This window comes from Cnephaeus nilssonii (genome assembly GCF_951640355.1).
Source record: "Cnephaeus nilssonii genome assembly, chromosome: 23".
Classification (NCBI taxonomy): Eukaryota; Metazoa; Chordata; class Mammalia; order Chiroptera; family Vespertilionidae; genus Cnephaeus; species Cnephaeus nilssonii.
In genome coordinates this window covers 13184467-13756365 of record NC_137094.1, presented here as the reverse complement: position 1 = coordinate 13756365, position 571899 = coordinate 13184467, and the positions used below count along the sequence as shown (strand labels likewise).

The following is a 571899-nucleotide window of genomic DNA, read 5'->3' as shown; positions in this document are numbered from 1 at the left end:
GATGATTCAATTGATTATCTAAAAAATTAGAACCTACCACTCCATTTAAAAAGGTGAGTAAACATACAATAAACACACAAGTTGATCGTTGTATTTTACACTAGCAATGACCAGTTTGAGATTCAAATGAAAAACAATCCCATTCACTACAAATGATTCCAAAATACAAAATTCCTATCAATAAGTTTAACAAGTACAGAACAACTTACGTACAGAGAACATGATGCTCTAACTGAAGCATGAAACACCATCTTAACCAACAGAGAAACATTTCATTTTGTAGAACGTTTACCTGTGAAATAGAGTTCCTAGGTTCAGTTGATAATAACTCTTCGATTGGTAAAAGCATTAATGCTCTTTCTAAAATTCTTCTTACAGTTGTCTTTCCTCCACCTGTTGGGCCCACTAACATCACACCAACACAAGCCTAGAACAAAATTGCAGATTTATGGCTTAAGTTTGGTTTACTAATGGTTCAACTGAGTTGAAGGTTCTTATTTATAAACACATCTCTAACTGTATCCACAAACCCTTCAAATTATTGTTCTATCTATTGTAATCTGGGTTGTTTTTATTGACTAGGCTAATGTTAAAATCACCAGAAATCTAATTTTATTTATATATTTTAAATATATTTTTATTGATTTCAGAGAGGAAGGGAGACTCCCAGGTACATGTAAAAATTCCATAAATTTGTATGCTTTTCTCTCGTCTTTGTCAGTTTAATCTTCAGACCCAGCCTGGGGCCCTAAGAGGGTAAGGGATAACGTACTCCTCCATTGTAATTGGTACCAGTAGATATATAATTGGTACCAGTAGATATATAATTGGTACCAGTAGATATAAAAACCAAAGGTAATTAAGGCTGTGCTGTAACAAAGAAGGATCTCTTACCCTCTGAGACAGCATGGAGGGACCTGGAGAGTATTATGCTAAGTGAAATAAGTCAGTCGGAGAAAGACAAGTATCACATGATCTCACTCATATGTGGAATAAACTGATGAACAAAGTAGATGCAGAGACATAGAAGCACAGACTGCAGAATCTCAGAGGGAAGGTGGGGGAGTGGGAAGAGATCAACCAAAGAACTTGTATGCATACATGCGTAACCCATGGACACAGACAATAGGGTGGTGAAGGCCTGGGGAGGGACAGGGAGGGGGGAGGAAGGGGACTAATGCGGCGGGGGGAGAAGGGACAACTGTCATACTTTCAACAATAAAGATAAAGGAAAAGGAAAAACAGGTATTTTGGGACGTGAAAAAAGTCTAAATAATGAGGTTTTATTTGTCTAGATCTGATCAGAGAAATTAGTAAATATGGACAAGTTATTTATATATAACTTAAATCCAAACAAGGGAAATTTATATAAAATTCTTCAAAATCAAGATGAAAAACATTCTAATTTATAAGAAAAAAAAACCTGTGAAATGTTGCCATAAAGACAGAGATAGAGACCAGAAGAATGAAATACAGAAGAAATCAATAAAGAAACCCACCCCATTAGATCTGAACACTTGGTACAGGACAGAGAGAGCCAATCAGTGAGGGAAAGTCTCGCGAAAATGGGTTCCCATCTGGCAAAAATAGATCCCTATGGGACGCCTTAAAGAAAAATAAATTCCAGACGACAAATATGGGACATACAGATACTCAAGACTTTTAGGAAAAAAGTATGTCTTTATGAGGCAAGAAAACGTTTCTACAAATAGGACACAAGAACACAAACCATCTATATATATAAAAGGCTAAGTGACCGACCATACGTCCATCTAACCAATCGACCGGCCAGTACATATGACACGCACTGACAATTTAAAAATAAACGTTGACTCACGCATGCATGATACATATAAAGCTCTCGCTGGCGCCAATTGCATGCGTGTGTTTCGATCTGTCATTGTTGATCATGAATTTGGTTGACACTTCTATTATAGAGAAAGAGCGAATAGTGATATTAAAATATTTCTTCTAATTAATTTCCTTTCAATGTGCACAAATCTGTGCACCAGGCCACTAGTTATTACAAAAGGATCCATAAATTTTACTGCGTTAATGTCTCTTGCAAACCTGAACACCATGAATGTTCCTCAAATGCCAAGACTTAGAGAATGTATTGGCTACGCATGTAAGCAATACAGAATTATGACATATGTCATGAAAAATTTACTTTTACTAAGAAAAAGACCAATAGCCCATTGAAAAGTGAGTACGTTACATAATCTGGCAAGTCACAGAAAATCCAAAAGGCTAATCTATCTATAATAATCTATAATAATAAAAGCGTAATATGCAAATCGACCAAACGGCCGAACAGCGGAACGACCGTCCAGAAGCCGGGGCTGCGAGGGCCTACCCTTGCACGAATTTTGTGCATCGGGCCTCTAGTAAACCTATAAAAGGAAGTACAATTGTACTAGTACTCAGGGAAATGCACAGTCTGACATTTTTCCAAATGGTTCATTCATAGAGAATAGGCAATTCAGAGAAGGAAGAATAACGGAATGCAGAACACTTCACACCACCTTTGCAGAATTTTTTTTTTTTTTTTTACAATTAAGGGGATGCAGGTGGAAAAGATTAATTTGTTGAGAGCTACAGTGAAGGATCAAACAAAGTCTAGGTAAAGAGTTAATCAATAAACCACTTTACTTTGAAGAGCGTGGCAATCGCTCTCTCGTTAGCTCATCTTGTGTTCTCCTGGATCAGACATTTTAAAATCCAGGGCAAAGAATTGCTACCATGCCATTCTACACTCACCTGAAGTTGATTATGGAACTGGATGATTTTCTCTTTCTGAGCTGGCCATTGCTGTAAGCCCAACATCTGTGTTGCAAGAGCTATTACTTTCTAAAAGAAAATAAATACATTAATTTACAATGCACTGCAAATCAAACTCTTGGCATGTAATCCTAAAAAAATCTCTCTTAACTAGGTACCAAATACTGACCTATAATAGTTCTTAAATTTTTAGTTCACCAACCTGAGAATAATGAGAACCTACTTTCCACCCAAAACACAATATATCCAAATTTTTTAAAAAATACACTTTTATTGATTTCAGAGAGGAAGGGAGAGGGAGAAATAGAAACATCAATGATGAGAGAGAATCACTGATCAGCTGCCTGTTACATATCCCACACTGGGGATCGAGCCTGCAACCCGGGCATGTGTCCTGACCAGGAATCGAACTGTGACTTTCTGGTTCATAGCTCTACGCTCAACCACTGAGCCACACAGGCTGGGCAATACATCCAAATTTTATATTCAGAGACTCCAGTAGCAAATCCACAGATCCTCCCTATATTTAGAACTCATGCTTTAAAATATGCTTAAGAACTAGCTGTAACCACCGCACAAGTGTTTACCCTACAGTAAAAAAGCCAATGTAAATGATCCTACATCTTAGTGTAATTCTAACTACCATTAAGGTAGGTTTTAAATTTTCTAATGATTATTTTAATGTTTTAATGTTCAAAATATTCAAAGAGAACAAGGAAAATTTTTACAATTGCACACTTGGTGTGGTTATACATTGAAACATGCATGCGGCCCGCTGGCCGCGAGTTTGACATGCTTGCATTAAAACATCCCAGAAAAAGTGGCTGTAGCTTAGAAAGTTCCTTAATATTTCAACAGAGAAACTGTAAGGGCAGCTATGTTTCCTTCTCAAGTGGTTCTTCCACTGTGGATGTGATTGGTAACTAAGAGAAAAAGACAATTCTGTCTGTCTTTCTCGTCAACCTTGCCTCCTTTATTTCTGGTTCCTCACACTCCTGCAGGGGGCAGGCAAAACAGCTGAAGGAGCACAGAGCGCTCAGCAGGGCTGTAGGAGGGAGACAAGTAGTCCCTGCCCTGGCGGGGCTGGGGGAGGGGATGGGGAGGAGAGGGAGGACTCCCTTGGGGCAAACAAAACGCATAGGAGCCTTCCTCCCATCCCCTCCTTCTTCCCCGGCCACAGTGCAGGGAGAGCTCTTGCCCCGCCAGGGGAGACTCAGATCTCCAAGTATTTCTGCCCCCGACGTGATAGCACGAATAGAGCGATTCAGGAAGAACTGTAACCGTTTTCATTGTCACCTCGTTCCTTCTCTGGATCCTCCACCTCCAAGTCATGTGTGAGAGTTCCCCAAAGGCGGTCTTACCTCCAGGGCCGCCTGGCTGACCTTGGAAACGGTGGCTTCGGGAAAAGTGTCGCGTATGATGTTCTCAAAAGGGAGGACGTCGCTGGCGGTGCACTTGGGCAAACTAGCTTCCCTCACGGCTTCGATGATGATCAGCGTCTCCTCTGCTTCAGAGAGGCTGTCGCTGGTGTTGCTTGAAGGACAGAAGACAAACGGAAAGAACGAGTGCGAGAGTGAGCGTGTGCTGCTGGCATGAAAGACCACTCGTGTTCCTGTTGAGAGGTGGCCGGCCATCCCACCTCCTCCCCCGTCCCTCGCGGCGGACCAGCTCTGAGGTCTGGATGAGGTCTATCTGGTCCCAGCTCCAGGGATGGGCTCTGACTTCTCTGCAAAGTCAAGGTCATGCCATTCCCAGTCACTGATTCAGGGATGGGTGTTGCATCAGTAGAGGGTTGTTGTTTTTATTTGTGTGTGTGTGTTTTAAAAAATATATTTTATTGATTTTTTTTTACAGAGAGGAAGGGAGAGGGATAGAGAGTTAGAAACATCGATGAGAGAGAAACATCGATCAGCTGCCTCCTGCACACCCCCTACTGGGGATGTGCCCGCAACCAATGTACATGCCCTTGACAGGAATCGAACCTGGGACCCTTGAGTCCGCAGGCCGATGCTCTTATCCACTGAGCCAAACCGGTTAGGGCATGTGTGTGTGGTGTGTGTTTTTTTTGTGGCTGCAAATAACAGAAATGAATTCAGGCTAATTAATAGCCGATGGAAAAAACATAATGATTTATTAAACGTCTCGAGGAGAGGGAGAGCGTGCCAGGCTTCACGGCTGGGGACCTCGGGAATAACCTGACCCTTTTCACATCTTCTCCCGGAAGAGATCTCGCTGTGCAGTAGAGACGACTTCACCCCGGTTATTCGCCCGGTGTTGTATAATTCCCTTGGACCCAACAATTCAAAATTCAACTGACCTTTTAAACTTCCGCTTCTTCTTTCCCGCCATTATTATAATTGTCTTCAGAGACCTCAGGCCAAAATTATAATGATCCTACCAAACATGAAAATATTTGAAGGATTAAAGTTTTGGAAGGAAAATGAAATATTGGGTAATAAGTGCAAAGAGCACACAGTTAAGCCACTGATCACCGTTGCTATGAAGAGAAACAGTCATATGACTCCATTTTGCCTCAAAGGCTCTCACTCCTCTCCCAAACTGGTGCTCCTAACAGTCTCCTTAAAGAACAGTTAACAAGTATGCAGGGTATTACACATGGCATTAAGCCCTGGCCAGTTTGGCTCAGTGGATAGAGCGTTAGCCCTCGGACTGACGGGTCAAGGGCAGGTGCCTTGGTTGCAGGCTCGATTCCCCAGCCCTGGTCGGGGCGTGTGCAGGAGGCAACCAATCAATGTGTTTTCTCACATCGATATTTCTCTCTGTCTTTCCCTCTCTTCCACTCTCTAAAAATCAATGGAAAAATAGCCTTGGATGAGGATTTAACAAACAAATAAATACAATACAATACAATAACAAAATAAAATTAAAGAATAATAAATAAATGAAATGAAGTGAAATAGCAGACACGCAGTCATTCTCCCCAGATCTCGGGGGGGTGGGGGTGGGGGGAGGTTCGGAGCCGTGGCCGACCTGGCACATCGCTTTCCACCCATGCTGGGGCGATGGGAACTCCAGCGCCTCTCCTCCCCCAGGTCCCTCCCGGACCGCCGCCAGACCAGCTCGGCCTCATCCCCTGCACCCGAGGGAGCCTTACCTGCTGGGAGAGCTGCTTGCTGGCCAGCCCGTACAGGTTCACCAGCTTCCTGGAGAGCGATTTTGCCGACTGGAAACCAACCGCAAACAGACTGATCTCGGCGATCATGTGGTAATGGGGCACCACCATGGCCACCGGGCGGAAGAGAGACTTCAAAGTATTGGGGAGGTCTACGTGACCCTTGCTCCTAAAGAGGGAAAGAAAACAAGGACAGGAAACACCCCTTTCAGCTTTCCACACGCGGCGCCACATAATGTAACTCTCCCCCCAAATCCCACTGGCCTCTATGTGATCTGTGTCTGAAAACAGGTTTAGGAGGTAGTTTCTATCCTACTTTTCACCTCACAAAGCTTCCTCCTTTATGATCGTGTCTTCCTGTGCCTCCTCCCAGTTCACCTGCACCATCATCACCACCCGCTAGCAGATACTGGCCGACCCTGCCAGCCTCCACCCTGGTGAGCACCCCCTTCTCATTCCTCTGCTCCTCTCACCAGCTCTGCAACACACCGCCCTTCCCTCCCCTCCCCTCCCCTCCCCTCCCCTCCCCTTCCCTTCCCTCTCCGCCTGGCTGCCCGTGAAGGGAAATGCCATTGCTCGGAAGCACACCGGGCGGCCCTGCCTGCGGACAGGGGACAGGTGCGGAGCTGCAGCTGCCGGTGACGGCTCGGACAGCAGTGGCGGGCGAATGGCAGCTACAGGCTCAGGCCTACGGAAGTGGGCCCACTCCTGCTGCAGATGAACTGAGGCTTACCCGTAATTCATGGTGATGAATACTGCACAAGACAGGTTGATGCGAATTTTTTTTCCTTCCAGTACAAACCTACAAGACATGAGAGTAGGCATCACCAAGAGAACTCTAGGCCAAAGCATGTTAAGACTACAACTGTGCCCGGCCGGCGTGGCTCGGGGGTTGATCATGGATCAATGAACCAGGAGGTCACAGTTCGATTCCCGGTCAGGGCACATGACCGGGCTGCGGGCTCAATCTCTAGTGTGGGGCATGCAGGAGGCAGCTGATCAATGATTCCCTTTCATCATTGATGTTTCTATCTCTCCCTCTCCCTTCCTCTCTGAAATCAATACAAATATATTAAAAAACAAACAAATAGCCCTAGCCGGTTTGGCTCAGTGGATAGAGTGTCGGCCTGCGGACTGCAGGGTCCTGGGTTCGATTCCTGTCAAGGACACGTACCTTGGTTGCAGGCTCCATCCCCAGTGGGGGCGTGCAGGAGGCAGCCGATCGATGATTCGAAGATTCTCTCTCGTCATGATGTTTCTATCTCTCTCTCCCTCTCCCTTCCTCTCTGAAGTCAATAAAAAACCAAAGCAACAACAAACAAACAAAACAAAAACCAATAAAACCCTAAAACCTGAGTTTGGAACTTTCCTCAGGCTGTGTTCCAATAAAACCCGAACAGAGCCTCCTGGGAAGAAACAATGGTAAGAGGGGAAATGAGAGGCTCATCTGAAGCCCAAACTGTGAGCCCTGCTGGGACCCTGACTTCGTTGCTCCCGTCTGAAGCTGTCTGAGGAGTTTCGTGGGGCCTGCGGCTGGGAGGTACCCCATGACTGACCTGAGTGACCAGGGAAAAGAACCCGGGGAGACCTTGGGGCCCAAAGCTCCGCCCAGAGGGCGCCGCGGACCCCAGAGTGGCCATGCTTTAGTGGGGAGCACAGCCCGCCCCCTGCTGCCCATTGAGTAACTCTGGGGTCACTGAGGCGGAACCTTGGCCTGGACATGAGCGTCCTGTCGCGGGAACCAGCGGCGGAGACGGTGGGGAGAATCACCTGGTGAATTCTTGAACAGCCGATACCCACGGGGGTGGTCACAACAGGGAAGGGGACCCCAGGGGCACAATCTGAGGGCTCCCTGGACACAGCTGAGGAAAACCGGGCGAGGCGGGGCTGTGGCGAGGAAGGGGTGAAACGTGGGTCACTGTGACCCCCACTCTCTCCACAGACGCGTGAGGCCACGGGACAGCGGCTCCAGCAGTTTGAATGAGCCCTGGGAAGTGAAGTTAGAAGTGGGTGCCCACTAGCTCGCGTTAGAAATGTTCGATTGTCGCCCTGGCCTGTTTGGCTCAGTGGATAGAGCATCGGCCTGGGGACTGAAGGGTCCCAGGTTCGATTCCCATCAAGGGCACATGCCTGGGTTGCAGGCTTGATCCCCAGTGTGGGGCGTGCGGGAGGCAGCCGGTCCATGATTCTCTCTCATCATGGATGTTTCTATCTCTCTCTCTCTCCCCCTTCCTCTCTGGAATCAATAAAAAAATTAAAAAAAAGAAATGTTAGGTTGTCACATGAGTGTTAAACCCACACGCCCAGCTGTGCCCACAAAGGGAATCATGCAAGTTCCTGACTGGCCTGAAGGGAAAACCATTTTCGCTTGGATTAGTAAACATCAGCAATCTCACATACAGAGGTCCTTGTTACAAGATTTTCCCACTAAAGTCTATTAACCCAGAGTCACGGAGTAAGAGGGGGCTCGGGTGTGTGGCCAGCATAATTTGCTTTGTAAAAAGATGTAGAATTACAGGGGAAAAAAACACCTGGGTTTCTTCAAATGAAACATGATAGATGAAAAGGCACTGAGAACATTTCAACTCAAATACTGTGTCACACTAGCTGCCAAGCGAAAGAAACATGACCGGTAAGCGGCCCGGCCCTCCCAGCACTTCCTGTGGAAGAAAACACTTCGTGACCGTGAGCGTGGACCGTGAGCGTGGACCGTGCTCGCAGTCCCCAGGGCCGGTACCTGACGGAGTAGCTGTCTTTAGCCGCCTTAATTGTTTGGATCAGGGAGGCAATCACCGAGTGGACTTCCACATCGATCTGATTGAATTCATCGAAACAAAACCACGCTCCTGACTGGACTAGTCCGAAGAAGAATTTTCCCATTATCTTAAAAAAAAAAAAAAAAAAAAGATTACTGGAAGTTACTAGGCAGGGGAACATTTTGACTAGGACATTAATTTTTGCCTCTTCTTCCCGTCCACCCAAACCAAGCAAACGCCATGTGCCGGTCCTCCCCGGTTCAGGCTTTTGGTGTCAAGTCTAGTCTGCCAACTGCTGGGCAAGGCAACTGCCCGTCTCTGCAGCCTAAACACCAGTCGCCAACTCGGATGCTCACTGCGCAGCTCGGGCTCCCAGGGCCTCGTGCCTGACAGAGCCCTGCGCCCCGGGAAGGTCTTTAGGACAATTGTCCTGCAGACGGTGGCCAAGTGCCTGGAGGAAGGCGCTCCGTGTCCTCGGTTAGGACAAGACTCAGGGATCAGGGCCGGGCTTGGGCTGCTGCCGGGGAGGAGGGTCAGTGACCAGGCCAGAGGGGAGGGCCCAGCCCAAGCACCCGCTGCTCCTCAGCTTGTGCCACCTGGGATGGTGCCAGCCCAGGGCGGCCAGGTGGCCAGTGCTCTGGGATCGGCATCTATTGATCTGTAAGTGTTGGCAGCTAAACAAGACAACAAGACAAAACCACGGTCGGACCAAACAGCATCTGGGGACCTTGGGGAGCTCTGCCAGGTACTACAGAGAGGGAGGATGAGGGAGGGAGAGGGGATGAGGGAGGGAAAGGGGATGAGGGAGGGAGAGGGGATAATATTTTTACCCGAGTATATAAGCTTTACCTTATAATCCAGATCCTCAAAGCAGTTGAAGACTACACAGTGTTTACCTAAGGACTGGGAAACAAAAATATCATTTTAATGTAGTTCTTAAATGATGACACAAAATAACTAAGGTTAAAACTTCCCGAGTAATGAGTGTCTTCATTCTTTTGAGAAAACTTTTGCAATTAGAGATGAATCACACCAAATTTAAAAACTCACAAAACGGAATTGAGTGGAAAGCACTATGCCATTACAGTTCGATTAGTACTTGGAGCATTAAGGTCATTTTTTAAACACACCAACGAATAAAAACTTTAAAAAAAAGCATTCCAGTGACGTCACGGGCTTTATCCTTTCATCAGGTACTTCTGTCTCTTGTGCCTTTCTCTCTTTCTCTCTCTCTCTCTCTCTCTCTCTCTCTCTCTCTCTCTCTCTCACACACACACACACACACACACACACACACACACACACACAGCCATTAATCACCAAGACAAGGCAAAAATCTGTGTATGGGGCTCAAAATAAATGGATCGCCCCTGCAGGAAGGGGGAGGGAAATAAAACTACCATTCGCAGGCCAGCTGGTTAGTACAATGGCTTTCCAAGCAAATAAACGCAAAGCACACGTGGACTTAGTGAGATCCCAGCTCCCAGCACCGAACAGCCATCGGAAATGAGCTGGTGCGTGGTCTGAGTGACGGAATGGGCTCGTTAAATGTTAAGAACACCTTCACAGAAACGGTGTCCATTTCAGGTGCTGTTCAAGTTTATGACTAAGAGGAAGTTGCTATTCTGGATCTAAAACCACTTACCCTGGCCAGATCTTTGACACTCTCGGTTTTTCCCGTGCCAGCTGGGCCCGAGGGGCAGCCGCCCAGGTTCAGGTGCAGCGCCCCGGTGAGAGCGAGCCAGCATCTGTTGGTGAGCGGCGTGATGACCAGCCTTGGGGTGCAGCCCAAGTACTCGTAGCCGTAGGTAAACCTGGCATCTCCTTGGGAGACGTAGCACAGCATTTGCTTTTCGTTCCATTTATACTGCAAATGTCTGAAAACAAGATTTTCAAAGCTCATGTGATCGGGGCAAAATTATTTTTAGGTGTTTTTTTTTTCAAATCCGGAAACATAATCAAGATTAAAAATAAAATATTGGTTGAAAACAGAAATCAAAACATTAAAATAAATGAGAAGTGATGGGAAATTCATAATGACCGTGCCGGCCAGTGAAATGAGAATTCAGAAGACGACACACACGAGTGCTCGTCCCGCGGACAAAAAGGCCTTGCTGCATCATCTGCCTGGTGTGGTGTCACATCCATGGAGGATTTATGAACGCATCGTCCCTATGGTTTCAAATAAGAATGTGGTTTAAGCCCTGGCTGGTTTGGCTCAATGGATAGAGCGTCTGCCTATAGACTGAAAGGTCCCAGGTTCGATTCCTGTCAAGGGCATATGCCTGGGTTGCAGGTTCAAGCCTCAGTGTAGGCATGCAGGAGGCAGCCGATCAGTGATGCTCTCTCATTATGGATGTGTCTATCTCCCTCTCCTTCCTCTCTGAAATCAATAAAAATATATTTGCCTTTGCTTTTGGGTCAGATCGCCAAGACAGATGTCAAGAAGCTTACCACCCATGTTTTCTTCTAGGGGTTTAATGGTTTCAAGTCTTACATTCAAGTCTTTCATTCGTTTTGCATTTATTCTTGTTTATGGTGTAAGACAGTGGTCCATTTCATTCTTTGCATGTGGCCTTTTAGTTTTCCCAACACCATTTATTGAAGAGACTATCTTTTTTTCAATGATATATTACTGGCTCTTTTGTTGTAGATTGTCCATATGTGTAGGTTTATTTCTGGACTCTTTATTCTGTTCCATTGATCTATGTGTCTGTTCTTATGCCAAGAGCATACTGTTCTGATTACTATAGCTTTGTAACGTAGTTTGAGATCAGGAACTGTGATGCCTCCAACTTTGTGTTTTCTTAAAACTGTTTTGGCGATTGGTGGTCTTTTGTGGTTCCATACAAATTTCAGGATCCCCCCGCCTCCCCATTTCTGTGAAAAATACCATTAGAATTTCAATAGAGATGGAACTGAATTTATAGATTGCTGTGGGCAGTATGGACATTTTAGCAATATTGATTCTTCTAGAAAATTAAAATTCAGGTTTGACAAAGTTTGGGGTACAGAATTAATTTATCCAGCGGTGTGTAGGTAAAAAATGGTTTTATGTAGAGTTACAGTTTAGATCTACCTACCTTGTCCACTCAAAATCCTCTGCACTGAAGATCTTTTTAAGTAGTAAATCTCTCACTATATCTTTGCAGTGAACATAGAGGGTGATCAATGCCCCCAGGACAGCTTTCGTCCGAGCGTTGCTCGTGTCCAGCACCACCAGCTCTGAAATCTGCTCTAAGTGCCGTATCAGACCAGCGTGGGCTTTTTCCAACTCTTCTCTCGGCTGAGAACTCGCGAAACTTTTGGTGCAATCGTTATAAAATATGATCTGGCTCTGGAAAAGTAAAATGTCAACAAGGTAACGGAAGCATAAATTCTATAAATTAAATGTGTTCATGACGTCTATGTGTGGTGTGTGTATATGAGTGCATTTGCAGGTGTGTAAAAGAGAGAGCTTACTCCTTTGTATGTATTTGAGAGTTAGAGATTGAATTTTGATTAACGCTTGTATGTGTGTGTGTGTGTGGGGGGGGGCCTTAGTCATTAATAAGTGGAAGTTTCTTATCATCAATACTTATACTTTCTAAATGTATCCTTAATCATGAGGTTAAGCAATAACGATAGGAACCTCCAAGATGAAACTAGTAGTGTTTCCTCAGTTGAACTCAGAAGTACTATTTCCATCGTGTGTTGTCTGTAATCACTGACTCTTCCCATACACACCAGAGCTATTTTAAGGCGGCTACTAGGTTCATGTCAGGTTGACCCGGAAGTTAATGGCGGGGGATATGTCAAGAGGCTAAGTTATTCGAGTGGATCCAATGCAATCCATGGATCCTTAAAATTGGAGACCTTTATCTGCCCGTTGGCGGAGGGAGATCTGAAGAATGGTCAGAGATGCAGCATTGCCAGCCCTGAAAATGAAGGCCGGGGCCCAGGCAGGAAGGCAGGCGGCCCCCAAAGCTGGAAAAGACAAGAAATGGGGCTCCCCTGGGCCTCCAGAGAGGACCGCAGCCCTGCTGACACCCCGATCGGAGCCCAGGGAGACCCGTGTGGTCCTCCTAACCTATAAACTGTAAGATAATGAAGGGCGTTGTTCTACGCAACTAGGTTTGCAGTGACTTTCAATGACAGCAGTAAACTGAGGCAGCACGGGAGAGCGGTCTCCCTCGGAAAACAATGTACGGCCTATTTTCATTCAAGATTTTACTCTGAAAAGTTTGAACTGGAAAAGTTAAAGGGATTATAAGAGAAATTCCAAAACGCCTACCAGCTTCATTCTACAGTTAACCTTTTGCTGTACGGGTGTTTGCTTTATCACATATCTGTCCGTCTGTCCACCCATCCGTATATCTTATTTCCAGATGCATTTCAAAGTCAGTTGTGTACACGAGTGCCCTTCCTGATGGCTCAGCTCCGCGTCGGTGCTTCCCTGGCAGCGTGGCCACCATGCAACCCTCGAGGATCGACGCAGCCCTGACTTACCACGGTGAGCACCACCTGTCCTGGGTGGGACACCACCCACATGGAGAAGTGCTGGTGGCTCCAGTCTTCAATCCCTTCCTTCACAAATCTGCAAACAAACAAACAAACGTATTTCTATTACTTACACCTGGTCATTGATCGGGGCCAGTGAATGATTAAATAGGACAAGATCACAGGGGAACTTTCCTCCAGGAATTGATTTTTTTAGTTCCAATTTTAGGTCTATGTATGGGTCCAAATAGCATCAATAGAGCCTTGATGCATGCCTATTTTATATCCCTTAAATTCCTCGTTAGCATCACCTGCACATTTCCAATGGAGCCGAACCCAAAGCCGTTGTTAGAAATCATGCAGTACGATGGCAGACATGAGTGCCAGTGTGCGGGTGATGAAAATAAATCTAAAAAAATGGCAGGACACAGCACATTCAAAGGGTCTCCGGAAGAGAGTTTAAAGGGACTCCTGGGGATGAGGGCAGGGTTAGGGGGACCCGCAGGGATGGTGGACACCGGGGTCTGGCAGCAGGGGGCAGTGTTACCACCCTCAGGCCCAAAGGGGCGAGGGCTGGAGACACGAGAGAGAGGCCCCTGTCCAAAGCTGTGGCTTTCGGTAAAGGAACACAGATTTTACCCACAGAGGGAGCCTCACGTTTGCCCCACGCACGTGGAAGCAAGAGGAGAGGAATCCAGGCCGTACCACCCATGGGCACGGGCGGCCCAAGTACACACAAGACCGAACAGGGCGGAGGGTGACCTTCGGGGCGTACCGACCAACCAGAACTGGCAGCACACACTTTGATATTAATAAAAGTAAAACAAAGCGAAAGCAAAAATCAAAATCCATTTTTATACTTGACTCAAGGAACAACAACATGACACAGAAATGTTAAAAATCACATCGTGATCCAAATGTTTTCTGATCATGGAAACAGCTATGACAAGCTATTAAACAAACAGCGTTTAATAAAAAATAATAACCGGTACAAATACCGATGTGTTGACTAAAAGTATACTCTACTAAGAAGGTTTACAGGCAACAACATAGCAGCAAAATATGTAATAGGTGCTAGAAAGAAAAAGAAATTGACAAATGCACGGAAAAAGTAGGAAATGATTCCATAGTTGCCTAAGAAAGTAAGTAGACCAAAAAGTGACCAAGAATATCAAGAAAAGTTCACCATAAGGAAATGTATTCATGTAATTCATGATATCCACAAATTAAAGATGGAACTGCATTTGAGTTTCTCAATAGACTCACAGAAGTCATTTGATGTAGCTGAATATCTTTAACTATTTTATTATTATTTTATATGTTTTATTGATTTCAGAGAGGAAGGGAGAATGAGAGGGAGATAGAAACATCAATGATGAGAGAGAACAATGGATCGGCTGCCTCCTGCACGCCCCCTACTGGGGATTAAGCCCACAACCTGGGCATGTGCCCTGACCGGGAATCGAACCCTGACCTCCTGCTTAAAGACGTTGATAAGGTGCGATTTCCAGAAACCTAAGCATCATAACTGAAGGCGAATCGTGAGAAGCTTTCCCAATAAAACTAGAAGCACCAGGAGGATGTTCCCCGGCACCTGTACTTTCCAACACTGTACAAAATTTGTCACCCTAAACAACTTCAAAAGGAGGTGACATTTTAAAAGATTTGTAAAGAGAGAGGACTATCATCATTAGCAAATGATAAGATTGTCTAACCAGAAAAGTTCCAGAGCAGCCACTGAAAATCTGCATGTCTCTCAAGTGCTCAGATGCATTTTCGGGGTTCCGTGCCTACAGAAAGAAGCACCCGCCCCCTCACGTGGAATGAGACCTGGTCCTCTCACATCACCAGGGCTCAGAAGTGGAGCCAAGGAAAGCCCAATGGTTATTTCTGCAGGTAAATGGTAACCTGCTCTGCTCCAGAAAGCCTGTGGTGGTGGTACAAATATCGATATTAACACATTGTGGATGGATCACGAGAATTCTCGCTTCATATCACACAGTGTTTTACAAAGTATCATACTTTAAAAAGATATAATCTTATAAGAACACGTAACACATAACTTCAAAATGCAATGGGTATTTAACTGTAAACCGTGCCTTTAACATTTATGTAAAACGTTTTTTGTACTCGTTCAGTAGAGACTCATCTGACCACTGGATAAAGCTGGCAATAAAACTTCTGGTCCGCAATGTGTTAAAACTTCAGAACCAGTGGCTTTCCCATAACCAACAGTGAAGGGCTAGGAATGTAGAAAGACTGTTCTAGTCTAATTTAGATGCGCATACTCTGAGGCTCTGCCTTTATTCTACACAGATTGCAATGACAGATTAAAATATAGGAAGGAGAACATTGGAAAGACTAAATCAAGTAGCCCAGCCAGTGGGGCTCAGTGGTTCAGTGTCGACCCGTGAACCAGGAGGTCACGGTTCGGTTCCCGGTCAGGACACATGCCCGGGTTACAGGCTAGATCCCCAGTAGGGGGCGTGCAGGAGGCAGCTGGTCAATGATTCTCTCTCATCATTGATGCTTCTATCTCTCTCTCCCTCTCCCTTCCTCTCCCTGAAATCAGTAATAAAAACATTTAAAGAAGACTGAACCAAGTAAACGATGCCAGGGAGCAGAAATGAGGCAGAGACGCACAGAAGTGAAGGGGCCGTTCCCAGAGGCTTCTGGGTACCAGGTCTCAGGGAAGCACTGATCCGGCCAGTTTTCAGACCCTTAAGAATCTCAAAGTACACAAACACCGAATGCTGTCCATGGTCACACCTTCAAGCTGACATTTACACTGTGGAAATGATTATTTTCATGTTTATCAACATGACATAATAGGATTTCACTTCATACCTTTCTCTGTCTAGTTCCCACTTAGATTAGTAGATAATTAACCAAGTCTATATAGTATATACACTAGAGGCCCAGTGCACGAATTCGTGCACTGGTGGACTCCAGCTGGCCACCCTGATGGGGGCCATTGGGGGTGGGCTGGCTGGGGTGGGGCCAGCTGGAATGAGGGGTTGCAGGAGGTTTGCTGGCCAGCCCCGCCCCCAATCGGGGTGGGGGTGCCCACTGGGGGGCGGGTCAGCTGGGGCGAGGGGCCGCAGGCTTTCCGGTCATTCCGCCCTTCGGTCAATTTGCATATTACCCTTTTATTATATAGGATATTTTATATATATATATATATATATATTTTTAGGATCTGACCATTGTACTTACTTTTTTAGCACATCAAACATGCTCTTCTCTACATTTTCCAGCCACTGTTCTACAGCATTTCTCACACGAATTTTCCTGTAATTTAAGAAATAACCATGTGGAGGATTATCTTTACTCCTGTTTCATTCCTGTGATAAGCTTGTAGACTAAGTCTCCTCTTCTTATACCACTCACAGGCCAAAGGACTCTAATTCTGTAACAGCTTTTATTTTTCTAGATCTTAATTTGGAAAACTATGCAAAAAACAAAACAAAACAAAACCTATCACTTTGCTTTAGGAAATTCTGACATCAACACCATCAAGCTACAAAATGAACAGTTCCGTTAAATACGAATTTACAAATAGGTAGGTTATATTACAACGCATTTTTGGATTCCTCGCTGGATCTTTGAAATATGAAGCCTAGATCAGGGGCCAGTGAGGGGTTTTGGTGGACGGCAAGACTTGGGCACAGCATTTTTTCAAACAACGCACATCAGGAGCCCCAGGCCACGGCTGGCAGATTGGACCAGTGTTAATGGAAGGACCTAGCCCAGTGGTCAGCAAACTCATTAGTCAACAGAGCGGCAAATCGCGGCTCGCGAGCCACATGTGGTTCGAGAGCCGCGGTTTGCCGACCACTGACCTAGCCTATTAGAACTGCCAGGGAGCCACGACCAAGCCAGAGGTCATAGAAGAATCAGAAGGAGCAGCACCAACAACCACAAGCAAGTTTCCTTCCTGCCTAAATTCAACCAACAAAATCTCGTGTTGGCTTTCAGGATCATGCTACTCGATATAGATGTGGAAAGGTAAAATTCCAGACAAGCATGTTATCTTTGAACAAACAGTTTGCTGCCTGGCCGGCGTGGCTCCGTGGTTGAGCCCCGACCTAGGAACCAGGAGGTCACGGTTCGGTTCCCGGTCAGGGCACAGGCCCGGTCGTGGGCTCGATCCCCAGTGGGGGGCGTGCAGGAGGCAGCCCATCAATGATTTTTCTCATCATTGACGTTTCTATCTCTCTCTCCCTCTCCCTTCCTCTCTCTGTAATCAATAAAAAGTCTGTATTTTTTTAAAAAGAAATAGTTGGCTTAGGAAACTTCTACGATCTGCCAGAAGTGGCCAAACAGAGGTCTGTAACGTAAAGGTCCTACTTGGGCAGCACCAGCGCTTCTCCCTCCTCGGATATGAGCATTATCACGGTGGGAGGGCCGATCTCCTGCTTCCAGATCAGCAAGTGCTTGATGTTTTCAAAACATTTCACGAGGTGAGGCTGTGGACCAGAAAGGAGTGTCAGCGACAGAAGGCCCCGACGCGGCTTTTGGGGATCAGGCTGCTGAGCAGAGGCCGGTGGTCTCACCTGGACAGACTCGGGGTTGCTGCTCCCAGCCAGGATCGCGAGAAGTTCCTCGTTGCTCAGAAAGTAAAATCTTGGGAAAATCATCCTTTTAATTTCAAGGTAGTCCTGTCCAGAACCAAAAGAAGAGCCATTCAGAACATGTGTGATCAGGACATGAATCTCATTGGGTCTACATGGACACACAAAAGCCACAATGTTAAAACTGCAGCAGCCCTGGCCGGTATGGCTCAGTGGATAGAGCGCCGGCCTGTGGACTGAAGGGTCTGGGTTCGATTCCGGTCAAGGGCATGTACCTCGGTTACAGGCTCCTCCCCGGCCAGGGCCCTGATTGGGGCGTGTGCAGGAGGCAACCAATCGACATATTTCTCTCACATCGATATTTCTCTCGGTCTTTCCCTCTCTCTTCCACTCTTTCTAAAAATCAATGGAAAAATATCCTCGGTGAGGATTAAAAAAACCCAAAAAACCTGCAGTATCCATGGTAGCATCAGTCAAGGTAACATCCCATGCTCAATGAAAGCCATGCTTGAACTGCTAAAAAAAAAATGTTAATAAAACAAAACTAAAACAAATGAACACAAACCCCCCCAAATCCCACCCTTACACACACATGTGTGTGCACACGCCCACCCCTGTACTGCTGATCATTAAGAAACGCTGTGTTTTGGTCCTGTCAGCATTGCTCCTCCTGCCCCCATCCCTGCCTAGGTCCCTATCCTCTCGGAGGACACGCTGTCACCCCAGCAGATCACCTCACCTCTGTGCAGAGAACTCCTCCACCTCCACCCCTCCCCACAGCTTAGCTGCGTTCACACCAGCTCTAACTCCTGTCCTCCTTTTCAGAGGAAGAAACGCCCATTCATGCACGGCAGGCTAAGCTCTTCTTGTTCTGTTTCTTACTTCATCTTAAATCTCTCCTTTGCAGCAGGCTCCCCTCTTAAAGTTCACTCATTAAAAATACAAGAAACTCTCTCGACTCTCCACCAAGTTCTTGAGAAGAGTCTGTAAACTCACAATCTTTACTGACTCATCTCGGCCAGCCTCACGCTCTGCCCTCCGACCCCCAGTGTTCCCAGTCTCCTGGGACTCTTCCGGTCTTCCTGTTCCACGTATTCCCCTAGCATGGGGCTCCGTCCTTCATTCCGGCATTCATTCACTCTGGTTTCCTTCACCCCTCGGCACGGCTTGTCATTGGCCTTCCAGATCCTTCCGTCCCCTACATTTCCTGCTCACATCGCCGTTCCTTTCTCATCCTTCCTCCCATCATGCTTTTCTTGAGCTACTTTGACACACACCCACCTCTCCTTGGCTCGGATCCCTTGCCTCTGCCCCAGATCTATACACCCGATTGCGGATTGACTATGTTCATGTGATTGTCCCATAATACTTTATTTTCAATATGCACAAACCTACTTCTTCCCACACAAACCTGCTCCCTCCACGGGTGCTCTCTTCCACTTTGTTGGCCACGCCGGAAGTCCAGGCACAGCCCTGGACGCCTCCTACTGACCTATGGGGAGCTCCTGGCGCCCCCTTTTTTCTTTAGCGCCCCGATATGTCTGGTCTTTTAACTGGTTTCCTTGTGTGCATTCTCCCTGCCGCCAATCTCTATAGACTCTCGGCTTCCTTACTGGGGGGCAGCGTTAAATGAAATCCTTTCTCTCTCCTGCTCAACATCCTTCAGTGGCTACGCCATCCATCAAACTCACTGTGATACACAAAGCCCTTCGCCACGTGTCCCTGCCTCCCTGCAGAGCCCATCTCTCAGCGCTTTCCGATCTGCAGCCCATGTGCCATCGGCACCCTCTGGTTCCGACTCCAGGACGTGCCACACTCGCCGACAGCTCCCCGCGGTCCTCTTCCCCTCGCCTAGGGTGCTCTCCCCACCCGCCCACCTACACCCACATACTTCTCTCAAGTCCCAGCCCAGCGATCAGGTCTCCCAGGCGGGCTCAAGTTCTATTTAACATGGTCCTACTATCCAACCTACCCTGGATCCCACAGTAGCCTCTCTTTCCCCTCTCTGTGGCCTGTGATAGATCTGGAGGGCTGTAACGCTGAGGAATATGTCTTTTATGTCGGAAGGCCCGACACTTAGCAACAGTGTCTAAAGTAGGTGCTCAGTGCAAGGACGAAGGGAAAATTACAAACACGTGCTAGAAGTAACTGGAAAGTTTAGCTCAGTGACCAGCCAGCCACGTGGTCACCGTTAACCAGATCGCTCTGCCGCGGGCTTTGCCACTACAGGGCAGAGGGCGTCCTGCAGGAGCCGCCACCACCAGCCGAGACTTGTATTCCGCAAGGGAAATGGGCGAACGTTCGGGAAATAGCTCGGTTCCTAAAGTGAAGGGACCACGCCTACCACACGTCTGAACTGTGAAAACCCAGCTTTTCAAGATCTGTATGTCTAGCTGACACTGTAATGTTCTGGCAGCGTGGAAAGGTATGGAATCAATGATTTAATGGATAAAATGGTCAAAGGATTCCAATTTCAACTTTTGCTGATTTAATAACTTCATAACAGCAGTGCTGATCTAAACAACCTTCATTGAGGATGTTCCGGGTGCCGGCGACTAAGCTCTAAATACATGATCTCACTTAGCACAACGCCCCTCCCAGTGGGCAGGGCCATTAAGCCCCAGGTACAGACGAGGGACGCTGGGCAGGCACTTAAATGTGAGGCTTTGCTGAAGGCCATTTAGATTGGTCCATGCACTCCTCTTCCCTGTCTCTATAGTATTTTCATGAACGCTAATTCATGGGAAGCTAGAGCAACAAAGAAAGCCTGCCCTGGGGTTGGACTCTGATGTGTCACGTGGCCTGGCGTGAACGGAACGGTTCTCCACGCCAGGACCTCGATGGCGTTACCTCGAGACTTTTCTTGATGTATTCGAGAGAGACGTTACAGCTCTTCAGAGTCTCGAGGACGCCTGTGGAGGTGGCTATTCCCAACGCATCCAGCTTGTTCTGGATTTTTAACATTATCTCCTTCCACATGGCAATCACTTGAGAGAAGAGTTCCGATTCTGATGGGAGCTGCCTTGAAAAAAAAAATTGGGGATTTTACTTTTTAAGGAAATGATCATTGACATCTGCCAGCTGTATGCATTTGCCACCAAATATTGTTCAAGGTACAAAATGTTTGATCCGTTACATTTTTGCTGATTGAGCATTAACCCTTTGCACTCGCTTGCTTTTTTCTAGATTCCTTTATTCTACTCGCAATTTAATTTTTTAAATACCCCAGATTTTACAAAGCGCGGCAGTGGAATAAAAAAACTGGAGTTTCTTTTCATACAAACTTATTTATTTGGATTTTTTTATATTTCAAATTATTGATACATTCAAAGAGTAATTTTAATCTCGACATCCGAGTGCAAAAGGTTAATTAAAGATTTTTTTTTGAGTGTCTGTTGTGTACAAGTGATGTACATGGTAGGAAATACTACCGTACGTTGGATATCCAGCCACCATTTAACAAGATTACGCTTAACGAGGGGCACAAGACTGAGATACAAAAGTTCTCCATAGAGTATGTGGAAGTGATTTTTGTCCGAGGACTCGGAATAAAACCAGGGGCTACTAAAATCCTGCCCTCGCCGGTGTGGCTCCGTGGATAGCGCGTCGGCCCATCATCTTTCTCCGTGAGTCGAAGACAGGTCTATTCCAGACCCACTTTTCCTGTTCTTTACAGCCATTGGAAAGAAGCCTTTCATTAGAAGCCCCGTTTTCAACCTGCTAGCCAATCCTGTAAGAGAACCACTTGGTGATATTCTCAAATCCCTTACCTAGGAGTCTTCTCTCTCATTAAGAAATGTTTCGTAAAAAGCAGCAGTGAGGGTTGCATTTAAGGCACTAAGTTGTTGTGAGCATAAAGGACATACCCTTACTTATGTGGTTTCTCCTCAGAGAACTTTGAGAATAAGTGTAGATTAATAGTCTAAAGCATTCATATGATAAGAACTACATGCAAACCACAAAAAGGGATAGTTTCCTGAGAAGTAATACGTCTAAACATTTCTCTTTTGTAAACCCTTAGTAGCTCCCCTATGCCTCTAAAATAAAGCTCAAAATACTTAACCTTATATTCAAAGTTTTCTATGATCTGCTCTAATATGCCTTATAAACATACCCCCATCACTTCCTACTTTATTTCAGAATGGCTCCTAGACTAGCTTGTGTAATGTCCACAGTTTAAATTCTGCCTAGATAATACGTATGTCTCAACTTAAGCACTCTTAAGACCAATCACTTACAAAGAGACCAATGAATTCCAATGCTAGGAATAAAAAGAGATGGTAAAATTTTCAACATTGTCTAGGTCCTTTATTCCTTCACGTGGTCCAGAGTAAGAAGTTATCATTTATGTATGAATGCTATTGAAAACACACTTACTGTTTACTTCAAAACCACACTAATAAAAAAAAACAAAAAACAACACCACACTAATAGCCCGGCTGGTGTGGCTCAGTGGTTGAGTGTCAACGTATGAACCAGGAGGTCACGGTTCGATTCCCAGTCAGGGCACGTGCCCAGGTTGCAGGCTCGATCCCCAGTGTGGGGTGTGCAGGAGGCAACCGATCAATGATTCCCTCTCATCATTGATGTTTCTCTCTCTCCCTTCCTCTCTGAAATCAATAAAAATATATTTTTTAAAAACCACACTAATAAATGGACACATATTATAGCTTGGAGATTATAAAGATGTATCTGACATTTATTCCCCATCATTAATAGCTCCCTATCAATAACTGAGAAATAAGGCTTTAAAAAATGATACTTGCAATCTTTTATGAAGGAAAAAATATAATAATGATTCAGCAGCTAGAGTGTTCATTGAAGAAATGATTTCTCAAGAATCACAGAATAAATTATCCACCATGCTTTTTTGTACCTGTTATGTGGCATATTTCAAGTTTTTACCTTTTTACCTCCAAAGAATTGAAGACTGGTTCAAGGTAAAGCCAAGATCTTTGACAGTTCACCCACTCCTCCAGGGTGTATGAGAAGAGAGTCAAGTTTTGATCCCATTTATCCACAAGACCCTACAATGATAGAAACCAAAATATAAATGGGAAGTTACTTGTAAGAATCATAAAATAGAAACTGAGCACAAATCTGATTACTAGTCACTGACACACAGGAAGTAATTAATGGAGGGTCTGTAAATGAACATAAATCTCATTATATTTAGTATTGGGGGAGGTTTGAGATGTCCTACTCATTCAATTTTCTGTCTTATTCACTATGCAATATACAAATACTTTTTGGTACATATATTCTTTCATTCCTTTCTTTAAACATTTTTGCACATATGTACATATGCATATGTCTTTAATAATTTACATAAATGCAATCATATTATATACATTGTTCTGTAGCTTGCTTTTTTTAACCTGTGTTTTAGCGAAGTTTTATACTAGTGCTTATAAGTTTCTTCATTCTTTTAATATCAGAAAATTTCCATTAGTAATAAAGGTTTTCAGTGCTCTAAATATTTCTTTTTTAGGGCTCTAGCCAATTGTCAAAGGTTTGATTTATAATTCTCTCCTTTTTGCTTATTTTCAATTAAAAATTTGACTATATTTCCTATATATTCTTCTAGTTGCTTTTAAATTTCCTTTTTTTTGTGAGTGATTTGGTTGTTGTCTATTTTTTGCAACTTTTCTGTTCATTTTTTTACTGCATATGGTTAGAGAACAGTCTATGTGAATTAATTTTTTGGGGGTAATTTAGTTAGTGTTTTTCTCTGAGGTCCAATTAATTGACATTTTCCCTAAAAGTTTGTATGTTTGCAAATACTACGAATTTCATCTGTTGAGTAGATATTTCTCTCACACTATAATCAACTTTGTTAATTTTACTAGTAAATATTTCTATGTTGTTACACATCTTGTAGAGTTTCCTGAAGTTTAAATGATTCTCATCTATGTTGTTGGATGGAGGCTGCCAAGAAGGACTATCAGAAAACACCAAATACAAGCTCTGTGGTTTCATTTCAAATTACACTAGAATGGATGTGGAGGCTGCTGTTTGGTGGATAAATAATTGCAGGAACACACGAGTATAAAGCCAGGACTGCCCTGTATAAGAGCAATAGCAGTCCCAGCCGGTTTGGCTCAGTGGATAGAGCATCGGCCTGTGGACTGAAGGGACCCAGGTTTGATTCCAGTCAAGAGCACATGCTGGGTTGCAGGCTCCATCCCCACTAGGGGGCGTGCAGGAGGCAGCCGATCAATGATTCTCTCTCATTATTGATGTTTCTCTCTCTCTCTCTCTCCCTTCCTCTCTGAAATCAATAAAAATATTTTTTTAAAAAAAAGAGCAATAACACAGGAAATTAAAATGAGGCATTCCTCTCCAGCACACAGACCACAGGGCAATGGTCCGGGCATGGGCCCTGCGGGGCTGTGGGCAGTTGCAGCAGCAGTAGCACTACTGGCAAAGTCCTGGCTTGTGGGCTCCTGTTTTCATATTTAAGTTCATCTTCTCTGCCCAAATGAGACTTTCTGACATTTCCTCATGAACAGTTAATGTTTCCATTATCTACTATTCTATCTACTATTCAATCCATTTTGATATCTATATATATAAAAGCCTAAGCAACCGTTCGACCATCCGACAGGTAGCTATGATGTGCAATGACCACCAGGGGGCAGACACTCAATGCAGGAGCTGCCAAGCTGTGGTGACTTGGCAGCTTCGGTTTTCGGGTGATGCACCCGGAACCAGAGAGGAGGGAGCCTGATTCCGGGATGCATCACCTGAGAACCGCCCTCTCGCAATCCAGGACCCCTAGGGGGATGTTGGAGAGCTGGTTTCGGCCTGATCCCCACAGGCCAGGCCAAGGGACCTCACTAGTGCACGAATGTGTGCACTGGGCCTCTAGTTAAGTATATAAATGCTTTATTCAAATCCAAAGCTCACAGATTGCAACAATGTAAAGTGATAAACAAAACGGCAGACAATGACCGCATTTCCCCTTTGCCGCACCATTTACCTTGATGGGCTCACTGTACGAGGATCCTTTCACGGTGGCAAGCATGATCTGCGATTCCTCCAACTGGGCCAGCAGGTCATCCAGAGAGGAAATGATGAGGATCGCGTCGGTCTCTGTGTGGTGAAGGACTAAGTGCAAAGGAGTCGTCTTCCAGAGGTCGATGATCTTAAACAGCATCTTTTCCAGAGCAGCTTCGTGCGTCGCTGAGGTTGAGATGTCATTGATCTCATTTTCATACTGAAACATCTGGAATGAAAACTCACTGTTTTAATGTCAGCGCAGCAAATAATTCCCGACACATTGAAAACGGGAGCCTTCCATGAACACGTGGCAGGGACAGCGGCAATAGTGAAGGTCCGATTCGTTCGGTTTCCATCCCTACCACAGGCTGCGTGTCGGAATCTTGGTGACGCAGCCCTTTGGAGTTTATCAGCACCCTATGCGCATGCACCACGCTCAGCCAACATTTCTGCCCACAAGCGTGGGGCCTCGGAGTCCAGTCAGTGCAAAGAATAGTTAACAGCACCTTCGTACCATTTCCTTCCACCTCCTTTTCTCCGTATCAATGTCAGCTGTTTAACTGCCCTGTGACATGCTTCTGCTTTCTATAGCAATTCTTGGGGTATAATCACCTGAGAGTGTAACGCTCATGGACCCGACCTCCCATGGCCTCCCTTTCTTTGCCACATCTCTCCACAGGGTAAGTGTTGCTCAAAAGACATGAGTGATGTGTATTTGGGCTTCTTCCCAATACGGCCAATTAAACGGGATTGCCTATCATGTATCATCGACGAACCTACTCCCACCTCCCCAGACATTCCGTGAATCCCTCCCTTTTCTAATTCCTAATCCCTGTAGACATACTTGCTCACTTAAAATTAGCCTCAGTGCTATTTCAACCATTTTTTCTCTCTCTCGAACTCCTTTTGCTTACCTTGAGCGCGACAAGATTCTCTATGGTACAGTTTTTATCAAGAATAATGGACTTTCCAATGATCTCCTGGAAAGCCTCCCAGTGCCGTGGCTTGAGACAGGGGTTCCCCAGGGCGATGATGATGGGCAGTTCCTGTTTAAAGCCGGTCACCGACTGCTTAAGGTACGTCACCATGTTGTTCTGGGGCAAGCCTGTAAAAAGCAGCGGGTCAGTAGGCTGATGACATGCTCACTGTATGTTTTAAACTAGACTGAGCTGATCAGTTATTCGTCTGCACGAAAATAGTGAGATTTATTACTATCACCTTCCCGTAAGACTGAACTATGGGTTAAAGAGAAATGGCACTGCAGATCAGAACCAAGTCACCTTATAGCATCTGATGCCAGGGAAGCTGCTACAGGGTTCCGACTGTCACGGACAAGACAGACATACAGGCGGACAGGTACACACTGCCATTCAAAAGCTATAATAGGGCCCGGCCAGCATGGCTCGGGGGTTGAGCATCGACCTATGAACCAAGAAGCCACGGTTCGCTTCCCGGTGAGGGCACATCATGGATGTTTCCATCTCTCTCCCTCTCCCTTCCTCTCCGAAATCAATAAATATATATTTTAAAAAAGAGACCGTAAAGGTTTGGGGCTTTTAAATTCTGCTCAGTAAGGAACATCATGGGGAAAAATAGAGTCACTATTTTTCCATAAGGAAGATACTTTAACACTGAAATGTAGGTGAAAACTTTGCCATGGCACTGACACAAGACACAAGACTCAAACCTGTGCAGGTGAAGGTTCAATCCTTAGAACTTTGTTTACTGCCCCTTAAACAGAACAGGGAAGGGCCCTGGCCGGTGTTGCTCAGTGGCTAGAGCGGTGGACTGTGGACTGAAGGGTCCCAGGTTTGACTCCAGTCAAGGGCACATGCCCAGGTTGCGGGCTCGATCCCCGTAGGGGGCGTGCAGGAGGCAGCCAATCAATGATTCTCTCTCATCATGGATGTTTCTCTCTCACTCTCCCTTCCTCTCTGAAATTAATTTAAATATATATATATTTCTCCGAGGCCCCACGCTTGTGGGCAGAAATGTTGGCTGAGCGTGGTGCATGGGCATAGGGTGCTGATAAACTCCAAAGGGCGGCGTCACAAAGGTTCCGCCACGCAGCCTGTGGTTGGGATGGAAACCGAACGAATCAGACCTGATATATATATATATATATAGGAGGGGGCAGAGAAACAGCTGAAGCTGGGGACCCATATTCTTTTTTTAAATATATATATTTCTTTATTGATTTCAGAGAGGAAGGGAGAGGGAGAGAGAGATAGAAACATCAATGATGAGAGAGAATCATTGATCGGCTGCCTCCCGCACGCCCCCTGATGGGGATTGAGCCCGCAACCTGGGCATGTGCCCTTGACTGGAATCAAACCTGGGACCCTTCAGTCCGCAGGCCAACACTCTAGCCACTGAGCCAAACCGGCTAGGGCTGGGGACGCATATTCTTAAATCTCCAATTTGTACAGCTGGGGCTTCTTTGATAAAGCCATGCTGAATAATCGCAATGTTGTCCAAGACCTGGTTAAATAAAAGGACAAGGGAATAACTCTGGATTGTGCGATTCTAGACGCTGGCAAACCAACAGATTTCACCTGGGAAACCACGGGTAGAAGGTGTGGTCCACTTGTTAACAGCTTTGTGTCTTGTTCTCTGAACACACACGATAATATATGGAGTGAGAATGCCCGGAATGGTGCTCTGTGAACGCAGTGAGACGCAGGCGATTTGTTCCCAGCTCTCCTCTTGACTAAACTTTTGTGATATGGCTGCCTTTTTTGGGGAATTTAAAAACAAGCAATCTGAAGTGTCTTTCTGGAGGACAGCTGAGAGGTGAGGGAGGAGTTTAAAATTCTGCCCTGATTTCCCCTTCCCACGCAAAAGGCTTCCTTTTGGAGAGGGAGGATATCGCACCCCTGCTCACACGGCATCGCACCTCTGCACTGGCCCATTCCCTGGGGTGCTGAGCAGAAGGGGACCCTCAAAGGCCCTTTCCGCTGCGTCCCCACTGCCCAGAGGGTCCGGGATGTGGGTGCAGACTCCGCGGGTGGGCCCTCAGCATCCACCCAGCTCTGGCCCTAGGAAGAGTCGGAGTCGAGGGGGAAGTGTCTGGGGTCCTACCTGGTTTAAAGGAGACGCAAGCCATTATTAATTGCGTTAAGCAAATTTGGAGGCAAAGTTTCCATCTCGCTTTTGCTTCAGGAAATAATCCTACCCGTGCCCTGGGCTGTCTCTCCAGCCATGAAGGGTCAGCTCGTGGGGACTGGGAGAGAGAGGGTGATCTTGCGGACCCAGAGGGCATGTTGTATGTAACTCTAGGTGGGCAAACACGGGGAGGACGCGCTTACCTTTTTCTAGGACTAAGATGAGGCTCATCCACTTGGACACGTTCCTCTGCACCGACTCGATGTCAATGTCGCGAAGGGTGCTGGCCCTCCACTCCTGAAAGAGCGCTCTCCATTCGTCTTGCGCCTCCCACAGGATCTTCCTCAAGGTCAGCTCGTAGTCGATGTCGGAGATCTCGGCAGCCACCATCTGGGTGATCTCCTCCACGTTCAGAGGGTGCATGTGAGACTGGGTGTCGCTGAACGACTCCTGGTAGTTGGCGCATATCCTGACCTTGTTGGCGAGGCTCGCGGCTTCCTGGGAGAAGGCCTGGATCATCTCCATCGCCGTGGACGCCGCCGTCCCCATGTGTAACAGGACAGGCGTCCTGATCTGAAAAGGAGCAGGAGCACACGCTAAGAGGTCACAACGTAGCCAAGTTCACGGACAGCATTTCGGCGCGCAGCCCAAGCTTTCCCAACGTCACCTGCAACCACCATCTGGAAAGATGACCTTCAGCTTATAATTCCTGTGTTTGTTACGATTCGTTGTAATTATTATTATTACCATCAGACCTATAATTTCCCGTGTATCTTCTCTATTTCAGACGCTGTGGCAACACGTTACCTTACTTACTAAATCCATTCAACCATCTTCAAAGATAGTTACTAGTTTGTATAATTTTTCGAAGGACTTCTGAGGTTGTAAATAATTTTCCCATCGTCAGATGGTAAGCGGAGGTTCCGGGTGTGGCCCGCATTCCCGCTTCCTGATCCTGGTAAAGGGGCATTCCTTTTACAATGCTTGTCATGTGTTGCCTTATATGAGAGTTTTATTCTTGCACAGGACATTATGGGCATTTGCAACCATGACATCCAAAGAGAGAGATGTGAGTAAAAGTTTGCTCTGATTTTCCTTACTAAATGAACAACTTCTTAAGATTAAGGATAGTTTCATTGGTTTACTAGAGGCCCGATGCACGAAATTCGTGCAAGGGGCTCAGCCCTCGCAGCCCCGGCTGCCTTGTGGTCTGCGGGCCCAACCCACTGGTTATTCTGCCATTCGGTCTAATTAGCATATTAGCTCTTTATTATATGGGATTCTTTGTATACCTCAGAGAACCCCATACCATCAAATACAGGTGGGACTTGTTTATTAAAACGTTCCGGAAAGAATAAATTAATTTGGATCTTATCACCTTATTCTTTTAAAAAATCCAACCCATGGGACTGCATATAACACTGTGTTACAGGGAGTGTGGTCATCAAATCAACACTGGAAACACTATAAAGGTAAGTTGTATAAAACTGATAAACCATATATCTGTGATAATGGATGAGGCTTAATATATAGTAATCTGTAACAGCGATGCCTATATAAAATGGGTTGTAAGAAAAGTTTTCCTTAGCAAGCTTCTCCCATAATTTCCCACTCACTGATACTTATTCATAAATGAGTTATCCTGAGAGAGGGGTAAATACTTGGAGAACTAATCTTACTAGTCTACACGGAGTCAAGGCAAAGCTTTGCCACCCCCACCTGCCGTCTTCACATAGAGATCTTCCAAGAATGATCGCAGTCAACAGCATGTCCATAACATAGTCGGAAAGGTTCTACAATATCTTAACATCAACATGCCCCACCCTGTGTCTCCCAATAAAACAGCCATAAACCCTGGACAGAACCCAAGAGCAGCTACTGAGGAATCTGAGAGGAGACAGTGACGGCAGACTGAGGGAGAAGATGTCATTTGAAGTGCCACCGAATCAGCGGTGAGTCTACTCTTCTTCCTTCCAGTATCCCCTAGCACAGTGGTCGGCAAACCGCGGCTCGCGAGCCACATGCAGCTCTTTGGCCCCTTGAGTGTGGCTCTTCCACAAAATACCACGTGCGGGCGCGCACGTACAGTGCAATTGAAGGAGTACTCTAATTAAGTTAATAACAATGTACCTACCTATATAGTTTAAGTTTAAAAAATTTGGCTCTCAAAAGAAATTTCAATCGTTGTACTGTTGATATTTGGCTCTGTTGACTAGTGAGTTTGCCAACCACTGCCCTAGCACAGTTACTGCTTAGTGGATGTTCGGTGTTTGACAGTTTGCTTCTCGTGATAAGTGAAGCCGAAACTACCATTCCCATCTGGCCTAGACCAGGGGTGGGGAACCTTTCTTCTGCCAAGGGCCATCTGGATATTCATAACATCATTCGTGGGCCGTACAAAATTCGCTGCCGGTGGGAATGCAGCCTGGTGCAGCCATTATGGAAAACAGTATGGAGTTTCCTCAAAAAATTAAACATGGAACTCCCATTGGATCCAGCGACCCCACTTCTGGGACTATATCCTAAAAACCCTGAAACACACCAATCAGAAAGAATATATGCATGCCTACGTTCATAGCAGCATTACTTACAATAGCTAAGATCTGGAAACAACACAAGTGCACATCAGTAGATGAGTGGATAAAAAAGCTGTGGCACATTTACACCATGGAATAATATGCAGCAGTTAAAAAGAGGGATCTCTTACCCCTTGAGACAGCATGGAGGGAACTGGAGACTATTATGCTAAGTGACATAAGCCAGTCGGACAAAGACAAATATCACATGATCTCACTTATTTGTGGAATCTAGTGAACAAAACTAATTGACCCACAAAATAAGACCCCAAGCAGGGAGGCCTGGAACAGGCTGCCTTACCTCGATGTGGGGGTGGGGGGATGAGGAGAGATAAACCAAAGAACTTATCTGCTTATATGCACAGCAATAAGGTGACGAAGATCTGGGAGGAGGAAGGAGGAGGAGCCGGGCAGAGGGAGGTAAAGGGGAGGGGGAATGGGAGACATCCGTAATATTGTCAACAATAAAATAAAAAATAGTAATAATTTTAAGAAAGTAAAAAAAAACACCTGCTATATTTGGTCAAACATTTAACTAACTCACCCCTAATGCCTCGGCAGGGCCAGACCAAATGATTTCACGGCCCCATACGGCCCACGGGCCGGATGTGCCTCACCCCTGGCCTAGGCTAAGGCCCAGGAAGACCTCAGGGTCTCTTTGCCCTTTTCATGCCATGCCTCCCCCCGTCCTAGCCCCTCGGGCAGTCTGTTGAAGCCCGTGGGGAACCAGCTTTGCTGTTGTTTGCCGTCTACGTTCACGCATAATGGACACAGATGCAAAATTTCAGTTGGAGGTTCGTGAGAATAGACATGTCCTTTCACTTCCCATTCCCATTCACACATCATCAAAATTCTGTCTGTGGGTTCCCAGTTAAGAATCCATCCATTCAATCATTTACCTAAGAGTCCGCAGAAGGAAAACACCCGCCTGCTCAGGCCCGCATGAGACCAAGACCTCGTTGACTTTTCATGAAAAACAAACACTTACCTTGGCCTTTAAATGACTGGCATCAACCCGCAGACCCGTGACGTAGGATTCCAGATTGTCTCTGAACTTGGCGACAGCAGCATCCTTGTTCGCTTTACTTAGCTTCACAGCGCTCTTTAGTTGCGCAAACTTGATTAGAAGGATTTTATGGATGGCAATTTGCTCTTCTGAAATATAGACCTGGTAGTAACTTAAAACAGAATGTAGCTGAGCAACCGCTGAGTACTCTTTCTCCAGTTTAGATATTTTGGAGGAAATCGCATCCAGAAAAGTAAAATGTTCCACAAATTCTTCTATTTCAATGGGATTACATTCCAGTTTTTTCAACGATGTTTCTACAACCTGCAATTATAATTATATAGTGATTTTTCACTACTTTAGAAGAGTAATTAGTCGTTTTTAATATATCACACTAACTTACATAACTATAATGCTAGAAAAAAAATGAAGACATCATCTAGTTACACTGATACCAAAACCAGAAAAAGATGGTTAAGGGAAAGAAAATCACAAAGCAATTTCGCTTACAAGCATAAATGCAAAAATCTTAGAAACAATGTGCATGCAGCCCAGCTGGTGTGGCTCGGTGGTTGAGCTTCAACCTATGAACCAGGAGGTCACGGTTCAATTCCTAGTCGGGTCACATGCCCAGGTTGCAGGCTTGATCCCCAGTGGAGGGCGTGCAGGAGGCAGCCGATTGATGATTCTCTCTCATCATTGATGTTTCTCTCTCTTCTTCCCCCTTCCTCTCTGAAATCAATAAAAACATATTTTAAAAAGTAATAATGTACATGTATGTGCCTGTGCATGCTGGCAATCTAAATCTATCCATTTGGATGCGAGATTAACCTTAGAAAGTCAATTAATGTAATTACCCACGTTAAAAGATGCAAGAAAAACTGTATGATCATCACAGTAGCTGCAGAATAAGCATATGATAAAATTCACTTATGATATAAAAAATTCTACTATATTAGGAATTCCTTTCAAAATAAGGGAATGTCCTTAATTATGTAAAGGAAAACTACCAAAGCCTCCGGAAACAAAAATACCTTTGGGGTATGCAGCAGCCAGAAGAGAACGAACCAACGGAACTCTCAGGACAGGTGCCCCGTCCCGTGTTTAGTCATTTCTGGTTAAAAGCCAGGCATTGCTGGTGCTGCATGTCACAGAGGTCTGATTTTTGCTGCAGTTCTTTAAAGGGTGCTGTCCTTCCTTTGGTGAAGGGGGTTGTTTGCACATCTTTTGCAGTTTGATCCCTTGGAGGCCTAGTTCTCATCTCTGGATTTAGAATGCCGACCCCTTTAGTGACCAGCTCCATTGCCAAGGCGAAACCCTCTAGGGTCTCCACTGAATACCCGGTATACCCACTGCGACCCTCCACTCTGACTGGCTGGGACTGGGCTCGTAGGAGCCCTGGCAATGGTTCTGCTTCCAGCTCTGGGGGTTGTAGCCCATCTCTGTGGATTTGGCTCCAGGCCCCTGCACAGACGTGCTTGGTAACTGCAGCTGGGAAACGGTCCTGGGACCTGGGACCCTCTATGCACTTTTCTGCTGGTTTTTATTTTTGTTATTTTTGGGTTTTTTTTTTTTTTGTTATTTTGGTGGTGGTGGTGGTTTTTATTGTTTTGTTTTGCTTTTCCTAGCTCCCTTCTTTGACTCTAAAAGTGAAAATGTTAGCCATCTCAGCTCAGGGAGGCCACTGGGCTCTCTCCCGGGTCCTCCTCCCTGCACTTGGAGTCCCAAACTTCCCTCCAGGTAGAAATCTATGTGTCATTTGCCTTCCTGGTCTCTAGGACCACAATCCTACACTGCAGGTTATGCAGTATCTAAAAGTATTTCTTTCCTTTGTTTGCTTCAGTCTTCTATTCTCTTTACAGCGGGAAGTTAAATCGGGTCTAGTCCTGTTTCTCCATCTGGCTATAGCAGAGGTTTTGAATTACAGCAGGCTCACCTCATCATCAGAGTTTGTAAACATTATACTGATACATTTCTGCGTAATTCAATCTTTAAAAACTCAATGAAGATGACCTTAAGTGTCACATAAAAATGTTTCTAATAGAAGAGACATATTGGTATTTTAGTAATGATCTAGAACTAAAAGTACTAAGTCATCTCCGTGAGGACTAACCGTTGGTGGAGGGTAGGAGTGGGGAGTCCAATTCTCCCAACATCTCATTTTTGGAGGCGGGGAGAATGAGTGAGTGACACCATCCTAAATATCTCATCTCCTGGGGGCAGTCCATGCACAGATCGGGAGGCTGGACAAGTAGACGTGTTTGTGCCACAATGGGACCTGGGACTCAGATAATGTGCTAACCAACGCTGTCGCATTAGGGTAAATAATAGGACAAATTTTGCATCGTATTCTGGTTCCTCTTTGTCCTCTGAGCGAAATCCTGTGAGAGATGAACTCAGGCTGGGCACAGACTGAGGGGAATGAAGCTGGATGAGAAAATTCTTCTCTGCCTTTGGCGGGGAGCTGACTGCAAAGGCCGGTGCGGGGGAGACAGCAACCGTTTCTGTGCTCAAAAGCGGTGGCTTCAAAGAGAGAGCCCTCGCCTTTAACAAAGAACTCTCCCTGGAGGGTTTTCTGCGGGAGGACAGGATTCTTAGACAGCTCACTGGCAAAGTCGATTAAGGAAGTCACCTTCCCTCCCAAGTCGGAGCCTCAAATAAGTGATCATACTTTTAAGGTTGGCAGGCAGGTATAGAGCGCAGAGCCAGCCGCTAAATGTCAAGACGCTCAGGCTTAAAAATCGTGTCCAGACTTAAGCATGGATGAAACCAGAAGCAAATCAAACGTATATTTTTAAGAAGCCGCCTAAGCCTCACCGCCAAGGCCATTTCCTAAGGCACCCCCAGCCCTCCGAGCTCGTCCTACAGATAATGCGCTGCTACACCTGCTCAGGGTCCAACAAGCACCACCCCTCCGATGCCGGCCTGGCTGAGGTCCAGAAGGGTAACCCAGGGGATCATCATACAGGGCATAACCAGGGGCCACAGGGGGCAGAGGGCAAGGGACACTGCCCCAGAGGCCCGAGCCGGAGGCTGCCGAGACGGACCGATCAAACAACTTACTCGACAACCAAGGGCGATTCTCGTTTTTCTGCCCAGCGAACGTTGGCTCTTGCTCTAGAACACTCTAAATGTTTGCTCCCCGTTTTCTCACTGCACCTGCCCTGTTCCTTCTCCACCTGTTACGATGGGAGGACGGGGCTGAGAGCTCTTCTCTTACGGACAGGTCACGCTAAGTGCCACTCGCGCACTTGACAGAGAACCGCACGTGATGGAAACGCACCGCGCTGCTCCGCCGGCCTCCCCTGCCCTGGCTGTGCCGAGTGAGAGCCAAGGGCCTCGGGGGCAGCGTCCCTACCAAGGGGCACAGAGCAGAGAGGAGGAGGAGCCTGGCTCCCTGCCTGCCCCAGCCCCGGCCGACCAGCGTTAATGCTTCTACCCGAGACAAATAAGCCCCTTGTTTCATAAGCAGTGTTTTGGGGTGTCCTAATACTTGTTGGGAAATGTAACCTAAATTAAACAGTGTCATTTTTTATGTTACAGGACTACTGTGGATCTAAAGAAAATGTGCATTTCATTAAATACAGTATATAGTACTGTTCATCGAATAGTCCCTTTGCAATCTTCTCTTCAACTCTCTGTTGTAGCGTTAACAATTCTTAAATGTTCCTCCTTCTCAAAACACTCCCTGGCGTTCTTTGATCTCTTTGGTAACCCCCTTGTTATAAGTGTGGACTCCTCTTCCTCTAGCAATCTCCCCAATGTTGATATTCATCAGGCTTCTGTTGTTCTTTTCTATTTTTTTTTTTAGGAAAATCTACTTTTATTGATTTCAGAGAAGAAGGGAAAGGGAGAGGGAGAGAGAGACATCAATGACGAGAGAGAGCCATTAGCTGGCTGCTTCTTGCACACAACCTGGGCATGTGCCCTGGCCGGGAATTGAACCGTGACCTCCTGGTTCATAGGTCCATGATCAACCACTGAGCCACACTGGCCGGGGCTGCTCTTTCCTGTTGTCACCATACACATAGACAAGGGCATTCTCATTCACTTGGAGGATTTCCATGACAATATGCATGCTGCTCATTTAGATATATATTTCCCGTCTAGACTCTGTCCTGAGACCCAGACAGGTGTATCTGAGTCTCTCTACTAGAGTGTCACCCAATCGGACAAGCTCTGTGCTCCCTGGCCCAGTGAATAAGGTCACTGCCCACGCTGCTGCCTCACCAAAACCCCAGAGCATCAGTCCCTGCTCTTTCATTCCTTCCACGGTGTCCATCCCTCAAGCCTGCTGACTCCATCTCTTAAATAAATCTCACATCCATCCACTTCTCAGCCCGCACCTGCGACTTGCCTGGCTCCAGGCATCATCACATGTCCCCTAGATGACAGAGACGGCTTCCCCGACTGTCGCCCTGTCATCCAGTCTCCACCCTGCAGTCAGAGTGGTCCTCACCCAAATTCCAACGGCGCCTTCCCCGCCCCGCGTCACGCCGTGCCGGACTCCCGACAGGGAAACGAGGCAGGACGCGATGCGGGCTGCCATTCCAGAGAGGGTTTCTCCGAGGACCTGACACCTGCTCCAAGACCTGAACAAATAAATGCGTGCTGGCCTTTTCCGAGGATAACAGTCATCGTGTGTGCTTCCCAAGTACCTATTTTGAAATTATAATGGACTAATCTGAAAGAGTCTCAAGCAAGAGGCGTTTTCAGAACACTTACTTCCAGGAGATGCGTGTTCTTCTTTTCAATGACGGCGCGCAGGAGGTCCTGGCTGGTCTGCAGGATGCCCTCCATGTGCGGTAAGCACTCCGCCTGGTAGTCCGCACTCACCACGGCGAAGATGCCGATGCGCTTCTCGATGACCATGCTGACCACATCGCGCAGGTAACTGAGGAACTTGGCGAGGATGGTGCGAAACTGCGACGAAGTCAGCTCCTCCATCGATGCTATTTTCATGCCCGTGACCTTGGCCCTCTCCACCATCGTGCAGTATTTTACGAACCTGCGGCTATACCCGTTCACGAGGTTCATTGAACTGCCAAGAATGGCCAGGAGACACACAATCTGTAAAGAAAAACACGACAGAAATTCATTCTGAGAGTGAAGAGATCATGGCCCAATATACTCGTAATTCCGTTAAAAATATGTAAAACAGCAGTTATATGTCCCGTTCATTTCTTTTTTTATTTCAAAATAAAGTTTATTTTTTCAAAGAAAGAAAAATAAACCAAAGACAAGCTAATGGCCACCCAAGGCTGAGCGGCAGTTTATAATTCTGTTGAAGACAATCTGGTGAGCTCCTTTCATTCAAAACCTCTACTAAATAAATATGTTGGAAATAGAAGACTAAGACATTCACATCACTTGTTTCTACCTGGCGGGTATGTAAAGGTGTACAAGGCTATTTAACTAGACAGTTGGCATGTTCTAGAGACACCAGCCGGTTACTCCTCTGCTGGTCACCGGGGTTTAGTGTATGTGCTCTGTGCCCTAGAAAAGGCCAGTCCTAGCCCTGGCCGGGTTGCTCAGTGGTCAGAGCGTCAGCCCACGGACTAAAAGGTTGCAGGTTCGATTCCCGGTCAAGGGCATGTGCTGTGGTTGCAGGTTTGATTCCCTGGCCCCTCATATCTAAATGAGCAGCATGCACATTGTCCTGGAAATCCTCAAAGTGAATGAGAATGCCCTTGTCTATGTGGATGGTGTATATGAGGAAGGCAACCAATCGATGTCTCTCACATCGATGTTTCTCTCTCTCTCTCTCCCTTGCCCTCCCTCCATTTTATTCTAAAAATTAATGGGGGTGGGGAGAAATATCTCTGGGTGAGAATTAAAAAAAAAGAAAATGCCAGTTCTATATACTATGCGATATTCCCCAATTCCCAAAACACAACTACTCTGGATAGGGTGGAATCCTGATCCAGGCTAAAACCATTACATTCTCTCGTGAATTTGAACAAAAAATACCCAGTTGGATGGTAGTGGGAAAAGCCAGAGTCATGGCAAGTCAACAAAACAGGAAGGCAATACTCAGAGGGAACCAGGAAAGAGAAAGCTCATTCTCAGAGCGATGTTGGGGAATAAAAAGTGAACAGAAGTGAAATACCACGAGGAAGAAAAAATGGGAAGGCTTTTCCAATCGCTATAAATTACACGGTATTTTGTCATCTAAGAACGTCAGTGGGTTTCCGGTCTTTAAACCAAATATTCCCTAAGACACACAGTTTCTAAACGTACCTTGTTTTGGTAGGTAGGATCCATTTCAAAAAGGGTCTGACAATCTGGCCATCTGGCTTGCTTCTTAGAGTCTATTCCGCTTTCTGCTGCATTCGATAAATCCGAATCAGTAAAGTCAGACAGGCGGGGATCTTGGTCAAGAGGAATAATTTGGGCTAAAATATATGAGTAAAAAAGTTAATATTTTCTGAAGTCCTGACACTGTATAATTATCCATGACATCTAGAACTACTGATAACTGAAAATGGTTTATCATGGGAACTAGACAGTATAAATGGGACTTAAAGGCAGGCGTAAAAGTTTGGATTTAATATTATGGAAACAAAAGAATCACTCATAGGTAACTGGTGGTAGCGTGATGAAGCATGATTAAAACAGAAACTGAGAATAAGTCATTAAGCTAACAAGGATTTGACGTGTATATGCTATTCGAAGACCATTATACCAACGTGCGGATACAAAGATTAGAAGACACAGCCTCTGCTATCAATGCGTTCATAATCTAGCTGCACGCCTGGATGTCCACAGGCAAAAAAAATAACTTGCACCTCCACTTTAGACATTATAAAGTATCAATTCAAGATGCACCATCTCCCTAAAAATAAAACACACATCTAGAAATCTTCTAGGAGGAAATATAGGAAAGGTCTGTGTGACCTGGAGTTAGACTAAGAGTCTTTAGACATGAAATCAAAAGTATCATCTATGAAGACAAAAAATTGATAAGCTGTTTTTGATTAAAATTAAGAAGTTTAACTCTGAGAAAGAAATGAAAAGGTAAGGCACATTTTGCAAATCTTATAACTAATAAAGAACTTGTATCGAGAGTACATATAAAGACCTCTCACAACTCAACATTAAGGACAACGAGACAGACTGGATTCCTGAGCTTACAAAAAGAAATCAAGCAATGCACTGGAGCCCGGCCGGTGTGGCTCGGTGGTTGAGCGTTAACCTATGAACCAGGAGGTCACAGTTAAATTCCCAGTCAGGGCACATGCCAGAGTTGCACCCTCGACCCCCAGTAGGGGGCATGCAGGAGGCAGCCGATCAATGATTCTCTCTTACCATTGATGTTTCTCTCCCTTCTTCTCTGAAATAAATAAAAATATATTTTAAAAAACAAACATTGAATTGGATACTGGTTTAGGCTGGAAAGAGGGGCCTCTGAACTCGGCCAAGTATGGTGATGTGATTGGAGAATGCTGCTGCATTCAAGGAGCCGCAGCGGGTCCTGGTGTTTCAGGGTCTCTGTGAGACTGAGACCGTGGAGAAGGGATCAGTTCGTTGGCCAGGCTGGTGACTGCCATGTGATTTCAGAATGCATACACCCAGCTAGAAAAGCATTAATAAAAATCTATTTAAGCCCTGGCCAGTGTGGTTCAGTGGATAGAGCGTTGGCCCGCACACTGAAGGGTCTCAGTGCAGGTACCTGGGTTGCAGGTTTGATCCCAGGCCCTGGTCGCGGCGCGTGCAAAAGGCATCCAATCAATGTGTCTCTTTCACATCGATGTTCCTCTCTCACTCCTTTCTCTCCCCCACTCTTTCCACTCTCTCTGAAAGCAATGGAAAATATCCTCAGGTGAGGATTAACAACAACAACAAAACTATGTAAGGAGGAAACAATACCTTGGTTTCGCTATGATATAGAAGGTATTACTTATTTAAGTCTCATAAAATTCTGTAGTACATTACTGAAAAAAATCCAAGCCTCCACTATTTTCCTAATTCTATGGTTGTGGGTATAATTCCCACATATGCTCAAATAATTTCAAATTCACATGGACTGATCCCAAAGAGTGTGAATTTATGATCTCTCACATTCCGTAATGTCTGCCACATACTTGGCTAAAAGCTTCCAATGCCTAAATTTAAGAAAATATTGATGAAGAAGACAATGTATCTAATTAAACTTTTAAAATACTTACTTATGCATTTTTCAATATCAGCCAGCATATTTTGAATTTTTATTGAAAAGTCCAGTCTGTTGGGAGCAATTAAGAGATTTGTAGGAAATTCTAAAAATCTACAAGAGAAAATAATGAAAGCAAATTCAAAAGGATGCAGGAACTAGCATCAAGTCCAATTACTTGTAATTTCAGAAATGTGTGCTACTTACTCATCATCCTCGGTTTTACTATCAAAATCAGTCATGGCTTCTATATCTATTAGAATCCATTGAAAGAAAGAGAATAAAAAATTGATTGATATTTATATCGGCTAAATGACAAGCTGATATATATCAGTGCTTCCCAAACACCCTAAGAATCAATTGGAAAGGTAATGCCAGCCAGCACCCCCCACCCCCAATTCTGATTAAGGAGGTCTCAGATGGAGCCCAAGAGTGTGCATGTCAACTAGCATCCCAGGTGCTGTCCGTCCTCATGAAGGGGGTTCCTCAGGTCCCCCTCAGTGACCAGTGGTATTAAGATTAAAAAATGGGCCCTAACTGGTTTGGCTCAGTGGATAGAGCATTGGTCTGTGGACTCAAGGGTCCCAGGTTCGATTCCGGTCGAGGGCATGTACCTTGGTTGTGGGCACATCCCCAGTAGGGGGTGTGCAGGAGGCAGCTGGTCGATGTTTCTCTCGCATCGATGTTTCTAACTCTCTATCCCTCTCCCTTCCTCTCTGTAAAAAAATCAATAAAAAATACATTAAAAAATAAAAATAAAAGGTTATGTGTTAAAAAAAAATGGGTAATGGTGTTACTGCTCGTATCCACTACAAATGGCCCATTGAGTTTATACCTCCTCGGAGCATCCTTCCTTTAACATTGCTGAAAATCACAACCTACTGAGCGATCATCCATAAACGACTGCATTCTTCTCTCACTTGCGATTTGCCAGCTGTCAGGCTATTTCCTTCCCTTCATGCTTAACGGTCTCATTCATTCATCTCACCTGACAGAATTTCTTCAAGGTTAAAAGTAGTGGCTTTCGGCTGCATTATTAGGAGTTCGTCACTTGAGGGTTTGATGACGCTGCCGACTTCGTTTTCTGACTCCTCCTCGTACAGCACAGATTTCTCAGAGCACCGGTCAGATTCCTGGAAGCTCTCTCTCGAGTTTCTGGAAGAATCGCTCTCAGAAGGAATTCTCAAGTGCAGATTTACTTCAAATACTGGTGCATATTTTGTCAAGTCCTTATCCAACTTAATGGAATTCAAAATCTAATGTAACAGATAGGTTACAGTTCTGGTGATAATATAGAACTAAAAGAACATTTAGATAATACAGTCCTAAATTTTACATGATCAATAATAACTTCAGTTTAACTGAGTACCATTGCATTGCCAGATAACTGCTATTTGCATGTTTAAAAAAGTAAGTTGTCCTAACTGGTTTGGCTCAGTGGAAAGAGCGCTGGCCTGCGGACTGAAGGGTCCCAGGTTCGATTCCGGTCAAGGGCATGTACCTTGGTTGCGGGCACATCCCCAGTGGGGGGTGTGCAGGAGGCAGCTGATCCATGTTTCTCATCAATGTTTCTAACTCTCTATCCCTCTCCCTTCCTCTCTGTAAAAATCAATAAAATATATATTTTTTAAAAGTAAGTTAATGGAAAAACAAATGAAATACTGCAGTACTTTCCCCAAAACTGTATAAATGAATGCCAGAGGGGCCAAATATTAATCATTTTAGAGCTTAATAAATACAAATTCTTAGGCCCTATCCCAAGAGATTTTGAGTTAAAGAGTCAGAGTCAAGGCCAGGAATCTGAATCACTTAAAAGCTGACCAGGTGATGCTCCTGTGCACTCAGGCTCAGGACTTACACATCAGGAATATATTTCACACTCATTACCCCAGGTCATGGCTCCTCCCTTTCACAGGCACATGTGAGTATAGGCATCCCTACTGAGAACCAGGAGGATCTGAGGTATCGATATGGTCTTCACACAATGTAACTGCTCTTAGGCTCTGTCTAGGCCTGAGTTCTCAATGTATTGATCCCTCATGTCCATGAAGTGATCGGCTGTGCTGGAGGCGTCTAGTGTGTCTCGATGGAGTCACCTGCTAGAACCCCAACCTTCAGCTCCGGTTATGAACAAACAGAGGCAGTTCACGTGTACAGAAACGCCACCGGCACCCGGTTAGGCTCCTGGGGAAAGAGCTTAGGTAGATGCTGACGGCGATTTGCCAGCCTTAAAAGTCCTACACACACGGGGACAGTGTGTCTGTGGGAGGATGAACCGGTTCTGGAAGTGGGATGTGATGGTCGCACCACACTGGGAATGCACCAATGCCACTGAATTGTCCACTGAAAAGTGGTTCAAGTGGCCCATTTTCTGTTGTTTTACCACAATAAGAAAGTCCCTACAGGCAATTCCAAACAAATATATAAAGTGTTGCATAGCTTACTCTGGAAAATAATCTCTGGCTGGTATTTCCATTAGCACTGCCCACTATTTCAGTGCCTAATTCGGTGCCTGGTACATAGTAAGAACACAATGATGCATGAAGGTAAGTGTAAATATAGCTTTCTATAGAGGAAGTAGAGGTGCATGTGTGTGTGCGCGTTTGTGTGTGTGTTTTGGGTAAGAAATTGAGCATCCATAAATCACATTTTAATTTCCAAACTTATTCATTTCACTTACTTTTCATTTATTCCTTCATTAAAAATCTATGTTTACATTTTTCAAAGACCATTTACCTCATTAATATCAGCTTCTGCTTTTAAGTTCGACTTTGGAACAGAAGTAGCATATAAGTTTGAATTAGTAACAAGTTCTTCATAATCACTGGTCATCTTTCCAGTAAGAGCAAAGGCATCCTTGTATGTTCTAGATTAAGAAATGGAAAGAAAAAGCATAGTCTTTTAAATTCTTATATCTTGTTAATATCCACAATACATAAATAACTAGACATCCCTCCAAAGAAATATGGCCAATCAGTCTGCAAAAGTATGCATAGCATCACTCATCATTAGGGAAATACAAATCGAAACCATAACAAGATATCGCTTCCTACCAATTAGGCTGGGTATTTAAAAAGGAAAAGAGCAGTGTTGGTGAGGTAGAAAGCTGGTGCTTTGCTGGTGGAAATTAAAATGTTGTAGCTTCGCCCAGCTGGCGTGGCTCAATAGCCAAAAGGTTAACTCAACTACCATCAACAGATGAACAAACCAAACGTAGTATATCTATACACTGGAATATTACACAGCCTTAAAAAGGAAATTCTGTTACATGCTCCATCATGGGTGAGCCTTAAAAACATGGTGCTAAGTGAAAACGAAAGACAAATATTGTATGATTCCACTTATCTGAGGTACTCAGAATAGGTAAGTTCCTAGACACAGAATGCATAACAGAGGTTACAAGGGCTTGGTGGGGGGCGTACACATAGAACAAGGAGTGATTGTTTAATGGGTGCAGAGTTTCATAAAATGTAAGAATGGGACAATGAAAAAGTTCTGGAGATGGTTACACAATACTGAATGTACTCAATGCCACTGAATTACATATTTAAACATGGTAAATTTTGTTATTTATATTTTACTACCACGAAAAATTCTTATGTCTCATTTAAGCAGAATTGACTCAAATTCCAATAGAAGCTTATGGCTCCTTCTCGAATCACCCTGGTATCTTTAAGAACTAGCCCTGAACTTTGAACTAGCCCTATACACAGAATTTCCAGATTTAGCAAATAAAAGTACAAAACACCCAGTAAACTGGAATTTCAAACAATAATTTTTAGTAGAGTAATATTTGAGACATACTAAAAAATTATTATGTATCTGAACTTCAAATGGTACTGGACAGCCCATATTTTATATGGCAATAAGACATATGCAGAATTTTGAAGAAATATTGGAAACTTTTAAGTTTTATGGACAGTATTAAGTAAAGTATTGCCAGATCATTGTAAAAATTGAGTACATACAATTTGCTATAAGAAGCATTTTCAAATTCTCACATCAACTATTGGCTATTTCCTCTATAATGGACAATCAATGTTTGCAACACTATGATTACAAATTCCTTTTATCAGTAAAAAAAATGATTTACTTGATTAGATTTTCATTCTTTTTTTCCACTGAAAATGGCATTCTAGCAGAACTAATAAATAATTCCAAAAGTAACGTGACCGCAGTGTTCATCAGCTGGCGGATGAGTTCCTGAAATATGTAGTCAACCAGCGTGAGAAACCTCAAAATTTTTTTTAATAAACGTCGATATACAGGCAGCTTGAAATGTGATCTGGCATCTTTAGAGAAGCTTGACTCAAAATATTCTCTAATTTCTTCCTTTTCTGCCACCTACAATGCAATAAACACACACATACACTTAGACGCACATATATTTGCACTCTATACAACGCCTGGAAAATTTCCTGTACGTGCAGCTAGTGAGTGCACAGTACTAGTTAGCTGACTAATTAACTACCTTGGTCCCTCTATCGGCCCATTCCCAACACTTTCTCCAGGGATGCAATTTGAAGCAATTGCTTTCGTCAGTAACATACAAACTGATCAACTGAGAGGATGTAATGAAAGAGTTACCTTTAAAAGTGTAATTTTCATTTCTGCAATGGCTTTATCCCTGATATCCTCAAGTTGTTTGAATGTGCGGGAAGCTTGCTGTAACTGCTCCTCACAAAATTCATCCAGAGAGTATGTCCGAAACCTATCCAGCTAAAGGATAATAAATGTTGAGTGGTGCAAAGTCAAAATTCATTTCAGAGAGAGAGAGAGAGAGAAAGAGAGAGAGAGAGAGAGAGAGAACATTTTGGCCATCTTCTCACATCATAACAAGCATATTTTATATTTTCATTTGTAGGTTATGCTTTATACACTATATGCCTTATATGTTTTTCCTATTCGAACACCCATAGTTAAATATAAGTAAATCTTAATTTAAAAAACAAACAAACAAACAGAAAAATACATTATTTTAATTGTAACTAAAGTAAGCCAAAGCCAAACAATTCAAGAACTGATGTGTTTTTGAAATATCCATGAACCCCGGGGAACCACCAATCTCAGGAATTGCTTTACCTTGAAGTCCCAATTGTTTGTAAAACTTAAAAACATACACACTAAATGTAGGATAAAGAGATTAAAATTAACTCTACAAGTAAGGTAAGTATTCTCCTGAATTTACTCGGAATCCGGCACGGAGAAATGTCCATCAACTATGCTACTGAACTCCTCCCTGACGTTTCAACCATTCACATATATCCCATCCTCCTTCCTCCTCTCGATTTTTGTTTGTTTTTCCCGTATCACGTTAAGGCTCTTGCCAAAATACATTTCCATCAATAAACGTGGACATCTTTATCCCTAGTATATGGCGATACTACTTTATAAAAAATGCTCTTCCAAAGGTAAAATAAGATTGAAAAGTACTGCTCCGGCCTTAAATTGTGGGTTAACTCTGTGTTCTCTCTCTCCTGGCCCCATAACCTGATTTTTCCGGTTAAATATCTCCAATCTCCCTTCCATTCTGATCTCACTGCCGAGACCCTAATTCAAGTTCTTGCTGCTTACGCCTACATGACTACAGTCCACACTAACCGATCTCTAACTCTGCATCTCCTCACCTACAACTTTCCCCACAAACAAACCAGCATCACACGAATTTTCTTAAACAACACGTTCAGACACTTGCAATGGTTGCTCTTTAAGAATAGTTCTCAGAGTTGACTCTGCACAAAACCAACCGAGCGACTTGTACACTCCCACACACTGCACCCTCGTCCCAAAGGGGTGGGAAGCAAAAACTTAGGTTTTATTAAGCACTCAAAGCACCGTCCCCCCAAAAGTACAATCACCCGTGAATGGGAAACCAAGTCCCAACTCCAGCTGGCTGTGTGGCCTTGGCTCAGTCACTCTCTCTCCAGGACTCCACCTGCCCTTTGAAAGTGAAGGGCTGGGTGAAATGATCCACATGCATGCTTTCCTTTCTAGTTCCAGCCACGCCAGGCCCCGTTAAAGGTGTGCTTGCGACCCGGGGAGTAGACTGGCAACCTCAACCCCCTTCATGGTCCTCACCGCTGAACAATCCCAGCGTATGCATCCGTACCTTGCTTCTCTCTCGCTTCCTCACTGTCAACCCTCTTTTGTGTCTGCACCCCCAGCTACGCCCGCATAGCCCCCCAGTCCTAACGCACCACTGGCCAGCTTCCGATTCCCGACCCCAGGTTTGGCTCTCCCTCCCTTTGACCCTGGTTTCTCCAGCCTCAGGAACCCCTTCCTGTTCTTGCCAACTGTCCTCACAGCCTCGCCAGGGCCGCCCCTGTCTAAGGGGAGGTTCTGCTCCTACTGTTCCCTGCGTCTGTTCGTGGCCCCACGTTCAAGACCCAACTAACTTCCAAATCAAACGCATTCTGAGTGCTTTCCTCACATTCCTGTTCCTCACTCAGCTGCTCCTCCTGGCTACTCAACCCCGCAAGGCCTAGCTCACGAAGCCTTCCTTCGTGAATCCCGCCCTAGCCAATGCCAAAGGCCTCCTCGCAGTGTCTGCGGCACGGCTGCTTTACCAGCATTACCTGCCAGTTAGCACGATTGCCTCACTTCCTCCTAACTGGCTGGTGGGCTGGAATGCTTAGGAAAACTGAAGGAATACCCTCAGGACCAGTTGCCATTTTTACCTGCAAAGAACAGTCTTTCCCCATAAACTGTAAGCGGGGCTTCCTTTTTCATTTCATTGCATCTCCTTTGCACAGCACTTTGCATATAAAGTATAACGAACAAATATGTGTCTGATTGCCTGGGAAGGTCTGTTCCCTTCCCCTGATGTCTGGCGGAAGCTGACATGGCTAAGGTCCCCAGGAAAGAGTCCTAACCTCCCTTTTCTGTTAGGACTGTCATCCACTAACATGTCAAGCACAGTCTGCAGAGATATCCTCAAGTCTCCTTTGCTTTAACGCATCATGAAGTGAAGTGAAAATCCTGTCACTCAGCCATTCATCAAACAATCGAATACCACGGCTGACCGATCAATTTCCTTCTACATTAAACCGTATCAAGAAACACTCCCCTGGGAAATGTCTCCTTCTTAGCTGTAATTTAATCCTTTGGAAACATTAATATTCTCAATAGAACTATACAAAATATCCTTTACATGTAGTGATTAAGCCATCTTTCCTCATTAATTCTTTTATTTACTCATTCATTCAAAGACTAGAGCACCTACTATGTCAGTGGTCGGCAAACTCATTAGTCCACAGAGCCAAATATCAACAGTACAACGATTGAAATTTCTTTGGAGAGCCACATTTTTTAAACTTAAACTTCTTCTAACGCCACTTCTTCAACATAGACTCGCCCAGGCTGTGGTATTTTGTGGAAGAGCCACACTCAAGGGGCCAAAGAGCTGCATGTGGCTCGCGAGCCACAGTTTGCCGACCATGGTACTATGTGATAGTCAATACACATGACCAATTCTAAAAATAAGCTACTTACGTACAAGTATTCATCTTATTACATGTGTACAGTCAACACAATTGATTTGAGCTGCTTGTCAAATGTATAACTTATCCAAGCCCTCTTACTATTTCTCTTTCTAAGTCTAGATGTTTATCAGTTTTACTTTTCAGTTATCTCCCTTCCACAGTGGGTAAGGGAAGTAAAAGTCGCTGGAATCCTGTTCAAGTGTATATTAAACACTTAAAATTTATAGTTTATATACTTAACCTTTTTGAAGGAACTATTCCAGATAAATTAAATTAAATCATTCATTAAGAAGTTCACCCTTTCTTAGAACTGTGGAACAGGAGAATTCATAAATTTAACCTAAACCTTTGAGTTGCAACTTATTACAATTTTTGACATGCTATACTGAGGGAAGATTAGCTAGTAACTATCAGTTATGTAGATTATTTATAAATAATATCGCACATTTGGAGTTTTTCAAATAAAGGAAGGGCTGCATAACAGACTTAGGTTAAGTGCGAGGAAGAAATTTATAAGAAATGTTAACTATTAAAATTGACTACCCAAGGGAATAAAGATCCTTACGGTATTTTAGAACATTAGTCATCCTTAGTGATGGTTTCCTTATGGACCTAGATATCTATATTCCTTTTATTCAAAACCCCATTTGTTCTTCCTTGTTTCTATACACCAATAATTAGCTTATAGTAGTATATTTTTTCTTTTTTTTAATATACTTCTTTTAACTGATTTCAGAAAGGAAGGGAGATGGATAGAGAGATAGAAACATCAATGATGAGAGAGAATCATTGATCAGCTGCCTCCTGCACACCCCACACTGGGGATGGAGCCCGCAACCCAGGCATCTAACCTCAGCTGGAATGGAACCTGGGACCCTTCAGTCCGCAGGCCGCTGCTCTATCCATTGAACTAAACCAACTAGGGCTACTTTTTCCCACCTTTACAAGGCACATGGCAGATGGATTATCTTCACATTCATCATTTCTGCGATTAAAAGCATCTTCACAAAGTCCCTTTACGTAAAGCAAATAGCTTTGAAATAACTCATCAGCCCAAAAAAGATGGCAGTACAAACTCGACCTGCAAGTGAAAAACATTCCCACAGACTTGGTTACCGCTCCTGCAGAGTGAATGGAGCTAATTCAGAGATAACTAGTATGATCTGTTTCATATGCCTTTCGTTAACACGTGTCACATCTATCACACTGTCCTGGTTGGCGTATTTTCCCACAGATCTGCAAGATGTTACCAGTGGGGGAAACTGGGCAAAGGGTGCCCGGGGTCCCTCTTCATCATTTCTTGCAACTGCATTTCAATCCCAACCATCTCCAAGTAAAAAGTTTAACAACAACAGCAGCAACAAAACTTGGCTGCCGGATAGCCTACAAAATAGAATTCACTGTCATCTACCTTGGATTACTTAATCACTCCTCTTTTTGAAAGCAAAATGTTAGATCACATGACCAAGGGAATCTCATCCTAGGCTCTTCGTAGCACTCCGATTCCCTTACAGCACAGAATGGTGAACATGTGTATACACACACACACACACACACACACACACACACACATACTCACACACACTTACACACATACACAAATACACACCTACACATTTATATACGCACACACATAACATTATGTTTAACATATAAAAATATTAAAATGTAGATGGATTAAACTTAATCATACATGTTATGGAATGTGACTCTCTAATCACCGAGTGAATATGCATTTATATCTGCTTCCATACTACATATTTAAAATAATGCTTCCTCTTGAGATTTCTATCCAGACTTACCTGCTTCTGTCTGTCTTAATTCTTTTAACAGTCAATTTCCAAGTAACAAATGCCTTATTCAATCTGAAAAGAAAAAGACTTCTTACAGTCTATATTCATAAATCACAATTACATAAATTTAGTCAAGGCTTAGTGAAACTAGAAAATTCTCTAGGGCACCTCATCCATCCTGAGTCACCTAAAGCAAATATTAAACCATGTCACTTTCTCTCGAACAATCAACCGCATACAGAACAAAGTGTAAATGTAAATAAAAGTCATTATAATCCTCATAGATGCATGATCGATTTAGTTGCAACATTCCAAAAACATAAAAACGATAAAAATATATTCTTTTCCCTTAAACATTTACTGGCTCGCTATTTTTAAAAGAAATTCATATTCCAAGAAGAGTGAAGGTTCTATTTTCAAGTGATAATGAAAAGGTACATTGATAAGAAAAATCACTGTACGGTGGTAAGTAAAAATGGAAGATAATGTATGTCATTTTGATAATATTTAATACTTACGCTTTCTTTAAAAGATGCATTTGTAATATTAAAAACTCAAAGAGAAGGAGCTAAGAGGTTTCTCTGGTGATCATTCCTCACCCTTAGCTTCCAACATATGAAACAGACATGTCAACTATTTCTGCAAATCTCCATCAACTTCCCTAAGTGCATTTTGCCACTGATTTTCTGCCCTTGCGGACTAGTGCCACATCACAGTCTCTCTCAGGACACTTCCGCCTTGAGGACACACCGTTAAATAAACACGGAGATGAGTTCGGCTCCTTATTTGCCAAAGTGAAGTCCCTTACGCAGCCGGTAAGAGCTGGTGCGGAAGGGGAAGTGGTGGGAAGAGGAGAGCCCAAGAGGCCAGCCGGCCAGCCGAACGTAGTGATGACATTGGCCGATTTTTGAATCAAAGACCGAGCCATCCAAGCCGTTCAATAAGAATCCCAGGATGTCACTTACATGGGCACAGCTGAAGCCTCAGAAATCAGAAAATGCCTCAGATACATGTAGTAACTTGACCTTGAATCGGGCTCGGAAGAGGCATCCTCCATCAGGTCCCCTCTCACTTGAACTCAGACCCAGAGGGTCCTAGCGCTCAGGACTCTGGAAGAGCCTGGAAACCAGCTGGCATCCAGGGGCGCCCAGTGATGTGGTCTGGGGGTCTGCTCCAGGCCACAGAACTCACCTCCAACCAGTCTCAGGAGGTCAGGAGCTAATGATGCTGCTCAAGTCATCCCCGCAGTGTACACACAGCGTCGCCAGCTTGAGTCGTTAACTCCATATTTATCTTATTTTTGTCTTGGAAATGTTACTTGTTACAATATCAATGATAAAAAAAAATCTTTACAAGATGCATTAAAAATCAAATTTAAAAATTAAATAAAACTACAAGTCTTAACCTGACTAAAACTACATTTTTCTTAACATGAATAAAGAAAATGAATGATTTTCACTGAAGCCAGATGTCACATAAAAAGATGATTCTTGCCCAGCCGGTGTGGCTCAGTGGTTAAGCGTTGACCTATGAACCAGGAGGTCACGGTTCAATTCCTGGTCAGGGCACATGCCCGGGTTGCAGGCTTGATCCCCAGTAGGGGGCATGCAGGAGTCAACTGATCCATGATTCTCTCTCATCACTGATGTTTCTATCTCTCCCTCTCCCTTCCTCTCTGAAATCAGAATTTTTTTTTTTAAAGATGATTCTTGTTCCCATTCCAATTCAGTTTCAGAAGTTTATTTAATAAAAATGATTTAGAGCAGAATGGACCCTGAGATTTATTACAAGGCCAGGATAACAGTGGGAAGTCCAACAATGTCAGAGTTCAAATAAATACAGAAAATAGTACTTTGCGTTAATATAAGCTGATAGTCCAGAATCAAAAACATCTAGATTTACGACCAGTGTCTACAGGGATGCAGTGATCACGCATATTCTGCGAAAGAAACCTCTCAGGACTGTTACTCGGTCGACCAGCACCAGCTACCAGCTTCTTCAGCGCTTCAGTCACACCACGTCTACCTTTGAAGATACACTAAACTCGCTTGCTATATTCTGTCTGGAACTTTTCTCTTTCAAGACCTCACATGAATGGGTCCCTTTTCACCAGCCATCCTGTTTAAAACACACACACACACACACACACACACACACACACACACACACACACACCTGTCTTATCACTACCTGAAATCAGCTCATTGCTTTACTTGTTATCTATCTCCCTCCAGAGACTAGAACTTCTCTAGGGACAGAGTCCTCCTATATTTTTCACATGGTGGCACCTCCAGGGCTCGTAACAGTGGAACAGAACAGGCACAAGAAGTTATTTATTCAGTAAGTGAATGCGTTCTTTACCACAAAACCTATTCATTATCTTACAGAAAGTTCTTCAGCCTCTTAGTTATTCCAACTGTTTTTACAATATTAAATGTCATCATTTAAGATGTTATTTCTCAACAGTTGCTCATCCTCCTTTGACCTCTACCACCTCCTCCAGGTCCTCACTCTCACCCTTGAACCCACAAAAAAAAAAGAAAGAAAAAAGAAATAAAATGTTATTTCTCTCTTTTTGTAGTCCCCAGTAGATAGCAGCAGACCACAAGAAAAGACACACATTAGAGAGGAAATTTTAAAAATACAAAACAAGAAACAAATCCTGGAAGAACAACAGCCTAGGACTACGTTGTGAAGGATCACAGAGTCTCAGGAATCCTGATGTGGTAGAAACTTCAAACTAGACAAATTTTTAAATGATGGCCTCAATCAATAAGCTGCTTTGGGTGGTGGGCACACGGTGCAACATATAGATCTTGTAACATAGAAGCACATACCTGATACCTATGTGATATCAACCAATGTCACCCCAATTTAATAAAAAAATCAAGCTGCCAAGCTCCTGAATTGTTTTATTTTCCTTTACTAGAGGCCCAGTGCACCGATTTGTGCACCGGTGGGGTCCTTGGCCTGGCTTGCAGGGATCGGGCCAAAACTGGCAGTCTGACATTCCCCAAGGGGTCCCAGATTGCAAGAGGCCCGGTGCATGAATCCATGCACTGGGCCTCTAGTATGCATATAAGAGCTTTGGTTAATCTCTTCCCACCTTCTTCCCTCCCCCCTTCCCTCTAGAATTCATCAGTCTGTTCCATGTTTCCATGCCTGTGCATTGAGTGTCTGCCCCCTGGTGATTAGTGCGCGTTATAACTACCGGTTGAACAGTCACTTAGGCTTTTATATATATAGACTAGAGGCCCAGTGCATGAAAATTCATGCACTCAGGGTGCGGGGGTGGGGGGGGTTCCTCAGCCTAGCCTGCGCCTCTCAGTCCGGGACCCCTCAGGAAATGTCCACCTGAGGAGCGGGCTTAAGCCGCAGTCGGACATCCTGAGCGCTGCCGAGGAGGCGGGAGAGGCTCCCACCACCACCGCTGCCGCGCTCACAGCCATCAGCCCAACTTGTGGCTGAGCGGAGCGCCCCCTGTGGAAGCACACTGACCACCAGGGGGCAGCTCCTGTGGAGCGTCTGCCTCCAGGTGGTCAGTGCGCGTCATAGCAACCAATCGTTCCCAGTGGTCCCATCATTAGGGCCAATTTGCATATTACCCTTTTATTGTATAGGAAGATAGTATTTCATCTCCATCTGACATTCTGCATATATGTGTGTTTTTATTATCTCTCACCCATTATAATCTAAGTCCTTTGAGAGCTGGACAATTGTTTGGTTTGTTCAACAGCATCTAGAATAATGCCTGGTTTGTAGCAGACTCAATTAATATTCATTGAATAAATAAATACATCAAAAAGTAAATTAAGTTCATTATAGTCCATTGAAGTTTGCTTGACTTTAAAATACCTTTTTCTTACAAGAGTCATCCAAAAAGATAAAATTAAGAGTTGTAATACTTAAGTGGGTAAGCTTCCTTTATCTAATATATATATATATATATATATATATATATATATATATATATATATATATATTTCCCCATTTCCTCTATAATTTCCCATAAATATGGCTTTATTATAGCAAAACCCAGATGTCATCCAGCGAATTACTATTTCAAAAGGATCATATTACAAATCATTGGTTTCAGTTTCATTCATCTCACCGAAAACTGGAAACGATCTTGAATTTTTGTAATAAATAGAAACATCTCCTCTCTAATAGCCATTCCAAAGTAGGTAAGAGTTCTATATCTTCTACGGCACCTATTTTGGTAATCTGCAAATAGAAAGCATGAAATGACTTTATTTCTTTAAAACATATGAACTATCTTCAAGAAATTATGCAAGCCTGTATTTGGCTTAGAATTACTTGTCTTTATAATTAAGCTTTTTCTTTCTCTGACCCCCACACCACCTCACCTACATCCAAACTTGATTTTCTTTCGTTATATATTACCTTTGAAACAAATGACGCAGTAACAGTCCAAAACTCTTTGCAATGCCTTGCTCTGTGGGCAGAGACTACCTGAAGATCGTATGGATTACAGAAGACATTAGGGTCTTTCCGAGTGAGGCAATATACAAATTCGCCATCATCTTTTAAAGGTTGCTGAGGTTAAAAAAAAGCTTTTTTAATTAACTTGACCAGATTAAGTAGTAAAATGCCTGGCAAATTACTCAGTAAATTGAAATGTCAATACAGATTAAAAATAACATTGAGAGAAAAGCTCCCATCAAATTGTGTCTAATCAGAGTTCAACAAGATCAATCTTGATTTAATGCATTTAATTTTCATTCTTATACCAAATGTGGTGATAAAACATTCATGAAAATTGATCTGTATGCTTACTCATGCATGCTTATTTTTTAAAAAAAATATATTTTTATTGATTTACGAGAGGAAAGGAGTGCGAGAGAGAGATAGAAACATCAGAACAGATAGAAACAGCCACAGGGTTTTTAAGGTCTTAACTTTAGTCTCTTAAATTGATCTTCTGAATCTCATTAAACAGATGCATAAATTAATATGTTGGGAAGTTTGGTGATTGGAGAAAAGTCACCATCAGAGAGTGGCAAAGGAGGCATGGGACTACAATGCTGACCCCGAGCCCACGTTCTGAGCTACTGCAACGTACACCCATGTCTCTCCCTCGCTCACTTGAGGGCCTGAGAAATCACACGTTCCCCGCTAAGAAAATTTTTAAGTCAAATTTATTTACTTTAGCTTTGAAACTTCTAACTTTTATTGATAAAAATCTATAAGAAAGTTTCATTTATGGGGGGTGGGAAGGGCCAGGAAGAGGTCAATGGGGGGAAAAGAAGACATATGTAATACTTTAAACCAGTGGTCGGCAAACCGCGGCTCGCGAGCCACATGCGGCTCTTTGGCCCCTTGAGTGTGGCTCTTCCACAAAAAACCACGGCCTGGGCGAGTCTATTTTGAAGAAGTGACGTTAGAAGAAGTTTAAAAAATGTGGCTCTCAAAAGAAATTTCAATCGTTGTACTGTTGATATTTGGCTCTGTTGACTAATGACTTTGCCAACCACTGCTTTAAACAATAAAGAATTTAAATTTTAAAAAAAAGAAAAGAAAGTATCATTTAGCCTTTTCTGGATAATTAAATTTTATTATAAAAGAGCACTTAGTATTCTTCATTATAATTCAGTGAATGATGACTTCAGAGGCTGTTGAACTGATTAAACAGCTTCCAATCACTGTAATTTTGAATTTTGCATCCAGTTTTACACTAGGATTTCTTTTTAAATCACAAAAAGTTGATAAACATGAATGTAAGAGTACATTCCAATTTCAGGCAGATGTCTTATCTGTTCTCCATTCTTTAAATAAGCAAAATGAAGTGATGTCAAACACTTTTCATAAGCATTCACCATGAAATGAGATTATAACTTGATATTAATATAATAATGATTCTAATCCTATATAATAAAAGCATAGTATGCAAATTGTCCCCTCCACCGGGAGTTGTCCGGGAGTTTGACCAGGGGGCAGGGCCGGCGGGGGGAAGGGTGGGAGGCCCCAGCTGGCAGCCGGCGCCAGCAGCCGCTAGGGACCCTACCAATGCACGGATTTCGTGCACTGGGCCTCTAGTGTAGTATAATGAATGATATAAAGATTGAGATACAGTTTCCAACATTAACCTTTATAGTACAAAGCTGAATAAAATAAGATAATACCTTTAGACTAATCATCTTCTGAACTGCAGTTTTGGGATCCCCGTAATCCAACTTATAGTGCGGTAATTTTGTCTGCCAACCAAGCTTTCTTCTGAGCCTGATGATATGTCTAATCACATCATCATCCTCTGGTTCTGGTTCAGAATATTAAAACAAGATCCAATGTAAGTGTAAGTATGGGCATCATTTAAGGGTATGTATACTATTCCAAATTTTTCTATAGAGAAAAAATTTAATTGGCAACTTATACTGAAAGTATACACAGACTACATAATTGGAGGAGAAAATGTAGCTTAAAATTCAATTTTAACTGAAGCTGGAAAGAAGAAGTAATACTTTTCCATTTGAGAAAGAGATCACCAAAGACCTAAATACACAGGTGAGTAGCAAAAAGAGACACTAGCACAGACACACAGTCTGAAGGATCTTCTTAATAGAGGCCTAAGCAGGGTGAGGGCAATGGCGTCAGAAAAGAAGGGATGGCTATGTCAGATGCAACTCATCTTCCTGAGAATACTCATCCCACTGACACCTTTCAGACCAAATCTTTCTTGATTTCCTAGCAGCGGACGATGCTCTTCTTGGCTTTTGTTCGCCAAGCCCTACAGGTTGCCCTCTTAGCCCTTAAACATCTTTTCTCAGGAAAACAAATCATGGGAGGAGCGTGCCAGACGCCATGCTGGCAAAATGGACAACGCTTATGAAGACGTTCAAGATTTCTGTTCCTCCAGAAATCACAAACGCTGGCTGATGAAAACAACTTCCTTGCTAAGGACTCAATGCGATTTGAGCTATCGTATGAAAGGGTGTCAGGAATTTGGAAAGGCATTGGATGGAAGAGTAAGCTCCCTTGTCAATTTTGTGCTCTAGGCACTTCCGTGTCTCACCCTAGCCTATGTCTTGTCAGTTGCTTAAACATGGAAATACATTTAAAAGAGTTAATTGAAAAGAAAGCTAGTTAACATTAGGTATAAGAGAGAGAACTAGTATAAGGAAATGGTACAAACTATGTATGCACGGGTAATATCACAGACTCGGATATAAAAACAGAAATCAAAGCAGTGTGGTATTGGCATAGGAAAAGAAAAACACTGAAGTATGACAGTTTATAAAATACAATCCAATAAGTGAAAAAGAAGTGGTATTTCAAATCAAAAGAGAAACTGGGCAAGTGGCTAGCCATTTTAGAAAAACATGCAATTATCTATGCAAGCATATATAATTATTATAAGGTGGTTAATAATTATATGTGGATTAGAAATCCATATATAGATAGGTTAGAGAAGTAAATGTAGAAAATAGAAATATTAGAAGAAAATAGGGGGACCATGTGTGTAAACCTGGAATAGCAAAGGCTTCCTGAAAAAGAATCAAAATATGTTAAATTAAAAATGGGAAAATATCAACTGCTGGCAGGGGTATTCCTCTTATGCAGTATTGTAAAGTATAAATTAAATACTTTCAATCTGGATGGTAATTTGGCAGACTTAATAGAGTTGATAAAGACCTCTGGGAAATGGAGTCATCGAGAATGTAATGTAATCACAGGGGTGACACCCAGCATCACCTTCGCTTTATTCTACTGGTTAGAACCAGTCACAGGTCCTGCCCACCTTCAGGGGAGGGGATTAGACAAGGGCGTGGACGCCACCACATCCATGCAGGTTTTGTGCTGCTTGAGGCTTTTATAATTATGAAGACCTTCTCCTAAAAACACATGAAGCCTGGGTAACAAGGGGCCCCAAAGTTTAAGAATCAATAACTTTATGATAAACCTGCCCTGGACCACGGCACTTCAAGTAAAAAAGTAGAAAAGCTTTTTTTCCTATGAAACTTAAAATATTGATACAAATAAGAATTTCCGGTATAGAGTGTATAAACTGGAAAATGCTAGTGGAGAAAATCTATTTAAATGATTTATTTGGGGATTTAAACTTTTTGTTAAACAAAGACATAAACCTATTAAATGTAGTAATTCCAGAAAGCGCTACTGAAAGTATAAAACAAAATGATCCAAGTTTATCTTATTTCTAGTTCTATGATCATAACCTTCAGAGATTTGTCTTAAATAAAAACAGTGATTGAACATTATGTCAATTGTTTAATCTCTTGATATTTTAGTGCCGGAAGCCAATTCCAGCATGTCAGCAGGGCTGAACCATCTGGAAATGGCTGAGGGCCTTTCCTCAAACCTGAAAAGGATGCATAAAATGATTGCTTGCTGCCAGACAGCTGAGGGCACCTTAATCTACATGTTATTGCTTCCTGCTGGCCAAACACCTGAACAGCATAGGCAATTCTTCCAATCTGACAATGGATTCTATATACTAAACCTTGGCCTTTGATGTATATCTACCTTGCCTTAGGACAGTGGGGGGCAAACTGCAGCTCATGAGCGGCATGCTGCTTGCAAGCCTCCGTTTGCCGCTCTGTTGACTAACGAGTTTGCCGACCACTGCCTTAGGACAATTTGTGTTAACAAAAAGCAAGGGGTCCTGAGACAAAAGAGAACTTAGTTCCTTTAGCTAAGTCTTCTCTGGCTCCCCATATTGCCTTCCAAAATTATGTTTTGTCTCTGGACTCTTTAATCATGTACACACATCACCTTCTCCAGATTCCTGAATCCTTCTAGATGCTGGATTAAGACCACCGGCATTTTAGGTTTTCAAAAAGACTGTAAGCCCTAACCAGTTTGGCTCAGTGGATAGAGCGTCGGCCTGCGGACTGAAGGGTCCCGGGTTCGACTCCGGTCAAGGGCATGGACCTTTGTTGCAGGCACATCCCAGTAGGAGGTGTGTAGGAGGCAGCTGATTGATGTTTCTCTCTCATCGATGTTCCTAACTCTCTATCCTTCTCCCTTCCTCTCTGTAAAAAATCAATAAAATATATTTTTAAATAAAATAAAAAAAGATTGTAAATAATTGTTTAAGCAACCCAAGTCACAATGCAATAAGACTGTTTCTTCTAAAATCATTGTGCAACATAAGCACACAAAACCACAACGTAATTTGAAAAAGTATCGAGTCTCCTAAGCAAGCTGGGACAGTAATACCACGCACCTGTCCTATCATAGGATGCAAGCCTTTTTTCCCTGGCTTTCAGGTAAGGACAAGTTGGATCCTTTTTTCCCGTTGATTTCTCTTTCTTATTCTGGGGAGCTGGTTTTGGAGCAACAACTTGTTGAGTTCTACTTTCTGGAAGGTAATCTGAGAATAAAACCATTATTAACTGAATAACCACACAGTAATTCCACATGCCAAGCAATCCGGTTGATCATTATATCATCATCGGATTTACACAAGCTCTAAGTCAAAACATCTTGGTTCCAAGCTCAATTGTGAGCTTTGCCTCTGTTCTGTGATTTACTTTGTAAGTTACCCGTCGGTTTTACTATACTCACCTTTGAAATAAGGATTGTTACAGTAAAAGCCTCATAGGGTGATGTAAAGATTAAATTGGTAAATATATGTAAAGCACACGGTAAGTGCTTTCTAAGGTTTAAATGTTAGTATTTGATTTGATTATTACAAAAATGTGAATCCTCATTACAGAATACATACCAAAACGCTTTTATTAACTGTAATTTGGTAACTGAGCCCAGAAAAATGTTTAGATACAAGTTCAGAAAAGTTACAGAGGGCCTGTTTCTCGTTCCCCCTATGACTTACCTGATTGGAGGATTTTTAACATGAAAAAGAATGGGGGAGTTATTGACAATAGGGTTTCTAAAAAGCAAATACATTTTTCTCCCCAATGAATTAACAAATGTTTATGTAGTGCAAGGCACCAAGCTACAATCAAGTAGGTGATAAGACACACAAATTATAAGCAAAACAAAATGAGTACAAAGGAAACAGTAAGTTCTATTTCAGCCAATATTCCCAATTTTGGGGGGAGGGGCCGGTGGGGAGTGGGAGGCAGAAAGGTGGCAACAGCCAGAAGGCACTGGGACTTAGAATGTTGGCCTCAGGGGAAAATTATGATATTCGTGAAAGAGTGATGTGAACTGTAAATGGCTATAGGAATGTCACATGTTCTTGGTGGTGGCAGTGGTACTATTATTTTTAATATTATGATCAGTATTTAGATTATGTTCCCTTTATTTTTTTAAAAGAAATGTGTTTTTATTGATTTTTTTTTTTTTTAGAGATAGAGGAAGGGAGAGGGATAGAGAGAGAAATATCAATGAGAATCATTGATCTGCTGCCTCTTGCACGCCCCCTACTGGGAATCGAGTCTGCAACCCAGGCATGTGCCCTGACCAGGAATCAAACCGTGACCTCTTGATTCTTGGGGCAACACAACCAGCTGGGTGATTATGTCCCCGTTAATAGGCAAGGTTTATATTTAAAGATATTGCCCTAACCGTTTGGCTCAGTGGACAGAGCGTCGGCCTTGGGACTGAAGGGTCCCAGGTTCGATTCCGGTCAAGGGCACGTACCTTGGTTGCGGGCACATCCCCAGTGGGGAGTGTGCAGGAGGCAGCTGATGGATGTTTCTCTCTCATTGATGTTTCTAACTCTCTATCCCTCTCCCTTCCTCTCTGTAAAAAATCAATAAAATATATATTTAAAGGTATTGCGATGACTAAAGAAAGAGTATTTCAATGTATTTCCCTTGTTATCTTGACTCAATGCTATAAAACTCCTTTTCATTCCCATTAAAGAAAAGTTAAATCAACATGCCTGGATAGTAATCATCTGGATAAACTTCTGTTTTTTCTGACTTCACGGTTGCAGTACATGGTCTGTATTTCAATGTTTCGTTTTCTGTCGTTTGAGCTGGTTGATTCTGCAATGGTGTGACACTTTCATAATTTTGCTCTTCATAGTTAACATGTCTACTATGACAAAGAAAATGCTATGTTTAACATCCTCTATAACTTAAAAGCGTTAAGTCTTTATTCTGTACTTTACAACACAATATCTATCATTTCCAGAGATTTTTGATAGGTGCTTTGATAAGCAGATCTGAAACCTGGTGAGTCTATTCAAATGCTAAACAGGTCTAAGTGATGTTATCATCAAATTTTAAAAGCTGGAAGGGACTTAAGAATCCTCATTCTTTGCCTATATGGTGTGTGTTGTTTAGGAAATATCTCCTTATTCCAAGGTAATTGCAAAATTCTCTTGTGTTTTTCCTAACAGTTTTTTCACAGGTCTTATAACTCATAAGTTCTTAAGTCTGTGATTTTTATTATGGGGACAGTCGGATAATCTTCATCTCCTTCCTTCAACTTTCTTTGAGTGCTTTTTTGCCCTCCCTCTGCATAAAGAATTAGTTGTATACCACTTGAAATGACAAACTGTAAACCAAACAGTGCACCCTGGTAAGAATTCCATGCACTGCCAGTCAGATAACAAACTGCTCAAGCTTTATTTTGAAATTTATAGTTTAAAAAAATTATTGAATTCTTATATGATACAACTATTTAAAAATTTCAAAAGAGATTCACCTAACCTTAAATAATCATATATGAACTGACTTTTATTTTTTTTATTTTTTTATTTAAAAAAAAACATTTTTATTGATTTCAGAGAGGAAGGGAGGGAGGGAGAGAGGGAGAGGGAGAGGGAGGGGGAGGAGGAGGGAGAGAGAGAGAGAAGGGAGGGAGGGAGGGAGGGAGGGAGGGAGAGAGAGAGAGAGAGAGAGAGAGAGAGAGAGAGAGAGAGAGAAACACAATGATGAAAGAGAATCATTGATTGGCTACCTCCTCCATGCCCCACACTGGGGATCGAGCTCGCAACTCGGGCATGTGCCCTGACTGGGGAATTGAATTGTGACCTTCTGGTTCATAGGTTGACGCTCACCATTGAGCCACGATGGCTGGGCCGAACTGACTTTTAGGAAATAATCATATTACATGTGAGTTTTAGAAGGTTACCAGATGTGGAAGTCACAAATACATACAATTATGTAATAAGTTCATATACTTCACATGAATGGGAATGTCTTGTAAACAGTTGAACGTACCTAAGCTTTTTGCAAGTGAAAATGTGGTTAATGTGCTCAGAGCTGGAGTAAGGAAACTACTATTGTTTTTTAAGTGGAACTGAATTATTTCCAGAAAAAGAAAGTTTTATTCGGTTCAGTTTGCTCCCTCTAATTTCTTTTTTTAAATTATATTTTATTAATTTTTTACAGAGAGGAAAGAAGAGGGATAGAGAGTTAGAAACAAAGTTGTTTTTTAAAAAAATATATTTTATTGATTTTTTTACAGAGAGGAAGGGAGAGAGAGAGAAACATCGATCAGCCGCCTCCTGCACACCCCCTACTGGGGATGTGCCCGCAACCAAGGTACATGCCCTTGACGGGAATCGAACCTGGGACCCTTCAGTCCGCAGGCCGACGCTCCATCCACTGAGCCAAACTGGTCAGGGCTCCCTCTAATTTCTTAAAGCTGACTGTTAGCTCATTAACTTTTCAGCCTTTCTTATTTTATAATATACGTTTTTGTGGCTATACATTTCTCTCTAAACACTAAAATGGCTATTTCACGCAGTTTTTTCATGTGTCACATAGTTAATGAGGTAAGTAAAGTCCCCCCTTTTTTCTTCCTTTTATATATTCAGTTCTAAGTTTTTCTAATTTTCTTTCTTTTATATATTCAGTTCGAAGTTTTTCTAATTTCCCTTAGGGGTAACTCCTTTCATCCATGAGTTATTCATAAAAATATTTGTTCTTTTTTCAGATAGGATGTCTCATCCCCAAAGCTATGGGAGTTTTCTACGTGCCCTCTTTATAACGGATTTCTGATTTCTCCATCTGCTCTGAACTGCCATTTTCTACCCATATCCGTACCCAGAACCAACAGCCTTTGGCCGCCCTGCGATTTCTCAAATGTTGGTTAGTTCCTCCCACCCATCATCCTCTTCCTCTCTTTCTTGGCATGTCAGGGGGAGGGTCTGGGGGAAGAAGCCAGCAGCCAGTGTTCATCTGCCTGTCTCCTTAGGTCCCACCCTCCAGGAAAGGAAGGTTTTCTAAACTCGAATCCTTACCAACCCTCATATGACCTTTACACATGACCTTCACATTTTTTTTCCATCGGCAGACTGACTTACTGCTAGATATATATTGTTAACATTTTAACGGAGTTATATCTTATTTTACCTTGACTTTGTGTTGCTTTGCTCCTCATTCACGTGTTGACGTAGTGTTGTCAAATCAATGGGTATATATGATGCCATGTTTTGTTTTGTTTTTCCGAATAAGACTATGAAGTAGTAGGCTGTAAAAAAAAAATACTTTTTAATGTAAAAGATGATTTCACAGCTACGACTACAGGAATTCAAAACTGCACATGCAACCCTAGCAGGTGTTTGCCAGTGGTTAGAGCATCAGCCTGCACAATGAAGGGTCATGGGTTCGATTTCTGGTCAAGGGCATGTACCTGGGTTGCAGGTTTGATCTCTGGCCCCATTCAGGGCATGTGTGGGAAGCAACCAATTGATGTGTCTTTCTCACATCAATGTCTCAATGTCCCTCTCCCTCCCTCCCTCCGTCTCTCTCTCTCTTTCCTTTATGAGGTCTCCACTTTCTGTCCTTGGTTTTCAGGGTTCTCTCCAGCTAGTCTCCAGTTGATTATTCAGGGTGGTTTTTCTGTATTTTAGTTGTCATTCCAGTTTGGTCCTGGGAGCGTGTCAGGGTAGCATCCATTTACTCCGCCACCATTTTTAATCTTTCCACTTCTGGGAATTTATCGGAAGAAACCCAAAACACTAATTTGCACCCCTGTGTTTATGGCAGCGTTATTTACAATAGCCAAGATTTGGAAGCAGCCCAAGTGCCCATCAGTGGGCGAGTGGATCAAAAAGCTGTGGTACATTTACACAATGGAATACTATTCAGCCACAAAGGGGAAAATCTTACCTTTTGCAACAGCATGGAGGGACCTGGAGTGTATTATGCTAAGTGAAACAAGCCAGTCAGAGAAAGACAAACACCGTGATTTCACTTATGTATGGAATAATGAACAAAATAAACGAACGAACAAAAAGAAAAATACGCCAATAAAGAAAATAATAATAAGTGCATTAAACTTATTTAAATATACAATTAATTCAAAACAACTGTGGATTAAAAAGAAAATAAGAGTAGACATTACTCATTAGTTAGAACCATCCAACAATGAAACCACTAAACCATTCTCTTATTCAAACTTGGATGCAGCTGCAGCAGTTTTTAGAACTTAGAAGAGCATTAAATGCATCTAGTCCTTTAAAGACTGAAAAAAAAAAGAGTGTTCAATAAAGAAGCTAGAAACTGCACAAGCTCAAAAGAGGAGAAATGACTCTAACAGAAAACAAACAATAATAAAAATCCATCAAACTAAGAGCTGATGAAGGAAAAAGAGAAACGGTACTCAAAAGGCTCTCCCTTAGCCCAATTAAGGGAAAGACACGGGCCCACAGACCTTCACAGGTGGGCGTCATCCAAGACGCCACGGACAGAAAACCCTTCCACAGACGGTCCGAAATAAAGAGGAAAAGCTCCTGAACTCATTTATTGAAACTAACGTAGCAGTGCTTCCCAAACCAGACAGGGACAGGGACACGCACCAAAACAATTCACAGACAAAAACGCTCCTGAACGTAAGTGCAAATATCCTGAATAAAATATTAGTAAGTCAAACCCAACAATGCGTGTTGATGTGTGTGTGTGTGTGTGTGTGTGTGTGTGTGTGTGTGTGAAATATCTATTGATCCATCTATCGGTCGATTGATAGAGTTTACCCCGTGAATGCTGGTACAATATCTATGAATGTTATTAATGTAATTCTCTGTATTAACTTACAGGTTACGTCTGTCCACACTAAATCACATATACTCATCTATATACTCATCTGTATGTGTGTTGTGTGCATATATTACACAGTAAACGGTGGCAAAGTTTCTCTCAGAGTCCATTACTCACTTCTGACCGGGGAGACACCCCTCCCGCCCCCCCAAACTCCCATGAATCTAGAAGACAGCTCCCTTACCTGAGAAAGAGGAGACTTGACTTGGGGGGTGACGGGGTATTCTAGAATTGTACACCTGAAAGCTATATACTTTTATTAACCTGGGTCACCCCAATAAATTCAATAAAAAGGTAAAAAATAGGGGGGGGGGGGCTACCCCTGCACTAGGAAGGGAAGCCCCTTTGGGGAGGGGCTTTGTCGGAGGCCTGCCTGGCGCACAGAGGGTGCCCCAGGGAGGGTGCCCCACGGAGGGTGCCCCAGGGAGGGTGCCCCACGAATGCCCGCGGCCCAGGGACTGAAGGTGGGGGTGAGAGGCGCGCCCCCCTGTCCCTCCCGGGGGGCCCTCGCTGCCCAGGCCCGGGCACACGGACACCAAGGGCGGGTGTCCAAGAGGGTCCCCCCGCGGCCCTTACCTGCTCCGGCCCTTCCTGGGGCCCAGCGGCCAAGGTCGGGCCTGCACGGGCTGGGGGGCTCCCGGCGAAGACGACCCCGAGGGACAGCGGAGGGTCAACCCCTTCGGGCCGCAGCGGCCACCGAGCCGGGGCGCCCTGCACAGGCCAGCAACGCCCACCGGGGTCCGTGCGCCGCCCGCGGGGGCGCCTGGGAGCGGGCTGGGGCGGCCCCTGAAAAGGATGCTGGGAGGCGTGGGCGGGGCGGGGCCCAGGTGACCTTGACCCCGGGCGCAGCTGGCGCTCCTTGCAGCTTCCCACGCGGCAGCCCGCAGCCCCGCAGGGCGCCGTGCCGGGGGCGCGGGGGCACGGAGGGTGCCCACGGGGGGCCGGTCAGACACCTGCACGAGCTGCCAGGCTCACGGCCGCCTGCGTGCCCACCTCCGCGTGGCCTGAAGGCGGAGAAGGCGAGGCCACGGACAGGTGAACCCTGGAAAAGGATTGTCTTTCTTTTTCTTTTTCTTTTTCTTTTTCTTTTTCTTTTTCTTTTTCTTTTTCTTTTTCTTTCTTTCTCCCTTGATTGGCCTGTTTTTCTCCCTTGGGCCGGTTAGCTTTATTTTTTATTTATTTATTTAATGTAATAAATCTTTATTGTTCAGATTATTACAATTGTTCCTCTTTTTTCCCCCATAGCTCCCCTCCACCCGGTTCCCACCCCAACCTCTGCCCTTACCCCCCGGCCCCCCCACTGTCCTCATCCATAGGTGTATGATTTTTGTCCAGTCTCTTCATGCCCCCCCCCCCCCATAACCCTTTCCCCCCCGAGAATGGTCAGTCCACTCCCTTTCTGTGCCCCTGATCCTATTATATTCACCAGTTTCCGGTTAGCTTGAAACCCAGGAAAATCTCGAACCTTATTCGCAGTGGAGATTGAGCAGTAGTGGTAGCTACTGTGTACAGGCGAGGCCGTGGGCTTTGCTATTTCTGTCTGTCGTCTCCTACAATCCCGTGGTGGGTGTTATTGGCCCCCAATTTTATGGATTAGTACCCGTGGTCGGCAAACTGCGGCTCGCGAGCCACATGCGGCTCTTTTGGCCGCTTGAGTGTGGCTCTTCCACAAAATACCACGGCCTGGGCGAGTCTATGTTGAAGAAGTGGCGTTAGAAGAAGTTTAAGTTTAAAAATGTGGCTCTCAGAAGAAATGTCAATCGTTGTGCTGTTGATGTTTGGCTCTGCTGACTAATGAGTTTGCCGACCACTGGATTAGACCAAGACTTTACATAACGGACTCTAAATCTTGCCCTGACAACAGGAGACCATCTGAGAGGCGAGTAGCACTTGAAGGTTAAGCAAGAGGCCATGGTGGTATCAGCAGTAATCAATTAAATAAAAACAAAAACTCAGACCCAGAAACGACTGACGCACAGTCTCTAAGGATATTTATTGGTAAAAGATAGGTGCTCGAAGATGACCCAACTTCTATTATTGCCTTCACAAAGGAAGTGCTGGCTAGCTATACATTCACGGAGACATTTATTCTATGCAGATATAGGTAGACGTGTTATCCAAATGCAAATCTAACTTGGTTTTGAAATCCCAAAAGTAGAACCTTGAGCTAAATAACTTCCCCCACGTGTTTCTTTTTTTCTTTTTTTTTTTTTTTTTTTTAGAAAGCTCGTGGCTTTTTTAAAAAATATATATGTATTTTTATTGATTTCAGAGAGGAAGGGAGAGAGCTAGAGAGATAGAAACATCCATGATGAGACAGAATCATTGATTGGCTGCCTCCTGCACGTCCCCCACTGGGGGGAATCAAGCCTACAACCCAGGTATGTGCCCTTGGCCAGAATCGAACCTGGGACCCTTTAGTCCGAAGGCCGACGCTCTATCCACTGAGCCAAACCAGCTAGCCCCCCCACCACGTGTTTTCAATGTTACAAACTTAGATGATACATGGACTCAAGTCTGTGTGGGGAATAAGGCCAAGTTAGAAAGTGGACATGTGCGCACCTCACTACCCGGGACCCTTCAGTCCGCAAGCCGACGCTCTATTCACTGAGCCACACTGGCTAAGGCCAGCAAGGGGGATTTTAATTTCAGGCTTTTCCCTTCATAAGCAGCCTCACTGCAGAGCACCTGTCAGCCACAGATCAAGACAATAATGACAATAATGAGGGCCGAGGGCTGACAACGCACCTGCTAACCTCAGCAGCTGGCCAGCCACTAGCCGGGGGGTCTAGCGAGAATCACACGGCCTTGGGGCAAGAGTGCCCGGGGTCTGATTTCCGGTGTTCTGTCCCTGAACAAGCGACCTCGCTTTGCTGCGCCTGCTTTCCTCGTCTGTAAAACGAAATGACAAGAGCTTTGCAGAGTTGGTGGCAGATTCGATAAAACAATGAATGGGAAGCCCTTAGCACCCAGCCTGGTTTCAACAGCTGAGAGGCATTGTGTGTGTTTTTGGTTTTTGTTTGTTTGTTTGTTTGTTTGTTTTTCACGTAAAGAGTTTGAAGCCTCTTAGTGTGATGAGTTACGACTGGTCTCCTCCAGCCGGTTCATTTCCCTCCCTCTGGCCACTTCTAAGGAGGGAGACTACTTACACTTGGGCGGAACAAGACAGATTTGGGGGACAGCTCTGTAGGGCAGGGAGCCATCTCATGAGCAAGGCTTATTTTTACCCACCTTTTCTGCATGTTAGGCACCTTAGCTTGGGTACAGCAGCCCTCCCGGTAAAGTAATGCTGCTGCTCACCTCACAGGACGAGTCGTATAACGCCTCCTGCCACCAGCATGGTCGAGTTCTGTCTTGTTTGATTTCTTGATTGTTTCATGCCAATTTTAATTTCTTTTTTAAAAATACCTTTTTTATTGATTTCAGAGAGGAAGGGAGAAGGAGAGAGAGATAGACACATCAGTGATGAGGGAGAATCATGGATCGGCTGCCTCCTGCACGCCCCCTACTGGGGATTGAGCCTGCAGCCCAGGCATGTGCCCTTGACCGGGAATCAAACCGTGACCTCCTGGTTCATAGGTCGATGCTCAAACACTGAGCCACACTGGCCGGGCACTAGTCTTATTTTCTAATGATACTTCAAGACCGTTTAGGAACAAGAAGCTTATCTCACATATCTTATTCCCTTTTCTCTTTAAAGCTTCACAGCATCTGCCAGGATGTCAGGGAGCTAAAAATCCACTCAATAATACCTCACATGCCAAAGCTCAACAGGTGTTTGTTGAATGAATGAATGAATGAATGAGCACTCCCTGGCTCAGAAATGGATCTTATTGATCTCCAGTCCTCCATTCAACAGCTTGGTGAGTGAGAATACACCAGAAACAGGATAAAAATATAAACAATGAAATGAGACATAAACACAGTAGAGTGGGATGAAGTGCTTGGTATGTAAGTGATTTCTCTACTTTTCATGGGGAAATCTGACTCCTTGTCCTCCCATTCAATTAGCAGAGGTGGGGTGGATATATGTTTGAAATGCACATTTCCCACCGGCCTTCCCTCTAGGATTTTTACTTTTGTCACCTTTCAAAAGCTCCCTGCTTCTTCGGTAGCTGTAAGGCAAGCTACAAGATGGCAAAATTTAATATTTAAAAAACAAAACAAAACCGTAGCATCCACTTAAACTGATGAGAGAAAATCATTCTGAGAGAAAACCTCTTATAGCGCGTTCAATACTGTTAGCTGCTGTCGGCACACTGCAAACGTCGATTTCTGCTAACTAATGGTGGCAATTAAGGCCAAGTCGTAGGCTTAACAAAGTGGTTGCTTACTCTGGCATGTATGCTAATTAATTTTCCTGCCATGCTTAATTTCCCTTCCAGTTCAGTAGGATGTTCCCACAGCCTGAGATGGAGCAGCCCCTGGGCTATGAAATCCATCTTCCTGGCCACAGAGGAAAACCTGGCTGGCAGTGACCAGTGAGATTGTGCTGAAACAAACACGAAATGAACAAACAAATTGCCCAAAAACTCCAGCCCGGTAACCTTCAGCATCACTAGTCTCAGGATCATCATTTGTAAAGTGGGCATGTGGTTTGGAATGGAAGGTAATTGCTTATGCGGTGCACTTACCATAGTGCATGGAATATAACGATAATCACTTATGCAGTACACTACCATAGTGCATGGAATATAATGGTAATCACTAATGCAGTGCACTTACCATAATATAATGGTAATCATTTATGCAGTGTGCTTACCATAATATAACGGTAATCACTTATGCAGTGCACTTACCATAGTGCATAGAATATAATGGTAATCGCTTATGCAGTGCACTTACCATAATGGTAATCACTTATACAATGCACTCACCATAATATAATGGTAATCATTTATGCAGTGTACTTACCATAATATAACGGTAATCACTTATGCAGTGCACTTACCATAGTGCATAGAATATAATGGTAATCGCTTATGCAGTGCACTTACCATAGTGCATAGAATATAATGGTAATCGCTTATGCAGTGCACTTACCATAATGGTAATCATTTGTGCAGCGCAAGTGCTACAGTGCATGGAATATAACGGTAATCACTTAGGCAGTGCACGTAGCAGAGTGTATGGAATATAACTGCTCAAGAAATGTCGGCCATTGCAATCATAACTGTAAAATACACTGTTGGGGTGAGGAGGGTGGAAGTCTCATTTATTCATGTATCTTTAGCAGAAACACATGAAGAGAGAGAGAAAGGGAGAGGAAAAGGGTGAAGGTCACAGGCTCCATGATATGACTCTTCCCTTTGCTCCTCCTCCATCTTATGTCCAATTACTAAACTCACCAAGTAATTGAGGCATGTGAACTGGAGAGAGAAAGGCAGTGACAGGGCGAGACTATGTGCATACTGATGTATTGTCAAAATAAGAGCTGTCCAGGCCGCCCAAAAGCACAAAGGCAGAGAGGAGGGGGAGTACATAGAGGCCTTTCAGCGTTTCACAGAGTTATAATATTGGGGGGGGGGGGTGAGGCTCAGTTGCATCTCTGAGGGCCACTGAGGACCCAATGGGCATCATGGATAGTAGGATAGTTGGATGCATGGGTGGATGGATACATGGATGGATGAATGCATGGATGAATGGGTGGGTGGATGAATGCATGGATGGATGGGTGGGTGGATGAATGCATGGATGGATGGATGAATGCATGGATGCATGGATGAATGGGTGGGTGGATGAATGCATGGGTGGATGGATACATGGATGGATGGATACATGGATGGATGAATGCATGGATGCTTGGATGAATGGGTGGGTGGATGAATGCAGGGGTGGATGGATGCAAGGGTGGGTGGATGCATGGATGATAGATGCATGCATGCATGCATGCATGGATGGATGCAAGGGTGGATGAATACATGGATGGATGGATGCATGGATGATAGATGGATGTGTGCATGCATGGATGGTTGGATGCAAGGGTGGATGAACACATGGGTGGAAACAGAGGTAGAGAAATAGACAGGTGTGTGCTCCTTGAGGGCTGAGAGCAACAGCTTCATTCTATTACACTTTATACACTCAGTGTGGTGCCTGGCAGAGATTTTAGAAACTTTAATGATATAAATGAATGAAGGAGTAAATTATATACAAATGAAGAAACAGTTGGATTAACAAGCAATTTAATCAGCTAATAGATGCACTCTGTCCACCCATTCACTGTTAGAGGGAATTTATGAGGGTATGTCATAGGCTTATACACATTTCAGGGTTGTAGAAGGTCATCCATCAGCTCAAGTAAACTTACCATAAAGCAATGCTTTCCTGCCTGAAGGGCAATCCTCCAAGATAAACATCAAACACTGCCTAGAAGATGACGTATAAATGTATAGCTCTAGCCCAGAACTTTCTCCTCAGACCCTTCTATCTTGCTACCTTTGAAAGATTTCACCTCAATTGACCAACTGATATTCAAAGTCAATGTATCTGTGGTGGGGACCGACTCCCATTCACCAAAACCCCCCTAGACTACATCCCCCAGCCTTCCCTGGGGCTGGGGGTGGCTGGACTGATGAGTCCTAAGCAAAGTGAGAAGTGATGCGTGTTGGTTCCAACCCTGACCCCTTCAAAGGCTTGTCCTGGGATCCTCCTGCTCTCTTCCCATCTGTTGACTGGATGGCGCGAGTCCTAAAGACCTTGAATAGGAAGAGCTACAAGATGGGAAGGGCCTGGGTCTCCCAAGTCCAAGAGTGGCTTGAGAGAGCGAGAGCAAAGAGGGGATAGGGCTAGGGAGGGCAAGAGGTCCCACGCAGAGGCCAGGTTTTATGTGGTTGAAACGGGTGTCAAGGGAGGGAGCGTGCAGACTTTCTCATCTGCTGAACCGGATGTGCAGACGAAGGGGATGAGGGAGTGATGAGGCTTAAAAGCTGTCAGCAAGCCCGGCCCGTGTGGCCATGCTGTGTGCCAGAGCCGGGAACTGTGAACAGCGAGTACTAGTATAAATGGCTAACAACTAGCCCTGGAGAAGGAAGAGGGGGGGGGCAGTGAGGGAGCAGGAGGGAACGAACCTGTAGTATTTGCCAATTTCTGTGGTGTAAATACTCCCACCGTAGCCACATTCAAGCTACCACCGAGACATCGCTGAACACAAAGACGCACAGGAGCGTGCTGTTATATAGTATTTCTGCCATGGACACAATAGACATAACCTTGAGGACAAAGAAGATGGTAAAATAATTAGGAGGTGATGGATTTTGAATATATATTACCTTTGTTTTCAACATAATTTATTGAACTGTATAAGCTTACATAACCAGCTTGAAGGATAGCTGTGTTGAACAACTGCTTAGCAAAATCCTTTAGAAATGGAACAATTGCCACTCACAAGCCTGTAGACCACTGGCCAGGAAGGGAGAACATGTGGGCAGCACATGGTGTCCTGGGGGTCAAGTTCATGGAACAGGAAGGTACTCTCGGGGCATCTAGAGCTATCTGGGCAGAATTGAACAGGAGCAGAAATGATCACACAGAGGGTGGGGCAGAGCCTAGAAGATGCTGTTTTGTGGCTGTGTCCATCCTGTTTCTATCCCTGATCGCCCAGAGCAACTGAATGCCAATCCAAGGTGTTAGTATCCGATCCTTTCCCTCTACAGACGCCGCCGTGCAAAATACACTGAGTGGCCAGATTATTATGATCTCTGAACACATAATAATCTGGCCACTCTGTGTGTGTGTGTGTGTGTGTGTGTGTGTGTGTGTGTGTGTGTGTTAGAGGCCCGGTGCATGAATTCGTGCATGGGTGGGGTCCGGCCAGCCTGGCCAGGGGGAGGGGACATGGGCGGTTGGCCGGCCTGCCTGCTGGTCGAACTCCTGGTTGAGGGGACAGTTTGCATATTAGCCTTTTATTCTATAGGATAGACACTGAGTGGCCAGGTTATTATGTGTTCAGAGATCATCACAATCTGGCCACTCAGTGTATGTCCATCACGTGCAGAGCCCCTGGCGACAAGGACACGGCTCCCTGCTCCCAGTCAGCGCAGAGCTAAGGCCTGCCCCCCCCTCTCCCCCTAAGAATGCCGGGTCCTGAAGAACCGCCGCTCTGCTCAGCTCACCGTCCCCTCTGCCTGGGATGAGACAAGGCTCAGGGCACATGCCAGGCCTCCCCACCGTGAGGGCGGCTTTCTGCCTGAGCCTTGGGAGCAGAGGCAACCCGAGACGGCCGGCTTGGAGAGGCAGCCCCGGATCGAGGTCCGGATTTCCTCTGCCTGAGCCCGTCTTGCAGGGGAGCAGCCCAAGTGCAAGCACGGAGAGGGTGACGGGATGGGTCTGTGCAGCGACGCCGTGTGAGCGCCATCAGTTGTCACAGCACTTCGCCGGCGCCATTCATCTCCCCTAGAGGAACAGAGCTGTCGTCACGGCGACAACTTCATTCCACACGGGTGCCGTTACCAGGCCTAAGAATAGGAAGGAGAGGGGAGATTTTCTCAGAGGGCTGAGCCCCGTTCCCCCACGTCTCACGTCTGAGACTGCCTGCTCCCGGGATCGAGGGCGGAGAGGAAGGAAGCTAAGATGCACTGGACGCTGCCATGTGTGACTGTGAGCAGCTTCTGCCCTTTTAGCCTGTGTCATCCGCCCTTTAGCTCGGTGTACGGAGGGGAGGTTTGCTGAGCGGCCATGAGGAGTGACTTTGTCACAGCCACACGCAAAGGGGAGACAGCATCACCCCCACTTCAGAGCTGGGAAAGCTGAGTCTCAGGGAGGTGGCCCAAGACCCCGCAGCCCAAAGCCTTCTGCTCACAGACGCGGGCGGAGCTGCTTGCGGGGAAACATGACAGGTGAGCTGAGCTTCTGAGCCCGCCCCACGCCTGCTGCCTTTTCTCCCCTTTTCTCTTCCTTCTCGCATCCCTGGGTCCCCCCCGTCCCGCCTCACCCTTTCAGGAATACAAAAGTGGTCCAGGCCTGGGGTCAAAGAAAAGACCCTTGTTGGAGCCGAGGCCCCAGGACTTACTAATACCTGTGACCTTGGCGCCTCTGTGTAGCCTCTATAAGCTTCAGGGTTTCGGCGATCAGTTGGGGACGGGCGTAGTTCCTACGTCAACACGCTGTGGGGATTCGATGAGAACATGCGTGTCCTGTGCTGCGCACACGGCCTGACACGGGGCAGATGCTCACATTGGCTGGAGAACATGGCATTGAGAGAGGTCTCGGGTCCCAGCCTGCCCTGCACTCAGGACACGACAGCCGGGAGGGCAGCGGGGTGCAGGGGTATTCCCTCCTCCCCACGCGGCCCGGCGAGTCCCTCTCTCCCAGGCCCTGACCCTGGATTGGCACAGGGAGGGTGGCGAGGAAGCTCACCTCTACAGAGCTGGTAGGCTAACCTCTGCGAAGTTCTTTGCAAACACAAACTCATCTCGTCTGTGTAACAAGTCCGTGCAGGGGGGCCACTGTTCCTGCCACTCGGCCAAGTGGGAAGTAGGCCTCGGTGCCATCCCAGGGCCTGCGCTGACTCTGTGGGCACAGCAGGCCAGGCCCACAGCTCGGCCTCCCCGGGAGAAGGGACCAGGTCACCCACACCGCCCTCCCGCGCGGCCTGTGCCCCGAGAACCTCTGTCCTGGGGCCCAGACTCAGGCTCAGCAGGGACAGCGCCCCGTCACCTGGGGTACCGCTCCCTGCGAGACCCCCCCGCGGCCACGCCTCCGCCTCCCTCTCCCCCTCCCTCTGGCCATTTCGGTGCGAGAAGCGGTGAGGAGGGACAAAGCTGGCCAAGCCGATGGAGCCACGTGAGCAGGAGCAGACCAGGGTTCGAGTCCGCCCTGACCAGCAGCGGGGCGCTGCTCAGCCAGCAAGGAGACAGGGCGGCCGCCTGGGGCTGTGAGGACGGGACAGAAGCACAGGACGGACAGAGGACAACGCTCGACACCTCGGGGAGTGGCTACGGTGACTACTGGCCACGACCCCGGGGCACGGGGCTGGGGTCTGGCAGGCCCCCCAGGGAAGACACACCTGCCCGGAGCCTCCCCGGTCCCTCATCGGTACAGTGGGGGTACGAACAGCCTGCTCCCCAAGATCCTGGTGCCAGCGGGTGAGATCCTGGCAAACGCCACGCAGCTCGGCGCCCGCACGCCGCAGGGGCTCTGCCCGCACTCCGATCCTCATGGCCAGCTTCCCCGGGGATTGAAAAGCGGCTCAAACTCCCAACCAGCTCCTGGGGGTTTTGTGTTGTGCCCCCAGCGCAGCTTGTGGGAGGGGAGCGGTGGATGTTTCTCTTTCAGAGACACAAGCACGGCCTCGGAGGGGGGGAGGGGGCGCTGGCAGGTCACAGCTGTCAAAGGGCTGCCTGGGAAAGGCCCCCCACAGTGAGGCTGGCGACCAGGGGTGCCTCTATTTTAAACCGCTCTTCTCCAAAAGTCGATGTTACCAACCAAGCTTCGACCGGACCCTCAGCTATTTTGCCGGCCCTCAGACGGGATGCAACGGACCCGGGTTTGAATGTTTTTTATTTTTTTGTCAATCCTCACCCGAGGACATTTTTCCCATTGATTTTGAGAGAGAATGGAAGGGAGGAGGAGGAGAGAGAGAGAAACATCAATGTGAGAGAGACACATTGATTGGCTGCCCCGCACACACCCCCTGATCGGGGCCGGGGACTGAGCCTGCAACCTAGGTATGTGCCCTTGACTGGAATTGAACCCAGGACCCTTCAGTCCGCAGGTCAACGCTCTAACCATGGAGCCAAACCCACTAGGGTGGACATGGGGTTTTTAAAGTCAGACAATGTAGCTTCAAAGGCAGGTTTGTGACTGCTGTGTGACTAAAGGTAGGTCACTAGCCCTCTCTGGGCTTCAGCTGCCTTCCTTAGAGAAAAAGAACAGTATCAACTTCTTGGGCTCGAGAGGAGGGTCAGAGGAGGAGGAGTGAGAGCAGAGTGTAAAATGGTAAGCGCTGTGTGACTGGGAATTGCTGTAATTTGCTGCTAAGAGAAATCACGAATTTAATGCTCCATCACAGTAAATAGACTCTCTCAGGAAGTGGGTATCTGTGTTCATCTTCTTTATAAATTTGAATTTCCATTAGAGCAGTCCTGGTGTCCACTATTATTTTTTTTCTAAATATATTTTATTGATTTTTTTACAGAGAGGAAGGGAGAGGGATAGAGAGTTAGAAACATCGATGAAAGAGAAACATCGATCAGCTGCCTCCTGTACACTCCCCACTGGGTGTGTGCCCGCAACCAAGGTACATGCCCTTGACCGGAATCGAACCTGGGACCCTTGAGTCTGCAGGCCAACACTCTATCCACCGAGCCAAACCGGTTAGGGCCTGGTGTCCACTATTATAAGCTCTTTCAAATCTTCCTAGAAGGAGGCAGGTACGCAACTAAACCCAATGGCTCCCCAGGGAGAATGAGCGGGACCCCGCACACCCTCCACCCACCATATTTGTGAGGCGGCTGTGGAGCCATGTCTGGACACAAGGCTTATTTCTCTGGACGAAGGTCCACTCGGGAATGACGTCAAAGACCAGGCCAGCCAGCCCTACAGGCAACTCTGTCCCAACCACACTTACCCAGCCGCACCCACGGGGCCGGCCGAGTGGAAGCCTGCACCCCAAAATACCACCGCCAAGTCCCCGGTTTCGTAGCTTCAAGCCTGAAGGCAAAAGTCTGCACTTCGTTTCCTGTAGAATTTTTTGAAGCAAAATGCCTTTTTGAAACCCTGCCCTTCTCTGCCTACCAGTTCACCAACCCTCTGGAGACGCATCCAGCCAGGGATGAGGCTTACACGAGACAGCCAGGTGGGCCAGATACTCAAGTTGTCCCTGCGCTTTAACACAGCACACGCGTGTCCCACAAACACCGTTCCTGAGCCTGAGTCACAGGGCGCAGGCGGGAGCTGGGTGCATGCACAATAGCCCGTGTCTCAAACAGGAGGAAAGAGGGGAAGTGGGAAGAATAAGATAAAAAAATCACTGCACCCAATCTGAGCATCCTACGCATCTCAGCCTTTACGTCACTGACAACCTCCTGCCACAACTCCTCCTCAAATCGGAGAGCGTGTCACGGGGAAAACCCTGGGGTTAAGCAGGATGAACAACGCGGCATCGTAACAGGAAGCTGTTATTATGTCGTCTCCTTTCTGAGCTGCCGAATGCCCACCGTTCAGAGCGGCCTTGGAACAGTTGGGGGTTCCTTGCAAGACGCGGCTTTGACGAGGGCCGGCCAGTGGGTTTGCACTCGGGGGCTGTGATGGCTTTGGCTGGTAACACCTTGAACGTGGAGTCCATGTTTCTCAAAGTCATTTTTTCCTGGTTCCCCCTTCCCAGCCCACCCCACCCCATGTCCATGACATTGGGCAACTTTATTAGCAACGCATTGCCCCAAACCCAGCGCAGGGTGTCACTAAGCAGGCCACAGCAAAGGCCCTGGCACACCTTCCGGACCCTCCGCGGAGGTGAAGGGCGTGGCCGGCCCTGGCGGGGAGGAAACCTTAGAGCCCTGGGCAGCCCAGGCCCTCTGAGGCCCTCAGTGGGTCCCACAGACTCAGCCTGACTCTGGGCCGTTCCGTTCTGTAGCAGGCACCTTTGGGCCTCCCAGCCCCCACTCCCACGGTCCAGGAAACCAGAGCGGACCAGCTGGGAGTTGTGAGATGAAGCAGACTTGGGAAACAGTGATGTTTGCGCAGGGTCAGTCTGTGTTTGCTCGCCCATTCCCCGGGGCCCCGCTGCTCAGAGGGATCTACATCCTGGGTGCGGGTGTGAACGCAGAGCGCAGTCTGTGGTTCACGGGTGACAACGCTCGGTGGTTAACTCAGCTCCCGCTGCCGCCGCTCCGTTCCTCCCGAGGCAGTCAGTGTCGGCCAGGTCTCCTCCTCACATCCCCACCCCGTCCCTTCTCCCGGCGCCCGCAGAAGCGACTGCTCAGCTTCGGCGCGCTCCCGTCCAGTCTCTGACGGACGTGCGTGGTCTCTGAGTTAAGAGCTCACTAAGGTGTAGATCATGCTGAAGGCAAAGAGAAGGGGGAGAGGAGGCGTTAGTGGGAGCCCGCAGGGGCCTGGGACTGGCCCTCCAAAGAGGGACCCGCCAAAGCCGGAGCCCGGGTCACTCCTGCCACTTTCTCATCCCGGTCGCATTTGTTAGGAGAGCATAGTGTGTCTCAGGTACAAGGTGTGAGTGGGCAGCCCCAGGCTCGCCTTGAGCCTGTACCATTAGCAAGGGTTTAGTGAGCACCTACTATGTGCCAGGCACTGCAGACACAGAGGTGAATGCAACAGACACGGTCTCTACCATCAAGTAAACCATATACCTGGGCAGGAGGGTGGTGCTATTTGGGTAGATCATGTCAGCCTGCTCTATACTTTAAAAAAAAAATTTTATTGAGCACTTAGATGTGCCAAAGATTGCTATAGACGTTGGGACCGCTGCCCCTCGCTTCATACACAACAGGAGCCCCTGCTCCCGATCCGAGTCAGACGGTGGCATCAAATCCCACAGGCTCAGGGGCCACCTCCCAAGCCCAGGAGGCCGGCCTGAAACCACCCCCGACCCCCTGCCACGTTCTGCGGGAGTCAGACCCTCCGGGAGGGGCGCGCGCTCACCAGTACAGGTAGTAGAAGAAGGAGAGGAGGTAGAAGGCCAGCTTACACCAGGCCTCCTTCTGACAGTAGCTCAAGGTGTCTGCGTTCATGACCACCGGCGGGTCGTAGGCCAGCTCGGAGCTGTCCGCTGGGCAGTGGAAGTACCTGCGGGGGAAGGGGACACGGCGCTGCTGGCTCTGAGGCTGAGAGGGGACATCGGAAGTCACCGGGGCCCAGCCCCCCCGCCACCCCCCGAGGCTGGCTGCCCCCAGGGAGCTCTGCTACGCAGTTAGCTGCCTCCGGCTCGGATCCCGGCCTGACACTAACAACGGCTCAGGTGCTTTCTCAACATTCAGATGTGCAGGTGCCATGGTGACCTCACCCACACGCACAGAAGGAAGGCCGCGTCACCTGTGGGACCAGGGAGGCAGCTGGCAGGGCCTCCTTCTCCAGGGCTGGGCGAGGGGCCTGCGGTGCGTAGCCACAGGTACAGGAACAGGTGCAGGTGTGGACAGACACAGAGCCGTGCTCACTGATCGAAGCCACCGGACCACAGTCCTACCTCCGTCAGCCATCACTCAGCTGACCCCTACCCAGACCCTCTTTTTTGTTTGTTTGTTTCAGAGAGGAAGGGAAAGGGAGAGAGAGAGAAACATCAATGATGAGGGAGAATCATCGATCGGCTGCCCCCTACTGGGGATCGAGCCTACAACCAGGGTATGCGCCCTTGACCGGAATTGAACCGTCATTTCCTGGTTCATAGGACGACGCTCAACCCCTGAGCCACGCTGGCCGCCGGGCGGGCGGGCCTCTCATTTTTAAAGAACCCCTTCCTCCTCGTTCCTTTTTCTTTCGTTTTCTGAGCGCTTACGAGTTGCCAGGCCAGGCCAGACCCTGTCAGGGATTCAAGGAAAAGTAAGACAAGTCCCTCCTACTCTTCCTTATGCCAAAGGCACGTTCCAGGCTCCCCTCCTCCAGCTCCTGTTCTGAATGGCGCTGCCGCTGCCGCTGCCCTCACTGACCTCGGGGAGAGGCCGAGGGCGGTGGGACCTGCACTGAGCCGTCCTCACGGGACCTGCTGCGTAAGAGGCCGGGGAAGCAGGTGCCGAGAGAGTTCTCCCGGGGGAGGCGGCGGGAGAAGGCCTCTCGCTGGCCGGCCATCGGGGGACGTCGTCTCCGGGGCGGCCCCCCGCACAGACAGAGACGGGAAAGGGCAGGCCAGGCCCAGCAGCCTTACCTCCAGACGTGATAGAACAGCAGCGGGACATTCAGGCCCAGGGTGAGCCACTCCTGCGCGCACAGGAACATGATGCAGAAGAGGCTGTGGATGGAGTACTCGGGCAGCACCAGCTGAAGGGGGAGCAGGGGCACAGGCCGAGTTAGAGGAGGGACAGGCACCCCCAGAACCAAACCTGCCTAATTCTCCACCCAGTCCCCCTCCGACCTCCGCCCGCCCCCCCTTCCGCCCCCCCCCCCCGCCCCCGCACTCCCGGTGAAACCAAGCTCCCAGTTTCCCCAGGAGGAAGGAAAACCGAGGCTGCTTCTCCAACCACAGAGGCCCGTCTGTGCCCGTCTGGAACACCCCTGATCCAGTCCCAGGGCCCGCCCTGAGGCGTACCTGCCCGGTGCCCAGGCGTGGGAAGAAGAAAAGGGTAACAGCTCTCTCATTGGAATCCCCAACCTACGCTCACGGACCCTCAGACAGAGGAGCCGCCTGGGCGAGCAGGGACTTGCTCATAAATGCGGGGCCTGGAGGTCGGTTCCCGCTTTGTCCCCAAATGAATCATGGGGCGCACGATTCACGAGGGGGCGGGGGGGTGGGTGGGAGAGGGAGGATGGCGCACTTGGGAAGCTGGGATTTCGCTAAACTGGACACAGCGTCCCAAGCGCTGTCAGGAGCCCTGACTCTGAGCCCCTTTGCTGGAAGGAGGCCACTTCCTCTTTAATTGCTCTGAGCACAGCCCCCCCCACCCCCACCCCAGCAGTCAGACCGGGGTGGGGAGGGCGGCCCAGCCTCTCAGGCTTCCCTGAAGGCCTTGGACCCCTTCGTGCTGGGCACCCCAACAGCCAGGACTGGGGGGTGGGCTCCCCTGAGCATTGCCTGCTGGACGGTGCTGCTACATTAACATGTGCGACCTCCTGGATTTCACACCGGTGCTTAGCAAACACTTTTAAGGGCTGAGCAGATGACTCTACATCTAAGCAACTGAACACAAAGTCACCGAGTCCAGAGTGTAATTTAAAAAGTCACCGTGACATTCATCCATCGCGAGCCGGTTGTTTGTGCACCGGGAACGGAGGCGGTGGCTCTCAGCTCTGCCCTGCCTGCCGCTCCCCTAAATGCCACCGCCAAGGATCGTCCTGACCTTGTCACGGTCAAGCTCAGCCCCTCGTGGCTGATCCCTGGGGACTGGGCTGGACCTGGAGGAACCCGTCACAGATCCTTTTCCCCAGGGCTCGCTCCTGCGCCCCAGGAGGAAAGAGAAGGCAGGCCTGCCTGGGGACCGCGGCCTGAAGTCAGAGGGGTTCCCCTGGCCTGGGAAGGCCGTGGTCACTGAGGACAAGCCCGTGTCTTTAAGCTTCTCCGTGGCTCAGCAGTGGCTCTCAGACTTCCGAATCGCGGCGGTCTGGCTAAAACAGAGGCCGGGGCCCAGCCCCCGAGCTTCCGGTTCAGTGGGTCTGAGTTCGGAGCCTGGGATCGGTGAGCCACGGAGAACCTGACTCCTGACGCGCCGTCCCAGGGCCAGCTCACCTGGGTGACCTGGAGCTTGGCAGACGGGTGGCACCTGGGCTCCCACCCCCAGACTGGCCGAACCAGAACCTGCATTTTCACAAGACCCCCGGGGGGGGGGGGGGTGCAGACGCACATTCAAGTTTAAGAAGCGGTTCCCAAAGTAGGGTTCACGGGCCACCTGCATCAGAACCGCCCGGGGCCTTGGTTTAACATGCAGATTTCCGGGTTGCACCCCAGTCCACTGAGCTAGCCTCTCTGGACCGGCAATCTGCATTTTTTGACACGCATCCCAGGTGGTTTTGTTCAACAGTGGAGCTGAGAGTCACAGAACAAAGCAGATCCAGAGACAGAGAAACATCAATCAGAACGTCGAACCTCAGGGAAGGTAGGGGACGGTGGGGGTAAGGGGGAGAGATCAACCAAAGGACTTATATGCATGCATATGAGCCTAATCAATGGACACAGACAACAGGGGGTGGGGGCATGAATGGGAGGTGGGGGGTAATGGGGGAATAAGGACACATTATGTAATACCTTAATCAATAAAGAAATTAAAAAAAAGAACAGAGGTTTGAACAGAGGCAGAGCCTTTCCTTTGGAAGACGCCGGTCCCAGCCCTCACCGCGCCCCCTGCAGGTCGGGAGTGGTCCTGCGTGCACAGTGCATTATCGCTAAGGGCAGCATTTGCAGGTCAGAGCCCCCCAGCCATGACCACGTGGAAGATCTCCCACAATTCTCCCCGAGCCCCTGGGGCCCGCGGTCTCTATTCCTGGCCTTGGCATCTTCCTGGATGGAGGTCAGCTCCTCTGTCTCGGGAACCCACAGCCTCCAGGTCCCGCCACCTTCCGCCTGGCCCCGGCAGGCCGCCTCTGCGCCTCGCGCTCACCAGCTCCTCCCACCTGTCCCTGGCCTTCCTGGGGTCTGGATGGACTCTCCTGGGAAGTGACTGGTTCCTTTGAGGACCAGACCTGGGGTTCTAGCCCTGCCCGGGCCACACCTCCCGGCCTGTCTTTGATCATCGTTTTCATGCAACTTCAGACACGCTTGGATTTCAAACGCCTCTCTGCCCGTTTCCTCACTGCCTGGTTAAATGGCTGAGCCACCTGCCAGCCCACTCAGGGAGGGGGTGAGAATAAAAGCACTCTCTCAAATCGTGCCCTATTTTGAAAGGGACACAATTCTCCCACAACTGGCTGGCAATTCCGAGGCATCTTAAGTTAACACGAAGAGCTACCCACTCCTTTCCTTTCCTTTAAGCCAGGGATATGGGGGTAGGAATCGTGTCTGGAGTACAGGGAGCGATTAGGCAGAGATGATTATTTGAGAGGAGAGACACATTAGCAGGAGGGAATGTTCTAGAATGAGAAGGGCAAGGGTTTAGCAAGCCTTCCGGGGCTGAAGAGCCCCGCCTAGGCCCTCACTCAGCAGGTATTGATCATCAGCAATTACCAGGTGGCGGGGGCAGAGCGGTCTGGCCCGGGGAGACCGCCATGCAAACGAGCATGTGCATCACGGATTCCACACGGAAACACATGGGAAGCGAAGCACTGATGGAGACAGCCCGCGAGCAGCGCGATGCGGGCAGAAAGGAGAGAGAAGCCATTCATTCTGAGGGAGGAGAAGGGCCCCTGAGTGGAGAGGCCGAGAAAGAGCTGTCTGGGGGGAGGGGAGGCAGGATGTCGGGGTGCGGGGCACCCCCGGGGCGCTCAGCATCACCCTTCACTGAGGTGGTGGAGAGCGTCATTTTTTTTTACGTCCTAGACCAGTGGTCGGCAAACTCATTAGTCAACAGAGCCAAATATCAACAGCACAACGATTGACATTTTTTTTGAGAGCCACATTTTTTAAACATAAACTTCTTCTAACGCCACTTCTTCAAAATAGACTCGCCCAGGCCGTGGTATTTTGTGGAAGAGCCACACTCAAGGGGCCAAAGAGCCGCATGTGGCTCGCGAGCCGCAGTTTGCCGACCACTGGTCTAAGCCACCAGGCTGGAGCTTAGTTACGGTGGCCCCAGAGGACTGACACAGACCCGGGCGGGCCAGCATGAGGGTGCAGGGTCTGCACCCAGTTCCAGCAGGCCCTGAGAACTGAGAGGATGCCTTTGACCCAAACCCCTCAGCCTAATGATGACTTGGAGGAGGAGAATCAGCAGAGAGGGGAGGGGTGAGACCAGGGGCGAGCCTGGCGCCCACGTGGGTCACGGGAATGGGACAACGCTAGGATGTCCGGGGGCGGTGTCCAAGTTGCTCTGAAAAACCCAAAGTCGCGGGTCTGTGCTGGGAACGCAGGGAAGCGTGTTTTAATCCCTAGCGCCCGGAAACGGGGCGACTCAGAAAGGACAGGGTTGGGGAAACAGTGGATTTGAATCCAGACCTGGCACGTATCGCCTGAGTGACCTGGGCAGGTGACGCAACCCCTGAGTCTCAGCTCCCACCCCCACTGCCCAGGGCTGTTGTCCGCGTTGGTGAAATTCTGCCCTTTTCCGGTGAGGGGCTGCGCTGTGAACAGCTTACACAGACCCGGTCCCCACCACCTTTAGAGGCTACGGAGGAAAACAAGCACGTTCCAGATGACCATACCTCTGACAGTCCCTCCCACTCCGCCTTTCTCTTAAAGTCCATGACAGGCCCGGCCGGTGTGGCTCAGTGGTTGAACGCCACTTATGAACCAGGAGGTCAGGGTTCGATCCCCGTCAGGGCACATGCCCGGGTGGCGGGCTCGATCCCCAGTGTGGGGCGTGCAGGAGGCAGCCGATCGATGTCTCTCTCTCATCAGTATTTCTATCTCTCTATCCCTCTCCCTCTAAAAATCAATTTAAAAAAATAACTATTTTAAAGTCCATAGCAGTTGTGCTTGAAATGCTTTGTGGATAACTTGAAGCAGCGCCATGTCCACCGCTCTTGGTTCCGATTGGCACCTCGTATCGCCACGACCAAAAGCAGCTGAAGCACCCCACGGGCGGGTATGGACGCCTCCCTGGCACAGACAGGGCTCCCCAGCCTCGCCGAAGACGCCCCGCTTGTCATCTCATCCGCGCAGCCCGCTGGTGCACCCGAACAGCACGCATGCTCCCCGAGGAGCGGCACCTCGCGCCAGGGGCTGCTCTGTTTGGTTCCCACCAGGACCCCGGCGGCACTGGCGGCATTTCCCGCGGGTGCGGTGAGTGGTAACAGCAGCGACGGCACCGCGGAGGGGCCACGAGGGCGAGCGGCTGTGGCCGCGTGCTCGCCGCCCACCTCCCTGAGCTGTCACCGGTGATCACTGTCCTCCTGGATTTCATCACGGCCTGGACCGCTCGGCAGGTTCAGAAAGGGAAGGGGATGCTTTTGCTGTCCCTTTATAATCACGGCACTTGGCACTCGTCTGGCAAACTTAACGGATGCGGTGCATTTTTTTTTTTTCTGGTCTACTGCCTGGTGTGACCCCAATGAAACAAAACTCCTTGTGTTTAGTCAGTGTCTGTGCCATCGAGACAGCATGGGAGTCAGAGCCAGTGACACGCAGCTGGGGGAGGACCAGGGCCCCAAACTGCTTCCAGAATAACACACCCCGTGCAGGTTGCAAACAGAGCCAGCAGGAGGACGCAGCTGTTCCCTGGCGAGAAGCTACATCTGGAGCCTGGGAATCGATCGGCACGGGTGGGGAGTCGGGAGGAAGGCTCATCGGCGCTGTGGGCCCGCCGAGGCACAGGCCGGTGCCCGGTGACAACTTTAGGGAGAGGCAGGGACTGGGTCACACTGCAGGGAATCAGAGGCTCTTAGGGTTTGGTAAGATTGGCACATTCCGTGACCTAGAAACTTAACCCAGAAAGGGTTCTTGCTTCGTCAGCGATCGGGAAAAGGCAAAAATGGTGAGGACTCAGAGGCTGAAACACAGATTTATTTTTTCCATCCCATTCTGGAAAAGGGAGCCTCTGGAGCAAATCTCCCATCAAGAAAAACAAGTTGTCCGCGGATTCCCTGCAATGAGCCACCCACTGGGCTGGCCGCCTCGGAGGAGGTAGGAAGTTAGGGCCTCGCTCCGTCCATCAGTCCACTTAGGCGCCCATTAGCCAATGACTGCTTTTCCTCTGGTGTCCTTTAGAGAATGACGACGCTCTAAAGCAGACCCCGGAGGACTGAGACAGGGAAAGGGCCTCCCACCTGCTTTGCTGGAGCCTGGCTTACCCTCTGACGCAGGGATTCGCAGCCTCGCTGCTCATTCCAATCGCCAGGGGCGTGCTTTGCAAACCCCAATGCCCAGGCTGCAAAGCAGACCAGTGAAATAGACCCAGAACAGTATTTTTTCAGCTCCCTCCACCCCCCCGCCCCCGCCCCCAGTGATTCCAATTTGCAGCCAAGGTCACGAACCAGGGCTCCTTCTACACCCACGACCATGCTCGCCCACGACCACGCACGGCCGGGCTGATAAAACAAGGCAGGGCGCACCTGCCACGGCCTTTCTTTGCTGCTCTGCTTGCCTCAGTCCCGGGCTCGGCAGTGAGAATTCTGCCTCACGCGTTGTGAAAACGATCGTCCACGCCATGGTGGCTGGGCTCGTGTTCACTAATCCATTTTGCTAATTAACATGAATCAGACACCACGCTAGGCAAGGCGACAGATATAGACATTAGGCGGATAGGACCCCTGCCTCGGGGAATGCGAATGCTTGTGAGGCACGTGTACAAGCAACTGTAACACCGGGGACTGTGTGGTTAGGGCTTAGAGAGCCTCTCGAGCAGGAATTCAGAGAAAAAAACAAGATCGCTTTTAGCTGGACTGAGCGTGTCTTCACAGCTCACACACACACACACACACACACACACACACACACACACACACCTCCTCAGCACACCATGCAGGGCTAAGCGCATAGCAGGTGCTAAATGAATAAATTCCAGCAGAATCAATGAATACATTCAGACTGGCATGCACTGGCACCCACCAAGGCCAACACTGAGGACTCCTCAGCGCCCTTCTCCAACCCCCGTTTGGCACCGCCTCCTCCAAGTACCATCACACATCACCTCGACCTCCCGCTGCCCTGGAACCGCTGGGGTGCGCGCCCTGCACTGGCTGCCTCCCCGAGACCGAGCCCTGCCCTGTCCTCCTGTGTCCACTCTCCTGCGCTCTGAAATGAAATCCCTGATTTGGGGCTGAGCATACGGGCCCCCCAAATAAGACCAGGGGAGGCCATTCGCCTGAGGCCTGGTCCATGAGTTAGTGGCAGGGGTGTGTGCAAATGCTGGGTCCTGCCCTTCATGGAAACGGCCGTCTCCTCTTCCCGCCTCCATCTCGCTGCTTAAAAGGATGCCCTCCTAACCATGTGGACAAGGAGATGCCCTAATGAGGGCAGCGCTCCGAAGGAGCCTGGGTCCCCAGATGACCCTGTGCGGCAGCCCCCCGACCCCCGGCCTGGACAGGCGCCCCCATCTGTGCGAGCTTCCTCGTGCCTTTTACGCACAGTAGAACCCCATATCCAATACGCCTTCCCGCCGCCCACACACCCCATCATACCCGCAGTGCCTTTTCATACTAATGGGAAGAGAACGTTATTATGGAAAACCCAATTACTTCTGTCGGAACGGCCCATGGCTTGGTGACCTCTCACAGCAGACCTGCCGCGAGCCCATCCATCTTCGTGCTCCGGAGGTCAGCCTGGGACTGCGCTCCGCCGATTAACGTGGGAGCTGACTGCCTCTTTTTCCCAGGCCGCGGTCTGTGGAGACTGCAGGGAGATGGAGTGATCGGCAGTCTCGGCTCGTGACCTGCAGGGCCCGGCCCCTCCTGTAGGGGCAAGAAGCTCTAGAAGGTGCGGGAAGTCACCGGCTCCAGTGCATATAGGCGAAAGGAAGCAGCAAGCGACAGAGAGAGACAGCGTGGGCTCTGGGACCAGACCCATGAGCTGGGTGACCTTGAGCAAGGTGAAGGCGGGTCATTTCATCCAACTCACAGGGCTGCTGTGAAGATTTAGTGACACAGCCATTCCAGGGCCCCCCCAAAACCAGGGCCCCCCCCCAAAAAAAAACCCTACTAAATCTGAACTACCCAGGATTTGGGGAGGGGGAGTATTAGTTAGGGTTCTCCAGAGAAACAGAACCAACAGGATGTATGTGTGTATATAGGTATACCTATATCTCTATATCTATATCTATAGCTCTGTCTATAACAACATCTACATCTACATGGAGAGAAAGAGAGATTTATGTTGAGAAATCGGCTCTTGCAATTTCAGTGGTTTGCTAAGTCCAATTCTGCAGGGTGGGCCAACAGTTGAAGTCCAAGCTTGTCTGCTGCAGAATTCCTTCTTGCCTGGAGGGTGGGGGTGGGGAGTCAGTCTTTGTTCTACAGAGGCCTTCGACTGATTAGGTGAGGCCCACCCACGCAGAGAGGGCAAAGTGCTTTATTCGAAGTCCACCAACAACACCCGCACAGCAGCACCTAGAATCATGTCTGACCGCACATCTGAGCACCGTCGCCCAACCAAGTCGACGCGGAACATTAACCGTGACAGAGGACGGGCATTCAGGAATCTGGATTTTGAATGACCTCTCCAGACACGGGTGCGAGGCACAGCCAAGTGTGGGGCCCACTCTCAGTGAGGCACCCGAGGGTCACTGACAGGTTCGGGGTTCCTGCCCCCACTGCCATGAGGACCACTGGACTTCTTCCGGTACCGGACCCACATTGAACTCACGGCCAATTTTCCATCCTGTCGTGGGTCAATGAGACGCTCCTTCCGCACATGGCCAGGCCACAGCAGGCCGGGCGGCTCCTCAAGCCCACCTCCCCCTGGCGGCCGCCATGCGCCATGGCATCGGCAGCTGCCTGACCCGGTGACTGCCAACCTCTATGGTTTGAAGCCCCTCTCCCTTTCCTCTTTTTTTTTTTTAATAATATATTTTTATTCTTGTTTCCTTTTTTTTTTTTTTTAATCCTCACCCAAGAATATTTTTCCATTGATTTTTAGGGAGCGTGGGAGAGAGAGAGAAAGACAGAGAGAAACATCGACGTGAGAGAAACACATCGATTGGTTGCCTCCTGCACGAGCCCCGATCAGCGCCTGGGCCAGGGAGGAGCCTGCAACCAAGGTACGTGCCCTTGACCGGAATCGAACCCGGGACCCTTTGGTCCGCAGGGCAACGTTCTATCCACTGAGCCAAGCTGACTAGGCCTCCCTTTCCTCTTAAGAATCCCCAGCACATCCACCAACCAGAGAAGTCACCTCACTTCCCTGCGTGTCTCCTCCCGCTTGGCCACCTATGAGAAGCACACAGGCAGCGTTTTCAGAATGCAGACAACGGGACCCGCCCTGTACCCACGCTCTTTGCCCTGTAATTCTGTAGTGCTTCCCACCGGGACCCTGGGCAAATCGGTCACTGGTATGTTTGATGGAAACGAGAGCTTGAAAAAGTGCTTGTGGCCCGGCCGGCATGGCTCAGTGGCTGAGCATCGACCTATGAACCAGGAGGTCACAGTTTGAGTCCGGTCAGGGCACGTGCCCAGGTTGGGGGCTCGATCCCCAGTGTGGGGCGTGCAGGAAGCAGCCGATCAATGATTCTCTCTCATCATTGATGTTTCTATCTCTCTCTCTCCCTCTCCCTTCCTCTCTGAAACCAATAAAAAAATATATATCTTTTTTAAATGTACTCTCCTTTCTACTGACTAACATGAAGTTTGCTACAGAAAGTGTCTGGAAATAAATTATACATGAGACATGGATTCTGAACTAGTTGCAGGTTTTATTCCAGGATATTTTTACTTTTCTCTAAGCATTGCCTCCAGGGGTGAGCCAGCCCACCGAGAAGTTCAATGGAAGTGAAAAGGACCGTAAAGGAACCCACGTGGCCCCATCACGGTGAGCCAGGCCCGTTACAGGGTCCCCGAGGGCCTACTGGGTCTGGGTACTTGTATCTTCCCTTTAAAAGAGCTGAGCAGTATTACCGTAGGGATGGTCCTCACGGAGCTTCTTTCAAAGAGATCCCACGATTTCCCCTGTAATGGGGCTGGCTGAACACGTGGGCTCTGGTCAGACAGACTTGCCTTCGGATCCCAGCTCTAGTAACTTACGAGGTAGCAGGCCCAGGGATATGCGCTTAACCTCCCTCGGCCTTGATTTCCTCATCGGTTCAGTGGGGCTACTTCACAGGGTTGTGAGGATTAACAGAGTTAATACTTTTGCCCTAACTGGTTAGGCTCAGTGGATAGAGCATCAGCCTTCGGACTGAAGGGTCCCTGGGTTCGATTCCAGTCAAGGGCATGTACCTTGGTTACAGGCACATCCCCAGTGGGGGGTGTACAGGAGGCAGCTGACCAATGTTTCTAGCTCTCTATCCCTCTCACTTCCTCCCTGTGAAAAATCAATAAAATATATATTTTTTTAAAAAAGAGTTAATACTTTTAAAGGCATGTAGTCGTCACTCAAGAAATGCAGGTGGCTACAACCATTGTCACGCTTTCGAAATCCGCCAAGAAACAGAGAATTCCCATCTGGAAAACTCCTGAGTCACGGCTGCCTCCCTAAGGTGTTCCCACCAGCCGCCTCTGAGTCGATGCATCTCTTTTCACTGCACTTTATCTCTCCATTAAAGTACACCGTCCCCGCCCGGGCCGGGCAAGAAGAATTGCATTGGCAGATAAAAGCGCTGGGAATCAAGGTGATCCCTGTGGCAGGGGGTTCCAGGGACCCACTTCTCCAAGCATCTGAATGTTTGCCGGACAAATGCTGAGCTCCAAAGCGACATGGCTGTCCCCCTGGGTTCCGGCAGAGGAACGAGGAGGCATTTACCAGCCTCCTCTTCGGTCAAGGAAATTGGGACAGGGTTTGAAACTCTCCTTGTACATTTGTAAAGTCAGCAAATGGCTAGCCTCTGGCACAGAATTGTCACGCCGGGAAGGACATCCCAAACCATGCAACTAGGTACCCCCCTCAGGCAGGCCCAGTCAACCTCCACATCATCTCGGACCTGAGGTTCTCGCTGAGTCTGAGGGAGGTGACCGCTCCGGAGCCCCCGAAACACCCGGCCCAAAGGTTTGATGACTGCCGCTTGGAAAGAAGTTTTCTCTTTATTCTCGCTCCAGTCTCCGGCTGTCACTTACGTTCATTTCCTCTAACCATTCCCTGAGCTCGGTGATGCCACAGGACGCCCCTCGTCAGTCTCCTCCCCTCGAGGACCCTGATTAGGCCCGTAAGCCGCGTCAAACACCCTCTGCTTTCCGCGTGCTTCCTGCCCTCCAGCCTGCACCTGACAGCGACCGCAGAGCCGGCGACAAGCTCGCGGGAAGAGCAGCGCAAGAAGCGAGGGGCTTGGCTCTCGCCGTGAAAACATGAATCAGCAGCAGTCGACACAAGGAACCTGCAGTTCAGACGATTACCCGAAGAACGCGTTTTCTGATACCGATAGAGCTAAAAATGGATCCACTATGCAAATCCCTTCCTTTCTCAGGAGAAAGCTGAGGAGGTGGTTTAGCAACAGTCAACTGCTGAGATGCCTCACATTCTGGGGAGTTTTGGAGATGAGTTCTGATAAATTTCTCGGAAGATACGCCTCCCAGAAGGTGATGAGGCTAACGAGGCCCGTTAACCCTTCCCAGCATCCCCCACAGGCGCTCACCGCTGGGAATCTGAGCCAGAAGCTCACTGAGGATGAAAGAGCCGGGACGGGGGAATGCCACAGGCTACAGCATGTGTGACGGGGCACAGCTAAAAGACCTATAAGACCTAAAGTCTTACCCGGCGGGTGTGGCTTTGTGGTTGAGCGTTGACCTATGAACCAGGAGGTCACAGATCAATTCCCCAGTTGGGGCACATGCCCAGGTTGCAGGCTCGATCCCCAGTAGGGGGCGTGCAGAAGGCGGCCGATCAATGATTCTCTCTCATCATTGATGTTTCTCTCTCTCCCCCTCTCCTTTCCTCTCTCTGAAATCAATTTAAAAGAAAAATTTTTTTTAAAGACCTAAAGTCTTGACATTAGGGCCTTCTCGACCTTGAACTTTCCTCCCTGGCATTTCCCACTACAACGAACAGCAGTTGCGTTTGCCGGCACAGAAGCAGCAGGGGCAGCGGCCTGGGAAGAAGGAGCCCGGGGAAAGGAAAAGGGCGAAAAGGCAGAAAAGGGTGCTTGCCGCACTGTTTCCTGCAGTCAAATGCCTCCGGCTAGTGTTTATAAAAACGTATGCAAACTATATGCAAATTTGCAGATGATAATGCTAATTCCCCCTTAGCCTGCCTACTTGGATCTCCTCGGCTTTGACTTTGGAAGGTCCAAGGCCATGGACAGCAGGACCTTGGCAAAGGCAGCCACAGGCCATGGCCGACTGTCTGGCCGGTGTCAATGGTCAAGCCATGCAGAAGGACGAGCAAGGCTGAAAGGCGATGGGCTCGCACTCTGCCGAGAATCCTGGCGGGTCCTCTCCGCTTGGGGGGTGGTGGGCGGGGAGAGCACCTGGAGTGTGAAAGGCACTTAGAATCCAAGAACCAGGGACCACGGAGGCGACAGCTGGAGTGGGTGACCAGTGCCCAAGACGCCATCTGAGAACATCATTTACAGATCCGGGCATTACCCTGAATGCCAAGTGTAGAAAGCGTATTAACTTCTGGATTGAGTCCCCTCTCCCAATAAAAGACATCAGTAGTGAAACACAGAAAAGGCTTCGAGAGCCTGCAAAACTCTCCCCTTCCACGGTGTTGGCCTGGCCCCTGCGGTCCCGCCTACTCACATGAACCTCAAAAACCTCTTTTGCGTTGACAGGCAGCTTTCCTAGGGCCTGTAGCCCATCTGCTCTGGACCGAGGTCAGGGGTGTCCTTTGGCTCAAGGCCAGAGACTCTGCTTATTTTACCTGCAAGTACCTGTTCTCTATACTTTGCTGCAAAAAACCGCACACACTTTCCTGCCTTGAGAGTGGCAGGCTGGTCGCTCTGGCCCCCAGCTATGCCACAGAGTGGTGCTCAATGCCAGGCTTTGAGCTGCGCACGCACACACACGTGAATGTGCGTGCACACATGTGCTTGCTGAATGTGTTTAGGGCAGCTGTGACCCTCAGCCCCTCCATGCAGGGCAGCTCTCTGAATGCCTGGTTCCCCCTTTAATAACACCTCCCCTCCCATTCCTCCGACACTCCCAATGAGGCTGCCAATCGAACGGCAACGCTGAGTGGCAGGCTGAAACCTCGGAGCAAGCCCATCATCTGGTTACAAAGGTCCCTGAGCCCAGCGCCAGACAGGAACAAAGGCTGTGCGCCTGCTGTTATGGTGAAAAGATAAAGCAGCTCTGAGTCCAGCCACAGGCACTCCAATTATCCAGCGCTATCCTGCCACTTGGGTTGATGGCCACCCCTTTTAATCAGCTCCTCGTCTCTGGGGGCGTCCAAAGAACCCATCGCTGGCTCCCCGCCCCCCCCCCCGCTGGGAGACAGGACCGGAGCAGGCACCAGCCCCTCCACGGTGACCACACCTGACCGTGGCTCTGGCACTGACCTTGCGCAGAAGGAAGCAGATGCGCTCGATGTTCCTCAGCCGTTCCCTCTAGCAGGACGCACAGGAGAGAGAGGAGAGGCGGGTTAGAGCGAGGGAAGCCCCCACAGTCGACCTCAGGAGAGGAGGCAGCGCCCGCCCGAGGCCCCGCCCGGCCAGACGGCGGGCAGCCCCCACCGGTGGCTTTTCCTAACGCGTGTTCCCATCCACCTGGTCATCTGCTCTTAGAAGAACTCTACCAGCAACCAGCGTGGACTCGGCCTCCAGCAGAGCCGTCTGTACTTTTTCTACACAAAGTCTCGCTCCGCCTGCAGGCACCTGTGATGGTCAGACTGCTGCCCAGCACCACGTGCTCACTGACTGTCCCAAAGCCTGCAGCCGGCCCCCGGGAGGACTCCCCACGAGGGTGTCAGAGAGCACACGTGCCCTGATCAGTGTGAGGAAGGGACGTTCTCTGCCCATTGGCTTTGTCTGTCTAGACCAGTGGTTCTCAACCTTCCTAATGCCGCGACCCTTTAATACGGTTCCTCATGTTGTGGTGACCCACAGGTTGAGAACCGCTGCTGTAGAGCCTAAGACCATTGGAAAACACAGATATTTACATTACGATTCATTAACAGTAGCAAAATTACAGTTATGAAGTAGCAACGAAAATAATGTTATGGTTGGGGGTCACCACAGCATGAGGAACTGTATTAAAGGGTCGCGGCATTAGAAAGGTTGAGAACCACTGGTCTAGAGTGAGTGTACTTAAAGGAAGTAATCTCCCCCCTAAATGAGACACCAGCAGCGCGGCTTGCCTAAGACTTGCGCCTGGCATCCCACCCCTTCTGAGAGAAACGCGTCACCCCACTCAGCTATCACCTGTAACCCAGGCCCTTCCATGCTGTTGTCACCGACCAGGGAGGTAGCTTTGTCAGGCCACCTGGTCCTGAAATGCCACTGAAGAGGCCCACAGGCCTGAAGATGAGTTAACGAGGCAGCAGAGCGTTCAACAGGACTGCTGCCGAGGAGTAACATCATTGGAACTGGGAAAACGTGGGCTTTTGTGGTTTTAAAAGCTCAGACAAGCCCGGCGTGGCTCAGTGGTTGAGCGTTGACCTATGAACCAGGAGGTCATGGTTCAATTCCTAGTCAGGGCACATGCCCAGGCTGTGGGCTCAATCCCCAGTGTGGGGCATGCAGGAGGCAGCCGATCCATGATTCTATCTCATCATTGATGTTTTTCTCTCTCTCCCTCTCCCTTCCTCGCTGAAATCAATTTTAAAAAAGTATTTTTAAAAAGAGGATGCTGCCATAAGCCTTCCAGGTTTAGATGGCATCACATTAGCAAATCCTGATGTTCCTGCCGACTGAAAAGATCAACAGAGCTATTCAACCAAAACGTGCCTTAGCGCTGGGAACCAGGGCCTGGAGGAGCTTCCACTAACACAGGCCCAGCGAGCTTAGATGGAGCCACACACTTGAATGAGCTGAGCTGTGTGTGTGTGTGTGTGTGTGTGTGTGTGTGTGTGTGTGTGAGAGAGAGAGAGAGAGAGAGAGAGAGAGAGAGAACACGCTCCATCTCTTGTGTGTGTGTGTGTGAGAGAGAGAGAGAGAGAGAGAGAGAGAGAGAGAGAGAGAGAACACGCTCCATCTCTTGAGTCCAACAGGGCTGGTCTGGAATGAGTTTGGAAAAGGCTCTGTCCACACACATGGTTGGGCCCTGGCTCCAGGACATGGGCTGGCATGACCAGAGAAGCAGGCAGCCAACACCCACCACTCAACACCAGTGCTGTCCTTCTCCTGGCCCTGCTTTCATGCCTCTCCCTGCACCCACTCCGGGGCAGGGCAGCATGCACAGCCCATGAGCAAGACGGGCGGTAAGACTCTGGGAACAGCACGTGCCGCACCCGGACCAGGCAACCAGACGTCAGGAGGGTCCCCAGTGGCAGGCAGCCTCGAGCCCACAGAGCTTGTCCAGGTGAAAGCTTCCTGGTGACGGCTATGGGGCTAGGAGCTTGGACATCAACCTACCCTATCAGAGTGGGGCGACCACTAACGATGCTCCTATACCTGCCCAACACGGGGATTCCATGGAGCTCCCCCTTCCCTCCCGCCCCCACCTCCCTCGTTCAACCAGGCCTTGAGGACTTAACAGCCACAGCACCGCAGGCATTTCCCACCTGGGCCACCGGGGCTGCCATACTTGACTTGCAAGAGAAATCAAGACCTCAGCAGGCCTGGAGAACAAGAAGTCCCTTCAGCAGCCTGGAGCCAGGCGTGGAGGTCACAGTCAGAGCCGGGAGTGTTCTCGACTCATCCTACGCATCGGAACCTCGCCCTCCTTCCCAGGCCCTGGGTGGCCGTGGTGACACCGTGCCCCGCCACCAGCACCCTCTACTTACCGCATGCACGGGGTTGCACTGGTCTATGGGGCTCTTAAAATCCGTTCTCAACTCATCGAAGGCAATGATCTGAAACGAAACACACAGAATCCAGACGTTAGTGCAAAGACGGGTTATTACGACGTGTCAAAAGCTTCCTGGGGATTTGCTTCAGGTAATAGAGGAGGCAGGAAGTGGCTGTCAATGACACGAGACCTGGTAGAAGTCAGTCGCCGTGGAAGCTGCGACCCCAAAACAGGAAATGGCAGGGACCTTGTTTAAGGGCTCACCGTGGCAATGAGTAAATAAACAAGCCCTGGACATCTCATCCCCAGTACAGTGGTTCTAGACAACGAAGCTATTACAATCACCATGAAGAGAGTAGATCTTAATGGTTCCCAGTGCCAGAAGGAAGGATAATGATAGGATGGCACAGACAGTGGCAACCACATTGCAATAAAAACGTGTCACCTTAAACTTACAGTATGCGGTATGTCAGGTATATCTCCATTTTTTAAATCCCCAAAATAAAGGTGTTTTTTTTAAAGCTTTCTGTATTTTACAAAAGTGATGGTGAGAGCGGGCTGGGGATTGGATACAGGCACACAAGGAATGCACGCTCAGCCTCTCTCGTTATCCGAAGAAGCTGTCGATTTCTTATTTTTGCTTATTCTGGCACAGAAGCTACCTGGGAGTAAAATGGACAGAAGCCGGGCAAAGGGGAAGGAAGAGGCAAGAAAGCAGAGGTGACGGTAAGAGAAACAGCCCCATCTCCGGCTGTCCATAGGCTGGGTCCCCAACTCTGGACAGTCAAGGCTTCACAGCGTGGCCCGTTGGGTCAAGTTCATTCTGGGCTGAGACCTGAGCGCCCCAGGGAGCAATGGTCTCCCCACTTGTCTGGAGCGGGGGGGAATGCTGGAGGGGACCTTCTCCAGCTACAGGACGAGGCACATCCACAGAAAGAACTAACTAGAGGTGAACTCCCCAGCCCGAGCCACCTCGGTCCTGGAAGGGTGACTCAGTGACAGAACAAGGTGGCATTTGGCCAGTGGGCTGCGCATAAATGGACATAAGAGCCCCCCCCCCCTCGTGACTGGGCCCCCCAGGGGGGCCAAAGCAATGAAGCCAGCACACCACCCACGTGTCCTTGCTCCAGCAACAAGGGGCTGAGCTTAAATCCCACGTGAGTGAGAGCAACGTACTTCCCTCTATGAAGCAGGTATAATTTTATTTTTAAAATATATTTATTGATTTCAGGGAGGAAGGGAGAGAGATAGAAACATCAATGATGAGAATCCTGGATCAGCTGCCTCCTGCACGCCCCCAACTGGGGATCGAGCCCGCAACCGGGGCATGTGCCCTGACCAGGAATCGAACCGTGACCTCCTGGTTCATAGGTCGATGCTCAACCACTGAGTGACGCTGGCTGGGAAAAGCAGGTATCATTTTAAAGCAGCCACGTGTCATCCTGATCTCAGTACTCCTGCAGAATTAGGAGAAAATTCTAGAATCACTTGTATTCGATAGACACATTTCCCTATCACCCCTTGCTAGGTAGTTAATTATCCAGCCTGAACTCGAGGCCTTTAGTAACAAGAAACTTGTCACTCACTGGCGATGCTCGCTCCATTCCCGGCTACCTCTAATTAATCACTGTCTTCCTGTATTGAATTTACATATGACTCCCGGGGGCTTCCCCCAACGGTCTACACCAGGGTCAGCAAACTACAGCCCGCAGGCCAGATCCAGCCTGCCACCCATTTTTGTACAAGCTGTGAGCTAAGAATAGTTTTCATACACTTTTTAAATAGCTGGAAAAAATCAAAAGAAGAAGAGCATTTTGTGACATGTAAAGATTATATTCAAATTCCAGCTTCCATAAAGTTTTATTGGCACACGGACACATTCGTTCTTTTATATACTGTTCCTGTATACGTTCGCACTACAAGGGCAGAGTTGAGTCGTTGCTACAGACACGACACCGTATGACCCGCAAAGCCCAAAATAGTTACTATCTTGCCTTTTACAGAAAAAAAAAAATTGCCAATCCCGGTCTATTCTTTTATTTGCCCTCTAGAGCTGCACTGGTCACATTTGGCTATGCAAATTTTAATTTTAATTGGTTAAAGTTCAATTTAAAAGTTGGTTCCCACATTTTAATTGCTCAAACACCACATCTGTCTAGCAGCTATTAAACAGCACAGGCATAAAACATGCCATCGTCACAGAATGCTCTAGTGCACAGCACTGAGGCCCATAGGATAGGTCAGACCACTCTCCCAGAAGGAACTCCGCTAAAGATTGTCAGCTATCATGAACCCAGCAAATCTTTCTCTTTCTTTCTTTCTTTCTTTCTTTCTTTCTTTCTTTCTTTCTTTCTTTCTTTCTTTCTTTCTTTCTTTCTTTCTTTCTGTTTTGTTAATCCTCACCCAAGGATATTTTTCCATAGATTTTTAGAGAGAGTGGAAGGGAGGGGGAGAGACAGAGAGAGAGAGAAACATCGATGTGAGAGAGACAAATCAATTGGTTGCCTCCTGCATGCCCTGACCAGGGCCGGGGATCCAGCCTGAGACCAAGGTACCTGCCCTTGACCGGAATTGGACCCACGACCCTTCAGTCCTCGGCTGACACTCTATCCACTGAGCCAAACTGGCTAGGGCCCAGCAAATCTTTCTTCTTCAAGCTAAATCTCTCCAACTTTTATTTATATAAACCGGCACTGAGTTGCCTCGTCATGCTAAATGCCCTCCACTGACATTAGAGGAAAATTTCTGAATTAAAATGTGCCTGTCAGAACTACACACCATATTCAAGGTGAGATCAGCTGGCACAGAAAGTAAAAGCACCAGTCACCTCCTCTGTTCTGTAACCTATGCCTCTGTTAATGTAACCTGATAGCAGTAGCTTTGCTTTTTGGGTACCACATCATATCCCTGGCTTCATACTGGCCTTGCATTGCCTAAAGACCCACGTCTTTTTTCATGTGCTTGAGTTAAACTCAGTCCAACTCATCCTGCATGCACATTGTTAGATTTGGGGGGCTTAAGAGCAAAAACCAACCTTTTTCCCTTTAATTCCTCCCTATTCAGCTTGGCCCATTGGTCCAATCTGTTGACATATGATCTTTCTCCCACTGCAAATCCTAGTGAGCATAATGGCTTACTACCCACATCCACATTCTCCCTGATGTAAATGCAAAGTGAGCATTTATATCAGGACCGAGGGCAGAGCCCGGAGCTCGCCATTCCCAGCTCCCAGGAGCCTGGCGTCAGCAATTCTCCAGCCTGTTATTTATCCAGCCACAAAGACAATTCACCGCCGTGTGGCCCAGTCAGCTGGCAGTCAGTCTCTGGGTGGCTTTAGAACCCCTACTGTTGGTGCACCTCCTAGAAGCTCCCCAAAGAGGCTGGGAGCCCAGGGAGGAAAGTCAGCCCCCCACGTCGTGGCCGTGACTGGAGACATGCCTGTGCAGGCCCCATGCCCAGTCCTGACCTGTGCGTGTCCCCGTGTAAGTGCTGGGAGGCGGGTCTGGGCTGAAGGGGGGAGAGGAGCCCCTGGGGGGTTCCGAGCTGTCCGGCCAATAGGAGAGCAGGCGTCCCTGCCCCCGCTCAGCTCCTGACCTGGAGGAAGGGGTGAAGGAGGGCCCACAAGTGTAGCTCAAGCCTTTGAGTTCCCTGAGAAAACAGGTCCTTCCCGGTGCTTCCTGATGATGGAGACGGGAAGGTACACAGTGAGGATCAAGGCTTTCAGCATCCCCACCCCCGCCTGGTAACCACTCACTACCTGTCAATCATTCAGTGAGCATCCTTTACACACAGGCGCTGGGCTAGGCCCTGCAGGGACCCAAATCAACAATACAGCCCCCAGCCTCCTCAGCTTCCTGGTCCAGGGGGCAGACAGGCATGGAAACCGCTCATTATATTACACTGTGACGCCTGCTATACTCAAGGCAGTGACAGCAGCAGCCACCCCTTACCACAGGCTCACCATGTGGGGCACTGGGCTTCACGCTGTACAAGCTTTGTACTGTTGAATCCTTCGGCCACCCCGTGAGGCAGGTACTGCTGCTGCCCCCATTTTAGAGATGAAGAAACTGAGGCCAAGTGTGCTTACATTACTTGCCCAAGATCACTACTCTGGTGTCAGGAATCACACCAAGGCCTCTCATATCGTTGCAATGAGGATTAAACGACATAATGTTCATAAAGCACTAGAATGTGATGTTAATAACATGGTGTTGATATTAGTCGCAGTAAGTATTATTACCTTTAGTGCCGTAGTCCTTTGCACCATGCAGGTGTTTGGGCCTCACCTGCCTGGCCTCGTGACTCCTCCCTCCCCGGCCTTCAGCACAGTCATTAGCCTCACACAATCCAGGAGAATCCAGGTACTTTCGGGGGAAGTGGCTCGAAAGGGTGTAGGTAGGAGCCAAGGACAGTACATCAGAAAGCCGAGGGTGTCCTATCACAGGGGGGAGATGGACCAGTGGATGCTGGGAAGGAGTCTGGGATCCACAGGCGAGCTGGGAAGGAAGGCATCAGCTGCCCCGGGACCAGTCCCTGGGAATGATGAGGACGAATTGGGGGACACAGGGCATGGCTCCTGGACCACTGTCTGCCAGAACGTTGGTTCTGACATTGCTTCCCGGGTCCTGTCTAGTCAACAGGGAACGATGACGCCCCGGAGCCATGCCCTTCTGAGACAGAAAGAAGCCAGGACAGCGGAGACGGGCAGGCCCGGCCAACCGGCTCCTGCTGACACTCAGGAGCTCGTCCCAGGCTCCAGCTAGCAGCCATCCTGGTCAGGGTCAAATCCAGGGAGGAGGGGCGAGAGAGGCCCATACACTCTGCTGACTCGGGGAGGGAAGTGGGGACAGGACAGTCACTCTGAAGAATATGAGCAGAGAGGGACAGGAGGGGAGAGAGGGGCGGGGAGGGCGGCAGCCTGCAGCATTCTGGGGCCCTCCTGGCCCCCCTCAGGCAGGCCACAGCCCCCTGCTCCTCCCAGACCCCAACTCAGCGGCCCACCCAGCACCACCGCCCGCCACTTCAAACAAGTCAGGAACCTCAGATCCTGCGGCTCCCGGTAACCGTTCCAAGCCCCAGGCTCCACCTTCCTCCCACCCTTGGTTCTCAAACATGAGATTTCTGGCTCAAGAGCAAGTTCAGGAGCAAGTTCTGGCTTCGATGGTTCGGTGACCCTCCAGACATCCTCAGCCTCCCACAGGCTCTTAGAGTCACTCCTCCTTCTGGTTCCAATGTCCTTTGGGTAAGCAAGTGCCTCCCCCAACTCCCAGGCCTGCAGCCCGCCTTGGCCAAGCTCTGTGGGGGGGCGGGGTAGGGGGGGGAGTCCACACCCAAGAGTGAGTGTGGACGTGCATCAGGGAGGCTTCCACACCCCAAAGCATCTTCCGGGGAAACCGTCAGCATCATTCTTTAAAACACTGAGCATCTCCCATTTCCCAGGCCCCGGGGTAGGAGCTGGAGGAGACGCTACAGAAAGCACGGCCGACGAGACGCTGGCCTTCCCTCCCCCGTGACGAAGGCTCTCTGCTTGACCGAGCTTCACGCGGGCCCTTCTGAGCCCTCTCCCCCCCTCGGCTCCCACCTTGGGCTCCGGGCCCATGCTCGCAGAGTCCAGTTCCAGCAGGAGCCCTGCTGAGTGGGTTTAGAGCGAATCCTCACCCTTGACATCTGGTCACCCTGGCCTGCCTCCAGCGAGAACCTAAATAAAAGTAAAAAGGAGAGAGGGGGAAACACACGCGCACTAAAACCCCAAGGAGCCAAATCAGTTGGCCTGACATGTTGGGTCTGAGCTGCCCGGATGCTACAGGGGAGAGAGAAGGCAGGGACTGGGGTGAGAGAAGGCAGGGACGGGGGTCTCCGCGTTCGTGAAGAAAGAGCAGACACGTTCCTCGGTGAAACCAACCATCCCCGACGCTCGCGTCTAAAAAGCTCTTCCTGCGCATCCTTTACCTCCGGGGGAGCGCACACACAGACAGCCCGGCAGACAGCAGGCGGCGTTGGGTCTTAACTGCAGCACCCCTCTGTCATTGCCGGAGCGCAACACAGAAGTGGGGCCCGGTAAAAGCGTTTTGTGGGGGAGGCCGGATAAGACAATGTGGACCTGATTTTGAAGGCGCTTCCATGAATCTTCCACCAGCACATCTCCCCAGCGGGCACTTAACGACCGGAGAACACGTAGGTGGAGGTCAGCTTCCTCAGCAAAGACCTGGGCCCCGGTGACCTGAGCTGCTCATTAGCAACGGCTCCCTGCAGCTGGGAGGGCCCACGTGCTGACAGTGACAGTGACAATGATTTGTGGAAATTGAGGGGCCTGACCAGGCTTCTCCCTCCTGCCTGGATGTCCACTTTCCTTCTGCACAAAGGTGAGCGGTGCTGAAAAGTCTCCATCCACCCCCACCCCCAGATCCCTCTCCCCCGTCCTCCACCTGCTGTCTCCTGGCCCTCTGGCTTCCGATGTGGCCAGGCCACTAGGAGGCCCCAGCAGAAGACGGCAGGAGGTCCCTTACTCCCCCCTTCTTGCTGGGCTGTGGCTTGGCAGTGTCTCTGCCCCTCCACATGAGACCACAGCTCCCGCCAGGATCCCACCACCCTCTGGACAAACACATGGGAAGCTAAGGACCCCTTCAAGCCAGTGTCTGTACTGAACACGGGCTCCATACCTTCCCCCTCGCCTTTGCCCAAGGAGCCCAGATCTCAACCCAGGCTGTGGGCAGCCCGCCATGATCGTCTCAGGACCTGGGCCCTGATAAATCTTTTCCTAACCTCTTACTTCCAAGAAGAGTGTTTAGGAGGCCTCCAAACCCTGGCGGGAAGAGCAAGCCGTTTGGGAACAGCCTGCCAATTCGCTAAAAGAATTCTCTTGTTGTCACGGCTGTTTAAACTGAAACAGTTCTTCCTTCCTTCCACTGCCCACCCCGACCGTGTTTTGCCAACACAACAGCCCCCGAGTCCCAGGGCCCCAAATAGAAATGTGAGGGCAGCAGGATCAGGGGCCGCTGCCCTGGGTAAGGGAGCAGGGCCAGGCCACTTGGCTCTGGTGCTTATTTGCATATGATTTGCATAAATTTACATGTCATTCTCAAGAGGCCTAGTTTCAAGTATTTAGAATCAAATTAGTGAGTTTGTGCCATTTCTTGGAAGTTTGTATCCAATTAGCCTCCCAGCTGGTCTGAGTCCAGGGACACCAATCCTGTTAAAAAGTATGTCAAGCTGGCCGGTGTGGCTCAGTGGTTGAGCATCGACCTATGAACCAGGAGGTCACGGTTCAATTCCCGGTCAGGGCACATGCCTGGGTGGCAGGCTTGATCCCCAGTGTGGGGCGTGCAGAAGGCAGCCGACCAATGATTCTCTCTCATCATTGATGTTTCTCTCTCTCTCTCTCTCTCTCTCCTTTCCTCTCTGAAATCAATAAATATATACACTGAGTGGCCAGATTATTATGATCTCTGAACGCATAATAATCTGGCCACTCGGTGTATTTGTATCTCAAATGGGTACCAAAAGTATTCTAGACTTTTGCTGGAGATCAACCACCTATTTGCCCTGAGCTTTCTATCAGCCAGTGCAAAGGGGAAAATTGATCAGGTGCACGATTTATAGTATCTTTGATATCAAATAAATGAGGTGCTTAAGAGAAGTACACTGAGTGGCCAGATGATTATGCGTTCAGAGATCATAATAATCTGGCCACTCAGTGTATGTGTGTATATAAAACCTAATTAAAACCTAATGCCGCTTGCTGTCTGCTGGGCTGTTTTTGTTTAAGTGTGTCAAGCTGACCTCTGCTTCTACCATCACAGCTTCTCCGCTGACTCTTACCCTCCTGCTTCCCGCTTAAAAGGGCCTTTGTGATTACATGGGGTCCACCCAGACACTTCCCCATCTCAATAGTCACAATTTCATCGCACCTGCAGAGTGCCTTTTCCTACATAAGGTGACATGGTCACGGGTCCCAGGGACAGTTCTCTGCCCTAAACTTCCTCTGTGCTCCCCCTATTCATCCCTCCCTCCCCAAACCCTGGCAACCACTGATCTTTTTTGTCTCCGCAGTTCTGCCTTTTCCAGAATGTCACAGAGTTGCAATCATACGGAAGGTAGACTTTTCCCATTGGCTCCCTCTTAGCAACATGCATTTAAGGTTTCTTCAAGTCTGCTCATGGCTTGACAGCTCTTTCTTTTCAGTTCTGCCAGGTTTTTGAGCTTTACTTTCTCCTTGGGGGTTCTCACCCAGCCCGCTGCTTTGGTTCTCGTCCCAATGTTCATTTTGGGTGAGAACTTCCTGCAGCAGCCTTGGCCACACACAGCCAAGTCCCTGCCTGTCACCGCTCCGCCAGCTTCTGCCAACCACTGGTCTCCAGGCCCAGGCAAGGGGGTGGTCACATTCCCTAATCAAAGGCCATACTCCCCGGGGACAGATCAAGCCAACTACCACTAAAGCGTTCTCCCAAATGCATCCTGACCGTGTGGACTATCCCATCTTTCTCCTCCTTTCCATCTGTCAAATGCTCGGACCCAGATAAATGCCACCTCTCCGTGATGCCCTCGTGTGACCCTGATTGCAACCTGCATCCCAGACCTCTGCTTACGGTAGACTTACTGTCTTCGACTTGCAAGATCCTTGAGGACTGGGCCCTTACCTTACTCTTTATATTTCCTGCAAGTCCAAACACGGTGACCGACAATCGGGCGCTCAGTAAGTATGCATAGAACCAAATACAACTCTTTTCCCTAAAGGGCTACCTACCCTGCACACAGCCAAAATTACCCTGTACATTGCCAAGGGCAAGAGATTATCTGATTTATGAATTATACATGGGTCCTGCTTCTCTTTTCCATCTTCCCATTGCTTCCTGCCCCACTGGCCTGCTCAGTGCTTGTTAATTCTCAGGGAAAGATGGCCAGGAGAAGAGAATACACTCTGACACAGATCCTCCATTGGGGGGTGGGGTGGGGAGTGGCAGAAACGAACTGGATTTGGGATGTGCTTTGTCTTTCCATTTTGAAGCGACTGCAGATGTAAACATCCACTGGCCACCACGGCCACAAGGCCACGTGCCGCCATCACAGAGCCTTCCCGACGGCCTGCTCCACGTGTCACAGTGCAGCCTGGGCCAGAGCCTACACCTCACTGCCCTCCGGGCTCTGGGCGTGCACACTGCGGAACGGAGGCCGAGGCTCACGCATCCTCACGGGCAACCCGCACAGCACTGACTTCACAGCTGCTGGAGACGCAGACTGTGGGGAGTTCCGTGCGGGGTGCAACCAGCCCAGGGCTGAGCGGAGGAGCAGGGCAGTGAGACCACACCCGTCTCTTTGCCTCTCTCTCTCTCGTGTCTTTTTGTGTTTTTTTTTTAATATATTTTATTGATTTTTTTACAGAGAGGAAGGGAGAAGGATAGAGAGTCAGAAACATCGATGAGAAAGAAACACCGATCAGCTGCCTCCTGCACACCCCCCACTGGGGATGTGCCCGCAACCAAGGTACATGCCCTTGACCGGAATCGAACCTGGGACCCTTCAGTCCGCAGGCCGACGCTCTATCCACTGAGCCACACCGGTTTCGGCTCTCACGCCTTTTTGGCCTTCCCTTCTAGAGCTGGGCCAGCCACCTGAGCTTCCACAGCAACACCCAGCAGTGACCACTCACCAAACAAAGCAAAGCCAAGGAAGTCACCCAGGAGAGAGGAGGAGAGGGGGGAACAATAGAAGCCCAGGGGCGGCCGGGCGGAGGGAGGGAGGGGAGATGCAGAAAGTAAACTTCCAGGTTTCTTTCCTCTTGGTAAGGACCACGTGCCCTTCTGAGTATTTCTGCTCCTCTGCAATAAGCTGCAAAGAGAAAGGGAGTTTCCTACTGTTCGCTGCTCAACGTGGTCCCGGTGTCCTCGGCCACAGAGACCTCAGCCACTGCCCGCGCAAGTGAGTGCAGCAGCATCGGAATTTCTCCGGCGCCCCCTGCCCCCAGACGCCCAGCCTGTCTAAGCATCTGCTGCTGGAGCGGTTTCCCGGCGGGCACTTGCCTCTTCTCCCCTTTTCCCAGACCTTTGAACCTAGTGGTTGGGCAAACCCTCCGCCCTCTAGTGGCAGTGGGTGAGCATTACCGCTTGGTAGAGAAACACTGGGTCTCAACTTTAAGACCAGGCTGTTTAGAACAGGCAAGTGTCTTGGGATAACGGGTAGTCATCGCTTTAAGCAGCCAGGAGAGACTTCACCAAGAATGGATGACCACGAAGGTACCTGGGAAAGGGTGAAGATGCTTTTCGTCCTCCCTGGAACTGGAGGGTCTGCTTCAATTCGACAAGCATGGCACGCCTTGCGCCAGGCAGAACGTGAGAGCTGCAAGGTCCCCCGGACATCGCCCAGTCCAAGCCCACTCTCTCCGATATGCTGTAGTCTGTCTCCATGGCGACCGCTCGGGATGTGAAATTATCTGCTAGAAACATTTACCGTCTCTTCCACACAATCCAGTCGCCGAGCACGTGTTGAGGGCCTGCTGTGTGCCGGCCCCGGGCTTGGTGCTGGGCAGTAGCTACCAGAAGGCAGAGCCGTGCCCTGCTCTCAGTCTAAGCGGTCCCAGGTCCCTCAGCCTCTCCCACAGTTCAAACAGCCCCCCACACTTACCGGGGCTGCACCCACTCCCACCTCCCAGCTTTGGAGACACCCAGGTTACCGTGCCTGGTGGTGGCTCTCTCGCTGGGTGCCCCGAGCCTCTGGACCACGGGGAAATGGCTGCCTGGCCTTCATGAACACAGGCCTTCCCTTCATTCCCAAACCTCCCACAGTCCCGCCTGGTCGCTCCAGTCCAGCTGATGGGCCTGCAGGCGCCAAAGCGGGACCAAGGTGGTTATACCTCACCACTTACTGCATTTCCTCCACTTTCCCTGAGTGTAGATGAGCCTCTACGTCGATGTGACTGGAACCGGCATAAAAAACGTACCATGTCCAGTGTCCACACACGGTGCTCTGCGGACACAGCAGCCAGCACACGGGAGGGGAGCTGCTCATTCTACAGCAAGCATGTCAAACTCGCGGCCCGCGGCCCACAAGGAATATTTTTGCGGCCCAGCCAATATAACGTTATGTAAGAAACGTTTTAATAAAGACTTTAATAATTTTTACAATGTCCTGTTATACATAATTATTAATAACAAACTACAATGTTCGCTAATGACTAGATACTATAATCGCGTTGCATTTATTTCCCTTATGTGCCTTACGCGCAGGCGTACCATTTCTCTCTGCTAATACCAGCGGTGAATATTTTAGCAGCCGATGGCCACGTCATTAATTTTGGACTGACTTGTTTGGTGTGTGCAACGGGAAATATTTCGCTTCCGGAGAACAAGAAAAATAGGTTTATTTGCATTCTGCTTATTAATTTGTGCAATTATTCAGTGTCTGGTAAGTTAATGTTCAAGAAAAAATATTAATTTTTATTTAAATGTTCTATTATTTTATGTTAATAATGACTCGTTTATTCAGCCCTTTGTATTCAGCATGTCTCTATCGAAATAAACCTACGTTTCTATGAAAATGGAAGCTTTTGTTTTTTTGCGGCCCACAGACGCTTAAACCTTATGTGGCCCGTGTTAGGCTTTGAGTTTGACATGCTTGCTCGACATGTTTTCTCCAGGAGACTGCTGTCTCCTCAGGGCAGGCCTCACTCCGCTCCTCCCTATAGTCCCAGGATCCTTGATAGACAGGGCTAGTGTGGAACTAGTTGGTGCACTGAGGACAGCAATATAAGAGCTAAAACCAAAGTGGATCCTCTCCCAACGCATGCCTACAGCCCCAACCAGAGGACAGCGGCCCTCAGAGCTGTCTGAGCCACAGGGCACAGCTGGTGGACACAGTAGAGGTCGGGGACCCTTCGGAGCCGCAGAGGAAGGCCGTATCTTGACGGTGATGTTCAGCTGCCTTAACAAGCATCCCTTCGGAGTCCCAAGTTCTCCTGCCTAACGCCCAGCCTCTCACGTCCCAGGGCCGGGCTTTCTATCTGAGGTGGGAGACCTGACCACTGCTCAGCTTCCTTTCATCAGAGACCCTCTGCTACACGAGTCGTTCTAGGAATCAGAAATGCCAATCATTCTCTTTTTTAATGTTTTTTCCCCCATTGATTTCAGAGAGAGGAAGGGAAAGGGAGAGAGAGAGAGAAACATCAATGAGGAGAGAGAATCACTGGTCAGCTGCCTCCTGCACCCCCCCCCCCCCACTGGGGATCAAGCCTGCAACCCGGGCATGTGCCCTGACCGGGAATCGACACTCAACCACTGAGCCCCGCCGGCCGGGCAATCCTTCTCCTTTAAGAAACTGTCTACCTACAGAGCACAGGACGCGGGAACAGCTACCGGGACGTGTGGCTCAGCAGAGAGGTGGGGGGCTCAGTGCTGCTCCCGCTGTCCCAACTCACAGCACAGGGGCCGGGGTCCTGTCACCTCTCCAGCCTCTTCCCGCTCTGGGCACAGACACTAATGAGCAGAGAACGGATGGGAGAGGCCGTGGGGATGCTGAGGGTGAATAAATTATTCAGACGCTCACAGGAACAAAACGCTCCAAGAGTCTGAATCACACGTGGCTTCCCCCAGCGAACTTGACACCAGCATCCTTTGCAAAGAAAGGGCTTTGCTGAGCAGCGCCCGGCAGCTGCCTCTGGGGCACCTGCTGCTTGGGGACTCTGAGCGGTGGGCGCACAGGAAGTGGGGCCTCGGCTGTCCCCGCGCCCACCTCCTGGGCTGACGCTGGCGAGGGACAGAGGGCACACACACACAGTGCCACACGGCAGCTGCGGGGAGTTCATGGGGGGGGGGTCCCCCAGCATGCTCTCACACAACAATAAGAGAGAAAGGACTCTGAGGGTCCAAGACAGGCAGCAGGAAGTGCTCCCGTTCAGCCCATCCCTCTCCGACTCAAGCCAGGGGACCTGTCAAGGTCAGGGTCAAGTTCATTTCCTTGTACATCACGTCCCCTCAAGCCACAGAACCTATGGAGGACGTTAACGAAGGCTTGCTCTCTGAATCCTCCGCCTGCGCAGCAGTGAAGACCAAGGACACACGCCTTTATTCTGCACGTCAGCTGCTCTGAGACACGGCTGGCTGCCTGTCACCCTCCGGGCCCGAGGAAGAGCACTGCTCTGGGGACCCGGGACCCCAGGATGCGCGCCCCGCACCGCCAGCTGTGGGCAGGGCGCCGTGTCAGCACGCAGCAACACGCATGCTCCCCGGCAACGCTGGCTGAGCCCTGGACCCCAAACCCTTTCCTGGATTGGGTTTTGGTTTGTTTTATCCATTTTCCTTCTCGAATAAAATGTCCCTTGCCCCTAGCCGGTTTGGCTCAGTGGATAGAGCGTTGGCCTGCGGACTGAAGGGTCCCGGGTTCGATTCTGGTCAAGGATGTGTGTTTCTCTCACCTGGATGTTTCTCTCTGTCTTCCCCTCTCTCTTCCACTCTCTCTAAAAATCAATGGGAAAATATCCTGGGGTGAAGATTGGAAAAAGAAAATTGGTGGTGTAATAGAAGAAAGGAAAAGCTGAAACCTCGAGGGAGGGAGGGCAGATGAAGGAGCTCCCGGCCACCAAAGTCTGCATGGCGCCGCTGGGGGCTGCTCTCTCTGTGGTCCGCGTCTGTCCCTGTCCCGGCCCGGCACTTGCCTGGCCTCCCCGTGGCTCAGTGCGACCGGCTTCTTGGAAACGCCATGCTGCCCGGCGTCATTTCTCCCCCCCCCCCCCCCCCCCCCCGGAGTTTAATGATGCTGCCACGTCCAACCTCATTCTGCTCCTTCGTGACAACCCTGGGCGGCGGGAGCTAATTTTAACGGCGGCGCCAGCACACAGTGCGGCTCGGAGCCATAACATCACCTCTCCCCAGGGACGCGGCGGATGCGGCCTCCCGTTTGCAGAGCAAAAGGCTCCCTCCGTGCGGCGGCGGCGGGAGCTGCCAGCTCCGCTGATGGGCAGGGTGGCTCCTGGCGGGAAGGAGAGGGCGCAGGCCGGGGCCTGCACGGCGCCGGGGCAGAGTCCGGATAGGGGGCGACGGGGGTTCTCGGGAAGAGGAGGGAACTGGGGGGAGGAAAAGGCAGAGCGGGGCTTCACTTTACCAGTCGTGCCTCCTTGGAATCTGGGGCCAAACAGGCTGGGAGACACCCAACTGGCAGGACGCCGTTTTCTGACTTGAGTCACTCGGCTGTTGTTCCTTTCGTGGGCTTTGCTGCATCCACGCCAAGCCCGCGTCCGCGTGTCTCTGTCAAGGCTGTGGGCTCGGGGGGGGGTGGGGGGACGTCGTGTTGTCTTCATGATGAGCAGGCGGAGACCTGGCTCAGAGGTAGGCGGCCTTCGTGCTAATGGACAACATTCAGGGCCACACGGCCAGTAACTGCAGCCTCCTGGCGGTGGGGGGGGGGGGGGGGGGGGGGGCAGCGGCTCCCCATCAAGCTGAGAAAGGAAATAAATCAGACCCTCGTCTGCAGCTCACGTGGGTCTGGGCACCAAGAAGGGAACCTGGACGCAGGTGAGGGGACGGGCAGACTGAAGAGGGGGGCACCCAACACCGACCCCCGCTGCCTGCACTGGCGTGGCCTCCTCTGGGGAGTTAGCGCCCCCCCTCTGAGCGCAGTCCGGTGGGAGGGCACACCCAGGGGCCTGTCCTTCCGGGTGGGGGGTGGGGGTGGGGCCAAAAGGATGCCTGGCGATCCCTGTCGTTCCCACCGCTCAGTCCAGCCAGCGGGCCAGCAGCCCACACTCAGCCTGCGGGCTCCCCATCCTCCGAAGGGGCACCTCAAGGACCAGGGAGAGAGGGGCGGTGATCTGAACCAGCTACTCAGTGCCACGGCTCGGGGGCCAGACTCCCACTGTCCTAGGGGCCCTCCTGCCCCTTTGCAATGACTCCTTTTGTGAAGGAAGGTGGCCAGCACTGATTTCTAACACCTTCACTGGTACTTTCTTACCCTGGTATCTGAGACCGAAGGCCCAGGAAGGCCGTCGGGAAAGAGAAACGCTGACGGGAGACCAGGAGAAGAACGGGGACGCGGGGCCAGCAGCAGCGAAGCCGCAGGATTCTGGGCTGGGCTTGGTTGTGTGTCCGCACAAAAGGCCGAGACGCACAGACCCGCCCAGATTCACTGCTGGGGCGCCACGCAGCAGCCCCGTTAGCTGCGGGCCCCTTTCTAGGGCAAGACTCGTTCTCAAGCTGTCAACCAAGGAGCGAAAAGGATGTCAAGACGGGACGCGCCTCCCGCCAGTCAGTCTCCGCCGTCAGCACTTCGGTTTGTTGTTGCTCCGTTGGCCTCCGCTCAGGCCCCTCACCGGATCCTCCACGGAGAGCGATCCTGGGATACGCCGGGGCCCAGGCGTGACGGCCCGCCATGGCGCAGTGACTCTCAGTCCCCGGCACCTGGCTCCCATCCCCAACCCAGATAAGGACCCCACCTGCGCCCTAAGACCGTCTCTCCCACCCACTGCCCCCAGCGCGCACTCCAGCTCAGCCAGTCCCTTCCCAATGTCACCTCCCCACCATCCTCATGAAATGTCAGCTTGATGCCACCACAATTCAGAGCCGCTGTCGGATAAGGAGTCTCAGGCCCCTGGGCGAGGACCGTGAGAGCAGGACGGGCTCTGTGAGGGTCTCGGGCCCGCCTGTGAGAGTCACTGAGCCTGGGCCATTCCCAGATAAGGGGGGGGGGGGGGGGGGGGGGAGCAGGAGGCTCTGTGTATCTCCTCGGTGTAGAATTTAGAAATGGTCGGCACACGATGGTTCTCTTTGGCCCTGGTCCACCTACAGCTGCTGTGAAACCCCCCGCCCACCCCAGCTGGCAGGACATCTGGGTGGACAGGTAGCACCATCCACACACACACACACACACACACACACACACACACACACACACACAGAATGGACCCCTCTGCCCGTGACACGCCCCGGTTATCTTGGGCCTCCAGACAGTGAGTATGGGGCCCTCAGAAACTCTCTCCCTCCCTGAATCCCCCCCCCCCCCATACCAGGCCTTCCACCTTCCAGTTCCTCCTTCTTAAGCTTTGCATTCGGGGCGGGGGGGGGGGAGGAATGGGGGAAGATGGAATCATTCGGCTATGTCCCTACCCACAACCCCCGAACGCAGTTGCTAATCCCTTCTCTCAATAAGGTTCGGAGAGCACATTTAAATATTTTTTTCATCCCAGATACAAATGTCTCTATTATATAGGAGACCATCTGGGCTGCTACAGCTAGCTGGCTATGTTGCTATCAGCTCCTTTTTTAGGGTTTGTGAATCAGTTGCCAATAAGGAAAAAAAAAAGAAGAAAAAGAAGAAGAAGAAAAGAAGGAAGTCAGCTCCAAGATTCTGCTTCCCTCCCCTGCAACCTTCCCCAGCGGGAGAGCTGGAGTCCACAGTCAACATGGACCACGTGCCGCAGTCACAGAAGCGGTCCCCAGGACTGCTGCTCTGGAGACGCCAGCCCACGGCTCCGGACGCCCTGGGGGAGGGAGGTGGTGTCAGCGCGTCCCAGCCCGTGGCCCTCCAGCTGGGCTAAGGAAGGCGGCACAGCCCCTGGCAGATCTAGGATGCATGCGAAGGAGAGGAATAAAAGGAGGTCAAAGCAACAGAGAAAGAAGGGAGGAAGGAAGGAGCAAGAGAAAGCAGTCGGGGCCTGGGACTTTCTGATGCCTGGGACTCCCAACCACCACAGACATCTCCTGAACCAGCCAGCCAGCGGGAGCACCTGCTGGGCAAGGGGGCGGGCGGGGGGGGGGGGGCAGAGCTCTGGGTGGGGGATGGCCCAAACCTTCAGAGAATGTAAATGGAAAAGCCGAGAACTGAAGAGCAAGGGATTCACAATGGCCTGGCCTCAGTGTCCCTCTCCCCTTGGAGGGAAGGGGTCCAGAGAAAGGAAGTCAGCATGTCCTTCGCTCAGAAGCACGTCCTGAGCACGCATGGCAGTTCGTGCAGACACTGCAAAGGGCAGAGGTCAGAGCTCCATCCTGGCACCCATCAGGGGCAGCTCCCTGTCCGGTCACACGCAAGGGCAGACCAAGGGCAGACCGTGCACACAGGGCGGGGGCTCTTGGCCACAAGCCTCTGGCTGGCGGGACGCAAACCATGGTTGGGTAAATGTGTGGGTTAACTGCTCCCACGAAGGCGTGCAGCCCCCAACCGTGACTGCAAATGGACACGCAGGCACTCCCCGCCTCCCAACCTAACCCCAGGCAGACAGAAACAAAGCAAATATCATCATCCCCAAATTTATGGCCAGGAAAGCAAGGGATTTTCATTGCTGTGGAATGTTTTTTTGTTGTAGCGGTAATTGCGTGTGTGCGTGTGTGCATGTGTGCGTGTGTGTGTGTGTGTGTGTGTGTGTGTGTGAGAAACCACATCTTTACAAATCTGGGTTTTTTTTAAGCCATTTTGGTGACTCGAGGCCGTTTAAAGAAACTAGAAAATAAAGTCATCCTCCCAATTGTCTCCCAGGGAGCCAGCCTGCTCCCTCTGTAAGCTCCAGCAGTTCGCAGCCGGGGACAAACACTGAGAACCCTGGCCCGTGGTGGCTCGGTTGGTTGGAGCGCCGTCCCAAGAGTCGGGGGAGGGGAAGTGTGGCCTGGGAGGTTCTGGGTTCGCAAGCCAAAGGCGCCTGCCGAAGAGCTGATTTCATTCCTGCTGCACCGGTCGGAGAGCCCCCAGCCCCCGGCCACCTGCTCCACACGTGCTCCTGTCCCCCCACGTTCTGGGGGTGCGGGCCCTGGGCCAGAGGGGCCTGCCTTCCGTCGCTTCTGCTTCACTCAGAGACTGAGTACGAACGAGGTCACCGGTGCCCAAGGCGAAGGAGCCACACAGGCTTCCCCACGCGTGTGCCACGGGCTGGAGGGAGCGGAGACGACAATGCTGAGATGTGAGCCAGACAGTGTGTGAAGGTGTAGAATTTAGATCCACGAGGGCAGAAGTCTTTCCCCGGGGAAAGAGGAATACATCCGCCCATCCAGCAGGCCATGCAGTCCAGCTGTGGAGTTGGGACTCTGAGATGGAGGCGGCAAAGGTGGGTCTATACCACGGGGTGACAGGCCTCTAACCCCACTCTGATGTGGCCCTTGTCCAGGACGGCGGTTTTCACCCGTGTGCCGCAGGAATTTTTAGAACACGCAGTATCTGACCATTTAGTCAGGGGCACTGACCTCTCTTCCCGTAGATCGTCAAGTAAAAAATAAAAAAATGACAACAGCCAACACAACAATAGCCGTCTAGCATGAATCAATCAGACTTACACCCATTTCTTGTCAGATGGGCAAACACTGTTTGTTGGTGTGCCGCGGAATTTCAGTGATGAGCTGATGGCTGCCACCCGAGGAAAAACGTCGCAAATCCCTGTCCTAGGAGGTCCAGGAGGTCCCACCTTAGTCTTCAACCTCCACGCCCTGTAGCAGGGTGGGTCCCAGCCCAGACACTGAGCGCCGATCCCGGGCGCTGAGCACACAGGGGGCTGGGCTCCGTCAGTCTCCCGCTTCCTCCTCACGTGGAGATGGGATCTCCCTCAGCGTTTCATGGCCTGGCTTTCCCGCAGCCCGAGCGAGGCTGTCTCGCGGCTGCCTCTCCTCCTGGGCCAAGTGAGCAGTACCTGCCAGCCTCCTCATCCGGCTCCGGGCTGGCGTTCAGAGACCGGCTCAGGCTCTAATTGTGCACTTGACGTTTCCAGGGACCTTCATGGGAATTAATTAGATTCCAAGTGCCATTAGAAGTGCAGGTGGGCCCGGGCGGCGTGGCTCAGTGGTTGAGCGTCGGCCTATGAACCAGGAGGTCACGGCGCGATTCCCAGTCGAGGCACATGCCTGGGTTGTGGGCTGGATCCCCAGTGGGGGGCGTGCAGGAGGCAGCCGATCCGTGATTCTCTCTCATCACGAGGAGGAGGACACTAACAACCGTCAGAGGCAGCGAGAGCCACGATGAGCACCAAGGGGCACTCAGCCTGGTGCCCTTGCTGAGAAGAGGCGGGACAGGGACAGGGGCCCAACAGGAAATGAATACCTTAAAACACAGAGAGAAGCCGAAGTGGCAAGATGCTAACATTGGCTACCTCTGGGTGGCGGCTGCAGGGGCTTTACTGGTCTCTGTGCTTTCCTGTATGTTTGACGTGAGAATACAAAGAGGAAGTGGGCGGCAGGATGTCCACGAGGGCAGGGGCTGGGTGGCAGCAGGAGGGTCGAGACCGAGGGGCTCGCCTGTCAGCTCAGACTCGGCAGCCTTCTATCTGCTGGGAGGAAGGACCAGCCGGGGAGAGGCTCCGCTTCTCTGGAGTCAGAGCAAGAGAAGTTCGGGACGTGGCATTGGAGTGAAGCCATCTGCTGGGAGGAGGTGGGGGGGGGGCTGGGGGGAGCTTCGGGGGTCTCTGAGAAAACGCCAGAGATGGAGAACAGTGTGGCAGGAGCTGAGAGAACTAAACGGACCACGCTGATGAGTAATGAGGCGATCCTGAGGCCCGGCTAAGGTCAAACCAGGCATTCCGGTCGGCCCAGCAGCCCTCGCACCTGAGGGGAGGGCCGAGGGGGGTGGAGACCGGGCGCTTCCCGGTGGTGGGGATGGGACACGGGACACAGCAGCCGAGAGCAGCGGTGAGAGCGGGTGGACGAGGCTGATGACTCGGGGCAGGAGCCGGTCCTCTCCTGGCAGGGTGGGCGGGCCAGGGGAAACGGGCAGGCCCAGGTGTGGCCCGAAGGGAAGGAGGTGGGCACTGGAGGTGACCGTCACGCACGGCACCTGGGATGGGCGACGCAGGCTTGGGGGACGTGACCGTGACATGTGCCGAGTCCCTGGTGGACCCAGGGGACGGGACGAGGAAGGCTGGTGGGGTCCCTATCCAGGCGGCACATCCCCAAGCAGTGAGGCGCCAGAGCAGCCTGCCGCAGACGCCCCGGGAGGGCGAGGGCTGGAACACAGAGCCCCGTGGCTGGGGGCGGGGGACGGGCCGGGCAGCCAGCGGGGCTGGAACAAGCAGGTGAAGGCACCCCGCACGTCCAATGTGAGCTACAGCTCTCACGTCCAAGTCCAAGGTGAGCGCGCCCGACAGCACCCAGCCCCACGAGGCCTTGGCATCTCCCCACGCACGGGGCGCGGGGCCAGTTCCGGCTTGCTTGAGTTCATCTCTGAATTCTGCATCCCCTCTCCGCCCTCTCCACCTGGCAGTGGCGGGGACACCATGGCGGCGCAAGCCTTCCCTTTCAGGGACAGGGCACGGAAAGTCACCAGCCAGCACCTCCACGCCAGCCGGGGTGCCCGCGAGGCCCAGACAGCACAGACAGCACACCTTAACGGAGGCGTTTTCTCCAGCCACGGCCAGGCCTGCTCGCAGGCTGGGCCTCCGCAGGAGACAGGCTCCCCTACCATCAAGACGGGCCCTGCGCCCGCGGCAATGGCCAGGTGCTTTGGTAACGACCACAGTCTCCCCGGTTTCTGAGTGCCAGGGTGCAGGAGAAAGTGCAGGTACCCACTGCCCAGGGAGCAGCCCCTGAGAAGGCGCCAGAGGCCAAAGCAGAGTTACCACATCGGCCACAAGTGTGCCAAGCCAGAAGGGGACGAGGAATTATCCTACGAGCGTTGACGGAGCCCATTCTACATGCCAGGCGCTGTCCTGGGCTCCGGAGAAACAGGGTGAAGCAGCCATGAGGCGATGGAGGAGGAGGCGGCAGTCTGGGAGGGCAGAGGGCACATATGAAAGTGAATCCAAAACAAAAGGTGGGGAACAGGCGAGGCCTGGCCCAAGGAGGGTCTTAAAAAGAAAGGCTACTGCTGCCCTGGCCAGTGTGCTCAATGGTTAGAGCATCCGCCCGAGCGCCTAAGGGTTGCAGGTTTGTTTCCTGATCAAGGGCACGTACCTGGGTTGCAAGGTTCCATCCCTGGCCCCAGTCGCGGCATGCACCAGAGGCAATCGGTTGAAGTGTCTCTCTCACATCGATGTTCCTCTTTCTCTCTCCACTCCCTCCCTCCCTTCTACTCTCTCTAAAAAAATCAAGGGGAACCTGGCTGGTGTGGCTCAGTGGTTGAGCGTCGACCTATGAACCAGGAGGTCCCTGGTTGGATTCCTGGTCAGGGCACATGCACGGGTTTCAGGCTCGATCCCAGTGTGGGGCGTGCAGGAGGCAGCCCATCCATGATTCTCTCTCATCATCAATGTTTCTCTCTCTCTCTCCTTCTCCCTTCCTCTCTGAAATAAATAAAAACATATTTTTAAAAAATCAATGGGAAAAAATATCCTTAGGTGAGGATTAAAAGAAAGGAAGGAAGGAAGAGAGGGTGGGAGGAAGGAAGGGAGGGAGGGTAAGTGGGAGGAAGGCAGGCAGGCTACTGTCAACCCCAGGCATCCTACCATTTCCCAAAAACCCAGATTTGTTTCCAGATGGATAATTAGAGAAACGGAGCAGCTTGCTCGGTTTCCAGTGGCTGAATCTGTGAGAGGGGGGCTGGCTGGAGGGCTCAGACCTTTCTCCCAGCAGCACCGCCGCTCAGTAAATGCAGACTTGTTAGCATCAGTTGGGACCCATTAAAACTCTCCCCTAACAAGTGCTGCTGCGGATCCAAAGACATGTTGCTGGGGGGTTGTTTTATTTGCATGCTGTCGCAACTTGGAGTTTTAAAATGTGATTCTCTCTATAAAAAAAACTTTAAAAGTTAAAGACCTGGGATAACTGGTCATGCATCTTTGCAAAGGATGGTTTCATCTGGGAGCATATGAACAACCTGCAAACAGGCTCCACCACGCTGGGCTGCGCGCTCTTCCCCGGCAAACACTGTTCATTTCTATTGGCTGGAAACAGACCCAGGTCACATCTGAAAACCATTAGAACGTTTTTTTTTTCTTCTAAACACCCGCACGCAATTTTCAGAAGTGCACACATACACAATGACTGGGAGAGAAGACACCCAAATCTTGTCTGGATGATAAGATTAGTGGTGATTTTGTTCCATTATATGTCCCTGTATTTTCAATTTTTTTGAGCAATGAACCTATATCCTTTTATAAGCAGAAAAAGTAATTTTGAGAACATGAAATCGAATTTCCTCTTTTAAAAAAAGGACATGGAGTGTGTTTTAGTATCCTCTTCTTATTGTTTCAACTCCAAGTATTTTATTTATACAGAGAAATGAAGACATTACCCACTATTATCAAAGTTACACAATCCAAAGACAGTTTACTAGACTTCGAAAAAGGACATGGGCATAAGAGTCTCAGACTCCGCTTAAATTCCTGCTCCCACACACACCAGATGTGCAACCTTGGGCAAGTTTCAGAACCTCTCTGGTCCACAGTTTCCTCATCTGTAAAAGGTCAGTTGTGAGGACTAAAGAGCTGCCTGGACAATAAAAGGCCATGTGCCGACGAAACCGGTTTGGCTCAGTGGATAGAGCGTCGGCCTGCGGACTGAAAGGTCCCAGGTTCGATTCCGGTCAAGGGCGTGTACCTTGGTTGCGGGCACATCCCCAGTAGGGCGTGTGCAGGAGGCAGCTGATCGATGTTTCTCTCTCATCGATGTTTCTAACTCTCTATCCCTCTCTCTTCCTCTCTGTAAAAAATCAATAAAATATATTTAAAAAAAAAAAAAAAAGGCCATGTGCCTGAAGGTATGCAAAGCCACACACACACACACACACACACACACACCCCAACTCGGTTTTATGCTGCACCTTTGAAATGTGACAAATGTACTCAAAGATAGTGGCTGATATAAAAGAGATTAATTGGTACTCTGAAATATTTTCATTTGAAAACAAATGAAGATAAATTTGCAAAGTAAACAAGCCCTGAAAACAATGTATCCATCTTTGCTCCCAGGCCCCTAGTGGGAAGAAGAGAGAGGTTAACAGCGGGAGGTCCATCTGAAAGGTTCTTAGAGCCTGGAGCTCGCCCACCGCAGACACTCAATGCCCAGTAGCCACTATTATGACCCCTAAGTAGGAATGTGCAATTAAATAAGAAAAACGTGCCATCCTCGTCTTACAGCCTAGACATGGCAGGGGGAAGGCCTTTTAATTGCTGGGTGTCGATAAGTGCCCAATTCCTTATTTGGGATGTCAACACAAGCTAAGCCATCAATATGGCTCATCACGTCAAGGAGTATCCATGGACTACAGGGAGCAGGGACGTAAGCAAGCGCAGAGTCTAATACAGAACTCCCTCTCCTCGATTTCGGTTGCAGTAATTTCACCGTGTCACCAACACCCACACGAACACTGTGTGCGCTGAGATGGATGCGCCTCAGGTTTTCCCTTCCGACAGTCAGGAGCCCAATCAAGGCGGTGGGGCTTCTGGATGTCCCATTTGGAGAGGGAGAAGGAAAAGACTCGGAAAGGAAGAGGAGCTGAGACTTGAGAAGTGTCACTGGCATTTGGATTCGAAGAGCACAAATTCTTTTTATTCTTAGTCACTGGAATCTTGCCACCTCCACTGGGTATCAGGACCTGACCCGGCCTTGGGTTCTGACCATTCAGCTGCCCCTGGACCAGGGGGCGAACGCTGGAGACCTGGAGAGCAGGGGCCAACATGGGATCAGGGCCATGCCCGGTTTTGTCCAGATGTCTATCCGTCAACCATGGCACAAGCAGTCCATTTAATCAACCTGCTCTCGAATTATTTATCATCTGCCCCCCGCGTGAGAGGAAATTATTCCTTCTGGTTGTCTGCCCCGCTCCAGGGGCCAGTTCAGAGAACTCCATGCCTGACAGCTTGATGGAGCTCTCCGGTCCTTGCCCGCCTCTGGCCAAGGCAAACGCAGAAAGAAATGGCCAGTGAAGTTATTCTGGGGGAAGGGGGTGCTGTGGTTAGCTCCCCGGAATGCGGGTAACTTGTCAAATCCAAAGAAGCAGAGGAAGCTTCTTGGAATCACATGAGCAAGAGTCTGCCGCACAGATCTGTCCTGCGCCCCTGTTCTTTCCTTAACAACTGTCAGTAACGGTGAGGCTCAATTCCCCGCCACAGATTAGACCCAGAATTCCGGGGCCGAGGAAGAGAGGGTGCAGAACCCCATGACGTCTCACTCCAAGGATTTTTGATCCGCCAGGAAATTCCTGTGTCTGACTCCTTCTCTCTCACCCTCCGATTTCTAACTCAACTGGCCCATGGCCTTATACCACCTTAGACATAAGGGGAAGCTTGGAGATCAGCCAGGTCCACTTTCTCACGTTTGAGATGGGGCAGGCGACAGGCAAGTCTCTTTCCTAAGGTGACATGGTTAGAAGCCTTTCCCCTCCCCGGGGCCCCGTCTCCTCCATGGAACAGATGCTCTAGCTGCTTAGTTCCATTTTAAACCGCTTGTACTTAACACCGCATCTCACCCACCCAGGAACTTTGTCCTGGTGTTCATTCCGGGTCATCTCCCACGGAGAGAGCCTGCGTGCTCTCCAAGCCTCCCCAGAACCAGGCCACCCTCAGGGAATTCGTCTCAGGGGCCTCCCCTGGGCCCGGACTTGCTGGGCAGGGCAGGGCTGTTAATGGCAGGAGACTATACCCCGTGGGGGCTCCTTCTACACCGCTTGGCCTTAGCCATCCTGGCCACCGGCTCTCTGATGGGGAGGGCAGAGAGCGTCAGCCGCCGGGGAGAAAGGAGGAGAGTCTGTGGACTTGACAAAGACTGTAGCCTTGGTAAGGGGACTGACGGTCCTTTGCCCTGGTCTCTGCTCTCCTGCTGGTTCTGCTCAGAAGCAGCCCATCTCCTGTGCCCACAGCACACCTGTGTCACTGGGACAACGACCCTCCATGGGGGAGCCCCCTGGAAGGATGGCAGGAAAGCTGGTGCCCACTAGGGATGCTGCCCGCCATGGTCTGCCACGTGTGTGTGTGTGTGTGGGGGGGGGATTCAGGAGTCAGGAGTTGGATGGCTCAGGCCCCTGGAGAGCAAAGGAGGGAACTTGCCCCTCTCTGCCTCTCTCTGCCTGACTTTCCGGCACCTCACTCATCCCTGCCCGCCCCACCACCACCTCCTCCCTTTTCTCTGCGGCCACATCAACCCCCATGACCCGGTGGACCCTCCCCTCCCCTGCCCAGCCTCGCTACTTTCTCACAAGGCACTCCCTTAGTCTCTCCACTTTGTCTCCAATTATGTCTAAACGCAGCCCACCGCAGATGCTGACATTTTAAATGTTTAGTTGTTATAGTTACTTGACTAATTGCGGGCCCAACTGCCGAGCTTCCCCTGCGGGCAGGAGGGAGGGGGCAGGGGAAGTAGGGGGGGGCGCGGGGGCTGTCATCACCACTCCTGGGGCCCCAGATGTTGGCCAGGCCCTGGCAAGGGTGCCTTGCCCGGGACCCAGCGGTCCGGTCCCAACGCCTCCGCCAGTGGCCGGGTCACCGAGGAGAGGACGTGCCCGCGCCCCTGGCCTCCATGGGATGCCGCGAACTGTTCCCGCGCCGGGACAGGGAGCCACAGAGGGTCCACCCTGCAGATGCGCCACGCCGGCCTCCCAGTCTGCCCACACTCACAATGTAGAGGCAGTGAGATGGCATTTTAGAGGAACTGGGGAAGGGGGTGGACAGGAGTGCGTTTGGGGCGAAAGAAAAGAGTTAGAAGCCGCTGCCGGTTACTCACGTGCCAGATGGCGAAGAAGATGAGCGCAGCGCACAGCACCAGGGAGAGCATGTAGCAGAAAGCGGCGAAAGTGAAGGCCATGGCCGGCGGCCGGACCGCCGGCACCCAACCCCGCCACACACAGCGATGCCCCTAGAAGGCCAAGGTCCCCCTCAAAGGCCGCGCTCCCTCCACACCGGACCAGAAGGGAGCCACGCCGGCACCCTCCCCGGCAGGCCGGCGGCTGGGAGGCGGTGCGCCACGCGGAGACTCCAGGTCAGCGACTCCACCGGGAGGCCAACCCGCCCGCACAGGCAGGGACAGGTGCCCCGAGCGTCGTTGGCGGGAACTGTCTCCAAATTTCAGAAATCGGGTCCGTAGAGAAGAACTCCTGCGGATTGCGGCCAACCAGCGACCCCTCCGGACAAGCGCGGCGCGGGGTGCGAGGGTGGAGCGGGCTCCGGACGCCGGGAAGAGTCCGGCGCCGTCCGCTCCGGAGCCGGAGCCGAAGCGGGGAGGCGAGCGCCGCTCAGGACCCTCCCGCGTCCAGGTGCGGGGGCGGGCGCGCTCCAGCTCCCCCCGAACCCCGGAGCCCGCACGGCTTTCCCGCAAGAGCAGCTCCTCGGGGCGCCGGAGAGCCAGGGCCCCTTGGACCTGAGCTCCGAACGCCGCTGCCAGGGCTGCTGTGCGCCCCCGGGACCCCGGCTGCGGCCCAGGCCCGCCGGCCTCGGTCACCCAAGTTCCCCGAAACTAGGGGCCGGACTGGGGCACCGGCTCCAGCCCCGCGGGCCTTCCCCGCCCGATGGCTGCAGGGCGGGATCTCAAGGACGAGAACTGCTCGCCTCGGAGCTCATTCCACCTGCTGCTGCCGCCGCCTCGGCCACTGCGAGCACGGAAGCTGCTCGCCGGGGGTCCCCTCCCTCGCGGCGCCCCACCCTCGGCTCCAGCGCCGCGAGCACGCCCTCCCCGCGGGCGGAGACTGCGGCGCGGGGGCTGGGAGAGGTGGGCGGCGGCGGGCGCTCAGCGCTGGGTCCCCGTGGCCGCGGCTGCAGATGTGCGCGGGGGAAACTCGAGGCCAGCAGCGCCCGGAGACCGCGCGTCGGCGGGGAGGGGGGGGGAGGGGAGGGGAGGGGAGGGGAGGGGAGGGCCGGGGACTTTTTACACACGTGCGCTGGGAGGAGGTGGGAGGCTGCGGAAGGGTCTGTGCACACCTCGCACCCAAAGGCGTCAGCCGCCCCTCCCAGTTCTCGCAGTCTCGCCCGAGTCGGAGATGTGGAGGCGGAGGGGGCTGGTCTTGTGTGGGTTGGGGATACAGGGCAAGCCCTTGGACCCCAGGATTGGCTCTGCTGGGTTCTCCCAAACTGTGATACTCTTAGTGCTCAGCGCGCCTCCTGGCCCCAGCAACATTCTCCCTCGGCTCGTTCCCTCGCACCCCCTGCCCTTCCCCGCCTCTGACCTTGGGATGGGAAAGTGGGGTACCCGCACCATTCTGGGCTGAAGAGGCAGCAGCGATGGCCCCGCGTTCCGGGTGTTGGCGGAGTGGAGCTGTCCCAGTGCGTGCTGCTGGAGTCAGGCCCCTTGGTAGCTGCAAGCGTCTAAACCTCTCTAAGCCTCGGGCTCTTTATCTGAAAAGCCCGGATAAGAATCCTACCAAACGCACGTTAAAGGCTTAAGTGAGAACACAAATAAAGAGCCGAGCACGGAGCCTGGCACTCGGTACACGTCCCATCAACGGGAGGCGTTCCTCTGCGCACACCTGGCCCCAGCGGCCCGCACCTTGGAAACGCACCCTGCCTCCTGGATTAGGGATTTCTTATAGGGCAGTGAACGGGGCAGTGAACGGGGCTACGGTCATTCCAGACCCAACTCGGGTTTCGGGTAAGTCTGGACATCTGGAAAGCAAGAAGAAATATCCTGAGAAGTGATGGGCAGATCCGGGTGGAGGACACAACCACTTCCGGTTTGGCGTGAACCTCGGAGCCCCTTGTTCCTCGCACTGAACAGGCACTAAATAGGAGCGCCAATTGGGCCAAAACATTTTAACCGTTGTTGAATCCGGGTGATACATAGGTGCATGGTTCACGTGTGGGGTTCCAGCGGCTGTAAGCGGGAAGGAAGGCATTACAGAGAGCTCCTAGCGCCCCCCCCCCCCCCGCCCCACCTCCCACTCCCCTGCCTAGCGAATGACAGAATCAGGGTCAGGCCTGCAGACTCTGTCTACTACGCCCCAACAGGCTTGCATCTGTTCGGCTGGGCCTCCAGTTTGGAAGCTCGGGCCCTTTCCTAGGGAAGCGGAGAAACGAGAGCAAGTTCACTGGCTACTGACAAAGCGGCCAACAGGTTAGCATTCAATTGCCTCTGGGTCGAGATCGGCTACATACTTAGCTGCACCAAGCGCAAAATGGAAACATAAGGCTGCCTTTTGTTGCAGAATTATTAAGAATTTCAAGATAGCAAAGAGCAGAGCATTAAGCCAAGTGTGAGGCCCTTCCGAGTATAGGAGCCTGGGCAACTGCAGAGGTTGCACACCTGTCAATCCAGCCCCGCTCTGAGTATCCTCCTTACCCCTTTCTCTTTTACTTAAATAGTCTGTCTTATGGAAGGAAGGGATCCGATTACTTAGAGGGGAGCACAAGTCTTAACCTACGCCATGCTTTAGTAGAGCGGTTCTTCCCCTGATGTGACAGGAAATCAGGACAATCCGTTCAGGGCTGGTATAGCAGCTCCATGGCACCGTCACTGTCCCCAACTCCTTTGACCTTCCTGGCTTGCTATCCTTAGTCTGTGGATTTGGTTCTCTTGGTCATAAGAAGGCTGCTGCACCTCCAGGCACCATGTCCATGTGGCAAGCAGGAAGGAGAAAAAAAAAAAAAGAGCCCCAAGGTTCCAGCTCAGGAAGACATGCCTTTGGGGGAGAGTAAAGGAAGCCCACCCCAGGGATCGCCTACATCTCATTGGCCGGAACTCTGGTACTTGACCGAGTTGCAAGTTTTTTTAAAAGGTGTAGAAAAAAAAGAGTACAGTGACCATTCACCTATGTATCACCCGGATTCAACAACGGTTAAAATGTTTTGGCCCAAGTACTTCCCAGATTCCCAAAATTGCTTTTCACCACTGGTTTGTTCAAACCAGGATCTAAAGATTTTCCCTTCACCCCTCACCTCCCCCGCCCCCAGGACTCTTTCACCTTTTCCTTGCATATAATTTACTGTATTTTCTGGCGTATAAGACGACTTTTTAACCCAGGGAAATCTTCTATACGCCGGAAAATGCAGTACTCAACAATATATATTTTTAAGTTGGATGTCTGCCATTGACACGCTATACTGAGCTCGATGACTCTGTTCACTGGAGGCCCGTGTGGTGCTGTGCCTGCCCTCACACACCCAAGGTGGCATTGTCCAGGTTAGGGCTATTTTCTTTAAAATAACTAAGATCTACCCGTGCAGCCCCTTCCTGCTTGGGGGCAGGGAATTCCGTATCAGCTTCACTGGCTCCGCACGAGGTCGGGCCCAGCTTCTGGGGCTTCCACAGCGCAGAGCACTGGGCAGTTCCTCCCTCTGCCTTGGTCATTGTCTACACTGGCTCCTGCTGAGACATCCCAGCTGGGCTGGTCCTGGCCCTTTCACCTCTGACCTCCTGCCCTCTCCTCGCCGGAAGGCGGGGAGCCCCACGCCAGGCTCCAGCCTCCCTGGGCACCACACAGCCATGTCTCTGAGGCCTTGCCTCCCCTAGAGTCACTGGCACAAAGCAGTGTATGGGTAGCCTCTCCCCAGACCCCCGACCTCAGCCTCTTTCCGGTCTGCAGGAAATCGCTTCCTGCTTTCCCCTTGCTGTTGGCAAAGCCACTCTCTCTCCTTCCAGAACCTCTCCAAAACCAGAAAGAACCTCTGACTTCAAAGATCTACTTTCCATCTCATAATTTATCCAGCCAATATTTATTAGTATAATAGCAGTGATTGTGGTAATATTGAAAGATTTCTGTTTTGATTGGCAAATAGTATAATAATTATGGTAGCCAATAGCATAATAGATAATTAATTAAAATTCTAAATTCAGCCCATTCACTCAGGCTGTCATAGGCTGTCACAAGGACCATTGATAAGCAGGCCCCTCGTGTGCTCATTTACCACAAAGCACACCAGGCCGTTCACATCTGGTTTTTCACTCTACTGAAGTCATATAGATGCCACTTATTCTACACAGTTGTTACTTTTGTTGTATTTGTGCACTGTAATGCTTGTGAAAGTAGTAAGTGTAGTGTTTCAATATTCCTGAACTTAAGAATTTATAACTAAAATATTTAAAACAAACTGGCAGAAAAGACAAGCAAGTGTGGATACACTTACTAATGTTTCATTTAAATATCAGTCCCCAATATTCTGAGTTTTCAGAGAATAAGTGATGATCTATATATATAAAAAGCCTGTGACCAGAACACCAGAACGACCGGTCGTTATGACGCCCACTGCAGCTGGCCAACCAGCTCGATCAGGGGCGGGGCCGGCAGGCCAACCTCCTGCGTCCCCTTCCCCCACTGCCCCCACTGCCCCGACCCCAACTGGCCCCATTGGGGCAGGCTGGCCAGACGCACCTGTGCACGAATTCATGCACCAGGACTCTAGTATTAATAATGAAAAGAAACCTAGAGTGCTTTCTGTTACTGTGCAAAGTCCAAATAATCTGAACATCTTTTGCATTGTACAAGAATCGTACAAAATCATACAATGCTTTTTATTTCTTCAATACAAAATAATTTTATTATTTTAACAAAAAATATGAGTGCCTCATTGGTGCTAGGAATGTAAATATGGTATGCAAATGGTGCTCAGAATTGATTGTTAGAAGACTTAGATATTCATCATAATAGCAATCATGTTCTGCCAAAAGTTCATGGTTTAATAAAAAAATTATAATTACCATTGAGAAAAACAATCCTAAGATCAGTTTCACATAATAATGCATTTGAAAGAACAAAACCTTTCAAATTTAGAAATGTATACTTACTTCAACATAACTCATAAAATAGGAGTAAATGTTTTGAAAATTGAAAAAAGAATTTAGAGAATTAGCCTTAATAAACAATATTCTAATAGTGATAGCTATACTTTTTGTGGCTTTAAAAGAAATGTGTTTCTGTTAAATCAATTTAAGAATCAATAAAAGGCCGAAACCGGTTTGGCTCAGTGGATAGAGTGTCGGCCTGCGGACTCAAGGGTCCCAGGTTCGATTCCGGTCAAGGGCATGTACCTTGGTTGCGGGCACATCCCCAGTGGGGGGTGTGCAAGAGGCAGCTGATCAATGTTTCTCTCTCATCGATGTTTCTAACTCTCTATCCCTCTCTCTTCCTCTCTGTAAAAAATCAATAAAATATATTTTAAAAAAAAAGAATCAATAAAAGTAATTTAGCATATAAAGATAAGTAAAAGAAACTATATAGCAGCAAAGGAATATGGTATGCCACTTGAAACAAAACAAATTATAAATCCTAAGCAAGCTATTACAGTGTCTAGTAAATTATGTAAAATGACTGATGGCAAATGTAAAAAAAGCATCATTAATTTTTAAGTGGTTTCTATTTATTAATTCCTGCAACTTTGCCAAATGATGTTTGCAAATCTCCATGGATTGAAGGTGATTAGAATTTAATAAAAATCAATCCGACTCATTAAGTATAATGTTCCACGAGGACAGGAGGCCCAGCCAGACCCAGCTCTCCCCATCATGCACCTGAGGCGCCATACATATGGGGGGACCATGTGACTCTTCCAGCCCCAAACCCACAGGTCAGTGCAGCCAGTGCCACATGGAGCTGAGACAGCGCCCAGCCGAGCCCAGCCCAGAGCCGAGCCATGAGCAAATAAAGGGTGGCTGTTGTATTAAGCAAGCAAGCTTGGGGGCTCTTTTTTAGGCAGTGACAGGCAACAGCAAAAGCTCTTCATTCACCAAGGAACCTTTTTAGTTTGGCCCCCACTGTGGACAGAACACATGGCTTCTGGAGAGGGGATGTGAATAATGAAGCAAACTGTCCCAGAGCTTAGATAAAATGCCTCCAGATCCTGTACCTCCATTTGCTCTCATTCCTAAAGCCTCCCAACACCTTCTCCAGACAAGCAGGGACAGAAAGGTCTGGGGACTGAGGCAGGGTGCAGTGTCCAGCCATCCGGGCCAGGCTTGGGCTCCAGGGGTCGCTAGTCCTTGGGTTGTACAGTATTTACTACCCTGCTTGTTTGGAGGTTTTCTATGGTAAAATATACATGACATAAAATTTACCACTTTAATCATTTTTAGGTGCACAGTTCAGTGGTATTAAGCATATTCATATTGTTGTGCAACCATCACTATCATCCATTTCCAGAAATTCAAACTCTATGCCTATTAAACAATAAATCCCCATTTCCCCTTCCTCAGCCCCTACACACCACCATTCTACTTTCTTTCTCTATGAATCTGACTACTGTAGGTATCTTACTTAAGTGGAATACCACCCTGTCTTATAACTCAACTCTTTATATGTCTATCTCCCTCTACAAACTGGGAAGGCCTTGACATTAGAGACTCTTTCTTATTTGTCTTTGAATCATAGCTATCCCTCACTGTGTCTGGCATATAATAAGTGCTCAATATGTGTTCGATGGATGGATGGATGGATGGATGGATGGATGGATGGATGGATGAGTGGATGGATGGATGGATGGATGGACGGATGGATGGATGAGTGGGTGGATGGATGGATGGATGGATGGATGGATGGATGGATGAGTGGGTGGGTGGATGGATGAGTGGGTGGATGGATGGATGAGTGGATGGATGGGTGGGTGGGTGGGTGGATGGATGGATGGATGGGTGGATGGATGGGTGGGTGGGTGGATGGATATATGGACAGATGGATGAGTTGATGGATGGATGAGTGGATGGATGAGTGGATGGATGAGTGGATGGATGGGTGGGTGGGTGGGTGGGTGGATGGATGGATGGATGGGTGGATGGATGGGTGGGTGGGTGGATGGATATATGGACAGATGGATGAGTTGATGGATGGGTGGATGGATGGATGAGTGGATGGATGAGTGGATGGATGAGTGGATGGATGGGTGGGTGGGTGGGTGGGTGAATGGATGGATGGATGGGTGGATGGATGGGTGGGTGGATGGATGGATAGGTACATGGATGGATGGATGAGTGGATGGATGGATGGATGGATGGATGGATGGATGGATGGATGAGCGGATGGATGGGTGGATGAATGGATGGGTGGGTGGATGAATGGATGGGTACATGGATGGATGGATGGATGGATGGATGGATGGATGGATGGATGAGTGGATGGATGGGTACATGGATGGATGGATGGATGAATGGGTGGATGAATGGATGGGTACATGGATGGATGGGTGGGTGGGTGGATGGATATATGGACAGATGGATGAGTTGATGGATGGGTGCAGTTGTTGCACTCTAACTGGCACTGCAGTTGACTTAAACAAGTCTTCCCCACTAGATGATGAGAAAATGCAGACAAGGACCATGTCTACCTTTCACTTATTACTTCAGAGCACTTACTACTCTGTAGGCACATTAATAAGCAGGGCCGAGCCCAACCTAGAAGGCGCTCAGAATCTAACAGTTGCACGGATCCAACTATGACTTTGATAAGAACAACAACAGAAGAGTCTAAATGTCATGGAGGCAGCTAGCACAAGGCTCCTGACATCATGTGTATTCAACAGACATATTTTTTACTGAACTGAATCAGATGGCAAGCTAGTCGGGAGCTTGGGGCTTAAATTCCCACTTTCAAGCTGTGCTGGCTTTCCATAAGCAAGTTCACCTCTCCCGCTCCTGCAGATGTGCATCAGTGCTGACATGAAAGCCAGGTACAAGCCAGCGTGACCTGTGCACGCAGGACACAGCAAAGGTGAAAGCCACGTTTTCATCAAAGAAGCAGGAGAGAGGCGGGGCGGAGGGGGGGTGGGGGGACAAAGGAGGGTCTCTAACCACGGAAGTGCCGATCTCAGAGAGTCCTTGGGTGAGAGAGGCAGAGTGATGGGACGCAGCTTCCTGCTTGTGCTCCTAACTCGTCTTAATGTCATCTTCCCACGAGTGCTGCCTTCTGCGGAAATTAAGTGATTTTCCTATTATTAGCACCGTTAAGCAGGCACTGTCAACAGATCACAAACAATGAGCCTTTGTTAGAGACACCCCATTTCGTTCTGGGCCCTGGCTCCTTCCACAGCTGGAGGAGTGGCATCTATTTTAACAGCACTGCTGAAGAGGCAGCTGTCCTGTCAGGGGAAATGGTCTTACTCAGAAGCTGCTGAGCTTTTGGGGGCAGCTCAGTGGTGCATGCTGGAAGTCTGAAATGCCCACCAGCCTCCCAAATGCCAGTCTACAACCCAGCTCCTCGATTGGGTCCTTTGTGCTCCTAAAATACTAGCAGCGAAGGCCTCCGGAGGCAGGACTGGCACTATAAAGAACATGATAACTCCGTGATGCCATTACATTTATATGTTTCTATTTGCTAATTCAGAGAGCCTAAGCTTTTCCATCCGATGTGAAATATTTTCCCGGGCTTCCACGCGCGAGAGTGTGTGTGCCATTCTTAACAACAGTGTCAGGCGTCCTGGGGAAAATCTGAGGCTATTACGTTTGGCCCCACAGCTAATGAGTCTGTAACTCACAAGATTAATGTTGGATCTAATTTTATGGAGTCTGAACATTACTGCCGTGTTTCCTTTCCTCCCAGGTCCTGACTCCAGGACGCCCAGAGCGCTCCTCTGTGCTCATTCAGTTCTGCTGTCCTTATCTTCTACCCCTCTGTGCCCGACCACAATTCCGGTGTTTAAAGGCTCTGTCACTTAATCACTCCATTTCCTCAGTTCATTTAAAGAATGTCTGAGAGCATTATTAAGGTCAGAGTGTCTGTACACATGCACACATGCACAGAGTGTCTGTACACACATGCACACATACACAGAGTGTCTGTACACATGTACACATGCACACACTGAATGAAAGAAGCTCTTTCACATTTGAACAAAAAGTTCTCGAAGCTTCATCTGCATGAGCACCAGATGTCACACGGTGAGCCCACCAGATAATGACAGCAAATGTCCATGTTTCTGGGAAGACAGTTTAGAAACAGTGGTTATGAATAACCAATGCTGACTGCTCACTGGGTGCCAGGTCCTTTAATGCTCACACCACAAGGCGGGTATTATCATCACCTTCTTACCAATGAGAAGACACTCAGAGAGCTCAGGCACGTACCTGAGGTCACACAGTGAATGGCAGGATTCGGGGCCAGATCTATCTGACTCTACAGCCTGAGCTCTAACCCCCAGGGGTGGAGGCCGGGGGTGCTGGCTTCCTGGATAGACGGAAGAAATCTGGCAGCTGGGCCTCTGCGAGGAAAGGTGGTTGCTTTACAGTTCAGTGCCTGGGAGCTATAAAACATAAGCTTGCCAACGGGGACCACGCCAACCTTTACGTCCTGGCGTGCAGGGCAAGGAGTGGATGCCAACACAGTTGGGCCTGATTAGCCTATGGTCTCTCTGGAGCCTTTGAAACAAACTTCCAAGAAACCCAGCTCCCCAGTGAGTCCAAGCTCCTCGCGTGGACCATTGGTAAGGCCCAGGGGTACAGAGACGTTGGGCAGCTTTGCCAAGGACACACAACGAGTACTTGGAAGGGTCAGGATTCACACCCAGGCAATGTGACCACAGAGCTGGCTCCCAAAGCCCACACTTCACAAGGGGCCCGGACTCATGGCCCAGAGTCGTGCCCATCGTAAATGACTCCATGGTTCAGCGAGATCAGTGGCTGGGACGGAGGGGAAGGCTGACAGAAACCACACCTGTAAGAGCAGGTAGGATTTAGGGAAGCGAAGGGGGCCAGGGGGCCAATGCGCATGCTACTTCACTGATCACTGAACAGGTCTGTTGGGCTCTGAGGTAACACAGGAATGAAATGAGAGTAAAAGATAGGTTTGGGGGCCTTGAGTGTCAACCTGGACTAAGTTCAAGAGACTAAGCTGGGAGAAGGAAGGCCTATTCTTGCATGAATTTCGTGCATTGGGCCTCTAGTCTTTTATAAGGTCAGATGGTGGAATTTGGGCTTCAATTATTTATCCATTTATTCGGCAAACATTTATCCATGATGTACCATATACCAAGTATTGTGTTAAGGTTTAAAAGCAAATACTCTGAGCCTGGCTGGCGTGGCTCAGTGGTTGAACATTGACCTATGAACCAGGAGGTCACAGTTCAATTCCTGGTCAGGGCACATGCTCATATTGCAGGCTCGATCCCCAGTGTGGGGCGTGCAGGAGGCAGCCGATCAATAATTCTCTCTCATCATTTATGTTTTTTTCTCTCTCTCCCTTCCTCTCTGAAATCAATAAAAACATGTTTTATTTTTTTAAATAAAAAATAAAAGTAAATATTTTGATATACTGGTCATACTCAGACCTCCCAGCCCAACAGTTAGGTCCCCCTCCCACTCCCACCTCCAAGGGAGTCCCTTCTTGGGGTCTGGGCAGCTGTGTATGTGCATGTTGTGGGTTTTAAGTCATTTCTCCTCCCTGAAACATGAGTTTGGGGAAGAGATATCACTTTAACCTGCAGATTAGCCATCAGAGAGAAAAGTGTCCAAGTGTCGCCAAGCCATCAGGCAAGCAGTCCAGCCCAAACCCTCCGAGAGTCAGCTTTGAAAGAGGCTGCAGCTCGCCCAGGACAAACTCACTCTTGCCAGCACACAGAAAGGCAGGTGACGCCTATTTCATGGAATCCTGTATATTCCCTCTCGTCTGAGGAGACGAAGCCATTATTTCTATTCAGAGTATAGAAGTCTAATAATGCGGATGAGTTAGACCTTCGAGTGCCCTTGAGCATGCTGGGAATTCAGTGACCTGCCACAGAGCCTGTGGACAGACAAGTCCTGAGCTTCTGCCCCGCAGAACTACTCAGCTGCCCTAACGTCCAGGCCAAGGTGAGGCGACAGCAGATCCAAACTGGGAAAAGGAGGTTTCGACGGGTGCATTGTGGGGTTTTCTGAGCAGCAATGATTGTGCTCACTCAGCCACTTTCATCTCCGGCGCTCAGGCCTTTAATCAATTCTCACGGAGATCTGGAAAGTTGATCCTCTGGAAAATGGCTCCCAAAAAAAGTGGGTCAGGGAGAAGCTGGCGGCTTGGCCCAAGGCTTACCGCGAAATGCACCTGAGAGTTGAGGGCAGGGGTTTTCCAGGGCCAGCCTGTACTCTCCCCGCAGGTTCCATAGCCCGAGAAGCCCGCCCTCATCCCTAAGTTACCTAGGGCCTTTCCAGTCCCCTCACCAACATAAACGCAAGTGTGGCTGCAAAGGGCTTGTCATGAACAAGACCTCCATTTCACCTTCTGGCTTATAAGCTATTTCAGGAACTAAGGAAAAGAAACAAACATTATAACAAAAGATGCTCCCATTGCTCTCTCATCACTCAGGAAATGCCAAGGGTTTGGGGCCCGTGAGCCAGAAATGGTGGATGAACACCAAATGTGTATTTCTTATAATAAATCCCAATATCACTCCACCAGTTCTCCGCCTTCCCTTGAGTCACGGGTTCAGTGTGTGACAACGGGAAACGGGGGACTTTTAGGGATGAGAGAGCTGCACTTGGGTTTGATTTTGCCAGAACACTACCTGGCACACGACTGCGTGGGCTGCGGAAGCACAGATGTGGTCCCCTGAAGGGACTGTCTTGTGCGTCTTTATTTACAGCGTCAGCATCGTGCCTGGCATATGGTGGGCGCTCGTTATATGTGTGTTGCATGACTGTGGGGGTCTGGAAGGCTTCATGACAGAGGTGACATTGAGTCAGGCCTTGAAAAATCAATGAGGAGGATTTAGACCAGGGGTCCTCAAACTTTTTAAACAGGGGGCCAGTTCACTGTCCCTCAGACCGTTGGAGGGCCGGACTATAGTTTAAAAAACAAACAAACTGTGAACAAATTCCTATGCACACTGCTAAGTCAGCTGCTAAGCAGGACAGGCAGCGGTGGCAAAAACACCTGGCGGGCCGGATAAATGTCCTCGGTGGGCCGCATGTGGCCCGCGGGCCATAGTTTGAGGACCCCTGATTTAGACTGAGGGGAAATGGGCAAGAAAGGCATGATGAGCAAAGGGCAAAAGAACAAAGGCATGGAGGTATGGAAGAGAGCAGCGTCTTCAGGAGTGGGGGGAAGGCTGGCAAGGTAAGCTGCGGCAAACCCTGAAGGGCTTGATCGATATACGGGAGAGTTGGGACTTTAACAGGAAGGAAGTAGACAGGGGTGATTCAGGTTGAAAACAGTGTGCTTCCGGTGTTGTTCAGACAGATTAGCACTTGATTGGTCTGTACCAGATCCGGGGCGGGGAACCAGCATGGCTGGGCTCTTCCCTGACCTCTCGAGACTGATGTCAGCAGGTGTAGCTGTGTCCTTTCCCTTCCTAGACATGGCCCTGGGTCCTATCCTCATAGACTTCATGCCAGGCCAACCCCCAGGGACGTCTCTGAGACCCCCGTGTCCTTAACTTCCACTGAGGCTGAGGAAAACAACACATAGTCAGTCAACGAGGCCACAAACTAAGAAACAGTCCAAAGAAACACGTCACTACTGAGAAATGCTTCATTTTTTCCAAAATGGTCGCGGCAAATCGAAATGCTGAATCATGTAGCCAAAAATAACAATAAAATAAAATAATAATCACATGATCAGGACGTTTGTTTATCAGATTTGAGTTCTGCGATCCTGATGACTACAATGTGAGTCTTTTCCCCCGTCTTTGTTCCATGGCAAAAAGGATCAGCTTCCCGAACAGGAAGGGCCTACATCAGCACTTTTTCTCTTCCTTTTAATGAAACATTGTCTTGTTCTGGCATACAGGGCTTGTGATAGACCCAGTTATTTTTTTCCCGGTCCCCAAAGAAGACTTAGATCCGGTTTGTTGAAAATCGGGAAGTACCTTGCTAACGTCAATATCACCAGGCATAGCATTGTCTCTGAGTGTCCCATTATTCTAAGGATGTTCAAGGACAAATTAGACGGCCAGTGCTCATGGAGGTCATGTGCCTCTATGCAAGAGAAACTGGAGGATTTTTTTTTTCCTAATTCCATTTCCCTGTTTATTATGCCTCTCTTTTAAATGAGAAAATTGGAAATTCATGCATTGTGGCAGGGAGCAGGGCGGGGGCGGGGGGGGGGAGTGTCCCTCAGCCCAGCCTGCACCCTCTCCAATCTTGAACCCCTCAGGGGATGTCCGACCAGCAGTTGGACATCCCTCTCACAATCCGGGACTGCTGGTTCCCAACTGCTCGCCTGCCTGCCAGCCTGATCACCCCCTAACCACTCCCCTGCCAGCCTGATCAATGCCTAACTGCTCCCCTGCTGGCCCGATTGCCCCCAACTTCCCTCCCCTGCTGGCCCAGAAGATGCATAGACTGCAGGATGCGGTCCGGAGCATCACGGGTAAGGGAGCAGGGAGTGCGCTAATACAAGTCACGTCCTCATTCTCCTTTCACAAAGTCTTTTCAAATTGAGCCCTTCCTTCCCATTTCCATCGCCAGTGCCCTGAGCCCAGGCTCCACTACATTGAAAGTAGGCTACTGCAATCACCTCCCGTTTCAGGGTGTATTTTTTTTAACCAGGGAATGAAACAAGATGGTTGAAGAGCTTTTTCCGGACATGGATCTCCTGGGCTCCACACCAGAACCCCTGAAATGGAAGCTCCACTGGTGGGGGTCCCGGCCCGGGCAGTTTAAAATGCTCCACAGGGGATTCTGAAGTGCATCTCTGAGTAGGAATCACTAAACCAAACCACCTGGTCCCTAAACCCACCTCCACAGTGCCCAGCCTCCCCAGTTAACCTCTTCGATGATGCCCAAAACCATCAGAAGCTCCCGGTAATGAACAAGAGAGTTGACAGTTGGTTCTCACCCACTGCTCCCAGGTGCAATTCAGACCTGCTCCCTCCCTCTTCCGTGGCTCGGCCACAGGGACCCGCTGGCTGGCTGGCTTTCCGCCCGTGGGCTGGGACTCACGCCATCCCCTCCCCTGGCATGGCCACACTCACCCCAACGCCCATCATCAATCACTCCCTCCCAGATCCTCCCAGTCCCCCCAGACTCACCTCAAGGCCTGCCTCCAGAAAGCCTCCTCCGGTCGCTCCGGACCCTGTCCACGCCCGAAAGCCTCGCTCTGTCCTCGAGTTCTCACGGCGCATTGTGTGTGCCTGGGAAGGGAAGTACATAACCTAATGGAGGGGGGGATGTCACAGCATAGACTCCAGTGACCCAGAGCAGTTTCTTTAAAGTTTCATGTTTTTAAAAACGTCTGTGGGTGAGTTTTGAATTCTTCACAATCTATTTATGGAGACCACCGACCCCACCGAGGAGACGTGCCGTGTTTACTGTTACCCCCGGCACATCCTGCCTACCCCAGTGATGCAGCAGCAACACAGAGAGAAGGGACTCAACAAAGATGTTTGAAGTAATGTTTCGTGCACCCCACCCCGCCATCTGCGCGGTAAGTGTTGGATGTTGCTGCTGGCCTGTGCACCTCATTCCGGAGATGTCAGAGGGCACCCGGACAGGCAGCTCCAGCTCCCCCCTCCCCAGGCTCCCGGAGTCCTGATCCCATTGTAATCTGGTTCCGAACCGTCTGTCTCTCAAATTCTAGGTTTCTGAGTGACTCAAATGTTATCCCTAAAGATCCTCCGCAAAGCACATGAGCTGAATATGACCTGAACAAATCCTCTTCCAAGAAGAGAAAAATGATGCCTGTCACCTTTAAAAAGCCAACCAGTCAATAATAGAATCACGGGCTCATAAGGAAGACAATTATTTTTCCCCCGTGACGCAAGCCAGAGCACTGTTTTCGAAAGAGTCGTACAATTTACTTCTCTTACATCTTCACATTAGATGCTGTGGGCTTAGCAGAGTCTCAAGGGCAATGAGTATTTTGTTATGTGGCCGGTTATTATTTGTACCAGTGAACACTCAGATTAACTAGCAGATAGTAGAGACCTGTAAATTCGGACACGGAAATTCAAGGTTTTTACTGGAGGGAAAGCAGGGAGTAAGAAAACGGGAGCCACGATTTCCAATATTTTCTCTCTCACATTGATATTTCTCTCTGTCTTTCCCTCTCTCTTCCACTTTCCCTAAAAAAAATCAATGGAAAAATATCCTTGGGGGACGGGGGGCCATTGGTACAAGCACTTGGAAAAACACTTGGAATGACCTAGTAAGATTGGGGGTGCACACGCCCTTTGACCCAGCCGTTCCACAGCTAGGATTCTACCCTGGAACTCCTGGGCACGTGCACAAGGGACACATACAAGAATCATTCCAGAAATGGAAGCAACCCAGGTCTCCATCCCTATCAAAACACGTAGGCACGCTGTGGTGTAGTCCTGCGAGCTGACACAATAAGATGGAGGAAAAGAATCAATTACAGTGACACACAGCATGGACAAATGTCATAAGCAAACATCTGAGTGAAAAATGCTAGTTGCAGAGAATGCATACAGTATGATTCCATTCCTATCAAGTGCAAAAATATGCAAAACTACCCAATACACTGTTTGGGGATATCATGAAAAGCAACAAAAGGTATTTTTTGAAGCAAATAAAAAAATATAAGAAAGCAAATGACAGGCACAAAATGTAGAACAGCTGCACCTGAGGAAGGAGGAGGATGGGCTTGCAAAGGTAAAGCTGAACACGGGTGTTGGCTCCATCATAATTCTGCACGTGTCACATATATTCTACAAATATCCCTTTGAAGCTATTTAATATTTGATCAAGACAATTAAAGAGATGATGACTAAGGGAAATACACAGCGGATGGCATATGCTAGGTGCCCATTCTCCTCCTTCTTGTTTCACTGTAAATATTTTAGAACAAATTATTTAGGAGGAGAACTAAACAGTGGCTTACTCGCAAGTCCGATACTTGCTGGTAGACTGAAGAATGCCACAGGATCGCATGCCGGTCTGTTCCAAGTCAAGGACTAACACGTCTCCCCCACTCCTGGTTCCCAACCTTCCAACAACATCCCACCCCTGTCATTTTTGCCAACTTTATTAAAAATAAACATCTGCCCTAGCTGGTTTGGCTCAGTGGATAGAGCGTCGGCCTGCAGATTGAAGGGTCCCAGGTTCCATTCCAGTCAAGGGCACATGCCTGGGTTGCAGGTTCAATCCACAGTAGGGGGCGTGCAGGAAGCAGCTGATTAATGATTCTCTCTCATCATTGATGTTTCTCTCTCTCTCTCTCTCACGTCCTCTCTGAAATCAATAAAAATATATTTTAAAAAATAAAATAAAAAATAAACAAACATCTAACTGGTTTCTCCCTTTCCCCCACATTGATTTCCTTTTTTTAACTAGAAATGCCTTTTGTGAAACAATTATGAGAGAAGCCACAGCCCCGATGGTGGAAGAAATAAAAGTCGAGCCAGCCACATGGCCCCCCTTGGTGCTCCCATCATTCCTTGGTCTGTAACAGACAGAAAAGGAGGAAAGACCATGGCTTGCTGGGTGCCTGCCTCGGATTATCTCCTGGCCCAGATGTTATCAACCCCTAAATCAACCTGAAAACAGCTGTCACACCAAAGGGCCCCAAACCAAAGAGTTGCCGGCAATGCTGACATTTCGGCAATAAAGGCTCTGATGTAGGTCTTCTCCCTGCAGCTCTGCTTTTCTCTTTCCATACCCATAATGAGTTTGGGGGGGGGGGGGAGACAAACACACATACAAGCTTTTATTATTTCATCCAAACACCCTTCAGAGAAGTGGCAACCAGGTATGAGATAGAGACGAACAACAGAAATTTGAGCTAATTAAAACCAAGAGGAGAGAAAACCAGGCCAGGCAAGGGGTGTGCTTTCACTGTGGTTGGAAGAGGGAGGGAGGGAGGGAATGAGCAAAAGAAGGTGAGCTGGCCAGACCTCAGCAGTGCCAGGGAAGCAAATGACAACCGAAAGGGTTCATTCATTCGCTCAAGGATTGAGCGCCTACTGTATGCCAGGCTCTGTGCTGGGGAAAGTAAACGCAGTCCCTGCCACGCGGAGAATACAGCTCCGTGAGGGAAAGAAGGAAGCAAACAGGTGCTAAATGATGCTCAGAATCAGCGGGGCTGCCACGGGAGCACACAGCGCCAGGCCTGGGGGTCAGGTGAGCCTTCCCAAGAGGAGGTGGAGTTAGCCTGACATCGTGGGGTGGGGGGAGCAAGGGCAGAAAGCCCCCGGCTGGGGAGGCTCACAGGGGCACGTACAGGAGCAGGACACGAGAGCGAGCAAAGAATGCAGGAGCCAGTGCTAGGGTCGCGCTCTCCATGGCTCTGGCCCACTGGACGAGCCCGGGAAACACGCTCACAGCCTCAGCCGGAAGAGCGGAGCCTCTTGGACTCAGACACTGTGCCTCCATCTCTTGCGCTGGCTGCAGCTGTGATGCAGGCTGAGAGCTATGGCTGTGACATGACACTGACTCAGGAATGCAGTTGGACAAGAAAAACTGAAGTTACAATGATGAGATTTGTTTAAAATTTCTGCAAGAAAAAACCGCTTGCACTGAGTTCCCCCTGCGCGCGCACACATACGCTCAGGTCTGCTGTCCATAAACACCCCCCCCCCCCGTTGTATATAACAGGAGCCTCCAAGCATTGCAAAACCATTTTGGGGGTAACGGTTCCCAGTTTCATAGCCTGCCTGCTGTTCCTGAGAAAACCTCTGACAAATCAGATCAACTGGACTTTTCAGCTCCAAATCTGCTCGCACGCAGCCTCAGGGGCATTTGTAAGATGTGACTCAAGAGGATCCTGATGTGTCCACCACTTGTTTAGTCCACCATCCACCCTCCCCGTCCAGCACCTCGGCTGCTGCAGGCTGTCCTAACCAGAGACCCGTCAGGAACCACTGAGCCACAGCCACCCAGACAGTATCTTATGTGGTTTTTTTTTCCAACTATAAGTTTTCCTCCTGGTGTCAGAGGCATCCTGGAGTAGGTCCCACCCAGGCGCACGGGCCAGGCAGCAGGTGCAGTGCAGTGAGGTGTGCGGTGAGGTGGCTCCACATCTGTGCTTAGAAGGTAGGGTCTGATGCTCACACATCCACCCCCTCCTCCTGCCCCAATTAACTCTAGACCTCCCAGAGCGAGCCAAGTGGTAACCTCTCCTCTCAATTCTATTCGGCCCTCTGGTCACACGGGTCCGTTTGGTGACTTCCTACCTTCGTCCAATGGGCCCTTGACATTCACTTTGGCCTGATCTCACAAGGATAAAAATGCTGGTTTGTCAGGGGCAGGAGTTGAGAACGGGAAGCGGAGAAAGTTTATGCTGGGATTTGTCTTGAAGTCTCTCCAAGTCCTGTTTACAGCCTTCTGTCCTGACAGAAATAATAATGGATTCTTTTCCTAAAAGTAATTAATGTCATGGTTCAAGCTAAATCATTCTTTGCTGTCGCCTTAGAAAACCAGAGGTATATTCCAATCTGGTGGTGGCCGTTTCTCCTGCCACTTTGTGCCACCAGAGCCTTGCACACAGCAGGCACGTATGAACATTTACTGATGCTAGGTTATGGACAATCAGTGCCAGAGTCTGCGTGTAGAGAAGAGAAAGTTTCAAGAAAGCAAAGATCTAGAAGCACCAGCATGGACTGCCCCATATACGGCACACCTCCCCTTGTGGCTTCTCAAGGGAGCCCACCCAATGAAATCAAACATAAATATGACTCACATCCCCTGGACCCTTTCAACGTAGGACCCTCTTCCTCTTCCTCTCTAGGATCCCACGTGGGGATCCCTGTTGGGAAAACAGACACTCGCCCTGTAGACTTTCTCTGAGATCCCATCCTTTCTGTAAGAAGACGTCATTCAGCAGCAGACACTGGGGGGGACCAGATGGCTGGTAAGCAAGAGGCTATTCTCAATCCAGGGCCAAACAGGAGAGCTGGCAGCCAGAGCCTAAATTTAGTTTGCAACCTGGTGCCCAACAGCATAAAGTTAGAAACTCCCTTGAACCATCTGGCTCTTTTAAATCAATACCTATCTGTCCAATCCTAGAATGGAAAGAAACCTCAAAGTCTAGCTCCCTTTCCAGACACCACATCTGCCATCCATGGTGCCTGGATGATGCAGCCACAGGAGATGCTTAACATGGACCAGTGGACTGAGCCTGGATTAATGGCTGCCAATCCTAAGGCACTTAAAGGTCTTTGGACTTTTTCTGATTCCACACCTCTTTTGTTCTCCTTTTCCCCCCACCAATTTCTTTTTCCATTACCCTACCCGTGGCTAGAATGAACACACACACACACACACACACACACACACACACACACACACACAATGTATCCCTATCTAAAATGTCTCAATATATCATTGTCCTTTTGCCAACCTACTCATGATGGTCTTCCCTTCTCATTGACATATACCTCCACTTTTTATCATCTCTTTCTCCTTTAACAGTGATACAATTTATCTGTAACCCCTAAAAACCAACATTCCACCCCCTCTGTGAAGTCACCATCCCCAAGGATTAAGAAATATGCTGTCACCCAGACCAATCAATGCTATCTCCCCATTTCCAATCACAAATAAGCTAATTTCATAGCATAAGGAAGCATTTCTCTCTCTTTTTTAAAAAGACAAAAGAGGTGGAAAACAGGAGGTATGACCCATCGCTTTCTCCTTTGCAGCTAACACCCCAACTGCATAGAATCAAGCTGCCTCTGCCTCTGCTCCTGCCAGGTAAGGGCTCCCTTCGCCTCACCTGGCTGGCAGTTGGAATGGCATGCAAAGATGGCATCGTGACTCATACTGGCTAGAGACGAAGGATGGTTCATTTTACCAAGGTTCTCTCGGTGCCACCTTGCAAAGGGTGCTTTCAGTACTCTGATAATTAATGGGGAAGCTGGCAGGCACTTTTTCATTCAAAGACACTTATTTCTTAAATAAAGCGACATGCAAATGTTAACATCTATTAATTATTTGACTAGCTCACAGCAGGATAATTAACTGACTTCAAAAGCTGAAGATGAGACTGCCATCTTTCAGAAGCTGCAGCATTGGGACCAAATGAAAGTGTGAAGCAGGAAAAGTTGTCCCTTCAAAGCATCCTTTCGCGGTATCCTCCCCGCACCTCACCCTGTGGCTGCTTACAGAGTGGGCTGTACTCAGTCTTCCCGGACCCTTACACCCCAGAGGCTCACGAAGGGGGTGGAGTGGTGGGAGTAGCTTGCTGGGGGGAGGGAGAGCATTTTACCGCATGTTTAGAATTGCCAGCACACAGTGATGATCAAAAACAGACCAACTTTTAGTTAGCTATTGTCTTTCAGTTCTCTACGAAGACACACCCTCTTACTGCCGGCTAGCACTGAAGTGACCAATGAAAGAGGCTGGCTGATATCAAGTGGCCAAGTCATTCCGCCTAATTGGTCGCCTCTTCTGTAATTGATGCTGTGAGCCAGACCTGGGCCAGGCCTGCATTTCTTACCTGGCTTCCATTTGCTCCCCCGGTCTTACAGAGAGCCCTGGTCACACTTTGGGTCCCAAAGAATCAATTTCAACTCCGACCGTGTACTGGGCTTTCACTGAAATGTTAGAACACGTCCTTTCCCCCAGTGACCAGTTAGGGACTCAAGTAAATGGCAACAGGTCGCTCTGGGGAAGGAGAGGGGCGGACCCGCGGTGCTGCAGGGTCCTTCGATGGCAGAGACCACGGGAACCTGGCCTCTTCCATCAGTTTTGGGTCCGAACACTGGCTCCTCTCTGGGAAGCAGGCAAAAGATTCTGACTTTTTAAACTGTGACCGTGGGCCCCGGCCTCCTGGTCACCCATCCTTGATTGCTTTGATTGTGTATCTTGAGCAACATCTGTGGCACCCATCTGTCTTGCCCCTCGGGATCTTTCCCCAGGTTCTGTAACTCATCTGAAGTGTCTGGTCCCCGTGGCTATCACTCTAACCTTGCCTCTCATGACAACAATAATCAGGCTCCGTCTTGCTTTGACAAATGAGTGCTGCCTCCTGGCCTCTGTTATTTTGGGAGTCTACCATCTCCGTTTCTGTAAGAGAACTCCGTTCCGTAGTAGCAGCCTCTCCTAACATCAGCTCTGGCCTATGGAGGAGTCTCCGCTGAGCGTCTCAGCGATGCTGGTGCGCCTCTCTTCCCACCTTAGTGCTCTGGTAAACAGTGTTCTCCAGATCTGCCCACCAATTGCAGTCCTTGGTGAGTTTCCGGCTTTAGACGGTATTTCCACTCTCGCGTGCCCACTTCCCTGAGCCTCTTGGTCCCTTCTTTCACTGTCTGCCACAGCATTTCTGACATTTCTACTTCAGTTAACATGCCCCATCGCTTTTTCCAAGCTTCCATGAACCATCCTAGCAGCATATCCACACCGTCTCCCAGGGTCTTTGCCAAGATATTAAATCCTGTATCATGAGAGCGTAGCCCCACACCGATAAACTTCCATCGCTCTTGATCTAGATCCCTCAGAATCCTGTCCCATATGTAGTCTCCCAGCTCCTGCCAATATGTACTCATGGGGCTCCTTCAGGGAACAGACTCTCCTCCCTCAGCAGCCCAATACTTTCCCAGCCAGGCTATGTTAGGACCCAACCCTGTTGATTGGCCTGCTGGCATCATCTATACCAGTGGTCGGCAAACTGCGACTCACGAGTCACATGTGGCTCTTTGGCCCCTTGAGTGTGGATCTTCCACAAAATACCACGTGTGGGTGCGCACGTACAGTGTGATTGAAATTTCGTGGCCCATGCACAGAAGTCGGTTTTCGGCTCTCAAAAGAAATTTCAATCGTTGTACTGTTGATATTTGGCTCTGTTGACTAATGAGTTTGCCGACCACTGATCTACACTAATAAAAGGAAAAGATGCAAATTGACCATACCTCCACAATGCCCACCAGCCAATCAGGAGTGAGTATGCAAATTAACCCAACAAAGATGGTGGGTTACTTTTCATACGCAGGCACAGAGCAAAGACTGAAGGCTCCGCCTGAGCGAAGACTGAAGACTGAAGACTGAAGGCTCCACTGCAGCTGGAGCCAAGCCTGAAGGCTGAAGGCTTGGCTCCGCTGTGGCCCGGGTCCCAGGTGCCAGAGGAAAACCAGTGCCAGGAGCCAGGGGAAGGAAGGCCTGTTGCATGAATCTTCATGCAATGGGCCTCTAGTCTTGAATAAAAGGGAGTGCTGGCCTTTCACAGAGAGGGATGGGTTACTTCTGTGGGCCCAGAGGGTCAAAGGGATCTAGAGATTCAATATTTTATCCACCCAGATGGCCCCATTGCATATCTCAGGATGTCACTCTGCCCCACTCAAGGCCCTGACCTTGGAGTAGCAGACTTGACAAAATTGAGAATTTGACCTCCGCAGGGACACTGCTACTCTTACCATTCAGATCTGGGCCTGATCCCCGGCTTTATTCTGCCATCTGGCTGCAGCTTTCACACTTTGCCTTTAATTGGTGATTCATGCATTTAGCCTTCATTGTCTGTCTCCAATGCCTTGATTGCTCCTGCCTACAGCCCTCCATTCCATCTTCCTTTTTTAAATTACTCTTTAAAAAAGGAAGAGTAATTTTTTGGCAAATGCCTGACACATTACCTGGCCAATGCATTCGTTCCCATTGGTGTGTTCCAGTTCTCCCGGAGGAGTGTTTGAGAATTGCATCATTACAGCACGCCAGGGGCAATCATGCTCCCCTCCATCAGCGATGGGACCTCATTGCCAGTCTGATGGAGGGTGATCAGTACAGGTGTTCAAAATAGGTTTGGTGAATGGATGGTTCATAGGATATATGGCTATTTGGATGGATGGATGGACAGATGGAGTTCTACTAAATCCCACTCGGACAGTCTGAGAAATAGCTGGAAACCACTGTCATTTCCTAGCTAAGGATTTTCTTTCAATAAGAGCACTACATGATCAACAAGGATAGGAAACGCAATCCTATGGGGACTTCTGCATTCTCAGTAATTAGCAATAAATCAGTGAAATCACAGTTGAAATGAGCAATCATTACCCAACTATAAGATGACATCGAAACACATCTGAATTCTGAAAAACTTCAGTGGGACTCAATGGTCAGTCGGAGGAACCAGCGGAGACCCCCCTTCCGATCTGAGGCCTCCCGCCCCTCCAGCCCTGGAATCCAGCGGTTCTGGGGATCTAGGTCACTTTCAGCACTGCCTCTCTCAGGATATTTCTGGTGCAATTACCAGGCAAAGCCCAAGAAAGAGAAGGGAAAGGGAGCGTGTCTTAACATCGGGACACCTCTGGCATTGTTTTCAGGTCAATTCGGGATTACAGGGCCCCGTGTGTTCTTCCCCCGTCATTTGTCAAGTTGCCACAGGGGCCGGAAAGTCTGCAATTGTTAGGAAATCTCGCATTTCTGGAGTTCGATACCCTTTTGTTCGTTCAGCCTGCAGCATGGAGACAGCCTGGCAAGTAGGAACGCAGGTAGGCCCCGTGGGTACTCACTCATCCTTCCTCCGGCTATCAATTACCACTTCAGCAGGCCGAAGAAGTGGGAGAATGTCTATTTCTGGCTTACGATGGTCATAGGCGTCGCTGCTAAAAATATGTGCTCCATCCAGAGTCCTGTGTGTCCTGGGTCAAATTTGCCCCATCACCACTGGGAAGAGACTGGAAAGTTGGAGGAAGGGAGAAGCCATCTTTTTTGTGATTCTAGGGGCAGCAGCCGCAGCAACAGGGGCAGTGGCAGCAATGGCAAAAGCAATAATAGTGGTGGCAGCAGCCATGGCAGGAGCGAGGGAGGGCTCCCAGGCCCCTGCCCTGGCAGCCAGGTCCCGCAGCAGCCTCAGCAGCACAGCAGTCGTGGGCTCTGGGGACTCTGTGTTCCCTGTGCACCCAGCTCGAGTGGCAGAGTGGCTCTAAAAGGACCAGGCTTTGAGTACCTCGGCCCCCTGTGTGCGCTTCCACTGTTCCAAGACCTTTGTTACCAATTTCCTGTGTTCAATTCCCTCTGTTTAAAAACACTAGAGTTGTTTTTGTTTCCCAGCTACACTAATGCTCCGCTCCTAAAATAGCTCCGAGAAACTGATTCAGAGGCAGAGCTCGGGACTGGCTGTCTGAGCTCACTTCGCGTGGGGAATGCAGTGGGCAAGGGGTGGCCGGTGGTCCAGGGCATGCGGGGCAGATGGTCACTTCAGGTATCACTGCTCGCTGCTTGGGATAACGTGCTCAGCGAAGGCAAGGCTTGAGGAGACCAAGAGGAGGATGGAAATGACTGTGTTGCCGGGGATGATGAATATAAAGGCTCTGCTTGGGTGGCTGCTTCTGAACACACTGGTGAGTTCACACACAAAAATAAAGACAAACTCGGGGCTTTAATATCTCAGCGGATGTTGAGGTTCGAGGACCACAAAGCTTCTACCACAGCAAACGAGAATCTCTTGTCCCTTACAGCCACAGAGCCACTCTAGCTAAAATGTCAGATGTCACATTTGACCCTGCTGGTTGCAAAAATTATAATGAAGAAACTCAGTGGTTTTTCTCATGTGACAGATGCATCTACGACCAATCAGCCAACCAAGTGACTGTTCTAGGTCTTGGGTATAGAGGTGACCAAGCCTAAGAGCACTGTCCCCCTCAGAGAGGCCCCTGGGAGGAGCTGCAGGAAAGGCATTCCAAGCAGTGAGAGCAGCAAGTGCCGGGCACTGACCTGGACCAGGTATGGGCTTGGCTAGGAAGGGTGAGACCGTTGCTATGGGGACCCTGAGCCCCTTGGTGCAAAAGTTTCAACGTGTGCAGAAAACAGGAAGCCACTGAAGTCTTCTTGGCTGGAGAAAGGTCTGATGAGTCCAAACAGTGGTAGCAAGTTGGACTGCAGGGGATGGTGATGGAGGGTGAGAGGTAGATACAATTTTTTTAAAAAAAGGATATAGCAGTTTACGGAGAGTGAAAAGGGAACAAATCATAAAAATACTTATCAAATTCAAAGTTGCTAATGAGAAAACACAGTAAATCTCAAAGCTACCAACCACCGATGTATGAGACTCCCATAAACAGGAAAAGCCAGCTGCACACTGTGCTCGTGGTTCCTCTGCTTGCTTCTGCGGCAGTGCCCGCCTTTCAGGCGGGTCCAGCATGGCCCGGGACCAGCAGGGAACCTACAGATCCAATGAATAGCTTCTTCTTCTTTAAAGGGAAGCGGGCATTTTTGCTGCCTCAGCTCAATTTTACCCATGCAGGAAACTGACTTTTCATATGCACACACACCCCTCTCCCTCATCCCTCTCGTGTAACTTTTGCTCAATTACCCCAGGAAAATGTCCCTCCCTTTTGGCCCCTTTTTCTTCCATTTGTGAGCCAAAGAAAAACGGCCCTGATGATGAATGATAGGTTTAAAGTGGTGCCAGTGATACATCCATATGGAAAAAAAAGGTCCTACATTTGGAGGTGAGAGTCAATGTCGTAAAGAACCAATAGCATCCAATGTAAAGGCCTGGAGAAAAGCCCAAATTTCCCTCCATCTTCTTCACTACAGTACAAAGCTATATTTTCATCTTCCTTTAATTAGATCTATTTTCTACAGGCATTAGCATTTAGCAAAAATGAAAACCTTTCTTGGTCAAAGTTCTGGGATGAGAGATTCAATTATTTACATGAAGGCTAACATTGCAGTGGAAATGCTTTCTTACTAATTTTTCTTGCAAAGATACAATATGGCATCAATATTATGAGTTTAAGTAGCTTTAGTGGGCAGCCTGGGTACCTAATTGCATCTATAATGGCATTTTTATGAGAAAATGCATTATATCTTTAAACAAACAGACTTGCAAGCTGGTTTCTGGAGATCTAGTGTTTGAAAGTTGAACACGGCTTAATTCAATAAAACATTCCAATGAGAAATACGAAGTTATGTAATTACTTTAAATATAGTTGTGCAAAATTCAACATGCATGTTTAATGCATGTGACTTCCATTCCTCACTGTTTAATTGGTTTTGGGAAGCAGCCAGTCCTTTATTTGTTGTTCTTCAACTGTCATTATGAATTCTGCTAGCTCACAGAGTGAGAAAAAGATGAGCTGGAGTTATGAGTTATGTATGGTGCATGAGCTTTCTAAATATATTTATTAATGCTCCTTAAATTATCCCCAAAGCTGGGTGCCTCTCTCAATTTAGAGCATCTTCTCACTTGGCTTAGCAGCACGATCTCAATTTTATTGTTCATATAGCCAGATGCAGCTGCATTTATTTACATTTTTTAAATGAATGAAATGCTTAACTTGTTGACATATTGGAGAGTCTAAAAATTCCCATTTCAAGTCATCCTCACAACCACATCCGTATGGGTGGCATTGAATTAGCCCCACTTTGTAGCCGAGTTGACTTTCAAGAGAAATGGAGTGAAAATGAAGGGTTTTAGAAAGCCTTATTATTGGGTGACACAGAAGAAACTATTCTGGTTACATTTCAAGTTTCCAACTGAAATATCAAGTCAAGGCCAGGAGCAAAGCGGAATGAGTGTGCAGCTGCACTTCCTGCCAGACCCTCCACCCCCACCCCCATCAGCCACTTCTCCAGTAACTAGATTATCTTCCTTTGAACTTCTGACTATGGTGAAGAAAAGATCAGAAATTCAGAAGCGATGATACATAGTTCAAGGCCAGCCTCTCAATGAGCCACACTGTCTGATTTGAATAGTATTCATTCACTAACATTTATCAGGAACCCACTATGTGTGGAGTCCTGTGTGATGGAGCCACAGGGATACAGGCACGAATAAAACTCAGTGGATACAGAGGTGAATAAAATCCAGTGGCTGCCCTTGAGAAGCTCGTGGTCTGGAGGGAAAGCAATTAGCTAGAATATAAAGCCAAGTGACGAGATGGACTATAGCAGAGGAGTAAGCAAAAGGGTGTGGAAAGGTAAAGTGGGGGGTGGTTAATTCCAACGAGGTGGCTCAGGGAAAGCTATGCCCAGAGCTGGACTTGAAAGGAAGTGAGGAAGATTCCACAGACAGTACAAGTCAAAACACAGAGGTCTGAAGGCAAGCTCAGGGAAGGCTGAGGCGTGCAGTGTGGCAAGCACGGGTGAAAAGACAGGCACAATGGATGATAAAGCCAGAAAGGAAGGCTGGGGCTAAATCCACACGGTCTTAAAGCCACAACCAGGAATTGAACCAAACACTTTTGGGCAAGAAGGAGCCACTGAAGATCTTAAGGGGGTAAAACTATCTCACCTGTCATAGGAAGATAACTCATGTAAGAACACAGAACATGGGCTAGAAATATGTTAGGTCAAATCTACTGAAACAGTCCAGAGGAGCATTAGAAGTACTTAGTTAGAGTAGAACCAATGGGTTGGGAAGGAAGTTCAAAGGAAGATGGGGGTGGGGGCGCTTGGCAATTGATTGTTTGGATGCCAAGAGAATCTGGAATCTAGAGAGAATGGGAAACAAGCAATGGAAGATGACCGAGGTTTCCAGCCCAAGTGACACTAGGGTAGAAGTCCCAATAGCCATGACAGGTCAACGTGGCAGGAGAAGACTATGGTGGAAAGCGAGGTGTCGGATTAAATGCGATCCGTTGTGGTGACGGCTGAGAAATGCATGTGAAGATGTCCAGGAGACCCGTGGAAGTCTGTGTTCGCCCCAAGAAATTCGGCAGTGGGTATAGGTAGGACCCCCAGAAAGGAACCTGAGCAGGAAGAGAAAAGAGAGGGAGATGGAACTCGGAGGAAAGCTCCATGTGGAGAGTGAGTAGAGAAGGAACCAGATGAGTGCTCTTGGGAGCTGGAGGAAGGAAGCATGGGGAGACTCGGGATTGGAAAACCCCCAACTGGAAGCCATTTGAGACTGCTACTTGCTGTTGCTATGGCCACACGGGACAAACTAGTCAGGGTCTCTCCTTAGGAATGGGCGGACGGCCCCTGGCCCTCCTCCATATGCTTGTTCCTAAGAGACTCAGAAGCAGCTCCTCTTGGCGGTCAGTTGTGATACCGAAAACTACCACCTCCAGGAGACTCCGTGGGGTGAACTAAGCAGGGAACAAATCCAGGAGTTTGGCAAAGCTGAAGTTGCAAACTTCTTCCTCTCAGTTCATGTGTCTGATTTCTCTTGTTAGGCCCTACTTTTTTTTTTTATATGTTTTTTTTTTTTTATTGAATTTTTACAGAGAGGAAGGGAGAGAGATAGAGAGTTAGAAACATCGATCAGCTGCCTCTTGCACACCCCCCACTGGGGATGTGCCCGCAACCAAGGTACATGCCCTTGACCGGAATCGAACCTGGGACCTTTCAGTCCGCAGGCTGACGCTCTATCCACTGAGCCAAACCGGTTTCGGCAGGCCCTACTTTTATAACCTGGGTCCTCTACCTTTCATTGAAGAAAGTAAGTTCCTTTCGTTCGTTATGGCTGGAACTGACAATGCGTAGCCACACAATCGATCGGGTCAGCTGACGCTGTGCACGCATCTCCCTGTGGCCCACGCTACATGGCTGCCATTGGAACTCGTTACACACTTTATATGTGTACTGCACCCTGCTTTCCAGCTAAGGAGCACTTGTCCAAGTTGGACTCATTGGCTTCTCACCAAACCCTGGGAGAAGCTACTATTTTGCTCTGCCTGATTCTCACACTCAGAAATTCCTTGCTCTAATCTCTCTCTTGGGGTTTGATCCAGCTCATCTTCCCAAGTCTTTCTCTAGCTCCTGCTCTCCATTGACTGGAATTCGACACTTCTGCATTTCCTTCGCACATGAGACTGGCCTCATTCCTAAGCCAGTATTTTCCTTTTGGCAACTCTGGCCTCTAATTTAACAAGAGCACCACTGTCTGTCCCGCTCCTCTCCCTCCATCTCTGCCCCATCATCCTCGAGAATTAAAATAACCTCTATAGGACTTAGCATTAAGATACAGCCGTTTCCCACAATAAATAAATTTTTTAAAAAGCTGCCAGCAAAATGCAAATAGGCTTGAAAGGGGAACTTTCATACGAGGCATACCCTTAGATAGGCAAGTCAAAGTTGCAGATGGGTAGTGGGCTGCTGACAGCTGGCTTCCTGCCCCGCCCTGCAGCATCCGTACACATTCCCTATACCCTCCCCCTTTCTGGGAGCCTTACTCTCCACCCTTCTTCACCCTTCTTTGTACCCCAAGGAAAACAACCTCCATAGCGGCCACAGACTCTCTTGCCCTCCAACTGCTGGGTGGGCAGAGCTAATAGAAATCAAAGGGTAGGAGAACCATGCCCCGGGCTTCCTGCCTGCTGTGCTGAAGGTGACAGTCATGCGCCTCTACAGAAGGCCACAGACCCTGGTAGGCAGCCATCTCCGCCAGCCACTGCTCTCCGTGGCTCCGGTAACTGTCCTTACCCTGCCTCCTCCGGGCCTAAGAGTGGTCATGGCACCTTCCATTACCAGCCCCACCTGGCAGTAGCTATCTCTCACCGTCCCCACGAGTTCCCTTACTCCTGTCCACTCCACTCTCCTCAGGACCTTGGTGGTGGCCTGCCAGACCAGGCCCCTGCACAGAGCATGCAGTGCTCAGCAGCTCCCCATGCACCCCGTGATGCCACCAACAACTGCGAGTACCGTACGAATAATTAGTTCGCCAAGTTAACCTGGGAGTACAAGGACATAAGGACGCGTGACGAAGTACCACAAACTAGGGCTTAAACCAACAGAAGTGTACTCCCTCACGGGTCTGCCAGAAGCCTGAAATCAGGGCATCAGCAGGGCCATGCTCCCTCTACAAGCCGTAGGGGAGACGCCTTCCTTGCCTCTTCTAGCTTCTGGCACTTTCTGGCAATCCTTGCCTTCCTTGGCTTGAGCTACAACACTTCCGTCTCTGCCCTCACGTGGCCTCCTCCCCGTGTGTCTCTGCCCTCGCGTGGCCTCCTCCCCATGTGTCTCTGCCCTCGCGTGGCCTCCTCCCCATGTGTCTCTGCCCGCACGTGGCCTTCTCCCCATGTGTCTCTGCCCGCACGTGGCCTTCTCCCCACGTGTCTCTGCCCTCACGTGGCCTTCTCCCCGTGTGTCTCTGCCCTCATGTGGCCTCCTCCCCGTGTGTCTCTGCCCTCACGTGGCCTCCTCCCCGTGTGTCTCTGCCCTCACGTGGCCTCCTCCCTGTGTGTCTCTGCCCTCGCGTGGCCTCCTCCCCATGTGTCTCTGCCCTCACGTGGCCTCCTCCCCATGTGTCTCTGCCTTCACATGGTGTTCTCTTGGTGTCTATGTTCAAACTACCCTCTTCTTATAAGGACACTAGTCAGACCGGATAATTATGGCCCACCCTAATGGTTTCATCTTGACTTCATCTGCAAAGATCCTATTTCCAAAAAAAAAGGGTCCCATTCCGAGGTCCCGGAGTTTAGGATTGCCACATATCTTTGGGAGGAGCACAATTCCACTTACAACAGATGGGTTTGGAGGCACAGGCTGCTAGGTATTCATGAATGCCTGTTTCCGAAGAGGCTAAATCTGCGAAGCCCGCCGCCTGCCGCTGACTACCACCTGCCAGCACAGCACCTGTGCCCACCACTGAGGGACCGATATGGGGGACTCAGGAAGACACCAGCCTTCTGCCTTGTTTATTACAGACTCGGTGCTACAGATGAGCCAAAGTATCAGCCCCGCTAATGAAGCTGCAAAAAGGCGAGAGATGTGATGTAATGTAATGGGCCCTACTTGTGAGAGACTTATGTAAGGGTCCTACTTGTGGAAGACTTAGCAAGCAGGTGGAAGGCGCTGTCTGTGGTGCTGATATGTAACCAAGGAGGCTCCATTTAGACCCTGTCGTTGTAGAAAATGACAGCACCTCCACGGAGGTCTCACCACTGGCTTTTCCCATGTTTGCTTTCTCAGCTGAGTCCATTACTGCTACTTCCCAATACTTGAACCCGAGCAAAATAACCTCCATTTTGAGACTACAGACTTGCTACTTAGGTTCCCAAGCTGTCAAATGCTATTTTTAACAGGTTTGGGTATTTTTTTATAGAATCAAGGGACAAAAAAAATCTGGTGGCACCTTTAGAAAGACTGAAGATCTAAAATTCTTAAATCTCAAACTATAAGTCTCTAGTCCCTGGCCCTATTAAATCAACCCAGCATTTCAATTAAGAAGCTTTACCACCCAAGGTAAAATATTGTTCCAACTCGTCCACCTGGCATTTAAGACCCTTTAAATCTTACTTAACCATGTGCACACCTTACATCATACAGGTCATCCATTTCATTTATTCATTCAACAAATAATAACTAATCATCTGTTATTTGCTTAGCAGTTGTTATGGGTTGAACTGTGTCAAAAAGATATGTTGAAGTTCTAACTGCATCAGCACCTGTAAGATACCTGGTACCTGTGAATGTGACTAGGAAAGAGGATCTTGGTAGAGGTAATGGAGTTAAGATGAAGTCACACTGGCTTAGGGTGGGCCCTAATCCAATATGACTGGTGTCCTTTTAAGAGGAGAAGAGCCATTGAGACAGACACAACAGGGACAACACGTGATGACAACGAGGCAAAGATTGAAGTGATGCAACTGCACAGTGAATGCCAAGGATTGCTGGCAACACCAACCGTTAAGAGACAGGCATGGGCCGAAACCGGTTTGGCTCAGTGGATAGAGCGTCGGCCTGCGGACTGGAGGGTCCCAGGTTCGATTCCGGTCGGGGGCATGTGCCTTGGTTGCGGGCACATCCCCAGTGGCGGGGGGGGGGGGGGTGCAGGAGGCAGCTGATCGATGTTTCTCTCTCATCGATGTTTCTGACTCTCTATCCCTCTCTCTTCCTCTCTGTAAAAAATCAATAAAATATTTTTTTTTTTAAAAAGAGAGAGAGACAGGCATGGGACATACTCCCCTCTGGAGCCTTCAGAAAGAGCATGGCCCTGTCGACACCTTGACTTTGGACTTCTGGCCTCCAGACTGTGAGAATACATTTCTGTTGTTGTAAGCTACCCAGTTTGTGGTAGTTTGTTACAGCAGCCACAGGAAACTAATACAGCTTGCTTTAGCCAGCTGGTCCCCCATGCCCTCTCTAATGCTCTAGTCTCTATCCCAACTCTGTGACTTTGCAAGAACATTTCCCTCTCTTTGGAAAAGCCTCTTTTCTACTCTCCACCTCTACAAGTCAATGAAGCCAACCTTTTCTCAAGCCTAACTCAGGCGCCCAGCAATGCCGGCACACAGCCGGTGCTCAGCAGTGCCAAGCTGGCTCCCCTCTGTGGATCCCCCAGTAAACTTTGGCTGAAATAGTCTTGGTTCCAGTGCCTCCATCAGCATGTAGAAATTTAGGATTATCTCTCTAATCCCTCACTGTGCCCATCACACCTGGTAGGACATGAAGGTAGAGTCCATTATCAGTAGTTTTCTTTTTCACCAGGTTAGGCATAACTAGAGGATAATGGTTCTTTATTTTCACCATGGAGTCCACACAGAGCACTCTTCAGATGGCCACTGGAAAATCACCTCTCCTCTCTGCCTCCCTACCTCTTTGCCCCATAGTTCCCTCTGTCCTGTCCCAGCAAGTCTCCACCCAGGAGGGTCCGAGCTTCCCCTTGGAGGGCAGCATAAGTTCATTGAGGTTCGGTCTGAGTTTGGAAGAGGCACTTCTGATGATTCGGAGTGGCACATCTTCAAGACAATGCTTTCTTCTTGTGAATAGTGACCACTGGATAGCACCCTTGCCTCACAGCACAACCCCGGGCCTGATAAGATGGAATAATATAAATACGCATCCATCCCCCACACATCCCTCAATCTCTTCCTTCTGCCACACTTTCTTTTGCATACATACTTCCATGCAAATATACTGATAAATAAATATGCCAGCAGGGTGACACAGATTGATGTGTCAAAGTGGAAAGACTCCATTTCTCTGTGCCAATAAATGATCGGATCCCAGTGCAACACAAGCAGAGGAAGAACAAAGCTGAACAGTTGTTCTGAACTAAAACAAGCTGGTGATCAATATTCATGAGGCCATGTGACAAATCAGACTCGCCCGGCTCTCCCGTTTCAGGTGGGAGCAGCGAGAACTGCGTGGAGATGTTTCCCTGGAAGACTGCCCCCTGCAGTTTCCAGCGCTCTCCCTCTGAACTACACTCACACCATGAAATAAGTGACATCAGCATTGTGTCTTCCTTAGGCGTGTGTGGGCAAGGGCTCTTAGGAAGACAGTAAAGAACCTCAAAATTCTCCGCACTTAATTCTCAATCCCACCATTAGCTTCCTGAATGACCGTACATAACGTGGGTAGTCTCTAAAATGTGTGATATTTGTGATATGGCCCATCTGGGACATTATCAAATACATTTTACCATTTATCAATTTCAGTTCATTCGTTTTTAAAAACAATTTTTGTATTCATATTCCTACCATAGAACATATAGTCATGTAGAAAATAATACATAATCATTTATAGAACATTTGGAAATACAAAAGAAGAAACCCAAACCACTTATAATCCCATAGCCTAAAAGCTAACCACTATTAACATAGGGCATTTCCCTGGTGTGTATGTGTGTATGTGTGTGTGTGTGTGTGTGCATGTCAAGAGAGATATAGATGATACAGATATAGATATAGGTATAGGTATAGATATAGATTATATATAGATGTAAGTGTAGGTATAGATATAGATATAGATAAATGTATACACGTGCTTGTGTTTATGTATACATATATACATACATATAATTTTTTATAAACTCTCTGTACTGTAACCTGTTTTTATTGCCTAACGTTATATCAAGGTCCATTTTCTATGATTTTTTAGAAACCACATTGTATGAAATTCCATCTAACATCCATCATAGGCTTTTAGTAAATCATGTTGTGCTATAAATACAGTGGAGCTGCTGGTAACAAAATGTTCATCAAACAGAACCTGCTATCAACACCTGTTTTCCAGTCCCAGCCCTTCTTTCCCTCAGCATCAGTCCCTATTTTAGGCTGTGTTGCCTTAGTGACAACCATCAGGCCAAGTTCACAGTTTCATCCAACAGCCATCGCACTGGTGCTTTAGTGGGAGGAAGGTCGGGTCTCCTGCAGGAAGAACAGTACTTCCTTTCATCAAGATTAAAAATTATCTTAGGGGCTTCCAGGTTTCCTTGAACAGGTGGGCGGTCAACAAAAGCTGTCGCTTGCTATGTCAGTCAGCCGCAGGACTGACAGCAGGCTCCACCCCCTCGTGCACCTCCCCTCGGCAGCACAGGCCCCCAGTGGGCAGATCTGTGCTGGGCCTGGCTTCACTCCCCCTGGGCAGCTACCCTATACTCAGCGTGCCCACACACCTAGTGACACTCAAACCCCTCAAGCTTCTTTAGCACCTGCTTCTGGTCTACACTGTGCTAGACGCTAAGGAGGAGTTTTAACTTCAGATTCGGTGGGAAGATAAGATACAAACATTCATAACAGAAAAAAGCAGGAGAGGTAACTGGCTAAGCTAATCTGCTGTTCCCCCATCCCGGTCTCTGACCTAGAGCATCATGTGATGTCACGCACACATCAGCTGAACCATGTGATGTCACGCACACATCAACTGAACCATGTGATGTCACGCACACATCAGCTGAACCATGTGATGTCACGCACACATCAGCTGAACCATGTGATGTCACGCACAGCCCCAGCAGCTGAACCATGTGATGTCACACACAGCCCCAGCAGCTGCACCATGTGATGTCACGCACACATCAGCTGAACCATGTGATGTCACGCACAGCCCCAGCAGCTGAACCATGTGATGTCACACACAGCCCCAGCAGCTGCACCATGTGATGTCACGCACACATCAGCTGAACCATGTGATGTCACGCACACATCAGCTGAACCATGTGACGTCACGCACACATCAGCTGAACTATGTGATGTCACGCACAGCCCCAGCAGCTGAAGCGGAGGATGAGAAAACCCTGCGGTGTTCTTCAGGCATCTGGTGATGCCTTAGAGGCAGCTCAGGGCTCAGGGAGACCCTTCAAAACCGCCTTGAGCAGCACAGACTTCACCCCCCGGGAGATGGCAGGCCTGCCCAGGGCCTCCTGAAAGCAGGCCTAGCTCCTCTGTCCTGCCCGTTCCGACTCCTGTTTGGACTTTCTGGCTCCTCTCCTGCTACCTCTTCCTCTCAGCCTGTGGCTTCTTCCACTTGTACTCCCAGGAATCAGCCTGCTTTCATCTCATTGTTCCATCCCCTTGTACCTCTGTCTGAATCTGAGGCTCACAGCTCCTAACCTCCAAACACCACTGGTGCTGCTATAGCCCATATTCCTAGGCAGTGATGGGCAACCTTTTGAGCTTGGTGTGTCAAACTTCACCAAAAAACTGAGCATAACTCGGGTAGTGTGTCACTTTGAGGAAAAAACATTATTTCGCAAATGTTTCATCCTCAGGAGCAGCAAATGTTTCATCCTCGGCATGCGGCCGCCTTAGCGGCCGCGTGTCATCAGAAATGGCTACGCGTGTCAGTGCTGACACACGTGTCATAGGTTCGCCATCACTGTTCCTAGGTCTAATGATGATGGCCAACAAGGCGATGGCCTTCAGCCCTCTCCCACGAGTGGAGCACGCTGCAGGCACGTATGTATGTGTAGAGCAGAACAGAGCACCATCCTGTGACATGCAGGCATCGATGGGCTGACCCAGCTGGCGGCGACTCACAATGACATACGCTGACTGCGGAAGGTCGGTGTCCTTCACTTGGGATGGATGACACTTAGCAGCATGTTAGTAATGCGCTGCAGGACAGCTCCTCTAAGACAGCGGTCGCCAACTGGTGATCCACGGACCACTGGTGGTCGGTGAGGTCCGAAAGGCTGGCGACCACTGCTCTAAGGCCTTGGCCACCAAACCAGAGAAACAAAAGAAGGTATTCAACAGGGTCTTCCCTTTACAGTGTTAATTCCTGAAAGTCAGGCACTTCAGTAAAAGCTACTGTCCTCTCAGTGAAGGAAAGCTGCAGAGAAGCAAACATACCCAAAGCATATGGAAGTGTTTATGCATTTCCCATAGCTGATCGTGACTATAGGGTTCTTAGTTGCAAGTCCCAGAAACCCAACTCACGTGTTCTCAAGCAAATGTAAGATATTTTCGGCTCATGCAACTAACAGGTACAGGAGTGTAACTGTCAGCAGTGCTTGGATGAACACATCAAGCTTGGTCTCGCTCCATCTCCTGCCCTGTTTTCATCTTTGTTAGCTACATTTAGGCAGATACTTCCAGGCAATGCTAAGACTGGGGTTCCCAGTGGCTCCCGGTTTATATCCTATCACCCTAACAACACCAGTGGAAAGGGAGCTTCTCTCTCCCAGGAGATCCTCAAAAGTTCAGAAATTAGATCTCATGGCTTGGGCCCCCTTGCCTATCTCTGAATCAACCACTGCGGCCAAGGGAAGTGGGTAAACCACACAGTCGTGGGGTTGGAAAGGGGCAGGTTCTCCATAGGAAAATCAGGGTGTTAGTATCCTAAGAAGAGGAAATGGATACTTGAAGGCAAAAAGAATAAATGTACACTACGATCCACCCCTTATCCTCTCGTCATCTACACACCCTTCCTTCCATTCAATAATATCTCTACCTAACGTGATGTAACTAAGCCACATACATGCAAAAATAAAACCACTCCCTCTCCGGTCATAGACAACCTAAAACTATGTTCTGTTTTTGTATCTAGCTCCAAGACCAGGGTCTCTGGGTCATGGAGATTCCTCTCTATGAGGTCTAGATGGGTGTCATAGTTTGACACCCACAGACTAACTGATAGATGTAAGTGCTCCCAACGTATATAACAGTGCTCTTGTATGCAAGAGTGCCACTAGGATAACACAATAGAATCCCGGTTGGAAATGAAAGGGGGAGATAGCATATGATGTCGGCAGTCCTTTGCCTATTGTGCGTTCCGTTGGACAAGAACAACAGGGACTCGTGCACTAGCAGTGAGTGAGGGCCTTCACCACCTGTCCGACTACCTGGCTCTGCTCTTTAAGAGGGTCCCCTCTGCCACATCTGAGGGGGGATGCTGGGAGGACCCTTCAGTGACCCACTTCCAGGGGGTGCAGGTTGGAGAATCGGGGCCTTCTGTAGGCACAGCCAGGCTTGAGAGTCACAGTTCTTCAAGCCTGAGGGATATAAGCAAGTGGTGCCTCCCATTGACAGTCTCAGGTTAGCATGTCACCAACACAGAATGGAAGTCAATGAACAAACACACAGCACTGTAGTTCATGTTCACTGCCATGAACTAGCACAGCAGAAGCAAGACTTCACGTTCCCCAAAACAGGCACTTGCATTAGCAAGACCAGATACAGAACAACTGAGCAGCGGAGGGTGTATGTGGGAGAAAACATACGGCAAGAATTCAACGGCTCCAGAAAAACTCGAACCCCTTCGTTTGGAGGAGATGCATCACAGATTCAACGTACTTCGAATGTAACCTTGGCCTCAATCCTAAATCAAGACAGCACAACATCAGGGGGGAAACAGAAGCCCTGAGGGCCAGGGCAGGAGTGCCCATGGCGAGCCAGACCAGGACGCCGGGGTGAACTCTGTGGCCCTGCCTGCCCCCTCGGCCGGAGCTCTCTCCCAGGCAGGGCCTGTCCCCCACTTGGCCAGCGAAGATGCTAGTGGGCCTCCTAACCTCCCTCCCTGCTCTCGGGAGTGCAGCTCTAGTATTTTCCACACTGATCTTTCTGTACCAGCCTCAAATGAGAAGTATACAGGGTGAAGAGTACTTGTCATGGGAGTGTAATTCAATAACGTTCCTTCTTAGGGAGAATCTTTGGTGTAATACAGCCTGTTTTCCCACCTTAAATCCTCCCTCTAGACCTCAATTTGGGGTTGTTATAAACCTCACTCTCTGGGGTTTGTCATCTGCTCAGTGTCCTTTTTGCAGGACAGGGGTACAGGGAGGCTCATTGCCTATCAGAGATTAAAGAGGCCCCATCAAAGACCCTGAATAAGAAACCAGGTAAACCTCACCCAGGCCTTACTCTGTGCAATAAATACGTCAGCAGTATTCTCCCACCCTAAGTGGCACACGTAAATCCTAGGAACAGCTGAAGAGTAATAACAACAGTAATGAGTACTAGTACAGCAGCAGGCATCATGGCCATCCTCGGTAATAACAACACCACTAATAACAAGGTTGCTTCGCTCGCCTCACATAAACACAGTCAACCAAACGAGTGATTAATTTCAGTGAATCACACGCTCGTCCCTTGTGTCTCCACATCCAGAGGCCGCTGGGTCACATAACACTAATCAGAGCGATCACCGCCGTTCATCAAGTGCTTCCTAAGTCAGATGCGGAGCTACAGTGTCACCAACTCTACCTCCTTTCACCTTCAACACAAGCCCGGGGTAGGTATCGCCACCTCCTTTTGCAGAGGATGAAACCGATGCTGGTTTGTATGTCAAAGTTGGAGAGGTGGGGTGTAAATGATGTAGATTAGATGACCTCTGTCCGGTGCCCAGGCCTGAAACTATGACTATTCTTACCTCAAACATATGTAAACTAAAATAGCGTAAAGCCCTCATAGCAAATAACAGGACTCAGACAAGTATGTTTCAACTCCGGTTTTGCCCCATGTCTTCATCCATTCAGGCTCCTGTCACGAAACCAGCAGAGACCAGGTGGCTTAGATAGCAAACGCTCATCTCTCTGAGTTCTGGAGGCCGGCGGGTCCCAGATCGAGGTGCGGACAGATTCTGTGTCCGGTGAGGGCTTCACGTTCTTCTCGCTGGGTCCTCGGATGCAGAGGGGCAAGGAGTTCTCACCAATCCCACTGATGAGGGCTCCTCCCTCATGACCTAATCCCCTGCCAAAGGCCCCACCTCCTAATATCACCACATGGGGGGCGGGGGGGGGGGGGGTTACCGCTCCTGATTTAAAAAGAACAAATGCGCCCAGCCAGTGTGGCTCAGAGGTCAAGCATCCACCCATGAACCAGGAGGTCACGGTTCCATTCCCGGTCAGGGCACATGCCCAGGTAGCAGGCTCTGTCCCCAGTGAGAGGCGTACAGGAGGCAGCTGATCAATGACTCTCTCTCATCATTGATGTTTCTCTCTCTCCCTCTCCCTTCCTCTCTGAAATCAATAAGAAATACATTTTTTAAAAACCAAAAAAGGTGAACAAATGCAAATCAAAGGATGAATAGGGTGGCTCTGTGTGGTGACAGCTTCGGCTGCTGGAGGCAGAGCCCTGACCTCTGAGCCCTCGCAGGCCCCTCCTGGGGCTTCCTGCAATCTCTGGGCAGCTTTCTGCCTCCTTTTCAGGGAGGAGGGGTGCACGAGGGGTGCAGGAGGGGTGCACTGGCTCATTTGTTGTTTTCACAAAGAACAGTCTCTGCTGTGCCTCTGTGGAATCGAACTGCTGTGGAGAGAAATCACTAAATCCCAGGAAAGAGTGATGAGCAAACAGACTAACAAAGCGTGAGTCTGAGGGCCTGGCGCTCACCCAGGCTCCGTCTCCAGGAGAACTGTGCGGGTTTGGTGCCCCCTGCTGTCCCTTTCCTGCCTGTACCTGTGATCTGTGTTCCCCGGGTCCTCTGTCCTGTGTTCCCCGTGTTGTTTCCTATGTTCCCCACACCCTGTGTTTCCTGTGTCCTCTATCTGTGTCCCATGTTCTGTATCCCCTTTGTCCTGTGTTCTCGTCTGTGTGTCCATGTCCCCTGTGTCTGTGTCCTCTGTGTCCGTGTCCTCTGTTTCCTGTGTCCGTGTGTCCTGTGTTCCCTCTGTCCTGCCCCGTGTGCCTGTGTTCTCTGTCCATGTCCTCTGTGTCCATGTCCTATGTTCCCTGTGTCCTCTGTTTCCCGTGTCCTGTGTTCCCTGTGTCCTGTGTTTCCCATGTTCTGCCGGCGGCGGACATCCCGACCATGGTGGGCCGGCAGGACCACTGCAAAATGAGCATGAAACCGTGGAGAGGACACAGTGTTTCAAATACGCACCTGAAACATCAACTCGGTAAAACCCAGTCGTTAACAAAATCTAGTGCAGTGAGGTGGCTCCGCACGCCCACCCCCCACCCCACCCCCCCCCCGCCCCGTCAAACACCATAATGTTGAGTTACTGTGCGGCCTGAAGAGATGACAGCCGCCTGGCAGTGTCCTCAGCTGGCTGCCCCAGAGCCACCTGGGTGCCCTGAACATCACTCCTCCTGTGCCGGCCCTGGCTGGCTCTGCACTGCGGCTGGGAGCAGGGTGGGGAACACGGACACGGGGACACAGGGCAACCGTTTCTTCAGGAAACAATTAATACGCTTCTACACTTGGTGAGGAGGTGTATAAACAATACCAAGGACAGTTAATACAGGCCAAGGGCAAGACCCTTGCTCTCAAAGAGCAAGAAAAGCAGAGTGATAAACTTAAGTGGCTAAATACATACTTTACCACTTACTAAGCCAGCACTTTGCCACCGTCTCCGAGTTAACAACAACTCTGTGCACGGATCACTGCCAGGTTACACACGGAGAAGCCCAGGGCACAGGCCTCCAACCTGGTCCTCCCGACTCCACGCCCCGCGCTCTGCCACTCGCATCCCTCTGGCTCGGTTCTGTTACCTACGGGGAGAAACCATAGCCACCCACGTGGGCACACGCAGGCATACATTCACGGACAGGGAGGGCACGTGTCCATGGCAGCGTCACCTCTGGGGTTAGAGGAAGGCAAATGGGTGGGATGGGAGACACACAAATGTTTTACTTCTTTTATTTTAAAAACAAACAAGGTTTAAAACCCACGTATAACTCAAGGTGTGCTGTTACATAAAAGCATTTTAAAGGTTAATAAAAATCATTCATTGCAAAACAAAGTCAATATTTGTTTGTTCCATGCTGGGTACATGGCTGCTATTTATATTGGTGCAGCTCCCTATTTTTAAATTTCTTCCTAAAGAATATTTTGAAAGAAGAAGAAAAGAAACGGGGAGGAAATGAGTAGCCTCCAGGAGTCTGAATCTGAAATCATGTAAACCACTCTACCCACTTAGCAACCACACAGGAGCTTGGCTACAAAACCACAGGTTCAATCCGCGTGGGGGAAATCCAGCGATTTACCCAGATTTACCCAGCGGCTTGCGTCTGGGGACCTCTGAGCACTTCGCAAATGCAAATTAATTGCACCCCGTCACGTCCTGGGAGATGGCGGGGGGGGGGGGGGGGGATTTTACAGATTGTTAAGTAGGGTCTGGGGAAAAGGAAGTGTCTTATCTTACATCGCACCATGAGTTGCAGACTGAACTGGGACGAGAGATTGAGAAACTTGACAGGCAGCCCTGTGGCCTCACTGCTGTGACAGAGACGAAACCTGGGCATCAGCCGGCCCCATTCTGGTCCTGGACTGTCACAGTGTGCCCTGACTTTAAGGAGCAGCCCCGACAGAGAGGTCAGGCTCCCCTTCCGCACACCGAGCCTCCTCTGAAAATACCCGTCCGCACACAAATAGAAGCTTCTACAGGGACAGCCCAAACCACTTCCTCTGGCTTCCCTGGCCGTAGCCAGCCAGGCTTTTTTAAGCGCTGGGCCTATGGTGGCATGAAGCAGCTCTCTTCCTTCCCCTTCTCCCTTCTCTCGGCAGATGGGCCTGGGGACAGGGAAACCTCTGGTTGTCAATCCTGGCATCTATTTCCTCTTCCAGTTCCTCTACCTTCCTACCTGATTCCACAGCACCAGGACACTAGGAAGGTGTCAGTCCTTGTCATCTCACACCTCATCTTATCTTACCTAATAATAAACATGTAAATTGACTGTACCTCCGCTACACCCACAGCCAATCAGAGTGAGTATGCAAATTAACTGAACAAAGATGGCGAGTTAATTTGCATATGCAGGCGGGGAGCGGCCAGGAGGGGCGGGACACCTGTTATGAGGGGGAGGGGGGCGGCAGAGGGAGCTACTGGAGCAGTGCTCTGGACAAAAGCGAGGACTTGCCAGCTCCCTGGCAGGCGGGAGCAGGGACATGCAGGCTTCCGGGCGGCTGGGAGTGAAGCCAGGGGAAGGAAGGCCTATTCTTGCACGAATGTTGTGCAACGGGCCTCTAGTTCTTATACATATATATATATATATATATATATATATATATATATATATATTATAAATAATTGATTCCAGAGAGGAAAGGAGGGGGAGAGAGAGAGAGAAACATCAATGATGAGAGAGAATCACTGATCACTGCCTCCTACACATCCCCTACTGGGAGCCCAGCCGGGGTGGCTCAGTGGTTGAGCATCAACCTATGAACCAGGAGGTCACGATTCAATCCCGGTCAGGGCAGGCACATCCCCAGTTGGGGGAGTGCAGGAGGCAGCTGATCAATTATTATCTCTCATCGTTGATGTTTCTGTCTCTCTCTCCCTCTCCCTTCCTCTCTCAGAAAGCAATTAAAATACATTTTTTTAAAAAATAAATCAGTGGGAGAAGCTGGATGGCAGAGTCGGGCCATGTTTTAAAGGATGTTGCATTAGGAGTATACAGTTATTTATACATGTGATACTGTAAGCAATGGGGAGTCACTGAAGTTGTATGGGAGGAGAGTGATTTGGTCAGAGCTATGCTTCAGAAAACTAAACCGGCAAAGATGTGTGGAATGGGTTAGGGCAGGAAAGAACTGGAAGTGAGATCCGTCAGAAAGCTCCAGCAATATGTTATCCTAAAGATTTCCTACCGAGAGGGCCACCAATGGTCCATGGCCCCATTCTACAGAGTGCAAGCTAAGTCACTAGCCATTACATTGAAAATCACATCTCAGGAATTCCAATGAAGACAGACACAAATACAGTGTAAGAGCCAACTGGTTTGTTCAAATATTTGTTTTTGCTGGGAAGGCCTGCTCCTTCCAATGCCAAGAGCATTTACAGCTCTCCCGAGCCTGAGCCCGCGCCATGCCCTAAGTCTGAACAGGCCTGCATCTGGCTTTAATGAGCATCGGCTAAGAAGAAACCTATCTGGAGAATTGGAAAGGAAGGAAAAGGTGGTGTTTAGGGGGGAAGGAGGGAGAATATGTTTTATCTCAAACCATCTAGCTCCTATTTTATAACACTCTCCAGTGCCAAACGCATTTCAGGCCTGGAGGCCCACAATGCTTCCATATAATAGAAAATGGGGGCCTAGAATGGAAATACACCGGGGTGGCAGATGGCCCTCCCCTGACAGTCAGGCAGATGGGCTGTGTGTGCAGGGAGAAAGGCCTGTAAAACAATGAGGGCTTGTCCAGGAATGCCTACCCCCTTGCACATGGGCATCAGGCATGTATAGCAGGTCCTCGAATCACGTTGCTTCATTCAACATTGATATGATGTCATGGGAACGTAACTCTCGTTTATGTCCATTAGCCTGTGGTAAAACTGGCTTCGATAGACATCATTTTGCTTAAAGTTGCAGAACCTATTGATGACCTTCCGTAAGGGCTTGCTGTACATAAAATACAAACAGCCTTCCTGAGTGGGGAGGGCCTTGTTCATCTTCATACAGCCACGGTGCACTGCACATGGCAAATGTCTAAAGGTGACTGCATATATAATCAGTTTAATGAGAAGTCTCGACTCTTTTTTTAAAAAAATATTTTTTCTTATTGATTTCAGAGAGGAAGGAAGAGGGAGTGAGAGATAGAAACATCAATGATAAGAGAGAATCACTGATGGGCTGCCTCCTGCATGCCCCCCACTGGGGACAGAGCCAACTACATGTGTCCTGACCGGGAATCAAACCGCAACCTCCTGGTTCATAGGTCGATGCTCAAGCACTGGGCCACACTGGCCGGGCAGAAGTCTCAACTCTGAAGGTACAAACTGGTCTTTTGTACTGGTAAGCCCATGAGGTTTCCATGTTCAGTAAAAATCCAACCGGGAAACCGGGTGCCAGGTACTCCCATCTCGTAGACACCGTTGATAACAAAACAGGGGGGAGAGGGGAAAGGAATTTTGGGGTTTAGAATGTGTTATACTCAGAGTCTTTTGATTTAACTACAGGCCCTAGTTGGCAAATCAGGCTGCAGTATCTAACATCATGGAGAGAAAAACCAGAGAAAGATCAAACGCATATGCCTATCTGCCAGACACTGATAGAGAATGTATTATATGCCAGCCACTATTTTAATCACTTTTAAATTATTTTAATTCATTGAATTTAATGCTCATAACAAACCCAGAAGACATACTATTATTGCCCTCACTTACAAATGAGAAAACTGAAGCATAGCGTATACTATACTTAATCTGCCCACAGTCACCCAGTCTGCCTGGACCCAAGTTCTGTCTTAACAGTAACACCTGGCCTCTTCCATGCCTCTTTTCTGGGTTGCTACAACAGTTCTCTACTTGATTTATTCTGTCTAGGATGATAAATACTTGGTATGACTTGAGAAATTGGTGCATCCCTTGTTGCAGGAATAAAAGTACTTGTTGAGAATGAAAATGTGATCATTTTCTCTCTAGTCCAAGGCTAGGCGCAGTCTGATTGCTTAATACATGTCAAATTCCACCGTAGACAAGGATTTGATATAAAAACATTTCCCAAGAGTGGCTGCCAAGCATGGCTTGCTGGCTCCCCTTCGACCTTGCACTACCCTAGAAGGGCGAAATCGGGTTTAACTTCAGGGAAGGCCTGGGAAGAAGGGACGAGGCAATTCGTTCTTCCGCGACGCAAATGCCCAAGGAGTAACACGGACCACAACGCCGAGCGCCCAGCAGCAGAGCCCACGACTGAGCAGATCCTCGGCTCCTGCGGCCAGGAGGAGGGAGTTTCAGAGCAGAGTCCACATGCCTGGCCGGGACGGAATGTGCTAGAATCAGACCTCTGCCTGAGTGTCTACACCCCGCTGCTCTTGGACAAAAGGAGCGGCTGTGTGTGGAGGCAGCGCATGTGTGTGTGATGAGTGAGAATGCGGCCTGTCCTGGTGACTCACACCAGCGGCGCTTCGGCGCTGAGTTTCCGGTGGTGCTTACCACCCAGCTGCCTCTGTCACAAAGAAATCTCATTCCCAAGAGAGTGGCCAGCCCCTAAAGATTCCTTGCCAAAGGATCACTAGAGGTCAAAACTCCATGAACCCATAGCCCCTTAAAGTAAGGAAATTGCCTGTGGACCTTGGGCACCAAAATCCTCCCAACTGGGGGCAGGACAGAGAGTGCCCTGTCAAAGGGGCAAACAAGATCGAAGCCAATCATTTCATGAGAAATAACCCAGCTCAGTGCAAGGGGTCACCGGGACCAAAGTACCAACGTCAGTGAAAGCTCCGGCCCGTTCCAAGCCCTCCGCACCTCCAGGTTTCTGCGATCGATGGGAGCTTTACCCGTCTTGTTGAACGCCAAGGGCCTATGCGGGGTGTCAGTATAACCAGGAGGTCATATTAAAGTCTGGACTCTGCTCTGCAAGGACAGTGTGACTGAAAAGGAAGGCATTGACAATATAAAGACAGCAAAGGAGACCTTGGAGCCGGACAGACCTGCGCTGGATTCCGAGCCCTGGCCGCTGTGTCCTCCAGGCCAAGTTACTCAATCCTCTGAACCCTGGTCTGCTCCTGGGGAGATGGGGTAATGACACCTGCCCTGGGGACCTGACGCTGTTGTGAAAGTACAATGAGAGAGCATGTCGCAGTGCCCAGCACTCTGCCATGTACACAGACGTTCCCCTTCCCTGTAAAGGTACCGAGAGACAAGATGCCACCACTGCACAGTGGCACCAGTCTGCAAAGGTACAGGTGAGCCAACCAAAACGGGGACAAGGCATCCAAGAGAGTTATTGGGTACCCAACGCGCGGGCACCACAATTCATAATAAGGTGAGAAAACAGAAGACGTGGCCTGCTTTAAAGGCGCTTACATGCAAACAGGGAGGCAACATGTCCATGGCAGACACGCGGCTGCATGCAAGGCCTAACGAACCCCACTGAGACCTTCCAATGCGCTGACGCATCGCGCTGACCGGGAAGAGGCCCTCATCTGATCCTCTTAACAATCCAACAAAGTAGTTACTGTTATTCCCATTTTCCAGATGAGGAAACCGAGGCTTAGCAAGGTTCAGTTACTTACCCAAGGCCACAGAGCTCACATGTGGGCTTTGAACTCAAGCAATGAGTCTTTAAATGCTGGCATGGGAGGACTAGGCCCAGCGACGTGGTGGGGGACTCGGAGGAAGATGAAGGTGGAACTGGACTAGTGCACACGCTTCTTGGAGGACAGAGTTCTGAGGAAACATGGGATCTGGCCTGGGGAGGGGAGGAGAGAGGAAGCAGAGCCAGGAAACCATGGGAGAAGCCTCCCGCTGAAGGGGAGGAAACCACACCAGGACAGGGCAGCTGTCTTCGGGGGAAGGACACTGGGAACCCTTTACAAACCGCTGCTTGGAGCCCCGCCTTTCCACCAGAATGTCGGCCTGCGTAAGAATAACGTCCCGCATGTTTAAAGGCACGCCGGAGTTTAGCAAATGCTGACACATAATTTTCTCACTCGGTGATGATGAGAGGTGGCATTTATTGAGGAACGTGTGATAAACCAGGCACTGAACGAAGCACATCCCAGCCTCGAGCACTGCCCCTCCTAGGCGAGAAAGCAGAGGCCAAGGTCAGCTAACCCACGGCAAGGGCGGGGCCCAAACCCAGCTCTAACCCTGGAAGGCATAGCTCAACCATACAGCCCTCAAAACAACCTTGTTGGTAAGCAGGCCACGTATTAATACCAATTTGCAGATGAAGAAACTGAGTCTCAAGGAGACCGAGAAACTTGAGCAAGTTCACCTCCACTAATAACTACACCAGGCTTTGGGACACCTGCTCCTCAACTCCCCCTCCCCCCACCCCAACCAGGACAGGCCCAGGACCCGCCCCTCCTTCCTATGGCCCGGCTGTAACAGGAGACACCTCTTAAAGGAGGGGACGCCTGAGCCTTTCCCAGGACTGAGGGGTTTCTGGGGGCTCCCCGCGCCCCACCCTCCTGGAGCCGGTGGCTGTGGCTGCAGCCAGGCCGCGTGTTTGTGCCTGCTGGGCCGGGCCTGCTATTTCACAGTAGTTGGCACTCCCACCGAGGCCTCTGCCAGGGGCTGGGTCGGCTTTCCTGTCTATCTCCTCGGCAGCAGCTGTGTTTTCAACAGGAGAGTCCCCTGCTCCTTCTCCCCCCCCCCCCCCCCCCACCGCCCACTCCAGCTCCCGTACACGCTCAGGGTTGTGCGAGGATAAGATAGGCGGGTGGACCCACCCAGGCAGTGGGTGGGCACCGAGGTGCCGAGCTGGGGCCCTCGACAGGAGCACCTCCCACACAGGCTTCCCGGAGGCCCCGTCTGTGCCCCTTGGGGCCCAGGAGGCCCAGGCCCTCTGGGGCTCAGGGCAGCGACAGTCTTCCCGCTGTGGGGACCTGACACTCTAGGAAAAAGAAAATGAAAAAAGAGGAGCGAGACAGAGACAACGGGGATGAAGGAAGAGAGAAACATGGAAGACAGACAGAAAGGAATTACAGGCCGTAGACCAATACAAAAAGTGTTGGCAGTCCTGGCTTTCAAACAAGCGTGAACCCGTGTCTCAGACCTGCTCGACGAGTATCAATTGCATTGATACAAAATTAAATTGCATGCACAACTGAGCACATTATGGACTCAATCGTGTGCTGGCTTTCGCTACAAAATAAAGACCATCTTCTTTCATATTCTCCTCCCCAAAGGGTGGTAACTTGATCTTGCCCACGTCTCCTAGGTTTCCACACCGGGACTCTCAGGACGCTGTGTGCCTTAGAACAGATGTGTACCCCCCGCCCTTCTGAGGTGTGCACCCAGCCTGTCCTCCCTCCCCTTCCCCTCCCCGCATCCTCCACAGTTCCCTCCCCTTCACCTTGGCCCTCCCGTGATCTGTCACTCACAGACTTTCACCTCCAGCTCACCCTCCCTCCACCTTTTCGGTCTGTCTGGCCCTGTTCCTTGCCATCCGCACGGCTTTTTAATCCACCCCTCCCTTTCAGCGGTCAGGGGAGGGATAAAAAGCTTTCCTTTCTGTGTGCCAGTGTTTAAATTGCTTCTGAAAACACCCAGGAGTAGAGACGATGAAAAGGGGACAGTCTTTTTCAGCGGATCGTTTATGAAGAGCGTTGCAGGGAACGCCGGCAGGGGCTCCGGAATTACTGGCCCCGTTCCCCTGGCTCACGCCCCACCTCTCCCCTAACGCTTCGTCGGGGAAGAGCAACCCAGAGATGTGCGCTGACTGATCACTGAACTGTGACCTCCTGGTTCATAGGTCAACGCTCAACCAGAGCCACGCCAGCCAGGCAGCCGTTAAGCTTCTTGGTGTTGGAGAAATGACCAGAAATCATGGGGAGCAGAAAGAGTGGGCACGTGAAAGGCCGTGGGAGCTGCTGAAACAGACCGGGTCGGAGGGTGAAGTCAGGAGGGGCTTCCTGTGCCCGGGCCAAGGCGCTGCACTCTGTGGGCCGTGGAGCACCCACTGACACTGCATGCGAGGGGGTGACGTGACTGAATCTGTTTTAGGGCATTCATTCTGACGGCAGGGTAAATGACAGGCAGGAGGGAAGAGAGATGAGAAGCAAAAAGTGTGCTTAGTAATGAGCACGGGAAAGGACGTGTTATCAGATCTCCCCAGAGGTCCGGTGCTGGGAGCAGGGAGGGCTAGGCGAGCAAACACGCTCCTACGGCAACTCTCTTATCAGAGCTAAGGCCTTGCCTGGGCCCTTAAGAACTCAGAGCGTCCGGACCCTAATACCGCAGAACCTCAGAAGGCGATCCAGTTGTCTTAGAAGTTTCAAAGATAGGACATTTTTTAAATCTAAAGGTGAATTTTAAACTAACAATACTTTTACAGGGTGGGGGAAAGGATACACCCCAAAACAACTGATAGATCCTCCCTTCCCCCAACTGATGGACGGAGTATGACATAAACTCCACCTGCAGCCGGACATTCCTGAACACCTTATAGGGACTGTACGTTGAACCACCAATCAGTACCTGCCAAATACCCTAAGCCCCTGATTCCTAAATCCCTAGGTGCCTAATCATGTGCCTTATATGAAACCACCAATCAGCGTGTGCTGAGTGCCCTAAGCCCCGTCCCCTCCTTTCCTCCCCTCAAAAGGCGCTTACACCCCGGCACGCCCTCTCTCTCCCCTTTTCCCCTCTGGAAGGCGGCCGGCAGGGTGATCTCCAATAAAGCCTGTGTCCTGGTATCCCATGGTCTCCGGCCCTCTGTTTCATCTTTCAACAACAAGCTATCGAAAAGTGTCTCCACCCCCACAAGTTGGTGAATCACTGATCTGAATCCTGATGCGCCCAGCTCCCCTCCCTGGGGGAGCTCTCTAGGGCATGGGTTCCCAGCCCCTGGGCAGCTGCCAAGCTAGAGCCTCCCAGCGCCTCGGACAGTCAGGGGCCTAGAGCTCAAAGGGCTCCAGCCCCACCGCCCTGAGAAACGTAAATCTCGTGGAACAGCGTGTCAGCACCTCATTTCCTTACACATCCTGAGAAAGCGCCCCCTCCCTGCTGCCCTGGCTGCCCCCCACCCCTCACCAGCACTGCCCTGGGTGGATAATGCCAGGGCTCCACTCCTCCCCCCAGCCCCCCAGCCCTGCCTCAGCTTCCTCCCTGTGCACCCCAACACTTGATAACCTGGCTGTTCCCCGTCTTTCCCACAGGCAGACTGCCCCCTGCATTCCGAACTTTTCAATTTACATAATTCCAACTGCGTTCAGCGCCAGCTTCCTGTTTTTGTAAACTCCGGGACAAGTTTTTCATTTCATAAGAAACAGGAGTCCTGGCTCCCAACCGCCCTGCACCAAGCCGGTCCCTCTGCCTCCGAGGGACAGGGAAGCGGCCCTCCGTGATTTCCCCTCTTGTTGTAGAGACAGAGGCTTACAACACACCCAGTGGTTTCCAAGTCAGGGAGTTTCATGCAAACTCTCCACTTTGCTAGCCGCTGGCTTCCTGTGAGCAGGCGGAAGTTCCAAGCTGAGTCAGAGAGCACAGCGGCCCAGCAGTGATTCACTCCTGTGGCTAAGGGCACCCCTGCCACCTCCACCCACCGCAGTGGGCGCTGCCTCCGCGGGCACCTCCGTGTCAGCCCCTCCCCCGGGAGCGAGGACCTGCAGCCCTTCCCGGGTTTTCTCTTCCAGATGGGGCAGCAGCACAGAAGGCGCGGGCCACGCAGGGCCGGCCTGGAGATAAGGAGACCAGCGGGGCCCTGAGCGGCGTGATTTCGGGGATGCCAGGAAGGGCCCGCCGCTGCTGCTTCAAAACAAATCCCCACTCTCCTCACCCTCCCTTCCCACAGGGCAGCAGACTCCTCAGAGTTTGTTGTTGGTGGTGGTCTTCCTGAGAGACACAAATACAGCTTACACAGGCCCCTCGCGCCCGAATATGGTTAATGGGACGCGTTCACTTTGGAAAACACAAATCACTTGAGAGAAGCGGATGGAAGAGATGGGAAATGATAACCCAAAGACGGCCAGGCCAGGAAGAGAGGCAGGGAAGACACACCAATGTCACCCGCTGCTCCGTTTTGCCCAGGACCAGGCTGGGCTGCAGGGGCAGCAGCGGGGAAGGCCCTCACGCCTTCACCATGACCCTCCGGATTCCAGGATTCTCTCGAAGGGCCTCGACAAATAGCACCCCACGCAGCAGCTGCTTCATGAAGGCATGGATAAAATAAGGGGGGTCCGAACCATGCTGTAACCATCACAACAAAGCTTACAGGTCTCCATACAGCTAGCTGTCCATCATTGCACATCATCTCGGGAGATGACACAGCTTCTCTGACTCCAGAGATGGGGGGTGAAGACAACGCCACAGAAACGTGACCCGGCTTCTCTAACTCACGGTATCAACACATCACAGTGGAACTGAATAATTCCTAGGTTTACTAAAAATCAAGATGCAGCTCACATCACATAAAAAGCGCCATCTTAAAGCATGTAAGCCAGTGGGTTTTAGTGGATTCACTGTACTGTGGGACCACTGTGCCACCTAATTCCATGCGCCAGCAGCACCGAAATGGCAGATGGGAAAGGCCTCCCCTCACACCCCATCCCACGCTGAGGGGCCAGCAGGTCCTCCTCCATGGGCAGACGCGAGGAGAGACCACAGAGGAGTCCAGAAGCAGGAGACCCCAGATACTGGGACAAAGCGAAGGGAGTTGCTCGGGAACCACTGTGTTGGGGCAGGAGATCAGAGATCAACCAGCTCCCGCAGCTGGGAGGACGGGGGCCAGGCCGCTGGACTACGCGAGTAACTTCTCACTTCCTGAACCACGTCCCACTCCACATGACAAGAGCACATCCTCCTGCCTGTTGGTACCCCCCCCCCACCTCCCCTCCCCGATATTTCATAAGCGTCTTTTTTTTAAATATATTTTATTGATTTTTTTACAGAGAGGAAGAGAGAGGGATAGAGAGTCAGAAACATCGATGAGAGAGAAACATCAATCAGCTGCCTCCTGCACACCCCCCACTGGGGATGTGCCCGCAACCAAGGTACATGCCCTTGACCGGAATCGAACCTGGGACCCTTGAGTCCGCAGGCCGACGCTCTATCCACTGAGCCAAACCGGTTTCGGCTTCATAAGCGTCTTAACCTTGACTAAATGCAAACCAAAATTCTCCACTTTTCTCCTCTACATCATCTCCCTTTCCCCTCCCACTCCACTCCTGTGTTCCAAACTCACCGGCCTCTTTCATTTCCTTTAACTCGCTCTGTGCCAGAGAATGTGCGTGGGCCGAGCCCTCCCCTGGAATGCTGCTCCCCTACCATGTCCCTGGGCTCTTCTCCCCCGTGCGCAACGGCCCTTCACTTAGGGCGCCGCTCCTCCCGGATCTCAGCTCAGGGAGGCCCGCGAAGCAGCAACGCCTCTCCTGTGCTCTCAAGGCTGCTCAGGCACAGCTTCTGTGAACGCTTGCCGTTGCCACCACAGTACACGTGGAGTGTGATCACTTCGTTAACATCCACAGAGACCCTGGCTATGCTGACTGGGGGCACCTAGCACACAGCCGGGCAATAAGTATATGATGAACCAATGAATTCAATTTTGGATTTTGTTTTGTTTTGTTTAGCGATTAATTGAACTGTACCTGACATACAGCATTTTATTACTTTCAGGGGTACACCTTGACGATTTGCTATTTGTCTGTACTGCAAAACGATCATTATATGTCTAGTTAACATCCGTCACCATACATGGTTACCCCCAATTGTTTTTCCTTGTGATGACCGGGACAGACAGAATCCCTGAGCTCTCCAGGATAAAGTGGCTACAAGAGGAAACTTTAAAGGACCACGGGAGTTAAACTATAGAAACTAGGACTTAGTACCATTAAGCTGGTTATCACATTGCTTCAGCCACAAGCAGAGGTTTGGCAAGAATGCAGTTTCAAAAACAGGGATTGTCAGGCAGTGGACTTGATAAACCAGTTACTACTCTTGGTCTATTTTCTCATCCTCCCCTTTCTGCTTCCAAAATGTAGGCTGAAGGAGGATCCAAGTACATGACCTTGACGCCTGTCAGACAGTACTCTCTGAGGTCTGAGAGCACTGGAGGACACGGGGATACACTGGGAGGACCTGGCATACCAACGAGATGTGAGCAGAATTCGCTCATTCTAATCACTTGAACGAGACAGCATTTCAAGGGGCTGATTTTTTTTTAAATCCTGTTGAAAATGATATAAGATCTAATACTTCAAGGTCCTTTAAGTCAACTTTATCAATAAGGGATATGAAATACCAACACTGCTGCTGATATATTCAGAAATTCTATCACCACCGCATTAGATCCAACATCTGTGACAAGGCAGACTCCGAAATCGACCCTGGTGGCTTCTGAGACTAAACCACTGAAAGACATTCTCACTGGTTTTGCTGTCAATCTGCAGAACTACATCTGATTCCACATTGTCCTTTCTTATCAGATCAATACATTCAAGTGTATCGTGTGACAAAACGCTGCAACACGGTAGCTGATTTACATGACATTTTGGTTCTGTGCCAAAAGTAAGCTCCAAGTAGTGTTAATGAAGCAACTCTGACCTGTGCAGACTGGAGGGGAAGTTATGGCGTCTCCTCCAGGCGTGAGAGGGAAAGGAATTGCATTCTCCCTTCCCCCCTCTCCTTACCTCAACCTCCACACGCAGCGCCTTAGTCCCACCCTTGTTACCGGGCTCCCCAAAGCACTCAGAGTGCCAGGGGATGGGATCAACCCGAGTGATCTCCAACATCTGATAAAAAGCAAATGCCCCCCCCCCCCCAATTTACAACATGTTTACTATAATGGACACAAATCACGTGTGATACACTTTGCAATTCATCTGGACACCCGGTTGGAAAACTAAGTAAGGAGTTGATTGCTTTCCTGGAAGAAAAGATTCAATGGCTTAGCACTCCCTACTAACCAAGGAGATAATTTGCCTTCGCTTCCACCTCTTCGTGGTTCTCGCTCACTTAACACAATAGCTGTGTTCCTGAAAAGCTGTGTGCATTTTGTGTTTTGTAAACTGTACCAGATTCGAAAGGCACTAAGGGAGCTTCCTATTTAAAGGAATTCCACATTAAACACAAACAGCAAAACTACGGCTGCAAGGCCTTATGGCAACATGAAGAATTCTTATGACTTGGTGTTAGGAAGAAAAAGTCACAAACTAGTGTGTATACTGCAATTAAAAATTTTAAATAAGAGATATCATATATATATATATATATATATATATATATATATATATATATATGTATATGTGTGTGTGTGTATATATATATATATATATATACATATATATATTATATAATAAATTTTTGGAATAGACTGTATAAAAAATAATAGTGTGTGATACATTAGGGTGATGGAATATTTCTCATTCTCCTTTCCAAATTTTCGGGAATGATACTTCCAAAACTAAAAATGTGAAGTGAAAGAACTCTGTGATAAATCTTTATTTAAAAAGCTGAGCAATTGCCGAAACCGGTTTGGCTCAGTGGACAGAGCGTCGGCCTGCGGACTGAAAAGGTCCCAGGTTCGATTCCAGTCAAGGGCATGTACCTTGGTTGCGGGCACATCCCCAGTAGTGGGTGTGCAGGAGGCAGCTGGTCAATGTTTCTAACTCTCTATCCCTCTCCCTTCCTCTCTGTAAAAAATCAATAAAATATATTTTTAAAAAAAAAGCTGAGCAATTATTCAATTATGCTATCAATCTGGATCTTCCCATGGCGAACTTCCTTTAAACTGGGGCAAATCTGTATTTCAAAGGTTTTAAGACCATTAATGTTTCCCATTGAGATACATTTTAAATGTAGCAATTAGAACAACCCTAAAACCAATGAAAATTGGGATGTAAAGAAGAAAAATGCTGGTAAGTGAGAAGAGGACTCTGTGAGTCTGATGCAGTGTTTGTGCACAGGACAAGCCAAAACAGGAGCCGCTGGCACCTTTGTGCTTTGTTCTGGACTGGAAACCACCACTGCTTCTCCGCCCTCCCCAGGTGTTTACTTTTCATTATTTTTGCTAACAACAATCACACCCCTTCCTTGAGCCTTTGGGGCGTTCAGAGAAGCATCCAGTTCTTCCCACACACCCCTAAAACATGTACATAAACACACACACACACACACACACACACACACACACACACACACACACACACTCCTTTATGTTCTGCAATATAAAATTCTTGCATTTTTATTGCACAAATCAGTCATCTACCACAAATCTCTTTCATTACCTATAAAATCAAGTTTATATACAAAGACTCACCAAATAACTTTCAACAAATTCATTCCTTTAAAAAAATAAAAGGAAGATTTTATTTCTAGGCTTAAAATACCCCCATCAACTGGTGATAGATAAAACACCATTTTTCTGGATGGGGTCGATGGCAGAGGGGGGGGGAGAGAGGGGGACGTGGACATATGGAATCTTTCAACAATGAAGATTTTTTAGAAAGAAAACAAACAAACAAATAAACAAAAACACCAATTTGTGGGATGAAGTGAAGGCCTGGGGTCAATCCGCTCACTATCCAGGGAAATCACTGACTTACCCTACACGCTGATTAGCTAGCTCACGCTCCTCCATTCTGACATTATTTATTGGACCTTATAATAAATGGCCAAAGTCCCTCAGTGTTGCCATCGATGACAGTGTCTGCTTTTCCCTATACTTGCCTAAAGTCCTCTGCTATAAGCTCAGAAATAAAATGAAAACCTGTGGGAGAAACTTCAAAAAGGGATTCCGTAAACACCGCAGCAGGCGCTCCCAACTATTGCCATTACAGTGACCACACGCGTGAGTTCAGGCTTCCCAGTCGGAACTGACATCATCTCCACAGACACCTGTCCCGTCTGCATCAAAGGACTCAGTCAGCATTTCTAGAACTCTAGCACCAAGACAGATGACTTCATGACAGCAGACTGCTTAGCCCAAGATCGGCAAAACGAAAATTAATTTCCTGGGATTAAGTGAACTGATTTAACTGTGACTAATAGTCTATTTCAAATAAGTATATAAGGAAATATCCTTTTCTTTCTCCTTTATCCCTAACCATCCGTTTAACAGCACATACTTTTATAAACCGGAATGAGACATTCTGTAAGTGGTATGTTATTCCAACATCCCTCCTTAGAATTCAGGGTGAGGGGGACTTTTTTTTTTTTTTTGTAAACTAGGAAATTTAAAGAAAAACTTAAAAATAGTGATTCTTTAGAATATATTAACAGACTTTATCTACAAACTACCCAAGACACTGATAACAATGGTTAAATATTATTCAAAATGCTTTTACTAAGTCTCTTTACTTTTCATGATCATATAGTTATTTACTTAGGCTCTATAAAAACCCATCCTCTTTCCTATAAGATAAAATTGGATAAAAATTTGCCACAATAAGCAAGACACAAAACATGAGATATGACAAGCTACTACTAGGACCAAGGATTGTGCTTTGTGATTTAAAGAGAAATGCCTACAAACAATAATGTATTGGTAAGTATTTAACAACCAGCTCTCCCAAGAGAAAAGAAGCACTGCTTTGTAATATTTGCCAATTTCTGTGGTGTAAATACTCCCATCATAGCCAATTTCAACATGACATCACTAAGCATGGAGCTGGGAAGAGACAACCAATAGCATACCATTATATAGTACTAGGGGCCCAGTGCATGAATTCGTGCACCTTGAAAGGAACTGTGGGCTGCCAGGCTGCGGTAGGCACAGGGGCTGGTCTTGGCCCATCCTCCGCGCCCCCGCCTGGCCCCTCCCACCATGGCTCCTGGTCCCCTGTCTGTTGGCAGCCCCGCTCCCGCCTCCAGGTCACACCCACTGACAGCACAGAGTGATTGGGACCGGTGCCAGCAGTGGGTGCAAGCTCCAGGTGTGACCACAGCACATGGGAGCAAAGAATTTTCAGTAACCACCAGAAGCTCTCCCTGATGACAGCAACCAGGGCCCCATCTTGGTCTGGTGCCCCCGCTCACCTGCTCCACCATCCCGCTGCAGTCAACACCCGCCATGTTCTGCACATGCCCCCTGGTGGTCAGTGCACATCATAGTGACCAGTTGTTTGGTTGTTCTGGTTGTTCTGCCATTCGGTCTATTTGCATATTAGCCTTTTATTATATAGGATTTCTACCACAAAGATACAATAGACATAAATAACCTCAAGGGCATATGTAAAAATAAAATACCATGCAATAATTAAGAAGTGATGGTTTTTGAGTATTTATTGCCCCTGATTCTAATATAATTCACTTAATTGTAAGTTATAAAGTTTAATTCCTAGTAATGGCCGTGTTTAACAAGCAGCTTACAAAATTCCTGCAAATTTAACAAACAGCTCTCGTGGGCCAGTATGAGCCAGTTCCAGCATACCCCTCCCAGACAACTGCCCTGAAACCTATGCTATGGCTTACAGGATATCAGCAGGAAATAAAGAATTTCCTAGCAGGTCAGGAAATGACAAACTTGAGGGTCTCAGAGGATACTCTTAGAGGCTACTGCAGGCAAACCTCATAGAGGCAAATTAGATGGTCCTTGTTCCTTAGCTCAGTAGATGAGCTAATACAGGTAATAAAATAATTCTGATACAGAAAAGCAAATTACAACTGTAGAGGATTTACAAGTTAACCCTTAAACCAGAACTGCTCTGGATTTATTAATATATAATAACATGTCTTCGCATATTAGCATGTCTTCTATACTATGTAAACAAAACAAAATATCAAATGAATTCTATTGAATCAGAAAACCTCAGAACAATGTGTGCGGTCAAATCCGCACCTTAGAGAGGGACTTGACCAGGACAGGTTGTGAAACTACAACTGACACCTGCTGAGCCGTCACTCTGGGATGCACATCCCAGCCCAACAGTCGGGGCAGGAGGGTCCACTTTGCCCGAGACGGCGCGGTGAGAAACCATGATCACTGTTTCATTCTAACCCCAAAATATGAAAATCTTGAACCTTTCCTGTAGGTTACACACTCCCCCAACAAAAAACATCTCTATCCCTAATTTTTACCATGTTGAATGCCTGAAGATACTTCTCAACCTTTGTAAACATTAAAGTCATGCAAGAAAATGACTGCTTTTCCATCATGAACACACTGACAGTAAATTCAATTGTTCGGTCATTCTTTTACTCTAAATACCTGCTGCATATTTTATTTGATGCGCCCATCTTTCTAAAGCCTAGACTCCCTTGCAGACCTCTTTATAAGTAAAGTCCTTTTCGTTTCTAAATGCTTTTGTCTCTGAGTCTTTCTTTGGCAGTAACTTGCTTATTTGTCCCTATTTTTTTTGGTCCTACATACCTGGTCCTCGACAGGGCCACGTGGCTCCTGTTGGACCACACTTCTTGCAGACTATAAACTCTACGTGAAATATAAAAATAACTAACTGAAGACATTGGAGAGCAACCAAAACAGGCAGCTACTGGAAGGGAGTCAACATTTGGAAGAAGGAAACAGCGCTGGGGGAATTTTCCATTTGTTATGGCTTTTATCCTGAGGGAAGAACTCCCATTGCACTGTGCAAGGCAGCGAGGCGTCAGAAAGAAAGCCTGAAGTCTCGCTGGCTTGAAGAACAAGAGGACAGGGTTTGAGGGAAATACAACCGCTGGAAAGTAAAAGGGGAAGTCCTAAAAAATAGAGAGGCAGAAAGGAGGAGGCCCCAACGGCATGTATAAATTTTGCCCAAATCTCTGGCTGGAGCCAGCACCACACATGTGTTAGGCAGACTTCAAGCAGTCCAGCTAAGAACAAAGAAACCGAGCAGAGATTTGAGCTATCATTCACAGCAGGAAAGACAAAGTCTACAGTTTGAATTCAGCCAAGTTAACTGCCTACTGTTTTTGTTGTGTTTTTTTTTCACTTGCCTACTATTAAAAAAAAAAAAATACTCCTCACAGAAACAGCGGAATTGAAAATCGCTACAATGTATTATTCACAATGTCCAGGATACAGCACAAAATTATGTAACATTCAATGAAGCAAGAAGACCTTACCTATACTCGAGAAAAATTAAATCAATGCAGATCAACCCTGAAATAATTAACACAGTGGAATTAGCAGACAAGGTTATAAAACAGTTATACTTAAGATTAACAACATAAAGAAAAATATGCTTGTAATGAATGAAAAAATAGGAAGTTTCAGCAGGCAAACAGAAACTATAAAAAAGAACTAAATAGAAATTCTAGAACTGAAAAATATATACCTGAAATGTTTTTTAAAAAATCACTGGATGGGCTTAACAACAGAATGGAGGTGACAGAAGAAAGAGTCAGTGAACTTAAAGACAAATTAAAAGATTAATCTGAAGAGCAGAGAGGGGAAAAAAAGGTCTTAAAATTAACAGGGCTTCCAGAACCTGTGGGACAATATATAAAGACTTGACATGTATACAATAGGAGTCCCAGGAAGAGAGGCAAAATAAAATAAAGCAGACAAAATATGTGCAGCAATAATGGCCAAATAGTGCTCAAAATTGCTATGTCCCTCTCTAGATTGGAAGGTCAATGAAAGCAGGGAACCCTGAGTTATAACTCTCTTTAGTAGTCCACACAGCAACTACCCAAGTTAGGCTGCATAGTAGATCCTCAAATAACACATATTTACACATTTAGCCTCCAAAATAGTTTTTACCGAGCGCCTGCTGCCTGCAGAGCACAATGAGAGGTACCAGAGACATAAAGATGCCTTCGTTACAGCTGATAGATCCTCCCTTCCCTCAACTGGTGGGCAGAGTATGACTTAACCTGCACCTTCGGCCTGGACATTCCTGAGCACCTAACCAGGCACCTTGTATGGACTGTACATTGAACCACCAATCAGCACCTGCCAAATACCCTAAGCCCCCGATTCCTAAGTCCCTAAGTGCCTAATCATGTGCCTTATATGAAACCACCAATCAGCGTGTGCCGAGTACCCTAAGCCCCATCCCTTCCCATTCCTCCCCTCAAAAGGCGTGTTCCCCTCTGCACGTGTTGCTGCTCTCCCCTTGCGAGACAGCCCAGCAGGGTCCTTCTCCTTTAATAAAGCCTGTTGTCCTGGTTTTTGGCCGCTCTCTCATTCTTTCATTTGGTGCCGAAACCCGGGAGGATCTATCAACAGCCACTGTCCGTAACGAAGGAACAAGAGTTTGAGAAAGAAACAAGGATGACGCCCCATTGCTTCTTTCTGAAGAAAGAGTTTCCAATGGCTTCTTCTTTTTTTTTTTACTTTTGACGCATAATAAATTTTTATTGATTTTTTTTATTGTTTGAAGTATTACATATAGTAGTACATATATCTCCTTTTTTTTCCCCCCATTGACCTTCCCCCAGCCCCCCCTACTCCCTATCGCATGTCCAATGGCTTCTGATGCCCACTCTTTGCGGGGCAGCTCATCCTGATCTGGTTTTACTTGCTTAGAACAATCCCTGCTGAAAGGAGAATGCCACGTTGCGAATCCATTGAGAAGGGGTCTCATAGCAGCTGGCCATGGTTACAAGAACATCTTTTCAGAGCTCCTTCCAACAGTCCTTTTCCCCCCTAACTTTATTCATTTTAGGGCAAAGGGGAGTGAGGAAAGCCTCTTCTATACAATTTTCACTATTTTTTTTAACTTTTTAAATTGATTTTTTACAAAGAGGAAGGGAGAAGGATAGAGAGTTAGAAACATCAATGAGAGAGAAACATGGATCAGCTGCCTCCTGCACACCCCCTACTGGAGATATGCCCACAACCAAGGTACATGCCCCTGACTGGAATCAAACCCAGGACCCTTCAGTTCGCAGGCCGACGCTCTATCCACTGAGCCAAACCAGTCAGGGAAATTTTCACTATTTTTGCTTGAAGTTGCCTTTAGCTTTGAGGCATAACTTTGAGGCATAACTAAGACACCTACAGATGATTAACGATGACACATTTTGATACTTCAGGAAAATATTGGGGCGGCGGAGGCATCTGAGAAAGGTCATTTCTCCACTTTGGGAAAAATACACAGAGGTACGCATACCTCTCCAGAACGTAGAAAATGTAAGAGCAAAAGGATGACGTGTGTGTGTGTGTGTGTGTGTGTGTGTGTGTGTGTGTAAGAGAGATAAGGAGGCAGAGAGTTAGAAAGACAGAAACACAGAGAGAGACAGACATACAGGGACAGACAAACCGAGACAGAGACGCCTAACCTTCCTTTCCGTCTGTGTGAGACCTGAAGCCCCGGTCTCAGTCTGTGTCACAAACTGTCCACTAGCAGTCAGGGGGCCAGAGAACCTGCCTGCCCACAAAGAAACCCAGCCAATGCCCAACAGAGATGGACTGGTCTGGTACACTCATGTCCTATGACTGTGGGTGCAAGGACATGGCTGTGGGCACAAAGCCCAAACTCCATGCCTGGAATCGTGACCTTCGTGAATCTTCTGGAAACGAGCTGCTGGAAATGGCTTGTTTCTGTTACAAAATAGCATCCCCACCCCCACCCCCGACAGATAAAAGCAGAAATTAGATTCTGGGGTGTTGGCAGGAGCCTCCGAGTCCCGGAAGTGGATGTCATGGTTTGGTTATGGCCCTGTCAGTGGCTCTTCAAGTGGCTTTAGTCAGGACTTGGGTCTCTCCGGAGCCTGCTTACTCACTCAGCCGGGGACTACACTCTTTGCCATCCATTTCACAGCTGCACGGCATCTGTCATCGTCACAATAGTGTCGTTTATTGAGTTACTACTGTGCGCCAGGCCCTGTGGTAAGCACTGTAGTTGCATTATTTCTAACCCTAACAATCATCCAGAAGGCGGGGGTTATTCAATTTACAGACGATGATACTGAACTTCAAAGAGGTCTAGCAACTTTGGAAAAGTCTCAGCAAGCAATATTAGGGCCGGAATTCCATGGGAGAGTAGTCAGCAAACTCATTAGTCAACAGAGCCAAATATCAACAGGACAACAATTGAAATTTCTTTTGAGAGCCAAATTTTTTAAACTTAAACTTCTTCTAACACCACTTCTTCAAAATAGACTTGCCCAGGCCGTGGTATTTTGTGGAAGAGCCACACTCAAGAGGCCAAAGAGCTGCATGTGGCTCGCGAGCTGCAGTTTGCCGACCATGGCCATGGGATACCTCTCACTACATTATGCCAGTTTGCTTTTATTCACTCAGAACTGTTGATAGGTTTATACACACTCGGGGGCGGGGGGGGGGGGGGTTGAAGAAAGCATCCAAGGAGTGGTCAAGGACACCTGTGAAAAACTCACAGCCAACATCATGCTTCACGGCTGGAGACTGAGTGCGTCCCTATGACCAGGAACAGCACGAGGATGTTCCCCCTCATGACTTCCGTTCAACATTGTACGAGAGCTGCCAGGCACGCGAGAAAAAGAAATAAGAGGCACCCAGATAGGAAAGGAAACATCAAATTGTCTTTATTCACAGACAATATGAATATCTAGGCAGAAAATGCAATGGAACCTACTCTAAAGCTGCTAGAGTAAGTGAGTTTAGTAAGTCTGCAGAATACTAGATCTACAACAAATCAATTGTATTTCTGAATACTAGCAACACAAAATCAGAAATGTGAATTTTAAAAAACAATAGTATTTACAATAAAAAAATATAAAACGTTAGAAATAAATTTGACAAAAGATAGGAAAACCAGATACACTCTAAACCACAAAATATGGCTGAAAGAAATTAAAGAAGTAAAGTGGGGAAACGTACATGTTCCTGGGTGATAAAACTAAGAAGTCAATTCTCCTCCCCAAATTATTCTGTAGAGTCAATGCAATCCCAATGAAAATCCAAGTGGCGCTTTCTGAGAAATTGATAAGCTGATTTTTGAGAGAAACACAGATTGGTTGCCTGCCGCACGCACCCTGACCAGGGCTGGGGATCAAGCCTGCAGCTGAGGCAGGTGCCCTTGACCGGAATCAAACCTGGGACCCTTCAGTCTGAGGGCCAACGTTCTATCCACTGAGCCAAACCAGCTAGGGCACTAAGCTGATTTTAAAGTTATGTGAGAATCCAACGAACTTAGAACATCGAAACAACTCTGAAAAAGAACAAAGTTGGAGAACTCGCACCAGACTTCAAGATTTATGTAAAGGCTACAGCAATCAAAACAGTGCGGTTTGTGTAAATTCGGCAAACAGATGAGTGGGACAAAATAGAGAACCGGAAATAGGTCCGTACATACCTGGACAACTAATTTTTAACCAAGGCACCACGGTGGTCCAGCTCTTTTCGACAAGCAGTGCTAGGACAACTGGCTGTCTCTACAAGGGCTGACGGCCGGGGCTGGGCCGTCCTCCGCTGTAAGGACCAATCACTGAGTGTGGGGCGAAGATTTTCCTGCCCTGATGAGCTGCTCTGAAAGGGCTCCGTCCTGCGTGCTGGTCCTACCCTCAGGACTGCATTACAAGTGCGGGCAGGGCCCCCCTCCCTGTGGACCCGCCCGGCCCACCTTCCTCCGAGGCCACCCAGCCACCCAGGGTTTCCGGGTGTGAGTGCGTGGATGGGCGCAGTCCAGAAAGAGGAGTGTTCACTGTCCCTGAGCACATCCTGGAAGAGCGGTTGTGCCCAGCAAATTCATAAAAGGAGGCATGTTCCCATCAGGGCAGTCATGGGAACGCAGGGGGAGGGCTGTCCAACGGGGGAAAGAAATGTCGGTATCAGACAGCAAGAGGCATGCAGAAGGCAGGCAAACGATGGTTGCTTTCCTCAGATCTGGCTCTCCAGCCAGCCAGCTGCGACCACATCTGCCCCCAGCCCTGCGCTCTGATGTCAGAAGCTGGGGAGCATCCGCCTCACACCCGCACCCCGAGTGGCCTCACCATGTCTTGTGAAACTCGGCTCCTGTGAGGCATCAGACACTTGAACGAGCGGCTGGCTCTCCGACGGGAGCCCCTCCACGGAGCATGACCTTGGGAAGGGGGCAGCCGGCTCCCGACAGGAGGGCTGCTGCCTTCACTGCCGGACCGCCAAGGGAGCTGGGAATTCTCCTGGCTTTGGTCACACTCCCCCGACCAGCTTCCACTCAGCTGCCACGGCCAGTGAGCAAGACCAAAGTGAGTCCTATGGACTCCACTCCCTGGAAACACCCAGAAGCCCCTGAGGTGCCGGACACAAAGCCAGGAGAGGGTAGGAGCCCTGGGGAGGGATATCCTGGACTTCTGGGCCTCCTCCCCGAGTGGGGCCCTTCAGCTACCATTATTAAAGCAACACATGCTTTCTGTTCGTTATAGATTTCAGAGAGGACTGAAGGGTATCCAGTAAACTAAGTCCCTTCCTCCCCACTCCTAGCTACACTCCCTAAGCATCACGCCATACCGTACAGTTTCTGGTATATCTTCAGAGAAATTTTCTATCCTGGTGTATTCTGCTGAATGCATTTGCAAGAATTTTACTTAAAAATAATTCACCTGCCCTGGCTGGGTCACTCGGTTGGTGAGAGCGTTGTCGGGATACACCAAGGCTGTGGGTTCAATCCCTAGTCGTCAGGGCATATACAAGAACCAACCAATGAATACATAAATAAGTGCAACAACAAATCGATGTTTCTCTCTCTCTCTCTCTCTCTCTCTCTCATTCTCTCTCTCTCCCTCCCTTCCTCTCTCTTTCCCTTTCTCTTTAAAATAAATAAACAAATAAATAATAAATAACTTAATAGTAAAAACTAATGTACAAATCACATCTTATTCACCTGTACATTGAAACTGAAAGTGGAAAAACTAAAGCAACTGAAAATGATAACGGTGGACAGTCAATCCTCCCAGAGTGCAGTTTTTGGAATGACCACGAGGTGGCAGAGTTATCAATAGTACCATTCCCCACATTACAACTGGAAAGTTACAGGAAGGGAAAAGTACCTGGCTGGAAATGAGATGGCCAGATGCCTCCCTAAACAGGATTACTTGGACCTTTAGCCCAATATTCTGTCTACTTAGAACTGAGGGGAGAGAGTAAGGGGATCTGTAGAAAAAAAGACTAAATTCTCAGATCACGGATTCCCATTCGGTTGGGTGCCCTTTGATCTTCAGAGAAGCTCTGTGAAGTGCTGGTGCATTGCACACTGGGAAATGGAAAAAGGGCTGGGCAGTCAGTCCTCCCATCGCTGCGAGGGTACTTTTGGGAGCCCCCCCTCTCCTCAGTGAGGATCCCAGAAGGAGGGGTACACGCACAAGAGGAGGGTCAGCCATGCCATCCGTGTTTACAAAAGGAAAACCAGTTCTGTGTGAGGAGCTCCTCCTAATTAGCCTTTAACTTCAGAGTCTCTTATTCACTTCCAGTCCGAGTTCCTCGCACTACTTCCTCTCCCAGGCCCGACCTGGCTGTCGCCTAGAGCTGCTGACCTAGAAACCATTTGCCCTCCATGCTTGAGAGCCGGGGGTGGAGCATCTGACATCACAATTTCAGGCTGCCTCCCAGGGCTGAGCACTGGCGGCCTGGCTGGCACCGCGGAGGCCCGGGGAGGACTCCGGGAGACGCCCATGGCAAGCCTCGTCCTATGTCTTCTTGAATCACCAGCATCTGTTCCGGCAGAAAGGGGAATGCTGAAGCACTTACCACACAGACTTGTGCAAGGAGGGGGCAATGACCTTGGCTCCAGAATGAGCACACTCTTCCCTGGGAGGGCACCGCTGAGGAGTGTCCAAAAGAAAGGAGCATCCTTGCACAAGTCCCAGTCGGCATTTGTCTAGGACAGCCATTTCCAACCAGTGTGCCGCAAGCGTCTTTAAGACATGCAATACCTGACTATTTGGTCCTCTTTTCCCTTAGACCAAGGGTGAGGAACAGCCAGCCCTCAGGCCTTATCCTTTGGTCTGGCCCTGCCAAGGCATTAGGGGTGAATTAATGAAATGTCTGACCAAATACAGCAGGCTCATTTTTAAGTTGATAATTGTGTATGGCCCGCGAATGATGTTATAAATATCCAAATGGCCATGGCAGAACAAAGGTTCCCCACCCCTACCTTAGGTTGTCAAATTAAAAAATCACAATAGCCAACACAATCATAGTCGTCCGATGTGAATGAATCAAAATTACACCTATTTTTGTCAGATCAGCAAAAAATATATTTTTTGGTGTGCCTCTGAATTTTCATAATTAGTTTATAAAGTTGAAAATTGCTGGTGGAGGCTGCTCCTGGGCCCACATCCCAGTTCTGGCCGTGGGCCCCGGGAAGGGTTCAGACAGGGTGCAGACCCACTACATACCGGGGCTTCTCATGGGTGGAACTTGACTGTGCTCGCAATGCCAAGCCCGTGGAGGGTGGGAGGAGGTGGCAAGAGGAACGGGGAGGTGACAGGAAAAGAGTTCAACATCTCATGGACAGTGTTACTGACAGATAAATACTAGTCTAGTCTTGCAATTTCCATGAATTCTGAAGGGCACATGAAGGTGACCTTTTTATGTGATTTGAATGACCTCATCTGCTAAACTGGTACATCCTACCCAGGCCACATGAAGCAACAGTCATTATTTAAGTCACTCTGCACCTTCGATGCTGAGTACATAATGTGAAATGGCACACCTGCGGGGCCACAGGCATGATAAAACTGCCAGGTATTGCTGAAACGTAGGTAGTACGCATATTCCAATGTGACCGGGCATTATGTTTGATGTTCCAAACATAATATAGAAGCCAGACGCTCCCTTTAAAAACAAAGAGGGATAAAGCAATGTTTATATGGGGGCCCGCGTTGATTTACCGTGACTGGTGTAACAACTTGCTTTGATGTGGCTCACACTGGTGTGGCAATGAGGTTTCCCCCCATTACCACACTCATAGGCTAAGAGAGGTAAGGAACACACAGAACCTCCCATAATGCTAACCGCACGTGCCCCTCATAGCTTCACGGGGAATGCTCCCCCTGAGGAAGGCCAGGCTGAGCCAAGGGTGGGAGCCGAGGCGCTCTACCCTCACCTGCTCCCCCTGGAGGAGGCCAGGTTAACGATGGGCCTGCCCTCCGGGCACGGAGGTCACTCACTGTTTGGTGACTCCGGTATAATCCTGGACTCGCTAGGTTCCCAGTAAGTCAAAGAGCTTCCCAAGCCCCTGAGAAGTCTTGTGATTTACCATCCCAAGTTCTACTGCGTGAGGCCACTTGGATGACAAGGATTTTCCAAGTTCAAGACACACTTCACCAATCAAGGTGTATCTTGCGACAACCCCCCCTCCCCATCCCCACCCGCGGGGCTTCTAGGTCCTCTAGAAAAGAAGCAACCAATGGGGTCACAGGACTGGGAAGGAGAGGATTCAGCCCTCCCTCCCCGCACCCCCACACACCCTCAATCTAATACCTGCTTGCCACCGCCCCTCCAGGTTAATCATACGTTGGTAGGTGAGTCAGAGAGGAGGCGGGGCGGTTAGGTTTGGTTTTGCCATGCGTCTGGTATCCTAATGACAATGACTCCTCCCTCTACTTACTCCTTCTAGAGCAGGGGTGGGGAATGTCCGGCCCTCAGGCAGTATAAGGCCCTGCCAAGGCATTAGGGGTGAGTTAATGAAATGTCTGACCACATACGGCAGGCTCGTTTTTAAGCTGGTAATTTTGTATGGCCCTCGAATGATGTTATAAATGTCCGAGTGGCCCCGGGCAGAGAAAAGGTTCCCCGCCCCTGTTGTAGAGACTCTACCTTCAAAGCTCTTCTCCTCGGTACCCGAGGCTGTTTCCCTTCCAACAAGTGAGTAAGGAAATGATGGACACACAAAAAGGAAAGACTTCCTGAACGTGATGTGAGTCTGGGCACAGAGCAAGGCCACGCTGAGACTCAGAGGTCACTGACTGTAATTACCCCTCCCATCAAGGCAGCCTTCCTCACCGGGGGCCAAGCAGCTTGGGAGGCTGTGACAAACACCGTACCTGCCCAAACTCCAGAGGAAACATTCCTGGCCAGGCCTGCAGCCAGGCTCCAGGGACTGGCACCGCGAGAGTCAACAGACTGAGCCAATAGGAACAAGAGGGAACTGGTTCTCCTGCTCTCCAGATGGTTCATGACCCTTCCATTATGTTCCATGCAACATACTGAATTATTTGTTAACTTTTACGGAGTCTCCTGGAGCATCCTGGCTTCGCCAAGGAAGTATTAGTTGGGCGGGTTGAAATGTTAGAAATATTAGTTGGGTAGTAGCTAGAAGCAGAGACCAGAAGAAAATTCCACAAGTGGAAATGAGCCTGTGAATAGTACTTGGAACAATATTGGGTAGATTAAGCATGGCATCTTTTATTTAAGGAGCCATGACTGTGGTCCATTTTGGGTGTTTGTAACTTATGTCTCAGAATAACATAGCGCATTTCCTTTCAGCAATGTCACTGTCAGCTCAGCAAATGGCAGGGGAACCTCCGCTCTGACTTCCCCAGCAGCTCTGTAGCAAGGTTCAAGGTAATCCTGCCGAAAGTCAATACGAAGCGTTCTAACTGCACCATCTTTGGGACAACCTGACTCAGTGTCCAAGCAAACGGATTTCACTTTCCATAGCTCTGTATGGGGCGAAGGGAAGGAAGGGTCCCATGTCTGCTCTTTGTCGCAGCTCCACGCTATAACAATCTCCTTTCAAATCCTGTCAAGGGTATAATGCAACCTCACGGTGAAAAGAAGTGTCCAAAGTTCCTCTGATGATGGTATCAGTTTAGAGCAAGAGTTATAACTTCCAATGCCCCTCAGGTGCCAAATAGATTTGTTTTCTAATATCATCCTGAGCTGTATTCTTTTGGCCCTGAAATACTTGGCTTTTTAGCTCACTTTCCTCTTAATTCTATGATCAGAAATGTAACAGCACAAGTTTGACCATAAATGGCAAGCTGACAGTCAACCTCAATGTTTGGGACACAACAGGGAGTAGAGGAGACTGGTAAAATGGAGAGCACATAACCTGTATAAAGGTAGAAGCTATGCCCTAGCCAGTTTGGCTCAGTGGATAAGAGCATCAGCCTGCGGACTGAAAGGTCCCAGGTTCGATTCCGGCCAAGGGCATATGCCCAGGTTGTGGTCTTGATCCCCAGTAGGGGGTGTGCAGGAGGCAGCCGAACAATGATTCTCTCTCATCATTGAAGTTTCTATCTTTCTCTCCCTCTCCCTTCCTCTCTGAAATCAATAAAGATATATATATATATATATATATATATATATATATATATATTAAAAAGGTAGAAGCCACTGTTAACCCCAACAGTCAGTCATCCTTGCAGAAGTGTGGGCTCAAGTCTTTCTGGAGAAACCAGAGATCCAGATTCTTATGTACAATTTTCCAATATTTATACGTGGGCTATTTATTAGGTTAAAAAAACAACAGTCATCAGGTTGCCACTTTGCTACCTCCCTACAATGACTAAAGGCAGTATGACTGGGCATAGAACTAACCTGGAAGTCAGAAACCCAAGACTGCTAGACCTAGTCCTGATACCAACCCACCCTGTATCTGGGCCTCAGTTGCCTTGTCTGAAAAGTTTAGACATCAAAAATTCTATTCAGCCCAGCCGGCGTAGCTCAGTGGTTGAGCATCGACCCATGAACCAGGAGATCATGGTTCGATTCCTGGTCAGGGCACATGCCTGGGTTGCAGGCTTGATCCGCAGTGTGGGACCGGCACGAGGCAGCCAATCAATGATTCTCTCTCATCACTGATGTTTCTATTTCTCTCTCCCTCTCCCTTTCTCTCTAAAATCAATAAATATATATATTTTTTAAAAAATTCTATTCACTCCTAAATTATTATACTGCATAATTAAATAAGCTTTCTAGATGGTCACCTCTCACAAGAATAACCAGAAACATTAAAAGGAAAAACAAAAAACAGATCATTGTGCCACAGAAGGGTTTATTACACTGTCTAGACATGGCCTTGGTGTGGCCAAGCCAGTTGGTTGACATAACCACGAGAATATGAACACTTATCAGGCCAGATCTCCTCTGTGATAGCGGCCCACCCACTGGCGAAAATAAGAATTGTATGTCTCCCGTGACTGTGGCAGGGATCGCTTGTCTATGAGCCAGAACTCTCTTGGATCTTTTGAACCCAAACCTGGGGTTTCGAAGGAAGATTCTGAGTCAGAAAACAAAGCTGGCCAACAGGTTGCCCTGAGCCAGGATTCTTGCTTTGCGAGTCCACCCTCAGCTACCTGCAGTGAGATCTGCAGTTGCCACATCATGGCCTTCCGCATGAGCCAACTGCACCAGAACATCTCTGGTTACATAACCCCGGCCATGGCCCATGTGTGTGCACACGGCTCACCCTGCACAAGAGCACACACAGGATTTCTGATACAGCACCTTTTCCCCCGGGGAAAGTTGTGGGAGGTGGGGCATAGGAAGGGAATTAAAAAATATTAAGCTGGAAAATAATGAACAATAGGTAAATTAAAGACTTTTTCCCGCTGCAAAGGTTAAAAACAGGCACATTTCAGAGGACAGAAAAGTGTTCACATTCTTGTGGCTTGGGCGAACTGAAGGCACGAAGAGCAGAAAGCCAAGTGAATTCTAACTGGGCCGCTTCTTTATACAGGCCATCCCGACGCGGAGAGCTGGGCCCAGTGAAGTGGGAAAGGGGAGTCGGCGCCTACACTCCCAACTGCTCCTGCGCATCAGCTGTGAACAACGGGGCCTTTTTATTTTGCCATTGGATAAGAATCCTGTACGTGTGTTTCTTACTTATTATTTTATTGATTTTGGAGAGAGGAAGGGGGGGGGAGAGGTGAGAGAGAGAGAGAGAGAAAGAGAGAGAGAGAGAAACATTGATGTGAGAGAGAAACATCTCTCAGTTGCCTCACGCATGTGCCCTGACCAGGAATTGAACCTGCCACCTTTTGGTGTACAGGAGGATGCTCCAACCGAGCCACACGGGCCAGGACTCCAGTACCTGTTACAAATGAATTACCTTTGATTCCAAAACCAGTCATAATCTCTCTCTTCGGTTCTGTCTCTCTTAGAGGCATTTCCTTCACTGTGACTTGGCTTTAGGTCACCACTGTTAGTATTCTAAGTCAGCTGATTCTGACCCTAAGGTTTTTGTAGCCTCTGCCTGCTGCCTGGAACTCTCTTCCCCCTGATCTTCACAAAGGTCACTCATACACCTCGCAGCCTCGGGGGTGCCCCTCAGAGAGGCCCTCTCTGGCCACCCAACAAGCTACCCATGCATTCTGTGTCGCATGACCCTGCTTTAATTCTTAGCCTATTATCCACACCACCTGACATATTTCCTGCTTCTTTATTTCTTTGTTGCCTGTCTTCTCTCACGAGCATATAAGCTCAGTGGAGATACAAATTCTGTGTCTTGTTCACTGCATATATCTAGCAGGTAGAAGAGTGCCATGAATACAGTGAGTATTAACATTAGTGGAAAGGATGGATGGATGGATGGATGGATGGATGGATGATGGAAGAATCCATCCAGCAAATATCTGTGAAGTGCCTATGGTGCCCTGGGAAATAATAGGGAATAAGACCCTCCTTCAAGGACTCTACATTCTACCAAAGAAGACACACATGATGAGTATAAGGATACTCTGTAAGGAAAACTAAGAGTTGGCCAAAAGGGCAAAGGTGAGAATTGGGGCGGCAGGGAAGGCACATTGTTGAGAAACATCTCAACAGAGCAGCAAGCCTGAGAGCAGAGCACAGGCCCAGGAGCCACAGGGGTGCCACGGTGGGTGAAGGAACGAGGGAGATGGGGACTCGAAGGAGGCATGGACGGGCCAGTTAAGGAACCTCGTAGACCAGTCTCTGGACATTTGATTTTTAACCCTCTAAGCAATGGCAGCCACTGAGATCATTTGAAGTAGGAAAGTGATACGACGGCTTTATGTTTTATAAAGGTAATTTTGGCACTGGTGAAGGCAATTAATTAGAGAAAAGAACAAAGCATTCAGGAGGCTGTTGTCCAATCCAGGTAAAAACAAAACAAAACACATACACACATCACGGATCCCAACTATTCCTGGCAATGGAGAAAGATTTGAAAGCTATTTAAAGGGTGGAATCAGTAGAGCATAGTGACACACAAAAGGTGGGAGGTGAGAGAAAGGATGAGGTTAAAGAAAATCCCAGCTTGTGGTTTGTGTTATCAAAATCCATGGGTCTCATGCTTTTGGCCTGTGAAGCCCTAAATTCACTTTTTTTTTTTTTTTTTTTTGAGTCTGCTTGCTTCCATGAGCTCATGGACACTTGCCCAAGTGGCTGGCTGTGGTCCTAGCACCGTGTTCGTTTATCTGCTTAGTAAGTACACCTGTGTAGAAGTCTCTCTGATGTGCCTGCGTCAAGTCCACCGTAGGGACGACTTCTCTGATCCTAAAGATGCGTACATTGTTATTTTGATGCACAGCCATTTCTGGAGACACACACTGATCCATCACCACAGAAGCATGACTATTGGTCTAAATATAGATGTGCCTGTCACCTCAGAGGAAGAACAGAACACAAGTCATGATTCCACTTACTCCTAGGAAATTTTTTTTTTTTTTTTTTACTCCTAGGAAATTTTAAGGTGATAAAATTGAAAAGCAAATCAATGGGATATTTCTTCAGTCCGTAAATCTGATCAAAAGATCAAATGATGATGACCTTATCTATGTTTCACTTCTCTTGACCTTAACTGCTAAGTTAAACCCCAGCCCCTTCTATAGCATCCTTCACCCCAACCCCAAGGTATTTCTCACAGCCCACAAAGGGCTGAAAGCATGTACACAGCTGGCTATCTGACCAGATGCCCTGCAGGGACCCCCAGTTTACTCCTTTTCTCCTACACTAGCCCTCATTTGCTGCTACCACCTAAAAGGCTACAGAAAGTTAAGAGCATGGGCTCCGGTGCCTGCCAGCTTGGGTTTGAGTCCTGGATGTGCCAGCTGTAAGCTGTGTGACCTGGGGCACGTTATCTAGCCTCTCGGAGCCTCAGCTGCCGCCCTTGTAAGATAAGAACATTATCTAACCTACCTCCTGGGGTGGCTGTGATGATTAAATAAGTTAGTATTTACAAAGTAGTTATACTAGAATCTAGCACAGAGCAAGCACTCAGTAAATGTAAGCTGTGATTCCTCCTACCACTGCCCTGCTATATCCTCTGTTTGTCCGAAAGGAGAGCTTCCATCTGATCCTTTAAAAGAGCGAGAGACCAGCTGTGGTGTTCAACTTCGTGGGAGTGGAAAGCAAGGATAAACTGTAAAAACGTTCAAGACTGAAAAACCCAGGACCAAAGGATAGTTCTGATAGGAAATTTTAATTTATCTTTGATGATGAAGTACCTGTCAATAGTCTTAACATTAGGACAGAGAGAAGAAAATGAAATTTAAAACATAATACCATTAAATTAGCATCAAAAACACCGAATACGTAAAAATTAATCTAACAAAAGGTGTACAAGACCTATCCAGGAAAATCAAGAAACATTACCAAGAAAATTTAAAGAAGACCTATATAAATGGAGAAATATGTCATAGTTCTAGAGACAAAGGTTCAATATTATAAAGCAATATTATAATTTGTTCTCCCCAAAATCTATGGATTTTTTTCAATCCCAGTCAAAATCTCAGCACTTTTTGGTGGAAACTGACAAGATAATTCTAATTTTTCTATGAAATGCAAAGGGACAAGAATAGCCAAGATGATCTTGAAGAAGAAAAAGAGTTGAAAGATTTACACTACCAGATGGCAAAACTTATAAAACTCCAGCATCTAAGCCAGTATGGTATTAACACCAACTTTTGTCAATTGAAGCATAAAGGAACACAAATATGCCAATAGAACGAAGAGTTCAGAAACAGACACACACATGCACAGTCCTCTCATTTATGAGAATGCTACCACTGTGGGACAAAGGGGAAAGGGTGGACGTTTCTAATGGCTCTGGGTTATCTGGATATCCTCATGGAAAAACAAATGACCCTTGGCCCCTATCTCACAACCATCACAAAACGAAATTCTAGAAGGAGTGTAGACATAAATTGGGAAGGCAAAACCTTGAAACTTTCAGGGGGTAAGCAGGGAGAGTATCTTCATGCCCTTGAGGACAGGAAATGACTTCTAAAGGAGGACACAAAAAGCACAAACCATGAAGGGAACAACTGGTGAACGGGATTTCATTAAGAACTTCTGCTCATCCAGACCCCATTAAGGGGGTGAAAGCAAACCACACGGTGGGAGGAGAAATCTGCAGGCGGTATCTCCAACACAGGGCTCATCTCTAGGAGGCATGAAGAATTCCACAAATCAATAAGTCAAAGGGGGAGGAGCAAAAGTCTTGAAAAGGCACTTCATAAAAAATATCCACATGGCCCCCCAAATATATCTTAAACTGGCTCAACATCATTAGTCACCGGAGTAATGCAAATTAAAGCTACCGTAAGGCACCACGGGGCCCTGGTCGTGTTCCAGTTCATGACAAGGGTGGTGGTTCCACAGGAGAAAATTCACTGCGTTGTACACTTAAGGATGTGTGCACTCCTCTCTCTATAGTATACTTTAATAAAAATGTCTTCTAAAAAAGAAAGAGACTTTAGAAATATACCAACCAACTGTAATGTGTAAACCTTATTTGGATCTTGCTTCACGCAAGCCAACTGTTTAAAAAAACTGTGAGACAGTTGGGGGAATTTGAGCCCTAACTGCATATTCGATGATAATTAAGGGATTATTTGATTTTTAGGAATCATGATATTGTGGCAATGTTTTCAAAAAGACTTATCTTTTAGAGCTACGTACTGAAGTATAAATACATATACTATAAACAAAGTAGTATCTTAAATTTGCTTAAAAATAATCGGAAGGGGGAGGACACCTAAAACAAGAATAGATGAGTTGGTGGCAACTGCAGCTGGATGGGCATCACAGTACTGTTCTCTCTACCTCTGCGTACATTTAAAATCTTGCATATGAAGCCCAGTTGGTGCGGCCCAGTGGTTGAGCATGGACCTATGAACCAGGAGGTCACAGCTCAATTCCCAGTAGGGGCACATGCCTGGGTTGCCGGCTCGATCCTTAGTGGGGGGCGTGCAGGAGGAAGCCGATAGATGATTCTCCCTCATCATTGAAGTTTCTCTCTCTCTCTCTCCCTTCCTCTCTGAAATCAATAAAATATATATGTATTTTTAAAATCTTGCATAATAATAAAACTGTGATCACCTGGTTCATAGGTCGACGCTCAATCACTGAGCCATGCCAGCAGGGCCATAAAACCTTTTAGAAACTATAGCAAACCCGAGGTTTTATGTGCTTTGGCTCTGTAGGACTCCTCTCTCCTACCCTTCCCAACCTGATCAGGTAATATCATGTAGTGATGGAGGCTACAGGGGCCTTAAGAAGTCATCTTGGCCATTCCTGCATTATCAAGCCGAGTACCGGAAGCAGAGGGGCGCCCACAGCATACCTGCACACTGACCTGGACAGGAGACAAAGTGGCCTCTTCTCAGGGCTGTTCAAGAACCATTCCCCATCCTTAAGCGGTTTGGCTCAGTGGATAGAGCATCGGCCTGTGGACTGAAAGTTCCCAGGTTCGATTCCGGTCAAGGGCATGTACCTTGGTTGCGGGCACATCCCCAGTAGGAAGTGTGCAGGAGGCAGCTGATCGATGTTTCTCTCTCATCGATGTTTCTAACTCTCTGTCCCTCACCATTCCTCTCTGTAAAAAAATCAATAAAAATATATATTTTTAAAAAGAACCATTCCCCAGGTACCTGGCTATGGCAGAGCAGTCACTTACCCACATACTTTGGGGCATATGCCAATGTGAGGTATCTAAGCAGCTTGGTTGCCCTCCCTAAAGGAATAGACTCTTTTTAAAAAATATATATTTTATTGATTTTATTACAGAGAGGAAGAGAGAGGGATAGAGAGTTAGAAACATCGATGATAGAGAAACATCGATCAGCTGCCTCTGGCACATCCCCTGGGGATGTGCCCGCAACCAAGGTACATGCCCTTGACCGGAATCGAACCTGGGACCTTTCAGTCCAAAGGCCAACGCTCTATCCACTGAGCCAAACCGGTTTCAGCAAGGAATAGACTCTTAACAGAAGCTCCTGTGGCCTCGCTGAACTGACCCTCCTTGCCTTACCCCTGGACGGTAAGCGTATGCTCTCTAGCATCGTCTCCGCGGTCTGTAGCTCCCTTTGCCAGCGGGCCTGGCTGGAGCTGCTTCTGGAATGATGCAGTATGAATTCCTTCATGACTCAAGCCTGCCTCTTGCTTATTCCAGGGCCCTGCACTGCTGTAGGCTTACAGCTTAGAATCCCCCATTAGACAGATACAAGGGGTTGTCCGAACAACCTGGGGAGGGCCTCCTGACTTCATATGTCACCCAGTAAGCCCTCCAGGTCTGGAGCTTCCCCAGGTCACAGGGAAAGAAAAGTCACTCATCCCCTGATTCACCATTTCAAGATGTAACCCGGAGACGACACCTTGCTTCGTGCACTACCCCTTTTAGGGACCCTGCTGCATTTCAGCAAGGACTTCTGGAGAAATGAACTGTGTCTTTGATAAGGAGCCTTCGGGCACTCCCCATGGTGGCTTCTAGAGGAAGAGAAACCTTCTCCTGTCCCTCGTGGGCTCACTTATCTGCTGCTAACGACGAGGGCTTCAAAGGGGAGGGACCAAGGTCTCATACACACAGAAGAGCAAAGTTCAAAATGTGATTTACAGGACTTGCTTCCTTTTCTTCTTTGGGCCCCTAGGAATTTCAACAATGGGTACTTTTCAGACGAATACCAGCCATTTCGGAAAACCAGTGCAGTGCAGGGGTGAGCACAAGGCTCTCCCACACAGCAGCTACGGGACCCAAGTTTTCTGTGCTTCCGTTTATCACCTGTAAAATGGGGGCCATGAAACTACGTACCTCGTTAGGTTGATGAGAAGGTAAAATAACACAATACATGTAAAGTGCTTAAAACCATGCCTGGTTAGTGTTAGCTCATAGTATTACTTTACTTCATTTTTTTCAATAGAGAGGAAGGGAGAGAGAGAAATATCGACGGTTGCCTCCCACAAGTGCCCCGAGTGGGGCTCGAACCCGCAACCTGGGTATGTGCCCCGACCAGGAACCAAACCCGCCACCTTTTGGTGCACTGGACGACACTCCAAAAAACTGAGCCACCCCAGCCAGGGCAGTATTATTTCATTATTAGCAGAGACCTGCCATGGGCATGTGCCATCACCAGAAAGAAAGGAGAAGAATAGAAAGAGTGGACACTTGGAAACAAAATGAGAACAGTATGCTTGACACTCTGTGGCTGAAGTTTATACACGTCTATTTCCATAATGTTTGTCAATAATTTAGAGATAAAGACAAACATATTCTGAGCCAAGAGTCAGAGGCCTAGCAGGAAATTGGACATCCTCCTGTGTCAGAGATGTAGACCGAAAGGCTGCTCACGTGTGTGATACAAACCTCATCAGTATTAAAGGAGACAGCAAGCCTCTGGTCTGGGTTAGCCACGCACAGCTCCACAGGCCACAAAAAAGCAGCTAAGATACTGTCTTGCTCTTTTGGTGTTAATCACTAGCATTCTTGGGCTCAGTCAACCAACTTGATAAATAAATGTTGGCTACTATGTTTCACATTTGCCTATACATTTAGCATTATTTAGTAAAGAGCACAATTTTAAAATAAAAATAATTAACTGGAGAAGTCCAGAGATCCTTTCAGCCATTTTTTTTTTAAACCTTATGAATAATTACCTACTACAGTCTTTCAAAGTTTTAATTTTTAAAAGTCTGGACATTCTGCCATTCCTTCTACCTGGGCTGTGCATAAATATGCAAAAAACGTACTTTCTCATAATAATTAGAATTTGTTGTTAATAGCCATGACCGTGTTTTACCTTCATTTATGGTTATCACACTGTCAGGAAGGCGAACAGCATATGAGACTGAGAGGGAGGAAGACTGTCCAAAGGGCCTGCTATGCAGGGACTCCAGGGGCTATTAATTATTTATCTACTTTTCCAAGTTAATAAATAGGCCTGTCTTTTGCCCTTTATTCCCCAGATGGATTTAACCAAATGAGAGATGGGGGTGTGTGTGCAGAGTTAGCCATCTGAGCACGCAGGAGGTGCAGATAACGGAAAGGAGATTTAAAAAATACATATTCATTTAATGCCTGTTAAATATGCACATCACTGCTTTATCTGGCATGTTTTCTATTACAAATAAATTCTCATGACTATTTTGATGGTTTTAGAGTGTACTTTAAAAAACATGAGTGCTTTAAAGACATAACATTAATACCAAAAAAAAAAAAAACACCAGAAAGCAAAATTCAAATAACATGCTGACACCAAAATAAATAAATAAATAATGTTTATACACAGTTAGAAAATGCAAATACTGAAGAAATAAGAACCTCCTTCCTCACCACTTGAGTCCTTCCAGCCAAAGGTAAGCCTCTGTTTATGCTTTTTATCTTCCCAAGAAAAAATATGTTTGCATATATATTCATTTATTTACCAAAACGAATCACATGCACACGTTCGGATACATACTTTTTAACTTAATAACACGCCTTGATACTATTTCCACATCAGCGCACGTGATTACCACATTCTGTCTGCTCTCACACACAGTGTGGCAGTGAGGAGCATCTCTATACACACAGCTTAGTGTTAACATGTGTTCTGGGTTTGTTTTTGTAGTGTGACCTACTAGGAAAGTCAGTGCAGCAACTACAAACTACTCCAGGCGGTCCATCTCAGCTGTGTGGTGAGAGAAGAACAATCCTCGGTTTATTTCGGTTCCTTTGGGAAACTTCCTGAGACAACGGTGGTTCACACCACGTGGATCTCGGGGGCAGCCTGAAGGGCCCACGGAGAAAAGGACCAAGTTCAGCTTAGAGGAGGTGAATCATTCTACCTGTTCGCTTCCGTGCAACAGCGCAGCACAGAAATTCTGTCTTTGCACTTAGATCCACCTGGCGGGCTCCCTACCCCACGGGCCAGGAGTGAACCGAATGCTCATGGCATGAATGGAATGCTTGTAGAAGGGGAGGCACAAGCAAGTGCTGGGGAGCTGTGCATGGAACCAGCAGCAGGTAAAACGGCCAGATGACTGTGACCTTCACTCTAGTGCACGGCTATTGGGAACTCCCTGCTCATGGAAGACCAAGATTCAGGATGTTTGCCTAGAGGTGCACGGAACACAGCTGAGTGGCAGAGTTGGGGTGGAAAAGTGACTACAAAGTTCACAGCTCAAAAATATCCTATATAATAAAGAGCTAATATGCTAATTAGACGGAACAGCAGAACGACCGTCCAGGAGACCTTCTGGATGAAGCCAGGGCTGTGAGGGCCGGCCAGGGCTGCAAGGGCTGGCCAAGTCAGCTGGGGCTGCGAGGGCCGAGCCCCCTTGCATGAATTTCATGCATTGGGCCTCTACTTAATAATAATAAAACCATCTCCTAGCTTTAGTATACTTAGTGGCCTCACATTCTTTTTGGAATGGTGAAGGACTTAAATTATATTTGGAAACCTGTCAACACAGTGTTTTTCCAAATGTTTACCTCAGTTGACTCACATCAATTCTATGGAGCAAGTAGGTCCCCACTTCAGAGACAAAATGATGGTGGCACAGCCACGTTAAATGACTTGCCCACGGCCAATCAGCTGACTCAGTGTCCTGACTCTAAGAACTGTGCTCTTCCCTGCATTCTCCCAGGACCATTCACGTCGGACACACCAATTTTAGAACCCCAGACCAAGAAAAGCTCAGAATGAAGCCAGAGAAGTAAATATAAATAGATCCCTCTCCAGGGATACCTGAAATCCTGAAAACTACCTCTTCCTAATAGAACTTTAATAAACTGAAAAATATTCATGTTGCTAAGTTGAGATACCAAACTTAAACCTGGGCAGAAGAATAACAGTCTCCACTAGTTTTACAAAGATGTCTGTGGAAATCTGGTTTTATGTTGTATTATGAACACCCCGCTCTATCTCACCTTTTTAAAATCTAGTAGCTCTCCATTTTTGGTTAGTGATTTGTCATTTAGATATCTAACACCTGTTTCTTGAGGTTTTCTCAGTTAGGACTGTCCTTGATGAGTGCTTTTCACATTTTTTTTTTTTTAGAATGGCTTACAGAAGAAATGGATTTAACTTTGTAAAGCACAGACATGTATGTGCCATAGACACCAAACTTTCACAAAACCAAAATTACCCTTCCTATGGGTGGTTTACTTGGTTATTTTCTATGCCTTCATACTTTTTCATTTCATTTTTAAAAATATATTTTGTTTGTTTTATACACACACACACACACACACACACACACACACACACACACTAGAGGCCCAATGCACGAAATTTGTGCAAGGGTAGGCCCTCATAGCCCTGGCTGCTGCCCCGGCTTCATCCGGAAGGTCATCCGGGGTAGTTCTGCTGTTCAGTCTAATTAGCATATTAGCTATTATATAGGATTTTTTTAAATTGATTTCAGAGAGGAAGGGAAAAAGATAGAGATATAGAAACATCAATAATGAGAGAGAATCAATGATTGGCTGCCTCCTGCATGACCCCTACTGGGGGGGATTGAGCCCACACCCTGGGAATGTGCCCTTGGCCAGAATTGAACCTGGGACCCTTTAGTTCCCAGGCCGACGCTCTATCCACTGAGCCAAACCGGCTAGTGCTTAAAATGTATTTTTATTGATTTCAGACAAGAAGGGCGGGGGGGGGGGGGCAGGGGGGCGGGGGGGAGAGGGAGAGAGAGAGAGAGAGAGAGAAAGGGGGGGGGAGAGGAACATCAATGAGAGAGAATCATTCATCGGCCTTTCGCATGCCTCCTACTGGGGATGGAGCCCACAACTGGGGCATGTGCCCAGAGGGGGAATCAAACCGTGACCTCCTGGTTCATAGGTCAATGCTCAACCACTGAGCCACAACAGTTGAGTTCATTTCATTTTTTAAAATTGTAATTATGGGTGAATACATTGATTTTATGACTAAAAAATGGGTCTGAATAACACTGGCTTAGGTTATCTGGCTTCAAAGAATGTATACACTAGTTGGGAGTGTCATGGGAGCATTGTTCACAGACATATTATAGTGGAAATCCTTAGAGGTCAATCAGGTCAACTATCTGCTCTGTAACTGACTATACATCCCTGACAGAGGGGGGATATACCAGTAAGGGTTTGAACATCTCTAGGACAAGAAGTCACCTCCTGTTTGGAACCTAGCACAGGACTGCTCACATCAAGACCTGTTCAACCAGTACAGACCAGAAGCTAAATGAACCAAACACCTCCATATACATTCCATGTCTTTTTCCTGAAAAACAACTTCAACCTTTCTTCCTAAACCCATCTCAGTCTTTTCCAGAAGGGCAAAGAGGGGAAGGTCAATCAGGGGGGCGGAGGTCTAGAAAGGCTCCTCTTTGATGACTTGGAAGGCGGCATCTTAGCAAGTTAAGAAACGACGACAGGCAGCCTTCACCCGTGGAGGCCTGCGTGGGGGATACTCACCATGAGGGCTGGGAGGCTGGAGGTCGGCAAAGGCTCCCCGGAGGAGGTCCCAAGTGAGCTCAGTCTTGGAAGATGGACTGCAATCAGAAGGGTGGGGAGAAAGTGGGAGGGTGTGATCAGAGTGCACGCGGATGCCGTTAACTCAGAATCCTAATAAGATCCGTCTTGGTCACGTAAAAAAATAGAAAAGCTGGGCCACCCATATTGTGTTTAGATAGCAATGTCACCCTTACCCCCCCCCCCCCCACACACACACACACACTTTATCCTCTTACTTTTCTCAATGCCGTGTCAGCCTTATCAGGAGCTACCACATGAGTGTTTCCTTGATGGAAGCTGTAGACCTTATATTCCGAAGCGTGTCCCCCATGCTGCCACGGGCCCAATAAATCATTACAAACCTTTTTTTTTTTCCCTTTGGCCAAAATTAAGTTTTATACAGACCGTAACAACGAAATTAATAGTCGGAAGGTTGTTTCAAGTTCATAGACAAACAGGGACCTTTGTAGGCGTGAACTATCTGGTAATTCAGGCTCTGCGGGACCCAGTGACAGTGCCCTGTGAACCTGAGCAAGAACTCAGGTCTGTCTCAGGAGAACACACACACACACACACACACACACACACACACACACACACACACACACGGTCCCTGGAAGCAGCGTTAAGAGATGAGGACCACAGAGCCCAGTCTCCGTCCCATCCCGCACTGGGCCTCCTCCACCTCCCTCCAGCCTGAGGACCCGGAGAGCTCAGATTCTTGGACTAATGTCTCATCAACACCATTTCTTTAAAATTTAGTTTTCCCAGATTTCGAAAGGGCTGTCTCCCCAGGGCCTCCAAGTCACTCTGAGGTCTCAATGAATCGGAAGATTCAGGGATAGAACAGGCGTTCGTGGAGTCAGATTAAGTGTTTCAACCAGGGAGGCTACTTCCGGGCAGGATGCTTGTCCCATTTCTGAGAAAATGTCTGTCCCTGGCAGGTGTCTAAGACGAGCAGCCACATCCTTGTTAAATGACCGTCTGGGGTCACGCAGAGCATTCACCGGGGGTCCAGACTCAGCCCCGTGTCACGTCCACACGGAACAGGTGGCTGTGACCCCCCCCCCTTTCCCCCTAAACACCCAAGCCGGGGTCTCGAGTGGAGTCTGAATTCGCCATGGGAGGCAATGGGAGGCTGTTGCTGTTCTGTGGCCGCTGCCTACGCGGGGCGGGCGGTGAGGAGGGGGTTCGGGGCGAGTGCTGAGAAAGAGGGGACCCCCACCCCCCGACACCCCCGCCCCGCGCAGCCCTCCCCGCCCGCACACCGCGGCCTGAGGGACGCCCGGTCCCTGTCAGGTGTTGCTCTCGCCTCGGTTGTTACTTCCGCTTCCGGGTGGAGCCCAGATTCTCAGCTGCTCATGTCCACCCTCCCGAGAAGGCCGCGGGCCCGGGCGCGCGCGGGGCGGCCGGCGTGGAAAGCCGAGGTTCTCGGCCCTGACGAGGAGCCGGGGGTCCCAGGGGCGGGTCCCGGTCACCGTGACGTGCGCGGACGGGGCCTGCCCTCACCCGGCGCCGGGACGTGGTGGCCACCCGTCGCCCCCGGCGCGGACCCCTCCGCAGCCCGCTCCCCGCGCCTGACGCCTGCGGGTCGCACGGGGTCCACACGCCCCCACGCGCGCGGACGCGGCCCCGGGGCGCCTCCGGCCTGAGGGCGGGACCAGCTCCCTCCGCCCCGAGGCCGCCCCGCGGGGACCGGGCCGGGGCCGGGGTCGGGGTCAGGGTCGGGGTCGCGCCCCGCCGCCCTCGGGCACCCCGCCCCTCACGGCCCCGCCGCCGGGCGCACGTGCCGGGTGACAGGCCCCCTATAGGTTCCATACCTGCCACCGGAAGTGAGTGAGGAGGGCAGTATAGGCATTTCCTGTGACGCCAGCGCCTGGACTCCATTAGGCAGCAGCTGGGGGAAGAATCAACACACCGGGGAGCGGAGCGCAGCGGAGCCGAGCACAGAGGCGGCAGCTGCCTCGCTGCCGCCCGCCGCCCGCCGCCCGCCGCCGCCGCCGCCGCCCGGGCCCAGCCCAGCGGCGCCCCCGCCGCCGCCCCGCCGCGACCCCCGGGCCGCGCACCCCGAGCTGCCTCCGGGAGGGGGGGGGGAAAGGGCCCGGATCCTCCTTCTCCCCCTCCTCCTCCTCGCCCCCCGCCCCTCCTCCTCCCCCCCTGACCCCCGCCCGGCCCCGCACCCCGACCCCCGCCCGCCCCCGCCTCCCCGCCCCCGCCTCGCCCCCCCGGCTTCCCACCACGGCCTCTCTCGGCGAGGAAACTCTGGCCTCCGCTTCCTCCTCCTCCGACTCGGACACCGGCGGAGCCTCCCCGCCCCCGCGGAAGAAACCCCGAGCCTCGGCGGCGGAGGGGGCAGGAGAGCCCGGGGCCTCGGCGAGCCGAGCAGGCCTCTCCCCGCCGTCCTCGTCCTCGTCCTCGTCGTCCTCCTCCTCCTCCGTGGTGGTAGTGGTGGGACTCCCCCCGGCCGCCCCTCCCGCCGCCGCCGCCCCCCACCGGAGTAGCGGCCACAGCCTGGTCAGCGGCAGCATCATGCAGGCCAACGGGGCAGGAGGAGGAGGAGGCGGCGGCGGGGGCGGCGGCGGCGGCGGGGGCCAGGGACAGACCCAGGAACTCGCCTGCCTGTCGGCCCAGAACGGGGAGTCGTCCCCCTCGTCGTCGTCGTCGTCCGCGGGGGACCTGGCCCACGCCAATGGGCTCCTGCCCGCCGCCCCCTCCGCCGCCAGCAACAATAGCAACAGCCTGAATGTCAATAACGGGGTCCCCGGCGGGGCCGCCGCCGCCGCCTCCGCCACCGTCGCGGCCGCCTCCGCCGCCGCCAGCACCGCCGCCGCCTCGGCCTTGGCCACCCCAGACCTGGGCAGCAGCCTCAAGAAGAAGAAGCGGCTGTCCCAGTCGGATGAGGACGTCATTAGGCTGATAGGACAGCACTTGAATGGCTTAGGGCTCAAGTAAGTCTCCCTTTGCAGGCAGCCGGGGCGGGCCGACCGGGGGGGGACGGAGGCCGGCGGCGGGGAGGGGGCTGCGGGGAGCTCGGAGGGAGAAGGACTGCCGGGCACGCGGGGCCCGGGGCCCTGGAGGACGCGGCTCGGGCTGGCCGGCCCGAGAGGGGGAGCTGGCCGAAGGGGAAAGGAGGGGAAGAAACATCCATCAGATGGGCCGGGCCGGTGGGGGATTGGGGAAAGGGGTTGTAGAAACCGAGAGATCTCCCCCCCCCCCCAATCCCCGCACACCTCGAGAGCCCGATTGTCAATACGGGCCTGCGGAGGGTGCCTGTGTGCGGTGGGGGAAGGGAGGGGGAGAGCCGGTGGAAAGAATGAACCTTGGAGGATTTGTTTTTCGTCTGTCTCAGAGGCATCTTTGTGGGACGCCTCCCCCCACCCCCCCACCCCAGCCATGACAGACAACCCAGGCCAACTACCAATCAGGAGAGACGATCGCCTACAAGTGTTATGGGAACCGAGGGGCTGGGATCTTGGGGAAGGAGGTTGGGTAAATCGGACGGGCGTCCTGAAGGCTGATACCGGGGCGGATGTCATGGAGAGGCCCTGCCGTGTGTGTCTGTCCCAGAGGCCGGCCCCTAACTCGACTGAAATCCCAGTTTAATACCGAGCGATGATTGCCTCTGCAAAAGGGACATCTGATCTGGTGAATCATTTATTTTCCAGTACAATCGAGGTGGCCTTCTGTACCTGAAGTAGGGTGAAGGGAGACAGCGACCTTGGCCCCAAACCACCGTTTTGTGTACACAAAGAAAAACTAAGGGGTGGGAGGTGGGGGGGCAGTGCTGAGGAGCCCCATGCAGAGGCACAGGCTGAGGCAGACTAAGGGGGAAAACATGCCACTCCATTTCCTAGCTCCCCGGCGGCGATTAAAATAAGCTCCGATGCTAGCCCATGTTGTGTTGGGGTCACAGATTCCTTCTGGGGGAGGGGGGAAAAGAGCACTTTTTTAAGGTGACACAAGGATTTTGATTCTCGGGCAGATGGTTGATTGCACTGTTTAGCTGAAAAATAAATGGGGCTGAATAAGAAAACATTGGGACATAAACATGTAAGACTGATGAAGATTCCTAGGTGTCAAAATATCTAAGCCACTTCTGATGAGTCTTTTATGCTTTCAAAGAGAAATATAGGAAGATTTCACTTTTTTGCCAGAAGGAAAAGGAATTAGTATGAAAAGAGGTTTTGTAAATGCTAACGCTTTACTGAGACCAGAAGCAAGCTGACAGCAGCAGGAGGAAATAACTCGTGACTGTTTGGAACCTACACCATAGTAAATTTGCTATTTTTAGTATAGAGAGAAAGGGGATGATTTTTGATGCTGGATTTATTTCCATTTTAAAGACTGACCTACTAGAATTTCTATGCAAACGTGGTATCAGGATGTAAGACTCTCCCCTAATGGCAAGCCATGGCTATCACCTTGTATGGAGCTAACATGTTTTATCTTATGAAATGGACCAGGGTTAGTAGGTGGATCCTGGTGTGTGTGTTTTCCACTTATTTAACCAATTGGTCACAACATGTTTTTAGGAATTTTATACTTCATTTAAACTTCTGAGGCATTAAATGGCAGAAGTAGGAAGAACTTACTTTGATTCTAGTTTCAGGAAGGTTTTTAACTTAACTACATATAAATGAAGGTGGCAGTTTAAAAATCAAGTTGGTTTAGCCAAGCACATGAAAGCTCTTTATTTCTTTTTTCTTCATGAGATCAGTTTAAGAACTTTTGCAACTGTTTTCATAGACATTAGTTTGTTTGGAAGAGTAAACCCTGAACGTGGTCAGGTCGTTTTTACACTGTATCTCTCCTGCAGCCAGACTGTTGATCTCCTCATGCAAGAGTCAGGATGTCGTTTAGAACATCCTTCTGCTACCAAATTCCGAAATCATGTCATGGAAGGAGACTGGGATAAGGTAAAGTAGGGCCTATAGAGCTGTGTGGCTGCTGCTAAAATTATGTATTTGACGTGCATATTGTGACATTTCTGTTTTTCTCTTATACCAATTTTTGCAGGCAGAAAATGACCTGAATGAACTAAAGCCTTTAGTGCATTCTCCTCATGCTATTGTGGTAAGAGGCGCACTTGAAATCTCTCAAACGTTGTTGGGAATAATTGTGGTAAATACACTTTTGTTCTTAGTTTCACATTTATGCTTATTTTAATAGGTTATTGATAACTCTAGGCTTCTGCCTCTTATAAAAGATAAGGCCTAAAAAGAATTAAATTTCATATAACTAAATTTGTAAACTAAGATGAGTGTTTATGATGTGTTGAAGTTTGAGCTCTGTATTTTTAATAAGTATGTCTTTTGAACCTAATTTACAAATTAAGCTCTATACAAAATTATATCGAAAGATCATGCTTTCAGTGCTGTTTCATGGGAGTTCTATACTTCTAGAATCAAGGATAAATTATACTTTTATATTATTTAAAATACTGAATGTGCTGGTAAAGAATGTATTTGGGTGTATGTATGTCTATAGGCCTTAAGTAGCTGACACTAATTTTTTTTCATCTTTGGCAATTATAATTATAGTTCATTCAAACCAACTCTATTGGTGTGCTCACCATTTTCCATTCTTGCATTCCAGTTGTGTGAATTGACAGTGTCAAAGTTTTTATAATATGTATGACTCTGGTGGAGGGTTTGTATGTGTATTTGACCATTGGGTTCTGCTTACTGGCCTTATTTCCCCAACAAGATCAATTTAGTAGTTTACTTGTTAGCCTCTTTCATAAATCTTAATGAATCTTTTATACTGATAGGCTTTAATTCTTCAGTAGATATTGCCGAGAGAGGAGGGAATACAATTTTTTCTAAGTGCTTGTGATTGGAAACCATGAAGAATCAGCTGCTTGGCCTCTTCCTGCTGGCTTTTTTACTTCTAGCTGATTGATTTGTTGTCAGAAGCAGTTTCCTGTCTGGTGGGGGAGGGACAAGGGTGAATAGGAAGTGAAGTAAGGAAACCAGCTGTTTGTTAAATATTAGTAAATGAGTGTTACTTTTGTGTTTTTTTAAGTTGGGTCAAACATTGATCTTTCTGCCTTTGTCTATAAACCTAACAGAGTCTCCTGTTTTTGTTTTTTGGGTTTTAAAAACAAATCTTAATTACAAAAGTTTTCAAATTCTTAATGTGATTTTATACAATTATATAACCCTAGAGAATGGCCTTCAGGTGAATTAAAGGTGCAAACAAATATGAACAAATGCTGGTTCATTTAAATTGATTATCTTTGTATTATCTTTTTTTCTCTTATTAATTATTTAAAATACTAAAAATTTTAACTTGCTATTATTGAATCAGATGGTTGATAATTAATTAACTCATGGAATAATCAATTCCATGGTCAGTTTTTAAAATGAAAACACAGAAGTTAAAATAAACAAACATCTATATTCAAAAGGATTACAAATTTTCCAATGACTAAATTTTCCCCAATTAGTGTGTTTGGAGTTTTAAAAAGAAAAACACCTAAGCATATTTTAACTGGCCAGCTTTTCATAAATTGTTAGCTCTGATGGAATGGAAGGTGACCCTAAAATAAAATCAAGGCATTTAAAGCCAAAATAAGAATTGGGGTTCTTTTCCCATCAGACAAGCTAGCACTGCTTCTATGGTGACAGTAACGAACTTGCCCATGGACTGTTTTAAAATAAGGATGTGATTTCTTGGAGGACTGTTTTCCTTTTTTAAGCTTCACCCAAATTATATCTGTAATTTAGTAGTAAAAATTTGAATAGGCTCACTTCCTCTTTTTATGTTTTTATAGTAATTTGAGACTTTTGTATTGGATTTAGATTATTACTGTATCTCATTAGAAACCTTCATTAGAAGCAACATGTTAACTGAATAAAGGTAGTTGTAGATAATAAGGAGGAATCCTTTCTTTTTACAGCCTGTTCAGTCTATAGAACATTCTAGGATCTAATAAAAGATGAAGATTAAATCTCTGGCTGAGCCTCACGCCATCAAACTGTTTAGGTATTTATACAAAGAAAGGGGTTCCAGTTTTTATCTTACTTTAAGCATTGATGAATCAATTGCTTTTAAAAATGCAGTTCAGCATTTTTTTTTTTCACCTTTCTACGTATGTTTAGGTTGACTCCTCTCCCCCTCCTTCTCCAGAATATAATGTAATGTAAGCATGAGTTTGTAGTAATGCCTTAGAAGACAACTATTTGGTGGGGTTTTTTTTAACATAACTAATTTAACTGTATAGCCAGACACACTTGATGACTTAGTCTAGAATAAAATTGTATTTTACTTTTTAAACCTGAATGTTTTTATTGACCTAATCCACTCTCCACTTTCCCCGTTGCACCTTCCTTTCCCTACCCCCATATTTTTAAATGGTTTCCAGTCAAATAATACTAGAAATAGCAGAATTTGCTCTGGATTTTCTAGAAGCTGAGCTCATGAATCAACATATTTTTAGTTTGGGTTCAAATATGCTTAGCCATGTCTGAGGAATTGGGTGGGTATTTGAGGTCGATAACATAAAACTCGTATATGTCTAAAAATATGTTTGATTCTTTATTTTTCAATATAATAGAAATATGCTTAACAAAACCATTCAAATATTAATGTGCAAAAATGAAATAGTTTATTTTAAAGTCAAATAGGGAGGAGTTTTGAGAGCCATGGTTTAAATATAATTCATTTCCCCTTTCCTCTGAGTCATTTAATTGATATAACTTGGTTAAAACCTTGTTCCAGAGTTAGTCAGAACCACTACTAAGTTGGCTAAGAGGCTGTTCTTGATAAACAGACTTCCTGTGTATCGTAACTTTTGAGTTCTTCCCCCCCCCCCCCCCCCACATTGAGTTCAATGTAATTATATGGGAGGAAAGGATAAACCAATACAAATATTGGGTAGGCAACAGCCAGATTTACCATGTGAAACTATCTTTCAAGCTGTCCTATTCATTTATCAATTTCAAGTTTATATTAGATAGCAAAAGAAAGAAACACTGCTGGACCCAAAGATGCTGCACCAGACACCAGAAATAATCTAAAAAATTAGGAGTTGGGGAAACAGAAAGGAGAGTGCACTTTCTCTTCTTTTGTTTCTTTCCTTCTTCATTTAAGAAGCACGTGGGCTTTTACAAAACCAGGAGTAAAGCCCTGACCCCTCATTTCAGCAAACTTGAGTTTTGCCTTTTTTAAAAAACATTTTTAGTAAATAATTTAACATCATTTTTGAAAGATATTTATTTTCTTGAAACTATATTTGTATTTTTGTGCCTTAAATTTTGGGAAGTGAAATTCAGTTTTACTCGCCATCCTTATCATGTGCATCACATACTTGATTTTAAGTAGAATAAGTGTTTCCTCTCTCAACCACGTCTCTGTCTGTGCTTGGTCAGCAGCATGTTCTCTGCCATGTGCACCACCAAGATTTGATACCAGCTTCAGGATATTCTTTGTCTTAATCTGGATAAAATGACTCAGAGAAATGTTCTTGCACTGCTTTTATAGCATTCCCTGTATACAGAAAATCGTGTTTATATTGGCTTCTCTTGCCTTCCTCTTCTCTCCTCCTTTGCCTCTGCCCCATAGAAAGAGAATAACATGTTCTAGCAGGATCTTGGTGGGAAAATAAGGGGAAAATAGCACTTGGGACACTGTCCCTACACACGTTGGAATGGGAGAGGGGGTGTGCATAAGACCTAATGATTGATACCCAATAAATAAATAAATAATTTGCCCTGAATTTTAAAAAGTTTTCCCCAAATTCCCAATTGTTAAGAAAATTTAATGAAATGCAAATGCTGGCCAGCTTCATGTGGCATTTAAATTTAAAAATTCTGTAACAAAATATTCTCCAATTTGAATCAAAAACACTATGTGATACGAAACTTTTACCAGTATACTGATAATGGAAATATATGAACTCTTCACTTCATAAAGAGTTGAAATTTTTTTAAAAGGGTAAAATGGTGAGAATATCCAGAATTAACCTCAAATATATTTTGATTTTTAGATTGTTTTGTTTTATTTAGTCTTCTGTTTTTGTTTTTTGTCACCTGATGGATTTCACATTATTTTTTAATTGGGTATATAAAAGTAAATTTATGGTTGCATTTACAGCAACACTTTTTAGAGCATCTTAGAAACTAATCTGTTTCTGAAACGCTCAGTCAGCGTAACTTTGTGTAAAATTTGGTAAGTGTAATTTTCCTATAGTTATAGGAGCTTATCTCATAGTTGGAAATTTTTCCTATTGTTCTTTAGCTATAGTTTTAAGATTAGATTATTACCAAGCATAAGCACTGTATCTTATAAAAGATGTATTTAAATGTATGCCTAATTTATATGAGAGGGTTTGTTTTGGTTTATTTTCTCTAGAAGTCATTTTTATCAGCTGGTAGGTTATGCCTTTCTTCTAAATATTCCCTAATAGAAAATGTTGAAGAGCAGTTATATGATACTTTTAATTCCATATATAAATGATAATTTCTTCAAACCATTTTTTGAGAGAAATATATTTTAATGTGTTTAAAGTAAGCATTAAATGCTTTTTAAAGTAAGTGGATTTGAGATTTTTACCACTATTTCTTGGATTCTCTAAATATAACTAACATTTCCTATCGACTAACAAAATTCTCTATGTACATCAGTTAGCTTGCAAGCTCCACCAGTAGCAGATATAATGAAAATCCCTCTAAGCAGTGTCCTTAATTAGGTTTAAGGTTTAGAAGAAATTCCAAACTTGATATTCATAAATCTCTCTTTTCTCTAGCAAAAAGCTGCTAAGATTTTTCAAGTTACTTTCCATCACTTTAAGTTAAAATAATATAGTAAAGGAACATTAGAAAATACTAAAGCCCAGCACATTTCAGAAAAAAACAACACCTAAATGTGAAAGTATTTCATAAGTTGGAAATGGTTTATCCTTTAAGGGGAAAGAGCTGATAATTGTCTGTGCTTCATAGTTAAGTGTATCAGTGATTAGATTGTTTCCAACCCGCTAAGACAAATATTGAATCTTTTTTAAAACCTTGGCGTTGAACCTTTATTGTCTTTAGAGTGAGTCCCATCAGGCTTATGCTTGTCCACTTCAGTCGTAGGAAACTCGGTACTTTGCGCACCAACCTTTAGTCCATTTGCTGGGCAGCTCTCCTTACTTTTGATAAACCAAAATCTGACACTTTGCAACTTCTGCCTCATGTCTCTAGTTCTGCTTTCTGGTCTACTTAGTCCTTCTTTCACGTTGTGTTATAAGTAATCCCTTCATTAATGGAATTTTCTGTGTTTTTTCCAAAACCTGTTCCCTAAAATGTTCCCACTGCCCATTATAAAAGCCCCAGGCTTTTTTTAGAAAGAAAATTTAGAATACTGTAAATAGTTCTAAATTTTTATAGAAGAAATAAAATTCTAGGTGAATGTTTTGAGGGCAGAATTCTTATTTGTTTTGATGTCGTTAATGATCATATCTAATTTGAGGTTATTCAAAACTGTTGTGTTAAGACATGGAATTGAGCAAAGTCACATTTAATAAATATACTGTGACTCCATTAAACCCAAATATTTTGAGTCATATTAAAGCTTTTTAAAAAGTTATTGTCAAAGGGCGTAGTAGAATGGTTTCTACTGTTCTGTTTAGGCACAAACATTTTCTGAACCTTCCATCAACTTTTTTCCCCTGACTGCTGCTTTCTGTCATGTCAGAGGATGAAGTTTTTGCTGCTGCAGCAGAAGTACCTGGAATACCTGGAGGATGGCAAGGTCCTGGAGGCCCTTCAAGTTCTGCGCTGTGAATTGACGCCACTGAAATACAATACAGAGCGCATTCATGTTCTCAGTGGGTAAGGAAGCCTCGTTCTTAGACTCCAGGTTGATGGAGGACTGTAGCTTTTTCAAGGTCAGCTTTCAAAGTTACATCTCTTTAACATTTTTCCAAGATCTGAATATTGCTAAATTCTTAGGTAACACTAGCCTGGTAGATTCACTTATAGATGTACTCCGTATTAGAATAGAGAAATATTTAAGTGGGTGAACGGAAGGAGAAATACGTATTGCTGGTGAAAGGCCATTTCAGAATCTTCTACAAAAAACTAAATGTGAAAGTATTTCATAAGTTGGAAATGGTTTATCCATTGAAGTTTCCAGAATTAATGCATATATTCTCTTAATGTATACTTATCATGTACCAGGTCCTTGCTAAGCACTTCATATGTACAATCTCATTTTATTTTCATGTCAATCCTTTAAAAGTTAGAGTACCCAAAGGCTTGGTTCTGGACCTCCTTTCTGTTCTGTCTAAACACTCTTCCAAGGTACCCTCATTTTGTACCAGGCCTTTGCATACCATCGATGTGCCGGTGGCTCTTAAATTCACCTTTCATCTGAACTCCCAGCGTACATATCTCATAGCCTACTTGACAGTTTCCGTTTGGCTCATAGGTGCCTCAGTTAACTGTTCAAAACAAAATTCTTGATTCCAGTTGCCCATCCACCCACTTGACTCTCACTGACCTGTTCCTCATTTCAGTAAGTGGTAAGACCTTTTACCCACTTGTTCAGACAAAAAACTTAAGCCTCATCCTTACTTTTTATTTTTCAAATTACAAGAGAAAGTTGGTTTAGAAAATTCTAGAGGTGGTAGAAGTGAACCAGCTGGGCTGCATAAGCTGAGGAAACAAGTTATAGAGGCAGAAAAGGCCCTTGGAACTTAGGAGGGAGAAAGGCAAAGATAATGCCCTGGGAGGGTGGGGGAAAGAAGACAGGTAAGGGCCTAACTCTAAAGCATCCCAGATTTGTCCATTTCTCTCACCTCCACAGTTTCTACCCTAGTTAAGCCATAAGCGCCTCTCCCTCCCTAACAGTGCATATTCCACACAGCAGCCACAGAAACACATAAGCAAAACATGTATTACCCCATTTCTCTCCTTTTCTTAAAACTGTCCACTGGCTTTCTAGCATGCTTAAAATGCAGAAACTCTGCCCAAGCCCACAAGCGCCCTGATCCTTTCCTGCCACCCGTTCCCTTACTCATTGCTGTAGTGACACTAACGTTAAGGCATTTTATCCTGCCTGTTCACTTTATCCTAAATGCTCTTCCCTAATCTCTGCAGAGTTGGCTCAGGTCCCAACCCAAATATCCGCTCCTGAGACCACCACCAGGCATTCTCTGTCACATCACTCTGCTTTTACTTTTCTTTTCTTTATAGCATTTTTCATAACATGATACAGCCCCTGCATCTAGAACAGGGTGGGGAGTGTCCAGCCCTCAAGCCATATAAGGCCCGTGAAATCATTTGGTCTGGCCATGGAACCACAGGTGGGACTCGAAATTCAATGAATCTGGGAGCTTTTTTCATAGCAACATAAATTTATATTAAGCAAACGATATTATAAATATCCAAATGGCCCTGGGCAGAAAAAGGGTTCCCCACCCCTGATCTAGAGCAATATCTCACACATAATGAGCTTTCAAAAAGGTAGGCCCTAAGATGTACAGGGTTCATTTTAGGGTTTTTGCAGATAAGGAATCTAAACCTCAGAGAGGTGAAGTAAGCAGCCCAAGATACAGCTAGTAAGTCAGCCAAGATTCAAAACCTGGTTTGACTGATTCCAAAATCATTGGTCTTGACCCACTACTGCATCTTGAAATAGTCAGTTCTGCTGGATATTTCAGTATTGTAGCTGACACATTACTTTATTCGGATTACCTCTTTCAGAGGTGTCTGATTTCTGTGTCACCTAAGTGCCATTCACATGGTGGACTTCCTTTTCTGCTTTGGCAATAGTGCCTACAGTTTAGTCGTAGCGGTTTTCTTCTGCAGTGAGCTTCATCAGGTTTGTCCCTAGACTATTGCACATCAGTAAATGGCCCAGCGGTGACAAGATGTGGAGCTGACATCAGAACTCAGTCCAGTGTTTTCAGTTATGCCATGTGACTTCCTTTGAAACCTTAAGGTGTAATATTTTCAAAAAGGTGCAGAAACCGTTGTAGGTTATTTTTACAAAATTTAAAAAGTAAATGATTTTCTCAGAATTATTGATAATAAATTTTACTCCCAAAAGGATATTTTAGAAACCAAATTTTTGCAATATCCAGCTTAAATTTAATTACTCATACAATTTTTAAAAAATTAAATTCTCATCAGCTAAGGCGCTGTATACTAAATAGCAAGAGAAGAAGTAGTTCTGTTGTTGGGTGAAAGGCTATTAATTGATTTAAATGCTAAGTGCAATATGCTTTATGCAGTTAAGAAAAGGAGGAGGTGATACTCAGGTTAACTGAGAGGTTTCTGGTACTTATATTATCATATATTAAGCTCTGTGTGAATACCAGGTAGTGGACTGAGTACTTCATATGCTCATACTCCATCTCATTTAATCCTTACTGCCTTGTTTCATCCCCTCTTTACAAGTGAGAAGAACAGATTTGTCTGAGAACAGACAACAAATAGCAGGAGAGTTATTGCCAGGTCTAATCTCCATGTTTAAATAATGCCTTCACTTCTTTTGCTTTTAAAGCCCGTTCTTCTGAGAAGAGGCAGAACCAGGTCAGGGTCACACTTCCAGCAGGGGGCCCTCATGTATTCTCCAGAGTCCATGAACTTTAGCGTTTATGCCTCCTTCGGCACAGATAGTGAGGAATAAAGCAGTTCCCAAACTTCCTGCTTGGGGATCGCAGTACCTTTCACAGGATGACACAAGGATGGTTGTCCAATTATACCATTTCTTGAGTGACGTTTTTGATAATCTCTTAAAGGTATGTTGTTTTGTTTAATTAACTTAGTATTAACTTTTAAGGTTTTCTTTTGTATTACTAGTGAGAAGCTGTTAAGTTAGCATGGTGGTTAAGAGCAAGTTCTGCAGCTAGAGTGTCTGGATTCATGTTCCTACTTTGCCTCTTAACTTGACCCTAAGTCTGTGACTTAAGCTCTTTGTCTTCAATTCCTCATTTATAAAATTAGAATAATAGGGCATACTTCATACAGGATTGTTATGAGCATTAAATGAAGTAATAATAGATGTTGAATGCTTAGAGCCTGGCACACAATAAGAGCTATATATAGATAACGATTACAATATATATAAGAATATGTTCATAGATAATATATATTATAAAAACATGTGTTAAGCTACTTCTTTTATATTACATTTTTTAAATTATATCCAGATGCCAGGTTGTATTAATGAATTGGGTCCACTTAAGTTTTTCTTGATAAATGTTTCTTAGTAAGAACTAGCTATCTTGAGCAGAATCACTATTTTTCAATTATTTTTAATCCAGAGAAAAGGACTTGCTATTTGGTTCTTTCCCTGTCGTATTTTCAGGTATCTGATGTGTAGCCATGCAGAAGACCTACGTGCAAAAGCAGAATGGGAAGGCAAAGGAACAGCTTCCCGATCGAAGCTGTTGGACAAACTTCAAAGTGAGAGTCTTAATTTTTTGGTGTCCCTGTATTTGTTCTTAGAGTAGAAATGGGTATTGTGAGTCAATTAGGAGGGCTTGTGTCTAGACACACTCTTATTGAATGGTTATTTAGGGAAAGGTTGTAGGGAGGTCCATCAAGAGAACCCTGTAAACCAGAGGTTTCCAACTCTGCCATGGAGTCTAAGAAGCTTCCCTCCGCAGAAGTGAGAGGGTGCTGGTCCCAGGCAGTTCCCCTTTCTTTTGTTTTATGTAGCGATGCTCCCCGTAAGATTTTGTTTGTGGGAAAAGTGCTGTGGTTAGGCAAAAAATATATATAAACCACAGCTGTAAACCATGAGTGTTGTAAATATTGTGTGTTCAATGATAAGGCCCAGATTTCTTCTGTAAATTGTTTTACCCTCCCCTCAACTATGTTCTGTGGCTTCCAATTTAGGGTAGGAGTTTCATTTTTGCCACATCTTTATATAAACGACTAGAGGCCTGGTGCACTAAATTCATGCATGGGGGGGTTGGGGGCCTTCAGCCCAGCCTGCACCCTCTCCAATCCGGGACCCCTCAGGGGGTGTCCGACTGCCAGTTTAGGCCCGATCCCCACACAGCCTGTTCGGTCGTCCATTCGGTTGCGATGGTCACTTAGGCTTTTATATATATAGATCTTTCCCTCTGTGCTTAAGTCATGTTACTCTTTATATTTCATGTTGATCTGAGAACAGAGATCCTAAGAATCAGAAAACCATGTGACTGGGAGGTATAAGACATTAAGGATCAGAATAGATTGGTATCAGTATCAAGACACCAGTTATTTTTTGAATTTTCATTGGCATTAGAAGCAACTAGAATTTGGCTTGTTCCAGGATTTTGACTTGTTCTTTGTTAACTGGAATTTTTTCTTATACTTTTAGTGATGCATTGTCTCCCTCTCACACATCATCTTTATTTTGTTTTCATTGTTACCACCTTTTTCTTTTATTTTTTTACTTAATTTTTTAAGTATATTGATTTCAGAGAGGAAGGGAGAGGGAAAGAGTGATAGAAACATCAATGATGAGAATCATTGATCAGCTGCCTCCTGCACGCCCCCTATTGAGAATCGAGCCTATAACCTGGGCATGTGCCCTGACCAGGAATTGAACCATGACCTCCTGGTTCATAGGTGGACTATCAACCACTGAGTCACACCTGCCAGGCCGTCTTTTTCTTTTTTTATTGATTTTTTTGTTTGTTGTTTAGAAGATCCACATATTAAAGCCCTCCTGTTCAGGTATCTTCCATTCTATATCTGCAGACAAATATATATTCATAAAGCTCATGTTACATCGCCCAAAACTGCTCTATTTAAGAACAATATTATAAAGTAACTGTCTTATGTAAAAGTTTATCCTGTTTTGTTTTTTAATTTTTATTTCTCTTTTTAAAAATGTCTTCTATTTAAAGCGTATTTACCACCATCGGTGATGCTTCCCCCACGGCGTTTACAGACTCTCCTGCGGCAGGCGGTAGAACTACAGAGGGATCGGTGCCTATATCACAATACCAAACTTGATAATAATCTAGATTCTGTGTCTCTGCTTATAGATCATGTTTGTAGCAGGTAAGAGGAAATTTAAATTCTGAAGTATGCTGACATTTTACAGGCTCAATTTGAACTTGAATAAGATGTTTCCTTTTTTAGTTTTGTCCTGTAGCTATAAAACAATTCATGTCTGATTTAGCATCTGTTCATAAGTAAAGCTAGAGCTACTGAAGTTGAAAAGTAAGAAAACTGTGTATATGTTGATGTACAGCAAGCCACCCTGGAGAACTGAAGCTGGAAACCATGGATGGTCATTTCTTTCTCTGGCCATTTTTTTAGGGACGGGTAAGGGACATTAGGTAAGAATGCCAGGGCCCAGTGCTTGGTGTCCCTGGATGCCAGAGACCACTTAGTGGCTCTTGTTCTGGACATTATGGCTATTTTAACTTTGGCCCAAATTATTTCCTGCCCCAAAATACTTTTTCCTAATGCAAGTTCTGCTAAAAATGGTTAGACTAGCAGTGTTAACTTTCTGGTGTGGGTTTTGTTTTTATACCTACCTATATACATTGTTTAACTTGTAAGAATTCAGGCTTCACTTTTGATGTTAGGAGTGTTTTGAATATAACAGTCCCTACTATTTTAGTAAACTCCAAAATGAAAACATAGCTTTTAATTTTTAAGATTCTGAAAAAAAAAAATTGTGAAATCTTTCAAACTCCAGGAAGGAGATGATGGGGGTCTGGGGGACCAAATAGGAACAGCGGCAGTAATGTGGTCAGTCTCTTCTCCAGACAACATCGAAGAACTGCTGGAAGGAGCATGGCTAGGAAGGACAGAAATACATAAGTGTGAGGGCTTTGGAAAACTGAGGAACTTTGGAGTAACTCTCAGAATTACACACATGCACTGTGATTTACGCTAATTTTTTAGGTATGCAGAAGCTACTTTCACATGTAGGTGAATTCTCACCTCATTCTCCCTAGTTGCAATAAAAAATAATAATTTATTTGCGCTACTGGCCTTAAATTTCAAGTGTTATTTATCTTAAAGTACTAGGTAATTACTTGGTGCATGTCTTAAATGTTCTAAAAGAAAATAATTAAAGATCCTTTTCCTTTATCTCTTTACTCTTGAACATTATTCTTTGACTTGGTAAGTCTTTCATTTAAATTGAGTAGAGGTCGGAGGAAATCATAGATTAAAAGACTATATGGTTTCTTATTTCATAGTTCCTTTAGGGAATTTGAGACCGGTTTGAAAATTAAGGCAGTTGTGAACCCAAGTCTTTTTTTTGCTTCTTGAGTTCATTGTTGGTGGAATGCACTGAAAGGTATTTATGGCAGACTTCATGATTCAAAGGTGTCAGTAGGTTAAGAGATTGCCTTCCTGTTGGGAAACTGAAATCTATGAGAGTGTGACCTACGTTTTTCCTAAGTGTTTTAACTTCTATACCAATACCTTTGAAAGTAAATGATAGAAGATATTTGGTCTTCAAAAGAAAAGTCGATGTTTCTTATCTGCTTCACTCCTTTTTAAAACTATATTTTAGCATTGAAACTAGAAAACTATTTTCACAAGCTAAATCTTAGCATTGAAATGAAATACCAGCTCTTCTCTCTGGAGAGTAGAAAATTGATTATGATTAAGTAAATTATAACTTTTTTCTTTTTTTATAATCTTCACCCAAGGATATTTTTCTATTGATCTTTTGGAGAGAGTGGAAGAGAGAGGGAAAGAGAAACATCGATGTGAGAGAAACGCATCGATTGGTTGCCTCCTGCATGAGTCCCGACCAGGGCCAGGGCTGGGGAGGAGTCTGCAACCAAGGTATGTGCCCTTGACCAGAATCGAACCCGGGACCCTTTGGTCCGCATGCCGATGCTCTACCCACTGAGCCACAGTGGCTAGGGCTAAATGATAACTTTTAAAAATATCCTAATCAGCACTTAGTAGTTTTCATTAGATTGTACATTATTTACATTTTTCACAGTTAATATATACATATTTTTTGTTAAGTTTGACCAGTAAAGAATAGGGTTGTGTGTTTTTTAATGACTTGGTGGGGTTTTTTTTCAGCAGCAACCAATGGAAGGATGTCTCCACAGATTGCTTTACAAATACTAATTTTTAAGTAAAGTATTATGTAATATTTTATAGAAACTTAAAATGCTAGGGTTCAGTTTGATTAAAATGCTACATTTTATTCAGTTTTATTTGGGAAGGTACTGATATTTTTAACACCATCTTAAATTTTAAATTTACTTGAATACGTAGATAAACTATCACTTGTATACATCTAAAATTAGTCTTTTAATAAACAGGGGGCTATTAGTCTTTTAAAAGGTTAAGTAACAATAAAATAATGACAATTTACCATTTTAGTGACATTCAAATGTAACTGATTATCAGACTAGATGATTGGTGCCCTGTAATGTTTGTTTATTGTGAGAGTGTGTGTTAAAGCTGGGAGCAGGGAGACAAAGGGAGGGCTTAGGGAAGAAGAAACAACAGGGGAGCCGAGGCGGCGCTCTGCATTGGCTCCCTAGAAACATTGTAGGAAAGACGTGAGCCAAGGCCGAGCTGCTGTGAGCTCACGTGGAAGTCACAGAAAAGGGGGCCTTGGAGGCAGGACCAAGGGATTTGCCCAGGATGAGCTGCCACTGCCCACTGCTCTCCTGATGGCAAGGCTCTGGGAACCCTTAGAGTTTAGGAGGAAGTAAAAAGTTCATGCCCAGGAAGGGGCATGGGTGTGCTGTAGAGCAGCAGTCGCCAACCTTTTGGACCTCGCGGACCACCAGTGGGCGACCGCTGCTATAGAGCAAGCCCACAACAGGTCTTTGTTTTGAGGGGTTTTATCTTTTTCCTGTGGGTGAGAATCTTGGGAGCATTTCAGCAGAATATTCAACAGCTTTCCAGGTGCGTTTTTAACTTGCTGATGCTTCAAAATGAGCGCATAGAGGAGTTTGGGGTTACTCTTTGGTCTGCTTTACTGTGTTACTTTTATCTGTCTAGTTTTAATCGGGTTTTTGTTACTATATTTGTTCCCCTGACTTCATCTGTCCTTTGGGTTTAGCTCTGTGCCCTATAATTTTGATTGTGCATCAGTCCTTTTTAGAAATATTTTGCTACTCTGATTTTAGATGTCTCTTAAAAAGAATAAATTGTAAATTGAACCAAATTTTGGGTTACTGATTTCCCCTAAGATTGCCTTAACTAATGTATTCCGTCTTTATTTGACAAATCAATGTAAACTTGATTGTTAAGATTTACAAATGCTTTCATATCTTATTTTTAAAGTTTTTGATCTCCAAAGAAGTTTTATCAGTTGTTTAACCTTTGTGATTAATCTGTTTTGAAAGAATAATGATTTGTGGACTTCTTTGTTTCAGGAGGCAGTTCCCATGTTATACTCAGCAGATCCTTACGGAGCATTGTAATGAAGTGTGGTTCTGTAAATTCTCTAACGATGGCACTAAACTAGCAACAGGATCAAAAGATACAACAGTTATCATATGGCAAGTTGATCCGGTATGTACTCTAGTATGAGTGTTTAGATTGCAAAGAGAGATCATTTTAAATCTAATTGAGTACACATTTTTAATGTATGCACATACAGATAATATTTTGCAAGAACCTCTTTTGTCATCTCTGTCATGTCTTACCTCTTTCTGTATTGTCTAGGTTATGGGTATAAAAATTATCAAAATTGTTGAGTGTGATATGCGAGTGATTGTACTAAGTCTGTGTGTGCATTGTTTAATTTACTCCTCTGAATAACTCTCTGAGATACAAACATCTCCTTTCTTTAAATGAGAAAACTGATACAGAAGCTAAATGCCCAGGCTCTTACAGCTAGTAAATGGAAGAGTTAGACTCAAATCCAGGAATGTTTTTATTCCAGACCTGCTCTTAATGTAATTTTTATCTTAGTTAAGACTTGATTTATGGACTAATACAATGCCCTTCTGTCACAAGTTAGAAAAGACTCATCACCATTTTGCCTTTTGAAATATTTCATTGTTTTGTATAATTTGTGGAACTTCTGTTACACACACACACACACACACACACACACACACACCTTTTTATTCCCAGTGATACATATGAGCAGTATTGTATTCTGGATTTAAAATTCTAAGTTTTAAAATCAGGTTTGTCATTGTGTGTAACCAGGTGACCTACAGATTTGTTGAAATAAGTATTTCCATTTCTTTCAGCCACTTGGACATTTATCAAGCAATCAAAGAAGTTCATGGCTCTCGATAGGTTAAGGAAATGTATTTGGTTAGCAGTCCTTCACCTAAAATCATAAAGTGAATGATCTTTTTTTAAAAATTTAGAATTAGAATATATTAGCCCAAGATAAAGACCTTGGACTCCGATGTTGAAAAATAGAGAAAAGGATCCATAGAAGGAAATATTTTTTTAAAAAGAGATTCAAATTGGAGGACATACATCAAACTTGTGTATCTGTAATATACTATGAATGAAGAAAGTAAGTAAGAGCTAGTCTTTGCCTTAAAGGAGGTGTTCTTCACTTTTTGTTGTGCCATGTACTCCTCTGTCATTCTGATGACCCCGTCAACCCCTCTGCAGAACATGTTTTTAAATACATAAACCAAAACACATAGAAAGCCCAAGTATATGTTACATATTAATTACTAAGGAAACCCAATTATAGTGAAACATAGTTATCAAAATAGTACAAAAACAGATACAGTATAATAATACATTGCTTGTTTATTAACATTTGAATAACAAATTATAATAGCAGATCTAATAACTACCAAAATTTTGAAGTAGGGATGAGCATAAGTAGTATTTTGAGATTTCTGCAACAACTATAATGATGTGAAAATATTTGAGATTTTTATTATTAACAGTGTACTAATAAGCCTAATATGTTGCCTGATATAATAACTAACACTATACCTTGTTAATTACCTACATTCAAGATTGAAGGAAATACTGAATTTTAGCCCATGGTTCTTAAAAATAAAGATGTGCTTTTCCTCTCATTTATGTTCAAGGATCCCCACTTCTATTCCTGATTGACTCCTTGGAGGTCTCAGGGATCTAGAGTTTAGGAAAGGAAATTAGCACTGAAATAGTATCACACAATATACATAAAGTTTTATGAGAACACAGGAGCTTCACAGGGAGAGCCCCTCATGTGCGCCTTGCTGTGCATAACACAGGGAGAGACAGGAACAGGGCATTTTAGAAAGAGGGGAAGGTTTCCTCACCCCCAAATATGAGAATAGTATGAGTAAGGCAAAGAGTGGGAAATAAGGGTAGGAAAATAGTTTCTAACCATGGCCTTTGAATACTACTCTGAAGAGTTTTGTGTTCAATCGTCAGTTATTCTCAGATGTCTGAAAAGAGAGCAACAATATCAAAACTATTCTGCTTTTTGCTAGCAGCAGTGTGTAAGAGCCACTTTTGTTTGGAAAGTAAGACATGTAAGTCTCAGGTGAAGAAGGAGTAAATAATTATGTAGGCAAAGCTAGTTACAACTGGCCCTTGGGTGAAAGAAAACATGGCAGAGCATTTGGGCAGTTTTGGGGAAGAGGTTTCGCAGACTAGGAAGTGAGGTTAATGAATTCAGGAGCGGCCAGATGAAGAGGCTCTTGTATACTTTGCTAAAGAATTTAGACTTCCTTGCCAGTGCTTCCCAGAGTGCTTTTGTCAGAATTCTGGTTGTGCAGAATGCTAATAGATGTTACGTGTGAAGGGCTTTTGTGGCCAGATTAGTTGGGAAATGTAGAGTTAATGCTTACATTCCAATCTGAGAAGTTGTGGGTTTAGTTTGGTATGATGGTATTTTGTTATGTCCAATACTATTTGAAACACTTGTGAGAAAATTGGTGATCTTTTTGCATACCGGTTTTGTATTTTTTAATGGCTTTAAAAAAAAAAACCAACAACTTAGAGAACCTTAAGATTTGAATTGCTGTGATTCCACTGCCTAGTTTCTTTTAGCAAGTTTTCTTACCTTTGCCTCTAAAAAAACAAGAGTTTTGCCCATTCCCCCTGTCAAAATCTAAAAGTTAAGTGGATTCCATGAACATGGTATTTCTACTTTGGGTAGATTAGTATAGAGAGACTGTTCTTGTGAGAATATAGTATTAACCCTTTGCACTCTCTTGCTTTTTTCTTGATTCCTTTATTCTACTCGGGATTTAATGCTAACCGTGTCGAGTCACACTCGACATCCGAGTGCAAAAGGTTAATATCCTCTCTTTTTTTCAACTTTAGACTAAAGTCTGAAACATTGCTTTTTCCCACCTCTAGTTAAATCCCTACCTCTATTTCCTGTCCACCTCCATCAATATCTCCTAAGACAGAAATTGCAAGTTGTCTTGGAACATTTCTTATCTCGTTCTGTTCTGTCAATTCTGTGTCCCAAGAATAATTTGATCTGACCTCTTCCCGTCCCAACTGTGTTCCTTTAGGACCTCATTTCTTGTCTTAACTCTGGCTGTTGCATTGACTTTTTAAGGGTGTCCTTATCCTGTGTCCCTTCATTCTGATTTGTCTTCTACATTGTTGTGTGAGTTCTCTTCCTAAAGCCAAATATCATGTATGTACTCCACAGCTAAAAAGTCTTAAGTGGCTCTTCACTCAGGATAAAATTTAAGCCCTTTACCCTAAAATAAAGATGTCTAGTTCATCACTTGCCACTTCCATGTTTGCTCTCTACAGTTCATCCTGCACAGCTCAAGCGTATCTTGAGTTGTTTAGAGTCAGGCGACCCAGGTTCCAATCCCTAGTTGTAAACAGAGGCAAGTTCTACCCTCTCTAAACCTTCATCTCCCTCTCTCTAAATGGAGGGGGAGGAGAATACTTACCGTTCAGATGTATGAGGGTTAAATGAGATACTGTTTGTGAACAGGGCTAATGTTGATTACCACCCAAGTGGCAGCTCTGCTGGTGGGAATGTAACGTACTAGTAGAGACATTTGGAACACAGTTGGGCAGTTCCTCAGAATATTAATCCTGAATTCCACTCCCAGATAAGCTGCCCAAGAGAAGAAAACCTAGGTCTGTACAAAAACTCATACATAGAGGCAGCAGCATTATTTATAATAGCCAAAAAGTAGAAACAGTGCCAATGTTCATCAACGGATGAGGGAATAAACCAAGTATGGTACATCCATAAAGTGGAATATTATTCAAGAATTTTAAAAAATGAGATACTGATACATTCTACAACATGGATGAACCCTGCAACATGCCAAGTTAAAGAAGCCAATTACAGAAGGCCACATGTTGTATGATCCATTTATATCAAATGCTCAGAATAGGCAAATCCATAGAGAAAGTGCAGTTGCCAAGGGAAGAGGAATGGTGAATAACTGCTAATGAATATTAGTTTCTTTTTGGGGTGATGAAAATATTATCAAATTAGATAGTAGTGATGGTTGCACAACTGTGTGAATATACTAAACACCACTGAACTGTATACTTCAAAAGACTGAATATTAGGTATATATCTCAGTAAAGCTGTTTTTAAAAAACAAGTAAGAGGTAGCACTTACTACTCCTACCTGTCTTTCATTTCCTTGAAAGCCCCCCAAGGACATTATCTGTGTCATCTTTATGTTTCCATCTAGCACACAATGTCCTGTGTAAAGTCCATGTTTAATCGATGTTGCAGCATGAACAAGTCTTTATGAAGCAAGCTTGTCAGAGCTTCAGTTGGGGTGAAATTGTGAAACTTCCTCAGATTGTATTATCAAAGTATATCTTTGTAGCTATATAAATTCTCATGCCCACGAAACAGGGACTTTAAGGGTGGAAGTTAACTCAGCTGTCTGTTTCTCCTCCTAGGATACACACCTGTTAAAACTGCTTAAAACGTTAGAAGGACATGCTTATGGCGTTTCTTACATTGCATGGAGTCCAGATGACAACTACCTTGTTGCTTGTGGCCCAGATGACTGCTCTGAGCTTTGGCTTTGGAATGTACAAGTGAGCAAGTTCCATCCGTGGTATAGCCTTTAAGTGAAGCATAGTCATACTGCTCATTTTCATTATATGGAACAGAGCCATTCAACCAAAATTACCATACTCTGCTTCTTACAAAAGGAAATTCTTCAAATGGAACCCAAGTGTCCAGAAATTTTACAAATTTAAATATTAGGCTAAGTATAATAGAGTTTTTGGAAGAATGGTCAATAAGTATTTTCAGGAATGCTGTCCTGTAGAATTCATGCTATTTACTATGGTACTTTGTATCTCCAAAAAGATTTTATATTTCATAGTTTTCATAAATGTACACAAAACTTACAAGTGTGAAGACATCAGCGTTAAATCAGATTTTCTATTCTAATGGCAATCGCACCATCTCCCTCCTTGTATTTAATTTTCTTTATTTAGTTTAGTAAATTTAAATGATGTTTTCAATACTTACTATTAAGGGTTTTATTACTGTTTCTAAATGAAAACATGAACTTTATCCAGGGCCCATTTTAGATAAACTCAGCATTAAGTTCACTCCATTATCTACAGTTTATGTTTTGGGAAACTTATACTTAGGATTTTTAAAAATTTTAATTAAAAACTTCCTTTGCTATGCTGATTGATTAGGTGATGTTTTTTTAACTCCTAGACTATGATTTGAGTATAAAAGTATAAATTTCTAGGAATAGATTTTGAGTCTGGGGAACTTGTAAGTAAGTTGATTTTAGCAAGACAGTGAAGATTAAACTGCATGGATATGACTCAAATAAAGATAGAGGATAAACTGAGTACTAAGATGTACCAAAAGATGATATGCCATAATTTTAACCCTGCTATTATATCAGTAAAATGTTCTTACTGCTCAGTCATTTATTTAAGATTCAACTCCAGCTTTTTATTAAAGAAACTTCCAAACATTAAGACAAGTTGAAAGAAGAGCACAATGTTACCCATATGCCGATCATTCTAGATTCAACGGTTGTGAACGTTTGTGTGTACATACATACATACATACATGCGTACAAATATGCATACATACACATTACACATATATTCATATTCAAAACATGTCAAAGTAAATTAGATATATTTTACCCCTAAATACTTAGCATGTATCTCCAAAAAAAATAATATCATATATAACCAAGTGCCATTATCTTATCAAAGAACATTAACTATAGTTCTCTGCTATCTAATACTCATTTCATCATTTATAATCCCAAATCATTCCCAAAGTGTCTTTATGCCATTTTTATCAAACCAGTATTGTATTTGGGGTTGAGTTCAGCTAGGGAGTGGCAAAGCACAAAATAGAATATATGACTTTCTCAATAAAACAGGTTTGAAGGGAATCTGACCTAAACAATAAAAATTGTTTCCATTAACGCTTTTTTCCCCCTCTCAAAAGCAGGGAAATGTAGTCATAATCCTGTAATAGAGACTCTTAACGTATAGTACCTGTTTAGTCTTCCTTTGAGTCAGTTTTTTAATTTCTGACAGTTAAAGTATTTTTAGCTTAACTGTTTTACTGTGCATGACTTTGCATACTTGTTCTGAAAGGGTGGTCTTTTTTAGTCAGTTTTCAAATTGTTCTGTTACGTTTTTAGGTAGGTTCCAAATTAATAGCCTCATATATTCACTATCCTGAACATAATAGAAGAAAAGGCCATTTCAGAACTTAGTGTATTAACATATTCCTGGATAGAAAATGCCGAGGGTTTAGCTGTTGCATGTGTATTTGTGCTTCTAGACTTCTATTTTAACCGTTTATATCAGCCAACCCAAAAATAAATAGGTGAGAGCAGTTAACAATATGGGGGAAGGATTTAAGATTGCTGAATATTTTTTTCAGTGTAAGGGAGACATCTGGTTTTCTATTTTTGTGCCCCCATTTCCTGATCATACACTTTGTTTTCACTCTTTTTTTTTTTTTACTTTTGATTACCCATTTCTCACAGGAAAATTATGCCCATGTACTTTTAATTATACCAAGGGCAGCTATTCTCTCTCAGATCCTGTTTCTAATCCATGAACAAAATGGAATCAAGACTAGATTAAATGGTATGTGTCTACCTTCTAAGTTGAATAACTTAGAAAAATAACAGGAGGATATTTGAAGGTTGTAACCACTAAATAGCCTTGCTTATTAGTTGGGAATGCTTTAGAATGGCTATTGCTAAATAGTACAGAAATTCCTCTCTCTTCTCTGTTACTTTTAGTTGAAGTAAAGTTACATATCAGAAAAATAATTTTCATTTCTCTTTTCCCATTTCCCTACTACATTTTGAGCATCTTGAATACGAAATTTAACACCCTTGGCCTAGTTAAAGGACATGGTTTTTCTACCTATTGGTGATATTTCTGAGGAATATTTAAAATAAAATGTGGCCTGAGAAGTCGTGGAAACTCAGAAGGAGTAGGTGTATAGTGTTAGACTTTTCATCTTACTTGGGAATGATTACATGTTTTAATTTATGAATGTAATTGATTTAAGATGAGAATTTTATTGGAGTTTATCTCATCATAGCTATTCTTTGGGTCACTGGTGCCAGGCATTGTTCAACTCCTGGGTTTTTCTCCAAGTCTTTAATTTCTCTTGTAAGTGCTAAAAGCATTTTTTCATAAGGCCAATTTAAGAAAACTAACCAGATCTCCCAGTTAGTATTCTTTTTTTTTTCTGTACACATTCCCTTTACAGGGGTTTCTTGAAGGTCTTACTCACAGTTTTATTTCTTTGTAGACGGGAGAGCTAAGGACAAAAATGAGCCAATCACATGAAGACAGTTTAACAAGTGTGGCTTGGAATCCAGATGGGAAACGCTTTGTAACTGGAGGTCAGCGTGGGCAGTTCTATCAGTGTGTGAGTATTTAGTTTTCCCTTTCAAATGTCTGCTTGTTTGAAAGCAAATTTAGTTCTGTTTAAAGAAAGAATTCACTTGACTTTTATAAAATATCAGAGGCCCAGTGTGTGGCCTGCGGGGATCAAGCAAAACCAGCAGTCCAGTGCCGCCTGCCATTCCTGCTCATCCCGGCCTGGCCCTGCTGCGCCTGCCACCACCACCGCTAGGTAGGCTCGCTGCTTGCTGCTCCACTGCGGTCTCCGGGCTACGGCAGCCAGCCATGAGCTCTACACATCTGGTGCCCCTCCATCAGCTGAGCCGCACTCCTGCTGTGGGAGTGCACTGACCACCAGGGGGCAGCTCCTGCGTTGAGTGTCTGCCCCCTGGTGGTCAGTGCACGTCATAGCGACCAGTCGTTCAGTCGCTTAGGCTTTTATATATATAGAAGATACTATACGGCCTGGCCAGTGTGGCTCAGTTGGTTGAGTGTCATCCCATGCACCAGGAGGGTACCCGTTCAATTCTCAGGGCATATGCCTGGGTTACGGGCTCGATCCCCAGTGGGGGGCATGTAGGAGGCAGCCAGTCGATGATTTTCTCCTATTGATGTTTCTGTCTCTTTCCCTCTCCTTTCCTCCCTCTAAAATCAATAAAAATGTATTTTTTAAAATTAAAATATACTATATCAAGACATTTTAACCATTTTAAGTGTTTGTGCAAAGTGTAGACCATGAGTTTAGTAAAATGTTTAAAATTCGTTTTACTAAGTTTGTGTCTAAACTTTTAGGATACATTATTTGGTATAGTGGTAGTTCCCGAATCTGTGAAATGCCCCTTAGCACTTTTAATATTCAAAAAGCTAATGATCTTGAGAGCCTTGATCTTTAGAACACGTTACAAATTTGGTGACATTTTTTAAAATGACATATTCCTAAGTTTTATAACTGTAATTATAGTTTTAGTAATCTTTTCATGTCTCAACTTCTGAATATTATAGGACAAACCCCAGTATAGTGAATTTTAAAGGTATGTTTGAATTGTTTTCTAATAGTGAGACATTTACTTGGAACTTAGGAATTCTTTCTTTCTTTGTGTTTATCTGTGTGTAGTGTTTTTGAAGGGAGGATAGATTGGCAGAGATGCTCACCCCCTCCCACTTTGGTGGTGGTATAATGAAATTGGACTTGTGTTCAGATTTTCATGATTAAAAACATTTAATGGAACAATCAGTCTGAGATTAGTCTCAGGAAAAGACAACCTTATTACAGAAAAATAAGGAATTGCTTTGTTTCTTTGCTTCCTGAGTGATGGTTGTTTATTTTTAATGACCAAGGTCATTGTCATTTTCTCCTGCTCAGGATTTAGATGGTAATCTCCTTGACTCCTGGGAAGGTGTGAGAGTGCAATGCCTTTGGTGCTTGAGTGACGGGAAGACTGTTCTGGCATCAGATACACACCAGCGAATTCGAGGATATAACTTCGAGGACCTTACAGATAGGAACATGTAACTATTTTTTGTATTCATTAAAACAACAATTATCTGGTTTATATTAAAATGTGTAGTTGAGGCCTAGCCGGTTTGGCTCAGTGGAAAGAGCGTCAGCCTGTGGACTGAACAGTCCCAGGTTCGATTCTGGTCAGGAGCACATGTGGCCCCCAGTGGAGGGTGTGCAGGAGGCAGCCAATCGATGGTTCTCTTTCATTGATGTTTCTTTCTCCCTTCCTTTCTGAAATCAAAAATATTTTTTTAAAATGTGTAGTTGAACTCGCTCTTTAGAAGAGTTTTTATGGATTTGGTGTTCATTAATTCTGTGGTGATTTGGATTGATGGTCAGGTGATGCTGAGTAATCCTTAACTCAAATTCTATTTCTTGTATATTAATGACTGCAGACAAAAGTGTGATATTTAAACTAGAACATTTTACATTTTAATAATTTGAATGTCTTGATTGCTTGATTCCTAGTATGTTGCTTTTGACAAATTGTTTTCTGGTTACAGAGTACAAGAAGATCATCCCATTATGTCTTTTACTATTTCAAAGAATGGCCGATTAGCTTTGTTAAATGTAGCAACTCAGGTAAGTTAGCTAATATGATTCTCAGAAAAATTTATCTTAGTTCTAATTTTAATTGTGATTTTTATTATAAATATAAACAAAAATATTTATACCACTTATTAAGATTATACTGCATGTGTTTGATCCTTAAGTGCATAGAATCAACTCTAAATTTGTCATACATTGGCATTTTACATAAATAGAAAATGAAAATATTCCATTAGGGAAAGGGATATTCACAGATTTTTTTTTAAAACTCTTTTTTTGAGTTGGTGTAAATAAATACCTGTATTCTCTTTTGTCTACAGGGAGTTCATTTATGGGACTTGCAAGACAGAGTTTTAGTAAGAAAGTATCAAGGTGTTACACAAGGGTTTTATACAATTCATTCATGTTTTGGAGGCCATAATGAAGACTTCATCGCTAGTGGCAGTGAAGGTAAATCATTTGTGTCACTATTCTTTCACATGTATTGGTGCGTTTAAAGTTCTATAATTCTTTCAATTTGTGAAGGTGGGCATGTCTCCAAGCAAGTTCAGATGTTAAATTTAAAATTGTAGGAGTTATTTATCCAGTACACTGTTAATTTGTCCTTTTTTGGAATGACCTGAGTCTTATCAGAAATCAGTAGTGCCTGTTCTGACCATGTGGAGATGTTTGGTGCCTGTATCAAGTCAAGATTTAGTTAAACCTTTCATATGTTGACTTGTTGTTTTTTCATGAGACTGATTTTTTTATCAGAGGTTAGTATATAAAAAGTCAAGGTTAATTGTGATGTTTTACCTGAACTTGCACAGAATTGACTATATAGGTAGATATATGGCATTTCTGTAATGGCCTCAGAGTAATTTAGTTGGATAATTCATATGGTCTCAGAAAGGCTGAAATTACAGAATTGTCTCTACCACCTTTTTGAGTAAGTTTATGCTCCAGTCTATCAGCATTAGTATTTCAAGCAAGCATATGCCTAAAGTAGTCAGTCTCACTTAAATATATAAATTGTTTAAAACATGTAAGCACAGATAAGTAAGGCAGTATTAAAAATTAGTGTACTTTTTAAGGTGACAGAGAAAGAAACATAAATAATGGCAAATTTATAGCAATTTTTCTTGGGGACTTGCTATACTGTTCTAAGTACTATGACAGCAAATTATTTAAATCACTTTTTAAAATACTGTGAATCTAGTTTTACAAGATACTCCAAGGAACTGGATCATGTTGGTAAACACTTTGGGGAATGTTCCATTTTTTATATAAGATCTTTAGTGTTCCAATCTTGCCAAAAAGCTCATCTCCATAAATAAGAGGACCACATGTGATCTGTGAGTTTTTCCTGAGTGTATAAGGTCTGTGTAAGGATTGGGACAAAAGCAGACATTTAGGAATTCAGACTTGAACGTGAAGTATATGAATTTATTCTCCCTACCCCCCGCCCCTGCTTCTCCCACCACCACCACCCCCGCCCCCAAAATCGGCGACAGACAGCATTTAGAGGAGAGAAGAGTGATTTGTTAGGTGACAGTTGAGTTTACTTCTTTCCAGTCAAAAAATCTTTTTTACCTGCTAGCTCAATGTTATGTTCCCCTGATTCTCTGCTGGTTTCTATTTTGATGTGGTCTAAATACAACTTCCTACCTGCCTTTTAGCCTCTCCTACTCTAAGATCTTTTCCCCAGTGCTCTTTTCAATCATGGTTCTAGTGGGTTTTCCCCTCTTAATTATTCCTCACAACCCCCGGTAGGTCTTAAAAAAATAGTATGTTCTCTAGAAGTGCTTTAATATGTATGGCTATCATTATCCTTAGTCATGCTATTTCTTCCCCCTCCCTCCCCCCAACTAACTCAGAACTAAGTCTGGTGAATAATGTAGTTATACCACATTATATTCTGTGTAAGGCTAAACATGAAACATGTTTATTTTGAACAGCATGTGGATGCAGTGAGTGTATTATCTCCGAAGGTGACCACACTAATTCATTTGTCATTTATTTATAAGGAATATATTCCAAAGACCTGCCAAATTCACAAGTATGTGAATGCCAATATCAAGTAGAGCAGTTAGAAAACCTTCCCCCAAAAACACTGTGCCTTTACCCCAGCCTTTTCACTGTGCTGGCAACACAGAGGAGAACTACTGATTTTGTGCCTTTGCGTAAGCTCTGGGTTCCCCACATTGGTGCGGCAAGCAGGGCTTGACCGCAGAGTTGTCATTCTGACCTTGACTACTTGTTGCTGCATCTTCGGGAAATATCCTCCTTGGATATGTGTTCATAAAAGCATTTTCCTCCAAGTGTAGCAGATTTTGGTTGCATTCACACTTTTCAAGCCTGTAATCTTTCTCTCTCGTTGACTTTTTCAGTTCAAGAAGAAAAAACTAATCCGCTTTCTTTCTTTATTTTGCTATTTGCATTTTATGCAAGGAAAAAAATATTTTCGGAAATTAATGAACAACAAGTACTTTCTTGGAAAGACAAATGCAGTTCTTCAATGACTGTCTTAGCTTTTGCTTCACATAAACACACACAACAAAAAGTTCAGATACAGTCCCAGCTTTTCATCTTTTCTTACAAGTTTTGAAACCAGGGCATATTTCTACCTTTTCACAACTCGGACACTTCCTCGTTTGGCAGCCCCCCCCCCCCCCCCGGAAGTTCCCACATTGATCACACAGCTGACCAGTAGATCTTCAGGTTGAACACTTTTCTGATTTACCCTGGGATTCTGCCTTCTGTTTAGAAACATCACCTAAATTTGTTAACTCTTATGGTAACATAGGATGTTTACTGTGTGCTAGACTCTGTTCTAAACACCTTTCACTTGCAGACTTATCTGTCCTCAGAACAGATGGGGAAGTATGAATCCCCGTATTCAGAGGAAGAGTTGCAAAGAGTGGGCATCGTGCCAAAGTTACACAGCTAGCCAGATGCAGGGAGGGTGTGGATAGTCATCTGACCACAGAGCCCACACTCGGAACCACTGTTCTGTATTATTTGGTTGGGTGTTTGGGTTTTTTGTTTGTTTGTTTGTTTTTTTAAAGTTAGTTTTATCACAAAGTAACAAAGTTGTGGGGGTTTGGGTTTTTATGGTCATTTCATGGGGTTATAATTAGCCGCCTGCAGAGCCATATGATGGGACAGTTGTCTAGACTCACTGGTAAGCTCCTGAGCAGGGCCTCCTGGACAGCAGTCGCTGTTAACCATGGGCAGGTTTCCAAAATCTTGTCTGTGAAAGGGGGGTAAGCATAGTACCCACCTCACTGTGGTGGTGAAGATTAAGTCATATATGTAAATTCAAAAAATAATAACATGTATTTAGTACCTAGTACATTGTAAGCACTCAATAAAGATTGAGCTGTTATTCTTATTGCTACTTTTGAATTTGGATACATTGCTTTTCTGTGTCACCTCACATTTCCATAGAATTTATCATCTCTAACCTACATTTGTTTATATTCAAAGACCTTGTCTATAGAAATGTATTACTCATGTATTACAGAATATTGCAAATAGATCTTGTGATTTGAGAGCTAATCACCTTTTAACGGGGGGAAATGTATGTATATTTTATTAAAATAGCTTTTCATAAGGTAATTTGTTAAACTATTAATGTTATATTTATTCTTTTTAAATACTGATAATCGAGCCATGTGTTCTGTGTGTGCTGAAGTTGGCTTTGTTAATATATAACTACTTCATAACTGTTCTCTGAATTACTGTTTATTCAGATCACAAGGTTTACATCTGGCACAAACGTAGTGAGCTGCCAATCGCGGAGCTGACGGGGCACACACGCACAGTCAACTGTGTGAGCTGGAACCCACAGATGCCATCCATGATGGCCAGCGCCTCAGACGATGGCACTGTTAGAATATGGGGACCAGCGCCGTTTCTAGACCACCAGGATATTGAAGGTAACACCACTGCCCGGCTGCCCGGCTCCTCTCCCGATGAACGGCCCTGCTGATTAGAAAGCTGCAGCCGTTTAAAGTGTGGGATATCATTTACCTTCTCCCTTTTTTAGAGGTTGTGCACTGACTCCTCATTCGGGGTGTAAGTCGTCTGACATACAGTGTTGTTTTTGTACTTTCATTGGTGACAGTAGGGAGAAGACGCCAGAACATGCCACCTCATTTACATCCAGTTAGCTAGTTAGTGTTGTCACTTTAAAATCTTAGGGAAATCTGGAAGCATTTTATACTTTAAACTCATGAGAACGAGCTAGTACACAAAATGTTTTAGAATGATCTTGATTATGGATTTTACCCTTAAAAATTAACATCTGTTAACAGCATGTAGCCTACTAGCATGAGCTATGCATGATGGATAGAGAAAGGGAAGGGAACTACTAAAATGTATCGTGTACCTGGGTGCCAAGCAGCATGCTAGGCTTGTACACAGTACCCCCATAAAACCTTCGTAGCCCTAAAAGAGCAGCGTGTTCATCCTCATTTCTGTGGGTGAGAGAACTGCCGAGTGCTGCCAGGTCTTCCACGTCCAGGCCTGGAAGGCGGTGCCCACAGCTTCAGGCACTTGGCGGTGAAGAAAGAGCTTCACTGAGCCAAGATGTCCGAGCTAGAGAGAAGAGGTAATGAGAAGTTTTCTGTCAATGACGTATCCCTCTTTTGTCAAACAGAGCAAGTACAGTATTTAGTTTGCTTAGAAGGAGCTAATTTGCCCAGAAGCAGATTGCTTTGTTCATAGTGTGTCCCACTCAAGTGTTTGAGGAAGAAAGATGACCAGCTGCTCTCAGTTAAGTTATTCTCACAGAGGACGGTTGTCAGGATAGCATCTGTGCTTTGGAAAAGCATACTCTCTATGCTTTTATTTTGTTTGTCTTTGTGCTGCAAACTGTAAAAGACTTGGCCAGATCTCACTGGCCGGTGAGGAGGTGTGGCCAAAGATTGGGGGAAAGCATGAAGAGCGTGGGGGTCAAAAAGCTTTAAGAACTCCTTCCCGGTGGTTCAGAACCGTGAAGGGCCTTTCTGTATTGTAGATCACTACCTGACTTCCTAACATTCCTTACGACCAGAAAACTTACCTTCTTTGTTGTCCTGTTTACATGTCAGGACCCACTCTCTAAGATGTTTTATAAATCTCTAACTATAATTATATGTGCTTTTCTACTTTTATCAGTCATTTAAAAGTTCTTTCTTCAAATAAGCATATTTGATTTAAAGAAGTAGAAAATAGGTATATCGTAACAGATTATTGTAAGTGGGTTTATTTTAGAGCTACCCTTGAGGATATGTGTACTGCAGTGGGATCGAGTTCACTGCTCTATGGTGGATTTGATTAATGTGGATACCCACTGCGGTACGTAAGCAAGTGTTAGCTCAGCTGAAAGGTCTGGGTCTAATGCAGCAACTGTCCATTGTATTTTGGCTACATAGGTATAGCCCCCAAAAGATTTCCACTTACACCTAAAATGGGAAAACAACTTTTATAATTAGATAATTGGTTATATGCCTTTTATACAGATATCTTCTGGGTTCTTATTCCCCTGCTTGAAAACATGGTTTTGGTTTTATTTGTTTTTTTCTAATTAAAGTAATACCTGTGTGGAATAGAAATTTTGAAAAACATAGATGAGACTAAAGAAGTTGCCATTTAAAAATCATAACACCCTAAGATATGCTATATAAGTCATTCAAATAAAAATATGTCACTTAATTCCATTTCAAAATAGAGAATTTGCTGACCTTTTGTTATAATAGTAGAGTTCCATACTGTGTGTGTGTTTTTGCTTTATTTTGAGGAATATATAAAATGGAATAGTCTCAAATGCTAGCATATGCTACAACTTGGATGAACCTTGAAAACAATATGCTGAGTGAAAGAAGCCAGACACAAAATAGTACATATTGTGATTCCATTTATATGAAACGGTCCTGAACGGTCAAATCCATAGAGACAGAAAGCAGACTAGTGGTTGCTTAGGATTGGGGGTGGGTGTTTGTATATGTTAATGGGTGATGAAAATGTTCTGAAATTGATTGTGGTGATGGTTTAACAATCCTATGAATATACTAATAACTATTGAATTGTACACTTTAAATTAGTACATTGTATATAGCATGTGAACTATATCAGTAAAGCTGTTGATAACATTACACCTCCCCTCCCTGCCAAGAAAAAATAGGGTGATTTTCAGAATTTCAAACGGAGCTGTCAAAAGGAGAATTAAGTATATAGTTATAATACACAGTTCTGTCTTGGACTGCCAGATATGTCTTACTGTTATAAACTGTCATGAAGATTTTCCTATTGTGCATAACTATTTCAAGGTTCATTTTAAAAGTCGGAGATTACAATATAGTTATTCATTTGAGTACTGCAATATTCAAAATGATCATGAGTTTAATGTATAGTCTGAGACATGATGCAGGCACATCGTTTTAATGATTATGATGAAAGTACTAAGAGTTTGCCTTGATGTGTTTGTTTTTTAATGTTACTATATTTTTTAAAGTCATGGTATTGATTTTAAAACTTTCTAACTGGTAACTTTTTTCTCCCCCTCCCCTCTTCTTCCTCTCACCGCCCTTCCCAATATACTCCTGTCTTGTCTTCAGAGGAATGCAGTAGCATGGATAGTTGATGGCGAATTTGGAGCAGACGACTTCTGTTTAACTTAAATTAGTCGTATTTTAATGGCTTGGGATTTGGTGCAAACAAACATGATTGATAGCTGGACAGACATGCTCGTCATGAAAAAAGAACCATTTCTGAAGCCCGGTTGGGGCCAAACATTTACACCTTGCTTCATAGTAACCAGTTGAGATGAAGCACGTCGTTAGAACGTTGTTGGACACCATGTTGAATTATCCCCCATCGGTTGTGAAGAACTGTGCTACATTCAGGCTTACCCATTGAACTCAGTATATATATTTTCCCCCCCTGCCTTTTGTCTGGGGGGATACCATTCTTGTTGCTCTTCTGTGTAATGAAGTTTAAAATGCTTGTTTGGAAACTTTATTTAACAGTTTAGAAGGCTTGATAGAAAGAGTGCATTAGTCTGAAGAGTATACATTGGATAGGAAAGAATTTCCTCCTTTTGTTTCTCCAAATCTTTCCGCCTTATTTAGCTTGAGATCTTTGCAGCTTGGTTCATGGATTCTAGCCTTGCCCGTTGCACAGTATATACAGATCCAGATGATAAACCAGTGAACTATGTCAAAAGCACTCTCAATACTACATTTGACAAAAAGTTTTGTACTTTTCACATAGCTTGTTGCCCCGTAAAAGGGTTAACAGCACAATTTTTTAAAAAATAAATTAAGAAGTATTTATAGGATCAAAGTGACTTCCTTTGTATACATTTGGAATCTAAACCAGCTTAAAAACAGTTTCCTCTATGACTTAGATGCGCAGTACAACTGATGCTCTTCTGGAATACCACCTGAGACATGGTCAGAAGCAGTGCCGGGAAGGACATTACACAGGAAATTCAGAGTAATAATTGGAAGGTTTTCCCCCTTTTGTTTTATTCCTGAAGTAACATCAGTACCTGATCTTGAAGAAATTCAAGATTTAAAAAGAGAATTTTAAATATAATCAACATGAGAGATCAGTAGTCAGTTTAGGCTTTTGGCAAAGCTTGTTCCCAGTTGTTCTCAGCTCGGGAAATCGTTTGGTGTGATCTAGCAAGAGAGTAGAAGCCGCAGATAATAACCACTTTGGGAGTTTGTAGTATAACTGAGCTCGTTAGAAGAATGCAGCAGGTTACAAACATATTTAACCTGGGTTTAAAACCTCATGGTCATTTCTCTTACTTGCCCTTAATATTTTGACATGTAGGGTCACATACATTTAAAGAACCTTCTCAGTTTTTCAGATATTGCCATACTGAACCTCATTCTAAACTGGTGCTGTGGGTAGTCTTTCCCTCTCCCCTCCCCTTTTAGTGTAAGGAAAGGTTTCCTTCATGGAAAAGCACTTTTAATTTTGAGAATTTCACATTTAAAATAAGCCAAAAGCCTGGTGTTCACATTGTGCTTTTAAGTCCCGTAACAGCTGAATGCAACATCCTTAGACTCCTTTGAAATTCCCTCCCTTTTTTAGTAGAAGATAAATACAGTGACCACAGCTGTTACATTGGGAAGAGGAGTGGGAATGCCCCCAAAATATGATTCTGGTGAAGAAAATCTTGAACTAAGTTCCCATTAGGCCCAGCCAGGTCTATATTGTTACCATGAGTAGACTCTGGAGGATCCACAAAGAAGAGAAAAACTTGGGTGTCAGAAATTCTTCCATTGGGGCTGGGGAGTTGGGGATGGCAGCAGGGAGAAACGGGGAAGTTGGGGAAGGGGAGAAGAAAGAAAAACACAATTGGCCTTAAAATAGCACGGATTCTCCCAAAAGCTCTCGTAGTAAGAGAAAATGACAAATCGTGGTCAGCAGATTATTTTATCAAATTGGTATGTAAAAGGTTTCTTTAAGCTCCATTTTGCAGAGATCATTACTTAGAATCAAGAATTCCTGTTTTGATACTTCTAAGTTAAGATACTATATGTTACAGTTTATCTGGTACTTCATTTTTCTTAACTACAATTACTTTTTACTTTAAGCTTGAATAAAAAATCTTCATTGGTAACTGTATATAATTAAGTGGCAACTTCTCTTTACCTCAGTACAGTTAAATCCATATTTTAAGTGATTCATGTATATACCCTGAAGCCGTTAATACACCCCAGTCTACAGTAACTTCACTAACAGAATGTGGGCCTGGACACTCCACAGCTGTTTACAGATACGGTCACGGTGTGTCCGGGAACATGGTAGCACTCGCTGAAATGTGTGCCCCTTCAGGGCTGTTAGTTCGGCACTCAGCTTCTCCTCTCCTCCACCCAGCCGCCCCAAGGCCTGCGTGTTTAGAGTGCTTCTCAAGTCTAGTTACAAACACTTTAAAACAGTGGAGTGAACGTGAGGCACACCTTACACTGACATAACTCCGTTAAAACGGAGTCACAACTATGCAAAGGTTTCTGCAGCAGCTAGCTAGGTGAGTTTGTTTTCCAGGTCTGTCTGAACGGGCCGCTTCCTACGTATACTGGTACTTTGCTGTGCCAATTGGCTGTCAACGTCTGTCTCATGCATTTGCCATGCTGTGATTGTGCTGGAAAGGTGAAATAAATAAGGAGCCCAGGGACTCAGGGTCCAAAGAGCCCAAGAGCAGGATGGCCTACCCCTAGATGGAACTGAACACTTGAGTGTGACGTAGGGTTAACAGTGAGAATACATGGGAGAAAACTATCAAGCCAGCCGTAAAATACTAACAAATGTATAAACTGAAAAGTACCAATACTTTTTGCACATAGATCAAAATAGAGTGGAGAATTTTGGCTCCCAAAAATCAGGTTAGTAGGCTCATTTCCATGTGCTTAAAAATGTTTTTTTGTTGTTATTGATTAAGGGCTAGAGCAAGTATGAAATTAAATGTCTTTTTCCTCCAAATAATTGGTTATTCATAGTACAATGTTGGATTTGGGGATTACTGAGACCGGCGTGTGGGTGGTGGTAAAGAATTAAGAGTGGAGAATTGGGAGGGATGACTACGCTTCAGTTTTGGTTTTTGTCCTTTAATTATTAGTGTTCATCCAGCTACCTTTCTGTTACTCTTATTGGCCAGGTAAATGTGTTACATAAAACCAGGTAAGTAGTTTAAACAGAGGAAACTTGACTTGCAAATGTCCCTACAAGTTGGCCTATTGTAGTGGGTGGGAGAACAGAAAGGGATTGCCTGACTTTAAATATAAACTAAGTAAAATAACCTGCTAGTCGCGAGGGGGGAGGAATCCAATTTTTGTCAGTATTTTCTTAATCTGAAATCACACTAGTAGTAATCTGGTGATTTTATTATTAGGAGTGTTCTCCCTCTAGAGTGGCATTCCGTGACATTAATAGAAAACCCTTCTTTCCCACCCCTCCCCATCTTGAAATTCTCTTTTTTAGGATGTTGGTTCCTGCACACAAGAACCTCTGCTCACAGTGGTAAATATATGGTACATCTCTTGAAAGGGACATATCCATGTCAGTTTCTTTCACAGCAGAAGATGGCTGCTTTTGAATGGGGAGGAAAGAAGACATTTTTCTTAATATCCTTTTGTCCCATCTCTAAAATGTATATGCATTTTGATTTGGGTTTAATTTCTCACTTAGACATTAGCAGCTCTCTTGGGGTTGCTCTCCAAAATAGTACTTCCATTCAAAAACCATGTTTGATTTAATATGAACAAACTCAAAAAGAGAGGTGAATTTCATTTACACATAGACACTTTCTAAAAACAGGGTGAACTTAATTGAAATTTTTCAGTGTTGTCAGGCTGTTGTTATAGTAGCTGCCCTATATAGTTGCAAAAACAAAAACTATAAAAACTCATCCCCTATCTACTTAATCCAGATAGCCTGGATGTAATGAAACTAATAGTATAAAAAGGTGTGTGTCGTGTGTCTGTGGAAGAGAGAGAACTTAATTCAAAAAAAGGCCAGGAAACAGCTGTTCTAGGCTCCTGTCAGTTTTACTAAAAGTCTTGTAAAGTGCCCTCTCTGAATTGAAGGTTTGGTTAATACTGGTATATTTTTATAAATCTGATATGGTGTCCCCATCTTTAACGTAAACATTTTCATTATCAGGGTCAATGCGCTAAAACTGAATCGTAACATTTTTAGGCACAGATGGAAAAAAATGTTATTGGCTCCTTGAAAATGGGGGTGTGTGGCGAGGGGACTAGATCCACAAAAGCATGTATGTCCTTACAAACCAAGCTGGAGAGATCAAGAAAAGAACTTGTGTTGATCTCAAGATTTCTAAATTGTCAAGATTTACATGGCCTTGTGGTGGAACTAGTTAACATTAGAGATTTTGGTATGTAATAACTACTTGCTATGGACTGATTAAATGTTTCAAAGGATTGTGTTCTTAAATTTTGGGGGTTATTGTTTTTTGTTGGTTTTTTTTAACTGCCTCTCAAATTATATTTAGTAGTTTAAATTTCTTTGCTTTATTATTTCATTAAAGCATAAAAAACTTCAGGTCTCTGATATTTATTTTCACTTGTCCCACTAATTATTTACAAAACACCCTTTGTTAACGTTTATAAATGTGTAGTATATTAAATGTCTTTAAAATTTTGTTCAGTTGAAGCTACATTAACTTTGATTTGTGTTACTGATTTGTTTTTTTTAATACACCTTTCCATGTCAGTGCGTAGCACTTAACCAATCGTTTGTATTCCCTTTCAATCCAATAAACAGAATGAGTAAGTAATTGTTGCTGTGTTAACTCTCATAATATGCATTGGTCTGCATGTTTTAGTACTGTTTTTACCTGAAACAACCAATTTGCTGAATTTGACTTTTTAAGTTGATGTCTAAGGAAGCACTGTTTTATCTGTTGGGAAATCTTTTTAAAGAACTGCTGTGTGAAATCATGGATTAACTTAGAAAAATTTACATTTTAAAGGAGTCACATATCCCACTTGTTCAAAAATATTACTGATCTGAAATTATGCACTTAGGCATCGAATACCTTGATTAGTAGAGAAAATATATTTCTCATTTGAAATTAAAATTTATATCATAATAATTGTATTAGTTCTTTAAAGATCTTCTAAGAGTGGAGTTCTGTTCAGTAAAAGGAAGCTCAAATACGAAAAATTAGTATTTGGCAGGCAAATGCTGGCCATCAGCTTAGAGTGGCAGAGCTACTCAGAGGCCAAGAGGCACTGCTTAGAGCCATGGTTGAGGCTTCCTCTGGTCAACAGGCAAGAGAACAAAGGAGTTTTCCTACTCGTTTTCTTTAAATACAGCTATGCATTGCAGAGGGAGCCAACTCAGATGGTTCATCTGCACTTCAAGTTTCATGCCAGATTCCAGCACCAGGAATAAAAATCTCCCAACCTTAAACCTAAGAGTAGAGAGTGGTATTTTAAAACAATTCCCTTCCACTTAAGAAAAGTTGATGGTCTTTGGTTACATATGTAATGGCTTCTTGAAATTTTTTCCAGAAAAAAAACTTAAAACTGTTAAGAAAGATTCAACAAACCATGTGATCCCATCAACCTAATACTTCCTCCAAGCATCTTAAGTGTTGCCATTGACTTTGTGGCAGTGAGCTCTTCTCCCTCAGACTTTATTGGCGTACTTAACGTGAGCTTGCTGGATATGAAACAGTATTCTAATCACATAGTTAACAAGATACTCAAGCAGCATGTAATTAATTATAGCTACCGCAGGAAATAGGGAAGGACGAGTTTCAGTCAAGTTTTCAATTCTATTTTGTGTGTGTTTTTAAATATATATTTTTATTGATTTCAGAGAGGGAGGGAGAGATAGAAACATCAGTGATGAGAATCATCCATAGGCTGCTTCCTGCACGCCCCACACTGGGGATGGAGCCCACAACTTAGGCATGTGCCCTGACCAGGAATCGAACCGTGACCTCCTGGTTCATACGTCAGTGCTCAACCACTGAGCCACGCCGGCCAGGCTCAATTCCATTTTGGATGTGAAGGTTGGTGGCTTCTTTGGTCATATTGATGCAAGGGGGGGTCCCTCATACACATTTCAAAACTTTTTTCTTTTATAGCCTCAGGAAGAAGCTTACTTAAGACATAATTATTCATGATGATTGGTCATATCCACAATTCAAATTAATGAATGTGCTAAATGTTTTTCATTTAACTTTGAGATTTTTAAGCCACCTTACACCCCAAGTAATTTTATGTTGTCAGTTGGCACTGATCCACTCGTAGGCAGTTTTGGGGAACCACAGGACTATGCTATATTACTTCAGCAATGAGACCAAGAATTCGAAGCAGGAGCAAGAAGTGTACTGAGAGGGACTAACCCCAAAGCTGCACACCTATTTGGTCATTGAGTAACATTAACACGGAACAGATACTCATTTGGGCTAATGTATTGGATGCTTACTGTGGGCCAGTCACTATGGATGAGCCACTTTATATGCATTCTCACTTAATTCTCAAAGTAACTTCACAAGCAATTTCCATTTCACCAAGAGAGAAATAGGCTAAAACAAACCAATAGGTATAAAGGGGCTGGGACTCTCAGGTGCCTCTGAGCTCGTTTTTAAGCACTCCACCATACAAACCCCCTTAGTCTACAGATGGCCACTTGCCTCGGAATAAAACTGATTGTTAAAGCATGTCAGCCCGTCAGCCCGGCCCACATGGCTCAGGGGTTGAGCATCGACCTATGAACCAGGTCACAGTTGGCTTCCCGGTCAGGGCACATGCCCAGGTTGTGGGCTCCACCCCCAGTAAGGGGTGTGCAGGAGGCAGCTGATCAACAATTCTCATCAATGTTTCTATCTCTCCTTCTCCCTCTCTGAAATCAAAAAAAAATGAATTTTTTTAAAAAAAGTTGATGCTTTCCCCCCTTTACATCATTTCTAGAGAAGTACCTAAAAAATGAAAAGAAAAAACGAGAGCTATCCCCTTTTCCTGGCTTTGCTACAGACAAGCAATCCAAGAACGGTGGTTTTGTTTGAAGCACAGCTCATGTTCCAGAAGAGCTGTCCTTTGTTGTAAACAAGGCACCTTCCCGGTGCGCGCAGCCTCCGCAGCGCTGCCGGACAGCCTGTAAGCTGGCAGCCAGGCGCAGAGCTGCACGGGTGTGACTTGGTTATTGAGAACACTTGAAACCAGATAAAGCATTTGGGTCCACAGTCCTCCACCACCTTGAAGCTACTCAACGTAACCTGTTTGCATCTCACTTCTAAGGATTTCAAGTCTCCAGCAGCTTCCATTGCTGTAATAGCCTGAGTGGAACGTGAAGAGACACCGGAAGTTAGGGAGAAAGGCAGAGTGGAGAGACTGAAAAGGTGCCTCAAAGGAAAAGGTTCAAGAGAGATGCAAGCAAAGTCACTTCTGGGACAGGTTCTTGGCTCTGCCGGAAGGAAGAGAAGAAAACCACAGGAGCATTTCTGAGGCCAACAGAGCCAGGGTTACCGTGCCTGCTGTTCACTGCTCCTTCCCAGCGTGGCGGGCACCACGTCCACCCTTGAAACGCACAGGAGTGTTTTGCTGGCTCCCGGGCTTCTGCCAAAGCTAAACCCAGTCCAGGGTCAGAAGGACATGCAATGTTTGATCCTTTGGTAACCACACGCCTTGTTTAGCCACCCAATTCTGCCTCAACAGAGCGAATAATCCCTTTGGACTCTGCCTTAAAACATACCATGTTTTGCCTAAATGCCAATACTTAAGATTAAAGCACAAACGTGGACAGAATAAACTTCCAGGTTCACTTGACCCAGCAAACAGAGCCGAAGAGGTTCACTGCTCTCACCCACGCAAGATTGACAAGCGGAGCTCCAAGGAACCGTTCGGTTGGAAGCTGCCGTGTCTGAAACGGCGGGTCCTGCAGCTCCCGTGTCGGAAACGGCTGGTCCTGCAGCTCCCACTCCGGGTGGCCAGCACAGCAGGACAGCATCCCAGGTAACCTGGCACCGTGCAGAGCGCTGCCGCCGAGGGCCTGGCTATTCCTGCTTCTGACCTGAGGAGCAGCTTCTACCAAATCACCTCCCCAAACCCACTGAAGGATGGATGGAGAGACCAAGTGCAAATGGGTCAGGCAGCACACAAGCACGAGAGCTGGCCAGAGCCAGTGGGACCGCTCAGGTGTGAGGTGACTGGAGGCGGTGGCTCTTAAATGAACCTCTTGGTTAGTTTTTCCCCGACCTATAGGCAGGAATGACATTGGACCTGGCAGATGGCTTATTGGGGGTCACAAATTCCGTAAAGAAATACGTGATCTTTGAAATGTCTTTTAAGTAGGAAAAGGCCTCAGCTGGCAGTCCCGTAGATCTTAGACTATTCAGCACAGGAAGCTGCCACGATAGAGGCAGAGGGTGACTGACTGGCGTCCTTTGCCCAGGTTGGCTGTGCTGCCTGTGCTCTGCCTTGTCCGTCCCCTCGCTGAGCGGCTCTAAGGTGTGCCCTCCCTCCTTCCTCCGGCGTGCGAGGTTGGAATGGCAGCCCCGCTCCCACATCCAAGCTACCCTCTTCCACGCACAGGTGACGACAAACACCCTCACATGTTGGGGTTCAGGCGAAAGTTGAGAACCAGAAATCTACAAAAACTCAATTCATGTTTTTTTTAAATAGTTTATATGGTAAAAATACAGCAAAAATATTTTTTTGTTCAAAGAGGAAAAAATATACTGCTATGGTTACGGTTCTAAGGATGACGGAAGTATCTCTGGCTCCTCAACTGTGCACTGTAGTGTCGCTGACTTCCACCACGGCTGCTCCAGCTTCAGTCATTTATCAACGCCAAGATCATACTGTGGAGAGAAGAGATTCAGGTTACCCATGTTTCCTTCAGGCATGTCCCACGGTCCGGTGTGTCCCGACTCGTATCCCTAAGGCTCATCCAGGAACACCCATTTGAGTAAAAGGCGAGAAAAGAAAGTCTATGTTGGGGTTTATAGGTGCCCTATGTTTTTTTTACTAAAAAATAAGGTAATCAAGGTGGGAGTGGGGAATATAACTAGGAAAAACAAGCTATGTCCAGGGAAAAAAACGAATTCTCTAGCCAGATCTTTGTACGCCAACCCTGTGCCTGCAACCCCGCCTCCCCTCCTGCCCCGTCAGCCTAGGACATTCCTCCTCAGGCCTCTCCTTTGGGAGGCCGGCCCCTCCCACAACTCATATCCCCCCCCCCCCCCCCCCCCCCGGCTGGCTTCCACTGCTGCCCTGGATTGTGAGCTCTTCCCAGACGAGCGCTCTGACCTGGGCGTCGTCACTCATATTCCAGAATAACATCCAACCACAGTAATCCCAGGCTCCTGGCTTTTACAGAGGGATTGCGTGCTGTTCCTCTGTGTCACCTGACATGGTGCAGTCTCTCAATAAACCCTCTATTAAAACCACCACAGTAACAAACTACCATTTCCTTTACTGGGATCAGCTTTGCTCTACTGAGATCAAATGATGAAATACACAGAAATAACCTGGCATTACTAACGGTATGAGTTGTTTAAAGACTAGTAGTTCAACGTTAACCATGCTAAGTGTACTCAGTGCACAGACCAGATTAATGGTAGTCACCAATATTTTTTTAAATATCTTTTTTTAGAGTTTAGGTCAGCACAAACCTCAGTGCTTACAGACATTATCTCATTTAGTCCACATCAACCGATAAGGTAGGTACTATTACTATCACATTTTCCCAGGAAGAAACTGAGGCACAGAGAGGTTAAGAAACCTGCCCCAGGTCACACAGTGACTAAGAGGCCCCTACACCAATAACTAAACAAAAAACCAACAGCAGATTCTACCAATCTCTAAAAGAAGACGGGCGTTTTTTCCCTTTAATTCTATTTAATAAACACTGAATGAATGCCATATGCAAGGCACCCATGAAAGCTGTGGCCAGCGACACAGAAAGGAGCAGCATAAAATCCCTGCATTGGGAATCGGATGATTTTGGAAATAAAACCACTCTTAACAGCAACCAAAAGCTAAGAGCAAAGGACATCTGAGATTATTCTTTCATCCTGATCGCTTGAGCCATGGGTGACTCAAGGGGTAAGGGAACAGCAATGAGCCTAAAAATGACAAGCTACGAAGGAAAAAGAAGAGAAGAGAAAGATAGGGTGCAGCGAAGGCGGAATGCAGCTAACTCAGCCAAACCCCTGCCAGGTTGCCTGTCATTTCCTCGGTTGTAAAGAACCACACCTTAAACCTGCCCGGACAGCTTCCGGATTCCTCTAATCCCTGTCTTCACCCGTATCTTCCCATTGCTCGACATTCAACAACCAAGAGCTAATAGACTGTCATGCATTTTTAATTCTTAAGGCGTCTGGGTCTACTAAGGGAGACACTGCTCCCTAATCCTTCATTAACTCCCGGAAGTGTGACTACAGTGCTGTACCCACAGCTGTCCCAAGAAGCTCCTGCCAGCAAGACCAGGGAATGGCCACTGGACTCTGTGCTCCGACAATGTAAAACCTGGAGGGTGGGGAGGGTGAAGCAAGAATAACCTTGAGCTAAGCCGATCCCTGCTTGCTTTTCGTCTCTTGAGAAACATAGGGAATATACATGAGGGTAAAGATGCCTTCATATGGTTTAACTTCAAAAATGTTCTTAACATTTCTTTGCTCTTTATTTTTCATCTCAATACGAGGATTATAAATTAAGCACATTAGCCCTAACTGGTTGGCTCAGTGGCTAGAGCATCAGCCTGTGGACCAAAGGGTCCCGGGTTCAATTTCAGTCAAGGGCATGTACCTTGGCTGCAGGCTCCTCCCTGGCCTGGGCCCTGGTTGGGACTCGTGCAGGAGGCAACCAATCAATGCGTTTCTCACACATCGATGTTTCTCTCTGTCTTTCCCTCTCTCTCCCACTGTCTCTAAAAATCAATGGAAAAATATCCTTGGGTGAGGATAAACACAAAAATTAAGCACATTAGCAGTGAGGTAGGGTATGAGAATCAGAAATTAATTCCAATGTGCTTTTTCTGTTCTAGTTTTTAAAAAACCAGAAAAGCAAGTAAGAAATAGTGAAAAGGAAATCATCTGAACTCAACTTTACTCTATGCTAGTGGGTGAATCAGCACAGCAAAACGACTTTAGGAGGCCAAGTTATTCAGAAAGAACTAAAATGGCTCTGACTTCTGACAATTTTTTTTTTTTAATATATCTTGATTGATTTCGAGAGGAAGGGAGAGGGAGAGATAGAAACATCAATGATGAGAGAGAATCATTGGTTGGCTGCCTCCTGCACGTCCCCTACTGGGGATCAAGCCCAAAACCCAGGCATGTGCCCATGACCGGAATCGATCCCGGGACCCTTCAGTCTGCAGACTGACGCTCTATCCACCAAGCCAAACCAGCTAGGGTGACTTCTGACATTTTTTAAAACTGCTATCTCTATTCAGTTTCTAATTATTAAGACTCGTCTGAGTGATAGAAGTTTCATTCAGTGCAAGTTTTTCCTAACAGCCCTTATGCCTATGTGAAAAAATAAAAATTACCTGCAAAAAACTAGGAATGATCTAATTAAGCTCAGATACAAAGGTTAATCCTGACGTCTAGCTTCATAAAGGCTTAATCAAGCTATACACATGACAACTTCTTTCCCTCTGCTTTATCTATGGGTCTGTGATAGGTTTGAAAAAAAAAAAGTGGCATGTTTATCTCTTAAAACATACCGTAATAAATCTAAGTTTAAAACAGGACTGCATAAGGCTACACCAGTGTCTGACAGCCAATCCTTCATATCAATTCTTTTTTTTTTTAATATATTTTTATCGATCTCAGAGAGGAAGAGAGAGGGAGAGATGAGAGAAAATCATTGATTGGCTGCCTCCTGCACGTCCCACACTGGGAATTGGGCCCACAACCCAGGCATGTGCCCTGACCGGGAATCGAACTGTGACCTCCTGGTTCATAGGTAGACGTTCAAAGCCAAGATTAATTCTTACCCTTCCAACCTGCTATAACCAAAGCCTGATGCAATTTTACCAGAATGGACCACTTAGCAGGCTGGAGAATAGGCATCACACCGCAGTTCCTTACTGCCGAGAAAAATAAGCCAAGCTGGCTGGAAGTTGCTGAGAGCTACCGCCAGTGGTCTGGTATCCCATGAGTGGGACAATCTTTAGGCTACAAATATTTATACTTACAACAGGCAGTGAGACCTCACAACTGGACACCAGGGCAGGAAAGGAGTAGCAAAGACAGTTTAAGCATGTTGACAACTTTACAGCTAAGGAATAACTAATACTACAGAGTAACTCTACTGTAGGTCAGACAGAATGCTGATTCAATGCAAGAAATTCACATAACTCCCCAGAGCTTGCAATGTCAATGCTAAATCCTACAGTATAGTATCTAACCCATCAAAAGCAGGCATGGGATCCAGGAAAGGCCAGTTTACAGGTAACTCACCTGTAAAGATACATAAAGAAACAGAGCAGGTGGAAACCAAGCTTGATCATGGCTTCTTTCATGTGTGACTTCAGCTGCCCTCGATTGTGGATTTCTGTTGGATCAAACACTCCCATGTTACCACTTGGCACCATAATGAACCTGATAAATTAAAGGATGCACATATATTAGAAGGAAAATCAAATCAGCAGCAAAAATATTCAAAACTAAGTAACCAATAATAGTCAACCTTTAAAAGTGAGCCAATCATAGCAGTTTTAAATTCAGACCAAATATGAGCAGGGTATTATGGTAAAGTCACAGGCCACCACTTAGTTTTCCTTTGAAAGATACAATCCTGTTAATTTTTGGTGTAGTTTTCTGCCTTCTGAAACAATACAATAACACTCTAGAGAAGAGTATTTTATGCACTGAGACCCTCTTACACATCTGTAGAAAACCACTGGAGGGGACTCCAAACCAAACCAATTTTATCAAGTTCTTAGAAACTTCTTTATCTAAAAAGTTCTAAATCAGTTAATGCAAATCCCTTCACTTTCTCCTCTTTATAAGGAAGAGTAGTGTCAGAAATAATCATTCCCATTTCTCAGATGATAATAAAAAGGTTCTATGTCCGATCAGAAACCTCATCTCTGTGCGTCTGCTGATCAATAGATAATGTCTCAATCTGCATGGTTTCTGAGCAGTACCTACCTTAAAAGAGCAATTTAAAGAAAACAGAATAGAAATGATTTAGACTAAATGCTACTGTGATTAAATAAAACTCTCCAATCAAGACAGTAAATGGATAATTCAGACTAAAAATTCGATGTCTGATTTTACGTAACTAAAAAAAAAAAAAACAGATGAGGTTCCAAATACGCAAGTAAGAAATGTACTTGTTGCCGAAACCGGTTTGGCTCAGTGGATAGAGCGTCGGCCTGCGGACTGAAGGGTCCCAAGTTCGGTTCCGGTCAAGGGCATGTACCTTGGTTGCGGGCACATCCCCAAGTAGGGGTTGTGCAAGAGGCAGCTGATCGATGTTTCTCTATCATCTATGTTTCTAACTCTCTATCCCTCTCTCTTCCTCTCTGTGAAAAATCAATAAAATATATATATATATTGAAAAAAAAAAAGAAATGTACTTGTTATGGTGGTGGCGGTAGGACCTCAGTAGGGAACTAGGAACAGCTCTAAGTCAACACAGAAGGTCAGGGCACCATAAGCATGCCCCTCGTTCCAGATCCAGACCAATTCCCACGGACTCACAATAGACTCCAATTTTTAAACAAAATCTTGATCATACTATATTTAATATATTCTAGTTAATACTATGGAGTCCTTTAGGGTCTTCAGATAACATGTAACATTTCCCATTTATTTAATATCACCGTGTCTGTAACAGCTGCACGTGATAGTCTTCCTCCTTGACTGATTCCTTTTACGAATAAGGAAACTGGGGTACTTGGAGAGCAATCATGAATCTAATAAGCATCTGGGCTTCCACATCCAGACTGGGACCTCTGTGCCACACACAGGGCCTCGCCTGATACCACCCGTGGCCTCTCCCTGCGTTCACGTACAAGCTTCTTGTAGTTCTTCCCCCCACTTGCCCCACACTCAGTTCTCAACCCTGATTCTAGGAAGTGCAAATGCCCCTCTGAGTTCCACGAATCTCCTATTGGAGAAGAGAAAGCTGTTAAGATAAAAAGATTCTGGTTTGGCTCAGTGGATAGAGCGTAGGCTTGTGAACTCAAGGGTCTCAGGTTCGATTCCGGTCAAGGGCATGAACCTTGGTTGCAGGCACATCCCCAGTGGGGGGTGTGCAGGAGGCAGCTGATTGATGTTTCTCTCTCATCAATGTTTCTAACTCTCTATCCCTCTCCCTTCTTCTCTGTAAAAAACACACAATAAATTTTTTTTTTAATTTTTTCTTTCAACTTCCCCGACACAAAACAGTAAACAAACGAGACTCACCGATATATATTCCAAGTGGCAACAGGCAAGTTGAGGAGGAAGATGAACCAGTGCAATGAAACGAGCATTAATAAAGTGACAACGGTATGGCCAATCAGTTCTGGGATGATCCACTGCAAGGGGAGAACAGAGTACACATCTCACTGCTGGGTTCCTCCTGAATGACATGTCATTTAAAGCTACATCAACGAAGGGTCGGGGAACTTCCAAGCTAGTGTTTCAAGATATTTTTAGACTCAATGTCCCAGATTTGCAAACTGCTGTAACTGCTTAGCCCATGCAGACACATCAGGGCACAGCTTGCAAATAATGCACTTAAATTTCAACTGTGTCTCATCTGTCCTTAGCAAATGTTCCAAGTCATTCACTAAGCAGGTATGAATGACAATTAGGGGGGAAATCGAGTATTGTTTACTTTCTATAACCAATACCTATGCTGAAGCCCCCTACTCTAATTTGGGAGGGTATATCCACATGCATGTTGCCTTTCATGTCAGAATATCAGCCTTAAACATTTTACAATCTCCAGAATCCGGAAGGAAATCATTTCACGTTCACTCATACACACACACACACACACACACACACACACACACACACACAGAGAAAGACAAAGTACTTTAATAATAACAGCTCAAAGTTGAACAAATATGATAATGAACTAAGCTATCAGAATCCCAGCCTATTGGCTTTATAGCACTCAGATGCCCTTATCTATGCTCTTGGTTTATAGGGCAATGTTCTACTTCTCATGCCTCAACACCATTGTGGCAGGTTCTCAATTCATCCATGGTCTTCTTCTCTTAAGAGTAGACTTCTTTTTTAATTAGAAGCTAATATTTATGGAGCCAAAACCTGAGATTCCCTACTTGTAGGAATGAGGGAAGTAAAACTCAGAGAGATTTGAGTAACTTGCCCCACTACTTAGCGGCACAGAACACAGTAAGTCCAGGCATACTGCCCCAGGTCTCCTGCATTTAGTTTTCTTTTTTTGCAAACAAAGAGGGGTTTTCTGAGCCTTAAACCTAATTTGCAACAAACTAAAACTTTTTAATATGTATATGCATTTTTAAAATGTGACCAATTTAACTTAAGTGTAAGCAGCAAAGTCAAACAAACCTGAAGTGGAATCATGCGCTATCCTATTTATTAGCTGTGGAAACTAGGAAAAGTTACCGATAAAAATTCAGGTTAAAAACAATTACTTAACTTCAAAGTGAAGGAGTAATTTTCTCAGTAGATGAATCCAGATAAGCTTTTCTTGGTATTTAGACTTTTATTTTTATTTTTAAAAAAACCAACAAATACCCACCTAAAATATTGAGAAAGCAAGAAATGTAAAGACACACAATCCATCTGATTATATGTAGTCATTTCTCTAAAGATGAGAAGGCCTGAAACTAATTTAATGTTACATATAATAATATCTCAATAAAAAAATTTAAAGAGAACTCTCAAAGCATAGCAGATAAACATAAAATATTTTATTTAAATCTATCACTGTATTAAACCATGTCCTGGAAAATTCGACAGAAAGAGAGAGAGAGAGGGATGGAGGAGGGGAAAGCTAGAGAGAGAGAGAGAGAGAGAGAGAGAGAGAGAGAGAGAGAGAGAGAGAGAAGTAGAGAGAAGCAATATAGTTTACTAGAAATTTTAACTTTCCGAGTGGATCTTTATTTCCCTCTGGGCCAGAGAGGCTTACGTAGACTGAAGATGTAAAAACACCTGGAAATCACTTTTAGGTCAAGCCAAAAGCGCCTCTCAGTATTACTTTAATATGAACTTTTATCTAGAAAGCTCTTCCGTCTGCTCATCTCAACTGAATCAGGATCAACGGGTTTCTCTGCATCTAGACAAGCTTTGCAATTCAGAATCTTCTTGCCAATTTAAAGTTCTGACTAGAAACCAAAGGCAAAGTGGCTTTAAAACAAATCAGCTAATTAATTCCATTTCTCAGCAAGCCACCAAAAGAAGGCCTTTCATTCAACAGCAGACAGACTAAGCTTTCTTTCCAGGGGGCGGGGGGAGGGGGTGGACACAGAAAACAAGAACAATCACCCTCCTAAGAAACCTTTACCTAGTCTCAGTAACAATGTGCTCTGTGGACAAAGGCACAAGGAAGAAGCAGAATAAAGGAACAAAATTCCAAGTTAGGTCTTCTGGAAGTTTCATGATTTAAAAATCTTGCAAAACACATCGTTCTACCAGCATTCCAATAAGAGAAAATATGCACTCTGAAATCAAATACACATGATTATCTGTAATGATCTCACACAGAAAACAGAGACCTGCCTTCAATGTCAGAAAATGAGCAAAGAAATGTCTTACCTTGTTTAATTTCGAGCAACATGATCTAGCATTAATGTAATCACATTCTAAATCAGACAATGTAATTATCTGATGATCAAGATAAGGAATTTTTAGACTTCTTTTATAACAAGTATTTGTTTTTAAGTTTCAGAAAGCAATCCCAGTTGCAAGGCAGACGTAGACTTGACTTGAAAAAAGTTAGTTATTTCCTTAAAGCTCACCCATTTGACAACACAATTTTCTCATTTGTGTTCCTTCAACAAATAAATGATTTTCACAAAATAATCCTTTCGTTGTGCTCAATTCTAATGTGACCCATGCAGGACATTCTATCTGAATTCCTCAAATGCCAAACAGTGGCTATAACAAATGCAAAAAGAAGATCTATAAAAACAGTGTAAATGTTAAAAACCTGAATTCTCAATAGTAGAAAAATAGTGTTTACTTATGATATAACCATAAAATGTCTTTAAAGACTTAAGATATTTAAAAAAAACCACACAGAATACAAAACTATAAATACAGCATGGTCATGTTAGCAGTCTGTATGCTGCAAAAGTTGGGTTACAAATGATTTGTTTTCCTAATATTTTTCTCTATTTCCCACACTTTCTACAATAAACATATATTATACTGGAATTAAGCAAAAAAAATGGTTTTTAGTACAAAATATAAACTCACAAATAAACATCTGAGGGACAGATAGACAAAAGGAAAAAAAGTCTTCAACTGAAAGGCAATGCCTGGGCTTTACTTTAAAATGGCCCCCCACCTCCCCCCACCCCCCCAACTCCCCCCCCCCCCCCCCACTAGCTGGGAGAGAGATGACAAATGATGGCAAAACGCTGAAAATCACTGAAGGCGAGTGACAGAAACATGCGGCTTATTACATTACTGTCTCTACTTTTAAGTTTGAAAATGCTCAACAATGCAAGTATAAACAAATGTTTTCCATTAAATTCTAAAGCATTTTCATATAAATATCCCCCCCATGACCTCAATACGCTATAGTCAAACCTAGCACTTTCTCCACAAATTATTCCATCTCCCATGTGTTTTATTTCTCTTTTTTTTAAATATATTTTTATTGATTTTTTACAGAGAGGAAGAGTTAGAAACATGGATGAGAGAGAAACATCAATCAGCCGCCTCCTGCACCCCCCCCCACCGGGGATGTGCCCACAACCAAGGCACATGCCCTTGACTGGAATCGAACCTGGGACCCCTGAGTCCAAAGGCTGACGCTCTATCCACTGAGCCAAACTGGTTAGGGCTCATTTGTTTTATTTCTGTCCATGACACAAGCATCATTTGCCCAGGCTCAAAACATGGAAAGGTGTGTCTGCCTTCTGTTTCCTAACTCATAATCAACGGCTGCCAGGTCCTAGCAATCACCCCTTGGCAATTCCACTCTCATCGATCCCTCCTTCCGCCTGCCCACAGCACCCTTTCTCAAATCCAGGTGAACCCGAGAGGTTTCTTACCTTCCAGTCTTTCCTGTTTCCAACCCACTCTGCCGATTCATCTTCCTAGCACACCACTTCATGCCCAAATTTCTCAATGGCTCCCTACTGCCTAGAGAATAAAAGTGGAAAGCCCTTCTCCTTAACATTCCAGGCTTCCAAAATCTGATCTAACTCCTAATTCAGCTTCTGCTACCACCACCATCAACCATGCGCTCCAGGGGCTCCTTAACCCATCACCCACAGATGTCCTGGGCATACCTTTGCTCTTGCCCGTGTGTGATTATCAATAGCCACCCCTTTTCCTTCTCCACAGGTGCTCTCCAGGGTTCAAGGTCCAGGAAAACTCCTATCTCTACAGAATGTCTACTCTGCCCACTTCCTACCTCTTGGCTGTAATATTAAGAAAGCTAGTTCAACTACCCCAAAACAGTCATACAATAGGCTGAATTACATCAAAACACACCCTGACTGTACCTCACCGTCTAAGTCAAATATTCCACCTAACATTTTTCTAAGTATATTAAACTGGTATACGCCAAGGCTATTTTAAGATATCGAGCCTGATTTTCCAAACTGCAAAACGAGAAACCCAAGTTTCATTTCCCTGAGTGTAAGCTCCAGTTCCTCTGTCACAAGAGGGACACAGGTCATCAAAACGCAGGCAAATGATGCTGCCCTTTCAAACCTCAGGCGACTGCACCAGAGGAAGGCGGAGCAATAGTTACTGAATATTGGCCATGGGACGGGCACTTGCTAGGTGCTTAGCACCTGTTCTCACTACACACACACACACACACACACACACACACACACACACACACCAGGGAAGTAAAAACCTCCGCACATTTTAAAGAGAAAAGGAGCCCTAGCCAGTGTGGCTCAGTGGATAGAGCATCGGCCTGCGAACTGAAAGGTCCCAGGTTCAATTCCGGTCAAGGGCACATGCCAGGGTTGAGGGCTCGATCCCCAGTGGGGAACTTGCAGGAGGCAGCCGATCCATGATTCTCTCTCATCCTGGATGTTTCTATCACTCTTCTCCCATAATAATGGATGAAGCCCCACTCGGTAAAGCCACCCTAAAGCCAGGACACGCAGGCCAACAAATGGTTTCAATCTGTCCGACAAGGGAACATGTGGTTTCCAAGGGAAGAAGGACAATGCAGCTTCTGGGGCGTTTTTCCTGGTTTATATTTAACTAGAGGCCCGATGCACAAAATTCGTGCAAGAGTAGGCCTTCCTTTCCCCGGCTGCCCTCTGACACCCGGGACCCGGGCTTCCCTCCAGCCACTGTCAGGAACCCGGGACCCGGGCTTCCCTTGCAGCCCCAGCTTCATCTGGAAGGTTGTCCGGAAGGACGTCTGGCCTAATTAGCATATTACGCTTTTATTATTATAGATTACTTCAATGAATTGGGCGACAACTAAGCTTAAGATGCTCCCTCAAGGGCAGTGAAGAGCTGCAGCACACACAGCTCCTGGGGGAGCTAGTAACCACCTTTGGGGGCCTGGCAATGCAGCTGGAATACTGTCACAGGAAGAGCTCCACTCGACACACTGAAGTTCTGAACACGGACGGACCCAGAAAAGTGGGCAAGTTGAGGCACGGCCTGGGAACTCTATAGCACGTGTACAGTTCCTACCTTCGCAGATCGGCAGCCGCCAGGGGCAACCGAAAGCATCCACTGCGGATGGTTTTTAAAATACATCCTTCCCGCCCTAGCTGGTGTGGCTCAGTGGATAGAGCATCAGCCTGTGGACTGAAGGGTCCCAGGTTCGATTCTGATCAAGGGCACCTGCCTGGGTTGCGGGCTCCAACCCCAGAGGGGGGGCGTGCAGGAGGCAGCGATAGCTGATTCTCTCTCATCATTGATGTTTCTATGTCTCTTTCCCTTTCCCTTCCTCTCTAAAATCAATAAAAATGTATTTTTAAAAAAATAAAATATAATACATCCTTCCCAAACACTTCCTACAAAACAGCACCGAGAAAGGGGGTACTTCACCCGTTTTTTGAAAAGCATCAACTCCTGGACGTGAAAGGTCCCTCCAAGTTCCCAAACCCCCGAGAACAAAGGGGCGGGCGGGCGGGGGTGGGGGAGTGTCCAGAGAATGACCCGGGTCCAGGAGCGAGCACCCCAGGACATGGGCACTCGCTCTCGGGACACCCCGCATCCGACAAAGGATCCGGCCTAGGGATCTCCAAAAAAAACCCGCCAACCTGTCTTTCGAGAGCCACCAGGGAGGCAACCCGCGCCCCCTCTCCTCTGAAGACCTGACAAGGCCAAGATGCCCCGCTCAGGGCAGGGCTGGTCCGGGCACCGCGGGGGCGAGCGGCAGCGGGCAGGCCCGGCCCGGGCGCGACGGGAGAGGCCCGCTCGGACCCGCGGCCCGGCAGCCGGGGCAGGGCAAGCGGGGCGGAGGGGCTGCTGGGCTCTCTCCGGCCCGGGCTCGCCACACCCACCCACACCGGTCCCGGCGGCCCGCGCCCTCCTTCCCACGCACCTGCCCTGGTCCCCACCCGGGCCCAACCTCAGCCCGTCCCTCCGGCGGCGGGCCCCGGGGAGGCCTCCGCCCGCCTCAGGCAAGGATACGAAGTACACGGAGAGGAAGATGAGCGCGCAACAGTCGAGGAGCGAGAAGACGAACACCACCGCCTCCATCCTCCTCCACGGCCGCCGCCGGTCCTTCCTTAAACCGGTTAGGGTGCCCCGACCCGCCCCACCCCGCCCTGATAGGCTCTCCACCCCCCTTGCTGGGGCGTGTCATCCATTCTGCCGGGGCGCGGCATGCCGGGAATTGTAGTCCATATTTAAACCGCCTTGATTCCGATGCATGCTGGGAAATGTAGTTCATTAGGACGAGTACCTGTCAAAGAGGTGGGCAAGGTCTCTCTAATCTAATTTTTTAAAATAGTTTGTTTTGTTTTTTAATATATTTTATTGATTTTTTACAGAGAGGAAGAGAGAGGGATAGAGAGTTAGAAACATCGATGAGAGAGAAATATCGATCAGCTGCCTCTTGCACACCCCCTACTGGGAATGTGCCCGCAACCAAGGTACATGCCCTTGACGGAATCGAACCTGGGACCCTTGAGTCCGCAGGCCGACGCTCCATCCACTGAGCCAAACCGGTTTCGGCTAAATAGTTTTTTTTTATTGTTTAAAGTATTACATGTAGTAGTACATATATCTCCTTTCCCCCCCCTTGACCTTCCCCAGCCTCCCCTACCCCCTGTCGCATGCCCTCATCCCACCCCCCAATGTCTTCTGTCCATTTGTTGTGCTTATATGCATGCATACAAGTCCTTTGGTTGATCTCTTCCCCCCCACCTCCCCAACACTCCCCTGCTTTCCCACTGTAATTTGACAGTCTGTTCGATGTCTAATCTAATTATGTCAAGAAATTATGACAAGGAATTAACCAAGGAGAATTTACTGAATGCTTGTAATCTTCTGGACACACAGTAGCATTTCTTTGCCATGTGAGAAATTTTCAAAAATGCTCCCCCTAACTAGTCATATAGGATGCCCTGCTTCCACTTAGCCACGAACAGCTTCCCCATGACAATAGTCTCCAATCAGGGAATACCCGAAACCTTCCCTTTTTCAGTTATAAAGTGTTCCCATTCCTTTGCCTGCCTTTGAGTCTCTGCCAAAATGCAAGCAATGGTGGCTGACTCCCTTGCTATTATTGCAAGCTCTGAATAGTCTTTGCCTAGTCTCATTTAGTTGATTCTCATTTCTTTCCATAAAGGGGATACTATTAATAATCATGCTGGATCAAGAGGCAAACATCAGGACTGTCCTGAGTAAATGAGCACATAGGTCAACCTAAGTATAAAGCACATTTAGACAAGAGGTTGTTTGCTAGTGAGGTAGAAAATTTGCAGGGGTTGGGACTGGTGGAGCCAAGGTATGAGGAACAGGAGGTGAAATGTGCCACCACCACCAGGTGGGGCTGCATCTTTAAAAAATGGAGGACATTTTCCCTGGCTGGTGTGGCTCAGTTGGTGGTTCAATTCAATTCCCTGGGGTGTGCGGGGGGCAACTGACTGATTTCTCTCTTACATCAATGTTTTTCTCTCTCTCCCACTCTCGAATCATTAAAAAAAAAAAGAATAGAGGCCATTTAATTACTGCAGTAAGTTCTTACTAGTAAGATGTACATGCATTCAGGTTACTACTCGGTATCTTTTTGGTTTAGATGTACGGTATTGTAAATTCTGAACACTGGGATTAACGTAAAATTGTCTTCAGGGCAATAAATAGTGGAAATAATTCCAATGGTAAAAATATTCAAGTATACCAGTATTGGTATCTAGTATTAACTTACTTTCAATTATTGCCTACTGCACCTGAGGCAGTCAAGAGGTGAAAACACACTCCTTGACCTGAAGGTACTATTCTAGCCCAACCGGTGTGGCTCAGTGGTTGAGCATGGACCCATGAACCAGGAGGTCACGGTTGGATTCCAGGTTGAGGGCACATGCCAGGGTTGCAGGCTCGAATCCCAGTGTGGGGCATGCAGGAGGCCATCCATGGATGAGTCTCTCTCATCACTGATATTTCTCTCTCTCCCTCTCCCTTCATCTCTGAAATAAAAAAAAAAATTATATATATATATATAGTAGGTGCCATTCCAGAGTACTTCAGGTCTGTATGGGCTACATAATTTGCAGGGGCAAATACATATCTATAATAATAAAAGCGTAATATGCTAATTAGACTGGATGTCCTTCTGGATGACCTTTGGATGATGCCAAGACTGCAAGGGAAGCCCAGGTCCGGGTGCCTGGGGGGTGCCTGCAGCCGGGGGAAGGAAGGCCTACTCTTGCATAGAATTTTATGCATTGGGCCTCTAGTGTTTAATAAAATTCTTGCACTGGATGTGCTCAACAAATCATCTGTCAAAAATGGCATAAGGCCCTAACCCGTTTGGCTCACTGGATAGAGCGTCGGCCTGCAGACTGAAGGGTCCCAGGTTTGATTCCAGTCAGGGGCATGTATCTTGGTTGCCAGCACATCCCTAGTAGTGGGTGTGCAGGAGGCAGCTGATTGATGTTTCTCTCTCATCGCTGTTTCTAGCTCTCTATCCCTCTCCCTTTCTCTCTGTAAAAAAAAACAAAAAATCAATAAAATATATATTTTTTAAATGGCATAAGGTCAAATGATTTCCAAATGTACAAGATGGTTTAGCTATCTGGGTGACCCCGTCTTTTGACACCCAGCCTTTTTATCGGCCTCCAGACAAGGGTAAGTAAGTTAGAAAAGCAAGCCGCAGAGTGGCGGTGGGTTTTTATTTTTTTATTTATTTTATCGTCCCAAGTGTCTACAAAGCTTCCGGTTTTGTTAAGATTCTAGGCCAAGATTAACTTTGTACCCTACTAGAGGTGTGGCTGGAACGCTCGGGGTAAAATAAACAAAAAACAAGTTTACCAACAGGCGCCGATGATAGAGCCCGACTGGACCCTCCCCGCAGCCGCCGCGTGCGCTTGTTCGCACAGTTGGGAACAATAAAGTTGAGCTTGTTCAAAGGGGTCCTTGTCATCCAGGGACTGTTGCACGGGCCTGCAAAATAAGGCTCCTAGAAACTCCCTGATGGTTTTCCAAGCCTGCTCGTTCTTCTCCGTAGTTTTTCTCTCGCCCGCGGTACACACATCCCGCGGGGAGCGGCGTGCGCCGGGCCGGGTGGGGGCTCATTTCGGGCGCAGCTGGTCCGGCGATTGCTGCGGGCAGCCCCGAGGAAGGACCCCCCCGGATCACGTGACGCCGGCGTCCCGGCAGTGGCGGCGGAGACAGACGGGATGAAGCCCAGACCTGCAGGTTTCGTGGACAATAAGCTGAAGCAGCGAGTCATCCAGGTGGGCCTCACAGTGGTCCGCGCCCGCTGCCCACGGCGCCTTCCGGGGCGGCTCCCACGTCGGGCTGGCCTAGCCACCCGCCCCGGTGGGGCTGTTGGCAGTTCCACTCCGCCGCCCGCGGTGCGGGGCCTGCGCTCCCGCCGTGGGGGCGGCGTGTCTAGGACCCGCCGGGGTGGGAGGGCGCAGCCCGGGGGCCTGCCCGGGCCTGGTGCCCCTCCGCGCAGATCAGGAAGGAGAGCGGAGATGGCCTTCGAGTTAAAAATCTTCCTGTCGTGAAGTTAGGACAGAATCGGTCTTCGGACACTCCCCACTTTATGCTTTGGGGACCATAAAGCATTTCCATTCTCAAGAAACTTGGGGTCAGGTTGGGATACAGTAAAAATAGGTAGTATGGATGGGACTTTATAATACTCACTTTAAGGTGTTTCCCCCCCTCCCCCCCTCATCTTCATAATTATTAGTAGAAAGCAGTGTGTGCTAAATGTTTTGGAATGGTACAGTCAGGAAGCAATCTTATTTAGAAGAAGGGAGAAATTTTTCTTTACATTATACTTTGAGAGCTGTATGCTTTTCTTGTTTTTCTGTTACCTTACCGGACGCTATGCCATCTCCGTTTTGGTTTTTTGTTTGTTTGTTTTTGTTTTACATATATATATATTTTCACTTTATTATTTATTTATTTTGGTTAATCCATATCTTCGGGAGAGGGAGAGACAGAGCAGAAACATCCATGTGAGAATGCCTCCTGCACGCACCCCTCCCTACCTGGGAAAATTGGAGTTTGCCAGGGTCCTGCCCCACACCCTTCAGTTGACTTGTCAGACATCTGGAGTAAAACCCACCTTAAAAAAAGCCCTACGTGTTTTGGCCCCTTGACCCCTGTTTTGTCTTTTTTGCTTTTTTCTTTTCTTCTCACCTTCGCTTGCACTGTCCTAAGCACATGGGCCTTCTCAAACATGCCAAGCACAGGACTTTTGCTCTTGAAATTCACTCACTCTGAATGACTCTGCTGGCTGGTCCTACAGCTTGCTTCACCTTACTCAGGTCTCTGATCAGGGACTCCTAATTGGCCTCTTCTCAGTCCTCAACACACTTGATTGTCCTTTAGCATTTGACATTAGAAGTTTTCTCTATTGCTTTTTTAAAAAAAATATTTTTAATTGATTTTTTTACAGAGAGGAAGGGAGAGGGATAGAGAGTTAGAAACATCCACGAGAGAGAAACATCGATCAGCTGCCTCCTGCACACCCACCACTGGGGATGTGCCCGCAACCAAGGTACATGCCCTTGACCGGAATCGAACTTGGGACCCTTCAGTCCTCAGGCTGACGCTCTATCCACTGAGCCAAACCGGTTAGGGCTCCTCTATTGCTTTTACTTTGGTTCATTATAAAAGCAGTAGGTTCTTATGGTTTAAAATAAAAGGAACAGAAGGCATAAAATGAAAAGGAAGAATTCCTTTCACCTCCACTCCACGTCTCCAGAGGTCTCTGTTGCATCTTTCTTAAAACTTTGTATGCGTTTACACACTTGCATATGTATGTATTCATTTTCTTTTAATCACACAGTTATTTGTATCAATTCTGCTTTCTTCACTTAGCGGTATACTTTAGACATCTTCCCACAAATGGTACAGTTGCCTCCTTTTAACTAGCATATTCTATCTACTGCTGCTTACAAAGACCCCCAAAATTTAGCAGATTAAAATGGGTTTATTTCTGTTGCTGTCAAGGAGCTTTTTTGAATTGCAGTGGGTATGAGATATGTACAAATATATGTAATTCAAAATTGACTATAATATATGGCAGCATATTATAGGAGTCCAGTGAAGGGGAAGGTTAAGTAGAACAGTCCAGCTTTTGCTACCTAGTCTCTTGTCATCGGAAGCATTTATGCAGAGTGTTACCATGTATTAGGATTCTTAAGAAGAATCTTGCTCTATCAAATGGGGGACCTGGACTGGATAACTAACAAGTATTGAAACATGGAAGTTGACTTAGACATGCAAGGTTTGAAATCTGGCCCTAAAACCTAATGTGCTTCTGAGAAACTAATTAACCTTTTATTTATTTTTAAAATATATTTTTATTTATTTCAGAGAGGAAGGGAGAGAGGGAGAGAGAGAGAGAAAAACATCAATGATGAGAGAGAATCATGTATCTCCTGCCTCCTGCACGCCCCACTCTAGGGATGGAGCCCACAACCTGGGCATGTGCCCTGACCGGGAATCGAACAGTGACCTTCTGTTTCATAGGTCGACACTCAACCACTGAGCCACACAGGCCGAGCAGTAATTAACCTTTTAAAGGTTAATTTAATTTACGCTTCATCTTCAACGTCTTACCTCATAGGAGTGTGAGTACTAAGAGATAGTGTGTAAAAGGCCCCCTGGGACAGGCTCACAGGGCCTTAGTTTCTCATTGATATTTTCACGGTGCTCCTAGACCAAAAGCAATACCTAATGGGTTGTTTATTAGGTAGTTAGGTCCTAGCAACTTAATAGCTACTTAGTTCAAATAACTCAGCCTTTTGAGATTATAATAGGTAAAAATTGAAAGAAAATTAATATATTTCATTCTTCAGTAACCACACTTCAGAATGGGATTCATGTGCCTAAGGGACTTCTCCTACTTTGCACTCAGGTCGTTTCTGCCATTCTCATCCTGCTGCACATTGATTTTTACATGGGATTTGCTTTTTATTATAGCAGCTGCTGAAAACCCAGTTTTGCAGATATGACATCAGCAAAAGGTGGTTTAATATTGAAGCCATGAACTGTCTCAGGCTATAATTCCTACAGTGTTGGGCAGATGTCAAATATTACCGTGTTCCTTCAAATTTAACATACCCCTTGGTGTCTTTGGGAGGTTAGTGCTTTGTTCTGGGATATTTGGGAACCTAGAATATAATAAGTCCTCACTACCTTATAGCTATTCTAGTTAGTGTTTTTGTGTGTCATAGTGATTAATAATTTTAATTAAATTCTCCAATTCCAGATGTGACAATCATTTAGTGATTTTTATTTATGTTTCTGGTATGCTTTATTAATGAAGAGTTTACATTGAAATATGACATGTTGAGTAGTCCAGTCTCTTATTTGTCCATTAAAATCTCTGAGTTTGAGCCTAACCCGTTTGGCTCAGTGGATAGAGCGTCGACCTGCGGACTAAAAGGTCCCAGGTTCGATTCTGGTCAAGGGCATGTACCTTGGTTGTGGGCACATCCCCCAGTAGGAGGTGTGCAGGAAGCAGCTGATAGATGTTTCTCTCCCATCGATGTTTCTAACTCTCTATCCCCTCCCTCGCTGTAAAAAATCAATAAGATATGTTTAATAAATAAATAAAATCTCTGAGTTTGAAATATTGCGTGTTTATATTTATCCTATTTTCTGTTTTAGTACCTCACCAGTAACAGATGTGGCAAATATGTGGACACTGGAATCATGGCATCTGATTTACAAAGAATGTACAGGTAAGGAAATAGAGTGTGCAATTCTTGCTTTTCTTTCCTTCCATTTTGTTCCATTGTTGTTGTTTGTTGTTTCTTTCCTATCATTTTTAAACTTTCCATCCTGCCTAAATTTCCCATTGATATTAATAACTGCTGACATTAGTTCTCTAGTCCCTAAGTTCACAATTCAAGTAAGTTACTAGTATACAAACATTTACCAATCATGTGTTATGGGCAAAGAGATATCTTTGTTACTAGGGGTAAAGGCTACATCTTATCTTTTAGTACCTTATAGTCTGGTCAGGAATATTACTTCTTTTCCTGCTTCATTAAAAAAATTAAACCATCAGAAATGATCTCCCTCAGCTTTCTGACTATCAGAAATGTGTCACTCAGCCCGGACGGCTACACGGGAGTTTCGGTTTGCAGATGGCTGTGTTCTCCTATGTCTTCACATGGTCTTTCCTCTGTGTATAAGTGTCTGTATCCTACTCTCCTCTTATGAAGACACCAGTCCCATAGGATTAAGTCCCGTTTACATGACCTCATTTTACCTGAGTTACATCTTTAAAGGTCCTGTTTCCAAATACAGTCACGTTCTGAGGTACTCAGGGTTGGAACTTCATCGTATGCATTTTGGAGGGACACAACTCAGTTCACAACACTGCCGCTTGCCTCCCCAAACTTGATCCTTCTCGCTCACAAGTAAAAGAGCAGCAACCCCAGAAGTCTTAACCCATTTCGGTCTCAATTCTAACTCCAAAATCACATCTAAATCTCATCTAACCCAGGTATGGTGTGACTGGAGCTATGATTCATTCTGAGGCCGAGTTCCTCTCCAGCTGTGAACCTGGAAAACCAGACAAGTTATCTGCTACCAAAATACAATGGTGGCCCTCGCTGGTATGGCTCAGTTGGTTGAGAATCTTCCCATGCACCTAGAGGTCACTGGTTCGATTCCCCCGGCAGGGTACATTCCTGAGTTGCAGGCTCAATCCCCTGTAGGGGGCGTGCAGGAGGCAGCCAATTGATGGTTCTCTTTCATTGATAATTTTCTCTCCCTCTCCCTTCCTCTTTCAGAAATCAATAAAAACATATTTTTAAAAAGACAGAATACAGTAGTGGACAGGTATAGGATAGGCATTTTCATTCCAAAACGGAGAAATTGGAAAGAAGAAAGGGGTTATGGTGTTCAGCCAGTCTGAAACGTAGCAGCGTGAATCCCACTAGACTTCAGTCTTGTGGCTCAGGGCCCTGTCCCTTGGGCTCGTCTGTGCTCATTGGGTCCATGGTGGCCGTGGCAGCTCTGCCAGCCTCTGAGCCTCCTGGGGAGTCCTTCTTCCCTTTTTTTTTTTTTTTTTAAAAGGAGGATGCGTGGTCCCAGTTGCTTAGCTCTTTTGGCCTGTTCTGTAGAATATCAAGAAAAATTATAGTTGTAAAAGTGTAAACTCCAAAGTTGTTTGAAAATAGGTTTATGGTCAGTGTAAATTCAGTGGCACAATTATATATTCATGCAAACTTATGTGGGGGAGACCCCTGTACTAAACTTCTGTCATCTTTTTCAGCATAGACTACGGTCGAAGAAAAAGGAATGCTTTTAGGATTCAGGTAGAAAAAGGTGAGTCTGTTAGTGTTACAAATGAATCATTAATAAAATTACAGAATGGTTTTAGCTCATGGCGTTTTTCTTTTTGTTTCAGTATTTAGCATAATTACTAGTGAGAAGGAACTTAAGAATCTAACCGAATTAGAAGATGAACATCTGGCAAAAAGAGCAAGACAAGGTGAAGAGGATAATGAGTAAGGATTACGGAACCTAGGGTTTTTTCTATCTAGCACATGAATCTGATCACATTATATTTCTACTCGTAAAACTTTCAGTGGCTCTTCGTTGCCCAGGAGGCGCTGTAGTATAACACTTACCTCTCCAGTCCTTACCTGCAGTGTTCTGTACCTGGAATGTTCCTTTCTCTTTCACAAACTCCCACTCGAAGAGTCAGCTTTCAAAATGCTGTGTTGTTGTCTTTGTCAGGCCATGTTCCATTTGGTTACATGGCTTACTGGAGTATTTCTTCTCCTGGCTTCGGATATTCCTAAATGAGACCCTTTGATCTAGTGGGAATATACATTTCACTTTTATTTATTGCTCAGCTAATGGAAGCCACAATTTATTAAGCATTTACTAGGTATTAAGGACTTTGCAAGCTTTCTTTTTTTTTCTTCTCTTTTTTTTTTTTCTGATTTGCAAGCTTTCTTTTAATCTTCTAATAATCCAGTGAGATATCCATTTTGGAGATACGGAAGCTGAGGCTCAGAGAGATTAAATAGAAACTGGTAAATAACTGGTAAAGCTGTATTTTGAGTCCAGATTTCTCTGATCCCAAAGCATGTACAGTGAACCACCATAATAATATTCTCCCTCAGTGTATTTTCCTGTTTTAGTTAGTAATTTTTTTTAAGATGTAAGAGAAAAGCCTTTACAATTTTTTTTCCTCTTTTCATTCAGGTATACTGAAAGCTATTCAGATGATGATTCAAATATAGAAGATTACCCAGATCCACAGGTAACATTTAATGGACATACTTGGATTCTTTTAAAAATCATGATCAACCTCCTTAGAGAAAAATCAGTGAGGAATACAGTGAGAGACTTTGAACATCTTCATGTAAACAATTAAATACTTCCTGTGTACAGTGTTAGTGAACTCTGGGGTTAACTGTTGTGCCCATATTTGTTTTTATAGCCTATTATAAAAACAGGGAAAAAGAAGGGAAGAGAAAGGCCATATAAAGGGCAGACATGTACAGAAAGAGGAATTCATAGTAAAAATGAAGAAAAGGATACATTTTCTGCCAGAATTAACATTACCAATAAATAGACTTGGATTAAAGGGAAGCATGGGAATAATATATAAAATTACTTGTAACTTTTTTTCCCCATTACTTCAGTTTTTTAATTTATTAATAACCATGATGATACTCAGATATATGTGATTAGTTTTTAATTGATGGGATAGTAGTGATTCTCATTGACAGCCTACCAGCTCGTTTTCATACTTCTGTTATATTTTTAAAAATTCTTATTTAGTTTTATTTAACTGCCAATTATGAATTGGTACAGTAACTTGGAGTGGCAAGGGGATACACCTTTTTGGGTAGTAAATATTTGTGTTGAAATCATCTCATTGCAAACACCTATTTTTCTGACTATAAGCGTTATGAGAGAAGTTGTTGGAAGCATAAAGTAGAAAATGTGTTAATATAGGCCGTCAGACCTTCATGAGTACCTATTGAGTAACTTATGCTAAAATCATGTTTCTCCCAGTTGGCAAATCACATGAACTCTTCCCTGCTCTCCTTATATCGGAAAGGAAACCCGGATTCTGTTGCCAGTACTCCCGAGGGGGAGCAAAGAGAAACCAGCGATTCAGCACCACCGATAGCGTCTAAAACCGGCTCCATTCCGTCGAAGACCCCGGCCAGAGGCTCTGAAGGAGGATGGTTCATTGACAGAACTCCAGGTGGAAAGAAAGACAGTTTTTTCCTGGACCTATCAGAAGAGACAAGTAATAATAAAAAGCCATCATCTGAGATAGAGGTATTTTTATAGTGAAATTTTAGCCCCACGTAGTTAGAGCACAGTGCCGTCTTTTCATTGAGGATAATATTAAGCAAATTATTGTGTTAAATAAAAGACATAGGAACTTCTACTGCTGCCATCATTTCCATCCTAGACCTCCATCTACTCTTCCTTGTCTTAACTATTGAAATGACCTTCCACCTGGAGTTTGCTTCCACTCTTGTTTCCCCAGTTTATTCTTCACACAGAGATGTCTTTCTTATGGGTTAAGTCAGGTCATTGTCAATCATGTATTAAAAATCCTCCAGTGGCTTCGTTAGTCTAAAGTCAAAGCTCTTGCAGTTGCCAGCAAAGCCCCGTGTGATTTGGCTGCCCTGCTGCCCTAGTCTCATCCACTGCCCTCCACCCACACCTGCCGGCTTTGCTTTGGCCACAGTGGCCGCTCGCTGTTTCTAGAACACACCAAGCACCCTCTCTCTTGAGGCATTTGCACTTGTTCTTTCTGTCTGGACCCTCCCCAGATGCCAGTGGTTCCTCCTCATTCCTTCAAGCTCTTTCCACGCGCCTTCTTCACTAGAGGCCTTTTCTGACATGACTAAGCCAGCACATCTTTGGGCGTTCTTTCCTGACGCTGCTGTATTTCTTTTTTTAAGTACTTTTGACCCCCTGACTTGGGTAATTGTGTGGTTGGGTTTTGTTTTGTTTCATTTTTTGTCTTCACTAGAATATCAGCTCTAAGAGAGCAGGGGCTTTGTTTTGTGTATGTGTCCCTGGCTAAAATACATCTAGCATGTAATTACTTGTCAGTCAGTTTGTTGAATTGGTGCTAATGAACTTCCTGAGATGCATTTACTAGTGAGAGTTAAAGAATGACTACTTGGGCCCTAGCCAGTTTGGCTCAGTGGATAGAGCGTCAGCCTGTGGACTGAAGGGTCCCAGGTTGGATTCCAGTCAAGGGCACATGCCTTGGTGCAAGCTCCTTCCCTGTTCAGGCCCAGGTTAGGGTGCGTGCAGGAGGCAACCAATCAATGTGTTTCTCTTACATTGATGTTTCTCTTTGTCTTTCCTTCTCTCTTCCAGTCTCTCTAAAAATCCATGGAAAAATATCTACAGATTAGATTTAAAAAAATAGAATTACTACTTGAGGGATATATTACAGAAAGTTAACAGTTGTAGGGAACAGGAAAGATAGCTGTTAAATAGCAATTTGGTTTATTTTCACTTTAGGGTAAAGGGATTCTACATAAATGGATGCACGATAAGAGTATATAGAATAAATAAACGCCCTATTTTTTAAAAATTTTTAAAATTGAAATATACAAAAAGGAAAGTAAAGATTGATGAATTACCACATACTGGCCACATTGAGCATCATTCTTAACTTACTGTTTTCAGTGGTTGGCAGGATGAGAGGGGATTTAGAGTAATCTGTCCCACAATAGACTGGCTGTATTTGCCCCTTTGCTCCAGTGCGGAAAGTGCTGGCCACATGTGGCTGTTGAGCACTTGGAATTTGACTGTACAAATGAGGAACTGAAATTTAAATTTAAAAACGAATAGTTCTTGGCAATGCATTTCTAAGTATGTTTGGCCAGCTTGGGTAAGTGAATTACTTTTTCAGCTGTAAAGGGAATCTACCTTTTCAGCTGTAAATTTTATGAAATCTAAATACATGCTAAGTATTTCCCTTGAGAATTTAGTGGGAAATTAGATGTGCTTGCTATAAGCATAAAGTTCACATTGGTCTTTGAAGATTTATTACAAAAACAATACAAAACACCTTGTTAATTTTCTACACTGACGCTATATTGAAATGGTAATGCCTTGAATATATTTGATTAAATAAAATAGATTATTAAAATAATTTCAGCTTTTTTAAATGGGGCTCTAGAGTATATAAGCTTACCTATGTGGCCCGCATTGTATTTCTCTTGGACAAGGCATCTCTAAGAGGTTTCCAAGAACCAAGCCTTTTGGTTTGCCAAAATCTTTCTCGTGTTGAATTAGTAATGGATCTTTTCCAAATCCCTTTGCTTTAATCATCCAGGATTCCAAAGAGTCGTCTCTTCTGGAGAGTAATAAGAAAAGGAAAGGCAGGTTAAAGAGCAAAGGAAGCAAAAGGAAGAAAGAAGATCTTCAGGAAGTGGATGGGGAAATAGAAGCTGTCCTGCAAAAGAAAGGTGCGACGCAGGTCTGTGGGTGGTGGTGGCCGTGTTTGCTTGGAGGGAGGCATCACTCTCCCAGGCTGATCTGCGTGGGGGACCTTCCATGTGCAGAGACATTTCTTGGAAAATGTGTCAATAGCTAATGGATCTTGGTTTACTTAACAATTATTAAGTATAATTCTGAGTTGCTACTGAATCACTAACCTTTTCACTTCCTCCCTTTTCGTTTACCAGCTAAAGCCAGGGGGCTAGACTTCCAGACCTCCAGCGTGAAGTTTGAAGATGTTGGAGGCAATGATGTGACACTAAAGGTTATTCAGATTCAGAATTTTACTTCCAGTGGGTATTGCTAATCAGTTATGCAAATCAAGTCCACGTCTTTGTTTCTGATAGGAACTGGTGTAGGAAAGGAGACTGGGGAGGGGAGAAGAGCAAACCTGACTTGTACCCTGCAGGGTATTGAGGGATAGAAGCAGCATAATAGCTTCAACTTTGTCCCCACTTTAATTGTAGCGTGCATAAGCCACAGGCTTTATAATTTATAAGTGCTGGTATTTAAAAGTACTATAATAATGTTCCTGCTTATTTTCAGTGTTGGCTCTATTCCAGTTCCCTGCTAGTTATTTCTCTATACATCTGCAAGGTAGACGTTAGGAAATGGAAGCTGAGAGATGTTACTGCTGAGGTCATACACTGGGTACCAGAGCTGGAAGTCAAGCTCAGGTCTAAATCCCAAGCATAGACTCACTCTCCTATATTTTGCTGCTCCCAAGAATAGGACGTTTCGTTCCGTGTTGATTCCTTCCTCCCTTGGCCTGGGAAAGACATCTGTGCTGTTTCTTCCCTGCTAGGAAGTCTGCAAGATGCTCATACACATGCGTCACCCGGAGGTGTACCAGCACCTGGGCGTCACACCCCCTCGTGGAGTTCTCCTTCATGGGCCACCAGGCTGCGGGAAGACATTACTTGCACATGCGATTGCTGGGGTGAGGTTTGCTGGCACTTGGTTGCTTTTGTTATTTTTTGTTGTTCTTCGTTTGTTTTTACTCTTTGGTTAACTTGAACTAGACTTGGCATATTCTCAAGAGGACTGATTCCTCCTTCACTATTTTACCTCTTGCATGCTGCTGTTCGTGAGATGCTATTTTTTAAATCTTTTTTTTAATTTTTTTTTTCCTTTATTGATTGAGGTATTACATATGTGTCCTTATCGCCCCATTGCCCCCCCCATTTTTAAAATCTTTATTGTCCCCTTCTAGCCCACCCCCCCACCCCTGAGATGCTATTTTTGGTATCCAGTTATTTATATGGCAAGGATTAGGTGAGAAGCAAAATCATATAGCTGTGAACAACGCCCCCTTTTTTTAAAAAACACATTTACATTTTACATTTTATTTCTCTTTCTCATTAAGCCAGTAGTTCTAAAGAGCAATGAAATAAGAAAACTAAGGATGTATTTTTTATAGATATAAGTTTATTCAGGATAATAATGGTTTTATACTTTTTAGGGTTAAAATGTCCTTTCTAAAAAAGATAATTGGCAAAACGAAAAGTTAGCAGTCTTATTTTAGTCCCATCAGATTTTTCAGAAACTGTTTTGGATAATAAAATGCAAAATGAGTACTTAAATTTTAAGCACAGGGTGCTATACTGATCACTAATAGATTAGTGCTCTATGAAACAAAAGCCTTTATAACGGAGAACTTGATGGATTTGCATCATTTTATTCATTTGTTGGATAAATCTATTGTGTGACTGCTGTGCGCCAGACATTGAAATATAGTGATAAATACAACAAACCCAGTTTTTATCTTTTTATTTTTTATTTTTATTGATTTCAGAGAGGAAGAGAGAGATAGAAACATCAATGATTAGAGAATCATTGATCAGCTGCCTCCTGCACACCCTACTGGGGATTGAGCCCACAACCTGGGCATGTGCTCTTGACCAGCATTGAACCCAGGACCCTTCAGTCTGCAGACCAGCGCTCTATCCACTGAGCAAAACCAGCTAGGGCCAGTTTTTATCTTTAAGGAGTTTTTCAGTCTAATATGAGAGACAGACATGAAACATTCATGCAAATAAATGTCTACATAGTTACAATGGTAATAAGTGAGAGACACAAAAGGTGCGGAATGCCATATGATTGTTTTGGGATACCCAAGTTAAGAGGGGTCAAAGAAAACATGACTGCAGAAGTGGAATTTCAAGATGGCCAGAAGAATGAGTAGGATTTAGGCAGGCTTGTCACCATTTGTGGGGTGGGAAGTGGTAGTTTCTCTTCCTCTACTTAAAGAGCCTGCCCGCTCTGACTAGTAACGGGCCACCTGTCTGGATTCAGGATAGAGCAATGCTAGTAGAGTGTGTGGGGAACAACTATGTCACAACCCCTGCTGTTTCCTCTTCAAAAGACAAATTTGTTTTGGTTCAGTTCTAAGTGGGGGAAACATCTCTTGAGATTCCAGATTCTTTATTCAGAGGAGAGGATAACAGAGTTTTATAGTGGCATCTGTAAAGCTATCTTGTCAATGTGTCTGAATTAAAGCGTAGATTTTTTAAATAAAGTTTTCTGTCGGATCAATACAAAAAGATATTAGGAAATTCGTCGTTTTAAAAATGTAATTACGAGAGAGGGACTGACTACGGACAAAGGAAGGAAGTGAAAATTCAAAAATTTGGTCATTCTTTTATACATTTGTGCACAGGAACTTGACCTTCCAATTCTCAAAGTAGCTGCTACAGAGATTGTGTCTGGAGTATCTGGAGAATCTGAACAGAAGCTGAGAGAACTATTTGAACAAGCTCTGGTGAGTTAGCTAATGAGTAATGTCAGGTTGTCACATTGTATAAAGTTATATTGAAAACCCTGTTTCCTCAGATATTACCTAATTACCCATTCACTGGCCACTCTTTTGTAAACATGGTAATTTTTGCTACCCATGATGGCAGAATATTTACACTTGATCTTAGCCGAAAGGCTGAGAAATGAAGATGGCTAAATATTTAAAGTAGATTTACTGGTACGGACCATTGGATAAAATAATCTGTTGAATCTGAAACCAAAGATAAATTGGTGAGAAGTTTTGGGCTGTCATACCCAGTAGTGTATGTTGAAAAGAGATTATCCTTGTGATAATTTCTTTCACTTTCACTTTTCACAATTTAGGATTGCCAAACACCTTTTAAGCAATGTGAAAAAATTTAGCATTAGAATTATCACATTATAAAAGCAACCATAGAAACGCCAGCATAAACTCTTCTGTGTTTGCATAATTGAAGCTGTGAAAAGATAGTTCTGTCACAGGAGAAATTACAGCTTGGACTTTATCCTGGTTGGAATTCATGTCATTAAATTTGTATGCTTAAGAACTTCTGAGAAAGATGACATTTGGGTCCAGTTAAAGTTTTCGCGTCCATACAGTGTCCTCGTTAATTATCTGTACTTTCGCGTCTGAAGCATAGGTTCAGTCCTTGTGCCACCCCTTAGTAACTGTGGAATCTCAGACAAGATATTTAACTACTCTAACCTTTAGCTTCCTTACTAGTAAACTAGGTTAATAGTATTACTCAAATCTCATGGGGTTGTTGAAAGCATTGAATGAGAGGATTCTTCTAAAACCTTTCAGTGGTGTCTGAGACCTTTGGTCTCTGGAACACCTCATGAAACTGGCTCATGTGTCCAGTAGTCTAAGTGCCTCTCTGTGAACATTGTCATCAGCGGGGCTGGGAGGAGAACCAGCTAGTGAGGGGCCAAATCTCTTTCCTTTTCAATTGCGTGGTTTTGAGTCTTAGCCGGGCTCAGAGTCTGACTCAACATAATCAATGACACTCCTCGCCACTGAGTAACTCAGAATAAGCTGTGTTTTAGCTTGTATATATAGATATTTTTATCTAAAGTTTTTATTTTAACTGATCCCTATCTATTTGTCTCTGTTTTTATTGGGGTAAATATGTTTACCTTACCATTTTAAACATTTTGGAGTGTACAGTTCTGTGGCATTAAGTACACTCATATTGCTCTGTAACCATCACCCTCCTCCATCTCTAGAAGTTTTCATCTTTCCAAACTGAAGCTCTACCCATTAAACACTCTAACTCCCCATTTCCCCCTCCTTCCAGCACCTGACAAGCGCCATTCTACTTCTGTCTCTACCAGTTTGACTACTCCAGTTGCTTATATTATATCCTAACTTATTCTACCTTAACTCTTATCTAGTGTATATTTTTTAGAAGACTAAAGATGCTCATTCTCCACACAGCTGCCTGGGGACTTGGCCACCCCTTCTGATTCAGGGTAGTCTTCCAAGTCAGCCGCTCGCAGTTCCGTGAGGGATGACGCTTAAGTTCTGGAGCTGGTTGGATGGTTGCACAGAGTGTGAACATATCCAGTGCCATTAAACTGTGCCCTTAAAATGGGTACGATAGTAATTTTATGGATATTTTACCACATAAAAATAAATTAAAAATAAAGCCTCTAGTCTTCCTAAATGCCACTTATAGCAGATTCTAGGGCAAAGCTTAGATATTTTTACATGGGTAGGAACACACATAACATTTGTAGTAAGCTTAGGTTTTCTTATTTAACCTTTTGCACTCAGATGTCGAGTGTGACTCGACACGGTTAGCATTAGAATAAAGGAATCGAGAAAAAAGCAAGCAAGTGCAAAGGGTTAAAGTTTATAAAGTTAAAATTTATAAATTATAGCATAGTAAGTATGCCTAATTTACAAAAGAATTGTGGTCAATTTATCATTATAAAACATGGATTGATGAAAAGACTTTAAATTTGTTCTCTTACATGGAGTCTCTTAAGCATCTTGCTTCTCTTAAGTCAGATAAGTCATACACTGTGACTGCCTTCTTTAGGGTTATTGTTTTGGTGAATGATCCTTGAACGTGAAGATTTTTAAAACTAAACGATGCTGCAGTACAGGAAATATATTTATGGTTGTCTTTTGTGATATTCTCATTTCTAGTCAAATGCTCCCTGTATCCTTTTCATTGATGAAATTGATGCCATTACCCCCAAAAGAGAAGTTGCTTCAAAAGATATGGAACGAAGAATTGTAGCCCAGCTCCTAACCTGCATGGATGGTCAGTTTAAAGTAATGAATTCACTTTAAGAGAATAAATTGTCTTTGTTTTTAATAGTGTAAGTAACATGTGAGGATATCGAACATTCAAATAGAGTAAAACTCAGAGTAAAAAACAAATCTTTTTATTTCCATAAAAAAATTACATCATTAATATTTTAATTTTTGGAGTGTAACTTAGTTATTTTTAACGAGTTTACACAAATGTATAAATACACTAACATATTGTTTTGCTTTTTACAACATTGTGATTACACCATACACATCCTATCTAATAATAGACAAATATGCAAATTGACCGTACCTTCGCTATGCCCGCGATTGGCCAGGAGGCGCGGGGGGCGGGACTCGGGGTGGCCGATTGGGCCGGCGGGACGCTGAGCTCGCATCGCCAGCGGCGGCGCAAGCTCAGCGTCTGCGCCATGGCTGTGCTGCGGCACAGAAGGGGCCTCTGGGGCAGCGAGCTCACATCCCACCGTGGACCATCAAAAGCAGGGGAGCTGGGTGCCTGTCCGCTGGTGCACCAGGCCTTTCAGAAGCCTTCGCCGCGCCGGAGGCTTCTGAAAGGCCTGGTGCACCAGCGATCAAAAGCGTGGGAGCTGGGTGCCTGTCCGCTCAGGCACCAGGCCTTTCAGAAGCCTCCACTGCGCCAGAGGCTTCTGAAAGGCCTGGTGCACCAGCGGACAGGCACCCAGCTCCCCCTTGATCGAAGCGAAAGCGTGAGGGGACCCTACACGTGCATGATTCAGTCATGCACTGGGCCTCTAGTTGTTCTATAATTTGCTATTTTTAATCTTTAACATGTCTTGGAAATGTTGCCATTTCAATGCAATTATATTCTTCTTTTTTAATCCTCACCTGAAGGTATGCTTTTGTTGGTAAAAATCATTTGAGAGAAATAATACTTACGAAAGACACACTGGCCCTGTATTCTGTCTGTGCCTAAAAATTTAGCTGTGGATTAAGCCAGAGCAACTGAAGACTGGATTGTATCTCCCCATCTCAAGAGTCTGTTTGGAGACATGTCCTCCTCTGTCTTGCCCAGACTCCCTGTTGTTGGACTGCTCACCTTGTGCTTCCGCTCACACCTTTCCTCCCATGTAGGATTTCATTACTGTAGCACTGCTTATCAGTATCCTGCCCTTTGTGAATGGAATGTTCCCGCGTCCATCCACTCTTCATTATTCCTCACTCATCATGTTACTGTGGTGCTTTTTTTTTTTTTTAATTGATTTCAGAGAGGAAGGGAGAGGGAGAGAGAGATAGAAACATCAATGATGAGAATCATTGATCGGCTGCCTTCTGCACGCCCACCACTGGGGATCGAGCCTGCAACCCTGGCATATGAGCCTTGACCGGAATCAGACCTGGGACCCTTCAGTCCACAGTCTGACACTCTATCCACTGAGCCAAACCAGCTAGGGCTGGGGTGCTTTGTTTATAAATGTTATTATGCTTCACAAAATATGTCTTTTGTGTTTCTCAATAGATTGTGAGCTGCTTGAGGACCATGTGTATTTATCTTCCTCACATATCAGGCTTTTAGGAAATGTTAGTTTTATATATGTTTATTGCTGTTAAAATGTGTCATACTTTCTAACCACTTAAATGACTTGTGTAAGCATTATTATCCTCGTTGTCAAGTGTCTTGTTCACCAGTCATCCTGTGTCTGCTTCTCATAGATCTGAATAATGTGGCTGCTACAGCTCAGGTCCTGGTCATTGGAGCTACTAACCGGCCAGACTCGTTGGACCCTGCTTTGAGACGCGCAGGAAGGTTCGACCAGGAAATATGCCTTGGTATCCCAGATGAAGCATCCAGGGAAAGGTACGCTCTTAGGGACTGAAGCTGGTGTGCCACTGTGTCATCTGAACTGAAATGGAGGGGTGAGAAGCACGTCACCTTGTCTTCCCACCTCTCTCTCTCTCTCTCTCTAGTTAAATTGATTTGGAAAGGGAAGAAGCCTACATTAAATAAATGCTTTAAGAAAATAATTTGCTCATCAATAGGGTAATTGTTTCAGACTTTTTTCAGCAGTAATAATGGACTTACATACCAATACTCACTTGTCCATTATTAACAGTGGCTTCCATTTTTACTTTGGCTGGTCAGCTTAGGGCAGTGTCTAAAATATGGAATAAAGCAGTGTTCACAGGTCCATGTGTGGGTTCAATCTGAGTACAATACCTTAACCTGTTGCACTAACCTGCCTAAGACCAGAGGTTCTGGGAAAAATAATTAAATGGCTGCCAGAGAGTTGAAACCTGGGTTTTGCTATAGTACCAGCCTTTCCTAGTCGTTGGTGTTGAATGTCAGCAGAGCAAAGATATGTCCACCGAATAACTAAAAATATCTCGGGGCTCTCTTTAGGAGTAGAAATCTAGTAAAGAAGTATTTTGGAATACTGTATTTCAAATAAATATATTCAGTGACTTGTTTTTACTAGCAGGTTGGGACTCTGACTTTTCCCTCTGTCTTTTCTACAGAATACTTCAGACGCTGTGCAGAAAACTAAGACTTCCTGAAACGTTCCATTTTCGTCACTTAGCACACCTCACGCCAGGCTTTGTTGGTGCGGATCTGATGGCACTCTGCCGCGAGGCAGCCATGTGTGCCGTCAGCAGGGTCTTAATGCAGCTGCAGGAAGCACAGAAGAAAGATCCTGAGACGGAAGGCTTTCCATTTGAAGGAGGCCAGGGAGAAAGGATGGGAACTGAGCCCACTTCCACAGCACAGGTGCTTTCTAGACAGGTACCTAAGCTGGCCTTCCAATGTTCTTCATTTGTGTTTCCTTACAAGCAAGCGTCGTAGTTGAGGTTTATGATTTTCTGTTGTATTGGCATTTTATCTTCAGAATAATTATAAGTTATGCCCAGAATGTCTATAATTTCAAAATTACAAGTTGGTTGTTGTTGTTTTTTTGTTTATCCTGAATAAATTCATTTTACAATAATGATTATGAAATTCTGGAGCCTTCCGCCTACCAGCTGTTTTTGTAAATGAAAGTTGTATTGGAACACAGCTGTGGTCATTTATTTACGTATTGTCTATTTCTACTTTCACCTTTCACAGCAGACCCTACACAGGAGTCCTACAGCTCCTAGCCCTTTATGGGAGTGTGCTGACTCCGCTTAGAGCAGTGGGCACTCAGTTCTATTTCCTGGGTACCTTTGGTTAGGCGGACTAGGGACGTGCTGACACAACCATACTCTTATCTCTAGCTGCAGGTGGTTCTGGATGACAGTCCTATGCATGTGAGAGGGACATTGATCAGTCTAGATCACTGTTAAAATTTTGAGTTTTGTAAATCACGAAACCTCAAAATAACATTTTTACGGCATTTGAAGGTTTGCACAGGGGGTGTCTACATATTATATAATTTGATCCATGTAACTGCCAAGTAAAGATCATTACTTTCCTCATTTTATAATCAGAGAAACCAAGGTTAAGAGATTGTGACTTGCCTAAGGCCCTACTCCCTCTACTTTCCAGAGCAGGAACTTAGATCTAGGTATTTGGTTTTCAAATTATTTTTCCTTACTCATTTGGAACCACAATTTTATCTGTTAAAAATAAAAATGTATCCCTTTTATAATGTTGCATATAAGTTAGGATTTTATCAATTGCATTATTCAGAGTTACTTTTTATACTTGTCCTTTCATATTCTTCACAAGGCAAGAAATCTGCCTTTGAAGTTCAAGACTGAAATCTTACTGCCATCAGAGTAACTTTGTTTTAATTTCACCAAAATTCAGCTGCTCTTAAATATTTATAAATGAAAAGTGGAAATAATATGGTTATTGAAATGAATCTGTGCCAACTGCTTATATTTGCTACAGCTAGCCATAGTATAGGATGCAAAAATCATTCTTCTGTATTTGAGTATAATTGGTGTGCCTTTCCTTGCCCAGTTATCTATTTAGAATAAAATTAACTTCTTGTGTCAGTGGAGATAATTATTAAAATACTTAGAAGTTTACTATAGCTTGTAGAAATACTGGAGAAATAATTTTTAAAAGTACAAAAAGTAATGTTTCAACAAACTTTGTGATTTTTCCTTTTTTCTCTCAATTGCTCCCGTTAAGGATGAATTGCAAAGTCTGCTGAGGTTGCTAAGAAACCAGGATCCCCTCTCAGAGGAGCAGCTGCAAGGACTGTGCATTGAGTTGAATGATTTCATTGTTGCTCTGTCCTCCGTCCAACCCTCTGCCAAAAGGGAAGGCTTTGTCACTGTCCCTAACGTGACATGGGCAGACATTGGTGCCCTGGAAGACATTAGAGAGGAGCTCACCATGGCAATATTGGTAGGTGTGTCTGCAGCTAAATGCCGTTGGCACGTGTGATGGGTAAATGACCATACATGTGTGCTAGGTTGTATATGTTCTGTGGTAGTAACATTAATCCCCCAATGATGGTTTTTCATTTTTCTGATATCTTTTTTAGACTTACTCTTTTGGTCGTGCGTGAATTCTGTGAGAGTAAGTAAAAATGAAAGTTTAGGTTTCAACCAAGACCAAATGATTGGAGGAAGACTTTCTGAACTTAGTCAAGCTCATGAAGGTCAAAGCAGTTTAATGCCCATGAAATTTAGGATTTTTACTTACTCTTACTTTTTCACGCTACTGATCACTTGGGGGTTCATTAATGACGTGTGATCTCTGCAGAGATGTGTAGCTATTGAGAGAAAATGCACGGAGGTTACAGCGAACAGGTGTCTCTGGCTTTTGACTACAGAGCACTGCCGCTCCGGTTTCTTAAAGGAGGACATTGCCTACAGTGTTTATCGCCTGGAAATTTAGATGATTTTTTCAGAAACCTTTATGTTTAAAGCGTTTTCAGAACTTACATTTAAGTATGGATTCCTCAAGAGCAGGGACTTTTTTGTTTGCCACCATATACCTCATGCCAGGAGCAGGTAAGCACGTGGTCCCAGGCCCTGTTCGTTTCTTTGGGCCTCGTGATCAGTGCTGAAAACGGGCCTCTGGAGAGCATTGGACACGCAGTGTAAAAGGACGCTTGTAACGGATCGCTGGGATTCTACTTCCAGGCACCAGTACGTAACCCAGATCAGTTCCAAGCTCTCGGATTGGTGACTCCGGCCGGAGTCCTCCTCGCTGGTCCTCCCGGCTGTGGGAAAACGCTGCTGGCGAAGGTATGGCATACGTTCAACTTTTGTATTTCATTTCCTATTAGCAGGTAGAATAAGATGACTATCACTCTGAAGATTACACTGAGATATTTTTGTATAATTTCTATTAGAAGTGCATTTAAAATAAGACTGGTAGTTTTCTTCAGAAAAGTTTTCCACTTTTATTTATTTGTGTAAATTTTTTAAAACTTACTTTTGCTTATATTACTAAATTTCCTTTCTTAATGCTTCTAGTACTTTTACAAGACATTGCTGTAAATTAGTTTGAGAACGGAGGAAGGAGATGAGAGCATCACAGTCTTGGTCTGTACCTTTGTACATCAGTGTTAGAGAAACATGGCCAGAAAGAAGGCTCTGTGTGCTAAAATGTGAATTCTCCAGGTGGATGCCATCCCCTTGCCTGGGCGCCTTATATTGTTTGGTTTTAATCTTGCCTGACAGTGAGTGCAAGATTCGTGATGCTCTCCATGAAAAAGTCAATTATGTCCACTATATTTCATTTGGAAGCCAAAGAAGATTTCTGATCATTTCAGGAACTATTGGGGGTTTGATGGGTTAAATGTTGGGTACCTGGCATTTAGATGTGGAGAACCTAATGCGAATGAGTCAGACTTCATTAGATGTGTATCCTGACTCTCCCTTACTTAATGAGTGAGAGGTAGGAAGCTTATGAAATTGGCAGCAGGAAAGACAAAGATGGAGAGAGAGGATAATAATCTTCATGTTGAGCAATTTTTGGTGGCGGAGCATGCATGCATTCATGGTTCAGCAGGTATTTATTGAGCTACTTAGTTTGCCAGAAATTGTTCCAGGTCCTAGGGATCAACTAGTGAACCTGTGCTAATATAATTTATTGTCTGTTTGGAAAGGGCAGGCAGTAAATAAAAACAATAAAATTACAGATTTAGCTAAGTTCTAAAGGGAATAAACAGATTGTTATGATAGATTGATTGGGAGATGGCTATTGTAGGTTTGGTGTTCAAGGGATGGTGATATTTTATGGGGTTTTTTGTTGATTTCAGAGAGGAAGGGAGAGGGAGATAGAAACAGCAACGATGAGAGAGAATCATTGATCTGCTGCCTCCTGCACACCCCCCACTGGGGATTGAGCCCGCAACTCAGTCATGTGCCCTTGACCAGAATTGAACCCGGGACCCTTCAGTGCACAGGCCAGCGCTCTATCCACTGAGCCAAACCAGCTAGGGCAAGGGATGGTGATATTTAAGAGTCCTGAAGAAGCCCTAACTGGTTTGGCTCAGTGGATAGAGCATCGGCCTGCCGACTGAAGGGTCCCAGGTTCGATTCCCGTTAAGGCCATGTGCTGGGTTGCGGGCTTGATCCCCAGTAGGGGGTGAGCAGGAGGCAGCTGATCAATGATTCTCTCTCATCATTGATGTTTCTATCTATCTCTCCCGCTCCCTCTCTGAAATCAATAAAAAATATATTTAAAAATAAAAACAAAAAAAGAGTCCTGCTTTGGAAGTGATAGATTTGAAATACACCTGTAAGATCCAAATGGAAATGCCGAGGAGTACGTGGACCAGGTTCTAAGAATAGGAAAGAACTCTCTTCCCTGACCGTTTTGGAGTTCTGAGACATTGTATTCAGGTTTCATCTCTGCATTCAGGTTATAATTCTTGGATTCTTCTACACGGATAGCCATGTGTTTCTCTTTGGCTTTGAACCATTATTCTTAATTGCAGATGGATCCTTATGTATTAAAAATAATTGTTGCCCTAGCTGTTTTGGCTCAGTGGATAGACCGTCAGCCTGCGGACTAAAGGGTCCCAGATTCGATTCTGATCAGGGGCATGTGCCTGGGTTGCGGGCTCAATCCCCAGTGGGGGACATGCTGGAGGCAGCCAATCAATGATTCTTATCATTGATGTTTCAACCTCTCTTTCCCTCTCCCTTTCTCTCCGAAATCAATTCAAAAAATATATTTTAAAAAAATAGTCTGTTAATACTGACCCTTGATAGAGACTTACATTGATGTTTTTACATTTTGGTTAATGAATGAATGATTGCTTTAGTTGGGCAAGGTATTTCTTGATGCAGAGATGACTATCTTTCACTAGAATTCCACACTAGGCTACACGGGTATAACGTTTACATAAATATTTTGTGTCCCTTTCACCTGATTTCTAGTCTTCATGATTCTTAGAAAGTTTTAGGTTGACATTTCTTATTATTCTTTTCTCTTTTTCCCATAAGTCTCCTCTCCTTCTAATTGGAAAGAGGCAACTATAAAAGAGGGAAAATAGAGTATAAGCTAAAAGAAACTCCCATGTTATCACAAATGATTGTTATTATTCTATTGTATATTTGTCTTATTTGTATCTCTTTGTTTCCTTTTACTAGGCTGTTGCAAATGAGTCTGGACTAAATTTTATATCTGTCAAGGGCCCAGAATTACTAAATATGGTAAGTTGTGGCATTAGCCATTGTTTAGATAAGGAAGGTAATGATCTTTCAAATTTCAGGGTAGAATGTCTTTAGATTTTTTAAACAATTGTCTAATTTTGGTGAAATCACCTCTGTAGGAATGAAGAAATGGAGCCTTACTCTGCTGTACTTAGTATATGTACTTTCTTAATTAAGTCTGGTAACTTCTGAGCCTCCGTTTTCTCACCTGCAAAATGGAAATAATTGTAATAATTAACATTTTAAAGTGTTTACTCTGTACCATGAATTTGTAAAGCACTTGACATACATTATTCTTCAACAACCCTGTGAGATACAGATTATTGTTTCCCCTGACTCACAGATGAGGAAAGTTAAGTTTAGGGGGTAGAAGAGGAAAAAAGGGGGATAAATGGTAAGGGAAGGAGACTTGACTTGGGGTGGTCAGCACACAATACAATATACAAATGATGTACTGTAGAATTGTATACCTGAAGCCTATATAATTTTATTAACAAGTGTCACCCCCAATATATTCAAGTAAAAACAACAAACAAGTTTGGGGGTTTTATATAACTTGGTCTGCGTCTGCCAGCCAGGAAGTAGTAAAGCTAATGTTTAAATCTGGGTTGTCTGACTCCTGGATCTGCTTTCCTTGTCCTGTTGTTGTGTGGCTCAAATGAGTTAAGTATTAATAAATAAAAATACTCTGGGGGAAAGAAATCACTAAAGTGACATATAATAACTTCTTTCAGCACTTAAGCAATTTATATCTCAAATTTAAGAGACTGAATTTATTTCCTATCCATTCTGTAACATTTAAAGACAAAATGAGAATGATATCATTTGTTTTAAAAGGCTTCTTAGCCCCGGCAGATATGGCTCTGTTGGTTGAGCCTTGTCCCATGCACCCAAGAAGTCACCAATTCAGTTCCTGGTCAGGTCACATGCCTGGGTTGCTGGCTCGATCCCCAGTAGGGGGCATGCAGGAGGCAGCAGATTGATGTTTCTCATATTGATTCTTCAACCTTGTCAGTGTAACCAAACAGTATAAAAGAACTGACAGTAAAACTTTGGATTTGGTACTCAGAATGTCATTATTAACTTTAGGGTTAATATTTTCAGTAATTGTGTTTTTAAAAGCCCGGTTATGATGGAAAACTGAATGGCAAATAAGGAATTAGAGATAAGTATAGGATCCTTATTCGAAGTATTTCTTAAAGGTCAAGATAGGGGTTTTTCTTTTGTTTGCTTATTTCTAATCAGTGTTGTCTTTGTTAAGATTGATTTTAATCTGTCCTTTGAACTAGGTTTACCTTCCCCTAAATTAAATTTTCTTTTACATAGTCATTTTGGTTTACTGTATCTGAAGTCCCTTTGCCAGCTATATTGATTATTCTTTTCCATCCCCATTTGAAACTTTGTTGAACTTTATCTCTCCCAACCCACTGATACCTTTTCTTTTTTAAAAAACATATACACTGAGTGGCCAGATTATTATGATATCTGAGGCCCAGTGCATGAATTTGTGCATGGGTGGGGTCCGGCCAGCCTGGCCAGGGGGAGGGGACATGGGCGGTTGGCCGGCCTGCCTGCTGGTTGAACTCCCGGTCGAGGGGACAATTTCCATATTAGCCTTTTATTATATAGGATATACACTGAGTGGCCAGATTATTATTCGTTCAGAGATCATAATAATCTGGCCACTCCGTGTATTTTTTATTGATTTCAGAGAGGAAGGGAGAAGGAGATAGAAACATCAATGATGAGAGAGAATCATTGATTAGTTGCCTCCTGTATGCCCCCTACTGGGGATCGAGCCTGCAACCCAGGTATGTGCCTTTGACCAGAATTGAACCTGGGACCCTTCAGTCCACAGGTCGATGCTCTATCCACTGAGCCAAATCAGCTAGGACCCAATGCCTTTTCTTTAAAAATATCTCCTAAATATTTTGGTTTAGTTACCCAAATATAATTTTTGCTAAATTAGATTTTTCAGGGAACTAAATTGTTCTACTGCGTAGGATATTATGATCAGAGAAAAATTTGAAACGGTCATGACTTCTACTTTCCAAGTACTTTACCATATAGTACAGTGAACGTGGAAGAGCTCACAGTTACAATAGTATAAAATGCTGTAAGAGCAAAGAAGACAGTAATGGGAAGAAAGATTAGTGGGGATCTTCTCAAATGCAGTAACTATTTGGAGGTAGGTTGGGAAAGCAGTTCAAGTAAGGGAAGCAAAGGGAGCTAAAGTACAAAGAAAAGTGCAGGATACGTGTGAGGGAAAGACAGCTCTATTCAAATGAGAAAACAAATACCTGAATCACTCATCTGGGATGCAGTCTATTCCTTAATTACTTTATTATGACCATATAGTCATAAAATAACATCAGAGATACCTTATGATATGAGATTGTTAGCATAAGATTCTGTTTTACTTAGCAGTTTTATTACGACAAACCTGCTTTTCTTAAACTAGTTTGAAATTTTATAAGAACAATTTCTTATGCCTAGCTAAAGGTGAAACCATATTCTTACATGTAACTTTTTATTTTAATTGTCCTAATGTTATATATAGCTGCTAGTGAGTTGCTGTTATTTCTTGACTGATCTTAATATTTTATAGTTTGATTTTGATTTTAATATACATTATGCCATATTACAGCTGTTAGATTCCCAGCTGGCTCAGTTTGCCTCTTCTGATGCTTTATGACAAAATAGCTCCTCCCTTAGCAAGATGATGTACAAATGACAGTAGAACAGTGAATTGTCTTGTTTGCATTTAAAATACTGTTTGAATTAATGATTAATGAATTATTGCTGGATATTTTATATGCATAAAGCTTAGGAGGTCACTTCTAAAATAGAATTGTGAGGGGGTTTTTTACTTAGAGAAGACCTTACATTGCATTTAGTCTTCATTTTGTAAAGGAGGAAGTTTATAAGCTTAAATAATAGCCAATTTTATTAAATTGAACCACATACAACTGGCTATTCTTATAGGTCAGAAATGGGCAAAATACCAGTAATTGCATATGGCTCAGCCTAATACTTTTTTGGACTCTGATGTACAAATGTCCTTTAAAACTGGTTTTACTACAATTTGGCTTGAACCCCAAAGTTGAACTGTCCGTGCACTCTGTCTCCCGTCTGTGTGTGTGCAGTACGTCGGTGAAAGCGAGCGTGCTGTGCGGCAGGTTTTCCAGCGAGCCAAGAACTCGGCGCCCTGCGTGATCTTCTTCGATGAAGTGGATGCCTTATGCCCTCGAAGATCAGACCGAGAGGTAGCCGTCATTGAGGGTCTTTTACAGATTTCTGTCTTAGCACCACAAACCATTTTAAACAAGTTTTTATGAAGGTTCTGTAAAGTTCAAGGAGTTCTTGTAAAGTCATTCCTCGAGAACATTGAGACTCTTTGTGAAGTAGCCTAGTAATTTGAAATCAGGACTGAGGGATAACAGTTGCATTTTTATTAACCTCTGTATCCTTTTTTTTAGTATATTAGTTGGGTTACACATATCAGATTCACAAAAATGAGTAGCTGGGACTGGAAATGATACTGATTTTGAATAGTCTGCCTTGTAGTCTTAAGATTCTCCAGTTAAATGAGTTCTTGAGGCAGAAGAAAATTTAATTTAAGACACGCACTCACAATAAGGCCAGGTAATGTGCACTGACTCAGCACCTTTACACTCTGGGGAAGATAAACCTTGGTCTGCATTGACTGCCACTTGCATTACTATGCTGAGTCATAGTTCTTAGAAATTTCAGTTCAGAGAGTGCCCAGAAACAGCTGTTATCAGGAAGATTGTTATGTAAGAGTTGGAAGCATAGGGATCATGTTTTTTGTGGTTTATTTTTGCATAATTATTCTGTATATGTTCTCGTAGATAGTGCAACATTTATTCAGTGGCTCATTTCACTCAAGAATCCCTAGAAACATTAAATAGTTGAAAAAACAAAACTTGACTAATATAAATGTGATTCATATCAAAGCAAATTTGTTCTCTCAGCCCAGTGGTTGGCAAAGTCATTAGTCAACAGAGCCGCAGTTTGCCGACCACTGCCTCAGCCAGGAGTCATCAGTGGTATCACAGCATCTCCTTAGCACAGTCTCGTCCGATAGTGACGTCAGTGGCCAGGGCAAAGGTCCTTCCTGTTCCCCTGCCAGCTGTCAGATCCTAAAGTCTAGTGTGGAATCCAGAGCCAAACACGACACTTTTGTCCCGCTGATTGGGGCATGGTGTGCTCTGGATTTTAATCTGGTTCTACAGCCCCTTTCCCTGGTTTGCAGCTGTGTTACCGCCTAGTCATTTTTTTTAAATGATTTTTATTGATTTCAGAAAGGAAGGGAGAGGGAGAGAGACAAAAACATCAATGTTGAGAGAGCATCATTGATTGGCTGTCTTCTGCACACCTCCTACTGGGGATCGAGCCCACAATGCGGGCATGTGCCTGACCGGGAATCAAGCTGTAACCTACTGTTTCATAGGTTGGTGCTCAACCACTGAGTCACACTGGCTGGGCTCATGTAGTAATTTAAGTATGGGGGTGCATTGAGATATATCCAGTCAACCACTTGCCCTCAGAGAAGTCTGCAGCCATACAAACAACATCCCTAGCTTATCTGCCATCACACAGTTTTGCTTTCCAATACATGTATTTGGATTTTTAACGTTTTCACCTAGGGATTCTGAAAATATTTGAGCTTTGAGTGTATTCTTTTTTTCTTTTCTTTTTTAATATATTGATTTTTTACAGAGAGAAAGGGAGAGGGATAGAGAGTTAGAAACATCTATGAGAGAGAAACATCAATCAGCTGCCTCCTGCACACCCCCAACTGGGGATGTGCCCGCAACCAAGGTACATGCCCTCGACCGGAATCGAACCTGGGACCTTTCAGTCCGCAGGCCGACGCTCTATCCACTGAGCCAAACCGGTCAGGGGGAGTGTATTCTTGTTTATTATACAAGTTATATTTGAATGTATACTTGTGACAATACAAATGGATACAAGCATTTTCTCCTACCTCTTTTCCTATAATTCTTCTTGGAGGGGTTACTTCTGCTCCCGGTTTCATGTTTAGTATTTGTCATTCTAGAACTTTTGCCATAAACTGGAAAACATGTATTTTTTAGACTTTTTTATGTAAGTGTGGTTATTCTATCTTGATGATTTTCCCATGCACTTACTAACTTTATTTTTCTACCTTGCATAAATGTTCCAGTCTGGATATAGAAGAATTTATTTAATAATTCCTCTGTTTTAGACATTTACATTGTTTCCAGTTATTTATCTTACAAACAGAACTTTAGTAAGCATTCTTTTTTTTATAAAATATTGTGCACATGTGGGAATATGTGAGAGTTTTAGAGGTAGAATTTCAGAATAGGAGCTGTATATACATTATATTTTGAAAGTTAATATAAATCATTCCTCATATAAACTACCAGTTATATACCTCCACCAACAGTGTGTAAAAATCATTTCCTACAACTTTGTCAACAGTGGATAATACCCATCTTTCAATTTTTGTCAATTTTATTAGCTAAGCATGATAATAAATTTCTGTATTCATGTCCCTGATGATCAGTGAGGTTGATCGTCTTAAGTGATTTTTTTGTATTTCATCTTCTATTGCCTGATCATATTCTTTGATCCTTTTGCTACTGAAATGTTTTTGGGTTTTTTTGTTTTTTAATAGGAGCTTTTTAAGTGTGGTAAAAATTTATTCATTGTCCAGTTATGTGTTGTAATACTATTTTTCCCAGCCTTACCACCTATCTTTAATTTTTTTTATTATACACAATGTTATACTTTCTTTTTTTTTTTTTTTTTCAATTTTTTTATTAAGGTATTATATGTGTACATATCTTACCATTGCCCTCCCCACACCCCCCTCCCATATATGCCCCCACCCCCCAGAGTTTTGCATCCATTGGTTATGCTTATATGCATGCATACAAGTCCTTTGATTGATCTCTTATCTCCCCCACCTCTCCCTAACCTTCCCCTTGTAATTTGACAGTCTGTTTGATGCTGTCTCTGTATCTATCTTTTTGTTCAAGATTATAATGTTCTTTATTATCCATAAATGAGTGAGATCATGTGGTATTTTTCTTTCATTGACTGACTTATTTCACTTAACATAATGTTCTCCAATTCCTCCCAGGTTGCTGCAAATGATGAGAATTCCTTCTTTTTTATGGCAGCATAGTATTCCATTGTGTAGATGTACCACAGTTTTCTGATCCAGTCATCTGCTGATGGGCACCTAGGCTGTTTCCAAATCTTAGCTATGGTGAATTGTGCTGCTATGAACATAGGGGTGCATATATCCTTTCTAATTGGTGTTTCTAGTTTCTTCGGATATATTCCCAGGAGTGGGATTACTGGGTCAAATGGGAGTTCCATTTTCAGTTTTTTGAGGAAACTCCATACTGTTCTCCACAGTGGCTGCACCAGTCTGCAATCCCACCAGCAGTGCACGAGGGTTCCTTTTTCTCCGCATCCTCGCCAACACTTGTCGTTTGTTGATTTGTTGATGATAGCCATTCTGACAGGTGTGAGATGGTACCGCATTGTTGTTTTGATTTGCATCTCTCGGATAATTAGTGACGTTGAGCATGTTTTCATGTGTCTCTTGGCCTTCCTTCTGTCTTCTTTTGAAAAGATTCTATTTAGGTCTGTTGCCCATTTTTTTATTGGATCATTTATCTTCCTTTTATTAAGTTGTATAAGCTGCCTGTAGATGTTGGAGATTAAACCTTTATCAGTGATGCCATTTGCAAATATGTTCTCCCATGCAGTGGGCCTTCTTGTTGTTTTGTTGATGGTTTCTTTTGCTGTGAAAAAGCTTTTTATTTTGATGTAGTCCCATTTGTTAATTTTCTCTTTAGCTTCCATTGCCCTAGGGGCAGTGTCAGTGAAGAATTTCTTTTGGCATATGTCTGACATTTTGCTGCCTGTGGATTGCTCTAGTATTTTTATGGTTTCCCGTCTTATGTTTAAGTCCTGTATCCATTATGAGTTTATTTTTGTGTATGGCGTAAGTTGGTGATCAAGCTTCATTTTTTTGCATGTATCTGTCCAATTTTCCCAACACCACTTATTGAAGAGACTGTCTTTATTCCATTGTATGTTCATGCCTCCTTTGTCAAATATTAATTGAGCATAGTGGTTTGGGTCAATATCTGGATTCTCTATTCTGTTCCATTGATCTATATGTCTGTTCTTGTGCCAGTACCAGGCTGTTTTGAGAACAGTGGCTTTGTAATACAGCTTGAAATCTGGTATTGAGATCCCTCCTACTTTATTCTTCTTTCTCAGGATTGCTGTGGCTATTCGGGGTCTTTTTTTATTCCAGATGAATTTTTGGAGAGTTCTTTCAAGGTCTGTGAAATATGCCGTTGGTATTTTAATGGGGAGTGCATTGAATCTATAGATTGCTTTGGGTAGTATGGACATTTTAATGATGTTGATTCTACCAATCCATGAACATGGTATGTTCTTCCATCTGTTTACGTCTTCCTCTATCTCTTTTTTCAGTGTCCTGTAGTTTTCCGTGTATAGGTCTTTTACCTCCTTAGTTAAGTTTATTCCTAGGTATCTTAATTTTTTTGGTGCGATGGTAAATGGGATTGCCTTTTTAGTCTCTCTGTCTGTAAGTTCACTATTGGTGTATAGAAAGGCCATAGATTTCTTGGCGTTAATTTTGTATCCTGCTACATTGCCGAATTCATTTATTAAGTCTATTAGTTTTTTGACGGAGTCTTTCGGATTTTTTATGTACAATATCATGTCGTCTGCAAATAAAGACAGCTTTACTTGTTCTTTTCCAATTTGGATGCCTTTTATTTCTTCTTCTTGTCTAATTGCAATGGCTAATACTTCCAGTACTATGTCAAACAGGAGTGGTGAGAGTGGGCATCCCTGTCTTGTTCCTGTTCTTAGGGGAAATGTTTTTAGTTTTTGTCCATTGAGTATGATGTTTGCTGTGGGTTTATCATATATAGCTTTTATTATGTTGAGGTATGAGCCATCTATTCCCACCTTGTTGAGAGTTTTTATCAAGAAAGGGTGTTGGATTTTGTCAAATGCTTTTTCTGCATCAATTGATATGACTATGTGATTTTTATCTTTCAATTTGTTTATGTGATGTATCACGTTTATTGATTTGCGGATATTGTACCATCCTTGCATTCCTGGGATAAATCCTACTTGGTCATGGTGTATGATCTTTCTGATGTACTGCTGGAGCCGATTTGCTAGAATTTTGTTGAGGATTTTGGCATCTATGTTCATGAGGGATATTGGTCTGTAATTCTCTTTCATTGTGTTGTCTTTATCTGGTTTTGGTATAAGGGTGATGCTGGCTTCATAGAAGGAGCTTGGAAGTGTTCCTTCCACTTGAATTTTTTGGAATAGTCTGAGGAGGATAGGTTTTTATACTTTCAATATAGTAAATTTGTCTGCCTTTCCTGTTTCGATTCAGAGGTTTTTGTCTTGCTTAAATAGGACAGTTTTGTTTTTATTTTACCCAGTAATTCTATATTTTTTTGAGTCCAGATTATAACTCTGTTAATCTCTTATTAGTATTGTCTCTCTGAACAGTGATAATAAGGTGTACCATTATTTTCTTTTTTTTGGGAAATCAGTGGATTAAACTTACTACTACCTCTGTACATAAAATTTATGTTGAAGAAAGGCAATTAACGATAAAAGGAAACACAGCAGCACTTTTCTCATTTCCTCCATTGTGCAGCTAAAAAATGTCTATAAGTGATTTGTCCCCCTGTTTACCAACCTCCAGAACTTTTCTCTCAGGTGTTGCCTTGAGGTAGCTGCACTTGTGCTGGATACTGAAGGAAAAGAGAAAAAGACCCAGTGTCCCAATGAGGCATCTGATCTCCCAGGGAATCTGGTCTGGCATTCAAAAGTTCAGTCTAGATTTGTCCGAAAGGAAATTTGTTGTGGCTCTTGGATCCTTGAATAACTAAAAGGTATAGATTTTGGGGTCAGATAAATCTGAGTTTGAGTTTCATTTCTGCCCTTATCTTGCTGTGAGACCATGGACAAATAACTCAACATCCTTTCTCGCCACAGTTTCCTATCGAAACTGTGGATAAAATAAGGGAATTTTCCAGCTGGTGTGGTTTAGTGGTTGAGTGTCAATATAAGAAGCAGGAGGGCACAGCTCGATTCCTCATCAGGGCACATGCCGGGTTGCAGGTTCGATTCTTGGTAGGGTCATGCAGAAGGCAGCCAGTCAATGATGATTCTCATTAATATTTCTTTCTCTCTCCCTTCTTTGAAATCAATAAAAATATATCTTTTTTGAAAAGGTTTGCTGGGGAAACATGGGAATGAGAGCATGTTTTGTACAGTGCTTGTACAGTAACGAGTCAGGAAATGATCATTGTTATCTCTTGACAAAAACATTCATTCAAATGAGCAAGTATATTACTTTGTATGGCAAAATAAAATTGGTGATGGATTTTTCTTTTTATTGGGGGCTCATGGAGATATGTTTGTTTCTTTTCAGACGGGGGCAAGTGTCCGAGTGGTGAATCAGCTCCTTACAGAGATGGATGGTCTGGAAACACGTCAGCAGGTTTTCATCATGGCAGCCACTAACAGGCCAGGTACGACAGTATACAAAGCTGATGAGTCTGAAGACTCAGCATTCACAAACAATACCATTTACAGACATCCTGGTCAAGGAATAACTAAAAGCGTTCATTAGTTGAAATAAAATCTTAGAAAGCTTTTATGTAAGCAATAGAAAAAAACATAGTTTTGCCTGGATTTCATGAGTTTTTGTTTTGATTTGTTTTCTGTGTTGCTGCTCAGAAAGTTCTCTTGTTGGCAGAGAACACGTGTAACATACACTTTTCTTTTTTTGGTGTAACATACACTTTTGACCACAGAAACAGGAATCTGAATTTATGTCCTATGGTTTCTCTCAAGCTGATAGGAAACAGCAATGAGACTCTTTTCCTTGTATCTGAAGCTTGAAGATAGGTTTTTAAGATTTTATACTGGAACCATGTCCCTGTGTTTAACTATTATTTAAAATTGTTTACAAGCTTTAACACTCAATGAAGGATTTAGAAAAAGACTCAACCTCAAAAGTGCTCGAGGTGGCTTTTACTCTGGATCCTAAATTTTCTTCACATTGTTTATTCCTTGCCAACCCTATGAGCCACTGTGTCATAGCTGCCCCGACATCAATGTTTGTGTTAACTCTGATAGCAGTGATAGGGTAATTTAATTCCTTAAATGGACTTGATCAGTTGTCAAGCTGATAATAATTTTTCATTTCATCTAAGTTACCATGGAAACTCAAAGCCATGAATTATATGCCATTTTATTGTAAAATGAAAAGTTAAAAGTTGTTATGGTTTATACTTTGACTCTTGTAATAATGAAATGCTCTCTTTGGAATCAGACAGAACAAGGTTTGAGTCCTGGCTTAGTAACTGCTCTCTTTCAACCCAAACTGGTCTAACACCAGAGAAGCAGATTGTAAGTCAGTTCTGACTAACCACCTGGAGTTAGTATCGGGTCCTGCAAGTTAAGGAGTCAGTCCTCTACAAGCCTGCCCCTCCTCAGATGCCAGCCACAATGGTATCTCCGGAGCACTCACACTTCCGATCAGCCTGCTACAAATTTGAGAATTCCCATGACCCCCCTCGAGTTCAGTAATTCACCAGAACAACTAATAGAATTCAGGAAAGCACTGTATTTACAATTACAGTTTATTATAAGGGATACCCACCCACACAGGTAGGTCTTGGAGGGCGTAAAGAGTTTCAGTGCGCTCTCTCCATGGAGTCAGGATCCATCATCCTCCGGGCGCAGCAGTGTGTTTATGAACTGGGCAGCACCCTTGAGCTTTGATGCAGTGCTTTTATGAGGGCTGTATTATGTAGCCATGATTGATTGAATCATTGGCCATGTGATTGAAGTCAGTCTTCAGCTTCCCCTTCCCTCCCCAGAGGTCTTGGTCCAAGGTCCAACCCTCTGATCACTTGGTTGGTCTTTCTGATAACTGTCCCCATCCTGAGGTTATCTTGGGGCCAGCCCAGTCATCTCATTAGCATAACAAAAGACTCCTAACTTGGGGAAATTCCAAGGGTTTTTGAAGGTGTATGCCAAGAACCAGGGGCGAAGATCAAATTATCTTTTATTGTACCACATTAATCTTGTGCATATATTACTTCATCTTGCTAACCATCATTTCTTCATCTCTGAAATGAAGATAATAATACCTAATTGTCAGGTGAAGTGATATTAGCAATCTGCCACAGTGTGTGGCAAGTAGCTATTTAGTAATTATTATCATTGTCGCCAGCACTTATGGTAATAGCAGTAGGAACAGTCATTAGGTCATAAAATCACAGCCTTCCTAGAAGAAAGCTTGAAAGTCCCTCAGATTTGGACAGAATCACCTCCTACATTTCCAAAGTAGATACACAGCTTTGTAGCAGATTTCAAGTAGAGAGTTTTTAGTCTGCTGTCTAGCATAATGTAGTCTATGTACCAGCGCTCATTATTGGTCATGTTTGCTTAATGTAAAAACTTAGTGTAATCTCTGTAGATCAGAAAATAACTGGTTCTTCAGCGTCACCAAGTTTTACTTAAATCCTTGCCTTCAAAACAGTCCAGGTACATTGCCTTTCCTCATGGGTTTTCCCCGTGATCTTTTTATTCATCTTGGAATTCTTTAAGGTGCACCAGATTCTCCTTAGTTGTAAAACCCAGAACTGAATATAATAGTCTGTGTTGAGTTTGACCAGCGATACGAATGACAGCTGAATCATCATGTGGGATCATCATGTGTTTGTCCTTGGCAGTGGCCTTGAGTATTGTCTTCCTGTCCATTGCACCTTACTCATCTCTTTTCCTCCATATCAAACAAACCCCATGGCATTGAAGGCCTACTCACATTTACAAATAGATATTCTAGATCTTTTTCACTTGCATTTATGCTTATTGGCCATTCTGTTCTGTTGTACACTGTGCTGTGACATTCTGGTTGGATGGTTTATAGCTTGTTTTCTACTTGGCTTTAAGAAATCCCTCCTTACCTGATGTTCTGGTCAGCTATTGCTGACTGACAGACTCCTGTGGTACTTAGTGCCTTAAAATCGCCATTTTTACTTTGCTCACAGTTTGTGGGTCGCGAATCCAGGAAGGGCTTTTCCGGGTGGCTCACCTCTGACCTAGGTGCCCTCAGCTGGAGTGGCTGGGCCAGAGAATCCCCTGCCAGGGGGCTTCTTCGCTCACGTCTGGTGCCTTGGTGTTAGTTGGCATGTCTCTCCCCCACACTAATTGCCATCTTCCAAGACCTCCCCGTGTGGCTCGGGCTCCCATGAGCATGGTTCTCTGAGTACTCTGACTTCTTACGTGACTGCTGGGTCCTGGGAGACCAAGGTGGGGGCTGCCATTCCTCCTAAAGGCAAGGCCCAGGATGGGCAGACTCTGTTGGTCAGGACAGTGATAGGAAAGCCCAGTCAAAAGAAGAGGAGGTAGGAATTACCTCTGAGAAAACTGACTCTCATTCATCAAGTATTTGATTTTGAGTATATGCCTGGTTCCTGCTGAGCTTTGGGAATTCAAAGGTTAATACTTCAGAGGTTAATTCAGAAAAATTCTTTGCCTGCATATATTCTCATTTGGGGCTGGGGAACACAGGAGAAATAATAGACAAAGAAATAAAAGGGTAGGAGGATACTGAATGGCGGTTGGGGAGAGGAATGCTAATTTAGACTTCATGGGCCTGCGAGGCTTCGTCAGAAGTGACGGTGATTATTTCATGAATCCAAATGATGTGAAGGATTAAGCCATACAAAAATCTGGGAGCAGAGCATTCCAGGGAGAGAGCAAACAAGACGTGGAAGGCCCCGAGGCGAGAACAGATTTGGCCTTTTTTGGAGAACAGCAAGAGAGCCAGTGTGTCCAGAGTGGAATGAGTGGTGGGGACAGTGAGGGAGAGGTGCATGGGCCCTTTTATGTCACAATAAGGGGTGTGGATTTTAGCCTGCCGTGATGGGAAGGCACAGGAGGGTTTCGAGCAGGTTTCAACATTGTTTATTCCGTGTGACTCAGTTCCTGTGAATTGACTAACTCTCCAAGAGAATGGCCATAACAAGTCTTCGTGGTTTTAGATCCGATTAATGAATGGCATGAAAAAGATAAACCCACTCAGGGAAATCAAATGACCCTGCAAAGCCTATAACAAAAACTGTTCTCTGTCCCACCCCTCCGCATCCCCTGCCCAGAGGCAACCACCTGTAAACTTCTTGAGCTGTTTCTTCTGTATTTCCTCCATATTTTCAAATAATATGTTCAAATGGTTCTTTCTTATCAATTTTACACACTGCCCTTTAACTTCTTTTTAAGGTAGATGAAGATCATTATCTTATGTTCACCCTTTATCTATCCCTTCATCTTCACCCCTGTACCTCTGTTCTCTTCACTCTGTCCTAATAGTTTAATACTAGAGGCTCAGTGCACGAAATTTGTGCACAGGTAGGGTCCCTAGGCCTGGCCGGCAATCAGGGCTGATTGGGGCCTTCCAGCTGCTGGCTGGGGCCTTCCTTCGTTCCATGCTGCCCCCCTGGTGGTCAGCACACATCATAGCAAGCGATTGGTCTCCCGGTCGAACTCCCAAGGGTACATTTTGCATATTAGCCTTTTATTTATATATATAAATCAGCCCCGATCAGCCCTGATTGCCGGCCAGGCCTAGGGACCCTACCTGTGCACAAATTTCGTGCACTGAGCCTCTAGTATTAAACTATTAGGACAGAGTGAAGAGAACTTGTGCACGATTTCATGCGCACTAGGCCTCTAGTATATATATACTAGAGGCCTAGTGCGCACGAAATCGTGCACAAGTAGCTCGCTTCCGCTTGCCTCAGCTGGCTGCCCCACCCATCGCTGCTTGTAGCTCGTGTCCCGCCCTCTGCCGCTAGAAGCTCGCGCCCCACCCTCCGCCACGAGAGCCGCTGCTCCTCTGGGTCGTGACGCCGTAACGGCCTTTTATGATATAGATAGAAGATAGTTTGATCACAACTTTGGTTAAATCACTAGTCAGTGTTTACATTACTGATGACTGTAAATATTTCTCTCTGCTCCCCAAGAATAATTCTATGATTGGGTTTCCTTTTTTATTTGACCTTGTTATTCTTAAATTTAATAACTCTAATATTTTGCTTTCTTTCTCTGTTCCTATTCTTCATCCGGTGTGTTTCTTTGATTGTTTATTTCTAGAGCCTTCCCTCTGGAGCCTTCCACCCTCCTGCTCCGTCTGGGCTGGCCACCCTCTGAGGCCGGGTTATTTCAGGACTCACCTTTCCTGTGTTCCTTTGCTTTGCCCTTTGTTTCTGATCTTATCTCTCTCTTGGTTTACTCTTGTTTTGCTAGAGCTTATTTTTCAGTGGCTTTTCTAAGATAGGTCATGTAGGAGGTAACTTTTTTGACTTCTTGTATATTTGAAATTATCTTTTTTTAAAAAATATATATTTTATTGATGTTTTTACAGAGAGGAAGGGAGAGGGATAGAGAGTTAGAAACATTGATGAGAGAGAAACATCGATCAACTGCCTCCTGCACACTCCCCACTGGGGATGTGCCCGCAACCAAGGTACATGCCCTTGACCAGAATCGAACCCGGGACCCTTCAGTCCGCAGGCTGACGCTCCATCCACTGAGCCAAACCGGTTTCGGCTGAAATTATCTTTATTCTGTTCTCATTATTGATTGGCAGCCTGGCAGGGTATAGAATTTGAATTGAAATTTTTTCCCCATAATTTGTAGGTATTGCTTTTTTTTTTTTTCTTTAAAGGTCTATGCCATTCTGGCCTTTTTATGTGACTTTTTGTTCATTTGTTTTATGTATATGCTTAGTACTTGGTGGATCTTAAACCTCCTGAATTGATCTTCTAAATTTCTTCTTTTCTCCTATTTCTAGCACTGTCTTTATTTTTCTTACTAATTTTTGAGGTACTGATTTTTACAAAATAAATGGGAAGACTGTCTTCTCCCCTTTCTACCTCTGGTTGTTCTGAGCAACTGTGACCGCCCTTTTCTGGGAATAAACCACTTCCCTGCGCTCAGCCCGAGGGCATGAAGCTCCTGGTACAAATCACCTCTGGACGACAGGTGGCCTAGTTTTAATCTCTCCTACACACATCTTTGCATTCCCTTCTTTGAATGCCAACTCCCATAAAGGATGTTCTCAGTTGAGGAACTATCTATTCCCACTTAACTCTCTGTCTAACTGGTTAAAAACACTCCTGCACAACATACATAGTTTATGAAACCCAGATAGCTACACCAGCTTATTTTTCTTCTACTCAGTAGGCATCTGTTTCAGCAGCATTTCAGCATCTAGAAAGAGTTTCTGCCTTCTATGTATGGCTCGGTTGAAAAAAGGAATAAGTAAGTTATGTTTAAGCTTCTTCTAGGTCAGGATTAGGTTTGCACTTTTATATTGGAGAGATAGCCCTAGTTCAAGGTCTCTATCCAGCCCAGCTGGTGTAGCTTAGTGAGTAGTTGAGGGTTGAACATGAACCAGGAGGTCAGGGTTCTATTCCCACTTAGGCCACATGCTGGGGTTGCAGGCTCGATCCCCAGTGTGAGGCATGCAGGAAGCAGCTAATCAGTGATTCTCTCTCATCATTGATGTTTCTATCTCTCTTATCCTGTCCCTTCCTCTCTCTCTCTAAAATCAATTTTTAAAAAGTTGCTATAATTACGTATTTGTCAGATGAAAGTATGGATGACTTACAAAGAAAAGGTTTATTTCATTATTTAGCCACTTGAGTTCCAAATGAAATGTAGTGTCTCCTCACCTGTCTAATCTGAATGGCCTTGGATCATGGTTGAATGTTCCTTAAGGCAATTGACCAATGACTAGATGCCATAGTCAAGCCTGTATATCTTACCCTTTGGCACAGTACTGCCCTTTAAAATTAACCTAGGCCCTGGCATCACCTCTGCTGACTTACGGATACCCTGGTGCATAGCAGCACTCAGTAACTATTTGTTTAATGAATCATAGAGATATGCTTCTGTTTCATGAAGGCTGTCTGATTTTTTTAATAATTTTCACTGACACGGTGAGAGTCTCATTAGTCTGAAGCTCTAATTTTTGTAAAAATCAGCTTTAGTGGCATATGCAGTATTCCATAAATTTTACCCATTTTAAGTATACGATTCAGTGGTTTTGAGTATACTTACAGGGTTGTGCAATCTAATTTTAGAACATTTCCATCACCCTAAAAAGAAATCTGTGTCAGTTAGTAGCCACTCCCCATCCTTCCCCCACCCTCAGCCCTAGGCAACCACTAATCTGCACTCTGTCTCCATGGATTTCCCTGTTCTGGATATTTTATGTACATGGAATCGTACAGTATGTGGGCTGTAGTGTCTGGCTTCTTTCACTTTAGTGATGCTTCCCAGGTTCATCCGTGTTGTAGAATGTATGGACACTTCACTCCTTTTTGTTGCTGGAAAATACTCCCTAGTGTGGCTACACCACATTTTATTTCTTCACCAGTTGATGGGCATTTAGGTTGTTTCTTGATCAACAGATAGGAGGTTCCTCTACGGGCATCCGTCTCATTTGTGAGTGATGCATTTTGTCTTTAAAGCTTTGGGGTTGTTGGTGACTTTTTCATTGCAAATGTAAGAATTGATATCTTGACTCTGGCCTGAAATTGTGTTGCTGACACAATTAGGGAGGGATTCAGTTAGGAAATATAACAATAATCCAAGTACAAGATGTTGTTTGTTGTACCCGGTAATGAATGCCTGGGGATGTAGAAATAATCTGGACATGTTGTGTCACACAGTTGACAGGATTTGCTAGTGGATTGGATATGGATGTTGGAGTGTGGAATCAAGATTGACTCCAGGCCCCTCCTCATTCAATTCTGGTCAAGGGCACATGCTGGGGTTCCAGGCTTGATCCCCAGTGTGGAGTGTGCAGGAGGCAGTTGATCAATGATTCTCTCTTATCATTGACTAGAGGCCCGGTGCATGACATTCGTGCACTGGGGGAGGTCCCTCAGCATAGCCTGCGCCCTCTCACAGTCCAGGACCCCTCGGGGGATGTCCACCTGCAGACTTAGGCCCGATCCCCGGTTTTGAAAAGTTAAGTATACACCTACAGTGTGATATAGTCATATGCTTTGCATCCCACAAACGCCTATACAGAGACCTGTTCACGGGTATTCATAGCACATAGACCAAAGTGAACTTGAGCCAAATGTTTATCAACAGAAGAATGAAAAGCAAATTGGGTGTATCCATACAGTGGATATTACTCAGCAATAAAAAAGAATTAAGTACAGCCCTGGCCGGTTTGGCTCAGTGGATAGAGCGTCGGCCTGCGGACTGAGGGGTCCCAGGTTCGATTCGGGTCAAGGGCATGTACCTTGGTTGCGGGCACATCCCCAGAAGAGGGTGTGCAGGAGGCAGCTGATAGATGTTTCTCTCTCATCAATGTTTCTAACTCTCTATCCCTCTCCCTTCCTCTCTGTAAAAAATCAATAAAATATATTTTTTTTAAAAAAAGAATTAAGTACAAATGCACATAGCAATTTAGCTAAACCTCAAAATAATTATGTTGGGTAAAAGAAAGCAGACAGAATACATACTGTATGATACCACTTATAGAAAATTCTAGAAAATGCAAACTAATGTATAGTGACAGAACAGAGCGGTGGCTGTCTAGGGACAAGGGGTGTCAGGGAAGGGCAAGATAGAAAGGTTACAAAGGAATCCTCCATAATTTTTTAAAGTGCAGAGAGTTCCTGAGACCAAAATGTTTGAGATCTTTGCCCTGTAGACTCAGATGACCCTTAGGCATGCTTGTCAGGCGATGCTCTAGCATGATACTGACAAGTTGGGCTTCGGTCTGCAGTGGGGAGCCGGAGTCGAGAGAATTGGACGTGTGTTTTAGGAAGTAACCCTGGCAGCACTGTAAGGCAGTGATGGCAAACCTATGACACGCATGTCAGCACTGACACGCGTAGCCATTTCTGATGACACGCGGCCGCTGAGGCGGCCGCATGCCCAGGATAAAACATTTGCTGCTCCTGAGGATGAAACATTTGCGAAATAATGTCTTTTCCTCAAAGTGACACACTACCCGAGTTCTGCTCAGTTTTTTGGCGAAGTTTGACACACCAAGCTCCAAAGGTTGCCCATCACTGCTGTAAGGGGTCCCAGAGAGGGGAAGGTAGACTCGCGGAGGACATTGGCCTTGACTGAGGGCCGAGGTCATGGGAGGCAGGCTTGATAGCATGTGTCTCCCCCTGGAGGGCATGAGAAACCTGCCTAATATTTGGGGGGCGGGCAGGGTCGTTATCTGAGACGGAGGATCCGGGAGGAGAGCAGGTTTGGGCAGGAAGGTGGGAGTGGGCTTTTCCCTTCTTGAGAGCCTCTTTTGTTAAGGAGAAACTTTCATTTTCATGAGTCTAATCAGCTTTTTCTTTTAAAAAATAGACTCCCCATCTCTCATGTTAATTACATGTTTTTTGAAGACTCTGTTCTATGTGTTTAAGACTCTTGTCTCCCTTCTCTAGATATCATTGACCCTGCGATCCTGCGCCCAGGGCGCCTGGACAAAACCCTCTTCGTGGGTTTGCCGCCCCCCGCAGATCGTCTCGCCATCTTAAAAACCATCACAAAGGTGAGGAAAGGAGATGGCATATCTTTGGGTCTGTTTCTCTCATTTTAAATACTGACAAGTCGCAATTTAGGATGCCCAGTCACCTTCTGCTCTGCAGCTTTAAATATTTGCCCAGCCTCTGTCTCCCAAATCTGTCTTTCATTTCCCCCCTATAAATGTCATTAACACTTCCCTTATCCCAGAAAGCCAGAAAGGTTATTTGATGTCTACCAGATGCTTTGAGATATTACAGTCTTTAAAATGGTGATAAAACTCCCACTTAAACTTAGCGTTTTAACCATCTTTAAGTGTTAGTTCCTTGGCCTTTCTACATTCACATTGTTGTACAGCCCTCACTGCTGTCCATCCCCAGACTCCGATTTTCTAGTTCCTGGTCCAGTGTTGTTTCCACTTGTTTGACCTTTTTATTAAAATGTAATACAGGCACAAAAAACGTGGACATGTCATTCAGTGTCCAACTCCATGAGTTTTCATAAACAAACTCTACGCCACCCTCCCACCCTGGAGTTAATTGACTAAATTGAAAACATTTACATTCAAGGGAACCTTAGGGGTCATGCAGTCTGGCCATCTAGTTTTATACACACGGGGGGGGGGGGGGGGGAGTGGGGGAGAAAGCATAGCCCTACCCTAATTGGGTCAGCTGTTAGAGCGGACTGACGGGTCTCGGGTTCGATTCTGGTCAAGGGCATGTAACTTGGTTGCAGGCTCAATCCCCAGCTCAGGTGTGGGAGGCAGCCAATCGATGTGTCTCTCTCACATCGATGTTTCCCTCTCTCTCTAAAAGTCAATGGAAAAATATCCCTTCCCCCCCAAAAAAAAACACCACCACCACAAAGACTGTTTGCCTAAGATCACCCGGAGAGTATTTTTGCCATGCTTATTTCCCGGGTCCAAGTGGGTTGAATGAGAAACAACTCTTTCCTGAACCTGTGTTAGATGAACATTAGTGTTTTATTAAATAATAGCAGCTAGCAGATGTACAGTTCATGAAATTCGTAAATGCGCCCAGCTGGGAGGAAGGAGGGGACACGGTCTGAGTGTGGGCCCAGAGGCAGGTGATGGATTGCATGAGGTGCTGGAACTGAACCACATCCTGCTTGGAGCAACGCCGTGCTAATATTTACACTTACCTTGAAGCCTAATGGCAAATATTCACTTTCTTTGTGTATCTTTCTTCTTAAGCTATTCATTTTCTAATGTAATAATTGCTACAAAGGCTATAGGCAATGTATATGTAAGTTATGAATCAGAACAATAAAGCAAATACTCACGAACCTATCATTTATGTCATATATTTTAAATCACTAAAAACTGTTTTGTTTGCCTCTGAGAGAGACTGGAAATGTCACTGAACAGTATGCATGCACCATACTGTGTTAGTGCTGCTGGAATTCTGAGACTGTTCTGATACTTGTCCTTTCTAGCATTTCTTGGTGTTAGCCACAGGGGACTTAGCACCAAAGTCAGGGTTGGGTTTAGGTGAAGGGTTGAGAAAGAACACATTGAGCGGAGGGCTTTTGGCTGTTCCTTTAGAGCAGTTTCCTGCTGATCTCTCCTGGCCAGCTGCAGTATAATTTCTCCCTTCCTGGCCAGCCAGAAACCACACGCATACGCACATCAAGACCAAGCACTGCTGACGTCTTTGCCACATTTAATCAGCAAAGGAAATGGGTGTCCTCACCTTTGGGAAGATGGAGCTGGTGATTTTGTTCTTGGTGATGTTTTGTTTCTGTTGCAACTGCAGACAGATTCTTCAAACTTCACAAGCATAAGCTGCCTTTAGCTTGCCCAGGTTTGGAGCCTGCTGCTTAACCTCATTTCTCAAAATGGAAATTTGTAAAAATCTTGTAACACTGCTGTGGGAGTCAGTTATACTCATTTAGTCACGTAGCCAGTGCTGTTTACTAAGAACCTTTCATGTGGAAAAGTTTCGGTCATTGAACCCTCAAGGAAAAATCATTTTTTCTCTCTCATTCAGAATGGCACCAAACCCCCACTGGACACCGATGTCAACCTGGAAGCGATTGCTGGTGACCATCGCTGTGATTGCTATTCGTAAGGATCTCAGTCTCAAGTTTGTTCTCTCTCCGAGGCTCAGTTTCCTCGTGTGTCACGTGAGGGAGAAGGGCGATGTTGGGAGGATGAAGTCGGGTGTCATATGGAGCCCTTGGTGACGGGTCTGGCCCTTTCCTGCCCTTTTCTTCTTAGAGAAGCAGCTCCCACGAGGAGGAATTTGGAAGTGGGGGGTCCTCTCAGGTGTTGACTCTCAGCTGCCCTTCACTGTCTGTCTGTCTGTCTGTCTGTCAACCGGTTGCCAAATTACCCAGGTGCTTCAAGCATTTCGAAGAGAATAAGCAACGGCTCAGAACTTATTTTGCAGCACATCCACCCATGAGCATCCACACAGCCCATAGTAAACACAGGAAGTGAAACATTTCTGCCTTCAGCTCTCATATTTGCTGGTGGATGTAGTTTTTGGTGTGTTTTTTTTTCTTTCATATGTTTTTAAGGAAATTGGTTAACTTTCCCGTTTGAGTATACAGGAAGAAATGAAACAAGCTTATCAGGGGAAGATGTCTCTGGCTTATTTGAAAGGCTGTGTTGCCTGTCCATGTTACACTTGGGGTTCATGATGTCCCTGTAGGTCAAGGCCAAATAATGTGGAGGGAGGTGGGGTGTTCATCATTGAGGACTTCAGGAGTCTGTCATTCAGCAACATAAACTTTCAGCCAAAGAACACATCCACTGGCGTAACCCAGGCCCTCCGTTATCTCAATCCTAGTTGAAGAATGTCCCATCACCATCTCTTTATAAATATGACTTCACTCAAAACCATGCTGATCATTTTTAGGGAGTGTGGTCAGAGACAACGTTTTATCTCCAATTTTTAAATACATGGGCATCTAGGCTCTGAGTGTCAATCTTTGTTCTGCCACTCCCACACCCCTGAGAGATGCGCTCTGGTCAGTAACTTTGGCTCATTTAAGGTTGTCTCAGTGAGCCCAGCATGTATGTGATCATTAGCTAATGTTCTAACCCTCACACTTTACAATGAAACATTGGATTCAGTTAATAACGTAAACTCTGTGGGTCTTTCATTTATATATTACGTGGGTCATCAACATTGTATATTAAAGTAGGTTAATGTCTGGAAATAAGGTTTTTGTCTCAAATTCAAGCTCTTTCTCAAAGGATCGTCAAGACTTGGTCAAGATGTTAATGTAGTGAAACAGCAGTCAGCACCATTGTCTTCTATTGAACGCAAGTGGACTCAGCATATTATTACATGGAATAATTAAATGAAGGCTTGTTAGTTCTTGTCATATTTTAAGTAACTTACGAGTCTACTTAGCTTGAGCTTGAATCAAATACATCAAAGACTTTATAGCCTTTGTATTTTCCCCTTTTGAACATGGAGCCATAAATGACTTTTTATATATAAGCTTGTTTTAGACAGGAGGTAATCTAGGAATGGGCCATCAGCACTTAGCACAGGCCATGGGAACAAAAATTTACAATCAACGTTGTGTCAGTTTCTTTCTACTGATGATGTTTTAAGCTTTTTTTCTTTTTTCTTTTTAGTATATTTTTATTGATTTCAGAGAGGAGGCAAGAGAAACATCAATGATGAGAGAGAATCATTAATCGCCTGCCTCCTGCACGCCCCTCACTGGGGATTGAGCCCGCAACCCAGGCATGTGCCCTGACCCGGAATCCAACCTGGGACCCTTCAGTCTGTAGGCCGATGCTCTATCCACTGAGCCATACCAGTTAGGGCAGGCTTTTTTTTTCTTTTTAGTATATTTTTATTGATTTCAGAGAGGGGGAGAGTGAAACATCAATGATGAGAGAGAATCATTGATTGGCTGCCTCCTGCACGCCCCCCTACTGAGCATCGAGCCCAAAACCCAGGCATGTGCCCTGACTGGGAATCAAACCGTGACCTGGTTCATAGGTTGATGCTCAACCACAACCACGCCAGTTGGGCGATGTTCTAAGCTTTTTATATTAACGTGGGTGTCTATATAGCTGTTACCATGGGACTATTTGTGATTCATTGCATTGTTTCCTCCATGATTTCCTTTCTTCTGAAAGTTAGAAATATTTTAAGTGAAAGCTAAAACTCTTTCCTACCGACAGTAATTAGTTTAGCCCACATTTATGGGTCAGTTTCTTTTCTGACTGTTTAATATGGGACTTAAAAGAAAATGACTCTCAGGCTTCTTTCTGGCCTAAACAGTCTCTAATTATAAATAAGTAAGACGACTTCTTTTATTCCAGGGGCGCAGATCTCTCTGCTTTGGTGCGGGAAGCTTCCGTCTGTGCCCTGAGACAGGAAATGGCAAGACAGAAAAGTGGAAATGAAAAAGGTACGGTTCTCCCCGGAGGCTCTCAGTCCTAATCCGTTAGCACTCTGGACACCGAACACCGCTATTGATCTGAAACGTGACCACTTTCTGGCGTCTCTCATCTGTGATATTAAAACTGGTATTTCTGTCTGATAAGATCTTTAGAAGCCTTTCAGAATATGATGTAAATTTTAAGTAGAAAATATTAATATTAAGTAGAAAACACATACATGAGAAATGAACATTGAAATAACTTTCCATATACTTAGACTCTCCTTTCAAAAGACAAAATCAGTACGTGTTATTATGTGATGATTTGGGGCCATCTCAACAGCTCGGCGCTGTTCTTCACATTTGACAGTGTCTTCCTATGATTTGGGCATGTGTGGCCAAAAAAGACTCATTTCCTACCTGCATTCCAACCAGGCCAAGTACAGAATAGAGCCTTGCCTTGGCTCGGTTCCTGTGACAGTTAATGGTTTGATCAGTCTGTGGCTGTGCTTGACAGTCCTTGTAAACACCTTCTTCAGAAGACCTGCCTTTTCCTCTAAACCCGTACTTTATCAAATTCAAGTCTGTGTTGATTTCCTTTTTGCTCAGTAGATTTCCAAAGGATGTCTTCTTTATTTGAGCTGATGCCCCCACCACTTTATTTTTCTTAGGCCTCCAGGAATCTTAGAGTGAAATTTGTTTCTGGCTACAGCAGCATGTGCTCAGCTTAGATCCGTCAGCACACATATCTTAATCACAAAGTCCCCGAGGTTTTTGGTTAATTTTAAGATCCAGTTATCTGAACTTCTTTTATTGTCATCTGTTTTAAATTCCTTTTGGAAGTAGGTGGGATATAATGAGCAAAATTAGAATCTCTTGTAAAAGACGTCATCTGTGGTAGTAGGCTGTCTGAGAGCTGGGTCTGATGACTAGCTTGGGGTTTGTTTTATAACTAAAAATTAACAGGCCGCCGTACACGCATTGGCTGCTACTAATGACTGTTTGGACGTTGTCTTGTAAACACAGAATACATTCTGACATCCCTGCTTTGCTACAGGTGTTAACACACTTTATTATGGTCATCATTTTGCAGTATATGCATATAGTTGTGATCATGTTGCACACCTTAACTAGCATATGTCTACAGATCTCCGTAAAGCGGGGGAGGGGAGGGAATAAACTAATAAATAAAACACAGGGACCGTTTTTTGTTTTTAAAGGGACAAAAATCTCGCTCTAATTAAAGACAAAGTACTTTTTTATATAATTTGTTCCAAAATAAATTGCTTTGATTGCTTGGGCCGGGGGGAGATTGAACTAAAATACATTATATGAAACTTAACCATTTATGTAAATTAAATATGGTCAGGAATATGTAAATGAAGCTAAAAGGAACCAGGGTCCTACATCCTGTTTGAATGTTGTTCTGAGTAGACTAGCCCCATTGTCGTCACTGCTGTCCTCACCGTTCCCCTGGAATGGGTGGAAGTCTCGAGAGAAGCTCAATTATAAATCACAGCCGGCATACTGTGCCCAGATACGTATGTTCATGCTTTTGCTCCACAGGTGAACTCAAGGTTAGTCAGAAGCACTTTGAAGAAGCTTTCAAGAAAGTGAAATCATCTATATCAAAAAAGGTAAGAAATGTGCCCTAGCTGGTTTGGCTCAAATGGACAGAGCGTCAGCCTGCGGACTGAAGGGTCCCAGGTTCGATTCTGGCCAAGGGCACATGCCTGGGTTGTGGGCTCGGTCCCCAGTAGGGGGCGTGCAGGAGGCAGCCAATCTGTGATTCTCTCTCATCATTGATGTTTCTGTCTCTCTCTCCTTCTTCCGTCTTCTCTAAAATCAATAAAAATATATTTATTTTTTTTAAAAAAAAAAAAGGTAAGAAATGTTCTTAAATGTAGAGAGAAAAGAGACTAGAATTTAGACCGGTAGATAGGACCTCATGGAAATAAAATGATTGCCTGTGTGAGTGCTTGAGAGAGAGATCAGTTTGTTGTTCCACTTATGCATGCATTGGTTGATTCTTCTTGTATGTGCCCTGACCGGAGATTGAACCTTTCGACGTTGGCATATCAGGATGACGCTCCAACCGAGCTGCCAGGCCAGGACTGTCTTAGAGTTTCCATCAATCATCATAATGAGAAACAGCAATCTATTCATGTAACTGTTTGGACTTTGACTTACGGTTTTCAATCAATAATCATAATGAGAAACACTGAGCCTGGATGATAAAGGGCTAACGATGTAAAGGTAGTTGTGGTGGAGTCCATGAGCAGGTCCTCGTGGCTAAGGCGCGTTACAGCTCTAGGAGTCGGGAAACAAAAGGCATCCACTGAACACAATGGATCCCGACAGCATCGAACCCACACATTTCCCAGGGCTGGGCATTGCCCTGCCGGCTCTCTCTGTAGGTGTCATAGCTGCCAGACTTCACTGCGTAACACCCACTTTAACTTACTGCAAACAACACCTCAACCAAGTAAGACACGCCATGTAAAACCTGGCATTTTATGCAGAAAAAGCCAGAGTGATTTCTTAACCTTTTTCTGACATTATGGTGAAGATGTTTCTGCTTTCCTGAAACTTAGGGTAAGCCCCTAGCACTTTGAGTAGTCTAGCTCCAAGAAGATAAGACTGTTGAGGGTGTAGCTGGCATTAGGCAGGAAGTCTGCCTGCAGGAACCAGGTTACTCGGTTATTCGCCCCCATAGCAAGAGAATTCCCTGATGGCTCTAGCAGGGGAGTCTCAGGGAAGCCTGTGATTGGTCCAGCTCAGGTGAGGAGCTCATGCCAAAACCACTTACTGGCCAGCTAGGAATTCACTCTGTCTGGCTGGGTCTACGGGGCAACATGACTTCAAGCCCTAGAATGAAAAGCTGAAAATAAAACAGTGGTCCTCACGTTAATTGACGTGTAATAATCAGCTTAGTCATCTGCCTTATTTGTGGCGGGTTGAGATTTTTAGTCTTCTTTTCACACTGAGAGAATCACTAGATTTTGTTAAATGTGAAAGGAACACTTGCTGTATTTTTTCAGCCTTTCAGACATACGTAGAGAAATGGCGATGGGCTTTGAAGTGAGTTAACGTTAACCAGGTGATCAGGAGATGTCTGAAAAAGCAAAGGAAAGGAGAACGGCGTGGGAGTGCTCTCCCCGGGCCTGCGGAGCTGGTCTTGATAGTTCCGGAATGTTCGGCATGTTCTCAAGCCTCTCTTTCCGGGGAGCAGCTGCTTCCCTGGGGCCTCCTGATGCTGAATTTGGGGTCAGAGAGGAACAGCAGGGAAAGTGGATTTGGTGTCCAGCAGCTAGCTGGCGTAACCCTGGGGTCTGGTTTAGAGGCCCAACGCAGACATTGTCACCTGGCCCAGTCAATCCTCACTAACTGGTTGAGAGTGGGAAGTGAGGACAGTGAGCAACATTTCCTCTGAGCTCTGCCTGTTTGCCTCATCCTCTCCCACTCTGCTGGTACCAACCCGCCAGGCTCCACCTGAAGACCCTGCCCCGCCCTACTTTCTAGTGAGAGGCTATGTCTGTCGTGGTCCCAAGAAGACTCAGTCGGCTGGAATTTGTTAGGACAGATATCCCAGCAACTAAGATGGGACTCTTTTTTGCCAGTTGCTTTTTGAATCCAGAATGTTCATTTCAGCTGTGTCATCCTTTATTTTCTCTGCTCGGCGAAGCCAAGCCCTCGCGTCCAGACCAGCAGAGCGTAACTTACTCTGCCGGCTTGTTGTTGTTTTTCAGTCTTAACGGCTCACCAGTGACCTGGGGCACGGTTAACTGTTAATAAATGTTGAGACCTTGAGATTATTTTCCCACCTATTTATTACCTCAAATTACAGTCTTTCACTCCGCCTACTATGGCCTTGTTCCATTGTCAGGAAGCCAGTCTCACTTAAACATAAATTACACCTTTTTTCTGTCCTCCTCTATAAAAGCAACATCAGAGAAACCCTATTGTTTTTGTTTGTTTGTTTGTTTGTTTTTAGAAACCGTACTGTTTTGTTAACTCATTGATTTAGTGGTTTTCGCACCCACTGGCCAGAGCACTTTGATTCTTTTCTTCACACAGAATAATATGGGTCATCTATTTGCCCGATTATTTCTGTCACACTGACATTTATGAGAGGAAAAACCTCCCCTTACGCCTAGTGTATTAATGGATTGCCTAAGATCTCATTCTTCCATCTGTACATAAACATTTATCATGTACCTACTATTCTTTAGGCCAGACACCGTGCTGGACTTACAAGATATAAAATCATATAGACATAGTTCCTAATCTTTATGAGCAATTAGGAGTTGTATGGTAAGCATTTCCATAAATGTGTACATAGAAACCTGCTAACCTGGTCACTCTACTCCACTAATGTTACATTGCCAGTAGCTTTTGCTAATTAGAAGGTGTTGACTACATGACAGATTCAGTCCAGTGGATTCTATTAAAGGCATATCTGAACCTATAATTCCAGACATTGGAGATTTCTTTTTACCCTTTTAGGAAGGATGCATGTATGTCTTAGGGATGCTACTTCATTCTAGTGTATTTGCACGTGTATGCAGGGAACAATCTAAAAGGATATATTGATGGAGGGCTGGATAGAAGAGAGCCTTTTTCCCCTTTATAACTGTTTAATACATATTTTAAAATATGTTTTGATTTTTAAGGGAGAGGGGAAGAGAAAGAGAGAAATATCGATGCGATAGACAAGCACTAATCGGCTGACTCCTGCATACCTCCTACTGGGGATCGAGCCCAAAAACCAGGCATGTGCCCTGACTGGGAATCAAACCAGCAACCTCTGGGTGCAGACGACACTCCACCCACTGAGCCCACTGGCCAAGGCTATAGAGCCCTGTGATCATTTTACCTATCCAGAAGAATATAACAAAATTAGATTTTTTTAAAATATTTTAAAGGGCTGGAAAAACGGAAACATGCTGTATTTCTTTGGGATAAACGTATAGGAGTGGAATGGCTTAAATGTGAAAGGCTGACAACACCAAAGGGTAGCAAGAATGTGAAGCAACTAGAACTCTCATACTTGGTTGTTGAAAATCTAGAAGGATCCAACCCCATTGAAAAGTACTCTGACAGTTCCTGACCAATAGCATTGCTTACGCAGCCTCCGCTTTGCCTCTCATTCCAGTCCGGACTCAGTATGGTTTAGAATTTTGCTTTACTAATTAGTTAGAGACATAAGTGTCTTCTACCCTGATTTGGGGGGCAAACTTTTTATGTCAACAATTATGAGAGTCATGGGTCCTCCCTGGAGAAAGGAGTGTGTATGGACGCGGATGTGGGGAGGGGAGGTCCGCTCTCGGTGTATTAGCTGGCTCGGGCTGACATGACGAAGTACCGCAGACGGGGGCTTACACAGCAGCAGTTTGTTTCTCACGGTTCTGGAGAGTAGAAGTCCAAGATCAAGGTGTTGGCAGGGGTGGTTTCTTCGAGGCCCCGCCCCGCCCCTTACAGATGACTGTCCTCTTTCTGTCTCTTCACATGGACCTCCCTCCGCGTGTCTGTGTCTTAGTCTCCTTGTAAAGATGCCAGTCCTGGTGGGAGTGGAGCCCCCCCTCACGACATTACTTTCACTCAACTGCCTCTTTAAAGACCCTGTCTCTAGCCCTAACCGGTTTGGCTCAGTGGATAGAGCGTCGGCTGTCAAGGGTCCCAGGTTCGATTCCTCTGGTCAAGGGCATGTACCTTGGTTTCGGGCACATACCCAGTGGGAAGTGTGCAGGAGGCAGCTGATCGATGTTTCTCTCTCATTGATGTTTCTAACTCTCTATTCCTCTCCCTTCCTCTCTGTAAAAAAATCAATAAAATATATTTAAAAAAAGACCCTGTCTCTAAACAGGGTCACTCTGAAGTTCTAGGACCTCAGCATATAAATTCTGGGGGGGACACAATTCATCCCGGAGGAACAGTGATCAGCTCTGTGTTCTGTCTTCTCCCCCCTCCCAGGACCAGCTGATGTATGAGGCTCTGAAGCAGTCCCTCGGCCAGTGACCCCAGCAGTGGCCGGAGGAGTCCAGGGCGCCGGCCTGGCGAGAAGCCCACCCTCCGAGCGGGCGCTTGCAGCTCGGCAGATGTGGCCGCATGTCAGCTTTGATTCTCAAATTCATGAGGCCAAGTCGGAGCTGAAGATTTCTTCCCATCTGGTCAGCCTTGTTTGGAAACGGCCTACCTCCCCTTTAAAAAAAAAAATGAAGCTGCCAAAATAAAATAACTGGTACTTTTTTAAATAAAATTTTTATATTGAAACTATCTCAACTGTACTATGGAAAGGTTGCATTTACAGTAAAAAACAAACAAACAACTTTCTGCCTCTGAACCATCTGAACGGAAGTTGCCAACCTCATAGCCCGTCACCCCCAAATACTTCCGTGTATGTTTCCCACGCACCAAGATACTCCCCTGCGTAACCACCATCACAGCCAGGGAGTAGCGGCGGTCACTGCTCCCGTCTCCATCTCCCAGGAGCGCCCTTCGCAGGCAGAGGGTCCGGGTTACAATGAGCTGTGCTTCCTTAGAAGCAGCTCCTCCGTCTTGGCCTCTGGCACTTGCAGGTTAAAGGCAGCCCCTCTGTGGACTGCGCTCGGCGTGGGTTAGTCTGAGGTTCCCTCTCGGGGAGCCCCAGGTTGTGCACCTTTGGGAGGAATCGCATGAAGCGACGCCGAGTCCTCGTTGCGTCCCGTCAAAGGCACGTGATTTCGAGTTGCCCCTTCCTGAGATTGTCCGCTTCGGTCACCTGATTAAGGTGGCTCTGCCAAGCTTGCTGTACTATAAGGTTGCTTTTACTTTAAAATATGTTTTTATTGATTTCAGAGAAGAAGGGAGAGGGGGAGAGAGAGAGAAACATCAATGATGAGAGAGAATCATTGCCTCCTGCATGCCCCCCAGTGGGGATCGAGCCCGCAACCAGGGTATGTGCCCCTGACTGGAATCGAACCCGGGACCCTTGAGTCCGCAGGCTCTATCCACTGAGCCAAACCAGCCAGGGCATAAGGTTACTTTTTCCTTAGGGAGGTATTGGAAACTCGGTAAGTAGTCCATTTCTCATCACACTCGGGTATCACCATGTTCTCATGAGTTGTTTCCCATTGCTATCGTCACATGATGTTCAGACTGCCCCAGATTTGGCGGTGTGGGAGCCCTCTCACGCTGGCCTCTACCCGGGACCTTTGATGAGTCCCTTGCTGATACTTCTGAAGGGTTTAATTTGTGTCTAATCTCATTCCTCGTTCATGGTGCCGCGCGCACGTGTATTCTGAGGCTGGGTAGGTGGGTTTCATTACCTGGGTCTGTTCGCCCAAGATTTCTCCTCCACCTCCCTCGACACAAATTGTTAGGCTACATCTTCTTTCCATCGGAATATTGTTTTCCCTTTTTTATTGAATGTTTTGGGGTGACACTGGTTGATAACAATTCTGTAACGCATCATCTGTACCCTGTACTGTGTGTTCACTACCCCCAGTTATGCTACTTTTAAGAGTGTAATTGATAAAATGGGGAAAGTACTAATACATAAAAGCAAAGCAGGTAACTAAGACAGCCCTTTTTTTTTTTTTTCAAGGAGTTCACAGGAGGATGCAGACACCTAAACAGTATCACAGGCCCAAGAAAGAGGTATGGCCCTAACCGGTGTGGCTCAGTGGATAGAGCGTTGGCCTGCAGACTCAAGGGTCCCAGGTTCGATTCTGGTCAAGGGCATGTACCTTGGTTGCGGGCACATCCCCAGTAGCGGGTGTGTAGGAGGCAGCTGATCGATGTTTCTCTCTCATCGATGTTTCTAACTATCCCTCTCCCTTCCTCTCTGTGAAAAAAAAATCAGTAAAATATATTTTTAAAAAAAGAAAGGTATGAAGAGAAGGGTGCAGAGGAGGCAACACCCACCAAAAGAAAAAGCAAATGTGGGTCGTGTCCTAGAGATAGGTGACCACGGATGGAGGGAGAATGAAAACGCGCTGGGATGTTTCCTTAGCGTGTTGGCGGGGCCGTCTGGCTGCTCGGGCAGGCAGTTCTTACCCTTGAGAGGAGGAGGGAGACACTGGGCAACGTTTGTTCCGAAGAACTGTTTCTGGGGCGTGGCGGGAAAAGGTGCACGTTATCTTACAGCCGAGGACATTCCATCAGTTCCCCTGCCGGTAACCAGTCATTTATTATTTAGAAATGTTTCTGACATCCGTCCCTTCCATTGTTCCAGCCGACACTGACCTAGTTGGAGCTGTCACCGCCTTTCATAAGGTGTACGCGGCCTCCTAGCTCATCTGTTCCCAGCTCTTGCCCACGAAAACACTCGGCTTCACATCCTTCAACAGCCTGAACTCATTAGTCCAGTTCCACATGGACTTTAAGTCTGACATCAACCCTCCTTTGGCACCTGTCCCGCCCCCTTCCCCCAACTGGATTTATTGCCGTTGCCATGAAACCCCACATTCTTCAGCCTTTTCTCACAGTGTTCCCACTACCAGGAGTGCCGCCTCCCCCAACACAGGGCCCACTTCTGGCTTGAAATGCCACTATATATATATTTTACTGATTTCAGAGAGGAAGGGAGAGGGAGAGAGAGAGAAACATCAATGATGACAATCATTGATCAGCTGCCTCCTGCACGCCCCACACTGGGGATTGAGCCCGCAACCCGGGCATGTGCCCTTGACTGGAATCGAACCTGGGACCCGTCAGTCTGCAGGCCAACGCTCGATCTACTGAGCCACGCCGGGGGTGATCTTCACGGCACAGGACAGTGTGATCTTAAATCCTTGTAAAGCATCCCTGGCAGCTCCAGCCTGTCCGTTTTCAAATTCAACAAGTGCAATATCCTGCCTCCCAGGTACCAAAGGCACTTTCTTGAAACCAGGGAACTGGTTAAACAGCACGGATAGCATCACCTCACTATTAAGGAATAACGTCGAGTTTGGAGGGTAACCTGGGACCTGAGGGTCTGGAGTTGCATTTCCAGGGTGTTCGCTGAACGTGGTGCTCGCTGGTCGGGCTTCGTATTAGCAGTCTTTGCTGCCTGTTCCAGTTTGGGCTTTTTTTTCTTTTCTTTGTCAGCAAAGGTCTTACACGTTTTAGATGCTATATCAGAATCTGGTTTTCAATATTGCATTCGCATCGGTTTCCCCTACAATGGAAATCCGTGTAACTGTCTCAAGGCATGCGTGGATGAGCCCAGTTTAGTATTTAGATACCAAACATGGCAAAGGCTTGCTCCCTCGTCCTCGTGGTCTTTAAAGCCACTATATCTACCACATGGCCAAACAGAAAATAGGGCATCCAGGGATTGCTTCGATTCTTTTTAAGTTTTGCCATTCATATTGTCGATATAAATCGTATGGTTTGGTCTGATAGCCAACTTTTGGGTTAAACTGTTCAGATAGCCCGAGGCCAGTATGGGGTCCCATAAGAACCAAACATTGGGGAGATTTAATGGAGATTTGATGTTGTTTCCACCCCAGCTATCTACCAAAATGGGACGACGTCATGGCTCCCTGAAGAGGAACCAGCAAAGCTTTGGAGGTGGGGCTTTGGAGGTGGGGCTGGTACTGAGTGACTTCGGGAGCCCTTTCAGCAATACTGAGAATGCTCGAAGGAACGCGTTTCTAAGAACGTGGCCTACACGAGCATTCTCTAGAACAAACGCTTTAAGAGGAGATTATACATATTTATTACAACAGGAATTCTAATTACCTTCTTCTTTTGCACAGACAGGAAAACCCGCTCTCCCACGCTGCTGACCGGCTAGCTGTGAGCCGGTAAGTGGACAAGGGGTTCTTCTTCTCACACTCCAGGAAGTCCCACTGGCTTGAACTTCCTGGAATCAATATTACGGAAGGACGCGTTTCGCAATAACTGAAAGCTGTGGAAGTGGAGAGATACTGGGTGAGGGCAGTGCTGCTTGCTTGCAGCATGTAAGGAAACCTGTTTTGTAAGGAAAACGCCCTGCCTGAGAAGGGGGTCAAAGCTGATTGATTCTGCAGACACTGTGAGCACCTGCTTCATGTGGGCTTTTTTCCAGTTGTCCTTCTTGTTCTCCGCGCTCTAAGAAACTGGATGTGGACGGAATGTTCAGAATCTCTCTTCCTTTTTGGGATTGTAGTTTGTAGGCCAGCATAGATTCGTTTATTAGAAAAGAACTTATTGCCCTAACCGGTTTGGCTCAGTGGATAGAGCGTCGGCCTGTGGATGGAAGGGTCCCAGGTTCGATTCTGGTCAAGGGCATGTACCTCGTTTGCGGGCACATACCCAGGAGGGAGTGCGCAGGAGGCAGCTGATCGATGTTTCTCTCTCATTGATGTTTCTAACTCTCGCTCCCTCTCCCTTCCTCTCTGTAAAAAAAAATCAATAAAATATATATATATTTTTTTTAAAATGAACTTACTGCCTGGCCAGAGTGGCTCAGTTGGTTGAGCATCACCCTGCAGTGGCCGGTTCGATTCTCAGTCAGGGCACATGCCCGGCTTGCAGGTTTGATCCCCGGTTGGGGCACATACGGAAAGCAGTCAATCGATGTTTCTCTTTCTCTCTCTCTCTCTCCCCGCCACCCCCCCCCCCCTTCTTTCTCAGCATGTCCTCAGGTGAGAATTAAACAAACAAAAACAAAAAATGAACTTACCTGTGCCCACTTTAACTTTACACCCTGCATGGCACAGGTTTGCAGCATCTGTGCTTCAGCACAGAATGTCAGGCTTTGTCGTTATTCCCTGGTGGCATGGGATGGGGAAGAAGAGGAAGGTGACCTTATTAACATGATCTTATTAATATATCAACTGGCCATACAGAATCTTCATTTTATATTTGAGGAAACTGAGGCTCAGAGAGGTTAAGCAGCTTGTCCTTGGTCACACAGCCAAGTGGCATCTGGGAGCTCAAACTAAGACTGAAGGTAAGTCTCCTGCTGCCCTCTTAATTAGTGTTTTTATTTGTGATAAAAGACTTGACATAAGATCTATCCTCTTAGCTAATTTCTAACTACCACTGACCCTTGAACAACACGGGTTTGAACCGCACAGCTCCACTTATACATGGGTTTGTTCAATCAATACTGCAAATACTCTTCCTTCTGATTTTCTTAACATTTGCTCTTCTCTAGCTTACTTTCCCGTAAGAATACAGTATGTAGAAGTGGTGTGTGTGTGTGTGTGTGTGTGTGTGTGTTTGGATGAGCGGAGGAAAAGAGAAAATGTCCCCATTTAAAAAAAAAAAGCCGAAACCGGTTTGGCTCAGTGGATAGAGCGTCGGCCTGCGGACCGAAAGGTCCCAGGTTCGATTCCGGTCAAGGGCATGTACATTGGTTGTGGGCACATCCCTGGTAGGGGTGTGCAGGAGGCAGCTGGTCGATGTCTCTCTCATCGATGTTTCTAGCTCTCTGTCCCTCTCCCTTCCTCTCTGTAAAAAATCAATAAAATATATTTTTTTAAAAAAAGAATACAGTATGTAATACATATAACAAATGTGTAAATAGACCGTTTATGTTATTGGTAAGGCTTTCGGTCAACAGTAGGCGATTAGTAGTTACGTTTTCAGAGAGTCAGAAGTTGTATGTGGATTTTCAGCTACGCAGGGGATCGGTGCCCCCTACCCGCCTCGTTGCTCAAGGTCACAGTCTTGGTGACGACAGGCTTTGTACCTTTGACCAGTACCTCCCTTTTCTGTTTCTATTATGATTCTTCTACTTCACATAGACATTCTATACTCCTGCCTGTATTTCTGACATATTTCAGGATAAAAACATTTTTAGAGTTGAGGGTTCCTTTTGGGGAAAACAACTTTCTACTGAAATAATGGGCTGAGGTAGGAGTAATTAGGCTGTAAATCATGGAGATAAATTTCTGTGACGGCGGAAAGCCTCAGTCAAGCACAGAGCAGAAGCCAGAGCTGTGACTGTGAGCTTTGGCCTCCTGCCATCCTGACTCCTGGGAAGGGAGCCCGCCCCGGGAAGGTGTGTAGTCACATCGGTGCCCAAGATGAAATCTGTTGAGAGCTGTTTCAGATAAAGAACAAACAAATCAACGCCGTTTGTCTCCACAGCCTTCCTCCCTCCTTTTTTTGTTGTTAATCCTCAGCCAAGGATATTCTTCCATTGATTTTTAGAGAGACTGGAAGGGAGGGGAAGAGACAGAGAAACACTGATGTGAGGGAGACACATGGATTGGTTGTCTCCTGTGCTCGCCCAGACCAGGGCCCGGGCTGGGGCAGAGCCTGCAGCCAAGGTACTGCCCTTGACCGGAATTGAACCCAGGATCCTTTAGAGTTTAGACCTTAGGGCCGACGCTCTATCCACTGAGCCAAACTGGCTAGGGATCCTTCTTTTTCTTCCCCTGCAGCCGAGTCTAATCAGCTGGCAGTTTGGTGAGTTCACACATTAAAGTTAAAATTTACTCCATTGGAACCTTGCAGGGTCTCCCCCCCCCCCCCCCCCCCAATCTGCTCCTGCATTTTTTTACCTGCTTCTTCTGAGCTAGAGAGAGGCAGTTTGAAGTCGAAAGGCAGTACTTTGGCCTAGGCAAGGACATCTGTGTGATTAGCAGCAAAGGGGATGAGGGACAAATACCAGGAGCCCTTCTTACCACTGCTTACCATTAGCATGTAATGCAGCTGATGGGAAAGGGAAAACCTGGAATTACTTTAGGTCTTAAACCTTGAAGGATTCTACTTGGGGCCTGTAACAGGTTCAGATGGTAGATTAAAATCAAGCCAAGTTTATGGTAGATGAGGCTAATGGTTTTGGGTTTTTTTTTGTATTTTTTTCATTGATTTCAGAGAGGAAGGGAGAGAGATAGAGAGATAGAAACATCAATGCTGAGAGAGAATCATTGATGGGCTACCTTCTGCAAAACCCCCACTGGGGAGAGGGGGAGGGAGATCCAGCTTACAACCTGGGCATGTGCCCTTGGCTGGCATCGAACCGGGGACCCTTTAGTCCGCAGGCTGATGCTCTATCCACCGCCAAACCGGCCAGGGCAAGGCTAATGATTTTTTCATTGGCACTAGGGCACAATAGATATGGTAATTTGCAGTCCACTTGTAACTTGACATTACAGCCTGAAGGGCAGTAATGTAAGTGGGAGGAGGGAGTTCAGTATTCCCGTCAGCAAATATTTATCGACTGGCAACTGTCAGCCAGCTCAGTGCTTGTTGCTAGGAGTACAGCTCTGAGCCCAACCCCTCGGGCCTTTGCTGGGGCTCGGCGGGAAGGACACAGAGTCCATGAATCCACGAACATACATGCTCATGTAGACACACATGTCAGCCTGCAAGTGGTGAGTGCTGTGCGGAGGAAGTGGGGTGAGGGCTTAGAGGGCCGCTTGTGTGGGTCTGTGGGTCAGGTTATTTCCATGGACTGGTCAGGAGGGAAGTGAGAGTGACCCCTGCGGGGCGACTTCCGCGCGTTCTACAAGGTCAGGGTGTAGGGTAACGTGCACGTGGCTGCCCTCCTCCAGCGGCTCCTTACTCTGACCCACGTGGGCTACATGCCTTCAATGCCCATCAGTCCAAGGAGGAAAACAGGGACATTTACTCCCAAGTTTGCCACTGCCCCTGAACGTTCTACAGAGCCTTCATCAGAACCACATGAAAAATAATGGCACCTGCCCGGGCGAGGTGGCTCCATTGGAGTGACATCCCGGACTCCAAAAGGACTGGGTTTGATCCCAGTCAGGGCGCACACGGGAGGCAACTGATCGATGCTTCTCTCCCACATCCAGTTCCTCTATATCCCTTCCTCTCTCTCTAACCGCCCCCCCCCCCCCCCCCCGCCAAAGAAAAACAATAAAAACTTATCCCCAGCCTGGCTGGCATGGCTCAGTGGTTGAGCATCGAACTATGAACCTGGAGGTCACGGTTCGATTCCCGGTCAGGACACATGCCTGGGTGGCAGGCTTGATCCCCAGTGTGGGGCGTGCAGGAGGCAGCCGATCAATGATTCTCATCATTGATGTTTCTATCTCTCCCTCTCCTTTCCTCTCTGAAATAAATAAAAATATATTTACACACACACACACACACACACACACACACACACACACACTCGGGTGAGGATAAAAGAAAAAATACTGACACCTGGTCAGCCTCTTCCTGGTTGACGGCAGCTCCCTCACACATGTTCCAGCCTCGTCACAGGCCAGGTGGGTGGTCTTACAAGGACACATCTGTCCTCCTCACTGTATGGGAAGGCCCTCCAGGCAGGGCGTCCCTGCATTGCGCCTGTCACAGCTCCACCTGTGGGAGGGGTGCCCCAGAACCTCTGCGGGGGTGGGGTCGGGTGTGCAGAGCAGTCCGCGTGTCTGCAGCCCGGAGGCTGAGGCCATCACCACAGGCCATTCCCAGTGTCTGTGTGCGGAGCCACCTGCCTTCGCACGTTTTAATTCATTCGATTGCACAACAGCCCTGGGGAGGGAGGTGAGACTATTAGCCTCTATTTTCAGATGAAGAAAGTGGCCACAGAGCGTGGGAGGAAATTGCCCTGCTGCAAGAGAGGGGCAGGGTCGGGCAAGTCTCAGCCACTGAAAACCCTTCTTTAAGGAAACAAAGAACAGTGATGAGAAGTTTAAAGGTCTAGGGTTGAACACGCCAAGCGTAGTCACCGGGCAGAAACCAGGTGGCTCGTGAAAGGAGAGAGGACGCCCGTGCTGGCTGTGGGTCGCACAGGAAGGGCAGCGCGGTGTTTTAATACCCTTGTGCAGAGTTCTGCTCAGTGTGCTGTTCTGTGGCTGAAGGAATTCATAGAAATTCATAGGGAGGAAGTGGTCACCCACAATCCCACTTTTAAAAGACGACCGTGGCCGAAACCGGTGTGGCTCAGTGGATAGAGCGTCGGCCTGCGGACTGAAAGGTCCCGGGTTCGATTCCGGTCAAGGGCATGTATCTTGGTTGCGGGCACATCCCCAGTAGGAGGTGTGCAGGAGGCAGCTGATCGATGTTTCTAACTCTCTATCTCTCTCCCTTTCTCTCTGTAAAAAATCAATAAAATATATATAAAAAAAAATAAAATAAAAAAAATAAAATAAAATATATTTTTAAAAAATAAAAATAAATAAATAAAAGACCACCATGTTGTCCTGGCCGGGGGTTTCAGTGGCGAGGGCGTCGGCTCGCAGACAGAAGGGTCTCGTGTTTGATTTCCGGTCAAGGACATGGACCTCGGTTGCAGGCTTGATCCCAGGACCCAGTGGGGAGGCAACCAATTGATGTGTCTCTCTCACATCGATGTTTCTCTCTCTCTCTCTCTCTCTCTCTCTCTCTCTCTCTCTCTCTCTCTCTCTCCCCCACTTCCCCACCTCTACTCTGTCTAAAAAAAAATCAATGGAAAAAATATCCTCCAATAAGGATTAAAAAGAAAAAGAAAAGACCATCACTAAACATTTCCCAACATTTGCCTCTTAGGCCTTCCCCTGCTCAGATGGATTGAGGTGGTTTTTGTCCCTGAAGCTTATGTTGGGGTCCTCTTGTAGAGCAAGACCACATAGGACAACAGGAAAACAGGATGTATCAGTTTCCCAGGCTCCATGGCAACGATGACAAACTGGGTGGTTTTCACAGTTACCTCACATCTACGTTCGGGGGGTCAGCAGGGCTGGTTCCTCCCCGGGAGCCGGGAGCAAGGGCCTGGGAGGGACGATCAGAGAGCAGAACACAGGCCCGGAGATCGTGTGTGTGTGTGTGTGTGTGTGTGTGTGTGTGTGTGTGTGTGTGTGTGCTGACACGCACGTATGCGAGTCGTGTGGGAGGCCAGGCCCTGGGGAGAGGAGATGAGAGGCCCCTCCCCCTCCTCCTCCCTCTGTCACGCTCCCAACGCCGACCTCTGCCCCTCTACCACCTGGCGCGTCCACACACACGTTCACAGGAAGCTGAGTTTTGGAAACCCTGTTTCACGTGGCCATTCCAGTCCTGCAACAGTGTCTTGTCTATTCAGACCAGGTGCCTAGAGCACCACACCAGCCCAGCACAGCCACCCTGAGTGCAGATGCGTAAGGACCAGGATCAGCTTTTTTTTAAATATATTTTTATTGATTTCAGAGAGGGAGAGAGAGATAAGCATCCATGATGAGAGAGAATCATGGATCGGCTGCCTCCTGCACCGCCCACACTGGGGATCGAGCCTGCAACCCGGGCATGTGCCCTGACCGGGAATCAAACTGTGACCTCCTAGTTCATAGGTTGACAGTCAACCACTGATACCGCTTGGTGGTGGCCAGTAATGGGAGCACAAAGGACTGCCGGGCCTCAGGCCTGGCGCAGGGGCTATGGCGCTGGCAGGGGGGGTGAGGCCTGGGAGACAGGGTGAGCTGCGAGGGGCAGGGCTCGGGGAGCTGGGAGTGGCCCTGGCCTCGGGCAGGCGGGTGTGGCTCTCTGACTCACCTGCCTCGGCGTCCCCAGGGCGAGCAGCCTCCTGTGGAATGTGTGCTGTGCGCATTGCCATGCAAAGTTAAGTGTTTTGCTGACTTCAACAAAACAATCGAGTCATAAAGTCCTAGACACAGAGAGCGGTGGCCAGGGGTGGGAAGGAAGGAGAAGTGCGTCTGGACTTTCAGTTTTGAGGTCCTGGAGATGGGTTGTACAACGTGGATGTGGTTAACGCTACCGAAATGCACGATGGCAAATTTTATGTTGTGTATCTTACCACCATTTAAAAAAAATTTTCCAAAAAAACGCAGACAACCGTTTGGGCAGCGAGCACACCCTGCTATGGTTTGGCACCATTGGGACGTATCCTTCAGCTTTGTGACGCATCCTTTGTCCAATGATCAATCCCAACACCTTGATGTTCCCAGTGGCCGTGGTCACCGTGGCCACCCACACCCAGGCAGCGACAGGGCCTGTCCTGGGACTGAGAAGTGATCCGTGGCTCCAGGCCCACAGGCACTAACATCCTGTGTCTCTGCCCGGTTGCCGCTCTGAGATGTCTGGAGGTGATGCGACTTCCTCCAATGGGGGATCCCTTCCCAGCACCCCCTCACAGGCCGTGCTCCGTCCTGGGCCTGGCCGCTGGGTTCACAGTCGCCCAGAGGAGGAGGGAGCAAACTGGGCCCCCGCCGTGTCTGCTCTTCCCACAACGGCCGTTGGATGATCCAAACTGGGCTTTGCAGAGTTGGGAAGCCATAGGCTTCTGAGCCAGCTCCTTCTTCTTTCTTTTTAAATATATTTTTACTGATTTCAAAAAGGAAGGCCGAAACCTGTTTGGCTCAGTGGACAGAGCGTCGGCCTGCGGACTGAAGGGTCCCAGGTTCAATTCCGGTCAAGGGCACATACCTTGGTTGCGGCCCCATCCCCAGTTGGGGTTGTGCAAGAGGCAGCTGATCGATGTTTCTCTATCATCCCTCTCTCTTCCTCTCTGTAAAAAATCAATAAAATATATTTTTTAAAAAAAAGGAAGGGAGAAAGAGAGAGAGAGAAACATCAATGAGGAGAGAGAATCATGGATCGGCTGCCTCCTACACATCCCCCACTGAGGATGGAGCCTGCAACCAGGGCATGTGCCCCGACCGGGAATCGAACTGTGACCTCCTGGTTCAGAGGTCAACGCTCAACCACGGAGCCATGCCGGCCGAACCGCGCCAGCTCTTTAAAATGCTGGGTGATAAATGTGAGCTCCAGGCTGCAGGGCAGCGTTTGCCTTCCCGTGCAGCACTTCGCGGGCCCTTTCCCCGTGGAAACAGCGTGAGGAGGTTCCTGGCTGCACTTGCCCCAACCTCCACTCCCATCCTGCTGGGAGCCAGCGCCAGGCTTGCTGCCCACGGGTCTGGAAGAGAGAGCCTGGGTGGGTATTCTCTTCAAAAAATGCCACGTGTTGGACGAATGAGGAAGGGGGCTCTGAATTCCAGAGAAATGTCCTTTGTAAATCCTTTTTAAGGAACGACTGAGAACTGAGACCCGGAGTTGGAGTTTTGCCTGTGACTTCGACAGGTTAGTCTTTCCTGTTTGAGTCTTGGCTGCAACGTAAGGATGATCCCCAGGTGAGGACACCGCACATGGAGAGACTAGCCCCTGCCGGGCCCCAGGGAGGAGCCCTCAGTGTGTCCAGGTTAGTTAGTATTCTCTGGGAATGAGCAGGTCCATCTGTATACATCGTTCTTTAGTCCCAGCAGATCACTTGGCTTCCTTTAAAAAATATATATATGTTTTTGTTTTAAATATATTTTTATTGATTTCAGAGAGAGAGAGAGAGAGAGAGAGAGAAAGAAACATCAATGATGAGAGAGAATCATTGATTGGCTGGCTCCTGCACGCCCCCACTGGGGATCAAGCCTGAAACCCGGGCATGTGCCCTGGGCTGGAATCGAACTGTGACTTCCTGGTTCATAGGTCAGCGCTCAATCACAGAGCCACACCGGCCGGGTCCTTTGGCTTCTTAAGATACCTGTGATGTAGGTTCAGGTTCTTCCTATCCCCTGGCTTACGTTATTAGTTCTCTCGGCAAACTTGTCCAGAGCCAGGGCCACCCTCGGGGCAGCCAGGTCCGAACAGGTCTGGAGCGATGGCACTGTTTTCTCTGGAAACGCAGCCAGGAGCCTGAGCGGGGTGCTGAGACAGCGCTTTGCCTCCCCAGCTCTGTCTCTGGGATGTTCCCTGGGTTGCGGGGAGATGCTGGGGAGTGGACGGGGCCCAGCCCTCCCCACGGAAGGACACCCTCCCAGTCGCCGTCCTCTGGCCCAACGCCCTCATTTCCCCACGAACAGCAGGTTCCTCGGGGGAGGTAGCTGAAGGAGCTGTCACCGTGTGGGGCCAGGGCTGGGGCTCAGGAGGGAGCTCGTGAAAGCCTCGTTCCGGTTCTGCCGCTCCGCAGACATGAAGCTGGCCCACCCCAGCCAGTTACCTAACTTTACTCTCGGGTTCCTCCTCCTCTGAATGAGGCGACCATTCCCTGCTTTACCTTGTGGGCTTTCCAAGGAGCTCACGATGCTAGATTGGGACATGGCAGTCCTCTCCCCGGTACATGTTCACACTGGTCTCTGAGGCGGTACCGAAGGGGTCAGCGGGGGGACGAGCGTGCGGGAGGCCCCGGGCCCACCTGGGGAAGTGGCCACGTGGAGGCCGAGAGCGCAGGGGTGCCTGGCATCGCATAGAGCTGGGGGCATCCCCTAACAGGAGGGGGTTAGGAACCAACTCAGGTCCCAAGGACTAAGGAAGATTTGAGATTTGACTTGAGCCCCGGCCTGTGCCTCTGGGGAAACAGCTACTTCAAACTGCTGCTGGCCGGGAAGGGCTGGGCTGAGGCCCAGAGAATCGAGTGCTCTTACAGGGAAAAAACTCTTTAGTTCATTGAGCTGGTCATCCAGGTGTAACTGTTGGCGATTTCTCCTGCTTTTACTCGTCTGCTTATTGTTGAGAAGGGATCAGGGAGGAAGAAACTGCTTTTATACAACTGAGGGCGGAAGGGTTTGAACTAGAATCTGGAGTCGTCGTTTCAACTCTGAGAGGCGTCAAAGTGGGGTGCAGTGGGGTGAGCCACCCAGTTATTTGTGAGGGTGGTGGGCCCCCGTTTGGCCTGGCGGGCAGTCCCGTGGAAAGCAGAGGTGGAAGGAAGCGCGCCCGGGGCTCTGTAGGTGACCCCGCTCTGGGAGGGAGGGAGACAGCGTGACTTAGACGTGCTCGCAGGGCTAAGCATGAAGCGGACTGCGCAGGCGCTGACCACAGCTCGGGGGCTGGCGCCTGCTGTCAGCGGGGAAGCGGCATCTGCTCAAACAGTGGAAAGGTGACAGGGCGCTTGTATTGGAGACACCACCAGGAAGGACTCGCCTTCTGGCATGTTCCTGGCCCAGCCGGGAGGCACAGCAGGTGTCCAGGTGTTTGGTTAGAATTAAGATGGGAGATTGCTGTTGAGGTTGGGAAGGGAACCAGACTCTCCCTTGTGCCAAACAAAACAAAACAAAACAAGCACTTCAGCTACTAAATGGGAGGGAATGTGAGGCTTAAACCAAAATAACTGGCCAATAATAGGCCCTTTCTCTTTTGTCTCCCCCTACCCCGGCCCCCATCGATTAGAGAGAGTGGAAGGGAAGGAGGGAGGGGAAGAGAAACATTGATGTAAGGGAGACACATGGATTGGTTGCCTCCTGAACATGCCCCGGCCAGGGCCAGGAATCGAACCTGCAACCCTTTGGTCCGCGCCACTCCCCCCCCCCCCCCCCGGCGATGCTCTAACCACTGAACACACTGGCCAGGGCCCCTTTCCCTTTTTGACAAGTGAGAGGTTACTCTGGGTCTTACTGGACCCTTCCTGTGGGCCTTCGCTGGCGACCTGAGGGAGGGCGATGGTGGCGGCCTCCTCGGACCAGCCGTCGCTGACCTACAAGGAGTAGAATCCAATGTGGCTGGCGAGTCAATGCCCGGGCCTTCCCGGCAGAGCTGCCCTCTGCCTCTTCCCCTAGGGTTACAGATCCAGGATGGGTACCCAGGAACCCGGCCTCCGCTTGGCTCCATAGAAAGCTCCTTGTATCTCTTAGGCTTCTGCCCTTAGAAGAAAATTCTAGGAGTATGCCCCCGCTCCAAGGAGGGGTACTGTCTCTTCATACTAGTATTCCCCTCTGCAGCCTGGTTAGAGAACCCCTAGGGTACTGTCCTCAACCCCTTGCTCCAGGCCACGTGCCAACGCACACGTGCCCAGGACAGCAGCTACCTTCGCCTCCTGAGCCGCCTGCCAGTTCAGATGCAACTTGGCAAAGTCCAAGCTGTCCTTTCTCAGCTGACTCTCGCCTTTCGTCATGTGACTCTACCTTGTCATTAATTTTCCACCCAAAAAGCACCTGCAGCGTGACCTGACCTACATATCCCTGTCGTCAGATCCTGCTCCTTGTCCCCATCGGGCTGTCCCTGGTGTCACCACACCCCTTCAGCCTCCCTTGCCAGGTGCCTCCCCACTCACCCTCGCCCTGTCTCAGAGCCGAACATTCCAAGAGGCTGTTAGTGCTCTTGTGTTTCAAAGGGGATTTTTTTTCCCAGGCCTTCCCGGCCTAAGTCATCCGACTCTCCTTACTGCATTCCAATGACAGGCTTCGCGGAGGCTTTCCCAACGAGACAAGGAACGATGCATCACCTTCTTCGGGCAGACCTCCCAGGGCAGCCGGGCAATAGAATCCAGGCTCCCACAGCCGTTCAGTCCCTGGTAGTGTGTGCCCTCAGGCTGATTTCTGCAAAACGCCTCCTTTCTTCAGGGGGGCTGTCTCCCCCACAGGGCCAGTGTGGGTTAAAGTGACAATGTGCACGTACACCCGGTCAAGGAGGGCAGCTGTGTGCCCCCCCCCCCCCCAGCTCCAGCCACATGGAGACTCTCCAGTCTTAGGCGTTGGTTCTTTATTACTGAACTCCGATCCCACGCATATCCCCGCGCCAGAACATCAGCTCCTACATTTGGGACCACGTTTTGTCTTTGTATCCTCACTGCCTAAAGCGATGCCTGGCCAAGTGCCTGTAGAATGAATGAATGAATGAATGAATGAATGCATTTTGGCTCTGGATTTAAACATTGTTTCACATGAGAATTTCAGGTTGGCCCTTTCCTCCGCTTCTGCTAAGGTACCAAGGCCACGTTGGGGCGAGGCCCTCACTTCATCTGGTGTGCTCCATGAGCTGCAGCTGCCCGCCCATCACTCGTCCTCACCCACTCCATAGCCTGTCTCATCTTGTATGATGATGTGACAGGCACGCCGTGGGAGATAAGATCAGTACCCTCATTAAAGCAGCAGCGCCAAGGTCCTGGCCAACTTCCAGAGCCTTGTCTGCATCTGCATCCGGGGATGGTGGCCCTGCCCTAGGCGGGAGGTCCTGCCCCTCGGCCACTGCTGCCCCAGCTGAGGGGAGAGTGGAACAAAGAAAGAAGAGGCTGAAGAGGCTGATGATGTCGTGGGCTTTTTTAAGTATATTTTTATTGATTTCAGAGAGGAAGGGAGAGGGAGAGAGAGAAACATCAATGATGAGAGAGAATCATGGATCGGCTGCCTCCTGCACGCCCCCCTACTGCAGGATCGAGCCCACCAGCCGGGCAGCTGGAGCCACTGGCTAGTCCTATAGGCAGGGGGCCTGGAGGGCTTGGGGAGAACACAGTCCCTTTCACATCTAGCACCGAATAAGCCACAGGGATGCCTCAGGTACTTTCCCCAACTGGCGCCGTGTGTCTCAATTGGCAAGTTGGTTCTGTAAAGCTGGCTCTATTATCACTTTAAACTTTAAAGCAATGGTTTTTAAAGCAGATAGTTCTAAGACACGGGGATGTTTCCGGAGCAGGAGGATCAGAAGGGAAAGCGGAGTCCTTTGGGGGGAAAATGAAGTAGGTCTGCAGTCCTGCGCACGAGGCTCTGGCCCCTCAGCTGGGGAAACCCAACACATCTGGCTAATGATAAAAACTGGAATTTTATAATAGCTCCTATGAAGGATGCCTGAGGGTTGGTGTTGCGTACAAATTATAGACTATTGATTTTCTGATCCCATGTCTTATTTGCAAATGGTTCACGTATGACACTAAATTGAAGTGACACGCTTCAGGTCAGCAGGGTTGACAGCCTCCCAGCCATGACACTGGCCACTTGAGACCAACTATCTCCCATCAGCCTCAGCCAGTTTCCACGGCAGTGACAGGACACCGACAGTGAGCTGCGTCTCACCTGAGAGTCAGTGCGCCTGAAAAGGGAAGTGGCATGTCGGAGACGAGGTTCATTAAGGACTTTGTTGATAGGCTGTGCAGGCTCAGCAGTGTCTAATTTAGGTTCCACACACACTGTGAACATTGAAAACGAGACATTCAGCTCGCAGTGGAAGGTATTCCCAGGACTTTCGTTTTTCCTGGCGAAATTTTAAAGGAAGCTCACCAGCACCCTGATGAGCCTCGTCATACAAAGACAGTCAAGTACAAAAATGTGATAAATACTATTTATTGTGACTAATTGCTCAGGCTATTAGCTGTTATAATAAAGTGACGATTCCTAGTGAAAATAATAGAGAAGTAGCTTTGTAAAAGCTCTTTATGATCTGCTTATAAAATGTCACAGGCCATCCTCAACAACAACAAGACACGAACACGTTTCCTGCGCGGAAAGCCGAACACTGCACGGACAGGCTGTCTGCTGAGAGCCAGGTTAGCTTCTTGATACCAGGCGGGCCACACTGTGAAACTGTATGCGGGCAGCTGACCGCTGAATTCCACCTGTGGGCCGCGGGGAGGCTTCAGAGAGGAATTCCGTTGGCTGTGGCCACGGTCAGTCCAGGTCCACCTTGCCTTTCTGATGCCGCTTCATTCTCGAATAGGGACTGATTGTATCATCCATCACGAAGTCATAGAGGACTTTGATCCAGGAGTTGTAGTGGGGCAGGTTGTCGTAGTACTCGGCAGCTATCTTCCTCACCTGGGAGGGAGAAAACACAGCAGGGTGAGTGATGGGGGCTCCCGAGGCCTCCTGAAGATGACAGACGTGTGACAGACACCGAGAAACCATGTGACCTTTCTCCCCGCAACCTCTCCGATCAATGAAGCAGCTTCATGAACTCTAAGCAGTTTCAACAGTAAAACAGGCTTGACCCTGGGCTGACTGACGTTTGCCTATCAAGTCCTGAGGGACTACGTATTTGGTTTATTTGTCAAGTTTGGCCCCTGGAATCTTTACCAACAGATTACTTGTTGTTTTTCAAGCACATGCGCATGGATTGTAGGATACAAAGGTAACACGTGACCCTGCCATCAGGGAGCCTGCCAATAGGAGTCAATTACTGTGGCATGCCCATTAGATGGGCACCTATCCAGCGTGCGGTTCGGCCAGCCCGAGGTGAGAATGTCTTTTGAAAGTGACCACTGCCAGGGTGACAGGAAGCACACCGGTTCCATGGCTTCATCAAAAGGTACAAAACTCTCCTGGTAACTCCCAAAGGGGAACAACACAGCAGAAGCCAAGGTGGTGAACAGACAGCAGGAAAAAGACGGTTCGCGTTTAAATTACTCCTTCAGTTCGGGAAATGTAACAGTCTTTTCTGGTTGTGGAGAACCAGATGAACGTACCACTCTGAAGGAACAATTAAGTCAGAGCTTCCCACAGGGTATTCTCAGCCAGTCAGTCAGAGGAAACAGAGTGACTGATACCTCTGGACACAGCCCTTCAGCATTCCCAAAGTTCTCCCATGAATAAGGATATCTGCAGACCACACACATAGCTAAACCTGGATCCTAATCCAGCTGGACTTAGGCCAGAGCCAGCGGTAAGCAATGTATCCTAACAGCTAGAATACCATCTTTCCAAAAGAGTAGAAAACCAGAACAAGGCCATCCTTGGTGTACACGCCTTGGTGTACACGCCTTGAGAGAAAAAGCAGGAGGGGGACTAGAGAAGTCTAAGGACGTCTGTGAGTTTAGCTAAGGAGTACGGAGACAACGTGAGATACAGGGGAAATGAGACATCCATGGCCATGGCCTTAAAGTCAATACTTGAACTGAACTAAGTTTTCAGTCCGGGAAAGAAAGTAACAAGTAAAAGTATGTGGCTTATGTTGGAAAAGGTTCTCTTGTTCAAAGGGCAACCAGCTTTCTCCATAACCTTTTACAAAGTAAGTAAAATGTGCTTGCCCACTCGGGGAAGAGGCGAAGGCCACACGCCAATGCAGCCAGCACGTGCGCAATGACCACAGAGCGTCACGTTACACCGGGTTCAAAGTTGCTTCCAGACAGCCGTGTGGTGTGTTTCCCCATTTTATTGTGATTTACTACAGAAAAGCTGATGGGCCCTAGCCAGTCTGGCTCAGTGGATAGTGTCGGCCCACAGACTGAAGGGTCCCGGGTTCGATTCCGGTCAAGGGCATGTACCTCGGTTGCAGGCTTGATCCCGGGCCCAGATTGGGGCGTGGGGGGGAGGGCAACTAATCAATGTCTCTCACATTGATGTTTTTCTCTCTCTGTCTCTCCCCCTCCCTCCCACTCTGTCTATAAATTGATGGGAAAAATATCCTTGGGTGAGGATTAACAGAAAAGCTGATGGAATAGTAAAACAAACAGCCATATGCTCTTCACCCATTCACACTATGTCACAGTCACTCTCTCTATATATATATAACATACACCACATACTTTGCTTTCTTTGCTGAACCTTTGAAAGTAAGTTACAGACATTCAACTTACCCCTCATATTGCACCCTTACATAATCAACATGTATTTCCTGAGGACAGGGACATTTTCCCACAAAATCATGGTACCATTTCATTCCCCAGGAATTTAACATCAATACATGACCTATTACACAGTCCAGATTCAGAATTTCCCCACTGACCCAATGTCCTTTCTAGATTTTTCTTTCCTCAATTGGGAATCCAATCAAATGTTACATATTTAAACAGCCAACAATGAAAAACTTTATAAGGAAATCTATAAAATTTGATTGGGAGGCAGTAATAGCATAAAATATCTGGCTTATATCGATTTAAAAAAATCAAGAAAAACTATTATTACATTTCATACGTATGTACTTCTTTCTTTTTTTTAGATTTATGGAAACAGTTTTTATAACAACTGTAAAGACTCCCCATTTTGAGGATGGAAAGTCTAAGAGAATTTACCAGAAAGACACCTGAAGTTAGGAAGGTGGCCCTTGGGAGGGGATGAAAAGGTAAGGGTCCAAGTTTCTTTCATTTACTCCACAAACGATACACTAAAAGTCTACTGTGATCGAAACAGATGGCCCTGCCTTGGGAGTCAGCAGTTCAGGAAAGTGAGTCCATCTATTCTGCACATCAATTATGCGGGAATCTGTCTTCCACAACAAACCAACACGTAGGTCTTAGTTAGCCTCTGCAGGTGAGCCGTGATGAAGGTCCTGTGAACTGTGCTTCCGGTACAGAGGGGTCTCCCTTCCCATTTCTGAATTACTTTGCAGGTAGCAGACTGTGCGATCCCCCAGCACTTCTCAACCCTAAGTGTTCCCACTGGGCTCCGGATCCCGGAGTGTGAACTCTGCAATCAGGCTGGCAGACTGAGAAGCTCACTGTGAAACATACTAGATCCCTTTTAAAACAAGCAAGTTGAGACTAATTTTGATCACACAGCCATCAGAAATTAGTATATGTGTGATATCCCTTACTTACCAGTGGGAGGTTTTTTCCGGGAATGTTGGGGAAGTCGTGGTGTTCATTATGGTAACCCACATTGAAGGTAAGTAAATTCAGAGGCCCATAGTACGAGTAAGTTTCATGTCCCTTTAAGAACATGTAATGTTCAGCTATAAAATGTCCAGAGATCGGATGCAAACCTAGACCAAGTAAGGAGGCTGCCAACATGTAGACTAAAGATTTAACTCCCAAAACGTAGTAAACGATCACGTCAAATGTGAGCTGGACCACAGTATTGATGATTTCCAGGTAAGTGATTGGCTTGGGATTGATGAACAGAGGTCGGAAAGCATAGAAGAGAGGCTGAAGAATAACCCAGATGAACTTCCTGAAAGTGGTACAGAAGAACCAGCCTTCAAAATCGGTGGGAATATCCACGTCGATGCCATCGGCTCCGAGGTAGCGGTGATGATCCATGTGGTACCGCTTAAAGGAAATGGAATATGGCACACCGATAGGAAGATTGGCAAACATCCCAAACCAGCGGTTCCACATGGCTTTGTAGTGGCCAAAGGCACTATTGTGGGAAACTTCGTGAATGGCCAGAGTCATTGAATGGTTAATGCAGCTGCCAAAGGCATATGCCCAAAATATGACCCATTTCCAGTCCAAGTCCTTCACTAAGTAAAGTGCAGCCAACTGTGTGAGAACCATCATAATGACAATCCATATCAAGTTGCGATCAGGCTTCATCAAGGATTTTATCTCTGGATACTTAGCTGTAAAGAAAAAACAAAAATTAGGAACTTAGAAAAGCATAGTTCTACAATAATAATTAAATCAACAATTAAAGTAGCACACTAATCTCCCCCCCCCCCCCCAATCATTACATGCCCTATTAGAGACTTGATCTCCTCAGGAAGGAGTAGATTCTAAGAGGAAGGTTACTAAATACCATGTCACAACAAATTGAGAATTTATGTAGGAAAATTAGCCTCAAAACGTAGACTCTCCACGTTAACAAAAAGACAGTCACAGAGGAGTAAAGATTTCATGTTGTCCAATTACCTCTTCACCCCTAACAATTCTTTGTACAGTGAACGTGTAAGGTTTACTAAGTTAAAGCCATAGCCTGACAAATCTAGTCTGTGTGTCTGGCAATATATTACATACGTAGGAAAGTGTTCCTAACAGCAGAGGCAGATTCTTCTCTGGCTCCCACCAGCCAGGGAGAAGGAATGTCTCTGGTTTTACATGTGTTGCCCGGTGTGTTGGGCCCAGGAAGGCAAAAGTTCCAAAGGAGCTCTTTCTTGGGGTAAGTCATTCAGTGTTCTTCATCGGCTGCTTACTGCACGCCCCCTACTGGGGATCCAGCCTGAAACCCAGGCATGTGCCCTGACTGGGAATCGAACCGTGACCCCCTGGTTCACAGGTCAGCACTCAACCATTGAGCCACACTGGCCGGGCAGAATGTTCTTGAAAATATAAAGAAGGGGAAAGAGTAACTTCATCCTCTTTTCTTTAAATGTGAAATGAAGAATACAATAAAAGCTTAAAATGCAAGATGTATGTTTTCATTTAAGTCTAGTTTTATATAAAGAAGTAAGGGTAGTATTAGTTCAAGTGTTAGTTAACTCGTCCTTTCTCTCCTCTCCCCTTTTCTGTCTCCAGTCTCTCTCCTCTGATCTTTGTTGGTAGTAGTTCATTTTAGCCAATGTTAAGAATTTTGTAGGCAATAGACACCCAAGAGAGTAATCCTACAAGCCTAAAAGTGAATTAGTCTAAAACGAATTTTCCTGGTGTAAATGAAGAGTTTAAATAAGCCATTCATTAAAATATAAGCACTTTTGGAGCAATTCTCCCACAGTAGAATAACAACTTCAGTTAACTGATGGATAAGTAACAACTCTTTTGTATTAAGATGTGTTATTTCTGTTTAGACAGAGCTCCAGCATTTTTACCTTATATAAAACAATCAAAATGACACAGCTAACAAAGGATAGAAAACAATACACATTTCATAGGCACTCTAAAATCCTGAAACTTATATGCACAGTTTTCTCAGACAGACAAATCAACTTGCTCCAAGTAGTTCTGTACCAAATTTTTGCAAAGTGTAATAGTACATAAAAATCAATACTACAAGGGTGCCAATGTAAGTAAATGAGGAAAGAACATTCTTTTCAACGAAATAATAAAGTTGGACTCTCCCTTATACCAATTAACCCAAAGCGGAACATGGGTCTAAATGCAAGAAAACTATAAAACTCATAAGAAAACAGAAGTAGTAAGTTATATAAATGCCAAACCACTGTGCTGTACATTTGAAACTAATATAATATTGAATGTCAACTTTAAATGAAAATTTTTTTAAAAAGAAAAAAAGTAAATCTTAATATTCTTTATTTCTTGGATACTACATCAAAAACGTAAGTAAGGACAAAAGAAAAAAAATGGATAAACTGGACTGCATCAAAAACTTTTATGTTGCCAACGATACTATCAGTAAAGTAAAAGACAACCCACAGAACAGGAAGAAATGTTTGCAAATCATATATCTTGTAAGTATTTAGACGACCTAAAGGCCTCTTAAAACTCTTACAGCTACTGACCCAATTAAAAATGGACAAAGAATCTGAACGGTTTTCCAAAGCAGATATACAAATGGCCAATAAGCCCAAGAAAGATACTCGGCATTTATTAGTCATTAGAAAAATGCAAATTGAAACCAAAACGAGATACCACTTCAAACCCACTAGAATGGCTGTAATACCGAAGACAGGCAGTAACAAGGATGTGGGGAAATTGAACCCGCACACACGGCTGGTAACCATATACAATGCTGCCAGTTTCGAAAACAGTTTGGCAGTTCCTCAAAATGTTAAACATCAAGTTACCAAGGACCCAGCAATTCCACTCTTAAAAGAGAAATGAAACGGGTTATGTGAATGTTCACAGCAGCATTGGTCATAACAGTCAAAGGGTGAAGACAACCCAAAAGCCTACCAAACGATGAATGGATAAGTGACTGTGGTATAGCCATACCAGTGAATACTCTACGACCCCAAGAAGGAATGGAGTGCCCATACATGCTACAACATTAGGCCAAGCAAAGAAGTCCATGACAAAAAGACCAGGATTGTATGACTTCACTTACAAGAAATGTCCCGAACAGGCAAATCTAGAGACAGAGAAAGTAGATCAGTGGTTGCTGAGTACTGAGAGTTGAAAGTGGGGCCAAGAACTGAAGGAGTGGAGGGTTTCCTTTGGGGGTGACAACAAAGTCCTAAAAATTGAAATAGTTACGTAACTCTGAATACACTAAACAACACTGAACTGTGCACTTGAATGGGTGACTTAAAGTTGGTGAATTAGATCTTAAAGCTGTTAAAAAATACTATTTCCCTGTGAAGTATAACCGTCAAAGGAGCATTTCTTGTGGCTTATTATTTGATCTACAAGTAAGGTCTAATCCCAAGCCCTCATTAATTTCACATAGATGCCTTTTTCTAAAACTCATTTATTTATTGTTGACAGTATACAGATGTCTCCCATCTTCTCCCTTCTTGCCCCCCCCCCCCAACTCCACCCCACCTCGGTCCTCTTATTTATGTATATGCACATATGTTCTTTAGTTTATCTCTTCCTGTCCCCTCCCCCTCAGCACCCCTGTCCCCTCTGAGGTCTGTTATTCCATTCCCTGCATCCATACCTCTGGCCCTATTTTGTTCATTAGTTTCTTTTGTTCTTTAGATTCCACTTACAAGTGAAGTCACAGATGCCTTTTAATATTACTTTTAATATAACTCTAAATGTAAATTTAGTGTTGTTGGTTGTTAAACAACATATTTATGCTTCCTCATGCTTCCCTCCCCCCAAAACCTGACAAATTTCAGAAATATCTCTTATCATTTACGTTTAAGATAAACAAATCTCCAGATTCTTATCTTTCCTGATACTCCACCCCCGAAATGGAACACGGAGCAGTATTTACACCTGCTGGGGAGATAATCATATTTTCATTGAGCAATACATAGTCTTTTATCTTTCCAAGTGAACTGGTTCAGTGATAATGTGTGGGGAAAAAGGCTCAGTGTTGAGATAAGCATCAATAAGCACTTTTTTACTTCACTGATTTTCTGAATATTAAGTAGCTAAGATCCATATTCAGGAGTTGATTTTCCCCAGGTGGATACCTGATTATTCTTAGGCAATGTGTTGATAAGGCATATCTCTTATGTGTGACTTGCAAAATACACCCTGTAATTAAAAAGAACGCATCCAAGCCCTGGCCCAGTGGCTCAACTGCTTGGAGCATCACCCCATACACCAAAAGGTTTCAGGTTCCATCCCCAGTGGGGGCATATACGGGAAGCAACTGATGGATGTTTCAAAACATTGATGTTTTCCCTCTTCCTTTCTCTCCAAATAAAAGCATATCCTCTGTGAGGATTAAAAATAAATAAATAAACAAAAAGAAAGCATCCAAGAAACTCTCTTAAGAGTCTACCTTTGTTTCGGCTGGTGTTGCTCAGTGGTTAGATCGTCGGCCCAGGAACCCAGGGTTCTGGGTTGATTGTGGTTAAGGGCACGTACCTGAGTTGTTGCAGGTTCCCTGCCCCAGGAGGCAACCAATTGATGTGGGTCTCTCTCATTGATGTTTCTCTCTCCCTCTCCTCCCTTCCCTTCCATTCTCTCTAAAATCATGGAAAATATACCCTCCAGTGAGGATGAACAACAAAAAGTCTACCTTTAATAGCGACTGTAAAGGTTCAAGCTCCCAATTTACTAATTCAATTTTTAAAAATTAATTTCAAAAGGATCCACTAACTCCTTTCTGTAAAAACATGACATTCCTAACTTTGGATTCCCCCAGCAAATATCAGGGGCTTGCTGTTTGATTTCAAATGGATGCTGAGAAGACACACTAGGAAAATACAATGTACGAGAAAGAATTCCTCTAATTCAAATGACCACCCATTCGTTTCCTGATTTTTGGAGTAACAGCAAGGACGTTAGAGGCATCCGCTTTGGAGGCCATCTAACCCAGAACAGAACCCCCCTCTAACATTTACTCCCTCTTTGCTCGCCTTCAAAAGAGCGATCACTGACCTTTACTGGGAGGATTAAGTTGGGTAACGTTTGTAAAAGAGTCAACCCAATGCCTAGCACATGGTTAAGAGGAACTAACTGAGAGAGAAGCGAATTCTCTGGATAATTCAGAAGCTCCAAGGAGCTGAGCGCCCGCACCTCTAGAGCGACAACTAGGCCTCGCCAGCGGGTGCAGAGGCCTGAATCGGCGCCCAGGGGACCCGCCGGCGGATCCTGGCACGTCCTCCGTGGTTCAGTCTCTAGGTGCCCAGAGCCCGGACGGATGGAAAATAACAATCTGCCCGTGTGTCGCAGGCCAGTTGTGAGATCAATGAGACCACGAGCGTGAGCGCACGGGACGCGGGCCCCATCCGGGAAGCCCCAGGGGTCACTCCGGTCGGGTCCCGGCCCCTCCCCGGGGACAGGGCGGCGGCGCCCTCGCCCGATCGCCGGTGCGTGGACCCCCGAAGCTCCCGGACCGCGCCCTGCCCCGCACGCCTTCGCGGTCCGCCGCGCCCCGGCCCCGGGGGGGAGGGGAAGAGGAAGCAAGGGCGCCCACCGGGGCACGGGGGTCTCCAAAGGGGAGGATGCCCCCCCCCCCAAGGGCGATCTGGCCGGGGGACCGGCTCCCCACACCCTCGCGCCAGCCGGATGCCTGCGCCTCCCCGAGGAAGGGCCGGCGCGGCGGGCGCGCGGGCACCGCCCCCTCCCCCCTCCGCCGGGCCGAGCCCGGAGCGCCGGCCAGAGGCCTCGAGGGCCTTTCCGGGGCGGCCGGGCGGCGGTGGGACGCGGAGGGGGCCGGCTCGTAACGGGCCTGGGGCGCCCACGGGCGTGCAGGGCCCGCGCTGGGAGAGCGCGCCCCGGCGGCGGGAGGCCGCGCACGCACATAACGGGGCGCGGGCCCGGACCTCACCCAGGATCTCCCGGCGCCGGTCGGCGTGGGGCTGGTCGGTGTAGACCCACTCGAAGTCTTCCCGCGCAACGCGGTTCCCCATGGCGGCGGCGGCGGCGGCTCGCGACCGGCTCCCGACTGTCGCTCCCGCTCCCGGATCCTCCGAGGCGGCGGCGGCGGCGGCCCGGCTGGAGTGGGCGGGCGGCGGGCGGCGCGGCGGAGCTGAGGGAGAACAGGGCGGAGTCCCTAGGCCCCGCCCCCGAGCCCCTAGGCCCCGCCCCGAGCCCCTAGGCCCCGCCCCGAGCCCCTAGGCCCCGCCCCGAGCCCCTAGGCCCCGCCCCCGACGGCCCAGGCCCCGCCCCTGCCGGCCGGCGAGGAACGTGACCCGCGTGCGCGGCGCTCGTGGGCCCTCGCGCGGGGCCGGGCGCCGCCGCTCGGGGACGCGGGGTTCTGAGGGCGGGGACGCGTCCGACCGGCGGGAAGCCGTGCCTGCGGTCCCGCCGCCCCCGGCCCGCCCCGCCCCGCCCCGCCCCGCCCGGAGAAAGTGGGGAGAGGAAGGAAACGTCGCCACCCCCAGCGCCGCTCTAGCGCTTCCGAGAAGGCCGGTCACGGGACCCGGGGCGCCGGTAAGGGCCGCGCGCCAAGTCCCGGTGTGGGAAGCGAGTGCTCCCCGCAGCCCTGGGCTGCCTCCCGGGCAAGAGGCCGCAGGAAACCGCGCGCGTGGGGCCCGCACGTGAGAGAACCGGGACCGAGCGTTACCGGAACGGTTCTGGTGCGACCCTTCCTCTCGCCGGAGGACTGTCCCGCCTCCCACAGCCTCTCCCTGAGGGACAGTTCTGGTTTCAACATTAGTTACTTCTCTCTTAGAAAAGAGACTTTGACTGAAGTTACAAAAAGGAAGATAACCAGACATGGTGTGACTCATAATGAAAGAACACGCGCACACACACATGCACACACACACACGCGCGCATGTACACACACACGCATGTACACACACATACATACACACGCACACATCTGATCAAGCCCCGGATCCAGCTGCTAACGTGTAGGAAACAGGACAGGGGATCATGTTAAACTAACCACAGGGATGCTGTCAGCAAGATCCTGACTGTGGGGACCTCTATAGGTTCTTTTTTTAAAATATATATTTTATTGATTTTCCACAGAGAGGAAGGGAGAGGGAGAGAGAGAAAAACATCGATGAGAGAGCAACATCGATCAGCTGCCTCCTGCACACCTCCCACTGGGGATGTGCCCGCAACCAAGGTACATGCCCTTGACCGGAATCGAACCTGGGACCCTTCAGTCCGCAGGCTGAACCGGTCAGGGCCTCTACAGGTTCTTTAATAAATAAAATGCCAGGCGGGCGGGGGCGGGGGGATAAAAGAGGGGGGACCTATATATGAAAAGGGACTTAAACGACCTACCAACCAATTGCAATGTACTGACCTTATTGTGATCAAATGGTCCAAGTTTTTAACAAAATCGACAGGAGATCATTTAATTGCTTGGGTACTTGGCAATATTAAGAAGTTGTTCATTTCTTTAGTGTGATAATAGTATTAATGGTCCTAGTTGTTGTTTTTAAGTCTATAATGTAGCAGTTCATACCCGGGGCATAAACCTCAGTAAACTAAAAACAAACCAATAAATGATGGCACAGCCATCCCTCAGTATCCTGAGTGATTGAATACTGTATACTCAAGCCCCATATATAAAATGGTGTAGTATTTGCATATAACCTACATGATCCTCCTGTATACTTCAACTCATCTCCAGATTACTTAACATACCTAATCCAATGCTATGTAAATAGTTGTTACACTGTATTGTTTAAGGAATAATCACCAGAGAAAATGTACACGTTCAGTCAGTAAAAAGTATTAAAATACTTATTTTTCAAGTGTTTTTAATCCTTGATTGGTTGAATCCGAGGGAGTAGAACCTGTGGGTACGGAGGTCTGACTCTACATACAATTAACCATACAATGTTGTACTATACCACCAGTCAAAAGAATGAGGAAGTTCTTTACGTGTCAATATGAATTAACCTCCAAGATGTACTATTAAATGCAAAACACCAGGTTTGGGAGTGTGTGTGTGTATAACACACATATATGTTTCCTTGCATATGCACGAAATATGTTTAGAAAGACACCCCAAAATGATTACATTGTAGGAGAGTAAGTAGGAGTCTAAGGGCAAAGGTTGGGAGGGAATGTTGTTTTATGTTTTTATTTTTAAATTGCTTTTTTAAAGTATTTTTTTTTTGATTTCAGGGAGGAAGGGAGAGGAAGATAGAAACATCAATGAGGAGCGAGAATCATGGATCAGCTGCCTCCTGCATGCCCCCCACTGGGGATCGAGCCCACAACCTGGGCACATGCCCATGACTGGAATCGAACCTGGGACCCTTTAATCTGCAGGCCGGCACTCTATCCATTGAGCAACACCAGCCAGGGCGGAAGGGAATGTTTATTTTTACACCTCCCTCTTCTTTATCTTTTACATTTGAATGGAATGTGGATTTTGACATTCTAAAGGGAAGGAAAAGGATTTGGCTCCAGCATTCTTGTGTGGATTGACCAATATTTTGATGACACAGGCATATTTAGTTAGGAATTTAAAAAGTTCTGCCTGGCCAGCACGGCCCAGCGATTGTGCCTCCACCTATGAAGCAGGAGGTCACCATTTGATTCCAGGTCAGGGCACATGCCCGGGTTGCAGGCTTGATCCCCAGTGGGGGCATGCAGGAGGCAGCCGATCCATGATTCTCTCTCATCATGGATGTTGTCTCTCTCTCTCTCTCCCTTCCTCTCTGAAATCAATAAAAATCCTTTTAAAAAAGTCCTTAATGTGCCTTAACCGGTTTGGCTCAGTAGATAGAGCGTCAGCCTGCGGACTCAAGGGTCCCAGGTTCGATTCTGGTCAAGGGCATGTACCTTGGTTGCAGGCACATCCCCAGTGCGGAGTGTGCAGGATGCAGCTGATCGATGTTTCTCTCTCATCGAAGTTTCTAACTCTCTATCCCTTTCCCTTCCTCTCTGTAAAAAAATCAATAAAATATATATATATATTAAAAGTCTTTAATGTGTTATCTAGCTTTCACACCTTTTCCTTATTCTTGCCAGGTGATTTGTGTCGTTGGGCCATCATACCAGTTATTCCAGAAAGATGCTATCCAGTCTGCTGTGAAAAGCTAAGGTGAGTCCCAGTAGTTCCTGATGCCAACAGGAAATTGCAAGTGAGGTAAGCAGATCATACTTGAGCAATCAAGGTGTCCTTCCATTACTTTATTTTGTTTGAAAGTAATAACATTGGTAAGGTTTCCTAGCAACGTGAATGTATTACGTAGGCTATGGAACTGAAGATTCCACCCTGATCTACCTTCCGCAGACCCGGGAGGCTGCCGCAGCCTTCCTCTTCCTGCTTCTGTGATGTCTGGGTGACTAGAGTGAAGAGGTGGTGCTGGGGTAACTGGTCCCACTTCTGTCACCCTCACCCTGCAGCACAGAGTCATCTCTGACCTCTTTTCTGAACATCTACGTTCTAGACAAAGTGGCTAAAGCACGTATCCTAGCTCTTCCTGCAGATTTTGTTCTGAGCCATTTCTTTACCAGTCCCATCTTTACAGAAGGGGGTGAGATTAATGTGTGTGATTACATTTCATTGGAATTTGGAATAGTTTTGGAGCTGGAAGGAATTTTGAAGAGAGAACCAGTATTCTTCCTGGCAGGGCAAAAAATAAATAAAAAATCAGCGGTCACTAATTTTGTACTGATTGGCAGCATAGAGTAAAGCGACTGTGGGCCAGTGAGGGCTTCAGACCACATCCGCTAGGACTGCCTCCTCCTCAAGATCACAGGGTCTAGAAGCCCTCTCAATTCTTTCTGCCCGTATGCCTCGGGTGAAACCATTGCCTCCTCCGAGCCCCGCCTCTTCCAGGTTTTGAGTTCTGTATGTTACTCTTAACACGAGGGATTTGGACACTGGCTGCTTCTAGTGGATCTATAGGATGCTCGTCTATATATTTACTCCTAAGTTTAGAACGGACGTGCTCTCGTGTCATAGCTCCCCGCTGTTGTAGAATTTAGTGTAGTGGATGGAGCAGGAAGTACAGCAGCCTTGGAGGCAGGGAGGTCTGGCATTTACTTGTATAGTAGCATCGTGGACGTGTTGCTTAACCCAAATTTGAACATCCCTACCTAGAGAAAAACCCACCTCATAGAGCAGCTGTGAGGACTCGGTAACATGTAAAACACACACTCGACAGCTTCAAGGAGGCAGCGAGCTTTCCCCATGGCATTTGTGCGAAGTGGAGCTCCAGAACCCTTTGCACATGAAATACAAAGCAAACAGGCAGCGCTGGTAACAACACTTTTATTTCCGTACCCTGTGGTGTGACTGGGAGGTGTTTTCCACTTTCCAATAACTGAATTAGGTCATAACAACGAACATTCCAGAAGGTAAGCTGGCAATTTATGGTTGCTCATGAGCATAAGTAAACAGACATGGTACCACATAAAGGAGTTTTGAACACTTCTAAACTTTCGGTAGAGTTTTGAATATGGACCGGTATACTTTGGCCGTGGACCTAATAGATTACTTGCTTCTAAACCCCATCATTCCCTTCAGACACAACAGGTAAAGTTTTGGATTTACTTTTTTTGACTTCAGAAATTGAACAAATTCTTAGGGAGCTGACATAGGCCACCATGACTCGAGCCTACCATATTTATCATGATTATACGTATATTGCTATTAAAAATAAAATCATGGTACACAGCAGCCAACCAATTGCTAGTTTCATTTTGTAGATGACTTTAGCATCTTTGAAAAACATTTCGATTCAGAATGGCAGGCTATAGGATTTTGTTACATTTAAGTGGTTTTAACTTACTAATCTTTTGTGGACTCGTTAATTCAGATAGATCCCAAGCCAAAGAATTGGATGGCATGTCAAATTGGATTTTATATTAGAAACAGCTGTTTGCAAGAGGCCGCATTATATAGGACATTTCTTTTCAGAATGTCTTTTATTCCTGGCTTCAAATCTTACAGCATATGACACTTGTAGACGGTTTAAGTGTTAACACACTGGTACTCATGCCTAGAGCAGGATATAAAAACGTGCTGATCACCAAGTATGAGATTTTACATTACATTAAAATGTAAAATTACATTACATTAAATGTAAAATTACATTTACATTTACATGTGGACGCCGACAAGATAGGGAGTTCCTAGATCCTAGAAAATATTATGGCTAAGGAAATAGAGAACTCAAAAAAAGGAATCACGTCCAAGAAACTGATTCAGTATAGTAAAATAGAACTAAGTGCCCTGTCTTAAGAAAAAGTTTATTAATAATAAGGGACAACTGGGACATCATACATCATTTCTTTGGAGATTAAAGTGCAGGCTATGAAATGGCATAGAAAATAATGCATAAAATAGTGCAATCTTAAGGTGCCATTGTTTTTATTATACATAGCCTATGTTCATATGTTCGTTTTCTCCCAAAAATCCAGCTGTAGTGACACCTTTTAGCTTATTTATTTAGGCATTATTTATACTTTTACCCACCTTTGGGGCTACATAGAATATCTTAACATTTTAACAAGTAGAATAATAGAGCATACATCTCGGAACTACTAAATAGAGATTAAGGCAAGCCCCTAGAAAGTTCAGTACTCCAAAAAACATGGTTTACAAAAAGAAGCTGCTTCCAAAACCAGTGGCTTCAGACTGCATGGCACCCCAGTCGTTTGTAAAGCACGATTACTCTGAATACACTTGTGTTTGCCCCGCTATTTCCAAGTTCTGGACATCCAAAGAGGAGCTTTAAAAAACAGCAGGTTCTCTAACCTCAGGTTCTGAAAGAAATTCCTATTTCAGCCCATGTGGAAACCAAGCCAAGTCCATGTAGGAGATAAGCCGAGGATCCTGTGGGGGGCAGTGTTCTTTTTCTCTTATATATGCCTTTTCACCTTGGATCTGTCTGCACTGTTGTACCATAATCACCTCTTAAGTGGGAATGACCCATTAAAATAGAGACATCTCCTCAGAAAACCAGCCAAGGAAGATGACAATATTTCATGAAATGTTGTTCTAGGACATTGGCATTGTGGCATTTACATTATTGACGTAAGATCCAGGCAGGATGGTTCTCTCTCTGGGAGGCTAGTTTACAATTTACCTACAACATATGTCAGTTTAAGCTGATCAAAAGGATTTGTGATTTGTTGAACCTTAAATACCATTATGCTATCCAAAAGCAAGTATAAAAGCTACCAAATCAGTCAAGGCAATACCATAACATGTTTTAGCTGGATGGTCTAAGTAAGATTTAAGACTTAAACAACAGAACTGTAGTGTTTTATTCTCCGACTGTTATGGAACATTCATGCATTAACAATCGCAACTCATTAATCTTACGGACAGGTGATTACAAATGTACACTGTAGAAATTTGGATTTCAAAACAAAATCTACCTTCTAATGTGTAAAAGCTTGTAATGAAAGCCAAATACTCGTGTTCGCTAGTGGAAGACTACAGATACATTTAGGGCATCTAGATAGTTTCTAAAGAAACCCAGGCAACTTGAAAGAATTCAGTAACAACTATTAAAGAAACCATCTGAGGTTATATCCCTTTGATGCATAAGAATCATACTTTGTAAACCTGTAAACATGTACTTTGTTACTTAAAAAGTCTTCCTGTTACCAGGAAAGCAGACTGTTAAAGGCCATGACTATTCCAGTAGGCCTCTTCCAAAGTTATGACAATATGGCTAAATCCTATGTTAACAAAAAATGAGACCTGCTGAGAAAATGACTTCCAGACAGGGACTTTTACGGATGACCTTGGCTGACAAATAATTGTTTATTTTAAAATTACCTTCCCAACAAACCATGAAACACTTGGAAGTTACTTTATGGTTTTTTCAGTGAAAACATACTACATCGTAAATGGAGTTTCAAAGTTAGACATAGAATTGATCAAAATCTAAGGACAATATTATGTAAGGACAATATAAAAAATGGGTCAGAAAAAGTTCCATTTGGTGAGGTTAATCTGAAGGATGCAGAACCATGTGATGTTGGACGGATAAAAAAAGGTGACAACTTTGTGCTTTTATTCAACTAAGGTACTTACCAAAACCTTAGGTTTTATACAGGTACTAATTCCCACCTGGAAAGGGACAGTTTTCTACATTACACCTAAATTTATTTTAAATAACTGAAGCCCAAGGCAACAGTTGTTTAAAACAATAGTCAAATAATGACATAATTTAGTACATTAAAATAAAACTAGAACAGTAATATCTGAATGTCTCAAAAATATACAACTGGGGAAAGTAACCACTGTACACAATTTGGAGGCTGTTAAAGTGACCACTTAGAAGGTTGAACAGTGCAAGACATGCGTTTCCAGTTACAAGCTCAACACAGGAGTGCAAACGAAATTAAAGCTTTTGTTTAAAGTTGAGGACAAGGAAAGCTTGAAATTAATATAAGAAAGCTTCCCTCAGGTTATCCCCCAGAAATGAAATGATCAAAATGCTTTTTCACGGAACAGTGTTCCTCAATGAACTTTCTTTCAATGGCAAAACTGCATCCCACAGGTTGGGTCCCCTACTCACTCCACTGGTCATCACACTTGATCAAGGAGCACACACAGTGGTGAGTAAGGAAAAGTACTAGTAATCAGAGGTCTGATATCGATAGAGAGAGCCTTGGATTTGGGGTTCTGCCTTAGCCAGTGTACCTGGACCCTACAGAGAACAGATAAAGCAATGGGCTTTAATGCTCTATTGTTCCTGTAAAACTGGAGGACAAATGGACTCACAACCCCCTCCCCCAGAGGCCAGCTGTTGTGGTGGCAGATGTTAAGTGCTTAAATTAACTCAGCTGCTGCTCTAACAAGTGGAGAAGTATAGAGGTTCAAGATCAATACCAGTGCAAGAGCTTTTTAAGTGAGTTGCCTAGGCAATGCATGCATCCATCCATGCAAACGTACAATGTGGCCCCAAAGAGAACTGAAAACATGATATAACTGCATAAAATCCCTTGCCAGTAGTTTATAAAAATATATAGTCAATACTGTAGAGGCCCCTTCTACAGTCAATACTATGGAAGTCCGTTTTAGTTACCCATTACTTCAATACCAAAAAGCATTTACTACTTTTCAGACATTCCAGACAAAGGTCACTTATAACAAAAAGTCAACTTTGTTTTTTTAAACAAGATACTGTCCATTTAAAAAGTAGGTCTTTTCTTTCAAGTGAACAGGACATTTTCTGTATTAAACTTCTAGTCTGTCAAGACTGGTTTAAGATCCTTAAGTAATGTGCATATATGCAGAAACAAATAAACTTACTTTAAACAGAGCTGCACAGAAAAAAAGTTAACTCCTCAAAACATGATAGAATAGGTCTGGTTAGTACAAATCTATTGCAAAGTAAAAAGGTTCTGTGCGTCAGTTCAACCAGGAGAAGCGGGGAAAGAATGTCCCAACCATGAGAGTTCAGGTTGAAGTTGTGTTCTGAGCGCCTAGAAGCCTAGGGGACGCCATGTTGCTCACGGTGTCCTGATATGCATGACTGCTCAAGCCACTAAGCCAGGCCTTCCTCTGGAGCCGGGAGCACGTTCCCATTCACTTTCTGCTCCGGAGACGTTTGGACTTCCTAAGAGAGTCTATGGCTTCTGCTGCCTTTTTCCGTTTCCGGGGAGACTCTTCGCTCTGCCCAGCCCCTGAGGGGTTTCCTACAGCGCTTTCCATGACTTCTCGCAGTTTGCGCTCCAGCTCCGCCAGCCGCGCGTTCTGTTCACCTATGATCTGGGTCTGCTCTAGCAGTTTCTGGTCCTGGTCCTGAAGCTGTTTCTGCTGTTCTTGCACTTTGGTGCGGAGCTCGGAAATTTCACGCCTGAGAACAGTCACGCCAGCACCATTTGTCTTAACCTGCTGCTGGAGTTTGGTAACCTCTTGTCTTGAAGGGTTTTGCTTGGAGAGGAGCTGCATTGTTGTTAGGGCTGCAGAAGGTCCTGGAACTGTGGGAAAATAGTTTAAAACAGCCAGTTAGTCACTTAAAATGTCACACTACCAGTAACACTTCATTAATTAAACTTATTTTGAAATGGAATGTCCTTCTACCACTTCTGATCATTTCTTTTTTGCAATCTAGTTTGTCTACTGGATTACTCTACTCAGACACTTGGTTTTAACTATAAATGAGTCTGAATTCTGATTCTCATGTTCATGTGGCAATGTATGGATTGCCAGCAAGTGGAGAACATTTAATGGCATAAACTTGGATTTAAAATACTATAAAACACTTTTGGACTTTCTATCTTATTTCACCGAAGCCAACATAAACATTGGAGTCAGACGTAGACCTATCATGTTCTTAAATTCTCACTGCACTTAGTTACATGCTAAAGCCCCAACTTCAAGCACAAATGGACACCGCTCCTGACGATCATGGAGACTTTTCATGGAGACTTTCTGACACGTGCAGGAAGGCTCTGGAACTATTCTGTGTTAGGAATACAATGTTGCACGGACATAAAAATCACTATTTTAAACTAATAACCTATTTTACAAAACAACAACCACCACCTTATCTCCTGAAGGTTTTCTAAAAGGACCAGAGGGATCCGTTCATACCCTAACCCCATGCTATTTTCCTCCTTGTCCATCTACATACCAGAATCTTTTCCTTCTCTCTGTTTATCCAACTTCCACTCATCCATTAGCGCTCAGGTCAATTTTACCTCTTGTGAAGTCTTGTCAGTCCAGCCAACAATGATCTGATCTTAAGATTCTGTCTCTGCTACTCATCTGGCATTTAAATGGACACTCCTTTAAAATATTTCTGTTGCCTACGATAACTGAACTTTGGGTCTGGATATGTCTTACCTTTTGGAATAATAAGATCCTTGAGGGCAGATACCACGTATTACACTTCCTTTTAGTCTCCACAGGACACAGTACAGTGCTGTGCGCATATTAAGTACTCAATAAATAGTAGGTATGTTATTAATGCTGAGATGCCATAGCTTTATTATTAAATTACAGAGAGGCGCTCAGTTACCCCACTGAGTAAGTACTCCAGGGAGCTAACTACCGAACAAAATGTTTTACCAAAGTTTTAAAAAAACCTATTTGCAAGGACTGAGAACACTGAACAATTTAGTCCTTCAGTAGATAAGGGCACAAATCTCTAGGCTCCCATGTCCTTTTGTAAAACAGCTACCACAGAAGTGGCAGTGTTCACAATAGCCCATGCACCCTGTCTTTTGAAGTAGCAGCTGGACACTCTGGGGGCTGAAATAATTAACTGGTTATTTCCATGAGGAATTTTATCTGGTATATGCAATTGTTTTAGGATAATGAATATTAACTAGTTGGAAATATCAAAAATATATCTATATATAGCTTTTAACTGAGCAATTTTACTGTAATAAATTTATTTTAGGTCCATAGGTATGGATATGCATAAAAATTTAGCCACAAGACTCTTCTTTTGAGTGTAGTTTAAATACTGAAAAACTAGAGACAAATGTGCTTAATGGCAGTGGTATGGTCTATAATCAATTTGTCATTAAAAATGATGTTGCAAAAAAGGGCTTCTGTCGTGAGTGGCGCACGCAGAGCAGCCTGATTGCTCTACTTGTGGAATCGACATCAAGAGGTTTCGGAAGCGTAATTTTTTGGTATTTGGGCAGCTGGTGATCGTTAAAAAAATAATGACGATGCAGATACATATTTACAGACCCAGGCAAGTTCAGATATATGATCGAACAGGGAAAGAGCAGGTTATCTCATCTACATAGGAACATGACACACTGAACAGAGTCAAGTCAAGAGGTACCTGGAGGCGAGCCCATGAGTCTTCCAGACACATCTGATCCTGGTAGTTTCCTCTTTAGAATTGGAACAATCTTTTCATCAAAGTATTCCATTGCCATGGAGGAAATATCCCTTAGCTCCTGAAGCACTTCATGAGCTCGCTGAGGGGCTCTGGTAGAGTTGACATATCTCAACACACGGTAAATCTCATCAATAACCTAAAACAACGAGCTCTCATTAGCACTTTCGAGATATATAGGAAAATAGTTAAATGGGGAGAGAAGTGACTGCTTGTTCTGCAATTCCTGTAAAAATCTGTAGGATGATTTAACTGATGTACTGACCACTGATGATATTACCACCTGGAACACTCGGCTTTGGCCTCGATAGAATACTTTGTGTTTCATACTTACATTTAGTAAGTACCAGGCACTGTGCTGGGGCTAAAGAATCAGGATGAATATAGCTCCTGCCCTGAAGAAAATCACAGTGTTAATTGGGGAGACATATATTAAAAAAATCCCACAAAGAGGGATATACACATGCTAAAGACTAGAGGACTAAACTAAGACATTAAATCCTGTGTGCAAGCAGGGGTAGAGGGATTACCCACACCCATATTCTGCTAATCCTCCAAACCCACTTCACTCTAGCCCGAATGCGTCTCCCAGAGCCCCAGGAACCCCGCCTGACCGCCACCGTGCTCTGTCTCTGGAGGTTTTGTTTCTCTAAAACGTGCTATGGATTAGAATGAGGTCTCCTCCAATCCCACTTGCTTGCTGTCACCAAAGGCCTCAGTTTTCTGATCAATGAAATAGGAATAATACTTCTACCTTTCATGGCTGTGATGGAAAGTAATGAGATAATATATATAAATGCTCTGAGAATTAGAAAGTATTTCATAAATATAAGATGAGGGCAATGGCAAGAGAAAGAGATAGGCAGCTGCCTATATGATAAAATTAGGCACAAAATTCCTTTTCAGCCGCTCCTCTCCTGAGGGCAAGGGCAAGGCTGCAGTAAGGAGCTGCCCAGAGCAAATGCCCACGGGGACCTACTGCATCTTGGAAAGTTAAGACATTCTCCACGGCGGCCACCTCGGTTTTGTCCTTTTATTTTGGTGCTAGAAGCGAGAGGTCAACACGTTTTCTTAAAAAAATGGATTTGACTTCATTTGTTTAGACAGTAAAGATCATCATTCCAATCACACGATCCTAATGAATTAGAAAAAGATTAGCAACTTCTATAAAGGCCAGATGCTAACTACCTTGGGCTTTGCAGGCCACATGGACTCTGCCCAAACAACTCAACTCTTGTTAGTAATAGCTGACTGAATTGCCTCTGAGGTCATGAAAACGGCAAGATGTTTCTTAAATATTCATATTCTTAACAAGGAGATATGCAATAAAAATGAGGCTAAAGGGGATAACTAGTTCAATGAACTTCCCAGGAATACTTAAGAGATAAGGCCTATTGATCAGATCAGGATACAATCTGGCATTAAGAATCAGAATCTAGCCGGGCTGGCGTGGGTCAGTGGTTGAACATCGAACTATGAACCAGGAGATCATGGTTCGATTCCCAGTCACGAGCACTTGCCTGGGTTGCAGGCTGAATCCCAGTGAGAGGGGTGTGCAGGAGGCAGCCAATTCTCTGTCATCATTGATATTTCAATCTCTCTCTCTCCCTTCCTCTCTGAAATCAATAAAAATATATTTTAAAAATGTGTGTGTGTGTGTGTGTGTGTGTAATCAGAATCTAAAATTTCTAACTGGTCACCCTTTTAGAGTATCTTACAAAAAGCAATGTAGTTAATATGAGGAAAGTGAGATATACCATAAATACCACATAAAATTGAAAATAGAGAAAGTGCGTACAAAATAATCCCAATGTTAATCATCTATGGAAATAACAAAAAAAAGAACATTTCGATTTTACTAGGTAGTTTTAACCATGTTGGTACTTTTGCTAGTATCAAATAAGTAGCAAAATGACCTTTAATTCCACCTCCACCCTTCCATATAAAAAAAGGATATAGACATAGTTCATCTGAATTTACACTCAATTCAAGAAGGATGATACTACTGAAGGTATGAGTAGCATACTAAATACTGGGGCCTTTTAACTTAGTAACAGAAATATGCCACATATACTTATTTCTGGGTTAAACAGCACTATTACTTAGCTCTGAGTATATTGCTATATAATTATTCATTCTTTTCAAATCTGGATGTTTTATAAAGTTCTCATGAAACATTTCTCAAATAAAACAAAACCCAGCCTGTCCCTCCTACTCCACCCCCGCCCCTAAATTATAACAATCTTGAAGGCAGGACAATACTTATCTTGTTCATTGCTGCGGTATCTCTGGCATCTTAACAAAAAGTAAAAGCTCAAAAGTTTTTCTCTTGAATATGAACTCTTAACAGGCTTCTCTAAAGAACAGCAGGGCTCCTACTGTATATTTCATAATTAACATTTTAAATATAAAGAACACACAAATGACTCATTTCTATTAGGTACTGTACAGAAAGAAGCTATACAAATCCATCCACAAAAACTCATTCCAGGGAATTAGGAACAACTCTGACATTTAAAAATCACTGTAACTTTATAATGAAGTTTACATAGTACAATCCGGCTGTTCTAAGTACGCAGTTGTATTTTACCTTTCCTGGGATGAAGCAACAGAGATTGGAATCCACATACTTCATGAAAGTCATGTTTAACAGTGAAAGCCTGGTTTCCACGGCAGCAAGGATGTCTGCATGACGAGCTAATGAATGGTTTCTCCTTTCTGACTCCCTCCTATAATTAGAAAAGCAACCTTTAAAGATGCGCTGTGGACTACAGCGGTAACCAATCCAAACATCTTAATGAAACAACCTAACATTTGCATGTCCAATTAGAAATCTACAATTGGATCATAATTCAACTATAAGGATAAATAAATCATGTCCAGAAATCTTTGCTAATGACTAGCACTTACTGACAAAATACTTAGAAAAAAAAAATCATGTTGTGTTTTTTTTTTTGGCCTATATCAAGCCTAATGGCTGTTAGAATCAGAGAAATTAGAAAAATGAAAGAATTACACTTGGACGTATAGATAGAGATTGTATCTTTTGGCCTATAAAATGAACTCATTTAAACTTGTTAAAGTTTTATTAAGAAATAATTCAGATAGAATAAAAGCCATGTTTAAAATGTACTGTTGAGTGGTTTGGGTGTATTCAGAGTTGTGGACCCATCACCACCTCGAATTTTAGACCATTTTCATTACTACAGAAAGCAAGCCCAAACACATTATCAGTCACTCCCATTCCCCAGCCTCTGGCAACCACTAGCCTGCTTTCTGTTTCTATGCATTTGCCTATTCTGGACATTTCAGATAACTGGATTTGTGTAGTATGTGGCATTCTGTGTACATCTCCTCTCATTTAGCACAGTGATGGCCAAGGGACATTCTATTACCGGTCATATCATTATTTTGGTTATCTATTTATCAGCTGTTGGACTTTTGGGTTCTTTCTACCTTTTGGCTGTCATGAATAATGCTGCCGCGAACATTCATATCTAAGCTTTTGGGTTCACACAGTTTAATTTCTCTTGGTTCTATACCTAGGAGTGAAATTGCTGGGTCAAGTGGGAACACTATGCTTAACTTTTTGAGGAACAAGCTGTTTTCTAAATGGCTGGGCCATTTTGTAATTCCATCAGTGATTTATGAATGTCCCCGTTTGCCCACACCCTTCCCAGCATTGTCTGTCTTTTTTATTTGAGCCATCCTCCTTAGTGTAAAGGGGGATCTAGGTGTCTGATTCGCAATGCCCTGATGACTAACGATGCTGAGCATCTTTCACGGCCTGCAGATCTTCAGCATGTCTTCTCTGGAGACACGTCTATGAAAATCCTTGGCCCATTTTTAAGTTGGCGTGTCTTTTTATTGTTGAGTTCTAAGAGTTTCTCAGACAATCTGGACACAAGTCCTTTATTAGCGGTATAAGCTGCAAATATTTTCTCCCAAACTGTGGATTGTCTTTTCACTTTCTTGATGTTGTCCTTTGAGACAAAGAAGTTTTAAATGGTGACCAAGTCCAGTTTGCCTTTTTCTGCTGCTGCTTGAACTTTTGGTGTCATGCCTAAGAACCTACCTAGTGCCTAACCCAAGGTCATCTAAGGGTTTACAGTATAGCACTGACATTTACAAGTAGGCCTATGACCTATTTTGAATTAACGTTTGTATGTGGTGTGAAGGAGTCCAACCTTCTTCTTTTGTGTGTAGATACCCCGTTGTCCCAGCATCATTTGTTGAAAACATTATTCTTTCCCCACTGAACTGTCTTGGCATTCTTGTTAAAAATCAATTGTTAAAAATGTAAGGTTTATTTTACAGACTCTCAGTTCTATTCCACTGACCTCTATGTGTGTCCTTGAGTCAGTACCACATTGTTTTATTACAGCTTTGTAGTAAGTTTTGAAATTGGAAAGTGGTAGTCCTCCAACTACTCTGTTCTTTCTCAAGATTGTTTTTTATTATTCTGAGTCTTTTGTATTTCCAGAGAAATAGTAAAATCAGCTTACCAATATCTTCAAAAAGGACAGCTAGGATTTTATTGGGGATTGCATTAAATGTACAAATCAATGTAGGGAGTACTGCCATCTTAATAGAAAATCTTCCAATCCCTCAGCATGGAATGTCTTTCCACCTAATTCCTCTTTAAATTCTCTTAACAATGTTTGGTAGTTTTCAATGTACAAGTCCTGCACTTGTTTTGTAATATTTATTACTAAGTATTTTATTATTTTTGGTGCTATTATAAATGGGATTGTGCTCTTCATTTTTGGATTGTTTATTGCTAGTGTATCCAATTACAGAATTGATTTTTGTATATCAATCTTGTATCCTATATCCCTACCCTACTCATTTATTAGCTCTATTAATTAATTAGTGTATTCTTTATGTATAAGGTTCCATACATAAAGATTATGTCATCTGTGAACAGAGAGAGAAATGCCTTCTTTTCAACAAGAATGTCTTTTATTTCATTTTCTTCCCTAACTGCCTTGGCTAGAACCTCCAGTAAAATGTTGAACAGAAATGACGAGAGGGAGCAAATTACAGTAAAATATCTCTTATTGAGATCTGGGTACCCCTTTACTACAAATGACTAACAAATAAAACATATTTTAAATACTGATACTAAAAGTAATTCTTTTTTCTCTCTCTCATAACACCCAAGCACAAATCAAGAAACACACAAACAAAATCCCCAGTTGTAAAGCATTGCCATTGCCAGCCACGACACACCTTGGGAGTTGTGCTTTGACTTGTTTCTGACACAGATTATGGTACCTCTCCACTTTTAGAAATCCCTGATTCAACATTCTCTGGCAGACCAAGTCCATTCTTTTACAAACCTACAGGGAGAGAGGAGGAGAAAGAAGAATTTTAGAAAGTAATAATCAAATTAATGACAGACAATTAACTTAAGACTCATAACTGAACAATGCAAGTTCTCTGTGCTAGTATTGTTCCCATTTACGGCCTGAATCCTTGAGTCATATGTGGGTGAATCCCTCATACTTTGCAATTCTGACAATAATGCATTAAAAGTTAATATGTGTAGGCAAGGAAAACTTTTCTTTTTAAAAAATATATTTTTATTGATTTCAGAGAGGAGGGGAGAGGGAGAGATAGATAGAAACATCAATGATGTAAGAGAATCACTGATTGGCCGCCTCCGGCAACCCTCCTCCCCCTCACTGGGGATAGAGCCTCCAACCCAGCATGTGCCCTAACCGGAAATGGAACCACGACCTCCAGGTTCATAGGTCAACGTTCAACCACTGAGCCACACCGGTGAAGTGGAAAACTTATCTTTTAATTTAGGTATTTGTTAATAGTTCTAAATGTATCCCCACTAATATGGTCAGAAACTGTAGTCCTGAAGATCAATAAGATAATATATTCAAAGGTTTTTAATGGTTTGAAACAAGGGAAATTCTTAGGTAAAAATGTATATTCAGCCCTAGCTGGCTTAGCTCAGTGGATAGAGCATCAGCCTGTGGATTGAAGGGTCCTGGGTTCGATTCAGCCAAGGGCACATGCCCGAGTTGTGGGCTCAATCCCCAGTAGGGGACATGCAGGAGGCAGCCAATCAATGATTTTCTCTCATCATCGATGTTTCTATCTCTCCCTCTCCCTTCCTCTCTGAAATCAATAAAAATATATTTTAAAAAAATGTATATTCGAGCTAGAGTCCAACATCTCACAAAGTTTATATGACCTATAGCTGGAATGAGAATTCTTACTCATTTCTACTAGTGATTTGGGTTAACTATAGACAGTTTCTCTATTCCAGATACTATGATGTCCTCCAAAGAATCTAAACATGTGTAGCAGACTCTCAACTATTTTGAATCTTTAAGGAATATGATGTTTATATACAGCAAGAGCACAGGATCAAAACACCTAAATTTGAGTCCAGTCTTTATGCTCTCTTGAGCAAGTCAGCTACCATTTGAAAACCTGAGTCAGCCACCTGTAAAATGTGGATAGTATCTACCTCAGGGACATCATGAGGATTAAACGGAACAATACATGCTAAATCATTTAGTAAACTCTAAAGTGTTACATAAAAACTATGTTAAATAAATTTTAACTTAGTACTAATTTAGAAACTATGCTCCATATACTTAGTTATGTTTCTGAGATATCTCAGCATCTTTCTTATCTTAATGAGACCTAGTACTTAGTATCTGTTTGTTTGTTCTTTGATCCCTGACAATTTTGCAGTGACTCAGTTATCAACCTGAACATTAATTCTCATTGTACAGATGTTGATGGTGACAGGGAAAGAGTGAGATAAATCTGTATCAAGATCAAGTCAATCAGGCAGGGGCTGTCTTATACTTTTTTCTCTCTCTCATAACACCCAAGCACAAATGTTTGACAAATACCTGCTGAAACTATTGATACAAGTTTGCTTCGTCCTGGGAATACAGGGACAAAAAAAATTCAAACTGGTTTATGCTAATAAAAGCATTAGTACTCTAATATTAAATAATAGATACGTCCTAAATCACATGTCAAATTAAAGGTATTAAGGAAAACAGTTCTTTTCATATATATTTTTTGACTAAATATTTATTGACTTCAGAAATAGAAACATCAATGGTGAGAGAGAATCATTGACTGGCTGCCTCCTGCACCCTCCCTACTGGGGATCCAGCCCACAACCCGGGCATGTGCCCTGACTGGTAATCAAACCGTGACCTCCTGGTTCACAGGTCAATGCTCAACCACTCAGCCACACCAGCCATCCTTTTTAAAAAGTATTTTTATTGACTTCAGAGAGGAAGGGAGAGGGAGAGAGAGAAACATCAGTGATGAGAGGAAATCATTGATCGGCTGCCTCCTGCACTGGAGATCGAGCCCACAACCTGGTCATGTGCCCCTGACCAGAACGGAACCCAGGACCCTTCAGTCCACAGGCTGATGCTCTACCCACTGAGCCAAACCAACGAGGGCCAGAAGCCATCCTTTAAGATAGCACCTTCTTCAACATTGTAAGAATCCACAGCTCTCAGTTTACCAGGACATACAGGTATATCTGGTTTCTTTTTTTTTATGAAATGATTATAAGAGATAGAAGCTATTGTTCTTTTTTAACATCCTTACTTGCTTCCCCCACCACAAGTTGTCAACCCCAGAGATTCTCAAAAACAGTTCCTTAAATTTGACAAGTCTGTAAAATAAAATGGTAGAAAGTAGGGGGGAGTCTGATCACTAGTCCAGGACATCTAAAACTTCACACATCCCAAACCAATCTCACTTTAATCTAAGACACCCTTCTGCAATTGTTTTGTTCCACTATCCGTCTGTTGTTGTTTTGTTTTGTTTTTCTGAGAGGAACATTCTTCTACCTTTACTCACTGGATAAAAACTCATTGTCTTGAAGCAGCCTGTCCTGATAAACCCTCCCGATTACCCCGACACCCTTGTATGTATCTGCTTGCACGTGTGGTCCTGGTGCGGTCTGAGTGTGCTCAAGGAACACTGCTCCAGTGAAGATCCTGACAGAGTGCCTGATGAACCCCTTCACTCTCGGACTAGAGTCTATAGGAAGAAGGAATTACCCCCCAAATATTACAATCTCTTACTTGAACTTAAGCACCTCTTAATAAAATCAATGACCTGGTGATGAGATTGTAAAGAAAAAAGGAAAAGCAGCAATAAAGGGAGTGTATTCTCTATGACACAACAAGAGGAGCAGTGGTTCCCAAAGTGTGGTCTAGGGAGGGACCCCTGGGATTCCCAAGATACTTTCATGAGTTTGGGAGGCCAACTATTTGCATAATATTAAGATGTTATCTGCCATGTTCACTCTCAATTCTCTCACAACATACAGTGGAGTTTTCCGGAGGCAACACAACATCTGAGGACATTGTTCTGACAGCTGATATACTGTATATTCTTGTGCTTTCTAGAAATTTCTAAGGTAAACTCTTAGGGTCCTCAGCAACTTTTAAGATTGTAAAGGTGTCTCGAAACAAAAAAGTTGAGAACCACTGAGGCAGAGCAAGAGATATGAAGACAGCTTGCCTGGTTTAAAAAAAGAAAAAAGTAATGGTTTCTCATTTTCCTTAAATTTTCCTACCCATCACCCCTCTCTATAACTGAAATTTTCTAACATTGGAAGAAAAGATGTGAAAGGAATTACAAATGGATAACAGATTTAACTAGCTAGAGTGCTAGAGACAAAAGCATGTATTTGTATATTTTGTTATCAACGGAAAAGTTTCATTCCAGATAATGTGCAGGACTTCTGAATCTGACCTTCAGGAAAGCGTATGTCCTGAGCCACTAACAGGATCCCATTACATTTACAGGCACTCCACTAGCCCCCCACAGAGTATCTGATAGGAGCTCCCTAAAACCTCAAAAAGCCTCCCCTGCTCCTTTCCAGGTGGCTTTACTCTGCTCCTTGACCTTTGCCTCCCGTTTCAAACACTCGCCTGCCTGTCAAAGGGCCTCGGTGACGTCTACTGCTGCATCAGCACAAGTCTGTCTGACTTACTAGGAAAACAACTCAAAGTACAGGTTTTGTCATTACAAAAGTTGAGTCCAGCCAAATAATTTTAAATTCACTAGAGGAATTAAATACTTAAAGTTAAGTACTTAAAATCCTGTGTAACCTGGATTTCCAAGCTCGGGGTACATTTTTGGAGCAACTCGATGGCAGAAAAACAAACAAGCAAAGGACTTAATAAGGCACTTGGCCAGTCCTTTGGAAATGACTGGACTGGAGAGTCCAATTTCATTATTCACAGCGACAGGAAGCAAAGCTTGTTATCAACCGAACTGCACAAATCACTGAAAAATGTCACACCAGCAATTTCAACGTAGAGCAAATCTTTTAAAGAAAATATAGAATAGTAAGTACCTGTTTTATACCTGTTCTCTAATTTAGATGCTAACAGAATTATGACTGTGGTCCTAATCAGGCAAGTCAGCTGGGAAGGAGGAAAAACAAACACCTGAACCATACATAAACTAGCCAATAAGCCCGAGTAGCTGACATTTAGCTTATGAAACCAAATCCTTCCAACCATATCCAGCCTTAATTCCCCTAAAAAAAAAAAATAACCAAAGGAACTATGTAATTTCTGTGCTTCATACCACCATACGTACTAAAGTTCCTGGATTTTTTGGCAAACAATTCTTAAGGCACAAATGCGCACTTAAGTAGAAAAGGCCTGTAGAGCACCCACCAGGCACTGTCTCTAGACTGCCAATTTCATCTAAAGGGCATAATTAAACTTAATGCTGACATCTAGTGGCTAGAAAGAAAATGTTAACCTAAATTGTACCCTATGACACCAAACCAAAGAATCTAAAACTAAAGGCATCTCCAACCTGCCCCCCCATCCCGAAAAAGAGTATTCATTTAATGGAAGAATTACCCATTAACCTCAAGTAAAGAAAGGAGTAAGTTCCCTTTTGCTAAAGCAGAGAAAAACACATCTCTGAGATGTCAAACTGGCTGCAGCATCTTTGGGGTGGGGGGCTCGGAGGGTTGGTCAGGAAGGGCTCCTTGTGAAAAAACCTTTGAAACTACAAATCTGAATCCTTAAAAGGCTAGGAGAGATAGCTGCTTAAAAATTAAAACTGCAACTGAATATTTCTCTTGGAAGAAATGTCACTTAATAGATTGTGGGATGTGTTTTAACTGTCCCCTAGGATGGGCTAGTTCTTCCCCCCTTTAAAAAGGTTTTTAATTTTTAAAAAAGTAAAACAACTAACAAAAGAACAAAACCCCCAGTTTTCCTCAACACTTATATAAAGCAGAACTGTGACCATTCCAAGCTTTGCAAAGCTATTGTCTGGCTGAAAGGCTCAATTCAAATGTTATGTATGCCCAGACACCATGCATGCCTCTGCTCAAACACCATTCTTTATACAAATTTGAAGAAATATTTAAGATTCTACATGAAATCCTAAGGGTGAGATATGTTGAAAAGTCAGGGACAACCCATTCTGAAATACACTTTTCAACTGAAGAATTTTCCATCCTGCAGGCTGGAATGAACTGCTGTGTTGACTAGAAAAATAAAATTAGTCATCAGTTTGAATTAATATCAATAAGCTTTGTTTGAAAAAAAAATGGCGTGATTTCCTTTTAAAAAAATGCCATTACAATCCATTTTAAACTGGAGGTCTAACCCTGAAACACACCTATTGATGAGTAAGAAAATGCTAGACACAGCACATTCAGAAACACGTCTTTGTCCTCTTAAAAACAACCCCGACCACAGACTTAGCGTCTACACAGCATCGGGTTGCAATCACTTCAAGATGTCCACCCCCTTCATCTCCTTGCCACTTGACGATAAATTCACGGAAAGGAAGCAAAACACGTCTGAGCTAAGACCTGCATCAGACCTCCAGCCAGCCCTCTGGCGTGAAATAACCCCCAAAGGCCGAGTCATCCCTCTGGAAGTCCCTGGCCGGACGGACTGCTGTGATTGTGGGGTGCAGACTCCTGCAGCTGGCGGGTGGGCGCCAACCGCTGGTTAGACAACGAGCTGCCAGAGAGAGCCCGGGTCAAGGGGCAAGTCGCTTCACTCTTGGGGGGGGGGGGGATGTGGGGAGAACCCACCCACCCCACTTTATCTTCTCCAACAAGGGGGACAACACGTCCTCTAGCAGACACACCGGCCCTGGCTGGGTCGCGGGGTCACTCTGCCTCCTTGGGAGTTTTGTCCCCCCAAACCCGGCCGGGCCGGGGGTGGCGTACAAAGGGCACCCGACGAGCCCCCTCGGGTGTGCCCGCCCAGGCCGGGCAGAGGTGGGGAGCCCCGCTCCCTCCACCTCCCGCCCCGCTTCTTGGGTGGGGGCGAGGTGGCCCCAGAGAGTCGCCCCCAGCCCCGAAGCAAGGGCGGGCTCGGGACGAACCCCGCTGACAGGCGCCGAGCGGGGGAGACTTGAGGGCGGGAGGGCCGCGCTCCGGCATCGGCTGGGCTCGCGGGGCGCTCCCTCCCCGGGGAAGGCGCTCCCCGCTCCGTCCCTCCCCAGACCTCGGCCCGGCGGCGGGGCGGCGGGGTCCCGGGGGGCGGGGGGGCCTCACCAGGCGGAGCTGGCTAATCTCGTCGTAGGACATAAAGCTGAGGATGTTCTCGATGGCTACGATGGGCAGCGCCACCAGCGTGTTGTTTTGAGGCAGCTGGTCCGGGGCCAGCGCCGGGGCTGGGGGCGCCTGGGAGCCCGGCTGCAGGGGCTGCGGCGCGGGCGGCGGGGGCAACCGCTGGGTAGAGCCGATGGCCGAAGAGGGGCCGCTGTCGCCGTAGCCGCCGCCTCCTTCCTCAGCCATCCTCTCCTCCGCCGCCGCCGCCATCTTGGGGGTTTAATTCCTTCCCCCACTGCGAGGGGATCAGGGACACTTCCGGTGCGTCACTTCCTCCCCTGGGGCCGCCGGGGCGGGACTCCTGGGGAGGGGGCGGAGCCTGCGGGTGACGGGGCGGAGACGCGCACAAAGCTGTTTGTTGGGGTGTCAGGGAGGCCTGGGAGCTCCGGGAGGGGTGACCTGTGATCTGAGATGGGGAAGGGCTCCAGGGGAAGGGAACCCTGCCTATTGCGGTTCACCTCCCCGGTGCAGCTTTCCTAAAGCTTCCTGACAAAGGATGGTAAAAATGATGTGGACCCATACATGTAGACAGAACTATGTGTTTAAAATATAATTTTTCAAAAACCATAGTAATAATTGACTTAGGTAAATAAAAAGGAATGAAGTATTGATTAAAACTATCCTATGGGTGAAGCTTGCAAATATGTTAAATGAAAGAAGCCAGACCCAAAGGGCCATATAATTGTGGGTTTCCATTTTCCTGAAATGGCCAAATCCTTAGGGACAGAAAGTAGCTGAGTGGTTTCCAGAGGCTGAAGGGAGCAGAGGAAAGGGGAATGGTTGCTAAGGGGGGCAGGGCTTCTTTCTGCGGTGAGGAAAAGGTTTTGGAATCAGGTCACGGTGATGGTTGCACAGCTTTGTGAGTATACTTGAAACCACTGAACTGTACACTTGAAAGTAGTACATTTTATATGTGAGTTATAGCTCAATGAAAATTTTGACTTAGGCAAGAATCGTCAAAAGATGCTAAAACTAGTCCTGACCAGTTTGGCTCAGTGGATAGAGCTGGGGTCCTCAAACTTTTTAAACAGGGGGCCAGTTCACTGTCCCTCAGACCGTTGGAGGGCCGGACTATAGTTTAAAAAAAACTATGAACAAATTCCTATGCACACTGCACATATCTTATTTTGAAGTAAAAAGACAAAACGGCAAAAACACCCGCATGTGGCCCGCGGGCCGTAGTTTGAGGATGCCTGGGATAGAGCGTCGGCCTGCGGACTCAAGGGTCCCAGGTTCGATTCCGGGTCAAGGGCATGTACTTTGGTTGTGGGCACATCCCCAGTAGGGAGTGTTCAGGAGGCAACTGATTGACATATCTCTCTCATCGATGTTTCTAACTCTCTATCCCTCTCCCTTCCTTTCTGTAAAAAAATCAATAAAATATATTTTTTGAAAAAGATGCTAAAACTAAAAAGTAAATGTGTGATGTGGAACATAATATTTACAGTCTCAACTCTCCACAAATTACATATTACAAAGAGAAGTGTAATAGAGAAATTTGGTAGTCATCACCATAACCAAATGATCAAAATTGGTATCATGAGTTATGGGAGGAATGACATCATTTACCTCCTGATATGATACCTCCAAAAGGACATAACATAACGTATATTCCTGCAAAAAAAATGCATATCCTGAATTTGAGGTAGATGTCATAAAAGACAAAGACTAAGGGTTTATCCCAGATTAAAAGTGACTAAAAAGGCAAGACCACTAAATCCATGAGTGATCCTGAATTGGATTAGGAAAAATAGCTATAAAGGACATTATTGTGACAATTGCTGAAATTTGAATATGAACTACATTAGACAATTACATTGTAATTCATTTAATTTTCTGATTTGGATAATTTTATTAACATCTTGTAAGTGAATGTCCTTGTTCTTAGGAAATACACATTGAAGTATTTGGGGGGTAAAGGGGCATGATGTCCCAATTTGCTCTCAAGTCATTCAATAGATACAGAATGTGATTAATAAAGCAAATATGATAAGAGTTAACAATTAGTGAATCTGGATGAAGACTATGTGAGAGTCACTTGTAATATCGTATAATTATTTCAAAATAAAATTGTCGTTAGGCATTTATATAACTTAGGAAGTGATTCCCTTGATAAGCCATCTGGCACCATACATAGTTATTACAATACCAGAGGCCCAGTGCATGAATTTGTGCACAGGGGGTGGGGGAGTCCGGCTGGCCCGCCCTGATGGGGGCCATCAGGGGCGGGGCCGACTGGGAGGAGGGGCCGCGGGAGGTTGCGGGGGGCTGATCGGGGTCCTGATCAGGCCTGTTGGCCCCCGCAGTGCGCATCATAGCGACTGGTCATTCCAGTTGTTCTGGTCGCTTGGCTTTTATGTATATAGATTATTGACTGTATTTCTTTTTAAAAAAAAAAAATTTTTTTTTAATTGATTTCAGAAAGGAAGGGAGAGGGAGAGAGAGAAACATCAATGATGAGAGAGAATCATTGATCGGCTGCCTCTTGCACACACCCTACTGAGGATCAAGCCCACAACCCTGGCATGTGCCCTTTACTGGAATCAAATCTGGGCCTTTCAGTTTGCAGGCCAACGCTCTATCCACTGAGCCAAATCAGGTAGGGCATTGACTGTATGTCTTATGCTGTACTTTACATCCTCATGGCTATCAAAATAAAAAGTTTTTAAAGTTTGCTTAATATTTCCATATTTTTGTATCTTCATAATATCCTATGACAAAGATCAAGGTACACAAATCACTAAATTTTGAAGCTTTCTGTTACTTAGTTCTGATACTTAAGGTTTCCAAGATGTTCTTCCTTTTGCAGTTTTGGTTTGGAATCTAATTGTTGGATGGTAGGTAAGGAAACTGCAAAAAAAGCTAACCATAACTAAGGGCAACAGGAAATGGGGGGAAGGGGCAACTAAAGCAAGAAGATTAATTGGAAGTAGTTTTGGTTAGCTTGTTAGAATTACCATCCTTTTCCTATTCCTGGGCAAGTAAATGATTGGTCATTTTACCTATCATTGTTGCAAATTGCAAAATCCTTTGAAGTTATTTATTTAGTTCTTCTACCCCAGGGTTGTTTAGCATTCAATAAATGCTTTATGTCTAATGTTTCTGACACATTTGCATATTTATAATATATTAGAGGCCCGATGCATGAAGATTCATGCAAGAATGGGCCTTCCTTCCCCTGGCTTCCAGCACCGCCTTTGCTCCAGCTGGGGCCGCCTTTTCGCTCTGTCCCGGAGCCGCCTTTCCGCCTTCTCATGCTGCCCAGAGGCCCGGAGTGGCTGGGGTGATGCAGAAAGCCTGTGTTGTCGCCATGGCAATGATGCAAGTGTCCGGGCGCTCAGTGCCCGAGTATGCAAATTAACCCACCATCTTTGTTGGGTTAATTTGCATACTCACTCCTGATCGGCTGGTGGGCGTCGCGAAGGTACGGTCAATTTGCATCTTACTCTTTTATTAGTGTAGATTAGTTTTATCTCCACTAATCGATTGTAATTTCACTTTTCTAATTAGCATATTGCTATCTCTTTATAGAACCTATTGCAATTTGGCCTAAAATGAACTCATTGTCTACCTTCATTTTAACACAATATCTGGTTAATATCTGTCACTGATCTAAACAACACAATACAACTCTGGAAAGAATTTAAACCACTTCCTGCCAGTAAGCTCATTCACATTGTCCTCTGTTTATGTACATTGGCTCTGTGCCCTTATATTCCCTACACATTTTTTTTAATAGAGAAAATTTCAAAACAAATGATTGCTTTATTTTAGTTATTAAAATCAATGCTTGGCTGGCCCGCAGATTCCCGCTCATCTCCCGCAAAATGATGGCTTCTCGCGGGCCTCCAACGGCACCTCCTCGCCGTCCCTTTTCTTCTTGGGGCTTCGTTGGGATCCTTTTGGTGACTCCAGTGCTCCGATTACCCACATCCACCGATGCCTGTGATGACACACCAAGATATGAATCTAGGAAACCCCAGGGTAACCCTGCACCCCCTTTTAATGCTGGGTTCACAGTAGAATATGAGTGCCGCCTAGGATACAGGCTTATTGTTACTCTTGTTTGTCCACCTCTACTGGTTGTCAGCCTGATAACACGTGGGCGCCTCCTCCCAGGAGATTTGTACGAGAGGATCATGTCCACAACTAGCAGAGCCGTCCTTATCCTATTCCTGGGCAAGCAAACGGTTGGTCCTTTTACCCATCCTTGTTGCACATTGCAAAATGTTCTTTCTTCAGTCCTTCCCCAGGGTTGTTTAGCATTCAATACATGCTTTACGCCTAAATCTGGGCCAGATGGACGTTTTCAGTTTGGTTCAGAGGCCCGCCATTCTTGTAATGAGGGTTCTTACTTACTTGGATCACCAGTTGTACATTGTGAACTTTCTGGACATGCTGTGGCTTGGAGTGATGAGCCCCCACGCTGTGTAAAGATGTTTGTGTCAACCACGTCAACAGATACAAAACGGAGCATTCAGCAGTAGCCACAAGGATCCATTTGAATATAATGAAATAGTAACTTAAGTTGCAAAGCTTCACGTGGACCAGAGGAATATTCACTTGTTGGAGAGAGCAGACTGATGTGTTTTGGGCCAAACGTATGGAGTAGTGACCCTCCTGAGTGTAAAGTGGTCCAATGTGACTATCCTTCACTCGCTCATGGAAACCTTGTGTCAGGCTTTGGAAAAAAAAAAAGTGACTACAAAGCAGAGGTTGAATTTGAATGCAACCAGGGTTATGACCTTGAAGGCAGCCGCAAAATAGTCTGTGCAGCTAATAGTACTTGGGTGCCCAGGATGCCAAGCTGTGTTAAAGGTGTCGAGCCTATTCCACCATCCAAGCCAAGTAGTCCAGGACGTCCCACTCCCGATGAAACGCCATCTAAAACATTGGGTGCTGGAGTCACTGTTGTGATTATTTTAGCTGTTGTTGCTGTCTTTGGACTCATGGGCTGCTTTGTATACCCTCACTAGAAGAGGAAAGGGTTGCAGGGACACTGATGGGGTTAAACTGCTGAGAGGGTTATATCATTCCAGCATAAGTACGAGTTTGCCAGGTTCATTAGAATTCTCTGCATAATTTATCTACTTTAATAATGTGACAATCGTTTTGCTTTCTTACATTAAATATATTTAACTAGAGACCTGGTGCGTGAATTCGTGCACAGGTGGGGTCCGGCTGGCCCCGCCCCTGATCAGGGTGGTGGGGGGCGGTGATCAGGGGTGGGGCCAGCCAGGGGCAGGGGCTGCAGGCGATTGGCTGGCCGGCCCCGCCCCCTGGTCGAACTCCCAGTCAAGGGGACAATTTGCATATAAGCCTTTTATTATATAGGATTATTTGTTATAAAAAATAATTTTAAAAAAATCAATGCTTGTTTTTGAGATGCTTTCCAATCAAAACAAGTAGTTGCAACTAAAATATTTGAACTTTTAGGAGGAGTTCTGGGTTTTAAATGCATTTGTTTTTGGTATTTTTTGTGTGTGTGTTTGCCAGCAAAGTACCAAAGGACCTTTGCAAGATAGTAATGTCAAGTACAGAATGGACATATGGATCTTAAGATCTATTTTCATGTTTATATGAAGGATAATATTACCTTCCTTCTTTCAACTCACGAAGTTCATATGAGCGTGAGCTGAGACAGCAAATAGATTTGAATTCCTCAGATTAAAGATGTTCATGTCAATTTACTGTAATGCAGACACTGGACATTATCCTGGCCCCCCTTTATCCATCTGCCTTCCAAGCCAGGTTGTTTGTTGGGGGGATAGGGTCAAGTCTGGTGCAGTGAGGTGTTGAGAGGGGTGATCTAAGCTGTTCTAGTCCACAGGAAGATTGGTTTTATGTATGAAAGAGAGGAAACGAAAACCAGACATTGTTTTTCTTATTGTTAGCAGATTTGTCATATATACAGAAAGAAGGACGACTAACTAAAAAGAGGTTTGTGAGTTTCTATGGATTATAAATAATTAACTATGTTTTATTTCTTTTTTCTTCTTTTTTTAAAAAATAGATTTTTATTGATTTCAGGGAAGAAGGGAGGAGGAGAGATAGAATCATCAATGATGAGAGAGAATCATGGATCGGCTGCCTCCTGCACGCCCCACACTGGGGATCGAGCCCACAACCCGGGCATGTGCCCTGACCAGGAATTGAACCGCGACCTCCTGGTTCATAGGTCCATGCTCAACTACTGAGCCACGCTGGCCAGGCCTGTTTTATTCCTTTTTAATTATAAAAAACACATAGCACAAACACATAGCACAGTTGACCATCTTAACCATTTCTAAATGTACAGTTCAGTAGTGGTAAATATACTCGCATTGTTGTACGTCAATCTTCAGGACTCTCTCATCCTGCAGAACTGAAAGTCTAACCACAACCTGTTCAACCACAGCTCAGCCACCTTCTGAATCTATGAATTTGACCGCTCTAGAGTCCTCATGTAGGTGGAATCATAACCAGTATTTGACCTTTTGGGACTGGTTTATTTCACTCAGCATAACGTCCCCTTGTTGTAGTGTGTGTCGGGATTTCCTTCCTTTGTAAGGCTGAGCAGTATTCCATCGTAGCCCTGCCCCCCTCCCACAATGGGGTGCTCAGGCCTCAGCAGCGATGATGGGTGCCTTCTACCCAGCAGCAGAGCTGGCGGCCTTCCACCTCCAAGACACCATCCTGCAGGGATGCTGGCTGATTTTTTTAAAAATTGATTTTTGTTGTTGTTAATCTTCACCTGAGGATATATATATATATATATATATATATATATATATATATATATATATTATAGAGAGAGAGGAAGAAGACATCTGCAATACTCTCAACAAAAAAAGATTTAAAAAAGAAATGAGAGGCAGATGAGAAAAGAAGAAAAACTTGAACATGTTAAGTTTCCTTTTAAAATCAGCTTTATAGACGTATAATGTACATGCAGTAAAGTGTGCACATTCTAATGATATCATCTGAGGAGTTATGTTGAATGTATGTCCTCGTGCAACCACGACACAATCAAGACACAGATCATTTTCATCTCCCCAAAATTTTCCTTGTACCTTTTCCCAGTCAACCCCCATTCCCCATACTCCTTGCTCCAGGCAACCACTGATCCATGCACTCTATCATCCTTCGATTTTTTTTTTGTCTCAGTGTTTTGTATAAATGGAATCATAAGCCCTGGGGAGAGAAAGATCAGTCAGATATGGTCCACTGTCAGGTACCATGTTACTCAACTTTTAAGTGCATGCCCTCTTTGATGACTATAGGAACCTGAGTCCTGTTCTGAGACACGGGCCATGTCCAGAGAGAGCCATGCCCCATGTCCCTACGTTCTCATGACTTTGACAATCGCTGCTTCTTTGTGTTCTCTGCATCCCAGAAAATATTACTGAGCAAAACTTTCAGAAGTTTTTGTAATAAAAACTAGAGGCCTGGTGCATGAAATTTGTGCATGGGTAGGGTCCCTAGGACTGGCCGGAGATCAGGGCTGATTGGGGCCTTCCTTCCACTGGCTGTCGGCTGCCCTGGGGCCTTCCTTTGTTCCATGCAACCCCCTGGTGGTCAGCGCATGTTATAGCGGGCAGTCGAACTCCCAGTCAGTCAAACTCTTGAGGGGACAATTTGCATGTTAAGCCTTTTATTATATAGGATAGTTTTTTTTTCCCTAATGTAAAATAATATAACATTATGATATGATTTCAGCTAATGTAGTTCACTTTTTCAGGTTCTGAGAAGTCCCCCTCATTGGGCAAGGGATCCTTATGCTTGAGAATCACTTGTCTATTCTAATAATCACATGGAAACCCTAACCGGTGTGGCTCGGTGGCTAGAGCATCGGCCTTCGGACTGAAGGGTCCCAGGTTCGATTCTGGTCAAGGGCATGTACCTTGGTTGCGGGCACATCCCCAGTAAGGGGTGTGCAGGAGGCAGCTGATCGATGGTTCTCTCTCATCGATGTTTCTAACTCTCTATCCCTCTCCCTTCCTCTCTGTAAAAAAATCAATAAAATATATTTTTAAAAAATAATCACATGGAAGTTAGATGGCTAACCATTGGCATTGATCTGCCGAAGGACATTTTGGAAAGAAGTTGTACAGTGTTTTTGCCTCATCCTGCCTCACTTTAAGTGTTTGGCCTTTTATGGATACCAAGCATTTAACGATCACAGGCCAAGCAATTACTCACATCTTTGTCTTGTATCCCTTGGCTTCCTGCTATTATTTTTTAATAGTTCTTCCATAATCATATAATAGCTTCATTTATAAGGTCATTGAGATCCAGGAAATAATGAGTGTTCAAATCATTTAGCCAGATAATTTAAATAATTACACAAGGCAGGACGCTCCCAACTGGGCTGTTGAGGGTAGTGTTGTAGGATTTAGACTTCACAGCAAAGAAATGTAAAAATGTCATATTGCAACTGCAAAAGGAGAAGGTCTAAGTGTTGGAATCGACTGTATCCTAATAGCACATTTAAAATTGGACTAGTGGGATAGCAGAAGGTCCGGTGTACATCTACAAAGGAAGATTCCTTTGTCAAAATGATGGAAGCATTTGATTTATTTAGGGAGCTGCATCCTTGTTTTCTTCCTCCTCCTCCTCCTCTTTGTGAGAATGCTCATTTTCACAGTGATCGTGTACTTGGTCTTCATTTTCAACCCAAGATTTTACAGCCTTTTCAGTAATGCTCAAGCCACCAGAGAGAAGATATCAAAAAGTAGAAGTAAAAAAAATGTTGAGAGTGGAAAAAAGGAGAGAGAGAAGCTAGACATTGCATTTATTTTTCTAGTTACTCTAAACTCTGTACATGTGTTGAGCCATCACCAGGAAGCCGGGTGACATTGTTTTCGTCCCCTATAGATGTTTTTGTGACTTGATGACTATATCACACAGTATTTCCTTTGTGTGAGTCTATAGGAAAAAAGTTTCTCTCTGGTTTCAACCAGGAATTGTTGTTCTTTTTCTGAGCAACTAATTGCTTTAATTTTCTGAGAGCCCTGGGAGTCATGAAATTGATCTTTTTTTTTTTTCTTTTTCTCCTCTGTCCTGGAATCTTGAATATTTGGAGTTCAGAATTCATGGCTCCCATCTCTACCCAGCCAATCAGCCCACCTAGCTTCCTTCTACTTTTTTACCCTCATAGTCTCTTCATTCTGATTTTCTTACTTAATTTTATTACAGTGCATTGTAAAATTATTGAGACACTTTATATATCCTCTCTGGAAATGATGACATATAATGAAATAATAGTAAAAAACTCGAGGGGAGAAACTCCTAGATAGTAAGGAATCTTGGACAATTATCCTGTGGTTTTACAGTGAGTTATATATATATATATATTTTATTGATTTTTTTACAGAGAGGAAGGGGGAGGGAAAGAGGGTTAGAAACATAAATGAGAGAAAAACATCAATCAGCTGCCTCCCACACACCTCCCACTGGGGATTTGCCCAAATCCAAGGTACATGCCCTTGACCGGAATCGAAACTGGGACTCTTGAGTCCGCAGGCTGATGCTCTATCCACTGAGCCAAACCAGTTAGGACTTTACAGTGAGTTTTTATCAGAGGCAGTGTAATGTAGTGTTTTAATGCACAGGTTCTGGAGTCAGGGGATAAGGTGGGTTCCATCTCATTTTTTCATTTAGTTAACATTACTATAGGACATTGATTTATTTAGGACATCACTATCTTTTAGTCATAATATTGTCAGTGTGGATTACTGTGCAACAAATGATCTCCACATTTAGCAAATTAAAACAGCACACGTTTATTATTTCACAGTTACTGTGAGTCAGGAATTTGGGAAGGGCTTAGCTGGGTCCTCTGCTTCAGGATTTCTGACAAGGCTGCAATCTAGGGTATTATCTGAAGGCTCGACTGGGGAAGAATCAGCTTCCAACCTCACCCACATTGTTGTTGATTCGATTCAGGTCTTCAAGGGTTGTGCTTTGCCACTTGCTTCATCAAAGCCAGCAAGAGAGTCATTCTACCAGCAAGATGAAAGCCACACTCTTTTGTAACCTAATGTTGTAAGGAATTTGTCTGGTCTTTGCTCCTGGGTCCTGGGAGACAGCCTCTAAATCCTTAGCATTTCTTGAGTTATTGGAGTGCCTTTGTGTTTCATGGTTGACTGCTCAACCACACCTGAGTTTTTGTTGATGTGATGACTCAGGATGGGAAGTTAGAAAGACCAGCCTTGGGATTAGAGGGTTGGAATTGGCTCATCCAACAGTGAGAGGAAGAGGCTGGAGATTGAGTTCAGTCACATCTCAGGACCAGTAATTAAATCAATCGTGCATAGGTAATAGAACTAGTCACCAAGTAAATTGGAATTGCTATAGGTAGTTACCTCCCTTGAAGCACATTGACAAAGCTTGTGTACGTCTCTCTTTTTAAAAATTTATGAGAGAGAGAGAGAGAGAGAGAGAGAGAGAGAGAGAGAGAGGTTTGTTGTTCCACTTGTTTATGCATTCATTGGTTGCCTCTTGTATGCTTCCTTCTCAGTCTTCCTGACCAGGGATGCAACCTGGGTGTATTGGGATGACACTCTAACCAACGCAGCTACCTGGCCAGGGCACTTGTGTACTTTTCAGGGACAGAAAAACACCAAGGCTGAGAACATTTAGGTAGAGTCAAAAAGATGTTGAAAGGCAAAGCTTTTAACTGGCAGAAGATTGTAAACGTTCTTTGTTTCCTGCACATGATGTATTGATTTTTTTTGTAAATTAGAAAACCAAGTTAAGAAGGAAGCATAGAATTTCAGAGACTAGAAAACAAGGTGCAGAAGCAAAAGGGATTTAAGCTTCAGACGCAGCGTTTACAGAGTGTTAGTCATGTTTTCTAGGCTGGTCCATAAAGGAATTCAGCTTCTTGGTTTGTTATGATGAGTGGCAGAGCGGTACTGAAATGGACATTGTCTAGCTTACAGCATGCTCGTAGAAACTGCATGATGAGCTGAAGTGGTTTGACCTCACATAAGATGGGCAGGAGAACAATGCTCTTAGGACACACTGGAGAAGCTCATTGTGGCTTCTGTAATGGAGTGACAGGATGCCTTCAATTTGGGCCTCTGAGCCCATTGCCAGAAACAGCGGCCATGGACATCACTCGGGTTGGAGGGAGCGGACAGGAAGCCGTGGTGATTTTCAGCAAAGGCAGCAGGCAGCTTGCAAAGTGAAGTCAAACGTCACACAGCGATTCAGGACTAACAGGGGCCGTGGCTTCCAAAGGCATTTTCGGAAGAAAGGGCTTCTGACAGCAGAGTCGTGGCCAAGTCCTGTCACTGACCACGGACCGATCCCTAACTGTTATCTTCCCCGAGAAGGCCAGGCCCTTCAGTGTGCCATCCAGATGGGTCCTCCAAACATGCTACCTCTGCCATACTCAGAGCAAATCCTTTGTTCATTCCAGGGAGGCTGCACCGTGTCCCTCAGCGGCACTGTTCTTATCCTCTCGCCATTCCCTCATTCCCTCTAAATCCTACTCATTTTTCTGGACCCGGTAATGCCTGCTCTGCTCTGGGAAGCCTTCACTTCATCATCCCACAAAAGCCCAGCCCTGTGCTCCGTGCTTCCTAAATATTAACTCACCCAATGCACACAAACGCTTTAGGAGGTAGGTTCTGTTGTTACTATGAAAGGAAGACTGAGACAGAAGCATCTAAAAAAGGAAAGAAAGAGTTTACTTGCAAAGAATGCAGGAGCGTCAGCCTTCAGAAGCTCTGGCTCAGCAAGTACAAACACAAGGATTTAAAGGGATACAACCTGGAGAGTGACCGCGGTGACCCAGTGTGCATCTCTGTTCAGGGAGGAACGGCGACCACGGGCTCACATGATTATCCTGTTCTCCAAGGTCAAGATGTATCTTCAGACAGCAGCATAGCAAAAGTAAGAGATAAAATTGTGCTTTTTTTTTTTTTTCGAAAGGGAGTTTATGGGACATATTCAAGATGTTATTATTTTGGGGACCACAGAAAGTCAGGGTGACTGTAATTTTGATTTATCTCAGATTCAAAGTGTCCACCGCCCCACACACACACACTAGGGAATGTAAATCATGTAATTGTATTAGAAACAAGGCAGAGGGTCAGTGTTTGCCTCTACAGTATCCCCCACCCCCACCTTGGCTCCTTACAGATCAGGAAACTGAGGCAAAGACGGGTAAAGCAACTTGTTCCAGGTGGTAGGGCTGGCAAGTGGCAGAGCCAGGATTTGAACACGGGCAGCTGGGCCCCCCCAGGGAAGGAGTCCTCTCCTTCTCCAGTGTCCCGGCCTTCTCAGAAAGTGAGAGGCTACTGAATGCCTGCTCCATGGATTTGTCATTTAACAATGCAAGGCCTCCCACTGTCACTTCATTGGCGTATTCTATTATCTCATCTCCCCCCTGACCTGAAGGATCCTGAGTGGCTGGGTCTTTATTATGCTGGTGCTTAGTCTGGCACTGTGCACGCAGCTGTTGCTCTGTAAATATGGATGGATGGATGGATGGATGGATGGATGGATGGATGGATGACCTTCAGGTCTATTCCCACCTGTCCCAGTTGGTGGGGGACTGCTGGTTCTTCAGCACACCTTCCTCACGTTCACGGTTATTGGAAATGTCTGCACCATTCCCTTTAAACAAAAGTGACATGTTGAAAATTAAAATCGAGATTTCCGTGAGGGTCCAGAAAGGCCTGCTGCAGGCCGAATTTAAGATATTTCCCTTCCTATTTCTATGTAAACACGTCCTAGGCCTGTGAGATGTCATTGGAGGTCAAAGTTTGGGGTGGCAGCAAAGCGCTGCTGCCATCCAAGGACATGGCTCCCAGCCTGTCCCCATCGCAGTCACCGAGGGAAAATGGCTCCATCCTCCTCGACTTGCATTTCCTGGAAAACAAGCTTCAGGATCTGTCACTCTAATGATCTCCCCAAAGAGTCAAGGTGACAAAGGTCAGCAATAAGCTTTTCATGTGAAAGAAATTCACAGTAATAAAGGTGTGTGTGTGTGTGTGTGTGTGTGTGTGTGTGTGTGTGTGTGTGTATGTGTGAGAAAAGCCATCAATGTGCTTAACAGGCTAGAAAAGGAACCACCTTTTCATTTTAGTGAAAAATAATATGTTCTAGGCATTATCTAGAGCCGATTGCTGGTCTGGCACCCTCTGTTAGTGGGTTATTTTATGACCACATTTTAAACTCTTGCAAGAAATGGCTCAGTGGATAGAGCATCAGCCTGCGGACTGAAGGGTCCCAGGTTTGATTCTGGTCAAGGGCATGTACCTTGGTTGCGGGCACATCCCCAGTAGGGAGTGTGCAGGAGGCAGCTGATCGATGTTTCTCTCTCATTGATATTTCTAACTCTCTATCTCTCTCCCTTCCTCTGCAAAAAATTTTAAAAAAATAAAGAAATGGCTCTTGTCACAGAGCTTGACACAGCATCACACCACAGCGGTATCTTCGATGGTATCGCCTTCATCTCTGTAGCTTAAAAATAATCTCACTTTCTCTAAGTATTTACACAGCACATAATATCTTCCCTCTGCAAAATGCTGGCTTCAAAATGCATATTTTGGATGTCATTCATATGATAGAAGATTTCTGAATGTTATTTTAATACACAGGATATTGTACTCCTTTCCTACTGAGGCAGTTTTTCTTTTTCCTCCTCCAGACACTCAAAATTTTTTTTAAAACTATGGTACCAGGAAGAACTCTGCAAGGAATTCCCAGGACTTTGTCGGCATTCTGTTTTTGGCTAAGCACTGTGGCATTCTAAGCCATTGGAAGAATTAGTTCTAGGCTTAGGCAGTTATAGTAATTGTTGTATTGCCCACTGACGATTGTTTTTTGGCTCTTGTTCTTTATTTTTTTCTCTCTTTCTCTTCAGGAATCATTTCATGTTCCCTTAACATGATAAAAAATTCCCCCTAATGTCCTCAGAACTAGGGTCTCTCAAGGTTGGGTTTTGCCCTGGCTGGGTAGCTCAGCTGGTTAGAGCGTTGTCCTGATACACCAAGGTTGTGGGTTCCATCCTGGGAGAGGGCACATACAAGAATCAACCAATGAATGCATTACTAAGTGGAACAACAAATCAATGTTTCTCTCTCTCTCTCTCTCTCTCTCTCTCTCTCAAATCAATTTTTTTAAAAAAGAGAAAGGTTGGGTTTTTTGGCTGCCCTTGGCCCCTCGCTTGGTGAGTTTCTGTTCTCCGCTAAATTTTATCACTGGTCACTTGAGTAGGGCTCAAGGTGGTCCATGGAAAAGGGCTGATGTGACAAAAGACTACAGGATACAAGGTGATGAGCTGCCCAGAATACCGTTCAATGGAGCTGTGTCACCCAGCGGAGTACCCTGGCCACTTTGACATCCTATCCTGCACCCTCTCCTGGGCCTCCATTTCTAAGGGCCATATTCTGAACAAGTACACAGTGAAGTAGGCAGATGCCCAACAGATGGGCCTATTGACGATTAGGGCCACCTTGGCATCACTGTTTCACTGGTGCCCAGTATGGTGCCTACACATGGTAGACGCTGAATAAATATTTGTTGAATAAAATTATTTTAAGTGGTATTTATTGGTCATAACGATACATTGAATTTAATTGTTTCATTCCCATTGACTATCTGTTTTCATCACCCTCTCCCTGGTTGTCTGTCTGCCTCTCCCTTTCCTGTGACCTTGATTAGAAAGAATAGAAAGGGACTCAGTCTGGGGGCCTCTCATTTTCTTAAAACTATGTTTTTATTGATTTTTGAGAGAGAGGACGGGAGAGGGAGAGAGAGAGAGAAACACCGATGAGAGAGAAACATTGATTGGCTGTCTTCTGCATGCCCCGTACTGGGGATCTATTCTGCAACTTGGGTATGTGCCCTGACCAGGAATCGAACCGGTGACCTTTCAGTGCATGGGATGGAATGTTGCACCAACTGAGCCACACTGGCCAGGACTCAGGGACTCTCATTTGCAGCCCCTCTGTTACCCAGAGCAAAATGTTTGTCAAGACAGGGAAGAATGAGGGTGCAATGAGAATAGAATTCTTCAGGGAGGCCCTGTCTGTGTGACAGGGACATGGTTCCTCTGAGGCACACCCCTGGTATGACATGGCCATGGTCTCAGCAGTTACTGCTTTCGTAGGATTTCTTCAGGAGAGTCTCGTCACTAACCAGGCCTGTGGTATCTTCTGGACAAGGACAATCTAGTTCTTTGGTGTGACTCAGTTCCATTTTCAAATGTGCTGGAGATCGGGTGGTTCCATTCCATCTGAAAACTTATGCCTTTCAGGTCTCAGAAAATTTTCTTGATTTATTTCTTTGATGATTTTCTCCCCTCGGTGTTTTCTTATTCTTCCTTTATAGAACTGCTGTCATTTGAATATTAGACATTCTGGACTGATCCTTTTTCTTGTCTCCACACTTTCAATTTCCCTCCTTTCTGTTATCCCCCCCCCCCCCTTTCTGGGAAATTTCTCCATCCAGTCAACCTGTTTTGGCCCACCTTCCTCTTCTCTTCCAGTAGAACCTCAAGCCATCACTTCCTGAGCCTCTTAGGACTTTGGGGGAGCACATCACACAGTTTCGTGGCGTTTGCCCTCTGCTGGCTTCGGGACTGGCTTCCTCAGATGTGCTAAGTTAGTTACCGCTTGTCCCTCAGCTTTTCAGATTCTGAAATTTTATTACTACAATGACCTCTCCACTCCCTTTATATTTGTGAGTGTGTGCTTTAAAAAGATTCTATTATGCTGATTTATTGGGGTCTTGGGAGGAAGCAAAAGCAACTGCAGGGCTTTGGAAGGATGATGACAGCACAGGGCAGAGCCAGACAAGAGTGAATGGGTGGAGACGGGACTTGAAGCCTCAGCCAGGGAGGAATGTGTGAGGCAACCAACGATGCTTTGCTGGAGAAAGAGAACATAGGAGGGGGGATGTAAAGAGCTGTCATGTGGGTACAGGATTCCATTTGGATGCTGCTGTCTAGGAGGCTGGAATTGGGGCTAATGCTGGAAAGTAGAGAGAGGAGGGTGGCCGTTGAGGATCTAGAAGACCTTTCTCCTGGAAAGAATTGTTCGGAAAGGGCATGAGCTGGGCCAGAAGAGGCTGTCCTCTATGTCCCTGAAGGGTTGGGCATTGAATTAAGTAACTTCTAAGAGCCTTTCCAGGCTTGTGATTCCATCTCAAGGTCAATGACTCATTCAGAGCGGGAAGGGCTAAAAATGTGATTTAGAATCACCTTCCTCACTTTTTACAGAGGGAGGAATTGAGAGCCAGCTGCTGAGGGCCTGAGCAACTTCTCTAGCCAAACCTCCTGACTCCCCACCTAGCATTCTTCTGGTCTTCTACAGTAGCCTTCCATTGTCCAAACTGCTTTTAAAAAAAAAAATGGAATTCTTTATTGTTTAAAGTATTACATGTCCAAACTGCTCTTAAAATACCCGGACACATCTGAACAAGTAGAATAATAGTCTCCCCAAGGAATGGAAGCAATTTTACACACTAGGCCTTTGTATTTGTAAATGATGATGAGGTCCCCAGAATTTACACATCTCCTGCAGCTTCTTGGTCTTCGGTCTTCAATGGACACCTCGCTTGCTGTCCTCAGGGCATGAGGGACACTGTTGGCCCACCAGCAGTTCTGTGACTACATGTCTTTTGCCATGTGATCCAGGGTGCATTGTGAGGGCTACACTCCGTGTTTTGTGACCTAGGTTTGAAAAGTCTTCCTTGTCTTATACGAACCTCATCTATAATAATAAAAGCCTAAGCGACCATCACAACCGAATGGACGACCAAACAGGCTGCGTGGGGCGACCAGGCCCACAGGGGGGGCAGTTGAGGGCGACCAGGCTGGCGGGGGGGGGGGGGGGGGCAGGGCAGTGAGGGGCGACCAGGCTGGCGGGGGGGGGGGCGCAGTTGGGGGCGATCAGGCTGGCGGGGGGGGGACAGTTAGGGGTGAACAGGCCGTCGGGGTGGGGGGCAGTTGGGGGTGACTAGGCCAGCAGGGGGGGCAGTTGGGGGCGATCAGGCAGGCAGGCAAGTGAGCAGTTAGGAGCCAGTGGTCCCAGATTGTGAGAGGGATGTCCTAGGGATCGGGCCTAAACCGGCAGTCAGATATCCCCTGAGGGGTCCTGGATTGGAGTGGGTGCAGGCTGGGCTGAGAGGACCCCCCACTCCCGTGCACGAATTTCATGCACCGGGCCTCTAGTGTATAGATAATATATGAAATCTAAGACCTTACAGCAAGTCGCACACCCCCCATTTGGACATTTGTATGGTCCCTGAGTCCTTGGGTTGTCTGTCCACATTAATCACCAGGTCTGGTCTTGATGGTTTCAGTCTAAGAACATCTCTGCGCGCCCCCCCCCCCCCGCCCCCCCGCCGCCCCCGTACCTCCCCCAACAGCATGGATTGGCCTGGTCCAGGAGGCTAACAATCAGAATTAAGAATTGGTGGAAGGCAAGGATCTATGCAGGCAGGTCCTTAAGGAGCAGGCTGTTGCCAAAGGTCAAAAATGGGTCAAGAATCCAGGGGGACAAGTCACAAGTTAAAGGGCAGGCAGAGGGACTCAAATCTAAGCAGACAAGGTCAGGCGCAGGGGCAAACACTCAGAACACTGGGGCAAATCAGGAAATTAAGATTGCATGGACATGAGCTTGAAAGGCACTTGTGGCTGTGATCAGACCTGGTCAGAGAGGGGGTCAGAGTCTTGGGAGATTCTGCTGACCCAATGAAAGCACAGCTTTGAGGATGTCAGCCCCCCTCCTCACTGACCACGTCAGGACCAAAGCGCTTGGCGATACTCATCATGCTGGGCACTTATAGAGCACCCCTGCCCGAAACACCAACTCATTCATTCCCTTAAACTTCCATTGGAGAAGACAGTTTCACGCTTGGAAGATCGATAAAGGGCAGTTAGGAGCATAAATTCCGTGCTGCCGTTTTAAGAACCGATGGGCCAAATTAGGATTCGAATCAGCTTTTCACGTCTGCCCATCAGGAATGAGCCACCACCCTCCTAGGGGGTCCTTCTCTGTCTTCCCCTTGCTCTTCCGCTGGAGGTAAAAGTGAGGGCCAGGAGGTGACGATGGAGAATCATAATCGGGGGGGAGCATGTCTCTGCAGTGACTAACCACCAGTTTCTTCCTGGGCAGGGGGGTGACCAGGGACAAAATGCCATGTAACCCACCACCAGGCCACTGAGTCATCCCGTTCGACGTGACAGGCTACCATTAAAGTAAATCACACAGTGATGAAAGGAGACCAAAAAAGAAAAACTAACCTTCTACTCTAGCAAGCTTTTCATTTTCCTAGCTGAGGCTCATTTTATTTTTAGGAAGTATAATTGCCCCCTGGAGCCAAACAGGAGTTGCTTTTCTTACATTTTTGGCAAGACTTGGACACAATAACCTTCTCCTAGGAGCCTTCCCGATTCTCTTTGAAATGAGAGGGTGGGGGGAGGCCGGTTGGGAAAAACGTTTAGAGGTTATTTTAACTCAAGTCTCCGGCGTAACAGCTCCACTTGAAGCCTGGACTATTTCAGGAAACAGAATTACTTTTCTTTAAAGGCACTCCGAAAAGAACATCTCATCCCCACTTTAGACACTAAGGATTGGGTTTCTAGTCAATTCATCCCCTTGTTTCTTGCGTCTATAAAGGATTAAGCCCCAAGATGATCTGTAGAGCCCTTTGGTTTGAAATGATTTAATGAATTCTTTTTTAAAAATATATATTTTATTGATTTTTTTTTACAGAGAGAAAGGGAGATGGAAAGCGTTAGAAACATTGATGAGAGAGAGAGAGAGAGAAAGAGAGAGAGAGAGAGAGAGAGAGAGAGAGAGAAACATCAATCAGCTGCCTCCTGCACACTCCCTACTGGGTATGTGCCTGCAACCAAGGTACATGCCCTTGACCAGAATCGAACCTGGGACCCTTCAGTCCGCAGGCTGACGCTCTATCCACTGAGCCAAACCAGTCAGGGGATTCAATGAATTCTTAAAGGGACAGCTACAGGTTGTACTGCTCAACCTGGCTCAGATTTTCCTTGGCGCTCATCCTAATGTTTGGAGTAAACACCTTTAAAGCCAGCACTCGGGCATTTGTACAGCCATGCATGGCAGGAACAGATGAGGGAACCGAGGTACAGAGAGCTCTGGGGTGCTATTACACAAACGTGCTTTTGCAGCAAAAATGCTGCTTTTTCTCTGGGTAGAGATTTGTTCAGCCCTGGCCACATAGCTCAGTTGGTTAACTGCTCACTATCCTGTACCCACAAATGTAAAATAATTATGTCTATTTGTTCTACTTTTTATCCAATCCCAGAGGTTTCCCAGCTTTGCTTTCTCCCACCTCCCTGATCTATCACCAGTGTATTTCCTGTAACCCCTTGAGCCTCCTCCTTTGATTGTAATGTATAAAACAAGGTGTAGCCCTAACTGGTTTGGCTCAGTGGATAGAGCGTCGGCCTATGGACTGAAAGGTCCCAGGTTCGATTCCGGTCAAGGGCATGTACCTTGGTTGCAGGCACATCCCCAGTAGAAGGTGTGCAGGAGGCAGCTGATCGATGTTTCTCTCTCATTGATGTTTCTAACTCTCTATCCCTCTCCCTTCCTCTCTGTAAAAAAAAAAATCAATAAAATATATTAAAAAAAATAAAAAATAAAACAAGGTGTAAAACCACCATCCTCCAGAGCATTTTCTCAATCCATTGAGATTTTGCTTCCCAGCAATTGTCGTCAGTTTGGCTCAAAGGCACTCAGAAAATGCTCACAGTTTTTGGACGTTTGGACGTTTCTTCGGTTGACATACTGCTCACAATGAAGACACGCTCAGGCGCTTGTGGAAAAAGTCACGTGACAGACATCGGGTATTAGTGGACATGAGCCCATGAATTAACTGTGAATTTGTTTCTTGGATCAGATACCTAATCGTTTAGATCGTATGAGAGGGGAAGGCCTCAAAGAATGCAGAGCAGGAGCCTAGTGAAACAGCATTTCCCTCGCCCCCGTGTAGCTGGGGCCTTTCTAGTCAGGTTCACCGGGGGCGGTGGGAGCCTGGATCCTCCCGCTTCTCTCTCTCAGATTTCATCCCTTCTGCTTCCCTGGCGCTTACACAATAGGCTCTCCTCAGAGCTGCTCTTTTCAAAAGATTTGGCTCAGAACCCATTGTGTTCACGTGGTTTCTTTATTCTGTTCTGTCCCAGGGTTGTCTGTTTATCTATATATATAAAAAGCTGATATGCAAAGTGTCCCCTCAAGAGTTCAACTGGAAGAACTGGAGTTCGATCGCTTGCTAGGATATAGAATAGAACTGTGACCTCCTGGTTTATAGGTCAACACTTAACCACGGAGCCACACCGGCTGGGCTATATAAACTTTTTTTTTTTAATACATTTTATTGATTTTTCACAGAGAGGAAGAGAGAGGGATAGAGAGCCAGAAACATCGATGATAGAGAAACATCGATTAGCTGCCTCCTGCACAACCCCCACTGGGGATGTGCCCGCAAACAAGGCACATGCCCTTGACTGGAATCAAACCCGGGACCCTTCAGTCCGCAGGCCGACGCTCTATCCACTGAGCCAAACTGGTTTCGGCTATATAAACTTTTTGACTCCAGTGTCCTTACATAATTTTTCTCTTCTCTTTCTCATATCCCTGGATTTAGCAGAGATCTCCTCTTTGATCCTTTAGCTCTATGTTCTCAATTCACCTTATTTTAAAATATAAGTCACATACAGCTAGTGGCTACCATATAACCCAGTACAGCTCTACACAATAGGTAGTAAGCCGCTCCCTATACCAAGGATGACACCTGCCTCGTTACATTGCATTAGCATTTTTTAAATCAACATTTTATTGCACTGAGATTTTTTAAAATAGCACTAAAGGCAGCAGACTCCTGCCCCACCTTTTAGACTCATTCCCCCAAAGCATCCACTTTTACTTCATTTAAACATTCCTTCTGATATTTTCTTTTTTTTAAAAAGATATATTTTATTGATTTTTTTACAGAGAGGAAGTGAAAGGGATAGAGAGTTAGAAACATCAATCAGCTGCCTCCTGCACATCTCCTACTGGGGATGTGCCTGCAACCAAGGTACATGCCCTTGACCGGAATCGAACCTGGGACCCTTCAGTCCACAGGCCGATACTCTATCCACTGAGCCAAACCGGTTACGGCCCTTCCGGTATTTTCCTCCATTTATCAAGAATATGCTAGCCCGGGCCAGGCAGCTCAGTTGGGTAGAGTGTCGACCCCACACGGTCCATATTCAGGGTTAGCCCTGTGCTGGTGAGTATAACCTTATCGAGCTGTTCCGTGAAGGCTTGTGCCCTTTACTAGGTATGTGTTCTGCCGTGCAGGGCATGTTGAACCGTGCCTGCAGGTCCCACGCGGAGGCCTGTCTCCGGTCTGTGATGATTGTACCAGAGGTGCTGACCATCGGACGTATGGTCTTGTTTCTCAGAGCCCCTTCCGGCAGGGCCTCTTCTCCATTGCGGCCCAGCGCCTGTCACACACTGAGCGCGTGGGGAATGTTCACCTCGTGTGTGAAAGATCTCTTCCTGACCCTGGGGAGCCCCCAGTGAAGCCGTGTCCCTGGGTTCGGGGACCCTTGCCATGTGTGACTTGGGGTGCTTCAGTCTCTGCGACCAAACATGACCTTGTGGAGCAACATTCAAGAACTGCTTCCCACGCACCCTTGCTTCTGGCCTGCAGGACACTGTGGGCTGGTTGTGCTGACAGTTTGATGTGGTATCTGATGTGCTTATGTCTGCCTGGTACCCTCTCTATCCAAACCCGGGTGTGTGCCTTCTTCCCACCAGTACTATCCTATCCCCAAAGACCAGAGTCTACCCAAGAGCCACGGTTCAGGGCTTAAGTAGCACAGTAGTTAAGAGCATCGATGCTGGAGTCAGGCAGACCTGATTTCAATTCCTGGCTTGTCCGTGGAGCAGTTCTGTGACCTTGTGAAATCTATTTACCCTCTCTGTGCCTCAGTTTCTTCGTTTGTAAAAATGGTAGAGTAATAGTACATATCTCATAAGATTGTGATGGCAATTACATGTCCTAATACTATTAAAGGGTTACCTCGCCCGGCGAGTATGGTTCAGTTGGTTGAGCGTCGACCTCTGAACCAGGAGGTCACAGTGCAAGTCCCGGTCAGAGCACAAGCCTGTGTTTGTGGGCTTGATCCCCACCGGGGGTGTGCAGGAGGCAGCTGATCCATGATTCTCTCTCATCATTGGTGTTTCTATCTCTCTCTCCCTCTCCCTTCCTCACTGAAATCAATAAAAATATATTTAAAAAAATAAAAGGTTGGCTCAATGCTTCAGACATAAGCACTTATTACTCATCAACTGTAATTATTTGTGCGTCCCACGGACTGAGTGGGTGGAGAGCTGCAGGATTAGTTAGGAGAACCCGTGAGGCCAATCGGGTCCTTCTTTCTGATAAGAGAATAACCTTGCCAGGCCCACGTAGACAAACAATCTAATCCCCATGACCACTCAGCTTAAAAATGCAATTGCCGGAAGGGCTCCATGTAAACTCTCCCCCTTTCTTGCATGAAACATCTATCCAAAAATAGAAGCGGAGGACCTGATTCTTTAATGTTATCCTATTTTTGTGTTTTCTTTTTTAGAAATAATTCCAAACTTACAGAAGGGTGACAAGAATAGGACAAAGAACTCCCACATTCTCTTGACCTCAATTTTAACATTTTGTCACAATTGCTTTATGACTTTATATATATATTCACAATATTTTTCTCCTAAACTATTTGTGCCTTTTTACTTCAAAATACATCAGCAGATATCTCCTAAGAACAAGGACATTCTCTTGTATAACAATAGTTCAGTTATAAAATTCAGGAAATTCAACCTTGATATAATAAGTACTATTGTCTAATATACAGTCCATATTCAAATTTTGCTGCTTGTCTCAATAATGCCCTTGAAATGACCCTCCAGTCTCCTTTCATCTGGAACAATTCCTCAGTCTTTCTTATCTTTCAGGACCTTGCCACTTTGTAAGCACATAGACAAGTAGTTTTGTACAATGTCATTCAGTTTGGATTTGTCTTGTGTTTTCTCATGATTAGATTCGTGTTGTGCATTTTTTAAAAAATATATATTTCTTTATTGATTTCAGAGAGGATGAGAGAAGGAGAGAGATAGAAACATCAACGATGAGAGAGAATCATTGATCGGCTGCCTCCTGCACTTCCCCGACCCCCCACTGGGGATCGAGCTGCAACCCAGGCATGTGCCCTTGGCCAGAATCGAACCTGGGACCCTTCAGTCCGCAGGCTGACGCTCTATCCACTGAGCCAAGCCAGCTAGGGCCGTGTTGTGCATTTTTGGCAAAGATAGCATCCTTCCTGGTGTGTTACACTATTGGGAAGCTCATGTTGTCAGTGTGTCTCATTACTGGTGATGTTAACTCCTTTCTGCTGTTTTGATCCTGGACAAGCACAGCAAGAACCAAGGGAGCAAAGAATAACCAACGTGTTGGTGGCCGGTTACCTGGAGGGCTTCTTAGATGAATGCCACCCATTTTCTGAAGTCTTTCGTGTCTGTTCTCAAGGTTCTCTTTGTGTATATCTTCTAAAGATCCATGAGTTTGAAAAAGAGCAAGACATCAGGGTGCTGTGGCGAGGTGGGTTTAGGAAAAGAGGATTGGAAACATTTCCTGATCAGGCCCAGACAGTCCAGGTGGGGGGAGATGGACTGAAGGGCTGATGGGTGCCCCACCTTTGAGTGGACAGGTGTTAGGATGGATGGGGTGGCAGAGTGAGGACTTGTCAAAGCCATGATGAACCTAAAAATTGGAAGGAGGGGCCGAACCCCAACACTTTCCCCACTTCACATCCTATGTGACCGGCACTTGCCATTCTGTTTCATACTTCTGGCCTTTACACGAGCATGATGGTTCAAATGGGTGAGAAGAGAAGGGACTGGTGTTTAATTGAGCTCCTGCTATGACCCATTTTTTTTAAAAATAAATATTTATTGATTTCAGAGAGAAAGGGATAGGGAGAGAGAGATAGAAACATCAATGATGAGAGAGAATCATGGATTGGCTGCCTCCTGCACACCCCCTACTGGGGATCGAGCCCTGCAACCTGGGCATGTGCCATAACCAGGAATTGAACCGTGACCTCCTGGTTCATAGGTCAGTGCTCAACCACTGAGTCACACCAGCTGGGCTGTTATGACCCATTTAATCTCATGACAAATAGATGAGGAATGGTCAGCTGAGTAACGAGGAAGTAGAAGTCAGCAGGAAGGGTAATCAGCAAAAACTAAGGGAGTCAGTGTCGGCATCTGGAAGTTTCTTTCCAGAGAACCTTCCTCACCTTTTCAATGTCACATCAGGACTTGTTACCTGGAGGGGGAGACTGTCCTTTCAAGCAGATAGGTCTCTCTGGAAGGACACTAATAATAACAGTAACACAAAAAGACGGGAAAGGAAATGCTGCTATTTTAATTGCCCCCAGACGATATCCCAAAGAATAATCAAGGGTTGGTTGAATGATGAGGATAGTGTTCTATAATGAATGAGCCATTAAAAAAAAAAAAGGACAGTGACACAGAATATGAGTTATCGTTGTGAATTTATCTTTTGATTGCTTAATAATAAAATATATTGCTGTGTTTCTGGAGAAGAATTAGAGAATGTGCCGGGGTAAAGGGATGGCTTTCCAGTCATCGAGGACATGATCATTCACACGTACAGTAACGTATCCTGCACGTGGCGTTTTCAGAGGAAAGATGCTAAAGACGTTATATTGATTGAGGGTGAGAAAAGGAGTGACTGAGAACCCTGGGAAACGTGGAGAGGTAGTAAGAGGATTTTTAGGAAGTGGCAGTGATAAGCCAGGAGCCAGGTAAGATGCTTTTGGGGGCATGAAAAGCTCACCCATAATGGCCAGCTACTTAGTTTTTCTTAGGAGTAAGTCTGACCTCCAGGAATCAACAGAGCTGTAATTTTCAGATCCAGCCACCAGGTGGCATGTATTCCCTTGGGTGCGTGTGGGTCACGTCTAGCCGGCCAGTTGGACTGCCCTGGGTGCCAAAGGTGGGACATCAGTAATCCTATCCCAGGTATTCTTTCCTCTGCCAGTACTGACCTAGTACTGTGCCCACTGGTCCTCCTTCTGCTGCAACACCTGCCAGAGGGATGAACACTTCATTAGAAACTGTTCCCGCTCCTCAAAATGTATTTTCTCCCCGTAATGTCTCTACAGAGACTTCATAGAATTGTAACGAGTGTTTGACTAACCATACCATTTGGTGTTCCACTTTTAATGCAGTGCTATTTCACATGTTTGAATTAATATCGTCTACACATGTATTTTAGAAAGGAAAATAATGTTTCAATGTATTTCTCATGTTTCCATCATTAGAAATAGCATTGATATGAACGTGAGAGTGTTAGACCCCAAAGGAGAAGTAAAGGCTCAAAGAAGGATTTTACAGTTCTTGTTCAATATTCCCAGGTTGCCTTATTGGGAAAAAAAAAAAGTGCTGTTTTTCAATTGCTATTTTTCCCTAAGGCCTCTAACTCCCAATAAAAAAATAAGTTGCTGTCCTAACCGGTTTGGCTCAGTGGATAGAGCGTCAGCCTGCAGACTGAAAGGTCCCAGGTTCGATTCCGGTCAAGGGCATGTACCTTGGTTGCGGACATATCCCCAGGAGGAGGTGTGCAGGAAGCAGCTGATCGATGTTTCTCTCTCATCGATATTTCTAACTCTCTATCCCTCTCCCTTCCTCTCTGTAAAAAATAAAAAAAAAAATTAAAAAATATAAGTTGCTGAGAAAGACAAATGCCATATTATCTCAATGAAATGCAGAATTTAAAACAACAACAACAGACCAAGCTCATCTGTACAGAGAACAGACTGGGGGTTGCCAGTAGCAGCGGGTGGGAGTGAGAAATGAATGAAGGGGGTCAAAAGGTACAAACTCCCAGTTATAAAATAATTATGTCGTGAGGATGTAATGTACAGCATGGTAACTATAGTTAGTAATATATTACATATTTGGAAGTTGCTAAGAGATATCCAAAAAGTCCTCTGCACCAGAAATTAAAAAAAAAAAGTAGCTATGTATGGTGACGGATGCTAACTAGACTTATTATGGTGATCATTTTGCAATATATACAAATACCAAGTCATTATGCTCCAATAATAAAAACATACGTTGTCAGTGTTGGTATCTTGGTAAGTTGAAAAGTTCCTCTCGCTAATGGTGTGCTGTTAGTAATTTATTTGAATGTGTTACTTTCTCTATGTGGTACCGATCATTTCTTTACATGTAATTTAATTTGTTATTCTTTAAAAAATGGAGTCTGGATTTTGTGTCATACTTAGGATAGCTCCTTCCACTATGATTATATAGAACTTTCCCCGTTTTCTTCCCAGTTTTGATGACAAACAGTGCTGCTAAAAGTATTCTTGTACATGCTTTTTTTGACTATTTGTTTGCATTTCTGTTGGGTAGAGATTTAGGAGTGGAATTGCTCAGCCATTGGGCTGCGTGTGTTCAGATTTGGAAGAGCTTTCTAAATTTTCCAAAGTGGTTGTGCTAACAGATGTACCTTTTCCTTCTCGTTCATACTGATGGATGCACCGAAAACTATGATACTCAAAACTAAATGTTCTGCAAGAAATATTATTATTATTTTTAAAATATATTTTTATTGGTTTCAGAGAGAAAGGGAGAGGGAGAGAGAGATAGAAATATCAACGATGAGAGAGTCATTGATTGGCTGCCTCCTGCATGCCCCACACTAGGGTCCAAGCCCACAACCCAGTCATGTGCCCTGACCGGGAATCGAACCGTAACCTCCTCGTTCATAGGTCGACACTCAACCACTGAGCCACGCCGGCCGGGCAGGAAATATGTGTTTTTTAAAAACATCTTAGGTAAACATTTGGCATTGTTCTCTGGTTTAGAACTTGGGGTCTTGCTCCCTTTCTCACATGCTGTGAAATGGGTGCATGGCCACTAGAGAAGCCAAAGGCCTCTTCTCCTCATTCCTGCGGCTAGTACGAAGTTCTCTTCTCTACCCCGCAGCCCCGACTTTTTAGGGGTTTGATGAAGGCCTGTGTAGCAATCCCAGTCAAACTATTGCATAAACAAAAGAAAGAGATGAATGATTTTCAGTGAAAAAGATCCTTGCTATTGCAGGAAGTCACCACATCAAGCAAAGGTGAGGGCCCAGCCAGGGGAGGCTGGAGAGATGATTAGGATATCAATCCACCTTCTTGTCACCCCTGTACGGTCATTAAGGGCTCGGCACTGGCCTCCAGACTTCAGGCTAGAAAGGAATTTTCTAAGCATCCTGGTGAGGAAAGGTGTTTTTTTTTTGTTTTGTTTTGTGTTTTTGGAGGGGTGGGGGGAGGGTGAGTGGTCGTAGCCGCTGATGGGAATCAAGCAGGTCGCTCACAGAGCCCAATGGCACCTCGGAGAGGCCCTGAGCTCGGGGCTCAGCTCAGTCCTGGGAATTCGAGGTCCTGCCCCTGGATTTTCTCTGTCCCCTCCAGGGACAGACTGATGCCTGCCAGGCACTGACAGGCCCATTGGAACGCCAGCAGAATTGGCAGCCAGGCCTCCCTTTCCAGTGGCCAGCATGCCGGGCCTCCCGTCCATGCCCTCGGAGGGGGCGCTGCCCTCACTTCTCATAGAGGGGCTCTCGGGTGACTGTCATGATCATCAGAAGGCTGTTTCCTAAGCGTGGGATTTGGACAACAGAACCATCGCGGCTCTGGGAGGCCTTCCCTATGCTCCCCTAAAGCCCGGTGAACAACCCCTTCGCAGCATCAGGGGGTCTTTCTCCAGAGACAGGGCTGCTTGTCCAGGGACCCCGGAAGCAGATTTGGGCCTCCTTCCTCTCCCTGAACCCATTTTTTCTTCCCACGCATCTCCTCGCGGACACGGCCCTTTGTGGTTGGCTTCAGTGATCACTGATTGAAGTCACAATCCAGGGCTGCTTCCCTCGGCCTGGTCGATGATGCAAGTCCAACTTTCCAGAATGTGAAGGGTGGATTACTGTCTCAGCTGATTTATGAAGCCGGGAGTTTGGGAAGGATTTCAGCTTCTCTGAATTTTTTCCAAGTTGACTAATCTGCTCTTTGTGTTGGGAAATCAACACGAACCCTTTTCCCAGCAGCCTTGACTGCTCTCCTCTCGGCAGCTACGAGAGGGGATAAGCCGGGCTTATGGAACATTCTAGAGTCCACACAAACCCCCACCACACCTGGTATTCCCCTTCAATTGTTCACCCACAGAGGGAGCAGGCAGCTTTGCCAGGGACATTTCTCTTAACCACTGCTTCCTTTGGGAGTCTTAAAAAAAAAAAAAATAGCAGTATTGCCCTAGCAAGTTTGGCTCTGTGGATAGAGCATCGGCCTGCGGACTGAAGGGTCCTGGGTTCGGTTCTGGTCAAAGGCACATGCCGGGGTTGTGGGCTCGATCCCCAGTGTGGGGTTTGCAGGAGGCAGCCAATCAGATTCTCTCTCATCATTGATGTTTCTTTCTCTCTCTCCTTCTCCCTTCTTCTCTGAAGTCAATAAAAATATATATACTGGTATATTTTTATTTTTAAAAAATATTTTTATTGCCCTAACCAGTTTGGCTCAGTGGATAGAGTGTCAGTCTGTGGACTCAAGGGTCCCAGATTCGATTCCGGTCAAGGGCATGTACCTTGGTTGCGGGCACATCCCCAGTAGCGGGTGTGCAGGAGGCAGCTGTCGATGTTTCTCTCTCATCGATGTTTCTAACTCTCTATCCCTCTCCCTTCCTCTCTGTAAAAAATCAATAAAATATATTTAAAAAATATTTTTATTGATTTCAGAGAGGAAGGTAGAGAGAGAGAGATAGAAACATCAATGATAAGTGAGAATCATTGATTGGCTGCCTCCTGCACACACCCCTGCCCCCTCACTGGGAATCAAACCGTGACCTCCTGGTTCATAGGTCTATGCTCAAACACTGAGCCACGCCGACAGGACCTTGTGACCGTTAGCTCTGATGGCTCTGACCTTGCTCAGGGGCACCTGATGCATTTCCCCCAGCACGGCACCATGTCGCAGGGTTGTGTGTATGGGTGAATGTTGCCCCTGAGAAAACATCAGAAAAATCACACGGTGGGGATCCCCATTCAGTCCCACTGCAAACCCTTCCCAGGCTCCAGACAGCGAGCCTGCCGGGGGCATGGGAGCAGAAGGTCTTGCAAGTGGGAATCCCAGGGGATGGACAGATACAGCCCAGAGTGAATGGAGGCCTTCAGCGTTGCCGGCGGGTTGGCCCATGGATGAGGACCAGATACCATGAGTCATCTCGGGAAACAGAATACCTGGGTGGAGCTGGGAGGTCGTGGCCACTGTGCACACCAGTTCTAGAGTTCACTTACTAGTATTGATCCGAAACCATTTGGCAAAGCCATTTGCCTCTGTCCTGGAAAACCCACATGGAAACCCGATGTATCCAAGGATGAGGTGAGAGATTGAGGGGCGTGGACCCAAAGGGGAGAGTGCTGACCGGTCTGCTCCGTGTGGATGTCCCACTTCAGCCACCAAGCCCCCAGGCAGGTCAGGGTGACGCAGTAGAAAGAGTGGGATTTGGAATCAAGCAGCCCTGAGCTTGAAGACCAGTCCTCCGCTTCCCTGGCACAGGTCACTGTCCCTTTTTTGAGTGGTTGGGTTTTTCCTCCGTAAAATGGAGATCTAATTACCACTTGATGGAACTGTAAGAATTTAATAAAACAATATGATGAAAGTGCTCAGTAAGTCCTAAACACTCAATAAATGAGAGCCCTTATTATTTGAGCACCTAATGAGGTCATTTTGGTTCTTCTTCTTTTTTTTTTTTTAAGGAGGAAAGACATTTGATAAGCCTTAAGGTTTCATCTTTGCTTCTGGCTATTAGAATCTTGTTGTTGGCTGAATTCTGTTTCCTGCAGTTCCAGAACAAGGCTCTCTCCTTGCTGGCTGTTGGCTGGCGTTGCACTCAGGTCCTTCCACGTGGTCCTCAGATCTCAGCAACAGACAACCTGCCTCGTGTCAGACCCCCTTCCTCCTTCAGTGTCCATCTTCTAGAAGACTCATGCGATGAGACCGGGCCCCCCTGTGGTTGCCCCCGGATGACCTCAGCATGCAGCTCTGCTAATGCCGCGGGAAGCATCAGGGTTGCAGTGGTTGGCAGCGATAACACCTGCTCCCTGAGGCCTGCCAGCCCTCTCCACAGCCCCTCAGTCCCTCTGCTGTGCAGGGTCCCTGTGCTCTGAGGTCCAGGGAGGGAGCGGCTGGGTGATCTCGTTCCGCGACCTTGACAATGGCTTGGGTCCTGGTACAGAACATCCTCCCTCAGTCTTGGGCCATGTTGATCTATACTATAGATTCTATAGGAACCAGGCTCTGACTTCTTTCTCTTGTCCGGTGGCCACTCCCTCACTGAGTCCTGTTCACTCCCTTGCTCTTTCCTGAAAATCACCCTTTCCTTCATTCCCACCTCTTTCCAGCTGCTGGTTCGAGAGCCGAGTTGGTCATTTTGACCCAAGTCTCTCTCATGCTTCTCCGTGAGTTCTCACTTCACATATGTTAAAGTGCCCGACCCCCATGGCAATCCTGTGAAGTAAGAAAAGCAGGCATTAGTACCCCTATTTAAAGACCAAAACAGCTAAGGGGCATCTCTGTGGGCTTTGAGAAAGCCTGGCACTGTGAAGGAATGACAATCAAAGACTGAGGTAAGACAAGATAGCTACTTTGCCTGGGGAATGAAGGCTTAACACATACGGTCTCAGGGAAACGTGGCCCCCAGACAGAGACGTTCAGCCTTTCCCAGAGGGTTTGCTCTATGTAATCAACACCAACAGCCCCATGGTCCTGCGTGAGGGGTGGGGTGACTTTGATGCTGTGTAAAAATGATAGAGCCCGACCAGCGTGGCTCAGTGGTTGAGCATCAACCTATGAACTAGGTGGTCAAGGTTCGATTCCTGGTCAGGGCTCCTTTCAGGGGAAGAGTAGAGGACTCAGGCTGTGTCTAGTTAAAGGGGCTGGTTTTCCCCACTTACATCTGGGTTGCAGGCTCGATCCCCAGTGAGGGGCATGTAGGAGGCAGCCCACCAATGATTCTCTCTCATCATTAATATTTCTATCTCTCTCTCCCTCTCCTTTCCTTTCTGAAATCAATAAAAATATATTTTAAAGAATAATGGTAGAGACTCTTATTAAATGCTTACTATGGGCCAGGTTCTGAGCTAAATGTTTTCCATATACTATCCCCCTTAATTCTCACAGTAACCTGAGAGCTAAATATTGGTTTCCACATTTTACAGACGGGGAAACGGAGGCTTCCAGAGATTTTAAGTAAATTGTCTAATGCCACGCAGGTATGAAGTGGCAGGGATGGCTTCCCGTGTGGGTCTAGGCGACACTGACGCCATCTTTTAGCCACTCTGCTTTATTTCCTTTCAGGGACTGAAGTTCTTAGGCACCAACTAGGCTCATTTCGGGGGAAGAGGTAGAGGACTCAGGCCGTCTCTAGTTAAAGGGGCTGGTTTTCCCCACTTACATCTGAGAAACACTTAGTCACAGAGACTCAGAAGCTCTTTGATCTCTTGACTCATCAATCCATCGCTGTCCTGTAGTTCTAATGGTACCCAAGAATGAACACACTTGGGGAGGTTTTCTTCCGCCTTGTGGAAAATTCCTTCCATTTATTATTACCCTATACTTAAAAAAACAAACTTATTCTCAGACTGACTTCAGATTCCTGACAGAAGCTGCGAGCATTCTCTGGAATTATCACAGCCCACCAAGACCCGCAGACACCTCTTGCCGTCCTTACATTCAACCTTACCCCCTGGCTTCGTGTTTAGTTCGATCCTGCACATCCCACCAGCATCCTGCTCCCGCAGGCTGGCTCCTCCGCATCCACACATATGTCCCCAAAGGTGACAGCGTCAGCTGGCCGGCCGCTCCTGAGTGTAGCTGGGAGGCGCCACCTCCGCCTCAACCTGGCCACCCGGGCGCAGCCAGGCTCCATCTGGTTCAACAAGTTCTGTCAGTTACCCTCACCTCCTTGTTGGATGCAAGGGTGTCCTGGCCAGGGTGGCTCAGACCATAGGACATACCTGGGCCCCGCATCACCGTGTTATGGTGTGTATAACCCTCTTCATGGTCACCGAGAACTTTGGGTAGACTTGAATTTGAGGGGGAAACCTACTGGTCAGTGGACACCTGTGTCCAAAATAGGAACCGGAGCTGACCACACCTCTCCCAGTCCTCCTGTCATCCTAGGAGACGATGAAACCCTCCTGGGCGGCTGAACGCAGCATCTGCCTGTCCTAATGGCACACGTCGGTTGTGAGGCCTTGAGCACGCTACCGAAAGGGACCGACTTCAGCTGGGGAACCCGCAGGCCTGTAGCTGCCGCTGTTCCTGCCACCAGCGTCGCTGCTCAGGTGTTTCTCCAAGTTTCCTTTCGCTTATGGTTGGAAGCAGAAGAGGAGAGCGTAGACCTAGCGCAGCAAGGAGACCCGCCATTACTTTTCACTGGCAGTGACCTTCTTAGTTACTCATCTCTCCAAGTCACGTTTCTTCATCAGTAAACTGAGACTATTCATAGCATCCATTTCTTAAGGTTGTTGTGAAGGTTGTGTTGTTGTGGTTAATCCTCCCCAGAGGACAGTTTTTGTTTTTAGAGAGAATGGAAGGGAGGGGGAGAGACGGAGAGAGAAACATTGATGTGAGAGAGACATCGAATGGTTGCCTCCTGCATGCGCCCCAACCGGGGCCGGGGATCGAGCCTGCAACTGAGGTACGTGCCCTTGACCGGAATTGAACCCAAGACCCTTCAGTCGCCGAAACCGGTTTGGCTCAGTGGATAGAGCGTCGGTCTGCGGACTGAAAGGTCCCAGGTTCGATTCCGGTCAAGGGCATGTACATTGGTTGCGGGCACATCCCTGGTGGGGGGTGTGCAGGAGGCAGCTGGTCGATGTTTCTCTCTCATCGATGTTTCTAGCTCTCTATCCCTCTCCCTTCCTCTCTGTGGAAAATCAATAAAAATATTTAAAAAAAAGAAAAAGCAAAAAAAGACCCTTCAGTCCACAGGTCAACACTCTAACCATTGAGCCAAACTGGCTAGGGCTGTTGTGAGGATTTAATAAGATATAATATGTTGTTTCAGGGTCTGGCATGGAACTGAGAATCAAAGGTAGTTCCCATTACGACTATTCATGGAGTTTTTCTCATCAAATCATAAAAGCATGTGGCTCATGCTTCGTCTCGTTTGTAGGAGAGCTGCCTCTACAGATCTCAGCGTGGATGTGCCCCTCGCACCCCCACCCACAGATCACGCAGGCAGAACCTACAGATCACACCCCAGAAACCACCTTCGTTGATGCCAGCTCTCAGCAGGGGAGTCGAGCTGGAGGCTTCCTCCCCAGCTGATCCGGAGCATGACATTGCATCCCTGGATACAGAGAGGAGGCCCAGCCCTTTCAGAGGAAATGAAACGTCTCTGGGACAGGACTGTCCAGTTCAGTCCGGGCAGCCTTGAGTCAAAATGGGCTCCTCTGACCCAGCGAGGTGTCAGAACAACACGTCTCTCAGGTGCGCGCGCGTGGTGTTCCGTTTCGCTGGTTTCTGCCCTCCTTGTCTGTGACAGCTTGCCTGGCAACTTGAGCCCCGCCCCGCCCACTGCCTGGCCCTTGGCCACTTACCTTATGATCACTATCTCAGTGGCAGCTCCCGTCGGAACGACACCCTCGCCCATACGCACCCAGTTTAATCACGCCTGACCAGCCAACCCTGCACGGGGTCTCCTGCAGAACCTCACGCCCAGACAGCTCCTGCCTGCTGACCCACGCCCCCTGGGACCTCCGGGAGCAGGGGCCCTGTTGACTAAGCAGTTCTCTGCTGGCACCCGGGAGAAGCTACAAGCATTTTTTTACATGAAGCTTATCTGAAGTCCTCATCTGAAGTATCAGAGCTGCCTTCCATCCGCCCACAAGGGATTTCGGTCTGAGATAAGAATGGAGAATGCATAATGGGTTGAGGTTAAGACCAGGGTTAGATGGAGCTGGGTTTGATACAGCTTGTGGGAGGTGATGCTTTATTTGTCTCCCACAAGCCTGTCTGAGGGCAGCCTTTCTGCTCACAAGTCTTTCCTCTGTTTTGACTTTTGATTCCATATCTTCCCTCCTGTTTGGATTTGGCTCGAGTGAATTTAAAACCCACTGGCTGGTGACAGCATGCAGAACGGTCTCTGTTCCTTTAGGCCAAGCATGTCAAACTCAAAGGCTGACACGGGCCAAATAAACAAGGATTAAGTGTGTGTGGGCCGCAAAAAACCACAAGCTTCCATTTTCATAGAAACATAGGTTTATTTCAACAGAGACATGCTGAATACAAAGGGCTGAAATAAATGAGTCATCATTAACATAAAATAGAACATTTTAATAAAAATTAACATTTTTTCTTGAACATTAACTTACCAGACACTGAATAACTGCACAAATTAATAAGTGTAACGCAAATAAACCTATTTTTCTTGTTCTCCGAAAGCGAAATATTTCCTGTTGCGCACACCAAACAAGTCAGTCCAAGACTAATGATGTGGCGATCGGCTGCTAAAATATCGGCAGCCAATCAATGTTTCTCTCTCATCATTGATGTTTCTCTCTCTCCCTCCTCCCTTCCTCTCTGCAAACAACACAAATATATTTTTTTAAAAGGCAAAAGGGACAGAAAAACGATGGTATGGCTGTCTCAGGAGGGGAATGTGGTAGCTGTGAAGACTGGAGGATGGGCAGCGGCAGATATTCAAGGGCTTGGGGGCAATGTTAAGGAGGAACTTTAAGCAAGGGTGTCTAGATCAAACATGTGAGAGACAGTGGAAGCTTGAACAAGGTAGTTGTGGTGATAGAAGGCAAGGAGTTGGGAAAAATATTTAAGACAGAAAGGACAGAGCTTGACTAGATATTGGAGATGAAGGAGAAATACAGTCAAGCATGATTCCTAGATTTCTGGCTTTGAGAAAGTGAATGAACCCTTGTGTCAGTCACTGAGGCAGGAAATACTGGGAGAGGACCAGGACTGGGGAGAAGGGCTATGTGCCTGGCTTTAGAGAAGTTGAGTTCGAAATACTTTGAGACAGCCGAGAGACAGTGGCAAGCAGGCGGTTGGATATGACGGGACATGGATGTCTAGCTGTTCAACAGAACCTTCTGTGATGAAGAAAATAGTCTATATCTACACGGTCTCATCTTTTAGCCTCTACCCACAAGTGGCCATTTCCATGTCAACGAATTAAAAGGAAATGCTTAGTTTCTCAGTTGCCCTAGGCCAGTGGTCGACAAACCGCGGCTCGAGAGCCACATGCGGCTCTTTGGCCCCTTGAGTGTGGCTCTTCCACAAAATACCACATGTGGGCGCGCACATACAGCGCAATTGAAACTTCGTGGCCCATGCGCAGAAGTAGGTTTTCAGCTCTCCAAAGAAACTTCAATCATTGTGCTGTGGATATTTGGCTCTGTTGACTAATGAGTTTGCCGACCACTGCCCTAGGCACAGTTCACATGCTCAATAGTTAGACGTGGCTAGAGACTTTGGTGCAGTTCCAGAGCCCAGGCAGGCCGTCTGGGTTGGAAACATAGAAACTTGACCCCTGGGTAGATGACGGTTAAGACTGTGGATAAGACTGTCTAGGAAGACGGGGGATGGAGACTTGGGGACTTTGAACACGTACAGGCTGGCGAGGAAGAGTGTCCTTCCAAAGACAGAGGTAGGAGAACCATGAGAACGTCATCCCAAATGTCAAGGGAACCGAGGATCTTGGGAGGGAGGAAGTGAGCAGCAGTTATAAGTGCTCCAGGAGGTCAAAGGAGACAAGGACTGAACGGACATGTTGGCTGCATCAGTGAAAGAAAGGTCACTGGTGACTTCATCACGGGCTGTTTCACACGGGGGGAGGCGGGGGAGGACGGTTACAAGGGGGGGAGGGATGGAGCTGAAAGGATGAGTAAGAGGGAGGTGAGGTAATGGGGAGAGGACTGACAACGGAAGATAAGAACTCATTAGCTCCTGGTTTCAGTAAAGCAGGGATTGGCTTAAACCAAATCAAGGTGCCGTCAATAGCAGATAGATGTCTTCAAATACTGGGTTTCTCCAATGTGGGGTCTTTTGTCATGAATATGGGGAGGTACACCCCTACAGCTCCTCCTCCCTACCCTAACTCTCTCGGAGAGGGAGTGTGGGCTAGGCCAAGGGGGGGGGGGGGCTTGGAGGCCATGTTAACAGCATGGAATGTATCCTCACAGAAACAGACATGGGAAGCATTTCTTTTTTTATTTTCTAAAAAACATTTTACTAACTAGAATTTAGAGCAAACACAAGAAGACAGAAAAGTATAATAAACCACCAGGTACCACTCATCGTCTGGCCCCGAAATGCTTCCGCCTTCAATCCTGCCCCATCCATGTGCTCATCCACTTTGACTGGAGAGTTCTAAGCACAGGCTTGATTATATTTCTGCTAAGATCATGCTTGCTGCTGGGTAGAGCAGGGGTCAAGCAAACTTCCTCTTTAAAGGGCCAGAGAGTAAGTCTTTTATTTTTTTTTTAAATTATCAATTTTATTTTATTTTTTAAAATATATTCTTATTGATTTCAGAGAGGAAGGGAAAGGAAGAGCGACAGAGAAACATCAATGATGAGAGGGAATCATTGATTGGCTGCCTCCCGCACGCCCCCGCACTGGGGACCGAGCCCACAACCTGGGCATGTGCCCTTGACCGGAATCAAACCCGGGACCCTTGAGTCCGAAGGCCAACGCTCTATCCACTGAGCCAACCCGGCTAGGGCAGAGAGAGAATAAGTCTTTTAGGCTTTGCAGGCCACACAGTCCTCTACTCCAGCCCCTCACCTCTGCTGCTGCTAAGGCGTGAAAGCAGCCACAGCCAATGTGTACACAGCAAGACTGCGTCCCAGTAAGACTGGGCACAGACAAGAAGCAACCAATGAATGCATAAATAAGTGGCACAACAACTGTGTTCTCTCCAGAGTCTAGGACAGCGCCTGGCAAAATACAGACACACACAAGAGTATTAGTAACAAGGTCAGTGGGTTGGAGGTGGGGGGGAATGAACGGCAGGAGCGAAAGCCCCACATCCTCTGCTTTATTGGCCAAGGAAGGTGGGAGGCGATCTTCTGAAAGGGGAGAGGAACACAGCGTTGGGAACACCTGTGGGAAATGGGGAGAAAGTTGGGAACTCAAACGCCTGAACTCAAAACTAACGTCGTTAATTGTTATGTGCCTGGGGGTGAGGTGAGGTCCAAAGAGAAGAGGGCTCCCCGCCCAGCTGGTGGTAATTTGGCTTCTCTTTCTTGGGGTTGATTACAGAATTATAGAGGAGGCTCTAGACCCGTGGTCGGCAAACTGCGGCTCGCGAGCCACGTGCAGCTCTTTGGCCCCTTGAGTGTGGCTCTTCCACAAAATACCATGGCCTGGGCGAGTCTGTTTTGAAGAAGTGGCGTTAGAAGAAGTGTAAGTTTCAAAAATGTGGCTCTCCAAAGAAATGTCGATCGTTGTACTGTTGACATTCGGCTCTGTTGACTGATGAGTTTGTCGACCACTGAGCTAGACAGACTAAGCAGGTGAAGCTTGGAAGGGAGAGAACCATCCACCGGAGAGCCTTCTGTGAGTGGCACAGAAGTTAAGGAATGAGCCCAAAGCTTAGACAGGGTTTTTTGGTGTTTGTTTCATGCTTCTATGATTTAAAAAAAAAAAGGGAGAGAGAGAGATAAGAAAACAAAACCCTCAACATAAACATACCTGCTCTTTGGCAGCAGGGAATTCTCAATTGGCTGGAAGTGAGTTTCGGGACAGAGTGCCAGCTGCTGTCCCTTCCTCCTTCCCTGTCCTCGGGCGACGGGTCGTCTGTGAGACAAGCAGTAAAAAAAATAGGATGGGGCCACCTTACCCCAATTCCTCTCTCCTTGCTTCCATTTCTATCGGAACTGTTTGGTTCATAAGCCAGGGCTGCCGATGCTCACACCGGATATAATGTACTATCGTGCGTGACTATTTCAGTGTTCAGGCGGTAAAGAGGTCTGTTTTTCATTGTTGAGAACTAGAGGCATCGTGACCGATATCTGGGATTCTTTTTCCGGATGAATGTGGATGATATTTAGGTTGGCTGAGATTTCCTTGTATGCACAAAAATAACGAAAACCAGTGGAATATGAAGCTGGTTTTTGGGTGCTAAATAGTCCCTTTATGAGCTGCAGGTTGCCAAAAAAATAAAAAAATAAAGGGGGGGGGGACTCTTGCTTCCCACAAATGTGCTAAGTCTCAGGAAGAGAGAATTTTTTATTTTTATTAAGATTCTCCAATTTAACATGATCTCCTCTTCCCAGCAACTTGCTTCCCTCCTTATAACTCTACTTGGTAATTTATGTGATTATTAATATACTTAGCTATTGGTTTTATTGTCCACCCAGTTTTTGTTTGGTTCATGAATGAATCTCCAGCACGTCGTAGAATACCCAACATAGGGTAGGTATTTGGTGAATATTTATGGAACCAATGAAAGGATCGATTCCCTTTACTTAACTCAGGACAATTCTCTTAAAAATTAACAAGACTTTAAACTAGAGTTTTGGAGAACTTTGCATTCTAAATGATTTAGCCATAGCTGAATTATTTCCAGATATGTAGCCGGATGGTGCAGTCCGGAGTTGGATGGAGCTTCTGGTTTGGGGTTTGTTAAGACTGGGAAAGGATTGTCCATCCTTGAAGCTAGATAAACCCAAGGCATTTCCTCCACTTTCTAGACTCCCAGAGAAGTGACTCTGAGTGGGCCTGCAGAGGACTTTAGCAGAAGGAAAGCTGCTCAGCAGTTGGGGTTCCTGGAGTCCCTCTGGAGGGTGCCAGAACCCGCTCTGCTACTTTTTCAAGGCGAGCCACCTCCGTTTCCGGGCCTTCGCTCCCCTCGGAGGAGGCTGGTCCAAATCCAAGCTATTCCTGAGCAGCAGAAAAGCTCCGTAGAGAGTGCTGCTTTGCACATTTTTAACCTCTCGGCCGGCTTTATTTATTCATTTTTATTGTGGTTGCGTATAAACATTACATTTGAGTCATTTTTTAAAGCGTACTTTTTGCAAATTACACAAAGCCACGCGGGAGTTTGAAATGTGCATTTGGGCCACGGCCAATGAGAGGAAAGGCTGAGAGCTCCTTCCCCCAGGACCTCCCGGCACGTGCTGCAGGCCGAGCCTCCACCGCGAATCTCCATCTTGTTGGACGGGACGGGGCGGTCCGCGCGGCCTCCGGGAAGCTCGGCCGTCCAGGGGGCCGACAGGTCCTCCCGCGAGGGGCCCAGGCGCCGAGGCTGGGCCCGGGGATCCCCAAGGCCAAGGGTCCCACCCCCTGCACGGTTGGGAGGTGCAAGGGAGGTGCCGGCCCTCTGCTCCTCGGGGGTCTTTCTTGCCTTCCCCTCTTCCCGAGGCGCCGCCCCCCAAACCCCCGCTCCGCCAGGAGGTGCGCGCTCTCGGCGCTCTGCCGCGCGCCCCCGACGCACGTCCTGCGCCGCCAAGAAAGGAAAGGGCGCCGCCCCCCGAGCGCGCGCCCGCCTTCCGCCCTCCCCGCCCCGCGCAGGCGCGCGCGCTCCCGGCCCCGCGCTCCCCTCCCCCCAGGCGCAAGCGCGCGCCGAGGGCGGGGCCGCGCGCGGGGGCGGGGCCGGCGCGGGCTCGGCGGGGGCCAGGCCCGGGTTAGTTGGTTTCGGAGCGGAGGAGGCAGCCCCGCGGCCGCGAGCGCGGAGGAGACAAAGCCGCGTCCGGAGCCCCGCGGGGTTGGGCCCGGGCTCCGAGGCGCCCCAGCCGCGGGAGGGCTGTGCGGACCCCGCGCCGTCCCGCCGCCACCGCCGCCGCCGCCGCCGCCGCCGCCTCGCAACAGGTCCGCCGCCTCCGGGGCGGCCTCGCTCCGGGCTCCCCTCCCCCGCCCCGCGACCCCCGGGCGCCGCCGCTGGGCTCCGGGCCGCCGTCGGCCCCCCGCTTCGATGCGGTTCGGGTCCAAAATGATGCCGGTGAGTGGGCAGGCGGGCTGGGGGCCGGGGCGTCAGGCCCGGAAGTGTGCGCGGTCGCGGGTGGGGGTCCGGTCCGCGCCCACGGTAGGGTCCCGAGCCGATCCCGGGGCCTGAGCCCGCGTGGCGGGGCCGGTGCGTCGGCGAACCCGGGGGGAGCGGCCGCGGCTCCAGGCGCCGGGTTCCCACCCCGGTTCCCGCGATCCCTGTTCCCGCGTGCGGGAGGAGGGTCCCCGCCACCGCTCCGGAGCAGCCGCTCAAACTTTTCTTTTTCTCTCCGGCTGGGTCCTGAGGTCCTGCAGTTCTGGAAGGTCACGAACAGGGGAACCGGGAATCTTATTGCTTTGTCTTAAAAAAAAGATAAATAACAACCCCAAACAACTTTTCGTTGGAGCGAAATACACATCCCGAGAAGAGTGCCCTGGCTGGCCTTTGAGTGGAATTTCGATCTTGGTATCGGCAGTAGCAGCCCAGCCGCTCCGTCTGTTGCTGGGAAACTGGTTTTAGTAAAGGCAAACGCCAAGTTGTTGTTTTTTTTTTGGTCGCAGTAAAATGCCTGTGCCCGCTCGCTCCGAGAGGATGGGTGGGTTCCCGGCTCCGCGGGCCCCGGACCTGGCCGCCAGGCCACACAGGTGTGCAGCAGGTTCGAGGCATTTTGGAAATGCCTGCTTCCTTCAAAGGTCGCACCGACTGGAAGGTTGCAGTGGCTTAGGCTTATGCAGGCTGCACAGCATCCTGTCTGCATTTGTTCAGAGAAACAGCTTCTAGGCAGTCTGGGGTCGGAGTGACCACACATTTTGTTTATCTGCAGTCACAGATGCAGAGTATCACTGTTCTGTCCCCTGCTCCCTCCACTTGTGTCAAGGGAGGGTGTCCTAAACTTTCCTGTTGGGGACAAACTGAATTTATTGCAATTGATCATTGAGTTTAGATCGTTCTGGATATTTGGTCCTGCCAGGAGTCTAGGAATTTGAAAGTGTTCATAGCAATGTGCATCCTATTTTAGTTTTTATTTTATTTTAATATTTTTATTGATTTTCGAGAGGAAGGGAGAAGGATAGAGAGATAGAAACATCAATGATGAGAATCATTGATCAGCTGCCTCCTGCACGCCCCCTTCTGGGGATGGGCCCGCAACCCAGGCATGTGCCCTTGGCCAGAATTGAACCTGGGACCCTTCAGTCCGTAGGCCGATGCTCTATCCACTGAGCCAAACCGGCTAGGGCCTATTTTAGTTTATTACCTGGTTATGGAGTTAGTTTGTGATGTGAATGCCCAATCAATACAGACCATGAATAAAGGGGGAAGGATTTTGCGGTTAAAAATTTTAATTCCTGGGATTTACATTTCTTTGTCTTGAAATAACTCTGGCTGGCTGGCTGACTGTGCATTTTTCCTAAAAATAGGACCAAGGCAAGTGTTGGTTGTTGCTGTGTGATTTCCTCCTTAAAAGATCGGTTTTATGCCTAGGTATCCTTTGGGCTTTCTTAACACTTTGGTTTCCTCCTCCCAACTGCATACCAGATCATCAGAATTTGTAAAAAGCTATGTAGCTCTTGAAACTATATTTAATTGAGCAGTATGGTTCTTCTAATCACCTTTCTAATGTCAGAGGAGAGTTTTAGCAGGACTCAGTGTGGTGTGGTGGCTCGTGTACCACCTTTGAAGCCAGACTAACCCTTAGTATTTGCTCAGCTACTACCTCTGTGGCCAGAGGCTTTTTTTCTTTTTTAATCCATCGTCCCTCAGTTTCATCACCTGTAAAATGGGGATAATTACAGTACTGCACCCTTAGGGTGGTTGTGAGGATTAGAATTACTGTTTATGAGGCAATTAGTTCAGTGCCTTGCTTTGAATAGATGCTAGGTAAGAGCTTCTCCTGAATTTACAGTATTGGTTAAACTGAGATGCTCTCTTTTTTTTTAAAGATTTATTTTTATTGTTGAAATTATTACAGATGTGCCTCCCTTTCCCCCGCTGACCCCTTCTAGCCCACATCTGCCCCACTTCAACTGAGGCTCTTATCCTTGCAATACATAAACATATGAAACATTTTCACTTAGTAACCTCATGTTATGTGTGTCTTTATCCTGTAATATTTTGGGTACTTGCAAATAAGACTTTTCTTAAATATATTTCTCATCTCTCAGCTTTTTAAAAAATTACTGGTAAATATATTTTTATTGATTTCAGAGAGGAAGGGAAAGGGAGAGAGATACAGAAATGATGAGCCCGGCCGGTGTGGCTCAGTGGTTGAGTGTCGACCTCTGAACCAGGAGGTCACCATTTGATTCCCAGTCAGGGCACATGCCTGGGTTGCTGCCTTGATCCCTGGTAGGAGGCGTGCAGGAGGCAGGCGATCAATGATTCTCTCTCGTCATTGATGTTTCTGTTTCTCCCTCTTCCTTCCTCTCTGAAATCAATAAAAATATATTTTGAAAAAAGCTTTCAAGTTCTAGCTTTGCAATATTGTATTTGTATGACTATACCATATGCTGAAAGAATTCCTTTTTGTGGTTGAGTAGTAATATAGCAAGTTAGCTTAGGTTTCATTCCAGAATCAAGTTTAAGGTAGGTTCTGTATAGAATTGTAATTCCCAAAGTCTGCTAAATAAATCACATTTAAAAAAAAAATGTGCAAAGTATCTCACATTTCATGTGCTGTAGTGAAATTTGTTGCCTTGGGACTTCTGCTGTGTTAATTAAAAGCCGAAAAGCATTTAAATTTTCCTGTAGCTTTACCTGTTTCAGAAAAAACAACACCACACTCAACAAAATTAGACTGCATAAGTGTACAGCTGATTATATTTAAAAAAATAATTTGGAATAATCTGGAAGAGATATGGAGCGTCCTTTATTCAGACGCTGCTTCTAGAAGGAACAGCTTCTCTCCCTCTTCATGTCCCCTGTCCCCCAGCAGCAGCCGGTAAAAACAATAAAACAGAACCTCTCCTTTCTGGAGCTTTTAAGGAATACCGTCGACCCTTATCTCCGGGTAATCGACCATAGTGGGCGGCACTCCCTAAAACGTCTTCCTAAGGTTCATTGGACACAGCCCTTCAGCTCAAACAGGGTAACTGCGTACGATACCGATACCCGTGGGTATGACTTGCCGTGTGTACGAGTATAAACCTCACCAACCTTCTCTACTAAGGATAAGAAGGATGGGATATAAGAGTTGAGGGATCTGGAGTGTTCTTTCAGGTCAGGCCACTTCATCAAGTCAGACGTCACTGAAATAGTTGTTCTTTTGGACGGTGTGCTAAGGTACTCAACAGAACATTCTTCTGTAATCAAAGTAATTGAGAAAAGAAAACATGATGACAAGCTGGGTATGAAATGTATACTTATGCTGGAGTGGTAGGTGAGACATTGAAATTTTACATCTCATGCCCTGGCAGGTGTGGCTCAGTTGGTTGGGCATTGTCCTGTGCACCGAAAGGTTGTGGTTTGATTCCCAGTCAGGGCACGTGCCCGGGTTATGGGCTCAAATCCCCAGTAGAGGGTGTGCAGGAGGCAGCTGATCAATGTTTCGCTCGCACATAGATATTTCTCTTGCTCCCTCCCTCCCTCCCTCTTCTTTTCTCTAAAAATCAATTTAAAAAATGTCATTGGCTCTTAATAGAACATTGGTAGATGGAACTCAGGGTACTAGTAATTGATGAAGGTTTAAAAAGCAGCTTAATGGCCTCAGGAATAACATCTAGGTGGGAGCATGAGCTCCAAAGTCATAATAGGCCTCAGCAGTGATCGATGTTTCTCTCTCTCTCTCTCTCTCTCTCTCTCTCTCTCTCTCTCTCTCTCTCTCTCTCTCTCCCCCTCCCTCCCTCCCTCTTTCTTCCTCTCTCTCTAAAAATCTATTTTTTAAAAAAATCTTTAAAAAATTTACAGCTCGCCCCGACCAGTTTGGCTCGGTGGATAGAGCGTCGGCCTGCGGACTGAAAGGTCCCAGGTTCGATTCCGGTCAAGGGCATGTTGCGGGCACATCCCCAGTGGGGAGTGTGCGAGAGGCAGCTGATTGATGTTTCTCTCTCATCAATGTTTCTAACTGTCTATCCCTCTCCCTTCCTCTCTGTAAAAAACCAATAAAATATATTTTTAAAAAAATTTACATCTCATTGGGGAGAGCCAAAAAACTTTAGTCATTAGGAGATCCTTCAGGAGCACTGAGTATTAGGGGAACAGTGGTTCTTAAAACACTTCGCATACAGTCTTATAAAATTATCTTATCCAAGAAATGCAAATCCTAAACATAAAAGCAACTCCACTAACTGGCAACTGTGGTCACTTTTAGTTTTATTTTTCTACATAAAATTTATCCCAAACCAGATTACTTATTTGGATGATAACAGAGTCAGATTTTCATTGAAAATGTTCATCTGGCCAGTAAAGACTGAACTTTCACATGGAATGCAGACTGCAGGTGTTTTTCTAGAAACAAATTTATAATAAGTATTACTTCATTTAGATTTCAAACATTTCAACTAAAAATCCCTAAGATGCAAGTTTAGAAAGAGAGTAGAAACCTCAGTGAGTAAGTGTTTACAGAATCCCAGTTTCAACTACTAATGGCGGTAATGCGAAGTGGCTGCGACGGTGGGCTGATGCTGATCTCCCACCGCGGAATGAACCACCAGGGAAGGCGAGGAAGCTCTGAGAACCTCCCTGGGCCTGGCACTGCCCGGTGAGGTAGGTTGGTCAGCCAGTAAATGACCCTGTGGTGTGAGTCTTCTCATTCTCATCCGGCAGATTGGGAATTGGAAGCCGGAAGGATTTCGGTGACTTGCTCCTGGTCACTCAGCATAAATGAGATATGAATCCAGGTCCTCCTTCAAACTGACGCTCTTTGAGGTGGTGATGCCGAGATTAGACGAGATTAGAACCCTTTTATATAGTTGGCCGGGCGCACGGTGGCGATGACATCCTCTTGGCCAATGATACCTTCAAATAGTGCTTCCTAGAGCATAACTAATTATTTTTGAAGTAGTTAAAGGAAAACAGAGACATCTTTCCATCCTTAGAATCCAAGCTGGAGGAGGAGATTGCTAAATGGTTCTCCAATCAATATGACCTGAAGGAGATTCTCTCTCCCGGGCAATGGAGACACCTCAGTGACTTTTTTCTACCTCCGAGACTTCCTTAGAGACCTCAGCTCTCCCACCTCTGCAGGGGGAGGGGAGGGGTAGTCATTACCTTTGGTATGTGGGTGTTGGCTAATCTTTTATCTTTTAACAGGGCTTGAAGGTGATGATGTAGGAAAGGAGGAATCTGAAGTGGACTAGAGCTGGGAGGTGTGGAGGGTGGGAAATCATAAAGCACCGTGTGAGCTGCCCATCACTCCTCGGCCCTTTCCAGAGGCTGGGGGGGGGGGGTGCAGCAGGGGCCGGGGGGATGCCCACTGCTGGTGGGACATCAGATGGGGGCCCCGGGACACGGTCTCCACTCGTGCTTCTGTGTAGTAGGGAGTAGTGCTTCCATCTAATCGGATGGATCCACTGGACACAAGCTAGGAGCTGATGTTGAATGAAATCACACTGAGTGATTGCTCTTCACTCCTCCTCATTGGCCTCTTGGTTATTTATGGATGGCCTTTTGGGGACATCTGTTAACAAGTATTTATAAACATTCTCTGTATTCCAAGTGCCATGGATACAGGAAAGAAGAAGACACATTTCAGGGACCTTACCTTTCATGGAGCTTAGTGGGGGAGGGTGGGAGGGGATGGAGAGAGGGAAAATAAAACAAGAAAACATGAGAGAGGATGTAAGTAGGATAATGTGACGGGTGGCCAGGGAAGTGGGTGGACAGTTCAGCTCAGACCTGCTGACCTGAGGGAGCTGGTCCTGTGAAGGTTTGTGAGCGGAGCATTTCGAGTGGGAAGAACTCCTAGGCCCTGGTGCCTGGGCCTGGAGGGGGCCGGGGAGGCTGGTGGCCGGGGCCGTGCAGGAGCTGAGTGGAGAGAGGGACCGCAGGGCAGCTTCCGTGGGTGGGGCGGAGAGCTCAGGTGGCCTGGGAGGGGAGGTGGCAGCCACTGGAAGAGTTTTAAGCTGTAAAAGTGACATAATGGGGTTAGAAGTGCCCGCTCTGGCTGTGTGGAGACTGGCTTGTGGAGGTGCCGAATGGAAGGCCTGGGGAAGGTGGGAGGGCAGGGAGAGAGCTCCCGCTGCAGGAAAGTGCAGAAAACCACCCAAACGAACCCGGTTCCCGCACCAGCCACGGGCCCAGCGGGTGGTGTGGGCAGCCGTGAACCCAGTCAGCACAGTTTGCCCCTGTTTAAACACTCAGAGTCCCCGGGGTGAGAGAAGAAACCGATACCTCCCCGGGCTGGGGAATAAGACCGAGTCCGGACAGCGGCCGGCTGGTCCCTAAGAAACCGCGCGGTGTTATCTCACTAGAGCTCTGCGGGCGGAGAGCAGCCGCCGTCCCTTCTGTCGCCGTGGCTCTGTGACACAGCGGAGCACGCAGGTTTCTGAAGGAACCTAACCCTAACCTTAATGCTTGGCACCAACCATACTGTGACCACGTGGCCATCCCGGACGCTTCCCATGCGCTCACCTAACAGTTCCCTGACCGGTTTTAAAAACCAGTGACATCTTCATTTCACTGACAGAGATGCAGAGTAGCACGTGATTTAGGAAACTGAAGAGAGCTGACTTGAGTTCTAGAAAGGGCTCCTCCAGCCAGTGTTTTTCTGCACAAGATCTAGGTAGGTGGTAACTGCTAGCTAGTTTGTGTACAAAGGTCATTTTTGGATAGTCCGTTGATTTCCCGGGAAGGGAGCTATTTTGGACAACACTTTATATTAAAGGGAGCGAGGATCCTTCTCTGGTAGGTTTTGTTGTTGCCTTCAGCAGCCAGAGACCTGGGCGCTGTAGCCACTGCCCTTCCATTCTTCCATTTCCTCCCATAGCTTCCATCCCTGAGTCAGCGTCCCTCCTCTCTAGTCCAGGATCCTCTTCTGCTTTACCCTGCTCTTGCCTGGGCTGATGTAATCCTCTCGTGAGTGAACCACTTCTCTCTCTCTCTCTCTCTCTCTCTCTCTCACTCTCTCTCTCTCTCTCTCTCTTTCTCTCTCTCTCTCCCCCCCCTCTCCCTCTCCCTCTCCCTTTCCTTAGGACATGCTTAGAGAGAGGAACAATAATGGGGGGGGGGGAGAAGGAGGTGGGGAGAGAGGGAGGAAGAGAGAGAGAGAGAAACATGGATTGGTTGTCTTCAGGGGATCAAACCTGCAACTCGGTATGTGCCCTGACGGAACCAAACCAGCAACATTTCGGTGCACAGGACTGTGCTCACGACCGAGCCACTCTGGCCGGCGTGAATCACCTCTTTACAGCCTCCTCTCTGTTGGAGCTTATCTTTGAATTGAAAACTAATTTAATAGTTGTAAGTGGTACCCATTGTTTCAGTTTACATTTATTTCCCCCTCAGGTTTTATCATTTATATTATCTTATATGATCTGTCTGTTATATCCTCTGTTCTTCTTTTAAAAATATCTTTAAGTTGATTTTAGAGAGAGGAAGGGGAGGTGGGGAGGGGGGAGAGGAATAGATTTGTTGATCCACTTATTTATGCTTTGTTGATCCTTGTGTGTGCCCTGACCGTCCAGCCCACAACCTTGGCACACTGGGACGATGCTCTAACCAACTGAGCTACCCGCCCAGGGCTGTGCTCCACTTAGTTTACTCCATTATATATTGATGGATTGATCTTTTCCTGCAGTTCGTACTATAAAAAGTTGAAGTTCCCGACTTACAAGTCGGAAGGAAGTTGGCGTTTTAAAGTCACTGAGAAGGGTTGATCTGGCGCCTCTACCCGGGAGGAAAGCCCGGTGGCTGGGCTCTGTGAGCGTTCGCAGCCGCCCCAGCAGCTTTCTCCGGGTGTCCGTGAGACGCTCTGTGCCTCTGTGAAGGCTGGCCGTTGCTTTGATCTGATGGTTGCTGCACTCTTTATGACGGAGAGAACTGAGCTCAGCAGTTCCCAGGCACGAACGCTGTAGTTTGAGTCAGAGAGAAGAATCCCGTTTCTCACAGCCTTTCCCAGGGGAGTTAAGGAGGGACCCCATTCTGCTGCTCCGCATGGGAAAGAAGCGAATGAAGTGCTGTTTCCTTGGGATATGGGGTGTCATGGTGTGTTAGCAACTCCCAAGTGTCCGGAAAAGATGGCATTTTGGAAGGAAGGTTACTGTAGGTTAGTTTTTATGTTTTCCATTCGTTTACACCTCTTGGCTGACACTTCAGTCTGTCTCAGATCACATTTCTTTTTCCCCCATTTCTGAATGTCCATCTTACCTACAAGTCTCATCCATGCAAGTTAGTACTAAGTTGTTCTCTGACTTTCCCGTGGGTAAATTTACCTTCCTTAGGAGATGTTTCTCTCTCACACAGGCAGCATGTAGTAGGCCTTTTAAATGATGATACAATTCATATACCACAAAATTCACCCTGTGAGGTGGTGGGCGGGGGGACCTTTTCCTGCCACGGGCCATTGGATATTTATAACATCATTCATGGGCCATACAGGATTATCAACTTAAAAACTAGCCTGCTGTATTGGGTGAAACATTGCATTAACTCACCCCTAAGGCCTTGGCAGGGCCAGACCCAAGGATTTCCCGGGCCTTACTCAGCCCAGCCCGAGGGCCGGACGTTCCCCACCCCTGTTGTAAAGTGTGCAGTTCAGTGGCTTCAGTGCCCTCAGAAGGTTGTTAACTGTCATCGCTAACTCCAGAACGTTTCATCACCCAAAAGGAAGTCCCTCCAGCCCCTGGCAACCACTCATCTGCTCTGCCTCTTAGTGCTTTGCCCCCTCCCCCCCCCCCCCCCATGGCCTCTTAGATTAGAATCCAGATTCTTCTTGGGGCCTTAGAACAACGGTTCTCAGCTTGTGGGCTGTGGGCCAGCAGCGTCAGCGTCACAGGGGAGCTTGTTGGAAATGCAGAATCTATAACACACACACAGACACACAGACACACACACAGACACACACAGACACACACACACACATACATACACACACACAGACACACACACACACACACACACACAGCCATGCACACTCGCAGGCCCTCTCCCCATCTGCTGAATCGGAAACTCGGGCTGGCCCAGCATCTGTGATGGGCAGCTCTGTCCGCACCGAAGTTGAGGACCCGTGGCCTTCAAAGTCCTGCATGATCCGATCCGGCCTCTGAATTACTGTCTTCGGAACCTGGAACCCTTTCCCTGTGCTCCCTCTAGGGACCTTCCTCGTCCACAGACGTGACCGACTCCATCCTTCCTCGGTCTTTCCTCGCTGGTTCCTCCGCCTGGGCCTAGCCAGGCTCCTGCGCTCCTTCGGGTGAGCTCGTGCTCGGCCCCTCCCTGACCTGGCAGGTGTGGGAGTCACTGCCTCTCCCGCTTGTCCTCCAGATCCCCCTCCACCTTCCCCCACCCTGCTTCCTGCCGAAGGTTGATGTCCACAAACTGCTCCCCAGGCCACCTGACTGCTGTCCAGTGACCAGTGGAGAGCGGGGGGGCGGGGGGGTAGACGAGGGAGGGAGCCGCGTGGGCCTTTGATCGACTTGCTGCCTCCCGGGGGCCGGCCGTGTCCCGCTCCACACAGCGCTCTGTCTCTCTTGAATGTTGTACTGTGTGCTGTCCTAGCTATTCGGTGAGGATCAGTTCTGTTAGAACTTAGACTATGAAATGGTGGCTTATAAATAGTGAATGAATGAAGAACCTTGAGACAAGTGGGATGACTTGTTAAAGTCATGATATAAGCTGGAGAAATGAGGAGGGACACACTGATTTCTCTCAGCGTCTAGCTGTGCTGTCCGCTGTAGCGTTTACCATGCCGGAAAGAACCTTACTGTGAAACTCCATCAGAGGTAAATCTGTGAAATGCAGTCACAGCTAAAGAATTCATTAATCATAAACAAACACTTACTGTTTCCTTGTTACATACCAGCCACATTCATGGTGCTGAGGATAGCGCATGGAACAGACAAAACCCTGGACTGTTTTAATAGGGAAGACATAAAAACACGTTAAATAATTGTAATAATTAAATAAATATAGTATGTCAGCGACTGTGCCAAGAAGAGACGTAAAGCAGGGAAGTGGCATTTAGCAGGGTGGCCAGGGAGGCGACATCTGAGTGGCCTGCAGGGAAGAAAGGAACAGAAGTGCTCGGGCCCTGAGCGGGGAACGTGCCTGGCGTGTGAGGAACAGCTAGGGGGACGCTGGTGGAACAGAGCGCGCGCAGGGGATTAGGAGATGAGGGCCGAGAGGGAATGGGGGCAGGTGGTGTGGGCAGGATCAGGCAGCTAATCCAAAACAAACTCTAACTCTGCCCCCCCACCCCCACCCCCCCCGTCATAGTCACACAATAAAGCAACCTGGTTTCTTCCTGAATTGACTTTCTCACTAATCACTGAATTGTCCAGTTCCCACACGCCCCTTCACCCCCACCCTCACTTAGTCACCACCGCCTGTCTTCTGTTGAATCTGCCTTTTTTGCTGGGTCCCCACCCGCTGCCCTCATGCAGGCCCTCACGTCATGCCTGGATTGCTAACGTCCAACTTGCAGGCTGGTGTAAACATGCTGGCTTTTACTCTGACACCGAATAAACACCTAACATAATGGTAGCTCTTAGGGAACTTAGACTCTTATTTTGAAGACGAGGAGGCTGAGATTCGGGGAGGTGACATTATTTCCCTAAGGTTGTCTAACTAATTATTAACAAATCTGGGGTTAGGCCCCAGATCGCCTGCCCGGGAACCGGCAGCAATGTCACATTGCTGGCCCAGCATCCAGGGCCTCACAGTTAGAAAGTCACCCCGGAGCTAATCTTCATGCAGACAAGGTAGAGATGGGGTCACCGCATGTGCTGCCATTCATGCCAGTATTAATTCTGGGGCTTTTGGGGGGAGGTAGTGATCGTAAACAGAACACATCTCGTCATTCTTATTTGTAATGACGCTTTTAAAGAAACAACGCTGTGGTTTCCCAGCAAGTGAAAGACCAGATCTCTATTCGAGTGTGGGCTGCTGTGGTTAAATAGAGCCGTTCCTAGTATTTTTCTGCCGCGTGGACAGCTTAAAGGGTAGAGGATGGATCAGAAGATCAGACTTGTACCCCGACCCTCTCCTTAGCAGCTAAGTTGATCACTTCTCTGAGTCCTCTTTAAAGGATTTATGTATGAAGATAAAATAATACCTGTACTGTCTATCTGAGACTCGATGTGCGTGTCTGAGATGATGTGTGTGCCAGCACTCAGACAGGTGGCATTGACCGGGTAAGGTGCCGATCTTACGTAACGATGGCCGTTTATTTGTTGAGACTCTGTGTTTAGTAGGCAGACTGTATATTGAGTATTTCTGTATTTCATAAACACCTAAGTCTCATATTTACAGGGAAAGCAGTTATTATTCTTGAAGAGTTGAACTTCAAAGAAAGTTTTGGTGTGGGTGGGGAATATAGAGGAGAGACGTCCTGTTTCATGCTGAAGTGTAAATTGTTTATCTCTGACACTAAATACATTTGCTGTACGTTTGCCAGAGCAGCAGCCGGTGGGATTCTGTGAGTTTAGTTCATCTTTGTTGTTTATCTGATTCTTGGCCATTTTTGTGTAACAGTTTCAAAGGGCTGCCTTGTTGGCCAAGCTGAGGCCTAGAACCGTGTATCTCTGTGCAAACTTGGTGTCATTAGCTGGAGGGTTCTGACCTCATATGGGAACTACAGCTGTTTTATTTATTGTTTCAACAGAATCCACCTTTGTAACTTTTCTGGGTTACCTTCTAGTTGTAATGGGTTACCTTCTATGTTTTCTAGGTTACCATTTTTTTAAAATAAATTTTTATTGATTTCAGAGAGGAAGGAAGAGAGAGAGAGGGATAGAAACATCCATGATGAGAGAGAATCATTGATTGGCTGCCTCCTGCAAGCCCCCTACTGGGGATTGAGCCCGAAACCTGGGCATGTGCCTTTGACCGGAATCAAACCTGGTTCCGCAGGCCAATGTTCTATCCATGGAGCCACACTGGCTAGGCCTCTAGGTTACTTTCTATGTTATATACATTTATGGGGATTAAGAGCTTTGGTTGCAAGAAGTGGAGACTTGGATTCCCTTAAGAAAAGATGGTTTTACTGCAAGGAGGAAGCTCCCAGGGATGAGCCAGTTCCTCCCGGCCCCTGTGTCCTCCCCCCTCTCCTCCCCACTTTCTCCTGTGCACGTCTTCTCTTCCCACTTCGGCCAAATCCTTGAGGCATCCATTTGGGTGTCTTAGCCAGTTTCCACCATCATCCCTAATGGGACGCTGCCTTCTTTACAACAAGGGGCCGAGTGCAGCCTTCTCAGCTTTGGGGTGACGGGCGGGTCGGTTGAAGCTGGAAGGAGCAGTCGTGTGTCTGTTGTATGATGGTCTCGTGTCATTGTGATCAAAGTGCAAATCTTACTCTTCTGCTTTTTACAGCCTTAAAACCCAAACCTCCCCCAAAATCTCGTAGAGTCTCACTAATTATTTTTGCATAACGTACTGTACTGGTCCATCAGGCTCATAGTCCAGGGCCTTTGCATGCTCTATCTTTGATCGGAATTATTTTCACAGGATAAAGTGTCACAGTGGGATTAGTCTTTCAAATGGTTTATTCTTCTATTCCTGATGCATACTGATTTGCGTTGTGTAGGTGCTCATTGAGTTGCATACACATAGTAGGTACCCACTGAGTTGAATGAGCCATAGGGGTTTACTGACTGGCATTGCCATCAACAATTTGCTTCTGCAGCACTGGGAATTAACAGCATTTTTCTTTCTTTCTTAATACGTGTGAAAACTTGCATTCTTTAGTAGCAGTGTTTTTTAAGATGCAATGTCTATTTTTACTGGGAAAAGATTGTTAATGAGTTTTAGATTTAAATCCTCTGCTGGCCTGAATGTTTGTCTGCAAGGTCAGAAACGTTGTGGCATGACAGCCGGTCATTTCTGCTTACACCTGGTTGGTGAGGACATGCTCTGAAGTAGCTATTTAACTTGCTTAAACATTTTGGGTTTAAATTGTTGAATAGGGAATGTATGTGCATGGTGTAAACATTGCCCTCCAAGGTCTGTCCCATTTCCATCTTGCCTTCAGACGCAATACATCCTATGTTCTTATGCAGCCGTCTTATGTTCTTATGTATCTGTGCATGAGTGTGTGTGTATGATCTCCCCCATCACCTTTACAGGATTGGTAGGAAGATCTGCATGTAGTGTACGCCTGGCACATGCTAAGAACTGTATAAGGATTTGGTAGACAAATCCCATAAGTGAAATGTCAGAGAATGGTTTAATTTCACCTTCCGTGTGAACTGGTTTGACTGTCCCCAGGGCTCCCGGGCTGCTGCAGGCTTTGCTCCTGAGGGGGCAGGACCCCAGTGGGTAACCCCCTCCCCCCCACTCCCGGCCAGGGTGAGCCAGACTGTTCTGTTGAACATTTGCACCTGGGCCTGTTTGGGGACGGGAAGCGAAGGCGAACACCGCCAGTGTGGGCAGTCGGTAACTCTTGTGCTTTCTCCTTGTTTCCAGATGTTTCTTACCGTGTACCTCAGCAACAACGAGCAGCACTTTACAGAAGTACCCGTGACCCCAGAAACGATATGCAGGGATGTGGTGGACCTGTGCAAGGAGCCCGGCGAGAGCGACTGCCATTTGGCCGAAGTGTGGTGTGGCTCAGGTGGGAGGGCCGGGCAGCCTGTGCTCGGTTACGCGTCTCTTATGGCTCCTGCTGGACGTGGCGGCGGATGCTCACGCTTCCCCACAGAGGAGCTGGAGAGCAGCGTGTCCGTCAGGAGACACGTTCCCTCCAGCTTCGCTGTGACATAGGATGTCTCTCTGTTCTCTTTCTGCATCACCGTGGCGACACCACAGTAGAAAAGGTCAGAGGGCAGGCAGCTGACACCCAGTGTGAGCGGCTGGGGTGTCCTAGGGTTTGTATGCCGAGACTCTGCCAGATTAGACACGTGCGGCCTCCTGATTGTCCTGCCCTCTCGAAGGTTTGTAGGCTTTTCGGGAGAGCTGCTCAGTGTTGTTACTGTGGTGGCAGAGGGCACTGGCGAAATCATAGGCCGTATACACTGAGTGGCCAGATGATGATGATCTCTGAACGCATAATAATCTGGCCACTCAGTGTATATCCTATAGAATAAAAGGCTAATATGCAAATTTTCCCCTCGACCAGGAGTTCGTCCAGCAGGCAGGCCGGACAACCGCCCATGTTCCCTCCCCCTGGCCAGGCTGGCCGGACCCCACCCATGCACGAATTCATGCACCGGGCCTCTAACATACACACACACACACACACACACACACACACACACACACACACACACTCTGGCCAGATTACTATGCGTTCGGAGATCATCATAATCTGCCCACTCAGTGTATAAAGCCTTGAAATCAATCCCTCAGTGTAGTTCTTGGCAGCTCGGAAGTGGGGTGGCCTGGTTTCTTTGGCCCCTTAGGAGTTTGTAGGCCTGGGAGTAATTTTCCCCGAGTTCTGCTCGTTCCTGCACAGCCTGGGTGAGCTCCCGTGGTTCCCCCTTTCTCCGCTGGGGTGCAGGTTACACACTGCGCTCGTTGGGTTCACACCGGCCGCAAAACCTGACTTCAGCTGAGCGCCCAGTTCCCCTGCACGTCTTCGTACCTGTCTGTGGTTGCCTTTCCCACCCTTGGGTGTTCTCGAAGGTCTTCACGCTCCATGCATCGCTTATTTTTTTAACCTTCACCTAAGAGCTAGATTAGACCATTTGCATAAAGAAACCCAAGTGATCCTTTTAAATGAGAATCTGATAGTTGGACTTTCGTATTGACACCCCATAGAGCTTTCTCTTCTACTTAGAATAAATCCAAACGCTCGATCCTGGATGGTGGGTCTTAAAGGCTTGCTGTCTTTGTTGTCATCTGGTCCTGTTTCCCTCCCTGCCCCTCCTGCAGCTTTTTTGTATTCACGAGTGAACCACACTCAGCTCTTGCCCGCCCCAGAGCCAGTGGCACTAGCTGTTCCCACGACCTGGCTTGCTTCCCTCCGGATTGTCAGTGCTGCGCCCTCTGGCCCTTGGGGTTTCAGTTAAAATGTTCCCTCCTCAGAGAGCCTTTGCCTGAGCATCTTGCAAAAGTAGCCAGGACGTTCTCTGTGATGTCATCCTGGTTTAATCCTCTGCGTACACACATCGCTCTGTGTGTGTGTGTGTGTGTGTGTGTGTGTGTGTGTGTTTATCACTTTATTGCCTTTTTGATCCCTGTCGCCCCAAACACAGGCACTAGCGTGTAGACTCCCTGAGAGAGAGAGAGATCCTGCTTCCCTGCTCATTGCTGCCCGCAGCGCGAGGAGAGTGCCTGGCACATAGTAGGTGCTGGTGCTCAGTCAGTGCTCACTGAATGATCAATGAGCTCGCATTCACCCTGCCTTACACTTCCCCCGGTGATTGGAACCACCTACCCGAGTCCCTGCATTTCCTGCTTCTGCAGGCGCCTCAGGTTCTGTCTGAAGGTGTGCCTGCCCTCCTTCTGACGTGCATGGGGGAGAGGAGAATGTTCCCTTTGCCAAGGCTCTTCCTGGAGCTCTGGATTCCGCCGCCTCCCTTTCCTCTCCTCTCTCTGCTCACTTGAGGTCCTGAACCCATATTATGTGACGATGGTTAGGATTTTTTTCCTTCTAACTTTTTAAGTTAAAAAAGGTGGAGAGCATCTGAATATGTGTTTTTTTTTGTAAGAGGGGAAATAATATCCATAGAATGGAAGTGTCTCCCCCAAGTCCATCCCCTGATCACTTGGTGTAATTGCTGTGACTTTAGCCGATCGCTTTTCAGACTTCTCTGCATCTGTACGTAGCTATAGAAATAGTTTTGTGGGTTATGCCTTCCTCTGTTTCTGCTTTAAGTGAATAGTACCATGTGTATCAATACCCTGCCCTGTACTTTTACCTGCCAACAGAGCTTGGAGGTACTGTAAGATGTGTCCATTTACATCATTATTTCTAATAATCACATCATCTTTCACAGTATGCATAAGCTACGGTTGACTTAGCCATTTCTTTATTCATAAACATTTACATGAATCCTGCTCTTGTTTTTGTAAATGCTGCAGTAAAACCCTCGTAGGAGCCTCTGGGTCCCGTGCAAGCGTTTCTGTGGAGTAGGTAACAGGTGGGGTGCCTGGTTGAGGGGTCACGCTTTTAAAATTTAACGCATTGCCAGGTTTCCCTCAACAAAGGCTACAGAAGCTCACGGTCCTGCCAGCTTTTCCTAAAAGCATCCTCACCACCAGTTGATAGAATAATACGTTCATCTTTGCTGAGCTGATACTGCCCTTCTGAAAATTCATTCATTAGCCGTTTGGGTTTCATTTTTAAAAACTGGTTTCTCCGAAGCCTTCGCTCGGTTTCCCTTGGCTTTGCCTTTTCCCTCTTGACTTGTCGGCATCAAACACAAACACGAACGGAAGAACATGCTATTGTAGACCTCGGGCCACGTTATCCTCTTTGTGGGAAAATTCTTTCCTGATTCCAAGGCCGTAAGCATCTTCTTCTGGTATTTCATGCCGGAAGTTTTACGTTCTTTTCCTTCCTCCCTCTCCCTCACCTCTCCCTCGCCTCATTAATTTTTGTGACTAGTGTGAATTAGGGACTTAACCTTTCCCCCACATGGATAGTGAATCTTCTTAAGTGCCTTATGGACAGTTTTTTCCTTTCTGTCACGACATCACTTCCTGTCCTAGGTTGTGTCTCCTATGAAGGGGTGTTTCTGTAAGCTTTAGCCCGTTCCTTTCATTTTTTCTTCTTATTTAGGACAGAACCAGGTTTTTGTTTGTCTTAAAAAGATTTAAAAATATATATATATTTCATTGATTTTTTTACAGAGAGGAAGGGAGAGGGATAGAGAGTCAGAAACATCAATGAGAAAGAAACATCAATCAGCTGCCTCCTGCACACCTCTTACTGGGGATGTGCCCGCAACCAAGGTACATGCCCTTGACCAGAATCGAACCTGGGACCCTTCAGTCCGCAGGCTGACACTCTATCCACTGAGCCAAACTAATCAGGGCTTAAAAAGATTTTTTAAAATTGATTTTTCAAGAGAGAGGAAGGAAGATGGAGAGAGAGAAACATTGATGTGAGAGTGAAACATGGATTATCTGCCTCCTGCATGCCCCCTACCAGCAGTTGAGCCCTCAACCCGGGCATGTGCCCTGACTGGGAATTGAACCGGCAACATTTCGGTGCAGGGGGCGACCCCCAACCAGCCGAGCCGCTCTGGCCAGGGCGGGACGGAGCCAGGTTACTATAGTTTTCTAATTTGTTGGGTATCTGTAAGGCAAGGGCTTATTTCATTCTGCTTTTTAAAAAAATATCTGAGCAATGCTTGTGTATTCCCTTTTTCAGATATATTTTAGAATTACCTGGAAAGGCTCCGGGAAACATTCTGTTGGGATTTTGATTGGTTGCAATGACTCATAATTAATTTGACGGTTGTTTGTACAGTGTGATTAAGAACGAAGTCTTGGGTATTGAAATTCTGGCTCTGTCATTTACCAGCTTTATGATTGAAGGCCAGGTCCTTAACCTCTGTAATTCTCCAGTGTTTTATCCACAGAATTGGGATAATAATTGAACCTATCTCATAGGATTGAGTGAGGATTCCAGGAGATAATACGTGGGGGGAGGGGGGCTTAGCATAGCCCTCGATGCACTTAGTATTAGCTCTCAGTAATAGCTATGATGTTTTAAACACCCCCCCCCTTTTTGCTATAAATTGTCCCAAGTGTCCTATTTAATAAGTAGTAAATATATTACTTTGATTTTGTGAGCTTCTCAAGTTTCTTATTTTCGTTCACTGACAACCTTTTTACAGCGAGGAGCTTTGATTTGCCATCTCCGTTTCCTTGCCGCCTGTCAGTTGTTTGTGTAGAGAGCATTTCTGAGATTCCTGTTACAGGCCTGGGGACCGATGGGGAGGGACACAGATAAGTTCCCTGCCGTCGCGTAGAAGCAGGTTCAGCAGATGCTTAGAACACGGCGTGGTAACCACAGCAACGGGTGGACTTGCTCCATCGGCAGGAGGAGAGGGTGCTAGGGACGCATCCGTGCGCAGAGTGGCACGTTCACATCACGGAGGCCGCGGGCCAAGACCAGGAGATGGGGGAGGGGGCGGGCGCAGGGGCCTTGAGAACCTGTGACGTGCATCCAGCGTGCAGCCCGGGCCTGCTCTCGTCCTCACAGGCCGGCAGGGCCTCGGCTCCCAGACCTCCGGGAAGGTCATGGCCTTTAAGATGGTCCAGCCCAGCAGGGATGGGAGTTGCTTCACTACCTTTGAGTTCTCTCTTTGCTTCTGGAATCGGGGGATTTTATTTCCTTTGAACTAGTGTGTGTGTGTGTGTGTGTGTGTGTGTGTGTGTGTAAGAAGGTGGAGGGCTACTCAGTTTCTTTCGATGGGTTTCTACTCATCTATGGTGGTCCCTTCCAGGGGATTTTAGTTAGGATTTCTGTGGTTGGCAGAAGAGGGACGTCTGTGTCGGCTCAGGACGCTCTGTCACTGGGAATAGAACCAGAACAGACCTTGGTTGCAGCCAGGCCCGTGAAGCTCAGGGTTGGCTCGCGAAATGGGCTGCCGAATGCTTGGCCGCTGCAGTCTCTGCCTGCGCTGTTCACGTAGATGTTGCCTCTGGTGACTGACAAGTGCATTGAGTGTTCTTAGGCTGTTTCCACCACCTTCTGTTAAAAGTGATAATGGCAGTCGAGAAATACCGATCGGTTGCCTCCACGTACATCCTGACTGGGCATGGAACCCGCAAGCTGGGCATGTGCCCCGACTGGGACTCGAACCCGCAGCCCTTTGGTGCATAGATGACACATGAGTCAGGGTTGGGAGGTTTTTTGAGGGGAGTGCAAGGTACCTGATTTCTCCCGAAGTTCCCATCTATTAGGGTGTTTAGCTGAGCCCTTCTTTTTGTCTCTAGAAAAGTTCGGACAAGTGGCAGTTCACTGAGGGGCCAAGTGGATGTATTTCAGTGCAGTCAGTAGCCTGTTACTTGGCAGTGGATACATCTAACTTTTTAACATTTTTTAAAAATGATAATTTAAAAAGTCTAGTAGAGAGTAAGACTAGGCTATTTAGAAAGTTGTTTGTAAAATTTTTGGTTTATGTATTTAGAGACTCCTAGAACCATTAGAGTGAGAAGGGACCTCAGACCATCCCATGTAGGAGATGGCGGGAACCTTTGAAACCCGGGGGCTGGCTACGTGGCAGGCTGGTGGCTAGTGAGGGGCCCACGGAGTGAGCTCGGCCCGGCTCCTTCCAGGTCTCTCCCCGGGCTCGACATGAGTGTGTGTGGGAATTCTCTGATACTGCATTTCCTAAGGGCCCTTTAATGGAAACAAATGACCTAAGCCGCCATGTGTTTCCTACAGTCCCAATATGCAATGTGCACGAAGGATAGATAACACGACTGTTTGTCTTTCTTCTAGAACGCCCCGTTGCAGATAACGAGCGGATGTTCGACGTCCTGCAAAGGTTTGGAAGTCAGAGGAATGAAGTGCGTTTCTTCCTGCGACATGAGCGCCCCCCTGGCAGGGACTTGGGTAGGTGGCACCCTGTGGCCAGCAGCAGGATTTGAACTGTGTTTTAATGCATTGCAGTGGAACCGGGTAATTTGAGGGGTGAGCGAGGGGTAAGTGGGAACAGATCTGACTGTCGGGGAGGAGACAAGGGGATGGTCTTGCTTGTTCTGTTTTGTTTGAAGAAGAGAAGTTTTTGTTTTTTAAGGTTTTTGTATTGATTTTTAGAGAGAGAGGAAGGGAGAGGAAGAGGGAGAGAGAGAAACATGGATGCGAGAGTGAAACATCGATTGGCTGCCTCCTGCACGCGCCCTGCTGGGGATCTAGCCTGCAACCTGGGCATGCGCCCTCACGGGAATGGAATTGGCAGCCTTTCGGGGCACGGGACGGCGTCCATTCAGCTGAGCCACACCAGCCAGGGCGCAGATGGGAGAAGCTTTATGATAGTGTTTAATGTGGGAGGGGAGGAGGTTGCGGTACATGAAAGAGGGGATGCTTGAGGGGGCGCCCCTCAGCCCTGGCAGAGAGTCTCGTGGGCGGAGGAGGGAGCCTCTTCCATGGTGACAGGACAGGAAGAGGAAATGCGTGCGCCTGTGGGCAAGTCGGGGAATTGTCTTCAGAGCACGTTCTCTCAGGCGTAGAGGGCCGGCCTCTGAAGGTGAGGATGGACGTGGTCCGAGTCGGAGCCGGAGCCGGAGCCAGAGAACAGGAGAGAGCCCAGGGGAGCAGGTTGCCGGCCCCACGGAGGCCACGAGACCACCGTGACGCTTTCCGGCCCGAGGCTGTAAGGGAAGAGGTGGTTGAACTGACCCAGGGCTGGGGTGATGCCAGACCCATTCAGTGGAAGGTCAGCGGGACAGGGACGAAGAGGGTACTGGCAAGACGACATCTAAGCTGGATGGGGAAGGGCGACCAGGGGTTAGAGGTGACAAGTCTCAGGTCCGTGCAGGGGTGAGTGAGAGGAACTGTGGTCACAGCAGAAGGTTGGGAGGTAAGATTCCGGGGTGGAGCCCTTCTAGAGGATGTGGTTCCAGGTTGTTCATGAAAGGAGCCTGGAGTGTGTGTGTGTGTGGGGGGGGGGGCGGGGTGAGGAAGCCCAGCGCCGAGAGCCTGCCTTGTGGCTGGGACCCTCATGCAGGTGCAGGCAGGACCGGCGTGGAGAGAACACGGCAGTCAGGTGCTCACCTCCCGTGATGAGGGCTGTGAACCGGGGTTTGTAGATGACGGGAGGAGAGGGCAGGAGGCAGTCATAGCCGTGGAGAAACTGCAGGCTGCACACGTCACCGCCATCTGGGCAGGTCTCGGAGGATGTGGGACGATAAGCAGCTTCCAGGCAGGTCCGTGGGAAGCTCTGTGCTCCGTGGGAAGCTCTGTGCTCCGTGGGAAGGCGCCGGTGGAGGCGGATCACGAGGTATTTCTGAGACTGTTGGAGTTTTCACAATGGGAAGCTGAGGGTTTGTGACTTCCGTATATAATTCTTGGGAGTAAGACTGTAGGTAACATGTTCGTCGTTGGATGTTACGCAGTCTCAGTTTTATCACTTTACTGGTAATTCAGAAATCCATATGGTCCCCAGCAATGAGAAATTACCAAGTTCAGACTGTGGAGGAGCTCAAAATGGACTTGTCTGGCCTCTTCCACTCCGCAGATGAGAAGGTGATACTCTGGGGTTCAGTGACTTGTCAGAGGCCACACACCCAGCGCAGAGCCAGCAGTGGGACTCGCGTCACCTCTGCCGGGCTGGCTGGCGTGCCGTGCGGTGTGACCGGTGCCCGTGGCTCTAATTTAAATGAGCACGTGTTTTTTCCCTAAGCGTTCTTCTTTCGTAGTTTTAAACTGGCACCTGCATCTCACTTTTATTCGTTCTTTGTTTACGTTGCTGCACGCATCCTCTGCTAATAAATGGTTGGCCTTTACCCACTCGCCTGCCAGTTCAAATGGCCAGCCGTGCAGCCCTGGCTGAATTATTGAACGGCCTCTCGATAGCGTAACGTGCGGTGTCGGTGTGTCTGTAACGCGAGAAGCGGATCGGAAGGTGGAGGAGCTGGTTCACGTTGTCACCACACTCCAGTGCCACATGGTGTCTGCCTTGGGGTAGGACAGGGCTGCTGGTCAGTGTCCTTTAGCCGGGCCTGGACCTGCTCAGTGGGGGCGGCTAGATTACAGGTTAGGAGGCTGTCACCGTGGTCTTTTTCCAGTTTTACTCGGGCCTGGGACCCAGAATGGATGTGGAACTATGTTTAAAGCTCTCGCCTCGCACTCTATCTATGGAACTGCACTGGCGGGGGAGGCAGGGGGCGGGGGGCAGAGGCTGGAGGGGGCTGCCTTTGAGGCAGCAAAGACAGCAGTTATTCCTAAACGGTAGATTTATTTTTCTTGCAGAAGTAGTGTGACCGATTCCTGTGGCTATTTTCTCCGAGAATTGAACAGTGTTTTAAAAATAAAGCTAACACAGTTCTAGCCCACTTGGCTCAGTGGATAGAGAGTTGGCCTGCAGACTGAAGGGTCCCATGTTCCATTCCAGTCAAGGGCACATGCCCGAGTTGCAGGCTCGATCCTCGGTGGAGGGCGTGCAGGAGGCAGCCAATCAATGGTTCTCTCTCATCATTGATGTTTCTATCGCTCCCTCTTCCTCTATGTAATCAATAGAAATATATTATAAATAAGTAAATAAATAAATAAAGCTAACACAGTAGGGCTAGGGATGGTGTGACCCCTGGCTCTGACGATATCATATTACTGGCATGGGAGTTTGTGGTAAGCTTTAGGCAGATTTAGTAGACATTTAATAATCTTTCTAATTGCTGGAAGGATAAATATTAGCTTAATTTCACTTATTTAAAAAATTCTCTTTGTTGATATTTGTTTCTTACGATGTATCCGTTTGAATTAAGACTATTTTCCCTTACGATGCATTAAGTGATGCTGAGAGACCCATATATTTTGGCTTAAAACATTTGTTTTAGCCAAAACAGAATACAGTGTTTTCCAGTTAGTACTTTCCCAAACTAAGAAAATGGAAGATTTTTACTTAAATAAATGGGGAAGTACTTCATAGTACTTCAGATTTACCACAAAATGTTCTCGATAAGCCAGATATTCAAAACACTACTTGTATTTTCAATTGCTTCCTTCCCATGTAAGTTACAAAACATTCTCAGTGAGCACAGGATGGATTGATTTAATTCTCACTTAATTCTTTCAATGAAACTGTTTCTGATTTCACTCCTGACGAGCTAAATGGAGAACTAGGAGGAGCTACTCCAAGCAAATGGTGTGATTTTCCCATAATGAGAAGAACATATTTTTTGTTACATTTCCCCCCTCTTCTGGTCTCTGAATCATGCAGCTTTCCTAGGGAATAGTTAGCAAGGGGCGTTTAATAAAGTTCACTATTCACTGTTCCGAGATAGGTTTCCCAAAACAGGCCGAGTTCGAGGCCTTAATGCCGTTGCTATTAGAAAAGATTTTGTTTGAAGTTTCCTTTCCACTTAAAATGTCAAAGGGCAGTAATCACAGAACTAAGAAATGGACTTGGAGGCTCTGCACCTCTGATCTAACGCTTGGTTTTGAATTGTGTGCTTAGGGAGTGGACCACGGCCTCAGGACCCCACTTTGAAAAGAAATGGTGTGAAGGTTCCGGCGGACCATCGGAGGAAGGAGAACGGGGTGAGTGATCGTTACTCCCGCTGAGCACGTACCCCAGTGCTGCTGCCTTTTTAACCTTTAAGCTCCCTCGTCCTCACTTGGTTATTCAGTGGGTTACTAAGTCTGGCCCTTTTTAAAAAGGTGGTTTTATATTTATCTCACAGAAACAATTAATTTTCATGATCTCTCCATGCTGACGGTTGAAAGAAGTTAGACGCTGAATATACCAATTCAGAACAAAATAACTGTTGAGCACATATGTGAGGAAGTATTTGTTTGGGGGTGATTTTATTTGTTGCTGTCATGCTTCTAGAAAAATGGAAAATTATCAGTGCTTTTGCTCTTGCGTATGAATGTCAGCAGGTATCTTTGGGGTACCCTTACACGTCTTCTTTTCGGAGTCCAGAATTTCTAATGCTGTGGGGATTGGCTAACGGGCCTTTCTCCCACCTACAGCGACCTCATGTGAGGATCCAGGACATCTGAAGTAGCATTTGCTCCTGTTCTGTCTTTTCTCAGGTCGGGCTGTGAACGGCTGGCACAGGGAGGGCAAGGATGGCAGGGCCTTAAGCATTAACAGTATTTGGGTGCTTCTTGACACTACACTGAGTGGCCAGGTGATGATGATCTCTGAACGCATAATCATCTGGCCACTCTGTATATCCTATATAATAAAATGCTAATATGCAAATTGTCCCCTCGACCAGGAGTTCGACCAGCAGGCAGGCCGGCCAACCACCCATGTTTCCTCCCCCTGGCCAGGCTGGCCGGACCCCACCCATGCACGAATTCATGCACTGGGCCTCTAATATATATATATATATATATTTATACACACACACACACACACACACACACACACACACACTGAGCGGCGGTTTGGGGCCACGCCCCCAGCCAGGCGCCCAGGACCGGGGGCTGCCGCTGGCCTCTGGGGTGTGCTGAGACCCTGGCAGCCACTGCTGTGTGCTGCCCGGGGTCCCTGCAAGCCCCGAGCCTGGGGCCCATGGTCAGGCTGGCTGCTGGCCTCCCCAAGCCGCTTGCAAAGGCTCCTGCACAAAGCGGCGGTTTGGGGCCACGCCCCCAGCCAGGCGTCCAGAACCGGGGGCTGCCGCTGGCCTCTGGGGTGTGCCGAGACCCTGGCGGCCACTGCTGTGTGCTGCCCGGGGTCCCTGCAAGCCCCGAGCCTAAGCGCCTGGCTGGGGGCGTGGCCCCAAACCGTCGCTTTGTGCAGGAGCCTTTGCAAGCGGTTTGGGGCCACGCCCCCAGCCAGGCGCCCAGGACCGGGGGCTGCCGCTGGCCTCTGGGGTGTGCGGAGACCCCGGCAGCCACCACCGGGTGGCAGGGACATGCCCCTAGCCCAGTGGACACAACCCAGGGGCTGCATGAGCTGCAGAGGATACACCTTTTTAAAAAAATTTTTTATTGATTTTTTTTTTTTTTTTTACAGAGAAGAGGTGAGAGGGATAGACAGTCAGAAATATCAATGAGAGAGAAACATCCATTAGCTGCCTCCAGCACACTCCCCACTGGGGATATGCCTCCAACCAAGGTACATGCCCTTAACAGGAATCAAACCTGGGACCCTTCAGTCTGCAGGCCCATGGTCTATCCACTGAGCCAAACCATTTTGAGAGTAAATACCTTTTCTGACAACTCATTGGCTAAGCTCCCTGTAGGCCACCAATTGCAGTGTTCTTGGTAATTTGGGTTATAAGAATCCAAGAAGGTAATCTAGGGTTTTTCCAGCACACTCTTGAAGGAAAAAATGAAGGTCCCTTGAGGGGTCCCAGATTGGAGAGACTGCAGGCTGGGCTGAGGGACAACACCCCCCGCTACCCCCCCCTGCCGTGCACGAATTTCGTGCACCGGGCCTCTAGTTGTTCTAATAGTTTTCTTACAGATTCCATATGATTTTCTTTATAGATAATTACTAGAGGCCCAGTGCACGAAATTCGTGCACTTGGGGGGTGGGGTGGGGGGTCCTTCAGCCAAGCCTGCCCCCTCTGACAGACTGGGAGCCCTCAGGAGATGTCCTACTGATGGGGAGCGGGCCTAAGCCGCAGTCTGGCCTTCCCCTGCGGGAGGTGACTGGGCTGATTAGGGGAAGGCACCAGCCCCATCACCCCACTCCTGCTGCCACTGTCACAGCCGCCAAGGTGTTTTCACCAACACGGACTCCAGTCCCTTCACCATGAAAAAATGACAGCTTTCTTTAGGCACTTTCAAGATGTGTCTTTCATAGGATATGACATTTTTCTTTCTTTCTTTCTTTCTTTCTTTTTTCTTTTCTTTCTTTCTTTTTTATCCTCACCTGAGGATATGTTTCCATTGATTTTTACAGAGCTTGGAAGAGAGAGGGAAAGACAGAGAGAAACATCAATGTGAGAGGGACACTTCGATTGGTTGCCTCTGCATGAGCCCTGACCTGGGCCCTGGCTAGGAAGGAGCCTGCAACCTAGGTACATGCCCTTGATCAGAATCGAACCCAGACCCTGCGGTGGGCAGGCCGAGGCTCTATCCACTGAGTCAAAACGGCTAGGGCAGGATATGACATTTCTTAGCCCTCCAGCAGCGGACCTTCGTTTTTCCTCCAGGAGTGTGGTGGAAAAACCTTAGAACACTTTCTTAGGTTCTTATTATTCAAGTTATCAAGAACACTGTGAGAGGCAGCTTACAGGGAGCTTAGCCAATGAGCCTTCAGAAAAGGTGTTTCTTCTGCAGTTCATGCACAGAGGACCCCCTTCATTGTGTCCGCAGGGCTGGGGGCGTGCCCCAAGCCGCACTGCGGGGGGCTGACAGGGGCATGCCCCCAGCCCAGCGGCCCCTCTTTCTGTCAGCTGCACTTCTGTCTGCTGGGCGGGAGGCGTGTCCCAAGCTGCGCAGCATTGCTCCCCGGCCCAGTGTCTGTCCGCTTGGCGTGTCCCAGGTTGTGCTGCGGCGGCTCAGAGCACCCCCAGCCCACCGCCCGCTTTCTGTCAGGTGGGCTTCTATCTGCTGGGTCGGGGGCGTGTCCCAAGCAGCACAGCGGTGGCTCTGAGCAGCCCCAGCTCTGAGCAGTCCCAGCTCTGAGCAGCCCCGGTTCTGAGCAGCCCCCGACCCAGCGTCTGTCCGCTTGGCGTGTCCCAAGTCACGCTGCAGCGGCTCAGAGCTCACCCCCGGCCCACCGCCCGCTTTCTGTCAGCTGGGCTTCTTTCTGCTGGGCCGGGGGCGTGTCCTAAGCTGCGCAGGTGGCGGCTCTGAGCATGCCCCCAGCCCAGCAGCCCAGCGTTCTGTCTGCAGCTCTTCCTCCCTCTGCGGCCTGTGAGTGGGACTCTAGCGTTGTCACCATGGTGACGACGCTAGCATCCCACCCTGGTGCTATGTGGGCCACCAAGCAGCCCTGGCTCTGAGCAGCCCCCCTGGCCCAACGGCCCAGTTCTGTCAGCTGGGCTTCCATCTGCTGGGTCAGGGGCATGTCCCAAGCTGCGCAGCACTGGCTCTGAGCAGCCCCCGGCCCAGCGGCCCAGTTCTGTCAGCTGGGCTTCTGTCTGCTGTGCCAGGGGTGTGTCCCAAGTCGAGCAGCGCCGGCTCTGAGCAGCCCCCGGCCCAGCGTCTGTCCGTTTGGCGTGTCCCAAGTCACACTGCAGCGGCTCAGAGCTCACCCCTGGCCCACCGCCCACTTTCTGTCAGCTGGGCTTCTTTCTGCTGGGCCGGGGGCGTGTCCCAAGCTGCGCAATGGCGGCTCTGAGCAGCCCTGGCTCTGAGCAGCCCCTGGCCCAGCGTCTGTCTCTTTGGCGTGTCCAATGTTGCACGGCGGCAGCTCAGAGCTCACCCCCGGCCCACTGCCTGCTTTCTGTCAGCTGGGCTTCTGTCTGCTGGGCTGGGGGCGTGTTCCAAGCTGCGCAGGCGGCGGCTCTGAGCATGCCCCCGGCCCAGCAGCCCAGCGTTCTGTCTGCAGCTCTTCCTCCCTCTGCGGCCTGTGAATGGGACGCTAGCGTCCCACCCTGGTGCTATGTGGGCCGCCATCTTTGTAGCGGAGGTACGGTCAATTTGCATATTATGCCTTTATTAGATAGGATGTTGTCTATAAGTTAATGACAGTTTAACTCCTTCCTCCCCAATCTGGATGCAGTTTATTTCTCTTTCTTGTTCTATTGAACTGGCTAGAACTTCTAGGACCATGTTGAGTACATGTTTTGGGAGTAGACACCTTGCCTTTTGTCCCTGATGATCCAGTGTATCTTGAAATTTTTTAATGCCAGTGCCATATTTTTTGATGGTGGTCCTGATGACTCTATTTTAGCTTTGCCGCCAATGCCCCACCATCACGTTTAACATGGTCAAACACTACTTCCTGATACAAATTAACTACAGAACCGGGTTTTTCTAAATTGTTCCACTCATGTTACTGACTATTGAAACTAAGTTTAAATAGTTTTAAAATAAAATATTTTATTTAAAATAAAAGCGTTGGTCTGTATGTGAGTATGTTTTATACCTTAACTTAGTAATAAATCAACGGGGGGGGGGAGCGGTGGTGATGATGTAAAAAGTCAATGGTCTCTTTAATATTATGGAAGGACAATGGCTGCATAATGGTGCCCCAAGTGGTTCAGTGAGGCTTATAAACAGCACAGCCAGACCTCCGCGGCGCGTCTCTGTGCTCACTCACGGGCAGGGCTTGTTGCGTTCTCCTGTAGGTGAACAGTCCTCGGATGGACCTGACCCTCGCTGAGCTCCAGGAAATGGCATCGCGCCAGCAGCAGCAGATAGAGGCGCAGCAGCAGATGCTGGCGACGAAGGTAACTTCTGTGTGAAGAGGCCTGACAGGCTGCATGCCCGTGTGTGCGCCGGGCTGTTCCCAGTGTACCCTCATTATTGCGCCAGCTACCTCACAGATAGGACCGTGCACTCTGAACCCCAAGTCTCCTGCTGGGTGGTGCTTTCTCCTCTTCACTCCAGCATTTGGGGGAAATCCTAAATCATCCCATGGCTCAGGACCTTCCTGCCCCGGATTCTGATGAAATGACGGAGCTGTGTCGCTGTCAGTGAGAGGCAGGTGGTAGGAACCTGGAACGTGGCTAGCAGGAGCTGTGGGCTGTTTGCCTTGAGGCGTGGCTTCAAAGAGGAATGTCACATCTACTGATGCTAACTAACACTGTCCCCTCCCGTCCCCACAACAGGCTGCTTGCCTTTACTTTGGGGACATTCTCCACCCACAAGCTAATCCCAGGCCTGGCCTTGAACGAGGGAGCCGTCAGACGCTTCTCTGTGACTGTCAGAACCGGCCTCCAGGCTGGAGCACATGGCCGCAGGCTCTGGAAAGGGCTCTCGAGGAAACACCGTAGTCTTCGCAGGTCGCGCTGTCGCAGCTCTGCAGTTGTAGCAAGAAAGCAGGACAGCGGGGGTGGCTGTGTCCCAGGGAAACTGCTCAGGAAGCAACGCAGGGAGGGCTTGGCCTGCGGGCTGTGGATTGCCAGTCCCCGGCCTACACTCAGCATCTGCAGCTGGCCCGTCCTTCAGTGACTAAGTTCCCCGGAGTGGGGTCGGCAGTGGCGACTTGGCAGCAAGTTATGTGACGGCCAGGATTCTGGAAGGCAGTTCTCGACACACCCACGCCTCCGGGGGATTCTCCCTGGGCTTCCTCTCCATGTGGCCCCCGGCTTTCTCAGAATCATGCGTCTCATTGCTCCTCACACTTTAATACGCACGTGGCTCACCCAGGCCTCTTGCGAAAATGACAGGCTCTGATTCAGAGGTCTGGGTTGGGTCTGAAATTTTGTGTTTTACAAGCTCCTAGGTGATGCTGTGAGGGTATCATTGCTCGAGTAGTAAAGACATAAAGTCAAAGAAAAAGGTTAACCGGAGAAACCTCTAGTCTTATTTTGCAATGATTTCTGTGTGATTTATATGTTTTAGGCATTTTGTGAAGTTTATCCTTCATTATAAATTGTTTACTTAAAATATGGAATATCACGGAAATAAGAGGTACAGCCGCAGAGTGCAGTTTCCTGAAGGTGGTAGGTAGCGTGTTGGCCCCTCTCTGAGCGTATTGCTTGAGTGCACCGTATATGAAGGATGTAAGGCACAAAGAGGGTTACATTCACATTTCCTTTCATCCTCACGGGTCCTGGGAGGGAGTTACTGGTCACCTTATGGGTGAAGAAAGACTTGCGTACGCGGTGAGCTTATGTGAGTTGCCGTGGTCTCACAGCTAAAGAGTGACGAGCTCAGGTCTGACCCAAATTTGACACCACAGCTTATCACTTAGCAGCTTCCTGAGACGGCCTCCCTTCCTGAGCTCCCTCTGACATCGTAGCTGTGGTGCATGAACACGGGTTCAAGGGTCACTGCTTGCTTGCTGCCCAAGAACCACTTGGAGTAGGAATCCTGCTTTTTGGATCCTAGCCCTGAGGGACTCTGGGGTTGGGCCCCGCGGGTCTGATGGCGTGCCCAGGGCAGAGCAGTGCGCTGGTGCGCCTCAGCCCCGGCGTCTCGGGGTTCTGGTTAGATCGTTGGGGGCTGGTGGGACCCCTGCTCACAGGGATGCAGCCTGCTGGTGGCTTTCCCCGTAGGAACAGCGCCTGAAGTTCCTGAAGCAGCAGGACCAGCGGCAGCAGCAGCAGGCCGCCGAGCAGGAGAAGCTCCGGAGGCTGCGGGAGATCGCCGAGAACCAGGAAGCGAAGCTGAAGAAAGTGAGGGCGCTCAGAGGCCACGTGGAGCAGAAGAGACTGAGCAATGGGAAGCTCGGTGAGTGGTCCCGCCAGCTTGTCTCCGTTCCAAAGGCTGCACGTTGAACACATCGGTGTAGGTCCGTGGTCGGCAAACTCATTAGTCCACAGAGCCAAACATCCACAGTACAACGATTGACATTTCTTTGGAGAGCCAAGTTTTTTAAACTTAAACTTCTTCTAACGCCACTTCTTCAAAATAGACTTGCCCAGGCCGTGGTATTTTGTGGAAGAGCCACACTCAAGGGGCCAAAGAGCCGCAGGTGGCTCGCAAGCCGCAGTTTGCCGACCACTGGTGTAGGAAGTCGATATAAACTTGTAGTAGAGAGGAATAAGATGAGACTCTGTATGTAGATAACTGTAAAAGAATGTTTTGAAAGTAAAATTCACTGTAATTTTGATGTCACTGGCTCCTCTGGATTGAATTGAGTTGTTGAATGTTTAAAATTACCTTTGGAAAACGTAGTTACCTTTGGAAAAATTACCAAATTTTAAAATTACCTTTGGAAAACGTGGTAGTTTTTTCCCCTCTAAATATTTTTTGACTGCAAATCAGATGGAGGCAAGGATTTTTAGTTATATAATAGCTCCATCAGTTATGTGACCATTTACATTAACATTTTAGTGATTTTAAAAAATTAAATCTTTATTGTTGAAAGTATTACATATGTCTCCCTTTCCCCCCCACATTGACCCTTTCTAGCCCGCCCCGTCCCAGCCCCAGGCCTTCACTACCCTATTGTCTGTGTCCATGGGTTATAATAGTACACATATGCATACAAGGTCTTTGGTTGATCTCTTCCCACCACTTACCTACCTCCTTCTTCCCTCTGAGATTCCACAGTCTATTCTATGCTTCTATGTCTCTGGATCTATTTTGTTCATCAGTTAATTTTATTCATTAGATTCCACATATGAGTGAGATCATAGGATACTTGTCTTTCTCTGACTGGCTTATTTCGCTTAACATAATACTCTCCAGTTTCCTCCATGCTGTCTCAGAGGGTAAGAGATCCTTCTTTTTTTTACAGCTCCCTAGTATTCCTTGGTATAAATGTACCATAGCTTTTTTATCCACTCATTTACTGATGGGCACTTGGGCTGTTTCCAGATCTTAGCTATTGTAAATTGCGCTGCTATGAACATAGGGGTGCATACATTCTTTCTGATTGGTGTTTCAGGTTTCTTAGAATATATTCCTAGAAGTGGGACCTGTGGGTAAAATGGCAGTTCATATTTAATTTTTTTAAAATATATTTTATTGATTTTTTACAGAGAGGAAGAGAGAGGGATAGAGAGTTAGAAACATCGATGAGAGAGAAACATCGATCAGCTGCCTCCTGCACACCCCCTACTGGGGATGTGCCCGCAACCAAGGTACATGCCCTTGACCGGAATCGAACCCGGGACCCTTGAGTCCGCAGGCCGACGCTCTATCCACTGAGCCAAACCGGTTTCGGCCATATTTAATTTTTTGAGGAAACTCCATAATGTTTTCCATAATGGCTGCATTCCCACCAACAGTGTACTAGGTTTCCCTTTTCTCCACATCCTCGCCAGCACTTATTATTTGTTGATTTGTTGATGGTTTCTTTTGCTGTGCAGAAGCTTTTTATTTTGATGTAGTCCCATTTGTTTATTTTCTCATTACTTTCCTTTGCCCTAGGAGATGTATCCATAAACATACTGCTATGAGAGATGTTTGAGATTTTGCTGCCTATAGTTTCTTCTAGGATTTAGAAGAAGATGCTTGATATAATTTCAGTCTTCCTGAACCCGTAGAGACTTGTTTTGTGTCCTAACATGTGGTCTATCTCTGAGAATGATCCTTGGGCACTTGAGAAGATTGTATACTAGTATTCTGCAGCTTTGGGATGAACTGTTCTATAAATGTCAATTAAATCCATCTGATCCAGTGTATCCTTTAGTGTCACCGTTTCCTTGTTAATTTTTTGTCTGGAAGACCTGTCCAGTGAAGTCAGTGGGTTGTTCAAGTCCCTACTGTGACTGTATTGCTGTCGACCTCTCCCTTAAAAAGTCCTCTAGAAGTTTTTTTATATAATTAGGTGCTCCTGTATTGGGTGCATATATGTTTATCAGGGTCATATCCTCCTGCTGGATCAGTGCCTTTAGTACTATGCAGTGACCTTTATTGTCTCTTGTGACGGCTTTCATTTTCATTTTGAAGTCTGTTTTGTCAGGTATGAGTGTTGCTACCCCAGCTTTTTTTTTCTTTTCCATTTGCATGGAGAATTTTTTTCCCATCCGTTCACTCTCATCCTGTGTGAGTCTTTTGTTCTGAGGTGAGTCTCTTGTAGATAGCATATAATTGGTTCATGTTTTTGTATCCATTCAGCTACCCTGTGTCTTCTTATTGGGGCATTTAATCCATTTACATTTAAGGTTATTATTGGTAGGTATTTTTATTACCATTTTAATTTTTTATACCTATGCTTCTCTCTGTTTCTTCTCATTACAGCTGTCCCTTCAGCATTTCCTGCAGTGCTGGTTTGGTGGTGATACTCTCCCTTTACCCTTTTTTGTTTGTTTGGGAAGCTCTTTATTTCACCACCTATTTTGAATGATAGCCTTGCTGGATATAGTAATCTTGGTTTCAGATCTTACTTTTCATTACCTTGAATACTTCATGCCATTCCCTTCTGGCCTGTAGAATTTCTGATGAGTGATTAGCTGACAGCCTTATGGGAACTCCTTTGTAGGTAACAAATTGCTTTTCTCTTGCTGCCTTTAAAAGATTCTCTCTTTTCCTTTCATTTTTGGCATTTTAATGATGATGTGTCTGGCTGTGGGCCTGTTTGAGCATTGACCTATGAACCGGGAGGCCACAGTTTGCCTCTTGGTCAGGGCACATTCATTGCCCGGGTTGCAGGCTCCATCCCCAGTGGGGGGCATACAGGAGGTAGCCGATCAATGCTTCCCTCTCCTCGTTGATGTTTCTGTCTCTCCCTCTTCCTTCCTCTCTGAAATCAATGGAAATGTATTCAAAACAACAACAACAAAACACCACTGGGTTGGCTCTAGGACTTGTCTGGAAAATTCCTCCGCTTTTTGTTGGAAAGTTCACTGGGAAGCCGGTCGCCTGGGAAGTGGCCCATTCTTGTTGCTCTTTTCAACGATGGTTGCCTTTTCTCCTCCTCCTTCCAGTGGAGGAGATTGAGCAGATGAACAGCCTGTTCCAGCAGAAGCAGAGGGAGCTCGTCCTGGCCATGTCCAAAGTCGAGGAGCTGACGAGGCAGCTGGAGATGCTCAAGAACGGCAGGATCGACGGCCACCATGACAGCCAGTCGGCCGTGGCCGAGCTCGATCGGCTGTACAAGGAGCTGCAGGTACCGGGCTGCTGTGCCGCACAATAGCGCCTCCTCCCCGGCCACACGGATTGTCCTTCTACGGGGCAGGAAGGGCTGGATTTCCAGTCTTTCCCTTTAAGGAGATGGAGGGGAGGAAGACCCGAGCCCCAGCGAATCCAGAATAAACTAGTCCCTCGCACTGGAAATCGGAGGCAGTCCTCAGAGCCCCAGCCAGTGGTCTCCACTGGACTAGAAGCCTTGAGATGAGAAACGTGGGGAGGGGGAGGGGGGGGAGTGGGCAGGAGACCTTACACTTTTAGAAATTATGTAATAGTGACCCAAGGGACTCGGTGTAAGAACTTTCTCTCCCTCCTCCTTGGCTACCTTTTTTTGTTGTCCCCTGTTTTATTCAGTTAAGAAACAAACTGAACCAGGAGCAGAATGCCAAGCTGCAACAACAGAGGGAGTGTTTGAATAAGCGCAATTCGGAGGTGGCGGCGATGGACAGGCGTGTGAACGAGCTGCGGGACCGGCTGTGGAAGAAGAAGGCGGCGCTGCAGCAGAGGGAGAGCCTCCCCGTGAGTGGGCTGCTGGGCTGTGGGCGGGGGGTGGGGGGGGGGGGCGAGGCCAGCCCCTGCGGTCAGCTCTCGGCAGCTGCTTCGTGGTCAGTGCTGGCTGTGCCTCCGCAGAGAGGCGGTGCTCAGAGCTGCTCGGACGTGACCCATCTCCTTGTGCCTGTCGACGTTCCGACCTGCTGGCTCCGGTTTTCTCGCTGATACTTGTAATGAAGGGTGGGGAGAGCTCCCTGAGCGGTGCTTTTGTTGGGGAGTTTCTGGGGGACTCTGTGGCTAGAGCCGCTGGCTGGACACGATGAGCATTTCCCAGCCTTTTCTGAGCGGGACCCGGTCTGCCTAGTGAGCCTGAAGGGGCTGTGCTTCCTCCGAAGGTTTCACCCGATGGGAACCTGCCTCCGCAAGGCGTGTCGGCGCCGAGTCGCGTGGCGGCCGTCGGGCCCTACATCCAGTCGTCCACCATGCCCCGGATGCCGTCCAGGCCGGAGCTGCTGGTGAAGCCGGCGCTGCCCGATGGGCCCTTGGCCATGCAGCCTGCAGAGGGGCCCATGAAAGTCCACACCCTGCCCCACATGCGATCCGGGGCCGCCGCACAAGCTAAAGGTAAAGCCCGTCACCGGCACGTCCTCCCACAGCTTCGTCTCCCGTCCTCACTGCTGCGTTTCCCAGTTTGAGTTTTACAACAACGTCTTCCTGTCCCTGCTCGTGTTCACAGTCTAAGAATCCCCTGTATTCTTTGCTGGGACAATACGTTCCTTAGCCTGAGTGACACAGTTCTGGTCAGGAAGGGAAGGGAATGTAATGTTTTTGCAAATCCGAAAACTATTGAATTCCTCCTTGTGACTAAGGAAATTGTGATCGCGTGTTAGTAACTGGGAACTAACTGTGTAAAAACACCACGTATGTGGTTAGTGGTGTTGCCTTTGCAGAGTGCGAGGTGCTAAGTCCCGTTGGTAAATCGTGTTTATCTCAGGTGTGCTTTGCTTGCGGACCTGCCCGCTGACAATGCTAGGATCAGGTCAGCATGTGGGCAGGGACAGTGAGGAGCAGGCGCCTGGTTAGTGAGCTCTGCATCCCAGGTGGTCCTCGGGCACACGGGAGGTGCAAGCCGGAGGGCTGTGACAGGAGGAAGATGCAGGGAGAACTGTGGGAAAGGAAGAGAAAAATAACAGCCAGTATTGTCTCTCTTCCCTAACCACTCTCATGTGATTACATTTGCTAGCTTCATTATGATTTTGCCGTAATTGCCACTGTGAAGCAGTGTGGCACCTCGTGAGTTTTACTGTAGGGGCGCTTTTGTGTTGTTTCTGTAAAGACAAAGAAAAGCTTTGAAACTTCCATCCTGGTGGAGGAAAATCCCGAATACACTGATTTGGGCAAGACTAGTCCGAGTCATGGCTTATTTTTATTTCTGTATTTCTTTGCCTGTTGTAGTCTGTGCATACTTACGGTGTCGTTAGGGAGCCCTGGGCCTGCTCACTTAGACATCGTTTTCTGGGTGTGATGGTGACATTTCTTACCCAGCGAAGCGTAATGTGTCCTTGTTGGCAGACTTCCCACTTGCCATGATTAATTTTAAATTGTTTGAGGAGCCCTAGCCGGTTTGGCTCAGTGGATAGAGGGTCAGCCTGCAGACTGAAGGGTCCCAGGTTCGATTCCGGTCAAGGGCATGTACCTTGGTTGCGGGCACATCCCCAGTGGGGGGTGTGCAGGAGGCAGCTGATCGATGTTTCTCTCTCATCGATGTTTCTAACTCTCTATCCCTCTCCCTTCCTCTCTGTAAAAAAAAATCAATAAAATATATTTTAAAAAATAAGTTGTTTGAGGAAGGGGGGAAATTTTTAAATGGGAAATATGCACCCTGATATTTCCTAAATAAGTTTACTGGGATGGTTGAATCTGAAATTTAAAGCTGTTTTTGAGAGATTCCACTTCCTAGCAGCGAAAGGAATCAGTAAGGACCTCTTTAGAACGCCAGCTTATTTGCGGTTGCTTTTCTGTATTCCAGGCTCTAAAGTCCATTCCCTTGGCCCTGACTGGAGTCCCCACGCAGACCTCTTCCCGAGCCAGGCCTCTGCCTCCGCCCCGAAAGGCGCCGGGAGTGCGCCAGACCCAGGTGAGGCTCAGTGCTGCCCCCAGCTTTCTGTCTGGGCTTCTCGGTGCCCCGAGTTCTTTTTCAGGTGGTTTGTGTCTAGTGTTAAAGCCAGGGGCGGGGTTATTGCAGATCACCCTTACTTAGCCAGGGAAGGAAGGCAATGCCAGCATTGTCGTGTTTGGGTTATTTCTTAATCAACTAAATTTAAAATTAGGGAAGCATTTCGTGAGTGCAGGTTCCAGAGAGATGGAGGAGGGAAACTGACACGTGAGGAAGAAATTCTGTTACAAACAGTTGGAGTATCAGTGCGATTTTTTTTCTTTTCTGTTTCTTAGCTGATGATGGAGAGGTTCCGCCGAGGGAGAAGGAGAAGAAAGTGCGTCCCTTCTCGATGTTTGACACGGTCGACCAGGCGGCTGCGCCCCCCGCCTTCGGGTCCCTGAGGAAGAACCAGAGCAGCGAGGACATCCTGCGGGACGCGCAGGTACGGGGCGCGTCCCGGTGTAGAGCCCCGCTGGAGTTAGAAGGGGTACAGGGCGAGGTGGGGGAGCAGGAAGCGGCAGCGACACCTGGGAGGTTAGGAAGCACACAGCCCCTGTCACTGTCCGTGAGTCTGTGCGCGCTGTCACACCTACGGGGCACTGCCGCACCTGCTTCTGGGTCGTATTTCATGTAAGTCTCCCAGAGATACGAGAGCGTAGGAGAGCATCCAGAGTGTCCTGCTCAGTTACCTGCCGGGACAGGAAGTGGCCACGAGGAGGTGGTTCCTCGCGGGAACTGCGCTGTGTTACTGAGTCCGAGTAAATGTGTGTCAGTTCAGAGCCTTAGGAGTTAGAAGTGAAGGATTTAAACATGTGCAGCTGGTATGGTTAGTGTTTACTTGCGTGTGTGAAGTTAGGTGATCTAGACCATCCGTGTGCCCAGTTGCTCAGTATTTTTACTGTGTGTGTGTGTGTGTGTGTGTGTGTGTGTGTGTGTGTCTTACAGGCTGCAAATAAAAATGGGAAAGTACCACCTCCTGTTCCATCAAAACCCAAACAGATCAACTTGCCTTATTTTGGACAAACCAACCCGTCCCCGTCAGACATGAAGCCCGACGGGACTCCTCAGCAGCTGTCCGCAGCCGTGGCGTCCGTGGGAAATAAGCCCAAACCCGCGGGGCCGCCGCAGAGGGGCGGCCAGGACCCCGCCCTCGTTCCCATTCCCGTTCCCGGCGCGAAGCAGGAGAGCCCACCGGCCGCGGCTGTGCGGCCCTTCACGCCGCAGCCCTCCAGGGACGCCGGCCCGCCCCCCCTCCGGAGGCCGCAGACGGTGGCGGCCAGCTCCATCTACTCCATGTACACCCAGCAGCAGGCGCCCGGGAAGAGCTTCCAGCAGGCGGTGCAGAGCGCCCTGACCAAGGCGCAGCCCCGGGGGCCGCACTTCCCCAGCGGTAAGCACCCCCTTCCCTCTCCCCCGCTGGGCCGTCACCCGCCAGGAAGCCAGGGACTGTCCCCGTCTGACCGATGCTTTTGTTCTAAGTTTTGTTTCATCGTGGCCTTTGGTCTTGAGGGGCAGTTTAAAATGTGAGTTTCTGCTGCACATCAGCCCTGCAGTGGTCATAGTGAAGACTACGAAACACGGAATAAAACAGGATAGAACCGGTAGGAGAGACAGAGCCTGCCGCGTGGTGGTTGCCCGAGCGCATCTGCTCCCACTGCCCGCGGCTCCTTCAGAGCAGAGGACACGGCTCACGGGGGACTCAGGTGCCCGCGGCGTGCACCGCACGAGGCTCTGCTCACACAGGCCACCCATGTCCTCTTGGTGCCTGGGTGACGGGGCAGCTGCCCTGTGGAGACGCTCTCATGAGATTAAGAGAGGCCTTCGCGTGGTTAGCCGTGTCTGTGACTTGCCAGTGTTGCTTAGTTAACGTTAACCGGAGCTTTTTTTTCCTTTTGCAATCAGTCTACGGCAAGCCTGTGATCGCTGCCCAGAACCAGCAGCCCCTGGACAGCATTCACGCCGGTAACCAGGGCAAACCCGGCGGCCCCGAGTCCGACCCGGAGCCGGCCTCTTCGGTTCCGGAGAGCCACGAGAACGAGAGGATTCCTCGGCCCCTCAGCCCCACCAAATTGCTGCCTTTCCTGTCGCATCCTTACCGAAACCAGAGCGACGTTGACTTGGAAGCTCTGCGAAAGAAACTGTCCAACGCCCCCCGGCCGCTGAAAAAGCGGAGCTCCATCACCGAGCCGGAGGGTCCCAATGGGCCGAACATCCAGAAACTCCTGTATCAGAGGACCACCATCGCTGCCATGGAGACCATCTCTGTGCCATCCTACCCGGCCACGCCGAGCTCAGCGACTGCCGGCCCCGAAAGCCCCGTGGAGATCCAGAACCCGTATGGACACGCGGAGCCCGAGAAGGAGGTGGTCTTTCTGGCTCCTGAGCCCGTGTCCCCGGAGGCAGCCGCCACCGCCAGCGCAGAGAACAGTGACCTGCCCGCTCCTCCCCTGGGCCCTGATTATGTGTCCGAGGGAGCCCCGGACACCAGCCCGAATTTCCAGAATAACGTGGAAGAACCGAATCCAGAGGCTCCCCATCTGCTTGAGGTGTACCTGGAGGAGTATCCCCCCTACCCTCCGCCTCCGTACCCGTCGGGGGAGCCAGAGGGGCTGGGGGAAGACTCGGGGAGCATGCGTCCACCTGAAATCACCGGGCAGGTGTCGCTGCCTCCGGTAAGTCACGTGGTGCATTGGATGCTTCATGAGCCTTGTCGCTCTTCCAGGTGTTGGTTGTGAAACTCTGCGACGCGCCAGCAAGTGCGTGCAGCCATTTGCAAAGAAGGCTCGTGTGTAAACGGCCTGTGGCAGTGGGTGTGCCCTGCACTTTGCCTTTTTGTAATTTCTTAGGCACAGAGTGGACCTTATACATGGGAAGGAAACAGTGTTGTGTTTAAAAAACACTGTTTTTATTGACTTTTAGAGAGAGAGGAAGGGAGAGGGTTAGGGTTAGCTCTTGCCCAAGTGAACCGTGGGGTTTGCTATGCTATAGTAGGCAGGTAATTGAAAGACCAGTCTTGGTTAGTTTTGAACTTGACAGAAAACCAGCCTGCCTGTCACTGGAGATGGTCCTCTTAGCTCCGTTCATGCTGTAGGGACAACCAAATGTATCTCACCAGGTTCCAGGAAGTCCCGTTCTATGGGCATATGGGGTAAGCTATTGTGGTTTATATACTCTTCTGAGTAATGTGATGCTTTAATAGAAAGTGCTGAATGTATTTTTTGTGTCTTTTACCAACTCAGCTGGGATGTCATTCCTCCCCATTTTTGTTGGTCTCTTGCTTAGCGCAGGCTCCTTAATTTTCCACGCTTTTCTTCTGCAGGGCAAAAGGACCAACTTACGTAAGACTGGTTCCGAGCGAATTGCTCACGGAATGAGGGTGAAGTTCAACCCCCTTGCCTTGCTTCTAGATTCCTCTTTGGAGGGAGAATTTGACCTTGTACAGAGGATAATCTATGAGGTATGATTGGTCGGTTTCTTAAACATGACCTTGCGTCATAGTTCGCTTTAAAGCTCTGATCAGGAAGCTGCCATAGAGAAGTTGTGTTTTTAAATTTCCTTTTGGGGGAGGCGGGACTGTTGAGAGAAACTCTTGAACTTGCTCCAAAGCAGGCGTTGCTGTTCTGAAGGTGTGACTGTCGCGTGTTCGATGATGCAGACGTGTCGTCTTCCCCGGGTCCCCTGGAGTCCTGTGCTTTCTCCGGGGTCCTTGCCCCCCTTTAAAAGTTGCTCCTGTGTGGGTTTATACTAGACGGTTAAATTACAGATGTGGTCCCTACCGTTCAGAAGCCTACAATTTAAAATATTTTTAGTTGACCTTTTTTTCTTTCCATGGAAAATGTCACTTGTAGTTAGACACTAATTTGTGGTGGGAAGTTGGAGGGTAAATAAACAAAGATGACTCTACGGATAGAGTTTCTGGTTCTCCTCCCATTTTTGGGGAAAAAACTTTTCATAGTGAGTGCCTACTTAATGTGGCTGTTTTGTCTGTCTTATTTCTAGAATTGTTCTGGGTATTGTTTTCTTGGCTCTTGTAGGTTTTAATTATGGTTTTTTAAAAAAGGGCCACAAGTCTAGTTCTGTTCTCATGATCCTGCAGAGCCAGTCAATCGGGCGGTTCAGGTGTGAAGACACTGAGTAGCGCCCCTCCTTCTCCTTGCTGTTCCAGGTGGAGGACCCGAGCCTGCCCAACGATGAAGGCATCACGGCGCTCCACAACGCCGTGTGCGCCGGCCACACGGAGATCGTGAAGTTCCTGGTGCAGTTCGGTGTGAACGTAAATGCTGCCGACAGCGACGGGTGGTGAGATTTCCTTGCAACTCCGCATATTTTAGTCCATTTTTTTAAAATTAACTGAAACAAATTCTTAATGTGTGCTAACGTCCTTGTTTCCTTCGTGTTGGGAGCTCAGCTTATACATAATTTCCCACTATGAACAATCTGTCATTATAGTCACCACACTATTAGGGATAGCGCCTGGATCGAGGATGAGGGTACATTTTTTTAAAGCTGTGTACCCAAGAGGAACGAAATGAAGAGGGGAGGGAGAAAAGGGTAAAGAAACAGAATTGCATGTACTTTAGGGCCTGCTTAAAATTCTTGAGCCCTAGACCTAGCCGGTTTGGCTCAGTGGATAGAGCGTCGGCCTGTGGACTAAAGGGTCCCAAGTTCAATTCCGGCCAAGGGCACATGCCGGGTTATGGGCTCGATCCCCCCCCCCTCGACCCCCAGTGGGGGGCGTGCAGGAGGCAGCCAGTCATTGATGTTTCTATCCCTCTATCCCTTCCTCTCTGAAATCAATTAAAAACATATATTTAAAAAAACCTCTTAAGCCCTTCTTCTGAGCCTGGGCAGCGGCACTGCCTCCCTGTCACCCTGGGGTGGCTTGTGGCCCATAACAGCATCGGCGGTGCTGGCGAGAGAGTCGGTAACGGTATTAGTGGCGAGGCACACGTTCTGAGTAAAAGTCTTTAAGGGAACGGCCGCTGTGTCCTCTACTCTGGCAGAATAATCAGGCTGGAGCTTCAGAGCATCTGAATATACATCTCATCCGGGTTTAGATTATCACCCAGGTTTCATGTCCTTTCACTCATTTCCTGGGTTCCCCTCCCCCTCCCGCCGCCCCAGCCCGGCAGCCAAGCACTCGGACGTGTTCCTCGGTGGCTGTGGTTCTCTAACGGGCTCGGTGCCTGTGTGTAACTGATTTAAAGGAAACTGTGAGGAGTCCTCGGAAGGAGGGGCTTAGTAGACGACAGACTCAGCAACTTCCTTCCCAGATACCAGGTCGCAGCAGGTGCCATTCGGTTGAGAACCGTTCCCAGCCCGCTGTGTCTGCCTCCACAGGACCCCCCTGCATTGCGCTGCCTCCTGCAACAACGTCCAGGTGTGTAAGTTCCTGGTGGAGTCGGGGGCCGCCGTGTTTGCCATGACCTACAGCGACATGCAGACGGCCGCGGACAAGTGCGAGGAGATGGAGGAGGGCTACACGCAGTGCTCCCAGTTTCTGTACGGTGCGTAGGCCTCGCGTGACGTGTGTCCGGCACGCCGTGAATCTGTCCCACTGCTCTGGGGTGTAGTTCGGTCAGCATGTTTATTATTTGGAAAACGTTTTCGTGTCGCCCTTAGTCCTGGGCATCGGAAACAGGGCCGCCCTGGCCCAGACGTCAGGGCAGCTGTGTGCCGAGAAGCAGCGTGGTCCGGGAGCCGTGTCTGACCTCGTGGCACTCAGGGTTCTGATCATAAACGGGTCCTCTGCTGAGCCTTTGCTGCTTGGTGAGGGACGGTGTGTCTTCGCGAGTAAGTAAACGGAACCCCCTCCTTCCACGCCGATCAAGGGAATGCAGTTGGTGTAAGAACCCCATTGACCCAAGCTTTCCCGCCCAGCAAACTGGTCCCACACTCGATGTTTTAGAGCTAACTTTTTGGCTCGTTCGTTTCCTTGATGTTTGAGTTTATGGTTCTGGTTGTAGCACCAGCCGTGCAGGTGGAGGAAGGAGGACTGGGAGATCTAGTGGAGAGAGGTTGGTTGCTCTTTATTTACAAGGGGAATTTTATCATTTGTAAGTCTTAGAGGTTGAGCTTCATTTTCCTTCTCAGTTTAGCTTCAGAGGAAGTGAGAAGGGGAAGGAGGGATGAGGAGGTGCGAGGAGTCCATGGCGTTCAGGTGCACAGAGTGTAAGACCCTGAGGTTAAAGACACAGGCTCTGTCTTCTCCGTTAGGTGTTTGTTTGTTTTTTTAAGATTTTTAGAAAGAGAGAGAGAGATATATCAATGTGGGAGTGGGACATTGATCAGCTGCCTTCTGCAAGCCCCCTACAGGGGATCGAGCCTGCAACCCATTTTAAAAAATGATTAAGTTGCTCTGGCCAGGTGGCTCAGTTGGTTGGAGCGTCATCCCATATCCCATACACCCAAAGGTTGTGGGCTCAATCCCTGGTCAGGCATGTGTGGGATCGGTCTCTCCCTCCCCCCCCCCCCTCTCTCTCTCTCTCTCTCTCTCAGACACACACACCCTCCCCCTCCCTTCAAATCAATAAACATACACTTGGGTGAGGATTTTAAAAAAAGCTAAGTCACCTGTATGTGAGTCCCACAGTGTTGTGTAGTCTTGCCCGTGTTGGGCCTTTCTGTAACAAACCCTCCCCGTGGAGCTGCGGCTGGCCGTTCCCATTCCTCATTCCCCATTCCCCATTCCCGTGGAGACCGTCCGCGGGGCCTGGAGCTGTGGTTCCTCTTCACTGCGCTGTGCCCGCCATTTTATGACTCCACCGCATTAGCCTTGCCACCTGCTCTGGACAGACGCCAGGCTGTGCTCATGGCTCATTGCGCACCTGCCTGTGGCGTTCCTGCGCTTGTCTCCCGGAGGCTGGAAGGGGAAGCCGCAGGACGCACGCGGCCGGAGGGCTCTGTTCCAGCTCGCTCCGCGTGGCGGCTGGGATGCCATCTCGTGTGGCCTCGGTTCGCCTGTCCCAAATGGCCAGTGCTGTTGAGCGGTGTTTTCTTTAAAGCAGTGATTTGTGAACTCTTAGTTTGGTAAACAGCAAAGTAAGGGGACGTTTTCTTCCATTCCTGATGATTTCTTGGAAATGAGACTCGAGTTGTCATTCTGAGAATACTAAAATATCTAGAATTGCTCACCTACCCCGTCTCCATTCCCATCCCAAACAGATCAGGAGTCTGGCCAGCTTTCAAACTTGGTGGCATTAGCCCGGCCTGTGTGGCTCAGTGGTTGAGCATTGACCTATGAACCAGGAGGTCACAGTTCGATTCTCAGTCAGAGCACATGCCCGGGTTGTGGGCTCGGTCCTTAGTGTTGGGGAAGGGGGGAAGTAGCCAATCACTGATTCTCTCCATCGTTGATGTTTCTCTCTCTCCCTCTCCCTTCCTCTCTGACATCAATAAAAATGTAAAAAGCCCACAACTTCGTGGTATTGGAGTCATAGTCTCATCGCCCAGAGACTGCGCTGTGATGCGTCTCCTGTCTGAGTCACGTGGGGACGTTGGGTGGAAATCCACTTGTCCCGTTAGGGCAGCCTGACCCTTTAGACGGCAGCCCTTCTCCTGGAGAGAACAGTTTCATTTCTCGTCTCGTTTTGCCCGGAGTGAGAGGCGCCTTCGCGTAGTCATTGGTGTCGGAAGAGTCAGTTCCTGATGAGTAGTGTAGTGTTCACCGAAGTTGGAAAAACCCCGACTGTTCAAAAGCAAGCAGGTGTTTTCCTAAAAACAAGGCGAAAACAGCAGTGATGGCTGCATGGCTCGGGACCTTCTAGCCTCATCCCTTCCCTTCCCCTCTGTGTTTCCTCCCCCCCCCCCCCTTGCCTGCCCTGTGAGGACTGTAACCCTCACAAGCAGCACCCCGTGGGGAGGAGGGCGGGGCTGGAGAGGGGGCTGGGGAGGAGCTCTGCTACAGAGTGGGCGCTGGGGGACCTTCCTCTCCCCACTTTGTGGATTTCACTGTCTTAGAATCCGGAGACTCGTTATTTGAGAGTTGACTGCAGGCAGGCTTTTAAAAAACCATGTCTAAAGCACTTGGCCGCATTCTGCATCCCAGCATATTTATATATGGTTCTTTTATCCTTCTGTATTTGGAAATGGATAGAGACCCCTTTAACCGATACACACCTCTGCTTCCCGCTGTAGCTCGGAGGTTAGGGAGAGGGTGAGGCAGTGTCTGAGTTCCTTGCACGATGCTTAAGAGTAGGCTGGGAGGGGGCGGCGTGCGCTCACGCTTATGTCCTCGCCTGTGGCGGTTCTTTTCTGGCCCCTGGGCTTGCAGAAGCCTGTGTGGGAGGCAGACCGGCGTGGAGAGGTGCTCAGGTGTGGTCAGTGTGCGTGCTTAGAGCCGGCAGCGCAGGCACCTCGTCTGTCTGTTCCCTCTGCTCTGCGGGCCGCCCTCCCTACGTGCGAGTGTTCAGTGGAGAAGTGCTAGGGGCCGGCTGGTACCCACGCAGGCTCCGTGAGCAGGGGTCCACGCCACGTGACCTCTCCTGTGCTGTGTCTCCCGCTGCAGGCGTCCAGGAGAAAATGGGCATCATGAACAAGGGTGTCATCTACGCGCTGTGGGACTACGAGCCTCAGAACGAGGACGAGCTGCCCATGAAGGAGGGCGACTGCATGACCGTCCTCCGCCGGGAGGACGAGGACGAAGTGGAGTGGTGGTGGGCGCGCCTGAATGAGAAGGAGGGCTACGTCCCCCACAACCTGCTGGGGGTGAGTCACCCCGACACGGGCGAGGTTTGGAGAGGGGCTTGGGGAAACCCCGGGATGTTAGGGGACATGGAATGTAAAATGTTGATGGTCCAGATTTAGGCTAAAAGCCACGTTTTCAGTGATTCCTGTGGGTGGCCGGTTGCACATGTCCATGTTTGCCGGGCCTGGAGGTCGGGGCCCTGTCTGCGTGTGCAGGTCGAGTACCTGGCTGACGTGATGGGCAGCGAGCTCCTGACATTGGAAATGAGTGTGTCTGAATCGGGATTTGCCACTCTGGCAGCGAACAGTATTCTTTGTTCTTTCTCTGCTGTTTGATTGTAAGTTTCATAAAACCCAGAAAATAATATCATGTGAACCAAGGACACATGAAGGGAGGGCCGTCTCAGTAAAGACTCAGCAGGGCCCTCAGAGAGAAGGCTGGGCGGACAGGGGAAGAGGGGGAGGAACGCCTTGTGGACTGGGCACGAGCCTCCTTCACAGGTTCCGTGTTTTATACCGTGTGTGCGCCTGGGGCCTGGGGCCGTGGGAACCAGGCAGAGAAACGTGAGTTAGTTGAGAGACTGAGCTCACAGCTTGAAGGTCCAAGCGCTTGCAGAGCCTGTGGGTGAGGAAGTAGGCGAGTCTGCGGGCGGAAAGGGCCGATGTCACCGACAAGGAACAGCACGCAGGTCAGGAGCCCTGGCTCCCACTCCGGGCAGGTGCCCGAGCCCTGGGCCTGGGTGACTGCGGCCGTGGGAGGCAGGTGGGGAGGCAGAAGATCGCCTCCCGAGACTGAGGGTGGAGCAGGTGGCTGACCGGGGCTGGGAGGTGGTTCTGTTGGTGTTGCCATCAGCTGTGGGGCAGACTCCACAGCTGCCTCCCACGGCCCCTGTGCCCACTTAGAGCTTCGACTGGCAGCGAGGCCCTGACCCAGCCTCTGTCTGGCGCCCTGCGGCCGAGCTGGTTAAAGTGGCTCGTGCCGGGGCCTGGCCAGCCAGCTGATGACCGGCCCGTCCTCCCGGCTCTCCCTTCTCCATTGTTGCTTGTCTGCTGTGCAGCCTGAATGACTTCACCCGTCCCCACGCCGCTGTGATGAAAGGTTTATTATTGGACAGTGCTCCTCCGTGTAGTAACGTAAATGACAGAGGGTCCTGGAGCGAAGAGAAACAGGCCGTGGGCCCTTGAAAGGCTTTGGCGTTCCCAGATGGAGTAGAAACACGGAGGTGGCTCTCTTCAAGCCCCGCTCGCTTCTGCTCAGTCCGTAGCACCAGGGAGACGCGTGTCTGAGCGCCACTTCCCCTCGGACAAACCCCAGCGAACACCGCCTTCTCCAGCCTCTCACCCGAGAGAAGCGGCTCCGAGAGCGGGCTGCTTGTTGGGTCTGTTTCAGCCCCGGACGGGGGGTCCTGGGTGGCCTGGCCGCGGGGGTTCCCAGCGGGAAGCAGTGCCCAGCCCGGTCTGCCCGTGCGTGCGGCGCGGAGCTCCTGGCATCACGGCTGCACCGAAGATCCTTCCAGCCCAGCGCTTCATGGTCTTAGTCCTTTGGCAGTCTTCTCTGGATAGAAGTGGCCTCCACACCACACTCCTTTGTTTCTTTGAAATTTAAAAAGAAAATTGCATTCATGTTGAATTTTTAGCCAGAGGCTCAGCTGCGAGTTTAGAAAATTGTGCTGGCTAAATATCTTTTCTCGGAGAGAAAAATAACCCTTTATGTAACGTGGATCCTCCAGTTACTTTTCCAGTTTTGGCTGCAAGCCTGACTCCTTCCTTTCAGTAAAACCTTCTTTCCCCTTTGTGAGCGGAGAGGGAGGGGGAGGGGGAGGGGGGAGCTTTTGTTGGGTCGCCAGTTGAATTACTAGCTTGACTTGCTCTTGGCTTCCCGACTGGGGATCTTGTGACCTTCACATACACCTCCTCTCCAGCTCTTGTTGTGGAGAACACAGCCCCACAAAACCCCAAAACAAACACTCCCCTTATCCCGCCTCGGATCTGCAGACGGGTAGTCTGACAGCCCGGGTCCCATGACACAGCTGTGTCCGTCGTGGATCAAGTTGAAAGAGACGTGAATCTCTTACGTTTCCCTTGAAACGGGAGCTTCGGGTGCGGGACACGGAGCGTGTTGCGGGTCACCGCAGCCGGTGGCGTCCTCGTCAGACTCGTTCACAGGCGGCAGGCTGTGCGATGGAGCTCGCGCTGAGAGCGTCGTGGTTATGTCCCTGCACCGTGGCGTGGTGCCGTGAGGGACCCGTGGCTTCCGAGTGTCCCCGAGCTGAGAGTTGCTGCATGTGAATCTGCGTCCTCAGGCAACTCGGGGGCTTCGCAGGCAGAAGGAATCCTTTTCTTACAATTTCTTTCCTGTCCCGCCGACGCCCCACCCCTATTTCCTGAGCTGTTCTGCTCCACGTGTGTACGTATGTAAACGTTTTGTAAACTCTCTTACAGCTGTACCCAAGAATTAAACCAAGACAGAGGAGCTTGGCCTGAAACCTGACTGAATGTAGTTAATGAAGAATTAATCTGTTATCACTAAGAAGTCCCAGGATTGTTTGGGGCACAGTCTCACAGGACTTGTTTTCATGGCGCTGTAACGGAGAGCCGTGAGGATGTGCTCTGGAAGAAACGAAGGACGGGAGGACTCGCTGTGGCGCAGGACAGCGGCACCAGGAAATGGCGCTTAGGCCGAAGTGACCTCACTGCCAGGGGCCACTCAGAGCACAGCGACAGCCTCTTTCCGCAAGAAACGGCCACTTGGGCTCCTGGGAGACCCGTGGAGTTCCCAGCACCTGCCCCTGCCCCTGTCCCAGCACGGGAAGGACAGTGCCATCACGGCCACCAGGGGCCACCTGACGGCCCAGCACCAGCTGCCTCAGGCCCCGATGAAGGCTCGAAGGTGCGCACGCCGTGCATTGTCAGTGAAGAGCCGTTGGCAGCCAGTGAGCAGTGACTTCATTGTTACACGTGCTTGTAGCATTTTAAGAATTATGCATATACAGATAATTAGGTTTGGAATCTTGTTTTTAGGCCACATTTGAATCTATATTTATTGCCTTTTGTATCTTGGAAATTAGAGACTTGTTATAAACTTACCCGTAACATTTGTCACGATCATAGCTGACTTTGAAAACAGTTGTAATAAAAGTGAACTGTGGGACTTGGCGCGCCTGCTGGTTTTGGTTTTCCGTGTCATGCACCACCCCACCTGGGAATCGGGTGTCACCGGGTCAGAGAGGAAGCACAGCACGCAGGGGGTGCCCAGGCGACTCTTTATTGAACAGCACATTCGGCAGGAGGTAAGGCAACAAGGCAGCATTCCTGTTAGCACAGCCCCGGGGGAAGCGAGAAACAGCTGTGTCGTCTCTTCCGGGGCTCTCTCGCCCGACCCCCAACTCTGCGCGATGCTGGAGGTGGCCGAGTGCGGGAGCTTGAGCAGGCAGCAGACAGCCTGTTTTGTCTTCGTCACAATAGGTGTGCGAGCTGGACGCCTGGGCCCGTGTGTGTGTCCGCGGCCACGAGAGGACTTCCTTCGGTATTTCGAACTCTCGGTGCAGGGCCAGGTCAGGGACCCGTAAACCGCCTCCTGTTTAACCGGTGACAGGTGGGCGTTCTCACCTGCTCCAGGGCCCTGCCAGGACTCCCTGTTGACCATCATACTAGTATTTCCGATTTTACTTAAGGGAACTGGTGAGCCCTGAGCTGCTGTTTGGTAAATGTCGAAGCTGCATTTTTGAACTTGAAGTTGCTTTCAGTATTCCCAGCAGGACCTGGTGTCCTCTGAGATCGACTGTTTGCTCAGCTGTTAAACACCTGCATTTATTTATTTTTTTTTACCTGATTGAATATTGCTCTAAAGGGACCGTGTGTGTAAAAGTAAAAAGTGTATCCTATGTACAGATTTAAAGCTTTCTTTGAGCTGGTCGAGGGTTAAGCGACTCACTCGCATTTAGTCTAATGATATGCAAATCTTTTCCTATCTCAAATGGTGTCGTTATGTTCGGCTATAATCATCGGTTTAAGTAAATGTTCCCATAATCGAGGTCCGGATAAAAGTTTCTCTGTGAAAGTTGAGTCCGTGGCTGATTTTCTTTCACGAGAAGTCTTCAGGCAAACTTGTTTATAACTTCAAAGTACTGAGAAACAGAGCCACTGGGAGGAAGGGGAAAAAAAATCAGTTCAATGACTATTTTTAAAATGAAAGGCAGTTTACCTGTAGATGATTCCGAAGGACTGACTTGGCACCAGAAAAGCTGAGCGAGGGTTAAGATATCAGTGTGACAGCTCACACTTTTCTCTACCTGATTTCTAGAATCTAGTTTTTATCAGGTTAGTAAAAAGCTGATATTGGAAGCAAATGGTCATGAATTATATTCAGGGTTGAATAAGACACGTGAAATGTGCAACTCGGACAACATCTGGATTATCATGTTCACTCTGGTTTTTTTGTTGTTGTTAATCCTCACCGGGGGATATTTTTTCTATTGATTTTTAGAGAGACTGGAAGGGAGGGAGGAAGGCTGGGAGAGAAAGATCGATGTGGGAGAGACGCTTCGATTAGTTGCCGCCTGCCCCTGTCCTGACTGGGACTGGGGATCGAACCTGCAATCCAGGTACGTGCCCTTGACCGGGAATCGAACCCGAGATCCTTCGGTGCACAGGCCAACGCTCTAACCCCTGAGCGACCACCCCATCAGTAGGTAGTCTGTGGTGTAGCTCTCCCTTAAACGAGTGGTTTTCAGCCTTGGTTCTTACTGGAGTCCTCTGGGAGCTCGAGTACGGATTCGGACCGAACCGGCCTGGGTGGGCCTGGGTAGCAGGACTTGGCAGAGGCGGCAGGTGATGCCACCTGCAGCCAAGGCCGAGCAGACTGCAAACCGAGGGGATTTTCTTGACGTGGCATTGCTCACCCTCAGCAAAGACTAGCGTGTGGGCAGCTCTAGGCGCCTGAGGACGGGGCGGCTGAGGACAGGAGGGGGAGCCGGGGGCCGATGTTTCCCTGGGCAGTGGGGAGGGTGGGCCGAGATGGCAGCCGGCCGGGTGGGCGGGGGGAGCTGGGGAGGAGTGGTGTTGCCAGCCACAACGGTCAGTGTCCAGGACTTAGCAGCTGGCACGTTGGTGTCCATGGTGTGGCCTCCACGGGAGATCGCCCTCTCAGGGTAGGGCTGTCGCCTGGGTGACCCCGTTGTAAGCAAGTCCGTGTGACTTGTAACCAGTCAGCATCTTCTCGGTCGGCTAAAGGTACTGCGGTGCATCATGGAACCAAATAGCTCTTTATGTGCTGGCTCTCTCTAGACTTCAAAACTCACGGGAAAGGGTTGCCTTCTTAGGACTTAGCTCCTCTCTGGTCCGTGGGGACTGGTCACCGCCCTATACCCCCCCCCCCCCAGCACTGCCCCTCACCCCTGACCCAGCCCTTGCAGCTCGGTGCCCCACGCACAGGAGAAGCCGATGGTAATGAAAGCATGCCTGAGCTGGCTTCTTTCTCGGGTGGGAGGGAGGTTGCTGCCATCGGGATGGCGGGAGGGCACGGTGCCCAGGTGGCATTGGTATTCCAGTTTAATTCGGGGTGATGAGCGTTTCAGAAGGGGCCTTGCTGGGCTTCCAGACGCGGGAGCACAATACTTTCTTAAGGGAAGCTTAGTCACTATTGTTCCTTTTATTTTTTAAAAAACTAAAAATATATTTTTAGCCTAGCCAGTTTGGCTCAGTGGATAGAGCGTCGGCCTGTGGACTGAAGGGTTTTATTTTATTTTTTATATGTTTTTATTGATTTCAGAGAGGAAGGGAGATAGAAACATTAATGATGAGAGAGAATCATGGATTGGCTGCCTCCTGCACGCCCCCCACTGGGGATCAAGCCCACAACCCAGGCATGTGCCCTGACCGGCAATTGAACCACGACCTCCTGGTTCATGGGTCGACGCTCAACCACTGAGCCACGCCGGCTGGGCTGTTTATTTTATCTTAAAGGGGGAAGGAGGAGAGGAAAAGTGATTTTCTCAGCAGCTAGTTTAAGCCCATCAGTTCTAAGAATGCACTTGAATTTCATCTAAAGGGTTTCCTTCTAGAAGCCCCTGGGCCCAGGCTCGCTGGTTAGCAGGGTGCGTTTCTAAGAGGGGTCTGCACCCTCTCTTCCCATCTCCACCCAGTGCTGCCCTTGGTGAGGCTCCTGGGAGCAGGGACCAGACGCGCTTCCGGGCGCTCTAGAGCCCGTCGGAAGCTGGGGAGAGACTGCAGACACAGCGCGTCGTGCGGGCCTAGACCCATTCACAGTCCTGTCCCCAGCGGACCAGAGAGCTTTCAAACAGCAGGTCAACCAACCACAGGTCCCTGTGCCCCAGGCAACAGCCCTGCCCTCCCGTCCCCGTCCGAGCGGGCGGGTGGTGTACTTACAGAGATAAGGTCGAGCTGTATGGTTCCCGTGTTCTCGGGGTCCAGCTGCTTAAATATCCCTGTGGGGGGAAGAGAAGCAGGTGTCACCTGCAAGCGAGCTGCAGCGAGGGGCACATCATCGCCTTCCCCTCCGGCAGCCGCGCCACTGAGTCTCCCACGCCGCCGTCTCTTCCCTCCTTCCCCAGACGAGAGGAGGGTTTCCACCCTCAACTGGACAGCCAGCCTGCGGTCCCGGCGAGGCCTCCCGCGTGGAAGGCGGGCTGCTTTCACGCGCGGGAGCCGACACACGCCTTCCCCGGGCGGCCACTTACTGAAGAGCGTTTCCAGGCGAATCAGGCAGCGGACGAAGTTATCGAAGTCGATGATGAGGTCGTCGTCGGCGAAGCGGGCCACGATGACCTGGTGGAGCTGGCAGGGCAGCTTGAAACCTGCGGGGAGGGACGAGCAGACGCCGGCTCAGGAGGGACCGCGCCCCGACCTCTGAACACAGAGCCGACGTGGCCCTTGCAGTGGCAGCTACGATGGCTTCTGTCCCCTGGCTGCAGCCGAGGAGGCCGGCTTGGTCTGGCAGAGCCAGGGCCTTCCACCATCATTTCCAGACTGTTCCCCTGCACCCTGCCTGGCTCCTCACTGCCCAACAGGGAGGACTTGTCCTGTCTGTTCCCATTTCCACGGTCACACCGTCCCAGGGGGTAAGCCACTGCCTCTCTCGTTTGGTTAGCGCTGCGTCATCTTGGCGACTAGATTCTTCCTGGATGCATGTGGCAGAAGCTGCTCATGGCAAACGGATATGATTTCCCTCCAGGAATAGATTTGTCCTGGGGTCCTGGCTGCCTGGGAGCAAGGTCACATTTCCCAGCATCCCTTGCAGCCCGTGTCTTTCCCTCCGTCAGTCAGCCCGTTGCCAGGATGAGGGTGTGATGGCAGGCCACCCTGGGTCCCATGGCAACATTCTAAGGGCTGGTGACAGCGCAGCCGGGTCCCTAACAGCAGGGGGCACCCTCCCAGCCTTGAACTTCTTCAGCTTGGGGGGTTGTTAAGTGAGAAAAAGATGTATCTCGTTTAAGCCAGCGATTTGGGGTCTTCGCTAATACAGTGAACAATCTCACATTGTCCTCTCTGTCCCCCCAAACACCCGTCTCCCACAAGCTCGTGTCCCTTTTATCGGTATCCCATTCTGCCAGGGACTTCCCCTAAGAGGCGCCGAGACACCCCATGTGTGCCTAACCAGCCCTGTACCCCCCAAAGGGGGAGCTGGGGGGGCTGCTGAGAGCTGGCCTTGCCTGCTGGACCCGCCAGGCTCCTCGGAAGGAGGCTTAGATGCAGGACGGCCTCGTGGGCAGAGCATCTGGGCCTCGTTTGGTTTTGGCCATCGGCCTTCACGGGGGATGAACGGGATGGGTTTGTACTAAACAGGCACCTGCTTTATCTCACCGCTCACCCACTGCGTGTGGTGTTGTGTGCGTCCCATACGCTCCCCACGAGGCAAAAGGAAGCGCAATTGTGAAGTCTCACCTGCTTCTTCTAAGGCTTTCCGCATCTCGTAGGAGTTCATGGTGCCGGACCTGTCCACGTCGATCTCCCGGTAAATCTTCTGGAATGGCACGTGCAAGACGGTGATGAGAACCTGCCCCGGGCAGGGCAGGGCAGGCCAGGCCCCTCGGTGCTGAGGGGGCTGGTTTTCCACTCCACGCCCCCCCTCCCCCGCTCCGGGAGAATCGCTGTTCCTGCCTTCAGTAGCTGATGGTATTTTGCCTCTGTGTGAGCGGGTTGTAAACCCACACATCCAGTCCGCGTTTCTGTCTTAGGTATCTGTACACTCGGGCCGTTAAAATGCCAAAGCACAGGAGGCCACTCAGCCTTTTGAGGGCGGCTTCCAGAAGACCCGTGTCTGCTCAGCGAGCTGAAGGCGGGGAGCAGACCACTGAGCCCACAAAGCCCTCGCTTTGTGCTCTGGTCACTTGCCCCGCCTGCCTTCACTCAGCCTGAGCTCACGCCCGGGGAGATGCCCCTGCCCCTCCCGCAGAGCCGCTGTGTCCACAGGCCCGTGCGCAGCGCGTCCCCGACACAAACCCGGCCTGCCGTCGGCCCGCCCTCCCGCGCTTACTTGGTACTTCTGAATCTTCGTCCAGAGAACGTAGAACTCCTTCAGGCCCAGCTTGCCGCTGCCGTCGGACTGCCTTCGGTTAAGGAAAGCCGCTGGGCACTCTGGGGCCACAGGAGCTCTGGCGGAGCCCTCCAGCGGGGGTGGGAGGGCCGGAGAGACACCTGCTGCTCCCTGCGCCCCACTCGCTGATTGGTCTGGGGGTGCCGGGAGCCCGCGAGACAGAACTTCTTAGAAGCTTGGACCACCCCTGCCCAGCACTTCTCAGGGGCATCAGGAACAAGGCGGGAAACGATGATGCGTCTGCCCTGGGGGCAGGCCGGTGGCCTGGGAAGGCGCGAGCGAGAGCAAAGGGCAAGGAGATGCTCACGGAGGGTGGGCTTCGGAGGGTGGGCTTCGTCTCCACAGTCAACAACATCGTGGCCAGAGGAAACATTCGCATCAGAGATCTCATGGCTTAGGGCCGTGGTCGGCAAACCCATTAGTCAACAGAGCCAAATATCAACAGTACAACGATTGACATTCCTTTGGAGAGCCAAATTTTTTAAACTTAAACTTCTCCTAACGCCACTTCTTCAAAACAGACTCGCCCAGGCCGTGGTATTTCGTGGAAGAGCCACACTCAAGGGGCCAAAGAGCCGCATGTGGCTCGCGAGCCGCAGTTTGCCGACCACGGGTTTAGGGAATACAGGTGACCCTCCAACAACACAGACTGGGCAGGTCCGCTTCCATGCGGATGTTTTTCAATAAATATGCCCAGTATTTTAAGTGTATTTTCTCTTATGACTTTAATGACATTTCCGGTAGCTTACTTTAGTGTAAGGATCTATAATAATAAAAGCGTAATATGCTAATTAGACCGGACAACCTTCCGGACGAAGCTGGGGCTGCAAGGGAAGCCCGGGTCCCGGGTCCCGGATGCCTGCCAGTGGCCAGAGGGAAGCCCGGGTCCCTGGTGCCAGGGGGAAGCCGGTGCCAGCAGCCAGGGGAAGGAAGGCCTACTCTTGCACGGATTTCGTGCATCGGGCCTCTAGTATGGTATATAATGCCTGTCACACACAATATGTGTACATCAGCTATTGATGGTATTAATAAGACTTCCGATCAACAGTAGGTCATTAGTCGTTAAGTTTTGAGGAAATCGAAAGTTACATGAGGATTTTCGATGATGTGGGGGGTCGGTGCCCCTCGTGGTTCAAGGGTCAAGTGTGTTTTCCTAGAGGAAGAAGTGGGAACACTGTCACTCGGGAAACACACCCAAGCGCTTGGGGCAGAGGATGGTGGGCGTACCGTGGGAGTGTCCTGCCCCAGTCCCAGGGACACGCCCACTGCCCTCTGAGCCTGGGGCCTGTCGCTTTCCCTCCCCTGAAGTTACACGTTCCCTGGTGACAACAGTCCTACACCCACGCAGCAGCTGGCCTCTCTGGCGGGCAGCGTGTCTGGCTCTCTCTCTGCAGGGGGACATGGCAGGCTCCCCAGCCCGTGTTCTCGGGGGCTCGTGAAAGGATACATCCAGCATGTCAACCATGATCTTGCAGGTCTCGATGCTGAAGCCATCGGACTTGATATCTTGGCCTAGAAGACAAGGTGAGAGAGACAGGAAAACCTCCGACAGCCGCACTGGCGAGAGAACTTTCCACCGCGGCGGCAGGGTCCTGGATCGGCACCTCTGGGTACAGTAGCCGCTGGAAAGATGGGAAGTAGCGCATCTGGCTACTGGCTCCGCCCGGGACAGGGCAGAGGCGCCTGCCTGCTCTGTGTGCTTTTCCTGGTGGTGGTGGTTCATCCTCGCCCGAGGGTGTTTGTCCATTGGTTTTTAGGGAGAGTGGAAGGGAGAGGGAAAGACAGAGAGAAACATCGATGGGAGAGAGACACATCGATGGGTGGCCTCCTGCATGCACCCCAGGGCCCAGGCCGGGGAGGAGCCTGCACCAAGGTACATGCCCTTGACTGGAATCGAAACCACGACCCTTTGGTCTGCAGGCCGACGCTCCATCCACTGACCTGAGCCGGCCAGGGCCACCAGTGCTCCCAGGTGCAGAGTCACCACGGGAAAGAAACGGGGGGGGGGGGGGGGCACGTGAGTGCGTGGAGGCCGGGCTGGACGGAGGGCTTACTTGGACCGTCGGCCGCAGGCGTTTTCCGAGCCTCCCTGTGCCCGGCTGAGGGAGAAACCCGAGGCCCAGCAGCCACCTGGAGACGCTGCTCTCTCCCAGGCGGGTCCCCTCTCCTTGGTGCTGGCCTGAGACCCTGCCACCCTGTGAGTCTGGTCCCCGCAGACTTCACGAGGAGCCTACCACTCAAAGCTGCCAGTCTGGGCCCGACCCCTTTTCGGGTGTGGGCAGGGGGCTGTGTGTGGGGCGTGGGCAGCCAGGAGTCACCAGGCAGCTGGGCGGGAGGTCCCAAGCTCAGAGGCACGGGGGAGGCTGGAGCAGGAGGCCGAGCGGCCTGGTCTCCCACCCCCACCCTCCATCTGTGTGGAAACAATGAGGCTTTAGTCAGCGTGGCTCGTCTGAAGAGCCCTATGACCTCACCGGTGCCTGGCAGCCGCGGGGTAAACACCACGCCTTGTTTTCCCTCCAGATCGGAGCGGGGGAGGGCAGGCACCAGGCCTGTTGGGGGAAGCCCGGCCCCAGATGGCCCGGCCCCCTGGTGGGAGCTGTGACTCCCGGAGCTCGAACAGCCATGGGGCTGGTGGCCGCAGGGCAGGAGCCAGTATCTCCGGAGACCCCGCTGGCCCTGGGCTCCGGGCTCCGAGAGGAGGACCTACTTGGTCTCCGGGTTAGTCCCGGGATTGCTGGGGACGCCCACAGGACTGAGAGCACGCCTGTGTCTGGCCCAGGCTTATTCCTCTGACACACGCCCTGCTCCTGGGCTGCTGTTTTATACCAAAGGCACACGCTCTTGTGCTCATCTGAGGGGCAAACACATATCGGGGAGTCAAGTTACGGGAGCCCCGTGTGGCTCAGTGGTGAGCATCAACCTATGAACCAGGAGGTGCAATTCCCTGTCGGGGCACATGCCCGGGTTGCAGGCTCGATCCCCAGTAGGGGGCGTGCAGGAGGCAGCGATCCATGATTCCCTCTCATCATTGATGTTTCTATCCCTACAACAATAAAATATTACACAAGGACTTTTGACCGTGGGGGGTCGGTGTGTGTGTGTGTGTGTGTGTGTGTGTCTCCCCCTACTGGTCCCCAGCAGCGAGGTGAACAATCAGTCCTTGCATATTTCCTGCTTACATCTGTGCACAGCCTGGCCCTCCGGCCCCTCGGGTCTCTGTCCAGTTTGCTCCTTCTCTGCGGAAGCCCCGCCGCCGCCTGGGCCCAGAGCCGCCATTTCTGGGGCCTTGACGTCGCCTGCCTGGCCATCGGCTCAAACGAAGGGACATTTCTCCCAGTGAGAAACGGGTCGGATTAGGCTCACTTACACATTTGGGAGATGATACTTTTTAACGTCATTCCCGTAGTTTGAGTAAAAGACGGTCCATTTATTTTTCATCCTGGCTGATTATTGATCGATGTCTCTCCATCAGTGATCTCCTACTAAAGACGGCCAGGGGACACGGGGACTTGGGGTGCTTCCCGGGCTGCTCAGCTTTTTGTCACCAATGACTCCCCATAATAGCCACCATTTCTGGGGTGCAGGCTTTGTGCTAGGCAATTTCTACGCCAAGCATGTCAGACTCACTGCCGCGGGTCGCATGTGGCCCACAACGAATATTTTTGTGGCCCAGCCGATGTAACGGTATGTAAGAAACGTTTTAATAAAAATTTCATAACTTAATTTTCACAATATCCTGTTATACATAATTATTAATAACCAACTACAACGTTCGCTAATGACTGATTACTATAATCCTGTTGCATTCATTTCCCTTACGTGCCTTAGACGCAGGCGCACCATTTCTCTCCACTAATACCAGCAGCGAATATTTTAGCAGCCGATGGCCACGTCATTAGCCTTGGACTGACTTGTTTGGTGTGCACAACGGGAAATATTTCACTTTCGGAGAACAGGAAAAATAGGTTTATTTGCATTATGCTTATTAATTTGTACAGTTATTCAGTGTCTGGTAAGTTAATGTTCAAGAAAAAATATTACTTTTTATTTAAATGTTCCATTATTTTATGTTCACGATGACTTTTATTTCAGCCCTTTGCATTCTGCACGTCTCTATCGAAATAAACCTACGTTTCTATGAAAACGGAAGCTTTTGTTTCCTTGCGGCGCACACACTTAGACCTTGTTTATTTGGCCCGTGTCAGCCTTTGAGTTTGACATGCTTGCTCTACGCGTTACTCATAAAGAGGTAAGTAGTAACGTGACTGTCCAGCAGGTAAGGAATCGAGTCTGGAAGGTTCTATGCCCGGGTTTAGGTCCCAAAGCCAGTGAGCAGTGGAGCCGGGAAGTGACTGTGACCTCCAGGCCCCGGGACCCGTGTTGTTTTGAGAATCACGTCACTAGACCCCCTCAGCCCCTCCTTGGGGGTGGCATTCACCGGAGCAGGGCATGACGCTGCAGGCACAGCAGCCCAGACGGGGCCAGGCCGGCCGCAGGGGAAGGAGCGGGGCGGGGTTCGCACGGAGGGGAGACTTACGCTTGGCGAGAACTCGTCTCAGGATGGTCTGCAGCTCGAAGGCGGAGATCTCCGCGTCCTGTGGGCATGCAAGCAGGGCATCGTTACCGGTCCCCGGGAGCCGCGTGGCACACGGAGCCATCACGTGCCCCGGGCGCCCGCTCCGCCCAGCCCTGTGAGCCATGCCCGGGGCAGGTCTCTGCGCGTGCACCCCCCACAGGGCCCCCCCCCCCCCCCCGACTCCCGATCTAACACAGAGTCTCAGTGCGCAGGGCGCTCCGCATGGGAAACGGATAAACTCTCCACTCCTCCCCCTACAGCCTCGGACCTGGCCGCCCCCCCCCCCCCCCCCCCCCCGTGAGCTGGTCCGGCCCGCGGTCGGTCCCTCAGGGGGGGCCCAGCACTCTCTCAGAGCTCCGGGGAGTCGTTCAGCCGTCTCCACTCCCCCCTCACAGAGTAACTGGGGGGCAAGCCCACTGATGGAGACCGGGGGTGGCTTTTCCTTGCAGTCGTGGGAAGAAAAAGGGCTGAAGAACTCTGTAGCCAGCGGAGGCCCACGTGGCTGAGGGGTTTTTGTAAGAAAAGGGAAGTCCGACGCCCTGTGTGAGTGGCTCGCCTGGTCCATCCCCCCAAATATCTTTGTGGAAATGAAGGATGAGGGGCCGAGTTCCAAGTCTCGGCTGGAGCGGGACAGAAAAGAAATAAGAGCCACAGGGCGAGCGAGGCAGGGGGAGCAGAGGCAGAGCTGAGGGGCCGCGGCGGGCAGCCGTCTCGGGGGACGCGGGCAGGAACCCGAGCGGAACCTGAGTTCCATTTGCAGTTCCTCCCGACTTCGGTTCAGTCGGTTTCCTCTCCTCTTTATTGACTTATTTAAAAAAATAATTTTTATTGATTTCAGAGAAGAAGGAACGGGGAGTGAGCGATAGAAACATCCATGATGAGAGAGAATCATGGACCGGCTGCCTCCTGCACGCCCCACACTGGGGATCGAGCCCGCAACCCAGGCATGTGGCCTGATCGCGAATCGAACTGGTCCACAGGTCGACGCTCAACCACGGAGCCACAGCGGCTGGGCTTCCTCTCCCCTCGAACCTGAAGTCTCCTTGAGGACAAGTATCAACCAGAGCACGGCAGAGGTCTGGGGGCACCTACCTCCCCGGCCAACTGGGCGAACAGCCTCCTGAACCCGTCGTCAATGTCGTCCTCGCTGACATCGATCTGGGAGGTGAGACGCGGAAATGAGGGACCGTGGGTCCCACCAGGTGATGGGCAGGCGCCTGCCCCCCTCCCCACCACAGTCCCTTCTCGACTTCACTCCCGGACCTGGACTGTGAGGTTTCGGGGGTTGAGATAAAGGACGGTGTAAAAAGTTCATTTTTTTCCCCAGTGAAAACCCATGAACGGGAGCAGAAACTACGTGGGAAGGAGATAGACTAATTCTCGCACAGGTGGCTTCTCGGACCTTCGACCCAGTGGCCTTTTGTGATCGACTCTAACGGGACTGGGACGAGAGGGCCTGGGACGCGAGGGCCGGCCGGCCTGTTCCGGGGGGACTGGACGCGGCTGGTGAGCAGAGCCCACGGGGCCCTTTGAAACGGCGCTGGCTCCCAGGTGTTTTCCTCCCTCGACTTTGCGCTTGGAAGGACGGGGCCTTGTCTGTGCGTCTGTCCCAGCCCTGCAGGACCTGTCACTGAATCACTTCCATTTTACAGGGACAGCGAGGCCCAGGGAGGGAGGTGGCGAGAATCTCACGCTGATCATCAGCACAGCACCGGGCCCGTCCTGCACAGCCCCCGATGCGCACCTGGGCTCACTCGCCCCAGCGGGGGGTGGGGAGGGTGGTGGTGCTGAAGGAGGCCTCGGTTTCCAGCTGTGACCCCCGCACCCTGGGGTTCCTCTCTGCCCCTCCGCTCCCAGGGTGGCCCACGTACCTCTTCAAAGTCACCCTCGATCTCGTCGTCGACAACCCTGGAAGAGAAGGGAGCTGCGTGTGACTGGGAGGGGCGTGGGGCGGGGGACGCGCTGCAGAAATGACAGCTGGCAGGGGGACGTGAGGCCCAGCGAGGGGCGGGCAGGCGGAGTTCTCACTTCCCTGGGTCCTCGCCCGTCCCCTGCGTGGCGAGATGCCCCGAGGGAGAGCGATGGCCGAACAGCTGGGAGAGTGAGACCTGCTCATTTGTTTGCTGGGCTGTGGTCATCAGAGAGCACCCCGCCCCCCCCGCCCCCCACGGAGCCGGTGCTCGGACAGCTCACTCCCCGGCCTCGGGAACCGCTTTTGGATTCCATTAAAATACCCTCGGCCCCGTGGATCTTCCACTCTGAGACCCCCCGGCAGACGCCGCTGCCTGCCGGCTCCCGAGCCGCAGCGGGCAGGCCGTGCGGAGCCCGTGGGTGACTCTACTTGGAGCGCGGCCGTGGTCAGTGTATCCGGGCACCGTCCTGCTCCGGGGTGAGGGCACTTCCGCTCAGGGGGGTCTTCCTTGGGCCCCATGATCTTAAACTAGGCCCCCGAGAGTCCTAACCCAGTAGTCGGAAAACTCATCAGTCAACAGAGACAAATATCAACAGTACAATGATTGAAATTTCTTTTGAGAGCCAAATTTTTTAAACTTAAACTTCTTCTAACGCCACTTCTTCAAAATAGACTCGCCCAGGCCGAAAACCAACTTCAGCGCATGGGCCACGAAGTTTCAATCGCACTGTACGTGCGCGCCTGCACGTGGTATTTTGTGGAAGAGCCACACTCGAGGGGCCAAAGAGCCGCATGTGGCTCGCGAGCCGCCGTTTGCCGACCACTGGGCTAAGGGACCTCTTGGTGCTGGCGGTTGGAATCAGGGTGAACATCCTGGGGCCAGGAAGTTAGACACCTTTGGGGGTGAGGGGCGTTCACCCTGGACAGCAGGAGAGTTGAGGGGTTGAGGCTCCCCAGGTTTCTCCCCACGATGGGACCATGTGAGCAGCTAGTCTGACACAGGCCATCAAACTGAAAATAACGTGATGATTCTGCGAAATCGGATTCGGCAATTTGCTCCATGACCACCGTGTCTAACCAGACGGACGTCCTCCGAGGGGCCGTTTCCCCTGCTCCCCCGAGTTTAACACTGAAGTTCTTCCATCCAGCAACCCCCCAGGGCCCCTCGGAGCAGGCGGGTGTCGCAAACGAAGACCCTGACGCTCAGAGGCAGGAGCCCAGCCGGGGCCGGGCCGGAAGGGAGGGCCGGACGGAAGGGAGGGGCGGCGGCGGGGGACCTACTGGTAGTCGGCTTTCTTCTCCGAGAAGACCCGCAGGCAGAAGTCCCCGTCCTTGTTGGGCTCGAAGGTGGACGGCACCACCACGTACTCGCCCGGCGGCAGCTTGAAGCGGTTGAGCACCTCGCGCAGGTTGATGTAGGTGTCCGACCGCTCCCTCGCCCGGGTCGTCAGGAAGAACTTCTTGCTCAGGTGGATGTTGGTCTGTCCGGACAACTGGTGAGTAAACGGAAACAGGTGGGAGTGGAGGGCGGGCCGGGCCGCACCTCCATGTCGCTGTCGCTCTCGCGACGGGAGGATGACAGGGGTGACGTCGGCCTCGTTTAAGGGAAACAGCGACTTCCTGCCAACGCGACCGACCAACGCCCACTGAGGCCTCCGAGGCACCTGCTCCGGGACCTCACGTGCCCCAAAGTGACTCTCAGGGACGTTAAGCGTCCACGTGGCAGGAAGCTGGGCTTCCGGTCCAGGCCTACATCATCTTCCCTTCAGGCTCATTTTTAAACTATATGTTTATTGATGTCAGAGAGGAAGAGGGATAGAGACATCCATGATGACAGAGAATCATCCATCAGCTGCCTCCTGCACACCCCACACTGGGGATGGAGCCTGCACCCGGGGCATGTGCCCTGACAGGGAATCGAACCGTGACCTCCTGGTTCATAGGTCGGCACCCAGCCACTGAGCCCCACTGGCCGGGCCTTCAGGCTCGTTTTAAGGACACACAGGGCTCGGGAAGAGCCTCCTGTGGCCCCAGGACCAGAGATCTTCCGCCCAGAACTCAGCCACGCCTGGCCTGTGCCGGCCTGGGGCGGGCAGCCTGAGGCTCCCCACGCTGAGCTCACACCCACAGGACCGGGGCCCTGAGCCGCCTCGCCAGGGTCCTCGAGGGGCCAGGGACCAGCCCCGCCACGCATCACAAGACCCCGAGCCGACAGTCTCAGCCGTTTACGTGTCGGCGAACCTGAGCCCCAGGGCTGGGGGCTGACGCGTGCCAGACGTACCTCCTCCGGGACCTGCAGAGAGAGAAGCCCACACTTAGTTCCGACGGCCGGGTGTGCACGGGCACGCCGCCGCGGGGACTGAGGCCTTGGCGCTCCCGCCTCTGTAGCTGCAGCCCTAGTAACGGCATCGCACCCCACACTCAACCATCCCACACTCAACCACCGCATGCCCGGCAATAACGCCGATCAGCCATGAGCACCATTCCCATTGTGCGGAGCATAAGACTGAGGCACGGAGCTTTGAAGTGGCTTGGTGCTAAGATCAGCCAGTCGGCCATGGCGAAGCCACACCCGCCTCCTACCAGGGAGTGCAGGGCCCCGGGCAGGAGGAAGCCAGCAGGCAGCCTGGCCGGCGGGTGCATTCCCGGCTAGTGGCCTGCCCGCCTCAGCTCGAGGTGTCTGTCGGCCACATCCAGTCCGTATTGCCTTGCCCAGCTCATTCCCCTCTCTGGCCTCAGCTTTCTTATCTCTAAAATGGGGCCAAATGACCACCCAGGTTTGTCCCAGAGCTTTCCCCTTGGGGCAGGGCCGGAGTCCTGATTTATAGTATCTGCCCATTTCCCTGGTGTAAATACCCCTCCCGCCATGGCTGTTGGCGGGCTGCTGAGGTGGGCTCACTGGATGTGGGGCCGGGAGAGACGGGGAGATGGGCACATGTCCCCACTGGGTCCCACCTTCACACACACGTGCACCCACTTCAGCTGCCCCCCTCTTCTCTGCCCCCCCCCTTCCTCCCTCTGCAGCCAGAGGCTGTGAGAAGCTGGTCTGCGCTGCAGAAAGGAGGAGGAGGGGTGACCAGGGCCCAGCGTGTGGGGTCAGTCAGGTCTCTGCCCGCCCCGCCCAGAGGAGAGGTGGCTGTGCCGGGCTGGCCCGGGCTGCGCTGAGCTGGGCTTTCCTCGGGTGCGGAAAGCAGGCGGACTTTGGGGCTGTGGGTGTGTCTGCGGGGACAGGCCCCAGGGGACCACCTGCTCCCCATCCAGCGGCTCTGCTGGCCCCGAGCAGCCGCACCCCATCTGGGCCTCAGCATTTCCTCACGTGGCCCAGGATGCTGTTCTCAGCCTAGCGCCTCTGTTCTTAGAAACTGGGGGGACCAACCGGAGTGGCAGGCCAGGGGGACGTGAGGAGGGACAGGAGGGCATTTGAAAGGGCTCGGACCCTCGGGTGACACAGAGCAGCTGCAGGCACCTCACCCTGGCTGAGCTCTTCCTGGGCCACGGCCCCCGGCCTGGGGTCCCCTCTCCAGTTCTGGGGGCGGGGGAGGGCTTTCTCACGGGGCTGAGAGGAGCGAAGGAGGAGCTGCTCCGCCCCCCCACACGCCCCACGCACCTCGTAGATGCCGAAGCCGATGGTGTGCATGTCCTCGCCCATCTTGCGCTGCCGCCGCCGGTGCTTCTGGATGAGCCCCACCAGGAAGGTGCAGCCACGCTCGCCGTCCTCCTGGTCCTCGTCCTCCTCCTCCAGCTTGATGAGGTACTGTGGGTTCATCCAGAAGGTGTCTGTGCAGAGGGCGGTCGGGTCAGGCCAGGCCCGCAGCCCGGCCCTGAGCAGGTGCGGGGGGGGGGGGGGGGGGGCTCTGCCCTTGTCTCTGGGGGCGGAGGGTGGAGGGGCGGGGCCGGCGGCAGAGCCTGGGCAGGGGGACCAGCACGGAGGTGGGACTGGTGGGCCCCAGCGATGGGGGGCTGTCTGAGTCCCTCGGGACCTAAGCTAGAAACTTCCCTGCGGTTCCCTCTCGCTTGCCCAGCCTGGCTTGTCCTGGAGGTCGGCTTTCTCACCTGGACCCTGGGGGTCCCCCCCCTCCCAGCTCTGATTAGAGGTCGCGGGTGGGCCTGGCTGAGGAGACTCGGGGAACCCAGGCGCCAGGAACACCCCTGTTCTGTGTCCCCTTGCCCACCCACCCCCGCCCAGGTGTCTGCCCTCCCCACCTCCACACCCCTTTCCAGGAGGGACCTAGATTCATTCATGATTAAGGACATCGGAGCCGAAACTGGTTTGGCTCAGTGGATAGAGCGTCGGCCTGCGGACTGAAGGGTCCCGGGTTCGATTCCGGTCGAGGGCATGTACCTTGGTTGCGGGCACATCCCCAGTGGGGGGTGTGCAAGAGGCAGCTGATCGATGTTTCTAACTCTCTATCCCTCTCTCTTCCTCTCTGTAAAAACTCAATAAAATATATTAAAAAAAAAAAAAAAAAAAGGACATCGGAGCCGATGGCTCCCCTCCCCTAAGGGAATAAAGCTAACTGTGGGAATGAAGGCGTCCCCAGGGCGGGCTTGGCCAAGCCTGGCTCCGCAGGCAGTGGCGGCCTGGGCTTGGAGATGGAGGGTTACAGGGGCACGGCCACGTCCACGCATTTACGTGCGGCCGCCTCCTTTCGGCTGCGGCAGTGAAGGGAGTAGTCGCCACGGCAACTGCCTGGCCCACAGAGCTCAGTGCACTTCTGCCTGGGCCGTGAGCGCGGTGGCCCCTGACCCAGCGGCCTGGGCCGGCCGTGTCCCTGCAGCTGCCACCTGGGGCTGCACACCGGAGGGGAGGGCTGGAAGCCAGAGCCAGAGGTGCCGGCCCGCTGGTCCCCGGCGACTCCTGGCTCTGGGGCCAGGGGAGGCCCGGGAGCCCAGGTTCCTCGCTGGTGACAGACCGTCAGTGTGGGACCGGGACCTGCACCACAGGACTCAGAGCACGGATCCACCGCCAGACGGCGGGTTCAAATCCCAGCCAGCTGAGCAGCCTCGGGCAAGTCACGTGACCTCTCCGGCCTCGGCGCCCGCATCTTAGAGATGCAGGCGATCATCGAGGCCCTGCCCCCGGACCTGGCCGTGAAGGTGACTGGGACAATGGGTGTTCCCAGCGCCCGGCTGTGCGCCACGCGGGGCAGATGCCAACATGACTAGGTCCTTTCTGAGGGGCCAGGGGAGGGGAGGCTGGGCCATCGAGGCAGGAGAGCCGGAGACCCAATGGAGGGCGGGCCAGATGAGCAGTCAGCCCTCACCCGTCTGAGCAGGGCCCATCAGCATCTGCTGAGTGAACTGGGCACTGGGGTTGCTGGGCAACAACTAGGGTCTGGACATGCCCAGGGGATGAGGTTCCCTCCCAGCAGGGCTGGTGCGGCTCAGTGGTTAAGCATTGACCCATGCACCAAGAGGTCACTGGTTCGATTCCCGGTCAGGGCACATGCCCGGGTTGTGGGCTCCATCCCCAGTAGGGGGCGTGCAGGAGACAGCCCATTGATGTTTCTATCTCTCTCCTTCCCCCTTCCTCTCTCTCTAAATCAATAAAAACATTTTATGTTTAACGAGGCCCACAGGCACGAAGTGGGACTGAGCGCTGCCTCGCGGGTGTGGTGGAAGGCCGTGGCACAGGGACTCCGGGGCGTGGCGAGGGCATCACGGGAACAGCCAGGCGTGGGTCCCGCCTGGGCGGGAGGCAGGTGAGTGCAGGAGGTGATGGGGCTGGGAAAACAGGGACGTGTTGCCACGGAGACGCAGGGACAAGGCAGGCAGAGGGTCCCAGGGGTGGGAGCTGAGATGTGCACGGGGGTAGGGTGAGGGGGGCCTTACTCGGGTAGTTGCGGCAGCCGCCCGCGGTGGAGCCCCGCCTCCAGTTCCCGTCCATCTTGGTGAGTTTCCACTTCTTGTAGCTGTCGGCCGTGAGCGTGTCGGGAGTCAGGTTGCAGATCTCCAGGCGGGAGTACTGCCGCAGGAAGTCGCTGAAGGACATCCTGGCAAAGGAGGGGCATCGGGGTTACAAGGGGGCACACCCAGCATCCTGACCGGGCCAGGCAGAGCAGCCAGGGGAGCCCCCAGCCCCAGAGAATGAAACGAGACGGCACCCAGGCACGCGCTCGGTAAACGGCAGGTTGCCTGCAGAAGGAGGTGGCCAGCATGGCGCACACACACACACGCGTGTAGGTCTATTGAGCTGCGGGACCAGTTTCTTTTCTTTTTTTTTTTTTGTTTTGTTAATCCTCACCCTAAGATACTTTTTCCCATTGATATTTACAGAGAGTGGAAGGGCGGGGGAGAGACACAGAGAGAAACATCGATGTGAGAGAGACACATCGATTGGTTGCCTCCCGCACACGCCCCGACCGGGGCCAGGGATGGAGCTGGCAACCCTGGTACATGCCCTTGACGGGAATCGAACCCACGACCCTTCAGTCTGCGGCTGATGCTCTAACGACTGAAGAAAACCAGCCAGGGTCCAGGGACCGGTTTCTTAAGGTGTTTTAAGAGGTGCCCTGTGTTCTCTTGGGATCTGAACCTGACTGCAGGCCGCTCTGCTGCCCCCCGGAACCTGCTCAGCTCTGAAGCCCCCGCCCCCCGCGGTGGAGAGGGACAAATTGAAGAGCTTTGAGAGTTTTGAAATCACCGGAAGGAAGGGCGTCTCTCTGTTCAGGGTCTCGTCATGATTTAAAACTACAAACCCGGATCCCAGGCCCCGGGGCCCTCGCCACGATAATCTCACTGATTTTCTATAGAGATGGCAGGGCAGACCCCGCCTTCCCCAAAGCCCCTGGTCATCTCACCAGAATTCTCCGTCTTCATGCCGTCTGGTCAGCCTTTCCCTCACCTCTGGGTCCACGGTGTTCCAGTTCGGGCAGCTGGGAAACCAAGCCCCGGAGACGCGTTAGAAACTAATATAGGGCGACCCATGACTTCTCCCCAAGGCTCCCCCAAGGAGGGAGGGGTGACGCGTGGGAGGATGAAAGGAATGAGCACCAACAGGAGCCCTGGGCCTTATAAAAGGCACCGGTGGCTGGGATGCGCTGGTTAAAAGCGTCTTAGAGAGACCACCTGCCCCGTGGGCCCCACTCAGCGTGGCCCGTGCTCTCGGGGCTCATCCCCCTCCTTTCCCCTCCTTTCCCCTCAGCCTCCTAGCAGCATGCACCCGCCCAGCCCCAGCTGCACCCCCTCTTTCCCCAGAGCCTCCTAGCAGCATGCACCCGCCCAGCCCCAGCTGCATCCCCTCCTTTCCCCTCAGCCTCCTAGCAGCATGCACCCGCCCAGCCCCAGCTGCACCCCCTCTTTCCCCAGAGCCTCCTAGCAGCATGCACCCGCCCAGCCCCAGCTGCACCCCCCCTTTCCCCAGAGCCTCCTAGCAGCATGCACCCGCCCAGGCCCAGTTGCACCCCCCCTTTCCCAGAGCCTCCTAGCAGCATGCACCCGCCCAGCCCCAGCTGCACCCCCCTTTCCCCAGAGCCTCCTAGCAGCATGCACCCACCCAGGCCCAGCTGCACCCCCCCTTTCCCAGAGCCTCCTAGCAGCATGCACCTGCCCAGCCCCAGCTGCACCCCCTCTTTCCCCGAGCCTCCTAGCAGCATGCACCCGCCAAGCCCCAGCTGCACCCCCTCTTTCCCCGAGCCTCCTAGCAGCATGCACCCGCCAAGCCCCAGCTGCACCCCCTCTTTCCCCGAGCCTCCTAGCAGCATGCCCCCGCTCAGGCCCAGCTGCGCTCCTCACTTGTCATTCCACTTCCCGGTCCACTCCACCTCTCCCCAGGGGTTCCGGATGCGGATGAGTTTCTCCAGGCTTCCTCGGCTTTCCACCTGCAGCAGGGGAGGGAGGGGTCAAGTTCAAGCCAGGCCTGGGGGTTCTCGGGCCCAAAGCCGCCTCCTTGAGCCAAGGGGGTTGAGTCCATGCAATAAGGGGGCGGAGGGGGGCGATCCACAAAAAGGCGGGGGGCCCTCTGCTGCCCAGCTGTGACGGCTCTCAGGACCCGGCGCTTATTCTGGAGTCTGCGTGGACCCTTGACCTCTGAACCTCAGTTTGACTGGCTGTAAGGATGCGTGTGTCACAGGAGATCAGGAAGCTGGTGATAAGCAGTGGGTGCATGGCTGTTGATTGAGTCCTGGCTGGGGGGCACTCTATAAAGGATATTTGGGGGAGACATACACGTGGAGTATATAGGAGGTGCTGTTGTTGAGTTAGTGTTTGTTTTCTGGGGCCTGACAGAAGCACCGGGATTATGGCAGAGAACTGAAGTGTCGTGACATCTTCGAGTTACGTTCCAATGGCTCAGAAAAGAGGACCCACCACAGGGAGGCCGGCCAGACGGGGCAGGGCCTTAGCAATGGCTGAATCCAGGGAAGTGGCCTTGGTGGTTGACTATACTCTGCTTTCAACTTTTCTACAGACCCGAAATCTTCAAAATAAAAAGATACGCGTCGGGGGCGGCGGGGAGGATAAAACAAAAATTCAAGGTAAAGAGAAAACCTCTGGGCATACAGGAAAGACCTGGGGCCTAGTCTGGGTTTAACAGTGGAAGAATGTTTAATAATAATAATAATAATAATAATAACAACAACAGCAGCAAGTACAGCTAGGCACTGAGAGACAATGTTTCAGGCACAGTCAGTCTGAGCACTTGATGCATAGTAACGCGACTGAATCACCGTGACAACCTTACAATGGATATCATTCTCTCTAATCTCAAGATGGGGAAACGAAGGGGGCAGAGTTTAAGTGACTCGCTCGGACCACACAGCTGGCAAGAGGCAGCGCCAGGTTTGCACACGGAGCGAAAGCCCTTGAGAGTGTGAAACACTAAACAGAGGAAAGTGTCCTTTCTTGTTAGCGGGCCCCTGAGAGGAAGGTGCTTCTAAAACCAAGTCAAATCCCAGCGCCGGGCTCGGAGCCTGCGGCCGGCAGGGGGCAGCAGAGGGCAGGAGGGGGCAGGAGGGGGCAGGAGGGGGCATCAGAGGGCAGGAGGGCGGCAGGGGGCAGCAGAGGGCAGGAGGGGGCAGCAGAGGGCAGGAGGGCGGCAGGGGGCAGCCCCGGGGGACGGAGGTTCGGGAAGGGACCGGCCAGGACGCCCGGTGAGTCCTGTCTGGACCGCAGGAACGCGAGGCCTATTCAGAAAACAACGGCGGGAACTCGGGGGCCCCGCCCTGGGCCGTCACAGCCAAAAGGGCGCTTTGGCCTTTGGGTTCGGGAGAGAACCCCCTGCAAAGCCCCGCGGGGCGCTACCTCCTCGGCGCCGGTGACGGAGTACGCGTGCCCCTTGACCAGCTTCTGGTACGTGATGGCCTCCGAGTCCGCGATGCTGGTGATCTGGAAACGCGGGGGATCAGCCGGGCGGTCGCCCCCTGCCGGCCCCCATCCCTCCCCGCATCGCTCACTGGGACTCGGATGCGGCCCCACTACCGCAGGGGCGTGGCCCGCGGGGGGCGTGGCCCAGCACCTGGAGCCGCCCGCCCCCTCCGCCCCCTCCGCGCAGAGCCCAGGCTGCCGGCAACAGCGCCCTGGGGAGTGGGCACCTGCGCGGACTGTGCAAGGTGCGTGCACAGGTTTCTGCAGATTCGGGAGGGCGGGGTAGGACACGCCACGGAGAGGGGTGCCGCCAGGCTAGTATGAGGACGGGTTAGCGCCCTCAGCCATGAACCCCGGGGCAGTGAAGGGGAAGCCTGCTGAGCTCCAGGCACGGGCCCTGCAGATGGGGGGCGGGGGGGGGGGGGGACGGGGGCGGTCCAGCAGAGGGCAGGGGCTCCAAGGGGACCTGTGGTCTGGGGTGGTGACTCACAGGAGGCTGAGAGTGCAAAGTGGGCTGGAGAGGGAAGGGCTGGAGGTACCCTCACCCCTTCAAGTTGTACCCCAGACAGCCTGGCTGTCGCCTAGCAACCCCTGGGTTCCAGGTGATGCTCGCTAAGGTGGACGGGGCTGGGCTAGAGTGGCACATTGGGGCAGTGGGTTCCCTGGGGCACTGTTGGGGGCTCACTGCGGCCAGAGCAGACCAGACCAGACCAGACCAGAGCGGGCGGGGGTGAGGTGTGGGGGGGGCGGCGAGGGGGGGGTCACTTACATCGATGGAGCAGCCCAGCAGAGAGCCCTTCTGCAGAGCCTTCTGGATGATCCTGAACAGGTTGGCCGGAGCCTTCCTCAGCTCGTACCACTCGGCGATGCCCCCCGTGAAGTCCTCGAAGCCCTCGGTGGTGGCGCCCCCGGAGAGCGCTTCGTAGCACCCGTTAATCCTGCGGGAGGGGAAGAGGTGCCGTGCTTCCCCTTCTGGATGCAGCCTGGCTGTTGCCTAGCAACCCCTGGGTGCCTTCATTGGACGCCCCAGGGACCCTCTGCTCAGGTGCTCCTTGCCTTGTCCCAACTCAGGGTGCCCACGAGGGCGAGGTACCGTCTCCACAGCTCCCGTTTCCCTGGTGCTTTGGAAGGTGTTGTTGTTTGTTTGTTTGTTTGTTTGTTTGTTTTAAATCTCATAGAAGCTGAGAGTTGGAAGGCCTGGTGATTGATTATCTGGTCCCACCTCCCGTATTGATCCTTCCTACTTGTGACCGGAGAGGGGCGGTCTGCCAGGTAGCTGTTTGGCATTTGTAGCTTGAAAAAACGACAGCAATTCAATAGCGAAGGCGCTTTCCCGGAGCACAGGCAGTGCATGGGGACTCTGGGCGTCCTGGGCTTTGCTAACTCTGCACTTGGAGCGTGTGACTTAGGAGTGGCTCTCAGGGCCAGATTCTCGCCGCGGGGTATGTGGGTCCCGGCCCTCCGCCCTGGCAGGGGCAGTAAGAACAGAGACCCGGGCACCTGAGAGCCGGTCACTGATGGACTGAGCCCAGGCCACATGGCCAGGACAAGGCCATTCTGGGGGGGCTGATGTGGGGGGGGGGGCTGATGTGGGCCGTCCCATTGGCGATGGGCAGTGTTGCACCCTGGACGCCTGGGCTCTGGGCCTCGCGGGTGGGACACAGCTGGGAAGAGCAGGGAAACCGTTTCTGATCAGAGACCCCGTATGTTCCGGGCAAACCTCCCTACCGCTCAGACCCCTGCCGTGGGTGGTGTGGCCCACGGGCAAGAACGCTTTGCTGTGTTCAGCTGACAACAATGCACTGTGGCGCCCTAGCCGGTGTGGCTCAGTGGATAGAGCATCAGCCTGCGAACTGAAAGGTCCCGGGTTCGATTCCGGTCAAGGGCACATGCCCGGGTTGTGGGCTCGATCCCCAGTGGGGGGCATGCAGGAGGCAACCGATCCATGATTCTCTCTCATCATGGATGTTTCTATCTCTCTCTCCCTCTTCCTTCCTCTCTGAAATCAATAAAAATATGTTTTTTAAAAATGCACTGTGGCCTGCCAGGGCACAGCAGGCCCTCTCGAGGCCGGCACACTCGGCGCCACGCTCTGCTCCTGCGCCCGCGGCGACAGCGGCCTAGCGGTCACTGGGCAGTTGCGTAACGAGGCCAGGCCCTGCATGCATTATCACCTCGAATTCAGAGCCCGGTTTGGGCCCAAGAAGTCCTTCAATAGAATAGGCCTGTTTCCAAAGTGGCCTGGGAATGGTCCCTGCTGTTTTCCGAATCCAGGGCGGGGGGAGGGGGGCCTGGCGTTGCCACAGGGACCGCCGGGCACTTACTTGGCGTAGGCCTTCTCCAGCAGCGCGCTCCAGAACTCGCTGCCCTCCGCCGAGTGCACGAACAGCAGCTCCCCGTTCTTGGTGGGCAGCCTGTCGTCCACCACCACCTCCACCCACTCGCCGTACTGCCAGAACTGGGCACAAGGGGGGAGGGGGGGGCTGGAGCAGCCGGGGCAGCACGGGGACCCCGAGCCTCAGCTGCATCTGCACCCCCCCACACACACACACACCGCCTTTCCCCTACAAAACCTGGCGCAGCTTTCCTTCTAAACCCCCTCCTGCGGGCAGGTCCTCACCGAGAGGCCTGGGCCTTCCCTCCCAACCACACCCGCCGCCAGCACTCTGCCCGGCCCTCAGCTTTTACAGACATTCCGCATCGACCAGCGTGAAAGGGCAGTGAGCAGCTCCTTAACGCTGGGGTTCAGGCCTTTTTAACCCCCCAAATGACTCCCTGAGCACCTGTTCTACCTCCCTCCTTGCCCGAACCAGGGCCCATGGCCACCCTCACAGGGCCCTGAGTCAGGAGCAGGCAGGAGCTTTCTGCTGTTTCTCTGTCCTCTGCAAACAGCACTGCTCACAGGTGTATGCAAACACTGGGGACCCAGCTCTCAGCCACACCAGGGGACCTGCCCCCACCCCCAGGCCCTGCTCCCACCCTAGGACCTGCCCCCAGGCCCTGCTCCCACCCTAGGACCTGCCCCCAGGCCCTGCTCCCACCCCAGGACCTGCCCCAGCCCCCAGGCCCTGCCCCCAGGCCCTGCTCCCACCCCAGGACCTGCCCCCTGCCTCCAGCCCCCAGGCCCTGCTCCCACCCCAGGCCCTGCTCCCACCCCAGGACCTGCCCCCAGGCCCTGCTCCCACCCCAGGACCTGCCCCCAGGCCCTGTCCCCTGCCCCCAGCCGCCAGGCCCTGCTCCCACCCAGGCCCGGTGGGGAGAAGCTTGGACCACCCGTGAGGTAGTTACCTAAGGGAGTTACCTGGAAGTGGAAGATCCCTGCGTAGTTCTCCTGGAAGCTCTGGTTTAAAGGGACGACGCGAGCCAGGACTTCTTCGTTCAAGGTGAGGGAGGCGATGGCCGCCAACAGCCAGCAGTCACCTGTGGGCACAGCCGGGCGCTGTCACCAGAGGTCTGTGTGTGCGGGATGGTCAGCATCTGGTCCCGCCTCTGCACCTGGACGCCCGGCCCAGCCTGAGAGCCACACCCCGGGCAGGAGGGGGCCGGGGAGGCTCGGAGGCAAGGCTGAGGGACAGTGTTTTGTGTGACAGTAGCTGGTGGTGACGGGAGAATTCAGTTCTGAGACCCAGAACCGTGTGGTCGCGGGCCTTGTCCTCACCCAGCGGGGCCTGGGGCGAGGAGCTATGGAGTGAGGAGCCCGCTGGGCGGCAGGGGCGTCCGAGAAGACAGGGGCCAAAGGTGAGCTTGAGCGAGAGGAAGAGACTGAGGGGTGGGAAGTGGTCGAAGGCTGTACCTCTTCTGGCGATCACTTCCCCACTTAAAAAGTGGCCCAGCCCTGACCGGTGTGGCTCAGTGGATAGAGCGTCGGCCTGCGGACTCAAGGGTCCCGGGTTCGATTCCGGTCAAGGGCATGTACCTTGGTTGCGGGCACATCCCCAGTAGGAGGTGTGCAGGAGGCAGCTGATGGATGTTTCTCTCTCATCGGTGTTTCTAACTCTCTATCCCTCTCCCTTCCTCTCTGTAAAAAATTAATAAAATATATCTTAAAAAAAAAAAAAAGTGGCCCATGCCCTCGGCTAGAGTCATCATCATAAAAATGCCACTTCCTCTTTAGTTAGTTTCTAAATGTAATGCAATCCCAATAAAAACAGTGAGAGGATTTAAAAAAAAATTTGGAACTCAGCTGATTCTAATGTTTATAAATAGGAGAAAACTGAACATAAAGCATCGCCAGAAAAATTCTCAAAGGCAAGGGAGTCTGCCTGTCAGATATTCAGAGCAGGCAAAGCCAGAGGGATTAAAACAGCTAAAACAGCGCCGCATTGTGCGTAAGGACACAGGTGGACGGCACGGACCAGAGGCCCAGAAACAGCTCCCCACGCCGGAATGAGGAGAGAGAGAGATGGTTCTCACACAGAACGGGAACAGCTGAGTAGCCACTTGGAAAAAAACCAAGTTACAGCCCGTCGTGTCCCAGGGCTAAATTCTAACTGGGGTAATATTTACCTACAAACATTGAACATCGTCTACCTTAAATATATATTTTATTATAGTCACAGAAGCATGATAAATCTAGACTTTTGTATTATTTGCATAGTTATTATATGTGTATGTACTGATATCACGTATTTTAATTTATAGGGTCATATATTGACATTATGATGACATTATAAATGTAATTATCTGCATAAGTCCATAAACATTCCCGAAGAGACCAGTGGAGAGTTCTATTATAACCTCGGAGTGGAGCTCAGCTACCGAGTTGTAACCTGGAAGCCATAGAATTCTTCAATGATGAATTTAACTACATCAAAGTAAAAAAAAAAAAAAAAGGTAAAAAAAAAACCCTCACAATCAGCAAAGTCAAACTACGAAAATAATGGGAAAATATCTGTTACTCGGATCCCAGACCAAAGGTTATCTATAAACTTCATAGAAACAGAAGAAAACGAGGGCTCAGTGGAAAAATGGGCAAAGACAGAGCCGAGTCCGGGGAGAACGGAAAAGGTGGTGTCTCCCACATTTTAGAGGGGCTCACCCTCACGCATCGTAAGAGAAACATAAAGCAAACCTGCGCTGAAATACCACCTTTCCCTCCTCAGACTGGAGAGATGGAAGTGCGGGGTGGCCGGAGAGGCCGTGGGGGATGAGCTCGGCTGCCCTGTCTGAGCCCCGAGGTGGGTGTGGTCCCTAAGGAGACACCGGGCTGGCCACCTGCCCAGCCGGTCCATCTCCATCATCGGCCCCGCCCTCGCGGGTTCCACATCCCGCCGGGCGCTCCACTGCCTCACCTGCCCCCACGCCCTTCTGCCTCCCGCACCGGGAGCAGCCGGCGGCAACCCCACCCTCTTGGGGTTCCTCCTGCCCGTCTGGGCTCTCGGCTGCCCTCTCAGTCCCCTTTGCCGGGTGTGTTCCCGCATCCAGCCGCTAGGGGTCACCCTTCCCGCACACCCTGCTCCCCCGGGGCCACGGGCCTGGCTCTCCCGGGTCCAGGAGCCCTCTCAGCGGGCACTGAGCTGCGGGAAAACACGCCAGGCATTGAGGAGAGGGTCTTCTGAAAAGGTAAACTCATGCAGAGTCCGCAGTAAATTCCCAGAGCCCTGGTCTGGGAAGCTGATGAGACAGCCCTGCCCGGCGCCTCCTCCATCCTCCGGGGAGCAGGGAGGCCCCCCTCCTCCGTGGCTGCAGGACGCGGGTGCGGGAGGGCCGAGCTCCCTCCCCCGGGCCCGCTATCCCAGCAATGCGCCCTCCCCCCGCGCCCAGCGCTGTCTCCCGCCTCTAACTGGGCGGGGGTAGGTGACGTCGCCCTGGGAGTGTGTGACATTTGCCTCCAGCAGCTCCCCTACCGCTCACCACTGCCTCTGCCCACACAGGGCCTTCCCTGCACCGGGTCCCAAATCTGCATGGTGCCCCATGACCCCGCCCGCCCTCCCCCAGGTACTCAATGTTTCCTCACCCTCTTTTCACCCTCCCCCCCCCATTCTATCAGCGGTTTTCCACGGGGGCATGTTTGCCACCGCCACCCCCCCTCTGGGGACTTGGGGCGATGTCCCACTTGAGACCTCTTTGGTTGCCATGCTCGGGGAGGGGTGTACCTAGTGCACAGAGGCCAGGAATGAACGCTGGGCCCGGCCCACAGCCCAGGACACCCCGGAAAGGAAGAAGTCCCCGGCCGGAATACAACAGGACCCAGGTCAGACCCGTCCCAAAGCTCGCCTGCCGTGTCTCATTCCCTTAGGACCGTGGTCGGCAAACTCATTAGTCCGCAGAGCCAAATATCAACAGTACAACAATGGAAATTTCTTTGGAGAGCCACATTTCTTAAACTTAAACTTCTTCTCACGCCACGTCTTCAACATAGACGCGCCCAGGCCGTGGTATTTTGTGGAAGAGCCACACTCAAGGGGCCAAAGAGCCGCCTGTGGCTCGCGAGCCGCAGTTTGCCGACCACGGCCTCGGGGCCTTGTTCCTGGCGGGCCAGGGGACAGCTGGATCCGTAACAACCGGACCAGATACGGGTGCTGCTTCTGGCTGAGCTGGGCCCTTTGGGAGACCCTGGTGTCTGCCGTGGCCAGCAGACCTGACACTCTGCCTGCAGGGACCTCCTACCCCCCCCCCCCCCCCCCGGGGAGGGAGGCCAGCCGGGCCCCAGAGCCTCCGCTTTGGGAGGCAGGGGACAGAAGTCCTGCGGAGCCATGGCCACCCCTGGAAGCTGGCGGCGGGCCGCTCTAGAGGAAGTACCCGCCCTGCCAGGAGCCCAGGCCTGTGCGATGGCGGCTGATGCGTCACCGGGGCTGTCCCTCCTGTGGCTGACTCACGCCTGGCAGCGGCCCAGGAACGGGGACCCCAAGCCGGAATTCCCCCCCACCCACCCCCACAATCACGACGCATTTACATCAGAGGCTGCGGAGGGAGGGGGTGCCCCACTCACACCCCTTCCCAGTGGGATGGTGGCTGCTCACAGATGCTAACCACGGGTCCCCTTTCCCTTCCGGCCCCCAAGGCCAGAGAGGGAAGGAGGGAGAGGAGGATGCGGAGGCCTGAGGTTCACGCACACACTCTGAACTGGGGCGGCAACTTCTGGGCTCTCAGCAGGGCCTCCCCTGCCCCCCAGGCCAGGCCCTGGGCCAGGAGGGAGCCACCTGGTGCAGGTTTCATCGTTGTGCCCCTTTCCCTGCAGCCGACTGACCGACCCAGGTCCCCCGAGTCACTGCCTGAGGCCAGCGCTTTAATCTGCCGGGACTCCAGCAGACGGTTGGCACCTGCCTGCCGGGCAGCCCAACCCACACCCTTCCTCCCCCAGTCCCGGGCCTCACAGACCCCACAGGCGGCGAGGGTGACCCTGGCCTGCTCTCCCGTGTGAAATCCCTCCTCCTCCTCCGACTTCTCCTTCCTCACCTCCTGGAGGGACCAGCGGGAGGGCGTCCATTTCCCTGACTTCGTGGGGAAAAGTCTCGCTGTGGCTGGGCAGCAAAAGGGGGGCACCCACATGGACTGAGCAGGTTCCTTGGCCCTTGAGCTCACAAATGTGGGGGGACGCAGGGGGAGGGGGCTGCTGGCGGGGAAGGGGTGGATTTTGGGACACGGGAGTCAGCCGTGGTGGGGCCTTAGAGTCTGATCCAACCCTCCCAGCTCAGAGCGGGGGGACCCACCGAGGCTGGAGCCGCGCTGTGTGGTGGCCGAGCCTGGGGCAGCCGGGGCAGGAGAGGGGCCTGGGGTCGTTAGGGTTCGAGATTCACCGCTGCCCTGTTTAGGAAGGAGACTGTCTAGATGCAGCAGGAAGGCGAGCAGGGCCGCAGCCACAGGGGAGAAAATCTGCGAAAGAACACTTACAGGCAGAAGAGAAGGCAGAGGAAGTGGTGACTCATGGCCTTGGCATCTGCTCCAGCTGGGAGGGGCTGCTGGGAGGAGGCTACGGGGGGCGGGGGGGGGGGTGCTGGGGGGGCGGGGAGGCAACTGCTTTTAAGATAAAAAAATGCATTTACTTTCTCCATCACACCAGCCAACACTTTTCTAGTCCTTTTTTTTTTTTTTAAATATATTCTCATTGATTTCAGAGAGGAAGGGAGAAGAAGAGAGAGACAGAAACATCAATGATGAGAGAGAATCATTGATCGGCTGCCTCCTGCACGCCCCACACTGGGGAGCGAGCCCGCACCCCGGGCATATGGCCTGTCCGGGAATTGAACCGTGACCTCCTGGTTCATAGGTCGACGCTCAACTATGTGCACTATTTTTTTTAAAGGGCCCTGCAACTCCATTGGAGGGGCATCCTGCAAAATCCCTGGCCAGTCCTCTTCCAAAGTGTCTAGGTCACCAAAGACGAGCGTCCAGACACGGTCCCGGCCCAGAGGAGCCTAAGGAGGCAGGAGCAGCACCTGGCACCTGGCACCGTGGATGGGGCCGTGGGACAGAGAAAGGACATTGGGTAAAAACAAGGATGTCTAGACCATCTTGGCACGTGCACCCTCCCATCATGCCCTTCAGTTAACGATGGTGTAGCCATGTCGGTCCGTTAATGTAAGTAATGAACGCACCGCGCTAATGCGAGACCGTAAGCGGGGGAACAGTGTGGGGCGGCTGGAATCCCCTATATTACGGGCTCCCTTTTTCTGTACCTTTAAAACTGTTCTCTAGCCGAAACCGGTGTGGCTCAGTGGATAGAGCGTCGGCCTGCGGACTGAAAGGTCCCAGGTTCGATTCCGGTCAAGGGCATGTACCTTGGTTGCGGGCACATCCCCAGTGGGGGGTGTGCAGGAGGCAGCTGATCGATGTTTCTAACTCTCTATCCCTCTCCCTTCCTCTCTGTAAAAAATCAATAAAATATAAAAATAAAATAAAACTGTACTCTAACAGTTGCTTAGCGTGTCCTCCCGCTACACCAAGGTTGAGGGGTGGACCCCTGGTCAGGGCACATACAAGAATCAACCCATGAATGCATACATAGCCTGAAGGTTTTAACAAGATACCTATTAGAAAAGGATTTTTTAAAAATGACAATGAAACATGACTTTAAACCTTTCTAAATTCAGTGCTTAAAACCGAAGCGTGTGCATCTGCCCCCTTCACATTCGCCTCCTCGTATATTTATTTGTCTTTCCACCCCCTCCCCCGAGTGGTACCCACGTACAGGCCCAGGTTTGCCTCCCCTCCTGGCCCTCCCCTTCTCACACGATGAGTTTTTAGAGATGAAGACCTGCTCATCTTCCTTTTCCCCTTCCCTCCCATCCTTTCTCTCTTCTGCTATGATGTGGAGAAGAGACTTTCCTCGTTGCTGAACTCAGCAATACTCGCGGCCCCTACCTTTGTTGAGGACCCTACCGGTTTGCCTATATATGAATCTCACTTGTCACCCAGCCCCGGAGGGGAGTATTGCCATTATTCCCATTTTACAGAAGAGGAAACTGAGGCCCAGAGCTTGGGTAACCTGTCAAAGCCACCCAGGCTGGTAAGCAAGTGGTGGAGGAAGCAGGAACGGGAAACTCCCTTAGGCCCCGCCTTCTGTGGGCTTTTCCCATCGGTCTTGCCTCTTCCACCCTCTGCTCAGCTGGGCTGTGGGCAGGGGCACCCTGGGGCCAGACTCTTCCCAGTAGGTGTTCTGGGGGCCGTGTGACTCTTGGGGGTAGAGTGGGGGGGAGGGGGTGACCTCCCTCTGAGATGCCTCAAAGGCCTATCTGCCAGGTGACAGTGACCTGGGGCTGTGAGCCCCGGGGCCAGGGGTGGGGCAGTGAGGAAGCTCAGCAGGGGCCCAGGGGAAGGGCAGGTAGGAGGAGCTGAGCTTCTGAATTTTGTGGCGCCGGGTCCTTCCGAGTGGCAATCACCTGTAGGGACCGGCTGCCACCAGCGATTACAGAGCCGCCTCCAGATGGCTGTTCCCTCCCGGACCCCCGGGTCTGCGTGCAGGCGGCTCGTGGTCAGCGCAGTTCTGCAAACGTGGTTTGAATGATTGGGTGAGGCGCCGAGCCTTCTGGGAAAGGGGGTGGGAGCTGGGGGCTGACCATTGCCGGGCAGCGCTGGGAAGGCCGGCAGGGGCAGGGCCATGACCAAGTCGAAGGTCAGCCCTGCCCAGGCCACGGGGGAACCGGGTCTCCGGGTGCAAAGTGCAGGTGAGTGAGTGGATTTGGCTTTGAGAATTCCACCTCCACACCCCTCATCACAGCAACTCGGAGGGAGTCTGGGGTTCGGGGAAGAGCTCAGAAAGATGTAACATCAGAGCAGGGTTCTTTCCTCGGGCGGGTGTTTGGCTGTGTGGCCTTACGCGGGCCCCCTGCCCCCACCTCCTGCCTCAGCCTGCTGATGTGTGTCCAGGGGGTGGAAATGCTCAGCGTTGGGGCGATTACGGTGAAAAACGCCAATAGCTGCACTCTGGTCTGCAGGGGACAGGTGTGTGTTCCCTGTAGTGAGAGCCAAGACGAACTCAGGCGCCCCGACCCCCCAGCACAAGGCGTTGCTCAGTGTCAGGCACAAGAGCGACTTGAGAACAAGTCACCCTCCCTCTCTCTCCCGCTTCAACGCCACATCCCCCATCGTAAGGAAAGGCCAAGCCCTGGCGGGGTGGCAGGTTCGGTTCCTGGTCAGGGCACATGCCTGGGTTTCAGATTCCATCCCAGATTGGGGAGTGTACGGAAGGCAACCCATTGATGTTTCTCTCACTACCCATCCTTCTCCCTCTCCCTCTCTCCTTTCCCCCTTCCTCTCTCCCTAAATAATCAATTAAACACACACACACATACCCTTGGGTGAGGATTTAAAAAAAAAGAGCTTTCAGAAGACTTGATGTAACAGGTTCCTGTCTGACTTGGTGCCTCTCTTGGGGAATTTTACCCGGGGATGTAAACTCTGCTGGTCTACTCTCTGCACGGTCTGGTAGCATTGACACAGGACTTCAGTCCTCTGTTTGTTACTGGCTCAGAGGTCGTAAAGCAGGCGTCCTCAAACTACGGCCCGCGGGCCACATGCAGGTGTTTTTGCCGTTTTGTTTTTTTACTTCAAAATAAGATCTGTGCAGTGTGCGTAGGAATTTGTTCATAGTTTTTTTTAAAAACTATAGTCCGGCCCTCCAACGGTCTGAGGGACAGGGAACTGGACCCCTGTTTAAAAAGTTTGAGGACCCCTGACGTAAAGCTTTGAAGTAGGTGTTTATTTAGTCCAGGCGTGGAATTTAGTGCAGGTGAGTTAGCCCTGGGGCGTTAGCCCTGAAGCAGCCTCTGGGTAGGTCAGCGTCAGCAGCATCTCCCAGCAGCCCCCAGCCCGTTAGCCTCTCAGTCCCTGGCTGAGTGGACCTCCAGCAGCCCCCAGCTTAGCTGCCCAAGGACCCCGAGCTTCCATCTCCTGTGGGGTGGGGAGCCGGGAAGTGGAGGTGTGTGTGTGTTTTCTCAGGTAGGAGTGTGTCTGGCATCTCAGGAATCTGAGCTCAGACAGCTGGGCTCCGCCTGCCCAGCCCTCAGCCCTGGGCCATGGTCTCCTTGAAAGCATCCCCTCCCCTCCTCCTGGCCCCAGGGTGCCCACCCCGATGATTCACACAGCTGCCCTCACTTTCCCAGGCTCCTCTGTGGAATCTAACTCCGGCGTTAAACACACAGGCCTGGCGTCAGGCTGTCTGCATTGTATCCCCGGCGCCCACCTCAGCTGTGCCAGAACCTTAAACGAGTTACTCCCAGGGCCTCCGTGTCCTCACCTGTACAATGGGCATACAGCTGACCCTCCAATAACTCAGGGGTTAGGGACACTGACCCCTGCATCGTTGAAAATCTGTGTATAAATAACTTTGACTCCCCCCACAACGTAGCTGCTGATAGTTTACTGATAACGTAAACGGTCTAGTAACTCATATTTTGTCTGTTACGTGTATTATATACTGGATTCTTACAACAAAGTAAGCTGGAGAAAATAAGCCGTTACTAAAAAATCAAAAGGAAGAGAAGAGACGCTTATAGTACCGGGCCTGTTCATTGAAAACAATCTGTGTATACGTTTAAATCTGTGTTGTTCGAGGGTCAGCTGTACTCAGGCCACCTTAGAGATTCTGCCCTCGCAGGGTAGTGTCTGGCACTCAGTCAACATTAGCTCTTATTACTCCGAGTATCAGAGCCTCTAGGTGGGCGAGGAAAGGAGATACCGTTCAAGATGATCAGTGTTGTTACTGACGGACTAGTAGTGCAGGGGTGGGGAACGCCCGGCCCGCGGGCCAGAGAAGGCCCACGAAATCCTTTGGTCCGGCCCAGCCAAGGCATGAGGGGTGAGTTAATGAAATGTTTGGCCCAAAATAGCGGGCTCCTGTTCAAGCTGATTGTTTTGTATGGCCCGACAGGGATGTTATAAATATCCAAATGGCCCTTGGCTGCGAAAAGGTTCCCCACCCCGGCCTCGTGTGAGCAGTGAGCGGGAGGTGATGGCAGGAAGCAAGGTTTTGGTTTATCAGAGTAAATAGGATGGATGCTCCGGCGACCAGGGGCCCGGTTTATGATGAGTCAGAAAAATGGAGGGCGGAGTCTATGAGAACTTAAAGACTGGTCCCCGGGTTTCTCCTTATAGAAGCCGGGGAGCTCCCTCCAGAGGTGGAGACCACAGGCTCCAACCTCAGCGGGCCCTGCACCCAGCGAGAAGTCAGAGCTCAGCCTCAGGGCGCAGCCTCCGACCCTCAGGGTTCAGCTCCCGTGAGTCTCACCCAGAGGAACATTCGCTGCGGTCAGCGCTGCATCGCACTGTTATGATGCCAGGGCGACTCATCTTGCAAACACCGAGAACCCCGGCTACGCTCACTTCCTCCCCGCAGCGAGCAGTCATCAGGGTTTCCTCTCCCTTCACCCCGAGTCACCATCCCTGATCCTGCACCCCCGAGACGCTGAGGGCTCAGCGCTGTCACTGGCCTGGGGAGCCCTCCCACCTGGGCCCGGGCCCAGAGCCCGACTGTTACATGGGTCACGGGTAGGACTGGCCCCAGGGGGTGCAGAGACCACGGCGGGGGGGGGGGGGGGGGAGGGGGGTAAGAAGCCCCTCCCTCGTCCTGTGTGAGCGTCTTTGTGACCTCAACACCCAGCCCAGTGCAGGGAACACAGGAGGCCTCAACACGAGGCCCTCGGGGGTCAAGAAATCCCAGAAGCTTCTGGAAATGGAAGTGGACCAGCTGCTTGGGAAGGGAGAGAAGCCCAAGACCTGCCCTCCCGCTGCCCCCCACCCCCAGACTTGCAGACGAGACCCCAAGGCCGCTCTGGGGGCCGCCACTTACCCAGGGCTCCCTGGCAGATGTCTGTGCGCGTGGCTCCTCCAACAATGAACTGGGGGTCATCGCAGATCTCCTGGGGGCGAGACCCACAAAGTGCCGTCAGCCCACCGGGCCGCGCTCCTGCCGCTCGGATGCCTCGGTTCTCAGCGGGCGCATCGCACCCCTTCCCCCCGTGGCTGCAGCCAGACTGCCACGGGGTCCTCTCCGGACCCCGCTTCATGGGGCCCGAGGGGTGGTGGGAGACACCCCGGCTGAGAAGGGGAGCCACTGCCCAGCGCTCCAAACTGCCGAGGGCCCCGCAGCACCCTCCTCTGCAGGCCGGTGGGCCGCCCACACGCGGGAGCTGCCTGACCCGCCTCGAGGGCCCCTCTCCTCTGTCCCTGCACCTCCGTCCTCTCACTTGGGTGGGATTCCTCCCTTCCCATCCTCGTCTCCCCTTTCCCACATCTGACCACAATATGTTTTTTATTGATTTTTTACAGAGAGGAAGGGAGAGGGAGAGAGAGCTAGAAACATCGATGAGAGAGAAACATCAATCAGCTGCCTCCTGCACACCCCCTACTGGGGAGGTGCCCGCAACCAAGGTACATGCCCTTGACCGGAATCGAACCTGGGACCCTTCAGTCCGCAGGCCGACGCTCTATCCACTGAGCCAAACCGGTCAGGGCCATCTGACCACTTTCCAAGACTCATTGCCACCTCCTCCATGGAGCCCTCCTTCCCAGTCCAGCCCTCGCTCCTCCCGTGGATTCCGAGTCCCAGAGTATTTCTACTCTGCCATTCAGGGTCCAGCCGGGCTCCGTCTGGTGGTGCTGACGGGCGTCCCTCTGTTCCCAGCACACACGTGTGGAGGCCGTGGGAATGTGTCCAGCTTTCTGGATCCGTCTATGGGGCCGTGGTGCTGGGAGCAGCCCGGGATTGTGAACCGGCTGTGCGTCAGTACCGGGCGTGCGTGGTGCTGTATCCCCACCCCGAGGCCCTCTCGGAACACACGATGCGGAACGTCCCCCTGTGCCAGGGGAGGACAGGGGCTGAGGAGGTAAGCAGCGTGTCTAAGGTGACCTTGTCTAAGGGGACACTGCTCCCCAGTTACAGGCAGCACGGGGCTAAAGGTGACCTTCCTGGGGGCAAAATGCATGCTCCCCGATCCCCTGCTGCGAAGAATGGATTAGCATTTTTATAGCATTTTTAGCGACAGACCTCTGAGGCTGTTAAAGCCTCAGATCGCCCCTCAAGCCGCCTGGGAGAAGCCACCGCGGGCCATTCTGCCCTCCGTGGAGGCAGCCCTCCCTCTCGGCGTGCTTCCTGATTCTGCAGCGCCCCACCCAAAGCCACAGAGGAAGTGGGGGCATCGATCTGGGCTTCTCGACCCAGCCCCGGGGCCACCTGGTTGGGGCTCCACCCCACACCCTCGGGGAGCCCCTCTCTGGCAAGCAGAGTGTTTCCTGGGTGAGACCCGGATCCGGCCCGTCCATCCCAGCATGTTCCCCTTGTGCCTCCGCATTGTCCCTTCCCTGCTCGGGGCGTCTGGCAGAGGACGGGGACAGTGGGAAAACGAGGCCAGCTTTGCCTGAGGCCTGCCAGGCAAGCAATTAGGCAGCGGATGGAAGGACCGGGAGCCGAGCATCGGATTGATAATCCTGCGGGCGAGCGCCAAGCTCTGACGCCAGGAGGATTTTTCCACTTTTCTTCTGCAACTTGCCTGCATCGCTGGCAAAATGCGTACTCCCCGCTCCCCTCTCCAAGGGAGGCAAAGTTCAGAGCGCGCTCAGGGAAGTTTCATAAAACTGAACCGTGCGCACAGCACGGAGGGTGTGGGGTGAAACGTGGACGTAACCGTCCGAGGAGAGGGGCTGGGGGCTTGGGCTTGGGACTCAGACGCCCTGGGTTTGAGTCTCGGCTCGGCCACTTCTTATATGGGTTCTATGACCCTGCAAGGTACTTCTCCTCTTTAAGCCTCAGTTTCCTCACCTGCAAAACGGGCATGCTGATGACAGGCGTACCTACCACTTAGGGTTGTTATGAGAGTTAAATGAGGTAACTAGGTAAGCATGTCCTGGTAAACACTCTGTAAATGTTACTTATTATTATTATTATTACTGAAGAAGTTGATGGCAATCACTGAACTTGGAGGATGGCGATGTAGGTTTGAGGCTGAGCTCCGGTGACTCAACACATAACCCAGTCCAGTTCTCTCATCTAAAACAACAGCCTCTCGAACCCCAGGTCCCACTCTCCTTCCCACTTCCAAAGAGCACCCCTCTGCAAGGAGGAGACCCCTCCTAGGTTCCCCGCGCTCACTCTGGCGCCCCCTACAGGCTGCGTCTGCCCGGCTGGAAGTCTGTCCCACCGCAGTGCTCTAAGTCACCACTGACTTGCTGAGGCCCCAGTCTGGTGGACACAGGTCTGTTTCCCTGGCCTGACCCCGGCCCCGGCAGGACAGAGGCAGAGAGGGCCACTGTGGGCTGTGGGCTGTGGGCTGCAAACGCCCACAGGCTGGGCACAGTCCTGGCTTCACCCCGGACACCTACTTGAGCAAACACTTAACCTTTCCACGTCTCCACCTCTCCGCCCGCTGGATGGGAACACACCAGCCAGCCACACTGCCCTGGGTCGTGCAGTGCACAGCCTCCCCCCCCCCCCCCCCCCCAGTGGCCCCAGATCTGTCTCCCCGTCTAGGAGTCCTACGGGCATTTGCAGCGATTCCTTCACTGGTCTCTAGTGAAACTACACGCAGCGTGAGGAGGCCGTGCATACAGTTTACATACGGAGTTATGAATAATTTAGAGGCAGGCGCTGTCTGCTCTGTGCCCGGTGTATAGGCGGAGCTCAGTAAATGCTTCCTGGATGAAGGAAAGAATAAGGAAATGGTGTGCAAAGTCACTTTGTAAACTGTCAAGTGCTGTCCCCAGGCACAGTGAATACAGTCTCTTGCGTATCACTCTCACAACCATAACTTCATTTGAGGCTTGTTTACACTCCTGCATTCATTCATTCATTCATTCACGCACTCAGCCACAAAGCGTCGCTATCTTTTTGTTCTCAGGTGTATCCCAAGCATTTAAGACAGTGCCTGGCATTGAATAGGTTCTCAGTAAATATTGCCGAAGGAATGAATGAATGAATGAATGAGTGAATGAGTGAATGCATTCCGTGGGAGGGAAGTGACCCTGCTCGGCACTGAGGATATATTGGTGACGGTGACGCGTGGTTCCCTGCAGTTCAGAGAAAGTGCGCACAGAGGTAGTTATACGTACAAACGGTAAAAATGCCAGGAAGGAAATGAGCCGGGTTTGTGATAAAGAATGAAATGCTGGGGTGGGTGGGGGCTGCGAAGCATGGTCAGGAGAGATGACTTTGGGGAGGGGACTTCTGAGGACATCCCAAAGAATCCGAGTGAGCCGGACTCCAGACAACCGGGGAAGAGCGTCCCCCGGAGACACGGGGCCTGGACAGGGTGCAGGCCTCGCCGCTCCTCTTAGATGAAGAAATGGAGGCGGAGAGGTTGCGCGTCTCAGGCCGGGTCACTGAGCAGGTTACCAAGGAATGAACTCAGGCGCTCACGTCCTGGCCTAGGGCATGGCCTATGCGCTGGGCTGCCCCGGGCGGGGTCTGGGGTCACAGAGAAGGTGGGGGGGGGGGGCTGAGAGGGATGAGGCTCAGAGGAGTGGAGACAAGATGGGGGTGCTTAGTCTCCTAACGGGAACGGAGAGGTTGGATTTCGCAGGAAGCTGTGCTAAGGTTGGGTCCCATAGGGGTTGGAGCCAGCAGGGCGTCCGTGGGGAAGCGACCGAAGCTAGATTAGGGAGCGGGCTGTCCCTAGGCCGGCCAGAGCAGGGGACAGGGACACCGGGGAGCCAGCTGGGGGGCTTGGAGGGACCCCGAGGTTCCCGGGAGGGTTCTGGGCCAGAGGAGTCTGGTTCTGGGTGGCCTGTCCTGTCCTTGTTTACCGCCGGCGTGAATGGCAGGGCAGGTCCTCGCAGCGCACATTGGTTAAAATAAACAAGAAACTCCGGCTAAACCCAGCCAGGGCCGCATGAGGCAGCCCTTAGTCACAGCCATCAGGGGGCCCTCCCCCTCCCTCGGCGGCGGCACCGGCCACAGACGGACTTTCCGGGGCAGAAGCTGTCTCCCGCCTGCTCTCCTCCGGACCCTCTGGACCAGGCGTCCTCACACTACGGCCCGCGGGCCACCTGCGGGTGTTTTTGCCGTTTTGTTTTTTTACTTCAAAATAAGATATGTGCAGTGTGCATAGGAATTTGTTCATAGTTTGTTTTAAACTATAGTCCGGCCCTCCAACGGTCTGAGGGACAGGGAACTGGCCCCCTGTTTAAAAAGTTTGAGGACCAGGCCCTAACCGGTTTGGCTCAGTGGATAGAGCGTCGGCCTGCGGACTCAAGGGTCCCGGGTTCGATTCCGGTCGAGGGCATGTACCCAGTGGGAGATGTGCAGGAAGCAGCTGATTGATATTTCTCTCTCATCGATGTTTCTAACTCTCTATCCCTCTCCCTTCCTCTCTGTAAAAAACCAATAAAATATATTTTAAAAAATAATAAAAATAAAAAGTTTGAGGACCAGAGTCTGGACCCTCCGCCCCACCTCCCACCGTCTGCCCACGGGGGTCCCATCAAAGTTGTCCCCGGGGCCCCTCTGCCACCCCAGTTTTGGTGGAGTCCAGGGGGGCTCCTAGTGGGACTCTGAGAGCCGTGTCCCGCAAGGCGTGGGAGTTGGAGGGGCCCCCGGGGCGTCCCGCGCGCGCCTGCACCCCTGCACCCCTGCACCCCTGCACCCCTGCACCGGGTAACGGGCCCCGGGGATGCGCGCGATCAGATGGTGGCCGGGCTGCGGGCGGTGGCTCCCGGGCGGTGCGGGCTCGCTCTCCGCCCCCCGGGGCCTGGACACCCGCCGCCAGGCCCGCACCCACCCCGCCCCGCCCGCGCCCCCAGCTCCTACCGTGGGCCGCTTCCACACGATGCCCTGCGTCTTGCTGGAGTGGGGCCCCAGCTCCTTGAAGCCCAGCGCGGCCGGGACGGCGGCGAAGGCGGGGTCCTGGAACAGCACCCCGGCCTCCAGGCACTCGGCCCGCAGCGCCTCGTAGTCCTGGTTGAGGTACTTGACGGCCCGCTCGTGCGAGCCCAGCCCCTCGGCCGCCTCCCGGTCCCGGGCCAGCTTGGCCGCGATGCCCGCCATGGCGTCCGCTGCGCGCGATCGGGACGGGCTGCGGGGGTCGGTGGTGCGCGCGGCTGGGGCGCGGCCGGGCCCGGAGCGGGGCAGCGGGACTGCGGCTGCCGGCGATGATTCACCGGGAGCGCCCCGCCCGCCCGCGGGGTGTGGCCTGGCCGCCGGCGGGCCGCTCGGGGCCCGGGTGCCTGCGGGGCCGGTGCTGCCGCCTGCGGGCGCCCGGGGAAGCGCAGCTGCCGGTCCCCGGGGCTCCGGGCGGAAAGGGTCGGGACGCACGAGGGCGCACACCACACCCAGCCCCGGGCCGGCCCTTTCCTCCTTCCTGGGGGGAAGCCGGACGAACCGGAGGCCGGGAGGGGTGACTCTGCAGGAAGCAGCCGTGAGTCAGTGCATCGGGCCGGGGAGTGAGGTCGGGGAGGCTGCGCTGGCTGCCGTCGGTTGGGCACCAACTTGGGGCGATGCATAGGGGACCTCGTGAAATCCTCCCAGCAGCTGGGTGAGAGGCTGGTCCTGCTGCTCTTGCGCCCATTTTACAGATGCAACCACCGCATCGGAGAGGGCCGGGGACGTTATTCGAGGTCACAGGCAGGACAGGGACTGGGGTCACCGAGGGGGTATCTTCAGATGCTGCCCTGCTGGCCGGCCGGCTGTGTGATCACAGGGTTGACCGATCTGGTAAATAAAAAGTACATGCTCCCAGTTACATTTGCATTTCAAATAAACACCAATAATTTGTTCGTGTAATTGTGTGTGTGTGTGTGGGGGGGGGGGCGGGGAGGAGAAGAAAGTTTCCTCTACCTTTCTATATTCTTCCACTGGTCTAATAATTAAATCGACGTGATTAGCAAGAGAAATAGCCTAATTTCACCACATACATGCATGGGGACACCCCCCCCCCACACACACACACACACCGCCACATGCATGAGAGGACCAGGGGCGGACAGGGAAAGTGAGGTATCTATGAGCTAAGGCTAAGGTTAGGTGCCCGGGGCTTTAGGAGGGAGGGAGGACAGTCCGGGAAGAGCAGAGGTGAGTAATTAGTAGTTGGCCCCACCCTATGGGAAGGTCAAAAAGGTTTTCTCAGATAATCTTTTTCAGATAGCTTACATTCTTTTCTTTCATCTGTTTAAAAAAATATATATTTTTTTATTTATTTTAGAGAGGAAAAAAGAGAGAGAGAGAGAATGGAAACATCAATGATGAGAGAGAATAATTGATTGGCTGCCTCCTGCACGCCCCCTCCTGGGGGTCAAGCCTGCAACCTGGGCATGTGCCCTTGACTGGAATTGAACCTGGGACCCTTCAGTCTGCAGGCTGATGTTCTACCCACTGAGCAAAACCAGCCAGGGGGAAGGGTCTTTTAGTGTAAGCACGCCCCCATGCAGGACTGGCACATCACCTTGAGGGGTTCAGAGCCTCCCCAGTTTGTGCTGTGTTGGCGTGTGAACTACTTTGACCTGAAGGCAATGGAGTCTCCCTTAAGGAATTTAGGCTATGCCCTAGCTGGTTTGGCTCAGTGGACAGAGCATTAGCCTGAGGACTGAAGGGTCCCGGGTTTGATTCCGGTCAAGGGCATACGCCCTTGCAGGCTAGGTTCCCGCAATAATAAAATAAAAGATCCTTTGTTGTTCATCTGGAACTGACATTTAAATGGGGAAACTGAGTCAATAAGGGTAGAGTAGTTAGAACAGTGTCTGTGGTCGGGCCGCTGTGACCATTCTGTTGGGAGATACCGGACCGGTGGGGAATTGTAACCCATCCCAACATTCTTCTGACCTTGTTCCTGTAAATGCTGACCCTGACTACTATCTAGCTCAGTGATGGGCAACCTTTTGAGCGTGGTGTGTCAAACTTCGCCAAAAAACTGAGCATAACTCGGGTAGTGTGTCACTTTGAGGAAGAAACTAACTCCAAGACTCTAGTTGCAAATGTTTCATCCTCAGGAGCAGCAAATGTTTCATCCTCGGCATGCGGCCGCGTGTCATCAGAAATGGCTACGCGTGTCAGTGCTGACACGCGTGTCATAGGTTCGCCATCACTGACCTAGCTTGTCGATAAACAGCATGTTTGTGTAGGATTCCTAGAAACTAACTTCAGAAGATGCACACTGTGACCGTTAGTCATCCCAGTTCCAGCAGATTTGCTGACCTTCAACCATAGAACCAGGATGACGTAGCACCGGGATGACGGAGACCAGGAAGATGCAAACCATTGCTTGGCCATTTTTGAGATCCTTGAAGGAATGGAGTGTGCTGGCCTGCACGTAGAGAACTTTTCACCCCCCCCACCCCGCCCCGACCTTGACTTCTTTGTTTGCTTTCCCTCTCCCTCCTCACAAAACCTCTGCGTGCTCTGAGATCTCGGGATGGGCTTTGTGACAAGAGTCCCCCATCCTCTCCAGAGGCCAGCACTTGAATAAACCTCTTTCCTTCTTCATCAGCACCTGTCTCGCGAGCTTGATTTTCGTGGCGGCAGGCAGCCGAACTTGGGTCCCGGTTACAATACCGCAAGATTCTCGGCTCATGCACGAGAGAAATGGGTGTGTGCCAAAGAGTGCATCCTCCTCCTCCTTCCCTACACTAATATGGAAGAATTTGTGTTTCCTCGGGAAAACTATGCGTTGTTTAGATCAGTGGTTTTTAACTGGAGGCAAATGTGGCCTCTCTGCCCTACCCCCCAGAGGACATTGGCAATGTCTGGAGGCACTTTTTATGGTCATGCCCGGGGAAGGCTACTGGCCGCGATGGGGTAGAAGCCAGGGAGGCTGCTAAACATCTTATAGTGCCCGGGACAGCTCCCCACAGATGTCAGTGTGCTGAGACGATCTGATTCCAGCCTTTCATTGCTTTGGAATTATTTTACAGCCCTAACGTGTAGGTAACCGTAGCCATGCAAAACAGTTTTCTATCGATTATGCAAATTACTTCTGCCCAGGGGAGGGCCTCCTCCCCCCACTGGAGAACCCAGGTGAGCCCATTCGCACATTCAGCTCGATAGTCTTTGCTTCACATAAAGGTGTGCTTCTTTGCTCTCTCTCCTTTGGACCAGGTATCACATCTGCTTTATTGACTCATTTAATTAATGTGTCCAATAAAATCCTTAAGATGCATTCCTTTTATGTCTCCAGGAATGTACCTTTTTTTGAAAATGATCTCTTAGCCAAAACCGGTTTGGCTCAGTGGATAGAGCGTCGGCCTGCGGACTGAAAGGTCCCAGGTTCGATTCCGGTCAGGGGCATGTACCTTGGTTGCGGGCACATCCCCAGTAGGGGGTGTGCAAGAGGCAGCTGATCGATGTTTCTCTCTCATCGATGTTTCTGACTCTCTATTCCTCTCTCTTCCTCTCTGTAAAAAATCAATGAAATATATTTTTAGAAAAAAGAAAATGATCTCTTAGCCCCGAGGCAGGTGGCCCAGATACTGCTCTGTGGAGAAAGTGGCATTTATGTTGATCGTGAAGGGTGGCTCGAGATGCGAGAGTCAGGATTTTTCTGTAAAACAGTGCCCGGGGTTCAGATCCAGGACGGTCTGTGCCTATCACAGGCTACAAGCTCTGTGAGTTGCAGAATATGGATAGTAATGCCACTAAGTCTTTTCTACAAAGATGCAAATGAACCTGGTCTGATGCAAGTGCCATCAGCCTCTCTCGGTTTTGCAGCTATTAACAAATTTCCTCTGCATTCCTCATTGGCTATTTTTTTTTAAGATTCTCCTTTGAATTAAAAATTTTAAAAAACACACCTACCGGTTCTCTCATCCATTAATGCAGTGGTTCTCAACCTGTCTAATGCCGCGACCCTTTAATACAGTTCCTCACGCTGCTGTAGAGCCTAAGACCATCGGAAAACGCAGATATTTACATTACGATTCATTAACAGTAGCAAAATGACAGTGATGAAGTAGCAACGAAAATAATGTTATGGTGGGGGGTCACCACAGCATGAGGAACTGTATTAAAGGGTCGCAGCATTAGGATGGTTGAGAACCACTGCATTAATGAGTTAAACAAACTCTTTGGTGTGCTCATTTTATATTTGTATGGGAGAGTCATTATTTACCCTTTTAAGACTATTTTAAAAATTAAATTTATTAGGCTAACATATTTCAGGTATGCAGCTTTCTAATGCAACATCTGTATACCCTTTTTTATTGATTGATTTTCTTTTTCCTTTTTTTTTTCTTAGAGAGAGAGAGAGAAAGGGAGAGAGAGAAACATCGATTTGTTGTTCCACTTATTTATGCATTCATTGGTTGATACGTGTATGTGCCCGACCAGGAATCGAACCTGCCACCTTGGCATATCGGGATGATGCTCTAACCAACTGAGCTACCCGGCCAGGGCTGGCATACTCTATTGTATTTCCGACCTCACAGACCACCAGTGGGCCACAGACCACCGGCATGCGGCCGCTGCTCTGTTGTGTACAGACACTTTGAGGGCAGGCCCCGTGCCTTCGCCTTTGCTGTGTTACGTACACATCATCGGCTCCTCAGGGATCGTGGAGAAATGAATGAAAGGGTGAGAACTATTTGAACAAGACGGGGGCATTTTTCTTGCAAGAGAGGATATTGATGCTGACCCATAAAAGAAAACCCTTTTTCTGTTCGATTTTGAGACACTTGCCGGCTTCTGAGGCTCGTGGATGAGACAGGGGTGCTGTGATAAATCACTAATTCCTCGCTGGGCAGGTCAGGGTGAGTCCTCAAGGCCTGGGCCTAAAACTTCTTTTTTAAAATATATTTTTTATTGATTTCAGAGGAAAGGAGAGGGGGAGAGAGATAGAAACATCAATGATGAGAGAGAATCATTGATCGGCTGCCTCCTGCACGCCCCCCACTGGAGATCGAGCCCGCAACCCAGGCATGTGCCCTTCCTTGGCCAGAATCGAACCTGGGACCCTTTCAGTCCACAGGCCGACGCTCTATCCACTGAGCCACACCGGCTAGGGCCGAAAGCTCCTTTAGGGAAAGGGTTTTGAGCCCGTCCTGTCCCCTGTTCTTGTGCATCGAGGTTGACACCTCTGAGCTACACTGGAGAAGGCATCGCCACCCTTAAGAAGGCGCGTCATCTGCTTGCTTTCTCCCACCTTCGTTCATCCTCCTCACGGTCTCCTCCTCAATTCCAACGGCACAAAACCAGCTGCCAAACTGTTATTCTCCGCAGCTCGCTCCCCGGCATATGTGGTCAGTTTTGGCTCAAATAAACTCACAAGAAGTCTCTACAGGTGTCCAAGTTTCTGGCGTCCACAGCCTGGCGCCTTCTTCCTGTTGTAAGCGTCTTTCTCTCAGTCTGGCTGAGTTTTTATTGGACATCCTCTATCCGCGTCTAAGGCTGGGCACGCTGCCCGAAGGATGGGTCCCACAGCTGGCCACCGGGCTCTCCCTCGGCACCCTGGGATGACACGGGGACACAGGCGTTCATTCCTAGCTCCGAGGTTTCCTTCCGGGGCAATGGAGGACAGATGAGAGAGACAGTCCTCCCTGGACGCTGCTAGTTTGCTTCATTTGGGCTCACCTGCATTCCCCTGGGGTCTGGGGGCTGGGGAGCAAGCTGGTCACCTGCCCAGTGTGGCAGAGCAGCTGGGAATGCTCAGAGGCCTGCCGGGCTCCCGGAAGATCCTCATCCCTGGGGGGATGTGCCTCCTCCAGGCAGGTGGCCGGGCTTCCCCCCCCTCCCCCCCCCCGAGGCCTCTAAGTAACAAAGCCCTGGGCAGACCAGCCCTATCGCGGCAATCAAATCAGAAACGCCGTGCAGCCCTGGGACGGAAGAGCCTCCAGGCTCACCCCGACAGCCTCTCCCCAGCCCGCAGCCCGCAGCCCGCAGCCCCCTCTGCCCTGCGGCCGGATCGACAGCGGATCCACCAGCTTTCGAGGGCCTCAGTGCACACAGGCTTCCGCCCACAAAGGCCGGAGCCCTCCTGAGCGCTCAGATTGCTCTGCAGCTGCACACAATGATGACCGCCCCGCCGCGGGCCATTCCCGGTTCTTACACCGGCATCAACAGGCAAACGTGCTCTCTCAGCTTTTCCAAGCCCCTCACGGCGCTCTCCCACCCAGCCCGCGGCCTCTCGTCTTTCTCTGACCGGACAGTGCGGCTCAGGGGAACACCCGGCGCAGACACACACTCTCCAGGGCCTCACCCATCACTAGGAACCTTCCAGGGTGAGTCCTAGCCCCGAGGGCAGGGGGTGAGTCAGATGCAGCGGGGATCACCCAGAGCTGCCTGGGCCAGCAGTGCGTGTGTGTGTGTGTGTGTGTGTGTGTGTGTGTGTGTGTGTGTGTGTGAGAGAGAGAGAGAGAGAGAGAGAGAGAGAGAGAGAGAGAATGTGTGTCTCAGAGAGAGAGAGAGAGAGAGAGAGAGAGAGAGAGAGAGAGAGAGAGAGAATGTGTGTCTCAGTCCGCCGGCATAATAAAGACTCCACTTTTTAAAAAAATATATTTTATTGATTTTTTTACAGAGAGGAAGGGAGAGGGATAGAGAGTTAGAAACATCGATCAGCTGCCTCCTGCACACCCCCTACTGGGGATGTGCCCGCAACCAAGGTACATGCCCTTGACCGGAATCGAACCTGGGACCCTTCAGTCCACAGGCCGACGCTCTATCCACTGAGCCAAACCGGTTAGGTCAGACTCCACATTTGGCTTACTAAGGCATCCCCTATTCAGCTCGCTGATTTCTTATATAACGAGAGGACACCGCAAGGCAATCTCTTTTCTTTTTCTTTAGATTATTTCCTCCAACTGAGAAGAAGAGAGAGAAAGTAACCCATCCAGGCCACCCTGCGCCCTGGCCCTGGCTGGTGTGCGTGGCCACAGGCACCACCTGCAGGCATGGGGACAGGGAGATCCCGCCTTCCCATTGTCTGGATGGGAAAACAGAGGCAGTGAAAGGGTGGCAGAGCAAGCCTGGCCCACCGCCCCAGACGCGGTCCTGCCCCGCCGTCTTCCGTCTCCCGGCTCAGGAGGGCGAGGGGATGGCAGGGCTGAGGCTGAGGCTAAGCCAGCCCTTTCTCTCCTCTCTCTCCAGCTCTGAGATCTGAATGCAAAGGACTCAGAGAGAAGGTGACTCCCACGCTGCTACAATGGATGGCTTTGTTGTAGAGATCCCTCCCTTTGGGAGCGGCTCCTGCCGTCCTGTGACTGTAGCTTGGGGTGGGGGTGGGCTGGGCCAGGCCTGTTGGACAAGGGAGGGCTGAGTAGGAGATGGGATGAGCGTCCCTGGGGTTGCAAAAGAGGGGAGGTCCCTCGAGGAGGAGGAGGAGGAGGAGGAGGAGGAGGAGGAGGAGGGGAGGAGGGAGGAAAACGCCAGAAAGCGAGCTTCAAAAAGCCCACGTGGTTTCCTGGGCCCCGGACCCCTTCTTGCCCCCTCCAGGCAGGGCTCAGGGCAGAGTCCACCCAACACCACCTCTGCGAGGGGTGCTCATAGCGGGGTTCCCCTAACCGTAACGTTGCTAGTAACCGGTTACAGCTCGTGTTTGTAGGGCCATTTGCCATTTAAAAGATACTAGCCATCAGTTCTCTCGCCTCTTGAAATGGGGCGATGCTATCCATTCCGCAGAGTCAGGGTTCTTCCTGGAGGATCTCAGTGGGTGATGCTGGCACCGCAGTCCCGGGCACCTCCCCTCTAAGGCCCTTCGGCGCCCGCCCTCAGCCCTCCGTACCCACACGGTCCGTCCAGGAACACGTGGAGGGATGCGTGCCGGTCCCCGCCCCACCGGCGGGAAGTGAGAAGCTCCTTTAGCCTCGCCATCATGCCCATCAGCCTGGTCTTTCCTTCTCTCTCTTTCCCCAGGTGTCGGACCTGTCAGGGGGTCTAGGGCCCCCCTAACTCCGCTGCTCCGTCTCCCCTTCATCTCTCACAGGCGTTCCCCCCAATAAGTCTCTTGCACTTTTAAAAAATGTTTTTATTTTTATTTCATTTTTAAAAAAATATATTTTATTGATTTTTTGCAGAGAGGAAGGGAGAGGGATAGAGAGTTAGAAACATCGATGAGAGAGAAACATCCATCAGCTGCCCCCTGCACACCCCCCACCGGGGATGTGCCCGCAACCAAGGTACATGCCCTTGACCGGAATCGAACCTGGGACCCTTGAGTCCACAGGCCGACGCTCTATCCACGGAGCCAAACCGGCCAGGGCTAAAAATGTTTTTATTGATTTTAGAGAGAGAGAGAGTAAGGACGAGAGAGAAAGAGACAGAGAGAGGGGGGCGGGGGAGAGAAACATCGATGGGCTGCCTCCTGCACGCCCCCACCTGCCAGGGATCCAGCCTGCAACCTGGGAATGGGATCCCATCAGAACTGACCCCGTGACCTCTTGGTTCAGGGGTCGACTCTCAACCATTGAGCCACTGGGCCGGCGGGGAAGGCTCTGGCACGTCTGACTTTGTTGGCCGTTGCTTCCTGGGGGACTTGGGATGCTCTGCACGGCGTTAGTCATGGAGGCCTCAGTGACTCTGGGAGAGAAGTCCTGCCGTGTTCCCACATTCGCAAACCAGGCGGCAGGAGAGTTTCAGGACTTGCCTGGCGTCCCCCGGCCAGCGGGGAGTGGAGCTGGAGTCTGAACGCGGGGCTGCGTTGGGGCGCCTCGGCCCTGGATCCGGGGCAATGCGGTTTGCAGAGCGAGGGGGGGGGGGCCGGAATGGGCTTGCTGCCCTCGCTCATCAGCACGCTGCCCACCTCCCCGATGGCCGCCCCCTCCTGGCCCGGCAGGGTGCCCGGCTCTGGCCCTCGGCCTCCTGTGGCGGCCTGGCGTGCTGCCTTCCCCCCTTAAAATCCCTTCTTCCCTCTGCTCCCCAGACACCCCTCTTCTCCCATTCCTGGCTGTCCTTCCTCATCTCTGTCACCAGCTCCCTCTCCTCCGCTTGTACCTTTGTGTGGGCTGTTGGGGCTTTTTCTGAGTCAACCCCGCCTGACCTCCTCTCTGCTTCCAGCGTCCGATGACCGGCCCCTGTGAACGCAGCCGGGGTTTGGGGCCGAGCAGCCGGGGTATTCCACTGGCTGACGGGTCCTCCTCCTCTGAGAGGTTGGTTTTGATTTTCTTACTTGTTTTCTCTTCTCTTCTCAGTGTGTACAGAGGAGATGCCTCCGTGGACGTGAATGTATTTTTTTACAACGTTGATTTGGGCTTCCAGGCACAGCACGTGATGCCTAGTGGTATCCAAGCCGCTGTCCGGATGCTTTCTAATGTAAGTCTCCATGGGATTTTTGTTGCTGTTGTTGTTAATCCTCACCCGAGGATGTTTTCCCATGGGTTTTAATTTATTTTTATTTTAAATATTTTTATTGATTTCAGAGAGGAAGGGAGAGGGAGAGATAGAAACATCAGTGATGAGAGGGAACCATTGATTGGCTGCCTCCAGCACATCTCAGTCTCTGTCACCAGCTCCCGAAACCCAGGCATGTGCCCTTGATCAGAATCAAACCCGGGACCCTTCAGTCTGCAGGCCGATGCTCTATCCACTGAGCCAAACTGGCTAGGACTCCATTGATTGTTAGAGAGTGGAAGGAAGGGGGAGACAGAGAGAGAGAAACATCAATGTGAGAGAGAGACATCGATTGGTTGCTTCCCACACACGCCCTGACCAGGCCCGGGGATCGAGCCTGCAACTGCGGTACGTGCCCTTGACCCGAATTGAACCCGGGACCCTTCCGTCTGCCGGCCGACGCTCTATCCGCTGAGCCAAACCGGCCGGGGCATCCAGGGGATTTAAAGCCTGGAAAGATGTTCCTTTGCATCAGTCTCTCCAAGGAGAAGCCGGCCAGCTCTCCGCGCCCCGCCCCCCCCCCCCCCCCCCCCCCGCCCCAGCTGTCACCTGTCAGTCGGGTACCAGACTCGGCTCCTTCCTTCCAGAGAGAGGCCCCGCCCGCCCAGCAGCTGAGAGATCAGGGAGACCCTGCGGGGCCACAGAAGGGAGTGGGACATGGGAGGGGCCTCAGGGCGGAGTCTGGGCCTGAGTCACCTGCTAGGGGTGTGGCCACATAGCCAGGGGCTGACTCAGCGCCTGGAGCCCCTTCAGCTCCCACAGCGAGAACGGGAGTCACGAAGGCCCAGGCTCAGGGGGGGCAGGAGGGCAGGGCCACCCCCTCTTCTCTCAGTGCTGACGCTGAGAGGCCAGGAGAGGCCGGCCAGGGCCCAAGCGAGGCTGGAGCCAGGGCGGGGCCTCAGGCTCACAGAGTGGGGCCCATCGCCCCGCCTGCTCCTCGGCCTCAGGCTCACAGCCCAGCCCTGCCGGGTGCTGACCGTGCTGTGGGCCCATCACTGCTCTCGCGGGTGACGTGGGGGAGGCCCCGGCTTTCTGACTCACACTCAGAAGGGCGTGTCTGGGGGAGATTCCGCCCCGGCAGTGCAGGCTCTGATCAGAAATGCAAGTCACTCCCTGGCCGGTTTGGCTCAGTGGATAGAGCATCAGTCTGAGGACTGAAAGGTCCCGGGTTCGATTCCGGCCCCGAGGGCACGGGCCTCAGTTGCAGGCTCGATCCCCTCCAGGATGTGTCTCTCTCACATCGATGTTTCTCTCTCTCTGTCTCTCCCTCTCCCCCTCCCTTCCACTCTGTCTAAAAAGTCAATGGGAAAATATCCTCGGGTGAGGATTAACTAAAAAAATTTAAAAAATACAAGTCACATCAAGACCTAAGTGCTCTCTGAGGTGTAGTCTGTGACGTGCGTTTGGAGATACATAGAAAAGCACCATAAGGAATCCTTGGAGCAATCGCCTTAGCCCAGCGGTCGGCAAACGGCGGCTCGCGAGCCACATGCGGCTCTTGGGCCCCTTGAGTGTGGCTCTTCCACAAAAATACCACGGCCTGGGCGAGTCTATGTTGAAGAAGTGGCGTTAGAAGACGTTTACGTTTAAAAAATGTGGCTCTCCAAAGAAATTTCAATCGTCGTGCTGTTGATATGTGGCTCTGTGGACTCATGAGTTTGCCGACCACTGGCCTGGGGTCCTGCGTGAGCAGTGGTGGGTGAGGTCACACCCAGTCAGCAGCTCCGAAGGCCTCCTTGGTGTTGCGTTGGCGCCACCACCTGGCAGAAGGCAGTATTGCTGCAGCCACGCCAGAAAAGGGAAATCTACCTCAAAAGGCCCCTTCTGCAGGGAGTCTTGGCTCATCCCAGTGGGGAAGGGTGTTTGGACAGCAAGACCCAGGGGCTCGTTGCCACGGAAGCACCAAGATTTCAGACCCCGAGGGCGGGCTGTGCCTTTGATGTGTCCTCCTCTGCGGCCCAGGGCCCAGACCCTACAAAGTTACATGCCAGTGTGCACATGTTTGTCTAGTACACATGCAAATAATTTTTTTTTTCAGGTAAAAAACAAACAACAAACCTAAACTAAAACCAAAGCCAGAAACCAAACCAATCAAAAACAACCACCCCCCCTAAAACCCAAAAGGTTACAGTTTTAGTACCCTGGATGGCGCTCACCGGTTTTGTATGTACCCCAGAAATTCTAACCATCTTCACTCAGCGCCTGTAATAGTTAGTCTCTTAAATGCTCTCTGAACCAGCTTTACCGTCTGCTGGGTCTCTGGTGATTGGGTAAATAAATCACGAAAGGACAGGCGAATGAAGACACTTGGGTAAATGGGTACATGAATAGCGAAATCAAGTTTTAACGCAGGAAAAGTTATACCTGACCTTCAGTTCCAAAAGAGTGCCACATGGTTTGTTTTCAATCTCCCTCTTTCCATCACTGAAGTTCCCTTTCCCATCATTCTTCGTATATTTCTCCATTTTTGCTTAATCCAAGAACGCACGGAAAGTAGTTTGGAATTGCTAACCCCATACACTGTGAAAATGAGGACTACTCACCCATGTTCAATATTTGTTTATAGTTTTTTTGTTTTTGTCTTAACTGAGTATATATGCTCACAATGCTATGGGCAAAATTTCTTGGGTTAGTTCTTTTTTAAAAAAAATATTTTATTGATTTTTTACAGAGAGGAAGGGAGAGGGATAGAGAGTTAGAAGCATCGATCAGAGAGAAACATTGATCAGCTGCCTCCTGCACACTCCTTACTGGGGATGTGCCCGCAACCAAGGTACATGCCCTTGACCAGAATCGAACCTGGGACCCTTCAGTCCGCAGGCCGATGCTCTATCCACTGAGCCACACCAGTTAGGGCTAATTTTTAGTTTTTGACAGCTGGGCTGTGTATATTGTTTGCACAGTGTCAGGAACAAGATTCTAACAAAGCCTAACTCGGAGCAAAACTTGGGGTTCATCTTCAGGTCTCTGTCCCCTACTCATCACACTTTTCCTGTCTTAATGGTCTTCTCTCTGTCTTCCATGGATGCGGTGTCCCTAGCATCTTACACATTTTAAACCGTCTTTCATCAAAGTATCTGGAATCCATTCACATGAAGGTATGAATAGGTGGTAATAGCTTAAAGGAGGACTCCCCTCTTCCGACGCCTATGGGAACCAAGTTAGGGGTCCGTGATCCCGCCCTCAGGGCCAGCTGCAGGCGTTCAGGGTTCAGGGCAAAATGAAAACGTGCCCACATTCACCAAAACCCCGGGGGAAAGGTGCCATTAAAATCGAAAACGTTTTTCCTTTAAAAATATTTTTTTCTTGACCTGGCCGGTTTGGCTCAGTGGATAGAGCATCGGCCTGCGGACTGAAGGGTCCTGGGTTCGATTCCAGTCAAGGGCACGTGCCTGGGTTGTGGGCTCGATCCCCAGAGGGGAGCGTGTAGGAGGCAGCCGATCCATGACTCTCTCTCATCATGGATGTTTCTATCTCTCTCTCCCTCTCCCTTCCTCTCTGAAATCAATAAAAATATATTTTAAAAAATATATTTTAAAAAAAATGTAATAAGTGTAACGGTGATACATGGGAAACAACGTAAACTTTTGATCTGCAACAATGTACTTTTTAGTGTCATACTTTTATATAATACAATGAATAATGCTATTTACTAATTAATTTGATATCATGAGTGATTATAAGAGTTTTCATTTTCTGGCTCAGTTTTCTGCAGATTCATGTATCAGCCCCTTAGAATGTATACTTTCACGATGGTGACAGGAGAGCATTAAACTGGGTTCCCAGGATGCAGGAGCTAAGAAGGGGTGGGGCGTGCAGAGTGTATATCAGGGACCAGCATCTGTGAGTGGAGGTGGGAAGTGGTGGTCTTTGTCAGAGGGGGAAGCCAAACTGTGATGCAGCTGAGACAACATTTTGGTTAATCCCATGGGTGCTCTGGACCATCCAGGACCCAGAGGACATGCTAAATTGGGTCACAGTCTCTCCCCCCCCCCGCCCCAATATATTTTTATTGATTTCAGAGAGGAAGGAAGAGGGAGAGAGAGATAGAAACATCCATGATGAGAGAGAATCATGGATGGATCGGCTGCCTCCTGCAAGTCCCCCACTGGGGATCGAGCCCGCAACCCGGGCATGTGCCCTTGACCGGAATCGAACCCGGGACCTTTCAGTTCACAGGCCGACGCTCTATCCACTGAGCCACACTGGCGAGGGCATGGGTCACAGTCTTTCTACTCTTGCCCTCGCAGGCCCTGGAGGTGGGCTGCCCAGCTGGCCGATGGCATCCTCATGGTGTCGTTGAACACGTGTCTCTAACCCAGTGGCATTTAACCGGGGGCGCTCTTACCTCTCAGGGAGACTTGGCAATGTTGGACACTGTTGGTTGCCATGACGGCAGGGGTGCTACTGACACCGAGTAGGTGGAGGCTAGGGATGCTGTAAGCATCCTATAATGCACAGAACAGCCTCCTCTCCCCCCTTCCCCCGCAACAAAGAACTATCTGGTCCCAAATGTCAATAGTACAGACATTGGAAAACCCTGCGTAACCTTTTATTTTTTTCTAAAAAATGCAGTTGGATCTGGATGCTCGAGTCGGTTCAAGGTCAGCTGTGGACAGAGGACAGAAGTCTTCCCAGGTGGACCCGTGTTGTACATCCTATTGTATCAGGTAAGAAGGCACGAATGCCCCCCTTTTTTTGGGTGATGCACAGATTAATAAGTGAGCTCAGATGTATTCATTATCAAGTTCCTCATTAGCCTTTTATCTAATAGTTTTACCATTAAGGGCTGACAACGGTGACTTCTATTTCTATCACTTACTTTCCTATAGCTGCAATCTATAATAATAAAAGTGTAATATGCTGTTTAGACCGGATGTCCTTCCGGATGACCTGGACGAAGCCAGGGCTGCGAGGGAAGCCGGTGCCGGCAGCCGGGGGAAGGAAGGCCTACTCTTGCACGAATGTCGTGCATCGGGCCTCTAGTTCTCCTATAAAGAAAAGCATTGCCCTACCAACCGGTGACCCTGAAGTAGCCCGGACAGGAAAGGCGGGATGCATACATGATTCTTTCCCTTTCTCAATTTTCAGAACGTCCTGGTCATGAAAAACGTGGTTAAAATATTCTCTAGAGGTGTTTTCAGAAAAACCACCCTCTGAGGAGCAAAACAGGAAAAGTGTGGGTATAGACCAAGCACTTGGTTTTAAGGAGTCCACCAGGCCTGCTGGGACCACACAGGGCTCTAGGGGGCAGCAGAGACCACCAGCTGCTGGAGCCGGAGCATCCCGGCTTTGATACCATTACAGACTCCTTACCACCGACCAGACCCACCGCTGCTGTCAGCTCGCTAGAATCTCAGCTGATCTGAGAGGCAACATCCGGGCATGGCCGCAGGGAGGGGCAGGGCTCTCTCTGGCCCGGTCCTGGTTCCCAGCAGCCCCGTGCTCCTCTCCCACCCCATCCATCCCTCTTCAAGCTGGAAAGGACCCCTATTCTGATCTTGCTGTTTAGCTTTCCTTTTTTGGTGTTTCTATGGATTTGCCTATTCCGGATGCTTCCTACAAACTGGGACCAGACACTGTAAGGCCTTCTGCAATGGCTTCCTTCACTTAGGGTTCATCTGGGGGGTAGCTCGTATCAGGACTCCATTCCTTTTCATGGCTGCATACTATTCCACCTGATGGCCACACCACATCTGTTTATCCGTCCGTCCACCGATGGCCTTTGGGTTGTTGCCACGTTCGGGCTGCTATGAAGGATGCTGTCACGTGGCTTCGAGGACAGGTCTTTCCATCCCGGGGAGTGGCATGTTACCTGCCGTTCCATTTTGAGGGGCTGCAGATGTTTCCCAATGTTTTCCCTTCCCACCAGCCATGCCTGAGAACTCTGTCGTACCCTCGACCTTGGCTTCTTCTCCCGCTCGCCTTAGAATTCCGGGATGGGAAGACCAGGGCGTGAGAATGCTGCGGCCGGCTTCCCCGCTCCCTTCCCCGCGGCTGTAGCCACGCGCGGCTACAACCCTGCGACCGAATGGCCTGCGACGCACACTCGGGCCTTTGGGGGATCTGTCTTCCTTGCTCAGGGGACGTGGAAGCCTGGGGGGCTGACCCTGAATCCAGGGAAAGTGGTGCTGAGGTGGGGTCCCCAGAGAGGCCAGGGCCACAGCCAAGTCCTTCAGATGCGTCGTCCTTGAGCCTCTGAAGGTCACTTTGACCTTGACTTTCCTTGGCCTGTGGCCACATCACTCCGGTCTCGGCCTCTGTGGTCTCGGTTTCCGCCTTTTGGTCTGTCTTCACATCTCCCCGTGCCTCTGTCTTAGGAGGGCATTTATGATGCATTTAGCCCCCCCCCCCCCCCCCCCGCCAATTTCAAGGCTCTGAACTTCACATATCTGCAAAGATCCCTTTTCCAAACAAAGCATTGCTTACAGCTCCCAGAGCTTAGGACTCATTGGTCTGGGGACCATTTTCTTTTTTTATTTCTTTATAATATATTTTTATTGATTTCAGAGAGGAAGGGAGAGGGAGAGAGAGATAGACACATCAATGGTGAGAGAGAATCACTGATTGGCTGCCTCCTGCACGCCCCGCACTGGGGATTGAGCCAGCAACTGGGGCCTGTGCCCTTGAGTGGAATTGAACCCGGGCCCCTTCCGTCCGCAGACTGACGCTCTATCCACTGAGCCAAACCGGCCAGGGCTGGGGGACCGTTTTCCAGCTTGCCACACACGACGGTTCAGAAATCACCGATGCGGCCCACGTCCTTAGGGTAGACCGGGCCTAGGAGATGGGAACCCCGAGAAAAGGGGTGGATTTGAGGTTCCCAGGCCTCCTCTGTCTGGTCTGGTCCCCGGGGATAGGACAGCTGACGTGTCCTGAGCGCTCCTCACCCACTAATCTAAGCCCAGGACACACCCTGTCTCATCCCTCCTCCTAACAACCTGGTGAGGTGGGCCCTGCTATTATCCGCCGTTTTGCCGATGAGAAAACTAGGGGGAAGGGAGGCTGAGTCACCCGCCGAAGGGGATGGAGCTGATGGCTGGTGGAGCTGGGCGAGCCGCCGGGCCGCCGGAGCCCAACACCTCCTGCAGGGCGGGCCCCACGTCCCATCCCGTTGGGTACAAATCACCCCTATTTGTACCCGCCTAGCAAATATGGAACCACACTTTCCAGAAAGAAAGGGGACCCCCCCTGAACCCCTTGCCCCCCTCCTTCTCAGAACCACAGCTCCAAAGTCTTGGTGAGTCCCAGCTTCCAGCTATCAGACAGCTTCTCGACTTAACCCTGGGGGCGGGGGGAAGGAGGCACGCAGGGCCTGCAAAGAGGGGGGGCAGCTGGGATCCTAATGCATCGCCCAGGTTAGCGGCCCGGGAGGGGTCCTGGGAGTTCCCCAGCCTCCAGGTCCCGGGGGAAAGGCCTGCAGGGAAGGCGGGCATGTTCCTGGGCACCGTGGGCACCTGTGTGCTCCGGGCCATGACTCACGTCCCTCCGGAGCGCCTCGGGGGAAGCGTTTACCAGCTCCACCTCCCTCCACGCTGCCTTATAGCTCCCCTCCCGATGGGGCCGCCTCGGAGAGCTCGGAGCAGCCCACCCACGGCCAGGCCACGGCCATGGCAGCTCCGGCGGCCCCGGTCTCCGGGCAGCGGGCGGCAGCCGCACGTCTTGGCTCCAACCAGAACGCCGTGAAGTACTTGGGCCAGGACTTCGAGACGCTCAGGCGGCAGTGCTTGGATGCAGGGGTGCTATTTAAGGACCCAGAGTTCCCAGCGTGCCCGTCAGCCTTGGGTGACAAGGATCTTGGACCAGGCTCCCCCCAAACTCAAGGCGTTGTCTGGAAGCGGCCGCCGGTAAGGAGACGGGCAGGATGGAGGGCTCTCGATTCAGGGCAGAAGTAGTTGAGGGAGAAGGCGGGGCTCTGGACCCTCAATTCCTAGACCCTATATTTCGGAACCTCTTTCCCTTTAACAATCTTTTTTCAGAGGCGTTGGGACCAGACGAGTTAGATTTGAATCCTGGCTCTGCCTGTCTGGTCTTGGACACATGACCCCCGCGAGCCTCAGTTTTCCCATCTGTGAAATGGTGCCAGTGGCACCTTGAAGCTCAGAGCATCGTGCCTGGCACACCACAGGCACAGACCGCCTGGTCCTGGCTGCCTGGGCCCCTGGGCCGGTGCACAGGGGGACAGGCCAAGGCTAGATGTAGCCGTTGGTGAGGGGTAAGTGGTGACATCGTTGCTGAAAGGGTTGTTCAAGGTCAGGAGCTGGGTCCCTGTTCCCTCAGGGCTGCTGAGTGGAGAGGTGGGGGCTGCGGGTCTGTGATCGCAGCTGGAACTCGGGGCCTCCTGAGTGCTGTCACTGGTATCACCCCAAACTCAAAGGCAGAGACTGGAGACCCATCCCCGCCCCAAACCCATGTCCGTGACCTACCGTGCCGGGACCCTTGTCACGTGATGTGCCCTCAGGGGTCGGAGCCCCTCTGCAGGGTGGATGTGAGAACTGAGAGCGTCGTCAGCGTCTGCCCTGTAAAAAGGCTCATCAGAGCACATGCTCCGGGGCCTTGGGCCAGGGAGCCTTAGTCTTCCAGAGCATGATGGGAAAGTCAGGCCGTGGGACCCGTTTTCTTGGCCCTGGATGACAAGGGGGGATGAGAAGGTAATTCTTTGGATGTGGCCCAATCCTGCCCCTTCGTGTTCATTCGACCAGTTCTGCCCAACAGTTCCACCTCTGAGGGTCACTCCTTTGCCTGCCTCGCCCCCGCCTACCCCGGTCCGTCTGCCCCCCCCCTCTTGAAACACACGGCATTCCTCAGGGATGTTGGCAAAATCAAGGTTGGGAATCCTGGTTTTATATTCTTCCTTTCTTTTTATAAACTGGGGATTTCTTTATTTCATTTTTTTCCCATCCCGCTATGGAGTGTTTTTTTTTTGTGTGTGTGTTTTTTTAAAAAATATATTTTATTGATTTTTTACAGAGAGGAAGGGAGAGGGATAGTTAACCTCGATGAGAGAGAAACATCGATCAGCTGCCTCCTGCACGCCCCCTACTGGGGATGTGCCCGCAACCAAGGTACATGCCCTTGACCGGAATTGAACCTGGGACCTTTCAGTCCGCAGGCCGACGCTCTATCCACTGAGCCAAACCAGTCAGGGCTATGGAGTGTTTTTATATTCTTGTCTCAAGAGTTGACAGCTACATTTCATTTCAACAGACAGTATTTTTAGGCCTCTGTGATTTTTTTTCTTTAAAGACTAGTTTATTGATTTTTATTTATTGATTTTTTAAAAAAATATATTTTTATTGATTTTTTACACAGTGGAAGGGAGAGGGATAGAGAGAAACATCGATGAGAGAGAAACATCCATCAGCTGCCTCCTGCACACCTCCCGCTGGGGATGTGCCCGCAACCAAGGTACATGCCCTTGACCGGAATCGAACCCGGGACCCTTCAGTCCGCAGGCCGACGCTCTATCCACTGAGCCACCCCGGCCAGGGCGAGGCCTCTGTGTCAGGCATGGGCTCTGCACTGCTGGGGAGGCGGTGGGGCAGGTTCATTGCTGCAGACAGACTCTGGCGCGGGGGTTGGAGGAAGCGGAGGCTCCTGACAGAGGCCAGGGCAGGTCTAACGCGCTGGGAGCGTGTGTGCAAGTAGCCTTGGTCAGCGAGAAGATGCGATTGCGGTGCCTTCCTGCCTCGGATCCCTTACCGGTGCCCGCGTTTCCCTCGCACCCATTCACCAGAGGCCGAAGCAAGCAAGGCCTGAGTCATGGGTGTTTACGGAGTGTGCTGGGATCCTTACCTGAGTGATCGTCAGCATTACTAATGACAGGACGTGGTTGTTATTCAGGAAGAAAAAACAACAACAGTGTCCCGTGTGTGTGTGTGTGTGTGTGGGGGGGGGGGTCCATGGCCTCTTTTCAGCCTCTTTGGCTGTCAAACTGCTTTGTGTCTCCGATCCGAGTTCCAGTAGAAAGTTAGCCCTGGAGAGAAGACTTCTGGAATGTTCTTCCGGCCTAGGCTGAGATGCCATCTCCTCACAAAGCTGGGGACGCCCTGTGGCCCCCGGAAGATTCATAACATATCATAACGTATTAGTCATGATGTCCCCGGGTTGTTTTTTTCCTGGGTCGGGGGAGGTGGTGCATTTTGAAACCTGCTAAGAATAACACGCAGTAAAATGAGCATTCCGCCGACGTGTACCCCGCTCAGCACCATTCTGCTGATCACACCTCGCAACGTGTTTCTGGCCTTTGCAAACCACTCTGTCTTCTAAACCGAACTCAACATGTTTGCAGAACTCGGCAGGCTTCTCGGCCACGCGTCGAATGAGCTCATATCGCGCGGACAGTGGGACAGTGGGACGTGGGTAACGGACTGGCCGGCTCAGGCGAGCGAGCGACTTGGGACGCAGCAGCGTGTTCCACAGTCGGGAGCCGAAGCCCCGGGTTTGGGCGATGTCGCCGAGAGCGGATGCTTCGGGCAGGCGGTTGCCGCGGGAAACGGGGTCCCTGCAGAGGGTGGAGGCCTGGCCAGGGGTTCCCTGATTCGTAGGGGGGAGTGGAGCTGAGGAACCCTTGGAGGAGACTGAGGACACCTTGGGCAGGTGAGGAGAGGACGAGAGATGATCTCCTAGGTCCGTGGTTGGCAAACCGCGGCTCGCGAGCCACACGCGGCTCTTTGGCCCCTTGAGTGTGGCTCTTCCACAAAATACCACGGCCTGGGCGAGTCTATTTTGAAGAAGTGGCGTTAGAAGAAGCTTAAGCTTAAAAAATGTGGCTCTCCAAAGAAACTTCAATCATTGTATTGTTGATATGTGGCTCTGTTGACTAAGGAGTTTGACGATCACTGGCCTAGGTCGCTGTGAAGTCTGACTTCAGGGACTCGGAAGCCGTCTTGGCCCCTGTGGCCACCATCGCTGGGCATCTTATGACGTGTGTTTTGTCTCCAATTGTTTCAGGAACTGTGCCCCAGCCCCCAGTTTATCTCTGGGGGAGCCACCCGCACGGACGTTTGCCAAGGTGATCTGGGTGAGTAGCCGGGCCTGTCCTGTTTGTTCTGAGCAGGGCGGGTGTGCGTGTGCCACGCGTGACGTCAGATTAAGCTGTTAGACGTGACTGCCTGTAGTTGCCTTTAAGTGGGCATAATCTGCCCTATAAAATGGCCCTGTCTCTACAATTAGGGACTGTCGTAATAGATGCTTTTATAATGAGTAAGGAAGCAGGGATGCCCTCTTTCTAGCCAAGCTTCCTTTCCCGGGCCTGGGATCCTAGGACTAAGGAGATACCCCCCTCCCAGCCTCTCATATTCCCTCCAATCGGGTGCAGTTACGCATTGGAAATCATTTATTTTTGTTCTGTACGTTCTGGCCTCAAGGGTCAGCCCCCCCAGGTTGTCCGTGGTAGTAGATGGGTGCTCCTGACCTTCTAAGCACTCCTGACCCCAGGGCCTCATCGTCGAGGGGGACAGCGTGGCTCTGACTTAGATTCGCTGGGATTCTAAACCGCCGCCATCCAGGGGCAGCCACTACATACAGGACAGGAAAGGAGAGCATCGAGGAGACAAATCCCACTTGCTAAAAAGCAGTAAAACAACCCAAATCTCAGCATCCATCGGGACCCGATAACCTTCATCTTTTGGGGGGTCCACCCCCCTTTTCCCTCCTGGTTCTAGCCAGGAAAGTGTCTCCAATCCGCTGGAAACCTTTGTGATTTGGAAGGTCACAGGGCACCTCATTTTAAATGCCTCCGCGTTCTCTCCTTTGAGTCAGAGCTCAGAGCCCCCGCAGGGCGAGCAGTAAGCAGGGAGAACGCGTCAGGTGCCGCCTAATTTCCCACGTGGCTCAGGGAAGCCCGACTTCCCGCCGAGGCTTTTAGCAGGTCCTTGTTAGTGACGGTTAACTTAGTACCAGGCATTTAATAAGTGTCGTCTAATTGATCGGCTTGGGTAGCTCCTCCCTGGGTTCGTTAGAAGTCAGCAAGGAGGACAGAGGGCTTCCGGAAAGAGGCCTGAGCGTTACCATGGTGAGTGTGCGCTGCTGGGGGGTGGAGCGGGACGGAGCAAACGACCCAAACTGACTCCCAGCACCCAGCTCCCACCCAGGTCCGCGGGGCCTCGCCCGGGGGCCGCCCTGGGGTAGCCCAGCCATTGAGGTGGTGTTTTTGTTTTTTAATTTGTTTTGTTTTGTTTTTTTAAAATATATTTTATTGATTTTTTTTTTACAGAGAGGCAGGGAGAGTTAGAAACATCGATGAGAGAGAAACATCCATCAGCTGCCTCCTGCACACCCCCCACTGGGGATGTGCCCGCAACCAAGGTACATGCCCTTGACCGGAATCGAACCTGGGACCCTTCAGTCCGCAGGCTGGCGCTCTATCCACTGAGCCAAACCGGTTAGGGCTTGTTGTTGTTTTTTAAAAATCGCTATCATGGAAACCTCTTTTGAAAGTAATTAATTATTCATTAAACATTTTCAATGACAGTCGCCATCCAGCATCACATCCGTTGCAGGTGCACGGCCTCGTGGTTAGACATTGATGTAACGTACGAAGCGATCCCCCGACGTGTCCACCACCCGCCTGGCGCCGTGCGTAGTTATCACAATACTCTTGGCCGTCCCCCCGGGCTGTGCGCTGGGGCTTGTGGGGACACATGGGGAGCCGGTGTGAGGAAGGGGGGTGCTGACGGAGCTGAGTCCCGTGGCCCTTTGGGTGCAAACATAAGACAAGGTGCCGGAGGCCAGGGCGAACGGAGACGGCAATGAACAGAGGAGCTCTAAGAGCCATCGCTCGCCCGGGCCCGGGCTGGCATCCACACACGGCAAGGCGCACAGTTGGCTCCTGCCCGCTCCCAAACGGCCCGGCACGCCCCAACCCGCGCTGGGGACCCCGGGGCTTCCCAATGAGGGCGTCAGCTATTGAACAAAGGATGGTGGCGGGTCTCCATGGCAACATGAGGATGGCCTCCCAGCCTCGAACATATTAAGAGGCGAGGCGACGTGAGCTCAGATGCGAACATGCCCGGGAGCCCGGTGGGGTAGGGTGTGGTGGGCAGAAATCGAGGTGTTTTCGGCTGGGCAAACACCCCGTTACAGTGTCTGAGGGCAAAACGATGCGACAGGAGACAGGAAGGACGCAAAGCTCGGGGAGAGGGGACCCTGGCCGGGTCCCAGGGGGGGCAGACAGCCGCAGAGAAAGACATTTCAACCAGCAGTCGGCACAGGTGTGGTGTGGGCTCACCAACAAAAACAAAACAGACAGACAAACCCCACATAATTTCTCCAGAGACCGAAGGCGGACGCCCAGCAGCAGCTCAGCGAGGATCTCGAGGGTGAATCAGCCGCCTGCAGAGCCACGGGCGGAGGGTCAGGCCCCGCAGGGCTGGCGTGGGCCGGAGGGAGGGCGCGGCCAGCGGCCTGTTCCTTTCGGCTGGTGCAGCGCTCTCTGCCCAGTGATCGATGTCCTGGGATTGGGAGGTTTCCACGTAAAACAACAAGAAAACAGATTTTCTGGCTTCTCTTAAAATCAGCAAAACCTGGCCCAGATCCCTCGCTGCAGTCACCCTACAGATACGGATTGAGCACCCACTCTGTGCCAAGTCCCCTTCTAGGCCCCAAAGGTACAGCAGTGGGGTGGGGGCGGGAGTCTTGGATGTCCTGGGGTCTACTGTTCCCCTGGGGAAAACAACCAACAAACAGATACGTGTGCCAGGTGGTGGTAAAAGCCATAGAGAAAGGAAAGCCACGTGAGAGGAGACAGTGACCCGGGGGGTGGGGGGGGGGCTGTTAGAGGGGGGCCCGGGAGTTCCTGGACCCCGCAGTGCCAGGATCGCTGGGCTCTGGGCTCTGCTCTTAGAACGGTGGTAGCTCTCTCTACGCCGGCGGCGACGACACCGTGAGGGAGATATTCCGGGAAGGTGTGTTTGATTCTTCATTTACAGACACCACGGGGGGTGGGGGGTGGGGAGAGTGTCATGTGGCGGGTTCAGGGCCGGCTCGTGGTGGGATGCTCACAGGATTAAGGACTGCGTGGCTGGCCAGACGTGCTGCTTTGTCGGCATCAGGGATGGGTTCTTGCTCCTGCAGCCCCCTCTGCAGCCCCCCAAGACGGAGCCCGGGTACAACGAAGGGCCTCTGTCCTCTGGGCTGTGGGCGAAGGGCCCCGTGTGCCCGGAGCTGCCCCCCGGGTCTTGGCTGGGCTCCTGGAGAGGCGACGGGCGTGCTGTGTGTTCTGTTCTGAACTGGCGGGACCCAGTGGCCCTCCTGGCTGACTCCGGCCACCTCCGTGCAGGGACACGGCATGTTCTCTCTCGGTGTTTGGGAAGTCACAGCCCGAGTTCTCGCTCCCCGGGGCCCATCGTAACGCGAGGCGTTCAGACCTCCCAGCTTTGACTGTCATGTCCGGAGGGAATATTTGAATTTAGAGATTTCTTTTTTTAAGCAACGCCTGACTCGGGATGATTCCTTCTTGGTTGACGTGGAGCTTTCCCCCGACGGAGCAGAGCGAGGACGTCACTGTTAGGGGTGGGGTGTGTCCCTGTTTCCCGGAAACCGGGAAGGTACTGCTGCCATGGGGCAGGGGGATTGGGGCGGGGGGAGGGAACCAGGGGGTCATTGTTTGAGTGAAATAAAAAACAACAACATCACTTTATTATCTGAACAAATATGAAACCCATTTCATGTGTAAACGAAATAAGGAGTGGGGAGAACGAAGCTCAGGTGGTCTCCCAACTTCCCACGAGGTCAGTGACCTAGGAGGTCCCACCTCAGCTCCCTGATTGGCCAAACCTCAACACCCCCCCTCCCCCCAGTCTTCCTTAGTGAGAAGCAAGAAATCCCATGAGTACCTGTGCCAGCCCCTTCACCTTCTCCCCTTGTACCATCGGAAGGGGACCCTGGTGAGAGAGGGAGGTGGGGGGCAGGGCTGCCTTCCAGATTGTGTCTATGAGAGAGAGAGAGAGAGAGAAACATCCATGATGAGAGAGAATCATGGATCGGCTGCCTCCTGCACGCCCCCTACTGGGGATCGAGCCCACCACCCGGGCATGTGCCCTTGGCCGGGAATTAAACAGTGACCTCCTGGTTCATAGTCTTTGCTCAACCACGGAGCCACGCCAGCCGGAGTGGGTTTTCTGTTTCCTTCTGCATTTGCTTGGATCTCTGAGCTGACCGTTATTGAACCCTAGACTCTTTAACCTCTCGACTTTATTTCTTCTGCCTTGATTAGCGTGATGTAAGGCGAATCAATATCTCAAGGCTGTTTTAAGCAACGAGGCATCGAGGCTGTCATGCTGAGCTCTCAAACACCAAAGGGCAGTTTTTGAAACACACAGCCAACTTCCTGTCATCCAACATCACGCGGGCAAGGAACACACACACACACACACACACACACACACACACACACATCTTGGGCTGGCAAATAGATGTTTCCTCCAACCGAATGTCTTATCAGAGTTGCTAATAAGGAGCCAAAAAAGACATTAAAAAATAGATATATTTTTATTGATTTCAGAGAGGCAGGGAGAGGAGAGAGAGATATAAACACATCAATGATGAGAGAGAATCATTGATCGGCTGCCTCCTGCACGCCCCCTACTGGGGATTGAGCTCGCAACCCAGGCATGTGCCCTGACTAGAATCCAGCCTGCGACCCTTCAGTCCCAAAAAGACACTTTGGATTTTGTTCTTCCCATTGCTTTCCGCTGGGTGAGTGCTCTGAGGATGGGAAATGGTCGGCACGCGGGGCGATCGGGAGGACCAGAGAAATCTCTATCCGAGGACACGCCTTCCAGCGCGGCGGCAGGAGCTGACTGCTGCCCGTGACCTCGAGACATGGCGGGAGGAGAGAGCCGGGCTGGGAAGGGAGAGAAAGCAGGACCCTGCAGGCCTGGCCTGACCAGTGTGTCCCCACCACCCGGCGCAGGTGACTGTTGGCTCCTGGCGGCCATCGCGTCCCTCACCTTGAACGAGGAGCTGCTTTCCCGGGTCGTGCCCAGGGACCAGAACTTCCGGGAGGGCTACGCGGGAATCTTCCGTTTCCAGGTCCTGCGCGGTGCTCGCCGCCCTTGACCCCCCCTTCCACCGCCCCGCCCAGATCTACCGAATCACAAGCTCTGGGGTGGGGCCCGGAAGGCTACGTTTTCATGGGCCCTCCACACCCTCGAGCCTGCGATCCATCCAGTCACCTACACCAGCGGTCGGCAAACTGCGGCTCGCGAGCCACATGCGGCTCTTTGGCCCCTTGAGTGTTTAGCAAAGGCCAGCTTAGGAGGACCCTAATTAAGTTAATCACAATGTACCTGCCTGTATAGTTTAAGTTTAAAAAATGTGGCTCTTCCACAAAATACCACGGCCTGGGTGAGTCTATGTTGAAGAATTGGCGTTAGAAGAAGTTTAAGTTTAAAAAATGTGGCTCTCCAAAGAAATTTCAATCATTGTCCTGTTGATATTTGGCTCTGTTGACTAATGAGTTTGCCGACCACTGCCCTACACATCCAACCCCACCCCCCCATCATCTCCCCCAGGCCTCAGGGCCTTGAGGAAAGGGCGGGGGAGTGAGTGCCAGGAGCTGTGGGTCCGAGTCACACCCGGTTCCCACAAATGCAGACACGGGACTTGATGCTTCCCGACTCCGTCAGCATCTCCCACGTGCACGGACCAGTAAGACCCCGATCCTGCTCTTCAGGAGCTTGGAACCCACTAGAGGTCCAAGGCCTGAACACTGAGCCTCACAGAGGCTTCTCTGGGGTTCCCCCCCGCCCCCCAGCTCCCCCCTGAGCGGCGCTGTGTCTCCCCCCCCCCGCAGTTCTGGCAGTGCGGCGCGTGGGTGCAGGTGGTGGTGGACGACAGGCTGCCCACCCGGGACGGGCAGCTGCTCTTCCTGCACTCGGCCGACGGCAGCGAGTTCTGGAGCGCGCTGCTGGAGAAGGCCTACGCCAAGTACGTGGGGTGGGGAGGCGCTCGGAGACCCCACAGTCTTCCCGGAGGATCGCACCTGCCCCCTCGCCCCCAAACTCAAGGTGCCACGCCCAAGTCTTTCCCCGGAACTTGGTCCCCCTAGCCCTGGACCAGGGGTCCTCAAACTTTTTAAACAGGGGGCCAGTTCACTGTCCCTCAGATGGTTGAAGGGCCGGACGATAGTTTAAAAAAAAACTATGAACCAATTCCTAGGCACACTGCACGTATCTTATTTTGAAGTCAAAAAACAAAACGGCAAAAACACCCGCATGTGGCCCGCAGGCCGTAGTTTGAGGACCTGGACCCTCGGTGACTGAGAGAGACAGAAACTCGGGCTGGGCATTGGCTCGCTCAGCGCTGTCCCCAGGAACGTGAATGGGGGGAGCCACGGCTGCCCAAACTTTCTCTGCTCTGAAACTCCACGGGCCGTGTGTAGGCCCACGTGGATTTTGAAAAGGATGATAAAGAAGAAGAAGAAAGTGAATGTACTCAGATACCAAACTCGCCAGAGTCTATTGACGGCCGGTTCAGCCGTCCTCCTCCCCGCTGGCATGGGACGCTCAATGCCTTTTTCTGGGTTCCTTCAATTAGCTCCCCTCACTGGCACCCTCTTCTGTGACCCCGGCGCCTCTCCGGCCGTGTTCCGGCAGCAGGTCCCTCGGGGTGCCTCTCGGCCTTGAGGGAGGGTCCCCCTCGTCCCCATTCGTGCCCCCCAACCCTCAGAAACCCAAGAAGCGAGGGTCAGCTTTGGAAAGGCGACGCTTGGCAAAGGGTGTGGCCTGGTGGGAGGTGGTCTGAGGATGCGTTCCCGGCAAGGTGCTGAGTTGGCCACGTGGGACGGTGGCCCAGCACCTTCCCGGGCCCCAGCCAGATCGGCAAGCCTCCTCTGTTAACCTTCAGACCGAGCCACGTCCCAGCATCGGCCTCCCCCTCCCCCCTGCCGCTGCCCCCGCCGCCGCTCCCTGGGGTCGCTCAGGGCTGTGGACGGTGCGCGCCTTCTGTCCTTTTCAACAGGCTCAACGGCTCCTACGAGGCCCTCGCCGGCGGGTCCACGGTGGAGGGGTTTGAGGACTTCACGGGCGGCCTCTCTGAGTTTTTTGACCTGAAGAAGCCACCGACCGGTCTGTTCCAGATCATCCGGAAGGCCCTCCGCGCGGGGTCCCTGCTGGCCTGCTCCATTGACGTGAGCTCCCCTCCCCACGGGTGGCCGGGCGGGGACCGGGCGGGCCTGGGGCCAGAGCCGAGCCTGGGACTCCATGGGCAAGTCCAGTGGCACCTTGGTGGTCCCAGGAACTGGTTCAGCCCTAATGAGTGGGTAGGACCTGCGGTGGGTCTCACTGTGGGAGCCCCAATTTCCCCTCACGGGCGGAACCCCTTTGGTACCATGGAAATGGCCCCAAGAATGCAGCCTCGAGCCCTGGACCCTAACCCTACTCGGCTGTGCCTTGTTGCGAAGTCATTTTGGGATTTGGGGACGCAGACATGATGATGGACAGCTGGATGGACTTGGAAAAAGCGAGAGGTTCTGAAACCGGGGGCCACTCCCTGGCGGGGGCGTGGCTGCATGGATGCCAAGGTGGCATGGAGACCCAGCCGCGGGGTCTGTGACCACCTACCTGCTCCTTCTCTTTCTCCTGCTCACCTGGTGGCTTAGGCCCGTGGGTGACACGTCGCTGTGGAGATCCTAGCGGGATATGTGTGTTTCTGGTGGGGGGTGACGTGGGGCATGGGGTGGGGAAGGAGGCTGTGGAACAGGGAGGATGCTGGGAAGCTCAATCCGTGAAAACAGTGAGAACCAGGACTCGTCCAGGGCAGCGGGATGAATGAGTTCCCAGTTCCGTGACCTGTTAAAGGCTCACAGCCACACAGCACGCTGCCTGGAAAGACAGGTCTATGAAAGGGGGGTCGCATGGAGAGGCTCCATTTACCTGTACCCCCAGCCCCACACCGAGGCCCCCGGGGCCGGGCGGCGTTGTCCTTGGGAAGCCTTGTAGGACCAGCCCCCACAAGGTCAGGGCCGGCCGCCCTGAGTGGACTTGGTTCCCGATGCAGGTCTCCAGCGCGGCCGAAGCGGAAGAAATCACACGCCAGAGGCTGGTGAAGAGTCACGCGTACTCGGTCACGGGGGTCGAGGAGGTAACGCCGGGCAGGGGGAGCGCGAGGGGGATGAGCCGTGACGTTGACCATCAGTCCAGGGTGTCCCTGAGAGAGAGAGGGGGCGGGCCCACCTGGTGGAGGCCTCTGTCTGGCTGCACGGGGCCGCGGACACCACGCGTGTGCGGTCAGCTCTCGCTCGATACGAGGACCCTAGAGCTCATGTGGGTTCTGACTAGATGCAGGCCCTCCTCCGAGACGTGGATTCTACTCTCATTCCAAGACGTGCTCGTGCAGGTCAAGTAGTGGAAACCCACAGGGTCGCCAAAGAGAGCAAAGGCGGTGAAACCGGCCCTGCCTGCCAGGGTCTTCCTCATGCTCTGGGCCAAGGGGAGAGCGTGGGCTCTACTTTTCATTATTTTTATTTGCTACTAGAGGCCCGGTGCACGAATTCGTGCACCAGTGGGGTCCCTCAGCTTGGCCTGTGGGATCGGGCCGAAACGGGCTCTCTGACATCCCCTGAGGGGTCTCAGATTGCGAGAGGGTGCAGGCCAGGCCGAGGGACCCCACCGGTGCATGATCGGGGCCAGGGAGGAACGTGGGAGGTTGGCCAGCTGGGAGGGATCTTGGGAGGGTTCTAGGTCATGTCTGGCCCATCTCGCTCAGTCCAGATCGGCCGGACCCCAGCAGCAAGCTAACCTACCAGTCGGAGTGTCTGTCCCCTGGCGGTCAGTGCACGTCATAGCAAGCGGTTGAGTGGTCTTAGCATATCATTAGCCTATTACGCTTTGATTGGTTGAATGGACGACCAGATGACCAGACACTTAGCATAGTAGGCTTTTATGATGTAGGATATTCTGCCCACACCCTAAAAGGATTTGATGTGGTTTACAATGAAAACCACATAGACACAGTCGGACCACAGCTAAGGTATAAAGTACACCAGACCACCTAGGCTAAGATGTAGGCTAAAAGCAAGTGCAACAACGGAGAAATGAATTTTGCTTTGAGTTTCCTGATGGCCAAGGCAAAAAGGGAAACAACTGGGAGTCTCCACCATTGCTGTTTATGAACCCTTTGCACTCGCTTGCTTTTTTCTCGATTCCTTTATTCTAATGCTAACCGTGTCGAGTCACACTCGACATCCGAGTGCAAAAGGTTAAAACGGCGTGGGTGTTCATGACACGTGTTTGTGTCTCATGAATATGCTCTTTAATCAAGCCGGTTCCCAGGTATGAATACGTGTAAACCTTGGGCTGAGGCATGACGGAAGATGATAGAGGGAAGTAAGACACTGAAGACCCACAGTTTGTGGCATGGGTGTGGGGCTCACAGTGACTGGTGAACAGTAGGCGAAGGAGGGGTGTGTGGACTTTGGAGTATGGATTTTGGAGACAGACTGCCTAGGTGCCTGACCTCCAGGTCCTTCTTAGTAACTAAGTCATCCTGGGTCCCTTAACCTCTCTGCGTCTCGGATCTTTGAGCTGTAAAATGAAGATAATAACAGACCCATGCCTGGCCGGCAGGGCTTAGTGGTTGAGCGTCGACCCATGAGCCAGGAGGTCATGGTTCGATTCCCGGTCAAGGGCACATGCCCGGGTTATGGGCTCCATGCCCAGTAGGGGGCATGCAGGAGGCAGCTGATGGATGATTCTCCCTCATCATCCCTGTTTCTGTCTCTCCCCTCCTCCTCTCTCTGAAATCAATAAAGTAAATAAATAGCCCTGGCCCGTTTGGATCACTGGATAGAGCGTCGGCCTGCTGACTGAAGGGTCCCGGGTTCGATTCCAGTCAAGGGCATGTACCTTGGTTGCGGGCACATCCTGAGTAGGGGTTGTGCAGGAGGCAGCTGATTGATGTTTCTAACTCTCTATCCCTCCCCCTTCCTCTCTGTAAAAAATCAATAAAATATATTTAAAAATAAATAAATAACAGACGCAGCTCACATGATTGTTGCGAGGTTTAGGTGAGGAGCTAGCGCGTTTGGGATGCCTCTCGCTGTGTGTGCCTGACCCACAGCACACGCCCCGTAAATGCTAACTGCTGGGCGCGGAGTATTTATTGGGAAGGCATTTATTACCACTCGGTCTCATATATTAAGAACGGCGTCGGCTATAAAACCCAAACCCAAGTGAAAGGAGACATAAACTTGTGTTTGCGCTGGATTTATTATTGACGCAACCCAATGTCGAAAAACAGAGCGGCGAGCCCAGGCCCGGGAGCGCTCGTTAAAAGCCAGGGAAAGTGGGGCTGTTTGGGGGACATCGGAGAAATGGGGTGCAGCTCAGACGTGCAGACACGGGTGCAGGGCCGCCGGGGGCCACCGTTGCCGTGGCTTTTTGCAGGTGGATTTCCGGGGGCGCCCGGAGAAGCTGATCAGACTCAGGAATCCGTGGGGCGAAGTGGAGTGGACGGGCGCCTGGAGTGACAGGTAGGCGCTGTCCTCTCCTCCCCCCGACCCCCCCCCCCCCCCAAGCCAGAGTCTTTGATGCTGGGTCTCTGCTTGGCGTTTGCGAGTCCGGCAGCTCCTTGCTGCAGCCCTGGTCCGTTTCCCCCCCCCCCCCCCCGCCACCCCACACTGCGGTGACCCAAAGGTGAGATCCGTCCGTCCCCATTGGATCCCGTCCACTCCGCAAACCCTGGCCACGCCGACAAAGGCCAGAGCCCTCGGCGCCAACAGGAAATGACCACTTAGAGAGTGAAGTCCATCCCGGGGCCCAGCTGGCCGCAGCGGGCAGTGATGGATGGAGTGGCCGCGCTCCCCGGAGCTCCTGGCGGCGGGTATCGATCTTGCCCGCAAAGCCATTATGACCACAGAGGCCGCTCCGGGCCAGGCCTCTCCGCTGGGGAGGGGAAGTCAGTGCGAGGTGGTGGCTGGACTGCGAGGCCCCCGTGGGGTCCCCCGACTGCTGTGACCTGGGATCGAGGTCCCCGAGGGTCTCGAGCACGCGGAAGGGTTTCCTCCTAGTCACCACTGCTGGCACGGGGGGTAGGGGGGGCTGTGTGTGTGGGGGGGTGGCTGTCACTGGGAAAGAAAATTGCCGGTGACATTGATGAAAAGCCAGCAGAAATGGGAATGGTCATAGTAATAACCCGCTCTCAATGTACTCTTTTTTCTTTAAAAAAAATTTTTTAAAATTGATTTCAGAGAGGAAGGGAGAGGGAGAGAGAGATGGAACATCAATGATGAGAGAGAATCATGGATCAGCTGCCTCCTGCATGCTCCCTACAGGGGATCGAGCCTACAACCCTGGCTTGTGCCCTTGACCGGAATCGAAGTCCGCAGGCTGATGCTCTGTCCACTGAGCCAAGGCAGCTAGGTCCCAACGTACTCTTAAAAAAAAAATATATATATATATATATATATATATATATATATATATATATATATATATTGATTTCAGAGAGGAAGGAAAGGGAGAGAGAGATAGAAACATCAATGATGAGAGAGTATCATTGACCAGCTGTCTCCTGCATGCCCCCTACTGGGGATCGAGCCCACAGCCCTAGCATGTGCCCTTGACCGGAATCGAACCCAGGACCCTTCAGTCCGCAGGCTGACGCTCTATCCACTGAGCCAAGCCAGCTCGGGCCCAATGCACTCTTAAATCCCGTGTGTACCTACGTTCTATCCTTAACACCATGATGCTACTAGGGCTTTGAAGGGAACTTGATTGCATTTAATCACACATTGTTCCACAGCTCAGAGCTGCAATACGTGCCTTCATGTTTGTGTCATGAAGAAACCCATGTCTGCCCTGACCGGTTTGGCTCAGTGGATAGAGCATTGGCCCGCGGACTAAAGGATCCCGGGTTCGATTCCGGTCAAGGGCATGTATCTTGATTGCAGCCTTGATCCCCCCATAGGGGCTGTGCAGGAGGCAGCTGATGGGTGTTTCTCATCCATGCTTCAAACTCTCTGTCCCTTTCCCTTCCTCTCTGTAAAAATTAAAATAAATATTAAAAAAAAGAAACATAAAGAAACGCGTGTCTGCAGGGCCCAGGCTCGGCCTCCTATACTAAAACTGTTCATTCGACGGCCTACGATTGAGCAAAACCCCAACCCCAATTCCACCAACTGCCCTGTAAGAATGCCATGGCCGAAGGAAATTGAAACCCCTTTGGGGTGGCGGGCGCTGTGTCACTGAAGTCCCATCTCGAGGCTCACCCCAAAGTCTGGTTAAATTAAAAAAAAATGTTTTCCCAAAAAACAACTGGGAGATTTACATCGGATCTGGAATTCTCCAGCGTGCCCCCCCCAATCTTTGTTTATAACAAGCCCCTCCTGAGATTTGGTTCTGATCCAATTAGCGTTTCGATGAATCAAAGAGACCCCGAGGCTCTCCTGCCTCACCCCTGGGTGCTCTTCGAGGCTGCACATGGGTGCACCCCAGCTTCTAAGCTGGGAAGGGAGGAGTTCACATTTTGCTGAAATCATTCAGGAAAGAGATTTTTTTTTTTAAAAGATGGATCTTGATGTCACTCCATTATTTAGACAGTGGGTACATGTTTCAGGAAAACCTACCTTTGTGAAGGTCAGGGAGCTGGGGGTGACATCGGAGCAAAGGCTGTGGGTATTGCCACAGAAAGGCCACCTGCAGGCGGCCTCCCCGGGGGATGTCACTCCAGGGAAATTGCCGCGCACCTGGCCTAGCTGTCAATCTTCAGGCTCAGGAAGCGGGCCAGGGCCGTGTGCCCACAATACCTTCACCCCAGACCTATGGAGGAGCCAGGGGGTCAGCTTCCTCGTGGATACGGGTGGGCGTGCCTTCCTGTGACGGGCGTTCCCACAGCTCCTCTCTCATCCATCCCATCTCCGCTCTCGTCCATCCCGTCTCCTCTCTCGTCCATCCCATCTCCTCTCTCATCCATCCCATCTCCTCTCTCGTCCATCCCATCTCCTCTCTCGTCCATCCCATCTCCTCTCTCACCCATCCCATCTCCGCTCTCGTCCATCCCATCTCCTCTCTCGTCCATCCCATCTCCTCTCTCGTCCATCCCATCTCCTCTCTCGTCCATCCCATCTCCTCTCTCGTCCATCCCATCTCCTCTCTCGTCCATCCCATCTCCTCTCTCACCCATCCCATCTCCTCTCTCACCCATCCCATCTCCTCTCTCGTCCATCCCATCTCCTCTCTCACCCATCCCATCTCCTCTCTCACCCATCCCATCTCCTCTTTCGTCCATCCCATCTCCTCTCTCGTCCATCCCATCTCCTCTCTCGTCCAGCCCATCTCCTCTCTCGTCCAGCCCATCTCCTCTCTCACCCATCCCATCTCCTCTCTCACCCATCCCATCTCCTCTCTCACCCATCCCATCTCCTCTCTCGTCCATCCCATCTCCTCTCTCGTCCATCCCATCTCCTCTCTCGTCCAGCCCATCTCCTCTCTCGTCCATCCCATCTCCTCTCTCATCCATCCCATCTCCTCTCTCGTCCATCCCATCTCCTCTCTCGTCCATCCCATCTCCTCTCTCGTCCATCCCATCTCCTCTCTCACCCATCCCATCTCCTCTCTCACCCATCCCATCTCCTCTCTCGTCCATCCCATCTCCTCTCTCACCCATCCCATCTCCTCTCTCACCCATCCCATCTCCTCTTTCGTCCATCCCATCTCCTCTCTCGTCCATCCCATCTCCTCTCTCGTCCATCCCATCTCCTCTCTCGTCCAGCCCATCTCCTCTCTCACCCATCCCATCTCCTCTCTCGTCCATCCCATCTCCTCTCTCACCCATCCCATCTCCTCTCTCGTCCATCCCATCTCCTCTCTCACCCATCCCATCTCCTCTCTCACCCATCCCATCTCCTCTCTCACCCATCCCATCTCCTCTCTCGTCCAGCCCATCTCCTCTCTCGTCCATCCCATCTCCTCTCTCGTCCAGCCCATCTCCTCTCTCGTCCATCCCATCTCTTCTCTCGTCCATCCCATCTCCTCTCTCACCCATCCCATCTCCTCTCTCGTCCATCCCATCTCCTCTCTCGTCCATCCCATCTCCTCTCTCGTCCATCCCATCTCCTCTCTCACCCATCCCATCTCCTCTCTCGTCCATCCCATCTCCTCTCTCGTCCATCCCATCTCCTCTCTCGTCCATCCCATCCCCTCTCTCGTCCAGCCCATCTCCTCTCTCGTCCATCCCATCTCTTCTCTTGTCCATCTCCATTTCTGTGACTGGGGGCCTGGGAGTCAGCTGGCCCGTAGAGTGAAATTCGGGCGAGGCCATGGCATACTATTCCTGACACGTGTCTGGGTGACCCTGTGAATGACCCTGGAGTCCATGTCCCCAGCCTGCGACCCTTCCCCACACTGTGACCCCCCCCCCCCCCATGCTGTCTGACCTGCCTTTTCCCCAGGCCTTTTTTTTGGCTTGTTGTTATTTTTTGTTTTGTATTCTATTTCTGGTCTTTCAGGGAAGTTTAGCTGCAGTAAAGTTCGCACTGCAACAACTCCTTCAGGAATGACCTCTGCTTCCTTTAAAAATTTAAAAAATTCTCCCTAGCCGGTTCGGCTCAGTAGTTGACTGAAGGGTCGCAGGTTCGATTCCAGTCAGGGCACGTACCTCGGTTGCAGGCTCGATCCCCGGCCCTGGGACGATGTGACACATTGATGTTTCTCTCTTTCTCTGTCTCTCCCCCTCCCTTCCATTCTCTCTTAAAAAAAATAAATCAGTGGGAAAAATATCCCTGGGTGAGGATTAACAAAAAAAAAAAAATTCATTTAATTCCTCCCCTGCCCCCAGTGCACCGGAGTGGAATTACGTGGATCCCAGGAAGAGAGAAGAGCTGGACAAGAAGGCCGAGGATGGCGAGTTCTGGTGAGGAGCTGCCTGCCGGAGAGCCTCTCATAGTTGGGGATCACCCCCTGTTGGGATGTGGGGCGAATCCCTTGGGTGTTGCAGAAATTCGCCTCGATTCCGGCCAGGGCAGGGGGCCTTTCATCCGTCTCCCCCTTCACCCGGCGTGATTCTGCCTCTGAGCCGGGATGGCCAAAGCCTTGGCAGCTCTCACCTGCCTGCCTCGCCTTATCTTCCCAAACGAGCCATCCTCCCAGGTCTCTGACCTCAGGCTTAGCTTCCCGTCTAAGGGGGACAGGTCCCTGGCGGGTGGGCTCAGGCCGGTGCTCAGGACGTGGCCTGGCTTAGAGGACATCCGTGAGGATGAAGTAGGAGGGGCCTGGTTAGGGGGACCCCAGTTCACGCTGCATTCTCTTTGCTTGGCTGTTGAGATGTCCGAAGGCTCTGGTAGGTAAGAGGAGAAGCTGATGATGGTGAGGAGACGGGACCGCAGCCCCTGTGTTTGTGTCTGTGGGTTGTAGGAAAGCGGAGCACTAGCCCCGTCGCCCGTCCCCTGTGCCCAGGAGGCACCCTGCCCCCCCCCCCCAGCCCAGCCCTCCTGACGGAGCCCCCTCTGCCCCTCTGCCCCCAGGATGTCCTTTTCGGAGTTTCTGAGACAGTTCTCCCGGCTGGAGATCTGCAGCTCGGCCCCCGACTCCCTGAGCCGTGAGGAGGCGCACAAGTGGGACCAGGTGCTGTTCGGTGGCCGCTGGGCCTGGGGCTCCACCAGCTGCCAGGACCCCCCAGGTGAGCGCGGGGCCGGGTGAGCACGGGGCCGAGGGCCTCCTGGGCGTGGCCATGGAGGGGTCTATACAGGTTCGTCTGTGGGCAGTGCCTTTGCACTCCGTTCTCTGGCCTCTGGGCACCGCTCAGGGCCCGTTGCCCCCGGGGCTTGGCGGCCAGGACATGGGCTGGTCTCACCTGAGGCCTGAGCTCAGCCAGTGTCATTCTCCAGCTTCTGGTCCAAACTGTCCCTGCTTCCCCCCGCCCCTGCCCCCCTGTCCCCCTGCCCGTACCACCCCCTGCCCCCCGGGGATGTGCTTCTCCCCACTAACCACCTGGGCACCTGCGCTGAGGCCTCCGCCCATGCCCACCTGCCTAGGTGGCCGGTCCCCAGCCGCTGAGCTGGGGACGCAGTGGCTGATGGTGTGTGGGGGTGGGGGTGGGGGTTGGGGGAGGATGCCTGCTGTTCCGATTGCCCGCACCGGTCCCAGGGGCCATGTCTCGTGTTTGCACCTGAGCCCGAGGTGGAGGGGCCTGACCTTGGGGGTCGAGGATGGCCACGCAGGGCCTGGGAGTGGCCCTCTGGCTCTCACGGGAGGCACTGGCCCGCCCTCCCCGGTGGCCACGTCTCTGCACGAACCCAGCTTATTAGGAAGGCGGAAGCCGTCCGTCCCCGGCGAGCGCTAATACACACATGTCCAGGCTCCTCCTAGGTCCCAGCCGCTGGGGCAGCCCCGGAGGAAGACACCCCGAAACGATGCACCCACGTCTCTCAGGAGAAGGAGGCGAATCCGCTCCCTCCACTTCCCGCCTCCCCAGGCCCCCGCGCCCTCCCGGTGACGTGCTGCGGGGCTGGGCTCGGTGCCGTGGGAGCAGCGTTACAATAAAATCCCCCTTGAGTGCAGGCCTGGGTCTTTTTTAAAAATATATATATTTTTATTTATTTCAGAGAGGAAGGGAGAGGGAAAGAGAAACATCAATGATGAGAGAGAATCATTGACCGGCTGCCTCCTGCACGCCCCACACTGGGGATCGAGCCCGCAACCTGGGCATGTGCCCTTGATCGGGAATCGAACCTGGGACCCTTCAGTCCGCACGCAGGCTGACACTCTATCCACTGAGCCACACCGGCTAGGGCAGGCCTGGGTCTTGATCAGCTCTCTCCTTCATCCCCATCCAACGCAGGGGCTCCCATCCCCGGAGGCAGAGATGGGCGCCGAGCAGAGAGGGAGGGCGAGCGGTCCTTCCGGGCCCTGTCACTCAGCCTGCCAGCCGTGGGACCCTCCTGCGGGGGGGTGTGGGGGGGTCCCTTTTCCCGAGCTTCCGTTTCCTAACGCTGAAATGGAGCGATCACCCCGCTTCCGAAAGGCTTTGTGAACGGGGAGTGTTTGGCAAACGGCCTGCGTTATTTTTATGGCTCATTCGCATCCCCCGGTTCGGTTCTGTCGAGGAGTAAACAAACAATGTCTGAGATGGCACTCATGTTGCATGTGGGAGGAATTAAAATATGCGCGCCATTAGCAGGCTCTTCGAGAGCGTGCAGGGAAATTGGCATGGGTCTTTGGGAAGCCCAGAACCGTGGGTGGGGGGCTCAGGTACCTGTATGAGCCAACTCCTCCTCCCCCCACCACTCTGTCTGTGCCGCCAGCCAGCTGTCAGGAGGAGATGGATGGTCCCTGCCCTTCGGTAACGCTGTGGGTATAGACGATGACAGAACTGCCTCTGTCTCCTCTGGCGCCGGAACGTATTTGGCTAACACTCCGCACCCTTGTGCCCGAAATAAAAGAGTCGGGAAGTGGAGATGCTGGGAAGTGGAGTTGAATAGGTGATCAGATGGTTAGGAAGAAAGTAATCATCAAGTGGCTCTTGTTCACGTGGGACCCTTATTTGGGGGCTGCAAGCGCGGCCCCCTCCCCACGCCTCCTGCCCCCCCGGGGCACATGGTCATTGAACTTGGCCAGGCCCCAGCATGGAGGTGCCCGGCAGGCCCGTTGTCTTCGGTTCTGTGGCAGAATTGCTGTGTGCCTTGGGGGAATCCAGGTGACCTCTCTGTGCCTCGGCTCATGCACTCACTCTGCCGACAGATTACTTTTAAAAATCCCATCAGAAACAAGGCCGTGTCTTTCTTTCTTTTTTTTAAAAAAAAAATATATATTTTATTGATTTTTTACAGAGAGGAAGGGAGAGGGATAGAGAATTAGAAACATCGATCAGCTGCCTCCTGCACACCCCCTACTGGGGATGTGCCCGCAACCAAGGTACATGCCCCTGACCAGAATCGAACCTCGAACCCTTCAGTCCGCAGGCCGACGCTCTATCCATTGAGCCAAACCGGTTTCGGCAAGGCCGTGTCTTTCAATACCCAGAGGTGGTGGGCCAGGCACCCTTCCTCATTGCCCGTTGTTGTCCTCATGCGTTACGGAGTGACCTCCTCCGGAAGGGAGGGCGGCTCGTGGCGGGCTGCAGCAAACGCGAGAAAACAGGTGCCGTCACGCAGCCCCCAGACTCCACGGGAGGCGGTCAAGGTCACGGGCTATTCCGGGTCACCCCTAGCAAGCCCCTCTCCTGCAAGAGCTCAGCGTCATGCATTAGCTTCTTGCTCACATCCCCTGCCCACGCAAAGCTTATCACGATTTTGCAGAAGAGCAGAGGCAGCTTGGAGCAAGGCTGGCAGAGTTGGGCACACCGCCCTCCCCCAGGCACCCGGGGGCTCCTCCCGCCAAGGTCCCCAGCACGGGGCCTCCGCAGCCGGGCCCACAGAGACTGTGCGTGGCCTCGCTCCCGCCCCTCGCCTCCCTGGGGTGCCAGCTGCTCCCCTGAGTTGGGGCGGTGGGTCCCCAGAACAGAGCCTCCCCTCCCTCGCCAGCTGTGCCCGCGCTGCCTGGCCAGGCTGCCCCCCTTCTTCCCCCTCGAGCCGCCACGCCTCTCAGATGCCCGGTCTTCCCAGCTTTCGGCGGCTTCGCTTCCCGCAGGCCCCAAGCCTGCAACCGGTTCTGGCTCCAGGACCCGCCATCCCGCCACACGGCGGCCCGCCATCTCCTGCTCTTCTCCCACGGGGCCCAGTCCCCGAGCGACGGCGCCCGTCACGCATGAACCCCGCCCTTGGATTCATGGGCTGAGGCTCAGCGACGTCTCCAGAGTGGGAAGTACTACACATGGAGCCCCTTGAACACGGAGTCAGCCCTGGCTGGTTTGGCTCAGTGGATAGAGCCTCAGCCTGCGGACTGAAGGGTCCCAGGTTCGATTCCGGCCAGGGGCACAGGCCTGGGTTGTGGGCTCGATCCCCAGTAGGGGATGTGCTGGAGGCAGCTGATCCATGATTCTTTCTCATCATTGATGTTTCTCTCTCTCTCCCCCTCTCCCTTCCTCTCTGAAATCAATAAAGAAATATATTAAAAAACAAACAAACCAAAAAAATACAAAACATGGAGTCAGAGCTGCCCGCCCCAGAGGCACTGCCTTCCCCGTCTTACTCCTCAAACCTCCGCAATGTTCAAATTGGGCAAAATGACCTTTGCATTGGGCCCCACGCAGCTTTATTTCCCAAACAACTGTTTGCAGAGATAACCAGGAAGCCGTGCTTACGCCGGCCGGCCGGCTGGCCGCTGGACTGGGAATGAAAACGCTGCTTTAGAATTAGCATCGCCGTGTCGGCTTATCTGCTCCCAGCGCAATGCCTTCTTCCTTCTATGGATGTAATTATTCCTCTTCCCCTTCTCACACACACCCCTGCCCGCGCCCCCTGATCGCCACGCTGTTTGGGTTACCGCCTGAGTCGGTGCATCCGTAGCTGTTATTTTGGGCCTGAAATAAATGCTTGTTGCCTCTCACGTTGGCCTTTAATTTTAGGCCAAAACCAGAGTCTCCTGTCGGCCCCGTGGGGCGGGGCGGCACCTGTCCTTGGTCCTGAGGGGACAGGCCCGGAGGCCCCTGCCTATGAGGGCTTGCTGCTGGGTTTTCCCGGAGGGAATGGCTCTGTTAGGAACAGAATTGAGTTGAGTTCAGCCAGGGAGAGAGGACTGGCAGATGAGCTACGGCCGTGGTCAGCAAACTCATTAGTCAGCAGAGCCAAATATCAACAGGACAACGATTGAAATTTCTTTGGAGAGCCACATTTTTTAAACTTAAACTTCTTCTAACGCCACTTCTTCAACATAGACTCGCCCAGGCCGTGGTATTTTGTGGAAGAGCCACACTCCAGGGGCCAAAGAGCCGCATGTGGCTTGCGAGATGCATCCTGGGGGACCACCCAGTGAGTGTCCATACAGCCCCAGCACTACCCTGTCCTTGGGCTCATCTGCTCATGGCCTCGGGGTTCCCCAAGGGGACAAGTCTTTAAGGGGGCAGCTCTGAGCCAATAGGGGAGGCTTGGTGGCAATTGAGGCTCCCCCTCCCCATTATCAAAAGAGTAATAATAGCCTGGCCAGTGTGGCTCAGTGGTTGAGCGTCAACCTATGAACCAGGAGGTCACGGTTCGATTCCCGGTCAGGACACATGCCCGGGCTGCGGGCTCCATCCCCAGTGTGGGGCGTGCAGGAGGCAGCCGATCCATGATTCTCTCTCATCATGGATGTTTCCATCTCCTTCTCCCTTCCTCTCTGGAATACATTTAAAAAATATATATTTGCTTTTAAAAGAAGAAGTCCCGAGCAGGAATCCTGGCTGCCGCCCCGCTGCCCACGGGCCCGTAACGTCTCTACGTGTGCGGACGCTTCCTCTACAGGAGACATTTCCAACACAGACAGGAGGGTCACAGGGGTCAGAAGGCCCGTGAAGGCAGGTGGCTGGTGTTTGGCCGGGCACCCAGGGACTCTCGGCTGTGCCAGGAACCCAGGAATGCTGGGGCAGAAGAGTTCATCTCTAGGAATGATGGCTCCCCGGAGGACAGTCTTCTCAGATGGTCCTTGGGGTACTCTCATTTAGCCCATTACTGTGCGGATGGGAAGGCAGGCAAGTGCCCTAGAGGTCAAGCCTGGGTCAAGCCCTGGTCATCTCTGGGGGCGTCGCCTGGGCAAGTAAGGCCCTTCTATGAGAGGAGAACAAGATAATGACACGGAAACGGCTCCGTTACGTACAAAGCCACCCACAGCGCCGTCCCAAGAAGCCATGTCTGTGGTTCGGAGGTGGCTCCTGGCTTCATTTCACCTCTGTGCTGCCTCCCGCCTCAGCGCAGGTAGCTGAGGACTGATGGACGGATCTTTATGACCGGTTAGGTGACCGTGGTTCAGTTGGAATGTGAACCAAGGCTTTGACCAAGGAGAGCCTGCAGGTGAGGGAGGGCAGGTGAAGGGGGAAGGGAAGCCTGAGCAGGCAGAGCAGCGGGGAGCGATGGGCCTGCAAGGTCCAGCCTGGTCTCCCTGCAGAGTTGGGGGCTGGACAGTGATGTCCAGGGGAGGGCGGGGTCCTCTCTGAAGGGGCCTGCAAACCAGAGAGGCCTGCAGTTGGCCTTTTTTTTAAATTGATTTCAGAGAGGAAGGGAGAGGGAGAGAGAGAGAGAGAGAAACATCCATGATGAGAGAGGATCATTGATCGGCTGCCTCCTGCATGCCCCCTACTGGGGACCGAGCCTGCAACTGTGTCTATAGCCCACTGCCTGCAAATGTGCCCTGATGGGGAATTGAACCGTGACCTCCTGGTTCACAGGTCGCCGCTCAACCACTGAGCCATGCCACCTGGGCTGGAGTTGAGCTTTTTGAGAAAGGCTACACCCTACGGTACATCCCCAGTGTGGCCCCTAGACCAGGCTAACCCCAGAGGGGCTGCTGGCTGGAGTGTCCAGCAGGGCGGGGAGCCACCCCCTGGACAGGCAGGAGGCCTCTCCTCCCCCCCTCTCTGACTGGCCCTTGCTCCCAGGCCCCCCACCCCCCACAGCCACCCCCATCCTGAAAAAGGGTGCCCACTGTCATGTGGGAGTGAGACACCTCTCCCCGATTGCCTTGCAGGCGCCATGTCCCCTGCTGGCCGAGGGCTGTGTCTCTCCGTCCAGATGGTCTGCCTATTAGCCTGGGGCAGGGGGGGCAGGGGGCGCAGGGCCAGCCGGGAAGGGCAGGGGGACACAGCTGAAGTCACTTTCCTCTGCTTCTACACCTTTTTCCCTTGGGGCGAAGATCGAGGCAAAGTCAGTTCAATGGAAAACGCCAGTAGGGCTGGGCCGAGAAAGTAAACAGAAAATCAGACCAGCGGTAGCAATGTGAATTCAACTTCATCACGGTGTTCGGGCTGGGTGGTGAGTCTGGTCCTTCGCATCGAAGGCATTCACACTACAGCGGGAGCCTTCGGGCCCAGGTCACCGTCGTAAATGAGAAGCTGTTCCCGGAGGATCTTATCGGGCACAATCAACGGAGAAAATTATTGAATTTATTAACATCTAAATTAAAAAGTCTGAAAAATGGAGTTGTAATTAATCAGCTTGCAAACAGCTCCCTCCGAGGATAAGATAACAGACCCGCTGGCAACAGCTAGCGATGCAGGCGTATTGTATCTTAAGACAATAATAATATTTTCGAGGCAGCGCCTATCTGAGGACTTCAAAGCCATCCCGTGAATGTTAATTATGTAAAGGCTTTCTGAGACAGAAGCGGATAATTACTGTTTTCCCGGGCCTTCCTAAGGAGGAGATGGCACTGGGGAGGGGAGGGGGGCAGTGCCTTTGCCCAAGGTCACGGCCGGAGGTCCTGGAGAGGATCAGGAACTTGCTCCTCCGGTGGCCTCTGACCTCTGGCTTCCCAGTTCCAGCCCTGTGTGTGGTCACCAGTCGCCCAGCGGCTGAGCCAGCCGCCGTCGCGTTCCACACATGGGCCCTGCCTTTGCTTTGACCGGCCTCCCGCCGACCAGTCCGTGGACCCCAGCTTCCAAAGCGAATTGCTGAGAAGCAACCTGATCCCAGCCCTTTCGAGTCCCCTGGGCCAGCCAGTGTCTCTCCAGAGGTTCCAGGCCTGAGAACTGGGCCCCCGTGTGCCAGCAGAAAGGACTGGGCAGGCAGGAGGTCAAGGTCAGGGGCTTAACCACTCCCATCCTCTTCCTGAAGGATCTGGCTTCCCCCATCTCCACCTCTTGAATGACTTACTTTCCACCAAAAAAGTAGACTTCTTTTTTTTTGCAAAAGAGAGAGCAATATAATGACTCACTATTTTTTTGCCCAAAGTTTCAACATGTGGGTCAAGACGGGGGAAGGGAGGGCAGGGTGGCTGGCGAGGGGCCGTCTGGGGACCTGTGCAATGTTGAAGGATGGTGACCTGATGATCCCACTCCAGGCTTTCCCCTAGGTCCTTCCTCCTCTGCCTCCTACATGCGTTCCTTTCCCCTCAGACCTCTCTCTTACCTCTCACCTCTCTCCTGATGGCTTCTAGGACTCGCCCTGCCCACACTCGATTTTTCCTTGCTTTGAAAAAAAAAATTAAAAAATATTTTTATTGATTTCAGAGAGGAAGGGAGAGGGGGAGAGAGATAGAAACATCAATGAGGAGAGAGAATCATGGATCGGCTGCCTCTTGCACGCCCCCTACTGGGGATCGAGCCCGAAACACGGGCATGTGCCCTTAGACCGGAATGGAACCTGGGACCCTTCAGTCCGCAGGCCGGCGTTCTATCCACTGAGCCACACCAGCTAGGGGATTGTTTTGAAATTTTATTTCAGTTGGACTTAGGGCTCCCTGCTCTAAGGCAATTGCTTTCCAATGGTTCAGTGTCTATTGGTCTTATTACCCAGGTTGGTTCTAAGCTCCATGTGGGCAGAGCCATGTCCTACCCCCCTTGGAACATGCACAGCATTGAGCCCGGACCACAGCCTCCCTCTAGTTGGGAAAGTCAGCGCGGCTTCTGGAATCCGTCACCCCCACGTCCCTGCTCGAATCCAGACCCTCATGCTTTCCTCCCTGGACCTCAGCAGTAGCTCCCACTCTGAGGGAGACAAGGAGCCAGTTGGGGGGGGGGGGGGAAGAACGTTCTAGCAGAGAGAAGGGAGCTTTACAAACATAGCTGTCAGACCCAAGCGGAGCCTGGCCATTTCCCCGCCGGCCTCAACCCACAAAACAAATTTCTGGCCAGATAAAGGTCAGCGAGGAGGCATGGTGCATGCTCAGAGCTGGCATCCTTGCCAGAACTCTAAAAGGAGGGAGGAGTTGGGATCTCCGGGTCTTTGAGTTGAAATGGCCACCGGGGAGGGGATTTGGGGAGCAGCTACTGCATTTTTTTTATTTTTTTTATTAAGGTATTATATGTGTACATATCTTACCATTGCCCCCCCCTCACTCCCATACATGCCCTCACCCCCCAGAGTTTTGCGTCCATTGGTTATGCTTATATGCATGTATACAAGTCCTTCGGTTGATCTCTTATCTCCCCCACCTCTCCCTGACCTTCCCGCTGTAATTTGACAGTCTGTTTGATGCTTTACTGTCTCTGTATCTATCTTTTTGTTCAACAGCTTATAATTTTCTTTATTATCCATAGATGAGTGAGATCATGTGGTATTTTTCTTTCATGGACTGGCTTATTTCACTTAGCATGATGTTCTCCAATTCCATCCAGGTTGCTGCAAATGGTAGGAATTCCTTCTTTTTTTATGGCAGCATAGTATTCCATTGGGTAGATGTATCATGGTTTTCTGATCCAGTCATCTGCTGACGGGCACCTAGGCTGTTTCCAAATCGCACCTACTGTATTTTTGGTATCATTTCCCTCCTCAGGAATCTATCTGATCGATGTCCTACTCACCCTTTCGTAGGACTCAATGTACCTGAACACAGTGAGGGTTTTGCTCGCTATACTGTAGTCTTTCTTGTCTGAAAAGCAATGTCTCAACAAGCAACACTAGAACCTAGAATTCGTGCCTTTCTTATTCTATTCCTTTATCCAGCAAACACTACCCGAATGGCCAGCCGGGGATCTAAGCGGAGACGCTGGCCTCCAATACATGGCATTTTTTCCCTGCACGCCAGTTCTGAACTAACTGAAAAAAACAAGACAAAGACGAAGGCAGATGGAGGCCCGAAGATCAGCCTGCTTAGTGCAGGTTGGTGGAAAGGCGTCGCTCGGAGTCAGAGCAAACGGGCTGTTCACGGAATCTTCACATTAGACAAACGGACCCGGTCACAGAGGTGCCAGCCTCCCCGGGCCTCCTCCCCACCGGGCGGGCTGGAGCCGGTGTCGGTGAGCGGCCTGGGCCCCGGGGACTCAGAAGAGTGGGCTTGATCTCATAGGCCACGGGGAGCCGCTGATGGCTCTGGATCCTGAGCTCAGAATGGAGTTGGGCACAGATGAGACGTTAAAAAAAATGGTTTTAAAAAGCTCATCTTAGGGATGATGGCTACTGAATTGCAGCACACCCCTGTATAACCAGCCCTGGAGGTCAAAATTAGCAAACCCTAGCTCGTGACTTACTATTCAAGTGCTTGTTGGAAGCAAAAGCCTTCTAACAAGCCTTTGGAGCTTTGGAGCTTCCTGGGATGGAATTTGCGTTCCATACTGGAAATTGTTCTTTTCAGAAGGGACTCTGGTGCGTGCATTGCAGAGAGAGGCACTGTATTGTTTTAAAATAATAATAATTAAAAAAAATATATATATATTTTTTTATTTTTTATTTTTTTTTAATTGATTTCAGAGAGGAAGGGAGAGGGAGAGAAACATCAATGATGAGAGAGAATCATTGATTGGTTGCCTCCTGCACACTCCACACTGGGGATCGAGCCTGCAACCCGGGCAAGTGCCCTTGACTAGAATTGAACCTGGGACCTTTCAGTCTGCAGGCCAACACTCTATGCCAGGCGTCCTCAAACTACGGCCCGCGGGCCACATGCGGGTGTTTTTGCCGTTTTGTTTTTTTTTACTTCAAAATAAGATATGTGCAGTGTGCATAGGAATTTGTTCATAGTTTTTTTTAAACTATAGTCCTGCCCTCCAACGGTCTGAGGGACAGTGAACTGGCCCCCTATTTAAAAAGTTTGAGGACCCCTGCTCTATGCACTGAGCCAAACCAGCTAGGGCGAGCCACTGTTTTTTAAGCTGAGACGTACATTGAGTCCGGCCACTGAACATCCCAACGTGCTTTTTGGGGCCATTGCCATAAAGCGTGGGCATCGGACCGCTCCGGCTGGGTGGAGGCGCGATGCAGTGCGCTGCCAGGCCTCATGGAGCCCGTGCGGATCCGCGTTTCAGTTCTTCCTGGTCTTTCAGCAGCAGCACCTGGATCGAAGGCCCGAGTCCGGCTGAGCCCTGGTGCAGCTGTGTGCGCACGTGGCTGCCCATAAACACGGCAGAGAATCAAACACGGCCAGCCATGCTCAGCGGACCGCGGAGTCTGGCTGGGGAAAAGGCTGAACTCCCAGAAGTCTCTGAGACACACGCACGCACACACACACACACACACACACACACACACACACATGCACGCACCTGCCTGCCGACCTGCACTGGGGAACGCACCTCGGGAGTAACAGGTGAGGTTCAGATTCCTTCGTCTCTAATTGTGATGATTAAATACCTGCAGGCTCTCTTGGGCAGCAACCCCAAAGGTATGCAAAAAAAAAAAAAAAGACGAGTTGAAATCCGCAAATACCCCCTACGGTGACTTTTCAGGTGGGGAAGGTGGAATAAAAACAATGAATGCTAATTCGTTTACATTAATCAAAATTATTCCTAGCTGCTGCTGCTTCTTTCCCCCCCCCCATTTCTTTCCACAGCGCTTATGTGTTCAGAAGCAGGTTATTTCAATTTCACCCCTGTTTTTCAGAAATTAACACAGGCCATACATTAGTGTAACGCTCCGCCTGCTTCACGGAATACATTAGCAAAGGTTTTCATTACTGGAATGAGACAGTCAGAGAAAAGATGATTTAATGAAAGCGATCCTATTATTTGCATTCCGGGCCGGCCTGCCTGCCTGCAGACACCAGGAGACAGGCTTAACGACGCTGAAGTGCCTGGGAATAATTACCACGTCGTCATTGCGCCCCGGGACCCGGGCTCCGGTGACTTCGGGGTCCCCGGCAATATCTGCTCCAGGGATGACAATGGAGGCCCCAAATCCCTTTTCTTTCCCAGTTCCCGGAGCTTGTCTTTCCTGGAGGAATCCTCAGAGAAGGGGAAATTAATTGGCGTGCTCTGTTGTTGGAGAGGGTTGTGTGAGGGTTCAGATAATTAAAGTTGAGCCCAGAGGTGATGGCCTGGGTATGAAAATGACAGATGATTTTACAGCTGTCATCCCCTCCCCACGCGACAGGACAACAGGTGGGCACGTGAAATCGTGCACAGAGAAGGCATGTGACACTCTAAGTGTGGGCAGGTGGGTCTAGAGCAGGCGTCCTCAGACTACGGCCCGCGGGCCACATGCGGGTGTTTTTGCTGTTTTGTTTTTTTACTTCAAAATAAGATACGTGCAGTGTGCATAGGAATTTGTTCATAGTTTTTTTTTGAACTATAGTCTGGCTCTCCAACGGTCTGAGGGACAGTGAACTGGCCCCCTGTTTAAAACGTGTGAGGACCCCTGGCCTAGAGTCTAGACCCGCCCCTCACTCAGGTCCTCCTGGGCTCTCCCCACAAAAGAGGGGGCAAACACGGTGACATCTGTGGTGATTTGGTGACATATTTGGTGAGTGCTGTTGAGGTCCCACCAAGGGACCCGTCTGGAGTGATGGAAGGAGACGTGGGGACGGAGGGGCCTGCTCCTCGCTCTGTTCCCATTGCGCTGCCCGGGCGACGCTTAGAAAATGCGAAGGGACAATAAAAAGTAAGGGTCCTGAGACAAGGAGAACTTTCAGCTCCTTTAGCTGAAGCTCCTCCCACCCCCAATGCCTTTCAAAATTATCTTTCGTCTCTGGACTCTTATTTAATCGACGCACAGCCTTTCTCCGGATTGCTGAACCCTTTGTGATGCTGGAACAGGAACCCCGGCCACAGATCCCATTTCTCTTGATCCGAAGATGCTTGTGATTAGAGAATAGCATGCAAAGTCTTACTTCCCAGAAACGACCTTTAATGAGAAACCCGGGCTTGCGCTCACGAACGTCCTGTTTCGTGCCAGGTTTTCTGTTTGGAATGGCAGCCTATTCGTCTTCATCAAGAGTTTAATAGTTGCCCTTGGAACGCATATGTTGTAGCAAATGGCAGAGGAGTATTCCTCTTTTCTCAGCGGGTGGCAACGTCCCCCTCGCCGTTAGTCACGATTTATAGCATTTGATCTCTTGAAATTGTACTTTCAGGGGAAGGAGAGTCTTTAAATCCAGCCGCGTTTCCTTTTCTTGCATTGACACATATAACATCGTCTGATAATGTGGATGGATTTAGAATGCAGTCGAACCTGATCATCTTGAGTGTTTCTAGGTAAAAATGAGGCTTTTCCCTAAGCCTACACAGATGTTTCTCTATTGGTCTTTAATCATTTTTAAGATTCCTGTTAGTCCTCGTTAATATCACTGGTACATCACATTAGCCGCACCTACCCAACGTTAGAGTTTTGCTTGGAATTCATAAACTTTGTCCAGGCGTTATTTATATGTTTTTGTGCTGCTCTTATAATTTTTAATTCATTTTCATCAGGTGCTCAAAATGTGTTTGTTAGGTATTTAAAAAGTCATTAATGTATGCTTGAGTATTATCTCCATCGTGTGAATGATTTCTAAATGAATTTTTAATTCGTCCTTTTGTTCTTAAATTCCTGACACAATTCTTTCCCTGGCCAGCCAATGGCATTTTTCACAGAAATAGAAAAACGAATCCTAAAATTTGGAATCACTAAAGGCCCCAAATAGTCAAAGCAATCTTGGGAAAGAAGAACACCACCGAGGCCGAATGAATGAGGTTTTGCTGAATATTCTGGGGCCAGAGACCAGCCTAGGAGAGGAGGCAAGACCGCTTTAGAGGGTCTCAATTCTGGGCATTTCTATTATAAACTAGAGGCCCGGTGCTCAAAATTCGTGCAAGGGGCTCGGCCCTCACAGCCCCGGCTTTGTCCACTTTTATTGTTATAGATTCCCCTGAAACTTTGTTCTCTCTCCCAGCGGGCACCATGAGGATTAACTAGATAGTGTTCAAATGCACATCAGAGGACATACATAGGACATGGTTGCCAGACAAAGACTATACAGGGCGGCAACCACAGAGATGGAAAACCAGGTGATGCAGAGATCTCTCTTCTAGGGTTCCGTGTGGCGCGGGCACCTGCCATAGGCTAGACTCGCAGCGGTCGCCAACCTTTCGGACCTCACGGACCACCAGTGGCCCACGGACCACCGGTTGGCGACCGCTGGGCTAGAGGGAGGGACAGTGACTTTTCACAACAGCTGCACTTGAAGGAGAAAAGACACTCTCTCTGTGTAGAAAAAAGGATTCTTATAGGAGCCTCTAAGGCTGCTGACCCAGCATCCATTTCCTTGTTTCTTCTCCCCCCGCCCAGATGTTCATTTCTCTCCCCTCTCCCCTAGCCCAGTGGTCGGCAAACTCGTTAGTCCACAGAGCCAAATATCAACAGGACAACGATGGAAATTTCTTTGGAGAGCCAAATTTTTTAAACTTAAACTTCTTCTAACACCACTTCTTCAAAATAGACTCGCCCAGGCCGTGGTATTTTGTGGAAGAGCCACACTCAAGGGGCCAGAGAGCCGCCTGTGGCTCGCGAGCCGCAGTTTGCCGACCACGGCCCTAGCCTATGTGGAGTCTTTCCAACCATTTTCTGCTCCCTCCCCTTTATCCATCAGACATTCTCCCCAGTGAACATCTCTTGCCATCTGGGCATGGGCTTCCCGATTCTGCGCAGCTCTACCCCGCGTGGCCCACGGTGAAGGCGGAGGCAAGGCCTGTGTGACCTCCCGGCCTTGCAGCCTCCCTCTTGGACCTCACGCCTGTCCTCAGACAGGGGCCCAGGCACCAGCCCGTCTCGGTCCCGCATGAGTGAGATAAGATTTTTCCCTCTTGGCAAAAGTTCCCGCTTGGCATGTGTTTATTTAGCTGACTGTTCCGGGCTGGTTCTGCTCCGACGCAAACAGCAGCCCAGATCAGAGAGGAAAACATCCAGAATCGGCAGCCGAAAGCATCTGCCGGCCACATCGGCATCTCGGCCCCTTTCATGGCTGCGAATGGGAAAATGAGTCTCTGGTCCCGCAGGTGACACCTGGTCGTGTAGAGATAATGGCGAATTATCCGCTCTCAGAAAAAGCCATCCTTTAAGGAGGGCGCGCGTGTCTCGTGGCTTTTAAGTCAGGATTTGAATGTCAAAGGCAGTGTATGCCTGGCACTTGATCATAAAGAATATGACAGATTCTTCCTCTTCACCCCTAGGATACCAGAGAGGGAAAGAAATGGTACGGGTGGATCTCTGGCCAGGTTGCTCTGCTGTATTTCTAGATCACTACATGGGGAGATATTGGTGAAGGGGATGAGTTGGGGGTGCCAATGGAGGCAGAGAGTTTCCATCTATTTTATTTAAAAAAATATATTTTCATTGATTTCAGAGAGGAAGGGAGAGGGAGAGAGAGAGAGAAACATCAATGATGGGAGAGAATCATTGATTGGCTGCCTCCTGCACGCCCCACACTGGGGATCGAGCCTGCAACCCGGGAATTGAACTGTGACCTCCTGGTCCATAGGTCGGACACCCAACCACTGAGCCACCCAGCCAGGCGAGCCCCCATCTATTTTAAATGCATTGCCCTGTGGCATTTCTATGCAAAGAGGGCACAGGAGCACCCCCAAGGGGCACCTGCCTCTGGGAGACTAGCGGGCCAGCGCTCAGGATTGTCCTGCTGGTGGAATCGAGAATGGGATTCAGAGGGCAGGAATGGGAGCTGAATCTGCTGCTCGAGCCGTCTTCTAGCATTCCCAGTGGGGGCCTAGTCCGAGTGTCTCCCAGGGCCCAGGTGTCCCAGCCTGGGTTAGCCCCTCATCGGGTGGGGAACATGGGAGGAGGGAAGGAACTATTTGGGTGGGGGAGGTGAAAATCAAGACTTGTGTTTGGGTTATGCTGAGTCATCTAAGTGGATTAGCCACCTAAGTGGAGGCGAAGTAGGTAGTTCAGTGGAGTCCGGAGCACAGAGCTGTGGACAGGAATCGGCGTGATCCGCTTACGGGGGGATATTGTAAATGGGGAAGAGGTCGCTTAGGGAGAGAGTGCATAGGAGAAGAGAAGGGGTCCTAGATTCACTGGGGGTGTGGTTGGAGCAGGTTAGGTTAGCTTTTCTGAGCTTGATTTTGAACTTGACTATAAAGCGAGTTTTCTAGCATCTTTCTTGCAGAGTTGTTATAAGAATTAAGTGCCTGGCTGGTGTGGCTCGGTTGATTGGAGGGACAGGAATGCCCAGGGTTTGACTCATGGTCCGGGGCACACCTGGGTTGCAGGTTCGCTCCCCCAGTCGGGGCATGTGAGGGGGCGGGGCATGATCAATGTTTCTCTGAATTAAGTGAGCTGATGTATGTGAAAGCATCTGGTACAATGCCTGGCAGATTCTAACACAATTAGAATTTCTTCACACTGACTATCCTTGGCCCATTCTGTTAGGTAATAAAGGTGTTCAGGTGAACCATTAAAACTGGGTCTAGGGCCCTAAACGTTTTGGCTCAGTGGATAGAGCGTCGGCCTGCGGCCTAAAGGGTCCCAGGTTCGATTCCGGTCAAGGGCATGTACCTTGGTTGCAGGCACATCCCCAGTGGGGAGTGTGCAGGAGGCAGCTGATTCATTTTTCTCTCTCATCGATGTTTCTGGCTCTCTATTGCTCTCCCTTCCTCTCTGTAGAAAATCAATAAAATGTATTAAAAAAACAACAACTGGGTCTAGGCAGAGAGAGTGTCTAGGACTTGACACTCCTTTTTCTGATGAATAAACTTCCAAAAAAATTATTCTTGGGCACTGGGCGATGGATAAAGATGAAGCTATGTCGGCGTTCTCTGTGCCGAGAGCCCCGATTTCTCTGGGCAGGAGGGGGTTGGGTGAGGGGAGGGGTGCAGGTATGAGAGGGGACGGAAAATGAGAAAAAAGCGTCCCGGCAGCCTATTGCTGGGGTAAAGGTGGGAACGCTCAAGATTTCCAACCGCAGTCCTTCGGAGAAGGTGGCACGGGCCAGAAACGGAGACGTTGGTGCGGAGTTTGTTTGGGGTGGCGTGGGAGTAAGTGCTGATGGGGCGGGTCTTCGCCAGGCTGAGTGTGCGAGGGCACCCGGAGCCGATGCCAGCCAGCCAGCCAGCCAGCTGAGATTTAGGGGGCTTTGCAGCTCAGGAGCGGGGCTGGACCGCGAGCAGGAGATTTAGGGACCCCTGCGTGGAGATGATGAGGCCTGGCGGGCGATGAGGTCATTGACAAGATGGATGGCCCGGCCTTCTCCAAGGAGCTCTCTTACTGCCGGTTAATATTTCATGCGGCTGTTTGGCTTCCCTGCTTGATTGTAAACCTCTTAATTGCTTTCCCGCTCGCTCAGAGGTGACTCGGGAAGGTGCCTCTCTCAGCTTCTGTTGCCTCGGCTCCAAAATGGGCCTGGTAGCACCTGGCACAGGTGGTGTGGAGGCCTGATGATCAAGTTCCCACCCTGGGCACACGCCCCACAGGGGGGCGATTTGATGTTTAAGGGGGGCAATTCGAGAAGGAGTTATTAGCAGTGAACTTTTTGCGTTTCTTATGCTTCTAGGGGCCTCATCTACAGCATATACATACATATTGTGACTTATTGATGCCTTTCAGCTCTCTGTTATATGTTTTGAAACTTTATTTGCTATTTTTTCCCATCACTTCAGATTATTATTATTATTTTTTAACAATTTCTTAGTGATTCCCTCCTCAGGACTTCAACGGTCCTTTCATTCTTTTATTTCTCTCTTTCATGGACGCCATGTTCTTTGGAAGCTGGTTTAGACCAAGTTCATGGCCTTTGAGGCTTCCTCCACGTGACTAGGAGTGCGCTTTTTGAATAGCCAGAATGATATGTCACAGGGCAGGCATCAGGATGTTAGAGATGCTGAGGGTGGGGCGTGGCCAACAAAAGGTGGGGAGCCACTGGCCTAGAGCCGTGGTCGGCAAACCGCGGCTCGCGAGCCACAGGCGGCTCTTTGGCCCCTTGAGTGTGGCTCTTCCACAAAATACCACGTGCGGGCGCGCACGTACAGTGCGATCGAAACCTCGTGGCCCATGCGCAGAAGTCGGTTTTCGGCCTGGGCGAGTCTATTTTGAAGAAGTGGCGTTAGAAGAAGTGGGGGTGTCGGTCGGTCGGTCGGTCGGGCGACGGGAGCCGCGGTTTGCCGACCACTGGCCTCGAGTGATTAACATGGTGCCTGGACCGCAGCAGGCACTCAGTGAGGATTGGATGCTGCCTGGATGCGATTTATTGGATTCAAAACCCGGAAGTGTTGTTGTGTAGCTGATGGATGTGTAAGCCTTCCTGGTCACTCCAGGTGTGTGCCAGGGAGGCGGGGGGAGGGGGGCGCTGCGGGGTTGAGGGGGGGGGTCTCTTCTTATACCCCCTTCTGTCTAATCCTGAGGCTACTTCCTGACTAGCTAGTCTTGGAAGAACCTCCCCTTCCCCAGTTTATATGTGGGAGTGGGGTGTAGACCGTCGCAGATTCTACTGTTGAAAACCAGTATTTGCCAATTGTCACATCCTACAACCTGCTCAGAGCCCGTCTCTGGGGCAAATACCTGGCTCTCCTTGCCCCCCCAGAGGGACGACCCCTGGTCAGAGGGGAGAAGCAGCAGGGACCCAGCGGCAGGCGGCCCAGGCGCCATGGACCCCCCACCTTCCTGCTCCTCGCCCGGGGTGTGAGGCCCCTCGCCCTTCAGGAGGCACCCAGGTTGACCGACCATTGTCATTGTCTGTGCTCCCAGGGAGGGAGGTGAAGGAGAGTTGAACTAGGCATCTCTGAGGTTCCTGAGGCCAGCAAGAGGGCCCTCGGGGTGTCTGATGGGGGCGCGAGTAGCTTGGGAAGAGGGAGAGAGGGATAGACACATCCATGATGAGAGAGAATCATGGATCGCCTACCCCCCCGCACGCCCCCTACTGGGGATCAAACGTGCAACCCGGGCATGTGCCCTGAGCGGGAATCAAACCGGGACCTCCTGGTTCATAGGTCGACGCTCACCACTGAGCCACACTGGCGGGGCTTGGCAACACAATTTGGTCATCTCCTGCTCGCTCATTGGTGCTTCCCCGGGAGTTTGAATGGCAGAGTCACAATTCACCCCCTCAGGTAGCCCCCGAAGGGTCTAACTCTGAACGAGGCTCGTGCAAAGAGTGGCGGATGCACCAGAGGTTTGTCTAAAGGAGACTCCCCAGGGAAGAAGCATTTTCACCAAATCTACCGACCAGCCCTCGGAAAAATATCCCATCCCCCCTCTCACTGCTTCGTCGCAGCCCCAAGCATCCTTCTCTCTGGCCCGCGAGGACGTTATCCTAAAGAAAACGCACAGCGGCATTCATTTGTCACCCACTCGAAGGTAACTCGGGCTCCCTAAATGACACGTCAGTTGTATTTAAGTATCACATCAAATCCCGCCCCGGGCGCCTGTCTTTAAGGGGGAAGGACGAGGGACTGCGTGAGGAAGCCTTGATTTGAAAAGCCGGGTGCGTTTCCCACCGTGGACGCTGTAGTCGTTTTCGTTTCGAAGTTGCTGGTGACGCAGGCTTTTCTACAACGCAGTTTTCACGCCCGGCTTCTGAAAACGGGCCGAGATTTACAATGTGGGGACAGCATGCGCTCTCAAATGTTACTTTTAAAATATATATATATATATATATATATATATATAATATATATATATATATATATATATATATATATATATATATATATTATTTCAGAGAGGAAGGGAGAGGGAGAGAGAGAGAAACATCAATGATGAGAGAGCATCACTCTCTGGCTGCCTCCTGCAGGCCCCACACTGGGGACCGAGCCTACAACCCGGGCATGTGCCCTGACCGGGAATCGAACCGTGACCTCCTGGTTCATAGGTCGATGCTCAACCACTGAGCCACGCCGCCTGGGATCAAATGTTACTTCTTAAATGATTTTCTTGGGAAGCTTTGAAAGAGGCCAAACTACCCTCCTACGGGAGGACCAGGTGGTGCCCCCGGGGTCTCAGGCCCCTGCCGGGCCACGCAGAGGGCACCTGATCTGGGTCCCTCTTTACAGGGTGGGGACGGGCGCAGTTGGCTGATCTGCTGCCCTTGGAAGCTACAGTGTGATGGCCTCTGACCCCCGCTGTGCAGAGGTCACCCCCCGCCCCCCTGACCCCCGGCTCGGGGACTCACATGGAGTTCCCGGAACAGCTGTCAGAGCCCTGGCCTGGCCAGCAGGGAGCCCCCCACAGAGCTGTTCCAATTCGATTTCAGGAAATATTTCTTGGCAGCCGTATGACAGCAGCTGCTGCAGAATGAAGTTCAGGAGGTACGCGGCTGTACCTGCCTTTCCGAAGACGGCCGGTCCGCCTGGGCTCCATCCAGCGAAGCGAGAGGAAACCTGGGGGAGAGCGAAGGGAGCCTGGGCTGGGACCGCCTGATCTGTGTTTGTTCCTGGATCCCGTCACGCATGGGTTTGGGGGCCTCGAGCGCCGCCTGCCCTCTGAGCATCTCAGAGGTTTCATAAACGGAATCTTCATGGTAATGGGGAAGGGGAATTCTGATCACATAGGTCCCTGTGCAGATTCATGGGGGATGGGATGCAGGCACTCAGCGTGGTGTCTGGGACAAAATAAGAGCTCAGTGCCCGGCCGGTGTGGCTCAGTGGTTGAGCATCATCGACCTATGAACCAGGAGGTCATGGTTCAGATTCCTGGTCAGGGTACATGCTGGGTTGTGGGCTCAATCCTGTGTGGGGCGTGCAGGAGGCAGCCAGTCAATGATTCTCATTCTCTCTCTCTCTCTCTCTCTCTCTCTCTCTCTCTCTCTCTCTCTCTCTCTCTCTCTCTCTCCCCCTTCCTCTCTGAAATCAATAAAAATATTTTAAAAAACCAAACAACAACAGAAAAACAAAATAAGAGCTCAGTGAACAATAGCTGTTTTTGAGGGTCTCCCGCATCCTGGGCACTTTGACCTCTGTGACCTCCCACCAACCGTAGGAGCAGGGGGTTATGACACCCCATTGACAGATGTGGACGCCCAAGGCCAGAGAGGCGCGGGGCTTGCTGGTAGCTGGAGGCTCACCAGCGGTGGGACTGCACTCGACCAGCTGCAGGTCTGACCCTGTCTCCATCCTGACCTGACCGGTCCTTGAGGTCATGACCCTGGATGGCATCTTAGCAAGCACCCTGCTGATAACTGGTCCCTCACCTTTGATACCCCCTTTAGCTTTCCCAAGTGCTGCTGCAGCTCTTACCATGGACTCCCTGTGCCCCCAAGAGAATCCTCTTTTGTTCAACCTGCAAAAGTCACTTATGCTGGGACTTCTTCTGCCTGAAAGACTGACGAGGGGGGCTGGCTTTATTCTGGTTTTACTGGGGCTTCGTGCAGCACCCCTAGCCCAGCGCACCCCACTTCCAGCTCCTTCGGGCTTCATGCCACGGACTAGGGGAGCGTTTCCCATTTTCCTCGCTACTTTAAAAGCCGAGACCCATCTTGGGGCGCAGCACAAGTCACATTGGTAGGATGCTTGGGCCCATCACTCCTTGCTATGTCCCTTGGACCGTGTGTGTGTGTGTGTGTGTGTGTGTGTGCCTGTGGTGTGTATTCTTGCTGCTTCTCCCCCAGTTGCCCTGTCTAATGAATGAAGCCCAGTGAGCACTAACTGGGGAAGCTCGGGGGAAGTCCAGCAGGTCAAGTCCATGGCTCCCTCCCAGAAGCCCAAGTGTCGATCCTCCCAGGGGGTCCCCTCTCCATCTCCTTCCATTAGGCTCTGGGGTGCTCCCATTTCTATAGGTTGTGCTAAATAGACACATTATATCCCTTCTCTCGGAGCAAGGTTGTTTTTTCAAACCCTGAGCACAACTAATTCAAGAAATGCTTTGCAAAAAACAGCATTGTATGAAAACGGTACAATTTTCTTCATTCTGCAGAATGAAGTTCAGGAGGTACGCGGCAGTACCTGCCTTTCCGAAGACGGCCCGCCTGGGCTCCATCCAGCGAAGCGAGAGGAAACCTGGGGGAGAGCGAACGGAGCCTGGGCTGGGACCGCCTGATCTGTGTTTGTTCCTGGATCCCGTCACGCATGGGTTTGGGGGCCTCGAGCGATAAAATCTATTTTTAAAAAATCTATTTTTTAAAAATAGATTTTATTGCTTTTTTACAGAGAGGAAGGGAGAAGGACAGTGAGTTAGAAACATGGATGAGAGAGAAACATCCATCAGCTGCCTCCTGCATACCCTCCACTGGGGATGTGCCCGCAACCAAGGTACATGCCCTTGACCAGAATCGAACCTGGGACCCTTGAGTCCGCAGGCCAATGCTCTATTCACTGAGCCAAACCGGTTACGGCTGTATTTGTACTTTATATAAATGGGTGAGCTTCACCCACGTGCTGTTGAGTGAATGAGCCAGGGCACCAAAAAGCACACACTGTGTGATTGCATTTATATTGTGTGACTGCATTTATATAAATGCAGTCACACAGTGTGTGCTTTTTGGTGCCTGGCTCATTCACTCCACAGCACGTGGGTGGGGCTCACCCATTTTGTTAGCATGGCTGTTGATCCTTTGTAAGCTCTTTGCTACATAGAATTCCATTGTGTGACGGTGGCTCGATTTACTTATCCATTTTGCCATGGATGGATGTTGAATTGTTTCTGGTTGTTGGCTATTACCAAAACAAACAAAAATCTCTACTGTGAATATAGAAACTTTTAAGGCTGTAGATAAAATACTCTATGCGGACAATCCTATCATCTGTGAAGAATGAGAGTTTTGAGGGGTTTTTTCTTCTTTTCCATACCTTTTCTTTTTCTTTTTTCTTCCTGATTTTAAAAGCCTTCACTGTTTGTGTAGGTTTTTGGTAGTCTTCCCTTATCAGATTAAGAAAATACCTTTCTATTCTGAGCTGGTTCAATTTTTTAAAAATTATAAATAGGTATTTTGAATTTCATCAACTGTGTTTTGTTCATCCAGTGACATTACCATATTGCTTTGTTCTTTTACTATGCTAATGTAGTGAATGATAATTACAGATTTTCTGAAGTTAAGCCTTATATTCCCAGAATAAACCCAGCTTAGTCTGATGTGTTATCTTTTTTCATAAAGTGCAGGGTTCATTTTGCTAATATTTGTGTGGGATTACCGCCTTTCTGTTCATGCATGAGGCTTTCCTATGATTTTTCTTTATTACATTTTTCCAGTTTTAGTATCAAAGGTATTGTGGACAGAATCAGTTGGCAAGTATTCTCTTCTTTCTCTCAGATGATTTGCATAAGATTAGGATTTGTCTCATGAACATTCAGTAGACTTTACCTGCAAAAGCATCTGGCCTGGTGATTCTTTGTAGGAAAATTAAACAGGTGATTCACTTGTTTTAAGGGTTATGAGCTATTTGGATTTCTTATTCTTTTTGAGTTGGTTATTTTTAAAGGAATTTGTTCATTTCTTCTAAGTTAATGCATCCTTTGGCTTATAGTTGTGTGTTTTTTTTTATAGTACCCTCTTATCTTTTTAGTTTCTGCTAGATCTCTCATTATAGCCCCTTCTTTTCAATATTATTTGTGTGTCTCTCTTTCTTGAACTCTGCTTGAAGCTTGCCAATTTCATTCCTGTTTTCTAACAAGCAACTTTTAGTTTAGCTAATTATATTCATTACATCTTTGTTCTCTAGTTCATTAGTGTCTGCACTTACAGTTATCTTTCTTTAAATTTATTCTGTTGTTCTTTTTCTAGTTTCTTAAGTTGAGTGATTAGCTTATTAATTTGCACCATTTCTTCTCATATGAATAAGCATTTAAGTCTACATTCTCTCGCATTATCTTCTTCACTGATTGCTATAAGCCTTGGTGTATATTTTCATTATTGTCTAGTTCCAAATTTATTGAAATTTTTCTTATTATTTGAACCCACAAAGATGTTAAAAGCATATCCTACATGAATATAATGTGTTCTCTTATAGTTAAGTGACTTTGGGGAAGTTACCTTAAAAAGTGAGATTTTTAAAGTTGTAAGCATGTATTTTAGAGTTCTAATTGCATTGTGGTTAAAAAAAAAAACTTGTTCGATATGATAATGGATATTTGAAAAATTTTAACCTTCTTTTACGGCCTATTTCTTGGTCAATTTTTGTAAATATTCCATTCTACATCGAATCTAAATATGACTAATAAACCAAACTTGCTCATTGAATTTTTATAATTTTACAATTTTTTTGTCCTATCAATGATACCTCAAACATCTCTTACTCTGATGATGAGTTTAATTTCTCTGTGTGTTCATTCAATTTTACTTTACATCTATATGACTTTTTAAGAATTATTTTATCTTCCAGATGAATCAAACATTTTATTAAATAGAGACCCTACCTATGTAATGCTTTTATGTATTAAGGCCTTCTTTTTCTGAGAGCAAGGAGTTTATTTCTTGGAGCAAAGAGCAAAGAAGATTGGTCTGGTGTAGATATGGGGTCATCCCGCTTAAAGGCTTTTACTTTGACTATATATTGACCACCATGTTAAGGACGGGTACGAAGAACTCTAAGGCAATGACCTTGGCCTCAAGTAGCCCTCAGTCCAGCTTGGAAGCCAAGATATGGATGGCAAAATGGATACGCCGCACATAACAGCAACCAAGAAAGTGATGCCAATATGGGACAGCCAGAAAAGACAGAATGTGAACTCAGCTCAGAAAAATCAGACTTGGACATGATGGGCGGCATCAAGCAAGGTAGGGAGAATGGACTTGCCAAGAACAGAAGGTTCGCATTATAATAAAACCCGCCGTTGAATGATGGGTTGTGTATTAGGTTCTGGGCTTTACGCCAAACACCTTACGTTATGTTATTTAATCACCCTTCAAACATCCCTTTGAAATGGGAATTACATTTCCATTTTACAGATGAGCAACTGAGGCTCATCAGTTGCCTCATCTTGAAGGCGAGGAAGGTAACTTCCCCAAAGTCACATGACTATACATACCAAGAGGAGGAGTTAGATTCATCCACTGTCTGCCTGAAACATCTTAGGCTCTTAGGGGGCCGCCCAGGGCATTTGGCCAGAGCAGAGGATTAACTTGGGCGAAGAGACGAGAGTAAGATTGGAAACAGAGGCGAGATGTATGAGCCCCTCCATTTTCTAGCAAAGTAGTGAGGGCTCGAATAAGCCTCTTCGGGGACAGCAGTTGGAGGGGACCTAGGATAAGGGAAGAAAGCTAACTAGGGGAGATGGCCCAGTTCCCATTATATGAGAATGTGGCTCTCATACTGACCTTGGAACAATATCCCTCACCGGTTACCTTTCCTGTCATTTCAAAAATACTAATATAGCCCTAGCTGGTGTGGCTCAGTGGATAGAGCATCCGCCTGCAGACTGAAGGGTCCCGGGTTCGATTCTGGTCAAGGGCACATGCCTGGGTTGCCGGCTCCATCCCCAGTAGGGGGCGTGCAGGAGGCAGCCGATGGATGATTCTCTCTCATCATTGATGTTTCTATCTCTCTCTCCCCCTCCCTTCCTCTCTGAACTCAGTAAAAATATATTTTAAAAAGTACTAATATGACAGAAATCTTCCATTGGGGCTTATTCTATTTCTCTCTCCTTTAAAGATAAAGGTTACAAGAGGGGCTCTAAAAGAAAACTTTGGAATGTTTTGATAGAGACGTTGAGATGCGATGGGTTATATTCTACTTGGCCTCTTGACTCCTCACTTAAAATGTCACAGTCCCAAACCCTGCATGCGTCGTCATTCATTTGGAGCTCGGTTAACTCGACACCACGTGGGAGACAGAAGGACATCCTATACCTCCAGCAAAAGAAACAAGAGGAGAAAGAGGGGGACATAGAAGGGCTCCAATAGATTTTTGTTCCCAAAAGACCAGATAGAACTGACCCAAAGGGGGGAAAAAAATCAGAACAGAAGATAGCAGGGAGCTCTCGGATCATGGGGCTGTGAGGGAGCCACCGAGCAGGAGTGCTGAAGGAGTTGCAAACATTTCCTGTCCATCCAGGGAAGGCAGACCAAAGGAGCTATAGATAGCTGTTTCCAAAAACATTTCACAGAGCACCAATTCCATGGAATGATTTGAGAAGAAAGAAAGAAAAAGGTTCCAGGAATTGTAAAAAACAACACCACTAGCTTAAATTAGTCTCTTTACTGCAGGCCTTTTCAGAGCCTTTAACATGTTCATGTGCATCATAAACGCCTAAGGGGATGGATGCAGGGCTCCCAAATCTGCTACCCACATTTATTTCCTCCCTCGGGGATTTCTTATGACTGCTATTTCACAGGTCACAGAAGTATTTCCCCTACTGTCTATAGATTTTTCTCCGGTTCCTCCAAGACGTGCCTGATGTATATATAGGCTTCTAAGATGACTTGAGAGCTCCAGGAATACATCCTATTCAAACAGACACTCACAAAGGCCAAGTCATGTCCTCAACATCACCCCCCCCTCCCCCGCCAACTTCTATCCCCAAGTTTCTCGGCTTATCCAAACGAATCAATCGGACTCGTTCATGAGAGGAAATCGCAGCTATTTTATACATTTTTTTTTTCTTAAAATCAATGCTCACACGTATAGTCAGGTTATAAAAGGAATCACGTCGCCCCATCTCCTGCGGGTTCTCAGTAGCCGCCGCCTCGGAGCTGGGCCTCCCCGTCGTGGTCGTCCAGGCGGTGGTAGGAGGAGCCGCGGGCAGGCGCTTTCTCGCTGTCCCGCCTGCAGGCGCCGGAGGCCTTTGGGGGACCCTCGGAGGCGGCCTCCTTGTCCTGGGAGAGCTGCTCCATCCTCTGCTCCTTCTTCCGGATGGCCTCCTTGATGCCCTCGATGTGGCACTTCTCCTCCTTCTCGGCTTTCAGCTTCAGGATGTGGTGGTTCTTCTCCCGCAGGAGGTTGAGCTCGCGGACGTGCTGCGCCCGGTCGCTGAGGCTGCGGTGCGCGCTGCTGCGGGCCTGCTGGATCTTCTGCTCCGCCAGCCGCCCCAGCAGCCGCTTGCGCACCCGCCGCTGCTCCTCCAGCTCCTCGGCGCGCAGCCGCACCTGCTGGTACTGCTCCTCCTCGCGGCGGGCCCGGTCCCGCAGCTCCCGGTGCCGCTCCTTCGCCAGGCCCTTGTGCAGCTCCTGCGCCCGCTGGGAGCTCTGCTCCAGCGACAGCCGGCGCAGCAGCTCCTCGGCCTTGACCTGGCAGTCCATGAGCACCTTCCGGGCCTGGAAATTGACCAGGGAGCTCAGGTTGGCCTCGCGCACCTTCTTCCGGCCCTCGGCGGGGGGCGGCTGCTTCTGGGGACACGTCGTCGTGGGCGGCTCCGGCCTCCCCACCGGCTGCTCCAGGCTGGTCTGCTTCCGCGGCTCCAACAGCGTCTTCTCCAGCTCCTGCTCCAGCTCCAGCTCCTGCAGGCGCGGCGCCGGGCCCGGCCTCCTGGGCTTGGCGGCCTCCGGGCGGGCCCGCTCCGGCCGGTCCTGGCGCTGCGCGTCCTGGTCCTCGGGCGGCGGCGGCGGCGGCGCCGTCCACAGGTTGTCCGGCTGGACCGCGTGCTTGGCCTGGCTGTCGCGCCCCCTCGGGGCTCGCGGCTCCCGGCCCAGGCGCGTCTTGCGCTGCTCCTTCTCCCGCTGCCACTGGGCCCGGTTCTGCTGCAGGAGCAGCTTGCGCTCGCGCTCCAGGGTCACCTGGACCTTGTGGTCCGAGCGCTTGAGCTCCTCCCAGGCCGCCGCCGCCTGCTGCTGCAGCTCCCGCATCCTCTGCGCCTTCTTGAGCCGGGTCAGCACCAGGGCCACGATCTTCTGGTCCCGGGACGACACCACGGCCTCGTCCAGCTTGTTCTTGAGGATCTGGGTGTGCTGGCTCTTGGTCTCCTTGCCGGAGAGCGCGGGCTGGAGGCACTGGCTGGCGAAGGACGCCAGCCGGTCCCCGCCGTCCCGCTTGGGGGCGCACGCGCAGGCGGACAGCGTCCTGAACTCCTGGGAGGGCGCCGAGGACTTCTCGGAGGGCAGCGAGGACAGGGACCAGCGGTCTAGACCTCCGCAGACCGGCACCGCCCACGGGTCCCCACTCTGCCCCTCTTCTGCCCCGAACATCCCACTTAGCGGGGTGTAAGCGCCCTCGGGGTACGGTGGGGGCGAGTCTCCCTGGGCTGGGGGGTAGTGGTGGCAGCGCAGCGGCTGTTGGGGTGACAGCTGGAACTGGAGCGGCCAGGCCGGGCTGTGCTGGCTGCCCCGCGCTGGGGGCTGGGTCCTCGGCTCCCCCCAGGCCTCTCTGGGCCGCCAGCTGCGGGGCCGGTGCTTCCTGGCGCCGTCGGGGGGCCTCTGCGCCACGTCGCTCAGGCTGCGGCTTTCCCGCGGGGAGTCGGGGGACTGGCGGCGGGGAGGCCAGGGAGCCGCGGCCTCGCTCCCCTCGCCGGGAGCCCCGGCCCAGCAGCCCCGAGCCGGCCGGGTCTGGGGCCGGGACCGGCGCAGCCGCGCCGAGGACGCGCGCTCTCCGAGGTCCCGGTGAGGCCGCGCCGAGAAGTGGCCGAAGTCCTCCATGCTCCTCGCGGGCGCGCGCTGCCGGCGTCTGCACCTGGACCCCGGAGCCTCCAGGGGGCGCGGCCGGGCCCCGCGCTGCCCTGCGATCCCTGGGGTGGGGGGCGCTTATGACGCTCCGGCCACTTCACAATGCCCCTGGCACCGCCGGGTCCCCCAGCCTTAGACCATGGCCACCCCCCCACCCAGGACCCCACACCTGGGGGGGGGGGGGACTCAGGGGACAGGGGGGCTATAGGAAATCAGGGTGACCCTTAAAGCTGAGGGTTCCTAGTGAACTAACACCGTTATTTTAGGCAGGAAATATTTTTTAAAAATATATTTTATTGATTTTTTTACAGAGAGGAAGGGAGAGGGATGGAGAGTTAGAAACATCAACGAGAGAGAAACATTGATCAGCTGCCTCCTGCACACCCCCCACTGGGGATGTGCCCGCAACCAAGGTACATGCCCTTGACCAGAATCGAACCTGGGACCCTTCAGTCCTCAGGCCGACGCTCTATCCACTGAGCCAAACCAGCTAAGGCAGGAAATATTTTTAAATATATATATTTTTTATTGATTTCAGAGAGGGAGGGAGAGGGAGAGAGAGAAACATCAACGATGAGAGAGAATCGTGGATCGGCTGCCTCCTGCACCCCCCACACTGGGGATGGAGCCCGCCACCTGGGCACGTGCCCTGATGGGGAATCCAGCCGTGACCTCCAGGTTCATAGGTTCACCGCTCAACCCCTGAGCCACACCGGCCAGGCTTAGGCACAAATTTGATCTCCCATCTTCACACCTTACAATAGCAGGAGAACCCGGTGAAGCCATCGCCTCCAGGATGGAAGTGGGGGGAAGGGACCAGGCGCAGTGGCGGGCAGGGGTGGGGCGAGGAGTCCTGAGTGGTCCTCAGGGGGCCTTCGGGTCGCCATCCTTACCTCTGGGCACCTCTGCAGTGAGAGGAAGGACTATAGGAGCGCCTTAAAGTGATGCACCATTTGTTTACACTTTTAAATGTTAGGACAGGACAAAGACGAGTCCATTTGCCAGGGGCAGAAGTAAAACATCGGGGACCAGCTGTAATTGTAGGAAATATTCATCGCGCTCTGTTCCCCGAGGGTCCTGTGAAACAGTTTGCACACCCATGGCTGGATGAGAGGGTAAATGATTAATGTTCAGAAGTCAGCTTTGCAGTCCAATTTCTCAGGAATTCAGTTCTTGCATGCCCCGCCTCCACTTTCTCCTTTCCTAACCCAGGGAAACGGATGCCCCATGGAACAGTATCTGAGAAGATGCAACAGGCCCCTCTCTACAAGTGCCTATGAGACAGGGACTCATCAACAATAGCAGACCCTCAAAACAGTAAAAAAAAAACAAAAAACAACCAAAACATATATTCCGTAAACGCCCAGGACAGCCAGTGAAAAACTTATGTGAATCCAGTACTAAGGATGAAAATTGTAGATTATACGCTTCTTTTTTTCAGAAAAGCAGAAAATAGTGGGATAAGAGCCTGGGAAATAGGAAAGTTACGTTTCCATGGAAACCATCAGTTACCCACAATGCCCAGGATTCCATGTGCATGAGAACTTGCGTGTGTCAAAATGATGGCTGACACGTATATGGAAACTCCCAACACAACACGGCGAAGGAGGGACTGTCCTTCCCTGAGTCTCACAGGGAGACTCTCAAGATCAGGTGGGCAGTGTACCGGGATCAAATCCCACCTCCCCCCTAACCTCCCCATTGTGCGGTCTTCTGAGCTAGCACTGCATAGTTATAGCCAGACCAAATCATGTGTGGCCGGGGTGCAGGGGGGGATTTTAAATATTTCTAGTTTGTTCCATCTTTTTTTAAAAAATATATATTTTATTGATTTTTTTTTTTTTACAGAGAGTATGGGAGAGAGATAGTCAGAAACATTGATGAGAGAGAAACATCGATCAGCCGCCTCCTGCACACCCCCTACTGGGGTTGTGCCCGCAACCAAGGTACATGCCCCCGACCGGAATCGAAGCCGGGACCCTTCAGTCCACAGGGCGATGCTCTATCCACTGAGCCACACCGGTTTTGGCATAGTTTGTTCCATCTTAAGATGCTGGTGTTTCTCCCATATGTCACCGTAATGCCATGAACAGCTGGAAATGGTAATGAATTAATTCTTTTACAAATGTATTTTTACTAGAGGCCCAGTGCATGCAATTCGTGCACTGGTAGGCTCCCTAGCGGCTGCCGGCTGCTGGACAGGGCCTCCTTCCCTTCCCCCAGCAGGCCCGCCCCCTGGTTGAACTCAGGAATGAACTCCTGGTCGAGGGGACAATTTGCATACTATGCTTTTATTATATAGGATTGATTTTTAGAGAGAGAGAAAGGGAAAGAGAGAGAGAGAGAGAGACACGTTGTTGTGAGAGTGAAACATGGATCAGCTGCTTTCTGTGTGCCTCTAACAGGGATCAGGCCTGCAACCCAGGCATGTGCCCTAACCAGAAATCGAACTGGCAACCTTTGGGTGCATTGAAAGATGCCCAACCAACCCAGTCACCTGAGCCAGGGCATCAGCAATTTTTATGAAGAAAAGAAGGACTCAAAAATAAGTACTTTCAAAGCTTTTACCTCCACCGTGAGATAACAGAACGCAATTACAGGATCACTCAACAGTGACACAGAGGCAGCGGGCTGCACGATGAAATGATCGACTTTTGAAATTTAATCACAAATAGTTTTGTCAGGTTAAACATGGGAAGAGGTTTTCCCAACGGGGACTCGGGGAAACAGGTGCACTGAATAATTTATCTCATTTGGGGTTCCTTCTTCATCCTCAACGTGGTGTAGATATAATTAGATATTCTTTTTTAAAAAAGAATGAGCTTTACTGAAACTTAAAAAAAAGGTGGTTTTTTTTAAAGTTCCGTGTTTTTGTTTTATTTATTTTTTTGTTTTGCTAAAACTGTGTCTGGAGTTTTTCACTCCCAAGGAAATGCGTTTTTCAGAAAGGTCTCGGTGGGCGAGGGGAGATATAGCTCTAGGACAGAGCGGTGATGGAGGGTCCCACCCCAGGCCTACGGAATCTGTTCTCTGCGGAGGAGCGAGGAGTGTGGGTGAATATCGCTACAGTTTGAGGACCACTGACTGGCGCCCCCTCTCCCTTCCCTCCCTCCATTCCTTCCTTCTCCTACAGTGCAGTTCCCAGCAGCTCCGTCCAGGGCCTCTTCTCTTTGTATGGCGCCCTCTCCAGGCAAGCACTTCTGCCCTGTGGCTTTAAGGGACGGCCTTGGGGCAGCTTGTGGGCCTACCTCTCTAGCTCAGACCCCTCTGCAAAGCTCTAATTTCCACCGCCTGCTGGAGTCCCCTCCAGCTCCTCAGATTCAACACTGCCTTCCTAAAACCTCCTTTGCAATTGTGTCCCCTATTTTTTTAAAATATATTTTATTGATTTTTTACAGAGAGGAAGGGAGAGGGAGAGAGAGTTAGAAACATCGATGAGAGAGAAACATCGATCAGCTGCCTCCTGCACACCCCCTACTGGGGATGTGCCCACAACCAAGGTACATGCCCCCGACCGGAATCGAACCTGGGACCCTTGAGTCCGCAGGCCGACGCTCTATCCACTGAGCCAAACCGGTTTCGGCTATGTCCCCTATTTTTATTAGCAGCAGACAGCTCGGCCTCCGAGACTGTCACTCTTGATACCGTCTCTGCATCATCTTGTCTGCTCACCCTCAAGCCATTTGGTCCCTGAGATCTGACAGTCCCCCTCTCCAGAGCCTCCCAGGGTCCTGGCCTTGGCCCTTGTTCACCTCATCCCCCCGCCCCTGGCCTGTCGTTTTCTCACGCCACCTGCCCCCCACCGCCTCTTCGGTTCCAGCTTTCACTCTTCCTACAAGACCGGTGTCTGATACAACTCATCATGATACTGTCTCACTCAAAAGCCTTTGATGGCTCCCACTGTCTTTTGAATAAAGTCTAAACTCCTCGGTGTGATAGGCAAGGTCCCTAATTGGACCTTCCACCATTATTTCTGACAGCTACCTCCCCCCAACCCACCCCTAAACACACACATACTCTTTAGGCACAAGGGGTTACCCACAATTCCCAAACACACCTTGATGTTTTTGATATCATCTCTTATATTATTACTAGAAGCCCGATGCATGAAGATTCGTGCTAGAATGAGCCTTCCTTTCCCTGGCTGCTGGCACCACCTTTCCACTCTGGCCCAGCCCCAGAGCTGCCTCTTTCCGCTCCGGCCCTGCCTTCCCAAGCTGCCCAGAGGCCCTGAGAGACCATGGCGACGATGCAGGCATCCCCGTCCCCCCCCCCCCCCCCGTCCCTCGGCGCCTGTGTATGCAAATTAACCATCATCTTTGGCAGGTTAATTTGCATACTCACTCTGATTGGCTGGGGGCGTAACAGAGGTACAGTCAATTTACATGTTTGTCTATTATTAGGTAAGACTAGAGGCCCGGTGTATAAAATTCATGCATGGGTAGGGTCCCTAGGCCTGGCTGGTGATCAGGGTTGATCTGTGGGGTGACCAGCGGGGCAATCGGGACCCCCCAGCAGGCACCTGACTTGGCTGGCCTGGGGCCTACAGGCTGGGGGCAGCTCCTGCGTTGAGTGTCTGCCCCCTGGTGGTCAGTGTGCATCATAGCAACCAGTCGTTCCACTGGTTGTTCCACCGTTGGGTTGATTTGCATATTAGGCTTTTATTATATAGGATGGCTTCTATAGAATTAAAATGATCCATTGAGCATAAAAAAAAAAATCATGACATAAAGCCCTTGGTGAAAATTTCCTAGAGCAGCACCTCACACATAGAAGGACTCAAGACATACTTGTTGAATGAGTGGGTGACTGAGTAAACGTATCGTCCATAGACAAAGTGTAGATTTAGGTCCATAACTGGGAGCGTCTTGAAGGCTGGGCTGGTATCTCTTTGCATTTCATGGATTTGCATCGTGTTGGCATATCTAGGCACTCAGGAAATGCTGGCTGCATGCTGGGTAAGTTCCAGGTTCGTTCCCTCCCACGCCTTCCCTTGGTGCTAAGGACTAGCCTTCCTAGAGAAAGAAACTCATGCCAAGCTGACAGCGGGTTTTTATTTATTTTCATTTTTTTGTTAATCCTCACCCGAGGATATTTTTCCATTGATTTTTAGAGAGAGTGGAAGGGAGAGGGAGAGACAGACAGAAACATCGATGTGAGAGAGACACATCGATTGGTTGCCTCCTGCACACACCCTGACCAGGCCCGGGGAACCTGCAGCCAAGGTACATGCCCTTGACCGGAATCGAACCCGGGACCCTTGAGTTTGAGGGCCCACACTTTACCCACTCCACTGAGCCAAAGCGGCTAGGGCTGACAGTGATTGTAAAGGTAAGAAACCAAGAAGAAAAAAAAAGGCAAGGTGATAGAGGATGAGACAAAGAAAGGTCAAAATATATTCGGAATAACTTGCTTTGTGGGTCTTGCAGTGGGAGGTATCCTTGCAATCGCTGTGGGGTGGTGGGAAGGGTTAGGGGGGAGTCCAAGTGCGTTAGATTTAAGGGCGAGGCCTTCATTGGCCGGAGGGTGTTGAGTACATGGATCGACTCCTTTGTTCTCATCATCCTCGCCTGTAAGATGAGTGTAACGCTGGCTTTGTTTTTGTTGTGCGATGTGATGGGGTGAATTACACCCGCTCAAAATTCGTGTTGCAGCTCTGACCCCTACTACAGAACGAGACTGCTTTAGAAATAGGACCTTTATGCAGGGGCCCTAGGGGGTCGTTAGGGTGGTCCCAAAGATGACCGGTGCCCTTATAAGAAGAGGAGATTAGAATAGGGAGAGACGCCAGACCCGTGCACACAGAGCGGGATGACCATGTGAAGACACAGCAAGCAGGCGGTCGCCTGCAAGCCGAGGAGAGAGGCCTCCGGAGAAACCAAACCCGACAGCACTCACATTGAACTGAGCAGGTCTCAGTTCAGTCTAAGGAAGGCCTTTCTAAGAGAGCTGTGGGCAGGAAGTACTCCATGGGGCCAGGTGGCCACTTCTTTGAAATGTCAGAGAGGCGACGCAAGCATAGATCGGGTGTTTGGACCAGATACACTTGATGTTCCTTTCAATCCTGACATTCTCCGTACAGAGGCATTGTGTGCCAGCTGAAGAACAGACTTCAGTGGTACTTAGATGCATCTCGTGTGAATTGAAAACGGTGTGCACCATCAACAGATATGTTTGAGCTTTGCTGAATTTTTTTTTTTTTGAGCTTTGCTGATTTGATGGCTATCAGAAAAGCTTTAGGAAATTTACTGAAGAAAAAAAAAGAAAAGAAAGGAAATACATATTCAAAGGCAGAGGTCAGCCAGAGGATCTTGGAAATGTTGGAAGGCTAACCAACTGAGATTCCAGAGCCCCAACGTACAGGCTTTAAGCGGCAATGAACTTGCGCGGGTCAGAATCTTAAACCGATTCCGTGCGCGACCGCCACCTCTGATTTTGCAAAGCAGAGATACCTATATAAACAAACATGCCGAGTTTGATGTGGCTACTGGGAGTTAATCTATCCTGAAAGGATGTGTGTTGAAATCCCAGTAAGAGTCGGCCCAGTAAAAGCTGTCATTTCCCCACGACCACCAGATTGTGAGATTTTGGGGAAAAGTCAGCAGATTTGGTGGCGGTATCAGAAACATGGTATTCATAGCCATAACTTGCTACCGACTATTGGGGTGCCACTGGTTTTGAAGTGCTGTCTGCCAGTATTAGCTCATCAGCACACACCCCTTGAGGACTGTGGCTGGGATTCTGGCCAGGAGAGCCAGGCCGGCGGAGAAAGGCCCATCTTGGGAGGAACAGAAGGTGGCCAGAGCCAGAGGGGACGGAGAGGCGCACCCAGGGATGGCACGGAGACATCGCGAAGGCTGGGAGGGCAAACACCCTGGATCCCCAGAGGCCCGGTCCTGGGCACCCAACTTTCTGCCGCGGCTCGGACCACTCTTCCCCCTGACCACCAGAGGGCGCCCCCGGGCGGAGGTTCAGAGGGACCAGTGCGTCCCCAGGACCGGCAGGACGCCTGCTGTTCGCCAAAAAAAGGTCCAAGAGCTAAGGAGCTGGGGAGGGGGACGCGTGTCCTTCGGGATCCAGGGGGCGCGCAGAACCCTGGCGTTGGGAAGGGGAGGGACACACGGACCACGACGCTGGAAAATGAGAGACTGTAGCCATCGGCCCCTCCCCGCCCCTCCAAGTGAACCCCGTGGGTGGTGAGGGTCAGGGCGTGGGGACCGCCGGCCGCGCACCCCCGTCCCCATGTCTGGCGCCACCTCCGGGGCAGCAGCCTACCTGGGAGCGCTTTCCCGCGCTGCCCGTGGCTAGGGGCCCTAGACACCGCGCGGAGGCCGCAGCGGGCTCCGGGCTCCGCTCAGCCCGGGCGGGGGCCGCCGTCCAGCCCAGGGGAGGGGCGCCCCGGCCCCGCGCGCGGGTGCGAGAGCGCCTCCGGCACTCGGCGCCCGGACAGGTGCAGGCGCGCGGGCTTCCCATTGGTCGGGGAGGCGGCGGCGGGCCCCTTCCCGCTCCCGCCCGCGCCGGGCCCCTTCCCTCGCGGCCGCCGCGCGCCTCCGCTCCGCTCCGCCCAGGACCCCTCCCTCCTCCCGCGCCGCCGCCGCCGCGCTCGCGAGCGCAGGTGGCGGGCGCGCGGGCGCCTCCTCGGGGGCGCGCGGCCCGGCGTCGGTCCTCCCCCACCACCCGCACCCAGCGGCTCCGGGAGCCCGGGGAGGGCGAGCGCGGGCGGCGGGGGGGGGAGCCCGAGCCCGGCGCCGCGGCCGCCGAGGCTTCCGTCTCTCCGGCTCGCGCAGCGGCGGCGGCGGCAGCAGAGGTCGCGCACAGATGCGGGTGCGACTGGCGCGGGGAGGAGGCGGAGGAGGGAAGGAGGCTGCCTGCATGAGACCCACAGGTAAGACCCCCGCGGGGCCCCGTGGGGGGGGGGGGGCTCTGCGTCCCGGGGAGGCGCGCGCAGGCCTGGGGCGGGGGAGTTGGTGCCTGGTCCTGCCCGCACCCCCGAGCCCAGGGAAGGGATCTTGGAGAGCGCAGAGCCATCTCTTTGGGGACCGGGCCAGAGGACCCATCCCCATCCTGGGGAAAACCAGACAAGTATCGTGGGGGACCCGGTGCCACCCGGTGGGATTCCTGAGAGTGACCCGCCTAAGGCCCGGGGAAAAGTGGGTGCTCAGCCCCGACACGCTGGGAGGCTGTAGACTTTCCTGTCATGGTCACAGCCGCGGGGTCCCGGGGACGGCGGCGCCGGGCCAGCGTGCGCTCCCCCGCCTCCCTCCCCTCCTCCACCCTCCCGCACGCGCAGCATCCCGCGGCGGCTGTACTCAGTGTACCCGCGTTGGGGGGAGCGGGAAGAGGGGGGGCGGTGATTGCGCTCTGGGAAAGGGGGCGGGGGAGGACCGGGGATGGAGCCGGGGAAGCCGACCCCTCCCCCCATCTTCACCCCCCCCCCCCCCCCCCCCCCCCGGCCGAGCCCAGGCAGCCGGGGGTATAGCCCTGTGCGTCCCTGGTTGCAGACTCTTGCCAGCCGGATGCCCGGTGCGGATGAAAGATGTATTATGGAATGAACCCGAGCCCTGGAGATGGATTTCTAGAGCAGCAGCAGCAGCAGCAGCAGCCTCAGTCCCCCCAGAGGCTCTTGGCCGTGATCCTGTGGTTCCAGTTGGCCCTGTGCTTCGGCCCTGCTCAGCTCACGGGTGGTGAGTGACTGACTCCCTCTGGCTGTGGCCGGAGGGCCCAGGACGGCAGGGAGGGGGAGTCGGCCCCGCCACTCCTCCTACCCCCTACATCCAGACTTTTGGGTACCCCAGAACCCGAGGAGCCCCTGTGTCCCAGCCTAAGAACACCCTTTTTTCAAAAACCCCTGGAGTTCCTCCCCCCCAAATTCTTCTGGAGCCCCGCACAGCTTCACACACCCACATTCTGTCTGGAGCTTTCCGTCAGCTGCCCAGCAGCCTGACTTCTGGTTTCTCTAAAGGAAAGACAATAAGGCTGACCTATTATTCTCATTTTGGGAGAGAGAGAGAGAGAGAGAGAGAGAGAGAGAGAGAGAGAGAGAGAGAGAGAGAAAGAGAGAGGAGAATTTCTGGATAATTGGTGCTTGAGGACCTCTGACCCTTGTCTGTGCCTTCTGCAGACACAGGTCAGGTTTCGGCTGCGAGAACCCCCTTTGTGAATGTGAAGGGTCCGAGAACAGGGCCAGACTGGCTGCAGCCAGGTCTTCCCTGAGACTTAACTTTCTCCTTCCTTGGGAGGTGGCGTGTCCAGCCTGTCTGTGCGTGTCGGGGTGGGGAGGGGGTGCAGAGCTGTTCTTCAGACGTGTTTCTGGAGGGTTGCTTGGCTTCTCCAGGCCTGGTTTACGGGAAGTGGAAGTTGGCTGAGGTAAAGGTGGTGGCTCGGACTCCGTAGGCGGACCCCATAATCAGTTCTGGGGCAGGGCCTGCCTTCGGGCTGCCTTTGGTGGAGGGAGCGAGATGGAGGTCCTGTCCGGATTTCGGGGCCTCAGAACCTCTCTGCCCCCGTGGCTCCCCGCTGTCCATCACTGCTGTCCGTTCCGGGCTTTCCACGAGAGCTCGCGGAGGTGTTCATCCGAGAAGGACAGAGAATCATGTGGCAGAGCCGAGATGCTGTTAATAAACCAAGTATAATCGGTGGAAAACCAGGAATCGATAGATACTACCGAAACCATCTTAGTGCTTTAAACCATTGCTGTTTTGGAGAATTCCGAGGTGAAGATGGAAAAAATTATGAATGAAAAGTTAGCAAAGGTGGGGGAGGGGAACGAGCTGGACTTGAACACAGAGGCATCGCTAACGCAGGCCTCCCGCTCAAGAGATCTGAGATGCTCAGGGTGTAAGAGAACTTCCTGTGACGCACCTGTCAGTCAGCGAGAAGACACTGGCTTGGGCTGGAGGCCCTGTTTTGGTTTTTGGTTTCACTGTTGTAGGCAGAGGCAACTTTTTTGGTGCTCTTATTTTTAAAGAAATACTAGAGGCCCGGTGCAGGAATTCGTGCACAGGCGGGGTCCCTTGGCCTGGCCAGCAATCGGGGCTGATGCGGGGGGGGGGAGAAGGGGGGGTGAGGTTGGCTGTGGGAGTGCATTAACCACCAGGGGGCAGCTCCTGCGTTGAGTGTCTGCCCCCTGGTGGTCAGTGCACGTCATAGCGACTGGTCGTTCGGTTGTTCGGTCACTTAGGCTTTTATATATATAGATCTCTGAGACGAGTTTCCTCTTCACAGAGGGCGGAGTCAAACGTGGTGCCAAGGCTGTACCTGTGTGGCCTGCCTGGGCTCTGGTCAGAGCCTCTGTCGGGCCCCGGACATTCTTGGCCGCGCCTCTCGGGAGAGTGGGACTAGGTGGGCAGGACGTCATCGGGCAGGGATGGCTCATCCCTTCCCCCTTCTCTCCTCCGGCCTTCCGTCTCGCTCTCATCCCCTCCAACCGAGTCCCCAGGACTTCCCATCCTCTCGGTCCTTCCCTCCGGGTAGATGACAGATGCATCAGGGTTCATCTGGGCACGTTTTGAGGGTTCTTATTGGTGTGAAGCTCTGCCACTGGCTCGGGCATCTCGGATCTCAGTGCCCAGCACGGCCCCCTCGGCTCCCACGAGCCACCGTCCAGCTGTACAGCACGTCTTTCCTGCCTCTCTTCACACAACAAGACCGAGGGCCCCGAAGAAGGCGCAGGGAGGAAAGGGTTGCCTGTGACTCTGGGTCAGACATCTCCCCGTTCCCTCCCACCGTTTCACCTTGAACTCCTTCAGGCCAGACTGTGGCTTCTGGAAGAACATGGGTTATTTCAGAATTCCTCTGTGAATCAACCGTTCGGGTGGGGGAGTGCGATGGGGTCCACCATTCAGAGAGGCCTCTCTTGGGAAAGAAACCCACCTGGGGCCCCCCAGGGTGGCAGTCACAGGGAATCCACCGCAGTTCTAGACCCGCGCTTCTAAAATCTGAACGTGCTCACGAAGCAACCTGAGGTGCCACTGGGAGGCAGGTTCTGGGTCAGTTGCTCTGGGTGGGGCCTGAGAGTCTGCGCTTCCAACCAGCTCACAGGCCATGCCCTTGCTACGGGGCCAAGGACCACACTTTGGCCAGCGATGCTTTATTTTATTTTAAATACTAGAGGCCATTGTATGATGTTCATGCAAGAATAGGCCTTCCTTCCCCTGGCTTTGCTCCCAGCCACCCGGGAGCCGCCAAGTCCCTGCTCCCGGCCAGAGCACCGCTCCTGTAGCTCCCTCTATCCCCCACTCCCCCTCATAGCAGGCGTCCCACCCCGCCCGGCCGCTCTGCACCTGCATATGCAAATTAACCTGCCATCTTTGTTGGGTTAATTTGCATACACACTCCTGATTGGCTGTGGGCGTAGCGGAGGTACGGTCAATTTACCTGTTTTGTCTATTGTTAGGTAAGATATTTTTATTGATTTCTGAGAGGAGAGGGCAGACAGAAACATCAATGATGAGAGAGACTCATTGATCAGCTGTCTCCTGCACACCCCCTACTGGGGATCGAGCCTGCAACTCAGGCACGTGCCCTTGACCGGAATCGAACCTGTGACCCTTCAGTCCACAGGCTGATGCTCTATCCACTGAGCCAAACCGCCTAGGGCGACCAGGGATGCTTTAGACGAAGGCATTCCTTCAGTAAGTCGGCCTGCTCTAGACTCTCACCATCACTCTCAGCGACCCAGATACAGATGGCCTGTGAGGGACAGGTCTCCCCCAGTATCTGACCTGCAGGTGATACTCCGCGCTGAACGTCAGCCTTCAGAGAACGCTTTTATTTTATCTACAGAAAGGTGCATGTTTAATAGACACTGTTCTGGAATGTGTGGATTTTCATTTTTGATTGCTTTCAGTGGAAAAGGGAACACAACAATAGCAAGATGTAATACAGTCTCAGCTGGGAGAAAAAGCATGCGCCCAAAACAAGTCTGACAGAAAGAGGCTGGACTGGCAAGGGAGAAATTGAGAAAATGATTAGAAAAAGAAAAGGGGGGGGAAAAAAAAGACCTCGATCAAAACCGAAATGCTTTGTCCCTGAACCCCGAGTCCATTCAATGCTTTGAGTCGGAGGAGGGCTGTCATGAGCCTGGATTGGCCTGAGGTGACGTTGGGGGGGGGGGGGGCTCTTTCCAGTTTGTCTTTTGTGAATTGGGAGAAGGGGCCCCATCAGGGGGCGGGGGGGGGGGCCCTCTAAGACCAAATACCCTGAGAGGACTGACACGGGGTTGACAAGGAGACACAGATCCCTGATGATCCCAGAAGCCGACGGGGCGGGGCATGGCCGTGGCTAGCTTCTCTCTTCCTCCTCCCAGCCATGCTGCCAGAGGGGATACATGGGGAGAGGGGCGTTGAGGGCCGCCTGGAGTGGTCCGCGTCGGAGTCGAGGAGAGAGCTAAGCGTTTGCTCTAGAAATCAGTCCTTGAAGGCGGGCTCACCAGCCAGCACATCCATAAATTATCAGGAAGCCAGGCCAAGCTCTGCTCCTTAACAGCCTTGGGGCTTTGAAAATCTCAGTTTCCTCATCCACGCCCCGAGGAGAACGCCGCCTAATTTACAGGGTGGGTGGAGGGGTGGGAATTATGTGGATGCCCCATGGATGTGAGGAGGGGCTAACACAACGCTTACTCATCGGGCCTCTGCATCATCCATTCAGTACCTATGGAGTGCGTGTCCCCACCCTGCTCCAAGCACAGCGGCATGTAATGTTCTTTTTACCTATAAGAGCCTTCCTTTACTCTTTATTTTTTTGTCCAATGAACAGACTTCTCTTTAAGACCCAACACAGACGCCCTGATCTGTTTCCTGTTTCCCTGGTCCTGGTCCCCCGCTTCCCCGCCCCCCGAACTAGGCATACCCCTCCTTCCTAGTGTTGTCTCATCCACTGGACCCCAAGCCCACGGAAGGCCAGAACCTGGACTCCACTCATTGTTCCTGAGAGTTGATGGTCTGAGCCTAAGATGCTAAGTTTTAGGGAAGAATTTGGCCCGATATTTCCTCTTCTCTAAGCAAAAGAATCCCGTGCTCTAGCCAGTTTGGCTCAGTGGATAGAGCACCAGCCTGTGGATTGAAAGGTCCCGGGTTCGATCCCGGCCAAGGGCATGTACCTAGGTTGCAGGCCCTGGCCCTGGTCTGGGCTCGGGCAGGAGGCAACCAATCCATGTGTGTCTCTCACATGGATGTTTTTCTCTTTCTCTCCCTCTCCCTCTCCCTTCCACTCTCTCTAAAAAAAAAAAAAAAAAAAAAAAAATCAATGGAAAAATATCCTCGGGTGAGGATTAACTAAAACAAACAAACAAATAAATAGAAAAAGAAACAGAACCCCATGCCACTCTAAGACAGCAATTACCCACTCAAGAAGGAAAAAAAAGAAAAGAAATAATTGAGTTGCTCACAAACTAGAATTAAAAGTGCATTTTGAAATAGCTTTTTAATTGAGAGGATTGTAATTGCTTTATTAATCTTAAACAAGGTAAACCGGGGACATCAGAGACGTAAAACAAATTCATTCTCGACGTTGTTTGGAACTGGCAGTGAACTTGGGAGCAGGGGGTGGATGAGGCCATATCACCCCCCCCCCCCCGCCCCCAGGAGGGCGGGGGCTGGTGGCCGACACAGGTGTGAACCTGAGGAACGCATGCCTCGTGGTCTCCACATTTATTCTTAGAAGCGAGAGGAATTGCAGAGCTCGGTAAACTTGATCAATGCTCATTTCATCATTAGCCCATCAAATTGAGCTCTTCAAGAGAGGATGAATAAGTTGGTTTTTTTTTTGCAGGGGGGGGGGGGGGGAACGAAGGTTTGACCTGGCTAGCTCATGTTGCTGTTTGAAAATGGTGACTTTAATCTCCTGGAATTACCAGCATGCGCCACTCGTGTGCTATATTCCCTCTTCTCGGTGTAGCAAAATCCAAAAGAGACCTTATTTCTTCGGCCTGATTGCATTTATCAAAGGTAGAGGTGATGGAATCGGGTGGACCAGCCAGAGAGAGGTTCTTTTAAGAAAGAAATGAGATCTGTTCTTGCCGTGGGTTCTGGAAAAATCTGTGCGTGGACAGTGTTGCTACCGATCCAGCCGGTTTCCAAATTCCGATTCTCAGGCCGTAGAAGAAGCCCTAAAACTTCCCTGAACACTTAACCTCAGAGGGTTCTGATTCTCTCCAGGCGAGAAACCATGGGCCCTGCTTGCTCGGTGGAAATTGGAGGGGGGTTAGAGCCTTGGTCGGCAAACTGTGGCTCGCGAGCCACATGCAGCTCTTGGGCCCCTGGAGTGTGGCTCTTCCACAAAATACCACGGCCTGGGCGAGTCTATTTTGAAGAAGTGGTGTTAGAAGAAGTTTAAGTTAAAAAAATTTGTCTCTCGCCCTAGCTGGTTTGGCTCAGTGGATGGAGTGTCGGCCTGAGGACTGAAGGGTCCCGGGTTTGATTCTGGTCAAGGGCACCTGCCAAGGTTGCGGGCACAGTCCCCCGTGTGGGGGTGTGCAGGAGGCAGCCAGTCAATGATTCTCTCTCATCATTGATGTTTCTGCCTCTCTCTCTCCCTCTCCCTTCCTCTGTGAAATCAATAAAAATTAATAATTACAAAAAATGTGGCTCTCCAAAGAAATTTCAATCGTTGTGCTGTTGATATTTGGCTCTGTGGACTAATGAGTTTGCCGACCACTGAGAGGATTGAGCTTCTGAGATTCTCAGGGATTCTATGAGACTGCTTCTGTTCACTCAGCCTCCGTGCTGGAACCTCATCCAGGGGTGCATTGTAACAGCTTCTTTTGGGGGGCAGATGTGCAAATGTGAGCTGTGGCATGCACTCGCTGGCTGATGAGGGCCACCTCCAAGTTTCGGTCCAAACGGGGAAAGGATGATGTAGAAACTGGTCGTTTCTCTGGTGGGGAGCAATCCGGTTCAGAATCGCCACGTGGCCTTTGACGGGCTTGCCCAGATTCCCCCCTTGGTGTTTTTTTTTTCTGTCCCCTTTCTGTCTACACCGTTGTTTCATGGATGGGAGGTGCTCATTGGCTTGTTGTAATGACATAGACGAGGCTACAGTTTGGCTTCTGGAGGCAAAGAGCTGGAGAGGAATAACAACGTCCAGTAGAAAGTACACGGGGCCACTTGCTGCTGTCCCCAGCTGGCTAGGCGACAGTAACCTCACGTCTGCCTCGGTTTTATCACCGCTATCTGTGAAATGGGAATAATGCGGGCACCACCTGCCTCCCGTGGTGGTTGTGAGGATCAAACGCATCAATAGGGGACAGTGTAGTTATGTGAGGTACCGACATCACCGCCTACCAACGGGGAGTGAGTGCCAGGGTTCCAGGAGCTTCCAATGCCCCGAAAGGATGTAGCATGACCAATGCATGGTAATACCCAATGGCCCAGGTGGAGAGGGAGATGTGGTATTGAAGTCCTTAGGTGGTCAGGGATCCTGGGTCCCAGTAGCCCCATAGCGCTCTCCACCATGATAGGGTATCATAGGTCCTACAGCGGAGATTTATCTCCGAGACTCTGGGTATGGGGGTGGGGGGATGGGGGATGGGGGGGGTCTTACCAAAGGGGATGGCATTTGAGCTACGTCTTGAGCAATAACATGATTTCCCAGGCAGAGCAGGTGCTTTGTCCCGGGAGAGAGGGTCGCACAGGCCGAGGCTCCGCATGAGAAAGACGATGCACCGGGGACAGGACGAGCTCAGGGCGGCCTTCTCGAAGGGCAACGAGTTTGAGAAGAGACGGGACAGGCAGGTGGAGCCGCACGGCAGCTAGTACCACGGCTCAGGCATTGGAATGCTACGCTGAGGCCAGCCCGGAGCCTGTACCATAGCCGGCAGGGGCCTGGCAAGATCGGATCTTGGCTCCAGAAGAGAAATTGTTAGCAATGTGGACATGGAGGCGAGACGGAGCCCTGACTCAGAACTCCTTGCTGTGCATCTGCCCGTGACTAGGTGGAGGGTGAAACGGAGTTCCTGCCCGTGGGGAACTCATATCCCAGTGGGGGCCGGTGGGGACATTCTTGCCTCGGCCCAGGATGGGACAGGATGAGGCTGTCACTAGGGAGGGGTAGATGCATGTGAACAAGAGGCCAGACAGCCGGCAGGATGTGGGGGTGCAGGAATGGCCGTTCCCAGAGCCCCGGCCGTGGTCACTGGGGAGGAAGGCGAATGGGTTCATTTTTAAAGAAATAGATTTCTTTATTGATTTCAGAGAGGAAAGGAGAGGGAGGGAGAGAGAGAAACATCAGTGATGAGAGAGAATCATGGATCGGCTGCCTCCTGCACGCCCCCTACTGGGGATGGAGCCTGCAACCTGGGCATGTGCCCTTGGCCGGAATCGAACCTGGGACCCTTCAGTCCCCAGGCCGACGCTCTATCCACTGAGCCAAACTGGCCAGGGCATCATGGGTTCTTTTTGGATGAGGACACTTGCGCTGCCTGTAGGGCATCCACTGGGGCGCCATCTGTCCGCCAGGCAGAGGACAACTCGCTTCGGTGCTCGGGGGAGCGCTGAGCACCGGAGACATAGATTTGTGTGTCGTGTACTCGGAGAGGGGTGCTGGGGCTGTGGGCGGGGCTGGGCTTTCCCAGGAAGAGGGGGCTTGAGGGTGAAGCCCAGGAAGCGTGCACATTTAAGCGTCAAGAGAAGCCAGGAAGGCCCTAGCCGGTGTGGCTCGGTGGATAGAGCATCGGCCTGCAGGCCAAAGGGTCCCGGGTTCGATTCCGGTCAAGGGCACGTACCTCCGTTGCAAGCTCCTCCCTGGCCCGGGCCCTGGTTGGGGCTCATGCAGGAGGCAACCCATTGATGTGTCTCTCTCACATGGATGTTTCTCTCTGTCTTTCCCTCTCTCTTCCACTCTCTCTAAAAATCAATGGAAAAATATCCTCGGGTGAGGATTTAAAGAGAGAGAGAGAGAGAGACCAGGAAGGAGGAGGAGCCGCTGTGCTGATAATCAGTCTGGGGGAAACAGCAGCAGCAGACCTTGATTCTGACTGTCCACGGCCCATTCTGATTGGGGGCAAGAAATTCATTTTATGTTACCATTGGGATGGGGCAAGCACTGTGAGTTCTGGGTGCCCCTACCTCCTGGACCGGAAGGAGAGCAGGGCCGGAGAGGGGAGGCCGTGGTTGGGAGGGCGGCGGATCTGCGTCGACATGCTTGAGACGTGGCTGCAGGAGAGTCAGTATCTTCCCGCCTTCCCACAGCTTCCCGGCGACTGGCATTCAACAGGGTCCCTGAGTGGCCACGGAGGCCCCGGGTGGCTCCCTTCGGGGGATGCGAGCAGAGGGGACCCTGTGCACGAATGTAATAACGGTGGCCGGGGGACTTCCCCGCTGTCGCCCCGTCCGTACCCCTGGGTGCTGGGATGTCTTAGGTGCTCAGTGCCTCCCAGGCGTGGCCTTCCCCCACAGTCCTTTGCAGCCCTGCCCTCCAGTCCTCCAAGGACTCACCTTCTTGGCTGGCTGTCAGTTCACCTTCAAAGGTGCCATTGTCAGGGAGTGATCCCTCGGTCAGCCTCACCCCCTGTGACCAGCTCTCCACCTCGCCATGCTTTGCCTCCTTCATCTGGAAATCAGGAGGAACGGGGCTGCCCTCGGCACCTCCCAGGGGGCGGGCTGTGCCGATGGAGGAGGCAGGGCCAGGGGAGGCGTTTTTGTAGACACAGCTCAGTTGTGATGGCCTCTGAAGGGACACGCCGCTGCGCCTCGGGCCATTGCGCCTTCCGAATGGGCAGGGAGGGTCCGGGGTGCTGGGCACAGCCTGTCAACGCCCCCCCCCCCCCCCCCACGTGCGGGTCCCGCTCATTTTGTGTGACACGATGGCAGGCAGCCCCAGGGGGCTCTTCTGCTGCAAAACGGGTTGTGCAATCTGTGCTCAGTCCCTGCTGCGGGCGCGCCCCGGAACAGCCACGGCTGGGGATGGAGAAGGTCCTTGTGCCGCGGAGAGGAACTCCCCAATAGCTGTAGGCCCCAGCCCAGGGGGTCCCTTTTGGGGGCTCACAGAAGCCTCTGGAAAAAGCAACTGAACGTGGGAGGCAGGCGAGGGATTCATTCCAGGGGCTCCAGAGGCCCAGGAGGGAGGCCGCTCCCGCGTCCTGTCGCCCCCCCTTCCCTGCTGGCGTCCCCGTCTGCCCCCCCCTTCCCTGCTGGCGTCCGTCCTGCTGGGAGCCTCTGGGTGCAGTGGGCCAGCATCCTCAGGGGCCGGCGGGCCGGCGGGGTGAATGGGGCGCCGCTGCATTGAGGGCTAGAGGACCACGAGGCGCTTGATCCACGTGGCATGCCTCTCTCACCCCCAGCTGCTGGCTGTCTCCTTCTTGAGAGTCTCCTCATAGCTCTGCAGGTGGGAGGCCGCCGTTGGGGTGCCCGTGGGCTGGAGATCTCGGGGTTCCTAGTCTTCCGCGGGGATGCCTGGGAGTCTTCTGTCTGTGAGGCAGCCTCAGACAGGAGAGCTGCCAGTCAGCCAGCCCGGGGCACCTCCCGGCGGCCCCTTCTGGGCCCTGACTGTCTTCAGTTCTTTGCCACGTGTGGGCTCCAGGGAAGCCAGGGTCTGCGTTGGGAAGGAGCCCTTAACAGCAGACCTGCTCACGGGCTTTGAATGAATAGAAGAAGGCCTTGCGTGGATTTAGGAGGTGGCCAGGCGACTCTCCCACCCCCTTCCCCCCAGAGAGTGGCTGTGCTGAGTGCGGCCCCTGCAGATTTCATCTACATGGTAATGAGGGCACGGAGCTTCTGCCCTACCCCGATCCAGAGGACGGAGGATGCGTTCTTTGGGGGCTCCCCAAACACACCCGAGGATCTAAAAATGGGGGTGACCCTGTCCCGTCTCTGCAGCCGTCGCCTTTGTGCCCCTGCGGCTGCCACGCTGTTCAAATCGTCCTCGCTCAGCTTCCTCCTCGCACCCTGGTTACAGGGCCTTTCATGCAACGCAGAGCCCGGAGGCGGGTCCCTGCCTGCCCTCTGCGGGGTGAGGCCGGTGTGCGTCTCACCTCCCACGTGCCGCGGTCTTCTAAGAGCCGGCATTTCCTCCGGGCCCCGCTGAGCTGAGGCTGCTGCTAAACTGGGTCATGCGCTCGGTGCCCAGGCAGAAGCTCGCTTCCACGGAAACGCAAGGGCTGGTCCCGGGCCCCTTCCTCCCCGGGCCCTCGATCGGCACGGAGACTCTGCTTCTGCACGGCCGTTCCTGGGCTCAGACGGACACACACCGGCTGCTCTCAAGTTGAAGGGGAAGATGGCCTCCCAGGCACGGGGAGTCCAGAAGAGGCTGCGCTCAGGATGGCCCGCGGGCCTGGCAGACAGACGCCACGTCGGGGGCAACATTCGCGTCAGACCCGCCGAGCCTATTGGTTTGTGTTGCCCTCGGGTGCTGGGCCGGTCCCCGGGCCTGGACTCCCCGCGTCCCCTTTCCGCCTTCACAGAGCCGTCCTGTCCCTTAGGAGACAGCTGACACCTCACGTCTACTCTTTCTGCGCCCTCGTGGGTGGTCCCAGGGCCCCCAGCTCTGAGAATTCTCAGAACAGGGGAAACATGGACAGCTGGGCTGGGGAGGACGATGGAGAGAGCCTGGTCCAGGGGGGTGATGGGAGCCCCTTAGCGCCCTCCTCGGGTCAGAGAGGGGGCTGCGGGGCCTGGCCTAGCAAGCCGCCCAGAGCCCCCACCTGCTTTCCCCTGAGTGTGCACCTGCATTCCTCTCACCGGCCTGTGAGAGCCCCACACCCAGCCGGCCCTGTCTTTCTAGAGAGCAGGAAAAGGTCCCTGTCCCCCATGCAATCAGTAGTGTGGCCACTGAGAACAAGTCTGTCTTAATCTGTCTCTGCCTCAGTCTCCTCGTCTGTACAATGGGCATAGTAACCTCGCCATAGAACTGCTGGGAAGGTTCCATAGGTGCATATATGAGAAGCACACGGAACAGTGCCTGGCATGGGGTGAGGTTTGAATACGTGTTGACGGTCAGGATCCTCATGCTCTTCATCATTATGATTTGAAGCTTCTGGAAGCTCCTGGAAGGTTAGAGCAAACCTTTTTTACTTCTGGAAGCTCCTGGAAGCTGGGATCCACAGCTGTTTCATCTACTCAGCAAGTAGGATATTGTTGGGTTGAACAGATACTGTTGGGTTGAACAGATACTGTTGGGTTGAACAGATACTGTTGAGTTGAACAGATATTGTTGGGTTGAACAAATACTGTTGGGTTGAACAGATACTGTTGAGTTGAACAGATATTGTTGGGTTGAACAGATATTGTTGGGTTGAACAGATACTGTTGGGTTGAACAGATACTGTTGGGTTGACCAGATAACTGTTGAGTTGACCAGATACTGTTGAGTTGAACAGATACTGTTGGGTTGAACAGATATTGTTGAGTTGAACAGATATTGTTGGGTTGAACAGATATTGTTGGGTTGAACAGATATTGTTGAGTTGAGCCCTTGATGATGGCTAGCATCTCTCTTCCCTCTCGCTTCTGACATCTGGGTCAGGTGGCAACAACAGCTGCATAAATGGCAGGAAGGACAGTGGGAGGGTTCTGCCTTGAACTTTGCCCTTTCCTCCATGACTGACAGCACCTGAGGGGTCTGAGTTCTCACCGCTCTGACCTGATGGGGTTCAAACATGCTTTGAGCTCCTATGATGAGAAAGTGAGCCGGACATTCAGCCTCTGATCTTCCAGTAGAGGCCCGGTGCACGAATTCATGCACAGGTGGGGTCCGGCGGGCCCACCCCAATGGGGGCTGATCGGGCTGGGCTGGCAGGGGGGGAGGGGTTATGGGAGGTCGGCTGAGGGGAGGGGCTGCAGGCCTATCAGGGGGTGGGACCGGCTGAGGGGAGGGCCCGTGAGAGGTTGGCCGGCTGGCCCCACCTCTGATCAGGCGGTTGGCCTGCTGCAGTGGGCGTCATAGCGACTGGTCTTTCCAGTCGTTATGGCGTTCCGGTCGCTGGCTTTTTATATAGATAGATTATCCACGCTTATGCTTCCTCAACAGGAACGTATTAAGCACTTACTCTGTGCAAGCATTGTGTGAAGTAGGTACTAAGCCCAGAAATCGGAGTCTGCTATTGCCCCGCCCTCAAGGAGCTCGAGTCTACGTGTTGATACGTGTTGTCAATGCCCTGGTGCTGCCATCACAAAGCACCGTAGACCCGTGACTTACACAACAGAAGTGCATTTGCTCAGAGTTCTGGAGGCTGGAGGTCCAAGACCGAGGTGCCAGAAGGGCTGGTTTCTGCAGATGGCCACCCTCTAGCTGTGTCCTCACGTGATCCTTCCTTGCCGTGTGTGTGTGCGTGCATGTGTGTGTGTGTGTGTGTGTGTGTGTGTGTGTAGAAAGAGGAAGGAGAGGGAGCATTCTGGTGTTTCTTTTTATAAGGACACAGTCATGTTGACTTAGGACCCCACCTTTATGACTTTATTGAACCTTAATGCCCTCCTTAGAGATCCTATGCCCAAATACCCAGCGACAGCAGGGGTTAGGGCTTTGACATATGACTATTGGGGGACACGAATCAGTCCTTAGTAGTGGATTCTAAAGGAAGGCACATGTTCATTCTGATGAAAAGATACGACGAGGACCCGGAGCTCTTAGCCTAGCCAGGGGAAATCAGGGAGGGCTGCCAGGAGGAGGCGAGAGCAGAGCTGAGTTCTGAAGGCAGAGAGGCACTTGGGGGAAAAGAAGCAATATGAGCAGAGTTGTAGACACATGAACTTGCCTGTGTGTGAGGGTGGAGAACACCCTGGGGATTTTACAAGGCATTCACTTACCAATTCGTGCCTTTTATTAAGACACGAACCTTTCCTAAGGTTTGCTCTACGCAGACTAACATGTTGACCCTGCTGGCGGGGTCCAGAGACCATCCGGAAGCTCAAATTTGCCGAGTTTCCCCAATACAGGGCCCTTCATGTTTGCTCTAACCTAATCAGCCTACTGCTAGACACTCCCGTGATTCGATTACAGCTGCTGGCCACTAAAAAAATCAATCGCCAGTGG

General features: G+C 48.7%; 12 protein-coding genes and 1 pseudogene across 27 annotated transcripts in view; 5 read left to right on the top strand and 8 right to left on the bottom strand.

Moving 5' to 3' along the window:
* Positions 1-58203, bottom strand: part of DNAH14 (dynein axonemal heavy chain 14) — a gene marked incomplete at its 5' end in the record, with an annotated part of 132187 nt that extends 73984 nt beyond the window's left edge. The window contains 34 exons of the mRNA XM_079763762.1: positions 293-427; positions 2761-2850; positions 4143-4314; positions 5099-5175; positions 5897-6083; positions 6648-6716; positions 8652-8797; positions 9520-9573; positions 10316-10547; positions 11754-12007; positions 13159-13246; positions 16366-16440; positions 17500-17618; positions 17706-17810; positions 20574-20745; positions 22629-22750; positions 24706-24951; positions 25640-25830; positions 28034-28403; positions 31395-31736; positions 36138-36482; positions 37653-37807; positions 39581-39678; positions 39772-39817; positions 40553-40820; positions 42301-42430; positions 43658-43908; positions 44152-44283; positions 47985-48126; positions 48848-48910; positions 52950-53062; positions 53243-53395; positions 54982-55115; positions 58041-58203. Coding sequence (XP_079619888.1) covers positions 293-427; positions 2761-2850; positions 4143-4314; positions 5099-5175; positions 5897-6083; positions 6648-6716; positions 8652-8797; positions 9520-9573; positions 10316-10547; positions 11754-12007; positions 13159-13246; positions 16366-16440; positions 17500-17618; positions 17706-17810; positions 20574-20745; positions 22629-22750; positions 24706-24951; positions 25640-25830; positions 28034-28403; positions 31395-31736; positions 36138-36482; positions 37653-37807; positions 39581-39678; positions 39772-39817; positions 40553-40820; positions 42301-42430; positions 43658-43908; positions 44152-44283; positions 47985-48126; positions 48848-48910; positions 52950-53062; positions 53243-53395; positions 54982-55115; positions 58041-58203 — 5439 coding nt within the window. The remainder of the gene's footprint in view (positions 1-292; positions 428-2760; positions 2851-4142; positions 4315-5098; positions 5176-5896; positions 6084-6647; positions 6717-8651; positions 8798-9519; positions 9574-10315; positions 10548-11753; positions 12008-13158; positions 13247-16365; positions 16441-17499; positions 17619-17705; positions 17811-20573; positions 20746-22628; positions 22751-24705; positions 24952-25639; positions 25831-28033; positions 28404-31394; positions 31737-36137; positions 36483-37652; positions 37808-39580; positions 39679-39771; positions 39818-40552; positions 40821-42300; positions 42431-43657; positions 43909-44151; positions 44284-47984; positions 48127-48847; positions 48911-52949; positions 53063-53242; positions 53396-54981; positions 55116-58040) is intronic.
* A 15305-nt stretch (positions 58204-73508) lies between these two features.
* On the bottom strand, positions 73509-202354 carry CNIH3 (cornichon family AMPA receptor auxiliary protein 3). 9 transcript variants are annotated; one of them, XM_079763385.1, is made up of 9 exons: positions 201602-202354; positions 200295-200371; positions 133601-133702; positions 93929-93997; positions 91545-91592; positions 78590-78702; positions 77374-77517; positions 77082-77132; positions 73509-76777 (listed from the first exon to the last, which is right to left on the bottom strand). In XM_079763385.1, exons 2-9 carry the CDS (start codon positions 200295-200297, stop codon positions 76750-76752), a joined length of 558 nt encoding a protein of 185 aa, XP_079619511.1. In that variant the 5' UTR covers positions 200298-200371; positions 201602-202354; the 3' UTR covers positions 73509-76749. The 9 variants fall into 9 exon arrangements, with proteins under 9 accessions (XP_079619511.1, XP_079619507.1, XP_079619509.1 ...); XM_079763381.1 differs by having other exon boundaries at positions 202154-202354; XM_079763383.1 differs by having other exon boundaries at positions 77082-77127; positions 202154-202354.
* Positions 202240-240374, top strand: WDR26 (WD repeat domain 26). Of its 2 annotated transcripts, none has more exons than XM_079763371.1 (14): positions 202240-203281; positions 205150-205249; positions 205350-205454; positions 211011-211147; positions 214632-214729; positions 216166-216322; positions 219637-219775; positions 224081-224221; positions 226953-227072; positions 228411-228556; positions 229052-229130; positions 229418-229547; positions 232832-233017; positions 235679-240374. In XM_079763371.1, the coding sequence occupies exons 1-14, from the start codon at positions 202863-202865 to the stop codon at positions 235702-235704; spliced, it is 1983 nt and encodes a 660-aa protein (XP_079619497.1). In that variant the 5' UTR covers positions 202240-202862; the 3' UTR covers positions 235705-240374. The 2 variants fall into 2 exon arrangements, with proteins under 2 accessions (XP_079619497.1, XP_079619498.1); XM_079763372.1 differs by having other exon boundaries at positions 202241-203281; positions 205350-205406.
* A 3859-nt stretch (positions 240375-244233) lies between these two features.
* CNIH4 (cornichon family member 4) lies at positions 244234-256459 on the bottom strand. Its single transcript, XM_079763652.1, has 5 exons — positions 256339-256459; positions 252304-252372; positions 249976-250088; positions 248020-248160; positions 244234-244410 (listed from the first exon to the last, which is right to left on the bottom strand). The coding sequence occupies exons 1-5, from the start codon at positions 256405-256407 to the stop codon at positions 244383-244385; spliced, it is 420 nt and encodes a 139-aa protein (XP_079619778.1). The 5' UTR covers positions 256408-256459; the 3' UTR covers positions 244234-244382.
* A 3037-nt stretch (positions 256460-259496) lies between these two features.
* NVL (nuclear VCP like) lies at positions 259497-312106 on the top strand. Of its 5 annotated transcripts, XR_013813107.1 has the most exons (24): positions 259503-259607; positions 263005-263078; positions 264623-264675; positions 264758-264857; positions 265564-265621; positions 266383-266655; positions 268685-268817; positions 269037-269113; positions 269654-269788; positions 271508-271609; positions 273779-273896; positions 275579-275723; positions 276383-276647; positions 277983-278201; positions 278945-279049; positions 281408-281470; positions 284617-284736; positions 290997-291096; positions 300055-300161; positions 302143-302219; positions 304446-304534; positions 306071-306141; positions 310478-310745; positions 312090-312106. XR_013813107.1 is itself a non-coding variant. In XM_079763588.1 (23 exons), the coding sequence occupies exons 2-23, from the start codon at positions 263033-263035 to the stop codon at positions 310520-310522; spliced, it is 2496 nt and encodes an 831-aa protein (XP_079619714.1). In that variant the 5' UTR covers positions 259497-259607; positions 263005-263032; the 3' UTR covers positions 310523-311276. The 5 variants fall into 5 exon arrangements, 4 of the variants coding, with proteins under 4 accessions (XP_079619714.1, XP_079619713.1, XP_079619712.1 ...); XM_079763588.1 differs by lacking the exon at positions 312090-312106 and having other exon boundaries at positions 259497-259607; positions 264628-264675; positions 310478-311276; XM_079763587.1 differs by lacking the exon at positions 312090-312106 and having other exon boundaries at positions 276383-276632; positions 310478-311277.
* A 1115-nt stretch (positions 312107-313221) lies between these two features.
* Positions 313222-325223, bottom strand: LOC307094721 (U2 small nuclear ribonucleoprotein B''-like; annotated as a pseudogene). Its single transcript has 3 exons — positions 325137-325223; positions 324716-324806; positions 313222-313981 (listed from the first exon to the last, which is right to left on the bottom strand). The product of its transcript is annotated as a U2 small nuclear ribonucleoprotein B''-like (transcript).
* A 2145-nt stretch (positions 325224-327368) lies between these two features.
* DEGS1 (delta 4-desaturase, sphingolipid 1) lies at positions 327369-336743 on the bottom strand. Its single transcript, XM_079763585.1, has 3 exons — positions 336541-336743; positions 330573-331315; positions 327369-327855 (listed from the first exon to the last, which is right to left on the bottom strand). Exons 1-3 carry the CDS (start codon positions 336620-336622, stop codon positions 327709-327711), a joined length of 972 nt encoding a protein of 323 aa, XP_079619711.1. The 5' UTR covers positions 336623-336743; the 3' UTR covers positions 327369-327708.
* A 2937-nt stretch (positions 336744-339680) lies between these two features.
* Positions 339681-447612, top strand: TP53BP2 (tumor protein p53 binding protein 2). 2 transcript variants are annotated; one of them, XM_079763696.1, is made up of 18 exons: positions 339681-339729; positions 412664-412811; positions 418599-418712; positions 422275-422357; positions 427019-427120; positions 428894-429068; positions 432215-432396; positions 432771-432935; positions 433304-433532; positions 434938-435045; positions 435360-435508; positions 436012-436456; positions 436969-437738; positions 438386-438523; positions 439232-439365; positions 440407-440573; positions 443573-443772; positions 446194-447612. In XM_079763696.1, the coding sequence occupies exons 2-18, from the start codon at positions 412664-412666 to the stop codon at positions 446233-446235; spliced, it is 3351 nt and encodes a 1116-aa protein (XP_079619822.1). In that variant the 5' UTR covers positions 339681-339729; the 3' UTR covers positions 446236-447612. The 2 variants fall into 2 exon arrangements, with proteins under 2 accessions (XP_079619822.1, XP_079619821.1); XM_079763695.1 differs by lacking the exon at positions 339681-339729 and adding an exon at positions 398781-399124.
* On the bottom strand, positions 340334-359296 carry FBXO28 (F-box protein 28). Its single transcript, XM_079763638.1, has 5 exons — positions 359013-359296; positions 352691-352800; positions 350049-350187; positions 347402-347597; positions 340334-345578 (listed from the first exon to the last, which is right to left on the bottom strand). The coding sequence occupies exons 1-5, from the start codon at positions 359277-359279 to the stop codon at positions 345184-345186; spliced, it is 1107 nt and encodes a 368-aa protein (XP_079619764.1). The 5' UTR covers positions 359280-359296; the 3' UTR covers positions 340334-345183.
* Position 447613: 1 nt separating the features above from the next.
* CAPN2 (calpain 2) lies at positions 447614-486709 on the bottom strand. Its single transcript, XM_079763727.1, has 21 exons — positions 486275-486709; positions 481325-481394; positions 471398-471516; positions 470421-470554; positions 468866-469034; positions 468034-468117; positions 466528-466613; positions 465594-465668; positions 464626-464786; positions 462401-462570; positions 461075-461086; positions 460075-460286; positions 458753-458789; positions 457974-458039; positions 456843-456900; positions 453753-453817; positions 452246-452314; positions 451654-451732; positions 450450-450566; positions 450139-450197; positions 447614-447894 (listed from the first exon to the last, which is right to left on the bottom strand). The coding sequence occupies exons 1-21, from the start codon at positions 486509-486511 to the stop codon at positions 447871-447873; spliced, it is 2103 nt and encodes a 700-aa protein (XP_079619853.1). The 5' UTR covers positions 486512-486709; the 3' UTR covers positions 447614-447870.
* Positions 486710-503379: 16670 nt separating this feature from the next.
* On the top strand, positions 503380-523175 carry CAPN8 (calpain 8; the record flags this gene model as incomplete). The annotated part of the gene is made up of 10 exons (XM_079763784.1): positions 503380-503616; positions 506723-506792; positions 511686-511804; positions 512568-512701; positions 513734-513902; positions 514772-514855; positions 517159-517244; positions 521549-521623; positions 522234-522388; positions 523067-523175. 10 exons carry the CDS (start codon positions 503380-503382, stop codon positions 523075-523077), a joined length of 1140 nt encoding a protein of 379 aa, XP_079619910.1. The 3' UTR covers positions 523078-523175.
* Positions 523176-548011: 24836 nt separating this feature from the next.
* CCDC185 (coiled-coil domain containing 185) lies at positions 548012-549909 on the bottom strand (the record flags this gene model as incomplete). Its single annotated transcript, XM_079763797.1, has 1 exon — positions 548012-549909. The coding sequence occupies one exon, from the start codon at positions 549907-549909 to the stop codon at positions 548014-548016; it is 1896 nt and encodes a 631-aa protein (XP_079619923.1). The 3' UTR covers positions 548012-548013.
* A 7574-nt stretch (positions 549910-557483) lies between these two features.
* The window catches only part of SUSD4 (sushi domain containing 4), a 70462-nt gene continuing 56046 nt past the window's right edge, over positions 557484-571899 (top strand). The window contains exons 1-2 of the mRNA XM_079763728.1: positions 557484-557821; positions 558438-558620. Of these exons, the coding sequence (XP_079619854.1) occupies positions 558473-558620 (148 nt within the window). The 5' untranslated portion in view covers positions 557484-557821; positions 558438-558472. The remainder of the gene's footprint in view (positions 557822-558437; positions 558621-571899) is intronic.

Coding starts and splice junctions, on each gene's coding strand:
- WDR26 (XM_079763371.1), top strand. CDS start 202,863: ATGCAGGCCAACGGGGCAGGAGGAGGAGGAGGCGGCGGCGGGGGCGGC. Junction 224,222..226,952: donor TTTGGCTTTGGAATGTACAA/GTGAGCAAGTTC, acceptor ATTTCTTTGTAG/ACGGGAGAGCTAAGGACAAA. Junction 229,131..229,417: donor TGTTAAATGTAGCAACTCAG/GTAAGTTAGCTA, acceptor TTTTGTCTACAG/GGAGTTCATTTATGGGACTT.
- TP53BP2 (XM_079763695.1), top strand. CDS start 399,098: ATGCGGTTCGGGTCCAAAATGATGCCG. Junction 399,125..412,663: donor TCGGGTCCAAAATGATGCCG/GTGAGTGGGCAG, acceptor CCTTGTTTCCAG/ATGTTTCTTACCGTGTACCT. Junction 418,713..422,274: donor CCCCCCTGGCAGGGACTTGG/GTAGGTGGCACC, acceptor TTGTGTGCTTAG/GGAGTGGACCACGGCCTCAG.
- DEGS1 (XM_079763585.1), bottom strand. CDS start 336,622: ATGGGGAACCGCGTTGCGCGGGAAGACTTCGAGTGGGTCTACACCGAC. Junction 331,316..336,540: donor CCGGCGCCGGGAGATCCTGG/GTGAGGTCCGGG, acceptor TTTTCTTTACAG/CTAAGTATCCAGAGATAAAA. Junction 327,856..330,572: donor CCGGAAAAAACCTCCCACTG/GTAAGTAAGGGA, acceptor TCTCCCTCCCAG/GTGAGGAAGATAGCTGCCGA.
- NVL (XM_079763586.1), top strand. CDS start 259,551: ATGAAGCCCAGACCTGCAGGTTTCGTGGACAATAAGCTGAAGCAGCGA. Junction 259,608..263,004: donor TGAAGCAGCGAGTCATCCAG/GTGGGCCTCACA, acceptor TTTCTGTTTTAG/TACCTCACCAGTAACAGATG. Junction 268,818..269,036: donor AGCTGTCCTGCAAAAGAAAG/GTGCGACGCAGG, acceptor TTCGTTTACCAG/CTAAAGCCAGGGGGCTAGAC.
- CNIH4 (XM_079763652.1), bottom strand. CDS start 256,407: ATGGAGGCGGTGGTGTTCGTCTTCTCGCTCCTCGACTGTTGCGCGCTC. Junction 250,089..252,303: donor GTTGCTCGAAATTAAACAAG/GTAAGACATTTC, acceptor CTCCCCTTGCAG/TGGATCATCCCAGAACTGAT. Junction 244,411..248,019: donor TTCTTTATGTATCTTTACAG/GTGAGTTACCTG, acceptor TTCTCTCCACAG/TATGATCTTGGCGTTGATAA.
- CAPN2 (XM_079763727.1), bottom strand. CDS start 486,511: ATGGCGGGCATCGCGGCCAAGCTGGCCCGGGACCGGGAGGCGGCCGAG. Junction 465,669..466,527: donor ACCGGGAAGTGGAATGACAA/GTGAGGAGCGCA, acceptor TTGGTTTCCCAG/CTGCCCGAACTGGAACACCG. Junction 456,901..457,973: donor TCGCCCAGTTGGCCGGGGAG/GTAGGTGCCCCC, acceptor GCATGCCCACAG/GACGCGGAGATCTCCGCCTT.
- FBXO28 (XM_079763638.1), bottom strand. CDS start 359,279: ATGGCGGCGGCGGCGGAGGAGAGGATGGCTGAGGAAGGAGGCGGCGGC. Junction 350,188..352,690: donor GTCAAAGCACAACTCCCAAG/GTGTGTCGTGGC, acceptor TTCTAATTATAG/GAGGGAGTCAGAAAGGAGAA. Junction 345,579..347,401: donor ACTCATGGGCTCGCCTCCAG/GTACCTCTTGAC, acceptor ATTTTCCCACAG/TTCCAGGACCTTCTGCAGCC.
- CNIH3 (XM_079763381.1), bottom strand. CDS start 202,220: ATGGAGTCCAGGCGCTGGCGTCACAGGAAATGCCTATACTGCCCTCCT. Junction 78,703..91,544: donor TCTGCTTCCTTCTGCGCAAG/GTCAGTGCCAGA, acceptor CTCCCCCTTCAG/CTGGTGCTGCCCGAGTACTC. Junction 76,778..77,081: donor AGCACCACCCTCCTGCCCAG/GTATATGGTTTA, acceptor CTTTGCCTTCAG/CATGATCTACACCTTAGTGA.